Consider the following 531627-nt stretch of genomic DNA (forward strand, 5'->3'; position numbering starts at 1 on the left):
AGAACACACTGGATCTCAGACCTGCAGTTTTAGTCACTAGTGAGTTGTCTCTTCCTGCAGCTCCAGCCTCCTCCTCCTCTTCCTCCCTCCCCGGACCTGTCACTTCACTCTGCCATATCCTCTTCAGTCGAGCACTCCCTCCTTTCTGTCTCAGCGAGACACCGACCAAAAACCCGCCACACAAGCAACACAGTGCTCAGCGTCGCTCAATCCTCCCAGGGTCTCCGTACACAAGCAGGAATAAAGAGTCAGAGTTTGAGTTCCAGTCACTGACCTTGGTTTCAGGGCCTCAGAAGCCTCCACCGAGGCTGTGAGACTCTTCACCACCATCACACCCTCCTCCTCCTCCTCCTCCTCTCCCTTATTACTGGGGATGACCTGCCTCACAGCCCTGGGCTCAGTGACCGAGAAATCCTGCGGCCCTCACCATCCCCGTCCTCCTCGCGCTGCCTTGTGGTGGATTGTCTTTGTGTCTACCGGAGTGGCCTCGGAGAAATGAAGTGCCATGATCTCATCACGCCGAGCCCATTGTTTTCACTCTCATGCACACTGTGTAATAGCCATGGAGATAAGGGGATGATTCAGGCCTTTCACGGAAGGAAATGTGAAAAGCCTGCCTGTGAAAAAGTGAAATTACTGTTTTGATGGCTTTTGATGGCGGGGGGCATAATTGCTGGATGGAAGGAAGGATGGAGGGTGAAATACACATAGGAGATTAGTATTTCTAATACTGGAGATGGTTGGTAGGAGGCCTGCAGAAGGTTATGCACGCAGTGGGTAGTTCTAATGAAGCTGCCATGTATGTAGAATAGCAGATTGACTAAAATAGCTCATTGTTCTTCTTTCCACAGCAACCTTTGCCCCACTGGATTGAAACTACATTCCCGATGGCAGCGCTGATTATGATATTGTTCGATGCTCATTGCCATAGTAACGGTGATTATTTTCACATTGTTTGTGCATGAAATAGTTGCCGGAGCCTTCAGGAATTGGAAAACGAGCTTAAGTATTTTTGGCGACTGGCATAAGGCTCATCAACACATGCAGACAACACGGGTCGGAGGATTACAGCTTGTAGTAATGACAGGGGCAAAGCGTAAATAGTATAAATACTCCATGGGATTATAATTAGCCTTACTCTGCGCATTTAGACACACTCAAGTGGAACTAAAACCTTATTGACTTCTGGAGACAATTTCATATTAATTGGATGCCTCTTCTTTCTCACTGACTACTTCTTTGGGTTTTGGGTTTTTTTCACGAAGCTGCTGACAAATGCGCCGCGCTGAAATAACAAGAGAGCGAGGCGGATTAGCATTAGCCACAGCCACACGAACCAAACGCCACCTTCATCGCCTTCGTCACCTGGGCCCCAACAGCGATGGCGCCGATGAAGGAGAGGAATGGGAATCAAAAGGCGGCTTTGAAGTCGATTATGAAGAGCGGCTGAAAAAAGGCGCAAACGGGGGGATCGATGTGAGAGGGAGGCTGATAAGATAAGGCTGCTCGGCCTGGATCCTCTGGGTGGAGGGATAGCAACGTGGAGGCGAGGTGGACAGGGTTTCCTGGTGATGCTGGGGCCTGGACATGAGAGGAATTAATGTGGATCTTGTCCGCCACCGCCGCCCCCTCAAACACACACAAACACATACACACACACACACACACACGCTATTTCATCTTCCATCTCAGCATTCAGCATATGTCCTCCTCCCTCTTTGTCTCCCGCCCTCCCTCCCTCGTTTCTATCTGCGCGCCGGCCACAAATTTCTCCCTTATTTTCCATCCAGAAGTGGGGGAAAGTTGTAAAGCTAATTAAGGAGCGGGGATGCGGCAGCTCGACAGATGTGCATTGAGATGGGTGCTATTGAGTAGCGGGGATAATGGTGTGTGGACCTGGTGGGCAGTGGGGTTGTGTTGGAGGGAGCTCCTACCTGGGCGTGCATGTTAATCAGCGCGCCTGTCTGTTGAGAGCCGGGGAATTAAGGGGGAAGGGAAGCGTGTCGCCAGCCTCCAGTGAAGAGACAAGGCTGGCAAGCTGATTAAGAGCACAAATTTGCCAGTTTGGTCAGACAGGGAGATATGTGTACGACGGAGGAAAAGGGCAAGAAAGGTGTGTATTGATTAACATTGCTGGTGGTAGAATTTAGGGGGAAAAATGTGGGTGGAAATCTACCTACCGTTGTCAAACTACATATTTCACAGTACTTGAAGGCATCACAATACTTCAAAGGGGCAAAAATCACCCAAATGGCCATCACATATCTGCAGGGAGGCTGTGGAAGTTGTTGATAAATGTTAATAACTTAATGATTTCTCGACCCGGCGCTGAGATTTCTGCCTGTGAAAACTCACTTTGCCTGCACTCTGAAGAAAAAAAAACAAAAAACTGGCTGCCTGATGAATTTCATGACATTCACAGTCTCCTTCACGTCCACACGCATTTTCAGCTGCTCAATAATGGAGGACGGAGCTCCAGCATGAGCGAGCAACATCCCAGTGATGAAAGCGTTTGGCTTGTTTTCTTGCCTCTTTGCTGTTTTTTACATCAGAAGCTGGACTCTCGTGATAGTTACTCTTAGATTACTTTAGATTTTACTCAAAAAAAATACTCAAATAACCAGTTCAAACTATGAAATGTGCAACATTCAGGATGATAGACCACTATACTGTATGTAATGTTAGATATTCATAGCCAGGGTTTAGAGATATGTAAATATATTCTATAATTATCCCCTACTGAGAAAAGGATAACTAGTTACAGGTCATATAAAAGGTCATAAACATGATTATCATGAGATATCTTCATCACATTTGAACTGGGAGTAGGTATATTTTATACTTTGACCCCAATGTGTTTTCCAGCTCATAAGTCCCAGCTATAATGATCTGTAGGCCTGTATTTACCAAAAATATTCAGGCGGACAATATAAAAACATATTTTTGTGTGTGTTTCAACTTCCATCACTCAATAACAGTAACACTGACAGTTATTCTGACCCTTTTGGAAAAAAAACCCAGTGTAACCTTTAAAATGTTACCAAAACCAAAAGATTTACTCCAAACTATTCAAAAACAGCTTTCAATTTACTTTGGGTATGTCTTTGATATGTTTTTTTTTAGGTGTTTTAAGGTTAATTTGCAGAAACGCTAAGGGGTTAAATCCAAATATTTAACTACTGTGGGTCTTTTTATAAGACTGTGTCTGAATATTTGTCAGCTTATCACGAGGAAGCATCAAGTCCTCTCTCTTGTCACAATGTTTGAGGTTCAAGGTTGAAGTTATTGCAGAACTCCTGGAGAACAAATCACATTCCTGCAGTGAGGTGCAGGAATGAGCACACATACAATAACAAAAAAGACAAAAAAAACTGAGGTGCAACAGATAAAATGTGCCTCTTTCTATTTTACCTTCTATAAAAAGAGCCCTACGCTATAATTACACTGTATTGCTCATTGTCAATTAACAACTTTGTGCTGAAACTCCTGCTGAAACAATTAGTTGATTAATTGACTTGCAGAAAGTTGTCAACAGTTGTATTAATCATGTCATCGTTTAGATCTGTTTTATATGATTGTAAATGGAATATCTTTTGGTTTTGCACGATGTCAGAAAGACATAAAATAGATTATAATTTAAATAATAAGCTGTAATAATACACTTTAATACCAGCTGTATAGTCCATGTGCCAGACCAGATTCCAGATTCACTCAAGGTGGCAAAACTTAGTGATAATTTTTGAAAATGTTCGTGTCTGTAGATAGTATTTTGGTATAATAGACATTCCTGAGAGGCACCTGAGCTTTTCAACGCTGGTGCATATGCTTGGTTTAGGCTCATGGTCAGGACAGTTTCCAATGCTTTATAATATTGTGTTTGGTATTATTTAAAGGGGACCTTCTTGGCTTTCATTCAACCCCAGTTGTGAATCTCAAATTTCTCAAATTCTGACAAATACTGAGGTAACTTTAGCTCTTCACACTGTAAAAAATGTCTGTAGATTTTACAGTGAAAAACTGCTCAACACGACAATAAAAGACAGTAAAATGATAAATGGGTTAATTCAGTTTCAGTATGAAACACCGTAAATGTATATACCAGCCAAAACAGTATTTTTTACAGTTTTGTTTTTTGTTACTCCACTGTAAAATACACTGTAATATGTATTTAATGTAATATATATACAAGCCATCACTGTAATTTTTGCATTTATTTTTGGTAAAAATACTTTTTCTCACTGTTAAATGTACTAAACACCATATCTCTAACAGAAATATACTGTAATATTTAATGGTAAAATCTTTAATTTATGCGTTTTCATTTATAAAGTATTTTCTTATCAATTATATGGCAAAACAGTGTTTATTTTGATGGAAAAACGTTTCATTTATACAGTAAAATATGGAATTAAATGGCAATCTTAAACTTGAAATCAACAGTGCTAATATCATTGTACCGTAATATTACAAAAAGTTCTACCGTATTTATTACGGTAAAGTTCTGGCAACCACAGCTGCCGTTTTTTTTACCGTAAAAACAACAGTCAATGACACACATTTTCCTACAATTTGCGCCTAGATTATATTAGTTATTTTAAGCCTGTGGCATCTAGGAACATCAGGGAGAAAAAACTCAAATACTGGAATACTGACAGGACTCTAATGATTCAGGAAATGTATCATATATCCATACTATTTCATTGTGAGATGTTGTTGTGAGGCATCCATTAGAAGAATGGCTTCGGCAGAAATCTCTTAACATCTCATTTCAAGCAGTTTGGAGCAGCTTGTTGATATGACAATCTACTTTGCTCACTCACACAGTATTTCCTTAAAAAAAAGAATCTTCTGTGGTAGTCTAGTAGGAGAAATACCCTAAAATACTCGTCTCTAAATTAATGTCATTAAAAATAGCATGTAGCCATTGTTAGAAAAGCTGCAACTAAAAGGAGAGCTGCATGGTTGGATGCCAATTAGCAGCATTTCTCCTGATAAAAGAGGCAGCGTGAGGTCTCCGAGCAACATAAACAAGCCACACAACGTGGAAAATCATGAATCCAAACTGAAAATTCATGTCAAAAACCTACACAATTTTTTTTTATGTGAGTTAAGTGAGAATTAGCAGGACATTAGGCTCAGACAGAAAGATGAAAAGAGATCAAAAGTTTGGGAGAAATCATAATAAATTGAGGGTTTAGAAATGAGCAGTGGTTGTTAAGATAAAACATAAAGTCTATTTTAATTAAGTATTGTTGTCATTTCACCAAAGCGTCTCACTGTGACGGGAACACTGCTCCCTCTGAATAAAAGTTTGGAGCCAAACTCCAGGCTCATAGTATAATTAATTAAGAAAAGAGATTTGCTTTAGTGACACCTTGTAAACAACAACAAAAGTTTCTCACACATGATTGCATAATAATTCTCTCCTTTAGATAGATGCACAGCTTCCCCCAGATAGAAGTTTTTAATTAGAATTATCTCCATTTTCACCAACACAGCCCGATCTAATTTCTCTGTAATTGTTGTTATTTACACAGTGAAGGTTTACGGGTATTTATCGACATTTGCTTCCCCGAGATCTCAGTGTCTGTCGTCGATAATGAGTGGGGAAATTATTTTTTAACACTCAGTCATTATCTGTGTGTTCAAGTAGTCTTCCTTTTAATATGCTAATGCGGCTGATATAATCAGCTGGTAATTGTGAAACACTTCAAGTACGACACATTTCGTGGCACTCTCTCCTGAATGAAGAAATCACAGAGCTGCTGCTGCTGCTGCTGCGGTCGGATGTACCCACGATCTGTTTATGTTCTCGGGAGACGCTGCGGAGGGAGCGCCCACCATTCGATCCCGCGTGGCACCGATCCAAATCACACACAGACTCCTATGGAAATGTGTAGGCTGGCGTGAAAGCCGTGCTGCTGTGTTAGTGATGCCACCGCCACCACAAACCCACTTGTGCAGCTTTTTCCCTCCTTCTCATCGAGCTTTTTATTCTTAAAAATCCACCTTTGATTACCATTGATCCTCCCACACAGTTGGTTTATACCTGCGTGCTATTCATGTCACAACATCTTAAATTAATCTTTTTTTATTGTGCGTTAACCAGAATGATGAAAGAAGTGTTCTCCCCACGTCCTCCGGGGTTTGCTGGTGCTTTTTCTGCGGGAGAGGATGGGATCCTGACTTTGTTTTTCTCCTTCGGCTGTTATTTCCCTGAAGAGAAGAGCAGAGTGAAGGGAGCTATGAGTGATCGACTGTGCCTTTATTCTCCAGGTTTTCGGGGGATTTGAAGTTATTGAAAGTCTGGGGATGGGTGACAGCTCGGAGATGTCTATGTGATGCCTATCAGGGGTACGCCGGGCCGCGGCGGCGTAGCTGTGTGTTTGCGTGCATGCATGTGTCCAGCCTCGCAGCCAGGCTGTGTGAGACAGAGGGCACGGGCTCCATGTTCTCAAATACATGTTATTCTTGTGGCCAATCATTTCTGCTCACACATGACATCTCTCCCAGATTGATTTCATTCAGCTGTAGAGGGCGGCAAGATCAAACAAACGCTGTCTGAAATAGCGGCGGGAGGAGGAGGAGGAGGGGGGGTCAGGGGTGGGAGGTTGCTTGCTTGAAAGATGAAGTGAGGGATGGAGACAGAGAGAAAGAGAATCAGTCATCCAGTCAGCGCTGTGCCATGTGGTGACACAGTGCCGCCGTGGAAGGTGCTACTCTATAAACCAACAATCGTGTTCACAGCGAGGAGGCTTTTTTTTTTGTGTGTGGAGGTGCTGGTGGGGCCCCCATTCCTTCACGATGCCTCATGAGTGCCCATGCACGGAATAATGGATGCGTAATATGGAACGACAGCTTGCAGAGCACTATCATTAATGTTGTAATTCACTTTTAGTGTTTCTACTATTGCGCTGCAACAGGAGGCACAGATGTCACCTGAATCTGCTCCTTCTAGCAGCCAGAGCACACCCGGTTTTCACCAGCTGTCTTGGAACGCACCCTGCCAGCCCCCCCTGTGTGGGCAAATGTGGGCATCAGTGTGTGTGTGTGTGTGTGTGTGTGTGTGTGTGTGTGTGTATGTGTGTGTGGGACAGGCAGCCATGTCTTGCTAGCCTTCTAAATACAAGTTGAGTTTTTTTTTGTTCTTGCAGTTTGCTGTTAAACTCCTAAAGGTTTAAGGATAATTAATCATTACTGCACATTCTCTTTTATCATTTCCGTTTTTCATCTTATGTTTTATGATAAGATGCATTCGATGAGTTTTCACTTTTCTCTCTCAGCCGCTTTGTGTTTCCGCCCGTTAGGTTAATCCATCACTGTGAATGAGAGGATGACAGCCATGTTTGGCAAAGCATCACAGAGCAAACATCAGGCTGCAAACTTCTACATGTCGGGAAACAAAAGTTCTGTTTATCATCTGATAATAATAATAATAATGTACATTCTGTCGATCACAACTAACTTGCTGAACAGGTGAAATACAGTCAATTCAAACAATACATGAAAACCACAAATAATACATTAAAATAATGCAAAGACTGAAGATCAAGAATGACCAAAAACTGACAAGGCAGTCGAGTCAGTAGTTCATATTTCATGTTATTATATTAGTCAGTAATACTCATTCATTTAATACACAGCAAATAACAGTGTTGTCTACTTCTGTCTAATTATATTAAATAACTTTCTTTTTTTTACCCCACAACATTTTATTAATTAAAGTTGAACCTGTTCTGAATGTTTCCCATTGTGGTTGTTTTGTTTCTCACTGTGATTGTTTTTGCAATTATTTTATTTTCAATTTGTAATAATAATAATAATAATAATAATAATAAAACATTTAATTGATAAGCTCCTTTCTAACACTCAAGGACACTTTACAATAGTTTGAAAAAGACAAAACAGGGAATGAAAACAAGACAAGAAATAAAACAAAAACAGAGTGCGGTGCGGTTACAGAAAATTATAAAACAAAGAAAAAAAGAAGTGTGGTACAATTTGTGTCTTTTTTGGTCCTTTTTCATTGCTTTTTTGTCATTTTGTGTTTCTTTTGTCTTTTTGCATTTCTTTGTTGCCATCTTGTGTCTTTTTGGTCCTTTAGCATTGATTTAATGTTGTTTTGTGTCTCTTTGCTGTGAGTTTGTGTCTCTTTCAGGCCTCTTTGTGTTTCTTTTTTGGTCGTTTTGCTTTTTTTGTCAGTTTACTTCTCTTTGTGTTTTTTTTGCTGCTCTTTGTTACTGTTTTGTGCCTCTTTGTAATCGTTGCATGTCACTTTGTGGTCGCCGTGACCCTTTGTGGTTGTTTTTCATTGTGTTGTCGATTTGTGTCTCCTTGTGATTGTTTTGTATCTTTTTATTGTCAATTTGTGGTTCTTTTGGGTCATTTTTGTGTTTCTTTGTTGTCATTTTGTGACCTTTTGGTCATTTAGCATTGACTTAGGGTAACTTTGTATCTTTTTGTTGTCTGTTTGACTCTCATGGTGGTTGTTTTGTGTTATTTGTGCTGCTCTTTGTTACTGTTTTGTTGCTCTTTGTGGTCATCTCGTGTTTCTTTGTGGCTGTTTTGCGATTTGCTGTCAATTTTCTCTTTTGGGATAATTTGTCATGTCTTTTGGGTCATTGTGTGTCTCTTCGTGATTGTTTTGCATCTCTTTATGGTATATTTCAGGTTCTTTTGGGGTTGTTTTTGTCCCTTTTTGTTCTTTTTGTGTTTCTTTGTAGTCATTTATGTCTCATTGGTCATTTTGCATTGCTTTAGGGTTGTTTTGTGTTCCTTTGCTTTCTTACTGTTTGTTGTTTTTTGTGGTTGTCTTGTGTTTCTTTGTGGCTGTTTTGCAATTTGTTGTCTGTGTATCTTCTGAATCATTTTTCATGTTTTTGTGGTCATTGTGTGCCTCTTTGTGGTCGTTTTGCATCTCTTTATGGTCAATTTGCATTTCTTTGTCATGCATTTGTGTTCTTCTGGGTCATTCTTGTGTCTCTTTGGTCTTTTGTGGTGCTTTGTTGTCATTTAGCATCTCTTCAAGGTTGATTTGTGTCTCTTTGTTGTCTGTTTGTCTCTCTTGGATGTTCTTTTGCTGCTCTTTGTTACAGTTTTTTGCCTGTTTGTAATCAATTTGTGTCCCTTTGTGGATGTTTTGTGTCTCTGCTGTCCCAATTACTTTCCATCCAGAAACGTCACAGCAAACTACCTATGAGTAGTTTTTTTCTGTGAGGAGGTGGTTGTTCCCTCTCTGTCCTCACCTGTGAATAAACTTTGGTTTGATGTTAAAGGAATCAATTGTTGGCAATATAATAATTTAAATGAAGCATCATGTGAATATAGCTGCTGCAGTTGAGTCAGTTTAAGAAGTATTTTAGCTTCTTAAAGCAGTAATTCTCAGCTCTACTTCTCTTTATGTATTTTTCTAAATATATTTGTATGTGTGTGTATGTCCACTGCTGCAGTTTCTCTCTAAACTCTGACTACATTCATAAACATGAAGCCCATCTGTCAAATATTGTGTCACTTTCCTTCAAAGTGCACTGCTTCTCTCTTTTCTGCAGCAAAATGCAAAACAATAACTAAATAATGATATGGATTTCATGGATACCAGGGGTCTTATTGAAACAGGTGTGATTAGCATATTGTTTGTGTTTCATGCTGCACCGTAGGCCTATTTGTGTTATACAGGGACCTATATGGAAATGAGCGCTTTGAAAAAAAATCAACAGAAATGTATCCTATTTCTTTAAAAGGGGCACAAATTTACTGTGAAGATCATCCTGGCAAAACCACAGAGGGAAATGTCAGGAAGGGAAAAAAAAGGTTCAAAGAGAAAATAGCTGACTGACTCTGTAAGTGAAGCTAAGCTCAAAATGAAAAATGTTCATTATATGCCCGTCAAGGTGAAAGGAAGCCATCTCCTCGCCGCCGCAGTTAAAATGTCGACCTCTCCTTCTCCGAGGGCGAGAAGAGGAGAAATGTAAAAAGAGGAGAAAACGCTGCTCTGTGCATGTGCGCGCGCGTGTGTGTGTGTGTGTGTGTGTGTGTGTGTGTGTGTGTGTGTGTGTGTGTGTGTGTGTGCATGCATGTTTTGCATGTGTGTGTGTGTGTGTGTGTGTGTGTGTGTGTGTGAGAGTGACTGATCTGAGCTGCAGTTCAGACAAGGGCAGGGATGTTAATGGTGCTGTTCAGTAAAATGACCCTTACATCCGTTTCTTCATACATTTTACAGTGCTTCAAAAGTCCTCATATTTTCCCCTTGTCAGCAGTGTTTGTGTACCATTGTGTATCGTGTGTGTGTGTGTGTGTGTGTGTGTGTGTGTGTGTGTGTGTGTGTGTGTGTGACCTCTACAACAAGAGCCGCGCCCTCTCGAACCCCTGCTTGTCTCTTTGTATGTACCTGCTCATGTTAAGGCTGTTAAATTGCACTCAGGATGCATTTTATTCAGCAGTGAAGCAGAATGTTATGGTCGACCTCTGCAGATCACAGATGCTGTCCCCGGTGCCTCATTACTGACAATTTATATAATCTAATGTTACTTAAATCACTCGCTGTGCTGGCAAATGTGTTTATTTTTAAAACCAGCTCTCGTTCGGCGCTGACACTACGGCTGCCACGAAGCTACAAATTCCTGCAAAATAAAGCAGCAGGTGGGAGGGTGAGCAGCTGACCACGTTTTTGACAAAAAAAAAGCCAGAAACAACCTTCATGCCCCGACTGCAAATGAGTGGAAGCCTTGCAGTTTTTTGATTTGTGGAGTTCTGTGCTCGTGCCAAAGCCCGTTACAATTTTCATAAGGATTGGATGCCAGTGTGGCCACACTTAACTATCCGTTATGGGTTATGAGCTCACCCCTCACCTCGCCGTCTTATTTCTTACTGCAGTTTTGGGTGTGGAACTTTTTCATGCTTTTTATGGCTGCGAGCAGCGGCATTAAAGTCTAACCGCTCTGAACTCAGCGCAGATATTGTATCCCATCATTAGAAAAAAGTCTTTATCTTATTTTATTTTGTTAGAGGGGGGAAAACCAACTGTGGATTCATTCAACTATTTTATTCATGTGTATCAAAGGCAGATATAGCTCCTTCCTCTGTGCCGTGGAGCTTTGTTCTTGTCCAAAAAATAAAAAATACATCAATGACTGTTGCACTGGGTGACATGTTCCTGCATTTCCATGAACACACACACAAACTCAGTCCCACACACACACAGTCCTGCATGGTAATACATGTGTATTAATCCACTGCAGAAAATAGTCCCCAATAAATGCACAACTTCCTCCTTTTCCAGCTGTCAGAGTAAATTACTGAGATATTATTTGAATTGAAACTACATATGTGTTAGGTATTGTGAGCCACAGACATGGGAAGGGAAGAATTGGGACTACTAACTTACACAGTGTCCTTTAATGTCTAATAGTTTAAGCATGTCAAAGCAAGATTTAGATCTTATACATACAATTTTTACAATTTGATTATTTAGACTTTACAGTAAGGAGCAGATACAATATTTCAACACAGAGAAAGTCAACAATTGCATTATTTTCCTTTTAAGTCCTACCCCATCACTCACAAATTCAACTTTATTCCAACATGTACACGTAGAGGGCAAATTAAATTGTAGAAAACACATTTTTAAAAGACTTAAATGCAAAATTCTGACAGTGAAAAAGTATTTTATTGCCTGATTTTATAACTGAAATGAGTAATATAGAACTAACCAACACACTTTCTTCTCTTTTGTTACAGAAACTGATCAGCATCACGTGGCGTTGACTCTGGACTTCACCGTCAGCATCAGCAACAAGTGATTTCTCCAGTTTGCAGCAGCTCCAGCTTCTGACAGGTAGGATGACTCACTGTACATTTCTATTTGATAATGATATTTAATTACATTAAATAGAGTGTAATGATATAATACATGTTGCAGCAGTGAGACTAAGAGAAAAAAATGGAGATTATTGGCACTGGGTTACAGCTTCCAGAATTTAAAAAATAAAAAATATAATAAAAAAAGTGAAAAGTTTGAACCTACTGGGTAACTACTAACAAGGTTAAAGGGCTATTTGCAAAAAAAGCTATAGAAAAAAAACAACACATTACTAAATTACACCACAAAACATTCTGTAGACCCCTCTGACCAAAATCAATAATACAGGAGGAAAAATCTACAGTTTGTATTCTGAAAATGCAGCATCTAATGAATCCATGCACAAATAGTACTTTTGTTCACACACAAGAAAAACTAAAACTGTTATTTTGGAAACAATGGAGATTTTTCTCACTGGGTTACAGCTTCTAAAACTTGAAAAAAATAAAATAAACTAACGTTTATTATTATTATTTATTTAGCAAATAAAACAAAGTCAGATGTTTAGCTCTAACTACCAACATGACAATATAATGTCCTGGTTATCAAAAAACAAAAATATTGCCATAACGCTAAGGGGGATTACCAAAATACACAGAAAAACATTCTTTAGACCCCTCTGACCAAAATCAATAATAAGTGGAAGAAAAATCAGGAGCACAACAGTTTGTACTCTCCAGATTCTGCACAAATTGTCCCTTTTTTCCCACTCAAGCAAAACAAAAACTGTTATTTTGGGGGGGGGGGGGGGGGAATTCTCACTGGGTTACAGCTTCCAAAACTTCCAAAACAAAAACATAAAAACTAAAGTCAAATATTCAGCCCTAACTACCAACATGACAAAGGTCATAGGTAAGTTATTAAACAATATATGTAAAATACTAACAATATAACCTCCGGATTATCTAAAAACGAAATTATATATATATATATATATATATATATATATATATATATATATATTAGCTAACAATATAACAAAAAAACTAAATTATTGCCAAAAAGTTTTATTAAAAAAACTCAACACATTATGGAGGGTTCCTAAATTACACGACAGAACATTCTGTAGACCTCTGACTAAATAATAATAAGGGGAGGATCTAATGAAACGGTGCACACAAGAAAAACAAAAACTCTTATTTTGTAGATTTTTCTCACTGGGTTACAGCTTCCAAAACCTAAAAAACAAGTTTTAGAAGTGAAGAAAGTCATTTAGTGAGGCCGGGCTACCTAAAATTAAAATTAATAAAAACCTAGAAGTCTTTTTTCAGCACTCTGCCTCTGCACCGTCTCATTATTTAGCTCATCTGGTAATTAAAAGATGTCTCAGCAGGTCTCTAAATGCCATATTGACTTAAGTTACAAACCACTGGACAACAAAGGAACACCATTTTTCTTCTTTTGCCATTTTGTGTAATGAGCCACTGTTTCCCCGTCCCCCTGCACAGTGTGCAAAAGGCTTTCTTCTTGTCAGCTCGCGCCTCATGCAGACGGTTAAAAGACATCAGAACAGACTCATTGGAATGATAATCTGGTATGCGTCTGCACTTATGGAGAATATCTCGAAGCATGTCAGACTTGCATCAAAGCCGTTGTTGTAATTTCCTTTTCAAGGGCAACTTGAAAGAGGAGTCAGGAAGAAAGTGGCATTAGTTTCTTGTTTTCTCTGACAAGGCAGCCGGTTCAAAAGTAACCCAGTGCTTTCTGATAGGAGTGTGGGATGATTCAGCAGGAACCCAACAGCCCATCTGACTGATTCACATTTAAACATAAACAGAAATATGGCGGCTCCAGGGAGCTCCACAGAGGAATGGAAAGTAGCCCCAAATTTCACAGCAGCAAATCAAACGTCTTTTTATTTAACTCTTCCTTTCGGTTTTTCCTCCCTTTTCTCCGTGGCTCCCTGTAGCATTGTGCACACATAACAGCGCCTACTGATTGGGCTTATTTGAAGCACGTACCCTGACAAAAAAATGAAGAAGAGGAGATTTTCCCGTGTCACAACGGGATTGAATGTGGTTCTCCAGAAGAGGAGGGCCTGAGAGGATTATATGGCTCAGTGGGCGCTGTATTGTGTGGGGAGTGGATACAGCAGGTACCCACCGAATCCCAGCCAAGAGACAGACACAGTGTTGCTAGGGATAATGTTGCCTCCCAGCAATTAAACTCTGGAGGTTTTGGAGTGGTTTAGGAGGAAGCTTGTTAAATTATCCCATCGCTTCTTTCCCCTTTTCTCTCTCTGTCGCTCTGCCTCCCCGTTAACTGTGTTTCTTCTCTTTTTTTCCACTGGATGTAAACCTATAAGGGAGTCATTTCCCTCGAATACTTTGCTGCCTAATTGAATCCTCCCCTGTAGGTTCACAGCACCTTTTTCCATCGCGTATAGAAATGCACACAAATTGGGGGATATAAAGGAAAAAAAGTGCATGCACAGCCTCACTCTGTGAGCTAAAGTGACTCTAAAAATGCCAAAAGCTGCCAGTTGATGGCAGCTTTGAATTAGGAACATATGAGCTTTTTAAAAAAAACAGCAAATTGAAGCTCTAAAATAGTCATAATAATCTAACGATTTATACTGAGAATACAGTCACAAGCTGTTAACCTTTCACTTATAGTTGGCAGCTGATTTGAACTGTTGGGAATTTAGAAAAATGTCAGAATATATAATTCAATGAGGATTTAGGAGCTGTAATAATATTATATACGTATATACATATTTAGCATCCTTATTACTGTGACATACATTATGTTTGCAGTACAATATGCTTCATTGTTATATTGTCATATTTACTTACTAGTATATAAGCCTTTATTTAATTGAAGGTTTGTGCTTGTTAGTTTATTTGCTTCTTGCACACACTTGTCAAACATGCGTATGTTTTATTAAGATAGTATGAAGCAGTTTTTTCCATATTTTCCCTATTAATTATCCCTATTGCTGGAAATGTTTATACCTTTATTACATGTGATCCAATATCTTCTATCTTTTCCTTTTTTCTGAAGACATCCTTGTTACGCTGTTAATTGAGTTAAACATCAGTTATTCATGTACAATAATCCAGTTACACTGCAGAGCCATCCCCCCTCTTGCATTATGACCAATTTTGCTTTTGCTGTTTTTTTGGGAGGCTGTGAAAAAACGTAAACAAAAACAGATTTGCATATTCTTTTTTGACCTATATTCAATTGAATGCAGCACAAAGATGAGACATTTAATACAGTCTGCACTCTGAATCTGACGCATCCCAACTTCTTTGAATTCTGCACTTTTACTCAATTTAGATTTCACTTAATTAATATTTAATACTTTTGAGTCTTTTACATGGGCTACTGCTACTTTCAGCTAAATTGATAATACTTATTTATAAATATTCTAATACTAATACCAATTGTTGGTTGGTATGTTTTGGCAAATAACTAAATAACCAGTTGGAATAACATATATTTTAACCCTTTTCCATGAAATGATTGTGACAGTGTCATTTCTGTGTTAGTGTACGGTGCTGTGCAAAAGTAGAAGAATTGATGCTCGTTTGAAGGCAAAGGGTGGTCACATCAAATATTGATTTGATTTAGATTTTTCTTCTTTGCATTTTGTTGATTGATAAAAATAAATTATAACCATTTCTATTTTTTAAAGCGTTCTTATTTTACAGCATTTTTTCCACACCTGCCTTTTGAACTGTACATCTTCTCAAGACTGTGAAGACTGTGAGACAATGAACAGAGGATTGTGTCTGAAAACAAAATTATTCCAACTTTATGGGCGACCGTGTAGTAGTTTTAATCATAAGTGGCAGAGTTCGCCTTTCCTGCCACAGATTAAGATTATGCATTCCTATCATATGAGTTTGCTGATTGCACTTAAACACAAATAACAGTTACAATTGTGCTTTTTATTTCTAACAATAGAGCAGGTCAAGAAGTGTTTGCTGCCCAAAGAATTCTGGGATTTGTAGTGTTAAACTGCATTAAACTAGCAGGCCTGAAGTCTTAAGGAGAATAACTTAAAGTGAAATGGAGATTATTCGCCTATCTCTGGGCCACTCAAAACAAGAGGTGACCTGCAGTAAAACAGACTTTTACATGATGCATTCAAATGCTAGATAACTCACACTGGCTCCTTGAAACTCACGCTGGATTCACTTTGTCAACATTTTGCCTTTGCGTTCAACCTTCGTAAAACTCCTTTCTTGGTTTTGGTTTTATGGGGGAGGTGGACCTCACTAACTTTGACCACTGTCCTCGTCCTCGGGCAAACAAACAGCCCATTTCAAAGGTGAAAGTCCATGGCATTCCTCTTGAAAAAAAAAACATTCTCTCATTTATTTCCAAATGTGACACTGTGCTTCCTAATACCCTTGGGACTCGTGTGTCCGTAGTTCCAGGTCGGTTCCCAACAGCACAGCAGTGCTGCGTTAACCTCTTTTCCATACCCCCACACACACACGCAGAAACACACACACCCCAAGGTAACTGTGGGTAGTAGAGCCCCAAAGCTTCGTCGTCCAGGACAAATTGGTAGCAAGCGGCTCATTTACTCGGAGCCGTCATGAATGGACTGTGCCGTGACTGTGTAAACAAGTGCAAAGACTCCCAAGGGCATTCCTGCATAAATAATGACTCCAAGAGATGCTTGCCATTTGTACCACTCACTGGTTGCAGACATGGGTCAGCTAGTCTCCTCTGTGGGGAGTCTTCAGTAAACAACAGCCGCCGTGTCCATTAACGACTGTGTGGAAAGTTTACCTGGTCACAGGTGCAAGGGCTGGTCTCCCAGGCTGGGGGAGACTGGGAATTTACTCGCCTTCTTCCCCCGCTTGTTTGGAAGCTTTTGGTTTTTGGAGAATAACTTGCAGGCTTTCTGCTTTGGTCTTAACCATAGTAGAAGTTTAGAAGTTTATTTCATTATATGCAGTGGTGGAATGTAACTAAGTACATTTTCTCAAGGATTGTGCTTCTGTACAATTTTGAAGTAAAAAAGCCAAAATTTGGTGGCCTCTCGCACATTCTAATGCCACTATTCCATCATATACACTGATCCTAATCATTGCATATTTTAATGAGTTATTGTAAAGGAGAATAAGGGTTCTTGAATGTTTTATTTAAGGTATTATATTTTGACAGCCTTCTTGTAAATTCTGTGGTGGATTCTGTTAACATTCTGTGCTCTTATTTTGAAAGCAGCATTTGTTTAGCTGCCGGAAGTATTTCAGACTGTAAGTCACATTTTAGCTTTTTGTGATTAAAACAACTTTAATTGTTAGCTAATGTTAGCTCGTGGCTACCGAATGGTGTATGCAACTTTTTTTGGGAGAATAACTTGCAGGCTTTCTGCTTTGGTCTTAGCCATACTAGAAGTTTACTTCATTATATGCAGTGGTGGAATGTAACTAAATACATTTTCTCAAGTATTGTACTTAAGTACAAATTTAAGGTACTTTACTTGAGTATTTCCATTTTATGTAACTTCATACTTCTACTGAACTACATTTTAGAGGGAAATATTGCACTTTTTACTCCACCACATTTAGCCAACAGCTTTAGTTACTTTTTAGGTCAAGATTTAACATAAAAAACATGATCAGTTTAAAGTTTAAAATTACATTTTCTAAATTAAAACCTCAAAACAGTATATTTAGTAGTTAAAATGAGCTTTACAAAAATTAAATGCTGCTTACATAAATGCATCAATACAAATAATCCAATAATATATTCAGAATTTATAAAACAATCTGTCCATTCGGCTAAACAAGTACATTTACTTTTGATACTTTCAGTACATTTTGATACTTTTGTACTTTTACTTTGTTAAGATTTGAATGCAGGACATTAACTTGTAGTGGAGTCATTTCACAGTGTGTTATTAGTACTTTTACTTCAGTAAGAATCTGAATACTTCTTCCACCACTGATTATATGTTTGATTAATTCATTAATGTTCACGCTGCTCAGCTTACATAAAGACAAGACTCAGAAGTAGTTGTTCTGCCGTGAGGATGTTTGAGGGATTGTGTTTTGTCACCCTGCCAGGGTAGATATGTTGACGGCAGGTGAGGAGTCAGAACGCATCACATCTTCTGTCATGTTAGCCGATCGTCGGCTTGTCTAAAGTCTACTCTAAAAACACATGAAGCTTGTGTCCAAGTACCTTTTATTAATTTATTTATGAATTTATTAGTGCAAGTCTTTGACAGAAGGATGAACTGGTGGAGCTTCTTGTTGCCTTTCTTGCAAAAAATGAGTGAAAACATCAACATAGTTTTGGGGTCATGACATGCAGAAGTGCTGTGATCGCAAACACTATCTGACGAGCAACATGTGCATTTTAGGTCGATGATGTTTTTTAGTGTATATCAGTTAAAAGCAACTGTTGTCTCCGATATGATGCGTTTTTTAGATGTGGTTGAAAGGAGGACGTGGTCGAAGAATGCACGGGATTTAATGCACACGGCGTCTGATTCATCTTTCATGCAGCAGAATGAAAACAAATACAAGGATGTTGCGGCAATTTATACAGTTTTGGCTATATTTTGGGTACATTGAAAGTTGCTTCACATTGTGCTTTTGTTGCTTCACTTGGTAAAGTTGTCAACACAAGTAATGTATGGTCAGCTTATCTGGTCAACCTGTAATAGCTGACATCAGCCTGTTTTCCCTTCAAAAGCATCAATATAACAATAATAATAACAATATAGCTTGTGTGTACAGTAGGCCTGGGACGATAACTAATTTTGCTGGACGATATATTGTCCCACAAATTATTGCCGATAAACGATATTATTGTCAACATGATAATATATCATAATAATGCACACCCTTTCAAATACAATACACTTTTATTTCTCAGTGTTTTTTACCATTGTAATTGTAATTTTAAGAACTTTTAAATATCCTAAATAATTAAAACAAACCTTTTTTTTTTTTTTTTTAAAGGGCAGCATTTATTTTGCGATGTAGCAAACTCCACTTTCTGTGAGCACACAGCGTTTATATTTACTTTGTCGACCAGTGTTGACTGTCGGGACGAAGGCTCTGCATCTCCAGGTGCAGTTTTTTTCCCCAGCTGGGAAAACTGGGTCGGGTGGTTCTGCTTTAGATGGGCATGCAAGTTTGTTGTGGTGGCTTTTTTTGTTGCCACCACTTTTGAACAAATTCGGCATACAGGCTCGTCCGTGTGTTGATGGGCTCACCTTTTTCATTCGGTTTGAAACCGACATATTCCCACACCGGGGCTGTGGCATTTGGCTTTGCAATCATCTTTTTTCCCGCGTTGCTCCGCACGAGGCTCACCTGCTGCACTCTGTGTGTAGCCAATGCTAGCGGCCCAGCCTTCCCCACAGAGACAAAGAGACTGGATGACTGACAGGAGGGTTCACGCCGCTCATTCTGCTATGGAACAAAAGCGCCCAGGTGCTGAGATCGAGCACAGAGTGAACCCTCTTGTCATCCAGCCTGCTTGGAGGCAACAGACGAGGAAAACAAACACGCATGCTTTAAAATTATTGAGTTCATTTAATTTATCGTGCGATTAATTGATTTATTGATTATCGGCCCAGGCCTAGTGTACAGGCAGCGAAAAACGAGCTATTTCTTTGTATTTCACTGTCCGCTATAATGCGCCCGCCGCCACCTTGCTGAAGTAGTAGTGATTGACAGCCAAGCGACGTTTAAAAGGGCTGATTTCCGCGTTGGGGTGATGGATGGGTTGAAAAAAACGGCGTAAGTCGGGGTTCGCGTCCCATATGAAAACAAAAGTAAACCATTTTTAATGTAAGTTACATTGTTTACGTAAGTTAATGTGAATCCCGTTTTTGAATGTAACTTGTGAGCCCCGATACGTGCCTACGTGCCGTAATATGTGGTGCTGACACACAACATCTTCTGCCGTTTATGTTGGAGAATTTGTTGCTCACATTCCACTTAAGTGGTCATTGGCGACCCAAGTCTTGTTCCTCAAATGCACTTTCCTAAGTGTTGGGAATTAAGGATGCCTCTTTTATGAATAAATGATGACAGGGCACAGGGCGTCAAATATATAAATAAAAGGTATCCCCCCCATAAGGAAATCAAATTTCTAAGGACGAACAGAGCAACACTTGTGTTGATCTCACGGTTCAAAAGTGTGGTTAGATGGCTAAAAGAATTATTAATAATTATCATAAATAATTATTAATTATAATAAATGATATGACTTGACTTGCTCTAAGTCATAGCTCGTTGGGGCACCACTCTGTAAGGAAGGAAGGAATTGTGAATTCTTGGTAATAAGAGGGGGAGGGTCCTGGGTCAGCGGAGAAAGAGGAAGGAGATAAGGAGAACTGGCTCCTTATAGTAGACCACCTATGGTGTCATTGGTCTCCTGAACAATGAACTCATCTGTAGGGGTCATAAACGCTAAGAATCCTGGGAGAGATTCAAAATGGAGGGGGGATCTCTGGTTGTTCTTATCAGAGAGCTAAGATGGAGCTGGATGTAAATGCTGCTGCATTTATTCCACATCAGTTCAAATTCACAAATGAACCCAAGATTCACCTGTGGTTCGATCACAACACCAGTATCAAGTTTATACTGTGCTTCTGAATTCATGCTGAGCAGGAACATAGAAACATAGAATAACAATCTCTTATTAGGACATGATTCACCCAAACCTTTATGAGGGAGTTGTTGTTTTTGTCCTGAGTTAAAGGTGTTAAACAAAGACCTTAATTGCACCAATCTTGTGGACTGAGAACACATCGAATGATCTAGCGTTGCCCAGGAAATGTATTTTTAATGTTTTACAAACCTCTCTCCGTGTTACAAAGTGAGTCTTTGTATCTCCGGTTTGTTCACCATTTGCACAATGACTGGGAGCTTCCCTTCCAGTGCAGCGTGTCCTTGATGAAATGTAAGAGGGCAGAGGTTTTTTAGCAACTTTTGAAATCTTCAAATGATTGCTAGAACACAAGACTAGTTCATTTGTTACAAGTTGTTGTCCAGGAGAATAAAAACAGCAGTTTTTTGGGGCTTTTGAATGTCAGTCGTATTATTCTCACCTCCCCCAAAACTAAGCAGACTGAAGAATTCAGCACTCTGAGTTTGATTAAATTGCTCCAAACAGTGTGTGTGTGAATGCTCCTGAGGTTGACATTAGAGGAGGGAGTAATGTAGCTGTAAGCACTGCCTGTTGTTATGGTCTTATTTTGATTAAGTTATTTCAGCTTCACCCTTGGTGTGTGACTGGAAATCTATGACTAAACACTTTTTTAGGATCTGCCTTTTTCTCCTTTTGGAGAAATTGTATAAAAAAGTAGACCAAAAGGTCAAAAATGTTTTTTTTCCCATGAAGGAGTAAGCTGTATAATACGGCAGTGAGTCAGATGTCTTTTAATCTAACTAATCAGATGAGGTTACTATTGAGAGCAAAACTACCCACACATGAGGTATTACTGTGCGCCAAAAACCTTGTGGTGCTGTGAATCCAAAAGTTTTGTTTACGAATCCAAACTTTAGCTTTCTAAGCTGACCTTCGTGGGCGGGACCTTGACTTAAAGATAGCACAAGTCTTTATTGCCCACTCTGGATCAGTGTGACAGCTTGGCAACAACCACTGTTAGTAAACGGGAGAGGAAGTTTCTGTTTAAACTCCATGGAGAAGACGGAGTGAGATCGATGTTGACAAGCTGTCACTTCGATCAAACCGGCCAGTAGAGACGTGTCTTTCAGTGTAGGTCCCGCCCACGACATCAAGCTCAATGTCGAGCAAAAGCTTCAGATTTGTAAACAAAACTTTAAGATTCTAAAGCAAAAATGTAGGATTTTATGACTCCATTTTTATTCATAAATGTATTTTACTTGCAATAAAACTTTGTTTTTATTGCCAGTGCCAGTGTCAGTTAATTGCATAATAAAGACACAAAGATATAAAACCCCTTATATTGATTTAATTTATCTGCAAATGTTTTAATTTCTCAGCATATATTTAAATTTCTCTGCAAATGCTTGATTAATCTGCATATTATTTTATTTTCTGCAAATGTTTAATTTCCCTGCAAACGTTTAATATTTAGTATTAGTGTCCGTCCGTCCGTCCATTTCTGATCCTATCATATGCGCTACGACAGCTTACAGTTACATTTATAAACCCTATGTAAAAAAATAATTTAATCAGACCCAATTAATTTATGGTTGGCATAATTTTTATTTGGCATTTACCATTTAATGTATTTACACTGTGTTCAGTAGTATAGTCTGCCTTTCCCGCCACAGATTCAAACTTATTTTCTAAACATTCCTACAAAATGAGACAAAAACACCAGTTGCGATTCTGCTTTTTATTTCTAATAATAGTTCACCTCATGGACTGTTTGCTGCCCCAAGAATCATCTTTCATCATATAGGTTCCGCCCACCAGATTCAGCTCAACATCAAGCAATATATGTGTGTATTTGTAAACAAAACTTTTGGGTTTGAATTACTCGATTTTTAATCACAATTTTATTTTACTTGAAATCAAACATTTCAGTTGATTGCATAATAAAGACCCTTATACTGGTTTATTTGAGTCTATAACATGTGCTACTACAGCTGTTGGTTCCATTCATAGTCCATATATCTAAAAATCATTTAATCATACCCAATTGTTGATATTATTTATGATTGGCATATTTTTTAGCAGTAACCATGCACAGCATAGGTCCTGCCCACCAGATTCAGCTCAACATTACGCAAACATTTGGATTTGAATTACTCCATTTAAATCATAAATTGATTTTACTTGCAAAAAAACATGTTTTTTAATCACAGTTTCAGTGGTTTTGCTCTCAAATCTATTACAGGTGCATCTCAATAAATTAGCATATCTTAGAAAAGTTTATTTAGGTTATATAGCTCCATTACACACAAAATGAAACATTGCATTTCTTAATATATTTAATTTCTTCTAATTGTAATGATTATGGCTTACATTTAATGAATACCTAAAATTCAGTATCTCAAAAATTTGAATATTACAAAAGACCAATTTTAAAAAGTATGTTAAATATGGAAATGTTGGCCTCTGAAAAGTATGTCCATCTATATGACTCAATACTTGGTTGGGGCTGTTTGACTTGAACTACTGGAAAATTTACTTTTCCATGATATTCTAATGTATTGAGATGCACCTGTATTTGATTACTGGCAAACCTTTTCTGTTTGTTGCATCAAAAAGACACAAATCTAAGCCCTTGTATTGTTCAGATGTGAAGAAGAAACAGGCTGCTGTTATTAATCACGTTTTCTGAGCATGTTTGGGACCAGGCTGCCTGACCGTCCACCCTACAGCCACACTCTGACTGTGGACATAAACTATCAGTGAACTACACTCTTCCTCTCCACTTTGCTGGGAAGCAGTGGTGCACTGACCTGATGTAATCTCCAGCTCCGTGAGCATTATGTCCTTTTGACTGTTGTGGCTCCGCATCACTCTGCAGCTCAGCTATGTTTTTTAGACGGCCACCCGGGCTACGAGCAGCACTCCAAATTGTGTTTCATAATTGTTTGGCATATGGGTTTCCGCTCGGAGCGTGGGTTTGAGGGAGAATGGAAAGCAAGAGGATGTGTCAGTGGGAGAGAGGGGAAGAAATAAAGAGGAAGACAAAGCGACACCCACTCCTCATTAGCTTAAACATTGCATGTATCCGTTATCCTGTAAGATAACATTTGAAGAAGGAGAGGAAGAAAGCGGAAGCCCACATCTACTGCGCCACAACATGGGATGGAGATATAAAACAAATCTCCACACTTAGACTGAGCCATCTGTTCGTCTTGGAGAAGAGCATGCCTTTGCGACACTTTTTCCTCCCCTCCCTTAGAAACCATCAAGCTCTCTCAGAAAGCAGACAGCTTGACAAAGTGACACGCCTGGATGCCAACCCTGTGGCTGCATGTTTTCTTTCTCCTCCTTCCTTTAGAATTTCCAGATAGTTTGCATATCTAAATCCAGTTTTTGATAGCATATGCAAAACACAATGTGACATAATACAATTTGAGCTCCATGTGAGAAATGGAATTATCTTGGCGGTGATTGTCGGCGCCGTGTTACAGTTATCACTTTCTTCCAGGAGCGGAGACGTGACTCACTCACAACTTGACCCGCTGTCATTATCTATTCACTGCGACAGTATTTATGCATTTGGCTTGATATTTTGTTTTCCTCCAGGTGAATTAGAAATGAATTTGGAAATGGAATAAATAAATAAAGGAATGATGAAAAAATGAGTAATCCTCCTGCAAATTGGAACAAGGAGTAAATCCCACCGGCAGTAAATCCCCCACTGTTTCTATCTCCGTCTCTCTCTCTCAAAACGCTGTTCGGATGCTTCAGAGGAAGTGGTCGATCTTCACAGTGAAGACGCGTCATGGGCTCTGTCTCTGTCATCTCCACAGTCAGACAAACACCCCGGTGGTCTAATTGATACAGGATGTGTTTTCCAGATCCCCAGAGGAAGGTCACACCACATGAGTCCCACACACCGTCGAGACGTACAGAACATGCAGCGTGTCCGTCGCAGTTTGAGACCAAAACACCATTTATATTTATTTCAACACGCTTTCTTTTAACAAAACCTTCTTTTTTCATCCAGCTATGATTGCTAAACCTTCCTGTTCAAAGCTTTCTGAACAAAGTCACATAAACTACAACTTTGCCTACATGAAATAAAAGTAAACAAAACATTTTTGACATACTTCAGAAGTTTGGAAGTTCAGATCTTAAACATTATAATTCTCAAATGTAGACATTTCACACTTTTAGTATCGTAAGTTATTTCATGGTGCAGAAAAAAAATACAGGGCAGAAGGTGAAACCTGCAGCTAACTCACTGATACTTTGTGACACTTTCTGCATGATCACCATTTTTAAAAAAAGAAGACATTTGTACACATTTGATATATAAATAATAAATAATTTAATAATTTGTTTTTGCATTTCTCCAGTTATACACTTGCATAATATTATAGGACTTAAACTACAATAATTCAATAATATATTTTTTATAAATTTATTCTAAATAATAAATAAAAATATAGATAATGTAACAGCATTTCATTATTAAAGATAGAAAGAAATATTGTCTTTTACATTATATCAAACCACCCTGAATTGAATTTAAATCTTAATTGTGATTCATGCCATTCAATAATTTCAGTGATTTATTGTGCTATTTATTTATTATTTATCGTCTTTTTAAAGAAGAAAAACAATGTTATTGTCATGATAAACATATAAATCTGCTGTGTTAAATATATGTGCACATGCAGCCAAAAATCCCAAACAAAAACACTTTGTAAACCTTCCAACATAACTTTTTCTATTTCTTTACTTTCCTGGATATAATTATGCAATTTAGTGCTAATTATAGACAAAGTTGTGATTACAGTCTTAGCTAAATGCTTTATTTGCATCAAAGTAAATAACAATTCATCACTCACTTATTTCTGGATATTTCCTCTGTGCACTGTATGTTAAACTATAAACTATTCTTGAGAGACGTTTCACAATCATGCATTCAAAGTTAGTAATTGGATTCATTCCAAATTTAACACCTTTATCTCAGGTAATAAGTATATAATTACCACCATGTTATGTAGTTTATTTATAGGAAACATGTCAGGAAATGATTATGGAGCTACAGATATAAAAAAAAAATAATTTTCCGATAATGAGACACACCAGATGAAGGCATTTCTGAGTTATTTATTCTAAAATAATAAATAAAATAAAAGATAAGAAGATAAAATACTCCTTTATTAGTCCCATGAAGAGGATATTTTCAGCGTTACAGCTGGAAATAATTTAAACAATAATTTAAATATATTTAATATATAATATTAATAATTTATACAAGAATAAATATAAAAAAGTATACAAAACATATACAATTAGGAATATATACAATATAACACATGTTATATCCACTCGTATTGACAGAGCCACAGGGCTTGTAAATAAAGAGAGTAGAGACTGAACACAAACAGCTCAGCGGTTCAAACAGTATTGATGCATTAATTGTTGAATGAATCACCTTTCCTCCTGGTTGAGGTGGATGAAGTGCAGCACGTGTCTCTCTGTGTTTTGGGGCTTTGGTTACTGGGCGACGCCCCCCTCCCCCCGCCTGCTGCTGACACATGGCCGGCTATGCATTATTTCCTGAGTGTTTGGCTGAAGGCTGGTGCTCTCTGTACGGCGCGTAGAGAGGACATCCATCAGGACAGGTGTAATTTGCCGTGCAGTCACACTTCCCTGCTAATACAATTTGTTAACCAGTTGTTGAGTGTGTGTGTGTGTGTGTGTGTGTGTGTGTGAATGTAAAGTATGACCCCGTATGTCCGTATGTTTGCAGGGATTCACTTTATTTCCTTTGAACTTTGCTCAACTTTCAGTTCCTCTTTTAGAAAGCGTTCCATTTCCATTCATCCAGTCCTTTTGAATATCCAGCTGTTTTTTTTTGCGAGGATGCTGACGATCGTAATTGGCTCGTTGGCTAATTAACTTTTGTTTTATCAAAAATAATTAAGAATTTGTTCAAAGAAAGGCAAACTTCTCTTTTAATCCCGTTGAACATGGTCGAGATGAAAAGAGCCTTTTCAACTGGTACAGAGATACAATGATAATTTGCAGGCTTAGCTGGCATTCGGTGAGAGTGACACGGCGCTCCAAACTATTTGTTGCTCTGCGACATTGAGGCGACCCAGAAACTTCTCTGTTATTTAATGCTCGGAGAACCTGACCGGAGTTTGTTTCTGCTCGGCAACACGTGGCTGGACGTTTGAGTTTCATCTCTTTCTAATGAAATTCTACGATTACTCCTCAGGTCTGTTTGCCCTGTTGCAGTGTTGCATCACAGCCACAGCTTTGCACTGAACGCTACCAAATGGGTTTCCTAGATACCCTCACACAATGCAGTTTAATTCTGGTTACACAACACTAGATGTCACTCCAATGTTCTGAGATTAGTTTGATGTGACTGCATTTGCCCACAACCTAGGTGGACATCCCCGTTCGCCTTTTAGTGCATTTCCACACATCGGCTCGCCCGCTTTCACATCACATTACATCACATATCCCTGTAGTTAACCATGGATCAAACGCTCGTGTCATCCGAGTCGGAGATGCTGCCTCAGATAAGCAGATTTAAAGTGTGTGTTATTTGAGCAGAAAACTGAAGAGGGGTTAGCGCTGTGGTGTGATCCTGGGTCTCAGGGGGAGGCTCCCGCTTGTCAGAATGTGCTGTTGCAGGATCTTCCTGATGAAGTCATTAAGAAGTCATTAAGAAACCATTAAGAATCATTAAGTCGGCGAGGTGGCACTCCAATGCGCGCACAGCGAAGCGCCAGGCATCAGGAAAACTTGTTAATCACGCAGTTTATTTGTTTCCCCAGTGTGAGACTGTAAATACTATGACAGTGTGTTGAAGTGTGCATCCTAATGAAAGTCTGTATTAGCTCCTTTGCCAGTGTGTGAACGCCCGTCTCCAGAGGGGCCACTCTCATCATCACACAATGGCTGCCTCCTCGCCAGCGAACCCTCTAAAGCAATAAACAAGACCACGCGTTTCTGATTCTGTTCACTCATTTTCCCCTCAATCGGCCAGGTGGCTGATTTACGAAATGGCAGAGATATCAGAGAGCTGCGCTGTGTTTTTGCTTCTGTCCTTCTGCTTCTGTTTGTGATCTCTGGGCTCATGTATGTGTGCATGAAGTGTGTGCACTTGTCATGCATATAGGCGTGCCCTCTGTGTTTTTCTAGCTGATTGTGTGCGACCACTAGAAGCTCCACGCTGTGACAGGTCGGGAAGAGGGGGGCGCTGCTTGAAAAACCACTGAAGAGCTCTTATCTTACTCATTAGGCCTGAGCGAGATGTTGCTTTCCCCCATGATTATCTCCATACAGTAAATCTCTCATTAGGAGGTCCCTCTAAAGCAAACCCTCAGAGACACGGGGCTATCTGCAGGACGAGGAGGGAGGGACGCCGTCTGACGTTGCTATCACGCAGAAGAAAGCTCCACCGGGGGAGTGCTGGTGTTAAAAAGAGGTCCTTCATAACAGGAACTGAGCATGAAATGTAACTTTTCCACTCCTTTTATTCAATATTTGTGTTACTGTACACTAAAATGCACAAAATAGTTGATGAAAAAGAAACAACTTGCAGATGAAAAACTGTCAAAGAAACAAATTGACCAAAAATATTACACCAAAGTCCGTAGAAAACAGCACGATGGTTGACTTACTGACTTCCTGTCCTTTTCTGTGATTTTTTTTTCTATTTTTGCTTATCTCATATTCCTCCACTTTGGTGGCTTCAGCCGCCATCATGGAAGTAATTAAGTTACTGTGTTAGATATCACACTGTGTGATAAAACACTTCCTGCAGTTAGCTGTGTTGGTTTTAATCAGGTTGCTAAAACAACACAAGCTCACATTTAACTCTGTAACTGTGAGAGGCGGCTTATGCACTATTATACTCAGCTTAACAGCTGTTGTATCAAGTGATAAAACCTATGTTTACACTTAAATTGTGGCCACGGGAGCCAATTGTGCAGAGGACACATGCACGTCAATATTTAGAACATGTGCACAGTAAAAACATTAAAGTGGCAGGCAACATATTACTAGAACATGACACCTAGGTGCAAACATACAACATGCAACCTCAAAAACAATGATTGCATAAAACGGAAAGAAGAAAAAACAATTATGCACGGCGTCCCCGACAATAAAAACATGAAAGTGGCAAGCAACAAATTACTAGAACGTGACACATAGGTGCATACATGCAACATGAATCCTCAAAAACAATGGTTGCATACAACGGAAAGAAGATAAAGGAATTATGTGCGGTTAAAGCATGAAGTAGCATGACATTTCCACCATTAAATGGTGCAGAAAAGGCCCAAATTGGTGACAGGAAATGAAGTGCTGACACATAAATTTCAATTGCTTAGTATGTGTAGATCCAAATGTTAAAAAGAATGACTACCCACCTTTTGCCCTTTTCGTACTGTCAGTCAGTGGTTTCTTTTATCCATGGCTACAGTCTTTCCCCTAACTTTGAGCAAGTATTTAGTTTACTTTTCCTGGCCAACTTGGTCTATTGCTTTACCACAGCCCAACTTAATCTGAGCCGAGTTTATTCTGGAGCCTGCACCATCTTGTCCAGTATCTAGTTGGTCGATTAAAAGAGCTACACGCCGAAATGCTGTACATTTTGGTATGCAACATGCAACCTCAAAAGCAATGGTTGCATAAAATGGAAATAAGATAAAGGAATTATGAGTGGTTAAAGCATGAAGTAGCATGATATTTACACCATTAAATGGTGCAGAAAAGGCCCAAATTTGTGACACTAAAATTTCTTGGGGGAGCATTCCTGCTTAGTATTTGTAGATCTAAATGTTTACCTACCATCAGTCAGTGGTTTCTTTTATCCATAACTGCAATCTTTCTCTAACTTTAAGCAAGTATTCTTTTCCCAGCCAACTTGGTCCATTGCTTTACTGCAGCCTAACTTCATCTGAGGCGAGTTTATTTTGGAGCCTGCACCATCTCGTCCAGTATCTAGTTGATAGATTAAAAGAGCTACACGCCGAGATGCTGAAAATTTTTGTCCCCCTGAACACACCTCAGCAGCAGCTCTGACACGATAAATATCTGTCATCCCTGACATGTTCCAGGGCTCCTGTCCAGCTCCAGGGCCCCTAAATCATTTAACGCCTCCCCCACCGCCTGCTGCGACCAAACATCCAAAATAAACAATAAAAAATGCAGGTGTGTTCAACAAAGCGTCTCGTGTGATCGAGGCGCGGTGAATCCCTGCGTGAACTTTTACCACCGTTCATCCATCGAAAGATATTGACATGAATGCTGTCAAAATACCAGAAAAGCAACATGACAGATGGCTTTCAGCTGCAATATTATCAGCGTATAGATGTGCCTTTGTCTGCACATTTGGCTGGATGTCTCTCCCCACTGCTCTGCTACCAGAAAACACAAGCCTCCTGCTGACCGTGCGACCCGGGTCAACCAACTTCTCTCAGGGTTTAATCCGTGTTGTGTGTAAACACATTAACTGGCAATTAATATGGTGATTCTGCTCCAGATGTGCTTGTAAAAGTGGAGTTTGGACTTGGCAAGCATACTTCTCGGATCCATATGGGTTAGCTGCCGAAGCAATATTCCACCTGCTCCTGCCGCCATTATTTTTCACACAGGCAAACAAATGCCCCAAATGAGAGCCACAGCATTTGGTTTAGCGGCGCTGATGAGGGGAGAGGGGGTAGTGAGGGGTGGAGGGGGGGTAGGGCCTCATTCTTGCAGCATTCATATACACCTGGTTAGTATGTGTTGAGAATCTGTTTCTGCTCTTCCGTTATGTTAATTCCAGTCCTCCCACACTTGGAACATGATGATGTGAGGGTTTCATCAACAGCTGCAACTGTCTGTCAAGTGATACAACATTACTGCAGTATCAGTAGTTTTCTGTCAACTAGTTAAACTCGACAAACTTTCCCCTGTCGGATTGCATTGATAAGAAAATGATGTAAAACGTGGAAATAGTCAAAGCAGCGGTGGCTCAGTCCTGCAGTCTTTGGCGTTTCACCTCACCTGCTAACTCAGACACACGGGATTCCTCAAACAAATTGAACCGAATTGTGCTAAATTACTTTTTTTTTTTTTTTTTTGCATCGATCCGGCTTATTTTCAAGCCATGTAATTTAATCCTCCTATTACTCGGCCTATATATCATCTTTGTTTATAAAGAGAAAAGGGCGATCGATAAAAAATAATACTGACTCTCTTTGAAAATGAATCAATGTGAAACATGATGCTGCAGTATTATCATTCAAACGTAATGTGGCAACCTGATCTGCCTCAGATGTATTGTCACAGCTTCTGTGGCAAAGGTCTTGTCTGAGTGGCAGCGTGGAGGCATTAAAATAAAACAAACAGGGAAAATAACAGAGTGAAGCAGATAAAGCTCGTGCTGCGTGTCAGCCACAAACCTAATTCTTTACGCGGTGCATTGGACGTGTTCGCCTGTTGCTTTGCAGTCCTCCGGTTCTCTCAGTCAGGTGCATGCAGGTCACAGCTGACATATTGTGTAATGCCTGCTGAGATGATCGCTCGCATCAACCAGCTGCAGAAAGAGTGATTGCATACAAGCTCTGTTAACTCCACTTCTCATCAGGATTTCCTCAAAAAACACCCAGCCATTCAGGATTCACAACAGCAGCAAAGCAAGTGGCTAGTTTTCATGTCACACATCCTCTCAGGTTTTTTTCTTTCTCTCTGCAGCATTGCTCTCATCATCCACGAGATAGACTGCATGATAGAAATATAAATGTGCCGTCGCTGTCCTCAGTAGAAAACACCCACATTTTAATGTATTTGTAGTGAACAATCACAATGTTCCCAGGCCGCTTGCATCAGTTCCTTCCTCTCTCTGTGCCTCGCTGTGATTAAAAAGCAGGTGTGCAGCAAGACATTGATCTTGACTTGACATGTTACTCTTGTGTATTAAAACTCATTAAATGTTTCATCTTGCATTTAACAGTAAACCACAGATACAGTCATTAGCAGAAACCCTTTAAAAAATAAAAAAAAACAAAGGGTGATATATCTTCAGAAGTTTACATTAAATAAGGCCCCAAGATGCTCCGAGAGAAAGGATCTTTCACCAAGTGCTTTTTCTGCCAAAGTGTCACAAAATGAAAATAACTATTTTTGAAGAAGCACGATGGAAGTTACCATAGACTCCAGCATGTATTTTAAGACTGTTGGGCTACATATATCTATGTATTGGATAGGATGTTATTAAAAGTTCAGTGATATTCCATATGTATTAAAAACAAGAGTTAAATAGAATATAAAGTTGTACAGAATACACATTATTGAACAAGGCCAACTTGGTTCTTTTTGAGGTTTTTTAAATGGAAACTCCCACCTAACCTCAGCAAACAGCAGTGACATAGGTTACCACAGTAAGCTTGTCAAAAAGGGTATACATCACATAAACAAACCAACCGTTCGGGGCAACGCCAGAGCAACGAATCCTGTTTTCTATGAGTTAAAATCCTTTTTTTGGCCTTAAATAGAGCGATGTAACAGCTTCAGTTTTCCATTGAAAAGGGCTGTCTGTTGGCAAGTAAAATCGTGAAAATAATCCAAATATACTGCACGCTAAAATGTTCTCAGGTGGCTAAAATATGTTTTGCTTCCCCTGTACACAGCGCTCAATTCAAAGCCTCCAGACTGGACCAATATCGTGAAAAACTACTGTGAAGCTACAGATTTATATAAAAACCTGACTAAAAAAACAACCAAAAACAGATATTGGATGTGCCCTTTGAGATTTTACAGAGCATCTGACTTCTAACAGCCTTCTAACAACCATTTCCTGTGCCCTTTTTCAAGATTACAAACTGTAACTTGCCATTAAAGAGAATATTTAGTGATACCAAAACACTACCATGTACTATAAACCTGGAAACTAGCTGCACAAAGTGCGCTTCATTGGAAATATGTCAATTTTGTAAAGTTGCTGTACAAAAATTGGTGGACAATCTTCTAAGTAGGACCACATTATTAATATCCACCATGTGACTGGAATCAGTGTGATTTTTATTAAATATGACCTTAATTCTGATAAACATTACCACCGATATCACCACTGGCCACGATAGAACAATAATTAATTGCATCATGTAGCTGTTTGTTCATGTTTAAAAAAGCTTAACGTAGCACTTTTCCAGGCAGTGGGGAAGCTTTGGCTTAAATTAGACATCAACAGTAGAAACTAAAACAAGACACCAGGCTGCTATTGGAGTCACAGCCACAAACCTCCTACTCTCCGCCACATGGGGTCTGTCCTCCAGCCCGGCCCGGATGGACTAGTGCTCCCCTGATGGTTGCATCCTTTCCCCTGAGGTCCGCCGTGTGCCGCCGGGTAAAGGGGAGGGATGCACTAGCAGACGCTGGCCACAGTTGCTCTGCCTGGCACGAGCATGGTGTTGGCTCCGACCAGGCCCGAGTCTTCCAAGAGCTCTGTCTTTTCCGGCCGGCCTGAGCGCCCGCATGGGGCCTGGCATGCTGAGCATGAGCTTGGCATCCCGGACAAACAACAGGAGGTGGAGGCATCCTCGCTCTTTCTCTCTCCTGATGATCTGCTCCAAGGACGATTTCCCTTCTCTCAAAACTGGCTGCGGTTACGCACACAGCAGCAGCAGCAGCAGCAGCAGCAGCAGTAGCAGCGGCGGCGGCGGCAGAGGCAGCGCTTACAGACCTTCAAAAGGAATAGAATAGAACAAAAAGCAACTGGGGGGAATAGCTTTGATTTGTTTGACTCATACTGTATAGAATCACATCCAGACTAATTAAATTGCATTCATGTTTGGATGCAGATACACTTACACGAAGGAGATATATGCATTAAACGGTAGAATTTGTGGCCTTGGCATCTGTGCATGAGAGACGGGAAATATTTGCCAGTTTTTCTCTCTGGTTGAATATAAACCACGGACATGTTTGTTGCTCCTGGGATGACACTATCCTGTTAATCAGGCTCAGATCGCACTGTTTCACTGCATTATTTATTCTGACGTGTTCATGTTGTTATTATTCAGCAATGACTGACTTTTCTGTCTTGTCTCTGTTAGCAGGAGAGCTCGCTGAAACATTTACCCTTGTTAATGTTTCCCATGTCCTTTGAAGAAAAGATGCTGATTTACCAGCTGTTTCTGTACGTTAATTTGCAGCAACATATATAGATAGTGTCAGTCTCATCTATGTTTGTCTGCAGTTTTATTTTCATCTCTCTCTCTGGCACGAGAAGACGACATCCACATTTATAATCCACCCTGCAAAAAACTCTGATTCTGTCAGACCTTAAGAGTTTAAATCTCTAAAAAGATTGGGGATGTGAACTTCAATGTAAAAATACAATCTTGCATGATATGATTCTCGGAGCAGATTTCAAAATGCTCGGACTATAAAAACCACCCAATAAAAATGTAGATGATTACACAAACAGACTCATCAGCAGATAAAATTCTTCCAACTGTAAAGCCAAAGTTAAAACATTATTGTAGCTGCACAGACACATTGTGGCCTGAAGGGGTACAACAAGGTGATTTATAGTCTGAATCATCCAATAATATGATTCCTTATTAACCCTCTGAACCCCAGCAAGCTGTTTCAGGGTGTTCTTTGCTCTTTTTACATTTTACTCTCTGTGTCCTTGTATTTCACTGCAATATATAAAATCTATATAAATCTACAAGTCCTGCAGCTCTATGGAATCAGCACAATCATGGCTAGAAGTGAAAACAACAATTTAAGCATTTCTTTTGTGCATAATAACACAGTTATATTAATTTAAATCATACAAATTGGAATATAATGGAATTTATATATACAACACTTTGCCACGAATATAGGAGGAAAAAAACTGTTGTCTCCGCATATTCTACATATTGAAGTATTTTCATGTTTGCTGCCTCTCCTGTCCTCTCCTCTCAGCCCTGTGTAAACAACCTGTCCTGTCCTCTCCTCTCTGATCTGTATAAACAGCCTGTCCTGTCCTGTCCTCTCTGCTCTGTGTAAACAGCCTCTCCTGTCCTCTCCTCTCAGCTCTGTATAAACATATTTTCAGTGAATATTTGTCACGTGACTGATCGTCTCAGTAGAATCAATCATGTCTTCACAGTGTCTCCGAGGAGCAGAATTTAATGTTTTTAACAGGATCTGGTTATTGCAAACACTTTATTTTAAAGGGCACATGTAGAATAAAGAGATTCTGACAAAAATATCAACATTTTAAGCTTCATTTTGATCACTTTTTAACCTATGATCCATTTAAGAACTGTCGGAAAGCTCAAATGTTGATGATAATGTAATTTTCATAGTTTCTTTCTACAAAAAAAACAAAACAATTGGGCTGTTGGGGTTCAGGGGCATTAAAAACAATAAATCCTGCTTAAAATGATTATTATTATTATGTGATTGTGTTACATTACCATTGATGTTGTGTCAGCCACTACCAGCAAATAATTAATGATCCAACAAGCAACATAAGCTTAAAGATGCTAACTAAAATTCTGACACGTCTGCCAGCCACCTTTTTTGACTCGTCAGACTGTGGCTGAATCTCTCCAATATTTATTCGAATGGAGAAAATAGACCAGATGCAAAAACTACCTCTGCACTCTGCAGATCTCAAGCCAAGCACAAAACTTTGCATGGTGGAGCTCAGGTTCAGAATTTCTCAAATTGGGAGAAAGAGTTCAGTTCATGTTTTCTTTGTTGTTTTTACCTGTTTTATTTGGGAAAACTATGTTTCTACAAAATATAGACACATTGGTTCTAAAAAAATATCAAGGCAGAGTAGTTTAAAACATGTCTGGAGGGGAACTTCAATAATGACCACAACAGTGGAAAATACACTAACTATATGAATACATTTATTCCAAAATATTCTCCTGAAAGTTTGACAAATAAAATGAAGAAAAAATTGCAATATAAAAGATATTTGTTGACCACATCTTCCCATGTTTTAATCATTACAATGTTGCATATTTAATTTAGTGATTAATAGTCGCAGAGGCAACTGCTACAGCATTAATACTGTCCTATCAGCATGCACTTTGTAATGTAGTGCTCGAACAGAATGTCTTGGCATATTAGTAATTTAAAAATTATGTTATGCATAAATATGAATAATAGATGCTTCATATTTACACATAATAATCATAATTTAACAATTGCACAGGGAAGTTGGCAGTCTTCCTGTATGCTAAAAAGCTTCTTCAAATATTTAAATCCAACAGTTTTTCTAACACCAGCGCTTTACAAACCTGTGTAGCAACATTCAACTTCATTGTCGCATTTGCAGCAAAAACATCTCAACTTAGAAGAAAACTAAACAGTCTCGCAGCACTCGCAGAGAGAAAGTCAAACAAGAGTTGTTTAACAAACTTCTTGTGCAAAAGCTGCCAAGTGAAATCTCGACAAGCAGAGAAATCCTGCTGCCAGCTGTATTGTCTCTGCAGCCTGGAGGTGTATATGTTACTGACATCAATTCAAAACACTTTCTACAACTGTCTGCTCGTTTCACTGTGTCACACTGTGCAAGTTAGAAGCTGCAAAAGGTCAAAAGGGACCAGCCAAGAGATACCGAACCGTCCTGTTTATTATTCACAGAGCTTAAAAAAAACAACTCCTCTTTCATTTGATTCACATCTCTATCACTGTTTTCTGAGTGTCAGCATTATCATATTGATCTCGTACTGTGGCTAATGAGCTGGAAGCTATATTCTCCTCACTTCTCCCACCACACTGACTGATCAACAGGGGATTTGAATCCTAACAACGTCCTTCAGGCGTCACGTGACCCAAACCGGAGCATCTCATTTCCATGCGGAGCTCTGCGGATGGCTAGTTTTCTGACCGCTCCAGCTGATGAAAATAAAGGAAACTGTATTTTAAAGCAGCGCCCTTCCCGCAACCCCCATAATTCATGCTGTTTATGATGTAAATATTTCAGAGAGGTGAGATGACCCCACAGCATGGCAAAGGCCATTAATAATCATAAAAAATATGAACCGCCCTCTCAATGATTAATTGCATGCATTTTGCATAATGCTTTGTTTGCGGTGAGCTTTAAGCAATTTACTATCAGCCGAGCAAACTGTCAAAGTAACCAAGGCGACTTCAAAGTGAGTCAAGTACTGCACTCAAGTACAATTTTAAGTACTTGTACTATTTTGGAGTACTCCCATTTTATGTAACTTTCTACTCTTTTTACTCCACTACATGTAGCTTTAGTTACTTTTCAGGTCGAGATTTAACATGAAAAACGTGATTCATTTTAAATTATCATGCATATTTGCATGAACACTTTTTTAAAAAAAAGAATCAGAATTTTTAATTTAATTGTTATAATTAATATTATTATTATTTTATTTTTATTTTTATTATTATTTTGAAATATTTTATTTAATTCTGTTGACTTTTATTTGGGTTTTAACATTTTTTGCTGTATTTTTAGTGTTTCTTCATATATATAAATTAAAGCACATAACAGCAATGGTGGAAGAAGTATTCAAAGCATTCAAAATTTACCGAAGTAAAAGTACAAAAGTATCATCAACAAAATGTACTTAAAGTATCAAAAGTAAAAGTTCTCGTTATGCAGAATGAACCCACTCAGATTGTTTTATATATTCTAAATATATTATTAGATTATTATTATTGATTCATTGATGTAAGCAGCATTTCACTGCAATGTAGGGCTCATTGTAACTATTTCATATACTTTTATGTGGTTTAATTTATAAACATGCGTAATCACTTTATATGTATCATGTTTTCTCTGTTCAACCTCGACCTGACCTCTAACTGAAGCTGTCAGCTAAATGTAGTTGAGTAAAAAGGACAATACTTACCTCTAAAATGTAGTGAAGTAGAAGTATAAGTAAGTTACAGAATATGGAAATACTCAAGTAAAGTAAAAGTACCTCAAAATTGTACTTAAGTACAGTACGTGGTTACAGTAAATGTACTTGGTTACATTCCACCACTGCATAACAGAATATTAAGTAGTTAAATGAGCCCTACCTTGACAGTGAAACACAGTGAAACACTGCTTACATAATTGCAACAATAACAATAATAATCCAATAATATTTTTGGGATATATAAAACAATCTGAGTGGGTTCATTTACTCTTTTATTCCAGTAAGGACTTTTACTTGTAGTGGAGTAATTTCATAGTGTTGTATTAGTACTTTTACTGTAGTAAAGGATCTGAATACTTCTTCCACCACTGGTTTTGTCCCTGTATCACTAGTTACTCTGCAGTTATCTGCATCTCTGAACAAGCGTTATTAAATCCTGTGATTCCTAAAATTGCTCCTAAAAATAGTGCGAGCATGCTCCATAACACAGAAGAATTAAAATTCAAAAGGTAAGGTTTAAAAAGTTAGAAATTGAAAACTAAAGTAAAAGCATCTTAGGCCAACATGCAGCTCCCAGCACACTTCCCATTATTGGACGCTTTCTTTTTGTTAGTCTCTCGCCTGACCCGTAAACACCCACGTCTGTTATACGCCACGTTTCATTTCAGCACTATTTTTCACCGGCAAACTGAATTTTAATTTCATAAAATGCCCCTTTAAGGTTTCATCAGGATATATTTTTATATATTTGAAATTGGGTTATATGTATTTCACTGCCAAAAAATCCTTGTATTCAATATTGACTTGAGTAAGATGAGGGCAAAGAGTCTCTGCCAACTGTTGGCCAAGTAAACCTGGTATCTTGGCAACTTGCAACGCGTCCTGCTGGCTCGGCTCGGAAACATTTGCAGACCCAATAACTCACTTTAATTTATCGAACATTTCCTTTTATGTCGAACAGGCTGCTGGAAATATTAACTTGTTCTAACACTGAAATATGGATGTCAGAGTTAACTGATTCAACACTGAGTAGTTTGTTGAGTAGGTTCATTAATTCTGCTGCAAATCTCACTGAGTCAACAAATATATGAGTAATGCAAAGTTCAGAAGTTATGATATGTTTTCACTGATTTATGATTAGGCAACATAACCAGTTCTGTTTTTATTATTTATTTTTCAATGCATTTCCTATGTTTGATTATGCCAGCATCGTCCTTTAAAACAACATTTATATATTTCTAATTTGCATCTGCAAACACATATTCGAAAGAGCTGTAATTGCTGTTGGATTTCTATAAAAATTAACAAACAAACAGAAACTGTTATTATGCAATCGTTTGCAAATTCTGGTGAATTTTAAATCAGATCCAGTGTGTGTGCAGGGAAGTGTGTTACTCTGAGCTGACACTGTTTCTCAGCAATTTAATTGATGAGTTAAATAAATGATCAGTTGAATATCTGATAAAGATTTAATAACTAAAAACTAGATAATTTAACACCATAACTGCCAGGAGTCTTTGTATACCTAAAATGTACCTGCAGCTAGAATGCATTGATTTTCATGCTACAAGATTAATTTATTTATCAAATGTTTTAAACAAATAGTTGCAGTCCCCTTATGCTGCTCACAAAATTACATTAAAATAATATAATAATGGAACTTTTCACAACAAGGTTTTGAGATGAACAGCAGATAAAGACATAAAACATCAGGGGATGAAATAAAGTAAAAAGAAAAAAAATAATTGTTTAAAACATGTTAAATGTCATGCATTCTTTACTCAGTGCATTGAGCAAGTCTAATGTCTGAGGTACATTCTGTAGGTTATTAATGTTTATAATGCAGCTATGTTATGCACTGTAATAGTCAAAATATACATTAATAATATTTATATATAACACATTAAAATAACGGCGCGGAAATGACTGCATTGTAAATTTTACCCACTGGTGCTTATGGTTATAAATGGCTATTTAAAAAAATCTGGCTTCATTTTCAGGTTCTTTAACTATAGTGGTGCTTCATAACATGCTTTCATATTGAAACAAAGTTACGTATAATGAAAAACAGTGAAGAGGGAATTTTACCTGTTGCCGGTTCTAATGTTGATGTGACTTTAAACTGACAAACACATCAAATTCAGTTCAGTTCATGATAAAAATGAGTTGATTTTTATTGAACTAAGAAATGCAATTTTGCAGTCTACTCATTAGAGCTGCACAGAGACGTCTCTATCGGTTTCTGTATTTGAATAGAAGACCAGAAATAGTCGTTGTTTATACACAAAGCTAAATGTTATATCTGGCAAATATTGTATCTTCCAACCCGATATTCATTGGCAATTAAATTGGTGTGCCTTCAAAGCATCAAATGGCTTTAATATTGGCATATAATTCATTATAAAGTATATTTCCAGATCCTCATTTTGTACTTTTCATCATTTCAAGAAACATAATGGCTGAAGGACAGATGTGTCAGTGATGCCTTTATTTTGAAGGGATAATAACAGCAACTTTGAAAGGAAAAGTCATATTATTTCAGAATCAGAATCAGAATATTTATTAGCATTGCACATGTACAATGAAATTGAGGTAGAAGCTCTGAAATTCAATGTTTCTACATAAAACAAAACAAACAAAATGCATGTATATGATGCATTTCGTGCATGTATATGATGCATTTCTCGTGTGATTTGTGATTTTCCGAGTAACATATTCATATACGGGTTCATTCCTCGTGCTCATGTCATATCTCTCTGATATGACTTGTTGCATACGGCACACATGTACAGTGTGACGCTGGATTATGCTGTGCTGTGTCTTTTATAGCGGCCTCTGCTGTCATAAAATCCAACTCGGCGGCACACAGTTACATTTGGCGGTAAATCTGCAGGATGGTTTTATGCCACGAAGACGGATTGCTCCGCAGCTGAAAACAGGAAGCAGGTATTGTTCTGTGAGTGTGTACAGCAGGGCTGAGCATCAAACACAAGAAAACCCGGCCCGTGTTTGTTTGTGTCCTTGTGGCAAACGATCCTTCCAAGTTATCTGGGAGAGAGAAGTGAACAGAGAGAAGCAACCTCACAGTTTTTGGATGGGCTGCGTGCTTGATATCGCATGTGTGACCAATTAAAACACACAGCTGTTCTTCCTCCCATCTGTTTGAAGCGGCTCTGTATTATAGACTGTTGCAGTGTTTGGATGTGATGTGTCATTCTCACAATGAATCACTGGGCTCCTCATTTGTTCTCATCAGCTGAGTTGCTGTCTGATTTATCCTCATCCATCTCCTGTCCTCGTCTTCTTTTCTTGTTGAGTCTTAACTTGGACGATTAGACAACAGAACAAGTGTTTACAGACACTTTGCTTTTACTGGAAATGAGAAAAGAAAGACTGTAACTTTTGAAAGTAGGAATGACACAATCTCAAATGTAAAAGTTGATTAATTAGTTTTGCTTCATGCTGCTGCAGCTTTACTTTGTCCGTTATAACCAGAAGCTTACAGTGCACAAACCTTTGATATTCAAGTGTAATCGGCATGCATATTGCTCCAAAAAAAGATGACAAATGTAGCTTTTTAACTTCAAAGATATAAGTTATAAAAGTGGAAAAGTAGAATTACAGTTTAGAGGACTGACTCTTCTGTCTGTGTGTTCATGTAACGATAGCACGTTTGTTTCCTAGTTGGATGAAAAAATAAAAAATACATTTCTCTTAAAAGACCAGGGTTCATGTCCAAAGTGAAAACAGAAGTAAACAAAGTAATTTAAAGTAATTAACTTCAGCATTTATTTTACTTTTTAAATCAGAATCAGAAATACTCTATGATCCCCAGGGGGAAATAGATTTTGTTACAGTTGCTTCTATATATAAAAAAATAGAAATAGAAATAAGTAAGTATGTAAGTAAAATAAATATTTTAAAAAGTGTGCTATACTAAACACAATACAGTATAAAATACAAATGCAACAAGTTTTAATTAAATGGAGATTGAGACAAAAATTGAAATCTGGTTTTATATAAATTCAAGCTTTTTTTGTTTTGATTTGTTTTTCACTATTATGTTTATCTATTTGAATCAATTAAAATTAGAGCCGGGACTCGATAAAAAAAATTAATTAGAGGCTTTGTTATTAATTAATCAAAATTAATCACATTTTAATTGCATATAAATATTTGACCTGAGAACAGTGAGAAGTAATTTTTTTCACATGGATTTTAGTAAACCATTGAATAATGACTCAATACATAAGCTTAAGCAACAAAAATATTGTTTATTTTTGTTCAAGTCCAACAGACCAATTTTTGCCATTAAGTGTAGCAATAGCATATTTAGAACTAGAAAATCTCCTCTGGGGGAAATTTTGAAAGGGCCACGGGGGCTACTGCCGGTGTGAGTACACTATGATGAGATTCTTCAGAGATTTCAAACAATTAATACTAGTAATGTTATGATACTATATAATATACAAGGAGCACACCTACAACAAGCATTCCTCTTCAAGTATTTATTTATACAGCAACCTATGCCCTTTAACCTCAAAATGTGTGTGTGTGTGAAACATTTGTATCTGGAGGAGTGTGCGCGCTTACGCGCGCATATGTGTGTGTGTGTGTGTGTGTGTGTGTGCGCGTGTATCTTTAACTGTTATTACATTAAATGACCAGTGTGTGTGTGCGTGCGTGTATCTTTAACTGATATTACATTAAATGACCAGTGTGTGTGTGTGCGTGCGTGTATCTTTAACTGTTATTACATTAAATGACCAGTGTGTGTGTGTGTGTGTGTGTGTGCGTGTATCTTTAACTGATATTACATTAAATGACCATTGTGTGTGTGCGTGCGTGTATCTTTCACTGTTATTACATTAAATGACCAGTGTGTGTGTGTGCGTGCGTGTATGTTATTACATTAAATGACCAGTGTGTGTGTGTGCGTGCGTGTATCTTTAACTGTTATTACATTAAATGACCAGTGTGTGTGTGTGTGTGTGCGTGTATCTTTAACTGATATTACATTAAATGACCATTGTGTGTGTGCGTGCGTGCGTGTATCTTTAACTGTTATTACATTAAATGACCATTGTGTGTGTGCGTGCGTGTATCTTTAGCTGTTATTACATTAAATGACCAGTGTGTGTGTGTGCGTGCGTGTAACTGTAACTGTATCACATCAAAGCATCAAAGCGTTGGGGTCGACCAATCAGAGCAGAGCAATCAACGGAATTAACAGCTGTGGAATCTTCTGGCAGAGTGAAAGCAGCCAGAGGTGGGCAGAGTGAAATTTCTGGCCTCGAACAGAAAGCATTTTTGGCAAAACCATAATACCTATCATTGATCTGACTTCACTTTGAGCGTCCTGAGTTCTTCCTGAACCTCTACATATGTTTTTTTTTAAGAAAAATGAAAAAAAATAGCTTTGTTAGAGCGATCTAAAATAACAGTTAAATCTCACTTTTTCTGAAATCTTCCTGCGTTTTTAATATGGGACCCAATGAGGCTGTTGGTGGTTTTTGGCATCTTTGCGTCGTACGCCCAAACTATAACTCTGACAGCTTTACCAGAGGATTGTGAGTGAGAAGACAAATTTTCCTACATTTCTATGTATAAATTATTTCTGTAGAGTGGAATTTGCGGCCTGGAGTGCAGTTTTCAAATTTATTTTTTGACAGTTTTACCTCTCCCTCTACACTCAATGACGCGATGACATCACACACTCTGACACGAACATTCCGTGCAATACACACCCATTATAATCTCAGAATTTCTCCAAAAATGATCATGGTCATTGAACAGGGATTGATAAAAAACTATATGACCTATCGAAACGTGGATTAATACACCAATACACAAGACTTGTGTCTACTGTTTAAAGTTTAAATGGAGTCTCTAGGTGAAATTATGCCAGAGAAGTAGAGGTTTAAAAATCTCCAATTATTGTTCTTTTTCACTCATTTTTTGTCGGCCGTCCCATTCATTTCAATGCAGAATTTTGGGCAAAATTCGTATTCTGTAGAGAAAAGTAATAGCACACCAATCCCGATCAAACCGCACGTTTTGATTTATAATTTGTCCTGCAACTCTTCAAGTTGTAGGACTAGTAGCGGGACGAAAAGCGTCCGGAAGAGGAATAAGAGAAAATCCACAGTAGTGGCCCCGAGCACTGGTCCCTACAGCTATTGCTGTATGGGACCAGTGCTCGGTGCGATTGCCCCGAGGCCCTAAATATAGTACATTTCAGAAATTCAGGTAGCCTATAGGTAAGTAGATCTTCTGTAAACTATAATACTTTGGTTTTAGGGTCATAGCTTGCACACAACCATGCTCTTATCGACGCTTCCATCCATTAGTTTTTTGTAACTAAATGTCCCATCATCCACGGGGCCAACCAAAGCGCTCTCATCAGCTTCTGGACCAGGCCTTAACTTATTTATTCTTATGGGAATGATAACTCCAGATAACACCCATTTAATCCTATGAAAACGTTAGGCTGGGCTGCTTTATCGTATTGATGTCAATAATACCGGTGTATTTTTTACATGATAAAAGAAAATGCATATCCCGAAAATGGCAACATTCCTACTTCTTGATGTTGTGACGCCAAATCATTGCATTCAAAATGTACCGAAGTTGAAGTACAAAAGTAACAACACAATGTAATTGAAGTAACAAAATAGAAAAGTACTTTACATATCGCCCAGCCCTAAACAGTACCAATTATCTTGAAAATAGTGGCATTTCTTTGATGTTATTATTAGTCTTTAAACAATTAGTTTGACCATGAAGTGTGGCAATCATTTATCGAGGCAAAACCTTTTGAAGACGTTCCTTGGGCTCCAGGAAAATATGATGAGAGTTTTTCACTATTTTCAGACTTTTCTGGCAATCCATGGAGCCATAGTTACTATACAAACGATTCCCAGCATTGTATTGATAGGCAGAGCCTCAGGTTGACTGAGTCACCAGCGTCTTGGATCAAACACAGACAGACAAAACTGACCAAACAAAGGGCTCCTCTAGTGGAACATAGCGAGCGCTGGCAGTCAATAGTCTTATTTGATGTAGATCCCTGAGAGACTGAAGTAACCCGCAGCCTTAGTCAAGGTTGGCCCTGGATACAGACCGCCGCCGCTCCCTCTCTCCCTCCCTGGACAAAGACTATACATCTTGTGTCCTCGTGAAACAGGTGCTGGCAATTTAGCAGCGACCAGCGAGACATAATGTTTGATTGGAGTGGAGCCGGATCAGATTGTTCCTTTCCAATTGAGCCACAACCAGCTGACATTTTCACAGTATTTAATAAAAGCCACTCTTGATTAGTGAGGCCTTACCACAATCTTTTTATTTATTCTCGTTGGCAGAAAAGCATTAATTCACAGTAATTAATGAACAAGTGGTGGAGGGCCTGGGAACAGCTGCCTCCTCTGGGAGGCTGGAGGAAGGGACTCGTTCCTTTGCCCTGATTAGATGCACTCCATTTCCAAGCTCCCCATGACACTTTTACTGTCTAATGATAGCTGCTGCTGTAGTGGTGCACCTAGGTTTTATGTTGTACAACATACTGGAAGGAGACGGAGCTGCTCTGGCTTTCTGATTACTGCAGATGCTCAACATTTTCCTACCAACACATGCGGTGAATCATGTCGGTTCCTGTGCTGAATGTTTGCCAATTTTTAGATACCTAAACATCACTTTGCATGCTCTGCCCTGAAAACAAAAGCAAACAATGTAATTTGAAGGAATTAACTTCATGCATCATGTTTTTATTTAGCTGACATAACTCTGTCTCTTCTTGTTCTCACGTCGTCCTTGTAACTACTTCACTTCCGCATTGATTTTACTTGTCAAATCAGAAGCAGAATCAGAAATACTTTATTGATCCTAGGGGGGGAAATTGCTTTTGTTACAGTTGCTTCTATATACAAGAAATAGAAATAGAAAAAAGTATATAAGTAAAAATAAAGATAAAAAGTGAACTATACTAAATATACAACTAAAATATAAAATACAAGTGCAACAAGTCTTAATTAAATAGAGATATGTGCAATTTTTTTCTTTTTTCACCATTATGTTTATTTATTTTTGATCAATTAAAGGAAACATCAAAATGTATCACAACACGCAACCCTTCACAACAACGCTATACTACTACTACTACTACTACTACTACTACTACTACTGCTACTACTACTACTACTAATAATAATAATAATAATAATAATGAATTAAATAACAGTAAAATGCAAACAGTAAGGAAACGTAAAAGCCATTTTCTAATCATCTATACAGACAGTTTAAGTTTTTTAACTGTATTAAATATTTTTTTATGCCCTAACCCTACCTAAACATCACTTTGCATGCCCAGCCCTGCAGCCACAACATTAAAAGTGAAATTCACAACAACTGATTAACATCAAAACCGACACGAAAGTGTTAAAAAACTAAAACAACCCAATTTAAATCTGATTTCATCCAGCAGCCACAGCAGACGTGTTATGAGTCCATTTGGAGTCATTCGAGCTGCCATCCATCTTGTAATGCGCCCATTCCAGCATTGAGATTGTTTTATTTATTTATTTCAGTCATTTTGTTGTCTTCCAGCCCTTCCTTTCTCATATCCTCTGTCTTTGGCTGTCACTCGATTTTAGTCAGACGGATAAGCTGATCTCTTTTATCCACACTTGATCTTTTTCTCTTTTATCACCACGTCTATATTCTCCCCCTCCCCCCCCCCGACATCAGTCTTCCTTCCAGTTGGCTGGCCATAGAACCCGGCTTTATGAAAACAGTTTAGACTTGAAAGGCAGCAGCGAGGTGGCGTGGGGGGGGCGGCCAGCCCACAGGTCACACTTCCTTTCTGTATCTTGTCTGTCACCGTGAGAGCCAGGCATCAGCGCTTGGCATCCCGTCAGCTGCTAATTGTCTGCTTGCTTCTTATAGATACTGTCTGAAGACCTGGACATAAATTTAGACTTGCTTACATGCCAAAAAAGTAAGTTTTTCCTCCCACAATGGTGGTGAGTGAGCTGTGTGAAGCCGGAAGAAATCGTTAGTGTTTGTGTCGCTGGCTGGCTGAGACAGGTGGAAGTCACTGCAGCCAGTTATACTGCACAGGATGCAGACGCTTATTTTCAATATCGATGGCTATAATACATAATGTGTTTCCCTAAAAATCAATTAATTGTTTAGTCTATAAAAATAAATCATTCCAGTTCATCTTAATGATTTTTTAAAATTCTCTACTTACTGCTTTCTGTAACAAAGTCGTGCACATTTCATAATTAAAATCAGAGAGAAAACATATAAATAACATCAATATGTTCTGCCAATACTTGTAGCTTTAACCTTTTAATAAAATGCATATATTAAAACATATGCACGTGGCTTAATGAGCTGAGTTTACACACTGAAACAGCCTGATGTTCTGCAGGTTGTTACTCTCCAACTCACGAGTTGGGTACACTGTTGCACACTGTAGTTTATCTTGACTCAGTCCCTCATGCTGCTGCCCAGTATTCTTACCAGAGCACCAAATGTGTTCTGATCAGCTGCTTAAAATAGTCCCCAACAAACTTTTCCTTCCTGTTTTGAAGCAAAAGCTACAATGCTGAGCTGTTTCAAAATATTCCAAGATAATCTTTTGTTAAGATATGTTTTAGGCAACAATCTGTTATTGGTTACATGCATATCTCAAACTTTATGCTTATTTTCTTCATATTTTTACTATTCCTCTGCTCCTTTTTGCAGCTTAACTCCTTCAACACTTTTATAAACTTCATTCAAACAACAAAACATTCAGGTCATTAAGGACATGTGTGCTATTACTATTAGTATTCATATCTTTAATACTTTCAGAAATACTTCATATATTCTGGGAAATTTCCTGCATTGAAATGAATGGACGGAATGTCCAGAATTGACAAATTTGCCCATTTTTTCATGCATTTTCAACTCTTATCTACTCATTCATACTTTAAACTAGAAACTGGGATCCAACTTTAAATTGTCAACATTGTTCATGCATTATGGGAATTATTTAACTTTCAAATGCGATTAAAAAAATTCAAAATATTCTAGTTTCTTTGAAGCTTAGTAAAAATATATATTTTTACATTCACATGTGTTGATGAGCTGTTAACCTGTCTTGAAAATTACTCTTTAATTTGCTCTTATTCCAACAGTTTTCACTCTTTATACATCAATTTAGTTTAAAACTTAGAAAAATGGTGCTCTCTTATACAACTTAGTCATTGAAGCAGACATAGTTACATGTTTTGTACGGTGAGGGTCAAAGTGGTTGTGCATTGACTCCTATGAAAAACTGAAGCCAAAAAATGTCTGGTGGAAAACAGAAAGTGGCAGTTTTGTAACCTGCCCCCTAATTGTCATATTTTGACACCACAAAATCTATCAATTCTTTATGATTATAATATATTATTATTTGGCGACTGGACTTGGAGAAGGAATCATTTAACAGCTAGTATCACCATGGTAACCTTTGATTGGAGCTGGAGACACTGATGGAGATGAAAACATTTGTGCAGTTTGAAAGACACACACACACACACACACACACACACACACACACACACACACACACACAGAAACTTTTTCAAGTAGTTTAGTCCTTTCAAACTGTACAATGTTCCATATCTTTCATGCATTATTGCAATTATTCGACTTTTAAAGCCAGAAACAAGTTTATTTTCAGCTTTTCAACATCCAACATTCACACTGCAATCACCTTGTCTAAAATTCTCATTTTTAATTTCCATGCCTGAGTTGTGTTAATTGCGCAACAGTGTAAATAAAATAAATAAATAAAGTGCAAAAAAATTCACATTTGAGGAGGTAAAACCTGCAAATGTTTGTCAGTTTTTGCATAATTAATTCCGTAAAAACAATTAAAAGATTATTGAAATAGCTGCAAATTCATATTCCCTTCTTTTGATTAACCATTTGATTCATTGAAGACAACTGAACAAACACTAAAGCATCTGCCTTCGCCGAAGCCAAACCATCTGGCTGCTGCAGATGAAACACATCCCACCACCGCTCATGGCGCTCGTTTTTGTTTTGATTATTGTCTCTGAAATCAATAACTCGGTGAGAAATATCAAACAATACAAAAGCAATAATTATCAACGACTTATACTAAAAAAAAAACATTTACTTCTCTCTCCCCTCTAACTGTCCCTGTGCGAGCCATCACTGGAAAATAAAAAAATAAATAAACTTTTATCCCTAAAAGCTGAGGAGATTATTCTGAAACTCAGCGTGACTCCGGTGAACCAGCGTGTAGCATTTACAAAACTTTACTGACACATCGTACCGGGTGATTTAGTACTTATATAACACTTCATTATGAGACTGAAAGAAGAGCAGCTGGTCCAATTTGCACCTGAGACCGTCAATAAGCACTCCACGGTATTTGGGCGACATTACGAATGATTAGTATTTGTAGATGCACGTGCAGCCACGCCGTGTGCAAGTTTAAGATATTACATTTCATAGTATGCCACCGATTAGATTGTATGCATGATCAAGTTCTGATGGTGTCACGTTGGAAATGGACAGCATATTTTATTCAACCTTCTGTTCTAATTTGTTTGAATGTATGAATAATGAGGAGAGCAGAGCGGCTGTCTATTGAACCTTGTATTTATGGGCCCAATGCATTAGAAAGTGCAATTCCTGAATGATAGAGAAACCCATTAAAGTAGTAATAAAATTGCAAATGTCTCCCTTCTCTGTTTTCCTGCCTTTCAATATGGGCAGCGGAACACGTTGCTCTCACCAACTGTGTGCGAGCCTCTGGCGAACACATACATAGCAATATGATACAGAACACATTTCCCAATCCAATTCCTCCCCGCTGCGCCGGTGAAACACTTGGTGAGATCCATCTTTTTCAATTACGCCGAGAGAGGACACGCATTCCTTTAAGCCTGAAGGGAGAGGGAGGTTTTAAGGACAGGTCTCATCCCCCAGATCTCAGCCTGCATTAAAATGTATTGGTGCCATTGGATATTAAAGGAGAATCTGCCGGATTAATCGGCGAGAGGCCTCACTGAGGAATTGTTGTCCAGAGACACACACTTACTTACAGGAAAGACTGCTATGATAGCAGATTAAAAAGAAGCAAGAGGAACATGGCCAGGTGTGTTAAACCTGAAGGTCTCTCTGAGAAACATTTGATAAAAGATCATTTCAGTTTACGACAATGTGGATGTTTTTGAGCATCAGTTCCTCCAAACTAAATGATTAAATATGTCACTTTTTCAGTGCCTTTCTAATTTGCAATGTAGTCAAGGTTTGACTTGATTTTTTTTAACAATGGGAAAGACTGCAGCCAGGAAGCCAATGTTGAATTTTGGTCGAAAATGGGAACTGATTTGCAGTCTGAGGTTGAACCTGAACAATGGAAAGTCAACACATCGATTTGTGTATTTTCCACCACTTATCTTGCTAAGAAGTTACCAGCCATATGTTGCACCTCTAGAGGTGTATAGGTCTGCCTCGGGGTCTCCTCCCAGCTGGACGTGCCCAGAAACCCCCCACAGCTAGGCGTCCAGGAGGCTCCTAATCAGATGCCCAAACCTCAATTGGCTCTTTTCGATGTGAAGGAGCACTCCTTTGACTCTGAACTCCTTCAGGAAATCCGAGCTCCAAACACTATTTTTTAGGATGATTTTAGCCACCACTTGGATCTGCAATCCCATTCTTATAGTCATTATTCAAAACGCATGGCATTTGTACATGAAGGGAGCAATGCACAACGTTATTATTAACCCTTTGAACCCCAAAAAGTCGTTTCAGTGCGTTTGTATTTCACAAGTCCTGCAGCTCTATGGAATCAGCACAATCATGGCTAAAAGTGGGAACAACTCAAACATGTTAACATGCTCAAAAACACAGTTATAATGACAGAAATCATAAAAAAAGAGGAAGAAGCACAAGTTGGATTTCTCAGATTTTTTAGAAATTGGAATAAAATGGAATTTATATATACTCTTTTCCAAAGACCCAAAAGTGTATAAAAAAATATTGGGGGAAAAAACTGTGCCTCTACACAATATTGTACATATTGAAGTATTGTCATGTTTCCAGCCTCTCCTCTCCTGTCCTCTCCTCTCTGCTCTGTGTAAACAGATTTTCAGTGAATATTTGTCACATGAGCGTTGGTCTCAACAGAATCAATCATGTCTTCAGTGTCTCTGAGGAGCATAATTTAATGTTTTAAACAGGATCTGGTTATTCCTAACTGATTCATCTTTGGCAACTTTTAAACGACACACGTTGAATAAAGTGATTTAGACCGTAATATCACAATTTTAAGCTTTGTAACCTTAATAACCTATGATTGGTTGAAGGACAGTCGGAAAGCATACATTTCTAAAAGATTATGCCTGTTTTCAGATTCTTTACACGTGTCTTTTCGACAAAACATACAGGTTCAATAGGTGTTATAGTCAAGGTTATAATAATAAGACACAAGATGATAACAGTGAGATCTAATAATTTTTAGAATAAAAAGACAGAAGGGGAGAAGAAGGGGACTGTGAAAAAGCCAACACAGTCAATAAAAAGGTCCAAGCAAAGATTCACCAGTCACCCACTAATGGTGTCGTCCAGCTGCAGCGTGAAGGAGCGGGAGCTGTGAAGTTAAAGGTTACGGGAGCGTAGTGCGCCCCCAGCCAGGCCCCCCTCGCAGCGCACTATAATCAGTTCAGTGTGTTCATGGTGTTTGGTGTGTGATCACTCAAAAACCCTATTGTGAATGGGGATTGGAAACACCAGGACGCTTATGAGTAATGGACAGAGAGGGGTCCCTGTTCCCAAGCCCACCTTCTCCATCATACACAGCCACGGCCCCGCAGGCAGGCGCAGGGGAGGGCGGGCGAGCCGCGCCGGCGGGTGGGATGGCAGTGGCAGGCCTGCGAGCGTTTGATGCTCGCCCCACCTTCCCCGTGATTCACAGCTGGTCATTTGTTTTGCTGTATGTAGCGCGGCGTGAGTGCTGCCGCGGCCTTTCTGATCACCTTAAACATGCACAGGGGTGTGTGTGAAACCACGCCGGCAACAAGCCAGTCACATCCTCAGCTCCTAATCAGGGAGCCAGGCAGCATCCCTCCTCCTCCTCCTCCTCCTCCTCCTAGTCCCCCTGACCGACCAGAGGAAGGGAATTACATTTCCCCTGGGTGGCCCAGCGCTGGGAAACAAGCCCCCACTGGCCTCGTGTTGGGGGGAAGATGAAGATAGCCTGTGGGGTAGATTGAAAAAGTGACAAAATCTTCCCCAAATCAGAGAGGTGACCTAGCCCAGATTGTTTGGCAGATTAAAAGTCTAAGTTTGTGATACTTTTCATTTGTCAGACTACAGTGATTGATTTGTGCTCTAAACCCTTTTTAAGTGCAGTGGCATCACAGCAGTCACAGGGGGCTGTGTCTCTCTCAATGACATTAAGAACACTGAGTCGGAGATATAGAGAGGCTCATACCTCCGTCTGCACACTGTTTCTCATTTGTTTCATCCCAAAATATCCAGTGGTGAAAAGATTAGTTGATTAATCAGTTGATAGAAAATGTATTGACGGTTTAATAATAAATGTCCTTAATCTAATTTGCTGCATTTTTTTGTTTCATATGATGAATTAACTATTAATTTATTTATCTATTTATTTGGTTGCACAAAGGCATCACCAAAGTCTCTAATAAATCTCAACAGGCACTTTTATTTAAATTCCTGGTGAAAAGAATGTTGCTTTTCCTTTTTCAAGTAGCACAAACGTCAAGAAGACACAGAGTAATTGTACAATTTTACGATTGTTTCTGCTGTACATGTGTAACACACCTACAAGATACATAGTTTTATAATGCATGCATTAATAAAGAGCTGAGTTCATGCAGTAACATTGACACAGCTCCTCTCTATCAACAGTATTATCTAAATCATGTTATTCCACTAAATCTTTTGTGAAGGCTCCATAAAGAGCCTGTCATTTAAATAGGCGCCGGGTGCCTCTTGCTCGATTCTCTGACCCCGTGAAGGTCACTGTCAGTCTTTGTAGTAAAACTTTATGGGATGAAAGAATCCCCAACTGAGTGGAGACCTTGGTCTGTAATTGCTTGATACCCTTCTGCTTAATACAAGAGAAAGAGAAGAGAAGAGAAGAGAGAGACTCTGAGGCTCAGGCAGCCAGAGAGTCTCATCTGTGATATTCACTGATGAGATTGAGTGACATGGAGTCGAATATTCCGGGTGATTCAGCTGGACACGGCGATCGGGCTCATCCTCTATTGTTTTTCTGTATTGCCACAGATGGGATAAGAGTGTGAGGGGCTTTTGTTGTCTCTGTGCTCATCGCTGGTCTGTTCTTTATGATCCCGATGTCCCCGGTCTATTCTACACAGAACCACCGATTGTCTGTGCAAACAAAACCCCTCTCCCAAGTGATCACTTTCATTGAACCATAGACACTGTATGAAAATATGTACTCCGGTATTCAGGCAAGGGAAAGGGCAGCCGTCAACAATACCTTTGCCTTTTTCAATTCACAGAGCACATCAAAAGACAAGGCGGGAAAAAATTCAGCGGAGTTGCCAAGGACTTCACAGTGATTCCACTTTTTTTTTCTTTTATTGTGGCTTTTTGTGTCCTCTTCATAAAGAATAACAATGGCTTATTGTCTCCGTGTCTCGCTGGGAGCCAGGCGGGGACTATCAGAGGAAGAGTAATAGGACGTACAGGTTGGGGCATATGCTGGCGCAGACATGGCCCCTAAACTTCCTCTCCATCATTCTCTCCATTTACCCACCGCTGAGGCACATCTGGGTCCAGGTGGCATCTGAACATGTTGTCAGCATGTTGTGGTAACTGCCTTAATGGCTTCAGTCATTCTAACTGACAAGATGGGAAAACAGACATGGCAGAGTCTCACTCAGCCTCTTTATCTTGTGTTTAACCACCACTGTTCCATTGATAACAAAGAGCCTCGCACCTCCGTGGCCTGCAGAAGCCCAGACGAGCCTGGCCAGGTTAGAGTCCTCTGGGTTTTCATAAAATAGATCAAACAGAGCAGTTTCCTGCTCCGCGGTGGGCAACTCATGTAAACACACGCGGCGGAAAATTAATAGCAAGTGAGACTGAATGAGAATGCTTTTTTATCTGCTTTGTTTGTGCAAAGCATCCTCAAAATGCTAGAACAAAACACTCAGCGGTGACTGACGTGTGCATGAATTCATTTGACACAGACGCTGCGGTAGAGGAGGCTAATAGCAGTTAGCTCAACGTTATTACAGTAAACTTTTATTATATTATGATTATCAGAAATATGCATGGGTATTAATTATCACTAATATACAAATTACATAATTATCACATACAAAGAGTGTGCAGTAGCATAGAAACCTGAAGGTGATAAAGAGGTTAAATACTCTTTCATGTCTCTTCTTAAAACATACTTTTATCGGAGAGCCTTTCCTGATTTTACCTGAACTTTAACTTGTCTTTTAATTACACAGAATTATGTAATTTTCTAACATTACTTTTATCTGTTGTTTTATGTCTGTTCTTAACTTGCCTATGTAATCACGTTGTAACATGCGTTTTGAAAAGTGCTCTATAAATAAAGATTATATTAAAGATTATAATACACTCTGGAAAGCCCCTAAAAAAATCTGCAGAAGCTTCTCAGTAATGCCAGCCCCCATGAGGTCATATATAGGTTGAGTTTACCAGATTTAAACAATATGAATCCCTTGTTACCAGGGACAAAATATTAATTTTAGAAAATGAAGAGGGAATTTACCAGATGATAGGAGGGGGGATTATAGTTATATACTTTGATACCCATTCAACAGAACAGATGGAATATGTAAAATTTTAGTTAATGTACTAAATATCAACTCAGGTTTAATTCTTGTTTGAGAATAAACTCTTTTTACCTTGAAAACTCTGACTCGCTCCATTAAAGTTCATGTCTCAAGAGAAGTTTTTTGGGTTTGTTTTTCCTCCAGAAGATAATAGTTAATCATCCTTAAACAACTATTCTATTCTAGACGAATCTCACTAAAAAAACAGCCGTATAGACCGTCTGTGTAAGCCATGTGTTGGCCATATTAACATTTATTGTTGTCTGTTTAAAGAGGGACAAAGTCCGTGGAAGAGAGCGGTCAACAAGATCTCCAACCTAAACAACAGAATGGACCGTTTGTCAGCACCACCCATAAAAACACATATCAGTGTTTCTTGGCTAAAATAGCACACACATCATTATACATTGAAAAAAATGCTTAAATTTAAGCTACAAAGAGGTCCTTATTGCGTCATATTTGAGTCAAAAGTCGCGCAGAAAATGACCAATCATAAGAGGCCCGGGGTCAGCCTTGGCCCCGCCCCCAATGTGTCAAAAGTCCTCGCTCCGCACGAGCAGAGCTCCACCGCGAGCGAGCACGGGGGAGAATCTGCTTTACTCAGTTGCTGAATATGTGGGCGAAGATCAAAAAAGTGCGAGCGGCAGTTGAAATCTGCGTGCGTGACACAAAATAAATGCACGTGCAGATGTGTTATCGCTCCCGCGACTTTTGACTCAAATATGATGCCATACGTCCTGGTTAGGCGTTATAGAAGACAGTTTAAACAGTAAATAAACGTACGTAAATGGAAGTGAAGTAGTTACGAAGACGATGTGAGCCACGGAAGTTCCGTAAAACAAAGTAAGTTATATTAGGTTGTCAGGTTTAATAAGTCTTCAACTCTGACCGGCTCCAGTAAAGTTCATGGCTCCACAGAAGGTAGTTTTTTTGTATCCCAAACCCTTTTCTTTTCCCCAACCATAACCATGTAGTTTTGTTGCCTAAACATAACCAAGTAGATTTTGTTTAAATTCACAACATTCACCATGTGTTTATCAGTTGTTGTCGACATTTTTCCCCCAAGAAATTGTATTACCAAAATCAGAATGGGTTGCAGTGGTTCAGAAATGTAAAGATTGAGTGTATGTGGGGTTTGCAGTAACACACATTACCAGTGAAGTTCATGGCTTAAGCGACGTTTTTGAGGTTTGTTTTTCCACCAGAAGATAATTGTAAATCTTTCCTGATGCATGGTGGATAGGACCACAGGCCTCTGCAGGGCAGTTAATCTGTGTGACACCTCTGGCAACACGTCTTTAAACTTGCATTTTATATTGGCATTGGAGGCTGTTTGATCAGAACAGAAATATTACCCACAATGCTTTTCAGGGCAATCAGACAGGCTGGTGCACTCTTGTTTCGGTAACCTTCCCTACACTGTTAGCAGCTGTATTTGTTTAGAAGGTACCAGCTGTTGGCAGGTGAGCCAAAAAGTTGAGTTTATTTTTGTCGGTGCATGCTGCAGGATAAAAATGCATAAACTAGCAGAGAGTCGATAAATTCAGCATATATAACTTTGTAAGCCTGTAAGTATACATTAGTTCCTGATACACCTGTATTTTCCTCTCCATAAACACACCTGAAATTGCTACAATAAGAGGATAAAAGTGAGCTTTGGATGAATCTTAATGAACTGAACTCCCCAGATGAGCTTGGGGATTTTTAATTGACAGCACAGTCAGCTTGTTGCCTACACACACACACACACACACACACACACACATCAAATAAATTGGCCCTTGCCTCCGTTGAGCTTTGAGTGTTGCGTAAGAGCTTCCAGGTACATCCTTAAAACAGTTTATTGTTTAAAATATAAAAGTTCGAGGCCGGTGGTTGTTTGTGATGACGGGTGGGAACGTGCTGACCCAGAGGAGTTGAGGATATTATCTGGAGAGAGGGGGGACTGTGAACCGCCATGAGTTATATCGAGACGTGCACTTATGTTTAATTAACGCAGAGTTCAAGAACTGCTGGCTCCATCCGTTACGGAGACGGGCAGACGGAAGCTCCTTTAATTGGGGATGAGGGAAAAAAGAAGAAAAAAAAAAACAATTGAGCTGAGTAGATGGGTCATGCGTTAAGGTCAACATTTTTCATAGAAATCTCCAATCCTCTCTCTCCCGTACAGCGTGATTAACTTTGTCACAGCTTCATTCTCTATTTGTGCCGTGCCGAGATAATGAGTTTAGAGTCCAAGCTATAATTCATATATTTTTAATTTATCCCGCAGGTCGAAGAAATGGGCTGTTTTTTTTTACAATTTGCTGGTATGAAATTACTCAGGCCAGTGATACGGACGCTGATGTGACCTGAGGATGGACGAGGTGACTCAGATAATCAGAGCGCTATAGTGTGAATTACCTTCATATTCTCACAGGTAGATTCAATTTACATAAACAAAGATTATCGCTGACTTCTGTTACACACTTTTTCTTATCGGGAACTCTTTAGAGTTAATTTTTTTCCTGACAACCTTGCCAAATTATATTAATTTCTACACTTCCTTCTCTTTTGTAGAAGTTAAAAAGCTGCTTGACCCGTGGCACTGATTAATAGCATTTTGTGTTTTAGCGATGTTGTGACTCTGCAAGTTATGTGAGCTATTGTTAGAAGGAAAAAAATAAAATGCATCCATATTTACACTGAAAATTAGACAATAAGCAGCACCAAAAGCGCCTGAGATAAATCAAGGAAAAACATCACAGCAGCATTTCTACAAGGTAAACTAATGTTAAGGGAACATTATCAGAGGCTTTACATATGCAGGTAATGTTAACAGATATTAGCAGGAATGAGTGGGTGATTAATGTCAGCTGTCAGTATTAATCAGTGGTATTTAATTAAAATGCAAAGAGGTCCTTTTCCTCACAGCGAAGGTCCAATCCTCAAAATGTCTAAATTCCTTCCTAAAACAACATGCAATTTCATATTGTTATAATATTTATGGTCAACTTTCAGGATACTTTTAACACACAGGCACATTCAACTTGTATCGTACTTTGACAGAAAATATTTTTCTCTTTCATCAAGTCCTGCAACTAATACGACCACATGAGTTGTTTGTTCATTATGCACTTTGAGAAAAAAGTTGAAATGTCGAGAATAAAGTAAATTTTTTGAGTTTGGTAAAGTAGACTGTGAGCTACAACCTGATTTTTCTCGTGTAATATATGTCTAAAAAAATTGACATGAATTACATAAAAGCAGACAATAGTTAGACACAAGTCAGACAATAGTGGCAGCTACTACCAAGAATATTTAATTTATGTGTCCGGGGATTTTAGTTCTACTACACCTTAAATATTGTGGTTATTGCTTATTTTATGACATTGAAGAAAATCAGCTTGTAGCTGCAGTAACTGTTCGGATAGAAAACTATGTTCCTCTGATGACTTATTGACACGGAAACAACCAGTCTGTGGACATCTTTACAACTTTACAGACACAAAAAGTTCACTTTGTTCTCGACATTTCGACTCGATAACCCTCTGATACAACCCAGAGGAGCAATTCTTAAACCATACCTAAGCATAACAGTCCCCATTTTCAAAAAAAGAAAAGATAGTTTGGTCTAAAATAACAACTGCCGGACATGATGTTGTTAGGGCCATTATGTAGCAACTCAAGCAATTCAAGCATTTCAAGTAAAATAAACAAGTAAGAATCTTGCAAACTGTGCTTTCAGCAAGTCCTCCAATCCAATACAACCACATGTGCTGTTTGTTAGGATTAGGCAAAAAAAAAAAAAACATGGTTAGGCTTAGGAAAGGATAGTTCAGCCTAAAACATAGACTGTATATAAATAATGGACATAGTCACCGTGACGTCACCCATTGGTTTGTGGACTGCCCGTTGGAAGCCTCGAGTTCAGCGTTACACTCATCGCCATCTTGCGTCGCCATCTTGTTTCCGATACGCGGAGCAGACCATAATTGGACTGTGGCGGAGCACGAGGGATCCGATCACTGACTACACGCCTCTCTACACCTCAACCTGACTGAGAGAAGCCGCTGCTAATTCATGTTAGCATTAATTTGAGCATTTATTGGGCTAGCAAAAAACAAAAACAAAATGTATGTTACTTACCTCAGAAAACTAAGCAGCGACTCCTTGGAGTGTCTGTTAGTCCAAACAAATGCTGAACAAGACATTTTTACTGAACAAAACGTTCAAATAAACTGTCATTAAGTGAAAATACAGCGGGTGAAGGGTGAAATTTATGAGACCAAACCGGTAAACGTCCTCTTTTCTATCTATATAACATTATATATAACTTAATTGACTCGTTGCCGTGGATACGCATTGCTCTGCTTCTCTCCTGATAACAGCTCGCCTGGTTAGTGACCTGTCAATCAAAGCTAGAAACGCCCCAAATCATACGATTCTTTATCTTCTATTTTCTTCTAAATGGGGCCATTATTAGAACTATTGACATCAAATTGTCTTGAAGATCATTTTTAACTAGCGATTGAGACCATAGTTTCGTCCTTAAAAAAAATTCTGAGGTAATAAATCAAGTGAGAAGTTTTCAAATTTTGCACTGAAATGAATGGGCAGATTTTTTTTGCAGCCAAACTTAGCACCCCCTGCTGGAATTTTCTGTAGAATGCAGGCTTAAGGCACTTCCTGGTTGGCCTCCATGCTCAGACACGGAGATTGCCGCCTGGCGTAAAATAACACCTGCCGGACATGAGGTTGTTACAGCCATTATGTAGGTGATGTCTAATGTGATGTGGAAACTGATGTAGCTATACATTGAGGTTAACTTACATGCATAACTTCAAATAATAACACTGACTTTTGGTTTCACTGGGGACACAAACACACCGGCCTCCATTGTGGTTCTTTGTACTCTACGGCCACTAGAGGGACAATTATCGTAAATATGGGTTGTAATAAGCTGCTGTGCAAATGACAAATGGATTTGCTCCTCTGGGGAGGACAGTCTCTTCTCTTTCATAGTTCTAGAGAGAGAAATGATCCTGTGAATCTCCTGATAGCAGTTTGAATCTTAGCCCTTCTCATTCACATATGTAGCACTCATTGATAAGGCTGCAACAGAGCCTGGTTTTAATAAAGTTTATATGATCCAAACGTAGTCCAGGTGTGAAGTGCGTCTTTTAAAGACCGGGAATAACAGTCTCAGACAGATGTTCATCTCTCTACGCTAATGTTTGTTGTCTCTACACACGGTAAACAATTGATTTGATTGCATCTATTGAATAGAGCTATTTCCATATTTACTGGATTAGATGCTCAGGACTAAAGCCCCACTGTCGGACACAAACAACTCTATGTTAAGATTGTTATTTATTCTAATAAATTTAGTTGTAGAAGGTAGAAGTGTCGCTTGATTTGGGCTCAGGCTGTTTTTTTCTGGATTTTTTCCCTGCAGTGGAAAACAGGTAGACTCGTCCATTCAGCTTTTGGAAAAGGAGAGTGTTGTTCTACTTTAACTATTATAATCTGGTACAAAGCCAAACTTTCCACTTTCCGGAGTCTTGTGATACTAGCACAGCACACACAATCATAGAATACGTAATCAACATACACTTATTTCTAGAAATGGCACCAATCAACAACAATAATAATTAAAAGCCTGAAATGAAAATCTAAATAATGTGCCAAAATTAACTCTGTTCTCTGTGGAATATCACAAGATCAAAAGTCTATTTCAAAGCTTGCTTTAAAGATCTATATTCTGCAGTCAAATAGGATTTCTTCTGCATAAATGGTAGAAACATATCAGCTGTTTCCTGAGGTCAGTTGGTGAATAAATGTACAATTACTGCCTCAAATGAAAAGATAGGTCTGTCCATTTTTTGGTAAAAATGTATGTTACAGACAGAATTGGAGATTAAGTATAAGCGTGCACCCTCTGCACAGCCCCTGTTTTAACTCGTCATCTCTGATTTACTCTCGCAGATGGAATATTAAGTATGTTCTTTTAAACACAAGAGAGAGGGGGGGAAAAAAACACAGTAGAGAAAGGGAATTAATCCGCTTGGCTTTATTTTGATAATAAACGCCTGCCCAAATCCATCGGCAGAGCTGTTCTACTTTCTCTTCCACAGACGAGCCAATTCTTAATCCCAATTCATCTAATTGTACCTCAGAGTGCTAATAAATATTGTTATGAATTATTCAGGCTGTGAGTGGGCTGATGACACAGAAACGGGTGCAGTGAGCAGAATTCAAAGCACTTCAAATTGGAAATGGGAAAGTGCACTAAATTCTCTCAGAATTTGAATTAATGAAAGTTACATGGAAAATGAATAGTGTAGGGACCTTCTCCACATTATTATTGTACTAATGGGGATGTTAGTGCAACTGTCCAAGGCAAAATACTGCTGGTTCATAGAATGCACGCTGATATAAAAGGTAAGTGCCATTGAAACATCATGTTGTCAATGATAATAAACAGCCGTGCTTTAATATGCCTATTATACATGAAAGTTTGTGCACTCTACACTAGACTAACTGATGTTGTCTGAACCCAGCGTTTTGCCCGGGCGTTTATATATCACAGATTCAATAATTTATTCACGCCGCACCTGGCCGTCACTTTTCTGCCGTTTAAGTGCTACTTTTTTAATGCATTCATGTCTTAATTTGCCACGCAGATCGTGTATGTTTTCAAATGTCAGCCATGTTCTGCACAGCTGGGGGTTTTACAACTTGCTTCATGGCTGCGGGTCCGCAGGGAGCAGCCGGGGATTAGGCTCTGTGGCAACATTGTGCCGAGCCTGTCTCGTCGCGGTACTGTTCCACTACTGAGCTCCACTAATGGCCACTGCTCAGACCAGGCCTCATTAAGGCAAACTGACACCAGGAAACGGGGGCTCGCAGTAGGCGTGATTAGATTAAAAGTTCAGACAAGCCTTTGGTGTGTGTAATTTGTGGGGCTCCGGTGATACACAAATAAACAAAATGCAAGAGCACTTTAGAAACAGCCCCCTTAATTAGCTCATTGAGACTTGGGTAAGCAATATCAACACTGTGGCCTTGGGCTCTGGAAGTAGCTGCTGGAATAAGGGAGGAGCAGAGAGGAGAGGGGAGGGGAGGGGAGGGGGTGAGCTGAAGGGAAATGAGGGACAGAAGAATTATTCACTGTATAGTCATGTTTATATGAGTGTTATTTTTCGGCGGCGGAAGCAAGCGGGAGGTCATTGAAAGCAGCAGCTCAGGTCCAAGCTGCTGATTTGGGGCTGGAATTAAAATGTTCCACAGCTGTTTGGCTGGTCTCTGTACCTTGACTAATGAGTTGTGGAACAGGCTGATATCTCGCCAGTCGGTGACATCCTCACTCCGACCAGTCAACTGTTTCAAAGTGTTTTCTGACTAAAATACCACCTGCCCCACTCAGCTGTTGCTACAAACAGCTGCCTTCCCAACATGTGGACCGCGGTGTGCACTGTATGCAAACTTAACTTTCCATCAGACCAGCCAGCACGCCGCTTTTCATACTTGACATCAGAGGCGAGCTCCGCACAATAACTTTGCTGTTTTTCCTGCTCAATTGTCAGGCATTGAATTCAGCTTTCAGTAACAAGAAGACAGACAATTTACTCGCTGTTAAACAAAACTGTTGCTCCTGGAGATGATATGTCACCTGGAATCTCACTATTAATTTGTAGCCTATTAAAGCTAAATGTGTTTATGGTTCCAAAAAAGTAGAACTTTTAATAAGCAGTGTTTCTGCCTGTGACCCTCTTTTTTGTTTCACACTGGTGGGCCAGTAGAAAGGTGTAATTGATAATTAATAGGCATTAACAGCAGTTCTTATATTGTATTTGACAAAAAAATAAATAAACTGAAGCTGTCTGTTGAATCTCAATACCCTCTGAATACCAGCCGAAAAACAAAAACTGCAGCTCTGAGTGAAGCAGATGAGAAAACAGAGTTTGCTGTCAGCAGTGTTCCTGATTGTCGATGAAGATTAGTGGGTGCTCATCCAAGATATGGCAGCGAGGAAACACTGAGAATCACAAAATATCTTGTCCTTCATGACAACCCTGCTTCTAAAAAATCACATAGACTGGAGAGTCTCGTCTAATACGTTTTAGTTGGAAGCATAAATACATTCTGACTCGTACTCTGCCAATCGTTTCTTTGAATTGTTTCATTTTTCTACCACAGATATCACAGGGAGGGTGTCAGGGTGGAGGACTGGTGAATGAGGCACAGGAGACATAAAACTTAGTGAGGCAAGGTTTAAGGTTTTGGTCAAATATTGAACAAAGACACCAAAAATCCAAGCAACAAGGCCTCCACACCATTAAACCTTATGTTCCTCTCAACTCTCAAATACAACCCACAGGAGGGTTTCCAAAAATAGCACTCTTACCAGTTGCAGCAGATCAACGCCTCCTCATACGTAAATGTTTTTACATTTAAGTTGTATAATGGTCACAGTTTCGTTAAGCTACTTCCCCAAGGTAAGGATTAAAAGTTCACGATTGGGTGTTATAAAATGATATAAAATATAACATAAATGCATGTGACTGCTGGAAGTGTAGCAGAAATGTAAGTTTCACATTTTATACTTGTTTCCTCACACTTTCACACCTAATAATGTCACTTCCTCCTTTGCATTGTTCATTATTGCTCCAGCCACGAGAGGGCGCTGTTAACTAAGATTAAGATTGAGAGGCTTTATTGTCATATTACAAAAAAAAAAAATTGCATGATAGCTTCCCAACGTTTCAGCAGTGATGAAAGATAGCATGAGAAATTAAACTAAACAATAATTATTATTATAAATGAATTGAGTAAAGGAATACATACGGCCATGGTGCAAACTTGGGAAATTTGTAAGAACTGGCAGTGCATGTAAACAGATTTCCACTGATAAAGTGCAAGTAAAAAATACAATTGTAAAATATTCACAGGTATTTAAAAGTGCTGTTATTATCTGTTTTTTATACAACAATGAGATGCCGTACATGACATACAGGGTTGTATTTTTTTGGAGGAAAGTCTCCAAGATAGTACAATAGACAATCTTTCCCTACATTAACCAAGAGCTTTAGTTGCCGAAATATAGCCATAAAAACATTAATCATGTCTTAGTTTCCTCTTGAAGATATTTCTTCAGGACATTCAAAAACATTTTTATTTTGTGAAAAGATGTAGTTAACATTGTGTGTAGTTTACTGCCGTTGGTAGCATATTAACTAATTATTAACTAAACACCTTTACACTTGATCTACACAGATGACAACATTGCATATTGATATAAATATATTTCAGGAGATAATGACAAAGGTAAAAAAAAATGTGTGAAACTGTGGATCAGAATTATAACCAGCACAAATTCCAGATAATATAACTTCACAAAAGGTGACAGTGCAGCTCGTCTTCTACACGGTGATGCAGAAGGCCTGTATATCATTTTAACAATACCCTGTCATTACTGATATTTGTCAAATTAAAAAAAGCCACATCGTTTAATTTATAGTCTTTGAATGAAGAGGCCTACAAGGCATGCAGCTGTTCTGCATAAAAAAACAACAAGACAAATACAACAAAGCAAAGAGAAACAACCTTGACTGTCAGGGGCCGCTCATGGAAGTCAAACGTCCGTCCAATTAATTGTGTCTGGTGCCAGCACTGATTGGACCCGTCTGACGGTCTGAGGTGGTTTTTGAGCGCTGTTGCCAGTCCTCGACACTTTGATGCCAGTTTGTCGGTAATTGATGACAGCGAGCTTAAACAAGCAAAAAAAGTGTCCACACTACAAACTAAGCATCATCAGCATCCAGGCGCATCTTTCTCCTGGAGCTCCTCTACTTATTTAACGCCTCTGATAAAGTATAGTAATATATATTTCTTCTGTTGGGAGCACCATCAGTAAACATTATTATAGACACTGCATGATAGCTAATCTGATTGATGGATCATGCATGAGTAATGGTGACACATAAGTGATGGATAGTGTTAATATCTTTGAAAACATTTTTTCCTTCTGAAAAAGACAGCAGCAGGCAGCGGCACTCCTACACTTATTTTCCATCCACCAGTTAACTTCCATTTATCATCGCATTTGTCAAAATATGCAACTAGATGTATTTTTTTTTACTTCTTTTCTCACTCCGCTCGCTCAATAAAGTTTCCTGCTGATTTGCAACCGCTAGGTAATCAGATTTAAGTGATTTTCCAAAACCTTAACATTCAGGCTTTAAAATTGTCATTTCAGGCCAGCTGTCAGGGAGAAGAGAAGGGAAGGGAAGCAGTTCAAGCAGCTCTGCCAGCCTGTTTGTGTGTGTGTTGTCATGGCTGCACCACTGCAATATATTTAATAGGCCCATGTCAGGTGACGGAGCAAGTTGGTGTATTCTTAATAGGAGATGTTTCTGTCTTCTTATTGGCTGAAATGGTCAGTCAACTTTTTTTCAGTTTGGAGCCAACTGGCTGTCTGGTCACTATTATCAGTTATGTTGTATATAAAGCAGCATCTTTATGTTAATGATCAATGCTCTACTGTCTTAATTATAGACATCCTTTAACCCAAAATAATCCATAAATGTCTTCTCTTTTTGATCTTAATGAGTCAATTAATGCATGCATTAAAACTGTGTATAAGGCCTTTTGAAGGAACGTTATGATAGGAGTATATGGAGGGTATTCCGATGCTCCATTATGTCTCATACATTGTTGCAGCAATTTGGGGTTAATATCATTTGTTGCATAGAATTGGTGCAAATATTTACCAAATTGGACCACTTGAGAATTGATAAAAATGGTCATTAATCCCACATTAAGACATCAAGACCTTTACGAATGCCAGAAAAAAGTCCATGCTGTGATTTGGTTTCAAAAGCTTTTGACATTTCTGAGATTTCTGTATCTTTTCAGCAGTTGTATGGCGAGCACTGTGTTGTGCGTTGCGTTGCTGCCTGCTGAGAAACCCTCTTATTGTCAATATAGTGTGTAAAGCCATCCAGCCTCTGAATGCTCTAGGTCTCTAGTTTGTGATTGTAAAGTTTCATGAGGTCTCAACAGCTCTCACTACAATGAAAAGGCTACAATGGGGACTAAAATCATCAAATGGTGCTCATTGATTGAATCAACAAGAGTCTCAACTTTTCCAGTCATACCCGATTTATGCAACTCCACGATGGTTTGGGAATATTATTATCATATTATCATAAAGTGGACACTTGTGGTTACCCATAGAAACCAATTTTATTCAAATAAGTTGAGGTCAGAGTTCAAGGAACCCTTTTAATCATTTTTTTCCCTCTTTAAAGTTTAGCAGAACTTTGTAGCATTATTTCACACACTTTCCTGCAAGATATGTCATGGATTGTCTTCTAGTCTGTTTTGGTGCCAATATGGTAGGCTGTCTGATCACTAAGGAGTTAAAAATGCAGAGAGACCAAATCTTGTGTGCAGAAAACCTTCATCCCTCTTGTGCCTGTTGCATATATGGACTCAAACACCTGAGGCACGACAGGCTGCCATTCATTGCAAACAGAACCTCCAAATAGCATTCTGCTGCAGCTCACCTGATGCAAGATCCAAAAAAGTTGCCCAGTGTTGTGACTCAAGAAAAATTCAACTCTTCTGACATGACTGAGCGTCAACCAATCATGGCTGTTTTGATTGCCTTGAGAAACAGAAGCTGCTGGCAGCTCCAAGTCACTATGTAAAAGCAGCGATCGAAATAGTAAACAGCTCCCTCCATTCACTGTGATATAACTTAATGAGCTACCGGGACTTGAAACTGATGCGTGGAAACACCTCGCTCGAGAAATGAACGACTTCCTTGTGCACCGCCGTAACGGTGACGGGAGAAAATAACTGTCCAACCAGAGCTGAGTGTGTAAATTATGTGGCGAACACTAAACACAGCAGAAAGCTGCAGGCCTGTGAGAGGCGAGAACAAGCACTTTGTTGTGATCTAGTATTGTGCAACAGTGCAATGTGTAATTCTCTCCTGCACACTTGGATGGAGAGTTCAAGTATACTTACACTAAATTTAGTTTCAGAGGCTTTTCCACTCTGGCGAGCACCAAAAGGAGAGAAAAAGAATCATGGAACTGTAATGATAGTGTAAGGAAATTGCATTATTACATCAGGAAATGACTGCAAATGAAAACACAAGCAACGCATGGTACAATTTATGAATGAAAAGTATGGGAAGCACACAATGCAGAAAATCTTTGATATTAAAATTGTACCACTACTCTTATTATTTGCACAAAATATTAGCTGTCTGTGGCAACCTTATCAAGCCTCAAAGCCAAGCTGATCCCTTGTGGAAACTGTTTCTGCTGCCAGGAAACACCAGCTGACCTTACATGTAAATAAAAACATTATGTAATTCATTTATGAGTCATTTTTCAACCAAGCCTTCCTTTCAAAAAAAAAAAAAAGCATCTTCTAGTCAAAATACATCAGGTCAGGCTCCAAAACGTTGCGTTTTCTATTGTCTGTTAGATCTAAGCAGTTAACGGACGGATCTCAGAGATTAACTTGCTTGCCAGGAAACACAATGTGAAGACTGCAGTGTACACATTTGGTCCAAACATTTCTGCTTCTTTCAAAATGACTTTGCAGTAAATATAAAGTGCCAGGGCACAGCTTCAAAAATCCATTTCACCAGAAAGGAACCTTAGTGAAAGATGTCAAGGACCTAAACTTGGTGTAAACACTCCCATTCTGTGATCAAATTGTTGTCAATTATTGTCCAATTGTAATCATTATTGTGCAGATTTAAGATTGGGTTCTTTTTACAGCTGCATGCATTAAGAGAGCATTAATGTATTAGGTTTAATTTGGTGCACTGTAGAAATAAACTGGTTAATTTACAGTAAAATATGTGGTTGCCAGAACTTCACCTTAAAAATACAGTGAGTGGGTTTTCTGCTGTAAATTTAAATGTCATTTTAAAAAACTGTCATTTAGACTGAGTAGTCCCTGTATTTTTTACGGTAATTCTGTTCTTGTGACATTATGGTATTTCTCTTTTAACTCTTTCACATTAAAATAAATCTGAGTGTTTTCTACAGTTTAAAAGTTTTGTACTAAACCTTGGTTTACAGTTATAAAAAGCATCTACTATGTTGATATCCAATTTTTTTTCTATTTCTGATGCAATTTGACAGTGTTTTACTGTAATTTCTACAAACATTTTTACAGTGTGGGTGAAATTAAAGTTAAAAAAAAATTTTTTTTAAAATGTTTTTCTTGAAGTTAAATATTGCAAAAGTGGGATCCTAACATCGAGCACTGGCATTTAAAAATGATATCCAGCATCCAAGGATTGTAAGGATGCAAAGGTTTCATACCCAGAGACGCTCAAGGGTTTGTGAAAGAAAAAAAAAACTGGCAGAAAACGACAGACAAGTCAGACCATTTTCTATTCCTTTCAGATTCCTGTCTTCTGCCACCCACAGGGCTAAATCAAGGGGCCAAGTCGAGCTCACTTCTAGTGTGTGTGTGTGTGTGTGTGTGTGTGTGTGTGTGTGTGTGTGTGTGTGTGTGTGTGTGTGTGTGTGCGTGTGTGTGTGTGTGTGTGTGTGTTGGGTGGGTCACAGGGAGCTGTGAAGTGCATCAGTCCCTTGCCTGTCAGCAGGGCTACACTGCACGCCTGGTCCAAAGGCCAGCCCCGAGCCGTGGAGAACGCTGTGGTCGCCTCCACACCGCCCTGCTCCCAAAACATCCACACTGCCTACCAAACAAAACCCAGAGAGCGAGCAAACAAACCTCAAAGTAATATTATACAACATATACACATAGTGTATTTGCACAGGGGCACCGTGTTTACAGTAGATGCGTACAGTATACATATATTTATATATACTGCCTCATGGAAGCACACACACACACACACACACACAGCACCACACACTCATCTCAGGAAGTACAGAGTAGGAGGACAGGCCCGCTATCTCATCTCTTCCCCTCTTCCTGTCACTGTGCGGTGGTGTGGTGCATTCAGGCCTTGTGTTTGGCACAAAGGCCTCCTACATGCCTGGAGGCCGACTCCTACAGGCCGGCTTTACCCAGCTGGTTCCCTCCCACCAGGATCCCGGTCTGAATCATTAACTCTTACTGAGGCTTTTCCACAGTGTCAGTCATTGACAGAGCTAAACCCGGCTAATGGATAACGCAGAGGTCACTGTCATTTTTTTTTGTGTCAGGATTTTGCATGACTCCTACGTTACTGAGTTTGGTATTCTTCTGACAGAAAGTAGCCTCACTTTTTCCCCTGCTATGCCCCTGTCTGCTGCGCTTCCTCAAAAGCTATCTGATGGATTCCTTTTTCTACCCGCAAAATAGTCCATTGGCAGGGAAAAAGATATTTCTCACAGACAGACGTGCTCTATATGGAAGGAATAAAATCACCAGTTGAGGTAAACTTTAATGGGCAGAACCTAATAAGCGCCACTTTTACTGAGAGCGTTTTTGTGTTTTGTTAAATATATAAAACTGCTTCATTATATACTGTAAGCTCTCTTAGTACATTTTCAGGAGTAGTGAGTTTTTTGGCTTATCTTGGCCTTGATGATTTCTTCCTCCACTAATGAGATTATCCCTTAGCCTGGTTCTGACCTCTGAACTATCATCCACATTCCTACTTTTTTTACCAACTGAAATAGTTTGCTGTGGTGCTCATTGGCCTTTTTAAAGCAGAAAGATTTTTGCTACTAAAAAGAGGCTGTTTCTGTTTCACCCTGGCACAACTATAATCAGACTAATCTCACTAAAAAAAGCATTATAGGTCGTCTGTGTAAGCATCTTATTACGACTCATATTTGTGTGTGTATTGGCCATATTAACGTATATTGTTGGAGTGATTTATAGTGTATAACGGCTAACGAAAAAAGCACTACAGCACTATAATTAGCAACTTTTCGGCTCTTCTTAACGAGCTGCGAGGAGTAAGAACGAGTGGAAGCGGCACATTCCTCCTGCAGCAGTCTCTCCCAGCTGCAGTCACAGAGCTGGCTAACAGTTAGCTCTGTAGCAGTACAGTGTGTATGTGCTGCTGCACCGGACACTATGCACAGTTAGCGATGTCGGTTAATTCATGATCACTATGTTTATGATCAGCGGAGAAGCTGTGCTTAATTAGCCATGCTGCTTTCTTTATGATCAGCTGCTGACTTTGTGCACAGTTAGCGACGGCGGCCACAGTTGCGTCTCCCGTGTTTAATCCGTCGCGACGATCGAAAACCATACGTCACCTCCGGGGTCTCGTAAATCCCTCTGGGGGCCTTTTTGTAGTGGAGACACGCAGAGTGTGGGGACTTTTGAGAGGGTGTGGCCTGAGACTTTCCCAGTGGCCACTCTTCCCCCTAAAGGAAACACGGCTATTACTACTACGTCTGAAAGATGGCGTCTGAGGGCTGTCTAAAATGTAAATGTGGGTCGTATTTTGCTGCCTGTTCAACCGCCTTATATTGATGTTTTTGATGGGAGACCAGTCTGGAGGGAGAGGATGGAGGAATGGTTCAAACAAACACAGGACTTTGATTCTGAACATTACTCCATCTAACTCACTAGATGCCATTGGTCCATATATCCATATCTTTTTCTTTCCTATAGCAGAACAATAATGCAAGACCTTTCTCCTTATTACTTGATAACCTAGCATCTAATTATTCAAACACACATACGGAATTCAATTTATGTAAAAAAAAAAAAGCTAAAAAATATAATTTAACCCAAACCATGATCTTTTCCTAAACATAACCAGGTAGTTTTGTTGCCTCAAATAGCACTGATTTCATAACATTAACCTCCTAAAACTGCAACCATTAAGCAACCAATAGAGTGGTCATTTGTGTCATTTTGGGAGTCACTGGTGATTTAATAATTTAATAATTCAGTTTTTTTATTGGTTATAATCCAAACAAACATGGTGGAACATGTATGAATCAGTGCAGCTGTACTGGTTGTTTTTAAGTCTTGTTGGTGTGATAACAGTGAACTGTTCTGTGTTGATGCAGAGTATGTAGATATGTCAGTCACTGATTGGTTTGGGCAAAATAACAACCCCCCCCCGTCCAAACAGAACACATCAATTATGAACATGATGTCAGACCAAATAATGAAGCCAAAATGACGTGTGTGATTATCAGGCTGATAATTTCTTCTTTCTGCCTCCCTTCCCTCTTCAAGAAATGTTGTCGATAAGCAAAAACTCTACTCTGCTGTCTCGCCCCAGGAGACGATCATTTCAATGAGATGACCTTCATGGAAAAGCTGGTGACACGACAAGATTAGTGCAGTTAGAGGACAATGTGTGTGTTTGTGTGTGTGTAAGGGGTTAGCGAGGGTTCAAGGGTGAGAAGTAAACATCAGTCACCAGGAAACATGTTGCAAGGTACAAACTCTTAATAGATATTGATGCATAGTGATGCAGAAACTGCAGATTTTAGATTCTAGAAAGTAATAATGGTAAAATGGTATTTATGCAATTTTCAGAACATCTTTTTAAAATGCTATATAGGAGGTAAAAGGAGCTAAAACAGTGTGACAATACAACAGAAAAGTAAGGGTATACACTTGACTAAAACAAACAATAACAACAGACAATGGACCCGGCAGACAAGAGGATGTCATACACAGAGCAAGAGAGTGCAACAGGTGAAAACGGCTGGAAAAAAAGAGATTTTCGAGTTAATTAAACCTGGAAACAAGCAAATGTGATAGTAAAGGATGCTCCGCTGTCTCTCAGCTCTACGGCTTTGTAAAACTCAAACTAAATATGGTAATTAATACAGGAACACATTTATTTGCATTAATTGGCTGAATAAAGAAGAGGTTGTTAGATAGAGCAGCGTGGCTCTTTGACCGGCAGCATGTTTATGTGAGCATCAAGCGGCTCCGGAGCCCCGACAACACCAACGTAAAGGCGACTCTCGATGTCATAATGACTCTGGACAGAATCAATAGACATCAACGGTATGATTGATTACGACCCAGAGCTCAGTGCACTGTATCAGTTGTGATCCACTTATAGTAAGATACACATTAGCATGCCTTCTTTAACGAAGGAACAAAAACAAGGCGAGGTTCTCAGGGGACTGTTGTCTAATTTTTTTACGTCGCGCTTGATTGGGCTCTGTGGCGTCCTAGTAGCCCATTCCAGTCACCATCAACTAACTGCTGTACTCTGGGGCCTCCAGACCTGACTTAATCAGACCAGATATACATAAATAGCAGGCCAGCCATATGGTGACGGCTACTTCCTCATTACATCGCTTCCTTAAAACAACTAGCGAGCTGCTACGTGCAGTCCAGCAGGGTTTAAAATAAATAATAAACAGCTGCATCACGAGTATAGGGAGGCCTACTGTATATATGTTCATATATGTGATGTAGTCGCCTCAGGCAATGCAGCATTTACCATATGCACTGGCCTCTGGGTCAGTGCAGAGCTGAATTTATAACATGTAATTTAGTCAAACGAACACACGTTTGTCAAGCAGGTTGGTGAGGAAAAAAAATGTATCGTCGCTGCCGGCTGTGGAGTTGGTGGGAGGAAAATCTATAAATATTTGCCGTATATTGTGTCAGAAGCAGTGTAATTGTAGCCCATTAAATCAGCAGGGTGTCCGGTGGGCTATCTCTGATGAAACACCGCTCTGCTGCTGCTGCCTGCACCATCCACAGCAGGGTCAGCAGGCTGGGGATCACCGAGATGATTTAAGGCCCAAGTTGCTGGTTAATAGTTAATGAGAGTGAGTCGTTCAGAGACTCTGGATGGTTTCCAAGGTCCGGCCGGCTCAGGGGCAGCAGCCTCGCAGCCACTCAGGGCTGGAATTGAGAGGCAATGGAGAGGTCTAATCACTTTGTTAAATAAAGATGGCCTTCTCCTCATCCTCTGTAGACACCTTTACACACAACAAGACAGAAAACAAACAGCAGACACCTCCTGCAGGCCGTGTCCCCGCCTCATCTCCTACCCTGTCCCACAGCCAGATTTACAGCTGTCCCCGTCGCCTCGGCAACTTGTTCCCCCCGATTTTTTGTCCTGTTGTTCATCATTTTTCCATTTTTCAGCCCCGCGCACGTCAGGCAATAATTCAGGATCGCCAGATAACTTGTCATTCAGCCATTTCCTGGGGAAAAATAAAGGGGCCGTGTTTAAAAAAACCTGAGGCTTTAACACACACAGGCGCTTACAAGGGTACCTCTGCCGTGCCCCTCCATCCATAACTACAGCTGGGAGGAGTGATAAGTGAGAGGGAATCAAGGGCACATTAGTCTGCAGAGAGAAAAAAACTGACCTACAGTAGGAAGCCATTATTATTACAGGTGTTTTACTAATGCATAAAGTGGCCATTATCTGAACACGGCGGCTACACTTCTCCCTTTGGTTCAGAGGTGTTTATTGGTTTATTAGGATCCACACTGACTTCACTGTACCCATTTAATGCAATGGGATTGAAATAGAGTAAGATATTAGTGTTTGTCTGCAGGAGTGGAGAGAGAACAGTGTCATGCAGCCCGTTAATGTTGTTTCATTACAAGAGGATTTAGACGGCGACGGTGAATTATAACTGGACAAATTCAGGCAGCTTGCTTTATATGAATGTGTGCATACAGCATCATGCAACCAGCTCTGTGTGTCTGCAGCTCGTTGGCTGTGAGAAAAGACAGAGATTGGGTGAGAGCTGTAGAGAGACTCTCCAGGGTTTAGAGAGAATGCTCATTAAGGCCTCCTATAGCACAGCCAGCTCATTCCTCACAGTCCCAGCGGCCGGCTCTACTACGCTCTGCTTCCTCACCACATCCTCTCCCCTCTCTTTATCTGCTGTCCTCTATTTCTGTCTCCTTCTCTTTCTGTCTCCTTCCCCTCTCGCTTGTGTCTCACCCGCTTCCTTTGTCCCGCACCAGTCTTCTTCCACCTGCCATTTGGAGGCTCAAACAGCAGATGTTTTGACGTTCAGGAGAAGGTGATGTGATAGCTCTGCAGGAACGTCGACTACTTTATCAAATTAGAAAAAGGAGGAAAAGACAGCCTGGCTTCAATAAAACTTGAAACAGCGTGTAGTTGTCTTTACCTGCTATTTGCATTATTTTGTGTAATTGGACTCTATATTCTTCACTCCTGCAAACAACAGATGACAGCTGGATATTTTTTATTGTTTGCTTTAATGCAAAAGCCTTCACATCGGTATATGCATGCTTTTTAGTCTTCCGTGTCTTTTTGAGCGGCGAGGGCGGAGGTGTTGAACAGGTGGAGCCATCCCCGCTGAGCCCAGCTCTGAATCTCTAAAAGCTCACTGCTGTTTAAGAGACAGTTTTATATTTAACTCGCCCGTTTTGAATCTTCACTCTTCAGCTATTCTCACAATTAGGGGTAGAACACGGCTCCTCATTTCTGCCTCATTTCCTGGTTTGAAGTTAATGAGGTTACTGTATTATTGCAGAAATATCTCATACAGCGGCTTTAAAGTATAGCGCCAGTTTTATTTGACCCTTTTCTTATTATATAAACAAATCCCCCGAAGAAGAGCAAAACCAACACGTTTATCCTGCGATCTGATGCAGCTAATGCCTCCAAAAACTATTAAAAACACACAAAACAGCCAAACTTCTGCACTTAAATCACATATTACTTCATTATGAACATGGTAAATGCATTTTATGCAAAGCAGTAATATTTTTAATCTCTTAAAAAGTAACAAGAGTGTTGGGGAGACGTCACTGAGCTCTGGAGGTTTCATGACATAAAAGTGATCTTTCTCTAAGTCTAACCAGGTGCCTAATCCTGGTTTTTAGGGAGTCACCAACTTCAGATTATTGAGCTGTTAGACCCATTAGTCACCAATGGATTGTTGGAACACTGAGCAGTATTTACTGCAATGTGACAAGCTAAAATAAGTCAAAAAGACACTGACTGTCTTCTTCATAATGAAGGAACATGTATGTCACCAAAATGCAACTTGTGTTGTTTTTAATACTTTATGGTAAAAATAATCAAAGTTGTTGTGTACATTAGGCTGTTGAAATGTGGATATTTATTTTCAGTAGATGTTGCCTCAGACAGCAACATTCTCTTAAATGTATCTATAATTTCCTCTTAATTTCCTGTTAACAGAAATATGAAGGGAAGCTAATGCTGCATACATCAAATATTACCTCATAGTATAATAATTAACCATCTGAATCTGCTGTTATCCAGGTGTGTTGACTGATAATCCCATTTATAATTACTCATAAAAAAAAACAGCTAAAACATATAGTAATATACAGTATTGTGCAAAAGTTTTAGGCAGGTGTGAAATAAAAAAATATTTCAAGAAATAGAAAAAATAAAAGTTTATTTTTATCATTAAAAATGAGTGAACAGAAGAAAATCTAAATCAAATCAATATTTGGTGACCACCCTTTGCCTTCAAACCAACATCAATTCACACCTGCCTAAGACGTTTCACAGTAACGTATATATACATATGGTATAATAATATTTGTTTATTATATGATATTCATGCATTTTTTTTATGTTCCTCAAATTCAAAAGTTATGTTTCTTTGCATTGGAAAAACAATGCGTTAAATGTGAAAATGTTCCCTAAGAGACGGGCAAAAGTAAAAGTAACTGATGAATCTCAGCAATCGGTGCTGACTAACAACATGTGAACTAATTCTGGATATCAACAAACATATTAGGACTTTTTTTTTTTTATCCTCCTCTTGTTAGTTCTGGTCTTTGCATGAAAACACAGCAGGTTGTATCTTTACTATCAATTTCTGTGCAGCCAGAATTGAAAATCTAGTTTGTTGTGCTTGTTTTTGCATCATGGAAGCAAACCAGTAGCCTGTGTGTGTGTGTGTGTGTGTGTGTGTGTGTGTGTGTGTGTGTGTGCGTGCGTGTGTGCATGTTGGGTACATTTGCGTGCTTGTGTGTACAGATGAGTGTTAGTGACGTTATCTGTCACGCAGACAGGCAGTCACTGTCGGCTTGATTACTGCTGGCCAGCCAAACGCTTGACCCGCGAGCGGTCGAGGCCCCGGCGGTGGCAGCGGTGGGAGCATTATCCACCTCCACCCCTGCCTGTGTATAATGGCCGCACCGTGTGATCGATGGCCTGTGTACCTGTGGAGCCCAGCAGCTACAAAGCCAGACACACACACACACACACATATACAACCAAGCGGCTCTCATAAAGGCCAGGAGACACGCCGTGCTCCTCAGGAAACACCTCCAAGTCACACCCTGACACATGGATCCATTATACAGGCTTGACTAGATGTATGGTATATTCATCATCTTGTCCAAATACACTGCAGCCTCACTGCTGAATTGTCCCTCTGTGCAGCAGCCGCTTTACGCATTTATTTTTTGCCTTTTTAAATTTTTTATTAAGGCTTTCACATAACAGTGTGACACTCTCCTGTTATTTCTGTCTCGACTAAATAAGCTGCACCCTCTGCTCCAAATTAACGCTGAACTGCTCATACACCCAATTGTTCACTTGTAAAGATACATTATGCATTTCTGGCATTGGAAATATTGAGAGAGGCTTTCACAAACAGTCTGTATAGATGATAAAAAAGCATTCCTATACTATTCAACTTCCCTGATCTGTTATATAGGTCTGACTAATTGTACACCGAAATGCCCGGACTCTGTATTGCTTGAACAAATCATCATTTTAAATGACACTACAATTGCAACCAAATCAGATAAAGCAATAGTTCTTTTTGCACATAAAACTGGAGGATTACCTCTATATATCATGCATCATGTTTCCTTACACTAATGGGTTTGTAGAAATCCAGTAAAAACAACACAATAAAACATTATAATCTGCAGGTATTCACAGCACTTCCTACGTTGGGAAAATTGTCCTCACATGAACTGTCACATGTTTTTTTGCGTGTCACTACCGTAGAGTGTAACGTCATTTTCCCGGGAGATGTAGTTATTCCACGGGAAAGATGTCTCTAAGCGTGGAGTCGCACTTTAGCTTTCACTGTCGTTTTATCTCTTGCGCTTTCACCAAAAAACACACAGGCCACACACTTTGTTTGATTTGATTGAATTATTGTAAATAGTTTATTTTGATGTACATGCTGTGTTTTTGCAAATCGTGCACAATATGCATTTTATTTTCATTTTTGTTATAGTTTAGACAAATTAGTTTATCTCAACAAGTTATGAACACACTCAAAATAAATTTGCTGTGATTTGAAAGGAACTTGGGCAACCTTTTTTTCTTTTACACGCTTGAGGGATACAGCTATGACATTTCTGTAATTTCGAAATTGTTTTTTGTGTTTGTTTGTTGTTTTTTTTGCACTTTTTTAAAAAAATTTTTGCAGTATGTATGGACATAAGTCCATACATGTTATTAAAAGTTGGGATGTAAGGGGTGAATTGGTGTATAGCATATTAAAAATGCTCCAAAAATGGCACTGCAGCATTTAAAAATGTAAATATTTGCTCTATGGTAGGTCATAAAGCAATCATTTGCATTGATGTTTGCTTTTGAAAATACTGTGAAAGAATTTCATCTAGCACATTCCTTATTTTGCACCCTCGCCCTGCAGCCTCCGTGCTGAATTGCCTGAATGCTTAATTGTCCAAATGGGATTTTAACCCGTCAAAAGGTAAAAACCTGAAAGAGACTTTTACATAAACAGTGTGCACAAATTCTAAAAAAGCATTCCTACATTATCAAGCAACGTGTCTGACTGCTCAGGAACATCCATGAATGCGGCAGAAGAATACAAATCTTTGCAAGTTTTTAGTTTGTAGTTCAGCTTGTTGAGGAGATGTATTTTCTTGTGAGGCTTGTTTCATGTTAATATAAAAGGATTATATAGGGACGGCGCTGCAGCTTGATCCATAAGTAGGATAGGAATCCTAGAAAGCTCTGCTACTATATACACACACACACACATATAGATATATATATATATATATATATATATATATATATATACATTTATATATATTCCCCATGCACACCTGTGTTCCCTGCACCGTCCTGCTCCTGTCCGTCTCCTCCATAAACAAAATCCCTCCTGCTTGATCTTTTCAAAACTCTCCGTTTGTCCTTTGGAGAGCCAAGGTTACCATGTCCATCGCTCCCTCCCGCCACAGCAGAGATCTGTCAACAAACTTCTGAAGACTTTCTCACTTGGCAAACTTAAAGAGGAGCGGGGTTGTCCCAGGAGGTAATCAAGCTCCTTCTCCCGCAACCGGTATCTTTAAACAGAATAGATAAAGGAGGAGCGGGTCATGCAGGAGAGCTCAGGTACTCTGCAGGAAAAGTTCAGTGTATTGATGTGCTGCAAAGGGCTGCTGCTTCACAGAGAGAGGAGCCCGTCAGACCCCAGGCTTGATACCTGCACAGGTAGCCCAAAGGGAGCGAGGTTAGTGCCCAGAGAAATTGACTTGCTGAAAAAAGAGATGACTCCCTCTTTCTATCTTTTTTTTATTCTCACTCACAAGAACCCTCTTTTACTCTAAACTTTTGTGGGGGAAAAAGACGCATGGATAAATGACTGTCTTCTTCACTGGAGACTAATGATCCACTGGTGTCTTTCAGTCTTGGCACTGAAAGTGGAGAAGAGCTTTGATGATGGAGGATTGCGGCTGACGGATAAAAGCTGGATGCCCCCCCCCCTCGAGATCTCTCATACTACTTAGTTATGTGCTCTACCGTTATTGCTATGGCAACCCATTGTTATTGTATTTCGTCTTTGACACAAAAGTTCAAGCAGGAGGCAGAGGAACCCGGTGCTGCCGCTCTGTACCAGTTAGTCTGCCTACCTCGTCTGCCTTTGTCTCCGTCTTTCTGTCTGGATCCGTTCATCATACAGAATGCACTTTTGTCACTGAAAGACATTTTTTCCTATTGGTGCTCAGTGTCTGTGTTATGAGTTTAAGGTTCCTTTTGTTAGTCCTCCTATTCAGACCCTGAGATAAACACCTACGTCTCTCTAACATATTTATTTTATGAGACATTCACTGACACAATTAGACAATAAAAGGTCACGATATTGAGAGCTACATGTAAGGAAGTCTGCAGAGCTCTGGCTGATCTTTGTATTCTCTCCCATACCTTCCTCTCCACTTGACTTTGTCTCCAATAAAACTGTTGCTGCTTTAAAGCTACCTTTGTGCAAATTCATCTGTATTATTTACTAAATTGCTGTTCTGAGCTATTAAAGGGTAGAAAGAACTTGAACTCCCTGAGAAAATGTGCCTGCTCTCGAGCCCTTTCCCTCTCCCCTCTCCCCACTTTTTCATCCAAGCACAATTTGATTTGACTTGATTTGATTTGAGCCCTGCCACTTTCAGTTTGAATAAGGTAACCAAGAGTTATTTGCTAGGAGAGACAAGGGCCTCACCGGCCGGGCGGGTTTGATGAATTTTCACACTGCTTAAAAATTCTAACTTTGCTTTATTCAAATGTAACACATGACTACAAAGACCTGGTGTTTGATGAGGTGTATGAGATGTAAATGTCGAATGGGAGCCTCTCCACTTATCTGCCCCACCGAGGAAGGTGCCCGGCATCGTAATCATCTGATCTGAATGGATTCAAAGTGTGCTCCTTTATGTGAATGAGTGCTGCTCCGTTGCTTTGACGGGGGAGCCGTACAGTAGCGTCCCCCAGGGGCTCACTGGATCAGATGGAGCAGGCTGGGAGATGTGTGCTGCAGCTTCTCAGGGATCTCAGATATAGACTGCACTTATTTTTCCTTTTCCTAAAGGCGGTACACTTCAAATCCCACTACATTCATGCTACATTTGTGCCTGATTTTACCCCCAAAAAAATCACCCTGCTCGTGTTCCCTTTACTAGATCTCTTTTATTTCATTCACACTGGGATTTTTTTCTTTCTTCTATCATCTCGCCACTCTTATTTTAACCTTTGCTCTCCCTATTGTCAGCTGCTTAAAGTGTTTGCAATTCAGTCATGTGGAATTACTGCACTCGTGTATGTATAGTAAGCCACTCTGGGTAAGAGTGTCAGCTAAATGTCTAAGATGTAAATGTATGTAAATGTGAGACCTCCTGTGTACAACTCCATGTCTGACTGTGCATAACCATCAGCAGCTCTAGTAGGGAACCACATCAACTCCTTTCATTCAGTCTTTAAAGTGCCCCGCTGCTCAGTACTCTACAGTACCATTCATGGCTGAGGTCGGCAGACATTTACACCGCTCTCTATTGGCTTAATGAAACAAAACTGTAAAAACTAATAAAATATCAGAGCTTAGATGTGAGCGATTGAACAGCAGATGTTTAGCAGCACAGCAGATGTTCTGCCATCGTCAACAGTGAGAGGCTGCATGCAGTGGCTGTGTGCTCGTACAGTAGCTAACGTGCAAACTCGTAGATAAGTGCATGTGTACCTCCGCACGTGGCCGAGCCTCTGCATGGCCGTGCATCCGTCTGGGGGCAAACTGAGCTCAACCTTAAACACTCTGCGCCAGGATGTGTGTGCATGAGCATGCATGGGGCTTCTATTTGTCGGTGTGTATTTGTGTGTGAGCCCCGAATCAAGCTGCTCACTGCCTGCCTGTCTCTTGTCCCCTCCAGAGGGTCATTCAGCGCCTCTCCCAGCTTCTAATCCCGTCTGTCCGGGGGAGATAGAGGGGAGCGGGCGGCCGCGGCGCACCCGGGGCGCCGCAAACACAATCACCAGCCTTTCACAGACACTTAACGGGGCTTTGCGCTTGTTCAACAAGGCAAAACGCGGCAGGAGGGATCAATTTAATACAAGGCCTGACTCAAATGGAAAGAGGGTAAATAAATAAGCAATGACAGCGAGGACTGTTGCACAATTTGTGTAGTGGCTGTTCACTTTCTCTCGCTCTCTCCTCTGTGGCTTCTCGCCACAGCACCTATATGATTCCATTTCCTGCCTCAGCAGCATATGGGGACGAACTCAGAAAGAGCAACCCTGGCTCTTCTCTCTCATCAGGGTGTGTTATTTTAATAAATCACTTCTGCCATTGCTTGGTACATTAATTCCCCGGGCCCAGAGGGCTGTGTTGCCACTAGCAGCGATCTGCATGAGGCGCTAAATGATGTGGGGGATCCCCCGGTGAGAGAACAGAGGCTCTCTGAATCTTCCCTCCATCTCAGCCTTGTCGGTTTGGCTCTCACCCTGGGCTGGCCCAGCTCTCAGCAGACATCATAATCAGAAGAGAGCCAAGGCCTCATCGCGTCGCACATACCAATGAGACGCACATATAGCCAGGAGGGAAGTCACCTGACACCTCGATTTGCAGACACTAGCCCCTCGCGTGGCTTCATTAAGCCTTCTCACTCTGGGGCTCTAACATACGATGCATGTATACAACGTGCGCGCACACATGTGTGTGTGTGCCCACGTTTGTAGAGCCTGTGTTTTCTCCTGGGGAGTTGTTCCCTTTCAGTGTAATCCAAAGACAATACCTCTCACTGCAGTTTAACCTACATCTTCCATAACCTCGCACTTTTGCAGAAATGTTCCACTTGTCAAATGAAATTCCGTCACGTCGTCGTGTAGCGAGATGATCATAGCCTTCGGATCGAGCCACGTGTCTGCAGGTGGCAGCGTGCATAAACACGGCGTAGATGTGGCTGTTTTACATGGCTGCATGATTGAATCCAGCGCAGTGTGACTGCACGGAAGCAGGCGGTAGGAGTAGCAGCCGCCAAAGTGGTAACACTGGCACTCATAGTGTTGATGGGAGTGATGTGAATATATTTCTCCACTGGGGGTTTCCAGACACCCCCATTTCCCCTCCAACATCTTTGACGCATCATGGACTGGCTTGCAGTTATTTTCCCTTTTCTTTATACATCATAACTCCTTTGACAGAGGTGAGGTTGCCATTGGTATGCACAGACAACACCGGCAGATTCACCACCCAGAATACCGCTGGGAGATTATACCCTTCCCGCTCCACGCAGCAGGGATTCGGCCACCGTAAATAGAGCGCTTGGGAGTGTGCGGTGTGCCCGGAATGACAGAGCACCACGGCAGCTGAACACGCCGACCAGACGCCAAGCACAAACTCAAGGACTGCCGCAAATACAGTAATCTCTCATGCTTTCCGTTGTGGTTTTTACCTTTTCCTACAGGGACTCAGAAATTGTCGCATTGGAGATCCGTCTGGCTTATTGTCCGTGTGGAACTGTTGGGGCATGCAGGACATAAACTACAAACAAAATCTGTTGGACTTCCACAAAGATATATCACATAAGAAAGGGCAGAGAGAGAGAAAATGACTCTGAGTTGTTCACACAGAAACCCTCGTGTCGACGTGTCACATCATTTATGTCGAAGCTGCTCAGTCAAGGCGAGAATTCAGCCCTAATCATGGTTTACAGGAGGGGAAATTGGCCCTATTTATTTGCTTTTTGCTCAAACATTAAACTAGTTTATCAATAAATTATTCATTGTCTGTTCATATGAAATCTTCTAAGAGATGGAGCACAAGTTGCAGGATTTTTTAAGCACGGAGATCAAATCATAAATGAAAAGCAGGAGCTCTTGTGAAAGGCTCATGTAGTATTGGAGACATAAAGTGAATGACAGCGAGAGAGGTAATTTGAACGAGTATAATGACTTGCTGTTGCTATGGTGTGCAATGACACACAGTGGAAACACAGATGCAGCACAGTGAAATTCTAGATGAGAAGAACTTTGGCATGTTTTTTCTACCTATTACATTATGAATGTGTAAATAATGCAAGTGTACACCCCAAAATGTCTTTTTTAGAAGATGATATTTCCAGTTTAATTATAACATTTCATGGTTTTCATCATTTGTGGGGTTTTTTGTGCACATGCTGATTACCATTTGTCTTACTTGTGCATACTCTGACCCATTAAAACTGCATCTGTGCATTTGACTTAATATGGACACGGAGGGCTGTCTTAATTAATAAGCAGGCATCCACCAAACTAATCTGCCTGTGTTGTGAAGTCTGTCCTTTCCATTAAGTGGGACTCACATTATCTCCTAATCAAATTAGTCACTTAATTGTGGCCCTCCCTTGATGGATCCCATGAAAAAAGGAGCGCCGTGTTTGCTGGAGGGGGATGTGTGAAGATGGAACACGGCTGTTTCATTACGATATGAATTTTTTAATAACCAAAGCGTTCGCTGTCATCTCCTTGCTTTGAACCTTTGCAAAGGGTGAAGTTGAATTTGACATTTTATCCACTCTCACAGTTGAGTGTCTAGCTGGTGTGTTGGGGCTAAGTACCTAGCCCAAGGCCACTACCCAATTGCCCAACAGGGGATTGACCCCTGTCATCCACTGATCACTAGTCTGCTTTCTTAATCACTTCCCCACACCGCCTGCCGCACTACCTGATCTTAGTCAATACATTAGCTCCTTCAGCCCTGATGGAGCAGCTATTCCCAGAGTCCTGATTAAGGAGGGAAACCTGATGCGACCAAAGACGCCACTCTGTCCATCCTCTGCTGTGCGGCTCGGCCCCAGGGAGCGCTCGTTTTAAGGGGGAATCGGAGGCTAACCCCCGCAGCGTTGGGTATGCTGTGGTGGCCGGCGTCCATGGGGGGAACCCCGGGCATCTGATGAATGGCGGCATGTGTGGTCGTTTGTCCCGCTGATGGAGTTTTATCCCCTGCCCTTTCAGAGCGGCCAGACAATAAAGAGAGCCACAGCCAAGCGTGACAGGTTAACCCAACAGTAATAGAATAGCCTTAATAGTCTGGCTTGAGCCAAAGTCAGCGGCGGGGCCAGCCAAATCGCCAGGCCACCTCGGTGGCGAAAGTGCAGAGGGACCCGACACAGGCGCTCGATGTTGTTGTCAGACAGGGGAGCAAGGACAAAGAGGGCGGCGTGATGGCTTAATGGCTGGTTTGATGGCTTCATAGGGTGAAATTGAAGTTGGTGAGGGCAACCAAACAGATGAAACAGGGCACAAGGGGGCATCATACCCAACGGAAATATAAGCATGACGTCAAGCGACTGTATCGCTTCTGTATTTTATAGGAATCCTTGAGCTCCAGCAAGGTGGCATTGTCTCTCTCTGCCTGTCATTCACGCTGAGAGAGATTTATAGTGGATGCTATGACACCGTGGCGATGCCTGTACAGAAGGTTGAAAATAAACACGATCAAACCGAGCAAACAGTCAAAAGAGATTTAGATGATGTTGTCATGACGTTGACGTGAACGTGCCTGTTTTCTGGCAGATAATCCTCACAAAGAGAATCCTCCGGGCTACACGCACCCGCGCTGCCGACGCTTCTGTCGGTGTTTGTTTCTGTAGCACCTCCGCTCGCAGTTTGTCATGTCTGACTCGGGCTTTAATTAGGCCTGCGAATTGAAGCGGCTTCGGCAGCAGGGCTGGGAGCCCTCTGTCCACAGCTCAGCCGTCCTCCACGGCGTCTCCTCGGAGGACCTCTCTGCTCTGTGTGGTTAAGATAATAGAGGCTCGCTCAGAAGATGTTAATTGAGGGGAGATAAAGTGCAGTAGTGGCTGGAGGGATGCAATGTGCGGGGGTGGAGGGGAAAGAGGGAGGGCTACCTGATTAGAGGCTGAGGTGTTTGACTTACAGCTCTTTTTTGGTGATATATGTACTGCTAGATTTTCAAAAAGGAAAGGGAGAAAATACAGGAGCAGCATGCATCAAAAACCCAGACCTGAAAGACAGTTATTAAAGTTTCTCCTGAATCATTTGTGTTGTTCGGCGCTGTGCCGAGCCGTGCTGCACTAGCCTTGCAAGACCTGATAAAACCAGGAGGATTAATATATTTTACCTCTCAGTAGCTCTTGGAGCTGAATGGTGCTGTCAGGTTGTGCAAAAGGTGGAGTTTTGTGGAGCTTTTTTGTGTGGAGGGGGCTGAGAAAGGTGTAGCAACCCTGCAGGCAGGCAGGCGGGCAGGAAGAGAGGTAGGTGGGGAGGCAGCAGCTACGTGGGCCGAGAAAGGTGGAAGCAGAGGCAGAAGTGATCTGACCAAAACAGCTGAAGTGACAGAAGCTACATTAATAGTGGCATATGTCTGGAGCACGGAGAAAGTGAAAGAGAGAGAAAACAGACCCTCAACCAGCCCGAGAGAGGACAGAGGGAACGGGAAAGAGGAGGGGAGGACGAAAAAAGCAGAAAACAGTGCCAGCAGCCTCTATAATTGCCTCAATGCCACTGGGATTGCTTTCATTCAATTGAAGCATTCTCTTTCTCTGTACATTCGAGGTGGAAGGGAGGAGGAGGGGAAGGGGGGTTCTGGGGTAGCGTGGGCGGGTGGGAGATCCGACGGTGCCCTCCCTCTTTTGGTAACATACAGCGATGAGGGCGATAGCTCCCCTGTAGCTGCTGAATCTCCGGCATCAGTGTGAGCAGCAGAGAGAGAGAGAGAGAGTGAGAGATAGCGTGAGAGAGAGAGAGCGAGAGAGAGCTGTGGAAGAGTGAGGTAGCGATAAGGAGGTAGGTGGACCGCAGATCAGACCTGTCAGATGTGATTGCGCACCCAAGTGCAACCCCGCATGTGAGTGTGTGTGTGTGTGTTTTATATTTCCCAAAGACAACCTACCTGCTCAGCCCCCTCCCCTCATAACAACACACACACGGGCACACACACACACACACACACACACACACAGCATCACTGGCCAAACACACACACACACACACACACACATTCCTCGAGGAATCCTTTATTTCTTTATTTGGGCTCCTGTTGGTGCGTGCATTGGATGCTCTGCTCCCTCCTCCTCCTTCTTCTCCTCCTCCTCCTTGTCCTGCTCTTCTCTCCTCCTCCTCCTCCTCCTCCTCTCCCGTCTTTGCCTCTCTCACAGCCTAGTTTTCTTTTTTTTCCCTCTTCAATCTTGTGTGTGCAGGTTGTATCTGACGGAGGGACCGGTGCCGCGCTCTCCCATCCCCGCGCTCCTTCAACAACAACACTGTGAGTATTCTCATGCTAATTTGGCTTCTCCAGCCTTCCCATCGTCTCTTTCTCTCTCTCTCCGTCTCTCTGTGTCTCTCTCTCTCTTTTTTTTTCATTCTTTGCCTCTTTTATGTTTTCATCCGCCGCGCCAAATGCAGCGGCAGCGCGGGAAGGGAGAAGAAGAAGTGGAGACAAAAAGGAATGAGAGAGGATGTACAGAAATAGAGAGAGGAGAGGAAAAGGGAACAGGGGAGGGGAAAGAGACAAGGGGGGGGAGAGATTGCCTCTAATGCTGCCGCCGCCGCTGCAAGCTACCCGTTCTGCTTTCGGAGGTGTTCCTCTTGGAGGATGGTGGAATTGCTGAAGGGATGAAGGGGGCGGGTCTTGGTTTTGTGAGTAGATAGTTGTGTGAGAATGATAGGGGATGTTGTTGACAAGCATAGAGTGGCTCATCAGACAGCCGGGCAGCTGGAACCAAGGTTTTCTCTGTTGACTAAACTTCTGATTCATCCTTCACTTTCTATATTTACACACACACAGACACCTCTCACATGTCTCTCTTTTACCTGACATTGCTCTTTTTCAAATTAGCTTGGACTTGTGTTTCATTTCTCAAGATGATGGAAGATCATCACAGATTCTTATTCTGCACTGAGCATCTGTGTGATAACGTGCACACAGATTCTCAGCACGTGTGTCAATAATTGTGAAAGTTTGTGTGGATTTGCAACAGTGTCGACTTTTTGTGGATTCACAGTAATGAGTGCACAGTGTATGAATATATATATATATATATATATATATATATGGAGTATAAATAGTGGGGTGTGTGTGTGTGGAGGTCAGGAAGTCAGTGTCCATTCCCACTCGCTGCCCTTTGATCAAAGGGCCACATTTAGTCCGCCCACGGCATGTGTCTGAGGCATATAAAGTGTGGGTGTACTCACTGTGTGTGTGTGTCTGTGTGTGTGTGTGTGTGTGTGTGTGTGTGTGTTTGGGGGGGGGTTGAGATGGATAGGCCCCTGTGCCCTCGCTGCAACGCCATGGCTAATGGGCATGCAGGTCAGCGGGGATGGACACGCATCCGACTGTGCAGATATGTCACCGGGACCAGAACCTCTCTCAGGCCTTCACCGGGGAGTCACGAAAACATGAATCTTTGTAAGAGAAAAAGCATATTGGGCCAACAAAACGCTCGCAACACACTTTGGCAGATTCATTTGGCAGAGTAAAAGGGATTGATCTGAGCGTGGCAATTAGGCAAATTTCAGAACTAAGCATCTGGCGAGGCGAGAACGCTTCGCCTGGCAGAGGATTACCATTTTAGTTCCATTTTGAGACGATGCAGCCCAGAATGTGTTATTTCACAGCACTCCAGCAGCAGCAGCACGGTGGCTCAGGAGAAAACCGGCACATGAGGGATCTTTGTGCAGCGTTTATTTTGTGTATGTTGATTTCCACGACCTGCGAAAGTAAAGAGTGGTGCTTTGATTAATGATGATTAGGTTTAATACGTGTGTTCGTAGCCGTGGCGGCCAACCTCCCTTTCCCCGGCCTTTATGAAAATGAATCGTCGAAGTAAAATGACGGGGATGATAGCAGCCTGCCGATGAGCTTGCTTTCTAAAGTAGGCTGATATAAATGAGAACCATTCCCCCAATTACGGAAGATTAGGTTACCCTCCACCAATCTGAATCCTTAAATCCCTTCTGTTTTTACAGCTCTGTCTGCCGAATGTAATTCAGCCTCGAGACCTGGGCAGAATAGCAATAAAAGAAGGTAGAAACTTTAGCAGTGAAACCCAGGCAGTAAAAATATCCATTGGGAGAGAGCTAAAGCACATGATAATTGACACAGCGCTGTGTTGCACTTGGCTGTAATTAACTGTGTAACAGAGGTTGTCAGTTGGAAAGGGAGAAAGCCCAGAGTATCTTAGTGCATTTAACACACTTAAAAGTGCAACATTTATCGTGTCTTTGCAGCCTTCCGAGAGGGGTGCGTTTCAGGTTAGCGTGGGCCTCTCAGCTGTATTCTTCCCGATCTTTTTACTACAGGCCCAGTCAGACATTATATACCGCTTCCTCTATGCTTCCTTCCACAGTTTGAACACATGAAAAATCAAAAGGAGCCATTGTTTCTGGGGCGAGCGAAAAAAAAAAAGCTTATCATCTATTTTTAGTGCGCTTTTCCTCATTGTTGCCTGGGCCACGATTCATGCTTACGTCTAGTGGTTGTGTGCCATAAACTATGTTGTGCTTCGCAGCCAGGCGCTGGCTGGTGACAACTCTCACCCACACATTAGTGATCTATGAGCCATATAGCACGGGCCCCCTGCTGCCTCGCCAGCCGCTTTCAGACGCACAGGACCACAACAATGTCATTCTCCCTGTGTGATAGCACCCATATGTGTCGAGAGCACCTGTATTAGCGTAATGCGCCAACCCTTTATTTCTCATCACTTATCACAACCCGCTACACGCTGTACAGAAAAGGGGGGAAAAAGCTCATAAAGATAAAAATCACATTTCACTAGAGGGTGCTTGTGTGACAGTGATATATGCTGTGAGCATCCTGCCACCTCATTGAGATGGGAGTGAGTTCTGGGTGGCTAAATCAATTTGTGCAAAGGCTGTTGGCGCTAGTATTGGTGTCGTGATATGATCTTTGTTGTCCATTTTTAGAGGTCAGCGCGAGCGCAACGACAAGGGCAAAAGCATTTGACCGCTTTCTCTCTTGTTTCGAGGCTGGTAAATGATCTCGCCCCAGAGGATTGTGGGTAAAGTCAGTCTTGTTTGTTTTTTTGCCTCCTAAGGTTTAGACACTATGGATTCTCTATTAAGAATGTACTTTCATCCATTACCGCACACGTCCTGATAGAGTGTCCAGAGCCAGAGGCGAGCGCCGTCCATGCATTAATCGCTGTAATTACTCAGCGAGGGTGACAGTGATTCTGGAGGTGCGTCTCAGTACATGTACCAGTAAAGGACTGGGGGCGGGCGGTGGGAGACCAGTCGATAGGTGGACCTAACTTCCTGTAATGCTAGAGATCTCCGGTGAGGAATAAATGGAAAGGATGCTTCAAGATGTGTCAGCAAGTCAAGCAATTTCCTCATATCCATTTCATGAGCTGTGACATTGTGTGTTGTAGCATGAAAGCCATAATCTGCAGGATTTTTTTTTTTGTTTATATAGATGAAAACTGCACAGCTTTAACAGATGCAGCTCAGCCCTCTGACTGATGCTTCCAGTCCATGTGAATAAACTGAAGAATACCCGTGTGTGAAGGACTCAAGTTGCATAGAAAAAGGAGAAGTCAAAGTTGCCTTTCATCAGATTCACAGAGAAAGACGTCACAGCACTGGCCACACTCTTTGACTGACTTGTGATCTCTGGGAAGTGCAGTGCAAAATCACCACAGCAACGACTGCTTAGCAACAAAGATGTTGCCAACATAAAAACAAAGAAAACACACAAAAAAATAACAACAACTAAAAAAAAAAGAAAAGGAGATCTTAGGAATCTCACTTGATTTAGTAATTCTGCCGCATTTGCATGGACTGCTTCGCCGTGCCTTGCAGATGTTCAGCGTGAGAGGTGCCCGTGAAGAAAAGGAGGCGAGTGGTCAAATCAAGGCTGTCAAGTCAGGGAAATAAAAGCTGGAGGAGGGAGAGCCGAACATGCTGCAGCTCTGAGGGCTTCTTATTGTCTGCACAAGGGCAGCAGAGTTACTCTTTGTGTTACGCTTCTGGAATGTGTCTTATAACGATGTGAATGTGCCAGTTAATCACAGCGGCATTGTTGGTCATAATAAGTGAATGGAGTTTAATAGGTGAATGTCTTCCACTTCCCTTCTTATCTCACAGTGACTTTCACTTTCTTGTACCGCCTGCAGCAAGTAATCATGGGAAATATACGACTCAGAGACATCGTTTTTAATTAAGGACAGTTTTTAGCATCATGGACGGGGGGGGAAAGAGGATTTTCTTTTTTTTTTTTTTTTGACGTGCGTGAGAGAGAGGTACTGTGCACACACATATGTGCATGTTGAGCCATTTTCTTTGGGTTTGGCTTTCTCATTAATCACAGCAGAACCATGTCTGATACTGGCGTACAGGAGATGAAACCGGGCTGGAACGATGGAGTCGAATATTTGAACATCTCAGTGCTGATGTGTGCAAAGCAGTGTGTGTCTGCAGGGGAGGCTTTGAAATTTCATCCACTCCATCCCTTTTAACTCTGCGGAGGGGATGTGTGTGTCTCACTCCAGTTGGCCAATGGCTGTTAGGAAGCTCCTGAGCACCCCCACCGCCACCGCCGCCCCTCCAACCATTCACACGCACACACACAGCCCGCGCTATCTATCCGCCTGCCCACCCCCTCCCCCCACCCCCTCTTCTACTCCACAGACCTGCATTGTGTCAGATAGTTTAATGTGAAATTGCTTTTCTTTCAAATTTCCCCCTGGAAACGCAGGTCGTCGCAAAATGTTTCATCTCATAATGGCGTGTTATTGTTGTTCTTTCATACGAGTCCTTGGCTACTTAGTGCAGGATTTTTCAGCACGGAGTTGAGGTCACACTCTGCTATTTTTCCCTCCGTGCCGCTGCTGCCGCCGCCGCTTCACCTCTCTCTTTGCCATCTCAGATTCTACACCGAGCTCTTCCTCTGCTACGCCCATGGTAACCCCGCTGAAAAATTTATCACCACCTCACTCTATGATTACGCTATGCATTAGCAGGGCTTAAATTTAATTTGTCGGCGGGCCCTCGCGGCAGTGCTACGGGCCTGGCCTATCAGAGACACTTTGTAAAGGCCCTGGAAGAGCCTCCTGGGGTGATCCTATCAGTCAGACACACTGTCAGCAGACACACTCAGTTAGTCAGCATTGAGTCAGAAATGTGGCCCAGCCAAGCCACACGCCACCGTTGGCTGCTCCGCTGGGCCGCTGCTCTGGGCATCAAGCTCCCCCGCCTGCCAATCAAAGCTCCAGCAAGGATGCTGACCTTTGTTCCCCTGTTGAAATGAATGCTCTTCAACAGGTGATCCGACCGACATCCCTGCCTCGGCACCCTCAAGTTTAAATATAGCATACTTTTCTTTTCTCTCTCCGTTCCAGCCTCCCTTCACATTAGCTGCAGCTGCTGTGTGTTTATGTCAGGCGCTCTGTAGGATGTACTCACATTATTTCATATATTTTTAGACTTTATTCAGCACGCAATGTCAATCCTCTGACGATCGCCTCAATAATAATCACCTGTCCTAACGTGGCTATTAGCGTCTTCCACTCCTGTGATTTACATTAATACCCAGTGGTTAATGTCATGTTTCTTTACCGAGAGACTACGTAGAACATTTAAGTGCACGGCACTACGTCTGCAGTTATGCGCTATGTGATTATGTTCCCTTCTGCTTTGCCTTATTTTTACTTTCACATTTTCATCCTCACACACCAGACCATCAAAATAGCTTGATCTGAGGCCACTCAAGGCTGCTTTTATCGCCGCTCGCCGAATGAGAAGGTCAATTCTTAAGGCATTTCGTGGGGGGAAATGTTTAAACCAGCTAGTTACTAAGAGAACCAAGAGGGCCTTATGCTTTCTGCGGCTCTAATTGGGATCCATTTTCATTTTCATATGGTTTTAAATGTCAAGAACAGAGCACACGCAAAGTGTTTTGAATTTGCTTGAGAAAGGCCTCAGTCCCTGGGTCAGAAAGGTTGAAAGCATATTGGTTTATTATGAAAAGAAGACATACTGTAACAAGGCACTCTGTAGCACAGTTTTACCATTGAAAAAGAAGGGGAAAAAGATGATATACTGCTTCTGACCTCATCCGTGGTCCGCTGAGAACATAATGTCAAAAGTTGCCAGTGCCTTTCTTCATTTGACAGAAACAAATCCTCAGGAAGGACTCAGTGGCCCTCCCTCCTCCCTGTGAGCAGGCTGCACACTCTCTTCATGCCTGTGTGGGTTTCCCCTGGGTGCTCCAGTCTCCCCTCATGGTCCACAGATATACACGTTAGGTGGACTGGAGACTCAAAATGTATGAATAGGAAATGTGTATTTTATAGTGCTCAGTCACGCCAGAAAGTGACACAGCAGAATTCATCTGGACGTCCTCCTAAAATATGCAGTGGAAGTTCAGAGAGGACATACAGCTGGTGTAGTGGTCCTGGTTTTATTTTGTCCTTCCCCTGTGCTGGACATGGAAACTAAAAGCTTAGAATTTAAAACTTGTTTAAAAACTTTCTTTTTTCCTATCGGTGTTGCTTCTTAATTTGCAGACATGGTTTTATAAAGAAGTTTCATTTGTTTAACTGGTTGGATGAAAATGTAATTATTTCTACCCAAACTAAAATACTTCCGTGACCCTAAATAGTAATTTCATTTAAAGTTATTGTACATAATACCGACCAAATATGTGTTGGAAGCTTAGAAGCTTGTTGATTTAGAAACTATACAGTTAGTGTACTGTACCTGTGCTGTACATAAAAACAAAAATAATATCATTTAAAAAGTGTTCTGATTAATTTGACTCCTCTTGCTGTATTGGTGTTGTGTCTCATTTGGCAGACATGATTTTATTCAGCAGCTTTATTGGTTTGATTGGATGGATGAAAATGTTGGACCTGGACACAGGACAGCAGTTGGCTACCAATTTACAACCAACAGTCACTGGTTTCTCTTAGCAATTTACCTTTTTTAGAGAGTAGTTATTTTAACCCAAACTACAATCATTCCCTGACCATAAAATGTGATTTGAAAGCTATTTTTGTACGGAAAACCAACCAAAGCTAAATTATAATGGTGTCAGAGTAGAAAACAGGAATGTGAAATTAGTTATATAGAGTATATTTTTGTAGTTTTTCTATTTAATTTGTAAACTTGTTATAAAATGAGCTAAATAGTAGATTTCTCTTTTTTGGACCCTGTTCTTCCCTCAAAGGAAGCATCCTCATGAAATATATATTGTGTTTGTATGCAAACTTTTTTTTTGGTGTTGCTTCTCATTTGGCAGTGCATGGATTTATGAAGAAGCTTAATTGGTTTCATTGGTTGGATAAAAATATTGCACGTTGACACAGGAGACAGCTGTTGGCTACCAATTTACCACCAACAGTCAACACTGGTTTCTCTTAAAAATAAACAAGACTTTAAAGTAGTAGTTATTTTTACATAAACTCCAACCTTTCCCTGACCCTAATAATTTGTTTTTGTAGATAAAACCAACCAAATCTTAACCATAGTGGTGTCAGATCAGAAATAAAAAAATGCTAAAAAATTTGCTAAATGATATATTTCTCTATTTTTGGACCCTGTTCTTCCTTCAAAGGAAATGTCCTCATGAAATAGGTGTTGGATTTTTTCATTTGGTATGCAAACAGTTTTTTTTATGTATTGGTGTTGCTTCTCATTTGGCAGACATGGATTTATACAGCAGCTTAATTGGTTTCATTGGTTGAATGAAAATATTGGAGCTGGACACAGGAGACAGCTGGTGGCTAGCAATTTACCACAGTCAACGCTGGTTTCTTTTGACAATAAACACAGCTTTAACCAAATAGTTATGTTTACCCAAACTACAAACTTTCCCTGACCCTAATAAATTATTTTTTTAGGCATTTCTGTACACAAAACCAACCAGACCTTAACCATAATGATGTCAGAGCAGAAAACACAAATGTGTAATCAGTTATAAATCAGTCAAATTTTTGTTATTAGTTTGGAAGAACTTCTTATAAAATTTGTTAAATGGTAGATTTATCTTTTTTTGGACCCTATTCATCCCTCTAAGGAGGCATCCTCGTGAAATAGGTATTGTGTTTTCATTAATTCAGTATGTCTTCTCATTTGGCAGACATGGTTTTATACAGCAGCTTAATTGGTTTTATTGGTTGGAAGAAAATATTGGATATTGACACAGGAGACAGCTGTTGGCTACCAATTTACCACCAACAGTTAACACTGGTTTCTCTTTACAATTAACACACATTTAACCAAATAGTTACAATTTTCCAAGCTAAAATCTCCCCCTCGCCCTAATAAGTGATTTACAATTTAGTCATTTTTGTATATAAACCCAACCAAATCTTAACCATAATGGTGTCATAGCAGAAAACGGGAATATGTATTAGTATTTTTGTCATTTAATTTGGCAGAACTTGTTATGGAATTAATTAAATGGCAGATTTCTCTATTTTTAGATCCTGTTCTTCCCTCAAATGAAGTGTCCTCACTAGATATGTAGCGGTGGAAGCTTGTTGACAGCTTGTGGGCATCATTGGTTGTTCCTGGTTTTATTCGTCCTTTGGCTGTGTTGGACATCGGAACATAAATAATATAATTCAAAAAGTGCAAATTTTGCTGAATTGGTGTTGCTTCTCATTAGGCAGAGCATGGCTTTATACAGCAGCTTAATTGGTTTCATTAGTTGGAAGGAAATGTTGGACCTGGACACAGGAGACAGCTGTTGGCTACTTCTAATTTACCACCAACAGTCAACACTGGTTACTTTTGACAATTTTAAGCAAGTAATATTTTTTTACCAGAACCAAATAATTTGTTTTTGTGGATAAAATCAGCCAAATCTTAACCAAAACACATCTGTGAAAACCAGGTGCAGAAAACCTTTTTTTGTCATTTCATTTGAAAAAGGTTGTTCAAAATTGAGGGAAATTGGTAGATTTTGCTCATTTTTGGACCATGCGTTCTCATCAAATAGGTAGGGGTGTAAGCTTGTGTAGTGGCTGTCATTGACTATCTTCATTTGCTGTACATAGAAACAAGTATTTTGTTTAATTTAAGATGCATACTCTCTTTAGTTTATTGGTGTTGTTTCTCGTCAATCAGATAAGATGATTAGTTGTTTAAGCAGTTGCCCAACAACAGTATGTTTACATTCGAGTGACAGAGTCCTCTAGTGGTTGTAAGAAAAATGATTCTTGTCAGTCAGGAGTGAAGATGGAAGTAGAGCAGCATTGCTATGGAGTCACAAAGTTAGCAGATCTTGGGCTGGTTGGATGGGAGAAGATAATGTTGGACCTCGCTTCTCATTTCCCACCAACAGTCAACACTGGTTTCTTTTAAAGAGTAGAGTTCGGGTTAAAATACCTAATCTTTCCCTGAACCTAGTAAGCTGTTTTTTTGTGAATAAAACTAATCAGATTAACCATGGATGGTGGTGTCAGAGCAGAAAACACATATTGTATCTGTTTTTTTGTTACAGTTATAAAAAGAACAGTTTGTTCAATTAAATTGACTTAATTTGGACAACTGAGCAAAATTAAATTCCTCTGAGGGAAGGGAAATAACCAAAACAAAGGTCAGAACTGTCAAATGGTGTGAATTGGTCAGCTGCACTTATTCATGTCACATGTCATGTTCACATATGTGAAAGCAAGTCATACGAATAACTTAACGTCTTCCGAACATTATAAATGCTGCTGTGCACAATTCCCCAGTGATTTGCACAGAAACCTGTTCAGCTTTAATCAGAAACTTACACCTAATGCAGCATACATGTGACCATGAATAGCTGTTAGAAAAATAAATTAATGAAACACCCTGGAGACTGGATTTTGTATCCAAAGGTTCAAATGCAATTTTTCTTCCTGTAACAATGTATAATCCCTTGTCCAAGCAGGCCTGTGTTCCTACCTTAAACATCCCTTTCATTCCTTCATTTAATAAATGACACCCAGAGGACGAAACGGGGACAAGTCCCTGCTGACACCTGTGAAATATAGACTGATAATGCTCCTGCCACTCGCTTATTGCCGCTCCCTTCCACCTCCTTCTGTCTGACAGGCCGGCCCGATGCATGTATCATAATGAGCGGATCTCTATGCCGTCAATTAGGAGCACCTTAAAGCATGTGAGTGAACTTGTGTGATACCTGAGAATAAAGGAAGAGATGAAGGATCTCTCCTGGCTCATGGGATTGAGCGCCATTTCTCCTTCGAGTGCACGTAGCATCCCTTCAGCTTTCTCTATTTCCGTCAGACGATTATAAGCACCACGTCTATCGCTTCTTAGTTTTGTGTATGTATGTACAGTGGGTATGCGGTTAGTAGTCCCAGGGGTGGTGTGACGGAGAGGAGCAAGGCGTACCAGCAGAACCCTCCGAACGCCCCTCTTTGCAGATGTGAAAAACTCAGTCAGTCATTGTCTGCATGGCTCACTTTGAATGATTTAATTACTTGCTTTAGACTTGAGCAATTATAGCTGAGCAGCACATATGTTAATTATATCTGACCTCACATTTTTGCTGCTCTGTTAATTGTTCGCTTAGATGACATTCCGAGATGACTGTCATTGCTGCCTGCGTATCGGACAATTTGAGAAAAAAAAAATGACAGCGAAATGGCTGTGTGACAGATTTTGTTCGACGGGAAAAAGTTTAAGCTGCAGCGTTGGGTTCCAGATGGAGTGGTTCAGGGCGTGACTTGTCCTTTTAACCCCTCTTGTCTGCAGCAGTTGCCAGTAGTAACATACACGCCCTCTGCATCTCTATGAACAAGGACTATTTTTGTGTTTTTATGAACTATTTTGACAGGCTTACAAGCAGATATTACAGCCAAGCACTGAGGCTGCAAAAACACTGCACAGAGAGAGAGGGAGGGAAAAGTTTTTTTTTGTGGGCGCAGAACTCACTTCCTGTTGTTTACGAGATGATGCATTTTGTTTTTCTCTTGCCATTATTGCCCAGGAAACATCTAAACCCACTAATGTCCCAGTTCAAAGCTCATCCTGTCTGTTCTAATGCATGTTTGCCTTCCTTTTCCGGAAGTCCTCGGCTCCCAAAAATCCATTAAAAACAGCTTGCAGAGACAAATTGCCACCTGAACTAATACATCTTGTTGAACGACACATGTATTGCAATTTTTTCCAAACATGGTTTTTTATCACCCAGCTTATTATAACATTTAATGGAGACTGTTTTCACTTTTGCCATTACTGCACACTGTGGTTTAATTCTCCTGGCAGTGAGGAGGCAGAACAGAAGTTAAGGCGGCGTGGAAGGCAGATACACACAGCGAGCTCTTCAAATTCATTTTGTCTTGTGATATGATTGCAGCTGCGTGACTGCGGCCTTACGAAGCGACGGCAGGAGAAATGAAAAATACATGTGCCGCTCGACACGATTACATTTGTTAATGCAGCAGTATGTCTCTGCATGCTGTTTCTAATGGACTGTGCTTTTGTTTGTCACCTTAAGTGAGCAGAGACGTTTCTGGTTTCACTTCGCTACACCAGCTGAAATGGGGAAAACAGGATGAATGTGTGGTGCTGTATTCATGGAGGAATGTTTCCTGTGTTTGTGATTTCAGATATATATATATATATATATATATATATATATATATATGTAATACAGTTGTACCTACAAGCTCACATATTTATCCTGGTTTTCAGTGTCCAGTCTGGATGTCTAGTTGATGTTCAGCTAATCATTAGAATGGTCAAACTAACCATAAACATCATTAACCCTCTGAACCCCACCAACGTATGTTTTCTTTAGAAGATCACCAAGAATATATGATTTATTATAGAAAGAAGCTGTAAAAACAGGCAGCATCCTCAGAATTTGAACTTTCCGACAGTCCTTGACAAGATCATTAGTTATGAAAGTTTTTGATAGAAAAAGGGACCAAAACGAAACTTAAATGTTGATACTTCTGTCAGAATCACTTTATTCTACATGTGTCATTTAAAATAAAGTGTTTGTACCAACCAGATCCTGTTAACAACATTAAATTCTGCTCCTCAGAGAAACTGTGAAGACATGAATGATTCTGCTGAGACATGAGACACGGTCACATGACAAATATTCACTAAAAATCTGTTTACACAGAGCAGAGAGGAGGGGACAGGAGAGGCTGTTTACACAGAGCAGAGAGGAGGGGACAGGAGAGGCTGGAAACATGACAATACTTCAATATGTATAGCATGATGAGACACTTTTTTCCTACATTCATGACACTTGTGGGCACTTCGAAAAGTGTTGCATATATATATATATATATATAATTTTTTTTTTTTACAATTTAAAAAAAATACTAAATTATCAGAGAAATTCAACTTGCGTTTTTTTTTTAAATGATTTTTGTTATTATAACTGCATTATTCTGCACAAAAGACCTTTCTTGAGTTGCTCCCACTTTTAGACAGAATTGTGCTGATTCCATAGAGCTGCAGATCTTATTTATATATATTTTATATATTGCAGTGAAGAACACGGCCACAGTGAGTAAAATATAAAAACAGCAAAAAGAGCCCTGAATTGACTTGTTGTGGTTCAGAGGGTTAATGGCAAATTATCATGAGTTTCTAATACAAAGAAAAACTGAGATGAGATGAGATGCTGCAGGAACACAAGCTGAAACAATTCCATGCATACAAAGTAGAGAGGAATATGTGCAGAGTAGATCTGCAGGATCAGGATCCAGGTTGTTTTTTCTTACTTGCTGCATCAGTATCAGCTGCAGTATATCAACCCTGATCCAGCTCTAATTTTGGGCCTGTTTTTCCCCAAATTGAAACCACAAAGTGTTGCGACTTAGTGAACAGAAAATGAGTCGCACAGAATAAACAGCAGCCAGCAGTTTGAGTTAATGAGTGATGCAAACAGAGCCTGATGTGAGTTTAAAGACAGTCATCATGTTCATGCAGAGGATGTCAGAAAACCAAAGCCTCGTGGCACAACAGATCCACCCTGACACTCCTCTCCTGACATTAAAGGAAATATTATGGGACACACATATTCACACGGCTCGACTTACTTTAATCTATGCCTCGCTTTCCGAAGTGTGAGCTGTGCAGCTGAATAATGTAGAGAAATATCAGACCACTGCTAACATGTCAGGAACACCTTTTCTATGAACTGCATGCATTTAATGCATCATAAACATACTTATATCACTGCATCATTATTGTTATGAGCACTCCGAAATAGTCATAATGTCTTATAACAACAAACATAGAACACAACTTATAAGAACTAGTATTCATAAACATACTTATAGTATGTTAGAATACGTTTATAGCACTGAATAATTGTATCCATAAGGACATTATGAACCATTTTATAATTTTTAAGATCAGGAATCATATTATTTTATCATCCTGGTCACTCAGTGACATTGTTTTTACAAGCACGTGTCTGTAATGCATCATAAAAATAATGAGTTACAGGTTTAATGCACTATAATAAAAAAAAAAGAGTATAATGTACAATGTAAAAGTAAAGAGTATAATGTATTGCAACTGTGAGACTTAATGCACCCTGATCTTTGCAAAAAAAAGTATGTTAGTCATTATAAAATGCTCTATACAGTGCTATAGACAGACTGTAATGCATTATAAACATGAGTCACATGCTTATGAATAGCCTTCCTCTCACCCTATAATCACATTATAATGCATTATAATAATATATTATAATGCATTACAACTATGATAGTCATAGTACACTCTGATCTTTTCAAAAAATATATTCTAAGTCATTATAAAATGCTTTCAAATGTGCTCTCAATATGATTTAATGGCATTATGACTCAAAAAAGTAATTATAAAATGCTTCAAAATGCTCTATACATATTGCAATATGGTATTATGAATATGCATGAATGTTCATAACTATATTAATACAGTACTATAAGCAGATTGTAATGTATTATAATAAAATATTATAATGCATTTAGACTATGACACTTATATTACACTCTGATCTTTACAAATCACTTAAGAAAGTCATTATAAAATCCCTTTAAATATGTTTATATGACGTTATGAACATCTATAAATGCTGATAACTGTATTTAGACAGTGCTATAAGCAGATGTATGGCATTATTTATAATGTTTATAATGCATGTGTTTCTATAGAGATGCAGTGGTGGGCTGGTGTACAGTATCTACTCTAAGTTTGTTGTCTGCATTCTGTCACCTCACTCTGTATTTGGCAGATGTTGTGCTCATTTCCAGACTTGTTCCCCTTGACATATTAAATCCGTTTGCTGTTTTTTTTTGTGACTGATGCCTTGTAATGTGGGCACAGATGATTTGTCCTCTTTGGAACTGTTGTTACTTTGAAAAGTCACATAAGTGGCGGTTGCCAGACGTCTTTTATAGCTGACAATGCTGCTCATTGGCATTCACCCTGATGTGACTCACCGCACACTGTTTGTAATTGTGAGTAAGTTTGGTCCAAAGAACTCTCTCTTTCTGTTAGGTGTTATTTTAGATTTCTACTAATGCTGCAGTATACTTCATGCTAATGTGTGTGTGAGTGTGTTTTGGTTGAGATCCTGAGCTGATGGCAGCACACATTGATTAAGCGCAGTGGCTCAGGCTGGTGCAGGATTCACAGACAGCTGTCAGTTCAGTGAGGGGCTCCTGCACTGATTGTACGTCAACATTCGCTCCAACTTGCACATTCCACTGCACATCTACTTACTTCGACATTTACATACCCATCAACACAGAGTGAGCCGGCCGACTGTCAGCACCCATTGCACAGCTAAAACCTTCACTTCCTCCATATATATATATATACCAATGTTTAGGTTCATCTAACAGTGGAATCTAAAGCTGTATTTATATATTTTTGCATCCACAACAAGCTGACATATATCACAGCATATATTAGTTATGTTGGACATATTTGCAAACAGTTACCTGTATACAAACAGCACACCTTAGCTCTGATTTGGACTCCACCAACTCCTCAGAGAAATCTCTGTCTCTTTAGCTGCTCAGTGTTTCACTCTCTCCACTAGCTAATGCAGCCCAGCTTGTCTGTCTTCCTGTCTGCTGTCTGTCTTTTGAATTTATCAGAGCTCGTTTGCAGAAAACAGCTGGCTGCTGCTGGAAACACAGTTGATTAGAGCCTCGGAGATTGAACCCTGAAATGTGCAGTAAAACAATTAAATTGTTAAAGAATTAGACCACATCCACGTAGTACACAGTGTACACTATGTACTTTTTTGAGTAGTGTGTGTTGTGCACAACCTTTATAGATGCACCAAAGCTAGTTAGTGATAGTTTGCCACTGATTCCATAAATGTACCCAATAATAGCTTCTGTAGTGGTAATACAGTACATGCATTTACCTTTTGAATTGCATCCACTGCAGCTTCCTCGCCCTTACGGTCCGATAAGCAGCAAAGATGGCGACCATTGGGGATGAAAAGTGTCCTGAGTCGCACACCTTGTTTTACTGATGGTGCATTACATTTTTGCATGCTATCAGTGTGAACACAAAATCAAAATAGCGTCTGTAAGTGCAAGTACAAGGGTGCAATTTGAGACACTCATCAAGTGTATTAACTTCTCCTTTCATGATGCATTCATTAGATGCGAGTGCAAATGTGAAGTTCTGCTTCTTTTTCCTTGTTAAATACACTTTTAATCTGAATATCCTTGGTTTAAGATTGTTGGTTGGACAAAACAAGGACTTTTACTGTGTTTTTTAATCTTTTATAGCCACAATTACTAAAAAAATATCACGCACATGGTCAGAAATGAAAATAATTCTTCCACGGAGAAAGTATGTTAACCTTGTGCCAGAAGAAAGTTTTACTAGTTCATTGTTTGTTCTAATGTGTGTCTCTTTTATTTTACCTCCGTCCATCCGTCGCTGCAGTCAGGAGATTTTTTCATTCATTGGTATTCAGATATGCTGGCCCGAGGTGGCAATCTGTTAAAGAACGTGGAGGGGGGTGTCACCTCTCAGTTAAGGCGGCGCTGCCATCCTCGAGGCCTGGTGTGCTTGGACAGCTGGCCTCAGAGTTAGCGAGTGTGACTGTGGAGGAATGGACGCTAAATAACAGAGCCTACAGCTCTGCCCTCCCGCCTGGCCGGCTGGCTGGCTGGCTAGCAGGCGTGACGCGACAGGACGGAGGCCAGAGCCAGCTACAATCCATTACTTTTACCTGAGGAAGAGGGGAGGTAGAGGGAGAGAGGGAGAGATTGAGTTAAGGGCCAGAGCACCTTTCAGCGCTCTCCTCCGCATGCTAATTCCACCAGCGCTTCGAAAGGGATCAAAATCTGCTGGCTGAGAAACGTGGCCTCTCAACTCACTAAAGGAAGGAAAAAATCCTCCTTCCTGCTTGATGCCTCGCCGGCAACCAGTCTGCACACATATGCATATGAACACACAGCTGCACACAGTGTTTAAATTAAGTGTTTGAGAGGATCCTCAGTGGTGAAATTGGAGATTCAGTGATTCTTTTGTGTTCTTGCATGCTTGATCCATATGGTTGCACTCTTCTGTTGGCAAAACAAGTCTTTTAAATAATGAAATGTGTGCAGAATTAATGTCAATTGATGGATTTGTGAGATAAATCTGCATTTTGTCGTTAAATTCTGCTTGTTTTTTGATCACCGATATAAAATGACTTGATACGAGAGAGAAAAAAAGGGTACTAAATGCCTACCTGTCACACACCACATTTTTTTTCTCTCTCCCAGATTTATCACTTGCTCAGTGATGTCACGACACACACACACACACACACACACACACACACACACAGCCACACCGACACAAATCACCTAAAATTTCCCATGCACGCCAGACAGAGAACGCGATGAGCATTTGTGCAGAGACCATGAAGCAGAGGGTGATTTTTGAGGCGCTGCTTAAAGCTATCACTATCGGAGTGGAAAGTACACATGACAACTGGTTTGCAGGTTCCAAATGAGAAACCACCACAAACAGTGTAGGTGGGGGGCGGTGGGAGGAAGAAAAAAAAAAAACAGGCTGGATTGGCACCCAGTGACAGTGATAAATTTCACCAATCGTCCAGTGTGAAGATCTGTCTAATCTTTGCGGTGGCTCGCAGCGGGGTAGGACCCCATCACTCTCCCATTATTTGACAACAAAACATCCGCGGAGAGCAGTGAGCCAGGTTCAGTTAGCTACAATACACTCCCCGCATACACAAACACCCAGTGAGGGGGATTATAAAGTAGCTCTGTAGCCGGCCGTTAAAGGGGCAGGCCATTAAAATGCTGCCGCAACCACCTATCCCCACTCTAACCATGGAGTGGTTGAAAGAGAACAAAACAAAGCCGTCTGTCAATAGCCTTTAATTTTGAATAGAGAGCAAATAAAATTCAATGCCTATAATGGCCTTCATTTTCCTCCAGACTCTTGAAATTGATTCGATGGCTTAATTTGGCGCTGGCAGGTGGGGATGCGATTGGCAAACATATACGGCCGCATGCAGCTCACCCCAGATGACTCAATAAACAGCATTTGCAGCAGTTTAGCAACAAAACAGTTTTCCGAGGCCATGCATCACGGTCCATATGCATCCATCACAGCCATGTGGTGTTGTGTTGGCAGCTACACGCTCGGCGTTTACACCCAAAATGTTATTTTGATTTCACTGACACAGAGATAATGTTTCATAACACACAGTCAGTCACGAATTAGCCCATCTGTCTGTTTGAGCTTCCCGGTGCTGATGGAGTCTCTCTGTGTTTGTGTTTGGGTGTGTGTGTTTGTGTGTGTGTGTGTGTGCGTGTGTGTGTGTGTGTGTGTGTGTGTTTGACCACAGTGGCTCAGCCCTCTCCCCACCAGGATTCACTGACGGCTGTCAGCTCATTGAGTGACTCCTCCACAGATTGTATTTGAGCCAAAATCCTGATCCCTCGTCTCGCTGCTCCTCTCGTGCTTTGCTTCCTCCCTCTTCCCTCCTCCCCGGCTTGTCGACATGCATACTGTATCCTGACACACTGCAACATGTATATACAAGCACACACGCACTCGCACACACGGGGGACTCTATGTTGTGCTGCAGCTTATGGTATTCAACATGAGACTGTGGCGAATATGTGAAAGTGAGCAGTGATCCTGGTCAGATCCAGCTCCACGTGCAGCTCAACCGCTGCCTGTCACTCTCTTCTGTTCTGCACAAGAACCTATTTACTGCTGTTCAGGCCTCTTAATCCTGCTTCAAGTGGCTCAGTGGCCTGATGCTTCTGAAGAGATTTGTTTCCTTTTTCTGCATGAAGATATGAACTGTTATATATTTCTCTGAGCTCATGCTGGAGTCAGCTGGTATGAAGATATACCATTGCAGATTCCGACATACCATTTTGGAATATTGCTTCATATTATTCTATTATTTTGCAAATCAGTGAGTTCCATTGGTTTATGGCTGTACTGAATATTATTCATATTTACTGGATTAATACTATGATTCTACCAGACCATCATGTCATTTCTTTGTTTACAAGCACTATAATAAATGATTTCTTACTTGCAATGATGTTTAGCAGCTTCCTTTAGTGTATGCGCCATGTTTAATAACTAAATTTATATTTTTATGCACATTATTGCACGTTATTAACCGTTGCATGTGCACATCTCCTGTCCAAATAAACAAATTTGCTTCATAATACTAAAATACAACTATTATATAGCTCGTAGAATACTTTATTGTCGACAATATTGTATAAGACATCCAAATATGTCATACATACATAAAATATGTATACATATTACATACATAAATATACTAAATATCCATGGATTGCTGTATACATTATATTGTTTTTGCTCAGATGCTAACCGTGCACTCAGAAGATTTGTAATTCAGATTTGAGCTGTGGCGTCTTTTTAGAGACTTCATAACGGTAAACCTCAAATATAATGTCTTCTATCAATTTTTTCGTGTTAAACAGTCATCGTTGTTGTTGTTAGCGATGCACTAGCTGTACTTGATGGCTGCTAGTTGATCCTGTTGACCAATCAGAGTCTTTGTTCTGACTTATCGGCCAATCAGAGGCTGTGTTTATGACTATGTGGCATTGCACAATCATAATATACTCTATATTATCAGGGCAGCACTCAAAATAATGAGTAGAAGTGAAGCCTCGTTGTAATCAGTTATGTTTAGATGTGCAGACTTGTCATGAGCTGAAAGGCTACTAGTTTTTATTTTAACACATTCATTTGCATAATAAAAACCCAAACAAATAAATGCATTCCTGTATTTAACCCAAACTGCATCAGTCGATTCTCCAGAAATGTAATTTTTTAACTCATACCCTCCCGACCCCGTCTGATGCGTCAGGGAGGCCTCAGCGTTATCTCTTCCACCTACACCGTCTCTCGTATGTTATGTGTCAAATGACACTTTACTTTAATGGATTAACAGATGTCACAACACTGCACAGCTGTGAGCTAGTGTGTCACATCTCTGAACACATATATATCACAGTGACAGTCAATCTATCCTCCACTCATTCAGGCTGCATGTTTGCATCCATTTGATTGGCCGATGCAGTGCACTGCTGCATGACGCTGCATTGCTTTTCTGCCAAAAAGTTCAGATGCATCATTTCTAGTCTTCCACATTTGTTGTACAGTCTTTAAAACATAATTCTTCATGAAAAGTCATGGAAAACAAATATTAGACATTGTTTTCTTCAGTTTCTTGTTCATTTTAATGCCTGGTCCAACTAAAGGTACATTTGTTTGGACAAATATAACGATAACAACAAAAATAGTTCATAAGAGTTTAATTTAAGAGCTGATATCTAGGCATTTTCCATGGTTTTATTGATAATAACCAAAATCATTATCAAGAAAACTATGGGAAATAGCTAGATATCACCTAAAATGAACAAGGAATTTAAGAAAACAAGGGTGGTCTAATTACTTTGTCCATGGCTGTAGTATTTGGTTTTCCTTTTTTGTATTTTCAGTACTGACACAGTAGATCCTTACATTTGTATTCTTTAAGACAATAGTAAAGTAAGAGTACAGTGTACAAAAATAATCTCTTCTTTCCTAATTGAATATATTTCCTAAAAAATATTATTATAATTATCTTATTCTGTCCATAAAGTTGTTTCTTTAATGCCTCCCTCCGGCACGTTGCTCTGTTGTGAACAAAGCTGGTGTGAACCTACTTGTTCGTCCCTCTGTCTCATCAGACTCCTTCTCTCCGTCTTCTTCTTATTCATCATCAAAGAAGGGGCTGAAAGCCTTGGCGCTGGAAGTCTCGCATTGCTGAACAATTTTGATCACGGTATGAATTTTTAAATTTGAATCCAACAGGAAAATTGAGTTCAGCTCTGAATAAGGAATCAAAGCTTTTTTTGAGTGTTTTTCATATCCTCCTCCTTGTCAAACTCTTCTTTTATTGTCTTTTTTTCCCTTGTGCTCCCTCTCTCTCTCTCCATAAACCTCACCCATCGCCTCCGCACACCATTTTCTAAACAAGTACAAAGATATGATGATGCCCAGATTGAGAACCGGTGCGATTTACATGACTGATTACAGTGTGATTTCACACTTATTTGCATGGATCTCCTCAACATCCTCGCCAAGCTAATGGATTGTTAGAGCTCTGCAGCCCGGGTCCATGTAAATGAGGGCTGAGCAAGATGGAGTGAGAGAGACAGAGAGAAAAAGAAGACAGAAAGGAGACAGAGAGGCAGATAAAGTTCAAGTTAAAGTTCAAGGTCATTTATCTCCATAGCCCCTTTATCACGTGCACCTCTCGAAGGACTTTAAAGAGACAGACGGGGAAAAAAGGGAAAAGACGGATAGGAACAACGACAAAAAACCCTCCAAAAAACAATTAGAGCCAACTAATCAGCAACCAATCAGGAAAAGAAAATGAAACAGTGTGTGGAGAGGACGTGGCTGCGTACCAAACCTTCTAATCAGCTGCAGAAAAAGACAGACTGAAGCTTTTGGGGAAAATCTGCTCAGTAAAAAGAAAAAAAAAGAAGCTCTCTCCTCTCTTTCCTGCAGGGGCAGCTTCAATTAATAACACGCTAAATGATTGTTCACCTATCATCAGCACCGAGTTCAAACTAAGCTTCATTAGAACTTAAGTATTTCCTGCTGAAGGTGGAGATTTACACATTACTGCATTTAAACAAAGATTAGTCACTGCTGCAGATTTATGTGTAACCTTAATGTGGCAAACTGAACAATACTCTGCTGCTGATGTATCACCTGTATACAGTGTGTCAGCCGCTCTGTAATTACGTTGACACGCTGTTTAATTATGATGGAAAGACTCTAAACACTAACTTTAAATAACACCATCAAGATCTGACTTAAATATTTAACAAAGTACACCTCATTTCACAAAATATTCTGCCAATAATTTCAGTTTAAATGACCAAATTAGATGAGTAAGTGAGGTTGCATTTTCAGATATTTCCCTTGGTGTGAATACTATTGATTCTGAAACCCCTTTGTTTATTTGTGTTTATAATAATCAGCCCAGAAACTGGATGATTATGGAGCAACAAAGCAAAAAATAAGGAGATAAAAACATGTAAACACACACCAAAAATGTTATAAATTATGACCAAGGCCATCATAGCTTCTTAATTATTATTATTTTTGAATAATTGACAGGTATTTTATCTTATATTGCATGTTCTTAATTTTTAATTCTTTGGTCATTCATTCATTCATTCATTCATTCATTCATTCATTCATTTATGTATTTATTTATTTATTTATTTAAACATGCAATTAGTTATTCCAAAAAAACATTAGACTGTTATGATCGTCACCATCACAGCTCCTTTATTTATTTACTTTTGATAATTGGCAGGTAATTTTTATATTTTATTTTAATATAATAAGTTATTCCAAAAATAAAAACCAAGGGATTATACTGTTATGATATAAATAAAATAAGAAAAAAAAGACAAAAAGAAAACAAACAACAACCCAGAAAACAATACATAAATTAAAAATAAAAAATAAAAATTATTTGAAAACAGGAATCAGCTCAAGATGTTCCTCTTACATCCTGTTTACATTGTTTACTGTCTTTATCAGCAACAACTGTCTATTATTTTAGTCTTAAATTTTGATTGTAAACTAGCTACTAATATCTCAGAAAATACTTTAAACACAAACTTAGTGTTGCTTTTGTGAACTCAGAGAGCTCAGACCTCCGGCGAGGCCGCACCCTTTCTCCAAATGTTAATAAAAGTAAAAAAGAATTGTTGTATCTGGATCCAGTCCAACATTTAATGTGTTCTTCCTCTCCAACCAAGCTTCATAATAACAGTGAGCCACTAGTTTCTCTGTTCTAATTCTGCAAAACAAACAAACCACAACCTCGGTGGCAGTTAATAATCGGTGCAACCTCAGTCAGGTTAATCAGGCTCAGTCTTCAAAACTATCAAGTTTCAAGAGATGTTAAAGAGGAGAGCGTGAAAACATGCAGACAGGATGTACAGGTTGGATTTATAAGATATAATATAATGAGGGTTTAGTAAATTACTACTGAAACTAGCAAAGAGTTATTAAGATATCAAAAAAAGACTTTAGACACAAATGTAGAGACCACAGATAGACAGTTATCTAGTGATTTAGAAATGTTGTCATTCATTTTTTTAAAGTCAGTAATTGACTGAACAGTAACAAGGTTTATTTAGCTATTTATTTTATTCTTTATTTATTCACTTATCTTTTATAGAATTGTCCGACAATTTCATACTTTTTTTGTATAATAATGTTAAATATTAACAGCTATTGGCTCACACTCACACAAAATGTCACATTACCTACTAATATGAATGATCATGTTATGTCTCCAATTGATTACGTGGTGTGAAAATAACTTCTTATCTTTCAAACCGTTTATCGTTTTAACCCATTAGCCCCGGGTTTACCAGAGTCGGCAAAAGGAAGCTAACGCCTGTGAATTAGCCATTTTTTTCGGGGAAATTGGATGTTTCTGGGTAAGCCAAATAAATGTCACTGTTTTCAATCATATATCAACACAGCTGGACCGTCCTTCTATCCTTTACAATAAAATACAGTACAGTGAAAATACAGACAGACTTTTTAAGATCATTCCAAGCATTCTTACTACTTTCTTTCATCAGAGTTACTTTCATATTGTAATTAAACATGTAAATCTCAATGCACATCAATTAAATTTCACAATTAGATTGTTAAATATGTATGAATCAATTCTTCCTACACTGGTGGTGGAGATTTGAAATGCCTGGGAAACACCGGAAAGAGCGACATTGCGGATGTGAACAGAGAGGACGATTAGTACTGAACGACTGGTGAAATAGTTACTATATCTAATACAGTTTTACATTTGAGAAAAAAGGCTCTCTGGATACATTTGCAGAGTGAAAAATTGGTGCACAATCCACATAAAAAAGGGTATTTTTTCATTCCAGCTCAAAAAAATCAGCTACCATATCGGTTATCGATTCATCTTCCCTCTCTGAAATCAGCATCAGTTTAAAAAATCCCATTTCGGTCGGGCTCTACTTTTATGAAGTAGAACTCCACTCAGAAAGCAAATATCTGTCTGCTGCATGCATTGCAAAAAAGCCAACTTGTGTTTTTTGGCCTAAAACAGTGATTTAAGTTGGTAAAACTTGGAAATATAAATTATTGACATTTAGGGCAACAATGTAAGTTAGCACAACAAATTAAGCTAGTTGTCTGGTCAAAAACAAGTTTGTGAGTTGTTGTTCCTTGTATCTTTAAGTTGGGGTTCACAACAAGGGACAATAGTTCTGCTAACTCTTATTTCTTTGTTGTGAAATGCGGGAAATCGGTGAAATTCGGTCATTAGCGAAAGCTAGCGGTTAACTGACGCTAGCGGCTAACTGACGCTAGCGGCTAACTGACGCTAGCGGCGCTGCTTGTTAAAGCTACAAGAGTAGCCATTAGCGTATCAATGCTAACTCAAAATTGTGGTCGCAACATTAGCTGACATTTCATAGCAGCGTTACAATCGTGTCAATTCAGCACATTGCAGAAGTAAGGATTAAAAGTTATTACAATTATAAGTTTGTACAATTTACAGTTGAGTTGACAAAAATCTGAATTCAGAGTTGAGAAAACTCAAAAACAAAACTTATTAGTTCAATTGTCCAACTAGAAATTTTATCGAAGTTTGTTGCTTTGAAATTTTGAGTTCACCCAACTTTTCTTTTTTTGCAGTGTGATCTCGATCTAATGTTTTCCTCCTTGGCAGAGTTAATAATCGGTGCAGCCTCATTCAGGTTGATCAGGCTCCGTGTTGAGAGTGAGACCCTTCAGACAGGATGTATGGATGCTGTGTGAGGTTTTGTGCTGCTCCTGTCGGTGGTCAGACGTGTGTCACGGGGTCTACATATCTGACTGTAAAAATGCACTAAAGTAGTGCAGCTCCGCTCTATAAAGAGCAGTATTTTATTTTTCTCTACAGATGCCATTTATAGTTTTGTCTGAGAATTTCATCAGTGCTTTTATGAGAGGTTGGCCATATTTGACACGCTTTTATGTGGCCAGTTACTTTTTATGTTGAGCCTTCAGTGGAAATGTTGATGTGGTATGATTGCTGGATTGGAAAAGTTTATAGGGATCAGTGGTTCAGCCTCTGTTTAACAACAAGGAATAGTTGTTCTCAGCTCATCGTTTAACTTTAAATACATGAATATCTCATCTCATCTCTTTCTTTAGACTCCCTCTGTGCTGAGAATTTTTTATCATTTTCTTATTGCAGCACTCTGTTACACTGTAAAAAAAAATGCAATAAAAAGAGTAAAAAGTCTGTCGGCAAAAGTTGCCAAACACTCAGATAACACTAAACAACCATAAGCTATTTTACATATAATATATTTTAAAATACAGATAATATACAGTATATATCTGTCTTTCAAAAATATCAGTATCAGTATAATAACTACTTTAAAGGAAAAAACTTTAATTATAGTATGTGTTGGCAACTTTTGCAGGCATACTTTTAACCCTTTTTTAATGATTTATTTTTTACATTACTTACATTATATATATATATATGTATATATATATATATAGATAGATAGATAGATAGATATAGATATATAGCCTTAATTTTATATTTTGCAATATGATGTGAATTTAAAAAAATATATTTTTTACAGATAATTCACTGTATTTTAACATTAAAGACCATTAAGCAATTAAATAATGATGTAAAAAAAAAAATGTTAATGTACATTTTTGGTTGATATTTTTAATACAAATAATTCACCTTTTTTTTCATGGTATTTGCAAAGGAAAACCCTGTAAAAAAGATGGCCTTAATTTTACATTCAGCAATATTATGTGAATTTTTTTGTGTGTGTATATATGTATATATATATATATATATATATATATATGTTTTTTTTTTTTTTTTTTTTTTTTTTTTTGTGTATGTAACTTAACATTCAGGACCATTAAGCAATTATATATACTCTAAAAAAATCGATATTGTCCCATTATATTAATTTACATATATCAATGGACATCCTAATATTTGTAATAAAAGTAATTTAGTTTTTTATGGCATTTGCACAGAACCCTTGATAATAATTTCCAGAAAATAACTTTTTTTTCTTTCTTACAGCGTATCACATATCTTCTATTAAACTCCCCAGAAAGTTTATTTTTCCTTCCACTGGCCTCTTTCTCTTTCTTTTATTGCAACAAGTAATTAATTTCCACTTGTTGTCATTAGTTAAAGCAGTTAAAAAAAGAAGTATGGCCGGCTCCATGCAAATAGTGATTAATTGTAGTTGGCTGCAGTCCATTTGTTCTCATGGAAGCGTACGGGGCAGCTCCCCGGGTGATTCATTCCTCCTGCTCCCAGAGATATGTAGCTCGTCTGCCTTTTCATCACCATTTTTGTTTCTCATTGTTTCCCTTCACTTTCATCATAAGCCGCATGCTAATGTACAGTGCGGCCGGGCTGGAATATATCATAGTCTGATTACATTCTATAAATGGATTTGTGGCTATTTGCACAGAGGAAGTGTCACGGCGACATTAGATATCAGAAGCTGAGTTTGGTGCGCAGGTACAGCCGCAGCAGGTTGTCAGAACGTCCGTCTGCTCTGCGGCAGCTCGCCGCTCTGACTGCTGAGGGAATTACCGGCCGTCAAGGGGAAGCTCTATTAGAATATCTGTGATGGATCCCAGAGTGAGAGTTGACGCTGAGGCTTTTTTGGAGTGATTTTTTTAGGTACCTTATGCATAAATGGTGCAATTCAGACTGCTACTTAAGCCCTTCGCAGAGGTGCTTAAGTCTTCTCTCGCACACAATTTCCTCCCCACTCATTCTGACATTGAACTGAAGTGCAGAGCCGTGCTGCTCCCTGCAAGGTGCACGCTCACACCGGTCATTTGCAATATTTAAAGTTTCCTATGCACTCCCATGTTTATATAACCTGAGATATTTTAGGTGCAGATCTTTAAATCTTTAAAAAAGTATATAATACATTGAATTTATAAGCACCTTTCTAACACTCAAGGACACATAACTCTAACATGAATTGATTTATTTAGAGAGTAATTTCATACACATGCATATCTCTTTACCTCAGGGAACTATAGAGTTACTGAAATCAAGTTATCTTTTGTAGAAAACTATTTAATTTAATTTTAATTTAATCCAATTACAAGACAATTCAGTCACCAAATCACATGCAGACAATTGCAAAAAATATCACGTTCAATTTCAAAAACTATCAGGATAAAATGTCTGTAACTTTAAGTTCAAAGTGGTACGAGGATCTTTTATTGCAAACACATACAATTAAAAAATACTATTCTATCTTTTTCTCCCTTTCAATATCAAAGACTAATGTTGAAACCCATAACCATTTTTTGTATTTAAAGATTCAAGTATTGAGAGTGGGATCAATATCAACTAATTACAGCTACAATTGCTTGTTTGTTTGTCTCCTTTTCTTTGTTACGTCGTTCATTTATAAAATAAAAAAAAATAGATATTAGTATCGACCACATGGAGATACAATATGTTTCAGGGATTACATCTTTTAATTAATTAATTAAAATATCTTATTTATCTCAGTGTTTAGCCAGTTATAGTACAATTAGTGGTCTGATTTTCCTGTTGAAACACCCTAATTTCAATCTCAAGTGAAGTATGCACAGTTCTGATGTACCAGAATAAAACATGTGCAAGAGTAAGACACAGATATTCAGTATATAGATTCCCAAATTCAGATATGCGAGATACTCTTTATGCATGCAAGACTAAAAATACACACTAACAATAAGAAAGATCACCCCAGGAAGACAAAAACATGAACAGAAATCAGAATTATTCCTTCATGCTTGCATACCTTGTTGCATTTACATATAAAATATCATATGGTTGGTGAGTTAAAAAAGATCTGATATAAATAACAGAAAAAAAAGCTGGAGGAAGTTGAGCAAACCCCCTTCGACACTTTTAGAAATCTTTTTCTGCTGCTGAATCACTAGCAGGTCTAACCTGCTGTACTGCAGCTCCAACGCCTCTCCACCACTTACTGTACTGTACCTCGGTCCAGTCTGCACCTAAACCTCCACACTGCCACCCCCTCCTCGCTCTGTACTGTACTCTTTATCTCTCCCTCTTTGTCTTCCTCTCTCTCTCTCTCTCTCTCTGTGTCTTCCTCCCTCCTCCTCACCGCGGTGGGGCTCTGCCAGGGGCTTGTGATCGGATTTAGCGCCGCGTTCTCACTCCGTCTCCCAGAGATGAGTGACAGATGGTGGCCATTAGTGTATATTCCATGCATCTGTTGCAAGGCGCTAATTTATCTCATTAGGGGAACGTGTGGAGGGGGAGGAGGAGTGTGTAGGAGCGGGATGGAGCATTTTATTATGAGTGTAAAACACAGGGAAAGATGCACCGAGAGAGAGAGAGAGAGAGAGAGAGAGAGAGAGGAACCGGGCGGAGCGTCGGACTGCAGGAGGTCACTGAGTACAATCACTACATTCCTCTGCGTGTCTGTGTAAAGGTGTGAGTGTGTGTTTGTGCACCACAGACACACACTCAAATAAGCAGTCACACCCACACACACCTCTATCATATAGCGTATTTACATTAAGAAAGCCATGCTGTGCATATGTTCAGGCTTAATTAATGTTCCACAGTGCTGATATGTATGTGTGTTTGTGTGTGTGTGTTTGTTGGGGGGATGGGCCGACTGTCTGTTGTGTAACCATTAGTGCATTAACATATGCAGCTATTCTGCTCTCTAGCAGGTTTTTGCAGCTTTTTTCTAAGAGCAATACATTCCAACGCCATGTAAAATACTTGTTTCTGATTGGCTGGCAGGAGTTCATTAAACTCATAAAACAGGGCTTGTTTAAATTGTGGGAAACCATAGCAACAATACTTCTATTTGATGCAGCATTAATACATTATAACCGCTCAGTGAAACATATCTACCTATTAGTTAAACTATATGATTTTCCATCTCAGCCCAGTCCATTATTTTTGTATAACCGGACACTTTGTTGTGTGTTATTGCTTCCTTGACTTTAAAGCTTCACTATCTGCTATTTTTGGCCCCTGTGGGGCATCAGAACCAGCTGAAAACACAACTATACATGACTTTACTAGGACAGCTGCACAATTTAGAAAAAAATATCTAATTATGTGATGATTATTTTTGATGGATTTTGCAGTTGCAATATGATTCAGGATATGCAAGGAAATTACACTTTTTGTTTCATTATACTCATTTTGTCTGCACAATATGATTTGTAAGCCAGAATACTTAACCCTTGTGTTGTCTTAAGGGTCAAAAATGACCCCGCCATGATGTTTCCAGACAAAAGGAAACAAACACTAAATGATCTTTATTTAAGGCGAAATGTCATGATTTTTATTCTTATTCATTGTTGTTGTTTATACACCTCAAAGGTCGGGGAAATGGTTAGTATTTTGTCGCTAATCTGTATAATGTCAAAGTAGTTCCAGTAATTTTTTCCCTTTAGTTTTTCTGAACTGTGAAGAGGGAAAATTCACAAAGTTTTTGATGAAAGACAGGTTGTTCGTGGGGAAATAGTTTTGGGGTTTTAAATACAATAATGCTGCTTAATTTCAGGAGTAAAGTTAGTGTAATGGCGGGTCATTCTTTACCCTTAAGACAAGGGGAGAATGTAGAATATAAAGACTACACACGGGTTAGCTCAGAATGGTATTTTGACACATTATGGGTTACACATATTGCTGTCATCAAAGATAACATTTCTTGCAATTTGTATATATGACTCGTCCAATTTTAATAAAAAACATTAAATTAATTGTCCAGTCCAACTATTTACACAATCAGCAGACATAAATAAACATAATTATCCTGTTGTAGTTGTGTTTCTGTCACTATGTCACATGTTTTGGCTCAGTTTGGGTCTCAACCACCTCATGAGGAAAATATCCGTCTCTTTAGCTGCTAGATGTTCGAGTTGTTATGGGTTTATTTTTGTTTTTTTCACGAAAAAAAACAGCAGCTGAAAACAGCACTGATGAGAGCATCATTTGCAGATCCTAAAGACCAAAACAATGAGCTGTTTTGTATTTTCGATTATCTTTAATTGCATTTAAATTTATTTTTTATTATGCATTTCTTTTACACTTTTCTCTCAATGCTTTTACTGTTTTATTTAAGGCAGTTTAAACAGTCTTGTTTCTGAAATGCTAAACCGTTTATTGACCCCTTTCACTTTACACCCAGGTTTATTCTCATGTAAAAATAATAATTAGTGGAGCGTCTTGGAAGTTGTTGCAGAGCGTGACGTGTAGCTGCCGCCTCCCCCGTCCACCTCCAGCCGTGGGACCGCTGTTGCATGTCATACTCCTCCTTTCAGTCTCCCTCTGTCCAATAAAATACCACAAAAAACCCAGAAAGAATAATAATTAGTGCAGCTTTAAATTAAATGTGATTCCTGTTGCGGCTGCTGTCTTGATGATACGTTTCTTCTGCACTTTCCTGAGACAAGTTGTGACAAATTCCTGCTTGTATTCTGTCTTAATGAAGGCTGATTGTTTCCTCAGCGCTGGTTGTTAGCGTTCCTGCTAACTAACTGGTTGAAAGACAACTTAAATGTGACATTTCCCGTGTGGCACAGTACACAGAGCTGCCTCAGGATCACTGCTGGGGTAAATTAATCTGTGTGATAGACGGAGACACTCCTATAATTTAACCACGTCAACAGGTTGTAGACTTCATGCCTGTTTCTGTAACCTTTACCTTTCCTTTCCATCGGCTCTTTATGTTTCCTGGGATTAATTCAGGTGCTGCTGACAGCTCTATGTTTGATTTAATAGCAGTAATGAAACAGAACCTGTGTCCAAGCCTGTCATGTTGCTCTGATTAGCCTGAGAAATCACACTATAATGGTGATATATGCATTATTTTGACATTATAACTCATTACGACATGATTTTCTGACACGCTCGTGTAATTAAACAATGTAAAAACAGGGATATTACAGAGCAGATTGGCAGCCCTCCTCCACATTTTTACATTGTGTTACAGAAACGAGCCCTAAATCCTTCAAGCTAAGTTTCCCATCCAAGATTTTTAGTTCAGAAAAAACACCAGCTGAGAATCAATTTGAGCCCAACAGCTGGAAACTGGACCGAACAGTGAAGTGTGGAGATATTTTTTGCGAAAATGAGCAGAGCTGTGTTTCTAAAATAGACTTGGAGAGAAAGAAGGTAGCGCGGACAGAGTGGGAGCAGCGAGAGGCTAACAGAAAAATTAAATATGTTTATCTTTTTACATTAAAATTAACACTATTAAATAAAGCCTGGAATAGCAGTATCTTTTTTATTAGATGGAAAAAACAATTCCACCAACATGAGTCGGAGGCTCCCAATCACCGCCGCCGCCACAGCCTCATTTGTTTGCAGTAATTATACCTACAGTAGGTAGCCTAATTACTTCAACAATAACACACTGATGATTAAAAAAGTCAAAATGTTGCCGGAGCAGCCAAAGGTGGCACATCATTTATCCTCCTTATGGGCTTAAAGTGCAGTAGTGAGCATGTTTAAATTTCTGTCCAAAGTGTTAACTAAAGTGGATTAGAGAGGCCTGTACTCTGTTCACAAACTCCCTAATACCTCCAAAAGATTGTTTCAGCACATATTCATGAATAAAGAGCGAGTTTAAGGAGATTTGGCATCAGGGCTCTTATTGACCCGTCTTCAGTGTACGGTTTTGCAGGGCTATCTGGGAGCCCAGGGGAAGGATTTAGCCTGCCCAGGAAAAATCTAATATTTCTCCACATTAAAGTCAAATAAAAGCCACCTGGCAGCCCCTGTGTGTGTGTGCGGCGGGGAGATGATACAGTGGTGACCTACAGCCATTCACTGGAGCCCGAGTTAAACACTCTGGTTTGGCCTCCTGCTATCTGCTCCGGGTGCCACAAGAGGTGACACATTCTCATAAGCAGGCGGGAGGCCACAGTGGATGTTGATATGCTGTCGATTGATGTGTGTGTGTCTGAGTGGGTGTGTTCGCCTCACAAATGCATCTCGCTGTATGCGGGATGAGGTTGGGTGAGCTGATCCTGCAGCTATATGTTATATTTAGGATGTAGGCTCTGGAAATAAGCATGGGAAGGCATGAGTAAGGAAACTGAATGCATTTCAGGTAAATAATGGGTTTTTTTGCGATTTATAACTCACACTCACAGGTTTTCTGTGAGCTACTTTATTAAGGAGTCATTAAAACATGCATACATTAGAACTGAATTTAAAAGAAATCTAAGATTTTAAAAATATTATTTGCAGCTCAAACACTCCATAGTTTTACAGTTTATGGTTATTTCTATCTTATAATGCACTTTTGATTTATTTGATTTATTATTTATTTTAATATTTTACTTCATTTTATTTCTATAATTGTATTAATTGTATTAATTTATATATATATATATATATAAAGCATCTTTGAGTGTCTAAAAAAGTGCTACATAAATTAAATGCATTGTATTAATTAATTAATTTATTTATTTATTTATTTATTTATTCTTTCATTAATTTTTGTTGTTGTTGTTGTTGTTGTTGTTGTTGTTGTTGTTATCATCATTTTCTGTTAATTGTGGTGGTTAAAAGGTAACTTTTCTTTTAACTGAACTGATTTCTTTAAAATTCTAAACACACTATATGGAATTATTCCAGTAGCACTTGTGCAATAAAAACAGTCGGCCTCCATATAAAATCAGTCCCAGAATACAAGTGAGTCAGATGTATAAAAAAGAAAAAAGGAAAACAACAAATGCATGAAGTAAATAAATTATAAATGACAGAAAAACCTCCACTTCTTAGCTACACAGAGTGGACTAATTCCTGCTCTGTGACTGCTGATCCCCAGCTGACGATAAGTGAAGATGGATCGCCTCACGCATACGAGCTACAGCAGTATATGGACACCTTTAATCCTCTGGACACAATCACTAAACACTCCTAGCACTGTGTGCAGCCCTCATAGCACCTGCAGCATTCGGAGTTGACAAAAACTTCGAGAAGAGATGAGGCTGAAGTATTGCTTTTGTGTGTTATTGTGCAGCTCTGTAACTGATCCGGAAAGGTCTTATAAACTGTACTAACTTACTGAGTGCACAGAGTTGACGGTTTCAAGGCCCAGCTGCTGCAAAACAAAATTACAAATAAAACGAGACACAGAAAGGTTTGATCAAAATCTCAAATAAAACTCAGTGAAAGTTCCAGTAATGTGGAGGATTTAAACTAAAGTGTATAATCTGTATTTGAAATGTAACTGTGTGATTTAGCTCTGTCAATCTTCTCCAGTGGGTTGCCTCAAGTTGCTCCTTGTTGCTTCTCTGTGCGTCATAAAATAACGTTGTCAAGAGATTTCATCATTTCCTGTGTAGTGGCTCATTGGGGAAAATAAGTGACGAGTTGTCACAAAGCAAGGGGGGAAATAATGTACCACTCTGGCCTCGTTAAATCAAACTTAACACCTTTTGGGATAAAAAACTGAGGTTTTGTTGCAGGGTTTTGGGGGAGATTTATTGCCGAATGGCAGGATCTTTATCTCAGTTTATGCGGAGAGCATTTTGTTCGTATCTCTGTGTACTTGTCTCGGTCTGCTGTCACATGTCTCTGTGAAGGTGCCGTATTGTATGTTCCCTGCTGCCTGCAGCCATGCTGGATGAAAGCGACGTTGGTAGCAGATGAGGCTCAGATGCAGGCAGCCTACAGTGAATCAGTGAGCAGAGACTTGTCTTTATGGGGGCCAGGTCACCAGGAGGTCTCCTTTCATGACTCTGACAGATGTACAGGGAGATGCACATCACTGTGTGAGACCGTGTGTGTGTGTGACGAGGAGGACCTCTTTTTGGATTTTTGCAGTGATCAAATTAGACCTTCCCATGGATGAGAATGTTCATTTAAATGTCAACACTCATATTAGCAGGCCTCCTGTGAAATATGGGGGATTGGGCGGAATCATTTAGATGTCAGCCTTCGTTTTCTATCTCCACTTTGGTGATGAATGGCGCCGGTTTGTGTCTACTGAGCAGATTCAAGAGGAAGGTCTCAGCGTGTCAAGTCAATATTCAAATTCGGAGATGCTGGAGATGGAAATGTGTTGAGGAGAGGGAAGAGATGAGATTTTCAGGACACTTTTAAACAGCAGTTCTGTTATAATCTGTTAGTAACAGAGAGGAACACATTCATGGGTCAGAGACGAGGCAGGATTAGTACTGTGTCCCAGACTCCAAGGGACACCAAGGTCCTAGAGTCATTGCATGTCAATACAGTTTGTTATTTGACAATTTGTGAGTTCATAGGAACATTTACTGTGTAATCTGATTTTAAACAGAACCTAATCTTGAGAGCCAGTCTTTAAAAAGGCTAGGGGATAAATTATCAATATTTATGTTTCATTCAAAGGTGCAAATTCCTAAATAATGACAAAGTAACTGATGCCAAACTCTTCTTCCTGTATTTTAGGACAAGACAACTGGTTGGTTTTGCAGCTCAATCACCAACAAAAACAGTTTACATTTAACATTTCTGCAAACATATTTGCATACTATAACATGAAACATTTTTGTGTCTGGTGATGAAGAAATGTGATGCTAAAAGATGCTGTCGGGCAGGAAGCATGAGAGTTGGATGGCACCCACATACCAAAGACTTAAAGCAGGAGACCTGTGTTTATGTTTTGTTGTTGGAAGTTTTGTCTGAAAGTAATTTTTCTGTGTCTCGTTGTGGGAAATTATTGTCTAGAATAAGTGTTTTTTAAGCCTGACACTGTTCTTTTTACATAACCTTCACCAAAGTGTTTAAAACCATAATCATAACACGTTTACAATCTGTTTAGTAGTTCAAAAACTTTCACAATGAGCATTTTTGTGGCGAAAAAATTTAGAGATGGGGGTCAGTACAGTCCAACAGCTATTTGACCATCTAACATCTAATCCAGCAATTAAAGAAGAAACATCTTGAATCTATTTGGCCTTTAACGAAGAACTGAGTTAAGAATAAACTCTAATTAATGGATATGGAGAACAGCAATTGCTATGTTTTATTCCATATGTCATATAATACTTAATTATTAAACTGCTGAGTCTATGAGACCATAGTGAGAGGATGTTCTGTATAAGGCAGCATATAATGTACAGTGAGTTTTCCAGCCGAGTTACTTCTGCACTTCTTGTCCGAATCACCACAAACTTTTACTGAGCCCTGAAGCAAACGCACTGCACATTATAGCTGAATCCCAGCGAGAGTCAGGCTGACACCCTGAATAATTCACTCTGCTCTATCAACATGTTTTGGGAAAAAACAGAAAGTAAGAAAAAGTCCTTGCTGCCTCTCTCTCTCTCCCTCCTCCTCCTCTCTTTTTGTTTCATTATAAATCACACCACTTTTTTTCCCTTCCTTTCTCAGGCTCCAGTTTGATGTGCAGAGACGCACTGAGAGCCGTGTGACGCTAACAACGCTAAAGTAGCTAGGATATACCCCTCTGAGAGACAGTCAGCCAGACAGGCACCTGTGTGCTTGTCAGCCTCCCTTTGTGTCAGCCACCTAATTGGGAACAATTAGCCCAAAGGTTGTTTTACATGGCAGAACATGATAGACTTCAGTTATTCCATTGTTCCTGTTTTCTGAATGGCGCTATCTGAATGAAGCTCTGATTGGAATTGTCTTTCACGACGAGGCGCAGCGCCGTGTCAGCCTGTCAAAAAGACACTTCCTGAAAGCTCCCTGAAAATAGGCGGCGGAGTCGGGGAGGTCATTGTCATCAAACGAGCAGGCGTGCAGCTTTACTGCATGTATCTCATGATCGGGCCGGGTTGGGTGCTGCGGGGGCGGCAGCAACAACAAGCCTCTCATTTCTATCAGCGTTTGTACCGAGAAAATAAGAGGCTGTCATCCAAGAACAGTACAACCATGCGTGTGTACGATATGATCAGTTATGGTGATAATAAGTCATGATGGATCCTCACAATGACTCTACTGGCTTCGCCGCGGCCCACACATCATCACCTTTCCCTTCCATGCTCATTTGTGAGCGAGCCGAGGCCAGCTCGGCCTGCTCGGCCTGCCGGTTGCCAAATGGAGCTAACCCGTAGCCAGCCAGCGCTGAGTCTCCTGTCTCCTGCGGCTCTGGAGGGGAAGCCATCTTCTGGGGCCAAGGCAACGTCTCCTCGACAGATCCCGCTCTTCTGTCACTCTGCAGGCTCGGCTGTGTTTGTGTCAGAGTGTGTTCGTCTTCCTCTGTGTCTGCATTGGCCGGCCTTTTATTAGAGTCAGACATGATCCAATCGGTGTGGTCCACACCAGATATGAGACAGAAAGATGTGCTTTGTTTGACTCAATATTTATTGTCAGAATTTATTCTAAAATGATCTGGTTCCAGCTGCTCAAATGCGTTTGTTTTCTTTACTGTTTTATAAAATGTTTTGACTGATTGATAGATAACGTTGTCAATAATAGTTAACAGAACTGAAAGTCAGCTGCAGGCCTCTTTAGAATTCTTTGATAGTGAAATTTACGTAACATGCGTTAGTCAATCTTCACTTTTGTTTTCACATGAGACACGATTAGCAAGCTGCTGGGTGAAGGTCTTGTCTTGGTTTGACACATCTGTTCAACCAAACCTCTTCCCTATGTGGACTTTGTCGCTCTTTATACTACATCACATGACTTTCTCCTTTGCTCCTGTCATAATTATGGTTACTGTCTAACAATAAATGCAAATATGGGTTGTAATAAGCTCTGTAGCAAATACAAACACAAAGCAATATTATTGTTTATTTGTGTGTGTCTCCACCTTTTACCCTTTAAGTCCAATATTTACTCTCCTTTTAGCTCTGTTTGCATCATCAATAGTTCCTGAGAAAAAATGTTTTGTCTCTTTAGCTGCTAGATGTTAACTTTGTCTGTTTGGGTGGAAGTCTCGTCTTGGTTTGACACATCCATCCACCTCGTCCTTTTCTCTATGGGGACTTTGTCACTTGTCATAATTGTTATAATCACTGTCTAACACTAAATGCAAATATGGGTTGTAATAAGCTCTGTAGCAAACAGTAATCTATATCTTCACATTCAGACACAAAGCAGCATTATCATGTATTTGGAGTCATTCTTGTGTCCACCTCTGAAAGGTTTAATTACAATCCAATATTAGTCCAATATTTTCTCTCCTTTTAGCTCTGTTTTGGTTATCATCAGCTCGTGAGAAATTGTTTTGTCTCTTTAGCTACTAGGAGTTTGTGTCTGCTGTTTTGTGTTGAGCAGGTAATGTACAGTCGGCTTCATTTGGTTAATCAAAGTTAATTGGAAATGTGCTAGATGAGAGCAGTGAGACTGTACCGAACAACAAACGTGCTGTAAAACTAAAACTATGAGCGAGAAGAGGCTGAAATCCTCAGTAGAGCTCAGGAGCAGGTGATGATTCTCTGTAGATTTGTCCTTGTGAGGGCCCACAAATAGTGTTTTGATTCATTGTTAATATAAAACTATTGATTGGCGGAGCTTCGATGTTCGTTTCATTATCATTGAGTAAGGACTTTTCTTGTCCAGAGATGTTCCAACTTCTGTTTCCACCCTGACAAAAATAAAAATCTGGAGGAAGTATTGAACACTGTTCTTCTTGGGATTGTTTTTTTTGGGAGAGTATTGGATGTCGATGTGCAACTTTGCACCCACATCTTCTTCTTTTCTCTCCCTTGTGTTTGGATCAGCAAAATATTTTGTCGTGCATGTGTGTCCACTCCGTTTTGGGACACCTGCCACAGTCTTCCCACATCCTTTTGTGCTTTACTGCTGGAGCTGAGTGGGTTTATGTGAGGGGCAGTATGGTCCTGTAGGGAGGGGGGTGGTGCTGCTAGTGGTTTGTGTTGGCAGGCACGCAGGCCTGATCCATGGCTTCACTCTTTCTTTAGAGCTCGGGCCTTGGCTGTCGTTACCGGAAGTAGCAGCATGAAGATGGCAGTGTGCTGTAATACCCAACAGTGTGTTGGTGTTGTGTTTGTGATATAAATACAGAAAATTCATACCTGTGTAGTTAAACCAGGGCTGTGTATTTTAATGCCAGGAGTGAGCACATTACTCATTTTGTTTGTTTACATTCCGCCTTGTTATAACTATGATTTGTATGTGTAAATCTGAGCAGGTCTCTGTGCATATGCATGCCTGTGCATGTTTCTCTCTCTCTCTCTCTCTCTGAGTGTGTGTGTGTGTGTGTGTGTGTGTGTGTGTGTGTGCCAGCGGGTGCAGCTTGCAGCTCAGTGTGTTTATATATTCCTGCTCTCAGTGTGCGTCCGGCACTGCGGCACTGAGCCCGGCTTCACCTGAGGCCAAGGAATGTCCTCTCTTCCTCCTCCTCCTCGCAGCGTCCCTCACACTCCTCGCCCACACCCTCAGCGGGGCAGTGGGCGCCTCCGCACAGCCCGGGCCAAGTAGACCTGCCGGGCATCTGGGTCGACTGAACCCGTCTACACTCACCTGGACCTGGACAAGGTCAGGAAGTTGAGAAAGAATACATAACCGTAAAATGCTCAGGCCTGGGGCAAGGAAGAGCAGAGGCAGCGTGAACCCAACAGACCTTCTGTTCCTTTTCACAATCAACCGAAGAGGAATTCAACTATACAGTTAGACCAGGGCTGAGAAAAATCTAGACTTTTTCCAATAATTCAATGATCAGGAGGTTAAAGTGAAAACAAAACGAAAGTGAAAAATGTAACTCAGCCAAGGTCAGTAAAAGTAGATGAGCTACGTGTTCCAATACCTGTTTCCTTCGCCCAAAACATGGCGAGCCTTCTCTGTGTTCAGGCTGCTGTGGGAATGAGTGAACCGGGGGTTATTCTGGGGATTTTCATGCTGTGCTGCACACCAAATAGGCAGAACCACAGTCAGTCAGAGCAGGCAGAGAAATTCAGAACTAACCCCGGGATCACTCAGTGTCTATAGCAAAAAGCCAGATCTCTCCTTCAACGTCCTGTGTTCTCACACAGCAGACAGTGTAGCTTTGTCTCGTCAATCCCACACTCCCAGAATTCAAACTAATACAAGCCCGGCCCACGAGTGTCTGACTCCGTCAGGATGCGAGCTACAAGAGATTTGCTTCACTTCAGCGCCTTTGAAACAGGTTTTCCCTCATCGCCATTGTCTGTTTGACTTTTAAAGACGATACTCCCGAGGAATGGGCATGGCATATTCCAGGCTTTACTGGTAGACAGAAAAGAAGAGGATTGTGGGTAACACAGTACACAGACTGGGAGCCACTCAGCTCATCTAATGCCAGCAGAGCCAACGCTCACCGCTGAAATAGGCCTGAACTACTTTTCATGCAGCGTAATTCCCTGGATATTTTCCGAGGCCTCGATTCTTCTCACAAGCTCATTCTCTTACTGTCACCGCTCCCCCCTCCTCTGTCCCCTCTTCCTTACCCTCATTTTTATCACCGTCGTTAAACTGGACCTCCTCGCCCCCCGACAGCGGTTTTTATAGTCCTTGAAGTTATTAAACATGTATAATTACTTTTAGTCAGTTCTGCCGTGGGGAGATGAAGAGAGAGTGTAGAGGGAGAGGATGGAGATGGAGGGAGGGGGGTAGGAGAGACAAATAGAGTTGGATTTTGTGTGCTCGTATATCCTCATTCTTCATAGAGAGAGTGGGAGCGCTGTGTGTGTGGATATGTGTGTTTGCCCTCCCGCTACATCCTGCTCATATTTCTTTTATTGGCTGTGTGGCGTTGCTGTCGGAGGGCCCGGGGCAGCCGCGGGGACAGCAGGTGCGGCCTCTGTGTGCTACTGTATTAGAGGGTATAAAGGCATGGACTGCCCGGGAGTGAAGTGCATGCTGGGAGCCATCTGAACAGCTGCAGCACGGGCACCGGGGCCTCTATTGTTTAGAACAGTGTTCATCTGCTATTCATTATTCACAGACCGACTGTGTTTGCGAGCAGTCTAATTTAATCTTTTTTTATTTTTTTTCTCTGTTTCCAGGCCTTTTGAACAGGAGACAGGAGTGTTAAGGTCAAGCTCCAGTAGGGGGCACTCACCCCGTCGTGTGGGCTGACAATTGATTTAGGTCATCCGGTGAAGGACGTACAGGAAGTGTGTGTGGGGTTTTTGTGTGACATTTCGGACATGGCTCCTCGCAGAGTCTGCCTCCTAGGTGCGTGTGCGCGCTAAATATAAACCGGGAGGCAGTTTTGCTTCTCAGGAGGATTTAACTCCTGTTTAACCGGCTGAATCAGTTTCCTTGGCAGGGTTCAGAGAGGTGACATGATCACTCCTCTGCGCTGAGGATGCAGGGTGCCGATGGGAGTAGGTGGGGCGGGTGGCGGGCTGGGGTCGGCGGGGTGCTTTAGACGGGCCACGTTGGGTGGTTGCTGCAGTTTTGGAAGGGGTCGGCTGAGGACAGAGGAGTGGCGCGCGCCTGTGGCATTCCTGTCTGCACAGGGACATCTGGTGGACGCAGGCGGGACTGCAGCCTGATGCTGCAACAGATACATTTCATTTTTCTGTATGCATGTTCAGTGAGCTGCAGGTTTGCACAGCAGCTGTTTGAAGTCTGAAGAGGTGTGATGTTAAAGAGATGGATGACTGTGTTTGATTATATGCTGCTGTGACTAATACATTTAAATATAAACTATCTTGTGAATCATTCATAAGTTATATGTTTTTCTCAGTAATTCCATGTTTGGATGTTTTGATTTTGCACACTTGTGCACATGAATCCCATATATTTTGCAGATGCATGTCTGCAGGTTGCTGTGACTGACTGTCCTCCCTCACTGTGCTGCTCTGTGGTCGCTGTTGGCCAGTAGATGGCAGCAGTGTTCTGGGTTTGCTTCAGTGTGAAACAACAAACCCACTGAGCTCCCTCTGCATGTGAAGGAATTTATTCATCTTTTTCATTTCTTTGCTTGCATACTATTGTGTGGATTCTTAAAAAAGAAAACATTGAACATAATAGCACTTTATTGTTACAAAGGAAATAATGCTCTTAATGGGATTATCTCATATCCTTTCTGTGTTTATCTCCTCCAGGAAATTACTCAGAGCTGTTTACATACACAGTTAACTAATAAATGTATTTTTATCGCACTGTTTGGACATAAAAATATACAAAGATGTGGCGCATTAATCACTCATATACACACGACTAAATCCTTTTTAAAAAAAATCTACACATCACATATCTTTGTGTATCTCTCTTTTTCTTAAACATATAAAAAGTATTTTTACTAAAATATCATCAAGTTCATTGCAATTAACAGTTGTTTTCTTTTTGCATTACTTTATGCATTTAATAAAATGTCAGAAAACTGTGACAGATTCCTGTTACATTTATCTTACCCAAATAAATCCATATTTATCGCAATATAAGTTAAATAAAACCTGCAAAAATTGACATTTGGCAACATGATTTTGCACATTTCTTCTTAAAAAAATGACTTAAATGATTCATCAGTTATCAAAATTGCTGCAGATGAATTTTCCTTCAGTTGACTAAAACCATGTCAACACTACAGTGCATGCAAACATTTCTTTGGCGTTTGAAAGCAGAATATCTGGCAGTGTCGAATGTGCCGCCGTACTGTAAATACAATGCTGCAGGAGCAAATTCATTCATGTGTAATTATCAGTCGTGTTCTGATGTCACATGCACACACAGGGTTCCAGGCCTCCACCAGCAGCAGCAGCAGTCTGAGAATAAACCGGGAAAGCCTTCCTGTGAACGTATCAGCAGCTCTCTGCCAGCTGCCTGTCTGGAATAAACAAACACAGGCTTATTTGTTGCAGGCGGAAATAGGCAGAATCAAACTCTATGGCGCTTATTAAAAAGCTCTCCTAATCTTTTGCAGAGCACACATTGCTCTGAGATAAAGACCACCAAATTAATTACCGGTTAATTATCATTTCTCACACTGCTCGTTCGAAAAGGGACAATGGAGTCTCTTTCTCCTCCTTTTTTTGGTCGCGCTCCTCCCCCGTACATAGGTTTTTCCTCTCTTCCGCGGCCTGATAAAGTGTTTATTTATTCCTACAGTATGTTTGGCACACACAACCTTTTCCCAGTTACCTCTGGAGCATCTGCACTTGAGCATGCTGGGAGAGGAAGAGGAAATATGATTTGAATGCAAATCAGTGATGTAAACACAGACAAGCAGCAACATGTTGTGTTGATTATGGAATAATATTCAAATGGAGAATATTCAAGAGGAGAAAAAAAATCCTCAACAGGGGTGAATAATCACTTCAGTGAAACTGTCAATGAGTAAAAGGGGAGGAGGGACATTTACAGTAAATAGTGAGATGACTGTACTTATCCATTTGTCCTCTCAGACAACATGATTAAAATGTAATGTTTAAATTATGGAAATGTTTGATTGTGCATTGTTCTGGGGTTTTTTTTGTGGGAATATGACTGGAAGCAGCTGCTTTCAGTCGAGCAGACAGGCAGGTACTGGAAGAGAATGAATTATGCCACTTTTGACATGCCTTTAGGCAAGGCACTTTGCATTAGAAAGACTCCATTCAGGCTGCATGAAAAGGGCGACAAGAAACTGCAGTTTAATGGATAAGTCTGAAGATATTCTCTGCTTTTCTCTTCTTTTTTTACTGTCAACACATCCTGGTAAAAGAACAAAACCAAAGATGAATTTATCCGACTAACAAGTTGTCTCCCTCTGTGTTGCACCGGGTGGAGGGCTCGGTCCCACATGCACCATCTTGCTTGTCATAAATACTCACTAGTGCACCAAATGTGGACTAATCCGCTGCTGAAAATAGTCCTCAACGAATCCAAAGAGCTGGCCTTTAGTCAGCTCGGCCTGCAGCCTGTTGTTATTCTGGTTGTGTTGCGAGTTTGTTGTCTATAAACCGTCTCACAGTTGACAGAAATTTGTGAAATTTTGCTCAGTTTTCTGATATGGTCCAAATTGCCTCACACTGGAAAATAAATAAATTATTTTGATGGTGAGCCCTTTGCTGCCATGATGTTTAAAAATGTAGATTCATTACTTTTTAAATCTGCCATATGTGCAACTAAGTTTTTCACTCACATTTGATAGTTTAACACAGACGTCACCCGTCAAAGTAAAAAGTTGATAAGGTATTGCAATGTTGGTTTATTTTATAGTCCATATTTACCATAAAATGCATAATATTTGCAGATTTTCTCCAATAAGAAATTGATTCACCTGGCTGCAACCTCAGTTGTTTTTTATCTGCAGAAGTGAAACTGGGACAACTTTATTTTTCTGCATCAATATGTTTTTTTCAACTGCTTCTCCATTAGTTTATCATTCGATGTATTGAACATGCAGTTTGAGTTTGGGCACAGACACACACAACAAAGTTAGTGTCACTTTCCTGCAGCAGTGAGTCAGAGACGAGGCAGCAGCAGCAGAGAGCCTCTCCACAGGAACACACACAGTCTGCTGGCTCGCCTCGCAGATCTGGCAGATGTTAGTTTTGCCCCTTACCACTTTACTCTAACAGTTAATGACAAATCAGTGAAGGGGTCAGAGGTCGCATCAAACATGACATCATACGCTCAGGAGCTAATTAAGTTGATCTCTTAGTACTCAGAGTGTTTGAGCCAGTTTCTGCTCCACATTCAGGCCAAACCTGAGCAGAGCATAGAGATACATATATATATATATATATATATAAAGTGTACAAACATTATGATTACTGTGGTGCACGACTGCAGTTTTACAAAAACGATTCTGAAAATGCTAAAAAAGTTTGTTTCTACACTGTGAGTTTTAATAGTCAAAGTAGACTTCACTTCAAAAGTCAGTGAAGCAATTCAATATTTCTCAGAGAAGTTGATCATTATTTTTAAGTTCTTAGAGCTTAAAATGAACTGTGTTTAAACTTCACACAACTTAACTTACATTGCACACTGCATACATTGCACTTATGTTTATATATACATATACACTATATACTGCCACACCCATATGCTTGCACTAGTAGTTTTGGCACACCACTAGGGGATATAATGTCTTTGTTGTTTGTTTATGTCTAGTTCTATTTTTTTATTATCTTAATCTCTTTTACTCTGTACTTGTGCTGCTGCAACACCTGAATCTCCCCCATTGGGATCAATAAAGGAGTATATTATCTTATCTTTAAGATTTAAATTATGTTAGTAAGCCTAAAAAGTTATCCTTACAAGTCTACATGCTAGTCTTTTGATGTCTGACTCGCCAAATAAGTTTAGTACAACCATGATTTCCTTAGACCTCTAAAAGCTTCATTAGGTTGAGCCAACCTCATATTTTCCAGATATTGTGGTGATATTAATTGGTAAAAATCACTTCTTTCAAGCTATGGAGTAATGGAGTGCACTTATATAGCTTAGCTTATATATAGCTGTATAGACTACGCTCATTCACCCGTTTAGACACACATTCATACTGGTGGCCGAGGCTACCAGGGCACACTGGTGCCACCTGACATTTGGAATTCATTCACACACCAATGCATCAGGAGCAATTTGGGGTTCAGTATCTTGCTCAAGGATACTTCGACATGTAGGCTGCCACGGTCAGGAATCAAACCACCAACCTTCCTATCAGTATGCGACCACTCTACCAACTGAGCCACAGCCGCCCTATTCTAACGTAATATTTTACTCATTTCATTCAAGTCAGAATAAATAACACATTTCAGATCCAGTTTCTAAGATCATATGCTTAATTATAAAACTTTTTTTGTTCAATTTTACTTTTATAATATTATTAAATTATATATATATACACACACAGACACACACACACACACACACACACACACACACACATATATATATATACAAAAAAACCCATGTGATGTGCTGTTTTAGGAAATATGGATATGTCTAGCACAATAACAAACCTTGCCTATGTAACAGACCTGCAATATTCTTCAGGACAGTTTAGGACATGAGTTTAGTTTTTAGGGACATTCACATTACTTACCAGGAATCTGATTGTCTGAGCATTTCCCAGAAAGCTGAAATAAAAATGTAAACTGCTCCGACACACAGAGCACAGTTTGAAGAACAAACTGTCAGTCTTTTTATGTTGTGACAAGTAATAATTGAGAGACACAAAACTGCTGTCAGAGATGTCGACCTTTTAATGATTCACAACAGGAACGGTTCTGAACAACAGAAGCAAAGAGGTCAGGAAATATAAAACATCCACCTCGCTGATGGTTAAAACTATATGAATCAGCATAGAAATTATAATTATCAACATAAATCATCATTTTCTGAATGGACACTTTACAAAAACTGACAGAAACATTTGTATTTTGGAACATAACAGAGCAAACTTAACAACCTGATCTTAATTCCAGTTGTCTCTACAGTATTTAGATAATTAGAATAAAGTTTCTGCAGGTTGTGTTGATGGTTCTTCCACACTTAAAAGTACTTAAAGCTTCTTTACTTTCCTGCCCAGAAAGTTCTCTTCATGTTCAAGTTTATTGAGTCGAATCAACAAAGTAAGCAGAAATTATTAAATGCTGCTATTTTTTTTTTTATGTGGGGTGATCATTTCTACTTTACAGTGTAATAGCACAGCAGTTATCTGTTTATTTTTTATGTTTGTTGTTTATTTGATAACCTGATCCCATCCACTGTCCTTCTATAAAGAGAAGACCCTGAGGGGGCAAATAAGAGCTGCTGAGAGCTTGAGTTTTATGAATTAACAAATGTATTATTGTTGTGCAGTTTTACACTTTTTAGTCCATCGAAAACAAGTTATGTTTCCCTCCTAGAAATGACACATAATGCAAAGATTGCATGTTCTGATTGACATGTTTTGATAGATGTTTATACACCATGTTGGACTATAAAAGCACCAGCTCACACTTTCTGGTTAGATGTTTTTGGTAAAAACACGTTTTAACTACTTATATTTTTATTGTCACTTCCCTGAAATATCTCGTTAAATTAAAAGTGCCTTTTTGTCAATCTAAAAGCTGTTTCTTACTTTAGCACAGAGAAAAAGGAGGAAACACATTTGTAGCCTGATGATGAGGCTTAATCCTGGGTGGAGCTGCCATTATGACACCATTACATCTGCTGTATGGATGCTGGCTGCTTTAGGTGAAGCTCCTCTGAAGGCAAAAAAGTACATTTTTAACCCAAACAGATTTCATTTCACCCTCTTTTTCCCCCTCACAGCCAAACAGCTAAGCTGAACCCAGCTGCCATATTGCTGCTAGCAGCACATGCTAGGTTTCCAGCTCCCTGTGCATGCCCCACTGATGGCTGCCAGTGTCAAAGACTTGACTTTGGTTCAAAGCTGGTGGCAGTAGAAGGCTGTAGTTGTACTGAGCAGCCTCCATGTGTGCATTTGTAAAGGTGCATGAATCAGAACGCCACAAACCTGTTCAACAAACCTTTTCTTTGCAAACTGTAAAAGAGCAAATGTTGGAGCGGATGCTTTAATGTTGCTTGCCCTCCACACAAGGAGTCAGTAAACAGAGGCAGCAGAGTGTTTGGGGGCTGAGCGGTGCAGAGCAGGTACATGGACATGGTGATAAGGCCGGGGGACGCCGAGGAGACCCGGCACAAATGAAAGGCTAAGTAAGGCAGGCAGGCGATCTTGTCATCACATTAGCCCGGCCTCATTGTAATTGTGAGGCTGCTGCTGTCAGCCACGGAGCAGCACAGAGCTCCGAGTCAGAGCCAGAGCCAGCGCCCCGGATAAAGTGCTCCGCCGACTGGAGATAATTGAAAATCCAAAAAGACTCGGGCTAATTTGATTACGCCAGGCAATCGCTGAATTGTTCCCATTATTAAAGGGATTTGATTATGACATGAAGTCAAGTCATTATTGGTGCCGAAACTGCAGGAGCTGTCCCTTCTGATGAGGGCCACTGCTGCAGGGAAACAATGGGCCCCGTGTGTGTGTGCAGGGTGTGTGACAAGAGCGAGCACGAGGGTTTAAATAAATTAAAGAAAAACAAAAATACCAAACGTGAGTATTAATCGTCTGTTAATCGAACGGTGTTTTAGCAAAGTGATGCTTGAGTTTTAATTGAATTATGTGAAATTTTTTGTACTTTCAGCTGCAAATACAGCAAGAAGGAATCCGAACTTCAATTCCCAGAAACCCTGTGATGGCACGCTGAAATTCAAGACAGCTTTAAGTGACTGCCACCAGTCTCAACAGTGAGAAGTAAAGAATGCTGGGAAATGGTTCCCATTAGAGCGATCATCAGCTGCGAGATAAAATTATGTTTGTAAAAAAAATAAAAAATAAAAAAAAGCTGCAGAACAAATAGATAAAACAATAAAACTACAGTGCTGCTCAGCCCGATGTATATTACATTTGTGAAGGCAGCAGTATGGCTCTGCAAGCTGTTTTTTAATGGATTTTTTAGAGCAATGGGCACAGAAGCAAACCTGCAGCCGAGCAGACTGTCGTGCAGTTTCTGAAATACATCGTCAGGTCTCCACTTTTCCAGGTTTTAACGGCGGTGAGAGGGGGAAAAAAGTCAAATTGCAGCAGTTTTAGCCTTTCACTTTTGATTCATCACTTCCTGAGGACGAGGCGACCCTACCGACAGCAGAGTATAATTTGGGCAAATAGAGTGAAACTACAGCATCTCACTTAGGGGACGAGGGAGAAGCTCTTCTCTGTTTCTGCCCCACTTAAGTGATTTAGGCTGATGGGATGGGTGTGTTTGTGCGGTGCAGCTTTTTGGCTCAACGGCAACTCATCTGCGTTTACTTGCAGAGGATGTTTCCAGGCGGGGACAGGTGAATAAAGGAAAGTTCAATAGTTGGACATGCTCATCATTCCCACCGTTGCCTCCCCTCTTTATGCTCGCTGATTTAAATATCAGCGTAATTCACTGAACTCTCCCATTAAGGCCAAAGACAAGTCGTGTGTAATGTATGCCCCCTCATGCAGCTCCCTCATATTTGCCACACACACCGCCTCTCCTCTGCCTTTGGGCGCTACATTCATATGAGGGATTAAGAATCCTTTGTCACCGGACCCCATTGACATTTGAGTGAGCATTAGTGAAATTATAACTGCATCTGGACAATATCCAGCCACGTCTTTGCTCCCGATGTGATGCCGGGGCTGGGGGAGGTGATGTAGCCGCACGCTGCCACCAGAAGGGAGCAGTCTTGTGCCTGGGAGTGTGTGTGTGCTTCCGAATGTGTGTTTGTGAGTCTCTGTCTGTGCCCCGTACAGTACATACACTTGTGCACATGCAAGGGTATGCAGAGATGGGAAGTGTGAAAGAGTGATTTTGTCCCTTTTGTATCTCAGCGAGCAGCGCCCTTAGTTCTGCTTGGGTGGAGGTATGAAGAGGGGGGGGGCAGCTCTCTTTAAGGCAGGCTTTACCCACTCGAGTGTCCCCATTTGAGACACAGTGCCCAGCTTATCCCTCCTAAAGCACCTTTGACTAGGCCAGCTTCATTCTGCTCCCCATTAGAAGAAAAAAAAGTGCTCACCCCACCCTGACGGACCTTGCACGAGGAGTGTGGGCAACCAGACCGGCATGGATGACTCATCCTCAGCCTCGTCTCTTCCTCCTCTATCTCTCTCTCCTTTAACCAAATTTGAAAGTGACTGTGTTTGTAATTCACCTCTGCGCTTGAATAAAGCTGCGCTCCTATCCGAAATAAGCTTTATATACTGTAGATGTGTGATGGCTGCTGGTGCTCCCCCCCCCCAACCCTGTCCTTAGTGGCAGCAATAGAACATGAGTGGTTTGAGGTTTATTTATTTATGCCTTTCAGGCTCTCTTTTCCTCTTCATTTTGGGGCTAAGAAATGGCAAGCAAGTGCCGCTGAGGCTGCAGAGATTAGGTTAGCATTGATTGCTTTATTGGTGTGGTTGGATTGTTTCGTATCTGGGAACATTTGATGTAAGCACAGACATTTGTCTTGTCTCGCGCTGTCTCTGTTTTGTCGAAAGATCATTCATTTCTCTCAGTGCGTGGGATTTATTGGTAATACAGAAAACAAGGGAGCAAATGCTTTTTCTTATGCATTTTTTTTTTTTTAAACAAAGAATGGAGATGTAGGTCCAGTCTTCGGCCTTCCTATTATCACTCTCATTGGAGCTGTTGAAAGTAATGTTCCAATTTTAATCAACACCTAATTACATCCAATAATGCACATGTAGCTAATCGGCAATTGTAATTACTACGTAGTCCAGCCTGAGAAGTATAGATCTGACTTGCTCATTGGGAGCCGTGCTGCTGCTTCTGCTGCTGCGGACTTTTGGATGTTCAACTGCATTGATCATAAAAGTCAATCATGACACACATTATAGTAACTTTTTTATGAGGGCTCTGCAACGTTATGCAATCCCTCCTCCTCAGTTTGATGCCCCTTGCTTTATTTATTGTGCTGAGCTGGTGCTATCCCCTCCAGACCTCATTGTGGATGTGTTTGAGCGCGTCAATACCATACTCTTTTGGCATCAACCATCAATAGTCCACCCATTAAAATGTGGAATTGCTTAACGCAACACAGTAAGATGCATTTCTCTGTATGGAGACGGGTATTTGCAAATAGCCCTCAGATCAATGCTCTTTTACTGCCTTCTGAAACCATTGTCTGCAAAACAATTGGAAATCTTTGGGAGAGTATAGTGGGGGCAGCGTGAGAGGAGCTGGAAGAGGCGAAGCATCCCAGCACAGCAGCGAATTAATTACCCTTGTGAAGAATGAAGGTCTGTGAGATTTGCTTTTTGGGCCATTATCAAGTGACACTGCGAACGATTGTTTGTCCCTCTCTGGGTAATGTAGCCCAAACAATGGCTGGCCCAGGCCATCATATGGATCATTAGCAGCTCGCCGTGGGACCCCGGCCTATGAAGTTGCCCTTCCGGGGGACCGAGGGGTTGCTGGGTCCTTTCCCTCCTTCCTTCTACCAGGGGACAGACAGCTGACAGCCCACAGGAGGAGACGGCCACTGGCTGCCGCTCATTAGGAATGGATGCACTCGAGCTGGGTCGTCAGAGCAAATCCCAACAGGCGAGCACGCAGCTATTACTGTAACCGTTAGACTACTGAGGGACGCCACAGCTCATGAAGACACCAGAGAGACGGGACGGTGCCCTCCGGTCCAAACAATAAATGCCAACAGTGTGTTTTGAGGATGGATTTTGCTGTTGGGTTTAAACTGAAGAGTTTAAAATAATGAATCGCTCATAACAGGAGATTCTTCACTCTTAAACAGATGCTGTTAGACGTGTGTCTCAAGCCTTTTCTTAATCATTTCATATACAGTGTCCCAGAGGAGAGGCTCTGACTCTGGGCCTTTCCAGCACTGTCTATGGTAAAGCTTCAAAACAATGGCGTGGATTCTGATTCATTGTATATTCTGCATGTGTTGTCCCTGCATTTTCCACCACTGACTTTAGTTATTACTGTTATACATCAGAGCAAACACGGTTAGACTGAAAACAAGCCGCAGATCTTTGAATCCACATGACTAATGGAGAAACTTACTGTATCTAGGATATTTGGTTGCTGTGTGTGATAGCATTATTTTATTGTGTTTATTGTTGTAACCTTGGCTTTGATGCAGCCACTGCAGAGATATCAGTTCTTACTCAAAGGCAGAGTGATTTAAAACAATTGTGTCATGTGTGTTCTGACATGGAGTGTAAAAAGCACAATTGTCTAATAATCAGTAGAAACAGGATATATTTGCACTTGGCATATATTCTTAAACATTTCTTAAACAGTCTACATTATTTCACAAAAAAAGATAACAAATGCCACAATTTAAGGCTTTCCCACCCACGAGGTTATATCAGCAGTAAAACAAACAAGCTAACGAAATAAATGAATAAAGGAGTGAAAGAATTTACCTTGAACCCGTGGTCCAATTTGTTTGTCCAAACAGACATATAATTTAATTCCTGTGCATGTTTTGAATGTAGTGTGCATTGCAAGAGAAATACATTTCCCCAGCGAAATGGGAAAAGCACAAACAAAATTGGCAAGGTGCTGATGGATTTTATGTACAGAGGACGCATAATGCCCCGTGTCAAAAAAGCAAAGTGAAATTTCCTGTTAAATATGCAAAATCCCGGCTGTCTATTGAATGATAATGGCTCGGCACCTTGTCGCCGGGTTGCTGACTCCGTTGGCTGCGCTTCAAAGGCCTGTTGACTAACTTTGAAAAGACCTTGTGTTTCCTGACTCTGGGCTTTCTAAGATTGGACAAATGCAGCAGAAAGAGGGCTGTACGAGTGCCAGTCACGGCTTCCCCGAGACGCCGGAGGGATGTCAGCCTTTGAAGTGATAAAGACCCACTGTTTCTCAAGACAGCCGTCTCATATGGCCGAGCTCTGTGATGCGCTCATGTTTTTTAAAAAATGACCGTGTTGCTTTCGCGCGCTGCGCCTTTCTTTGTAGGGGTCACGTGCTGCATGACTTAAACTATTTACAATTTCTGTGAAGTCGGGGGATCTGGGCTCTGGCGTGCTTATTGTGTAGACTTTATGGTCATAAGTATGCGGACACCACGGTGTCTGGGGAGGTTTCTTCATGGTTTGGTCTCGACATTTAATTCCAATGCAGGAAAGCCTTGATGCAAGAACATACAATGGTGTTTTAGACTTTCTGCAGGTCCATGAAGAATTGGTTTTCACAGTTTTGTGTGAAACAACTGGTTCAGCCTACAAAGAGCCCCATCCAACTATAACCATAGTTAGAAGGCCCAGGGCCAAAAATCTGCTGTTTGAGTCCCTATCCACCTATATTCCACCTCCTATTCCTACCAAAATTCCCTAAAATACAGAGTTTTCTGTGTGTGATTTGATTTGCTATACTGAACTTTATTTATGCACCACAAGAATACAGTTTAATATAGAAAAATTAAGGTCCTACAAATAGATTTTGACATAATGTCCTTACAAGACATAGGCAATAATGCAGGTTTAGTTGTTAATATTGTACTTCAAAGGTGCAAATTCTAACTTTAGCAGTGAATAAGCAGTTGGCATGTAGTGAATGGCATGCTCTTGGGGGTTTAAGGGTCTTTAGACAGTTGCACACTTGTCCCAATTGGTGATCCAGCCTTGCACCTTTGGGAAGAACTGGTCCAGCCTGCAAAGAGCTCCATCCAACCATAGCCAGATCAACCTGTTAGAGGGCCCAGGGGCAAAAATCCGCTATTGGGCCTCCACTGAAGCCCCCGTCCACCCATATTCTACCTCCTACCCTTCCAAAATTCCCTAAAAATACATAGGTTTCTGTATGTGATTTGATTTGCTGTACAGAACTCTATTTATGTACCATAATTAAGGTCCTACAAATAGATTTAGACACATGTCGTCTTCAAGACATTGGCAATAATGCAGGTATAGTTGTCATTATTGTACTTTAAAGGTATAAATTCTAACTTTAACAGTCAATAAGTAGTTGGCACACAGTGAGTGTGATGCTCTTGGAGGCTCTGGGGGGTTTGAGGCCCTGGGGCAGTTGTACACTTGTACAACACAAGTTGTATCCAACACCTTTGGGAAGAACTGGACCAGCCTGCAAAGAGCCCCATACAACCATAACCATAGTTAGAGGGCCCAGGGCCAAAAATCTGCTATTGAGCCTCCACTGAAACCCCTATCCACCCATATTCCACAAACTATTCACCCAAAATTTCTTAAAAAAACATTGATTTCTGTATGTGATTTGATTTGCTATACAGAACATTATTAGTGCATGTACAAAGTCTAACTTTAGTTGTTAAATTAGCAGTTGGCATGCAGAGGGTGTGAGGCTCTGGGGGGTCTGGGGCCCTGGGACAGTTGTACACTTGTACACCAACTTCACCAGTTGGTGATCCCACCTTGCATCCAACACCTTTGAGAAGAACTGGACCAGCCTGCAAAGAGGCCCATACAACCATAACCATAGTTAGAGGGCCCAGGGCCAAAAATCTGCTGTAAGGCCTCCACTGATCCCCCCATCCACCCCTCTTACGCAACAGCAGTCAAGTTGTTAATATTGTACTTTAAAGGTACAATGTTTAGGTTTAGTGGTAAATAAGCAGTTGGCATGCAGAGGGTGTGGTGCTCTTGGAGGCTCTGGGGGGTCTGGGGCCCTGGGGCAGTTGCACACTTGTCCCAGTTGGTGATCCAGCCTCGCACCTTTGGGATGGACTGGAACACCATCTGTTAGCCAGTTTATCACCCAACATCCGCAGCCAACATCCCTGATGCTCTTGTGACTGAATGGAAGCGAACCCCTGCAGCCTGGTTCTAAAAACCAGCGATTTGAAACTGAAACCAGAAGAGTGGAGGCTGTTAGAGTCCACACATGTTCAACAATCCCACATATGATGACATGTCCACATACTTTTGGCCGTGTCGCCTAGCCCCGCTAATTCATCATCATCATCAACGGGCCTCAGCACCGTGTCCTGATTCCACCAAATCCAGTCTGCATTATGCGGCCGCCAGTTGTTATGTCACATGTGTAAAGGCTTAATAAATGGTGTGTGCAGCTCCACTTCATGAAAAATGGGCTGCTCCTTGTAATCAATGCGGGAGCAACGTGAATCCGGCCGGCCATTATTCTGTTGGCCTAATCATTTGAAGAACCCGAGACAAACTACCACCTGTGCTCTGAGCATTGATCATGTGTAGGTATTCTATTAAATCTAATAATACACTTTCTTTTGGCTAAATCACCCTGCACATTTCAATACCAAATGACTTCTGTTCATTCTATTAAACTGGAACTACTCTCAATTATGTTTCATAGTCCTATTGTCTGATACTAATGAAGATGAAACACTTTCATTTTTCCAGTTAATTAGTTCATATTTAACAAAGGTGCTGTGCCATCAGACTCCGAGGAAGGAGCTTTCTCTTTTTTCTCCTTCCCCTTCCTCCCTCTCTGTTGCCTCCTATGGCATTGAAAATAATCCTTTTGCCTTTCATCCAGAAATTGTGTCTGTGTTTTTCTTTCTTTTTAAAAAAAAAATATTTTGTTTTAATTTTGACACTGTTAATTGAATTCCTCAAAAGAATCCACCTGATCCTCTGCACGTTTTTTTTTTCTTCTTTTTTTTAAAATGAGCTTATGCGTTGTGAATGTACTGATACTCCAGGTCCCGTTGGCAGGCAGTGCCAAGGACAGCTAATTGAATGTGAATTGATAATGCCCCAGCTGTCTGTGTGTTGCAGCCTCATAGCCGGTCTGCTGTGCGCGTCTTTGATAAGTAATTCATCTGTTTGGCCTCGCAGCACTGCCTTGTTTCTTTCATGTCACCCTCTCTCTCTCCCTCTCTCTCTCTCTCCGTGTGTGTGTGTGTGTGTGTGTGTGTGTGTGTGTGTGTGTGTGTGTGTGTGTGTGTGAAGCCTTGGATGCTCCCTCCCCCAGGCTATGTGTCTGTAGTCATGGTCAACAGGGGGTGAATCCTCTGCTCTCTCTGCTCTCACACTCTGGGTCTCTGGGTGGCATTATAGTACTTCATCTTTCTCTCCCAGGCTTCATTCTAATTGGATCCACTCCCAACTTGCCAAAAAAAAAATCTCTGCAAGTCAGCCACCTATCCTATCCTCCTCGAACTCCATCAGAGGGTGAGACGGACTGATGTGGCACCCAGAGGTGCAGCTCACCAGGTAGCCAGCGACCTCCTCCAACCCAAAAACTCCTCCTGTTGCTTTAAACTTCTCTCCCCTCATGTGACCCCCCTCCGCCCGCCCCACCTCGTGTTTTTGCGGCGCGATTCATTAACATGTTTGAGGTGGACATGGCGGGCCACAGAGCGGCATCTGAATCAATGCCCTCGCCTCCCAATCTGCCCTTTATCATGTTAATATGATTTCCATTGATGGAACGCTTTTTCAAAATGGCATCCCTCTATGGTTTTACATATTGACTTTTTAATTCATGGCCCTCAGTGCCGCATCACTCTTGTTGTGCCGCCGCTGCAAGAACGCTCCCAGATCAGAGACGGATGTTGCTTGAGTGTGGAATTGACTTCAGGGCAGTGTTTTTTCTTTTCTTTTTTCTTACTTTGTGCAGCTGTGTAAGTGTGTGTGTGCGGCCCCACCCTTTTCTCTCTCTGTCTCCCTCATGGTGTGTGTGTTCTCTCGTTAGGCCTGAGCCAAAAAGTAACAAAAAAAACTCCACTTGAGTTTCATGTCGCTGGGGCGATGAGTAAGTTGCCTCTTTGCTAATGTTCTCACCAAAATACAGCCCGGCCTCAATAGTAATAATGTTTATAGCTCATCCCAATAGCCAGTGGAGAATTGCCTGAACCTGTAACATAGCTATAACAGGAAATAGAGAATTTAATGCCCCGTAGAGTTACATCGCAATCGCAGTAAAACATATATTTCATTATATATTGTGAAGACTGAAGGATGTCTCTCTCACTGTGGCTCTCCTCGGCCTCGGCCCCTCCTCGGAGTCCATTAAGAGATTCTGTTTTTGCAGGGTTAATTAAAAAACTCACAGCTCTTGGAATTTTTCTGGAATATCGTGCAATAAAGAGATCCAGTGAAAAAGGGGAGGCTGGATTCTCTCATGAGGTTTCGTAAATAGGTCACTGGATCTTACAGCTCGTTTCAAACATTCATTGCATTAGATGTTTTCGCAGCTCGAACTGTACACAAAACGTAACATGTTGTAAATGGTTCATGAAAACAACATTAGCAGCTTTTTAAAGAGGGGGAACTCTCTGAGGCAGTCGGGAAACGGAGATCTGGAATGTCAAATATAATTACATTTTGTGTATAAAACCCTCTATCGAAACCTTTATTTCATAGAAAATAAAAATAGTAACTTGATGTTTGTTATCGTGTGTGTTGAAGTGCAGTGGTGGGATGTAACTTCATACATTTACTCAACTATTAAACTTAAGTACAATTTTGAGCTACTTACTTTACTTGAGTATTTCCATTTCTGTACACATATAATTTTACTTCACTATTCAGGTCAAGATTTATCATAGAAACATGATCAATTTAAATTGATTAGACATTTCTATAAATTAAACTGCGTAACAGCATATTTAATCAATCAATCAATCAATCAATCAATCAAATTGTATTTATAAAGCATGTTTCAAACAGATCAAGTATAATCCAAAGTGCTATACAGATTAAAAAATAATTAAATAAATTAAATAAATGTAAAATATTTAATGAAAGGACATGGAGACTCATGCACGCTGAGTAATGAAAATATGAGTAAATTAAATTATAAAAGATAAAAAAGAAAAAAAATAGATTATATATATAATGAATACATTTGTTATAAATTAAATTAAATATTTAATATAAACAATAAAATATATGTAAAACAGATAAAAGCTAATAAATAAAACAAGTATAAACCATAAAACTGTGTTAAAAAGATAATAAGACACTACATAAAAGGCAGATTAAAAAGACAGTTTTTTAGTTTACCTTTAAAAGTATCAAGTGCAGTAGTGGTAGTAGTAAGAAGTTGAAATGAGCCATACTGATGACAATAAAATGCTCTTTACATTAATGCATCAATAATAATAACCAAATGATACATTTACAATATATAAAACAGTCCGAGTGGGTCTATTCTGCAGAACGAGAACTTTTTCTTTTGATACTTTACATACATTTTGATGCTGAAACTTCTGTACTTGAGTAAGGTTTTGAATGAACAACGTTCACAGTGTGGTATCAGTACCAAGATATCTGAATACTTCTTCTCTTTGTCTAACTTGTTAATACTTTTCTAAATATATTTTACTTGTTTAATTGCTAACACCTTTCCCATATTTCTAGTTTATACTGCTTGTTTACTATTTATTGCTCCTCTCTCTGTCTTGCTTTCCACATGGCTGCTGTAATACTTAATATAACATAATTTCCCCATTGTGGGACTAATAAAGGAATATCTTATCTTATCTTATCTTCCACTGTTGAAATTCCCCCAGATGCAGATTGGGGGGAAAAAGTACTTCATACAAAAGTGTCAAAAGACAATAAAAACTATAATTTTAGTTTAAATTGCATGATGGCGAGACAGTTGTCTGATGCCTTTAAGAGACATCAAATAGCTGCTGTAAACTTCATCACCACCAACTGTGAGCAACAGTTGCCCGCTCATATACCAACGATTAAAGGGAAATAAAGTGTCTGTCAGCGCACCAACGTTTGATGCACAGAGATCCCATCGTCCAATGGTGTGCACGCGTCGGATCATAAAGCGGCTCGTTTGCAGCAGCAGCAGCAGCCAGTCACTTTGTCTTTGCTTTGGCTGTTGACACTGAGCTTCAACCACGTACGTCTGGGGTTCCTCAGCGGAGAGCCTCGCAGATCTATGTTGAGCTCACTGATTAAGCAATGGCTCTTCTCTCCATTTCAAATGACAAGCTGCCAGGGACTTTGGTTTTAAATTGTGCAATTAGTGATCTGGCATGCTTTGCTTGGCTTCAGTCAGACTCAAATCCCAGTCCAGGGCCTCGCTGAAGCACAGTCGACAACACATACTCCAGGAGCATTTGTCAGACAAATTCATCTGAGCCTCCACTTCCACTTTGCTCTCTGAGCACACTAACCTCCCTCAAATGTCAGCCAGAGTATTTACCGTCTCACCGGTGGGTAAACAGTGGTGATCCGGGTTAGGAAGCACCAGATTTACTGTGATTCTTCTCAATCAGAGCAGATAATAATTCACTGTTTGTTTGTTGTTGTTGTTTTTATACAGATGAAGAAAATTGTGTCGAGTGTGCACCGGCCGCTGCCAAAAGTTGTACCACTCCTCATATTCGCTGTGTTAAAAATGATCTATTTCCCTGCAGTCATAAATTATAAATATATTTACATTTACAATATCCACCTAGGACTGCTATAATAAATCTACATAATCTTGTTTGGTTTACTGCAGCAAATATATAAATTAGGTTACTCATTTTAGGTTGCAAAACTACAAACCAGCCACCTCTTGATCATTATGTTGGCTCAAAAATGAAAACTGGCTTATATAACTTAATTATTACTGTACTATATAAATAACCTAAGCTTGGATAATATTGGGAGCAGCTTAGATAATAGCCTTAATATTTAATTTCCCCTTTGAAGTCGTGGCTGAGTACATTAAAAGTTCAAGAAGAATATGGTAAAACTTGTCATCACCACCAAGATTCATTTGAACATGTATATTTAATAGACTCTTGTAGGAGTCGAATTTCCACAGCTCTGAGAACTTTCATTTCAGCACTAGTTTGTTTCATGTCTAAAGCCGAGCATCAGGAGTCTAGCATCTGACCAGCTGGGATTTAATGTGCCTTGCTGATAGATGAAAAACTTGCTAAGTTGCAGAAAAAATATTCTGAATTACAAGTACCTTTCCCCTCCTCCTCCTCCTCCTCCTCCTGCATCCAGAAGTACAGCTGGATACTAAATATCATTTTTCTGGTTGGCGGAAACGACAGTCATCTGCAGAAATGGCATTATCTGCCATTTATCACTGCTGTATTTGCTGTGGTAATTAACTTTTTAATGCTGGGAATTTTGATATCTATTACAAATTAGCACTGTTTTTTTTGTGCTTCTCATCTGGGACAAAACAAACACGAGACGTTAAACACATTAGAATTTTTTTTTTTTTTTTAACTCTGCAGCTTTTGTTCTGTCGCAGTGACAACTGTTGGATCGCGGCAGCAGCCAAACAGGATGTTGTAACATTGGGCCACAGCGGATCCAAGCGTCAATGGCGAGAAGGAATAAAACAGTAGAAATCACGGCCTACAGTATATGTCCCAATTTTCACTTGAGGCTTTCAAATCTATGAGAGTGATTTTACTGATGATCACTTCCCTCCCTCAGGAACAGGAGCTGTAAATGTTAACAACACAGAGTTTTTAGAATCTGGCACAGGCTGAAATCCCATCTCTCTGCCAATATATCTTTCTGCTGTTTAATATGCTTTAACCCATCGTCACGGCCGCTGATGGAAAGTACCTCTGTGCTTTTATTTTTCTACTCTACTTAAAACAAATTTGAGGTAGTTGTGCTTTACTGTGTGCAGTATTTCCATTTTAATTTCTATATTTCACAGCGGAATGTGCTTTTCTTACTTTACTTCTTTTGTTACTACTTAAGAAATTAAATCTGATTTTTTTTCAAATAAGATGCATTGCTTTGGATTAAACTGTCCAACAAACTAGCAGTGATGGAAAAGTACATTTACTCAAGTAGTGTACTTTTTGAGTAATTTTGAGGTACTTTTACTTCACTTGAGTATTTCTACATGAGTAATTTTAAACTTCTACTTCACTACGTTAAGCTGACAGCTTTAGTTACTTTTTAGTTCAAGATTTTACATAGAAAATGTGATACATTTAAAGTTATTACGCATTTTCAATAAATTAATACACATTAAAGTGGTATTAAATAGTTACATGAGCCCTACATTGACAGCAGTAAAACACTGCTGACCTAAATGCATCAATAGTAATAATAATAATAATAATAATAATAATAATATATTTGGAATATATACAACAATCTGAGTAGTTTCATACTGCATAACGAGTAATTTTACTTTTCATACTTTAAGTACATTTTCTGATACTTTTGTGCAGTGCTTTTAGTCCAGTAAGTTTTGAATGTAGGACTTTTACTTGTAGTGGAGTAATTTTACACTGTGGTATTAGTACTTTTACTGAAGTAAAGGATCTGAATACTTCTTCCATAATTGCAAACTAGTTAGAATTAGCTGTTTCTGCATGCTGCAACATTAAAATGTCCTTAAACATCTGGAATCATGCATCATAATGCATGTGTGCACTTTGTCTATTTTTGAGCGGATTTAATCATATTATTATTATTTTTTGTTTCTGTCTTTCTTCCCTTGAGATGTGGCATAATGTGCTTTATTGACAGATGAACATTATTGAGTGATGAACAAAAGTGTCGAGGGCTCACAGCAGGTGTTTTTTTTTTTTTTTTCATGACACCATCATACCACAAATTGCCCTGATCTCATCCATTAATCAGGCAGCTTTCAGACCGTGACCATTGTGCACGGTGATGTAATGTCCCGCGTTGGACTTGTATGTGATTGAGAAAGGCCCACATGTTTCATCTGCGCGGTCCCACCATGGTAGTTTGCTCTCCTCCCAAAGCAAACGCAGCAATTACAGGCGCTGTCAGTCACTGTCAGACGTGGCATCGGTGATCAATCCAGCCCATTGGACTCAGGACATTAGACATGAACATACATGCAGGGGAGTTAAATCCTCCTCCAGCTCCCCGGCCTGCTGTTCAATCAGTTTCCTCCTCTGGGATCAAATGGGAATCCATTTTGTGTCGCAGGCTGCTGTTTCTCCTGCTACTTCTCAAGCAACATCTGTCCAGTTCTGCCCACAAAACACCAGCGTCGCCCCTTCATACATAAAAATCACATTCATTTAAAACAGTGTTTGACAATGTGCCGTGTGTTTCTGGCCATCCTCATTCTGTTAGATAACTTGCCAAATGCAGTAATGCCACTTTTCTGCACAAAACAATAGGGTTTGATGAAATAAACATTTATTTGTTACTACAACTGTCCAAAACATCAAAGAGAAATGTCTTTTTTTTGGGACCAGGCCCTCAGAATGAAACAGTGAGGCCTTATATTATTCCAAAACTATCATGTTACACTGATTTTAAACAGCAATACAGGAAGATTTCCAGGGTTGGAAGCATGGATGTGTAAAGAGAAGTGGAAACACTGTTGGAGGTGAGGCCCTGTTCATTCCTATGAAAGTTAGGGTTAATTTTGGCATATGAAACCAAAATAGTTTGACTTCCAAGAATAAAATCAACTGGATCCTCTGCATCAGAACAACTCATTCACTTGAACGGAGGGTATAAAATACAACTTTTAAGACTCAGTATTTTAAATAAGAGCTATTTAAGTGTTCCTACTGCAAAGTTGATGTATTAAAAAAAATGCTGATTTACCAGAATCTCTTTCACAATGTAAGTCTGTGGGAAAATGTCTATTTGGGCCCAATGGCATCATGTTACTAAGTCAGAAGTAGTCATGGTATTTTTGAGCAATCAGTGCCCTAAACATATACAGTTCATTGAAGAAAAAGTCTAAAATATGTGTATTTTCATCAGTCATCACAGAGTCTTTCAGCTTTTTAATATATTGGTTTACAAACTTGGAGCCCATCAGCTATCGGTCTGATGATGATTTAGCCTCTGGGGGAGATAATTCTTGGGTTCTAGTTAAGCCAGAAGCTCTAGTTTGGTGGATATCTGGACCAAGAACTCTTCTGTCGTGTGCCGGTCAAAACTAGCAACTTGGAGTTGAGAGACAATGTCTATGACCAGATAATTTTCTAGATATGAATGCAGATAGATTTTCAAAAGCTAATAAATATGTTAATCGTCGTCAGATGATAGTCAACGGTTTCCAAAGATTGCATTTTTGCCAATGCGTTCTGCTTCTTTTGTGTGGACCAATAATTCTTCTTTTGCGTGCTGGTCACGATTAGCAGCATGTGACACCAGGATGGAGTTGGGAGACAACGTTTATGACCAGATTATGTTCTGCATATGAATGCAGAGAGATTTTAAAAAGCTAATAAAAAAGTAAATTGTCATGAGATGATAGCTGCGATTGTTTTTTCCTCCAATGTGAATCACCTCTTTTGCTTTCACATGCATACAACCAAATCCCACTCCAATGTAATTTGCCAGTTGTACTCTGACTACAAATGGACTACAAATATAGTTCAGAAGCTTTGGTACCAAAGTATTTCCCCATTACCTAAAGATTCTGAATTTCTATTCGGATATCCTTAACATTTTGGGCTGAAAAAGATCCGACTATGATCGAAAAGTTGTCTACATAATGAAATGTGTGGTTCAGAGCACATTACAGGCCATGCTGCTTTCATCAACATGTTTCTGCCCATTATTAAAATAACCAAAACCAATAATTCAGCTTGAGGTGGGTCTTTGGGGGGCAGCCTGTGATGTGCTGCCCCTCTACCCCAGATGTCCTTAACACACCCCTGCCTGTTAGGATGAAAAGCAAATCAATAACTGAAACAGAAGCAGAAGAGACAAGTGGGTAGAGCAGAGGGATAAATGACAACACACGATCACCAAATAACTGGTGGAACACAGTGAGCAGCACTGACGGATGGATATGAGAGTATCTGAGGGAAGAGTTTTCCCTTTAAGTGCACAGTTATCACGATGTCAAACCTCTGAGGGGAGAAAAAAAGGCATAATAGCCCCATTCTTAACTTTATTTCATTGTGGCTTCTGTGCATGTACATTATTCTCATCCGGCCCTGTCGCCCTCGCACTGCACAACAGATAGAGATCTATAACTGCGATCTCCAGTCTGCAGGGAACCGCGAGGGGAAAGGGCTTTGTTAGGCTACGGGTCCCCGCCTGCATGGCTGCGCCGCTCACTCCTGCACGGGTAAAGAAACAGCCATACACACTGACCTCAGAGCTGTTGTTTAATCATCAGGGCATTTTAATGGCTTGTCAGAGTAATGAAATATGGTTGGAGGCTACCTGGTGCAAACATTACGATAAATCCCTCTCACACAAGCCTACGCAGGGCTTAATGGTTATAAATCATCACTTTGGGGAGAGAAAAATGACAGCTATTAAAATAATGAATGGGATGATTAATTTTTCACATTAAAGATTAAAAGCTATGAGAGGTATCATCAGATATTTGAGCCGCCGTAAACGTTTGAAAGTGAGAGCTTATTTTCCGCACTTTATGACGCCCTCCGTTTCTTCACTGTCATCCAAGTTTCTGCCCCTTTTTTATTTTTTTCCTTCCCTTTTCTCTGTGTGCTGGCTGGGTGCGCCCGCCGACACAGGCATTCCTTACACCTAATTTGTGCTCTTGTAAAAGTGCTCTGAGGAAAAGCCTTGAAGAACACTCATTGCTTGAGGCAGTACAGGACCCTCTCAGCCTCTCTGCAGGGGCTCCTCAAGGCTCTCACCGACATTATTTCATACCTCTAAAGCTGTCATACCTATAGCCTTTCACAAGAAGAATAAGAAGAGCCGGCCAGAGGTAGTTTGCCTTGTTTTTTGGCCGTTTTTTCTCACTTGTTCTTGTCAGCTTCCCCCAGCTACATCTGTTCTGTTGCTAGTGAGAGCTGATTAGTCTAACTTTCTGCTTCCAAATGCATGTCGAACAAAGACGGTATATAATAACACATGCTCAGTGAGCTGGAATAAATCCCCATGTATAGACAAACTATGACAAGCTTTCTCTCTTCGTCAGATGGCTCCCAGGAGAAGGTGTGTTATTGCACATAGATTCCTAATTCAGCTTTCACTTCCAGGGGACTCGCCGTGTTGTTCAGACATATATCACCCAAATTGCAAGGCGAAAGATTAGAGGGGAGAAGCATAATTAGAACATTAATAACCATACATGTTAGGGAACATAAGTAATTGAGTTTTTTTATGATGAATGGGAATGTAAACAAAAGGCAGGAGAGTGAGATGTTCAATTAGATATTCCGAGCAGGGCTCTGTCTCAGCAGAGATGTGAATGTAGGCTTCTCCCACTGTTGCCCAATTATTTCTGTGTTCCCAGGCAATGATAGTATTGCTTGTCCATCTGCAGCCTTCAAAGGGATATTCAAATCGTCTCATTGAAGCAACGGCTCCATTTGTTGGCAGAGAATAAATTGTTGGCGAGAAAATGTTTTATCCGCTCTGAGCAAAGCCAGGTATTTGTGCAGCTAAAGTTATTTACAAAGTGGTGGGAAATTTAAACGACTCCTCTGGCGTTTCCGCGTGCCTCTTTTTTTTTCTTTGATTTTTGCCTTTTTCTGTATGTATGTGTATGTGTGTGTGTGTGCATCTGTGGCTTTCTTTTTCTGTTATCACTTCACATGCTGTCACCGGAGACACGCGTGATGGCCACCCACACCTCCTTCATGTTCTTCCAGCTCTTTTTTGCTGTCTGCTAATGATCCAGGGACACCAAATAAAGGGCCACTGAAACAAAATGGCCACCTTAGCTGCCCACTTATATCTCAACACTCCCCTCTCGAATCAATTCTGACATTTCATTCTGCCCTTATAGAAGGTAATGGTGCATTCAGAGGTTGTTACCGATAATGTTGAAACGGTATTGCTTGGTTTCATTGGATAGACGTACTGTAACCTCTGCAGGCAGTCGGATGGCTCCGGCTCCTCTCCCTCTCCTCTCTCTACCTTCTGTCTCCTTGTTTTTCCTCTCAGACTGAAACGTTGGTATTTACCGGCTCAAATATCTCCTTTGGCACAAGTGGGAGCAGCGTTTTTCATTTTCTGTTAACAAGTAACCAACCAGTGTTTGTATTTTCCTCCCACTCTTGTGTTCACACAACATGAAGTGAAAACAGCCTTTTAAGTCGGCTAGTCAATACGCTGTTTCTAATATATTATTTACTGCCTATGGGTTGTATATCAGAATGCACTAAACAACTGTTTCGGTTTTGCAGTCATAATCATGTAGAGAGAAATCACAGAGCCAGATGTCTGGCGCTCATTTTACAGCATTTATGTTTTCCTCTGAGTTTATGTAAAATTCATCCTTCCCTGTTTTATGTATTCCCCCGTTTTCACAGACTCAACAATTAGTCAATTCCCAATCAACAAGAGAGAAGAAATTGCTTTTAATTACTTTTGATAAATGACAAATTGTGTTGGCATGGCTCCCTGCAAATGCTTAATCAGGTGCAGGGCGGGGTAGGGAGGCGGGTACTGGGAGAAGGGATGAAATCAATGCGCTCTCTCTGCGGTTCACCGGCTGGGCTTCTGGGCAACAGCCAACCTGAGGCCTGCGAAGATACACAAGTCAGCAGAAAAGCAGCCGCTGTATGAGAGCAGTCTGAGGCAGGAGCGTGCTGCTGGCTGTATGGATGTATGTTTGCATGTATGTATGTGTGGGCTGTGTGTGCAGCAGACGTATATGCGTGGGCTATAATGTTCTGCTCACAAGATTAAACGTTTGTGGACGTTGATGCAAATGCACGTTCAGACACAATCACGCACTCAATTAGTCACTCTGACCAAAATAACAAAATCACTGCCAGATAATGTTGTTACTTAAATGCAATAACACCTGTCCAAATCTGTGGACGGAGGAATAAAACCTGATGTGCCAAAAATAATTATGAGAAGCACAACCATCGTTACTTTTTACATCACCAAAGTCAGAGATATATTTTCCCATTTTGACGAATCATTAACAGAGTGTTTAGATTCATGGTTTAAAGGAATATTTCACTATAAGTGTCTCTGAGTGAACAACAGCCGGGAGTCTTGTCATCACATTTAGCAGGTTTGGTACCATTTTGTCTGAATAGAAACCAAAACAAAAGCTTGCACTCCACCTTGCAGCCCATGCTAGCTGGAGATGAAGGGTTGGGCGAATGGGTAATGGATAGTTTATTTACATACTCCACTGTGTGTATTGATAAAACAAATGAGATGCGTCATGTTTGTTGTTGACTCTAATGGTGCTGATGAGTACCAGATATGATATTTATATTAATCCACTCGACTAACTGTGGGAACAAAACTATCCCACTTTAAATAAAAGTTTATTTTATTACAAACAGATTGTGGCATTCAAAGTATTATTATCTGTTAGACTATCATCAGGATGTAGGCCCTACTTGTTTACCAAAAGTAAAAGTGCAATGTAATTACTAGTGTATTTGTGTTAGGGTGTTACATTATTATTTACTTTAAATAAAATATAGAAAGAAAAAAAAAGAAAATATATATATATATTACGACAATTTTAAATATGTATTACTATATTTTAATGCACTGATTGAGCTGAGGAGGAACAGGATTTAATTTATTTTGTGTATGAAAATACTCAGGGAAATTAATCTTGAATCCTGTAATGCTGTTTGACTGGGGTTAATGGAAAAATAATAACAGGGGCCTGTTACAAAAGCTTGTTGGGCACTACACCATAAGATTTGAAAAAAAAAAACCATTAATTCATAAGAAGGCAATGTCATGTCTTTATTTTAAGACATCAAAACAATAGTTTTATTTATTGTCTTTGCTGAGTCCCGCCTCTCTAATGCAGACAGGCCAGTCCCACTTTGACCCACTTTGTGTAACCAGTGTAGCATGAACAAAATTAGCTGGCTAACTAGCAACCAAATGAATATGTAGAGAAAAAAAACAGTACTTTAAAATAATAATAATAATAATAATAACAATAATAATAATAATAATAATAATAATAATAATAATAATAATAATAATAATAATAATACAATAAATATACAAGTTTAGAAATCCTTGTGTATCCACGCCAAGAAGACTAAAGGTGGTACACATAAAAGAAATACAGAAAAACCCATACAATGTTAAATAAATAAATTGTAAAATTTAAAATCACATAGCAACAGGTACTTGCCAATCACAGCATAGTATTTGCTTTCATCATGAAGTGGGCGTGGCTTTTATAATCTGCTGGTATAACGATGGTATAACGCTATATGCGCTGCTTCATAATGTTCAGATTATTTTCATTTTCAGGCTGGTTTTGTGGATTTTGAGTTTGTCATGTTTGAAACTTTGTCCCTGAGGTATGTGCAATAGTGCTTCTATTTCCCCAAGAGGTTGGAACGAGTTGTACTTTTTTTTATTTTTTTCAAATGGGATCAGACACCTGTGGAGCGAACATTAGCAGAGTGCAGCACGTCAATAACTAGCATGTTTCGCTAGTAACTGAAGGTACACTGAATGCATACACATGCTGCTTCTCCTTTTTTAATGTTTGTAACAGTGACTAAAATAAATATTTCCTACAGAGATAGACATTTTTGTTTAGCTGGAAACAGCAGCTAAGTCGCGACAAATTCACCAGACTCCATTGACAAAAACAGTAATTTTACCGCGTCATAAAACACTATATTCAAACTCGACTGAAACAAAATAAAACTCACAAGGGCCTGAATTAAAGGTTTATTTTCAGCCAACAACAGTTGGTGATTGTTCGAACTGCAAAGAGACGAACAAAGAAGGGTTTTTTTAGTTGTTTTTTTTCTGTCGACTTTGAATAAAGTGGCTTCTCAAGAAGGTAAAAATTACGATTTTTGTCAATGGAGTCTGGTGAAGTTGATGAGAATTATAGTACTGCTATTTCTGGTTAAACAAAACTGATTTTACTATTTTCTATCTCTGCAGGGATCTTCTCCTAATGTTGTCAGACACTTATAATAACAATCTGAGCCTATCAGTGGCTAAAATAGCACTTTCAGTGGACATATTTTGTGCAGGACGTGACAGTATGGGCTCCATAGCTTGAGCAGGGTCAATTTGAATAAGTGAAGCTGTACATATGGGATGAATTGTATTAATGAGTGTTCATTTTAATGTTTTGACTGGTCAGACTTAACCGAAATCTACTGCAGTATCCAGTTGGGCAGTTTAATCTGCAACAATTTGAAAGAGCATTTGTTTTGGGTTAATTTTTAATTTGTCAGTTAATTGCAACGGACAAAAGGACAATATCTCCCTCTACAGTGTAGTGGAATAGAAGTATAGCCTGTTAGTATAGTAGCATGGAGTTGTTGAGCAAAGTCTGTGTCTTAAAGTTGTTCTTGAATACATTTCAGCTGTATAACTAATTAATTCACAAGCACAAACACTTCACCTCTTCATATTGCAGTCCATGCTTTAACAGGAGCTTTTTTTTTTTTTTCTCTCTGTCTGCAGGGTTCATCAGCACCTGTGGCAGCAGCAGCGAGTCGAGTGACCCAGCATCAGCCCGACCGGCTTTACCTGTACATGGAGACCCCCAGCTGGGCAGGTTAGTCACTCAACAAACCTCTTTAGCCCCTCATGTGTTGTGCCCTGTGCTCCTGTTTGTCTGTGATTTAAGTAACAACCCTTCCTACTACAGGTTTTCTTTGGACTAACTGTGGGGGAAAAGTTTATTTGAGATGGTTGGCTTCACACTGCCCAAAAACACGAATTGTCAAGTTAATTTGGCTATGAGATCCAGAACATATCTAGCTGATGATCCATTAGAAAGTTATATTTTTGGGACTTCCTGCTTCTCAAAACTCCCAAGCCTCATTAACAACCATTAAAACCAGGTGCAGATATAAAATGAAGCATGATCTGATACAGCGTGGCCTATTTTCTCCCTTAGTTTCACTCAATAACCTATTTGGGTGCATCATCTATGAGAAATTGAATGTTCCCAGAGCAGCCAACATATTTTTCTAGTTTGAAAATCCCAGTGACAGCCTGACAAGTTTAATATTTGTGTATTTGTCCAGTCAAGTGTCCACGAAGTTCATGTAGATAATTAAGTGTAGAAGACTGTCAGTGTCTGTATTAAATTGCATCTATCTTAAGGTTATTTATCTACCGCCTTTCCAAATTCTGAACGTGGTAAACTTGTCTGTGCTTTACTCTTCTGTATCTTCTGTGATGTTCACATTTCACACTTCCTTCTACTTATGAATCCATGTTTTGGGCATCAAGTCCATCAAATACATTATAGTAATTGCCTTCCAAAACTACTCTTATATCTGTTTTGATCTCTAGCCCCGAGATAGGCGAGTTAATTTGTCAGTGCCTTCCAAAACGATAACAAAACTCTTAATATTATCTTATTCTGGTTTCAACCACTTTGGGTATGTTTTTGGTTTAATTTAAGCATAAAAAAAAATAATTAGGGTGAGGTAACGGTCACAGTTTGGTTTAAATAAACTACTTTGTTGGTTAGGCAAGATGACAAAGAGAGACAGTTGTCTCCCATACTAAAGGTTGTTTTTGTTGACCTACATTGGTTTTACTGCAGGGTTTGTTAGTACAGTACACAATGATGTTACTAGTAGTGTTTCTGAATAAACTAGCTATGCAAAAAGTAGTTTCACCTGAAGCTGGTGGTATCGGCTATGCTTTATACATGTCTGTTATTCACCTACAGAGTAGAAAAAGTAGGTGACATGCAGGAAATTAAGTGAGATTTTCAGGAATTTGATTAAATTAAACAAGTTTTGAAGCTGTTTTTGGCCATGTTTTATTCTGTCCGTAGATGAAAAAAATTGTGATTATTATGAAGAATACAGTGGCAACTGCTTTTCAGTTATATGAGTTAAATGTTCGCTATGTCAGAACGTATTCTGCAGAGGTGTTTCCATATCCCTTTTAGTGCATCAACTCTTTTTTACTTAAAAACATTTGACAAGATAGGAGGAAAAAAAAGCTGCTTTTCAGCGTCCCTTTTCAAAGTCACACCTTTTTACATCCTATCAAGCCACCAGTCCAACATCACACTACTTCAGCCTTTGCTCCTGACGGCCAGAGGTCATAATTTATACAGCTGCTGGAAGTGTTTTTGGACATATGAATAACTGATGCTGTTATTTTTCTTGGAAGGACATGTGGTTTTTGCTTTCTGTAGATGTTCAGAAATTCATCTCCACTCCCACACACGCTTCACGTGGAAGCAAGACTCACATTTTCAGCACGGTTATCGGAGCGCTCCTCTTCTCACCTGGCCTCACACGAGAAGCCAAGCGCTGCAGAGTTTTGAGGAAACGGCTTCACGCCCTCTTGCTGTGGATGCGCCCTCACTGTAATAAAGCCTGTATGTATGCACGCCTTACTCTCCCCTATTCGGCCATATTGTGCTAATGTGTGCTGGTTAAGTAGCGGAAGACTAGAGAAAGACTCTTATCCATATGCCTGAGAGCCCAGGAGCCGGCGTGATCTCTCCCCAGATGGAGTCCTCTGCCTCCCCGCCCATCCTCCGCGGAGCCATATAGCAGGTGGCAGTGAGGATCAATGGGCCTCCGCCATTACCTCCTCTCCACTTCACATCTCCAGCCTCATCTCCAGGGGGGGCCCGCGGGGCACGCAGCGCATCTAGCTGCAGCACACCGGGAGAAATAGGGACGTTTTCCATTAGTCTAATTGCTTGGTTATAGTTCTATATTATTGCCGTGATCACCACTGTGGCTTGGTAATGATGGACCTCCCGTGCCCCCACGTATAGCTGGTGGGTGTTATGTCTCCCCCGTCACCGCCCATTGAAACTGCACTTGCAGTGGGTGTGTGAGGAGAGAAGAACTTAACGCTGAGAAGAAAACAGGAGGATAAACAACACAAAAAAAAGAAGAAAGAGAGAGAGAGAGAGCTCTTCAAATGTTTTGATGTAAGAGTGTAATCAAATAGCCTCAGCTATTTACATTCTCAACAGGTGCAGCATTTGGCTGATTTATGGAATAAACACTGGAGTTCTAGTGCTTGTTCATTTGCCTCCACTAAAAACTGGCAATATGGGGCTAATTTGCAATAATTTGCTGCTGCTGTGGCCACTGGTTAAGAATGTTTATATAATCATGATATAATAAGAAAAATGAAAATGAGTTTTTCACGCAGTTCAGGCCCTGTCAAACACAGCTCACAGACTCGCTAAATGATAATTACATTCCTCAAGCACAGTATTACATTTTACCCTCTTACATGGACTTTGTTCATGGCAAACGGGGGAGTATTATTTTCATTTTTAAGGCGATACGACCCGGTATTATTCCCACATCTGAGCTCCCTCAGTACAGTGGAAGGTTTTCCCCCCATCAGCGATTACACGAGAAGTCTTCCATCAGTCAGCAGATGAGGTGAGGATTATAATGAATTCATTTACCCTCAAAGACTCTGCCTTTCTTCTCTCTGTTTATAATATCCTATTTGCATAACATAGTCTCTCATGATCGAGACATTGGAAAAGCTTTAGTTTAAGCTGCACCGGACTAATCGCTGCTGAATATTTCACAGCTGACCTGTAGCTCTCCCTACAGGTCAGCACATAAAAGATGCTTCCTGTTTAGGATTTCCTCTCATACAGTGGGATTGTTACTGATTATCTCGCCTCTCATTCCTTAGAAGGAGAAAATCCTTGGCCGTGATTCCTGTTTCTTTTTTTTCCCCTTTTTTTTTTTTTTTACAGGTATGGGTATTGATCTTTGCCTTTGCTGTAGGGGAGTGTGTTCACTTAAAAGGAACACTGATGTAGCAGAGCTTATTAAACAAATAGGCCAGAGAACAAGGCCACAATCGCTTTGAATCATGAAGGAGGTTGCCCGTCTTAAAGCACCACTGTATCAAATATGAAACGCTCTGCTAACAAGGTGTGTAATCTATTTTAATCAGATCATATTTTATGAAACAAGGAGAAGGTTGAACTTAAGTAAGAGAGAAAGATGGAGATACTGGGGGGGTTGGGGGTTGTATTTTGAAATTGGATGTGACGGCCGGGGACCATGACTTGATTTTACATGCATGGCTTTATAATGAAGCCACGCCAAATGGTCAGTTATGGTTAACTTTAGGGGGAGCTGGAGCCCTGCTGTAATGGGAGGCTAATTCAGGGCCCATAACGCCTTGACAAGCTGTGGAGCGGAGCTGGAATATGGATAAGGATGTACGTTAGAGGCTGTGAGGCTGAAGTAAAGGTCTGTATTTGTCTGCAAATTGCCGGGTTGCCTGAGGGTATAACAGGGTCAACAGCAGCGCAGCGTATTTTCCTGAGTGTACACAGGCTGTGTCACAGACATAAACACAGTCCAGGAGCACACTCGCTCAGACGGAGAGACTCGCTCGCTAACTCGCTCCAAGTGTCGCACAGGAGTGACTTCATGTTGTCATCGCAATTCAGGCCATGATCCTTTTTATATGTCTTTACACTGGCTGGGTTCATAGGCGAGTGTTTTCAATCACTTTTTTTTTTTTCTTGTGCCATAAATTGTTTCAGATCCTGTGACACTAGACTCGGTTATGAATATATGAATATATATACACTCCAAAGACCTTAGGAAGCTCCACTAGTCACACAAGGTAATGGATAGAGATATTATATACTGCTCTGGAAAGCACCACTTGTTAGCCGGTATTTTAATATATCATAAGAAAACATTAAGTGCAAAAATATCTGCCCACATCAATAAAAAAATATGGAAAATATGCAAGTCATAAAGCTCCTTTTCCACCTAGAAAAGTGAAGTAAAGACGTTATATACTGCTCTGGGAATCACAGCTGTAAGCAAATCTGTGCAGTGATAACAACACTAGAAAAAAATGTAACACTTCCTTAAAAAAACCCAAGCTGTTAAGGTAAATAGTGCAGATATTAATAGATATCCATTAGAATAATGGAGATGGGGAGATATTAGTCACTGCTTGGGAAGCACCACTTGTTAGCCCGGATTTTAATAATCATAAGAAAACATTTAGTGCAAAAATGTCTGCCCACATCACACAAAAAAAATCCATTTAATTTTTGAGTCATACAACTCCTTTCCCTCTGAGATAAAGTGACGTAAAGAGATGTTATATACTACAGCTGTAAGCAAAATGTAACACTTCCTAAAAAAAAACAAGCTGTTACGGTAAATAGTGCAGATATTAATAGATAACTATTAGGATAATAGATGGGGAGATATTAGTCATTGCTTGTGAAACACCACTTGTTAGCAGGGATTTTAATAATCATAACAAAACATTTAGTGCAAAAATGTCCGCCCACATCAAAAAAATAAATACAGAAAATCTCAAGTCATACAGCTCCTTTTCCACCTAGAAAAAGTGAATTTGAGAGACGTTATATACTACAGCTGTAAGCAAATCTGGTGCTCAGATTATAGTGATAGCCCTAGAAAAAAATGTAACACTTCCTTAAAAAAACTCCATGCTGTTATGGTAAATAGTGCAGATATTAATAGATATCTATTAGGATAATAGATGGGGAGATATTAGTCACTGCTCAGGAAGCACCACTTGTTAACTGGGATTTTAATAATCATAAGAAAACATTTAGTGCAAAAATATCTGCCCACATCACTAAAAAATCTATTTAATTTGTGAGTCATACAGCTCCTTTTCCTCTGAGAAAATGTGAAGTAAAGAGATGTTATATATACTGCTCTGGGAATCACAGCTGTGCTCAGATTTCACACTACAAAAAAAATGTAACTCTTCCTTTAAAAAAAAGCATGCTGTTATGGTAAATAGTGCAGATATTAATAGATATCTGTTAGGATGGATGCAGAGATATTAGTCACTGCTCGGGAAGCACCACTTGTTAGAAAAGCATCCGCGGCCAGAGAAATCCCCCAGATATCAGTCACTGCTGCAGCTCTAACAGAAAGCATTTAACACCAAAAATGTTAACAATCGAGGACGACATGTGTCATACGTGCTCCCTATTTGTCGTGTGCTGTTATGGTAAATTCTCCAGATTTCTACATTTTTTTTGGAGCCTGGAGTGTTTCCGAGGCCCCGCCGCCCCCACCTCGAGGGGTGATGAGGAAAAAGGGAGGAGGAGCAGAGGGAGGAAGAGGAGGGGTGCCTGCATCTTTAAAAGCTAGATGGAGTGAGGGAGTGGGGCGGACGGGTGGCTGGCAGGATTGTGCTGACGGCAGGGCTTTGGTTCAGAGCATGCCCATTAGAGGGAGCCATAAATCCTGGGCTCTCTGGGCCGGGCTGTGTCAGCAGTCCACTGAATGAATTGATTTTAAACGCCACTGAAAAAAAGAGAAAGTGCAAGAGAGAAAGAGAGAGAGAGAGGGAGAGGGAGAGAGAGTGACTATTTAATTCACCCTCCGCCAGAGGCCCACACCCCGTTCCACCCCGCTTCTCAATTCAGGACTGTCGTTGAAAAGGGGGAGGAGAGAAGTCTAGAAACACTGAAACTGTCACCAGCAACAAGCCCAGGGCTACATGGCCCCCACGCGTTTGATTTAAACAGGAGGGAAACACACAAACCAAATACATAATCTCAAATTCCATACAGCATTTGTTCTCTCCCACCCCTCTAATTTTTCCTCTCAGCCCTCTCCTTTTATATCTCCACAAGAGAAATGAGACATATCGTAAAAAAAAAGAAGAGAAAAAAAAAAAGGCGCAGCTGCATTTGAAATTCAAATGTGTTGGATTTTGAAATTGATGTATGTGTTTATTCATTTACGAGCAGCATCCATGTGTGCATGCATTTATATATTATCAGCAGCTATGAAACGCTGCATAGAAAGCTTGTAGCCCATCTTTCTCCCCCGTGTGCCCCCTCGTCTTTGTTTCTTCCTCGAGCCGCGGCTGCCGTGTTATGTTCGGCATTGCAAAAAATATGTCCGCAAACAGACACACAGTAAATTGTGCATGAGGACCAGTTTCAGGCGGTCATACTTTTTTTATGTAAACACATTTAGTATCTGTGCTAACTTTGTGTTTGTCACACTTTATACCCACATTGTGACATCCCCTCTGTGTGCATACCTGTTGGAGTGTCTGCAGACATGGTGGAGTGTGAGTGCGGTGCTTGTTTTGCACTGTGTTGCAGAGAGCTGTGAGGCTGTGCTGAGGACACAGACCCTGTATTAAACCTGCAGTGCAACTGAGAGCATATGCAAAGTCCATATCACAAAATAATCCCATTAAGGGTGATCATTTTCTCTCGATTATCACTGTGAGCGACCTCTTTTGCATAGTACAAAAATATTTATTAATGGTGCTACAAATGCTGTAACTTAGTTAGTTAATTTGTAATGATATTTAGCCTGGAATCATACATTTCACACTCAAAAAAAGTAACTAAATATGTTCATATCATAGGGGAGGGAGGGGGCTTAGGGGGAATTGGAGGGGTTGGAGGGGGGGGCAGCGTCCTCTCTGGCTCATTACGCTGTTTAAAGAGCCGGCGCCTCAGAATCACCTGCCCAGCTCCACGCTTCAAACAAGCTCAGCCACCAGGGATCATACATCAACTTCTCCAACAGTCCCCCGGCTTCACTTTTTCACTATTCACCTCCCAACACACGACTCTCGCACACACACACACACACACACACACACACACACACACAGCCAGTGTGGATAACGGATAGCATAGCTTGTTGAATACTGATGTCACGCCCGCTACAAAAAGAATAATAAATTAGTTAGAAAGCAGCCTATGTTGTTATGTATGTGATCATGAATTTAATTGAACGCTTCCAGTGGACGTGCAGCATCCCAGGCCCAGTTTGTGGCCTCAACATGCTTAATGCATGGCTCTTCTGCATGTAAAAAGTACACTTTCTCATGCCTAATTACCCACAAGCTAAGGCATGAAGAGGACTCGCTGCATATTACTATAAAGATGGCGAGGATATTTCACTTTGAAAAATGGCAAAGCACACAGGACTAAGGGCTTGATTACAAGGAGTGGGGCACACAGCCTCTACATCTTCCTCCCTCATTTCAATTATGGCTGACTGGAGGCACGGCGCTGCCACCGTCCTCAAATAAAACTAAAATATGATAAAGCTGAAATATCAGGCCCGGGACGGCTCCACGCCTCAAGCCATGTAAGGCGCAGATACTCGCCACATAATTACAACATTTGCCAATATTTTTTTGACGGGAGGTTCAGTGTGAATATGATCAAGAGGGGGAGGGGAGGCATGAGGAGCCTTCATGACACATGATAAAAAGCACATTTCATTCTGACTTCCCTATGGATAACAGGAGACATGCCTGCATGCAGCTCCCCCTCTGTAAAAGTGTAGGATCGTGGTGTTATTTTTAAGTTGTGAGATCATTACTCATGTGTAAGATGCATGAGCTAAGAGAGGATCTGCTGTCATAACAGAGGACGGTGAGCACGGGGAGCACCGAAAAGAGCACGTCGTTTCCAGTTATATGTTCCATGAAAAAAGGCTTTCTCGCGTTTGAAATAAAGCCCTGTGGAATGGCATTACAACAACCCAGGCAGCTGAAAGCAAATATTTTATTTTGTAACAGAGGACAGAGAAATATGCTTCAAAGCAGATTCTTTATTCACCTCGTGTTTGTCCTTTTAAACGCTGCGACCCCCTACAGATGGAGGTGATGTGTGATGTGGTCGTTTTCTCGTCGTGACGCCCCCCAACAAGGTGGATCCCCTCTGGTGCCCGGATCCCTTGGTGGCTTCTGCACCCCGGGCAGCCGCGCCCCGACCTCCTTTACGTCAGTGTTAATAACAGTCCAGCGTGCTGGCTACACCGTCGGTGCCACGCGGGGTCAGCACTCTGCAGATCCGGGGCCTTCTGAGGGAAGCCCAGCCAGCGTGGTGCACAGCCTCCTGCTACACTGGGGAGCGCGAGAATAAATGCAAATTGACAGAGGATTTGCAATGAATGTAATCTATCTTAGCACATTTTAAATTTAACCGTTAATTGCTTTGAGAATAGTCCTCGGTTCGAGCGCTCTCGTTTGTCAAGCCACAGCCTATAAGATAAACAATTTTAGCAATTAAATTTAGCAAAAACACATACGTTTATGAAACGTGTGTTCTGGGACCTGACATGTCAGCTCTCAGCAGAGTGATGTCAGTGTTATCTCTTTATAAATCCTCTCTTATGACTGTGAGGGGCTCCCGATGAATAGCACCAGCGTGGCCGTTAAGAAGAAGTATTAGTTGCTTTTTCAGTGGTTTATTCTCTCCTTCTTTTTTAGAAATATTGATTAAAATTAAGAAAAGAATATCTTTGAAGTCAGATTTTAAGCTATGCGCCATTCAAAGGAGGACTGATACATTCTTCAGAAGTATATAATACATATTTGAAGTATATTACTCATTATTTTTGTAGGTTGAAGTACATAATTCACAGATCGTTTTCTAGATGTGATCTTGCTCATTAAATGTAAAAAAAAAAAAACCCTCCCTCTCTGGCATGATTTACTGGACCAGAGTCACTGGAGCTCTTCAGATAAAGAATTTTTTTTTTTATGTTGTTATCCTTTTTTTTTTTTTCCTGGACAGTTGAAGTAGCTCCAGCACCTGCTTTTCAAAGCGAAGGAGGAAATGTTTTGCAGAGGGGAAGAGCCTCTGCAGCAAAATCAAGAACGATTCCGCCCCCTTCACTCGTCACAGTGTGGGGGATTCAATCAAAAGTCTGCCCTGTGACCTGTTCTCCGGGAAACAAACAGCCAGCAGAGTCTCCCAAGACCAAAGCCATCAGAGGAGGGCGGCTTGTGTGTGAGCTAAATCGTGGCACCTTTCTGAAAGCTTCCATCATAGAAAAATTGTTAGTTGTCGCAGTGGAGAGTGACTAGCATGGCGGTACATTGATACATTGATGCAGTGAATGCCTCGGACAGTGCAGTAAAAGTGCTGAGGTTGAAATTAAGCTGTTATCTCTGGCATGTATCACTAGGGAGGCAAGAAGCAGTGGTGCAAAGGCAGCAGCCTGTTTGCTTTACTGTTATTGCCTCTGCACGTCCTTCCTCGTCTCTCTCTCTCCTCGTGTTCGGACATTTTAAATGCAACTCCTAAGTTTGCTCTCCTTTGATGTTTCCCAAACTATCTCCCCTGTTTTAAAGCACATCAATCATCTCTTCAGCTCTGTAAACTCCATTAACATAGCTGCATGTGGCACGCTAGCATCAATAAAAAACACCACCACCTTAACTTTAAGAAATCAGTGTAATTACCAGAAACACACAGGACCGTCACTGGGAAAATTGTTGGCCTGATCCAGTCTGATTGCTGCGTTTTACACAGTGTGAAGACCTCATTATTTTCCATTCTTATTTACTTAAAAAAGAGGAATTCATTCATGTTTATTAGAAAATGGGTCAAAGTTGTGTTTTAAGCAAATTGAAAAAAGTTAGTTTTGGTGAAATTTGCAGTTTAACCATGTATTTTTTTCTTCTACACAGTGGAACTGCTGTATAATCAGCAGCTCATTAGTGTTTTGTCCCCGTTTTTGTGTGTGTCCTGCTATTATAGAGAGGGAACAGTGTCTTCATGCAGCAGCAAACAAAACAAATTTGCATCGAGGTCATTAAATCATGTTAACATCCACTTTAATTAATGTTCCCCTTTCATAAAACATGTATGATTTGGTGACATTTTGCATTTTGAGACCTTTATACTTAACTCCATGTTTATCCTTGATAATCTAAGTATAATGTGCAATTCTGCAGCACTAATTCCACCAGTGCAATAAAATCATGCAATACTCACCACTCACAAATATTACCTTCATGCAATATTTCTTTACAATCACACCCACTTTGTTATTCTTGTTTTATTTTATTTTTTATTGTTGCTAAGCTACTGTCAGCAATATCCAACACTTAACTGCAGAGATGAATTGTTATTGGGTTATTATTCCTTGTTTGTTTTTTATGCAATCAAAGTGTGTAGTTGAGCTTCATTGACAGCAATTTAAAAAACATCAAAGTGAAACTAATTAAAACAGATTTGAGGGTGTTGAAAATGACACTTCTCTGTTGTACTGTTGGAATTATTCCTGTGGACATCACATTAAGTTTACCGTGTGAAGTGTTATAAGTACAGCTGTTTCCACTCCCTTTTTATATTTTTATTAGATGATTTAAAACAGCTGGTTTACAGTATTAAACAGGAAGGGGGCGCTGTTCTGTCAGTGCCAGCAGAGGGTTAGAAGTCATCTCCCAGATTCATTTAAAATCAATTACATTCTACTAATTTCTCACATTTAACAAGGAAAAAAAACATATTGGAAGTATTGTGGCGGTAACTTTAAGAACCACCACCACAAACACTTTCTGTTCATGAGCTAGAGCCTGTAATGGTCTCATTTGTATACCAGTGAGGTAAACAAATGTATCACAATTAATTTGACAATGATGTATTAATGTTCAAAATGCTGCACATAGCACCTTTAAAAAACCTCTTTCAATGCATATTATTATGAAGCAGACAGTGAGTAATATCCTCAAAGGTGCAGCGATTGGTTGATGTGATGGAGCAACATAATGACAAAAATCAACAGATTGGTCTTTAAAGACAGAGCAGAGATGCCATCCTTCAAAACCTGGACCTGTGTGTTTTCAGATTTTCTTCAAACATGAAGGGCATTATGTTTCCTGGATCCTGAGATAAGTTTGCTCGTTAAAAGTTCAGGACGCTCGTACGTCATATTTGTCTTCCTCCGGTGCAGTGAGTGAGGGGAACATAGGTGGAGGTGCTGATTCTGTCACGCCGCGTTGACACCCCCATGAGTAATCTGGTGCATGATAAACAGAGGGTCGAGGTGTCACGGGAACACCTCAGCGACTGGCACAAGGGTAATTACTCTTCCTGCGTGGGTGCAACTCAAAATTTTTGAACCTTTTCTTTCTCCAATCATACTTGATGGATTGAGTGGAAGAGGGCGATCATCTGGTTCTTAGCAGGCTCACTGAGCGTGGTAGGCCTCTGTTGATTAATGATATCTGCTGCATGTCACCAAAAGCGGAAATTAAGTATTTCTGTTTAAATGTAACATTTGTCTCCTTTGCTGGTGTTGAGAAAGGCATTTGTCAAAATCCCCGGGCTTCGGAGGAAGGTGGATTTCCTCTGGGAGCATGCTGGGAATTACTCCCTACTTTCACATTAATGGCATTCAGTGTTCCTATTTTATACCTTGAATCTACTCTCCACCCTTTCACCTTTGCCACATATTTTGAATACAGAATCGCTCCTTAGCCGTTTGACAGTTAAGGATTAAGCATGTTGTAGATTTCTGCAGAAAGACGAGGCATGACCTTGGCTCTATGAAAGGAAGTGATTCCTGATGGCATCTCTGTCTGTGGTGGGCACATGGGAGGGGTTCTGGTGGTTTCACTGGTTGAGTTGGGTTACCGTTTGTCCCGGTGGCAAGCCCTGCCCCGGGCTGGAACAGAACAGGCTCCGGCTCCTGAGGAGACTAATGGTTACAGGACCTGGCCATCGTCCAGTGCTGCCCCAGCCACTGCCTCTCCCGTCGCTGGGATATCATTACCTCCAATGTGTTACATCAGACTCGCTTGGTCAGGCTCTGAAACAGTCAATACTCCACAATTTAGAAAATCAGCCAAGTTTGCAGAAACAAAGAGGCAATATCGGAAATAAAGACGGATATATAATCTGACGCCAGGCATTTTTTCATGCCGGGTGAATTATTTGTTGTCCGGAAGGTGGGGACGTGGAGGGGGTAGAGGGGAAGGAGGGAGGGAGCCAGGGATCTGTCAGGGGTTAGAGGAGGTGGTCAAACGGCCTGAATAAACGTGCAAATCACAGCGCCCAGCCACTGACCCTCCCCATCTCATACAAGCAGCCTCTACTTTTTCCATCAATGGAAATCTAATTGCTTGAAAAGCGATCAATGGAAACTAAATTGGTTTTGTGTGGAAGCGCGCATGGAATAAGCTCTGAGCTGTTTTAATGTGTGTTGGTTTTGCATCTTAAATCACGGTAATATTTGGAGTGGGCCCCCGCTCTCTGGAGGGGGTAAAGTTTGGTGGTGTCGAGACACCGGGGGAGGAGGCACTCAATCAAGCTCCTAATAAAAATCACGGGCTTAATTGTTTTTCCAAACTCATAAATCGTCCAACTTAATGGGTTAATATTAAGACTTATACGAGGACGGCGGGGTGCTTGTTTGAGAGCGGCCGGGAGCTCCTCGTTGTGGAGCTGCGACCACTGATAACCCTCTAGTGATCTGATATGACTAATCCCCTCTAATCCTTAATACACTCCTTAACATGCTCCTAAGTGACAGCAGTCGATATGGGTGCACTTCTCTGTCTTATCGCTGATCTCTTTGTCTTTGTACACTCTTTGCAGCGAAATTCGCTCATCCTTTTGACCGCCGATCGCTGCCACATCTGCAGCGGTGTCACACATTTTTGCTCCGAGTGCTCCTTGATAAGCAAAAAGGGCTGATCAGAGTTTTGAAATTGCACCTACTTGTGGGGTTCAAAAGGAGCGTGGTGGTGGTGGTGGTGGGGGAATGGTAGAAAGCCAGTTTTTTTTTTCCCTTTTTTCTACCGCAGTATCCGAAACTGCTGCTTTTCCTCCTCACTCGTCATTCCCGGCGGACAGCTAGATGGACTGCACAGGAGGTTGGGATGTGGCTGGTGCCCGCCGATCGTGTAGCCTTACCCAGGAAAGAACAGTCCCAGCAGAGTAATTTATTGACAGCATTGAGATGTGTTTCTGGCCAGGTGCTTCTCTCAGCCATCCCTCAGGTGCTTATCTATCAGTTATCAGTGCAGACAGAGCACAGACCCAGGTTGTATTTCTGTCTGCTATTGTAATTACATTGTAATTGATCCGAGGGTGTGCTGGGCAGTGCCCGTGCAGTAACTTTGCAAGGCCTTTCTTTCCTCCCGTTATCTGGAGAAGTGCTACAGTATCATCGTAAGCAAACCGTGTGGTGTTTTTTACAACCTGCTGTTGTTAGAAAAAAAATCTTCCCATAGATGTGTAAAGCGAAATATATAAAAAAAGTGATTACGTGGCAGGCAGAAAATGACACCGAAAAGACATTAAAGCTGGATGAAATTTTTATTGGAAGTCATGGCAAACACACGTAGAAAACAAATGTTGATTTGTTGCCCCGTGCACATTTGTAACCATTTTAAAAAAGCTCAGACAGACAGAAATGCCTACGTGTCAATATCTGCTTTATTGGAATGAATGTTGATCCTGTAAGCGTGTCTTTTCAGTATGTGTGCCGTCACTCTCACCACAACAAACAGCACGGTTTGTGTATCATTCCAATCACGCATATTAACCAGCCCTCGCCACCCATCAATCTTCCCCGCCGCCATTTTGTAACTGATGCTGAAATGATGTTATAAATGATGTTTGAAAATATCCCCATGCCGCCCTGCATCAGCAGTCTGAAGGCCTATCAGATGTTCTCCACACACATCTGTGAGCTGCGTTCACCTCCGGGAAATTAGCAATCAACCTTTTACCAGCCAACACCTGTATAAGGAACAACATTTCCCCCATCCAGCCGCTCGTAATGTCAGGTCACAAACTCTGCACGCCCGTTGTGTTGAAAATGTTATTGTTATGTTGATAGTAATTTCACATTCCTAATCAGTGTCGTGGCATGTGATTTGCATATCGGCTCCTTCTGTGTAATAACAACAGCCTTGAAGCAGCACTGAAACCATCTGAAACCAGCGTTCGTCCATGCTGTTGCAACTCTTGAAGCTCTTGTGCAGTCTAATGTAAGTATGCACGCTCTCCCTCATGATCCCTCATTTATCATTTTGACACTGGCTACTTTTTTGAAGTGGAGAAAAATGTTGCAGTCAGCTCTTCCTTTGGTCTCTGAAAATATGTGCGAATGAGTGCGTGTATGTTGCGCGCGCGTGTCTTCGACTGCTTGTGGAAGATAGAGGAGAAGAATGTGTGTGTGTGTGTGTGTGTGTGTGTGTGTGTGTGTGTGTGTGAGTGTGAGTGTGCGTGCGTGCCTTTACATTACTGTGTGTTTGTGTAAATGCATCAGTATGATTAAGGAGCATGGGAACATGGCACTGGCTATTTACTGCTGATAAACCAGAGTGTGCATATGTTGTTGTGTTGCAGCGCCATTTCTCGGTTGCTTGTTATTCTCATTCTGATGCTCCATCTATCCTGCTTTATGTAAGACAAATTGCATCCTATTTTAAGAAGCGTGTTGACCTGATACAGAAACAAAAGTGTTTCAAAACTGTTTTATTTTTTTTTTCTAGCATTGAAGAACCATTTTAGCTCACTTAGGTCAAGTTTATGTAACCGCCCCCCAATGTCATTTAGGCACCTTTCGGTCCAATTATGACACGGAAACAGTGTTAAGCAGAACTCCTGGCATTTACCTGGGCTCAGACTAATATCCCCGTTAAATTGCATCAATAGATATCTGAATCGGTATCTGTATTGATCGCCGTGGAATCGATCGCTGACATTATGATCCTTCTTACAGTGTGCTGTTGGAGAGCCTCTGATAAACAGTCTGATCCATCTAGCTGCACAGAGGGATAATGTTACTTGGCTTTTCTGTTTGTGTGTGTGTGCGTGTGTGTGCGTGTGTGTGTGCGTGTGTGTGTGTGTGTGTGTGTGTGTGTGTGTGTGTGTGTGTGTGTGTGTGTGTTGGGAGTGTGTCATGGCAGGTTACAAATGAGTTTGTTTGTGTTCTGGCCGCAGAAACCTTTTATGCCCCGGGCTGTGTGTGTTGTGTGGGTGGGTCTTGGTGAATGTGATAGAGACTAAGGATCTGTATGTGTGTATGTGTGTGTGTGTGTGTGTGTGTGTGTGCCCAAATAGCTTTATATGAGTGGGATGGTTATGAGTTTGGGATGCCTTTTTAGTATTTTGCCTGTTGTTACCACACTAAGCCATATAGTTTCCTGTCCACTCGGTTTCGATCCCCGTGCTCGCTCTGAGGTCAAGCAGGTGACCTATTGGTAAAAGTGCCTTGCGTGCCAATAAATGCCTAGCAGTATTAATCACATAGGAGCCCTCACTCTGTGAAGAGGTCAATGCTTTAAAGGGCACCCAGAGAGCTGCCTAAGACTGAAATACAGCCAGGGCTTCTTTCCGGTTGAATGTACCAAAAGTTTTATTAGTTCCCCCAATGAGGTCAGTCTGCCCTGCATAAATGAAATCTGTCGATATCCCATTATAGGCTTTTGGAACTTGATTGTGAGGCATCTGTCAGATGCATATTTCATTCTAAATTTAGTTAGCTGGCTGTAAGTAATGCATACATTACCACCAGCTTATTTCCCAGTGTACATGGCTGCAGAACATCTGTTTTTCTATTAAGTGAAAGATGAAATATTAATCTGAAAGCAGATCTGGTGCGAGTCAATCACTGACAGACCGCAGTGACAGCTGCTGTGAAAGTAACACCAGCATGTCAGGTGTCTGCCTCGATACATCTGATCACGACATCAACACACACTGTAGCTCAGAGCCAAAACATGAATGGGTTCACCGGATCAAATGGACTGTTTTATTAACTGGGTCGATCTAAGCTGGTAATTGGAGAGCGGTTACAGTTAGAGGAATGTAGTGTTGGTTTGGTCAAAAGGAAGATGCTCTCAACCTGGAATTCACCTCAGTGCTGCAGTTTAACTCTTAGCTGCAAGTATAAACAGGAAAGAATGGGCCTTGGTAGTCTGGTAATAGCTGATTTCTCGCTGGTTTCAGAAGGAACAGCTACCAAAATCAGCATCGATTACATGGTTGGGTAATGGGAATGAGAAAAACACTGATGGCCATAATTTTCAGCAAAATTAGGAATCTGCTTCAGCTCAAAGTCATTCCCATGTACGACTGCCTTAACAGATGTGCACAATCAATATAATGTATGCACCACATTTTCTCTTTCTCTCTCTCTCTGCACGATGAGCATGCAGGATGGGTTGAAATCAGGACTTTGGGTGTTGAAATAGACCAACAGTGAAGTCTGTTTTGGCTCAGAACAAAAAAACAAAACGAAATGGCAGTGGCCTTTGCAGAGCATATGGAATAGATTTTGCTTGAATCACTAAATACAGCGTCCACCTATTGAATGTATCAATCCACTCGATGAATTCATTGAACAAACAGAGATCCATACTATGCAATTATTGCACTCTAAATAGCCCCTGTGAATACTTGAAAAGCTAATTGTATGTCAATACCGCTCAAAGGCGAATTCTATTGACGCGCAGCATTTGAAGAATTTAGTATTTGGCTTGGTTGCCAGGTGACGGGCACTAGACCTTGGCTGCAGGCGGCTCTATTGAATGTTTCTCATCATCCAGAGTAATGAGCATTGCCATGTTTATTTTAAGATGATGTGAAATGTTGCGATCTCAGACAATAACGGCGTGTGCATTTTGCATTTTAGCATTAATAAATCATTACATATAACGTTCAAAGGGAGCGTTCGTTCAATTAGACCATTCAGAACGACACCACTCCGACAGTCGTTGCAGCCTCCACATCGCTTGTTAATGTTGTGTAACAGCAGGATGTATACAGCAGGAAAATTGCTTTATTGCATTCTGATACAAAAGCCATATTACTTTAGGGCACAAAGCAGTGAATCAGTCCACAATCCACAATTTGATTAGAGAGCAGGAATTCTGATGCATACAGTTGTTTCAGCCTAATGTTCACTGTGTTGGTTTGCATGTTATAAACAGCTGCTGTATCTGTTTTTTTATCCCTCAGTAGAATGCAGTAATAATATTTGAAATGATACTATGTGATCTGTTGACCAAAACCCTCTTTACTTTTTAGAAACTGACAAGAAAACTCAGAGGCACTCTCTTATAAACAATAAGACATTTAATAGCAAAGTCATGTTAAACCTAAAACAAACCAAAACAAGAAGACTGCGCCATTACAATAAAGGCATTTTAACTGTTTCAAAGAGAGTGCTTTCGAGTTGTCTTGTGATTTTTGTCTACATGTTGTTCTTATTCAAAGATCCCCTCAAACAAACTCAAATTCTGGGTCCACAAAGTGCTCATACTCTGACATTTTTTGACCTCCTTATTTTTTAACTGGATGTGCATCCTGAAAAAGTATGTTGATGTAACAAATATATGTTCCAGATAAGATTGTGAGGGGAAAAATACTTAATATAAATGACCAAATTGATGTCTTTAAACCAAAAACACACCTATGACTTAAATTTTTCTCAATTGTGTTGTTTCCTCTCTGTTTTCTGATCATTCCAACAATAAACAGGACCGAATACACAGCTTTGATGAAGGTAATATGGACTATAAATAACATGAAATGTTGAAAAAGCATTGTTGACCACATACACAGTGGCAAGTGTGGCTCAGACGTGCAGCATGCTTTGGCATTATGACCCACATGCTGTGTCAGTGACTTCCATTGTTATGAGGCGCACGGCGGGGCGGCACTGTACATCCCTGCAGATTTCCCTTCAGGCCCGGCTGTGTGCCGACACGGACAGAACTGTCCTCTCTCTTGAGCTAAAGATGCTTGGACATTAGCATACACAGGTTGTCACGGGTAAATGAATGACAAGACTTTCATCTCCCTATGTGTCAGCCTCGCTTAGCGGTGACACGGTTCAATGTGCCCGCAAAGTGCCACTTCGGTTGCCTGTGGAACCAGCGTACGATTGAAACCCTGCCTCACAAAGATTACTTAATAAATAGAATAATTTCACCATCAATATTATCCCAGCTTTGTGACAATGTCAAAAGAGAGCAAGAAAACAACCAATCTATATTTGTTATGAAAGTTTGCCATCCTCCCAGTGTTGTGTGCAGCCATTTAGACCATAATGAAAACTGGAGGTATGTTTTTGTACACAGAGGAAGAGTTTTCATATGTTTTCATTGCTTTTCTATTCTGCAGTAAATTTCCTTTTTCACTGTGGGCTTTTCCTCACATTTAAGTTACGACACCGTTGGTCACGGTGAGGTTTTATTATTTGGCACATGCACATATTTTTTATACAGATATGGTTGCTGAACTCAATTACTGTTAGAAATCTTAACCCCGATAGTTAAAGGGATGTCAATTAGCTTTTGTTGGGGATATTTAATGCTCATTAAAGAATTAAATGTGCGAAGGCTCACTTTGCAGAGAGAACATTTAAAATATGAATATTTTATGAGACCTGTCTTGTCTGACTTGATGACTGTGACTAGTTCTGCTAGCAGCTGCTCTGAATTTTTGCAAAGCCACCCGTGATCCAGCCCCAAAACTTCAGACATCCTGTCCTCAGAATGGATGACATCTTGATTCCCCGGTAATGAAATCATCACTGGGATATTGCAGACGGTTTTAATTCTGATTAAAAGTCATTTTTTAAAGAGATGACCTCAAACATCTCACTTCTCTCATCTCCGCTCTAATTCTTCATTTCCCATTGCTCGGAGCCGAAGTCCTGAGTTGGCAAAATTCCGCTCGCGAATAGGAGACGTTTATCAAATTTCTCCATTAATCTGATGTGCAGCCCTTGATTAAAATGCTACCCCACACAGACAACGCAGATGCTCAAAGTGCAGACTTATAGGAATATACAGATTGATACAGATGTGCTGCGCTCCTCTACCTTGTTTGGACTCAGAGGGTGGCTGTGGTGGGAATCGATAAAGGGAATGCTCTGTGATCGGGGGGGTCGGCTTTTGTCTTTAGTGTTTATCCTGACTCAGCACAAAGTCAAAAAGGCAGCATGTGACCGAAGGGAAGACTGATGTGCCGAATACCCCCCTCCTCCTCCTCCCACCTCCCTCCTCCTGGTATCTGACGGTCAGGGATTCCACAGAGCGAGCAGAGATTGATTCTCTCCCCACCCAGAGATAGGACTTGTTTTTCACATAGGGTGATATGAGACTTTCAGAGGGGGTCGGCTGGGGGGGTGGGGGGCTGGTATTGTGCAGGGGCAGTGGGATTGGTATTGGTGGAGATGACAGGATGGTGATGTGGGGATAGGCAGGACTGATTGGACTTGAGAAAGAAGTGAAAAACTGAGACAGAGATGGAAAAGCAGACTTGCTCCCTGAGACCGAAGGGATTGGCCCGTTGCCTCATTTCCAAGCACCCCGAGCCCAGAGACTCCTCTCTGGCCGGGCCGCTGTAGCCTCTGGACAAGTTGTCCTCCAGCGTATAGATCCATGTCTTCTAATGCTGATTGATATTAATCAAATTGTCTCTGACTGACACGGCGGCCAAGAGGCACGATTTTTTAACCCAAAAGGCAATTTTCTAAAATGGTCCTGGGTTGAAGTCTGCAGGCGTTCTTGCCGACTGCTCCTGCCAGGGCCACTGACCCCTGGATAGCACATGTAATGGATGAGTACATATGCCTTGTGCTGTCTCCCTCTCTCTGAGCGGAGGAGACATGAACTAATTAATTACGGGGGATGTTGGCCAGGCTGGACGCTGACACGATCGTTGTGGCTGTGTGGTTATTGACTACTCCGCAGAGGAAAGTTGCTCATTTAGCACTGTGTTGCAAGCCTGGGAGGTCACTGATCATTGTGGAAGGAGCATATGCTCTGTGTTTGTCTGTCTCTGGGCTTGTGTTTGCTCCTGTCACACGCAATGTGTGCGAAGGAGCATGTGTGTTTTTCCTCCCAAATGTGTGTGTGGTATTAATTGCATGATGTAACTGGTGAACACATTTGCACCTGTCACTTCTCCTTTTTTTTCCTCCCTTTTTTTTTTTGCAGTTATGCTATTTTGATTTGACGCATGAAATGTTGAAGTAAATTGAAGACGGTTATAATAACACACTTTTATTTCTCAAAGCTCAAGAGCGGTTGTGGACATTCCAAGTACATGGCAAGTAGAGTAGATTAGTGGGTTATGCCCTTGAACATCTCTGGTTCTCTGTATTATTCTGAAAATATAGATTACAGACTCGGGGTCAGGGAGAGCGCCACAGGAGACTATAGAAAACCACTGCAATCATCTCAGCCAGTCTCCAGCCCTGATTCACAGATGCTTTTGAAATTCTAATGCGCGTCAAGATGGATGTGGAAAAGTACTCAACTGCAGCTTAAAAACAGATAAATTATGGTGGCCAACAGATTGCCTTAATGGCAGGGCCTAACTGTGTCGCAGCCCGTGCTGTTCCCGCTGTAAATGGCGCACCTCAGGGACCTGTCGTGGTGCTGCGGATCAACCTTGTTCTTCAGGGGAGGAGATGCTTTTCTAATTGCTTTGGCTTTTGCCTTTTGCCTTTTGGACCTTAGGCATGCATACCGGGGGCCAATGAGAGGCTGAGGAGGGAGGGCCTTCTGGGAGATGAGTTAAGCAAGTGGTATCGCCAGTGGGAGAGGTTAAGGTGGAGTCTGTGATTGTGCTGTTGTTTTATTTATGAGGGTTAACACAAGGCTGAGATTCATGCTGGGAATAGAGTATAGCAGCTTTGCTCCTCTCTGTCAGGTAGGGTTGGGTATTGATGCTCACTTCTGAATTGGAAATGGCTCCAGTTTTAAAAGAATTGGTAATTTGTTAAGAAACAAGTTTTTAATTTCACTTATTGATTCCTGAAAGAGAACTTTGGACCTTCTGCTCTTTCATCCGAAGCACCAGTTATGCATGCATCAAAGCACATATATATAGTATAGTGTTTGCAATATGGCAGACTGAGGCTCGAGCTCAGAAGTGTGGCTAAGCAAAGTTCTATATTGAAATCTAATCATGGCACAACAATAATTTCATTTAAGAGAAGAAGGCTGTCTAACATGATAATGTCTCCAGTCATTGTAGGAATGAGCTGCCACATCTAGAGCGAGAGAAAACAGCATTAAACTTGCTCAAGAGTCCGTATATTTTTAATTCCTTTTTTAAATGAAGGATATAAAAACGCTTTTGACATCACTTATAACTTATTTAAGAGAACCTAAATGTAAATCTGAAGAATATGGCTGGTGTTCTATGCTCTCAGCATATTTTTATTTTACTCAAGTGATGTGGCAATTATGAGAACAAAATCAATATAAATCATTATCTACGTACATACACAGGATACTGAAATAAAATGTAATATATAAGAAAAGGTATCTTCCAGGGTTTTTGTTTCTGAAATGATTAGTGCCGGTCTGTGTTACCGAGGAAGATTTTAAAAATCCGGAATATGGGAAAGATTCCAGTCAAATATTTTCTGTGATTATTGTGCTTTAAAACAATTGATAAAAAGGCTATTTGAAAAATTACACCATAAAGACGTAGATTTATAATATCAGGTATTGAAAACAGTGTTTTCTCCAGGTTTGTTGAAGACTTAGGTTAGACTTGGAATAAGTATTTTGTTAATCAATAAAAGAAAAACAAACATTTTGGAACATTATTATAACAACATCTGTGTACAAAACGTTGGAAAAGCTAGAGCACATAACAAACAAACATCACCAAAAAGCCTTACCAAAACATTCTCATTAAGTCCATTGGGGACCAACAACAACCATTATATCTGGGAAAAGTCATTAATGTTTTTATGCTCTCCACATTGATTTTACATTCATTTGGTTTAGGTGGTGTCCAAAATGGCTTGGGGGCTGCCCCTAAGTCTCATAATGATAGGGGTAACTCTGAAGTAGGACACTGTTATCCCAAATAAAATAAGTCCTGTTAAAAGACCACCAAGCTGAATCCCTCAATAGATGTGAAGAAATATTTTCAGTTCATTGTGAAATTGTGGCAGAGCAGTTTCCGTTCACTGTAGGCTTTTTCTTAGATGAAATACAGGAGAATAAAAACTCTTTGAAAACACCAGAAAAATAACCAGAATCTATCGCTGGCTATCATTTTATTTCTTAAGCCTTTTCACAGAAGAGAAACGTGCTTCTTAGAAGGAATAATTTTCACTAGACATTATGACCAGAGATATTTAAATATGTTGGACTTCAACAGATTTTGATGGTCAAAAACCGGCAATTACTGGATAACAGAAACCCAGGTCTCTTCATTATTTTAAATGTCTGTAACTATCCTTTCTGTTAGCTGAGACCCACAGCCCTGGATGGCTCTCTTTGCCTCTCGACAGAAATAAGAAACCTCAAGAAGGAAGCGGCTACAACACACGGTTCAATTAAAAAAAAAAAAAAAGTGTTAATAAATTATACCTTTAGCATCTTTTCTCTCTCTGCTGTCATAAATCCAATAAAACTAAGGTCCTGTGGGTCTCCTCATAATAGATGAAGACAAAACTCCCCCCGGGACCAATTAGACCATCAGGAAATTACTATCTATTGGATTGTTCACCATTAGAAAAAATCATATTGAGGATCTTTTCAACAAACACTTGTCAGGAAAACATGATCTAGGTGATTCACATGAGACTGAGAGATTTTATACTTACGGGTATCATCTTTACTTCTGTACAGCGCCCTAGTTACAGTGATCGTGTGTCTGCTGTGAACATCAGTGTCCGTGTAATATCAGAATCTAACAGCTGATGGTGAAGGAGTGACAGTCGCCTTTTTCCATCTCCAGCTGATGGAGTTGACAGTGATGGGGCACAGACAGGTGACAAGAGTGAATTGGCAGGTGTACCTTGTTGCAGTTGTTTGGTTGGGGTGAGCTGAAGTTGTGGGTGGCGTGATGATCCTCTGCCTGGCCAGAGGGAGATGGTGATTCATACATTTTTAATGGTTGTCTAGGGGTGCTTACGCAGCTCCTCGTTACTGCCCATCCAACCTGTCATGGCACCGGGCCCACCAGCCCGCGCAACAGGCCCTCCTTTAGACACCTCAATAATTTAGAGCATGTGTTTACAGAACGTTGACAAAGTCAAGTGCACTGGCCCCTGTATACATCCCAGAATGAATAATACATGCGGCCGATTCAGGAATGTGCCTAGCGGTATGGAAGTTCAGATCTACCACACATAAGCAGAGTAAATGTCCTGACATTTCAAATATCCACTGCGCTGAAATGTGCTGAACGCACAGAACTGCTCAGACTCCCCGTGAAGAGGGAGAGTTGGTTAGGAGGTGGTGGTGGTGGTGGTGGTGGAGGAGGGAGGGCTGAGGATTGTACTCCAGAAATAAAGAGTTCCTCTCTCAGAACAATGGCCTGAAACAAACCCTGCATGGCCACAGGCTCTTTGACAGGATGTTACTTGTTTGATGCCTTCGTGCTTTTATCTGTTGTTTGAGATGCTTAGGAGAATTACAGACAGTGAGAACATGTGGGTGTTATGTTAAGCCAGAATTACATTTTTTTTTTCCCTATTTAAGATTGGGAGTCCAAACTACTGTATGATCCCAGGAGGATGGGAGGAAAAAAAGAGCTCTGGGGAAGGAAGGCAGGAATCTACAGTGCTTGTTTTTACTCCACTCTCAAATCAAATGAAGTGTTGGAATTTATTAGGGGGGAAACGATGACTAATCAATTTTTTATAGTCCCCCCGGTGCAACAGCTTAGGACAAGGAAAAACCTCTAATTTTACTTGTACTTAACAAATGCATGAGCCTGTTGGAAACGGCACAAACAGAATCACTGGTATGAATGATGCTTGTGATAGTAATCCAAGGGCGTGAAACAGTAAACAGTGTCCTCCTGTTGCTTTTTTTATCCTTTTGCTCCTAAAAAATCACAATCAGCTCGGAGGAATTACAGCTCCGCGAACCAGTGCACCATTTTACAGTGGGCAGAGATGTAAAACACCTCCCTCCAGTCACTCCCAATCACTGTGATTTTTATGCACGCCATGACATGTGTGCAATGCGGTGGATCACATTTCAAATAGAGTTATTTCCAAGGAAGACATTGTGCAATATTGTGTTAGACCTGTGTACACTACATATGCAAACACAAACAGACATTGCTTGCATTTTGTTTTCCCCAGGCGGCATCGGTGTTTCTGAAATGAAGCAGACAGCAAACATTTCCTGTTTGTTACATTTTAGGTATTATGCTGTCTCTACCGGAGAAGACGCCTGCACAGTGGTTTGAGGCTTAAAAAATTCACAATGCCGCAATCCTAATAAGTACTCCACGCCTAATGAATGTCTCACATAATTCAGTTTTTGTTTTTAATCAGTGTGGGGAGAATATGCTCCAAACTGTCACACTTTTACAATCTGGATCAGGACTGTCGGATATGTGGAACAACATCAGATCACAGAACTACGGAATTGTATTTGAATATCTTCTCAGATGGAGCAGAAGAGGTGAGATAAGGACTGTTTCTATTCGCTATATGAGTCTCCTTTGCTTGCAAGACTGAGTTACCAGAGTAAGAAACACTGCAGGCAGCTACAGCCCGGGGCCCCAGACCCTCAAGTGCCTGGAAAGCCCCAGATTCATTGCATATCATTTGGTTTAAGGTAATTTGATTAATTGAAAACTAGATCAAAAATTCAAGGCATAGTGCTTTCCTAAAGCGGGGAAAAACCTTTATTAACATGGCTACGTTATTAAAAACAAGACTAGCACTTGACTGCAAATAAAAAGTGTAATAGAAGCAACATAGCAAGTGTGGAGGAATTTATATTCTACTTTGAAAAAAAAACAAACACCTTTAAACCTCAGCAAATACTGTTGGCATTGTGCTTTTCTGCAAACCACAGATAATCTACATTTTTTTTTTCCTGATGAAAAAGCAGTATGACGTTAAAAACCAGTTAAGTCAGTTGAGTCCCCACTAGCTAGGTGGGAGTGGAAGTGGATTGGATCAACCAACTCAGGGCTTTAAACCGACCGGGGGACCGATGTTTGAATCCTGGAAGTTATGCTAGATGCAACATAACAAGTGTGGAGGAATTTGTATTCCACCTTAAAAAAAACACTTTAAAACATCAGAAAATGCTGTTGGCACTGTACGTTTCTGCAAATCACAGATACATTAATAACAACATAATTAATTAACAGGTTTTTTTCCTGGTGACAAAGCAATATGATGTTAAAAACCAAGTAGAGCCTCCACTGGCTGGGTGGAAGTGGAAGTGGATTGGATCAACCAACCCATGAGACTGATGTTTGCATTTGATGTTTGCATCCTGTTGTTGGACCTTCTCTCTGGAAGTTATGTTTTCAGTTACACCCGGGAACAGTTTTTTTTAAGTCAACCCTGTTATTTTTATCTAACCTAACTGGTTTTGGTACAAAACCCTAACCAAGTGTTTAAACAATTGTTCCATGTTGCCTTCGTCACGTGTTTAAAGCAGAGGTTGCAGCTGTTCAGAAATGTGCCGATTCAATGTATCTTGTTTGCAGAAACAACAACAGCACAGTGCCGAAATTTATTCTGGTGACTGGGTTAGAAAACCTCTGACCTAGTTATTCCCATGTCGGCATGAGACCAAATACTTTAATGGAATCACCCACAAGAAGAAACAAATCAAGGACTTGCTTCTGATCCTGAAAATAAATAGTGACGAGCAAAACAAGAAGTTAAACCACGACAGGATACGCACATAACAGAGATTTTCTGCTATAATACAGATCCCTAGAACATTTGAATATGTGGCACACAAACTTCGGAATTCTCTGCCTCCACCCCTACGGTCTGCTATTTCTGTGGACTCTTTTAAAAATCACCTTAAGACGTATTTTTTTAGACAGGCATTTGGAGGACCATCTTGCATTTTATAATTTTATATTTCATGGTGTTTTAATAGTATTTTGTTCCCCTTTTTTCTGTAAAGCACTTTGTGATTTTATCAGTGAAATGTGCATATGAAAAATAACGACATAAAATTTAAGAAAAAAGTAAATAAATACACAGATATAGAATCCCCGGGGACTTCTAACAGGTTAATCTGGTGGTATTTACTACAAATTTCTTATCAGCACAAGTTCCTTCTGCATTCATTTAGGGACCAACCTTTGCAGCACTATATAGGGGAGTAGGTAGACCTGCATTTGGTGTGGAATCAGAATTTGGTATGGAGCTCCATCCTCTTTTGGGACTTTGGGGGTTCCGTAATTTAGAAAGAGCGACATGTCATGTCAATAAAGTGTCAACATTCATATCCTTCAGCAAAACAGATCACAGTGGATTGACCTGCAGGGACACTGGCTGTATGGTAATACAGGGTGGTTGTTGGGAGCGTTTGCAGAGGTGGAAATATACATAGACACACATGTAAGCACTGCATTCACCTGGGGGGACGTGTTGACGGGAGCTGACTCTTGATTGAGGGGCTGTCCCTTTCTCCCTTTGCAGATTTATGACTGAGAGGATTTGTGTCCAGTCCAACTTATCTTGCTGATAGACAGCCTTGTAGATTTCCTCAGAGTGGATTTATGTTCTTTGGGCTCCGGCGTTGTTGGGGTAATGCTCTGCACCTCACATATGCCCGTTTCACACTTTATTTGAACTTTACATTTCCACACAGGCTGTGTCGTCCCTCTCTGAGTGCCTCTCAACCTCCGGCCATTTACTAGGAATGTAATTATTTATGCTTCAGCGTAGAGAAAAGATTTTATAAGGAGTCTCACATTTTATCTAATTTTCCCTCGTCTCTGAAGATGGCCGATAATGGTGTTGAATTTCTAGCGATGCCATATATGGAATATTATTTTACTACATTATTTTAAAGTCAGCGTGATTTATGGGGCCCAGACTCGAGACGTGATGATCGTAATTAATCTGAACCGTCGTGAGAGGGAAAGGCCAACCACTGATCTGTACACGGCATATGGCTGTGGGATCTTATTCTCCCTGCACCAAATCTCACTTCTTTCACCTGAATCAGCATATTCGGCTTCTCTGTGCACAATCAAGTCATGCAGCCATCACTCTGTAACACGTATGTCTGTTTACCCATACGCTTAGAAGCTGCAATCCCCCAGAAGCAGGAAGGGAATGCACTATTTGGATTCGATTTAAAAGCAAAAAAAAACATCTTTTATCACTCCTTTTTCTAGACTTATTGTTTGGCGGGAAACAGGCAGGATCATATTTGTAGCTTGCACGCCCCAGACGGAGACACTGGCTTGTGTGTTGACCTCCTCACACTGTGCACATTTGCAGAAATAAACCTCATCTGAGCTTCAGACTGGCAGACAAAGGAGACACTAGTAGCTGGAGAGCTGGAAAGACAGAGAAAATTCTGAGTAATATTGATCTTAGTTAATTAGATTCCTATCTAGTCTCTGGGGACTGGTGTTCCGGCAACACATTTTAGAGTGAAGAAAGTGGCTGAGAGATATACCAGTATATGAACTCAGTTAATTTAATTTCAAAGCCCCGAGTACAAAATGTGATTTGATTATTGGGAATATTTTTCATGTCTAATTACAATTTCTCTTTTCTCCCCTAAAGTTTATCTAAACTTTTTTTTCCCTGTGAATCCTAATGAATCTCGGTCCTTGTTTAGAACTAATGACCAAGTGTTTATCTCCCCACCCCAGCCCTCCACCAACCAAATCCCTCCCCGTGCAGTTCACTAATTCAATATGTAGTGCAGAAAAATTAGATTTGAAATTGAATGCTGATATTGTTAGTTTCTCCAGTCATTGAAACTAAATTAATTTGCCCGTTGGATCACTAATTAGAAGGTATTTTATTTCACTTTACCTTCAGGTTGACGCCTGTGCAATAAAATATGATATTATAAAGGTAAGTCTAATTATCATTCTTTGTCAGAGCGTTCAGTAAAACGTGAGCAGCTTCTGTTTAAATGAAACAGAAAGCATGACGTGTGTTCTCAGCCTCCCTCGTCTTCAGCAGTGTTGTGGTTTTCATTCTGTCTCCGTTCTTCTGCTGTGAGACTTCCTGTGTGTGTGTGTGTGTGTGTGTGTGTGTGTGTGTGTGTGTGTGTGCGCGCGCGCGCGTCAAGGTTGGGGGGGTGGGTCATGTTGGGAAGCAGTGGCCTGACGTCCCGGGGCCACACACCAGGTCACCGGCTTTCATGGCTGATCTGTTTGTCATAATGGCTTTTAAAAGGTCACGTGTTGATTAAAATGACTGATGGTTAAAAGCATCCGTTGGTAATGCACACACACACACACACATGCACACACACGCACGTGCACACACATATCCGCAGGTCATGTCCAACGGTGTAGAGTGCCATTTGTTATGGATGGATGCAGAGAGGGCCGCAGATAGATGAATTAACGGAGTAGGTCAGGCAAATATATGAAAAGCTCCACACTCTGTTGAAATATCGTCACATTCCTCTCGTGCCACGGCAAGCGTGCATGTGAGGGATTTCTTAGTAATATGGTCAAAAGCAGAGAGATACAGTACAAGCAGAGCAAAAGAGACGTGTAGCATTAGCAGTCGCTGAAAAGGATTATCCATGTATTCTCCTCACACTTGTCACCATTTATCTCTTACACATTATTTTTGCGCGGCTCCGGCCCTCTCCAAGCAGATTCTGGCTTTGCTGCAAGGCAATTGCTCTCTTGCATCGCTGGGGAATTCATTGCAATGCTCTGCTAGAGATCCAAATGTATTACTATGAGGCTGCTGTGAGTGGCTGGCTGTGCAGGGACGTACCTGCGCCTCATTTTAAGACACCGCCCCCAGCCCCTTCCCGAGCAGTTCCCCACCCCCAGGCATCTCGTTGTATGGGGGCTATAATTGTTGCTGTAAATTCTGCCGCTCCCCTACGCCCCTGTCTTAACCGCCCATTACACATGGTTCACTACGGCCCTTGTTGATTGCAGCTGTCAAGAAGGGCAGATTTATGCACTCTGGCTTGGAGATGGAGGGATAGAAGGGAGGAGTGAGAGAAGGGTGATTAGGGGGAGGCGGGTTTATTGGGTGAGCCCACGCTTGACCCCTCCTCCAGTCCGGTTTACCCTCGCCGGTGTAGGTGGAGATGAGTGAGGCTGATCAGCCAGAGCGGACGTGGTCCGAGCCTGCAAGATGGAGGGAGAAACAAGTGCTCTAAAGTGGGCTGGTGATGAGATCTGGGCCTGATCCGCTGAGCTTTGTTGTGTGTGTGTGTGTGTGTGTGTGTGTGTGAACAGCAGAAAACACACACACACACACACACACACACACTCCTCTCAACCCTCAGCCAGCCTCTCAGACACCCTGTCCTTTCTCAGAAAACACCACTTGTGTAACAAAGGCTGCTAATCTGTTGAGTACAGCAGTGAGCCCAGTGTGGGGGAAAAGCACTTCCTCAGCCCATCACAGAGTCCGCTGTGGTCACACTCTAATCCACTGAGCCATCACAGCACTAAAATAAACCATTATACGCTGATAGGTCCTCCGCTCTGCTCCGCTCGGCTCAGCTCAGCTCTGTGCCACTGTGTTGTTGGGAATCAACACAAGACTAATCAGTTACAGTGACTGATTAATTGTAAAAATTAAATTACAAGTGAATATAACGAACAGTTGTTGCTTAAAAGTTCTCAAATTCAAGGATTTTCTGGATTTGTAGCATTTTTGCTAATTTGTTTTATTAACTAATTGAGCTTTAAACATGTTATTATGCCACATGTTGTCATATTATGCAACATGCCTTTATGTTATGTGTTATGCATGGTTGTAATATGCACTTTTATGTCATATATGCGTTACTATTTGTCCTTGTATTGACAACAATCCTGATAATATAACACTTTATTCTATTTGACCCTGCTCTGTTTTGTTCCATTCTGTCTTGATGTCTTTTCCATTCCATTTTGTCCCACTTGTGTCTTTTAAACGGATCCATCTACAGCTCCTGTTTGTTAGATAGTGATAGATAGTGCTTGTTGCCCAGTTGGCAGCATTACTGTAACGCAGCTAAACGTGCACAAGTCTCTAAGTGGTCCCTAAGTTGTCCTGCGGGATGATGGGATGCCATAGTAGCAGCAGTAATGGAATTACAGGAAAGACCCTGCCCTGGTCGCACTGGTGAAAGGTACAAATGGAGGATGAGATGGAGTGAGGAGGAGTGGAGCACCAGAGCTAACAGACCAATCTACACTATGGCACTTATGGAATTACCCGGTTCACCTTCTTTAGACCAAGGAATCGATGGCTCTCATTAATAATTCACAAAGTCTTAGGAGGGAACCATTACTGTCATAAATGGTAATTTTGTTTGATCATTACAATCCTTTTCATTGGGATAAACAGACAACATTATTCATCAGCAGAGAGTATAAATATTCATGACACGCACACACACACACACACACACACTGTATACAGAATAGCAAGTGACCTGCAGAAAAAATATATATCCAGGCTATATTGATGTGATTTCCCCTGCATGATGAAATAATTTACAGAATTGATTAAGATGGAGGCTAATCTTTACGAGGCATATATGGCTGCATGTGAATGCGGCCCAGCCCTGCTCTGCCATGTGCTAGATGGATGATAAGCTGCCGTTTGTCTCCCAGCAAAGCTTCATGGGAACATCACAGGAAGTGAGGAACTCTGAGGCGCCGTCCACGAAACAATGTGTCACCTTCATTTCATTAGCTGCCGAGAGTATCAAGTCTGAACCACTTTGAATTTTTATTTATAGGTCCATTGCTTTCTTAGAATCATCGAAAACACAATCACAGTTACTGCTGCAATCCATATCTATCTGTTGTGTCTAAAATAAGTGCTCTGATATTAGATTGCGACGACGGCGGTTTGCTTATGAGTCGGAAGAAACAGATGGGCTATTACAGATACAGAGACTGAAGCAAATTGAGGTCATCGAGCAGGTCTTGTGAATCGTGCGTTCAAGACGTCGAGCGTCAGTGTAAAGCAGGGAGGAAAGAGTTTTGTTTAAGAGGTGTCTTTGGCGCAAATGTATTCAGCGCATATGGGAGAGGACGGGCCTCTGGGCACAGACAGCCGTCAATGGGCAGGGATAATTTGATGAATGCGTTCCCCGCTCCCCCCCTCCCCTTCATAACCAGATTTCTTGTTCTCTGCCTTCATTTTTGTCTTTCAGATGAAGTGAGAGTGGTGGAATTTGCTACATTTTGTATTCATGCTGGCTCGTCTGTGTGACCGCAGGGCCGGGTGACTTCGGAAAAAAAAACGGAATCTCTGTGTTCAGCCTCCCTCCAGCACAGTTTCTCCTCTTTGAGCTTGTGTTGCTCAACACGGGTGTTTAGGAAGAGAAGGAAGGAGGGGTGTGTGTGTGTGTGTGTGTGTGTGTGTGTGTGTGTATGTGTGTGTAATATATGTGCTTGCATGTGTAAGGCTGTGTCTAAAATGTAAATGATGAGCTGTCATTACAGCCCAGGCAGGATTTTTCTTTCAGCTGTTTCTATCTCCAGCCAAAGGATCTGATCTTAGCTTTGTTTTCTTTTTTCCTCACAAGTGTGTCGGTGCGTGTACAGGATGTGTGGGAGCAGCCACTGAATGCATGCTAGTCACCACCGGGGAGCGATTTAAGAGCCTTTTATAGAGATAGATCCGTCCGGTTTACTGGGCTGAAGCTGGCTACCAAGAATTGTGACAGACATGTGCCTGCTAGACCTCATACATAAACCACTGGGGTGTTTGTATGCACTTGTGTATGTGTGTGTGTGTTGTTGAAGATAGCGATAGCTGTTGTATCTCCACTCACGTGCCTTGCCTTCAATTGCCCAATCAGTCAGTGGAACCCTTCAGACAGTCTCCTCTTAATAAGGAAGCTTCCAGCCCAATTCCCACAGATAGCCTAAGTAAATCAAACCGTGAGGAGGAGAGGAGAGCCTCTTCAATCAGGCTCTAGAGAATGGAGCCTGGGCAACTCTGGCACTCCAGACAATAAGAGAGAGAGGGAGGGAGGAGGAGCAGATACAGTGATATTCCCGTATGGTGATGACTACGCTCAGAGTGAGGTATACTATTCATCTGGCCTCAGCCATCTTCTCAGAGCTGCATCTCTGCACCCTCAGGTCCTCTACAGTCTGCATCCCGCCGTAAAACATTCCCCATTGTAATTCATGTTATGCTGCGAAAGCCTGGGCTTTTGGTACAGGCTCGCAAGTGCACGCGCCCCCACCCCTTTCTCCGTCTCCTCCTCCATCCACTCCGCTCGCAGCCTTATGATACGGTCCTCATGGTGAGCTGAGCGAGCCATAATACCATGTTTTGTATTCAACCCCCGATAGCAGCCATTTCAGCAAAGCCACAAACCAGGGGCCCCAGCTTGCACGTTGGTCAGGGTTCAGGTTGGACCATTCGCAGCAGTCCCATGTCGGCAATTTGGGGAGCGAGCGCTCCAGGCCACATGCGCCTTGTCCGTCCATCACAGGTGAAGGGGAGCAGGGGAGGAAGAGAGGGAGCCGGTGCGGAGGGAGGGGGGGGCAGGCTGAAGTTGAAAGGCGAGGCCCTGGCGTCTGCATCAGGCCAGGCCAGCAGATGTGGTGATCCTGGTCTATTTGAGCTAAAGTGATGATTAAGGGATCATGGCCCTTAAATAGACAATCCTGTTTACCCAGTTTAGGGCTGCAATCAATCCGCCACTCGCCAGATTAATTGAGACGCTTCCGATTGATTTTCTTTTTTTTTTCCTCCCTTCACTTCCCTCCTCCTCCTCCTCCTCCTCCTCCTCCTCCTCCTCTACTCCTGCTCGGCCTTCCTATCAATGACTTCTCAAACTGCAAGGCCATAATTCATGAGTGAGGGCTGCAGGGGTGGAGTGAGGACTGAGCTGAGTGCATATGTAAGTGCATGTAAAAATGTATGACATCACGTTGCTGCGTGCCCACAGCGCTGCACACGTGTGGCCTAACAGTGATGGTAACTCTGCCACACTGAGAGAGATGATAACCATCACTGTAACCCACCTAGTTATTTATTCATGCTTCCTCACACACTTCTTTATTGCCTCCATCTTTATTACTTGAATGTATGCTGGAATAAGAAATGCCATATGATGTGTCTCTCGCCTGTCCCACCTGTAAGGATCCTCATTAGTGACAGAGGAGGCATCAGTTAATTAGGCCAAAAGGATGAACTTTACACACACACACCCCTGACACCAGCATGAAGATGTGAGAGTTCCCCGCTCCTCTGGAGGAGAGGTGAGAGGAGAAAAGGCCACTTGAAGCTTCTTTCCTCTCTCTGCACTCAAAGTATTTTCTTTCCTGTATGGAAAAACACTTCACGTGTGCTTGTATGTTTGACGTATGTTTATGCACATTTAATTGGCTGCGAATAAATTGTCTGTTCGTTTATTAATTAATTAATTAATCTTGATCGAAGAATGATGGGAAGGAAGGTGATCACGGTTAGAGCCGTCTCCAGTGGATCTGCTTCATGTGAGACAGTGTCTGTCAGCCATCACTACCATCTGTCAGCACAGAGAATCTTTAAAGACTCTTCTCTGCACTTTGCCTTCAGGGCAAACACATTTCTCATGTTGCTACCCCTCCGCCCCCTCCCACCATTACTCCAACACCCTCCCACCCCCCCTCCAACCCCAGCTTCCAATAAGCAAAAGAAAAACAAAAGCTGGAAAACAAGGCAATGAGGGTATCAGTTTTGGCAGCGCCTTGTGAGCGCTCACTCTCACTGAGGCAGATTTGTCAGGCTTTGCGAGGCTGCTCCTTGACAGCTTAAGCACAGCAGCTACCTCACTGTGAATTTTCTGAAACGTTGTGTGCAAAGTAGCCATATATCATCTCCGGATCCCTTTTCTCCGGTCAGCGTGATGAAGCAACGCAGATGATTGCATGAGCGTGTTATGTTAATCACGGCGGTAATGCAGTTTGCCCGTTGGTGATGCTTTATTGAATGTGACAGCGAACATCAACAGGGACGAGATGACATGTAGTTAGCCATACACATAGTGTTTAAAAACAAAAGGAGCATCCTGCGATCGATTCCTCTTTGCTTGTCACCACGATACTAAAAGAAATGGCTGTAAACAACCACAGTTTGGTTCGTGGTGTGTAAGCTAATATGGAAAGCTGCAACATTTTACTCTCACAGTTTGCACTTGCATCACATTAAGTGAACCGGGCTGCTTTTGCGGTCAACAGTGTCAAAGCATGTGCATGCACGCCACATGATGGTGCATGCTACATATGTATAAAAAGCATTTTAAATGTAGATTTCTCAGATGAGACCTGCAGGTGCGCGAGCAAGGTGCTTTGTGGAAGCGCGGCACTTCCTCCTTCTGTCTTGTGCTCTAATTTGATTACAGACTGATTAAACCCTCCCTAATGCAGTCAGAGCTACGGCATGCTAATGTAATAAAATCACTTACAGCTAAAACAGGTTAGCTTAATTGGCAGGAGGCACGATGCTGGGATTTGCATTAAATTATTTATTTGCTTAGCAGACGCCCTTATGCAGGGCAACTCTCAATTCCATTATACACATTAGCCATTTGCGCAACCAATTTAGCTTGAGCACCTCGTTCAAGGATAGAACAACAAGTGTCGGATCGCCCCCCTCCACCGCCACGTCTCCATCCACAAACCGCACTATGTTGTGTGGTTGAGGAACATCAAGAGAACAGGAAGTGGTTTCTGGATGGAGGCCTCCGGTGACACATTGTTGGCACCCTTGCAGAAGCCTCTGAAAGTTCTTTTTTGTGTTGTTGTTGTTGTTGCCTCCAGCATGCAATCCGGCATGTCCACTCAGTGTCTGGAGTTAAACATAAACAGCACACACCAACATTAGTGCACTGTCCCGGTCAGTCCACTGAAAGTCAAAGCGTAATTGAGCTGCTCCATTAGCACCGGGATCAACCAGATGGTGCCCCCGTTCTTTTATTCACCCATTTATGTGGGCATGTCATTCTTCCAAGTGTAAAAAAAAAAGCAATAGATGAAATGAGTGTTTGCAGGGAGGGGGTGGGGGTGGTTATGGATAACTGTGGCTGCCTGTACACTCCCACCTGTTAACTAATCTTTGGGCTTGGTCTGTCAGCACGATCATCTCTTCCTCCAACAGCCTAATGGCTAACCGAGTTATCAGCCCGCTGATTGGCGTCTTCACTTAAATGAATGAATTTAATCAGCACCAAACCTAACACTTGGTTACACCAAATTTGAAAATCAAATTGTTTATCAATGCCTGATTTATTCTTCAGCCAATATAAAACAATATCCAGTATTAGTATTCTGTGGAATTGCCATACATGCTATTAATAGCACAGACAATACACATAATCCCTTCCTGCCTTTTTATCATATGACCAAACAGCCAGTGACGTGTCCCACTTAGTAACCGTGTTGATGAGAATCCATTTCTGATTAAGCAACACTTGCCAAGGTTTATATTTGGCTTTGCGCATTCAATTTGCTTTACATTTAATACAGTGTCTTTCACCCAGTAACAGAACTGGCTGCCTGCCACCGAGGCTTTTGATTGGAATTGAATGCACAGTCATTTTCTCTAATATAAATCAATACTCTCCAAACCTGCCACAACACATTTTAGATGCTCACTATTGCTCGCTTGCAGTTTGGAGCACTAGTGAAACGGTCAAACGGTTGACACATTTTGTGCGGCGAGATTAGTCTGTTTGTGAAATCTTGGAAAACAAATCACTTAAGAACCACTCAGACTTAATCATATTACCTTGCTAAGTAGGAAGTTTCCGATCCTTTCCTTCCTCCCAAACTTCTGAAACGCTCCCCAAGTTGAACGTGTGTCGGCTCTAAGCTGTTTGTTTGTGTCAACTATTGTTCGGTTTCATTACGCCGCTCCGTTGACTCTATGCCTTTACAGTCCTGTTGATGAGGGTCAAACGGCTGTATTGGATTTAAAAAAAGGAGTGTATTACAAAGTGAAACAGTTGACCAAGTGATCAGACACCAGATCCCCGGCTGCACCGTGTGTGTTTCTCTCTATTTTTCCCTCCTCTGTTTTTTCTCTTTGTTTTTTTCGCTGCAACAACAGTATTGTTTGCATTAAGGGCCTGGCTGGAGTAAATGGAGCTGTTTTCAATTAGTTTTCAAAGTGCTTATCCCATTAAAGGTAATGACTTATTGATTTAACGACAGTGGCGCTTTTGGTGTGAAACGTGGTGCTATTATGACTCTCTCCTCTGTTGTTTGAAAGGGGCCACTGATACCGAGCGTCGGGTGAACGCCTTCAGTCTCAGCCTTCACATGACCATCGCGCTTGTTGTTTTTGCAGCGGTACCCCGGGTCATTATTGAGTGGCATAAGTAACTCTGTGCTCGCGGGGCGGAGCAGGTGATTTTTCTCCTCCTGGCCTTTTGCCAGCGGTGTCAGCTGGGATCCAGGAGCCATCACAGAGGTGGGAGAGCCTGATGTCATTGTCAATGTTCCTGTGCGTCCCGCAAACCGCAGTGCAGAGGAAGCGATGGAGGGCCCCGTGCAAGCTAATGTGCCCGCTGCCTCCCCGTGGGTTCCACTTTGCCATGCAGCCATATGGCCGCGCTCCTCCCCTCAGTAATCCCTCACTGGTGTCAGCATCCAACCCAGGAGGGCCACACTTTTGTGTTCTCTCCTTCTCACTCTCCCACTCTGTCTGTCTTTCTCTCCCTCATCTTTCTCCTTCCCTCATCTCTTTTTTTTTGTTCCACACAGTTTTTTTTCTCTCTTCCGTCTTTGGCATTCTGTATATCTCCCTGTTGAACTCCTTTTGTTTGCCGTCTCATTCTTTCGGCGTGCTAAAGGTTGAAACATTGTTTTTTAACCTTGACAGAAGTTTCAGAGGCCAAACAGCTCATTGGTGGAGTAATATGCACCCTGCTGGGATAATCAGCTTCCACTTATAACTCATCATCGGCGGTTGCTGCTCGCTAACGTACTGTATGTCCTCAGTATCGTTAAAAACACAGTGTCAGTTAAAGGCTGATATTATATCTTTATCGCTATTATGGCTGCTTTAAATACTCTCCACTATCCTTCTATACGTACACAGACTCGGTCATCCACACTCCGATTTCTTATCGCTAATTGAGCTCAACAGTAGTCATATCACTGCTTTAAGGGATAACCAGGAGCAATCTGAGTTAGCTTCCTTGTTCCACTGATTTCTTTTCTGCTGGAGTATGGATATGTACTGGACCAGGAGGAAGATGCACAGTTGCTGACAGTCGCTGTTTCAAGTAATGAGACAAGTGATAAGTCAGCTAGCGACCTTGTCTTATTCCCTTTTGCTCTCTCTCGCTCTCTCTCTCTCTCTCTCTCTCTCTCTCTCTCTCTCTCTCTCTCTGTCTCTCTCTCCCATTCCAATCTGAGATACAGTTTATACTGTATGCACACCTGCTGGGCGGAGCACAGCTATATCTTTATCTTCCACTGCTTTAACAACCAGCACAAACAATAACAGTGGGACTGGAAGCCTGAAACAATTAGACTATTCATTAATTACTGTTGTGGAATCGCGAGGACATTAATTAAAATTATAGCAAATTAATTAATTACAAATCATACCAGCTTTACTTCGTTAAATGGACAAACCCAAACCAAACACCCATCCAGCATTATGTGTGACTGTCGGGTGTAAGTCTGCTGCTGACAGCCACAGCTTTTCTGTTCCTCTGGCTGTTTGAACCTGGCTGCAGAGATTTGCTCCCAAGCAGCTACAAAGACATTATTGAGGTCCAACACTGATGTTTGGTGATAAAGTCTGACTCAGTTTGCATTGTAGTTCATCGAAGAGATGTTGGATGGGACTTATGTTTAGTTTTCTTGTTATTTTTTTGCACATTTGAAATGAAAGCCATCAACAAAGTAAATTAAGAAATAAACTTCATGTGCAGGTCAGGTAGGAACCCACTAAAGAACTCAGCTAAAAGAGATAGAGATAGGACAAAAAAACACCAGTCAAAAGTTTGGACACACCTTCTCATTTAATGTTTGTTCTTTATTTTTGTTATTTTCAACATTGTAGATTAATGATTATGTTTTATATTTTAGATTCTTCTTCTGTTATTCTCTCAGTCAGATTCATGAGCTGCTCACCTGGATGTTTTTTAATTGTCAAGAGTCAATGAGTGGAATTTATTGCCTTCTTAATGTGTTTGAGAGCATCAAAGCAAAGGCTACTTTGAAGAATCTAAAATACAAAACATAAAACATATTCTGGTTTGTTTAACACTTTTTGTTTTTATTCCTTAATCCCATATTTGTTCCATCATCGTTTTGATGTCTTTAATATGAAACTACATTGTAGAAAATCTAATAAAAATAAAGAAAAAACATTGAATGAGAAGGTTTGTCCAAACTTTGACTGATGTTGTACATATAAATACACAGTGAGGGAAATAATAATAATTTAGTTATTTTTGCTAATTTGCCCACTGACAAATAGATGAACAGTCTATAATTTTTAATGGAATGTGTATTTTAAGGGTGAGACATATTTTAAAAAATCCAGAAAATCACAAAATTTGCAAGGGATCAAATAATTATGTCCCTCACTGTATGTATGTGTATATAAACAATGTCTGTGCAGACACATGGTGGAAAACCATTTGTTTATGAAGCTGAGTTTGTACATGGAGGCAGTGGCATGTTGAAACAGATAATGGTCTTTATGGAACTCTCTTGAAAATTAAAGGGATGCTAGAATATAATTGTATGCTGTAGCTTTACAATCTACTTGAATTTAAACCTCTGCTTTAGACTAAAAGTAAGGATGAGCAAAATCTGAGGAGCAGCTTGTCACTAGGGAATACGTGGTCCACCTTAAACGTCAGTCCACCTTAAGCACTTTGCAGCTTACAAATATCCCAAACTGTACATACATTCACAGCTGTAACATCACTGCTAACTTCATAGTCACCGTCACACACACACTCTCTTTTGAACACACACTCACTAATGTTGAACACACAACAACAACACACACAGGAGTTTTCTCCTTCTATAATCCATTTTGGTTAACAACAAGTCTTAAAAATACATTTTTAAGAAATCCCTGATGCTCAGACTCCCCGGGGAGTCAGCTTTGGTGCGGCGGGCTGCAGGCCCTGCAACACTCTGTCGGAAGCCCTGTGTCAGGGATGTCCTCACGCTTTCAGCCATATAGTATGTATCAATAAAGTAAAAATAAATGACGTCTGAGCTGTAAAATGAAAAAATACTGCGGCAGGCCTTTTTCAGATTGATAGTGACAGCTCGCAGTCGAAACAGCTTTGAGCAACTTTCAGACTTCTTTGAGACATCGGTGTGATCCATTGATAAATGGAAAAAAAACCTTGTTTGTTGGAGTTGTTTAGGAGAGCTGCAGAGTTTATAGGAGATAGCCGCAACTTTCCAGCCCTGTAAACAGAAGCAGAAACTTCATCAACAGAAGATCTAAGCAAAGAGATGTCACAGCAAATCCAGAGTTTGATTGCGAGTCTCCGTGTTCCTCGGTGTAAAAACACCACAGCAATGACTTCTTATCACCAAAGATGGGGACAAAATCAATAAAAGAATGAACCTGCAGAGCACCACTTTAACAAAGATACCCCTGATGAGGCCGTCTACATGTAATGGGAACTTTTACACCCAAAGAAAAGAACCTGGGCTTCTTCCTTTATCTGATTGTCATTTTTAACTGCCTCTAGTGGCTTTTTGAGTCGGCAGGATTGCTGTGAAAACCTTGCAGCTTGTCGAGCCCATACACAGTTATTGAACAGCTTGAGTCACTGCTCACTGTCAGCCAGCAACTTGATTTCTGTTTCCCCAAGGAATGAAAATGAAATTATTTCTGTGCTCGGTAGGATGTGTGATTGACAGAGCCTATGGTATGCACACATTTCCTGTTTTTTTTTTAATGCTTTATAATGTCCATAAGAGCTGATGTCTTTCATTTATTCGTTTTTATTACTGTTGCCTATTTATCTTTTTCATTCGTTTTTATTTTCTATTGATTATTTTATCTTTTTAGTTGTGTTGTACTATATTTAGTTTACCCTTTGCCCTCTCTCTGCCCTTCTCAAGAGTCACAGCCTGGTGGAGATGGTTTGTCACATTACAAACTATTTCTGTATATTGTTAGCCTCTGTGATGATGCAAATAATTGTGGTGTGTCACAGTTTGTGAGATAACAGATCCAGTTTTGTCATATTGTTCAAGGTAGCTCCTTTACCTGCACTGGGTAATACACAGGGGGAGGGATTGAAGAGATTCTGACAACAGCCCCGGCTGACGGCGCTCAGCTTGTGTGAGATTATATGAACACTGTGTATTCCACTGCAGAGTGTGCATACACAGTAGACCCAAGCAGTTTTTTTGCGGAAGGAGACATCTCATTTGTTCCGGCGCAGCACATTCTTTGTAGAGAACCTGGTCGGAGCAGCAGTCAGGAGTCAGGCGGGCCAGAGGCCAACAGAGGAGTAAAAATACCCTCACACTGTATGTGCATTAAAGTTTGGGTCTGTGCTTGGCGCGCTGCATTCACATCGCCCCGAGCAACGAGAGGTTGGTGCAACTGTACACCACCTAGTACTAGAAACAACAGGGGAAAAGTAGTGTGCAATATAGTAGAAGATCAGGAGGTCATCTGAGAGTAGAGCCACAAGGTTACGGTCCTCCTCCGGATATTTCCTATAAATAGACCGCAGCTGGCTTTCAATCCAAGAGTTTTTATGCAAATGATAAGAGATTCAACCAGAAAAGCTCACTCAAAGCGACACATTCACTTGATTTCCTTTTAATATTGCAAAAGGAAAGAAATGGTAACAATATTCATTGGGATATGCTATTTCGCCATGAAAATCAGGGATGTACTGAATACATTATTCAGGAAAGCACAAATAATGAGATGGAAGCAGATATTCCTTCTACCTGAAATTGCTCCTTATTATTTTGAGTCGATAAGTATCATTGCAGGTAACCACAAGATAAAAAAATGCATGTTCTATAGGGAACATGGGACTCTGATTTCACTAACTAATCGTTTCATTTACCACATTATTATAAAAGAGACCCAATCAGGGCTGGCCTGAGCACTGCAGTGCTCTCCAAGGTACCATGATGTGCTACGCATGTGTTTATGTGTCAGTATGTTCTCAGTCAGGTAGGCCTACTTGGAGCATTGCATTGTCCCTTTTTTACCCTCCTGCAGGACCCACGGGACTGTTGTGTGTCCAAACTCTTGCATCAAGACAAGAAGGAGGTGTCACATGCAGGAGTAGTGAGAAAATAGCCTGGTGTGGCAGCTGGTTTCTTTCAAACCCTGCAACCTGTACATAAAAAAGAAGCTGTAGTTTTTAGCTGTAACCTACGTGTTGATTTTCCTTCAAATGAAGGATATATATATATCTATCTATATCTATCTCTCTCTATATATGTATTTCTTTACTGTAAATAGTTTCTATTTACAATGCAAAACCTTCAAAATGCCATTCCGTTTCCGATTGTTGTTACAGCATGAGGATGTGGAAACATGTTTTACTATTAATTAAATGCTAATATGAAATCTGTTTGATGCTTTGAAGGCACAACAGTTGCATTGCCAAATAATTTTAGGTTAGAAAATCCAATGCACACTGATTTCAGAAGACGCTCCCATGGGTCAGAACAATCAGCTCATGAGGTCATATGTTGAAGGACTTTTTTCTCTTTTTTTTTGGCCTTTTCAGCACAAATTGTCCTTCATAAAAGCTACTTGCCCATGTTTGTTTTGGTGCAAGAACATGCAATCATTGGCATTCTTGCAGGGTGCATGCAGGGTCATTCAGTCATTAAGCTTATGCTCCCACCTCCTAAAAATGAAAAAAAAAAATGGTGGAAATTGGAAGAAACAATCTTCATATGTGGTTTGTCCAGTATTTGTAGGTTTCAGCTAATCCTCAAGTTTGTCCTAAACTCAAGTTATCATGCAGATCCATCAGTTGACATGTGAGCCCAGTAGATGTTTTGATTTTATCTAGAACTATCTAGAACTTTTGTAGTAAGTGGACTTTGAGACAAGCTTGTTCAGAGGAGCCTTTGAGGTCCTCCTGTTTTTTCCTCATTAAAATTGTCTTGGGCGCTGGGAAGAAAGAAAGCTCCTGATGATGACTGATGATGATGAGCAGCTTGTCTGCACTACCAGCTTGTTTGGTCTCGTACGAAAGCTTGATCCAAATTACGTGGCCAGTAAAATAAGTAAAATCGCCCGCTGTATTCCACATACGAGCCGTCGGTTTCAAGTGACAGCAAAAACAAAACTGGTGTTTCCTGGTGATGAAGATGTCACAGGATGCTGCAGAACAACAGGGAAGTTACTAACTCAATCAGCAAACTGATACACTGCACGTGACCTTTATTTTTAATAATATTAGAGGACAATCTTTGGGGAAAAAAAAGTTTGAATGGATAGTTCAAGTTGCTGTCGAGAGTCTAAATTAGTCTTACCTTCGCTGAATTTAATGAAGGTGGTCAAATGCAAATGTGGGACTGTGGGCTGTGTGAGGGTGTGCTCTGTTGTCTGTCTGGCGTGGTGCGATGATGGATAGGGCTGCCAGCCGACTGGGGTTTCACTAATACTGGAGCCTCCGTAGAAAGAAGGGGAGGGATGCATTAATGGATGTGTGTGTTTGTGTGTATGTGTATGTGTGTGTGTGTGTGTGTGTGTGTGCGTGTGTGTGTGTGTGTGTGTGTGTGTGTGTGTGTGTGTGTGTGTGTACCTGCATGTTCCAGCTGGATGTGTAGGACTCTGCTCCCTACACCTGGCTTTATTTACACGTTTAAATCAGAGCAGCATCTTCTCCAGCTTCCTGCATCCACTTGAATGGGTCTTAACTGTTTAATATCATCCCAGTTGTATTTAAAAAAAAATGAGTCAATGGGGGTTGATTAAAGTGCTTAATCAGTTTAGAATTTCAACTCTGGGATAAATGAGTTAGAGCAGCAATATATCGGTCTAACAAAAGGGATATAGTTCACTATGTGTTCTTTGTTGATGCGGTTATCCTCGGCTTGGAGGACTTTTAAGTTTGTAAGCCAATAATAAAGTTCAGGAAAAGGAGTGACAATTAGAAGTTTGTAGGTAAAGACAATTACATTGAGACACTAGCAGCCCCTAGAACATGTCCGAGCAATCACTTGTGTTGTTTTTCGACTAGATCTTTGCTTTTGTTGTACGAACTATCAGATGTTTGTCGCTTTGGATGAAAGCATCTGCTAAATTGAATTGTAACATTGTCACTATGTCTCAGAATGTAGACAATATTTATGGAACTCTGTTTAAACTAGGGCTGTCAGTTAATCTCATGGACTGTTAATCATACATTTTTTTTATCTGTTCAAAATTCAAAGTCTGTCCCATCCCCTACTCAGGGGGCTTGATAAAGTGCAAAATACTTGCCTGCAAATATTTCAAATCAAATCAAAATCTGCGACAATTGTTCAATATATGCTTGTTTGAATATCTCCTGCAGACCAAGGACCTACTAAGATAAGATAAGATTAGAAGATACAACAAATTCAATAGAAAATGTAGTCGTCACAGCAGCTCAAGATAAAGAAATGTAGATATAAAAAACTGAATATAGAATATAAAAATTTTGTAAGATTTTGTACAGTCGAAGCTACTGAGTTTGATTGCATTTTTTTCGACTCCCTCTGGCAAACATGTGTAGGGCTTTTATTGTGAAAGGTACAAATGGAAGTAGTGGATCTGGTACGTGCCGTCTTCGTCTGGGTTTAAAGGAGTAGAAGTTTAGTGTCTTGGTTTGGACTATGGAGACTCTGTTATTGGTTGAAGCCTTTATTTGCGGTGGTTTTTTTTTTTAGACCGAAAACTCAGAAATATTGACCTTGTTCTGAAGTAAACTAAGTCACTTATTTGCCTTGTGATATGTGCACTCTGTAAACAATCATCAGTTCAAGCAAAAACCATAGGGTCATTTCTTTAAATTCCAAAGAGTATCCTTGCAGGAGCAATCTTTTCAGTGAATTTGTTTGAGGCATCTTCAGAGTTTGACCTGAGGATGATGTAAGAGTACGGCTAAGTGTGACCATTATGGACAGAGTGAACATCTAAAAGACTAAATTTGCTTCGGACCGAATGAGCGACCTGCATTACTATCATCAGGCCCCGCAGTTACCGGGAGGACCATTCTGCTTACTGCGGCAGCTGAGAGCAGCAGTCCTGACAGCCGCCTTATATTTCTCCACTGATGTTGTCTCATGCTCTCATAGTCATAAAACTTTCTTTTTACGCACTGAAAATTGCTTAACAGTGTAAGTATGCAGCGTCCCAGCTCGAGATGGCCAATCTGGGCAGCTGCTACATTGAGAGTTGTTGCGTTATGACTCTGCAGAGTGTAAACAGCAGTATATATCTATGTGTGTGTGTGTGTGTGTGTGTGTGTGTGTGTGTGTGTGTGATTGAAAGCCTCGGCAGCACACCTGCTCTGCTTGGACCAGCAGTGTCTCTGGACCTCATATCCCATTCAGGCGAGCTCCTGTGCGGAACAGGAGCATATGGTCTAAAAAAAAAAAGAGTTCCTTCCTTCCTTTGTGCCACTGTTTTACAGAAGGCCCATATACCCTCAGCGCTCCCAGGAAAGCTGTTCCTTCTTCTTCTTACCCACAGCACTTTGCCCCTGTCTGTCTCCGCCGCTTCATCCGTGATGGCTTTGGCGTTGTTCATCATCTGACATATGAATATAGACACCCTGGGAGGCAAACTGAGTGGGATGAACCATCTTCACTCAGCTAAAATAACTGTTTGACTTGAATTTATAATTTGTTTCAAACGCGGGTGTCTTTTGGCGGTTATCTCCTTTCTGTGAGATAATTCTCAGAATGAGGAAGGAGCAAATATATTGTGGGGGTAAAAAAAAGCACTTCTCTCCATAATATTTCAGTAGGAGTGTGCGTGTTTAAGACGAGGTGGTGGATGGATTATTTCTGCATATGAGATTTCAGGATTGTTGCACTCCTATGTGCTATTCACTATTGATGTGTTTTCTCATCGATGCAGAGATTTGGGTTGAGGGAGCGCCTCCACTTTGGAGGAACACCTGTTTCAGCCTGCCTCCAGATGGTTAGCAAATCTAAATGCATTTTATATGATGTCACACTAATCTGAATATAGCATAGCGTGCACATCAAAACCTAAGCCTGAGGTGGTGACGGTGGCATCCATATGCCATCATATATGGAGCATGTTTACAGTAGACTTACTAACATTTCGCCCGTAGAGAAGAAGGTAAAATATACAAGAGGTTTACATTCTTCACAATGTTGTTCATCACTTCAGACATGCATGGTGGGAGTTATTATATACGTACATACTGTACGTACATATGTGTAGAGACAAGGCAGGCAGCAACACTTCCCCCTGGATCTGACCTGCACACACAGTAATGAGCCGCTGAGAGCATCACGTACTGCACACTGCACTGCAGCTCATTGATATATCACTGTTATAATCATACTCTAATGTTAAGATTCTCCAGGCTTTAATGCAGCAATTTTAGCACGTTGTCCACACATAAGATACAGCTTTATGTATTTATTTTGTATTATTAAAGCAAGGCCATGGAATACATTACAACTGGTGACAATCAATGTTTTCACGTCACAAACCAAACAAACCCATCGGCCTCTGGCGTTGTATAGACGTGAATCAGAGCAATAGTATAAAATAAAATTACATTGGTACACAAAAGAGAGTGAGAAGTGACATCATGGTCAAACAAGTTAAATAAACAGTAAACGCTACCCAACAGAGACTACCTGGTATTATCACTTTGCAGCCAAACAAAAAAAATAAAATCAATGATACATGTTTCAGTTGGTCTTATTTAGATCAATCAATGAAATGACAGCCTGATAGCTCTAGGAGCAAAGGATCATTTGTATCTCTCCGTCCAGAGAGGAGCCGTCCACTGCTGTTCTTTTGATCCATAAAGGTTTTGTGTAGCGGATGATCCGGGTATTTCAGGATGGCCTCGAACAACTTGACAGTGCATCTCTCCACCACCTCCTCCAGTTTGTCCAACCTGGCTCCAACCACAGAACCAGCTCTTTAGAACAGTCTGTCCAACCGCCTTACATCTCTGAAGTCAAGAGAGCTTCCTTAAGCCCCTTTTTGTAGAGAGCGTCTGTTTAGGGACCAGTCCAACTTATTAACCAGGTATACACCTAGATACTTATAACTTGGCACCACCTCCATGTCTACCCCACAGGTATTCACTGGCTGAAGAGGGGCTTGAACCTGTGGAAATCTATGATCATTTCCTCAGTTTTTGAGGTGTTCAGTAGGAGATAGTTCTTGTGACTCCAGTCACTTTTATCAGATCCTTTTTATCAGATCCCTTGTCCATTCCTGATACACGCCACAATAGCAGTGTCGTCCGAGTACTTCTGGATGTGGCAGGACTCAGAGTTGTATTTGAAGTCCGCTGTATACAGCGTGAACAGCGAACTGTTATAATTGGCCATTATAACCGCCTCCAGCCCCTACATAAGGGGTTCATGGTCCAAGGCCAACAAAAAGTTGGTGCCGATCTGGAACCAGTTTTCCTGGCTAAGGGCCGGTTCTTTGGATGTGGAAACACAAAAAAATATATATTTGAGATTAGGCACCAGCCCTCAAACTGTCTTGGTCAAAAAGGGGTTTATTTACAACTTTAAATTAACCCTAGCAGAGTTTTTCTAGTTATCTAGTTCTGGAAAAGAAAAAGCTAGTAGCTGCTCATGTCTTGGACTTAATGTTTGATATTGATGCAATTTTAACATACTAAAAACTCTGAAAACACTGTAATCCATGTGGAGACCTTCTGACATAATCCTAGTTTTATTTCAATAAATCTGATGTCCGTACTAAGTAGTGCCAACCAACAGCTTGTGTCCAGGAACCCGATGACTTCTCTAGAATAATAATATCCAGTGTCATGCTCTGAAATAGCTGGAACATGTTATCCAATCAGTGAGCCAGGCAGCGTTAAAGGGGGTACATATACATGCATACATCCACACAGGCCCGAGCTTTGATCAGTGCACCTCCTTTATCTGCAGCCTTTGCGTGACATCCCCTGTGTGATATGTTACAGAGAACCCGCTGCCCTGGCTTCATGGGTTCACATGTATATTTAACGTGTTCTCTGGTGCATTAGAGAGCCGTGCAGCTGAGCTACCAGGATCTTGTCAGTTTGTGAATGTCCACATGTGTAAGCAAAGATTTCTGTGCATTAGCCTGGGAATAGTTTCATATCTATAAATATATATATATGCATGTATATCCACGTGGGTATGTTTTTTTCTGCACTTCTTTATTAATATTTAAAGATGTGTAACATATTCTATAAAGCATATTTTTAGATCTGCGCGTGTGTGTTGAGTTAAGATGAATATATGTCTCTTTTTCTTTTTGGCCTCTGCATATGTGTGTGTAGCCCCGGCCCCTGTGATCCATCCTCCTCTGCACCAGGGTTAAAGCCGCACACTCAGGGCACAGGGGCTGCAGGAGGGAAAGCGCGGGTGGGCGGCTCATTAGATAGCACTCCCCGCGGAGTGTGAAGGAGAAAAACACCCATTAGCAAAACAAACGACGTGCCCATCGCTCACACAAACACGCAGATTGTTTACCGAGAGCCAGGCGGCCCAGCCCGCCGGCAACCTGCGCCTGCTGGGGGCTTCCTGTCAGAGAGCTTCCGGGGTCACGCATGAGGGTAAGGGATGGAAGGGTTATCTGGGAGATATACAGCACCTGATGGATGCCTGAGTGGCAGGAGTGAAAGGACAATTTATTACTTTTGTACAGGTATAAAAAGAAATAGTTGATCCAAAAATATTCTGTGATGCATGAGGGTAGAAGCGTTTATTAGCTACTATCTTCTGCAAGTTTTTCACATTTCAACATTTAGGTTGTTCCTCCAAACTAAATGATAAAACCGGTAATTTGTCATTTCCTTCCAATATGACACATTTGAGCATTTTCTGATTCAACGCCTCTATCAGTAGGACAACATCATTTATAAGTGCCATCCAGAACTGTTGCATATGACTATTAGAAAAATGATTCATTTCATATGTTTCCTGGTCTGCCACCCCCATGGTTAGGTTTGACCAAATACAACTACTTGGTTAGGGTTCGTAAAAAGATTGAGCAGCGAGAGTCAGGTTTTGTAGGTTTTTTAAAATCCTCCCTATTTCATCTGTAATTGTACATCTTGTTGTATTAATGTCTCTTCATATGCATGCTTGGACATATAACGGGCCAGGCTCTGAGAGCTCTGAGAGCTTACATAATATCTACTCTCTGAATTAAAAATGAAAAAATTCAATAGTTTAAAATAGTTAAATAGTTCTTTTATAGTTTTATAGTTCATGCAGGCATAGGAGAAGTTCAAAAACTACTCAAGCGTAATCATTCAATTCAAGAATAAAATAAGATAGAATAAGGATAAAATGAAATAGGGTAATCATTTAGAGAGGGAAAACGCAATATATTATTATATATAAAAATTGAAATTATTTGGCATTTGCTCATCTACAGATTTGAACACTTTTTAAAAAATGTATTTCTAAAAGGACATTCTTCGAGGACTGACAAGATTTTGTAAACAAATTGATTAGTTGATTTAATTGACAGATGAGTGACTTTAAGAACCTTTAAAGGCACTATATAAATGAAATTTATTATTATGTTATTATCTTTGAAACTGAGATTGTCCTCAAATAATCCTACAAAAACACCACTTAAATCTTGTGTTTTGGTTTCTTGGAAATAAGTCATTCGGCCTTAAAAAAGCATAAACACATTAAAAAAAAAAAAAAAACTTTAGTCGAATAAGTCAAAATGACAGATCGGTTGACTTTAAGGGGACAGCCCTTCTTTTTCAATTTAGTTTCAATAAAACAATAATCACTAAATGATGTTGTCATGTCTTTACGGGTCATTATAACTCATAATTATAATACAAATAATGATAATAATCAGGCTAACACTAAAAAACTCACAAATATACAAATCACAATGATATAAAATGGACAAAAAGCTGACCGATTAGTCGACTTACTTATTTCATTTAAAAATGGTTTCAAGTTTCAATAAAAAAATAATAACAACAACAATAATGTTTTCATGTCTTTAAGGTCCATTGTATCTCATTATAATAATCATAATGATAATAATAATAATAATAATAATAATAAACCAGGGGCTAACACTCAAAAACAATGATATAAAATAGAAAAAAAGGTGTAAATCTTCACATCTGGGCAGCCAGATATTGGATATATTTGTATTTTTGAGTGTATAAATAACTGTAGGAGTTGTTCCAGTGCTCAGCGTGAGCAGACCAGAGAGATACTCCATCACAGTTAAGACAGTAATATGAAATATGTTAGTTGTGTCCTGGTGAACGTGTGTCATCTGTGCAGTGGAGCTCATCCCTGTGTGCAGCAGCAGGCTGGGCGTAGCCTCCTGGGTAATTAGCGTATCTGAGGCAGGTTCGTCTTCCTGACCTCTGACCTCAGGAGTTGTCTTCTAAACCCACCCCCCCAACCCCACCCCCCTTCCCCTCCTGCCCCGACATCGGCACTGACGTCTCCTCATGAATCTCTGCCAAGCACAAAAAACCAAACAGCATTTGATCCACGGGTAGTAGCACCAGAGCTAATTTGCTATTATGCGTGATCTTCCAGTCATTTGTTTGGCTGACTGACTACACAGTGTGTGTTACGGTCTGCTGGCTCTGTCTGCCGAGTCCTCCCGCCGTCAGGTGAATGATGGAAATAATTTTCATCAGATGAAAATCAGGCCTGAGCATCACACCTCGTGTTTTTCCTTTTTTTTTTCTCCCAGCTTATTGTGGAGCCAGGAGTTTTCTGGAGTCTGGCTGGGTTTTACATTCAGCTTCATCTCGCTCTGTTTCTCTCCAGGAACCTGCTTCAGATCTTAAGTGGAGTCACCCAACCTGATCCCGACCCTCGCTGTGGTCTCTATCACGAGTCTCGCAGATGACTAGTTTGCGAGAGGTGTTAGGAGGTTTCTCTCTCTCTCTCTCTCTCTCTCTCTCTCTCTCTCTCTCTCTCTCTCTCTCTCTCTCTCCCTCCCTCCCTCTCCCCTCTGTGTCTCGCTACAGCCGGATAATTAGCTGCCGACTGTCAGATAATTAGCCAGGCTGCATCTAATTTTGGTCACAACCTCGGACAATAATGGTCAAATGAAATCAATGGCATACAGAAATGTGTGGGATTAGCTAAGCAGCATGTGCTCAATTGTCTCCTTCCAAATGGTCTGTCCCGATTAATGAGTAAGTTGGTTTGTGTTAATGGCTACAGTCACACCATCAGAGTGGTCACATGTTCATATCTCATTTATGAATATCTGAAATATGAATTAATCAAGATATGCACTGTGTTTAAAGCCCTCACTATTTAAAACAGCCTTGTTATTGTTACATATTTCAAACCATGTCACCTCCTGATACCAGCTGACGTGTTGAGTGGAAGAAATGGATAATAATGAGAGCCATTGTGTAGATTTCTTTTGCTCGAATCAGTTTTTCAGCCAAACACACTTACGTACGGGTGTTCTGAAAATATTGCAGAATAGCTCCCAGAGTTGAGCATTTTGTCAAGAAAATGATCTTCACCGAGACATTCGGGGTGCCTGGGATTGCCATTAAGTTGAGTAGCAAGTGTAATAGGCAGGTGTGACTGAGGAAATACCCCACCTTCAAACCCCCACTGACGCCTCCCAGTGCCAGCCGGGGATTTGGGTTAATGCAGAGTTATAAAGACATTCAGTAGAAATGGAGGATTGGAGGCGTATATCATCATGATGCACCTCGGTGTGATGACAGCCGTACTGTATGTGACAGTAAATCCTTGATACTTATGCATCATTTCCTATTTCTTGCTCACTGACGAGTGAGCGGAAAGTATCGGCAGTCATACAACAATTTCTGCTGGAGCATCAGTCTCTCAGAGAGCTAAAACACTGGCACTCTAGTGTTTAGTGGCAGATATGGCTGCCTGCAAAAAGCTACGAGAAGCCCTCTGCCAGCACTACTGATTCATGGACGCTGTTTCCCTGTGCACTGTGAGAGTATTACCTCCCTTTCTGGGGTGCTCAATTCTGGTCTTACCTCCAGAGGATACTAAACTATTGACTTGTTTATCTGACTGCTTAAGTTTCTTGCTTGATGAGTACACTGTTATTATTATTATTGGCAAATGACGGCCTCAACTAAAATTAAAAATAAGATCCAAGTCTTAATAAATCAGAATCACCCTGAGAGGCCCATGAGGGAGTGGTATTAGCATCATGTCATGTACAATCTGGCCTTTGGCTCAGTGATTAGACGCTTAGTTTGGCTGAACTGGGCCGACTGGCTCATCCAAACTCCTGTCATCTTGACGGCACCCCAAAGGGTCTCATTTGGCGGACATTTTTCCCTTCGGAGCTTCCCGGGATTTTTCCTCTTGCCCGTGACTTTGGGGATGTGGTGGACGTGTGTGCATGCACCTGAGTGTGTTGTGTGTATACGTGTGTTTGCCTACCACACTCCCCTATGCACTTTGTTCCTTCAAATCTTTTTGCTGGGGAACTTTGTGTGACATTAGTATTCCAACAACATCGCAGGGGTCATGCGATCTACGCCCTGCTCCCTCCCAGCAGTGCATCTCGTTGCACCCCCCCCTCCCTCCCCCTTTCTTCCTCTCCCCTTTCTCCATTTTGCAGGCTGCAGCACTGCATTAACTAGAAGCACGGGGAACAAATAAAAATAGATGGGCAAAGTTGTGAGATGTGAGCCCTGAGGGACGCACTGTACGATATACATTTTCTGTGCGCATTTGGAGCGGCCCCTCTCGTCAAAGAATATTATCCCGCCACCCCCTCACCCCACCTCACCCACTCCCATCTTTGGATCATGGCAGTAATTCAATTGGGGATAGACAAGAGCAGGATTTCCTTGATGCTTTTCCCCCCCTTTCCCTATAAACGGGTTGTCTGCCTGTCAGCATTGATAATGCTAGCTGGTGCACACTGCGGCTAACTCTTCCCAACCCGCGCTGCCATTCTCCATACCGCTCCTGCATTGAGGAGCTTCTCCATGATTTACTCTATGCTTGTCTGCCCATCTGGCTTTTTTCTCATTGACTCTCCCTCTAGAGGACTTGGCTGCCCGTCTCTCATTCTCTCCCGCTGATCTGTTTTTCTGTTTGACGATCTAAGCATTGTCCATCTGATATGTCTGTGTGTCTACGGCTATCGTTCCATCTGCGGGGATGGGAATGAAATGTGATCTGACAGGAGGTTGGATTTACTGTATGCTACCGTACAGTCCCTCAGTCACCCCTGATCTCGGCTCTCCGTTTGAATGTCTGAGCCGAGTCCAGCACATGTGATCAGCGAGGCCGGCTTAAGTCGCGGTCAGAAAATAAGCCGATCCTCAGCAGCGGGTAGTCCGGAGCTATTCACATCATCAGTCAGCTAACAAGGACCCACATAGGTTACTGATGTACAGGCTGACAGGTGTGATCGACCAAAAACCTCAACACTGAGTGTGGTCGGCTTCCTCTGAGAGCTTCATCTTTGAGTTTTTACTCTGACAGTTTCTTGACAGTGTTGACTTCAGAACTGAATCTACCACTCAGACACGCTGTTATCATTTTACAAAATGTTCGACATCATGTTAATGGGTGTCAGGAGAATGTGACAAGGTGTGGCAAACATCACAGCGGCACTTAAACAAGCTCCACTTGAAGCTTTTTGTCACTGTGAGTCAGAGCAGAGATCAGACGGAGTCCCCTGGAGTCTGAGAGGTGAGAGTTCACACGAAGTGTGAGGACAAGTCGGCCAATTCACCTGGGAGTTACTGCATATTTTCAGTCATCTGGGAAAAATGTAGTCTATTTTTCATGTTTGATCCTGCCCTCTAATAAGACCCACAGGAGCGTTACCTAAATCCTGGTGGCAAGGTATAACACCTCATACCTAAACACAATAATCCCCATTATAACCTTGTCGTTAATGTTGTAAAATGGTTGCAGTTTTGTTACGTTTAAGCAGCAAATACTTTTGAATACTCTCGATTAAGGCGAAAAACTATACGGTTAGGCTTGAAAATGCGTAGTTGAAAATGTTACATAAATAGATATAACTACAGGAAGTTTTGTTACTTCAAATAACAACATAGACTTTTGGAGTTACACAGGATCTGAGCACCATTCTCCTGACTCATAATCCAATTCCAATCCACTTTACTTATATAATACAATTTTAGCAAACACAAGTTTACAAAGTGCTGCACAAAAAGATAAACACAAGAAATAGATAACACAACAAAAGCACAATTAAAGCAATAAAAAGATGAAGTAGACAATAGAACGATACCATACAAGATAAAATAAAAATAAAATGTATTTGTTTGACCCATCCAACTCGTCTTCCGCCAAACCTTAAATTCACCTTGTCAGTCTGTAATGTCACTTCCTCCTTGACATCCTTTAAAATCACTTCTGCCACTAGAGGGCTCCACTAACCATGAAAGTAAATATGAGTCTTAATAAGCTGCTATAAAAAACAAGCCATGGAGTTGTATGTTGGTGGGAGGACAGTTAATAATGTTAAAGAAGCTGTTTAACTATTTTCCCACATTTCATCAATGGATGTACATTAAAGTTGGAAAATTATCTTATCCATATTTAGATAAAAAATACCTAATAAAATCTTCCTATAACATAAGATATAGCTGCTGTCTCCATATCAACAGACCTGTTGTCTTGTTAAGGAAATGTAACAAAAATCCCCTTTATTTGTATTTCACTTAAATATATGATGCTTAATTTATAAATTTAAACAACATGGTAAGTTACACCAATTTAATACTTAACGAAAATTGAAAAAAAAAAACTTTTGAAAAATGGATAACTAAATGAAACTGTATTGTGTGGTTACAAACTAATACAAACTACAATTATATTCCACTTTTTTAATACATAAGCCTTTTTGGTTGATATGAAATCTGTTTAATCTATCTGGTTTCATGAGTTAATTTCCTTATTGGAGGAATTTATTTCCTCCAATAAGGTAAATAAACATTTATTGTGACCTTTTTGAAACTTGCACCCAACAAATACCCCATTACAAAAAAAAAAAAAACTAATATAAACCAGACTAAAACTAAGCATTTTCAAAAAATATTAAATCTAATAAAAACAAGCAAACTCACTTAAAAAAACAACAATTAAAACTAACAATTCACAATGAAATTAAAACTAATGAAAAATCTATTAAAGCAAACTTGCAACTTGGCAAAGTTAAGCATCAGGACAGTATTTTTAAACAATATATTTGTACAATATTTTTATATTCCATAACTCAATGGTTCCCAACTATGCTGGCTTGTCCACAAGTGCGTTGTGGTCGATACATAAATGGTTCTTTGTACACTAAAGGTTGGACACAACACTTGTTCCATATCTATTATTCAAACAAATGTCCTGAGTGAAGCCTTGTGTGCCAATTAGCTGATAGACTTCCATCAGCATGTGGTCGTCTAATAATATCAGGAGGACTGAGGAAATCTAAATATTGCATCTGTGGATATTTTGTGTGATAGAGTCACAGAGTAGAGCAGGGATCCAAAACAAAACCGTTAAACGAAGAACAAGATTGAGAAAGCGAGAGTAATAGGCTGCATCAGAGTGGTGAGGAAGCTAATGCCTCTTGAGACTGTTTGTAAGTGAGGGAGGCCTTTGGATGGCGAGCTGACTTCAGTATGTGCATTACTCAGCCACATAAATCTGGGAGCCCCCGCCTCGTCTGCCTGCTTTGGTTTGGCTTTAATTACCTGAGCTATCCTGCACTCACCACCAGCACTTCCCTAATGGGGCTGCCTCGCTCGGGCATCACTCACACTCAGTCCGGCCAGCTGGCAGGATGGCCTGGGGCGGGGGAGCCTGGCCCTCCTATTATAACTCCAAGTCTGTGCCCTAACACACCTGTAGTCTGAGTGGGTGTGTGTGTGTGCTCCTGTGTGTGGCTGTCCATCTTCTCAGCTGTCACACAAACTAACTTGTGCAGGAGGGAAGCAGAACATTAAGATTTCACACGTAAACATTATTAGTATTATATTAACTGGTGTTTGTTTGAGCCCATGCTGACCAAGACCATGCACCAATTTGTCCTTCCATTACACTGTTAAGTATCAGGTTAGTTATGTGTCCTTCGGGGGTTGTGCTGTCAGTCAGCGACATGTCACGGCAGCTTCACCACTTGTCAAGTATGTGTGCTTTCATTCTGCTTGTGTACAGCTGCCTAACAATGTGCCAAGAGCTTTCAGCGCCGACTTAAAATGCATCAGACCTTTTTGTTCCCCCGTGTGAAAAGACAGAGAAGACTCGGTATGAGCCGCTCTCGCCCGGGCCCCGCCGTTGAATGACTCACAGTGACCTTGGAGATTATTGCTATACTAGACAGAAAAAATGCTATATGTTTGTCAAGAGCTGTCTGTCATCAATGAGCTTTTGTGTTGGCTATCGATCGGCTCCTGGGCAGGACACCGGGGTTGATGGATGCACAACAAACAGACTCTGCATTGCCAGCAAGCCGCCCAGCCAGCGGCCCCCCTCATGATGGGATGTCAAGTCTGGGAGGCTGCCGCTCAGCTCGGCTCGGCTCGCCCCTCACGCTTCCTCCCTCTCCGATGTGAATTCACCCAAGTGTTGGCCCCGCCCTCAGCCTGATGCAGAATTGAGCTGCGTCCCTAAATGGCGATTCATTAGTAAACATGAAGTGGATTACTGTAGTTTAGCCCTGCTACCCATGCGTCGATAACAGGCCCTGATTGCTTTGTAAAATGTTGCGAGCTGCTAGCAGGGCTGTGCCACTGTATCTGCAGCATGCACATATAAAGATAACAACACAATTCCCCTATCAGTTGACCTGGTTTCTCTTCAGTTAGCAAGCTCCATCCTCCAGGGTGCAATTGAGAGTGCCTTGGTCCGATACTGGATACAACACAAATGCCAGGCGCGATGCAACAATCATCATCCCCTGTGATTTTGGCGATTTTTCAGGAAGTGAGCTACCGCTGCTACATTATTCAGCCTCTGTCTCTCAGACAAGAGAGAATGGCATTAAAGTTAATTTCAGCACAGCTCCAGCTGGTGCTGTTGCATGCACAAAGTAGCGGCATTATTATGTATTTTTATTGTAAGAGGAGCAGCAGCAAAAGGCATTCTGTTGGAAAATCAGCCAAATGCTGTTGTGAAGTGTTTGTTTTCCTCTCTTGACTGGGTTTAACCCCGCCCGGCTGCGAAGCACGGGTACGCTATGAGGTCAGACTGATCGATCTGCTTTGATATTTTATAGACCTCACTCAGCTTCCACCAGTATGAGCTGCTGCTGCCGCCCAGTATTTTCCCAATGTAGGATTACTAATGTGATCCACCTGTGGCCAGCAGAGATCCCAAACAAATAGACATCAGCTGCTAGCAAAGGACACTAACACACACACACACACACACACACACACACACACACACACCACCAGCCAAACAAATCAGCGAGCAGCAATTGACCTCCACAGTTAAACACCTTACAAAACAGAAAACATCACAAAATATAAACTGTGAAATTTTTACCGCCTGTAACCATCTTTCTTTGTAGTTTTACTGTCACATTATCCTGAACATCTGGGCTAAGAGTGCGGCACTAAAGCCTGCGTAATTCAACAACAGCAACAACACACACACAAAAAATCAGCCATACTGTGCGTTTCACAGGTGCTGGACTGGATCCAAATTGATAACAATTTTTCAGAGTTTGCAGACTCAATAACACTTAGAAGGATACAGGGAAACAACAGCGGCGGACATGGAGGGGAGGTCTGGCAGATTACAGGAGATTTGTCGGCCCCTGGGAGTTCTCACTCAGCTGATGTTGACAAAGCAGGGCTGATGTAGGTTAGTGCAAAAAAAAAACACCTTTTGGGAGGAAAAAGCATTCATGCACGCATGCTTTTGTATGATGCATTTTGAACTTTCTTTGTCCTTTTCATCACCCTCTCCCCCTGCCTGTTGCACCAAGGACAGAACATCAATGAATAATTCATCAGTCAAATCCAAAAATCTATGAAATAAAATCATTTGTTGCCCTATAGTGTACTTGACAGAGAGATTGTTTATAAGGGTAGTAAAGCAGGACTCGAGCGTTGGTAACAATCAATAGTCTGATGGAATCCCGAGGCCCTCGCTTGTTGCCAACGCACATCCAGACTGAGACATCAAAACAGCTTTTGGTTTCTATCCTCTCGCTTGTTTCTGCAGAACATTTCCAGCCAGATGTGCCGCTCAGACATCTTTCATTGGTCGTTTTGTATTTGCATTATTTATCCGTGCATTAAAAAGCCCCTTCTCTGCACATCTTGAGGTTGTCATTAGCTGCAGTATGTTGCAACGATGATGCTGAGAACAATTAGGATAATAATGCCGTGACCGATCGTAATGGTGATAACGATAATGAAGAGATAATGATAAGAAGGGATGGAAATGACTGTAGCAAATAGGGTTTCTGTTTTTAGTGTGACTCCACAACAGCAACAACACACTTTACTTACACCAATAATAATAATAATTATTATAATGATGGTGATGAGTCCAAAGTCACCCCTCCTCCTGTCATCCTCAGCCCCGCTGCTTCTCAGCAGAAACAGGAGGGGTCACAGTCGTTTTACTACTCAGCCCACCACCCCCCACACTCCACCCAATCCCTGCAGCTCGGCCCAGTGAATGGCGCACGCTGCCCAGTGCCAATGACTTATTAATCTCTCCACTGTAAGTGAGCGGGCCTGTGCACTAATGAGGAATGATTAAAGAGATCGAGGAGCGACTTTGTGTCGAGACAGAGTGTCAAATGAAGGGAAAAGAGACAGATACAGATCTGGGAAAACCACTTTTTCATGGACCTATCTTGTGCACAGGAAATGTTAATCGTGTGATTGTCTAAAGCCATAGTTTCCAGCCTTCAAAACAATTTATGCTTGCACTTAATCTGCAGCAAATCACGAGGGACGTCCACACACTTTTGGCCATGTAGTGCAGATTATGCAATCAAAGAACAGCCGTGTTTGTCAAGGTCAAAGATCCCTGCCGCTGTGTGTCTGTGCTGTGTTTTGATCTTTATTAGCTCCCTCCCGCCTCCGCGTTTTTCATTTCGTAACAGCGGAGGAATGTACATTATTTTCACTTTAAATTCAACAACTGATCTATTAAAGCAGGGCTGTGTTATGAAAAAGGGAAGACCACCAAGAATCCCCCGTCGGGAGCAATGCTTTCTGCCGTACGTAGGTGTGTATGCGTTCTGTAGATAGAAACAGGCCCTAATCGGCCCTGCAGCTCTGCAAAAAAAAAAAAAAGGGAAAAAAAGAAGAGGAATCCACTTAGCAACGTGGCTAATTTACATAGCTTTGAGGAAAACGGGGTCTGTGTTTAGTAAGCTTAGATGGCAGAAGCAGGAAGAACGTCAGAGTCTGACACTCAGCAGGGGGCCAAGCAGCTGGCTGACTGCTTCGTCTGACGTTTAGGCTGGCTGGCTGACTGGCTGGATGCACTGGTGTTGCTTTGATGTACAAGGCCTCTCATCAAACTCTCATCAAAAGCTGTTTGTCAATTGTGTTATCTTTTTAAAATACAGCGAAACCAAGCAGCCGTGTAGAAACACTGTCAGGCCTGTGTCAGCTTTACATCTTATCCTCTCACTCAGCTCCTTCCATCCTGTGAATACAGCACAGGTAAAAACATTTACATCACAGCTTTATTGCTTTCTTTTAGGTTTCGTGGACACAGTTTTAGGTGAAACAGGTTTCTGGAGTCTTTCACAGTTCTGATTGTTCTATAGTAGCTAGCAGGCTAAGCTAACAACAAACTACAGTCAACATGATGCACGTCCCAGTGGTGAAAGATAGACAGGCCACCAGGACTGTTATGATAATGTCATCTGTGGGCTGGTGACTGTTAATGAAAAAATATTGTTGTTAATTGATCTAAAAAAAATACTAATTAACTGGACAATTTGCTGCAATTATTTGCAATTAATTGTTTTTTTCTCTTAAAAACAGAGCTTGTAATATTCATAATAATGAATGATTCATATTTTTTGGTAGACACCTCATAGAGGAGCATTATATATCTATTATTTGTTCTGTATTAACTCGATATAACATTTGCAAATCATAAAGAAGTAGGACTGTTAATTGAATTAAAAAATAATAATAATAATTGCACAATTAACTGTGATCATTTGCGTGATCTTCAGACTAAAGCTTGTAATAATCATAATAATAAATAATACATATAATATTTTTCTGCAGACAAATATCATATAACCCAATGTATGTATATAATGCATTTACAAAAAACAAAAGTTTGGCAGTTAGAGCATTCGAAACCTTGTATTTATTCTGTATTTATTTGATATAGGTCTCTGAAGAATTAGAAATCATTGCATGATTTTATTTATTGCCACAGCATCATAACATTTTTGGAATTGGGGTTCTAAGATCGACACCACCCCTCCTGTCCGTACATTAAATATGTAGCTACCAGCTAGCCTCTAGTCACTAGCCTAGCTTAGCTCAAAGACTGTGAGCACGGTTTTGTGTAGATTAAACAAACAAGATATAACACGTGCCAGCGGTGGGCTTCAGAGGAGATGCATGGCTGCCTGTTTCTTGTCACTATGCTAAGCTAAACACCTCCTATGGCTTTGTGTTGTGTTCATTGCACAGACATGAGAGTGGCTTCACTAGCTGTGCTTCCATTAAAGCCAATTTGAATTTTTAAGCCTTGCATTAAAGAAAATGTGAATTAGTGAGTTTCCATCAGCTGGTTTAGACCGAATAAACAAAGCTGTAGTAACTTACTTTAGTCAGAAGATTGCAGTGTAATGTATTGATGTAGGCTAATCTGTCAGTAAACAGGAGAAGAAATAGAGATTTAGCAAGAGAGAAAAAATAATCCAAAATATGTTGCCAATCCGACAACTTTGGCCACCCACGAGAGAAAATATGTCTTCAGGAATTAGATTCGACTGGCAACTTCTAATTGTTCTTTCATGTCAGAGGAACCAGATGATCAGTCATGTGAGTTAAATATTTGCTAAGTTATTCGCAAAAAGTGTTTCCATCTCCTGTTTAGTGCATTAACTACTTTTAGAAAAAGACAGAAACCTCCATAAGCGAACGTTAAAACTTTTATGCACATTTTTGAAAGTTTTTGGGTCTTTAAATCAAGCTTTTCTCATGCCAATCTTTAAAATTCACAGAGAAATTTGTTGATGGAAACACGGCTAATGTTTTCATCTCACTCTGCAAGCTCTGAAAGCAAATTAGTTTATTTCCCAAAATGTTTAATTTAGCATCAATTAGTGTCATATAACACAATGAATCTGCACTCAGACTGTCTCATATCCATCATCTAAGAGGTGAACAACACTCTACCACTGATTCGTCATAAAAAGGCGATATATCAGCCAATCAGCACATGTGTGACATCCGCTGTGCTCTTCATCTGTCCTGACCTCCTGTCTTCCGTCTCTGCGTCTCTTCCAGCTCCGTGGACTTTGATTTAAGATCTCTGCAGCAGTTTATGGTGTATATATCCTAAATGGACACTTTAATAGGCTTTTACTTTCTTTTTTTACACATTGTATTGTGCAATGTAAGCAGTAATCATAAATTATAATAATTATAATTTGTTGCTGCCGGCTGAAAACCTTGCTCGGTATCTCTGAAATGTCAAGTTTTCACAAAGAAAAACAGCCTGGTTGGAAGGCTGACCACCACTGCACGTGTGGAGGATTTAATAAAGGCTGCTCTGTAGCCTTTCTCAACCTAAACACACACGAAAAACACATAAACATCACAAATAACCTCACATTTATCTATTATTTAACCTTTTGTGCTGCAGTCGAGGCCCCAAAGTTTCACAGATACCAAATATGTCAGGCTGAAACATCTGGATTATTTCCATTTAATGGAAAATGCAGACATGGGGCTTAAATATTTAACTCAGGGTAAACATCATAATGCTTTAATTATAAACGATGATGCATAATACTGCATGTACAGTATGATGCTAGCAGACAGTCACAGGGTGGAATAAGATTATTTTTCAACCTTAAAGCTGTTTATTAAGTAAGATATTGGTGTTTAGGAGCTAAATTGCAGACTGTTTTAGTGGAGATTGGATGCAAAACATGCAGCAGATCCTCATAATTTAGTCGCTGAAACTGAGTAATATTTAGCATTTTTGCATGAAAAATGGTTACTTATTACATATTACTTGTATTTTATTTCAGACCATTCATTATTTTACATATTTTACTCTCTGAGACATTATAACTGCAGTAGGGGGTTATACTTTGACTCATATTCTGGTTATTCTGGCCACACTGGGGAAACCTCTCTCGCTTGTTTTAAGACAATGTGAATGTAAATAAATGTATAAAAAAACAACTAAGTAACATAAGAAACAAATGTGCCCTTGTGGTACATCAAATAGTTTTTTAAATTAAGTTTTTCTGGATTCTCCTGCAGCGATGTGACTTTCTCTTTCTTGCTTTCAAGATGCAGAAATCATCATGGAAAAGCTGCTTATTTAGTAAGATTTTGGTGTTAAGGAGCTAATATCCTGGCTGTTTTAGTCCAGATTGACCCTTTGTGTGCTGTTGTTTTCCCTCAATACCAACATATAAAAAGCACATCTGCATTTGTGCTCGTTCCCATTTTTTTTCCCCTTCTTCCGCCTCTGTATTTTTTATTCATATTCACTCTCTTTGCTCTGGAAACTGCCATCAGGCTCAGAGGCAATTTACGGTACCTTTGAACACGTCCTTAACAGTACCATCATGCGTCCATCAGTGCCAGGGCGAACACGATTTTATTACTCAATTTGATTCCATACAAGGTTCATTCCCCACATTTTTTATGCATCGTGGGCTTAGCTCAGGCAGAAAATAATCTGGACAGCGAGGGCTCTGTATTACGGTTCAAACAGGATAAAGCACTGACAAATTTTGGACCGGAGGACTAGTGAGCGGGGAGGACAGGGAGAAAGAGAGATTAAGAGCTACACCATTGTTTACCTCCTCCTCTAAGGTGCAGGATACTCTGTCGTTTATAAATGTTGCTAGCTGTTATTGGTTACCTCGCAGGCTTTGGGGGAAAGAGGAAAGGAAAATGAAAAAAAAAAAAAAAAACTTTGGGAAAGACCCAGGAGGGGGTTCGATACAACTTTAATAATGCGTAGCAGGAGCTAAATGAGCCATTCTGCGGTACTTTAAGACGTCTTCTCTCCACCCATCCCCCCGCTCCCCACCCTCCACCTCACCCCCCTCACGGTCTCAGGGCCTGAATTATTAAAAGTGTTGTTTTCCCTTATTGCATTGCAGCAATGTGCCTCGTTGCTAGAAATGAGCTGCACATTCTGGAGTTTGAATGCTTAAAGCGACCCACCTCCAACGGCAGAGCCAGGGGAGGAGGCCGGAGACACACACACACACACACACACACACACACACACACACACACACATACACATATACATATAATATCTGATAATGTTGACATATGGTCAGATGGATTTGTTCCACTTCTTTTCTCAGATATCAGCAGCAGGTGGTGAAAACTGTATTTTTATGATCCTGTGTGGAGATTATTCTCAATATCAGTTAATGCTTAAGTCTATAAAATACTGGGAAAATAGTGAAAAGTGCCCATCAGGCCAAGGAGGAATCATTACATTGCTTTTCCCCAAATCAACAGTCCAAAACCAGATTAATAAATAAATATTTGGCATTTTTGCATGAAAAATTGTTACTTATTATTTATAATTATTAGTTATTACTGTGCATTTTATGTCAGGTCATTAATTATTTTACATTATTCAATCTCTGACACATTCTAACTGCAGTATGGGGTTATACTATGACTCATATTTTTATTTTGATTGCTTTCAGCCTTTTTATTTTTTAAGACAATGTTGATGTAAATAAATGTAAAAAAAACAACAACTTAATAACATAAGAAATAAATGTGCCCAAGTGGTACATAAAAATCTTTTGCTAAAATTATTTTTTTTCTGGATTCTCCTGTAGCGATCTGACTTCTTTTTTGTTTTCAAGATGCAGACAATCATACATGGAAAACTCTGGAAACATGGTTAATTCCATTTCTATTCACTCAAAACTAGGTTTCAAAACCAGGTTTTTAGGACTCAGATACAGACAGAAATGATTTCATAGGATCAAGAGTTTCGTAGTACAATCAGTGCAGCATCATGCTGTGATAAACACAACACAGAGTGTGCAGAACACTTTTTAAAGTTTATCCCATGCTATTCAAGTATGCATACATGGTTTCTTGCAGGCTGGTGAAGTTTAAGGTTGCATATTGGCAGTTAGAATAATTAATAAGCAGATTCCATCCTGGAATATTGCAGGCAGCATCAGCCTTGAAATCTGCATTGGTCAAACTCATGTATGTGTGCACTGAGATTTAAAAAAAAAAATAAAAAAGCTCTGACTTGCAGCCAAAAGAAAATTGAGGCAGACTCCAGCAGGCATCACTCACTTAATAAAACAACACGCTGTCCTTCTCTTCTCCTGCTCTTACAGGTATTGTACATGCCCGATGATTTGGGTATTAAATAATTTCATGCCTGTAAGTAAATGCCTTAAAAAACAAGTTAAAAAAACACCAAATAGGTATCAGTGAAGGAATAAAAAGTGTAGATAATGCAAAGTAGACTGCAGGTTGCATTCCTCTACCCCTCCTTCCAAGCTGCACGCACACTCACACACACACACACACACACACACACACACACACACCAACGCACACTTTAATCACACAATTAATAATTAATCAGAGGTTGGGCTCAATGCTGTCGAGTCTGCAGATGAGAGAACACCCAACTGCTGAGAAGAGCCCTAAAAAAAGCGGATTAACAACCAGAAAAAAAGGATTATCAACAGTTCATCGTGAACCAATAAGCAACATGTCATCAGTTTCAGTTACATTTTATTAAAACGGAAGGAAACTACAGATGCTCCGCTGGTGCAAACATGCAATCCATTTTTTATAAACCAAAATAAAATAATAAATAAATAAGTAAAAGAAACAGCTGGCTTTACAGCTCTGCAGAGTTTATGAGGGGGAAAATTAAGCTGTCTCTTCTATGTGACATTTTCTACATGCATATATGGTGAATTTGATTACATGCTCTGTTCGCTGCATGTAAACACCATCAATAATACCATAACAAACTGGCTGCAGAGGGATAGGTCAGGCACGCTGTCTTACAGTAAAAACAGCCTCTGTGTTTTGTGTTGCACTGCTCCGGAATTGATCATTTTGTTCAATTTATTAATTCCCACTGATGTATTAAATATTTTCCAATACTGTTAGTGGAGAGATCAGGAGCCATTGGTCTCTGTCCTCCTTCTTCTTTATGAGCCCTGCATGCTCTCTGCAGCCCAGTGTTGCAGCAGAGAGCAGAGTGTTTACCCAGCTGTAATTACAACATGCACAATGACCTCATTCTGCTGTGTCAGTAGCGGTAATGTATAGCCCTTGATCTTAAACTGCAAAGAAAAATGGTATGCACTTATTTTTCAATATGCTGACTACATTCCCGGCATTTTTTAGACATGGCCGTGACGGGCGGATCAGAATTTGATATAAGCACTGGTGCTCCTATTCGTCTGACAAGGTCTCTCTGCCTTAATATGCATTCAATAATGTGAAATGATATTAGCTGTAGGAGCTCATTGACTGTGCACTCGGGGTCTCGCCGTGTCTCTCCGTCTCTGTCTGTATCATGCTCTTCATCTGTTCCTCTTCCACACACACACACATGCAGAAGAAATGGAGAAAAAGGGGGGAGGCTTGAACCGCGGATAGCAACAGCAGCAGCAGAGCAATCACACCGAAGAAATGCCCCCCACGCCTGGCCCATTAATAACAGTAATACGCACACTGCGCCCAAGCCAGCACTGCCGAAAGCACCACTGACACTTTAATGGGCATTTTTTACTTTTGTTTTTAAATAATGCATGTGCTGCTTGTCAGCACTGCTTCACTCCACCCCTGGTGCGCCTTTGCAGCGTTCCTTTGTGCAGAAATTACAATGGGGACCTGTGTTTTCTGTGCCGCCTGCTCCATAAGCTGCATTCATCACATACATGGGGACGTCAGTGTGCAGTACATCACACTCCTGGGGACGTGTGTGTGTGTGTGTGTGGGCATGCATGCACATGTGTGTGTGTTTGTGGAGGCCCCTCATTGGCACTGAGCTAATTAAGAGTGTCTTTGAGAGGGTGAACTGTGCGCCGAGGCTCAGCGGCAGTGGACACGACTTCTATAGGAAGGTTGCTGCTGCTGCTGCTGCTGCTGCTGCTGTACATTTAACAGCAGGCTTGACTGTCTGCCAGTGTTGTGTATCTGTCAGCCATGTACTGCTTTTAACCTTTCATTTTAACTAGAAGAGACTCAAAGGGAAACGGGAAGCTCTCAGTTCTGCTCCTGTAAAAATAAAAATCACTAAAATTCAACCTTGGAATGTAAACATACTCAACAATATATCACATGCTTCACTACATTTAGACAAAAAGGGTTTAAAATAAAACAATATACACGTGTTGCTGTTTATTTAATATTTATGAAAGTCCCTTACCCCCAGTGAAATAAAAAAAATAAAATAACAAGATCCTGGAAGTCATTAAAATCTCTCAGAATGATGACTAAGTATCACTAAACAATGAGAAACTTTCTCAAAACATACTAAGTCATCATTTTGATGCACTATTTTTACATTTTGAAAACCTTTTTTCATTATTTTCAGATACTGAGTCATTATTTCGGGAAAGTTTCTCATTATAATGACTTAACAAGATATTTTATTTTTCATCACTTTGGCGTAAATGGGCTCCCATAAATATTTATGTTTTGGAAGTCTTTAACAAACACCGTTTCTAACAAGCCCCAGACCCTGACGGGATAAAGCCAGCAGTTTGGTGGAGAGCAGGGAGGACCAACAGGAAGCACCAAACAGCTGACACGCTACTGATTACAGCTGAGATCATTGGCGGATTAACATTGATGTAGTTGATGTCGGTGCACCCAGGTTTACCCTGTAAATGGGTGGCAAAATTGTTTAAAATATCTGTATTTTCATGCAAAAAAAATACGTGTTGGTTGGTCTGTAGGTTTGATGGTGTACTGTGAACCTGTTCTAGACTGAAATTATCAATTACTGTGATGGTTTTGTATTTTCTGAATGATGAACAACTTCCTGTCTGTTGGGGATTTTGTAGCTATTTGCTTAACAGTCTTATATGTGCCTGCAGTGAACGGACAGTATTCTGGGTTTTAGAACAATGCACCCTTTGATTATTTGTTCTAAAGTTGAACCTGGATGTATCGTATGCCTCACAGGAGCAATTCAGTATGCTTTAGTTGATACTTTTACTTTATATTGGAATAAGTTAAAAAAAAAAAACACAGCAACTACATACATTCAGTGACAGAAGTTAGTGGAACAGCTATTCACTCCGGAGTGACATCAGGACTTAAAAATATATTTTTCAAAACTGTCCTGACCACGACAAGCAGTAGCAGCAGCAGCAGCAGCAGAATACACTGGAAAAATAATGCAAAAAAGCATCAATTTTAAACATAACTAGAAAGTTTTAAGTATCTTATAAGTCTCTTGCAGCTGTTATTAACTCTCTAATAAATAGCATCTTAAAGAAGGATTAGCAGGGCGTTTTTTTACCTGATTTCTGATGGTATCTGGTTGAATCCTGACTCAACTGTAGATACACAGCCTAAATCTTTTATGTGTATAAATAACTTCAAGATCCCAATATCACAGCAGCAACAGTTGGTTACTATAACAGCAGTGTGATACAAAACAAAGCAATAAAATTATGTCTAAAGTAAAATATCTCTACTCAACTCACTCTTTTTGTAGTAGTGGATAGCTTGGATTTGCTACTTTTTGTACTGCATGGGTCGAGGTTCTTCATACAAGAAGGTGGAGTTAAAACACTGCAGATTACTGATTAGTCAGAGAGAGAATTGCTACTAGAATCTTTCTTTGCAATACAGGACTTAACTGCACAAACCTGCCATTTTTAAACAACCAAGCTACTGTATTTCTTTTCATTCGACCCAGATTTCTTTTAGAAATGCAGCTTGCAGAACTAAACCGCACCACTGGAAAAAGTGAATACATCGTTCCCAATAAAGGGATCCAGCGAGTGTCGCACTGAAGATAACATAATGGCAATTTCACACAGTGTTACTATGGTGATCAGCTGAGAATCATGCCCACACGGATGTCGAACATAAGAAAATAAAATGAAGAAAGTCACCTGTGTGTGAAGCTCTTGATCTGACAGTGAAGTGAAGCATGCACAGGTTCACACTTTGACCTTTTTTTTTTCTCTGCAGGTTTTTAGAGAGTTTTCTCGCCTCCTTTGGTTATTTAAATGCTCCACCGCGTTGTTGGACGAGCCCGGCTCAGTTGTATAACTTTATTGATTCTAGTGGAGCTGCGAATCTGTATTCGACATTACACATAAGGTCAATAAACCTCTGGAATCAATATTTATAACAATCGATGATGCTTTCTCTATTATTTCTCTTCCGGTGCAATGATTTCCTCAGATTGAATTTGCCTTTTCCCCCTCTCAGACCTCAGTGTCTCGCATGCTGTTGCCCCTGGCCGCTTCCTGTCCGTTTCAATGACGCCCGCCTGTGTTTCTCTGTGTCCCCGTAGGAAACACGTTGTGTAAGTCAGGAAGCATTGCTGTCTTCGGGAACGTGGTGTACAGCGGACTGCTGAACGATCACCTCTGGCATTTGGGAGTGCCCCTCTTTACAAGACTGGTAAGAGCAGCAGGCCCCTGTGTGCACACTTACCTCCATTTTGTCAGAAGAGTTTCATTCGGTTCTGTTGAACCCAAACAGGCTTCAAGTGCAGAACTCCCCAGTGTCTCTAATGGGCTGCTTTTGATGCCTCCTCTGCTGACATGTGTTAGTTGAAGTTATATTCAGCGTAAAGGATGTGACAGTGCTCTGCTGTGGATGGAGGACCAGGGAACCCCACCACATCTCAGCATCCGATTTCACATTCTCCGTTCTGAGCCTCAGGTAGGAAAGTCCCATGTGAGTCCAAACAAATCTCTTTTCTGACCCTAAAAACACAGCTGAAGCCTTCTATTAGATGCATTTCTATCCCAGTTGAAGCTCGCCTGAAAAAAAAAGGTCTGACTAAATAATTCACAAACTGTAGTTTTATGGCAACAACTTTAAAAAATGATAAGGTTGTAATTAAGAGCTGGAGCAGTTGAAGCCTGTGTTGAGGATTAATGATAAATGTCTGTCCCTAATTGTCAAAGGGAAATTGAATGTTTGTTTTACACTTAGTCTCACTGGTGCTGCAATGTGAGCCGCCATACAGAAGAAAGAGAGTCTGAAGCAACGAGGATCACAGAGCAATTTTCCTTAAGAAAAAAATAAATTCAGCACAGCACTTTTTCTTCCCGTTAATTACCCTCTTTCCAAGCGGGTCGCAAGTTTTCATCAATGTTTATTATTGATTAAATCTGTCGTTGTAGCTGTCATTTATGAGTCGGGAATTACTGTTGATTGGTGCACAAGGGTTGCATATAATTGGGTTACATTAAATAGATAATTCAGCTGATCTCATAAATGTCTAATGTGAAGGCTTGTTTGATTATCAATTAATGTCAAACGGAGATGCAAGAGGCTGTTAGGATTCACGTTGGGTTTGTGTTGCAAGTGGCAAAGCTGCAGAATCCCTCAGTCTATATGTATATAAAACAGCTTTTTGTTTATAATAAAATACAATAATCTAATATATGCACTAATGAATTCAAAGTAAAACTCGAGCATGCATGCAGTGACATTGTAAAGACAGTAAACAAGTCTTTGAAAAGATGCAACAAATGATAAAGACATCAAACACGACAGCTGACAGAGATTTGGCTTTCAATTAGATGGAAACTGTTGCTGTTTTTCTGTTGTTATTAGTCATAAAATAAAGCATGAAGGAGGGAAATAATTAAATGGATATTTCTGGTAGTTCAAAAGTCCATTGTGGCACATTTCTAAAAGCATAGAATTTAATATAATATAATAGGATGGTGTTACTGTAGGAATTACTGCATTATAAATCCAGCAAACTATTTTTAAAGAGACAGTACGCAGAATTTACATGTCAGTGTTGGTTTCCATGCCATCAAAACATGTTTTATTATGTGTTATGTGGCTCTTTAAGACTTCTGTCAATCTGGAAATAGTACTGCGGATAGACAAATATAAATGTTGGAAAAAAATATTAAAACTTGTAGACAAAGTGATATAATAAAGACACTCCTTGTGATTTTAGATCTTTCCTCATCATCCTCAAATATTTTGTCTTCCGACTCAAAAATAATCCACTTGATTGTCTCTAAATCCTGTTCAGACAGTTGGACAATAAAGATAAAGTTGATTGAAACAAATAATAAATATGCAAGGTGTTATGCATACAATTGAATTATGATTCATGATTAAAATAACCCACATAGTTTATATAATTTACTAGATGTTATTTATTATACTTTAATCTTTTTTCAAGCTGTAATTATTTCCACTGCACCATGGTGTCCTAATGTAAACACTTTAATGTGTTATGTGGCTCTTTAATCCTGCAAATAGACAACCATAAATGTTGAAAAAAATTAACAAAACTTTTAGACAAAGTGATATAATAAAGACACTCCTCATGACTTTAGATCGTTCCCCATAATCCTCAAGATTTAGTTTTCTGAAATTAGTCCAACATGAACTTGAACAATACGTAAGAATTAAGTTGATTGAAATAAACGTTAATTTCCATGTACAGCATGCAAGGCGTTATGCATAAAATTAATGTATGATTCATGATAATAAATAAACTCCTTATGACTTCAGATCTTTCCTCACAATCCTCAAGATTTTATCTTATGAATCAAAAAATAATCTCTAAATCCTGGTTAGAAAGCAACATTGACAGTTTAATTTGACAAAAATAATTAAAGAAATCCAATAAAGACATGAACAATATGTTGATTGAAATATACATTAATTGCCATGTTAAACAAGCAATGTGTTATGCATAAAATTAAAGTATGATTCATGATAAAACTCCTAGTTAATATACTTTAACCTTTGTTCAAACTGCACCATGGTGTCCTATTGTAAACAGTATTATTTGTTATGTGGCTCTTTAAGAGTTCTGTCAGTCTGGAAATTACTGGAAATAGACAACCATAAATGTTGGAAAAAAATATTAAAACTTGTAGACAAAGTGATATTATAAAGACACTCCTTATGACTTCAGATCTTTCCTCATAGTCCTCAAGATTTAGTCTTCTGACTCAATTTTTTTTTCTCTAAATCCTGGTTAGAAAGCAACATATAGACAGTTTGATTTGACAAAAAATATTTAAATAAATCCAACATGGACATAAACAATACGTGAGAATAAAGTTGATTGAAATTAGCATTACTTGCCATGTAAAACAAGCAGGGTGTTATGCATGAAATGTATGTAAGATTCATGAAAAATACACTTAAAATGTATATACTTTAACCTTTTTTCAAACTGTACCATGGTCTTGACTTCAGATCTTTCCTCATAACCCTCAAAATTTAGATAAAATAGTCCACAGGATTGTCTCTCAATCATGCTCAGACACTTTGATTTGACAAAAATAATTAAATAAATCCAATATAGACATTAACGATACAATGATTGAAATACGCATTAATTGTCATGTACAACAAGCAAGTTGTTATGCATAAAATTAAAGTATGACTCGTGATAAAAACACTTAGTTCATATAGCCCACTTAAACCTTATTTCCCCTGCAACATGGTGTTCCATGTAGACAGCAGCTCAGGGTTAGAGCGAGCCCACATACGCGGCTCACGTGGCGAGGCCAGCTAACGACTGCTGTCACCACGTTAGCGTCCTCTGCGTCCCCTCTTGGACCGCAGAGCAGCAGCCGGGCTCTCCGGCTGCAGGGGCGCTTGTCCAAGTAAAAAGGTGCAAATTCCTGCTGCGGCGGGGAGGCGTGGCCACGTGTAGCGCTCTGTGCGCCTGCTGCCGACACGCCGGCTCTGCCCGGCAGTGGTATCAGCATGACACGCAGCGAGCCTTCACATCCCCAACACACAGCCCCTAATTACTGCACAGGCCTGCCAGTTCTGAGCCCAGGGCCAGAGCTGCCTGCTCAGTGCCAAGGTGTAAACACTGCATTATTAACACTACATACAGTCTGTACACACGGCTATGTTTAATACACTCGACGTATGTCTACACAGAGGCGTTACTTTAGTGGGATTCTTTACGTAGAGCCGTACAATAGATTTATTGTTTCCCAGACAGTGAGCTCCAAAATCAGCAGATGGGCGATTTGCTGCGTATAGTGTAATGTATGCTTACAAATTATGTTTAATGATGTCTTCCAGGGCCAGGATTACTGTTTTCAAGGCTAAACATGCAGGCTGTGTGTCAGAGCGCTGGAGTTAAAGAACTAGCTGAAACCATTCCTGTTGTTTTATACCTGTTTATAGGATGTCTTCATGACATAACACTGCTTTTTTATTATGGCGCACACATTACCTAAATTTTATTTTATTATTTCAGCAAATTAAAACTGAAATGAAGTGCAGTAAAGGGTTAAAACACATCAATATATAATCCAAACCTGGTTCGGCCCCGATCACACAGTGCAGTTTGCAGTTGCGTTATTTTTTATTCATCTGTTTTTATTTAAGATCTGTACCTTTTTAAAATAATATATTCTAAGACTTATAGAGCAGCAGCTCCCAATAGTACTACTGACGAAAAGGTAGATCTGTGTGGGTACATGAGACCCTCAGCCGGAGGAGAAGTCACAGGGAGAACCAGCAGCTGGTCCAGGAGCTTCACCTGGTTGATGTTCGGAATTAGAACTTATTTTAGGTAGTGATGAGGAGAGTTCCACCTCTCGATTCATGCTATTGGAAACTGGGGAGAAACCCACCTGGGTTGAAATTTTAAAAAACTGTAACGTGCTCAGCAACGCAAAGACTTCACTCTCATTTTAAACAATGATAAAATGCCACCCCAAGCTACAAAATCAGTCTCTCTGATCAGGCTCTTATCCTGTGCAGAGCTGCAATTGGCTGCAGTCTATCCCAGCATGCATTGGGTCAAAGCAGGGTAAACACTGAGAAACATACAGTAGGCCTGACATATTCATAAGTGGAAAACCTTTCACATGTCTGTTCTCATAGTGGCAGGAAGTTCAAATGTTGCATTGGTAAATACCAGGTTAAGACATTTTTTAATTGTTTATTTATTTTTTTACAGTCATAGGCATTGTGCAACATTTAGGCCAGAAAAGTGGCTGCAACACTAACAGGATGTGCTGGTATTAAGTAGAAGTAAAGGTAATTCTGCTACCATGTATTTTGTTTTAGTTGATTCTAAATTATTGCAAAAAACGAAACAATATATCCCTCTGTTTCATTGTGACAGTAGCAGTAAAAAAATAGACTCAAAGTATTAAAAACAATGCAAATAACAATATTTGTTAAATATCAGGTTAAGACCTAGAGTTCTGCGGTTCTTACACTCATAGGCGTTCTGATACCTTGTACTGTTAGGTTGGGATGAATTAAGATCATGGAGTATTAACTTGTGCATAACATTTTTACAAAAAATAGACAAATATCTTTATGTTGCATCATGATGGTAGCAGAAAAAAAGAGATTGAAAGTATTAAAAGCAATGCAAATAACAATATTTGCCCTAACATGCAGAATAAGAAGTTTAACTGCAGCTCTGAGTGTCGCAAGAGTCAGCAGGAAGTCAGGAACAGTTTCCACAGTCTAACGAGCAGCGAGTGTACTGCCTGGAACTGGTACATGAACCAGTGTGTACTGGAGTTCATATCACCAGCAGCCAAACATCTCAGCAGGAAGCAAATCACCAGTTGTAGAGCTATGGCGAGCTGTCAGCAGCCTGACTGCTGCATGTAAGCTCCACTTTGTCACAGTACTTGAGTGATTTTTTTTTCACTGTTTGAGGGCAGCCACACTTAAATCTTGATTGCTGGCCTGGTAACATATAACAGTGCTGTGCCCAATATGTCTTACACTTTAAACTTGTTAGTTTTTTTGATCCTGGTTTCCCTGTAGGAATGTTTATAATTAACTGCATGAACTTTGATGCATTTTATCAGTTAAATATTATTAAAAAACAAAAAAGTAAATATGCAACTAATGGGAGGTTATATGCAACCACATGTGCTTTAAAGGAGCTGATTGGAGAGGTTAACCACTAGCAAGTAGCGTGTTAGCTGCATGTCTGTGTCAGCTGTTTGTCAGCCTCCGCTCGGCTGAACTGGGACTCGGTTGTTTTCTTATCCGTTAACGCTTAATGATCGGTTAACAAGGGTCCAAAATCAGACACCCTAATCCCCCACACAAGTGAGAAATTGTTTTCTTAGTATAAATATTTGGTTCATGCTTGCTGTTAGAATAAAAAAACAAATATCTGTTCTACAAAGCAAGAGCCCTCAGTTAGTCAATGCAACCCGCCATCTTGCTGCTACTGTTTACTTTGGTTGGTCAGTGTGCACGGCCTCCATTACTGATGCATCCTTGATTGCAAAGGTTCGGTCAAAACTGGTGGAAATGTGACCTGTTTTGCGAGATAGAATCCTAGAATCCAGAACATAACCGGTTCAGAAACCAGAGATAATTTGGTGGAAAAGTGGCAACATTTTAAATTATTATAGATTTTGTAAGAAAAACCTCCTTGTCCAATCCACAATCCAGCTCATGTAACCGTTTAGAGCTGAATGCAAGTATTCAGCAGCAACAAACAGTGCCACTTCCTGTCACTATCAGAATAAAAGTAAATAGAAATGCACATACTCACCACAATCTTAAAATGGTGCAATGTTGATTTTAAGAAGGGCCAAAGAGGAAAAGCTTACAGAGCTTCAGTGCAGTATTTAGTGATGTTTCAGTGCAGAATTTAGTAATGTTTCAGTGCAGAATTTAGTGATGTTTTAGAGCAGTATTTAGTGATGTTTCAGTGCAGTATTTAGTGTTGTTTCAGTGCAGAATTTAGTGATGTTTCAGTGCAGTATTTAGTGATGTTTCAGTGCAGTATTTAGTAATGTTTCAGTGCAGTATTTAGTAATGTTTCAGTGCAGTATTTAGTAATGTTTCAGTGCAGAATTTAGTAATGTTTCAGTGCAGAATTTAGTGATGTTTCAGTGCAGTATTTAGTGCTGTTTTGGTGCAGTATTAAGTGATGTTTCAGTGCAGTATTCAATGCCGTTTTGGTGCAGTATTTAGTGATGTTTCAGTGCAGTATTCAATGCCGTTTTGGTGCAGTATTAAGTGATGTTTCAGTGCAGTATTCAATGCTGTTTTGGTGCAGTATTTAGTGATGTTTCAGTGCAATATTAAGTGCTATTTTGGTGCAGTATTCAGTGCTATTTCAGTGCAGTATTTAGTGCTATTTTGGTGCAGTATTTAGTCTTTTTTGTGTCAATGCAGTATTTAGTGATGTTTTGGTGCAGTATTCAGTGTTGTTTCAGTGCAGTATTTAGTGCTATTTTGGTACAGTATTTAGTCTTTTTTTTGTTTTGTGTCAATGCAGTATTTAGTGATGCTTTGGTGCAGAATTCAGTGCTGTTTCGGTGCAATATTTGGTGATGTTTTAGTGCAGTATTTAGTGTTGCATCAGTGCAGTATTTACTCATGTTTAGGTGCAGTATTTAGTGCTGTGTTGGTGCAGCATTTAGTGTTTATTCAGTGTTGTTTCAGTGCGGTATTTAGTGATGTTTAGGTGCAGTATTTAGTCTTGTTTCAATGATCTTTCAGTGTTTTTTCGGTGCAGTATTGTATTGCAGTGTGACTGTGCACAGCCTTACTTTGACGACGTGCTGTATTTAGTATAGAAATGTCAATACCTACCTGTGGAGCTGATGAAGGCAGATAAAACGAGCATAGCTGAGGGTCCTTGTCAGCCAGTTGTAAAATGGGTCACTCCATAAAGTGAAGTGTGTGATTAGAGAAAAGTAACCTGTGAGACTCAGGATGGAGCTCCATCCCTTTCTGTCTTCAGCCAACCGACCGGGTCTCACACCAGCTGAGACCAGACAGCGCAGGGCCCGGCGTTTGATGAATGGGGACGAGAGGTCGAGATAGACATAACTCCTATATAGCCCAGAACTCCACTGGGATCTTTGCAGGGGTTGAGAGTGAGAACTCAGGGGAAGTGCGGCTCATTGTCTCCTTCGGAGTCTTTTTAATGACAGAGATGTGAGTGTAGCCTGACAGAAGATGCTCTGTAAGTAGCAGCACACTACAGAGGAGAGGTGAGATCATCATAAAATATTAAGACAACAGATCTGGAGCTGGGCGAGGGTCGGAGACAGACGGACATTTTAGGCAGAACACGCTCTGTGTGAGGCCTTCACTTCCTCCTCTCTTTGAAAGCTCTATCTTTATAATGGATGGCAGAGTCTCGGGGGATTGTCTAGACTATGGTGGGAAATCTAAATGGTCGGGAAAGCCTCTCGCATCCTCGGCGAGCGGTGCGGAGCATGGGAGAAAGGCTGAGCCGGGAAACAGGGAAGACCCCGAGCATCGCCATCTTAACCCGAATTCCATTTTTCATCTGTAATTGAAGGAGATTTCTAGAAAGGAGAAGTAGGGATTATATGATGCTAAAATGCCCTCAGATTCTTATTTTCTACCTTTTCCCTAATCCCTCCAACCCCAAGTGCCCTGAGCTTCAGTCCATGATGCTCTCTGTCTACATCCACTCCACCCCTGCATGTCTGCCCCTTCCCCTCCGGTCTCTCCTTATTTTTTTTTTCTTGCCTCCACCCTTTTTCTTTTTTCCCTCTCTCCCCTCAGTTATTTATGAGCAGGACTTGAAATAGACTTCAGTATTTGATAAAAGCGTGATCCTTAATCCGAGTTGCCTGAGAAGTGCATTTCATTTTTATTTCCCATCAGAGATTGATGTAGGAGTGGGGCGGTTACCCACTCTGTGATTGCTAATGTAAATCCATTGGGTTCTGGTGGACATGTATAAAGATATGGAGGACTTGTATGTGCATGGTAATGCCACCAATAAGAGATTGTGTGCGCGCAAAGTAATGGAAAGGCTGGATTGTGATGTGACAGCGAGGGAAGGAAAGAGCAGCGGTCGAAGAATTATATGAAGCGTGATTTGATTTATCAGAAGCGCAGCTCGCTTTGGAGAACAAACCATTCTTCTTAAACATCATAATATTTGCAAAATCACTAATTGTGATTCTTTGACTGCCTTTCATATTTCAGCGTTCACTTCCTGAAGGAGGTGGGAGAATAAAATGGGTGATAAATTCAAGATGACAGTTACGCCATATGAATGAGGCCCCTTGTGTATCAATTCGCTCAAAGCCAGCTGCAGATTTAACTCAGCCTCCTTATGTGGCAATTACTGATGGGTAACATAACCTGAATATATCTGCTCTGTTCATTACGCCAATGTTCTCTCTATAGCTGGCAAATGTTCTTTAGGATCCTACAGCAAATTAGCTCATCCCCCAGGACGTCTTTTATTGGATGATCCAGTACTAGAGGATGCCGCAAAACCACTCGAGCTCTCCGCAGCCTGCCCAGGTTGCCACAGGGTTAATATTTAAAAGCGCAAGCTCCCAGTCGTGTATTGATGATATGTTTTGAAAATTGCTGAGGCAGGCTCATTGTTACAGTGCTGTCTAGAAGATAGCCAAGCCTCCCCCCTCCCTCCTGTTTTCCCCTCCCCCTTTACAGCCGCCAGATGGAAAACACACTAAAGCATGTAATGTAATATAGCTTGGCACACAAAGGTGTTTCACACCAACTTCATCTGGCCTCTGATCTGCCGCTAAAAGATATTTTACCAAACACGCTCCTGGTCACCAACACGTGAGTTCGGTCGCTCGGCTGGTAAAGAAAAAAAAGAAAGAAAATGCACAAATATAAAGAGAGAGAAGCTCAGCAGCTAAAAGCAGAAAACATGTGGAAAATAGGCTGTGCCTCCCAATTGCCTGTGGCATACTTTAAGGTTTTCTCCAGTTTTTTTTTCCTTCCGTATTGTCTTCTTCTTCTTCTCTTCAATGAACTAAAACTGCCACAACTTCAGTGCAACATCTCAGTCACAGACAGTGAAAAGAAGAAAGAGGAGCAATCTGTTAGTCCTCCACTATCACCAGCATCATCATCAACACAAGCCTCTTCCCCTCCTTCCCTCCTCCCCCCCTCCCCCTCCCCCCTCCTCCCCGCAGAGCTCTCCACCACGACTCCCAGCTTCCTGGCTCCCCCCTTCCTCCCCCCCTCCCTGGGACGCTGAATTTTACAGTACCGTCTGCAGGATCCCGGTTTGTTCGGCGCACTCCTCTATGCAGAGCAACACGGCTCCGGTGGAGGAACGCTGGAGGCAGCTGTCAAGCGCAGGCTGCTGCTGCTCTAGTTGAGCCTCGGCGCCGTACCGACTGATTTCACATTCACCAATAAGAGACGGCACAGGGGGGAGAGAGAGAGAGAGAGAGAGAGAGAGCAGAGAGACACAGGGAGAGTCTCGAAGTGAGTGGTGTGGAGAGGCAAGTGGAGTGGAAGAGTGTTAAAAGAAAAAAGAGGTTACAACACCTCCCCAGCTCTCTTTCCTTTCTCCCGTCTGCTTTTTTCCCCCTCTCTTTTCTTGTGTTGGCTCAGAAGAAGAGAAAGAACGGGGCTTTTAAAAATTAACTGAAAAACAGGCTGCTTGTAGAGAAAGGAGCAAGAGAAGAAGAAGAAGAAGAAGGGGGGGAAACCTCAAGTCAAGCCCTATTGAACAGTTGAGCAGGAGGGCTGCCTCAGTGGAACAGGGACCAGTAAAAAGCTCTGTCCAAACCGCTCGGACTCCTCTTGACACCCACACTGGTTGGACTGGTCCCCGTGCTCGGCCCCGCTTTCCTCCGCCCGCCCGCCTGCCCACACCTGTCCCGCTTCTACCATGATGATGTACTTTTGGGTGAGTACTGGAAAGTGAGGATGTCTTTTTTTTTTTTTTTTTCTCTTCGCTCCCACCGCTCCGGCATGTGCAAAGAGTTGGTGTGTGTGATGTGTGTGGGGCGTATGTGATTCAGTATATACACTCTGTGTGTGTGTGTGTGTGTGTGGGAGAGTGTGTGTGTGTGGGTGTGTGATGTTGCGCCTCCCACATGCATGAACAGAGCTGATGGTTTTCCACTTCCATGTGTTTTATTGATGCTGGATGCTGCAGCCAGATGCTATAGAGGCCTGTGCGTGTACGTGTCAAACCTATTCAGCCTTTAAATGAGAGAGGATGTTGGAGTGTGATCATCACACACACTTTTACAAGTTATTCAACTTTCCTCTGACAAGTCAAACTACCCAGCATGTAGCATGTGTGCCACCTGAAATTCTATCCCTCCGATTAAAACTCCGCCGTCTGAGATTGAACTGTTTGGGGTCTTTCGGGGACACATCCCGATTTCCTCGTCTGCGCTGTGTTGTGTTTCACGTTTTGTGATGTTGTTGTCTCCGTTGGCCACTTATCCAAGTCGGGGCCAGAATTCCTCCTATTTTTGCCTTTTTATAAATTAAGCGGCATTAGTCGCAGAATGAGCATGATTACAGATTGTTAACCAGAGCTGCTGATTAATTCTGTTTGAGATCATGTGTGATTAGTCAGATTGGTTTTGTCTCCTCAGTGGTTTGTATTCTCACCACAACAATACCCGCCCAGTGCTCGCTGCTTTAGCATTTACACTCAACACACTACATTTATTTCCCACTAATGCACGCTGCAGATCTTTTTAATCCTCCACTGTGTTGCTAACGTGTATTTTCTACCTTCTACAGAAACACAAAGTAAATGAAATTATTTTCCTGATGCACCACATATTTTTCCAGCTTAGCCGGTGTAAACAGTTTCAGCTATAATGCAGTTACAGATGTGTCTTCTGCAGACTGTGTGTGTGTGTGTGTGTGTGTGTAGCTATTGATCGTGAGTTCAGATTTCTGGGGAGAGAGCATCTTTTTTTGGGGGGTAAAGTTATTTCACGTGGATGACTTCATTATAAATGACTTAATACTAGAACCACAGTTTTTTTTCTTCTTTTACTTGGAATTGGGAGCAAAACATGAATAACAAAAAGCATGTAAAGCATGCTCTGAATGAAACAGCACTGTGTATTGATTCACAGCTCATGTTTCTGGAGAGAGAGGATGTTTTGGGGCCAAATTTACTCTAAGTGGATAAATGAGCTCATATGTGAACTACAAGAAAAGTTTTCTTTTGTCTCCAAGTGGAGTGGAAGTGACAGGAGGGTGTACGGTATCCAAATTATGTCATAACTTTAAGAAAATAATACAGCTGTGTGTTTCTGAGGCCTCGCTCCGACATAACAGGCCTCTCTGATACTCGCAGCATTTCTCTTGTGATGCCTCCTGGGTATTGATGTTTATTGAGAGTGTGTGTGTGTGTGTGTGTGTGTGTGTGTGTGTGTGTGAGGATGCAGCTCACCTTTTTCCACCTCCAGTTTCATCGCTAATTCTCCCTGCAGCCGGTGGGAGCAGGGCCACACACAGATGCAGGCTGCTGCTTATCATGGGAGCAGAGGGCCTGTGTGCTGCTCCTCTCATCACATAATGCATCTACATTTATCTGTGTATGTTTATCAGCAGATTAGCTAAATAAAAAGTTGGTGCAACATTCTGCTCACTTGAGAAGAAGCATAGATTTTGCTCCAAACATTAATTCTCATTTGGTCATTTCCATCCATAACTCTAAAATTTATAATTATGCCATTTTTTTTTAAACTTAAAAGTATCAGGAGGAGTTTCTAATCTCGTAATGTATGAGTGATCACAGCAGCCAGTGCTGATGGTGCTTTTTTTTATTCATAAAAGAAAAAAAGAAGTGAATATATCTACATTAAGCTAAAAGATAAAAAGGAAGAAATTAAATTAAGGAATCGGATTTTATGAAAAATATATAGTTCTGATGTGGTTTACGAGACATGTTCGTCGGTAAAACTCAATTTAAGTAACAGATTAATTACTTGTTTAAATTATTTATCAAGCAGCGGTTTTCAATATTTACTGGCTGCAGCTTATCTAATGTGAAGATTTGCTGATTTTGTTTGGTTCGATATCACTGAAGTGTTTATATCTTAATGTTTTCTTGACAAAATATGCAATTTGAAGATTCCACTTTTTGACTGGGGAATTGTGACGGGCCTTTTTGACACTATTCACACATTTTGTTGACTACAAAGTTAAATAAATAATCAGATATGAAATGGATATACAAGTTTAGTTGCAGCCCTGGAATGTGATGCCAGACTGGTCAAGTTTAAAGTCAGAGCATGGGAATACGATTTAAGATTATCAGTTATCAAGACAAAATGCAGAATATAATTTGTATATCTTCAAATTTGAGGATTTGCTGCTTTTCTCTTTTTTCTCTCGCTGTGGACTGTTGCTGTGACAAAAGCTGTTTCTCCTAATTAATTGTCTTGTGTTGTCAAATTTCCTATAATGTTAATGCTGTGTGATGACACCAGTGAGTCCATTCCCCACAATAAACGTATTAACTAACTCGCAGAACAAGCAGTTCGAAAGCAAAGCAGTGGGTTCTGGGAAATTGTGATTGTGAATTTGCCGATATTTAGATAAAATATTTATTGATTAAGCTGAAAATGAATGAGAAAATAGATTAATACCAATGAAGTAACAGCTATTTGTGCTGTAATGTAACAACATTATGCATTTTTGACCGCTAAGTTAAGAAATATCAGGTGAAAACGTGCAGGAGTTCTGCAGTTCTGAAACCTATTGCACTGCAGGAAGTAGAGTAAGAGAATCATGGGAGTCTTCTCACCTCCTCACTCAGAGATCAACATCTACTCAGCAGCAGAACATTCGCTGGATGACATGAGAAGTGAAGCTGCAGGAGTATTGCATTGCACTTGTCATTCCTGAGAACAGTAACATCACAACCAGTGCATGATCAATGATTCACCACCCATCCCTGCTATCTACAGTGTGTGTCTCTGGCTCAGTGTGTGTGTGTGTGTGTGTGTGTGTGTGCGTTAGTCGGCCAGCGTTTAGCTGCGAGAGGAGGGTGGGACCACCTCCTGTTTGAACTGCAGGTGGTGAGCATTACCTGCGGTCCCTCCGGAGGCCTGTCAGCCGTGCATCAGTCTGGGGAACCTGCGAGCTCCCCTCATTAGAATATTTATTCACCAAGCAGATGTTCTTATCCAGGGCAATTACCTTTGGCTTACATTTCCCCGTTGCCCACTGATATAGATGAATGTGTATACAAAGACGTCCCAGGTTATGCATGGGGCCCTTGGGTGCCACCCACCTTTTTCTCCCATATGCATGGTGGGCAAGCCAACGACCGTCTGGTCTGCCACAGCGCGCAACCTCAGCTCCACTGTGGTAATTGGAGGAAGTGGAGGCGACATCTCCTGCGATGGCCACACAGTGATGGAGAGACGGCCTGTATATCATTCTCTCCACCCGGCTGTTCCTTTGCATTAGAGACAGAGAGAAAAAGGGAAGAGGCATGGAGTGGAGAAACCATGCATGCTTCTGTCCTCCCCTCAGTGTGATGAATAATTTAGCAGTGCAGGGCCCTCGCTGTCGAGTAGAGATGGTGGTAATGGGGAGACTGGATATATATGGCATGGCAAGGAGCAATGGTTTACGTTAGACTTCCCCAACCAACGCAGTCAAGTGTGCCGCAGGCTGCTCACATGGTGTGTTTGGCCTGAATTAATGCTTTGTTTTTATCTGCAAAAAAAGAAGACGTCGACAAGAAGCCGTTTAAAAATCAGGAAGGAGCCGGTTGAGGCTGTGGAGCTGCGGTCATTAGTAAGAGTGAATTCCCTTCAGGCACACGTTCAATCAAAGCTGTTGTGATTTGGTCATATTTGGTGCATTATACTGCAAATTGTATCAGTAGCTTAGGTTTTCTTAGGAGCTGAAGAATAGCTTGCAGCGCTCCCTTATTGCCCACATGTATGTAGAGCATGTGTTGTGGTTACAATGCATGCATATGGTGTCAGCCTCTGGTGAGACATTACAGAGCCACACAGAGGGGCGTGTGTGCAGCCCCAACCGACTGGCAGAGGATGTTGAAATTCATGGCGGACCGTGTGTAGAGGCAGAGCTGATCAGCCATTCTGGGCGGGAGGGCAGCGAGTCCAGGCCGCCGGTTTCATATTGCAAGATGAAGTGCTTGCGATCGTTTGTTAATGTATTAATTGATCTGTGTCCTCAGACGGGCGAATCAGGAGTAGTGTCACGTAGACTCTTTAGTACTCCCCGAGACGCCTTCATTAGCTGCTGCTGGCCGGCTCTCCACCCCCATTACAGGACCGCGTTGCCACACACTTTACCTGACTGCTGTAATAACTTTAGACATTTCTATCTCCCGGCAAGTCCTCCGACAGCCAGAACAGTTTGGGGGCTTAACATCAAATGTGAGGCGCTGCTTTGAAAGGCTTATACTGCAGGTGATTCACTCCGGGGGCGTCACGTGTTCTTGTTTTGTCTGCGAGTTGTTGCTCTCCTTTCCTTACAAGTTTCAGTAACGGCTGTTGCAATCAGTCATTAATTTCCAGCTTAATGTTTTATAATCTGGAAGGCACACACGCCTTTGTAGCAGAGCTGTTACATCAGCTCCGCTACAAAGCCGAGCTAAGAAAGCCGTGGAGTCGCTACATCCAGGAAACGTGTTATCTGTTTAACCGCTAATACCGACGAGATTCGAGCAACTTCATCATGTTGGAAATTGTGCATTTTTCCAGTTTAATTCTAATATCCGAGAAAGTCAAAGAAAAATGTGCATAGTCGAGCTGTATTTTTTTTTTGTAAACCCCACCCTTTGTGTTCTGTGGGATCATTAGCAATCAGTGGCTTTAACAATAATTCTGTCAGCTTTTGGTCTCTTCCCCTTGGGGCTAATGGGTCTAGAGCCCAGCTAATTGTGATTAGACTCTGACAGCAGGTTTTACTTGCAGGATTTTCACACCACAGTCCTCTTTGATATTAGCTGCACAGCTGATAAAGAGATTAGATACAGGAGGAGAGAGAGAATGGAGAGGAGGAGGAGGGGGGGTGGGGGTGTTCTTAAACTACAGAAAGACACCTACACGGGGGAAATCACTGGCGAGTTTAGCAGAGGAAAATAGATCCGGACGCAGTAAAAGCCTTGCGCTCGCTTATTGCACCTGCTATCATTAGCGCTTTTGTACACATGGTCAGCCTCCCAGGGAAAAGTCATTATCCAGCTGTGCCATTATTTTTCTGCTGTTTTCTCCTAGTGGAGTGTGACTTCAGGGCTATAGCCAGCGCACCATTTAATGCCTCCAACACAATAAAGGACTCTAGCCTTAATGATGTGGGATTGGATGGCCATGCCTCAGGTTGTCCAGGGGCTTGTGAGCTGTTACTACGAGCGGCCATTTTGCCTCGCTGCTGTCGAGGCTCCGTGTCAATTCAACTCCAGCCATTCCAGAAGAGGCAAAAATAAAAATCCGATTTAATGATTAACGGCGGTGGCGTTGTTTAAAGGGTCCTCTGTCTCTGAGAGAGAGAGAGTGAAGGAGTGCAGCTCCAGCAGCAGCACAATGAGGAGCTGGTGGAGTAGTAGGATGGAGAGTTGCCAACGCACGCCAACTTGCCAAAACACGAGACGATATTGTCTGATTCTCACTCGTGACAGAGCGAACAAACCCAGACGAGTGGAGCCCATGTAGAGGGATGTGTGATTATGCAGAATAATGTTTTAGATTTAAGTGAAGCAGACATTTTACATCTTACTGACTTCTTGGAGAATTAAATATTAAAATCACGGCTTCTTCAACAAATGATGATCCAAAGAAACTGGAGCAAAGGTTCAGAGACTCAGCCCCGAAATTTCACAACCCTAAAAATAGACAAAGAGATGATTTGAGCATTGACAGCAGGACAACAAGTCGGCGTCAGGATCACAGCATGTGTCATTTAAGCCCTGGAGGAGCAGGGGAACAGTCTTAAAGCTAAAAATGTCCCGTTTTCTCTCCTCTTTCACTTCAGAATGCACTAAGACAGAAGTATCTGTGTAAGCGAGCTTTGCAGTTGCCAAATGGCATCTCGCAGTAATTATTTCTTCGCAGTCTTATTTATTTATTTAACTTTTCTGCGGTCGGCCTGTTGCGCTGCCAGTAACTCCAGAAGTCTCTCATGGCAGTCCTTCATCCTCCTCAGCAGTGTTGCAGCAGAAGGCGTGTGCATCGCTAACACGCCTGTGCCATAGATATGCCCTGAAGTGTCAGCTCTCACATACGGAAAAGATTGGAGGAGAAGCCCCTGTGAGAACAGCAGCAACATATCCACTGGCAACCTGCCACGCATGATAAGAAAACCACTTCTGCCCTCTCTCTCACAGCAACAAATGTAATTTGTGCGCTTTCCCAACTATTTTATACTCAGTTATTCAAATAGAATCATCAAGTTGCTCTCTTTTAAAATTCAGAAATTGCTGGGAGTAGGTTTGGTGCTTGTTATGATATCTCTCTAACAAACTATTGTTGAGCTTTAAAGCCTCTCTCAGTAAAATTGTTGTTTTTTGATCATGCAGCCCTGATTCTAAAAAAAGTTGGTATACTATGTGAAATAGAAATAGAATGCACCAAATTCAGAATGAGTGTATATTTTTCTCACTTTGAGCATTAAATATATTGAATGTAGGTCGCAAAGCATTTGCAAATTCATTTTTTATTTTTTTATTATGCGCCCCAACTTGTTTAGAATCAGGTTTTGTAAATGTAGAAGAAAATAAATAAAAATGTAGCCTCAGAGGCTGAAAGTAATGTCAAAGACTTCGGTACATACCTACATTTTTTGGAACATACTTTTAATTCTGCAGTGTGCATTGCGTCATTTAGCTTTTAACCTTTAACCAATGAGTGTAAATCTCACTGGGACATTTCCTGAAATTCTAGATACTAATGTTGTAATTGCATGTCCCTATAAAACTCAAATCCACATACAAACATTCACATTTACACACATAAGCATATATTAGTGTAAGCTGTATGCAGATACTGTAGCGACAGATGCATGTTTCATGATGCATAAATAAAAAAACAAGCTTTATATGATATATATCAGGCTCAAAACTGCTTTTCACAGCACTGTAGCTACCTTTATCAGCACACGTCAGTATTTCTTTTATTATACTTTGGTAGCTGTGGCATGCAGCATCCAGTACATTCTGCAGAACAGTTCTCTAGTTATTTGCTGATTCCATTATGTAAAGGTTAAAGAGATGGAGTTTAATGTGAAAATCCTGCAGGTGTAGTTGGGTTTTTGTTGCAGCAGTGATGCAGCCGTGTCCAGGTGGTGATCTTCAGAGATAACAACGGTTCCAGGCACAAATTCCACAGGCGTTTTTCATATACGTTTTTGTCTTTACGGTTGCAAAGGCTCCATTCAGAGCTTGTTATATACTCTTCTCAATCAATCCGTGGGAGTATAAACCCCCCTGTCACGTAAAAAGGGGTTAAGAAACAGTGTGGCACACAGGCTGTAAAATTAATGGCAGGAGAGTGACATTAGTGTTATAGGTTATTGACCGATTTCATGGAATTTATGACCCTAATCGAGAGGCAGTGTCAAAGGGAATGAAGCAAATAAGAGTGGCGCTGACAGCAGGGCCGCACTGTGGCCACTGGACACCACAATTTGAGCCTTCCCAGTAAATTGTGGCTGGGACTTTATAAGTCTCAGCGGAGGCCCCTTTCACTCCGGCAGCCCGGGTCCTGAGGCCATGCCCCGGGCCTACCTCTATCCTCCAGGTCAGACACAGCCAGGCTCAGCGGATGATGAGAAACGCTACTTCATCTCACCTCATGTCAGGCTTGGCCTCTCCCGGTGTCAGCCGCTGTGTGTGTGTGTGTGTGTGTGTGTGTGTGTTTGGCCCTATGTGCATCCACACATGCGTGCACACTCCTGTCAGTGTGATTCTGAGTGTGTTTGTTGCAGGGAAGGTGTTTTTTCTCATGTACTTTTCATGAACATTATATAACCTGCAGTATGTTTGTAGCTACTGGTGTCTGTTTCCAGGCCGGAGTGAGCCGGTCAAAGCTCCTGTTTAAGCTTCAACTAGAAACAGAAATATTCAGCAGCGAGCAAAGGGCCAGCCCATAAAGATGACTGAACCCCTGCTGATAAATAATTCTCACTTAAAGCGCTGGATAATCCCTGAAATATATATATATATATATATATATAGCCCCCAATATATATATATTTATATACTGTATATACACAACTGGATTGTGGCCAAAGATTCCAAACACTTTAACTTACACCAAAACTCACACTTGATCTTCCATGAAATTCATGAAAAGTAATATTTTTCAGTTTTATTTTTTGACAGTGCCAAAGCTGAGCCACTTCATATTAGCCTGAGTCACAATATTAAACATTTATAACAACTATGGTATCAAAAAATTGGTGAAAAGAACAAAATATACATTTACATAAATACAATTAATTCACCTTGAAGTATTTTTGATTTCTGATTAATTTGAAATGAGCCACAAACCATGTCTGGCTTTGCACGTTCTCAGTCTGAAATCTGCAGAAAAAAGAAGAAAAACCTTAATAACTTAATGAAAATTGTCGTTAAACTTGTATAAGTGTCACACTTAAAAGTGGACAGCACTTCTAAAAGTCCAACCTTCTTGAACCAAAACTCACACTTGGTCCTCCACGAAATCAATGAAAACTAATTTTTTGACAGTGCCAAAGCTGAGACACTTCATATCAGCCTCGTTGTTATTTGGAGTCAGCTATATTAAGAATCAACTATGATATCTCCAAAAATATATCCTAAATTAGTGTCAAGTAGCACTTGATAACGGCTGCAGACCCATCATCACTGGTTATTATATCAAAATAAAATACAACATTAACACAAATACAATCAATTAACCTTAAAGTATTTGTAATTTGTGATTAATTTGAAAAGAGCCACAAACCATGTCTGTCTTTGCAGCAGTGTATTTACAATTCGCGGGCCTAAGAAAATCCTTAACAACTTCATAAAAATTGTTGTTGAACATACATAGGTGGACTCATAAGTGGACAGCATTTCTAAAAGTCCAGCCTTCTTGCACCATAACTCACATTTGGTCCTCCATGAAATCCATGAAAAGTAATCTTTTATTTTTTTATAAGAATTATCTATGATATCTCAAAATTAGTAAAAAACATAACCTAAACAAGTGTCAAACACTTTAATCACTTGATGAAAAATGTCGTTGAACATGCACAAGCGGACTCACTCAATAACATTTGACATTACTGTCCCATAAATGTGGAAATAAATGCAGTGAAAACCAAGCAAAAGTGTAAATGTTGATCTAATTCCAGCGAGCTTTGATCAGAAACTGTTCTCTTTCTTCTTCGGTTCAGGTGCGTAGAGATGGAGCTAAATAGAGGCGAGAAATGAATATTTAAAACAGGCTCACTTCACCCAAAGACGCTTCCATTCATCTAAAAATAGAGGCCGACATTATCTTGTTGTCAACAACTTGGCTTGGACCTCCCGACCGGCCTGCTTGTTTACTCGGGGTCCTGCAGGCTGTGTGAGGACGGTCAGCTGTGGCGCCGTTCTGCCCCAGCGCTCTGTGGCTTTGTGTGGTGGCTTTTGTGCAGCGCTCTAACCTGCTTTAAAATCCCTTTAGTGTGGTTCTGACATGCTGCGCTATCACATCGTGGCCTCTGCAGAACGTATAGAGCCATTCAGACACTGTGCAGAGTGAAATGAGTTTTATCCAGCGGTTGACGATTGAATGTAATGGCACTCTCTCCGGGGAGCAGCGTTTTCTATCCACTGATGTTGGCGCTGATAGGATGCAGCGCTCGCTCTGCACCGCTGAGGAACAGCTTGGTCTCAGCTCTTTTAAATTATGCATTTTCATGACTAGAATATGGGAAGAGAGTGTGCCACTTCTGGACGTTTACATTGAACAAAACGGATGCAGTGTCTCACATGTTACATAATCCATGGGCGTACGGGTGCATCAGTGCTGCTCCTGTTGTTGCGTCATTTTCTGAGCAAAAATGTAAATAAAAAGGATGAAAGTTGCTTTGAATAGAAAATGATCGTGCATGAGCATAAAATAAATAATACTGATAGTCTTGCAGCTCAGGAATGACGTGTAATGAGAATTAATATCTATATGAATGTCATCGTTTGAGAGCCCGCGTGACAGCTTAATCCCAAGACACAACAGAGACAAACAGAAAATACATTTCTGTGCCGCGCTGATTGATGACGTGCCGACACTCGGGCTGCTGTTTTTCATATAGTGATGAACATATAAACAAGGACAACGCTCCCCCTGCTTCTTATCATCATCGGCTGTGCCGCGGCTGTTTGACAGAGAGCGCAGTAGTATGCTTTTTAATTAAAAAGAAAATTCAATAACCTTATCAAGACTTGCCATTTTAGTTTGAGACGTATCGATCGGGGCCGTTCAGTTATGCAGATCCGTCGCTTTCATCTTCTGGGCAATTTTAGTGTGGCGGCCTCTGGTTACTGAAAAGATCTCATTTCGGAAAATCTATTTCATATATTATTCAGGTTATGTTTAGTTCAGCTTACAATACAATATTCAAATATGTTGTCATGTCATGTACAGTGTGTCTTAATACCAGCAAAGGGCGACAGCTTAGAGGTTAAAACGGAGCCCGATGTGGAGCCATTTATGCAAGAAATAACTTGTTTCTTCCGAATGTTTGAGTGGAAACATTTTTGTGTGAAGGTGAGTGCTGTCACCACAGATCCAGGACAAGATGGACAAACCCCCGCTGCTGAGAGAAGGGAAACTGTGCCACTGATGATCTGTCGCAGCAGTAGGCTAATTGCCCACACACCTCTGTGTATCTCTCTCTCCCTTTTTCTTTTTTTGTTCAATATGTCTGCTAATGGAATTAAAAACATGTTGCCAGGGGTCTTTGCAATTTAGAAAATAAGTCCATTAAGTTCATTAATTTAATAATGGGCAATAATAATGAATAAAAAGTATTGCTCAATTAGAGGGGAGCGTACGGTTGGCTGTTTCACATTCATTCGAAATCACCTCAGTGTGCAATAGCTTAATGAGATTATAATGGAATTGATATCGCATAGGTAGTGAATTAAACCGTTACCAGAGAACCCATTAGGAATGAAATTCTAATCCTGAAACACTTGTCACAGCTAAAATAGGCTTCTACTTTTGTTATTAGCCGTCAGAAGAGAAGTGGCGAGGAATCGGTCTGAAGGTGAATCTCTCCCGGTGATGATGATGGAATAAAGTGATTGTCCTGGATGTGTGTTAATAGCTGTGAATGTCAGGCAGTCCCTCAGTATTTGTTTGGTATTGTATCATAGCTGTATTGGTGGCGTGAGCCCACTGATCCCATCAGCGGCCCGCCTCCTCCGGTTTCACCGCCAGTGTTTCCAGACCGGCAAAGCTGCTGAGGACTTCAGTTAAAATTACACAGACAGCACATTCATAGTAATCTAAAAAGGTCAGGATAAATTACACTGCTTATTTCAGTGAAAAAGGCAGGTAATGTGATCTGCTGTGAGTAGTTTTTCATGCTGCCCAGTACATTCTCCCCCGCTGCAGGTTTGACTCTTTGACTTTTACACGCTTGACACTTGATGTCAATTTACTGTCTCTCTCTCTCTTTTAAGACCGGGAGGGATCGGAGGAAATGAACTTTTCCTTTTCATCAGGATAATACAATAATTTGAGGTGTTTTATATGCATAATGGCTTTTTTTTACAGGAACACTTAAAATAATGTCGTCGGAGGATGTTGTTAAAATCAAAAATAGATTGGTTCATAATTTAACTTTTCATTTAACGCGGGCCGCTGCGATACACCTTGTAAATCCACGTTATCAGCAGTTTGTGCAGCTTCAGCAAGGCAAGCATGTCAAAATGTATTATTAGTGTCAGTCTTAATGCACTATATATAATGTATAATGTGCCATATATAACGGGTTCAATCAAAAAATGAGATCTCTGCTGTTTGAAAAATGTAGAAATTAATCAGAAGAGAGGAAAAAAAGAGAGAAACTCAAACAATTTACAGTAGTCTTTAAAAGGAGCTGGCGTGCCCTTGGCTGACAAAATGAGCACATTTTTTAGCCTGAGTTCTTTTTTATGTTGGAGATAAAGTACAATAAAAATGATTCAGATTGTTATTTCTCTCCAAAATGGAAATATTGTGTTTTCAGATTGGAAAAAAAAGAAATACAAATCTCGGTGGCTATACTTTACATTCCCCACATAACACGCTTTCATGAATGCACAATGAGCTGTAATCTGAATGGAACATTTTTTTTTTCTGAACAAGCAGAAAAAAAAAATACAACCGGAACAAGCTGCGACGTAAATCACACCCTGCACACAACATACAGGTGTGTTCGCTGAGTCTGCCTGTGAAATGTTGCTGCAGTTTCACTTTATTCCCTCATCCTGAACCTGACAAAAAAGGAGTCAAATGAGGATTTTGGGTCATGAGAGAGGAGAGGATCAGTGAGATGACAGCGCTGAGCATCCCAAAAAAAGAATGAAAGGAATTAATCAGTGAGATATGGTTGTCTGTGATATGAAAATAGGCTTGTGTCGGGACAAAACGAGACAAAGAAATGAGCAAAGACCCGGATATACTTACTGTACCCTATACACTCTGCTGTACATGCACACATATGGGCCAACGTGTGTGTGTGTGTGTGTGTGTGTGTGTGTGTGTGTGCTTAATTAATATTTAAGCCACCTTCAGCATACCCTGGAAAGGAAGTAAAGGGGATTGTGTTCTCATGGATCCTTTAATCCTCTGAATTAGCAGTTTAATAACAAGAAGCCATTTGTAGATTAGTAAGATCAAGCTTCCAAGACGTGCTTGTGTACAATCTACTTAAATGCTTTGATTTTTGATGTCGGAAAAAAAATTCTCCTCTCACACATTTCTGCTGCATATACAGTGAGCTGTGCATATGTGTGTGCAAGCTTATGGCTGCTATAAGGGGGGAAGGGAGGTACTGTTTTATTATTTCTTTTATCATATTTTCAATTAGGGCTGAAATGATTAGTTGGAAATCGAAGCGCGGGGCATTAATCAGCAGAAAGTCTGATAATTGATTAGTCGTTTATGAAGAAAAAACACTAAATATTCTCCTACACACACATATATATCACACTAAAACATTTTATTATCGAGTTTCTTGAAAGTGTTCTCTTCTATTGTTCTCTTTGTGGCGTTTATATTGTCTGGTATTGAGGAAAAGCTCCCAGCATGCACCGGGACAACAGAGCCATGCACATTAGTCTTGTTTTATTTCTTCCATGCATTGTTACTGGAGTTATTGTCTTTTACCTTTTGTTACCTCGCCAACCAGAGGACGTGTTTACAGTAGAGTTGCGTTTGTTTGTTTGTTTGTTTATTTGTCAGCAGCATTACAGAAACACTACCGGACAGATTTTCATGAAACTTAGTGGACGGATGCAGGATAGGCCGAGGAAGAACCTGTATGTTTTTGGAGGGGGAACACTAATAATTGTTCACTTTTTGGTCTGACATGGGTCAGCGGTCTGAGCACTCTGAGTGTCCTTCTAGCTCTTTATGTTGCTGTTTTTAATGCAGTGAGAGTGATAGTGTGTGTACAGTTGAATGAACTCTTACTAGTGCAGAGCAGTGTGGCCCATGTGTGTGAACAAAGTCCGTTACACAGAAGAGTTCCAGATCTTGATTGATCTACCCGATTTAGACAAAGAATAGGCTGGAGCCTATCCCAGCTGACATTGGGCGAGAGGCAGGGTACACCCTGGACAGGTTGCAGATACAGACAGTCACTCTCATTCACACCTACGGGCAATTTTTATTATTTAGAGTCACCAATTAAACCTAAGTGCATGTTTTTGGACTGTGGGAGGGATTGTACCCGGAACCTATGGTGACACAGGGAGAACATGAAAACTCCACACAGAAGGCGGGTGGGTGTGTATTGTTCCAAATGTAGCACTAAGTTCATTATACACTGACTTAGGTTTAGGACAAAAAGAGTTTAAACATTAAATAAAAGTATGTAAATGCTGGAAGTGAAGTAGTTAAGAGGGTGACATGAGCCACAGAAGTTACGTAAAAAACACAAGTTATGTAAAAAAATATTTACTTTTGTTTTCACATGGGACATGAACCCTGTTTCCCTGGTGAAAGTACGCCATTTGTTCGAGACCGGTCTCTCTTTTTGGTCCATCTGTCAGCAGGGCTATGAAAAAAAATCATGGTCTGATTTTCATGAGACTTGGAGGGCGAGTGAAGCATGGGTCAAAGAAGTACCCATACAATTTTGAAGGAATTCTTCTAGTTTGATTTGAAATGATTCAAGCTGAATGGAATGTTCGTTTGGTTTGGAGTGTTTTTTTTTTTTTACACACTGCTTAATTGACAGTCATTAGTTGCAAGCCTGCTGTAATAAGAGAAAAAGTTACTTGTCTTTTTAATTGGTGGGTAAAGTACTGACGTGGTCTACAGGTCCCTGACATGTTATTGACTAAACAATTTAATTAATCATAAAATATTAGATCATATAAATAATCATTAGTTGCAGATGTAAAACCAGTTTGAGTGTCCAGTGTTGGCATGATGAAGGTTTGCATTCTTACCTGAATTTCCTTTATATTTAACCTTTTAGTGTGTTTTTAAGTAAATCAAAGGTGGTTTAAAAACCCAAAGCCTCCCTGAGTTGTCCTGCTGCTGAATATACAATAAAATGCAACAATCTTAAAGCTTTTAAAGACTTATTTAGGCATTTCATTGTTGTTTATGAAGACTAAACTAAAAATTAACATAGATTCATATCATCTATACAATCAGAAGCTTAAATATGTTGCTTCCTGCACATTTACAGTGTTGTGTTTTTCATTGACTCATCTGGATGTTTCCATGTGTTGCCCTGCATTATTGTGTGTTACTGCATCAACACAGCCCCTCAGATCCTCTCTCTCACACACACACACACACACACACACACACACCTAGATCCCATCTCCTCTATCGGCGCTCGGCGTCATCATTTGCGAGCGATGACAGCCAGCCCTGTTTAACCGCCGCAGATCAGCGTGTCACAGCAGCCGCCGTGTTTCTAATCATCCTCACGCAGAAAATCTCCGTCTTTGTTGGCGTTCGCCTGATAGCGTCTGTGTTATCCTCCGACTCTCCCACCCGGCCAATATCAGAGATTGATTGCTTTTGTCTTGTTATCGGGGTCGTTCAGGTGAGATTGACATGTGCTCGCAGGATAAGGAGGCTCTGAGGGGCTCTGAGGATGGAGGGGGGGGGTCCTCGCCACTGTACAGCCTTTAAACATGCATGATGACCTGCATGAAATGTTGATGATGAATAATCAGCTGCATCATGGGAGCTGTAAATAGGTCAAAGTCACTTCTCGGTGCCTAGCTTTATGTTTTGGCACATTTTGGCACATTTTTTTGAGCCAAGGAGGAAAATAAATTCTCGCCCAAGTCTTCTCTGTTGGCTGAAAGCTCAACCTCAGTCTCTGACTCCACCAAAGTGATGGCGAGGAGAAGAATAAAGACCTCAGACGGGCGAATGTCTGTTGCACGCTGAATCCTCTCGGCCACTCTGCCTGGTGGTTGCCGGGTGGGGTGGCTTCATGCTCTGCACACTAGCCACACATCCTAAATAATTCACACTCTACTTGAGAATTCTCCAACAGACTCACTGCCGCCATTAGACAGTCTCTGGCTGCCAGTGTTTCTTTTTCTTTTCTTTTTCTGGGGGGTGGAGGGATGGAGGGAGAGAGGGTGTGTTGGGGGGGCTTGTTTTTCACATTCTGACTTCAGCATTACAACCTCAACCACCAAAAAATGGAAGAGAAGAAGAAGACAGCATGGTGGGTGCGAAGGGGGGGAAGAAATGAAAAACGAGTAATATCTCGGGTCGATGAGAGTTCATGGACAATCCAATATATAAAAGCGAGTTTACATGCATAACACTTCAACATTAAGATTTTTCACAGAGTTCAGCATATTTTCTAGAACTCTCCCTCTACTAGTTTTTTTTTTTTTTAATCTGAGAGGCCTCTTTGACAATGTCTTCCTCATGCAAAATGCATGAGCGCTTGTGGATCGATACAGGCCCTTTAATCTCTCTACATAGACAGCTCCTGCGCTCAGGCGTTGAACCCACACCCAGGGCTGCCACCGCTGCAGCCCAGATCACAGGCCGGAGACGGGGAGAGAGATCAGCCGAGCCGCCAGAATCACCGACACGGGATTTGTGGCCCCGAGGTGGGCCCTGTTGACTGTGGAAAAACTCTCCGATGTTCTCCACACAACACTTTTATGGAGAGTGTTTCCCTTCTTTATGCTTCTCCCAAACAATAAAGTCTGCTTGCAAAACCGGAGTTGAGATTTGAACAAAGTTTTTTTTCAGTCTGTTTAGCCGTAGAGGCCATTATTACTCATCCTTTCCCCCCTAAATAAAAATTCCAAACACACTGCTGTTGCTGCAATGAGATATGTAGAAACACACAGTGGTGGAAGACATATTCACCTCTTTTACTTAGAGAAAAGTAGAAATGTTCTCGGTTTAAAACTCGAGGAAAAGTGCACATTTTTTTGTACTTGCAGGTGATTTTCTACATTTGTCTTGTCACCTCTAACCCATTTATGCCAACACCTGACTTTTATTTTTGAATATCCTTTGGTGAAAGTGTTCTCTGGGCTTACATAAGCACAAATGTGAAGAAATGTAAAAAATCGGTTAGCTGAAAAGTAAAAAAATAGTTTGTTATCTTACTATATTTAGTCTTTGAGCACATGGGACAACTGTTTTTGTGATATTCTTCATTATAGTTTAGGATAGAACAGTCGTCCCATGTGCTCAAAGACTAAATATAGTGTGATGAGAGAATAGGTGTTCCTCGTTTTACAGCTAAATATCAAAGATATGAACACATAAAGATATTTCATATGGAAAATATTTAATGACCACAATGTTTGATAATTGTGCGCTTTTTTATTTGATCCACACATGTCAAAATTGTGCTGTTAGATACCAATCAGAACACATTTTTAGTTATCATATTAAGTATAGTGTTAGGGCACTAATAGGTTAAATACATGAGTGCAGGTAGGGGTGGATGAGGTGCTGTAAAAGGTGGAATATTTCCCTCAGAAATGCAGCTGAATTAAAAGTAAAATATAATGTAGAAAGTTTCCTCACACTGTGGACAGCTTGGGTAAAAACTTACTGTATCAGACATGCAGCAGTATTTAGGTTAATTCACTCTTTTAGATCTCGTTAGATCAGTTTGTGATTCAGAGTATTATTGTGTGTGTGTGTGTGTGTGTGTGTGTGTGTGAGAGAGAGAGAGTGTGTGTCATCTGCTGAGGTGTCTGAGCTGAAACGTGAGGCTGCCACAGAAAAAGAAAGCCTTTTTTTTTCTTTTGCAAATTTTGCGCACAAAAGAAGATTGCTTTGGCTTCCTTTTATCAACACTTTTGTTTACTTAGGATGTGCCAAATGCAGGATTTAGTGTCACATTTGTCTGAGTGTCTGGCACTTTCACTGAGCTCATACTTCAGCGGCTCTTATTATCAGCCATTTTGAAGCTGTTACTCATTTTGCCAGTCATTTAGTTACTTTTTGAGACGTTGTCATTTGTGTGTTGAGGTGCTCTCGCTGTCTGTGTGCCGCTTTGATCATATTTTGTACAAACAGATTTAGGAAACAAAGAAGAAGTACTGAAGGTTTTCTTTAGAACCTTGGTGTAAATATTAAATGAGGGGAAAAAACATTATTGCATTTAACAAAAGTAGACGTCCTCGAAGGGAAACAAGGCCAAACAGAATAAAGCATTATCACTGTTTCTGAGGCTTTTTTTGATATTTGTGTAAACTGTTGACAAAGTCTTTTGATTAAGTCGCAGGTGATCAGCCTGCTCGCACGCCTCAGACGGGGGAAACAAAAAAGTTTACTGAAGAACAAGATTGTTAAAAAAGAGCCCTTTGAGCGCGGTCTCGGAGCGATCAGTTAAGTGGAGTATATTGAGGCCCACCTCCGGATAATGTGTTGCGTTTTCGAAATGATCCAATATGGCTGATGCATCAGCTCTGCCTCCCCATTGTCTTTCCACCCTCAACAACTGCCTCCCTCCCTCCCTGCCTGCCTCCTCCACCCCCCATAATGCAATGCAGCTTTTGTTCACTCATTCTTTTAACCGTTTCTTTGGCTGCGAGTTGTCACGGCGGGACAAATTAAGGAAGCGGTAATAGGGTTATGTCAAGTAGACGGAGGTGCTGGCTCTGTGTGGATGCCTCCCTCCCTCTGTCTCCATGAAAGGTTACTGCGCTTGCTGGGTTTTGTCTCCCCCGCTGTAATGAGAAAGGCAACAGACGAGCCTCTATCAGTCCTGCAACACCTACTGACAGATAGCATTTAGAGACTGGAGAAAAAGAAGCATTAGGGAAAGAGCGAGTGAGCATCACAGGAAGTAATACAGCAACATGAGCATGACTGATCACAACGGACACGCATGACCAGAGAAAACAATCCCTCTCGCCAAGGGTGCCGTGCTCCAACATTTACCTGTGTGACACCTTCACGTGTATATATATATGTATGTTTGTAATTTTCACATATGCACCTCGCAGAGTTTGACACTTTTAACATTTTCCAATGAGCCATCGATACTGTGGCCTCAACAGGGCGGCATTAAAACCAGACATCTTTTAAAATATTGAGCAGGAATCGCAGCATTTGGGTTCAGTATCATATTACATTCATGACTCCCACTCAGAGATATTACGCTCACATTTCTTCCTGCACCTCCTCTAGGGCAGAATTTCTTAAACACTTTCTCTTCGAGCCTCCGCTGCCGTCGTTTCGGGGCAGATGTCCGTGGAAAATGTGTATCAGCGCGAGAGTCCCCGTAGCTACGTTTTGATGGCGGTGAAATGGGAAGAGTGCAGGAGGTGGCGGTGGTTTGTTGTTGTCGTGTGCTGCTGGTGATGCGGTCAGAGGGCAAGGCTGGATCTAAGGTAACAACAGCAGACGCTGTGGGCGCTTCATGCTACACGGGGAGGTTTTATAGCCTGGCAGGTGTCCACACACACACACACACACACACACACAAACACAAAAAACACACATCTACAGCCAGAGACACGCCAAACACTGAGGGAAACACATTGGGACTGGGACAGAGGCACACACCCACACAAACTTTATATTTAGAGCCCCTATTTAAGTAGCACTCCTCAAAACACAGGCGCTTACCAAACAGGCATCCTAACAGAAAAAAAAAGACACTGGTAGGAAGAAATGTGCTCCATGAAACATTCAGGTTTATGAAAAGGCCCTTTTTTAACAAATCAATTCAAAAGGAGGCACTGATTTAGCAGCAGTGACGACCCCCCCCCCCCCCCCCCCCCCCCCCCATGGAGAAGCTGGGTCACTCTCAGTCTGCAGCCTGGGCTTAAAGGGAGGGTTTGGGATTTTTTCAAGTGGGGTTGTATGAGGTACTCACCCATAGTGAGTGTATTTCCTCCAGTAGATGGCAGTCAGCACGCCCCCAGTTTGGAGTAGTAGCGACACAGGAGCTAAAAAAAAGAAGCTTTTTATGTGGACAGAGACAGCAACAAAACATAATAGACACCCAAAGAAATCTGTTTAGTCTAAGTTAATGTGTTTTAAAGTGTTAGTTCCAATTCATAAAAGTCTCACAATAACATAAACCTACCAAGGCAGGAGTAGATCAAAAAAACCCATGTTGTACAAGGTTAAATCACTGTTTTTGTCAATGGGGTCTGGTTGAAGATGGATGGATTGATGGATGGATGGATGGATGGGTGGACGGACGGATAGACAGACGGACTGATGGATGGATGGATGGATGTATAGATGGTGAAAGTGATATTTATGTTTTTAGTTGGTGGCATGTCGATCAGCATCTACTGAAGGTGTTAAACTGACTGTGGATAAGTAGAATCCCACTTGAACAAAATTCAAAGTATGCCTTTGAACTCAAAGGGAGTTAAAAGATTAGAGATGGCGCTGAGGGCAGGACCTTGATGAGCTTTTAAACTATCTATAAATTATTTAAGTCAGCTCTGCAATCAACAACTGTCACTTCCAAGGAGGAAAATGGTTCTTACCATTCTGGTGGCAGAGGAAGTTTAGAAAAATGTGGTGTTAAGCTGGAGAAATATGAACTCACCAATTGCCACCATTCATGCATTTGTTTTAAACTCAAACAAATACACATTAAGCAAAAGTAGCCGATCTGTTCCAGATACATTCACAGAGACAAACACGTATTCCCACATTCCCTGACACCCTCGGCCCGGCTGTGGTTTCTGACGCTCCGGTCTGAAATGATATGTGTGAGCTGGAGGCCGCCGTGGCCCCCGCACGTCTGGCAGTATCGATGTACCATTTCTCACTCGCCGCTGCTAAATATGAGAGCATGGTAGCTGCAGCGTGAACCCCTGACCCCTCTGGGAGACACACCAGCATTCACAGTTGTGGGAAATAGGTCTCTGGTTCCCCAACTGCCTGTTTAGAGTAATGGTCAAAGGTATGCCTGCTGGAAGGGAACATTACTGGGCATGACCAATCTGCTCCCAAATGGAATACACTTTATGTCACCGCACCAATCTATGTAATTGACTTCGCTTTGGGCTGCAGCCATTATAGTTAAGGCTGCTTTTTTTTTTTTAACAGAACGTCAATGAAAACTGAAATGGTAGATTTTGAGAATGATTGCTTTGGATGGATTTGAATTTTGGACATTTTGGCTATAAAGACCACCTGATGTCTGTAATGTGCTTGTCGGGCAGCACATCCTGTCAGGTGTGTTCACACTCATGTGAGTGCAGAGCAACGCCGGTTTCCAGCGCTGCCACTCGAGCTGGGACTGATTCAGGCCCGGGACAACAGGTGAATGCAATCAACAAGATGGCAGAAGAGAGAAGCAGCTAGTACTCTGGACCCTGACAATTGGATTTGAGAACATTGGCCTGACTTATTGATTGGGAACTTAGCATGATTACAGTAGTGCCTGCTTCTGCCTGTGTGCACTCGTTGGTTATAACAATAAGTGGAGTAGCATGGCAGGGATTCAGGGTTTATGTTTGGGGCTGAGTTAGGATGTAAGGCTTGAGGTTTGATGAGGGATGAGGTTTAAGTCAGATTGTACAGACTTTAGTGCAGCACCTCATGTCTATAGAAATACTTGGGGATCGACACTACAGTCCTCTATGATATATGGAATATCAAAATAATATAGTACATTTTGAGAATCAGTTTATATAAAAAATAACTGTACAGGAATGCATATTTTTGGGCATATTCAGAAAATTGAGAGATTTCAAAGGGAGAATTTCCTCCCTTCAGCCGAGGAAAATTTTCCTTAACCTCCTGTTTTACTGTCTGTAATTGAATTGTATAACTATACCTGATACTATAATCAGCACAGGGCACAAAGGATCACGTCTACACAAAAGTCAGTTTGAAAGTCTTTAGTTACATACTCTGTGAGCAGCCAGGTATTCATCTGCTCCTCAGCAGCGTCCCATTACCTCCTCCTCCTGTGTACATACAGAGAATAATATCCTATTAGTGGCTTATAACAGTATAATATATCTTCACATCTTATATTGCGTACCTGCTGTTAGGATGTTAGTTTGCTGCACAAGAGTAAGAGCTCACAGGGGTAAGTGGACCCCCCCTTTTTTGTGGTAAAGGACTTTTTATGGGGAATTGAGGATTAAGGGGTACAGGGTAATGTATGGAAGATCAAATATGCATTTTAAAGGATCCATTGTGTAGGATTTAATGGCATCTAGTGGTGAGGCTACAACCTGCTAAATACATTGCTGCTTTTCCAAGCATACTGGAGAACCTATGATGGTCCTCCTATTTTCTTTTTTATATATATGCATTGCAGTATTGTACATTAGCCTACACTCTAAGCTGCTATACACTTTCTAGGCAATATACATATTGTAACAGTATTTGCCTAACAAATGTATTAGACCACCTGTCATAAAAACGAGAAAAACATAAATATTTTTGTAATCTGTCAGAAGCTTTTTTAAAACTAAAAATGTTATTGTTATTTATTTGGCAAATAACAAACTGAATTCACCTTTGTATAGCCAGATTTGAGTCAGAAGTCAGAAATGAATCTAGCAAAACTAATTTTTCTGTTCAGGAATGCAAGTAAATAACTATAATTTGTATTTTTTTATGTTTCATCCACCAACTGATAGACAATGCAATGGAATTTGTTCAATATGTACATCAATAATGTATAAGTCTTAATCTAACCAGAGTCAGTATATGGTTTGATAATACACAAATTGTAATATAATTCTTAACATTATATTCCATCTGTAATCCTATGCACTGCTCCTTTAAATACCAGCAGAGGTTAACACATACTATCGCTTTACAAACATGCCTGTTAGTCTCTTATATTCATTTCCTGTTTGCTATTAAGCTCATTTGTAACCAACCACTGGAGCCCCGGAAGACAAAATGGGCAAATGCATATTTGCTGGCTGACACATTAGCCTCTCCGTGTACATCCAGTAGTCACACGCTTACATGCACCACGTGACGTCGTCCCCAAGAGCGACTCTTGCCGCCACTGAATTTTTCATCATTGATCTGATGTGATTTCCATGCTTGGCCGTCCCTCTGCCCTGTCAGCTCTCTCTCTATCATAGCGTCTCTTGGCCCTACAGGGCTAACAGGGCGTGAGCCGCCGCCCCCGCTGGTTGTCTCCCACCGTGCCTGGACAAAACCCTTTCCTGTCTTCCACCCACCCAGCCAGGACTATCACACACACCCTGGCCTCTGCGCTTTGTAGCCGCGAGCACACCAGACCTTTGGATAAAGGGTGGTAAAACGCTCGATGTATTGACGCGGACTGTCCGCGGCCATAAAGCTCCATCACCCCCCTCCTTTCCTTTCCTTCCTTGTCAAAGCAGCAGGAGGAGCAGTGGCTCGGTGTGTGTATGTATGTTTTGGGTGTAGACGTTTGCTGCGCGGTGGGTTGATGTATGACGGCGTGGGAGGCAGAGTCAGTACCTCTCGGTTTCTGCTCTGCCTTCCCCGGTGGAAGCTTTTTGAGAAGTGCTTATATCTGGCCGCAGCCGCGTAAGCGATGGCCAGAGCCAACCTGCTGATCTTAGCACCCAGTGCATTAGTTTGCCATAAAGAAGCAGTGATTGTGAGAGGTGGCAGGCGAAAACATATGAGGATGAATGACACCATATAAAAGCCAAGCTCTGTTTCAAAATCCATTAGAGAAGCAAGTGCCTGAGCTCCGAACGCAGCAGAAGCCAGGGCCCTCACATCCTATCCCCGCGTCCAATTGAGGCATGGATCACAGATCACTCTTGCAGTTCCTCCCTTAACTGTCCATTTAATCAAAATTTTTAATCAATGCATTAGTACATGACAGCTTTGAGGGAAGAAAAAGCATACTTCACTCGAAGCCAGATATTGGCATCCAAAGATAGGTGGGAGATGAATGCGGCTCATTTGGTGCTGAGATGGAACAAGTGCTTTTTTCCCTGTGTGTGTGTGTGTGTGTGTGTGTGTGTGTGTGTGTGTGTAAAAGCAGACTTTCTTCTGTTTTTTATGAGTGCAGGCATGTGTGATTGTGTGTGTGTGCTTCCCCCCCAACCCCCTCTTGTGGCACTGCCTCCTAATTACTCAGATCTGCGCTCAAAGTGAAGAAATAATGAACGAGAGCTTTAATTATGCCTCCAGACAAAGGATCCCTGATGCCTCCACAACACCGCTGGCACGATGAGATGGGTGAGGGCAGGTTAAACAGGAACCCCGTCCTCCGGGTGCAGAAAGCTGGTCAGCCTTGAATACAGACCAAGCCTGCAACCTGACATGATGCTGGAGAACGCAGATATGAGCGGGGAGGAGGGGAAGCTGTAAAATGGACTCCCTGATTTAAAAAAGAAAAAAGAAGATGAGCTACATAGGTTTGTTATCTCTAACAGATATGACACAACCTTTAATTAGCGGGGATCCCTGAAGCTCTGGGCCTGAGATATAATCAGCGGACCTTTAGTGAGAGCACAACCCTCCCCTCTCTGAGTACCCCTAGGGCCAGCTGATCGAGGCGTCCTCGTGCCCCCTCTTCTGCAGCAGGGTTGGCTGGCACTCTGGAGATGCCAGATAATGAGGAAGCCTGTCAGAGGGGCACTTCAAAGGTGCCCCTCCAAAGGCCTCGCTACTTCTCAACAAAATCCACCAGCACCAACACTGCTGCTTTGTTTTCTTCAGAGTGCTTCTCCAGAGGTCTCAGTGGGGCGTCCGGTGGGGTGACGGGTGGGTGGAGCGCTACAACTCTCCTGATCACATCTCACATGAACTAATTATTCTCCACACTTTATCATAGTGTCCGTTAGAGTCAGAGTTCCATGTTTACCTTCATGCAAAGTTTGGGTCTGTGCATTATATTGCATACTTCTCATTTTGAGATATCTGTGTTGTTCAGACTCAGGAAACGTATTCTAATGAGGGTTTCCTAAAAAAAACGTTTGCAGTTCGGTTTCTATGAGTTCCTACAAAATGTGACATGTGGTGAGCGCTCTTTTCTACACGTTGCTGACACACAATTGTTGACGTGATGACCCCTGTTTGACCACAATATTGTATTGCATTAACAACACATTGTTAATGCTGAAAAACAGTTGGGTGTAGGCTTCAAAATCACTTCCTTAAGTTTAGGGAAAAAAGAACAGGTTTAGGCTTAAAAACACTACTTTTAACAGATTATCAATATATGATGACCACTGTAGTTCTCTACATTGAGACTGCTGATTTAAATGCTGTAAAGTTATTCATTTTTGCCATCACAACCATAAGTTAAGGTTATTAACCAAAACCACTATCCTAATATTATGGGGAAAAAACTGGGTTAGGCTTAAAAAACGCTACTTTCAACCCATTGTGGACACCCTATAATATGATAGCTGTTGTAAACATTGTTTTTGGTTAAGTCATCACAGCTACTTCCTAAAGGTAAGGCACCAAAACCACTATTAAGGTTAGGACAAGATAGGATTTTCCTTTATTAGTCCCACAGCAGCAGAAGTGGATAGCAAGATAGAGAGCTTCAATAAAAATAACGATAAATAGTAAGCAAGCAGTATAAACTAGAAATATAAGAAAGGTAATAGCAATTAAACAAGTAAAAACATGTAAAATATTAACAATTTAAACAAAAGGAAAATAAAATTGAAAGTTCTGAGTTAGGATTCTAAAATGGTACACAATGGGACACAAACAGTTACGGCACCAAATCCACTATTAAGGTTAGTATAAATGAACAGTTAGGCTTATAAAATGCTACGCCGGACATGAGCTTAAACAATATGACACAAACTCTAATCTCCTAGTTGGAAGACCAGGGTTTGGCCCATCCGCCACAACACACTACCATATGGGTTTAACATCATGTTGCTTTGCCTCAAATCAGAATTTCTTTGGACACCTACTAATTCCTGTGCATAACTTTTCCTAGAAAATCATAGAAACTGTTGGTTAAACTCAGAACTAACAGCTGGAGATACTTTGCTTTACTTTACAGTTCATCCTACTTTTTTCATTATTTCCCCCACATTTCAAAATGTAACACTGTACTTTTCTACATTTATCTGAAAGTTGCACTTACTAATTAATTGTATAATAAGTGCGAAGGTCATATTTCTTATTGATTTCAGATTTTTTTAAGGGATTTGGAGAGTTTAGTAACCCAGGGGTACTTCATTCCAGTACATACATTCCAATATTTAAAAAATAAAATACATTTGGGTATTTCATTGATTGATTTCAGTCATTTTAGATTTTTCAATTTCGAGACTTCTTTTGGGAAATAAGAACCTTTTTTTAAAAAAATTAAAGATTCTTACTTTCTCCAACAAAACTTTTAGTGTGGAGAAGACATTTGAAACAGGCTTTCAGAAGCAACATTTACAGCACATGTGATTGAACAGCTTAATAAAACCTTTTAAGACTTTTAATTAGAAAAAAGTGACAAAAGATAAATTATGACAAAATGTCAATGGAAACAGTAACACTCAGCTCATGATAATGTTTTAGTGATTGAGGCAAACTGCGATCAAGTTAAGCATCTCAATGGTTAGTTACTAAAAGATGCTCCTGCTTGACCCACAATACTACAGCCCTGACTACACTCTTTTGATGCTTAATTTTACACATCCACATAAGAAATGTTTTACATACAGGACTTTGGCTTTAATGGATTATTTTACACGCTGTTATTGCTGCTCTTACTTAAGTAAAGGATCTGGGCACTTCCTCCTGCACTGTCAGAGTGATGGGAGTTAAGGGAAATAAACAGTCGTCTCTTATGAAGATTAGTGCGAGTGGGCCATATTGATCAGTGGTCATACGATAAACAGTGGAGAACAGGAATGCGCCGCCAATCGTTTGGGCCCCATTAGTCTCCGCTTGTATTGCCTTTGATTATTGCTGACTGAGCTCCCAGTGCATGTGATGGCTTTTTACTGCAAGAACTGCTGCTTTCAACCTTTTTTTTTTTTCTTCTGAGGAGCACATTAAAATAACACTGGCTCCAAAGACAAGCCACTCCATATCTTCTGTCACGCCAAAGCTGCGTCTCACACACAAAGACGACGGATGTTGGTGGATGTTTTTTAGAGAGGAGATTAAAACCGGATTTAAAATCTTGTAATGCTTCAAATCAGCTGAATCTCAGAGTTGGGACTCAACACAAGCGTGCTTGTGCACACCTGCACAAATCCACACACATGCAGACTCGGTAAATCCTCGGAGGGTAAATCCTGTTCTATAACGGGCCGGCAGCAGCAGTGGCGGTGCAGCCTCAGAAGACAGACATGACAGAGTTGACAGTGCCAGTGATGATGATGGTGATTGTGGTAATAATGATTATGCTGATTATTACAGGGCTGCCACAGCGATGTGGTGATTGCACCGTGAGGAAGAAATAGAGAAAGACAAAGGGCGACAGTGACAAAAATGATGATGAGGATGATCATGATTAAGATCACCTTCTTTTTTTTTTCTTCCTTTCTTTTGGTGATCAACTGTGAGCCGTTCGCAGCGGTTGTTGATCTTTCTTTAATTGGCAGAACAGCCGTGTGGGGAGTTAACTGAGGATATCTCTACCGCGTTTGAGGGCTTTGATTTCACATGACAAAAAGAAAAGGCACCGTTGAGAACATTCCAGCAACTCCCTTTGAAGGGAGTGATCTGGCAGTGCTCATTTGAATTATTAACTGGGTGAGACAGACAGACAGACAGACAGAGCGAGGAAAAGGGGAGCAAAAGAGCGAGAGACAGAAAAGCACATAGAGGAGAGACAGGGAGATGGATTTACCATCTTTAGTGTTCAGCATAAACCTCGTCACATATCTGCCATGACGATCTTTGCATCAAACAATCAGGCCAATTATCCAGGAATGAGACGGCACACTGGCAATAAAGATGGCTGCTAATGGAGGTGAACGTTTATTTGAGTTACTGCTGTTTTGTTTCTTGCAGCTGAGTTCATGAAACACAAGTATGAATGTGTAATTACGGGTCAGCCATCCCCCCGCTGCCTGCTCCGAATTGTTTAATCTGCAGAGGGAGCGTCCCAGAGCGAGTTAATTCTCCTCTGTGGTCGTGTTGTGTCTTCCACAGCAGGACCCCATTATTACTGTCAGCTGGCCGGAGCAGCAAACTTAGAAGGTGAGACTTCAGGTAATGCACTTGCACAAAGACACTAAATGTTTCAATAAGCCCCCCTTACAAAATGCATATCCGCCCCGGTCTACCACTATTTTTCGGCAGACACAGGAGCTGTGGTAGAGCTCGCTCCGAGCGGTTTCTATTTTTTATGTCGGTGAGAGAAAGAAGATGATTTAAGAGTTGTTACTTCTGTAAGGTCAGAGTTACGGTCCGCTGCAGATGCATGTAAAAGTTTCAGAGAAGGGTGTTAAGTTACAGCCCGAGCATCAACTCCTGTCAGGAGAGGAGAAAAAAATACAATTATACAAACAATGTTTTTGATCGACCCCCATCCAGCCTGCTGCAGAACCACATTCAAGCCTCACGACGGTTTCCAACAACCTGTACAGCCGCGTCAATCTCATCCATGCTTGTCGCCTCTTTTGAGGCGATGCTTCTGTTGCCATTATTCTGGCTCTGGCACAGGAAGATAACATCCCTCTTCTTAATCCTGCCTAAAGAGCTCTGATTGTCTTAGTTGTTTTTCCAAACCGGGGGGAAACAGCCGTCAACGAGCACACTGAACACTAGACCTTTGTGAATCACAGGAAGAAAATAAATATATAAAAATAAGCCACCCAAAAGATAGAAATCGTCTTGTAAGGAGCGAGCTGGATCTTCTGACTGGCTCACTCTCCATCCGTCCCTTTCACTCCTCCGGGCGCTCCTTGGTGGCATGTGATAGCATCGAGCCTGAGGATCTGAAGATAAAGGCCATTGTATGTTGGAGAGATTTAAAAAGCAATAGAGGCAAATTTGTGACTTTATAAATAGACATTTACTTGATTCAAGATTTTTTGGACCTTGTCTCGCCCTGGTGATGGCCCAGGATCCACCAGGCTCTGCTGTGTTGGATAAGATTCAAGATAGACTTCTTGCGTTTTTCTGCATCTTTAAGGTAATGGAGCCTCCGTACCCAACTGGCGCCTGTTATGGAACAAATCCATCTTGTGCATTCCCTTTGTCCTCTTCTATTAAAGCAGTATCAAACAGAAGTAATCAAAAAGATACATTAAAAGGAAGCCTCTGAGTTGTTGTGCGTGCACTGTTTAGCGTGCTCCGCGGTACATGCTTGGCTGGATGCATATTAACAGCTCAGTAGACGGCACGAGCAGATGAAGAAGGATGTCACTAACGGCCCTAATAACAGCCTGTTTTGTTTTAATGCTTTTTTCTTCTCTTGTCTGCTATACATTCTGTACAGTATGTGTCCTTGAGAGCATGCACACAGGCGGAGGAGAGGGAGGTGGTGCTGGCCACCAAGGGGGTGTGTGTTTATGTGTGTGTTTGCGGTGTGGGGGGGCCGCAATTAAAAGGCAGCATGCAGTGTCCCACGAGGTGCTAATGCCCAGGATCAGCTGTTCTAATGTCATTCACATCCCCTCTGTTATTCAGCCAGCCCCGTTTGATGTATGAATCCATCGGGGACTTCATCAGTAACCCCCCCAACCCCCTCCCTCAATGCTACCTCTACCACTTTTATAACCCCACCCTAACCTACCCAACCCCCTGTCGACTCTACAACCCCTCCTCCTCCTTCTCCTCCTCCTCCTCCTCCTCCTCCTCGGCTTGCACAGAACCTCCCCTTCTGTGTCTGAATGCTTATGTTGGCTTTTATCGCGCTCAAAGTAAACAGAGTCGCGCCAGGGATAGTGAGAGAGAGAGAGAGAGAGAGAGAGCGAGAGCGAGAGGGGAGAGAGACCTATAGAGAGAGAGAGAGAGATAGAGAGAGAGCAATAGTGATAAAGGTGGAACATGCACATTGTCTGCGCACCGCTCGCCTCCCTGCTACATCTTCAATAGAGACAAAAAGCCAGCAAAAGGAAAATTTAAAAGGCAAGAGGAGGCAGAAGAAAGGAAGTGATCCGAAGAGACAGAGTGAGTGTGAGCAAGCGAGCCAGAGAGAGAGAGAGAGAGAGAGAGAGAGAGAGGAAGAAAGAGAGTAGAGCGAAAGGATCTCCCTGCTAAATGCGCAAAGCGTCCCGTCACCCCACGCTGAGCTCCATGGCCAACTCCGGCTGCCTGCTGCTCTCCGGCTCTGGGATGCTACCACACTCGCTCCAGTGTCCCCCTGCCTTCCTCTACCTGCCCGAGGTAAGACTGAATGAAGCTCGCTTTCTTTTTTTTGTCGCCCTCGCTCTCTCTCCTCTCTCTCTCTCCTCTCGCTCTCCATCCGAGCCTTTCACTCCTCCGTGCGCTCCTCGGCGGCACGTGATAGCGCCGCACTTTGCTTTGTGTTGTTACCCTGAGTACTTTCACCCCCCTAACCCTCGACCCCGACTCCGTCTTTGTCGGGGGGAAAGGAGAGGGGACAGGAGGTGAAGGAGGGGGGGTTCACCTCTTTAATTTCATCCTCTTAAGCCATCCTGTTCTTCATTTCCCCCGGTCTTCCTCTCCTCTCTCCCACCCCCGCGCTGTGAGTGAAATAAAGCGGTGAATTAGCGGTCTCTGTGACGTGGGGCCACGCAGTGTTTGTGTACATCCGTCGTTTCATGACTCATTGTGTTGGAAGTGTTTTGGTCAGATTGTTGTTCTCACAGATCAGGTGATTTTGCAGTTTTTTAAACCCAAACATCCTTCAGAAATTGCTTCTTATATTTGACATTTTCGGTACATAAGGATGTCAACTTTTTCCACAACTGTCTGTTCAGAATTTATGCAGAAAAGACAGAATTTATCCACATCGTGTGCTGCCTGTGTGCTGCTGAAATTCACCTAATCTGACCCCAACCTGGATCTGCTCAGCACACATAGAAAAAATGATTTCAGCTGATTAAAAAAAATCCAATTCCACCCCCTTAAAATCTGAAGCAAGAGCTGTGAGGCCTGTGACATTAATAATAGTCATTATGTGAACGAGATTACACTGCTTGTATTTAATATTAAGACATATATCTTTACTCGGCAGTTTGGGTGCATTTTAGTTTTATAACGTGAAACAAATCTCTGAAATAATATGTCAGGAGTTTCTTTCTCTGGCTCATCATTCACACTTCCTTTTTGATTTGAATGTAAATGGTAAATTTGTGGTATTTCAAATGAAAGAAAATCCATAGATTTGCTTAAATTGCAAACTACATTCAGACTTGTAAAATTAAACTAAAACTTCTCCTTTCAAATTGTCTCCATTTATCAAAAAAAAGGCCACAGCAATCTCTTCAATCTCCCACACCCCTTCATTTCATCTAATGGTGATCACAAAGTGACAACACTTTGAATAATTATATATCTCTGCAAATTAACATCGATTTTCCCTTTCCCTTTCCTTTTTTTTCCTTCTTTTTTTTTTGTTTTTTGTCCTCCTCCTTTGGAAATTGATTCTGTCACTGATCCCCTTGTTTTGTGAAACCTGAAGACTGCAATTTTCTGAAGGGAGGTGAAAAAATCAACAACAAGGTGACTCTTAAGAGCCAGTGCCTGTCTATCTGCTGAATTATTCACATGTTTTAATTCAGCCAGTTGGGGGACATTGGGGGGGGTGCTGGTAGTGGTGGGATGATGATGATGGGGGGGGGTTTACTATCAGCTGAATGCAGTAAACAGCGTGTGTTACTGCAGCGACTGAGGGGGAATAACGGTGATACTGCTCGCGATGGAAACATTCTAATTCTGAGTCTTCCTCCTCCCCCTTTCTCCCTCGCCATCATGGTAATGGCCCTCACCCCCTCCCACCCATCTGTCCAAAGTGGGCACACCCCACCGGCCAGCCCGGGACGGAGGAGGGGAGGGGGGGGAGGCATGTGGACAACCAGGTGCCACCAAAACACATTCTAGAGGAGAAGGCCAACTCTTATTCTCCTGCTAATAATAAATTAATTTAAATGTTTTGGTCTGGTGTGTTTGGTGGAGGATAATGGTGATCTGCAAACAGATTTAATTAAAATGAAAGTTTTTAAAGTAGCTTCAACTTCATATTTTGACAGTTTGCATTTTGATGACAGTTCTATTTTATATCTCACTTTTTTTTATGTCAAGCTGTGAGAAGCTTCCTGAGCTCCTTTTTCACAAGTAAAAAATGTGAACAACCTGAGTTTAGGTGGGTTTACCTTCCACTACATCCCTGTTACATCCAAATCCTCAGAATGGCCAGTAAGCCTCTTGAGTGTCTTGGCCGAGTGTGTGTGTGTGTGTGTGTGTGTGTGTGTTTATGTCCACAGTAGGTTCCTTTAAAAGTCCAAGACGGAGCTGAAATTGAAACTTCCTGTGTGCTATTTTCATGAAACATCCCTTTTTGTTTCAAATCCCTTTAATGTATCAGCAGCTTTTGTTCTTTTCTTTTTTTTCTTCCTTTGCGGTAAATCCTCACCCTGCAGCGATGTGAGGGGAAACAACCCTCTGAATCACACTGTGGCCAGCGTCTCACACACACACCATCCCTTTTCTTCCCACATCACCCATCCTTCGTAGGATGCTGCCCCCGTCCCCCGCCTCCCCCCCGTACACACACACGCACACACACACACACACACACTTCCTCCCCTCGCCACAGTGCAGGGCTGCAGCGTCGGCTCATGTGAGATGACAGCCAGAGAACAGAAGGGGAATAGATTGAGGTGATAGCCTCTGCCTCACAGTTTGTTTGCATTTCAAATAAGACACTGTATTAAGTTGGGCTCGGAACAGCTTTGCTTATTATGTGTGAACATGGCGCCGCATGATATCACAGGAAGACAGGAGTTTATTACATAAAAGATTAGTGAAGCATACCTTGCCTTTATTTGTGTGCAGCAGTGTTTGGGTGTGTGTTCCCAGGCAGTTTGCTTTGATGCTCTTTGTAGTCGGCTGCGGCGCATATAAATCCCGGCTAAATGTTTGTTTTCATTAACACAAGGAGAGACTCCCTGCGGTGTGGTGGAAGAACTGTGGGCTTCTGATTACAAAAAAAGTGGCAGTGTCACCGCCGCTGAAGGGCCGTCCCTCTCCTCTCCTCTCCTCCACAGACAGACAGACAGACAGACAGAGAGACAGACAGACGGACAGACAGACAGGGGGAGAGTTTCTCTGCCACATGGGGTGCCGGCTCCATCCTTCCGCAGGATGATGTCACTTTTCTCCTACCGTCAATTTGTATTGTGGTGGCTCATTTCGTGAGTTATGGCGCTGGATATTGAGGGAGTTATGAATTACAGTGCGGGGAGGCTTTTTACGGGATGCAATGCTCACCGCTGTAGGCCCGTATTTAAGTATAAATATATTTATGGCACGAGCCGAAGCTGACGGGGTAGCTCAGGTTTGCTCATGGTAGTTAGTAGCTGTCTTCAGAGCCATAAAAACATGGCATCTCATGGATTTTCTATTTACCAGGCACTGGGTGGGCATATGGCAACGCTCGTAAATGTAACTCTATTATCTAAGACGGTGCTGTTGGGTGGGAAGCAGGGTGTTACTTATGTCTAAAGAGGAAAAAGCAGCAGTTGTTATTGTCTTCGTGTCACATCTCTCTCTCTGTCTCTGCCTCGGACTTATCTCCAGATCTCCCGTTTTCTAAAATTGCCTTCCTTTGATTTGTAATTGGATTTTCTATCATGGCATTCCGCTGCGCTGATGTCTATTGTTATTGTTGCATCTATTGATTTCTTTTTTGTGGCTTCTTTGGTCTGGCTGTTTTGAATTTCCCCCTTAACTGTACACGGCTTCGGTATCGTTCTAAATGGTTAGGTCACCTAGGAGAGGCGATCCTTTTATGTCGGTGGATCCTGAAAGGAATTGCCCGGGCTCTCCGGTTTCAGCGGCCTCCTCCTCCTCCTCCTCCTCCTCCTCCTCCTCCTCCTCCTCTTCTTCCTACTCGTGCTGATCTTTTCTACGACTGTACTGGAAGCGACTCCCTTCCTCCTCACACACACACACTGATCCATCTGGTTAAAGGCGAAGGGATGCAGAGAGGAGAGGACTGGGAATACTCGTGACACACTTCCCCCTCGGTTCAGGCCTTGATCCTGCCTCCCAAAGCGCCGCTATTCACAGGGACTTTAGATATCGAAGGATTCAGGTTGGCGGTCTCCGGGGGGAGGACTAATGCGAACCATGCAGAGACGGCTCCTTCCTGGGGGATAATTATTGTAGGCCAAGCTGTACTATTGACAGCTGTAAATGGAGATGCTGTCTGTAACTGGGGAGGCCTAATAGGTTTTTGTCCCTACATGGGCTCTCGTTAGGCCTGTGTGGGTGCATTGGAGATGAGTTTGAGAAATGAGCCGCGGCCTCGCTGGGCTTCAGATGGGACCCCCACCCCCCACTACGACACCTTCCTCCTGACCTCTCTGGGGGGAAAAGGGTTAACACACAATACTTGGTTCTATTTTAATCCACTCTTACTGCTCACATCCTGCCATCTTTAAAGCTTCTATATTTTTCTTATGGTCATCAAATCCTGTTAAAAGAGCAAAATATTTCTCAGAGTGCCTGATATATCTTCTTCCTCTGTGCCACGGAGCTCCATTGTTGTCCAAAAACTATTAAAAACACATCACTGTTGCACTGGGTGCCATGTTCCTTCATTACCATGAACACACACACACACATACACACTTTAGTTTATTTTCACTCCATCCCATATACACCATCCTGCTGCTGCTGGAAATACTCACTGATGCACCCAACGTGAAATAGCTGAAAATAGTCCCCCCAACAAATGAACTGTTTCCTGTTGGAGTAGCAGCAAAAAACGCTACCAGCTGTTTAAAGAAAACTGCCAAAGCCCCTTTATTTTAAAAATTAAACTCTGAGTTGTTTTTAAAGATGCACATGTTCAGTTGGAACCAATGGGCTCGGGGCTGAGTGCCACAGACAGGTCAGAAAGTATTTAGAGACACAGTTGTTGTTGTTGTCGGGTAATTGTTAACAAGAAGAGGAAAACAGCAGCCGCATACTTTAACAAACACTTTAATTCAGATCTTATGATTTAGCCATTTGTTACATTCGCTCATTTCCCTCTGTTGTGCTGTTACAGGTAAACGCTGCTTTTTGAAATATTTCCATCATATCACAAAGCAACGCCAGCTTTGTTGTTTTTCAGTCAATTTAGCCGAGCACAATTCACTCAGATTCAATCAGGCACAAATCAAAAAAAAACTTAAAACCTAATTTCATGGGCTCAGGAATATACCTCTCAATATGTTCTATGTTTTGGTGTGAAATCATTCGGAGTCTTTCTCTCGCCGCCGTTCAGCTGTTTTGTCCCTTAAACAGCTGATTCATAGCAGCATAACAAAGGCGGAGGGACTGATTGAAATGTTTTCTCACTTTTCTCTGCCCCGGAGGAGAATTGTAAATCACAGCTCAGTCGTTTATTTTGAAATTTCATTTGGTGTGTGAGCGAGTGCTGCCTTGTTCTTTACAGAGACTTCACAGTCAGGCTGACTTGTGTGTTTTTTTTCTCCTTTCTTAAGGCTACCCACCGTCTTCCTCCACTAGACCTTTGTAAATGGAACAAAATTAAATTTGTTCCCTGTATAGAAGAATGGCACAAACAGTGCAATAGATTTACTCACCAACAAAGCTTTTTTTCCACCGGGGGTCTGGCTGTATTTTTAATGTGACCGCACATATTTGAGCTTACATATGTATATATATTTGTGTGCCTGTGAGGAATTCTCGTAATCTGTAGGTGGATGCTTGCAGGGCTCTGCTGTGCACTGCATCAATAAATGTGTATTTACATTTTGCCAATAATGCTAAATATCCTGCAGTCATTATTGTTGAGCGTTAGCCCGGAGTGCTCCTGTCTATATTTTGGCCCTATCGTGTCAGTGCATTAGCATTCACAGTGCTGCTCATGCTAATAAACTCCACTTCTGCAAAACAAAGCTGCAGTTGTGCAGATGTGCTTGCCTCACAATAATTACCAGCCTCTTTTTTTATTTTATTTTTTTAAGAAGGTGGCAAATTTGGGGATGAAGCTTTTTAATTAACATCAGGGTCAAAGCTGTGCTGTTGCTCATCATACAGGAGGAAACATGACACCACAGGAGGTTGTTACCTGCTAATCTGCAGGGCCGGGGTCACGGCTGCAGGGTCATTAGAGCTGTATGGATACAGATAAAACTAAACTGAAACTAAAACACAACTCAACAGCTGATGCTTCACAGAATGAGGGAATAGATTAGTTATTATTGCATTTAACTACTTGATTTTTTGATACTTTGCAAACTAGAGATGCACGGTAGATATCCATCCTTTAAATTATTATTATAGATTTAATTTGTCGTGTTTGATAATTCATTTATTACCAATAAATAGAGTTGATAATAGGAAGTCAAGTGCTTTCATTGATTTGAAAGAGCTGCATCTGCACACTCCGGTACAGTAGGTGGTGGTGTGTGCGTTTTAAAGTTGCAAACTGATAATAAACAAAGAGAAGAAGAAGACATGCAGAATGCTGACTGTAGATTCAGACTGCATGCATGTTCTAGAAATATTCCAAGAGGAGGGAAAAGTGTCTGACTTTTTGAGGTTTGACACAACAAAAGTAGCTAGCCTTTATTTTATATTGAGAATATGAGACATTAACTTGTCTGATTTTACCAATTATATTAAAGTATTTAATTTGACTTCTTAGGCTTAATGCTCTCTAAAAGCCGAAGTAGTATTGTGAAGTACTTTGATACATAATTTATTAAATCAGAGGAGTCAGAACTATAATTGTTGAGTTCAAGACAGTGATGTCAGTTAAATGTTGTATATTAAATAATTGATCTTTACATATTTGCCCTTCTTACCCTCAGGTGTGCATAAACTACATTATAAACATATTTTTAAATAAACAAACATCTAAAATTATAGGTTATCTTATCAATATCGGCCAAGAGAAGACGGCGATTATTGGTTATTGGCATCAGTTATGACAATCCATATCCCTATATCGGAAATAATTTCGGGGTTAGCTGCTCATCTGTAAGGTTGGGAATCATTATCATCATATATTTTCTCATTTGACTACTACAACATGTTTTTTTTTACTTTCAATAATATCTAATCACAAGCAGCCATATCAAAAGGATTCAAAATAATCTAAAATGTTGATTTAAATCATGAAGCTGCTGATCAAAAACTAAGTAAACAAGATGACAGACTTTGACACATTTCTGTTCATTCCTACAGAGGTGTTGAGGTTATATATATGATGCATTATTGTACACAGGTTGAGATAGAGGCTGCAGGTTGCAGAGGGCTGCTGACACTCACCGCTGTCAAATCTGCATTGCGGTGGCCTTCTTCTCTCCCAGCCCGGCTGGTTAATACAGCTCAGGAATGTCTGTCCGCTCGGTTCTCAAATCTCTGCTACTCGGTTCGCTTGAGCGCTCCTTCAGGCCAAACGGAGACCGCAAGGAGCGAGGAGAGGGACCGGCGAGAGAGAGGGGAAGACAAGACACACGACACAACACCTCCTTGTCTTTACACTGCGGGAGCTCTCACTACATCTCACACACACACACACACACACACACACACACACTCTCGCATACAGTTACAGGAGGATAAAGACAGGAGGATAACCTCACAGTAGAAAGCGTTTGTAGGCTTTTTTTCCCCCCTGAGAATATAATCTGTCCTGAGGTTTTCTATTTCTGCAAATGGCACGCTAAAATGCTTAAGCAGCCAGACCAGCTTGAGTCCAATTATTTCTTTACTGCAGTATCTTAGCCAGCTGTGATTAGTATGTTTATAATGTAGTGTCACTCTCATACTGTCCTTCAAGCATTCTCCTCTCGGCGGGATCCTCTCAAATGAGACGTATTACCCTGTGTGCTGAGTTAACAGAGTGGCCGTACAAGTGAAAGCAAAAAAAAAAAAAAGAAAAAAGAAGCTATCAAAAGCCATTAAAAGCACTGCACCTTTTTATCACCAGCGGCTTAATGGCAGTGGTGAACAGCAAAGCATTATTACCGCTTCTCCTTGTGCTCCTGCAAGCCTGTCTGCACTGCCAGAAGTCACGCTGCTGCTGCTGCTGCTGCTGCTGCTGCTGCTGCTGCTGCTGCTGCTGACAAATAGTTCTCCAGGCAAACACTGAAATTTTGTTTTTCAAAAGGTCATTATCTGTCTTCATCGAAGCAGCGGGCGTGTTGCACGGGAACCAAGTTTGAGGGAGATATTTTTCCCATAAAAACAAACCCAGGAAGTTCCTCTCCCCCCCTTCTCATCCCTGATCTGATTATTTAATTTTTTAAAAAGATGCAACTGTAGAGTGTGTTTGCCTGCTAAGAGGCACCCTGGGTCACCCGCTAAAGAAGATCAATATTTGAACTATGCTGTTGTGGGTCAGCATGTACAGGCGTATAAAATTAAATGGGGCTTGAAATTGATTTCAAGTTCTCCTTGAAAAAGTCTACAGGTATTCTGAAATGAAACCAAGAGAAGTGCCGCAGAGAGGGGACGACCTCCACCCAGGCAGATTCATAATTGTTTTTGTTTCTCCAAATTAAATGAGCCTTTTTATTATTATTATTATTTCTATATTGCAGAGCTGGGGGGCCGAAATTGCCAGTTATGCCACGTTCGTTTTTAGAGACCTAAAGCAATATAAAGTAATGGCCATGATTCCCAGCACATCTCCACTGGCTACTCCCTTTAACACTATGAAACAAATGATTATGGGATGGACTTCAAAATAAAACATGGGGCCTTCGTTTTTAGTTAATCTCAGCTCTGCGTCGCAGGAGCAGCGGGAGAGAAAATCAGCGAAAAAAGCTCAGACTTTGTTTCCTCGCGGGCAGCCAAACAGGTATCCCACTGATTACTCTTTTTCTCTTTGGGTAATCTGTAAGAAAGGAGAGAAGCTCATGTAATTTAGCCCAAATCAGAGCCCTCCTCCTCCTCCTCCTCCTCACTTTCCCTCTCCTCAGATGGAGAGTCTAAATATCGCTGCTTTTTCTTGCAGCACTTTGTTAGTGGAGCACGCCTCTGTGTTTTTCTAAAATCATCTATCAAGGTGAGATCTGTGGGAAAGAGCAGCGCCTCGGGCTTCCTCTCCGTGTGCTTATGAGGTTTTATTAGGTCCCACAGGACCACTGCTTTGGTGTGTGTTAAAAACAAATGGAACTTACAAATTACAGATTACAGCCTCCGCAGGCTCACACACTGACTGTGCGTGTGTTTGTGTGGAGAAAGATGCAAGTGTGGCCAGTTGGTGAAGGAATGGTGCTTGTGTGTGTGTGTGTGTGTGTGTGTGTGTGTGTGTGTGTGTGTGTGTGTGTGTTTATGGCGGCTGCTGCAGCTGCTGGTGAGTGCTGCAGTGGTGATGATGGGGGGGTCCAGGAGTAGTCAAGATGTTCAGTCCTAAAAGGTCGTTTGACCCAAATTACAGAAGCTAATGAATAAATAAATGCACATTTCATTTACCTGGAGTGCTGTCACACCATTAAAATGTTGTTAATGTAACTGCAACAGCAAATATGTGTTGAAATAAATGTTGCATTGCATAAATTCCTTTTTTTAATGAGGAAACATAACTTTAAATTCACAAAATCTTCATGCGTCTGTTTACTGACAACACATTTAATATGGCCTTAATATCTGCTGCAGGCAACTAAAGCACTGTGATGCAAACACCTGATCTCCAGCAGTAAAGGCCCTCCTGTGCAGCACATTAACTCAACACTGGAGTGCGAAAAAATAACATTGTGGCATGCATAATCCATGCAGCAGTTGAATTCACCTAAACATATTCAATATTACATGAACTTGCATTTTAGGGGAGAGGGTTCAAATTCATGCAGATATTTTTGAGACATCATTGGTGCCTCAATGTAAACAGTTGGTGGAACTACTTTATACTAGGGCTTAAAAATCTATCAAAATTTTATCAAAATTGCAATCTGGACAAGCTGCAATATGTATTTAAGGCAACATTTTAGTATTATGGTGCTGCAGAGATCTCAGTCTGCAAATTGTATTCTAAAGACGTAAGAAAAAAAATCTTTGTTTGGCAAAAAAATATCACACCATGACCATTTTAAAAAATATATTTTTCAATGCAAAGTAAAATAATCATGCAAAAAATGATCATTCCCTCCAATATATGCATGCAAAATATGTCATTACAATCTGAATTAGATATTTTTTCCTTACTTTCTGTGAATAATCCAGAATATAAAACACATGATGGGTTTTTTGGAGCCCCACAAATGAATTTCCATTCACTGGCATTGGGGAGCAAATCAAAGCTGAACTATCTGCATGGTTAGATAGCACTCGAGATAAGTAGGAAATTGAGGGTCTTTTTTGCCTCATTTGGGTGAAGCGACCCTTTAAATGCTTAACACACTGTCAGGGGGCTTGACAGGGAAGAGAATTTCCATTGCCCACTCCTCCTATTCATCCCCTTCCTTCTAATTTAATGACTCAGAATTGTAACTCCAACATTGTTATCATTCAGCAATAGGGAGTAATGAATAGCAATTAACGTTTTCAAAGGAGGGAGTAAAGCTTGAGAGACGTCGCTTTTCACCCAGAAATGTTGAAACAGCGCAGTAGTGTGAGATACTGTCATGTAGAGAAAAGGCCTAATTTATCCGTCCAGCTGTTTTTGGTAAATAACTTTTTTTTTTCTCTTCTTCTTCCTGTCACGCAGACTGCTATCAGCACAAACACAAGTAATCATTCTAATATCCAACACATTCTGGCTTCCTCAATGAACTGTAATAAACTGTAATAAATTACTCTGCACATTTTCGTCCAATGATTGCTCTTTCTGGTACCGGGAGAGGAAGTGCTAATTAACTGGATATGAATGAAATTCTAGGGCAGCGTGGTATCAACGGCAGGGAGACAAATGCGATTTAGTTCTGTCGCGAGCGAGTGGAAAATTCCTGTGTAAATAGGAGGTTGTTGCGGCAGAGCGTTTTTCTGTGTGCTTACATTTCATGGGTGAGAATCCAATCTCACAGGGCAGCATGTGCGGACTGCCCTCTCTGATACACTCCACCGTCCTCCACCTACTCTATGATAGCGCTCTAAAAGCTCCCCCAAATCTCTTCACACACACTCACATACACTCCCACTGACACAGAGAAACACAAACACATATTTCAAAAGGTAAAAGCTATTGTGGAGCCGAGGAGCCGCGCCAACTGAGGTAAAAATGTAAGCAGCATACGCTGGGCAATTTGACTCATCTTCCATTTCGCCAAATTCCCCCGACACTTGATTTCACGCAACGTAAACAGAGCAAATTCTAATTGTCACACTTGTCCTCTCCTTTACTCTACTTTTTGCATATTCTCTGGTCGCTTTTACCCAGATGTAGTGGGTACTTGAGTGAGAAAAAGACCACAGACTCCTCATCCAGACTCACTTATTTCACTTACTGTCCCTTCTTTCATCTGCAGCTGCAGTGGCCGGTTTTTTATCTATGGGTTTGGGCAGTTTTGGAGAGAATTACGGTGACAGAGCCATGGAAATGATAGGCCGGCAGTGAGATATCTCTGCCTCATAAATTCTACATTGCTCAAGATAATTTACGAGGGGGGTTTGTGTGCGTAAGACAGACACTGCTCCATGGTATCCATCCACTCCACAGCCTGCATTCACTCCAGTCCTGCAAGTGCAGTCGATTTATCGAAACTGAATTTATTTTCACATTCGTTCCTTTCATTCCCAGAGCATCACTTTGAATGATTATGATACTTTTTTTTTTCTCTCCACCCTTTATTTTTTCCTCAGAATATGCCTGGATATTATTTGTTCTGTCAGGATTATTACAGATAAAAGAGCAAACTAATAGATCTTGCGCGGCGTGTCTACTACTTTACGACTGAGAGGCCTTCACGATGAGGTATTCTGCCATCAGCAAAGGTCATCAGCTCCCCTGATTGTGCTGCATGAGCATGAGGCCAGGCCAAAAGGCACGACGGCTCTGACATCGGTAATCATTCTTCATGCATATTGCTGTTTGAGGGAGGTTGGCTGCAGCTCTGTGTATATATATATATATATATATATATATATATATATATACAGTCAACTAGGAAACTTTTATTCCACCAAGAAGTAAAGAAAGCATCTTGGGATGAGTTGCTGAGGTCAGTTTTTTCCATGCATTACTACAAAGCGTTGATATTGCTCCTGAGAGGAGAATTGGATTTTCTTGACCAATTTTTCTTACTTATTTAGTTTGCATCGTACGTCTCTGTGTACACTGCCTCTCTTTTTTTGTTTTCTTGACAAGGTCTGAATTTACTCTGCTACAGGCTGATTCGATGAGCAGAGTATGACTGCAGCCTTAGGGCAATAGAAGTTTACAACTCAGTTAGCACCAGGCTCTGTCTCTATCCACTTAGGCCTTTATTTTGGTTGCAACAGTGCCTCTAGTCGCTCCTCTTCTGCAAGGCCTTTTTTTTCCAATAACACCTTCGCACATCCACCATGTCGATTTACAAAATGGATGTCTTTGCACAGAGAGAGATCCCTTCAGGGACTGAGCGTGGAGTCCGGCGGGTGCAGCGCGGTACAGTTTGTACCCCGGTGGCTCTGAAGAATCACTCACTTGATCTTCATGTAAGACGTTTGCTCGGAGGGGGGGCAGGACCTGCACGTCAGTTGTGTGTTTGTGTTTGAAGAATACTCTGTAGGTTTTCCAATCAGCGCCGGTATTCCCAACACAACTCTGATGTCAGCACACCTGCTTATTTCCGTGGCGTACCTGTGTCGTTTTAACTAGACAAGATGCACAATGGAAGCAGACAAGGCTCTTTCACAGGGGAGTTAATCTAATCTACTCCCACTCAACTTGGACATTCGCTGTCACTGACACACCGGCGTCGTCTCCAATAAAACAGGTGAAGGCAGAGCACGTCGGCTGCGGCTCTGCAGGTAACTGGGGCTGGCACTCTGCTGGGCTTTCATGTTAACCCTCTCCGGGATCCTTCCAATCATTATACATGAGCGCTCATTCTCAATTTGGGCTGCTCTTCCAATCAGCTATTTCTGCTGTATCCTTGTGTCAGAGCAGCAGCCACGATGCCACTGACAGCAGAGCTTTCCAAAAATATGTATAAACTCGTTGCATTGTAGTTTTGTCAGGTGCTTTGGGATTTAAAAACCCACCACAAGGCAGATGTTAACATGCCTTCTCTTTCTTCTCTCGCTGTCTCTCTGTGTGTAGGTGTGTGTGTGTGTGTGTGTTAGTGTATGCATCATGTGCACACAGGTGACGAGTCAGTAATTCAAGTGCTCAGCAGCAGGTTATTTCCTCTGAACCGGGGCCCTTATTTAATGGTAATTGTAGCAATTAGCATGTGAATGAGGTAAGAATTGGATAATAGAACTAAGATAAATATTGATGTTAATTCACATTGGAGGAGTGTGTGTGTGTGTGTGTGTGTGTGTGTGTTGGGGGGATGGGGGGGTGCACAAGTTCCTGTAAATTTATCCTGAACTCTCATTTGCATGCATTAACGCAGGGGCAATTACGACCTCAAAAAACATCAATGCTGCTGACGTTAAAAATAAATCAATTACTCTTCGAAGGCAGCTCTATCACACGAGCACATGAGGGGAAAATGGATCCGGGCCTGTGGAGGTGTTTTCAACTTTCCTCCCTCTGCCTTATTTACTTTGGTGTCTAAACCAGTAACCAGCTGCTGAGAAGGTTAAATGACATCCATCACCTGTCAGACAGCTGACCTGGGGATGAGGCTTTTCATTTTGACTTTGTAATAACTGCAGCTTCGCTCGCAAAATGAGACGGATGACCTTGCGTGGTCCCCAAAGCTCTCTCATTGCAGGTATATAACAGGTGATGGGACTGTGTCATTTTCTCCACAGAGACACGGTGGTAGTCCTCTTGTCGGGGGGGGGGGGGGTAAGGAAGGGAGGCGGAGAGAGGGAGAGATGGCGGCCTGGTGGCTCAGAGAGGAGAAGTGACCCAGGGTAGCTGATGCTAGGAGGTAGCCGGGGTCTTGGTGGGCTAGTGTGACTGAGCAGTTGTTGGGGTGGAAATAAAAAACGCTCTCCCGGAAGGCGCCTGCCATCTGGACATCGGCCCATGTCTGCAAATCAGCAATGTGCAGCCGACGGGCCATCTCTATCAACCCCCCACCCCCCCTCCCACCACCACCACCACCACCCCCATTGCGCACACGAAACATTACGATCGTACGCCCACTCGAAAATATACGCCAACATTCACATCAGCCACCCCCGTCCTCTTACACTACCCCGCCCTCCTCCCCCCTGTCTGCTGTTTTTGAAAGAAAAATGTGAGAGAAGAAAAAAGCGAGGGAAAAAGAGTGCAGTGCCAGGGGCGGGCGGTGGAGAAAACCTCATTTCTTCCGGCGTGCTGCAGCGAGTGGGTTATTGAGGTGGCTGTAATTTGATAAGGAGAGGAAACTCAATGGACTGTGAGCAAGTCAGCAGTTTGAGGCCAGTCACATTTCTGATGTGATGTGGAGGTGGCGGTGGTGATAGTGGAAGGAGGGATGGAGAGGGGGTGGGGGGGGGGGGCAGAGAGGAAGTGAGGGAGACGGAGAAGGCAACAAAAAACAAGGGATTGAGGAAGAGAGGAGAGTGGGGTTCCCTGAAACTGGCGGCCTTTCTTCTCCTCCATGGGAACAGAGAGGAGAGGAGGAGCACTTATCCCGCTCAGGTCCGATTGTCTCTCGGACGGAGCCAGAGGCACATTCCCAGGCAGATGGCCCATATATACATCGGCCTGATCACTTCTAATCTGGAGATCTCCCCACAGAGCCCCAGCAAACCCTTCCCCCTTCTATTTCAAACGCTCACGCCTTTATCCCTACCTTTCTCTCCGTGCTCTGAATTTCCACTCCGCTCGCAAAGTCACTTTTTGTTGTTGTGGCTGTTTCTCACTCGCTAGATAAGAGACACAAGTGTGATCAGCGGAACCTTTGAAGTTCCCATAAATAATCGGGCAGCGTGGCCCACTCCGGAGCCCTCAGCTTCCAGTTCAGATCAAAGATTAGCCTCACGTCGGCCCCAGCCCTGGAATAAAGCACTTTATTGGATTCCAAAAGCTGGGCAAGCAGGCCCCTTTCTCTCTCACCGCGGGTCCCTCGTCAGACACAAGGCCCGAAGACTTTCACACGCAGCCTATCGAGCTGTTTGTACTCCCAGGATCCACAAGAAAGAGAAAACAAGAAAGCCTGAACAATGCTGACTTTTTAATCAACACTACGTTCAGAGGCAATCAGCAAGCAAGGCCTGATGTCTGAGAAATCTCTTTGTGGAAAAAAAATGGGACGGGGGGATTTTTGAAGTTACTGTTAAACAGGCTGTAAAATGCTCCCTCAGACCTGCGGGGCATTTGGATCTGGCAAACCCATGCAGGCAGTCAGGGCTGTTCACACATGAGCGGGCTCTCTCATCTGGCTGAGGGCGAAGTCAATCTGGGGCCCGGTGTTTGAGAATGGCAGCCCACCATTCAAAAGGTCGGCGCCGGGCTTCTCTGGCTCGTGGTCACACATCTATCTGGGCACGTTGTTGGACTGCACTCCAGGTTAGAAAACTGGCCCGAGCCGATTCTCCGATGCCTGACTAAAATGAACGCCGCCAGCATTTAGATGTCTGAAGAATTAAAGGCTAGGCCGGTCTGTTGTTAGCTGGTTAAAGACAGGGCTCACTGAGCCTTTTGTGAGGGATGAAAAACGATGTCCCTCTGCATGCTAGACTGCTCTGAGGGAGAAATGGCTGATGAGGGTGGGGGGTTGCAGCTCCTCCAAACCCTCAGGAGAGCAGAATTATCTTCCTTTATGCACCTCCCACTCGCCACCTTTCAATAAGCCCCCTGTACCACTCAACACCAGGAGTTACTGTGAAGACTTTACAGGTCTACAGGAGCATCAACAACACTGTGTAAAACATTAACAGGCCTGTTTAATATCCCCATCCTCCATCGCTACAGCTCTCCTAACGTTGCACATTTTTGACAATAGGTAATACTCAAATCTCTCTTCCAGAGCCTAAATCCCCATAAAAACACATCTCATCGTGGCAGCTGTATTCTCCGGAGATTTGATGTTCATGTCATGAAAAGCCATACTGTGTGAGCACACTGGAGCGCCCACGCACAGATTAGGCCGGTCATACCAGCGCTCTCTCAATTTTTACATTTTCGTCTTTATATATTTTTTTTTTTTTCCTGTTTGAATTATACTTGGTAAACAGCTGAGGATTGTACCGAGGGGAGGGAGTTTATGAGCGGGAGAGACTGTAATGATAATAATAATAATAATAACATCATCACTGCCAGATGAAAATTGTTTCCAACCTGAGAAGCCTTTTAAAAAAGGTGTGCTGCGGTTACAGAGGGAGGCTGACCGAGCCAAAGACGAGATGAAAAATAATTCTGTCAGCAGACACTTTTTCCCTACATCACCCCATTGCACTCCTAATTGATAAATGATGTCCATTCATTTCATCAAGGTCAGTGTACAATTAAAACATTCATGATTTATCAACCAATGGACAGAAACCAAAATCAGCAGGGATTGCAGGCAACAAACCTTGATGTTTGATGACTTGAACACACACACACTCACACACACATACACACACACAGTGGAGGAGTGTGACCTGAGCGCCTCACTGGGGATATCAAATAACTCTGGGCCCACAGTGACACTCTCCCCAGTGTGTGGACTGTGGAGGTGATGAGTTATCAGCCTCACATCTCTGACAGACAGACAGAGCGTCTACATTTCAATATGCTAATGTTTGTGTTTGCTCCTCCACATGAGACGAGATGTTGGCACCTTTTTCCGAAAATCAAAGTATTTGCTAAATGTCTGATATGAACATATTTAAAATATCTCTACACTAAATTCCATTAGCATCGCAGAAATAAATTTTTTCCTTCCTATGTTAGTCACGCACTCTCTTCAACACATTTTCCCTCTTCTTCTTCTTCTTCTTACAAGTGAGATAACTAGCTCATCTTAATCTCAGAAATTAAAAGAAGCATATGTGCTTCATGATATGAGATAAAGCAGCACCATATCCAGTGTGACACTAAATTAAACATACAGGCAGCAGTGAGATGGAGAGCGGAGTCTGGCCAGGCTGGTGCAGTCATGCCACAGCCTTGTGGAACTCTGCTTGTGCTTTTTGGTGGATTTCCAGCTTCTGAATCTGCATTACCTTTGCATATGAATTAAAAAGGTCATTACAAAGTCTCCTTTTTGATGTCTGAGTGATAAATAATATATATAAGCTTTTGCAAGATATGCTCTTTCAAGTCCTATCAGCGGATCTTTTCTTAATATATGCGCTACATTACTGTGCATGCACACCCTTTGGTGCACATCCCCCCATGCATACTCTAGATGTATGTTAATGACTTTAATGGGCTGTTCTGTTTCCATTTAATCAGAATCTAAGTTCTGGGATACAGCTGTGTGCTCAGTGGTGTCGAGGCTTCGTGTTCAGGCCCAGCTGAACGCCGCTGCTGCCGCCTGCCTCTAACCCGCTGCCAGCCTCCCAGAGACCGGCCCAGACACCTCCTTGATTGCACTGTGTGTGTGTGTGTGTGTGTGTGTGTGTGTGTGTGTGCAGAGCAGGAGGAGGTGTCAGGTGTAGTTTAATGTTCTTAAGAGAGAAATCTCAGTGTGAGAGAATGAAATATGAGATCTATGCTTGATGTGTGGTGGCTGCAGCCTTACAGCTTTCACCTCAGATGCTTCAGTGAAGACTTCAGTAATGGGACTTTCCAACTTCCATCCATGAATACGATGATTTTTGGGGGCTGAAAAAGAACAAAAGAGATAAACAGGAATGCATTTGGCTGATTTCCTTATCACCCGTAATGAGTTGCCTCACATTTCAGCTGTTCCTCTCCCTCTCTCTTTCCTCCTCTCTTTCCTCCCTGTGGTGTTTCTTTGGCATTCCCTCCCCTCTCCATCGTGGCCCATCTAACTGAACCTGATACTGAGATTTGTGCGGCTAATTCCCTGCACTCACACGGCTCAGTGTGGTGTCATAATTGGCACACCATTGATTTATGTCTCCTCTTACAGCGCTCTGAATGGCTGATGAGTGGAGCTTCCTGTCATAATAGGCCTTGTCCAGGCCTCTTGCCGCTCGGCTGCTCACCACACTCCTTCCTGTCCTCCGCTATTTGTTGTGGCTGAAACCCAGCTGAAACTATGTTAATTTCCCTTTTACACAGGGACAACATGGGACAAGTGCTCATATTTTACCTTGTAGCTATTAACATTCTGTACATTTCCAGTCATTAATGAGCTCTGAAGCCACATTGTTCAAACTCCGTCGGCCAGTAATCACATTGCAGTTGTCTAGTAATGCGATGCAGGACTATACGAGAGGTTAATGGCTTGAGTGTGTTGTTTTGTTCATTTAAAAGTGAGACATAATCTTTATTAGGCTGACCCGTGTTGGGGCCAGAGAGGGATTGAGAGGCGCACTCTCTCTTTCCTCATACATGCAACCAGCGGGGGACTGTGGCGCCTGCCGGGAGCGGCACTCTCCCCGGGGACCGCTGTAATCTCGTTGTCTCACAATAGGGAATGGAGTGAAGAGGTGGAGAAGAGGGCTGCAGCCCTGGGGAGTCCCAGGCTCCACCGAGAGCACTTGCTCCATCTTCCCACATCACTCCGCGCTGCCAAAATGCTAAAAGTAAGCAGGAAAGATGCTCCAGTCATCACTAGTGCTCCTCTGCAAGCTCTGCCCTCATTGATTTGTTTGTTAGATCTGATGAGGACTGTAGAGAGCTGCAAGAAATGAACAAGTTGTCCATGCTTTGTGGAAGGTGTTGACACATTTGTGACATGCACAACCTCCTCACTCACATCAACAAACAGAAGAACACAAATTAAGGCTTTGTGAATTGACAGATTTATGAAAAATGTATTGGAAGCTTAAAGCTATGTGGATGGTAAGAATAGCACAATGGTATATTCTGCCTTGATGGTGGGTTTTTTTTTCTTTTCATGCTTGGTTTTCATTAAAGTTTCAGTCGACTTGCTTTGAGAAATCAGAAACCATCACAAAGGCGGTAGATGCATTGAAATCAGACAGAAGAGGACAGGGCAGCGAGCAAGCGAGGTTCGGCCCGAGTTAGGAGAGCCGAGCTGGAGCGCGAGGAGCAAAGCTAAGATCAGTGGAGGGCTTCAGCCCCGGGCGTGGCCCTGCCTCTTCAAACTGCCTGCGTTTCACGGAGCTGCCGATCGGACAGGCGGGGCTCAGCCCAGATGAGCTGTCAGGCAGGAGTCAGGGCATCCATGGGAGGCTGTGTGAGAACAGCAGCACGTGGCGAGGAAGGGAAGAAAACAGCGTGAAAGGAGAGGGGGGAGTAAGGAGTGGCAGGGAGGCAGGCAGAAAAACCCCAGACCTTGTGTTTCTAAAGCCCAGCTCATACATTGCTAATGCCTGGAGTAATATGGGTTCATTCATAATGGATAAACCCTTGGCCTCTGCTTGCAAAGTATATCATGTGCACTGTAAAGAGGTTAAAGATTGGGCTGTGTTTGCCAGGAATGTGGCGACCACTTCTGGCCTGTGCATTAGCGTATGCTATTGTTGTGAATGTGGGATGAAGGGAGGGGCCACTGCATTACAGGCCTGCAGGCCTGGGGGTCCTGGTCTGCAGACATACAGGGGTAACCTAGTTCACGACTCTCAACACACCCACTGTGCTTTGAGAGTCAGTGGCAGCCTGTCATGGTCTATTTCTAGCCTGAGTTTTAGTTTTATGTTACTTATGGCTGCCATAATATTAGCGTAAATGAGACAGAAGGGTATACAAGGCGGGGTAGGCCTTTCATTTCATAATACCCTGATGATAGTATCACAGGGTCTGCATTGTGTTGTGCAGCAGACAGAGAGGCTGTGTGGCTGTCAGCAGCACATGCCACAGATCAGTCAGTGCTGCTGGGTTGTACTCTGCAGCCCACCATCTGCTGCCTCCAAAAGGGTGGCTTTTAACTTCGACTTAATCGACAGCAGAGAACACACGCAATTAAAAATACAGTAGATGCAATTTAGGAAAAGTTTAACCTCAGCATCAGTGGAGCTCATGAGCACTGAACTGTGCTTGTTGGCTGATAGCTGGGCCAAACGCGGTGCACTGCAGAGGAAGTGAACTGCTTTTGAAGATAGAGTGTTGCTTTTTTCTTCCCCTTTTCTCCGTCCCTCTGTTTCTCTTTTACCTGGGTGACTGTGCACATAAATCAGCACTCCGGTTTGGCCCCATTACTGAGCACTTCCTCCGCCACCATCCGGCCTCCTCCTCCTCTGCTCCGCTGCCTAAACAATGCATGAACCTCTCAAAGGGCAAAATGCTGTACCACTTAGCAAATGCATATTTTATAGTGTGTAAAACTATGTGCAGCCTGCCTTTTGACTGGCCCCCTTTCTGCTCCCCCACCCCCTCCGACTGCTGCAGGCCCTGGGATGCGTCGCCGGCTCTCCTGCAGGGTCAGAGATCACCACCAGCCCTCCACCACGTAACATCTGGCGCTTCTTTAAAGCAGCATTCCAATTGGTTACTTTCGAGAAAAGGCGCAGTGCTCTGGCGCGTTGAATGTGTTGTAATTTAATTTCATATAATCACATCCAGCCCTTGATGCCCCCTAGTCAGATTACATACAGTGCAGTGGAGTCCAAATGGGAGGCAAGACTGTAAAGAGGCAAATAAAAGCTGAGAGAACTTATGAGAATAATGCATCACAGAATTGTGGTTGTGGCTTCATTTACGCCCACGAGCCCGCCTGCTCATGTTCTGTGGTCCCATAATTCTGAAGCAATCATCCAGAAGGCTCCTTAATGCTCTGCATCTCAGTCAGGGATCACTGAGCATCCTCCTTAGGTCACTGGTCTTTGGGTTAATGATCTTATTACGTCGTCACAGCTTTAAGTATTAGATGTCTGTTTGCTGGGGATTGAGACTCAACATGATCTCACTTTTGTTGCTTTCCTACAGTACCCTCCCTCCCTCCTCCCTCCCCGCCCGCCTTGCAACCACTCTTTTACTCACGTCACATGGTTTTGTGTGTGCGTTGAATTCACTAAGAAACTTTCTGCCTTTCTGCAACTTACCCACATACCTCACCTTTTTGGCCTCCATTTCCGCCTCTCCTCCCTCTCCCCATCCCCATCTCTCCAATTCCCCCCTTTCTCTGTTTTTTTCTGCCCATCTCTTTCTTTCAATTTCTCTCTCTCTCTCTCTGCCCCTCTCTCTCTCTCTCTCTCTCTCTCTCTCTCTGCTGATCGATATTTGGGGCTGAATTGGCTGAAAGGGGAAAAGAGGCCTGTAAAATTGAGGAGACAGGCTGTTGGAGGGTAGCCAGCCTATCTCCCTGGCTTGTTTATGCTTCAGGAATGATTCCCAATACCAGATAACCTGCAGAAAAGTCAGCATGTGTCTGTCTTGAGGGATGACCATAGATCCGCCAATTTCTAATTATCGGCCAGCCGACCACTTATCTAAAGAGTATTTATTGTTATTAAAAATGTTAATTGCATTCCAAATGAGGCTGCTTTTCATGTTCGTTTTATGTAATACTAATGAGGAGATTGAACACTAAAAGTGAGATAGAGGAGACTGTTAGGGTCAGTTGCTGGAATGTTTTGTCCAGTCTTTGCTCTGTGGCTCTGTATGTGTGTGTCTGTGTGTGTGTGTGTGTGTGCACAAAGGGGCCCCTTGGGGAGTTTGTCTTTCTCTATTTGTGTTTGTCAGGGGATTTTTTGAGGCAAACACACACTTCATCACTTTGACATTGATTAAAAATACATGGCCCTATTCTCGGGGACAGTCAGTGCACAAATCAGCACACACAGTGTTCAGTTCAGCACTCGCCGTCCAAAGCTCTCCGGCCCTGCTCCTCCGGTCTGAGCGGCCAGGCCTTTACTCCTTTAATTGCAGTGCTGCTCTGGGCAGCGTAACGGCAGCTCGCAGGGCTGCGGGCACACATCCATCCGTCAGCGCGCTCCTTCACGCTCCACCGCCAGCGCACACACACACACACACTCCATGCAATCAAGTTTAAGGCAATGCTCAGTGTGATCATTGTTTTTAAGAGCAGTTGCAGAAACCTGCCCGTCATGATCATCTTCTTGTAGCTTCACTACATGTGTTGCAGCTACTCTCTGTCCCTTCCTCCACTTTGTCCCCTCTTCTCTACTCAGTCCTCTCTCTGTTCAGTCCCTGAGTGCCTCTCTTGTTTCCTTTGGCTCATCTGTTAAGTGGGAGATAAACCTCAGTTAGCTTGTGTGGAAGTCTCTTCAGTGGGGACAATGTTATCTGAGATGCAGCCGTACTTTGAAAGGTATATGCTTCACTGTGTGTGTGTGTGTGTGTGTGTGTGTGTGTGTGTGTGTGTGTTCATACTTGCAGGTATAGGCTCTCAGGTGTGCGGTGCTCTCGCGGTTTGTTCACTGTTGTGGTTATGGGGCCGAGCGCACCCACTTCCTCCCTCGGCTAATGCAGCCCTTCCCACTCGTCCCCCCAGCGTCTGGTGTGGTCATCCGTGCCTAATGGGCTTACGTCTGGGCCCGTTTTCAAGCTTTGCCAGCAGAATTGTTGCTCCATCAGTTGGTGCGGGGGCCATTTTGCTGTGAAAGCTGCCTGGCGGTGGTGGTGGTGGTAACCCAGACAGGGCAATTAGAGGGTATACTAGGGGGTAACACATCCACTTCTCCCCCTGCTCCTCATCACGGCACTGGGGTGGTAGAGCTGCCGATCGATGGCGGGACCTGGAGGGGGAGTGGGGTTGCTGATTAGGGAGGGATCGGTTAGAGAGCCCCGGAGAAGCCACAGCCACTTCTCCCTGTTCGTTTTCCTCTGTCGTTCTCACTTCACTATCTCCACCTCAAACGTTCTTGCCCCCATTTGAAAGCAGAGTGTGTGTGTTTCTGCGTGTGTGTGCGTGCGCGTGCGCTACCTTTACCCTGACATCAGTGTGACATGGCACTTAATGGACTCTGCCATGTGAAACAAGCACCCTCGGTTAATTACCTTGCCAAGGCCCTGGCCTTTCTGGAGCAGTTCATTCCCACTTGGGCAGGGACTGCTCCTGCATGTGTGTGTGTGTGAGAGAGAGACAGCTTGTGTGTGTGTGTGAATGCACGTGTGAGTGCACGAGCTCCCCATTGTTACTCTAATCCTCTGAAGTTGAATCAGATTCAGGCTCTTCCCTCTAAAAACAAGTGTTTTGTTGTCGCTTTTTGCACAAATGCAGCAGGCTGAGGCTAGAGGCGAGGAGCTAACAAAGAGCCAGAGATACAGTAAAGCTGCAGGCTATTCTGGGAGTGCAGGGCTGCAGTAGTACACTTCTGAATAAGCTCGCCTCCCTGGATTCATTCATATGTCGATTAGCATTGAGTCCTCTCTGTAAAAACCTCACATTTGAATGGAAATGACAATCACTTTGTCAACAGTGGCAAAAAACATCCCTTTCCCAGTCTATCTGTGGACTTGAATGAGTTTTTGGCTCCCTGAAATGTTGAGTGTTTGTTTTAATATGCTCAGTATTTTTACACAAATATTTTCCTCTTTAATCTATATGCATATGTTGAAGCGCTCCAGGAGTGTTATTCTGGGGCTTTTTGTTACTCTCTCTCTCATACTTGTGTTTTATTCTGCAGCCGGCTCTGCTGACAATGCAAACAAATGTCTGGGAGATGTTGGGCAACACTTTCAGGTTGATTGCCCGATCGCTCTGCTCTAAAACAGGTGGTGTGGAATAAAATATTTAATAGCATTCTCTGCATCCACTCCACTCCGGTCCATATGTCGCACAAGTAAACAAATCCCACAATTCCACGTCACTGTGCTGCTCCTGCACACCACCTCCTCATGTACAATAAGATGTGAACGTGTGAAGTCAATAGCAGCCGACTCAGTTTTTGATGTGTTCAGGCAGCTTGTCAACACAAACACCCGAGGCTTTGAAGGCTTACTAGCAAAGCTAGGTCGACTACTTTTATTACTAATTATCTGCTACATGTAGAAAAGAAAGAAAGAAAGTGGTGCATCCGCAGGTGTGTAATAAGCTTAATGTTTAAGACCACAAATGGAAGTGGAATTATCTGCAGTTGGAATTAACTGCTGCCTCTCATTTGTCTCCCTCCTCTTTGCTTGCCTCTCTCTGCCTCAGTCTGTATTTTTTTATTATTGTTAAAAGTGAAAATTAGTAATGAAGAGACGATGGCAATTCACATTCACAGACGCTTTAGATATCAGAACTGACAATATACTACACTTGGATAAATTAATTGTCACGTGAGCTCATTAACACCTCACACCTTCATGTATTATTGCGTACTTGTGAAATAATAATTCTTCAGTCTGCATATTTTGCTATTTTTCCATTTTATTTATACACACGGTTGCTCATAAAGTTGGAATACATTTTTTTTTGCCTTTTTTCCATGAAATGATTGTGACAGTGTGATTGATTCTTGACAGATAAAGTGCATTTATTCTCAAAACTTTCAAAATGAAACCACAATTAACAGAAGATTGTGACTGAAAATAAAATTATTCCGACTTTTTGGGCGACCATGCATATACACAGTATATATTTTCTATTTCTTTCTGTTCTCAATTGGAGTAACTGAAGTAACAAAACCAAATTTCCTTCCGGGATCAATAAAGTATTTCTGATTCTTATCATTTTCAAAGGTAATAAACTTTATTCCCCTGTCACAGGAGAAATGCAGTTAAAATGCATTACATTAAGAGAAAGATACCTAAATAAGAGCGGAGTTTTATAACAATTTATTGCTATTTCTGCATGTTTTGTATTTGCATGCACACTTTTAACCACTCAGGAGTCAATTAGTGACTCTCAGGGTTCTTCGGCCTTGTGAATTAGTCAGCATTGACAGACTGTAACACACTGTCAGACCTTGCAGTGGATGTTTCATATTCTCCTCAGAGTGATAGCCTGCTGTCCCCGGCTCCAGATGCTTTAGTGAGGCTGCCCTGTGTTTACCTCTGAATTACAGGTTGGGCCTCTAAATACAGTTTATATGTTGTTGTCATCTGCTCCCGGAGATTTCTGAGAAGTGGAAATTTTCAGCTGAAATCAAAAAGAAGTATCGATTGCGTGGACGGAAAGTTCAACTCCCAGAATGAAGTATGGATGTGATTTGAAGGCTTGGAACTGAACTAAGGCACTTTGATCAGGAAATCTGAGGAGGCAACAATTGTGACATGCTTGTCTTCACTGTAGATGAAAGGAGAGTAGAGGTAGTTTTTTTCTCCCCCTCCTCTCTCTGTCTGTCTGTCTCCATCTTGCATTTTACAGTAAACACTCTCAGACAGAGCCTCCATCTCTCTTTGAGATGCAAGTTATCCAGGATTCAATCAAACTTGAATTTTGGAGGGAAAAAAAGTATCCTTAATTAGTTCATTGTTCCTCACCATTCAGTCGAGATTAGATTTCATAGCTGCAGACAGCAGCTTTCATGTTTGGAAGTCTCTTTGAATGTGCTTCCTTTATCACTCATAAACTTCACAATGGAGTCCGACATATATGCCAGCAGACCTCGCCATCTCCTGGGTCGCTCTGTTCATCATGGCTGATTATACAGCATGCAGTGGCAAAGCAGAGGGAGACCTGGCTTTACCTCTGTCATTACCATAGTATGGATATACACTACATCAGCTCTCTTTCAAAGTTCCAGGCTGGTGGCAGGCAGGAGACTGAGGCTGCTGGGCACTGCTGCATGGGGCGTCAACCACCTTCATTAATGATGCAAGAGACACTAGCTCTTCTCTTGCCAAGACAGACAGGGGGAGAGGAGAAGGGCCCCTGAACTGAACAGCCCCATGGGTTAGCCTCTAACAATGCCCCCCAACACTCCCCACCCGCCCGCCTGCCTGCCTGCAGACTCAGTTCAACTCCTCGTCTACCTCATCCTGTCCGTCTCTGAACACAGCCAGGTTGAAACTGAGCCGGTCCCAGAGCAGCACGGGGCGGGGGGTGGGGGAGAGAAGGAGGTAGAGTGACAGATAGCGGTTAAGGATGCTGACCGGAGCCTCAACCGCACTTTACCGACCAGAGAGATAAACGACATCCTGCTGGATTGGCGCTGAAGAGGGAAGTTGGTTTTTAGCTCTTCCTTTCCTTTCAGCTCTGCAGGATCAACTTAAGCATATGTCGTTATTTTCACCTGCTTGTCTCAAGGTCCAGACAGAAATGTACAAGAGCTTAATCCAGGGAAAAAATGTGCCATTTATGATTAAAACACAAAACAAGTTTCTTGGAGTTTGTGCCATGAATGCCCTCTGGCAGCTGAATGCACCAATTTGTTGCTCTGCCTTGATTAGATAACAACCAAGGATGTCACATTTTTATATCTTATGCAACCATATGTAACACAGCCTCCAACACTAAACACCTGTAAGGCTCTCTGGCTGCTGAACTACTACCTGAACTACTACCTGAGCTTTCCTTGGGAAAAAAACCCCAAACAGATAATGCAGCCGTTTTTTTCCTGCTTTCAGGAAACTGATCTGCAGTCCCGACTGAACTTGCAAGTCTTTAAATTGCTCTAATATCATGCAATTAAAGGACTGCGGTTTGGGGAAAATGTAAGCAGAGACCAATTTAAAATTTCACCCGCCGCAAGGCTGCTTTGTGGTGGATGTAAGGGAAGAGGTGCGGTGCATCCCACCCACATCGCCGTAATTATTTGGCTGAAAACGATAACCCACTTTAGTGGAATTTTGTTGCACTCAGCACAAACTTGGCAGCGGTTTGTAAGCCACACATGGACGTGATTGAGTGGTGTACTAAGCGTAGTAGATGGTGTCTTGCCATGCAAACTATCTCTCTTTCTCTTCATCTCTTCCCCACCCACTCCAAGCAAAGTGGCATTTCCATTTTAAGATTGCCTCCCGAGCCCCTTTGTGAATAGAATCGAATTACGCTGAAAAGCACCAATTGATTCTTTCTGAGCACAATAGTTTTCATCATTTAAGCCAATCCCAGCAGGTTTCCCTTTTCTTGAAGTACCTATTGAATCCGGTCCAAGAAGTCATTGTGGCCATTTCATTGTTTCAAAATGGGTAAATGGGTGAATGGGTTCTGGGATCAGGAAACACAGCTCTGAGGAACCGTGTCAGAGGGGCGCGGTGTGAGATGTAGATGGGATGGGGAGGTCAAGAGTTCAGCCGGTACATGCTCCAGGTCTAGGGTGTGCATTTCACCGCTTTAACACACCGATGGTCTTGTCACAGAGTCTATCTAGGACCCAAGGGCCCTTTTTAATGGAGGCACGGAGGACTGGATTCCAGCTCATTATGAGTGCTAATTTGCCACGAGGACGGTGCACCAGAAAGCGCAGGTTCAGCCTCAAAGCAAAGCTGCTTGAGAGGCAGCAGAGACTTTTTTTTTTTCATGCAAGGCACATTTTTTTGATGGAGGAGAAAGAAAGAGAAGGGAGGTTATCCTGGAGGTGTTTGATAAATGAGTACCCACCATCCAGCTCTTTGCAGCCACCCACACCTAGGCCACCCTATCCCCACCCACCCACCCCGAGCTTCTGATTACCCTTTGAGGGCACAGTAATGCAGCCTTCATGGTCATAATCTCGATGCATACACAGCATGGAGAAGCGGGGCAGCAGGCCCCACCCCAATCCCCTCACCCCAACGGTGATGAAAGGCAGAGCAGGTGAGGAGTTCACATCTCCGTCCGGGCTTTAATCAACTTTCCTGCAGACATGCAGTAATGTAAAACAGAGGAAGAGGGGCCAATCCTATCTCTGACACTATAACAACACCAACCACCCAGCTGCCTTATCACGACTACTAGTCAGGCGGCTCAGGACTAGATTTAAGAAGAATAGGGATACGCCGGACGAAAGCACCAATTTTTTTCCACATGCTCTCTATCACCATAAGTTTCAATTTTTGGTGGGAGCCACTTCATCAAGATTGCGGATCGGAGATGGCTGCCATATAAAATCTATGAGAACCAACATATCTTCCAAGCCACTTCGAAGGTCAATTTTAGTGTCAAAATAAACACTTTCTGGGTCAAGGAATCATTTAAAGTTATTGAGAATATCACTGGATGATTATTTGACCAAATAGATAAAATCAAAATGAACATATTATGTTCATTTTGACCATGTATTTACTTTATTTTACTTTATGTATTTACTTTATTTCCAACTCATTTAATAAAACTTTATTAGCTTCACTTTTATTATTTATTACATTTACAACAACAAAGATCTTTGCAAATCCAGTGTGCCTTCTTGCACCACAGCCACTTGCACCTTTAGTGCATGTTATCAATTGTTCAGAATACATGCATTGTATATGACCTATTATAATAACCATCTAGTGACATCCTCAATAGCTTTAAATTATTCTTTGACCCAGAAAATGTATATTTTGACACCAAGATTGACCTTCTGAGTGACTTGGAAGATATATTGGTTATCATAGATTTCATATGGCTGCCATCTCCAATCTGCAATCTTGATGAAGTGGCTCCCACAAAAAATGTAAACTTATGTTGATAGAGAGGATGTGGAAATTTTTTTAGCTCTTTTGTCCGGTGTGTCCCCTTTATTTATCTAAGCCGCCTGACCATACGTGAGGATAGTGAGCAAAAGGGGGACCATCGCTTTCCCAACCCCACTCAGCGGCTCAGCTGCCAAGTTTAGGAGCTGGGAAGGAACTGGGGGCAGCCTCTGGACCGGACTCAGGCTTTGTCACTCTGCGCTACCTGAGCTGATGGACAAAGAGAACAGGGGCACTCTGGGTAGGCCACAAAGGGTTTGAGCTGGATGTGTCTGCAGGAGCTGCTGCAAGTGATGTTCAGCCAGCGATACATGGATGAGATCCATGTGCACTGTCACACCGGCTCTGGTGTTGTATATCAGTGAGACACTCCTGGAGGGATGCCAGCCTGATGAGCTGGAAGCAAGGATTTTTTTTCTTCTTCTTTTTTTTTTAAATTTGACTTTACTTTTTTTTCCTCCCCTCGTCAGCAGTGCTCTCAGAGACAGAAGAAAAGAATCCTGCGTGCTCTTTTAAGGCTTTGCTCTTAAACCAGATATGAGAAAGGGACTGAGGAGGCCCTTTTTGTTGAATTAAAATGTGTGAAATGTGGATCATTTGCAAAATGTCACTGACAGTCATGGTCACGTCCCACACTTTGCTTATGAGCGAGGACCTGAATTTTATCCCCTTTTTTTTGTAAAAGCAACTTCCTCTAGCTGCAACCGAGGAAATTAGACCATTAACGGAAAGGAAAAGAACAGTGAGTTTTCTCTGTGTGTGTGTGTGTGTAGCGAGGGCCTGTGAGCAGCTGTGTGCTTATGTGAGATGTTTTATTAAAGGTGTCTGTCTATTGTGTTTTAAAATGGAGCTTGCTTGACCTCCACCGCACGACCAAGCACTGTTGAAATATTTACCATCCGCAAAAATTGTCACTTTGCCCGACGTCCCCCGATCAGTCATCTGGCCTGTGTGACCCTCGATTACTTCCACCCCCTGCCTCCCTGTCAGGCCTACATGATCAGGCCCTGGTGGCTGCTTTTGTCCTTTTCCCCCCGTAATGTAGTATTTCATGCTTTCTTGCCCAATCTGCTCGATCAGCAGTATTCCCTCTGTCCCTCTGCACTTCCCCCTAGTTCACCCTGTCCATTTCCTCCCTCCATCGGTTTGACATAGCAGAGAAGTTGCTCCTTCTTGCACCGAGCTGGATTCAGTGGAAGTTTTTGATCATGATGCACTTATTGACTTTCTCCGATGCTTGTCTTAGAATAACGGAGGATGAGGAGAAATGTCAGAATGACCAGAAAACGATATTATCCTCCATTCCTCCTGTTCATATCTAATTAAACTCATCCTCCTTCAATGTTGACGAATACTTAACTGTCACAAAGTAATTATAAAAAAGTGTTATTCCCCCTCGCAAAAAAAAAAAAAGATGAATCAAAGTTTTGCTAAAACAGTGAAGAGCAGAAGTTAATATGTAACACGAGGTTCCTGGATGAGCTCCGATATAATCCTTCTGCTCTTTCCCTCCATCGTTGGATAAACAGAGACAATCTCCAAGCTCTCTTTATTTATATCCTTAAGACCAAACCCAAACCTTGACTGTATATTTTTCTTTTGAAGATCCCTTCCACGGATTAAGGTGCTCCTAATTGACTCAATTATCCCGTCCAGTCCAAGTTTGAAAAGTAAAGTGTGGGTTGCGAGGATTTTTCTGGCATTAAGTCGTCATGGAAGGGGCATGCTGGCCCAGTGTATTTACTGCCAGAGCCCGCGTTTATCCGACCTGATGCCTCTAATGCAGGTATTAATCTCCACAATGCGTTCTCCCTCCAATATGGGTCGTGTCATCTCTGGTTAGTGGAGTCTCCTGATGAAATTGTCCAAAACTCCACCGATCAATCAAGCTTGCCGAGGGATTGATTTTCTTTCATCTTTCTCGTCTTCTCTTTCTCTTCCTGCCCCTCTCGATTCTGAGGCCTCTGATGTTTCTCAATGTAAGACGAATGTCGTGCAGAGGGTAAAAGAATGGCTTGCTTTGACCCACACCTACAAAACATCTCTCTCTCCCTCTCTCCCCTTCAAATCCTCCCCCTTCTCTTCAGGCTTTGGTAAATGAAGCACCTCTCTCATCTAGATGCTCTGCCACTCTATCTACATTAGCTCTCACTGCGGTCTGCTGGAAAACATTTTCTCCGAGCGGTAACTAAGTTCTTTCATTCCTTCTCTTTCTCTGGATAAAAATGTGCATTGTAGGAGCAGTTAAAAAGGCTCCCAGGCAGGCAGGGCTGCCCCCGGTTTCCCTCTCCAGCTCGGGACGGCACAGCTCCGCAGATCAACACCCCCCCCACCCCCTGCCCCCCATTTATATGGGCCTCACGACTTTCCCCATAATGAAATATTCACAGGTCACTGGTTCCCTGAGAAATGATGGGGGTCAGTCAATTGCTTTTCAGCGAGTAATTTTCTCCCCCTTCAGACGGCCCTGCTTGTCGTGTTGACAGTCATTAGCGCAGGAGGAAGGCTGGATCGAAGCGCAAGTGTGACACTTGTCAGACAGTAGCAGTCTTTAGCTCCTCTGCCTCTCTTTTATTTCCAGCCACCTTTTTCTTTCTCTATTTTATCTCGCTTTTAGGCTGTTTTTTTTGTGCAACCCTGCTGCTTTTTCAGCTGGATGAATCATGCAACTGTAGTTTTTCATATTTATTCCAGCACTCTATCTTCCACTCTCTTTCTTTTTTTTTTTTTGTCATGCCACACAGAGAATTCCCTTCATGTAAAAAAATTAGCTGCCTACCAGCCTTTCTAAACGTCCCTTTTTGTGTGTGTAATGATTCACTTTGAAACAAGGCCATCAAAAGCCAATCAAAAGAGACACTTCAGATTTGGTGATTGGTGATTAGACCTCTGGAAATCCCAGGGAAAGTTTAGCCAAGGCTCTTTTTTCTTTATGACTCGGCCTGACCTTTAAAGATATTACCATTTGACATGATGAATGGTGCACAGAGGAGACAGAGACTTTTCCTATTAACCAGCTGCGGTGGAGGGAGATCACTTTATTTCCTTAATCCCCCCCCACACCCCCACCCCTACCACTTCCCTGTCCTTAAAGGGGGAAACAGAGGAAGAGAGTCACGTCAAGCCCTGACATAGTGTTAAAAATGATGGGGGGTGGGTGGGGGAAGTGGGGGTCTTCACTGGTAAAGGCACCACAGATGGCTAGCCTGACCCCGAGGAAAACTCCAATTAGCTAACAGTAATGGCTGGGCCCGATGCCGTGTGTCTGCAGGCAGCCACAGCGCTGACCCTTAGGCCTCAAGTTCCCTCTATCTGCTGCGATGTGATGGAAAGCTGCACAGCAACCATGGCAATCTGTTTCCATTGTGTCAGCTGCCACATAGTAGCACTGTATTCACAGCCTCTGCACACACATGCACATGTGTGTATTCGAGTTGCACCAATATGCAGCTTTAATATAACCGCTGGATGTCACCAGGCAGGCCTGTTGCATTTGGAGCAAAACTTATGTTCAATTATATAAATAAGGGCCCGGATTATTAACTCAGCTGAGGAGGTTTTTGGTCCAATTTGGTGTCTGTTCTGGTTGTTAGCTGGCAGGATAAGTTACCCCTGAAACAATAGTGAAATTTGATGTAAGTTGGGACATGTGCCACATGTCACATCCTGTGGATGCAGGATTTTTTACAGGATTTCTTTACTTGTCACAATTTCCTCCTAAAGCAGTGTCAGTCAATGGATCCCATATCTGTCTGTCACTGTGTGTATTCATATCGAGTGATGGAATGTAACTAAGTACAATTTTGAGGTACTGACTTTATGTAGTTTATTTACTCCACTACATTAAGCTGAGAGCTTTGGTTAATTTTGAGGTTGTGATTTAACATATTTAACATAAAAAACATGATCATTTTAGGTGATTAGACTTCTCTTTTTAAGTTAAACCTCATAACAGTATATTAAGTCGGTAATATGAGCCCTATCTTAACTAAATTAGACAGCTGCTTACATAAATGCATCAATACAAATAATCTAATAATATATTAGGAATGTATAAAAAAAATCTCAGTGGGTCCGTTCTGCATAATGGGTAGGGTTGCAAAAATTACGGGAATTTTCAAAGTTGGAAACTTTCCATGGAGATTTATTGAATGGAATTTACAAAATCGAAGGTTGGGCCTTAACAGGGAACCTAAATATAGTTGGGATAATATATTTTAGCACAATCTTGACTAAATAACCAGATTTAATTCAAATACACTTGAATATCTGCTAATCCTCAATAACATGCACACAGCACACAATTCCCCAGTTTAACTTCCCATGGAATGTAAAAATGAAAATTTACTGGCGATTTTTCCACTCCTTTGCAAACCTATTAGAGTACTTTTACTTTTTTTCAAGTTTTAAATGCAGGACTTTTATTTGTAGTGGAGTAATTCCACAGTGTGGTGTTAGTACTTTTACTGGGATCTGAATACTTTTCTGTTCGTATCATAACAAATGAATAGGACTGTGTAGCTTGGCGAGGTATAAATGCTTTTTTAGAAGTGTCTGTGATTGGACGGAAGCTTGTGTTTCTTATTGAATTAAATAAGTACCCTCATCATTAATGGATACTTGACAGGAGTGGCCCTTCTGTGGCTGCAGGCTGTAACTTGCTCTGCACAAACAGCATTAGTGTTTTGGTATCACCATCTGGTAATGTGGCCTACATATCATCTTCTTTCTTTTTATTTCCTCCATTTGACTTTGATAATATCCTCACTAAAAACCCTGAGCACCGGTTGTATTTCTTTTTATTTCTCCATTTTCTTTTGCTCTCCACCAGTTAAACTGTTCATTTAAAGCGTTTGGATTAAATTAGTTGGATTGGTCACTTTGCAGTAAGAAGCTATCTGAGCAGTTTCTGTTTCTCCTCACTCGTTGTGTCTCTTGGTGGTCACTCACTCCAGGGGTTATAGACTGAAACATGAATGCAAAACACACAAACCTACTCATGCACAAACATTTATTACTTGTCCATCATGAGCAGCAGAGCAGCATCACATCACAGCATTAGTGGCTCACAGAAAGAAAACATCTCGCTCTCTCTCTTCAGCTGCATGTCATGTCTTTTCTCTCTCTTTTTTCCATTATCACACTGTTTACATCTTTCATGCTGCTACAGAATCCACACAAGCCCTTTTTGTGTCTTTGACAGCATTATATTCTCTTGCAAGCGGCTCCTTTTTTCTGATTTGCAGCATTCTTAAAAGTCTCAAATCCTTCATTAGGTGGTGGAATAAAGAAGAATGCAGCAGCCTCTCTTTCCATAATGTAAATCAATGCTTGTAATCCCCGTAGTTTTTTGGAACAAATTCCTCACACTCGGTCCTCAACTGTAGTAATTTCGCTCTGAATAAAAACATGACAACTTTATTTATATATTTGTTCGCTCGCTTGTTTATTCATTCATTACTTTTTTCTGTTTTAATTCAACGAATGTTTGCTGAGTGTGCAGCCTCGTTCCCAGGCAGGCGTTGCCCCGCAGTGCTCTCACACAGCATGTTAACTCTCAGTCTCAGTTTTCTGCTGATGGCAACCAAGCAGCTCAGTTAGGGGATAAGTGCTTTGCTGAAGGGCACATAGGTTGGAGATGGTAACTTAGAGGAAAGTTAATGTACCTGCCAACACTTTACGCTCGCAGCCAGTGTGAGGAATTATATGCAGCAGAAGAAAATTCCAGGTTTCTGCTTCCACTGATAACAAATGTATCCCTCTTAGTGAATACTAGATTTTAAGTATTAAACAGCTAATGGAATGTATCCCAACGAGGTGTAATGTGGAGCATATAGCAGCCCAAATTGTGTTTCCCTCATAATAATGTGTTTGTCAAGGTCTAATTTAAAGGATTAGACTGTTATTCTATATTTTTTTATTATTGTCTACAAATTCAATGAGCAGATCAAAGCAGTGTGTGCAGTGTGTCAGCTCGTCTGCTGCTCCCCTGCCCCGTCTGTCTGTGGCACTAAGCCCCAAGCCCAGGGGACGTAAATCTTCTAAAAAAAAACAGCTCGTAAATATAATGTTTAATTTTTTTAAAAGGCTCTGTAATTTCCTAAAACAGCTGGCCACTGTAGTGGTTAGAAAATGTGATTCAAACTGGAGGATACGGTGCATTTCTTGGGGACTATTTGCAGCGGCGGATTAATCTAGATTTGTTCTTTTTGGGGCAACATGAAGTACAGTGAGTGTGTGTTGTTATAACCTTCATTTAACCAGGAAAATCCCTTTGAGTTTAAGAACCTCTATCTCAGGGAGACCTGCAAGATAGGCAGCAGTAAATACAAAACAGTTACACAATTACACACAAACACAAACCAAGGACAAACAAAAATGCAAAAATGATTACATTTACAAACAGATTATGAAAAACACATACATGTTATCGAGTCATCCTCAAGTTCTCTCAGTTTAGATTTAAAAGCGCTTAATGATATTAACTCTGTTAGTTTCCAGTCATTCTGCAGGTTGTTCTATGTGCAGGGATCTATAGGGCCTATAGGAAATATTTTCAAGTATATATGCAATTTATGTCACTGTAAAGCATAAAGGATGGCTACTTTTTGCAGAAACGGCATTAATGATGGAAAAAACACATTTTTTAAATTAATGAGCATTGATTGTACGGATTAATTTGAGCTTGTAAGAAAGGAAATAGTCACTTTAATTGAACAGAAAACAGGATAAAATTAGAACCACTAACAGTGCTTTCAGAAGCCTAAGATGGGAGATAAAAACATATTATCAGAAAGTAAAATATGAAGCATTCTTAAAGATTTAACCATCTAAAAATACGTAAGAAATATATATAAAATGAGTACTTTTGTAGTATCTAGCAAAGTGCCTTCTCCCCTACAGCTTGTATGTGTGTGTGTGTCAACTGTTAGTTTCTAGTCATTCTGTAACTTATTCCATGCAAAAGGTGCAAAGTGGACAAATTTACCCAATTTAGTACAGGAAGCAACAAAAGATCAAAATGTTGTGTTTATGGTAAGAGAGGAACAAGTGCAGTGTGACTGTACTTATTAGTTGGATCAGTCTGCTGAGTGAAATGTAAAATATCCCCAGCCTTCCTTTAACAGTAGCACGGCTGCTTGTTATTGCATCCTCATCCTTACTCTGCGTTTTGTCTCAAGCATATTGAATACAGAGAGACGCTGCCCTACGGTTCAAATCAAAATGTCACTCTGCTCATAATGTGCCGTGCAGTTTGGCCTCCGTGTGTCTGAAAAAAGAGCAGCTGGAAATCTCTGTTATTACAAACTTTTTTACTTTTTAAAAACGAGCTGTGATTAATTAGGGAGGATAGATCTTTGCTTCCGCCTTTCTACTTCTGTACCCCTCCCTCCCTTTTTATTTTTTCTCATCTCCGTCAAGGGGGCAGATGTTTATAAGGAGTAGATATTGCAGTGCAGCAAAACCAAATATACAGCCTCGATCAGAGAGCAGAGCTGTTTCAAAGATGGTTTGATCTTGTTTAGATTTTGATAAACATGACCAGAATGTGAGCAGATCGTTCACATTACAGTATATCAACGTGTGTGTGTGTGTGTGTGTGTGTGTGTGTGTGTGTGTGTGTGTGTGTGTGTGCGTGATTATTTTACATGTAAACATGGGACCTGCTGTGTATTACTATTACAGCTTGTGTCAACATGTAAACATTGCACAGCATCAATCTTGAACTGAGCACAAGTGGACAGAGCTATTATGTTAAAAGCCCATTTGCCTGACATATTCTTACCGAAGATGCCCCCCCCCCCCTCGCGGTGGGAGGAGCCTCGTCTGTCGAGTATTGATAGGCTCATTGATTGATCGATGGTCCCTGGTGATTTATCGATTCATCTCGGTTCCAAATGAGCTACGAGTGCTTTCCGGCCCAGAGGAAAACAACCACACTCTCGCACAAGCCCTGTAATGAGAATTCACCGACTTATTTTTGAGCCGAAGCCGCCGCCGTACGTTTCCCACCCTTCTTCGGATCTGATCTTTTTTTTTTTTTTGTTGCGTTATTTGGAATTGAAAATGAAAATTGTTGCATGGTGTTGTGCTGTGAGATTTAGAGAAAGATTCACTCAGGCAGAGCACTTTACCCCATCACTGTACAAAGTCAATCTCCTCCTCCCGAGGTTTTAAAAAGAGTTTCGGGGCGTCCTTAGGTAGTTAAAAGTGCATCGACTGTGGATGGGCTAGTGGGATGTGTAGATTAATGCAGTGGAAAGCCATCCCTCAAAGTGCTTAGAATAATTAGAGTCAGGCTTCCAACAGAATGGGCATGTCACTGGAGGAAATTGTATTTTTATTTACTGTGTCGGGTCTCCCTTGGCCTCCCTCTCGCTCTGTCTCTGCCTCTCTCCATTTGTATGGCGGCGGAGCTCGGTATTCAGGAGCCGGGTGTTTCTCAAAGTGTCTTAAAGGTGCTGTCAGCGCGCCATGATGCATCTCTTGGATTTGTATCTCTGCGTGTTTCCACGTGTGGGCGCACACCATTTGTATTCTGGCGGGGCATTTGTATTCAGGAGTGGATCCTGAAGGTTCTGTAGGTGTGCATATTCACCTATATGTATCACAGCTCGCAACTATGGATGTAAATCTGCAGCATTAGCATGTGTTTGAACTTTTAAGTGTTCATACATGCGAGGGCGTGTGTAAGCCAGTACATTGACACAAGTACCAGGCTTAACAGGGGATTCTGAGGTGCTTGTACTGTGGTTGTTTATTTCCATTTTATGCATTTCACAGCGATATGTTGCCTAGTTTTCTTTAACTCCAGTGCATTTATTTGACTGATGCTGTTCAAGGCTGTGTTGGAAATAATTCATTATTTACTGCAAACAATGCAGGGTGCAGGGTGCTATGGGGCCTGTTGCAAGCATATCTGCAATTAATTGCACTGTAATTCAGTGTTGTAAGACTATAAAGCATGAGGGATGGCTTTTTGCAGGCTGTGCATGGATGATGGAAAAAAAACATATTTTTTAGTTAATGAGCATTGATTGTACGGATTAATTTGAGCATATAAAAATTGTCACTTTAATTGAATAGAAGCAGGACAAAATTAGGACCACTAACAGTGCTTCCAGATACCTAAGATAATAGATTTAAAAAAACATATTATCAGCATGAAAAATATGAAGCATTCTTATAGTTTAACCACCAAAAAATGCCTAAGAAATAGATATAAAATGAGTACTTTTGCAGTATCTAGTAAAGTATCTGGGTGCCTTATCCCCTACAGCTTGTGTGTGTGTGTGTGTGTGTGTGTGTGTGTGTGTGTGTGTGTGTGTGTGTGTGTGTTGAGGCATTTCCCATCTCAGTGCAGTGGACGCTGGTGGACAGCGAGGCGGGCCATTGATAAATTGATCACAGTGAAATTGTGGAGTAGTGAGACATGCTCTAAAACCCTCCCCCACCGCTACACATCCCACGCACGCACACACACACACGGCTCCGGCATCAATTATTGTGGATTGCGTGGTTGACAGAGTGTAAACCAGGTGCCAGCCCTCAATCCAATTAAAGAGATTTAATTGGAGAAAATAAATGGAGTGTGTCCACAAAGTGCTGGCCTACCCACATTTAGTAGATTTTTTTCTACCTTTTTGAAAAGTAAGGTTTTGTTTATGAAAGAACGATTGAATCTAATAAAGCCTTAAGGCTGTTGCTTTTCCCAGACTGCCTTGCTCCACAGGTCAGTAATGCAAACAATCCAATTTCTCCCGTCTGAGAGCCGTCCCGCCATGTAGAAATGGGATTATTATCTAAAATGGGCCCAGCAGGTGTTTCTGTGATACAGTGTAATTTTAGGATAGTGTTTGGCTTGGCGTGGTCCGGGCCTAAATTCCCAGAGATGCTTTTAAGCAGGAAGCATCTAAGAAATAAGTTTGAGAATGTGCTACTCCTCCGGCCCATTAGCAATATCACCACACACCGGGGCTCGTAATGGGGCCGACTTCCAGCGCGTCAACTGCCGGATGTGTCTGCAGGTTGTCAGCCGTCACAGTTTGAGGAGTTCGCGGAGCTAAAGAGAGGCGTCTGAAGCGGTCAGGTAGCGCTCACGGTGGTCCCTACTCTTCTACACCTCGCTCTTTTTTTATCCAAATTTGTCCCCGGGGATGAGAGAGTGTGGCTCATCCCCGTCGCCATCACCCCCCCCTCCACTCCTCACAAGGGACAGACATGCATAATTCAGGATTGTTATCCGTCTGCTGCTAACCTCCTTCTTGCTCCATACACACACACACACACACACACAGTTCTGCAATGAAACAGTCTGACTGCACATCAATGATTCACCAGACAGCAACCCCTCCCCACCCCACCTTCCTTCTCCGTTGAGGGAATCATATGGAGCCGACAGGGACTCCACAAGCATGCAACTCCCTATAATTGGAATGAAAAAAGGGTGAGTGGGGGAAATGCTGTATCAGGGATCTGGCGAAAGCAGCATAGGTGTTCAAACAGCCATTCAGCAGTGTCAACCAGCAGATGGGCGACTGGGTGCGTGCGGTGGCCCACTCGTTAGCCACCGGGAGAGGAATCAGGAGAGGGAGTGAGAGGCAACGCGGTGCCAAGGGTTTTAAGAGGAGAAACACTTCACAGTTTGGATTCATCTCTGTGAAAAAGACAGATTTTAAGTGTGTGAAATGCAGCAGCAGCAGCAGTGGGACTGAAGACAGTTTCCCTCCCAGCTTCCTGCTGCGAGCATCTCTGTTTCCCCAGGTCGCCCCTGCCTCTTTATCCTCTCCAAGTTCTCTTTCTTTCTCACCACGCTCACCTTTTTCTTTCTTAAACATCACAGGAACAAATCAGCAGACAAGCGATTGTACAAGTTTTCTCAAGCTTTCAAGAATTACCACCATTTCATCATGGATAATCACAGTTAATAACCCTTCTCATTAAGGAGACGAGAATCACGGGTCATTAATATTGTTAATATCTTCTCCCTCTCCTTCTCTTCTATCTCTCTTACCCCCCCACCCCCACCCCCCTCCCTCCCTTGCGTGCCAGAGGGAGTGGAAACAAAAGGATGACTAAAAAAGAGCTTAGTGCGACAGTGATTAACCGATAGGGGTAGATGGACTGTGATGAATCAAAGTTATCTCTCAAATCTTAATAACTGGAATTAGCCCCTGATTAGATGAGCTTTGGCTACAGCAGGGAGTAGTCGGCATTTTCACTTCAAAGAATCCCGCACATGTAAACCTGTTCCTCCTTCTACTGCAGAGCAAAAAAAAAACGATTCAGCGAGGCAAATAGGCCAATGGAATAAATTACAAAGAGGGTCATAGGAGAGCTGAGAGAATGAAGAAAGACGGAGATAACGTAAACAACAGCGTTACACCTGTTCTCTGCCCACAATTTAGTCATTGTCGTGTCTCCTTCTCCGTTTATCTCTCCCGTTCAGTTTTCCTCCTCTCCAACACGCTCGGGGTCCAGTGGGAGGTGTCACAGTCTCTGTGACAGGGTCATAATGAGAGTGGCACTCTCCTTCATTTGCATATGTTTGCCATTGTCACAGCGGTCAAGGAATGTCATGTCGAGATTCCTGCATGCTTAAGTAATGGCATTTTGTCCCCACGAGGAACTCTGGCCCCCGTATCATAATCCCAGCATGTGTTTTTTTAAAAAAAAAGAGTGAATTAACATGACAATCAGCTGATTCTAAAACAAATGTTGGCATTTTATCCCCCTGCAGAATGTCAAAAAGACTCATCTGTAGTCGGACGAGCGGCGCTGACATGTGGGATTGATTCACGGAGGGGTTTGTATGACCAGAATGACAGAGCAGTTATCAGTTTTCAGCTCTTTATCTTAGTGATCAATAGCAATCTTGCAGAAGTCGTTCAGTTCGGGGGTATTTTTAATAGAATATGTGCCAATATCACTTTGTTCAGACAACTTTAGAAGAGGGAAAGTGGCTGAAAAAGTTCTTTGGTGTGTTTTTGATGGGGTCAGAGCAGCACGGTGTCTGTTCCCGCTAATAAATGAGTCTAAACAGCGAACTGGATGCATCCCACAAGTTAATCCAAATTTTGACACCCAGTCTGGAGTAATTAGTCCCAGATGTAAATATCTGTTATGCAACAAAAGAGGCAACAGCACTGAAACAGACAATTATCTCCTCTTATGGCGTTGGCAAAATGCTACGAGTCTAACCATGTGTAACTGATGGCTTTTTCACAGGGCCTCCAGGCTTATTTGGATGTGTTTTTGCTTATTTATTTATTTCTCTGCGTTTTTACCATGCAGAGCCTGAGCCCAGACAGAGCCGTGGCTGAGACAGACAGGTTCATTACATGTCACCGGAGTTCAAAGTGATCCTCTGTCTACTCTGTTTATTAAGTGGCGCTCCGGCGTCTCTGAGGTATAGTAACACTCGCAGTCGCGGCGCTAAGAGCAGTCCCATCTCGGCACGGGGCTCGGTGTGCGGCGCCTTCCGCTGCAACGTAATGAAGAAATCAGCAAGGGATTGAGGAAAATGAACTCCCTTTCTAATACCTCCATCCAAGGCTGTGCGGCAAATAAGTGCTCCCAATAACGAGGAAAAATCACGTTAGAGGGGATGAAACATATGTGACATGTGAAAGCGATTAAGCCTCTCGGAAAAAAGAGCGTCAGGAACATGCTCCAAATCTAAATTGACTCGGACGCAGCGCGAAAGACACCAAGTGTTTATTTCCATGAATTGATTTTTCCACAAATGAGGTGGAAAAATGGAAAGACGGGAGTTTGCAAAAGGGAGGAAATGTGAGACAAAACAATAACCCTCTCCTCTCCCCAGCCTTTTTGAAATCATAAACCTTCTGTAGTGGTGAGGAGGACCATGGTTTCTCGTGGAGGTGGGGGCGTGTTGTGAATCTGCATCAAATTGGGCTGCTTCTCCACATCTCCCCGCTCCCTCTCTGCCGACATGGTGCTGTAATTGGTTGGCTGGGGGGAGGGGAATAGCCGCTGCACCAAATATGTGCCTCATCATGAGAAACTCAGCTGAAGGTGTTTTGTTTTTGTTGTTGTTGTTTACCTCTTCTGAGTTTCTCTTTTCTGGCTCACCTTGGATTCACTGTGTGGCATGTGGTTGTAATTAACACATGCTGCAGCCTCTGGTGAGTGTTAACAGAGAGACTTGGAATAAGATCATGTGGCTCGCCTAATTAAAATGGACCCGGCTAGACAGCCTTTATTTATGCGCCTTCAAGACAAAATGAATGCCAGTTGCCTGTGGAAATCATCTCAGGCCGTCTCTTCGCCTGCCTGCCTGACTGTCTGTGTGCGGGGCACAATTAACGGAGCATCAGCAGCAGAGCCGGGGACAACAAGAGGCTTTCATGCAGCTGGCTGAAAACCACTCAGTGTTTCGTTTGTGTTGCATCAACTGATTGCCGTGCGTTGGCCTCCGCTCTGCTGCATTACACTTTTCACTATAAACTCGGCTCAGTTTGTGCCGTGACGGCCCAGCGGGATTTGTCACAAGTTTGCCACTGTCACTGTCAGGAGGTCATTAAAACCAAATGAGCATTGTTTCTGGAGGAGGAGTGCCGTGTGCACGATGGAAGAGACGAGGACAATATCTGTGCACTGAAAGGCTCAAGATTCACTTAGAAAATGTTATGTCATCTGTAATCTGACAAAGCAAGAAGCTTGTGTACATTTTCGGTGAAGGGATGAGACAGCGATGCTTTATGTTAAGTCAACATTTAACTATTCATGCTGCCTGGATTATGCAGAAACACTGCAGAGCTGCTCATAAATCTGTTTGAATTGCTTAGTGTATGGAATCAAGAGGAGCGTTTCTTGCTTGAGACTATTAGTGTCATACAGTAGAAGCTGTGTAGAGTAGGAAGGCCTTCGTTGAAAAATGATCCGAGCTGCGTGTGACTGAGCTGAAGCCATAAAGCTGCCCACTCCATCACGCCACAGATCGCTGAGATTGATCAGCCCGCTCCCATTTGAGTGATTTCCCTCCGGATTCAATGCAACGCAATTAGTCGCCTGCTGTATTTTGCCTTCGCGTTGCTCTTTGACCCTCCGTCGCACGAATGAGTCAGTGCAGCACTCTGCCGATATGAGTTCCTCCTAACAGCTCGTGTATTTGCACAGCCCATCTCCTCTTGGCCTCTCAACACCGTCCCTCCCGGCGCCGCTAAAGAGGATCACGGATGGCTGGCAAGCGGCCAAGAAGTACCTGCTGAGATGGAATATAGCCTTGACCACGTACGCCGGTGGAAGTCTCTCTCTGAATACTGTACGGCGGGAGTTTCTCTCAGACTGCCAGCCTCAGCAGTGGGCATCGCCACCAGGCCTTCCTGACCTCTTTGGCTACCGATGCTGACTGTAAAAACAAAAAACTCCCACTCCAAAAGTGATCTACTTAAGTAAGGGGTGTCCAATCCAATTTTACACAAGGAGAGTGCTTAAGATTAGAGATAGTGTTTTTTATTGTGCTCTTCAGTAATAGGAGAAGAAAGGGTGAAAGGAGAGATGGAGGGAAGGAGGGAGAGAGGAATGGAAAGGATGGGAGATCGATAAAAGCCGCTCTCTCTCTCCAGTTGCCTTTATTCTCCGTCGTTTGTGTCCGTGGAGGCGAGGTTTAGGCGGCTCATGGCAGCAGGCCATGTAAGGGGGGCATTAAAGTGGCGCACGGGGACCTGCTTTTTTCCCCATAAACAGGCCTGCAGGTAGAGAAACACTCACCAGGATCCCAATATAACGACTCGTTCGTGGCCATAATGAACAGCAATCTCTTTCAGTGGAATGAGATGTGCTGTGTACCTGACTGGTTTGTCATGGAGGGCTTTTCATTAGGCGCCACGGATTATCTTGACGACGGCGAGCCGGCCCCAGCGAAAAGGGCGCTCGGTCGCACTGGGACGAGTGCTACTCCACGGGCACGGGATTTGCACGGGCCTTTTTTCTTCTCCCAGTTCATTTCCAGTCGAATAACTCGTTTGTCACATACATCAGAGGAAGGCGAAGATCATACGAGAGCCAGTGTTACTTTGTGTTTCACTAATGAGGCCTGTACTCTCCGCCTCCTTGCTTTTGCCTTTCTGCTTTTTCAAACAGCGACGACATGGTGCTACAACGCTTAAGTAGTTTTCTTTCTCCGATACTGAGCTCCGGGCTGTTATCCTGTTTGTGTGTCACTTGGCTCCGGCTCAGTCCTTTGCACTTGTTTAAGGCTCAAACCGCAGCAGACCTGACACAGATACGCTGGCCCGCGCGCCCCTGTGAGCGTAACCATTCAGATTCTGACTGACCCGAGCGCCCAGGGAACACTCGGAGGCAGATGATGATTTAACAAGTTTAGTCGAACATGTCGTGACAAATGCTGAGCTGAGGCATGAAGAAGAAACAGTGTCCAGTACTGCTGGCGAGGAAAGTAAACTAAACCGCAGATTTCCCTAAACCAAGAAAACTGTCAAAGAAAAAGAGCTGCAGACAAACCAAACAAGAAACTGGAAACACAGGCTTTCTTACATCTTGCTCATCAGAAATAGAAGACAGAATAAAGCACATAAAAAAAGTGATTTTCAGTTAATGACCAGACAAATATCCACAGAAACAGAGCTGAGAATCCAGTGGTTTGATCCTGTTTGGGGTATTATATTCCATCATTGATTGGTGCAGATGTCTCTGATATCTACTCATCTTCCCCACTCCCTCGTTTTTATTTTTCAACCTAAACAGTTGCAGCATGTTTGGTCTCCATCACTGTCACGATTCAGCTAATGGAAATCAGAGCAACAATACTATTTATCTTCAGCCTTTCTGCTTTATTTTTGCATGTAGATCAACAAATTCTGATTGATTGGTAAACCACTATTATAGTTTGAATTGCAAACTCACCTGTGCACATGAAATATGGTTCAAGAAGCCAAATTAAATTGATAAATAATGAAGACAATAAAACAAAGCATAGCTGGTTATAGTACTGTTAAAACTGACTGCAACAATCATTTCATCCTCAGTCTCCACAGTCATGAGGAAAACATTAGAAAAATATTTTTTGATTATTTTCCCAAATTTTATTTTGTTAAAATCTATTCATCTTGCACTATTTTTGGACTAAACATAACATATACATATTTTTAAAAATAATTTTGTTATTTGATTTATGTTACTGTCATCATTATGATGATTATTATTATGATGATGATGATGATGATGATTATTATTATTATCAATATTATATAATTATGGTGGCGACTCCCATTTCCTTTCTGCACAAATCTAAGTCCACTGTCTAAAATTGTGAAACATCGTACACTTTGTTTTGGAATAATATTAACAATAATAATAATAATAATAATAATAATAATAATAATACATTTTATTTATAGGCTCCTTTCTTATCACTCAAGTCCAATTTACAAAAAACGAATAAATAACAATAATAATTGAAAAAACTTGGTGAACAGAATAATAATAATAATGACAATCAATTTTTATTTATAAGCGCCTTTCAGAACACCCAAGGTCACTGTACAACAAAATATAAAATAATGGGCATGTAATATGTGATTTTTAGGTACAATATGCAGGTTTTGTAAAAATAAAAAGGTATATCCAAGAAAATATCACAAAACATCACGAAGTATTCTTACCAGCAATGCCTACTTGCATGTGGTTGTTTGCAAGATGACAGAGAGATGATTTGCAACATGCTGCAGCAAAATGAATAAGTGCAGGTTAAACCTTTTTTGCAGCATGACTCTGCGTTGTGTTGCAGGAGGCCTCTGCATCATAAACTGCATACATACTGTGATGTCACCCAGTGGTTTGTAGCATTTTAGAGCCTCAATTTTGGCATTTTAGCAATCACTATGTGTTTTCTTTGAGCCAGAAGGGACCATATTTGAACACTAGCTAGCTTGGTTGGCAGTGTAATTAATTGTGTTGGTGGTTTGAGCCAGTGTGCTGTAAACAGACTCAGTAACTCCTCAGCAGCTCCTTAAAAACACCAATCAGGAGCATCGGCAGCAATCCTGACAGTGACTCACTAAAAGACATAACCGCAGCTTTGATCTGCTTAATGACATGAGCGATGTTTGATGTACAGTCGAGCGCAGCACCTTCGTGTTTCCAGGCTGCTGAGCTCTTGGTCTCTGCTGGACTGCTGAGCGACGGCGTGTTGATGGAGAGCTGGGGCTGGTTAAAAGGAGGACACGGGATCTGGTAGTACTTTCAGCTGTCATACCAGGAGGTGCATCTTTTTTTAGGTAACCAACCCCATTCTACTTTTTAAAATGGGCGCTTAGAAGTAGAAAATTGCCAACATCAAGAGCTTCCTTGAATTAGGATGCCCCGCAATGCAAGTGTGTTATATAATGCCATGACTGGAGGGAGAGGGAAAGTAGAGCACAGGGGTAGAGATTAAAAAAGTTTCTGCATAAAGAGAGGGGGGGGGCATGAAAGGGAAAAGGGGGGAGGAGGGATTGAGGGAGAGACAGAGGAGATAGAAATACAGTATAATGAAAGGGAGAAGGGGGATTAGGTCAGGCAGGAGCGAGGGTCCACTCCTGCAGCAGCTGCAGCATCCAGGCCCCGCAGGCTGCAGGAGGCTGGTCAATCCCTCTCCTCTCTCAAGGCTCCTCTCTTTTTTCATTTAGATAATGGAGCATTTCCTTAATTGGCAGAGCGCTGTTTAGGCCGAGCTTTGTTTGCCAACACGTCAGAGTAGAATTATTTCCACTACATTTACAGCATAGTGTTGCTCGGCTCTCTCATTAAAAGCACAGCCTCCTCCTGCCCAGATAGAGCTTTCTGTGGAAGTGTGCAGAAAGAGGCCAAACACCACAGCAGCAAAAAAAAGATAATATAACACATTTATCTCCTATCTCACCATCCCCAGCCAGCTTGTAAAGGAAGAGACAGAAACTTCTCTATCTGTTTACTGTTATTGTTTTTCTCCAATCATAAACCCTTACTTCTGGCAGCTATTGTGTGCCTTTTCCTCCTTCTCTCTTATCGAAAGAGTTATGCATTGAGCTCGCATGATCTGTATCTTTAAATTTGATTGAGGGTATTTGCAGGGGGTGTTATTGGATTTCAGTGTTATTGTCTCACCTTTTCCCTCTGTGTTTTTAATGTTGGGATGGATATCCGCTCCAGCAGCACTGATCTCACTGTTCTGCTCATTAGGCTGGATTCGCAGAGCCTAGTGCCTCGCAACAATAAGACATGCACTTCTGTAGTCCAGCTATTACTGAGTTTAACAATGTGCACCAGCCAGAAAAGTCCATTATTTCTGCAGCTCATCATCTCAAGCATCCACACGAGACAAAGGGTCTGTGAAACTGCTTCATTGCAAAAAGCCATCTATCACTTAAGTCAGGAGCAGAGACTAAAAAACATATGTGGTGCAGATACCACATACTGAGAGCTCTGCAAGCATATGGAGGAAGAAGACTTGGTCTTGGTTTTACAACTTTTCTTTCAGGATACCGACTGAAATTTGTCTCCAATGAGAGTTTAAAACGGTAAAGAACCAAAATTTGGCATCAAATTCTTGCATGCATTCCTATTTTACTCGACAAATCATGATTGCACTAGTTTTAGACATAATTGCAGGTGCCAAGGTTTTTCTTTTTGTGCAGCTTCTGGGTGCATTTGAAATTGCAAAAAAAACCTTTTTTAAGCGAAAAATTCCAAATAAAAAAGGAACAAAGGCAGAGATAGAGAGCCGTAGGAGAGAAAAGCTCATAAAGTGAGACACAGGTTAATGTTTAAAGTAGTAGAGAGGAGCGTGGAGAGCGAGCAGCTGCTAGTTTAACAGACCTGTCATTGAAATCAAAGGCCCTAATCAAAATTTTATCAATTAATTGATCTTTCCTCTTGTGCTTTGCCACGAGTGCAATTGAGATTCCCCCTGACTCTTGCCCCTCCAACAGCGAGCCATGCTCTACAACATAAACTGTGTTCATTAGCAATGATCAAGGAGCTCTGTAATGTGAGCTGAGATGTGATATGATGGCTGTTTCCCCCTGACTTAGTTGGTTTGCAGGACAACTCTCCCCTGTTGCCTTCTGAAGGGGGGCAGGGGGTGCACATCTTTCATGCTGCTTGTACGAGTCAAACAATGTACTCTAACTTTCATCTGGCTGCACTTCTAACGCTCGCCTCCTGTTGTGTTTCCTCGCAGGGTAACCAAGAGGCCACCAACCCCCCGGAAGCGATGGCCCAGCCGTACACCCCAGCCCAGTACCCTCCCCCCCCACAGAATGGCATCCCCGCTGAGTTTGCGGCGCCACACCCGCTCCCGACGCAGGACTACACCGGGCAGAGCCGGGTCCCCGAGCACGCCATGACCCTCTACACGCCCACACAGACGCACAGTGAGCCGGCCGGCACTGACAACAGCACGCCTGCCATCACCGCCACCACGACCGCACCGGTCAGTGTCCTCCATCACCTGCAAACACTGTTCTCAACACGCTGTCAGCAAGTAAAATATACTATTATCACTACTTCTTTTTTCTTTTACAAAACATTGATGATGTCTAGAGATAAACTGTTCATACAGTCATGGGAAATATGATTGGACCACCCTTTCCTTCAATTTATTGTTCATTTTATTGCCTGATACAATTAAAGGTACAATTGTTTGATGCAAAATTGTATTGATTGATGGACACCAAGTATCGATGTCTAGCGTTTATTTAGCTGCAGTATTTTCACCGTTTATGTTGTTGTTTTTTTTTAGTTTTTATGTTTGATATCAGGTATTTAGTCTTATTTGACAAAACAATTCCTGATCTAATTTAATTTTGTGGACACCAAACGCAGTTAAACAGTTAAATAGCAATTTATTGTATTGCAATACTCACCATATCGCAAAATGCTTAAAATTGCAATAATATCATATCGTGACTCAAGTATCGGGATAAAATCATATAGTTGGGCCGATACACTGATTCACACCTCTAACAAATATAATGATAACAACAAGAATAGCTGATAAGAGTTTAATTTAAGAGCTGATATCTAGACATTTTCCATGGTTTTCTTGATAGTAAACAAAATCATCTTCAGTAAAACCATGGAAAAGGTCTAGATATCAGCTCTTAAATTTAACTCTTATGAGCTATTGTTATCATCATATTTGTCCAAACAAATGTGCCTTGAGTGGTACCAGGCATTAAAATGAACAAGAAATTGAAGAAAACAAGGGTGGTCTTATAATTTTTTCCATGACTGTATGTTTTACTTTCAGCATCAATATTAATTTGCTAAAATGTGATCCCTGGCAACAAAAGTCAACCTGATTGGCAGCTTCTATCTCACATCAGTTGACTTTTGTTTCACTGCTTCTTCTCCTTCATTCTTTCCATCGTCTGCCATTAACCAAGAGCCTGAAAGCTTCAGAAGCGTTGCTGGAAGAAATCTGTGTTGCACAGAATATTTACAGACTTTCCCAAAATCCAACATTAAAAAGCAGTTTACAGGATAAATATCTTGCTATCAGTTTGCTACTGAAAGAAAATCGCCTTAATATTCCCACAGAATATGACTGGTAACAAATTAGTAATAATTACACCTTTAATTACATATTGCATAAATCATAATTTTATACAATTAGACAAGATTGAATCATGCTGTGTCAAAAGAGACTTCGAGAGAAACAATTTGTCTTCATTTGCAAATATTATTATGGTATATATTTGAATGTGTAATTGTAGCTACATGAAGTTTGGAAACTTTTTATTTCTGCTGCTGGCTGAGCCCCCAAATCAAGATATTTTCCACTTTTTTATTTCCTATATCAGTTGAAAATTGGATATCCTCCACATCACAAACACAGAAAGTCCTTTTCTTAGTGAGAAGTGAGAGTTGAGAGTAAAAGGAGTGTAACAGCACTAATCATTAGTAAGCAGCAGCAGACTTTGATGTCGTAGCGGTGCTTTGTGCTTGACGTGGGAGGTGAATTTGGTTGAGAATGTGCTCATAAAATGAAAGTGCATTTCTGAGGAGCCATTTAGGGCTCCCTAAAAACATGTAAGGCTGCGCTGTTTTATTTATTTGTGTGAAGGAGATGTGACATGCTGTACACATGAATGATTCAGAATGTGTGAGAGGAGGACACGCCCCTCTCCTCACCAACTTTTCGGACAGTTAAAGGAGCAAAAAGGGAGACCCAAATGGCTAAAACCAGTGAGTCAAATCTGCTAATTTAATTAACTGCAAGCAAATGTTTTAACGTAAGGCAGTATCTTCTCGACCAGGACCTGATTTATTCTCCTTTTTTCACTTATTATCATAAGATTGCATACATTTAAAGTATTGGCAGTCATAGAGGAAAACAAACCCCTGGCGATGCTGCACGTCGAGATATGCGGCTCGGGACTGAGTGAAATTCCAAATGATGTATTATACATTTCATTCTTGTGTACTGATACTCTGATATGAAATACCTTGACCTGGGATTTACCTTCACAAGAGGCAGATGTAGATAAAAGGGAGGACGACTTAGCTCCAAACTTTAGAGACGTGTCTAGAAAGACGGATAACGACGCAGGCGGAGATGAAAAAAAATAAGACCTTCAGACCTTCTTTTCTCCTTTAGCGTGAAAACACCTGCTGGGAGAGGTCACGGCGAGGCCACCGCCCTCCTGAGAGGGATCTGGGTCACTCATAAAGAGCATTGTTAATAACTCCATTTTCCCAGCCTCACAATTACCGAGTGGCTATGGACATTTGGTGGCAGAAAATTGCTTATACGGCAGAAGCGGAGCCACAGCGATGCTCGGCGTATTATCGCCGGCCTGTAATGTAGCAATGTTTGATTTGAAGATTTGTGTGGCGCTCTCCAACTGCTCTATGGTTATGCACCGCACTTACAGTAATGGCTGACACACAAGAGAGTTTAAAGTGAGGAGAGACTTGGCAGGAGGTTCAGCCTCCTCCTCCTCCTCGCTCTTCCCCCTCCGACACTGTACACCACTCCTCCGCTCGCTATCTCTCACTGTCTCCTCTCTCTCTCCATTTCGCATTTGATTTCATTTCATCTGTTCACCCGCTGTGAAGAAAGCCCAGAGATGGTGGCCATGGAGAGATGAGAGCTCGCCTTGCTTTTCCTTCATGCTTTCTCCCCTCTCTTGCGCCGTCCCCACTTTTCCTCCATCTTCATTCTCTGCATCCACGCTCTCCCCAGCTTCCACCCATCTTTTCTCAGGGAGGACAGAGGGATGAGATTAGTGGGGTGTAAACAGAGAGTCTAATCCTCAGGGGCCGCTGGTGTAGTGTCGCCCACCGCTGAGTTCCCCAGCTTTAATGACAGGCCCAGCCTGTTTGCTCTGGGTGCCACAGACGGGCCCGGGTGCCTTTGATTAGGGCACCCTGCAGAAACACAGATTGAGGGAGCAGATCAGCTACTCACTGCGACTCCCCCCCTCACCCTCCTCCCTAGGCTCGACTCTGCTGCGCTCAGCTCCTCTACCCCACGAAGACGCTTTACTCTGCACATCTTCTCGACTTAAAGACTTAAAAAGAGTCAAGAGAGAGTGAAAATTCAGTGAAACGTATGGATTCTGTGTGAATTCCCTGCAGAGAATGGAGAGTGTGTATGTTTTAATGAGGCGCGGGGACTCTCTTTGCTGCTCCTCTCTGTTTCTGTCTGTGTCTACCAGTCCCCCGTCTATACTGGGAAGGTGGCGTTGTCCAGAGCCAGACCTCTGGGACCTCGCTCTGTGCCATGTTCAAACAAGCTGACTTGAAAGCAGGCGACTTGAGGAAGAGAGGCAGCCCCCAACTTTTCTCCAAATCCTTAGAGATGAGGGTAGCACAGGGCTGCCAGGGAGCTCTGCTGGAGAAGAAAAAAAAAACTGAGCTCGTTATCTGGCTCAGTTCAAATAGTCTGAGGTTTGGTTGAATTTCATGAGTAATCATTCTCTTTTCAGATAACAAATTAAGGCAGTGGCGTTAGGGCAGCACTCAATTCCAGATTTTTCACAGCCCGTGTCAGCGGCATGAAGACTTTCCAAAGGGTATTCTGGGGGACTGTGATAACATAGACACACACACGCGAACACACACACGAGGAGCATGCAGAAAACACACAGCGAGCACATGCAAACATTCACGCACGCACGCTCTCATCTCTGGTGAGCTGTGTTTAAGGGATTGAGGCTGCAGCAGGGTGTAGCTTTCAGAGGCGGTGCTGATGGCAGCATGTAGGCCACCATTAAAAAGGGGATGACTGTGTTATCTGGAAGTGGGAGGAACCAGTGATTTTCCACTGCTGTGAATTCCCATTTTAAAGATCTTTCAGATATCCACGATGCTCCTCAACATAACACGTCTGCTCGATCATTCAGAGGATAAGGCTGCTTTTATTCTAGACTTTTCTCTTTGTCAACAAACCAAGCAGAGAGCAAACTAACAAGTTCAGTCCGTCTCTCAAAACTTTCTGACTTCTCTGCCCTCTCTGTGCCTCTAAATATTTAAACACACCTCACAAATATGTAGTTTTATTTTTATAAAAATTCTAAAACCACTATCTACGTCAGATTCAATCCAAAAGACAAATATTGCATTTAGTGAGGACTATTTTAATGCGCATTTGGTGTTCTACTGTAATAGTTTTTGGACAACTTTGAAGCTCTGTGATAGACATAAAATACTTATTAATATTATTATATTATTATGTATTATTACAATAATTAGATTATACCTGAAAAATGATCTGCCAAAAATATGGAGACAATGTGCTTTTATTGACTTGGAATGTGCAGCATCTACACTCTGATATAGTATAAGTATGTATTGAGTATTTAATGCTTTAACATGTCTGATTTGGCAGATAATATCACAGTGTTTCATTTTAATTCTTTGGCAAGTTTTAAAGAGTCAGAACTGTTTTTTTTGTTGTTGTTTTTATAATGTCAGTTAGATCTGATCAGAGCTGTGAAATATTCAATAATTTATCTTTGCTCACTCACTACAGTTTATCTTACCCTCAGGTGTGCATAAACTACAGATTATGAACTCCTTTTTAAAATACAGAAATTTGAAATCATTGGATCACTTACAGATGCTATAGGTTACTGTTTTGTCCATCACTTTTGTTGCAAGCATGGAGGCTAGCTCTACATGCTACGATATGCCTCAGCCACAATAACTAGAAGAGCCCATGATTCATCCAAAAGAGAGCCAGAATCTGAACTTTAATCTCAGTGATGCTTCTCACAGATAAGCACCTTGAGAGTTTAGTTTTCATACATCCACAAAGATATTTCCTCACACAGTCTTTTATATGGGTGGTTTAAGTAGAGAGAGAGTTTAGTGTCTATCTAAGCCTTATAGGTACTCCGACTGTCAGTCACCTAAAAGTGTCTACGCCGACAGCGTTACAGTTGAGTTCTGTCACCTGAAGGCCCAAAATAACTCCTCCAGCTTTCACTATTTTATATGAACTGGGGGGTGGAGGAGGGGGGCGGCACACTCCCCGCTCTCTCAGGTGATGGAGAGGATATATTTGCGGCTTCTTTAGAAAAAGAAAACAAACAGTGGAGGGCCGGGAGGAGAAAATAATGAATTAAAGCTCAGGCATTATAATTCTTGTGAGCGAAGACTCAGTATCCCCCCCTATTTAATCGGATGTAATCTACCTGCTTGGCAGCATTCCAATCAGATAGTTTCAATTATGCTCTTGTAATGCCACTCTGTGAGGAGGGGGAAAGTGCTGAGCAGAGCACTTTGCAGGCGATTTGCAAATAACAGCAAGGGAGTCTTTTAGAGAAATGACTGAACAGGAAGCCGGAGAGTTGCTGGAGTTGACAGCTCTCTCACTCTCTGGTTTGCTGGCTTTGGCGGTGACGGCATGTTTTGCATCCCACCTCTTCCTCCTCCTCCTCCCCGTGACAGCAGCTGTCGGGACAGTAAAGTGCCACTGAAGGTGGCCTCCTATGGTAATACGGAGGTAATTATTTTCCACTGCAAAACCACCGCCTCACAACCAGGCAGGCAGGTTGGAGCCACGGGAGCGGTGCACGGAGGCAGGCGTCCCGGATCTCACTGACACTCCATGTTATTGAGTTAGTAGGATGCAGTCTGGTGTGCTCGGGAGTCAGCAATTCACTATTTGTGTTCTCTGTATGTGTATTTGCCCCCGATGTCAGCGTGCTGCCGGCCTGTCTGAGCACCGAGTGAAAGTTAATCTGGATGTTTGCAAACACGCGACTGCGCCCGTCGTGATAAAAAGGCAGACAGACAGAGCTGGAGGACAGCGGTGCTCAGTAGTCTGGCAACATACGCTAAAGGTCGATAGTGTCATGTGTGACCGATGAAACAGATTGACCCGCGGGGCTCTGGTACCTTGTCACCCTCCACGGTCCCAGCATCTGTCTGCAATGTGTCACCCCCGGGGCCCAACATGGCAACTCAGGCTATTAACCTCCAGCGCGCGAGGACACGGCAGAGTTAAGACCCCTCCGCCCGTCTCTCTGTCACAAATCCACTCCTTACCAACCAACCAGCCAACCAACCGGCTCGGTGCATCCCTCCGTCCCCCCGTGTCCTTCACCACTTGTTACCCCCTCTGGTCCGGGAAGCCGCCCGGAGCCAGACCCAGACGGGACTCCTTGCTGCCGCCGACCTGCCGTACCTGGATGGCTGCAGGGGAGACAAAGTGGGACCTTGAATCAAACAACTGTCACTGTTAACAATGTATGTCACCATCTCGGAATGGGCCATAAAAACCAAATAAATGACGGCCATTACAGTGGAGATTGTGATTATGATAATGAGAATAATAAAGGCGATCATCATTACGATCATGATGATAATGATAATACTGTGATGATGAATTATAATGAATAAATCCCTACCCCATTTCCTAAATGGTGGGAAATGTATCACTAAGAGTGGCCTGCAGCCGTGTGACAGCCTCCAAGCGGGGTGAGGGTTATCAACGTGTGTGTGTGTGTGTGTGTGTGTGTGTGTGCGTGTGTGTCCACGTGTCATTTGAACCGCTTGTACTCCGGCAACAACCTACTCCCTTTTCACGTCTGTATCTCGGTACAAGATTGTGTCTGTGTATGTGACTTCTCAGCCAGTGTATATGTTGTTTGCCATGCTCAGAGAGCACTTCCCAGGAGACCTTGCAGTTTACATATCACATTCAAACAGCTTTTGTGCTCAATATCTGCCACTTCCACTCTCTCATTTCTCCTCCTCCTCCTCCTCTCTCTCTCTGTTTCTTTATTTAGTCCCTATCATAGTCACACGCTCCAAATCAGGGTTCATTTTTTGTTCATTCTAATCATTTGCAGAATGGAGTCTGTTCCCAGCAGAAAGACCTCAGCAAAGGCTGTTTGTAGCTAAATACTAAAAAAATACTAAGTGTTTTCCTGATGAGTGACCTCTTGTGGTAGTGCATGTAATTCCTGTCCTCTGTTAGAAGGAAAGATGGAAGTATTAGTAAAAGGTTGTTAATCAGGTGATTTACAGAATCAATCAATCTCTGCGACCATCACAGTACATCCACGGCTCCAGAGAAGAGAAATTAAAACAGAATGTACACTGTAAAACCCAACTTGTTGTTTCAACTTAAATATTTGAGTGTCCATGCTGCGAAAGAATTGTATGTCAAGACAACAAAGACAATGGAGTTAACTCAAATGAATCTTGCTATTTGACTCAATACTTTAGGTTAAAATGACTTTTTGCACAAATATTTGTTGTATTGAAAAGGAAAAAAATAGTTATGATGACAAACAAGCAACATTGGGTTTTACAGTGTATCAAAACCAGAAGTTTATATTTACAAACAGAAAAAGTTAATCAGTTTGAATATAAACCTCTTAAAACAAACCAGCACAGACAGGTAAAGGTGTAGGAGCAGGGTTAGGATTAGACAAAAAAAATATTTGAGCCAAAGCTTAAAACAGGAGAACTGTGAGGCCAAAATGTGTGTATAAGGCTTCATTATAGGTAATAGATAATAATAAATAGGTCACTTCTTCTAGTTTCTGTAGTTGGATTTTAGGATGTTAAATATATTGTCTGTATAAAGTATCAATTAAATATATCTCACAAAGGGCTAGCAAATTATTGCATTCTATTTACGTTAGTTAGTCAGCTAGTGCTGCGTGCATCCCAAAGCTTCTCTTCAATGCATTACCAGTCATCATGTAGATTTTACTATGATAAAAAAGAATTTCAATGCATTGATTCAGCATCCTAGATGTATGTAGGTAGGCCATGTAAGATCAGAACAATCGTCCAAGTTCGAGAAAAAAAATAATTTGATCTCGTTCAGTTTTTTGAGACAATGATTCCTGCTCATCGATTGATTGTCCCACAAGTACACCACCATAGCAGGCAGCATGAGTCTGAGATTCATAAACACTTGATGCATTCAACAGGATGACCCTGTAAATACCAAACACCAAAAACAGTCGTTCAAAAAAGATTTCCTGTCTCTTACCAACAGCCAGTGTTGTCCTAATTTAACCATCAGTGTCTCTCTCCAAAAACCCAAATATAAAGCTTGCTAATTAACAGTGTGAATCTTGTTGGTTTTCTCTGGGCATAAAGAGAAATATAAATATAACAATTTGTGTTTTTTTAAGCTCTGATTTCTCTTAAAAAACAGCAGTTCATCAATGTGCTCAGTGCTTCTGTGCAGCTTTAGCGTGTTGATTGATAACTTCTGTAATAACAGGCATGCCCAAACCAAACCTGGCAACCTCAGTGTGACAATAAGACTCCAGGAGGTCACAGCACTCAGCAGAAATATCAAATTGTTGCTTGTGTAGGGGTTAAACTACGAGATATGTGTTAATTAGTGAGCTTTGTGGTTCCAGACAGAGCCAGGTCAGCTGCTTCCAGGCTTTGTTTACAAAAGAAAGCAACAAAAAAATGTGTTTTGAAAGAAACTGACCGATGACATATTTTGCCAAGCATGAGGAAGTGTGCAGATAGACTTCTAGCACAGAGGATGGACCAGGCTGTTGACCAATGAGGTTTTTTATTCACAGAAAAATACATCAGGAAACAGAAACTGCCTCAAAAACAAGGTCCATCTAAACAGACAAGCCACCAGCAGCCTGGGTGACATCCATCACCGGTGTCACACAGAGAAACAAGTGGAATTTGTCATTGACATCAGACACGTCATTTATATAGAAATGTCAGCATAGCATTCGCATAATGATGGTAACAACAACGCTGAGGGCTCTAGGCCTCGCACTCTGATGGCTGTGTGCAAACGTCACCAATAATGTGTCTTTAGTCTAGACATGTCAGGGCTCTGTGGGATCTATATCCACGCCTTTTTGTCAGCGCTTTCAATCTTCCCTGTTGCTCAAGAAGCTAAGTGCAAGAGATTAATAAGTGGATTTGTAATGCACAACCTCAGGTTTGACACTATAAGTCATCGGCTGTTTATCGCTTTGGCTTTCTTGCCGGATTGAAAAATGGCAGACGCTGAGTAAGTTAGTTAGCCACCCTGCACCCCGCCTCCCTCCTCTTCCACCCCCACCCCATCCACCTCCTCCTCCTCCTCCTCGTACTTCAGGACCGGGAGGTACAGTATACTGTAGCAGCTAATGAGCAGCTTGTGTCTTTTCTGTTTGTTTCCCTCTGGCAGACAGATGATGTGACGCAAACAGAGGGCTCTCAGCAGCTCCAGCTCCAGCACTCAGACTCTTCAGAGAAGCAGCAGCCCAAAAGGTTACATGTCTCCAACATTCCCTTCCGCTTCCGGGACCCTGACCTAAGGCAAATGTTTGGGGTGAGTACGTTGAAGGAGAAAATCCATTTATCACTTCTTTTTTTTTGGCCTTTTTGCTATCGGTTAATAGAACTTGCTTAGTTTATTCCTGTGATCTGGGAGCACTGTAACAACACAACAACAAAGTCAGTTTTATATCGCAGGCGCCCCAGAAACAAAGAGTGCTTACGTCAGAAGAAATCATTAGACTGAAGGAATATGATATTCAAGCTTCGGGGGAAAATGAGAGAGGGGGGGTTAAATCCCACAACAAAGGCCATGTGTTTAATGAGTGAGGCGATTGGTTAAACCAGCAGCTACAGTGGTAACTACAATTTCAGGAAAAACACAATATCCTCGGTTTTTAGTCGGGAAGTTGGTGAAAGAAAAACAGCCACAATCAGTCACAATCAGGTTCAAACCCAGTTTGATCATCATTTCAGCGTTCATTTTTGTCTGATTTAAAACCTGTTTGATCACCTGGGGTTGTTTGCTGTTTGTGTGACCCCAGATGTCAGCAATTAACTTGGTGAACTGGCCAAAACTGCCAGGAAAAAAACACCAGTCTTGGTCACTATCAGTGCACATTTATCAGAGTTTTTCCCCCTCAAATGGCTTTTAGATAATCACACAACAGCTGAATAATAAAGAGCGAGGAAATAATGTCTCCTGATTACCTGTTTAGAGGTTACACATACAGAGCTGTCAGCTGCAGACAAATGCAATCAGATTACATATCAGCAGAGCAGAAGCCCTCAGCAGAAATGTTCTCTTTCTCTCTCCGTCTCTCGCCCAATTAATGAGGCAATGAATAGTTCAACAGCTCACCCCTTGTGTCTCACAAAAGCCTCAATAAGAATTGAACCATACATCCCCAATTCAATAACCATAATGGATCTGAATGGGGGGCGACTGCCAAAAATGTACTTTAAATGTTATGCGCTAATTGGACCATTAGAACCCAGAGGCGTTAATTCTCGTCGTTATGAAGACAACATCCAGCTGATGATATTAATTACTCGAGAGCCCTGGCTGTGGCTTTATAAATTGCAGACAACATGGCTGCTCTCTCTCTCTCTCTCTTCCTCCCTCTGATTGTTGGCTTTATTGTTCCCAGCTCTGGTGCAGGTCGTGTGGAATCCAAATCGCCTCAGTAATTAGCTCGGAGGCTTTGTGTGCCTGGCCGACGCACGCAGATATACGATACAAAATTGATCGTGGCCCACCCAGTCGCCCTCAATCACTGCTCTCACCCACATGTTGCCCGCTCCTTCCTGTTACATACCCCCCCTCCCTCCCTACTGCCACCCTTTCTTGGTGGTTGGCATAGCGGAGGATTGTGGGATTGATTGTCTTGGGTAGAACTTGGCAAGGAGATAGCTGGCCCGCTCCACCCTCTGACATGGCCTCCACAATGGGCCTTTGTGTGATCAGTGTGTGCAAAGCCTCATCCCTCTAGCTCTAATGGCTTCTGGAGCGCCACTGGCTCAATACGCCATTACTGTTGCGCATGAGTGAAACTCGCAGACATGCAGCGGGGAAGACAGAGAGTGGAGGTGCTGCACGGCCCACTAAAGAAGGCCCTTAAAGCAGAGCAAAGCCCCGCCAGGAGCTCCATCTGCTCCTCCACCCTCTCTCCGGCGACAGCACAACTCTTTGCCGCCACCCTGGAACGAGAAGGGAGGCACCCTGCACGCCACGGGGTTCAGGGTGTTGGGAAACCTGTGAGCCTTTAACGAGGCGCTGAATGAAGCGCTCATTAGGACGACCACAGCGGACCTTAATCAGTAATTAGAAACTGTGATCTCTGAGAGCGAGCGAGTGCGGGGGAAATGAAAACACTCCAAGCGCGAGCGAGTTCTGCGCGGTGCTCCATGCTGCGCTGCTTGAGGGTGCCCTCGTTTGTGCGACTGGGTTCTTCAGCAGTGCTTCTCTCTGAGCATGTAAGGGCTCTCACAGCATTCCCCGGAGCAATCAGGACCTCTAACCCTCCCCACCCTGCTGTCACGCTGGCTGCTGAGCGTGCTCCACTGTTTGAATACACAGCGTAATTATGCGTCTCTTAAAGAGCTTAAAGATATTCAAGCAAATCAAAGGTGGAGACACAGTGGCCTGGATATTATGTGTTGCCTCCACACTATAGGAGGCTTACGGCACAGAAAATAAACTGTAATTTCATTTGGAAAAAAGGCAGCAAGGCCACACTGGATCAAAGAGTGTTTGAGCTCTTTAACTGCACTTTTTATGACCATTTTTGCAAGGATGCTGCACGTTTAACTGCTTTTGTTCATTTCCATGTAAATATCAATCCAGTTTCTGTTTCCCAATGATGCAGGGTGATCCTGCACAGCGTTACTTAATAACTATAAGGTACTATAAGGACGCCATGTGGAAATAGAAAATGAAGCTGAAATGGTAGAAAAACAACATGTAAATGTAGCCACATTGCATGCAAAATGGTCTGCAGTATAAGAAAAAATTAAATATTAATATGGTAAATGGGTTAAAACATGCAAACACTGAGTTCTTCTCTTGTGCATGTGTTTTCATGTTGATTTTAAATTGTTTTAGTTGTGTATGGGTGGATGGATCGAGCTGCAGCCTCTCAGATGACGTCAGCCTCCCCTGTCCTCCCTCTGGAGACTCCTCCCATTGAAGCTATTGTTTATCGTTGCTGCTGATGCAGCTGTTTCTGTGTGTGTGTGTGTGTGAGTACAAGTGTGTGTGCGTGTGTGCGTGTGTGTGTGTGTGAGTGGGTGGGCGGGGATAGAAGTGCATGAGATCACTGGTGAGCAGCGAGCAGTCCCCAGCGCCATGTGGAAATCCACAAAGACGACTTCCTCTGAAACTAATTAATCGACGCCACAAGCCCATTACGCTCGGTTAAAACAATTAGCATCTGCACATTGCGTGGGGAAGCATTGTCATCTCAGGCGAGAAAGGGGGCATCACGCTGGGATACAAATGCCTGTGTGTGTGATCGAGCCGACGCTTCCCATTCGAATCAATGGAGCTGAGCGCCATATGAGGCAGATGTGTGGATGGGATGTATGGAATCCTTTCCGGAGCTTATATATATATAAATATACATATAAAGGGGAGGAGATACACCCTGCTGAAACAGAGGAGGTTTTAAATAACCCAGCCTTGTTTTTCCCCTTAACTCGTTGCGGTGAGGTTGCCTGCGTAACCCTTTCAAGTGGGAGAGGACATGTTTTTCACCCTCACCTCCTCTAGCCCACTCCACTCACTTCAGCCAGATAATAGCCAGCTCCTCCTAACCCCTATTAGTGGCTCAGTCAAACGATCCATCCATTCCCATTGAGCGTCGACCACATGGAAGGCCCATTTCTTCCCTGTTGTGCCGAAATGAAGGCGACGCGGACCGCTTGACAGGGTAATTACTTTTAATGAAATAATACGGCCATTGTAGACAGCAATTAAAAGTCGCTCTCACTCCACTCATTAGAGGAACTTACAGTTTACTTTCATTCCTCTGTTTTCTAATGATCCGAAGGCAGGCCTCTCAGATCGAAAGGCTGGAGCATGTTAACCCCTGGGGACCGGCCCTTAGGTCCTGTTGACTGTGAGAGCGCACAAACAAAGAGAGGAAGGAGGCAGAGAGAGAGAGAGAGAGAGAGGAATATAAAAGGATAGAGAGGTATATTCACAACTGATCCACCAAACTCTGCACAAGTCAGAGCTCAGCTTTCTGCTCAGGGGACGTGAACGAGTGGGTCTCTCCCAGGTGACCGTGAAGTCGGAGTGGCTTTCATATCCCACAACATCAAAATATAATTTCTATTTGTGTCAAAACACGCAGACATCACAAATGCTGATATGTAATCAAAGATCCTGTGATATCATTCAATATAATACTGATAAAAAACTGCATTAAAGTAGCAGCTAGGCTTTTTTTAAAGCACGCCAGCCGGCTTCAGGAGCTGTTTGCCGAGCTAACAAATGCAAATTGACCACCATTTTCCTCACAAAAGTAACATTTCCATATTGCCTTAATGGTTTTTTTTTCTTTCTCCAGTCGTCCTGCTCATGAATTCACAGTCAGTGAGGCTTTCTAACTCCATCCTCTTCCCCTGCTCTTCTCTTTTTCTTTTCTCTCTCTGCAGCAATTTGGAAAGATTTTAGATGTGGAGATTATCTTTAATGAGCGAGGATCCAAGGTAAGTGAACTAGAACACCAGCTGCTTCATTACCATGTACTTCTTCTGTTTCCTAATGATGGCATTAGTGTAGTGTGTACATTGGCTGAGAGTAGTGGTCCCTAAGCCTGGTCCTGGAGAGCTGAATCCACCATGCCTCTCTTTCTCCTTCTCCCTCCCTCCCTATTGTTTTTGTTGTTGCAGCTCTAACCCAAGTTGTGAATCATTAGCCCTGTCAATCAATTCATTATTGAGCTGTTTCACAATTCACTTAATCCAGCAGCAGGCTGCAGGTCCTGAAGCTTATGGAATTGAAACTGCTTGTTTAGGGAGTGGGTGTTTGAAGCCCGGGTGTTGGTCCTACATTATTCAGGTTTTCTCATTTTGTTTTTACATATACTATAATTCAGGATAAGAATAGTGTTCTCTGGGGGTTTTTGCAAATAAATGGACTTTAGCTGAAAAGGAATGTGAAGGCTAATCCTCCTTTCAGCTCATATTTCAAGCTTTTCGGACACATCATGTGCTCGCGGTATGGAAGCTTTTACACATTGAGTTATTGCCCACATCCAGGCTAATTTAATTTGTGATCTTAAAGGAGCCAATTAAAGGACGAGCCCGTGAAAAGAGCAACAAGTCCGTCTCTGAACACATAAAGTCTGTTGGTTCCTATTTAAAGAAGTCTTTAAAATTGGGTTACACATATACAGATTTTCTTCTAAAACAGCTGGGAACTGTGGTTTATAGTAAACATTACTTGAACAGGATTAAAAAGTGCAGTTATTGGAGACTATTTTCAGTGTTGGATTAATCCACATGTGGTGCTCCAGTGAGTATTTCCAGCATTTGTGGGACTGAAGAAAAATAAATGACATTGTGAGTTTGTGATGGAGCCTTGATGAATATTTTTTCAACAAGGATGGCTTTAACTTGACAGACTATACACTGGTTTATGTCTTTTAATGGGATTTGTTGACATTAAGAAGAATATGGAATATATAGACGGCTATATCCTTTAACCCTCTGAACGCCAACAAACTGTTTCAGGGCGTTTTTTTGCTCTTTTTACATTTTACTCACTGTGTCCTTGTATTTCACTGCAGTATGTAAATCCTGCAGCTCTTTGAAATCAGCACAATCGTAACTAGATGTAGTAACAACTCAAAAGTTATGTTTTATAGACATAAATCATAAAAAGAAAAGAAAAAAGCAAGTAAGATATCTCTGATAAATTACAACACTTGCAGCCACACACTGAAAAAAATGTGTCTGCACATTCTGCAAATGTTAAACTATTTGCATTTTGACAACTTCTACTTGCAGCCTCTCCTGTCCTCTCCTCTCAGCTCTGTGTAAACAGATTTTCAGTGAATATTTATCACGTGACCGTCTCAGCAGAATCAATCATGTCTTCACAGTGTCTCTGAGGAGCAGAATTTAATGTTTTTAACAGGATCTGGTTAGTGCAAACGCTTTATTTTAAATGACACATGTAGAATAAAGAGATTCTGACATGGATATCAACATTTAAAGCTTCGGTTCGTCACTTTTTCTAAGAGAAACCTTCATAAACTATGTTAGGTTCAAGGACAGTCAGAAAGCTCAAATTCTGACAATAATGCCTGGTTTTACAGTTTCTTTATATGATAAACTGTGTATTTTTGGCGATCCTTTAAAGAAATTTCAATGGTGTTCAGAGGGTTAAGGTAAAAAAAAATTCATATTCAATGCCATTTTTTCCTCTTAATATCTTATTTTAATTCACAGCTATCATTATGTATGCATGCATTTCAAAGACACCTCTAAAGCACCAACGAGCAGGCAGAGAAAAGGCCACGGTGCTGCAGCCTCACTGCAGTATCAGTCTCCAAACCACCTACCATGGACAGGTGAAGCCTGCGGTGGTGTGAACAGCCGAGTGCTACTCATCCAGCTGTTCATTTAATAGAGTGTACTAAGCTCCACAGCTTTCCATTCATAAAGGAGACAGGATCCCTGGCTGGGTGTTGAGGCATGAATACTATTGATTCCCATTCATACCTGGGAGTAGTTTGGGCTCGTATACAGGCATGCAGGGAGCCGTGGAACCAGGCGCCGCTGCCACACTCAGCCCCCTCTGCCAGACAAGATTGAGCACCGGATAAACCTGCCTCCTCCGCCGTAACAAGCATTTATTGTTTGTGCCCTACAAAGCCATTACCCATGATGCCTCTCTCTCTCTCTCTCCCCAGCACCCTGTGTGCTATATAATGAACCTACCAGGCCATTAATAAACAATCTATTTTCTATGAAGCTTTGGCAATTTGCATTCAATATGTTTGTCTCCTTTGAAAAATGGTGGCTCCACTCTCCCCTCTTGTAAGCTAATTATTTGTGCATGATAAAAAAAAGATAGAGGGGGTAACCACAGTCGGGTGAATGTCCAAAGGATTAATTTTGCCCTCAATTCCTTTTTTGAATTTATTTCTTTATCTCTCTTTCCCCAAGGACAGGTCCCGTGTTATTTATGCTAGGAATAGCAGCCCAGAGATCCTGTGTATGCATACGAGATCACGCCGCTCGCCATCTCTCACATGTATTACATCCTCCAGCAATTATCAGGCAGCGCCGGCCATGCTCCCTCTTTCCCTGCCCATACCTCTACAAGTATATATAGAAACCAAAGGAATGGGACTTGTTTGGCCAGCATATCTTAATGCTGCCGCTATAGAGCCCAGGTCCAGCATCCCAGTCCACATAACTCAAGGAAGTGACAAACCCCCCAGGGGAGCCAGGGAGTCAGAGAGTTGAGGGGGAGGGGGATGGAAATGAGAGGTTGGGTGTATTTTGGTCAGGGTTTAAAGTCAATACGCTGCTCTTCTTTATCACAGAGGACAGTATTTGTGGTGGCACCATTCACTTTTTTGCATCAATGAGCCAGTGTAATTTTTTGCCACCACCATAAAAAAAAAGATGGCAATGACCCACTTATTAGAGCAGTGAATTAGAAATAGCCAGAGATCAAGTTAACATCTCTCCTCAGAGGATTCACACTCTCTTCTCCTGTTGCCCACGTCTTCAAAGGGAGACGGGGCCGTTTGAGCGGCGGCCGCCGAAGAAGTTGTGTAGATAATTATACGACTATTATGGCAGCTAACACAGTGTTTTGCATCCGCTTCTTCCTGACATTCACCCATGGCACCGGTGCTGTGCTGTTTAATTGGGTAAAGCAGGCAGGTTTGTTGGTGTTGTTGTGTGAGGTCATGTCACCGTTATCCTCTCCTCCTTGGATCTCTCTGTTTGCTGTTTCCTGACGCCTCACTAACTGCCTCTAATTAATCTGGCTGCTTACAACTCGACTCTGCCGCCGCCGCTGCTGCTCACCTACTCCTGTCTTCTCACCTCTCTTTCCCTTTTCTCCTCCCTTCCCCTTTCTTTCTTCCTCTTTGTGTGTGTGTGTGTGTGTGTGTGTGTGTGTGTGTGGCTGTGTGTGTGTGTGTGCGTGTGTCCATCCTCTCCCTTCTCCCTTTTTCTCTGCCGGTGGCTAACGTGGCGCTCTCAGGGCTTTGGGTTTGTAACTTTTGAAACAAGCACAGATGCTGATCGTGCACGGGAGAAACTAAACGGTACAATCGTAGAGGGACGCAAAATAGAGGTGCTTTCATTTTTTCCCTTTTCCCATCATTTTCTACTTCCTGCCTGCTGCCTCCTAAACATACCTATAAAGCCATGCATTAGCATGTGGCTGCTGTTCTGTGTGTGTGTATGTGTGGATATCTGCATCCCTGAATGTATGTGTGCCTGGATGCATGCATGCATAATGGTGCATATAACTTGTTCTCGGTAGAAAGCGGGATCCATACATGTCAACCTGGACACGCCAGTTGTCCATCATTACCCGACAATGCAGAATGAATGCATGCCATCATCCTCTGGGTCGCTGTCAAATCTGAGAAGACCTGCATTCCCCTGTCACCATCGCTTAGTGTTGCCTGCTCTAATTCTGCTCCTGTTTACGGCGAGCCGAGCCCCCACTCAGTCATTCTCATCAGGTCAATAGAGGAAAATCAAAGCACTGTCTGTGTTTTTCTTTTGGAATCCATTTGTTTATCCAACCAATTACTGAATTTGGAGGATGTTATTTTTTATATTCATACCTGTGGGTAATTGGTGCATGCTTTTCCTCCCTATTTCCAGTAATTTAATAATCTGTATGAAAATTGCAAATGATGAATAAATTCATGAAAGGGTGAACCAAACTCAATCAAAGTGCAGCAAACATTTGCATAATCATTTATTTATTTATCTATTATTTTATGAATGTGTCTTTATTTGTGTGTTTGCTTGCTACTGGCCCCGTCTTGGATATGCGCATGGTGAATGTGTGTGAAGGTGTGTGTTGACACGCTGTGTTGCTTTAAACAGGTGAACAATGCAACAGCACGAGTGATGACAAACAAAAAGGTGGCCAACCCTTACACGAATGGTAAGAACCATAACTGTATCATTACACCTGAAAGTAATAGCATGTTGGATCTCATTCTGAGAGTTGAGTTTTCTTTCTGTTCTCCAGGCTGGAAGCTGAATCCAGTGGTGGGAGCTGTCTACGGTCCTGAACTGTATGCCGGTGAGAGACTTGTGCAGCTTGTGCAGTTACAATTCTGAGTGTTTTTTTCTCTCTCCACCTTCCACCACATGCACCGCGCCGTACCTGAGGCCACTATCAGCCGCAGCCAATCCCAGTCTGACCCCTGAATTTCTACAATCGGGCTCATCCTGAACCTACTGAACATGAAATTCCCCCTCAAATCAAAGTGAATCTGAGAGCGGCCCAGATAAGCAGTGGATGATCCAAGCCTCTGTGAGTGGCTGAGGGAGCCTGAGCCATTGTTTGCGCGGTGTGCAACTGTAAAGCTGAAAAAAATGATTTCAAGAGCAAGCGCCCCTGCAACTGTTATCAGATTGTTGAGGCTGCTGCTGTGGATGGATTTGCCAAGTGCGCCAGATTGACTTTTACAGAGCTAACCGAATAAGGGAGATTGAGTGAGCGATATTGTTGGCACCTACCCTGTCGAAGGCCGCTATTCCTTCTGGTCTCAGTAATGGAGGAATGAGATGAGCTCAGTGGGGTTTTCCCTATCTCTCTCTGCCTCGACATGCCAGCTTTATTGCTGTATGTTATATGAACCCTTTGCATTTTAATGAGGGGGAAATGGTACTATTTCATTTGGAAGAAGTGCTGAGCACATCGCGCCACTTTAACGGCTTTCCTTTCTGCTCATTAGACTAAAATCTGTTCATTCCCCGGACAGCTTTACGGCGAACCTCTAAATAACTGTCCATGACAGAAAGCAGTCATCTATCATTTTTATTTCATCCACAACCCCTCACCCCCTCCATGCCTCCTCCCCTGCCTCACTACCCCCCCCAACACTCCCTTGGTTTCGACATCTTCCCCTGATAATTATACCCACACATAAACATACACACATCCCTCTGGAGGCACACCGTACCACGATCAGCTGGATTTTTCTCTACGTGAGCAGTGTGTGGACATTAAGTAAATCTTAACTTACATAAACAATCATTTCACTGACCTATATACACACACACAACACCATCACCAGCCCCTGCCCTGTTTTTTTTACACTCAGACCAAAGCATTCCAGCATACAGAAATAGATAACCTATGTAGAACACAGACACTAATGCATGTCTCCTCTTTCATGCGCACTTTCTCCATTTTACACTCACACACACTCACGCACACACACACACTTCCCAAATCATCTCATAAATCAGAGGGAGTGTGGTCCACCACTCCAGGCAGGGGAAGCAGGAGGGGTTGGGTGATTTATTGGCTGCTAATTTTTCAAGTCGTCTTGACATGGCACTGGAGTTTGCCAAGCCTAAACGACAACATATGCTTGCCAGCTGGGAAGATGGGAAACATAAATAAGAGATACATATTTGAAACAAAACCGCCCTAATGAGCAGCAAAAGGCCGTTTGAGCTCTGAGGGAAAAAAACACCCCAAAAAAAAACACTGACCATGCTTTTGACTATGATGTTCCTCCGCTACAAAGAAAAAAACCCAACCAGAATGAGGTTCACTGGATTCAGGACGTATTCCAAAATCATCATAGCTACAGTTAATATACTTTTGGTGGGAGTAAAATGGGATATAAAGGCGATTAATCACTGTTTATCAGTCCTCATTTCTGTGCGGGAGATCAGTGAAATTGGGAGCCATAAATCCTGGCTCGGTGACAGCACACTTCGTCTCCATTCGTCCTGGCGCTACAGGTTTATTGTCCTCAAAACCCATTCAGGAGAATGACGGATGAGAGCCTCATGCCGGCTCCCCGCTCTTAACCTCTTCCAGGGTAGATTGGCTCCTCCTACTGATGGAGGAGGGAGGGGGGGTGGGGAGTAGTTGGCAGGGTACAGGCAGGCGGTAGAAACCCGGAGTCCATGTCCTCTGTTGCCACCTCACACCACCAGAAGCCTGCTACAGGGAGGAGGAGGGGGGGGTCGTGGTCCAGGAGAGAGGAGCAAGGTGATTGGCTTCCCAGTCAGATGGAGGGATTGGCAATAAAACATGGCAGTGGCACAAATCATGGTGTGTGGCAGCTGGTAGGCATCCAGTATCCGTGCTCACCTTTGTCCTCTTTTACTGTGCGCTGATCTGGTTTACATGGAAACTTTTGTAGAACAAACCCCAGATTCTGCCCTGCACCGCCTCCTATATATAGGTCTGTCCATATATAACAGCAACCATCTGACTGTCTTGTCCTGGTCTATTTTAATGCTAAATGAAACACGTGTCAGTTCATACAGTTTATAATTACATGGATACAGTGAGTTGGGTGTGCAGCTTAAGCTAGAGCAGGAAGAGTGCATGCACAAAGTTTTAATTAATGCACTGTTTTTAACATGCATATTACTCTGTTTTATATATTTACATACTTTAAGATTTGATCTATGTGCATAGCTGTGTGTGCATGCATACATGCAAACAAACATATAGATGTATATAATAATTTTCTTATTTTCACATGCATTACATAGAATAACAAAATAGTTGCATGTTTTAATTACAGCAAAATATAAAAACAGACATGCAGATCTGCAAGCAATACATTTTACACTCATTTTGCAATATTTGGCAAACTTTTCTGGATGATTCCTTGTGCTGGATGTTTTCAGCACCATGGACAGCTGCCACTGTAGAAATCCCTTCGTATGGCCAGCCCCCTCAGGCTAACAGAGAGGGACTCTCCTCTGCAGCTAATTCCTGAAGAGACAGGAGACGAGTTGCTTTTTCTTTCACCAGTTCACATTTTCTACGGCTAAGGTGGCGTTTTTCTTGAGGACTTGTGAAAAGCTTCCAGCTGTATAAATGACAGAAAAGAAAGGCTAATTGCCATCTTAATATATGTAGACAGATCCTTTCATTGTTGGAGTGTACGTTAGGGGGATAATTAAGCTCCAGACTCTTGATTAGATTAAGCTGTTTTTGGTCCCCAGTGCGTGGATTAAGTGCTCATTGCCCGATGTATTTGAGCAGGAAGTATTAGAGAGATCAACCTTGTGGAAAATCAGATCTTTCTTTATGGGAGCCGGTTATGACCCCATCATTGGCACAGAGCTGGATTACCTCAGGTCCAACTGGCTCTGCAGGTATTGAGCTTCTCTCATGTTGACACATATGACATATGAGGTGCAGCGTGACCCCACCGCCCTCCAGCGCATAACTCATATTTTCTCCAACCCCCCCTCCCGGAAAAGGTGTTTGACTTTGGTGGCTAGACCAGGTTTGTGCTCTCATACACCATAGCTGTTGTTGCTTTTCACGGGCTTACCAAGGTGTGACAGTGCCTTTGATTTATGGGTTATTATTGAAGCAGTGTAGCCTATCGCCAACTCATTATAAGTTTACATTCACATACATCACTGCATGCATATTGCATACAAATTTCCAAAAAAGAAAGAAAGAGGCAATTGGACTCTCTGGGGCCCAGAAATAGTAGTGATTTGTTAAGAAGAGAGGGGGGGAAAACACACCTCGGAAACCATCAAAGAGGATTGTTTTTGCCCTTTAGCAACTGCACTCAGATGTCCACTGCTCCAAAAAAAGAGACTAATTTAAATGTCAAGGTCAGCATTATAAATCACTTGGGGGAAAGGGGGCACCCTGCGAGTCCAGGCAGTCTATTGGTACGTTGGCAGCAAACAAAGTGCCATGCACCTTGGTGGGTGTAGAGGGGGAAGGGGAGGGGGGCTCTGTGGGCGTTACCTGGCCAAATGAGACGCAGAGTTTGAATATGTGTGCGGACCCACTAATGGAGCGTGATGTTAATGACAGAAGACATTAAACCTGGCTCTCTGTGTTTTTAAAAGCACCACTAATCTGTCTCCCTGTCAGCTTTATTGAGGCAGCAGGGCTAGGGTGTGCATCGTTCATTAGGGTGTTCACTGGCCTCGTCCACCTGCAGGGCTCACGCTGCACACGGCACGGTGACGCCTGGCCCTCACTCCCCAGGCGAAAACCCATACGCCTGCCGTTATATACGAGCTACCATGGATCTTCATTGCAGTGTAGTTTATCTGCCATTGCGAGGGACTGCCTGCCGTCTCCTCCGTGGCAGCGGGTTCATCTAAAACACATTGGATACATGTTATTAACCTGTGCTAGTCACCCCAACTGAGCGCCTCTCCAACACGACCAGACAGGAGCTCCACCATCACAATCTGATCTCTGATTGGACAAACTGAAGTGGTCTGTGATGCATTCCCCCAAAACATGTCATGGGAATGAATAAAGAATAATAAGGTGAGGGGAGGGTGATGAGGGGGTGTTGCTGGGGATGAAGAATAATGGGGATGACTGCGTGGTGATGGACTAGGCATTGGGGGAGGGAGAGAGGGTGAAGAAGGTGGGATGTGAGGGAATTTAGATTGCTGGAAAAGGGGGGAGGCCAACTTAATCATGTCTGGAGATCGGTGTGTTTGTATGCACCTCCACAGCTTGTAATCAGACAGCCACTGGACTGATTGAAGGTTAAGTAGAGAGCTGAGGATCGCCTGTCCTCTAATCTGTGACCACAGACATTTTGCCGCACCATCACACCAACCCCTTGCTACCCACCCTGAAGCCTTTTACCACCACCCTCCCTTTCTCGTGCAGCGGTCGCCGTCAGCAGAGGACATATGTAGCCGTGTGATTGGCCAAAGATGGTCCCAGATGGGTTTCGAGATGGGGGTCATGCTGAGGTTTGGGCCTTGGCTGTCCAGCCCATCTGCTCTGTTTTCCCTTGGGGGAAGTTCTGAACATCTAGTCAGGTTGTTCAACAAACGTCCGCCTCCCGTTCCACTGTAGCCAACACCTAGAAACGCCCTCTACCTCTCCCCTGTCCACCCTCCCACTGTTCTCCTCGCTGCTAGCCCATTGTGTCTAAACTATGCAAAAGCCGTGGTGCGAAACTAGTGGTATTGCATCCATTACCTGCCTATGCTTCAAGGCTGCCCCTCACCAGGCATCAGGAAAGGATGCGTACAGCAAATGTGGATCCTTGCTGAGTACGGCACAAAGCAGCGAGCTGGGAAAGGGGAGAGTGCTCGATGAGGCGCACCTAGAAAAGATTAAATCTATTGTTTCCTTGTCTTCCCCATAATGCATTCTGTCATAGGGAAAGCAGTGCCACACGTCTCTCTCTAATGTATTCTGTCATAAGGTAAGCAATGCCAAGTCGAGGATGTTCTCTGAAAGTCATTTTCTCTTCTCTTGTGTGTTTCCTTCCATAGTAACAGGGTTTCCCTACCCTGCCACAGGCGCTACCGTGGCCTATAGGGGTGCCCACTTGCGAGGTCGGGGGCGGGCTGTGTACAACACGTTCCGCACAGCTCCACCGCCACCGCCGATCCCAGCTTACGGAGCGTGAGTGTTGAATCTCTAACCTGAATGTAGAAAAACAACAATGAGCACTTAAGACAGTGGCTTGACTTTTAGTTGTGTTCATGCTGTAATGTGACTGTATATGAGACGTTCATGCTCCAGTTATTTGTTCACATGCACATGTTGGTCATACTGTAGTCGTCTGGTCATGAAATCACATCTTCAAAGAGGACATTTGTGTTATTATGTCTCAAGAACATGCACTTCATGCTCAATAAGTGTTAAAATATATGGTACTGTGCAAAAGTCGTAGGTCAGGTGTGAAAAATGCTGTAAAATAAGAGTGCTTTCAAAAATACTAATGTTAATAGTTTATTTTTATCAATTAACATTGCAAAGTGAGTGCACAGAAGAAAAATCTAAATCGATTCAATATTTGGTGGCCACCCATCAATACTTCTAGGCATTTTTTCAACACTTGCCTCAGAGTTTTGCACAGGATTGTAGATATAATCATGGAAAAAATGACTAGACCACCTGGTTTTCTTTAATTTCTTAATTTCTTTAATTTCTTACTAAAGGTACATTTGTTTGGGCAAATATAATGATAACAACAAAAATAGCTGATAAGAGTTTAATTTAAGAGCTGTTATCGAGACATTTTCCATGGTTTTCTTTATAATGATTTTAGTTATGATCAAGAAAACCATGGAAAATGGCTAAATTTGTCCAAACAAATGTACCTTTACTTGTACCAGGCAATAAATGAACAAGAAATTAAAGAAAACAATGGTATTGCATTATATTTCTCTATTTTTTCCATGACTGTATATATATATATATATATATATATATATATTGCTAGTTTTATGCACCATTTACGATCAAACAAATGAGATTAAAGTCATGTTAAATGCAGTTTGTTTAAATATTAACACTGGTTATCAGGAGCTGCCGCCCTTTTACTTTGCTATTCTTACTGGTGGGGTCTTTGGGGAGTGAAATTATTGTTGGTATTGAGGTATGTGCATGCCCTAACTCTGCCCATCCTTATATTTGCACGTTGTCTATTGACAAAAGAGGAACTAACAAAGCCACAGGGAGGGCTGTAGAGAGCTGAGATAGCGTATTACTGGGCAGATCTCACTGGACTGTGACCAGGGTCTATGCTGATCTCCTGGCTTTGTGCAGCGCTGCCTCACACTCGTCTCTTATCAGCAGTGGTCTGTGTGGCCGTGGGAGAGGTCTGACGGAGGCCGGCCGAGGGCCCAGTATAGCTGTCTATCTGTGATTAGATCAGGATCCGTCTTACTGCAGAGAGACTCGCTGCTGAAGCCGGGACTGAAAATCCCACGTCCCCTTTCCCCTCCCTCCCACTCCGGGGCCCTTTGCTACTGATGGCAGCTGGTTGATTTATATAGCGGAGTCATGTGATGGAGCTCCTTCGCTGCCTTCTTTTGTCCTCCCCTCCTCTCCTCTCCTCTCCCCACCACCAGCAGCACCAGCAGCCCTCCTGACAACACTGCAGCAACTGGAAAGACAAACAATTTTACCAGAGCAGAAAATTGGACGGGGATGTGAAATGGTTGCACTTTTCGCTTTAATGTGTCATTCATTATTTGTGGTACAGTACACTAAAGCTGCTAAGAGCTGACCCCGCAGACCCTCAAATGGTGGAAATAGGAAGAACGTGCAGGGCTGAGGCTCGGCAGGGTAACACGTACACCGAACCGGCTAACGCTCCTTTCCTGTTCTCTCCTTTCACAGGGTGGTGTACCAAGATGGCTTCTATGGTGCAGAGATCTATGTAAGTACAGTTGGCTTTTCCTCTCGCCTGCTTAGATGAAACAGAAGTAAAGCAGACAAAAGGCCCAGCCCTGGAGACAAAAACGTGATCTCCTCAGCCCCCAGCGTTCTCCCAGCCTCGCTGCCAAGCCGGCGTCGATTAGGCCTCTCTCTGCTGTGCCAAGAAACCCAACAACAAAATTTAAAACCCCCTCAGCTCCTCCCTCCTCTCTCTCCTCTCTCTTCCTATGATCTCAGACTTTGGCAAAGAGGCAGACCCGGGCTCAGTGTCCCGTGTCAAGTTAGGTCATTTCTTACTTTAGATTTGTCTGGCTTTTTGAGATGGCTTGTCTTCTGCAGCCCCCCTCCTCTCCTCTTTCGCGCTACCTCTTCCCTCCTGTCTCCTGTTTTGTGTTTGTGTACACTCAGAGGGTTTGGCCGGGATATCCCTGCCTGCCCCAGGGGGTCTGTGCAGGCCTGAGTGGAGCCGGTCCCTCCCAGCCATCACCATGTGGGAGATAAGACGAGCGGCAGCAGATAAAGGGATTAGCCGTCCCTCTGGAGCTGTCCGTGCAGGCAGGGTCAGATCAGGGGTTGGCCTTGCTGCACGTCGCCCTTGACAGAGAAAAGCACGGACGCTGTGGAGATAATGCTGAAATTACCACGCTGCCCCACTTTGACATTAGTCCAAACGTTTGCGGGGGGATGTAATTTGTCCCTTTGATTCTGCTGCTTTTTTTCTTCCTCCGCTGAGATAGCGAGATGACAGCGGGCGCAGCAGCAGCAGTGACAGTTGCCTCTCACTTTCGCCCTGACGACCAGTGTCTGCGAGCCAAATGCTGAACCTCAGTGATATATGACTTACACACCAGCCCACATGATAGGACTGTATTTCACTGGTTTTTATTGTAGCGACATCCACCGCCGTGGACGAGACACGGGCTGTGCTCTGAGTGATATTGTTTGTCTCTTGCACTCGTTCAGCCACCTCCAGCTAAGTCTTGCACCCCGACGTCCCTTGACCAAGGCCCGGCCAGGTCGCTCCATCACTCAACCCGTCATGCCAGCCCCTGGTGCTTTACTGCCATTAGTTTTGGCACTGGCCACTGCACTGCTTCAGACTGTCTGAGTGTGCGTGAAGGTCTCGAGCGACCAAGAGGAAGCCGTCCCTTAGCCCTCAGTGTCCTCCACAATCATTCAGTGGACACTGGCTCACTGTCAAGCTTCCTTTTAGAAATACATGACCTGGTAATACATTAGCAGAGAGGGAAGCTGGATGCATCCACGTATATAAATGTACTCTACATACGTCGCATGTGCTAATACATATGCATGCGTGCACCTCCATGTAGAGGCGCACATGAGTGCACACATACATGAATGCACAAACACACACTCCGCACGACAAAATAACAAATGTGCTGCACTGTTGTGTGCAGGATTTGACAATGTGGGAGAGTGATTTATTGGCCCGTGTTTGTTCAGGCTGTTGCTGTAATCAGCGCAGTCCCAAGGCATGGCTGTCCCACAGGAAGTCATCTGCCTCAAGTGCGGTGACTTCCTGTGCCTCCGTGGAAAAAAAAAAAACCTTGAGAGGAATCGAGGGAGTGAGATTCAATAGCTGTGGCCCCTGACCTGATTTCATGTGCAGCCGCTCAGCGACCGTCCCGCGGCCGGCTCCCTGCACCACTCTCTCCGTCGGACGTCTTCCCCCTCGAGTTTAAAAATGAATGAAAACATGCGTTATTAAAAGCCACCTATCCACGGTATGGACGCAGATGGGCACACACTCCACTGGCACTAATAGAAAAACAGTGGGAGAACAGCTTCATTTTTCAAAGAGAGTAATAGCAGCACTCCACAATGAGGTCTTTAATTCCTTCCCCACTCTGGCAAATGAATACAGCGGTCCTGACTCCCCAACGGTCCGCACGTCGCCTGCCTTCTTACTTCATTTGCGAGCCAGGGGGGTCGTGTAAAGGAAAAAAGGGTCTCTTCAATAATGTAGCCGCAGAGCCTCCTCCATCTAAAAATGGGCTGAATTTGGGGAGTTGGCTCACGTGGCCTCTGTTATGCTGCTACTCGGGTGAGCCTTGAGTGTGACAATGACCCCCCCTCCTCCCTAATACGTTCCAACATCATTCATTCCCCTGTTGCCACCAATTGCCTACTACACCATATATCAAACAGCACCCTCTGGTGTCTGAGAGGGCCCCTGCAGTTAGAGAATGTGGGCAAATGATCAAAATACTGTGCAGTGACATTTAACTATTAAGGCAATTTAAAGCTCTATGTCTGCATTGTTGTCTCCATGTGTCTGTGAGATCTAACCTTTCTGTGTGCAGGTTGAGCTTAATCATTGATTAACACTGTGGTATTTTTGCAGGGTGGCTATGCAGCATACAGATTTGCCCAGCCCACCACCACCGCTGCTTACAGTGACAGGTGAGTATCCTCTTTGTTTACGTTGCACGAGGAACGTTTAAAGTGTTGCATGCTTCAACAGATGGTATCAATGTTATAAATCATCATGCAACCACTGCTGTCTATAGAGTTAGATTGAAGCACCGGCATCTTTAATTTATCTTTTTTTGCTATTATTTTGCACACAATCTCAGGCCGAGATTGCATCCCAGAAGAGACAGAATATAATGCGAGATAAATAAAACACATGCTGAGTTTAGAGTGAAGTGATAGACACGTCTGCAGTGTGTTCGACAAGCTATCTTTGTTAATGTGAACTTCGATTTGGAGCAACAAGTTGATCCTGCAGGCTGTCAAATAGAGGAAATTATCGAGTGAAGTAGAAATAGATGAGTGAGATTGAAGGAATCCAAGCACACAGCAAAACACACTTTATCACCAAAATAAGTGTCGGAATGCAGAAAACATCACAGAATGATATCTAACAAAGTAGAAGTAGCAAAGAGGGGATTTTTGTTTTAAGCAATTACAGTGAAAAGCAACGAGAGACGCTGGTTTGATGGGGAGAGTACGTGAGGAACGTGGCTTCAGACGATTTTTACAATATTCTATGGAGGTTATTTGGGGTTTCTTGGGTTTTTTCTTCCTCTCCAGTTATCTTATCTATTAGGCAAACCGCCATATTCTTTTTAGCTCGGAGCTAAAGAACACACACAAAAAAAGAGTCTAACCTTGTTGGACTGGATGGGAAAAGCAGTGATATATGTCGTGACTCTGTGCTTGTGATGGGAGAGTGGGTATATCACTGTGGTATTTATGAATGGCCTCAGGTCTGTGGAGGGGAGACAGACAGAGAGAGAGAGAGAGAGATAGAGAGAGAGAGAGAGAGAGAGAGAGAGATGGACCGGCAGGAACTCTATCACTTCTGAGTGATGTCACTCTGGTTCAGGTGTGCTCCGTTTGAGGAGGCGTCTCTGATTCATTTCGGCCCCTGAAAGCCGTTGTCAGCCGGGATGTGGGCTGGTTTGGGAATCTAATCTGGGAAGGATTGAGCATGTCACTTGTGATAACGTACACCCTGCCTGAGAGCCTGAAGATCATATCGATAATGTAAGATTTATCAGGCCTCGCCGCGGCTCGAATTATGAGCAGCCGTGCTCGGCGAGAGCAGAAATTGGACAGCGGCTTTTTTTTCTCTCCTCTTCTCCTCTCAGAGTGATTTAATTCCTGTTTCTCTTGCCTATACTTTTCCCTGAGATTTAATGTAATTCACCCCCAAGTTGTTTGTTTTGCTTTGTCTGTTTGTTTCCTTTTGAATAAGCGGTCATGCCCATTGGATCAATAGGGGTTTGTTGGTATTGTTTCAGCAATACCTTATCAGACTTAACCGCAAAGAAAGCAGTCAGCCAATCATAAAAAGAGGTCACCGGGATTGTGGGAGGCGTGTGAAACGCTGCAAAATATGAAACATTTATTATCTGAAAAGCCCACAGTGCTCACAGGCCGCATTACCACAGAGCTATGAGTAACTAAACAGAGTTCATGATGTATCAAAGAGGCCTTGTGAGGAGCTGGTCACACTGTAGAGACGCTGCCGGCTTCCAATCGGCTCCGTCGACGATCGGTGACATTGCACAGGGTGGTTTGACCTGCTGGTCGTCAGCAGTGCCACTCTGCTGAGAGTCATTTTGTAGATATATTAGCCTTAGAGGGCCTGTGGGGTTCGGTGCTCGCTGAAGATAAGAGGACCACGGAGACTTCCCCTGACCATCTCATGGCACTAGCCTCCTCCCCAAGGAGCCGAGACAGCCTTTCTGATTTCACGTCCTGCTCACTGACCTTGGGTGCTGCTGGACTTAAATGGGGGGCCGAGCCATATTTAGATCTTATATAACTCAATGTAGCTCATGCGAAAGGCATGAACACTGTATGTCTTGTTGTCTCCTTTAGGAGAATTTCTTCCTCTCCTTCCATTTTTTTTAATTCCTGGTTGAGTTGTTGCCCTCAGTCCTTGGCTGGGTGTGCCTTATCTGCTCCGTGCAGACCCTCATTTGCAAGCGAGCATTGAAGAAAAAAAAAAAAAGGAAAGTAAATAGAGGAATATGTGAAGTCGAATAAATAAATAAATGAGGCAGACACATCTTGTCCTGTCTCAGAAGGAAATTGGAAGGATTAGTTCCAAACCAGCAACAATGAAAAGACAGGGGCGTGAGCCCAGTGTGCAGCCTGGGTAAACAAGAACAGGGTGAGAGACCAAGCCCTCCAGCTCCAACTGTGCCTCTTTCTCTCTCTCCCTCGCTCTGCTCATTACCTATTCCATCCACCTAATCAAGATGACAATGAAAAGACAAGTATAATTCACCAACCTTTGAACTCCCCTTTTTGAACCACCTTGTATAATGTAGGAAGCCCAGGAGGCCGAGGAGGGAAATAATTGATTGTGTTAGAGACTTGAAAGAGTTGACTTGAGGGGTTGAGCATTAAACAAGCATGCATAAATGTTCTGCTCTCCTCGTCAATGATAGATCAATGAGCGTGTTCTCTGTGCCTCCTGTTGTGCAGCTATGGCAGAGTCTATGCAACAGCAGACCCCTACCACCACACGATTGGCCCTGCAGCCACATACAGTGTGGGGACTATGGTAAGTCTTTGAGACCGCCGCCTGTTTTTGTCTGCACCCCGTCTGAAACATCACAACACGAGCTAACACACACACACACACACACACACACACACACACACACACACACATACACACACACACACACTCCAGAATAAAGACCAGAGACTGCAGCAGTCACTGGTTTTTATTTATGTATTTATTCATCAATTGATTCAGTTTTGTCATGCTATCTGGCACACCCTGGTGGAGCTGAGCAGTACTGTAAAACCCCAGCATGTGGAAATTGGCTCAGACATTTAGTGCAACAAACTTATGTTATGCCATATCATGCAATATTAATTTGACACGAGTTCCTCCTGAAATGAGAATGAGTGATTACTGCAGTGTGTTGTTTTTTTTTTTTTCAACACAAACTTTGCATCTTAACATAACAAGTACATTCCCACGCTTTCTATTCATTCTCCATCACTCAGCTCGCTACAGAGTGAGTTGGATCACCTTTGTTTAGTTTTTGTTTTATTATTCTTTTCCCATTCAGCCAAACCAAACTTGAAGGGATTAAGTTGAATTGTTAATGTCTGTTTTTAGCTAGCTTTTGCAGCTACTGTAACATCAAAGATGAAAAGTGATGATAAATAAAAAAGAGCATCTATTTTGGAAAAAACGGAGAGAGAGTTTCTCTTTGGTTTTGTTTCATGACGATGAGGGGACGGGACCGGGCTCACAGACCAAACCTGCAGATTCAGGACCATCAGACGCATGCAGCAGTGTGCCGTGGGACATAAAGAGAGAGCGAGACGCAGGGAGGGAGTGTCTCGCCCTCCCCTCCTGCCCACAAGCTCCATCGGAGGCGTGCTCTCTGCTTGAGAAATAACTCAAATTTACCATTCCGGCATGCATGCGATTTTTCAACAACATAAAATAAAAAAAAAAAAGCATACAGTTCCCCGGTGCAGCTGCTAGCTAAAAGCTTTCATTAATTAAGACATTTCTTTTTCCTCTTCATTTACTTAATTAAAAATGTGCTTGAATGTTTTTTATTCTTTCTTCTTTTTCCTCCAAATTTCCTTCCATTTCTCTGACACTTTGATCGTCCTCTCTGTGAGAGCAGAGGACTGGATTTGGCCCCCTAAAAATTTCAGAGCTAATGTTGTGTGTGTTGGGAGCTCAGGGAGCTAACACAGACGCGAGAGGGTGTGGGTGGGTGTGTGTGTGTGTGTGCGTGTGTGTTGAACAAATGGCGGGGCTGCTGGGAGCTGGGCTGTGCTCAGGCCAACATCGAATAAACTTGTGGGCTAAAGAGAAAAGACCAGTTTGGTTCCTAATTCTTTAATCATATTTGATTAATGGTTCTCCAGCAGAGAGGAGCCATTTTTGCATTTTAAAGCTATACAATAATTAGTTCCTCTGAGGTTGAGGTTGGAAATTCTCTTTACTCACTTCCAGCGTACAGAAGCATCTCGTATGGATGAAAGTTTCACACAAGCAAGAGGGCTCCCCGAAATTAGGCAAAATTAGCCTTTGAAGACATTCAGTAGCCTTTGGAGTTTGTCTGAATTCTTAATTGCAACAGAGCCACTAAAAGATGAGAGGGAGGACCGTGTGTGTGTGTGGGTGTGTGTGTGTGTGTGTGTGCGTGCATGTGCAGGTGTGCATGCATAGGCCCCACTTGCATGCTTTATGTGTGTCTGCCCTAGATATCTTGAGCATGGTGCTGAATCTAAGGGCTAATATCCTGTGGTGGTTCGCCCCTCCAGTAAGGTGCAGACACCTCCACTAGACATGAAAAGGAGCTGTGATTAAATCTCTCTGAAATTATTCTTCTTTGCTTCAATCTCTCATATTGTTACAGCCTGAGAAGTAATAGATCTTTCTTAAGTAAAAAGCACTTTTAAAAAAAAGAAGTATTTCTTAATGTAATTAGAGACTTAAGCCCAGGCCAAGTGTGTCTTCTTTTTTTTTTTTTTTTTTGCAAGAAAGCGCTCTTACATTAATGTTTTTTTATTATCAGCTGCCCCAATTAAGCTCCACGAATCCATCTGATGACGCTTGTTCCTAACACACACTCCAATTATTGGCTTAAATATATCAAACTCCCTCGTGAACGCCCCCATATGGAAACCATTATAACCTATATAAATAACCTGCATGGGGAAAAAACGGAAGGAAATTTGTGGAGAGAAAGAGAAACGGACTAAAGCTGTCACCTGAATACTGATTGGTACTTTTTCATCTTTGATGTTGCAGGCTAGCCTATACAGAGGAGGGTACAGTCGCTTCACTCCCTACTAAAAGAAAGAAAAAAAGCGAGAAAAGACAGAGACATTACCCACACAAAAAAACAATCTTTAAAAGAAAAAAAAAATACACAAAACAAGCAAACGCCCGGTCCTTCTTGGTGGAGAGCTAAATCAAACTAAAAGCTTCCAGGTCCCCTGCTGAGCCCCTCCCCTGACTCCCTCTCAAGCCGATATTTCTACAACAACCTATTTGATGTCATCATTGTTCTGCTCTTGTTTTGTATTCATTTTTGTGCTTTTGGTTTTACTTTGGAAAGTTTTTATGCACATGTGCATTATCTTGACTGCTGTATATGGGTGCTGTGTCACCATAACCAATGTGAGCCTACTGCAGCACGCATGATGCATGCTCAGAGGTGTGTGTATGCAGCCGCCGTCATCTGACTGAGAATATACTGGGGCATTTTTTTTATTCTACGACACAAACATGACAAACAGGCAACACACCAGGTCCGATCAGGTCGATCTCTGATCCATTCCAATCCCTTTTCTAACATGTAACATGCAGATAAGATGCTGACTGACATGCCTCGGTGGTTCTTAGCTCAAAGACGGCTCTGCTCTGACTGCTTTTGTTTTCCTTTAAACGTTGGAGTGTCCTACTGTTGTGCACTTGCAGTGGAGCCTTACCAGCTGTACTATGTGGTATGACAGCATGCAGAGTAAAGGGTCATGCAGGTCAGATTTCTGTCTTGAACTCACAAAGCTCACACTCTGGCCCGGTCTCCTGCACATCACTGGACGTTTGTATGCAACTATTCTGCAACGGTGGTCAGGTTTTTCGGTGGAAATGTAACAAATAAGTACAACTGAAAGTAAACATGTGGGATGAGCGTGTTCCTTCCCCACCTACAGCAGCGTTTGCATCACTTCTCGTGCTCGTACTGATATTTTTACAACTTCACACACCAAATGAAGTGTTTTCTCTTTGCTGCCTAATATGACTTTACTCTGAGGGTTTTTTTTGTCTTTCATTACACCCCGCTTGGTAAACAGCCACAGACTTTCTAAAAATGTGTAAAAAAATATGTTATTTGGCTGCTCCAGAAATCACAGAAGACATTATAAACCATTAGTTTATAACGAGTCAACTTAACTTCACGTCGAAGAGGAACTTCATGTCTTGTTTTTAAGTTGCCATTCAAAAATATTGTAGAAATAATCTATTTATTAAAGTTAGCACTGAATATTTTGCCGTTTGTAAGAATATAGTTCTGTCTCAGATGTCAGCAACGCTTAAAAATGTATTTTTTTTGCGACAATTCTGCTGAAATATTGTATTCATAGAAATGACATATAAATTAAGAGAAGCAGAATATTTTAACACAATATAATACAGATTTATGAAGCAGACTGTAGCTTGTATATAGGATTTATTACACACTGGATTCATGCAACGAGTCAATTAACTGGTTAGTCAATTGTAAGAAAATTGTTACGTTAATAACCGACTAATCACTGGAATCAAAACTTAAGAAAAATGCACAAAACTTACTTTATTATTTTATTAATTGAATCTTTTTGCCGTCACCTTTTGATGCTCCTCCTGAGCCTTCTGTAGATGTGATGCTGTCTGATAATAGAATACATTACAAATATTATTTTCACAGAATTGTAAGACACAATACATTACAGATTTATGAAACAGACTGTAGCTTGTATACAGGATTTATTAAGCGACTGGATTAATGCAACGGAAGAAATTGTAAGAAAATTGACATTTCAGTAACTAATCAATAAAATTAAAACTCAAGAAAAATGTGAAGAACTTGTATTGAAATGTCTAATAATGAAAGACATTTTAAAGTTTTTTTCACAGAAACTACATGTAAATATGTAGCAGCAGAATTGTTCTTCAAAATAAATCCAGATTCATGAAACAGACTGTAGCTTGTAAATATGATTTATTACACGACTGTTGCACTGGATTATAGAACGAGTAAATTATTGTGTGTGAAGTGAATTAAATGAAAGTGACATTTTAAAAAACAGACTAATCATTGAAGTGAAAACTTCAAAATGTGCAAAACTTACTGGCTGGAGCTTCTGTTTTATTTATTAGCTAATTGACACTTTGCACGTCTTGACCATTCAATGGTCATTCTGAGCATTTTTTGTTCACTAATATCAATATAATAAAACATTTCATTTATAAAGTGCTTTCCTAGACTCTTAACGGCAACAACAAAACCAAAAGAGCAGTATTTTTCTTCATGTTTTTATTTGTCTGCAGAGTTTGTTTCCCCCCGAAATCTAATTGCTGCTCGTAAATAGTTGCATATGAACTTAATTTGCAGAAGATGCGGCTGCATATCCTCACTAATACACTCCGGCAGATAAACTGCACTTGAGGTGCACTGTAGCCCCAACCACTCTCCATATCCACTCACACACATACACACACACACACACACACACACACACACACACACACACACACACAGAGTAATGACACAGCAGTAAGAACAGAGGGCTGTTCTGCTACCAGTCACCGGTCTCTTCTTTAAGCATTGCACAAAATGTTTTACCTCAGGATAAGCTAACTGATCTCACAGACTAGAATACAGAGCTGTTCACTTCTCAGCAGGATAGTTTCATCTCCAACACGACCAGCAGGTTTGTCCTCTTTGCAACACGGCAGATGATTTTAGTTTCAGCAGAGGCCCCGACAGAAAGAGAGAGGGTGATAAAACAACTGTACTGTTGTTCTTCATTAAAGCTACTGTATTATATATATGTAGACATATACCGTATAACTAATTTTACACTGCATACACACACAAGTAGATTCTCTAAAAGCACCCAGGAGCTGTGATGTAAACAGCCGTGCAGCGGTTGCATTGGCTTCTATTCCAACGTTTTTCTCCGTGAGGTGGATTGAAAAAGAAAAATGTGTGTGTAGATGTTAGCTGTGGAGATTTCAGTGCAGCTATGGAAGTACAACTCAAAGCTATCGGCAGTAGTATTTAATTTATATGTGCTCACAAAAAGTGTTTGTGGTCTCAAAAGAAGAAGAAAAAAAAACCCTGTTTGTTGCACTTTATTTGTTTTCTGCTTTTTTCAAAAACTTTATGAGATGTAACATATTTATAAAAGTATCATATACAGCTAGTTATGTTTAGTCGAGATGTTTAAAATGATATAGAGTAATGTTGTATATCAAAAAAACAAAAAAAGAGAAGAAAATGAGCCCATATTGTCACGAGTTAAAGAAAATCTTTATGTGGGTAAACAGACGTTGTTCTTCCTTTTCTATGCTCGTACGTACGCACCGTTTGGGGTTTTTATATGAGTCAAAGCGAACTTTGAGTATTATTTTTAGTGTTTTCAAACAGGAAAAGTGGTTTGCATTTGTACGAGATTTCTCGTGTGAACTCTGCAGCAGAGGACACGAGTGGGTGTTCAGTTAGTGGACACTACTAGAGAGCTAGACGGGAATGAGATAGAGGGATTTTTTTTTCTGATCTGAATGTGTGTGTCTGTGTGCTATATATATAGATTAATATATATGCATTAGAGAGATAGAGTGTGTGTGTGTGTGTGTGTGTGTGTGTGTGTGTGTGTGTGTGTGTGTTAGTGTGTGTGCTGGGGAGGAGAGAGAGAGAGAGAGAGAGAGAGGAAGTGAATGCAGTTTGCCAACAAATATACTGTAGTTAGTTCAATTCAACATGACGTCACTCCCTGTAATAACACTGACCTCCAATATATCAATGACAACATTATTAACTTTAACTCAGCCCAGCTGTCATCAAGATTTAATAAATGTGCATATATCTAGTATGTGGAGGAGCTGAAATGATAGAAAACATTTTAACTGCAAACATCAACATGATCTGCAAACATGATGGGGGAATTTATTGTATGCTCAGTATTTATTCACTGATTTACAGAAATTGTACAGTAGAAATGATCATTTTAGATTTAAAGCATCCCTCATACTCATTTAAATCACAAATGTTAATATTTATTAGTGTAAAACTAATATTATTTGCATATATGAGGTCTTCAATTGCCATTTGTACTTATGAATTAACAGCATAAAATGTTAAATTAAGAATATGTCACATTTTTAAGAGATGTCACACATCCAACAAGTTCTTCAACAACCACATACAGTGCTTAACAAACGTATTAGACAGCATTAGTAATGACCAAAATCATTTTTATGTTGCTGTAATTGTTAATACAGCAGTATGTAGAAGCTCTTTAACCCAAATTATATTTTCAATGCTAAGATATAATTATGATTATTATTGTCCATGAATTTTCAAATCTACTGTTTTACAAAGAAAATGTAATAATAGTAAAGCACTTTATTATTTATTGATTAAAAGTCAGATTATAGTTATTTACTTGCATTCCTGAACAGAAAAATTAGTTTAAGTGGATTAATATTCTTGATTCATTTCTGGCTCAAATATGGCTATAAAAAGGTGAATTCAGTTTGTTATTTGCCAAATAAATAACAAGAATATTTTTTAGTTCCAAACAAAGTTTTGAAAGATTTCTAAAATATATTTATGTTTTCTTGTTTTTATGACAGGTGGTTTGATACATTTTTAAGCACTGTGTGTTCTTTGTTCCTAAACTTAAATACGATCAACAGGAGCATTTCTATAAATAAGGCCTCCTGCAGGAAATCAACACGTCCTTATAGAAAATGTAAAAGTAACTTGTGCTGCTTTAAACATGTAAATGTTTTGGCAAAAAGAACTACTTACCTAAACTTGGGGCAAAAAAAGGACCTGGTCAAGCGTTGTAAAAGGTAGTTTAAAAAGGTTTTTAAAAATGCACATAACTGCAGAAAATACTGGTGACGTTAAAATGAGACACACAGAAATTAAGTTACGTTACTTCAAATAAGAATCAAATGAGGGATGTTAATTATAAACTTTATAATTGTTAGCCAACAATAAGAATTCAAGAATTAGTTAAACAATTAAAAGCATGTAAGAATTTTCTGAAAAAAAAGTAGTTTTTGTTTGGCATCATTCATAACTACCACGGCCATTAGAGTGCGCCGCTAACTGCAAATGTAAATATAGTTTGTTTTTAAAAAAAGGTGCTGTTCAAACAACACATTGGGTTGTATTTTTGAGGACAATCTCCACAGATGACTGTGTTGTTAAAGGGACATTTTGCTGGTTTTCAGCCTGCTTTGTGTCAGTGTAATGTGGGGAGTAGAAGCAGATAGAAACAGTGTTTGGCTTCCTTCCATGAGGCCGAAGTTGGCTGAAAATCGGCAAAGTTTCCCTTTAAAATAAAGTCAATCTGAAGTATAAAGTATTAATGAATGTGCAGAAATGAATAAATCCATTCCAACATTAGATTAGTAGTAATTTATCCAAATGACTTGGATGCATACTGTTCTACTGGACTCGGTTTTGGATGTTAGTAATGTAAATTTGGTAACACTTTCTATGAAGACTACATCTATAGTGCATTATGAGCGCATTCATAGTGAATTATAATGCTCATTATAATCAATCATAATGCATTACGACTGCACTCATAAACACATATAAAGCTTCATGATGCACTATATCAACAGTTATAAATATAGCTTATAATGACTTATAAATCCAAGTGTCTTATGAGTGCTCTTGGCTGGTTATAAACTACAGGCTGACTGATGAGGCTTATAATACATTACAACTACTCATACCCCTCTATACACACACCTCAACAATCAATTGTTATAAGGACTCATAGGATGCCATAAGTATAAATAAATGATCAATGTATGCTTTAAGTAAAGTGAGGTTCATATAGACGCATCTATAATGCAGTATAGCTAATCATGATGTTTCATTGTTAGCTATACTGCATTATAGATGCGTCTATATGAACCTCACTCAAGTCATTATAAGCTATATTTATAACTGTTGATATAGTGCATCATGAAGCTTTATATGTGTTTATGAATGCATTCATAATGCATTATGATTGATTATAATGAGCATTATAATTCACTATGAATGCGCTCATAATGCACTATAGATGTAGTCTTCATAGAAAGTGTTACCGTAAATTTTTTATATTAAAGCATTAGCATACTTAATGGACATAATCTGATTTTTTTTAACATAAACTGAGCAAACTGACCAACTTGACAGGCATAAAGCCAGAAGCCTCCTTATTAACCTCCTAAATCCCCAAATTATTCCCAAAAAATAGCGGAAAAAAAGCAGTATTTTCTGCTTCCTGATGTAAAAGATGGCCGACTGTTTAATGTTTGTGGATGCACATAGTATTATTATTACACTGCTGAGACTCTTTTTAATCCACAGTCGTGTTGTTACAGGGACGTATCGTCATGTGGAATTGCTCCTATCAGTCTGCACGGGTTTGTCTACAGTTTACAGAAAAATTAGCATTGTCTAACTGTTTCAGTGTCAGCTTATCAAGGCTTCAATGTTAAAACGTGTAAATAACTCTGGTAGTCAGTATCGTAGAGGTCTGAGCCGTTTTGTTCCGCTTACAATAAGTTAAAAGTAATTTAAATGTGAATTTATAAAAACAGACTCTTTGATATTTTTGGGTTCAGTTTGCTTTTGTTGTATTCCATAACCAGCTCAATATGCAACCAGACCTCTATTTGATCCAAACATCTGTTCGTACCGAGAGACGTTTACATATCAGCAGAAAAATACTCTTTATCCATCATTTATATTTAATACAAGTATCCACTAAGCCCTGATAAGCTGGCAGGTGCATTTATTAGTCCGCCTAAAAGATTTGTACAAAAGAGAACCAAGCAAAAAAGTTACAGTACCTGTAAATACATTTAAATGTATATACACACACACTATATCGCAATTCTCTGAGTAACTGTTTTATATGTATTCCTATATGAAGTGGGGTTATCTGTGTATTTTCAATTCAACTTGTTCTTGAATTGTATGTAATTTCTATAATGAGAATATATTGTCTGAAAGGTGTAAAGTAATTTTCTTTCTCGATTCATTTCATAGGTAAAAGTATACTATTATGACTTTTTTCTTCATTCATGAATTATTTTTGTTGTCGATATGTGACATATGAGTAATCTCTGATTGTTTTGGGTGTCAGAATAAAGCAGTTATAAGAACATTATGTCTGCCTTCACACATGGATGTTGTTGATGCTGTTTTACATCATAACCTGATTTTTTTTCCCCTGTATGTGTGCATCTTATTTGTTTCTAAAGCAATGAATTAGTCATTTAATCCTGGTGGTGTCTGGCCATACAGATGGTTACAAACAGAGAGTTTATATGGTGGCAAAGAGAGCTCAATGCACTGTGACTTCACAAAACATGAACAAATTACTAAAACATTTTTCACTTTTGCAACTTGTACCTTACATTGAGAAAAAAAACACTGCAAATGAATGAATATTTTCCAATTTGACGACACATTTGCAAAGAAACGTGCTACAAATGCATGAAACACAAGCTGCAAAAATGTTGAAAAATGTGCATGTGAAATTTTCTAACCCTGTCTCATGAAAATTACATTTACATACAACTAAACTGCATTATCAATTACGTTTCAAGGGGAACTTATTTTCCAGCAATCGGAGCACAATCACAGTTTCAAAAACGTGGTTAATGTTGTGAATTTAGGCAAAAGTACTTGGTTAGGTTCAGGAAAAGATCATAGTTTGAGTTAGAATAAAATATGTTAGGTACTTTATGTTCATTTAAGTATGTAAGTTATAAAAGTCAGTGTTGACTTTTGGTTTCACATGGTAGGAGAATGTATGGGTGACTATAAAGAGACTATAGAGATCGTAGGGGTTACATTGAAACTTGGTTCTCTGAGTAAAGAGACTATAGACATCGTAGGGGTTACATTGAAACTTGGTTCTCTGAGTAAAGAGACTATAGAGACTGTAGGGGTTACATTGTTACTTGGTTCTCTGAGTGAAGAGACTATAGAGAACATATGGTTACATTGTAACCTTGGTTCTCTGAGTGAAAAGAACAGTGATCTTCTTGATTCATTTCTCACATGGAGAGAAGAGCACTGCAAATTAAGAGATATTCACCAATTTGACGCCACATTTGCAAAGAAACAAAGCAACCCCAAAATAGCCACAAAGATGTCGATAAGTGTGGATGCATTGCAGAAAATATGCGTCCCTCAAAACATAACTTAAAATGCAGTTTGGTTGTATGGCAACATAAATTGACCGTGCATGTTATTCGTAATTGTCGTGAAAAAAGTTGAGGTAAATGTAAATGCTGAACAGAAATTGGTTAACATGAACATCAATTTTGAAGCTAAAACAAAATGAAAATCGACTTGTGTTTACATTAAATTTGCAGTGTTGAACTCTCTCAGCCATCTCATTCCGACACAAGACACAAGTCTATTTCAAATTTTGAATGCACTTAGAACCACTAGCTAAACTCTCAGAAACACATCTCAAAGCTCAAACTATGTGCATGGCTGGATACCACTTTGTTTCTGTAATGTGGGTGAACGGAGCCTTTCACAGGCTCCACTTTTAATTCCTGCAGACAGACTAGTTTTAACAAAGTATGACTGAAAGGAGCACAGGCAGTAATACCTGAACTCACCCTCCCCTGAATCCTTCACATCCGTGGGTGATTAATATATTTGTCTCTGCAGCCCTTTCAGTTCTAGGCTGCCTGTCAGGGAGGACTATATGCAGCTCTGACGCTATTGTGCTGCCTCCCTGCTGAGCTGTAAGACTGCGTGTGGATATTTTTGTATGGCGGTCCCCAGCGAGCGCTCAGTGAATCTGCGGTATAGGATGGATATAGGGGAGGCCAGCCCAGATAGATGCGATGGGAGATAGGGTGGACGCTGATTGAGCGTGCCACTTGTTTGACTGTTTGTCTCTCTGGATCGGGAGGGAGGCGGTAATGCACTACAAAGGCCCTTCCAAATTAAAGGCTCGTCTCCTTTCATTTCTTTATTTATTTCTTTGTCAGAAGCTCCGTGGAGCTGCTGGAGATCACTCCGAATTAGCGAGCATCTGTCATGACGAGGGTCCTGGGACACTCGCCTTGCCTGCCCCCACAACACCCCCCCACACCCCCCACCCCTTCCTCTGCTTCCATCCAGCCCCATTACACTGAGATTTTCACTTTGCACTGCCAAACTGCCGATCTCCACTTGTATGATTACAGAGCACTCTGATCTTTATTCTGGGGAGAGCAGTAGCACTAGTTTTGGCAGGCGTAAGGCCTCTGCTCCCGCTGCTTTAATGCCACATTACAAGAAGAGATGAAAAGTGAATGAAGCTGTTGTCTCTCTGCTCTCAAACTTTTTTTGCAGAAGAGTTTTTAAATGTTGTTTCCTATCGGTTGCTTTCGCTCCGTCGGCGCGTCTTAACCTCACGTTGTGAACTTGTTCCCCTTGTTCCAGTGTACGTTACACAGATGGTAAAGAAATGTCAGGGCAGGGTGTGTTGTTTTCTCCATACATTATCCCATATGTTTGTGAACTATTTCAGGATCCTAAAAAACTTGTTCAGAAAGGAATAAAGTTGCAGCTCCACATTGACTTTTAATAAGACCTCTCATTATATATGCCTATCATAACATACACATTCTGCATATTTACCAGTCTCCCCACTTTTCTCCCCTGTTTCCAGTAAATACAAAAGGAAGAGCTGTACTCAGTATTGATGGACATCACAGATGAAAACAACGAAGGGAGGAGAACTAGCTTTAAGAAAATAACACAAGAAGAAGAAGACAAGAAGGAGTCCCTCTACTGAGGCTGGCGAGGGAAGACGGGAGGCGTACAAAGTGGCGCCGCGGCAGCGGTGTCAAACCAGCCACAAACTTGACAGACGGAGTGAGCCAGTTTCCACCAGGGACCACCTTTTTGCCGGGTAGAAAAGACAGAGAGAGAATGAAAAGTGTCCCGTTATTATAAAACATTTTATTTTTCTATACTTTTGTGATTTACAATGGTAAAAAGTGTGTATAAAGCAGTATATATGTACAAATCTGTTTTTATGTTTTTTGGTAAGGGAGATGAACAGTTGGCCCTTGATGCTGATTCTGTGGTATGCAGGAAGGAGGAGGGAGGAGCCCCCCCTCCTCTCTCTATGGCACACTGCTCTGTCGCCGAGGTCATGTAAACAAAAACATAAACAGAAAGGTGGCAGGGAGCGCTCGGCATCCACGCAGAAGCACTTTCTACGCTGTACTTCCTGTGGGTGGAGTCAAAGGTCAGCCTCCTGGTCTCACTGCTCCGCCTTCTTCCTTCCAACCTCCCCCGACCTCCTTCCTTACTTCCATCCTTCCTTTTTCGGGCTGGTGATGTCGCTCCTTCCTCCTTGTTGCGGTGTCACTGGCCGGCAGCTCCTACTGTTAGCAGCGTCCCCCGTGGATACTGTCGTGATGTCACTTTCTCCTGGCAGCACCATTGGGCATCCCCGCCCTCCCCAATGGGCAGCAGCAGCGTCAACTGGTTTACAGCGTTGGGGAGTGGGGGGGTGAGCCACGGCGGGACGGTGAGACGGTATAACGCCGAGCCTCCCCGGTCTGCCCCTCTCCACGCCCCAGCAGAGGTCAATGACTGAGGACTAGTTAGAGAAAAATGGCGCAGAAGTTGCCAACTTTACTCACCTGCCAGACTCCGAGCCCAAGCCTTTGTGTCACTCTGCACCGACAGACAAACTATCAGACCAACAATGATGATGACGAAAAGGTGCGTACAACTACCAAGGATGCACGTTTCCACCTGACGAGAATAACTCATCAACGTCCATGTAACAAATTGAATTATAATCGAATAATCCCATTGTACTACATCAGCAGGTGCATAACCAAAACACAAGCCTGAGGCATATAGACTATGTCGCTAGATAAAACATTATAGAAATACAGTAGTGCCCATCCAACGGTAACAAAGGAACGAGGGCTGAAATATGTCAGTTTTTTTTGTCAATGTATTCTGAGAATATTTATTTGTGTGTTCCTTTTCTCGTTTTTTGCAGCACTGAAAACTTTTAAAGAGGAAAAAAAGTTTTAATTTTGGTGGAAGCGAAAACCTTAATTCTTTATATCAGAAGAGTCACTGTAAACGTGTTTAAACAAGAATGTTGGTTCAGTTCTTTGAATGTACATTAATGTCTAGGGTGTCCAATAAGTATGTATTCTTTTTCTGTATATAAATATATATACATATCTATTATATGGGCTGTGGTGATGTCAGGGAGTAGAGGGGGTGGGCAGGAAAGCCTCTAGCCCCCAAGCATAGATATCAGACCCCCTCCAACTAAATATGTCCCTGATATTTACTGTAACATGTGATCATGTGTTATATGATTGAAAGTGTGATGGTGATAGTGTGAACTGATCTCCCCGACCCCCCTTTACCACACATACATACACACACACACACACACACATGCAGATTTACACACACACGACTACATTTCTGCCCCATCCAATGCAAAACATCACATCCTCCTTTTACCCGACAGACACTTCAGGAAAAGAATCACATCTGCAGTAATTTCAGCCCTTCATTGGAGCTGCAAAGACTTTGCTAATTAGTGCAAGGTGTTGTGGGTGTCAGATAAAAAGTTTATGAATATTGATTTTTCTTTTTTTACTTGAACCAAAGTATGATTTGAACACACAGTCTCAGTGCTCTTTGATCAGGAGACAGCAAGACTCTGTGATGACAGCGGAGCCCGGATGTGTATTGACGTGACCCAGATTTCATTCGCTCATCACTGCTGAGGAAGAGCTCGCTCGCTCTTCTGAAAATTAAACGGAGCCCAGCTGATGAGGCCTGGCTCGCAGCTTCCTGCAGCAGGTTTATGAACTGCTGTTCTCATGCTGACCCTGGTGGGCAGGCGCTTTTATTGCATATTGGAAATAACCTGCTGGCCCTGAAAAGAAACTTTTTTATCAGAGGCGAGCAGGTTCGGGTGAAGCACAACTTTGTTTGAGAGTTCAGGGTACACTACTTAGTTAGTAGTGGTTTTGTGTGAATTGTTCCGAGAAGGTAATTCTAGGTTAAGCTCCTGACTTCCTGTACAAAACTACAGTGTGTACTGTTAATATCCTGTACAGTAAATCTCACCTCACACTTCTTGATTAACTTCATCTTATTTCAGGTTAAAAAAAAAAAAAACTTGTTCTGAATCAGGGCTCCTACCCACGCGACCTCTGTTCATCTGTAGACAGCTTCTCATATATTACAAAGAGTATCTATATCATGGCAACTAACTGTTGTGAAGTCTAATTGGGGTAAAGTCGGTCATTTGTTCTCCCATGCAGCGATCACATGCAGGCTTAGCATTTTTATACCTGTAGGTTTGTTTCTGAGAGTCACATGATTCATCTGGCCTACTTACAGCGCTACAGACTTGTGGTGGGTCAGAAACGACTCGGGAGCAGGCTGGAGTTTTACTTTGACGGGAACTTCCTGGGAGGCAGCAGCCGAACGGTTGAGTTAACGGGACGGAGAAGGAGAACCACAGCGTTTTTTACTTTTGAGCTCATTCACGTTCAAGTTTGGTCACACGATCTGATTTTCGTCCACTGAATGATCTATGCACTTTGCAACAACAAAAACAGATATGATGTCACGTGTTATCTACTTATTCTTGTTAGCTTGTAGTCGATTAACTCTTCGGGGTGTGACAGGCGCTATTCTGTATTTTCATTGTCAACAAATCCCATGAAAACACTGAAACCTCTTCATACTTTTTGACTTCCTGTCTCCGTCTTCCAGCTCCAAGCCCACACTTTTAAATGAAAGAAGGAAAGCATTGTCAAGATTCTATTTGCTTCCAGAAAGAAGCCTTGATTTTTGCATGATGCAATTATTAAAGTCAAAGTCGATGCAAAAATGTTGAAAATATGACACAAAATTTGCATAACTTGTGCATGCAGACTTTTTTCGAGAAAGTTGAATGACAGTGTCTGAGTTGACCCCCTCCTGTGCAGCATAGCCCTATCGATCCAGACTCCATTAGGAAAACAAGCATTTTAAAAGCTGTTTGCTTGTCCTCCTGCAGACAGACCTGACGATGCACAAATTCCAGCCTTTTACAAATCGGCATCATGTTGTAGCATCCTTTTGATCTGTTTATTGCAATTAAATCACAGCAGAATCTGTTTATTTTGGGTTCATACAGAGCTAATTCAGCTGTCCTGGACTTGCAAGATACAGAGGGTGAAACTGACATTAAAAAAATATTGAATTATTATTGAAATCAAATTGAATGTGGACTTGTTCCTCCCAAGCTCTGTTCAACTATTGTGTTCCTTTTCGTTTAATTTCTAATATACTGTAAAAGGAAAACAAAGATAATGTTAAAAAAATATTGGAATTCATGATACTAAAAACAGCTGGGAACTGTATTTTTTTAAACAAATATTACTCAAACAGAATAGTGCATTTGTTTGCTTAGAATTTTAAAACTGGAGATGTTGTGAAACTGTGTAAGCAATATTTCCTGTAATGTGTGTTAAGAACTGTAATTGAGCCAGTGGGCATGGAGCAGCTTGTTTTGGGCACTCGGAGACAGAGGAGGTCAAAAACTACACAAAGAGAGACTTAGCTCTGGTAGCTTTCACTGCATTACTGTAACAAAACAAAAAAACACAACTGTTTGCTCAGCATTTAACAACTACAGCTCCCATGATGCTTTGCTTGTGTTTCTGTAACCAAGCTTTATGGGAGCTGAAGTTCAATAGACTTTTATTGCCTTAGAATTTGTCTGTGGGTTCATGACACCTGTTTCACATCATATTTTAATCTGTTGTTAATGTAAAAAAATATATATATATATTTATTGGTGGATTATTATTAATGTGTCTAGTTTCGTGTTGCTGGTCTTCCATGTTAGTAGCCGTACTTACATCAGTGGTCAGGTATGGACTTTATTTATTTTTTTCGTCTCTCACTGAGCTGTGGTTGTCCGTCTCTGCTCGTTGACACATTTTTAATAGAGAGTTAATTTAATCCTGCGTCCAGAGAAAGTTCCGCCTTTACAAAACCGTTGGTGTGTGTAAAGCTCCAGCCTGCGCCTCAGCAGGGGGCGGGGTTAAAGCGTCCCTCCCTCCCTTCCTTCCTTCAGATGCCTTCAGTATATCGACCTGGTCCTGATCTTCCTGAGCACAACTGCTTGAGCTGTGACACTAGCAGGATGTCCCCTCTGAGAGTCCCCCCACCTCCCCCCCTGACCCCGACAGACCCGCCCCATGCGACACCCTCCTCCCACCACCCCTAGCCTTCTAGTATGTGAGTCGACTGGCCCCTTTTGTATTCCTGGTGTTCTGTACATAATAACCCTCTGCCTTTCCTTACCCCTCCCCCCTCAGCTGTCCTTTCAGGGGGAAAAAAGAAAAAAAAAGAAAAAAATCTACATCCTCTGACTCCCCGAAATCTTGTATTTTGTTCTAATAATGACAAAATTTATTTATAAGGATTTTTTAAAATCTATCTCTTTCTCCTTTTTGTAAATGTTCCAGTTAAATAAAGTTTAAAAATGTTAAAAAATTAAATGGATATATTGAAAGGTTAAAAAAATGTCTCTAGAAGTCCCTGCCCCCTCCTCTGGCTCTGTACTCTGAACTTTGTGTTTTTGTTTTTTCTCTTTCTGTATGCTTCTCTTTATGTGCTTCAGATGAAGAGTTCTATTTATTATGACATTAACGTTATTATAATTATGACTAATTATTAATATTATCATCATCCTCATCATCCTCATTATTATCATTAATAAACTTGTCTACTTCAGCCCCGGTGTCTCAGAGCTGTTTTGTGGTGAGTGATGAGTTACTGCGTGTTGGGAGCCGTCTGGGACTGGCGGTAAGACTACAAATCCCACGACACAACATCACCGCGACGCCATGTGAGATGAGCCAGGTGGAACGGGCGGGGTGGCGCTCCCAGACCCATTTGTCTTATGCCAAACCCCCTCCGGGTTTTGCAAGATGGAGAGCACCTGTCTGTCGCTGAGGCCGCCATTTACCCAAGCAGAGCAAAGACAAACTCAGACTGAAACCTGCGAGAGGAAAAATAGAGACGTGCGCCTTCGGGGGGAAGGAGGAGACGCAGAAACACACAAATGTAAATACTTCAAAAGATCAGTGCCTCTCCATCATTGTTGACTTTGTTTAATCCTTTGAGCCTCGACAAACAATAGGAGATGGGATTCTTTTTGTCATATCCTCCCCAAAAAAAGAGAGAAAGAAAGAGAGAACATTTGACAATCCAGAGAACAGTGTTGTTATTTGTGTCACTGCTGTGCCTCAATGTGGTCCGTGCAATATCAATGTGTTGTGTATTTTTTCTTTTTCAGTTTTGGGTGGATTTTTTTAGCCCAGGGCCTCAACTGAAACTCATTTAAATCAGACATTTATTTCTACCTTTAATCTTTTAGTTAAAGTGATCAGAAGCAGGGTTATAAAGGAAAGGTGCTCATGTTCACACTGTGAAAGTAACTCAGTAAGTAAGTACATTTGTGCAACATTTTCTTCTATTATTATTCTGTAATAATTTCTGATGTGTAAGGACTCATCTGGATCAGGCTTGGTTCATATAATGATGCAGAACTTTGTAGCAGCAGCGTAAAACATATAAACTCTAATTCCATATCACATACTACTTATAATACTATGGTAGAGGATTAGGGCCAAGTAGGAGGAAAAAATAATGAGAGGAGGAAAAAATGAATTATGCACTTTGAGAAAAAAGTAGAAATTATAAGAATAAATTTGAAATACAATTTCAAGTAGAAAGTCAACTTTTGAGTTCTGTAAAGTAGACTGCCAGCTACAATCTTCGATACGTTTAATATATGTCTTCAAAATTCACATAAATTACATAAAAGCAGATTTTCCCCCAAACAGTAGTTGTGGAAGCTTCTACTAAGAATATCTCATTCATGTGTCAGGGGATTTTAGTTTTACTGCACCTTAAATATTGTTATTGCTCATTTTATGACATTGATCTAAATCAGGTTTTAGCTGCAGTAACTGTTGGATACAAAGCAATGTTCCTCTGATGACTTACTGACACAGGAACAACCAATCTGAGAACATTTTTACAACTTTACTGAACTCAAAAAGTTCACTTTATTCTCGACATGTCGACTTTTTCCCCAAAATCGTATTTCAACTTTATTTTCGACATTCAACTTTTCAACTTCATTATCAACACCTTATTTCAATGTTTTTCTCGAAATCGTATATTAACTTTATTCTCGACATTTCGACTTTTTCTTGACATTTCAACTTCATTCTCAAATTTCGACTTTATTCTCAAAATTTGGACTTGAATCAAGACTTTTTTCTCGAAATCATATTTCAACTTTTTTCTCGACATTTCAACTTTATTCCCCAGTGAGACTTTTTTTTCCTCAGCATTGTATTTTAACTTTATTCTTTCATTCATCATTTTGACATTAATTCCTGAACTCATTATTTTTTCTCCTACCTGGTCCTAATCCTCTTCTGTATAAAACAGTATATAGAGTACTATTTATAAATGTTTGTGTTTGTCCAAATCAGCAGTTCTTGAAGTTTCGATGAGGAAAAGTATACACATGGAACAAAATATCCTCCCTCACTTCCACATCAAACTGCAGAAATTGCTAACTTTAGCTAACAACACGAGAACTGATGATGCATTATTATGCAGTTTGACGCAGTAGCAGAGTAGTTCATTAATTTTTTAACACAAAATGAAGGGTCAGCTGTTATTGATGTCTAAATTTATCGATTAAGTCAAAACGTGAATGGGGCAAACCGTCCCTTTTATGCAGATGATAGTCATTTATTGTGCCGATTCCTGATTTTTAAAGTTATTCAGATTCAGTTTTATCAACCTTAGCTGTTATCAAATGCAGATAAAATGAAGGTTATGCATTTCTCAAATTACACCTGTGAAAACTTGGATATTCTGACTGCTTAAGGAAAGATGTTAGAAGTTATCTCATGTTGTAATTATCTCCATTTTCGTATTGATGATTGCTTTCTGTTAAACTTCACTATGGTAATGTAATGTAATGTAATGTAATAATCTTTAAAAAGCTGAGGCTAAAGTTAGGGTTTATTATTCACCTCAGAGGCCAGTAGAAGACTGGTCTCTACTTTGTTTTTTTTTGGTTCACAATAAAAGAGATGTGCTTTAAATAGATAAATCTGCACATTGCTTGTGCATATTAGATACTGCACTGAGATTTGTTACTCATGATGAATCCCTTACTGATCATTGTACTCCAGGCATTTATACAGCCATGCTGCATAAACAGCCATCTTATATATGTTCACTTTGATTTCACAGAAATCTGTCTGTAGTTACTGTATAGCATATGTTCTTGTTGTCTGTTCCATGTGTACCAACTGAGCTGGGGAAAAAGCTTTCATGTGCTCCCTTGCCTGCACATGGACAAGCCTTCAAAAAGGGATTTTGTCCCTTTGATTTTAAAGCTCTTACAAGTATCATGATGAATGAAGCAGTTATTATATTACTGCTCACTGTGTGCAGGCATTTTAATGTTGGACATGTTAATGTATCTATGCTGCAACTTTGAAAGCTGCTGTGGTAGAGAAAGATCGGTTTTACAATTCATTGTTGTTGTTTATCTAAACATGGAGAGATTGTAAAACAGATCAAATGTATCTCTAATATTGCTAAGATGAGCTGATTTTTTTGTTTTTTAGATTTTTTGTGATATTGATCAATATACTTTAATGAATTCTTTGGTGATTTTGAACGTGCAACTTTTTTTTTTTTTTAATTTTTGACATCTAATCATATGGTGTTTTTCTGTCATTTCTGGCCATGTTATGCCCTATGCCCATTTTTGGATATCCCATAACATGGTGGGGTTTTTCAGTTGTTTTTTTTACAAACTGTACTACCACATGTATCAACAGACTATAATTGATCCATTTTAAGCATTTTTAGGCATTTTAAAATTTGACCTTTTTCGACAAAAATCAGCAGGACCTTTTTTTTTGAGGGGGTCCGTTTTGAACATCCCATAATGTTGTGTTTTTCTTTCTTTGCTGGCCATACTATGCTCTAAAATGTATTTAAAAAAAGACTATAATATATTATAGTAATAATATAATTGACCCATTTTAACATTTTTGACAAAAATCGACATGTTATACTGTGACTTTTTTTTTTTTGGGGGGGGGGGGGGGGGGGGGGGGGCATTTTTAGACATCCCATAGTATAGTGTTTTTACGCCACTTTTGGACAAACTATATTATCACATGTATAAATAGACTATAATTGGGCCACTTTAAGGCATTTTAACATTTGACCATTTTTGACAAAAATCAACATTCTATAGTATGACTTTTTTTTGAAGGGGTCATTTTGGGACATCCCATAATATTGTGTTTTTCTACTATCTGTGGACAAATTATACTACCACATGTATCAACAGACTAAATTTGACTCATTTTAAGCATTTTTAGGCATTTCCAAAATTTGACGAAAATCTATAGTATGGCTTTTTTTGAGGGGGTAATTTTTGGACCTTTTTCATTAATTTTGAAAGACATACTACACTGACTTTTGATGATACTATTTACTATGACATTTATAATTGCTCAACTAACAAGAGCTATTGTTGTCTGCTTAATTATTTTTTCCTTGTCAGACAGTCAAAGCCATATTTATGTTGTGAAATGTTTGTTGAAGCTGCAGATTATCTTTAAAATACCCTCTAAAAATACTGTAGAGAATATTGTTTAATGTATATCATAATTTCTGAACACTGCAATAAAGTCTGACTGTGAAACAGAGACGTTAAGCTCTCAGTGACTCCTATCTGCAATAAAACATTACAAATTCTGACAGAATGATAAATGGACCAGGTTCATTCACCTTCTACATGCATGAAATCAGGTAACGTCTATCCACATGTAAAAACAGTTCAATTACATAAAGCCTTATTGAAATAATTTATTTTAATGGCTATACATAATGCACAAAGTAGCAAAGCCAAAACTTTTATTTAAACTGTACAGAACAGGTATGCCATCAGAGTTTCTTGACTACTGAAGTTGTGTCAGCTGCTAGCTCTCAGATCATTGGTCTCCCTGATGCCTCTTCCTGTGGATGCTGAGACTTTCCTGATGCTGCTGGCCACTGTTTGATCTTCAGACCGCTGCTTGACTAGAGCATGGCATCTATCCAGCAAGAACATTATAGTTGCTAATGTTTGGAGAAGACTCTGGTGGATCCAGGAGCACCTCATCAAACACAAACTTCAGGACGGAGACTGATGTCACTCAAACATGGCAGATTACTTGTTTCATGAGGGGCAAGAATGTACAACGGAAGACAAATTTAGTCTTGAATGTAGAAGAAACATTTAATGAATAAGTGTAACATTGCAAATAATAATTGAACACACAGAACATTGGATCTTGAATGTATGTCATGTTGTGATGTTAAAGATTCAGTAAAAACGTTAAAAGAAAAAAAACACCAAATAACACCAAAAAGTGTTGATTTTAAAGACTGACTGGACAGACTGAGTGTGATCAATATGAAAAACTATGACACTTTTGTGACATTTTTTCATGACATTTATGTGGTATTCTATGATTTGACTTTTTTGTGATTTAAATCAACATGAAGTAAAGGGGCCATTTTTGGACATCCCATAATATGGTGTTTTTCTGTCATTGCTGGCCATTATTTGCTCTAATATGTATCAACAGACTATATTTGACACATTTTGAGCATTTTTAGGCATTTTAAAATTTGACAATTTTTAACAAAAATCGACATGCTATAGTATGACTTTTTTTTGAGGGGGCCATTTTTGGACATCCCATAATATGGTATTATTTAGCTACTTTTGGAAAAACTATATTACAACATGTATCAACAGACTAAAATTGACGAACTTTAACCATTTTTAGGCATTTTAAAATTTGACAATTTTTTACAAAAATCGACATGCTATAGTATGACTTTTTTTTGAGGGGGCCATTTTTGGACACCCCATAATATGGAGTTTTTCTGTCATTGCTGGCCATAATTTGTTCTAATATATACATATTAGACTATATTTGACACATTTTGAGCATTTTTAGGAATTTTAAAATTTGACAATTTTTAACAAAAATCAACATGCTATGGTATGACTTTTTTTGAGGGGGCCATTTTTGGACATCCTATAATATGGTACTATTTCGCTACTTTTGGAAAAACTATATTACAACATGTATCAACAGACTAAAATTGACAAACTTTAACCATTTTTAGGCATTTTAAAATTTGATGATTTTTGACAAAAATCGACATGACTTTTTTGTCTTGACTTTTATGAGGAGGTCATTTTTGGACATCCCATATTATTGTGTTATATTGCAAATTTTGGATAAACTTTTCTACCACATGTATCAACAGACTATATTTGACCCACTTAAATTTTAGATTTTTTAACATTTGACCATTTTCGACAAAAATCTACATGCTATAGTATGACTCTTCTTTGAGGGGGTCATTTTTGGACATCCCATAATATGGTGGGGTTTTTTTTACTATCTGTGGACTAACTGTACTACCACAGGTATCAACAGACTACAATTGACACATTTTGAGCATTTTAAAATTTCCTTTTTTTTCCTATGATCTTGAAGGTCATACTATACTGTGATATTTGGTGGATTTGGTGAAACAGCCATTGAGCAGAATCAATGGAAAAATCTATTTTTTTTTTCTTTCAATTACTTCTTGAATCCTACATTTGGAACCAGTTCTCAAACCCTTACCCTGAGTGGAAGCAGCTTTTATTTGCAACAAAACATATTAACCTATCGTTTGCAGACTATTTGAATGAATATAGTTCAGAAGCTGCAGCAGCCAGATGGTATGTGTTTGACCAATGAGCACTACAAACTCCAGGTTCCAACCTTAATACAGTGTTTCACCCCTCCAGGTGATGTTTTCATACACTAAGCGCAATGTCATCTAATTCCCACTTGGTGGCACCATCTATCTGCCTCGTGTTTTGATTGGAGGCCCCTGTCGTCATAAACTTCATCCAACAGCACCACTTTTTAGCTTTGACCATCATCCCTCACAGCCTCACCCTCTCCTCTGTCACAGCAGCTCCTTTCAGTCACCTGACCCCCACCTCAGGAATGAAATATTATCTCCCCGTTTTATTCATACATGTAACGGTTGATTAAGGTCAAATGGGGATCTAAAATATGATAAAAGCATCTGTTGGGCTCAAATAGAATCTGTCACCCCAACCACAGCAATTGACCATAATCACACAATTATGAAGCGATGAGACACTTTGGCTTTATGGCGAGGGTGCTTTGCTAAAATGGCCCACGTAAAACCCCATCTGTACAAATGGTCCTTGGATTTGAGCCAAAGCAGGGGCTAAAAGACCCGATATATCAAGTCACGGCACATCTAGCAGAAGGGAGAAGAGAGCGGCTGACAAAACGGCAAGTCTGTTGGTGTCAAAGAAAAACACAGCTTGAATATTTGTGGCCGCCATCAATTTTCTAGGTACAGAATTCCCTCATGTAATTTTGGCAGCAAATAAAATTAACAAAGATGATTCATGAGCCAAATGAATCCAAACCAGCTGAAAACACAGTTTGCCCTACTGTTTATTCAAGTATTTATATGACAATAATTCATCTCAGTTGTCATAAGAGAGTGTTTATCTCTTTAGTTTGAGTGTTTCTGTGTACCTGCAAATATATCTGATGGTTTTGCACACGTCTGTATCCTCTCCATACAGTGCATACTTTTCTTGCTTTTCTTATATATATTTCATATTATTTATCTCTTTCAGCACATATAAACAAAACTCCACAAGGGGACAGATTAGTGCTCATATTATTGTGTTTATTATATATATATATATATATATATATATATATATATATATATATATATAATTTTTGGTCTTTTTGGTAACTTTAACATCTATTTTAGAAATGTGTCTGCTTTTTGGTCATTTTGTGAGTTTTTTTGGTCATTTTGTGTCTTTTTTGTATTTTGTGTCTTTTTGTACATCTCCTACCTGAAAGTCCTGACTCTAAATGACACTTGTGTGCTTTATAGAAACTGCTGTAACATCAGATATTTCAAGCCTTAACAATTAAAGCTAAGCTAATATAAAGCTCTTCTGCAGCTGACTGAGATGCTCATTTATTTTGAAAAAAATTAACATAATATTTAATCAGACGTGATTCTGATTCTCCCAAAGATAATTACTGATTAAGGCTTTTGTTGAAATGATCTATTTTTGGCTGACAAACAATGTAAAACCCAAAGTAATAAATCTTACAATTAAATAAAACAATAAAGTAGTAAGTCTCACACTTTAGAGGCTGAAACAGTGGGATGTTTAGCTGTTTTGCTTAATAGATAACTTATTTTTTACTAATCAAAGCTGTTGGCATTTAATTACCCATCCACAAATTGTTTCAGCAATACACAAGAGGCTTCATATACATTTCAGGCATCATATTTCCTGACTGTGCAGGTCTTCAAACATTGCATTAAAGAAAGTATTAAAGTCTTTAAAAAAAAGTCTTGTTCCAGTGATGGCCGGCTGCTGTCAGACACCTATAAAGTGAATTCCTTCAACAGTTGATGGATGTTTAAACTTTTTTTTTTTTAATAGAGTTTTAGTCAGCACTATTAGGCTCGCAGATAAACAGCTTCTACGGCTGCTCATCGTCTCATAAAGGGCAAGTATTATTTTCAGCAAAAACTAAATAAATCATAACTAAACTAAAAAAATGAACTAAATCATTTTTTAATTGGCTGATCCGCGTATCCATTTAATGTTGCTTATCCGAGCCAGGTTGCATTCATTTAACAAATTATATTATTTAGAGTTATTGTTATGTACTGAAGGGAAGCACTGCAAAAAAATGATATAATAGTAATTAATTCCACACCATATTGTTGCTGTTTCTTAATCTTGCTATGGCATTAAATGTGGTGTTAAAAATGTCTTCAACTGAATGGATTCCTCAACACACACGAACATAAATCAGCTGAGAAAAATAAAGAAAACACTCCTCATTCCTCTAATAAATCAGCTAATGTAGCATATATCAGTGGTATAATCTACATCATATTTCCCGTGCTGCAGTGTTGCTGCCTGTGTGTTGTCTGGATGTTTGGGAGCTGCAGCAGCAGGTTTCTTGTCTGGAGCTTTAGACAGTGCATCCATCAGCTCGGCGCTCCACCATCTGCTGCGAACGCTGCAGCGCTCGGCCCAGCTAAGAGCCATCTGCAGCCCGCTTCATTTACATCGCTCCGAGAAGTTTTACTCTGGACTCACAACAAGTGAGTGCTGCTGAGCCGAGCGGCTTTTAGGAAGAACAACAGGAGCTACGTATTTGTCACTGCAAGAAAAAAAAGTTTGTACAAACAGGGATTTAAAAGGAGAAAGCTGTGTATTACATGCTCTTTTCTGCAGCAGCAATCATCAAACACACTCAGGGTGAAAGATAACATAACCTTGAATTATTCTGGCAGCATTCAGCCTCAATGGGCACACTGTCCAACTGTTAGTTTACACGCTGTAATGTCACTGTCCGTCCACAAGAGGGAGACAAACACCTAAAGATTGGACACTGAGATTTAGACATTCAAGGAGAATGGAGTGCACACATCAGGCACATGATTATAATAATAGGCTCACTATGAGAATGAGACCATGTCACCGAAACAAGAGCACCATGGTTTTAGTTCTGGAAGCATCTTTAAAGCAAAAACTGCTGTGAAGGCAGAAATGATCTCACTGGTGGTGCTGAAGCAGATGTTGCACTGAAGGACTTTTTAACAAGCGGGCCACAGAGTGGAAAGATAATATTACAGAAGCTGTCACTCCTGCTGCTACCTGAAAAACTGCAGAGTAACCAGAATTAACTTCTCAGCATGAGATCCCTCCGAGTGCAAATATGTTTTCATGTAATTTGTTCAACCAGGTTTCCCTTCTTCTGACATTTAAATTTTACAGCTGTAGTTTAAGTTTCAGGATGTGATGTTCAAAAAATCTACTTTGATGATTATCGCCAACATTTAAGTTATTTTTGCAAGAAAATAACCCTTTTATAGGTTTATTTTGGAAGAAAACATTTAGATCTTGTATTTTGCTGCATTTTTGTTTATATTTTTGCATCTATGTCTGAAGTTATGATGCACATAAAAAGATGAAATATTGCATGTAAAACATATTGCACAGTCCTGTGTTACCCCCGGCACAAAGCATTTTCACACTTAGCGACCACACTGTCTCAGTATCTGAAGACGAGGCGTGGTAGCAATTAAATACTGCACCATTGACCAACAAAAAGCTGGTCTAAAGTCAATGGTGCAGTATTTAATTGCTATTTAACGACTAAGATGTTGTGCACAGCCCCTTCAATAGGTAATATGAAATTATCTCTGATAGGTTTGATTCATGATACGCCCAAAACACATGAGAGATTAAATACAATCGTTTGCCTCTTTTGCCTGATGTTGTGTCGATATTATGCACAATTTAACTAGCAAAAGAAGAGCTGGACACTCAGTCCTAACTGCACTTTAGACCATGCACTGTAGATCGTTTAAGTGTTGCATCAGTTTAAACCACTCAGTGTGTAAACTGTTGGTTTCAGTCTGTTTATAGAAACTCGCTGTAACAGCAGATATTTTAAGCCTTAATTTGTACAATAAATTAAATAAATTCACACTTTTCCTCTTTCAAGCAGCAACAATATTGTTGAGTATCAATACATTCATGTGATGCACTCATTGCACATTTTTTTGGTGTCTTTTTTGTTCTATTTTTTATTTTAGGCCCATGCCTTTTTTGATTATTTTCTGTTTTATGGGTAATTTTAACATCTTTTTAAATAGTTTTGTGTCTTTTTTGTTTTCTAATTTGTCTTTGTTTGTAATTTTGTGACTTTTTTGGCCATTTTGTGTCTTGTTTTACACCTCCTTCCTGAAAGTCCTGGGTTTGTTTGACCCTCACACTCAAACTGACACTTTTGTGCTTTATGGAAACTACTGTAACATCAGATATTTCAAGCCTTAATTTGTACAATAAATCAAATATTGTGACTATTTAGTGCTTGTTTCAGCTTTGCATTATTAGTGATGTTCTTGACTTGCATGCATGAAAAACACATTTTCCCTGTTATCTTTTACATTCACACTTTTCCTCACCAATCTGTCGTGAAATCTGAAACATCAGACTTAATTTAGACAATTACACAGTACTTTTGAACCCCTTAACATTTTTTTGTTATCCTAAGGAAAGCTTTGAGGTTGTTCTTGATCTTTTTGTGTCTTTATTGAAGCTATATATGACATTCACACTGAGTGAAGCTTTCAAACTCCAGACTGTTCTATGGAGCACCAAATTGTAAAAAAGTTTTTGGAAGTCTTTTGCACCATTTTATACAAACTTCTGCTAAACTCTGCCTGACATATTTGGTGTCTTTGGAAACTTTGGGAACTCCACAAGACTTTAAAGCAAAGTTGTGGCTTTGAATAAAGTTTGGCTGAACAGCGTGAGCCTGTAATGAATTACCCATCAGCAGGGAGCCGCTTGTGATGCAGTTTAAGACTCAGAGAGCAGAGTCTACATTTTTCATGGGGAGAAGTTTAATGGTGGAGACTGCTGATCTCTGTATACGGTTTATATAAGAATGCAGAAAAGGGCCGACACAATACGCAGCACGCTCACATGACAACATATTGTGATTACATTCGACCAAGAGCATGCACACAGCTAACAGTCCTGCAGACTGTTTGTTTCTTCAACCCGGTCTCATCAATCTGCATTCAAATAACACAATTTAAAATTACATGCAATGCAAAATCTAATTTTGTGGACATCTGATACCCACAGGATCGTTTCTAAAAGCCCTACAGGCTGCATGACATCGTAAGTTGTAAGAAAAAAAACAAGCTGCAGTTTGGTTGAATTTGTGCTCCGTCAGGTTTAGGCTCTAAAAAATTGTTTAAAGAGGAAATAAATTATGTAAATGCTGGAAGTGAAGTAGTTAGGAGGACGATGTGACTACTGGAAGTGACATAGTTCAGTAAAAACGTGATGCAGGAAGTTAAGAGATGTTTAAATCACATGCCACACTTTGGTTTCACATGGGACACCAATGCTGCTCTGCTGGGAAACAGTTTATGCGCTTATGACTTTTTTTGGCCATTTTTAATTTTTTTTTAAATTTTACATCTTTTTTGGTAATTTCATGACTTTTAAATCTTATTTTATGTTACATCTTTTTGTTAATTTCATGATTTAAAAAAAATAATAATATATTTTTGGTAATTTTGTGACTTTTTAAAATCTTTTTTATTTAAATCATTTTTTGGCCATTTTGTATCTTTTTTATTTTTTTTATTTTAACTATTTAAAAAAAAATAATTTTGTTTGTCTTTTTTGGTCTTTTTTATTTCAGGCATATGTCATTTTTTGATCATTTTGTGTCTTTTCTTTGGTCATTTCAACACTTTTTTTTGTAATTTTGTGACTTGTTTGGTGATTTTTTTCTTTTGATCTTTTTTTTATTTGACATTTTTGCTAGTTTTGTTTGTTTTTTTTTACTTTTTTTATTTGAAAGCTTTTGGTAATTTTGTTTCTTTTCTTCAATCTTTTTTTGTAATTTTGGTCTTTATTTCAATTTTACATAATTTCTTTTACCTTTTTATGTATTTTTGGGGTTATTTTAACATCCATTTTTAGTAATTTTGTGTCTTTTTTTTTTTTTACATCTCCTGTGTGAAAGTCCTGGGTTTGTTTGACCGTCCCACCCTAACTGACACTTTTGTTCTTTACTCTCCGCCTCACCGTCATTGCCGTATCATAGGCACGCTAAACTGGATTTTGGCGTGTGCATTGCAGGTACTTTAAAGGTGTAACACTGTGTAATGGGTGGGCTGGTTTCTCAGCTGAACAACTACCTTGAAAGAAGTGTTTGAGCCTCGTCAGCAGGCTCTTCGCCCTCACACATGAGGCACGAAGGCGAGAAGAAATAGTGGCCTGCGTGGCACTTACTCCACCCTGGACGGCTTAATACGATTGTGGTTTAATACCCATTACAACTGTGTGGAGCTGCACCTTCCCTCCTTCAACCTATTAGGGGAAATAATGAGAAGAATCCTGAAAAGCGCGCGCTATAAATGGAAACAAAAATGCTGGGCTCGACAGAACCGGAGCTCCGGCCACAATTTGACCCGCGGCATTGTGGGTAATGCAAGGTCAGACCGTGAGCCGGGTGTTAGAGAAGTCTCATAGAGGCAGCAGAGACAGATGGAGAGATGAGGAGATGAGGCAGAGAAAAGGAGGAAAAATGGTCAGGTTATTATGAACATTTACATATATTAGAAGAGTCAAGTGATTATTTCATGATCAATAAAGCTGCACTTTCTCATTCAATTCTGCAAAAAAACGTGAAGCTGGGTTTTGATAATTTTGTGTCTTTCTTTTGGTAATTTTAACATCTTTTTTGGTAATTTTTTATCCTTTTTTATCTTTTATTTTACATCTTTTTTGTAATTTTGTGTCTTATTTTGTGTAATTTTGTGTCTTTTTTCAATCTTTTTTGGTATTTTTTCTCTTATTTTGGTCTTTTTTAATTTCACATATTTTTTGATCGTTTTGTGTATTTTCTTTCATCATTTTGTGACTTTTTTTCTTGGTTAAAATGACAAATTGTCTCTCCAGAGGTGCCCATTTATCTAATAATGTGGAGAGAAAATTGCAGAAATGTCTTTCAGATTTAGAGAAAGATTCATTAAAGTAAATGTATCTGAGAAAACAGAATGAGTCACAGTATTCTCCGGCAGCATTTAATTTTTACCAATTGTGAGCGCAATGTATAGTGGGACCAGGTAAGGAGAAGTACAGGTGGATTCACTTCAGGGAGTTTAAACAGAGATATATCTAAGTGAGAAGACGCAGCAGAGACAGCTTCTGCCGAGAGAAGATGGAGATCTGACTGTTTCTAAAATAATTGAATGAAACGTTTCTCTCTTATTTCTCAATATACCTGCCTGATCTGTCTCTGTCTCTGGACCTGCTGCAGCTCATAGCTCACAGCCTGACTGACTGACTCATCCTCCACAGCAACACCCATATGTCTGAACATGACCAATATCTCTATGAGCTTCTCCTGGCTGATATTTTGAGGCTGTACCGAAAAGCAGAAAAAATGTTTTGTTTTTTGACATATATTTACTTCTTAAGTGGAATCAAGAAAAACAGAAATGCTGCAAGGCATACAAGTCATAGAAAAACACTTGAATAGCAGCATTCTACACAAAAATGAGTATACTTTTTGTTTTTTGTTTTTTGATTTGGGTCAATAATGTACTATTATGGTGATTCGGGGATAAAATATTTTTCTCATGAATTTGCAACTGTTTTCTTGTGAATTAACCAATTCAACCCACCTAAAATTGAAGAATATATTTATTTTTTCTTACTTTTGTGATAATATTCAAAACATTTGATTGTGAAGAGAGGAGAAGATTCCAGCTTTTTCCTCAAATATATGACTCCATAATATTTTATTAGTTTTATTTTTTTTCTTCTAAATTTATGACATTAATCATGAAATATTTTTTTTGGAATATTGCTCCACTGGATTTGTAATTTTTATTTTATTTACATTTTCCTTTTTTTCTCTGAAATGTGTGGCTCTTTTCATTGGGAATTTACCACTTTAACCTATGAGAAAGTTCAAGTATATATATTTTTTTTCTCACAGAAATATTACTTTAAAATTTCATAGAATATTTGAAAATTCTCTTGTGGATTTGTGATGTTTTTCGTTTCAAATTTTGCCACTTTATCCCTATTTTTTCCTCAAAAATATTACTTTTTTAATCTTAGACAATATTTTAATTTTTTCTCATACATTTATGCCATTAATCATTAAAGATTTTCTTGGAATATTGCTTCCCTGGATTTGTAATTATTATTTTTTTAATTTACTATTGCTGTAATATAGCACTGTAAATTATTATAGAAGGCAAACTGTGATGAATTATTACTTTTTATCTAAATATTAAATATTTACTATATATTTCAATACGATGGAGCTACAACAAGAAAATAAACGTACATTCATCTTGCAAAAAACTGACTTCATCATATTATCATAATATTATTACACCTGAAGCTACTGCTGCCTAAAATATACTGTAATTATCACAATTAAACCCCACCTTAAACTGGCATATTGTACCTAAAAAATGTCAAAGTAAAAGATTCAAGTCCGACAGGATATGTTGTCTTTTTTTAACCACTCAGTCACTCAGTCGGGGAGATATGGAACTGAGATTTCACAGGTAAAATTGTTCCAAGCGTTCACCTCACGTGGTTCATAGTAAAAGCAGAATATCGACATTAGGACGTATCGGTCTGCTCTCTGCTCGCTCTGCCGCTGCCCGATGCCAAGGCGCTCAGGATTTAGAACAACTACTGGTGTCCATCTGCACACCGGATTTAAAATGTGGCTTCGCTGTGACCCGTCTGTTGTCCGAGGCCTCTGGAGACGGAGGGAGGAGCGGACAGCGTGCCAGGAAACACTCGCTCACTCTGACAGCCTCCGTCCTCCACAAACATGTGCACTTCTGCTGCTTTACTGGTGGACAAAAAAATCAATATCAAGCATTCGGAGAGTGAGCAGAGCAGGTTTCTGTCTTTGCTATCAAACAAATCAGGCTCAATCTGGATGTTATTATTATTAATGGGATATTAATGCTTTATTCTGCTCCCTGACTAGCAGGGTAATTATAAAACAACAGTTAGAGCTGCTAACATGTGTCTGTGCATGCTAAATCTGATTCAGATGAAAACTTGTGGGATAAAGATGTTTACAGACCTGCAGGTTTGTGGGAACGACCTGTGAAAAATGAGGCTGTACATGAGAGAATGTGTGTTGTGGACGGTCCTGCCTGTTGGTTTAAGGCGGCTTACTGGGTGTCTGTTCCAGCCAAATCCATTTTTATTCACCCTGTGGATTATCGGACTGGTTGGCAAGCCTGCCCTAGTCGTACCAGAGCCAAAAAAGGCCCATGCAGGTGGGTGCCCTGCATGTAGAGCATGGAAAATCGTGGATACCTCACAAATGCAAGGGTTTTTTTCTACCATGTTTGCCTCTTTTCAAGCCAAAAGAGCCAAGAGCTTTGGATGCTAAATCACATGAGTGGTAGTGGTGTCAGGCTCTCTCTGTCTGTCTCTGAGCGGCCTGTAGAGGGCGCTGAAACACTGGTGATGGCAGCAGCTGTGTGTTCAGGCTCTGAGGACACACTTCTCAGCCGCAGCATGTGCGTGAAGTCTCGGGGATGGTGCTAACAAGTGACGCTTTCCTGCAGAGAACGTCCTCAATCAGACCTCTGAGGCTGCCACGGGACTCAGGAGGACAGGACAGGCTCACACATCACACTGCAGAGAGACGAGGAGTCACAATCTAAAGATGTGTTTAATTAACACTATTTAGTCTTGATGAACACTAACTGCATTTTTGAAAATGTTCTATAAATGCAACATACTGTCGGCACTCGTTTCTACATGGCCAAAAGTATGTGGACACCCAAAATCAGTTCTAGGCTGCAATAATTTCCTCCTATTCTGCCTCACGAGCATTAGTGAGGTCCAGAAATTATGTTGGGTGATGAAGTCTAGTTCATAGTCTGTGTTCAAGTTCATCCCAAAGGAGCTGGATGAGGTTGAGTCAAACAAACTGGGGAGGCCATTTCTTTTAGGATCTGGTTTTGTGCACAGGGACACTGTTACATTGAAACTAAGGCTGGTCTAACTAGCAGCAGAACTGTATTACGGTAATATTTATGTCATTTGGAGACTTTTTATCCTTGCCGGTGACTGGAGAGAATCAGAGAGGTGTAGTTTCACTAACATGGACTATAAAGTGTACACAATAAGCTTTACCATGTGTTTAATTTGATATTTATAAATCGTAATTGAGAAATAACCTATATATTGATAGATTTTGTCCAGATCACCCAGCTGCAGTTGACAGCAGGTAAACGGACAAACAAAAACTGTTGACACAAAGCTGAAAGACTGCTGTCTAAAATGTATGTAAGCTGTAGCATTTATATTTACCTTCTATTACAAGATGGAACGGCGGTTTGGGGAGGTTTCAGCAGTGATGTACCAGACTGCTGTGGTGAAGACGGAGCTGAGCCAGAAGGCGACGTTCCAACCCTCCAGTCATGAGCATTGGGTAGTGACCAAAACAATGAGATTGCAGATATAAGCAGCTGAAATTAGTCTGCTTCGTAGGGTGTCTGAACTCAGCCTGAGAGACATGGTGAGGAGCTCAGACATCTGCTGCTCCTTTGTGTCAAATGGAGCTATCTGAGGTGGTTTGGGCACATCCAACAGGTAGGAGGCCCCGGGGAATTCCCAAAACACTCTGGAGGGACTATGTGTCTCATCTGGCCTGATGGTCCCCCAGGAAGAGCCGAAGTTTGTGGCTGAGTAGAGGGGGCGCCTGTAATACTCTGCTTAGCCTGCTGCACCCGCGACCCGGCCCCCGGATAAGCGAATGAAATGGTTGGATGTTAGAAAGGGGCCAAAGCCATGAAAAACAGCCACAAAGCAAAAGCTATACCAAAGTATGTGGAAAAAGCTTGTATCAAAGTATTCATAGTCGAGGTATCAAACATTTTTAGATGTTTTGTGGTTGTATAAATAAAGATGTTTGGTCTTGCTGCAGCACACAATCTGCAGCAGGGACTCTTATTTAACTCTTCTGCATCTTTAACGTCTCCATCACATACATCAGCTGCAGTCACTGTCACACAGGCTTCATATCACCGCGTGACAGTCGAGCTAATGGCTCCAGACTGCAAACATCTCTCCCCTCTGGTGCGTTGCAGGATCAAATAAGCATGTGTCTGCCATCAGGACGTGTGTTTGACAAAGACGGAGGTTTATCAGAAGCAGATTGTAACATCAGCTGTGTGTTTGTGACTGTAGAGCCCAGCTAAGCTCAGCTGCAGGTGCTGGGTATTATAAGAGGAAATAAACTTGCTTGTATAACAAACAAGCTCTATAAAAATGAGGCAGAGCCCCAAATTCTGTATATCTGAATGATTTTTGGCAACATATGGCGAGAAAATGGAGCAGGGTCCAGAGCTGTGGTGTTGAGTTGTTTACAGTGACTGAACCATCCATCAGGCAACAGGTCCGGGCTTGGCACCAGCTCCCAGAGTGCACAGATGCTTAATGGCATGACAGGTTGAGTCCAGGCTCTCAGGCCCCGCCCGAAACGCCGCTGGCTGCTGGACGGAGACAGCAGACAGCCTCAGGACACCAATCGGACCCTCCAGCTGAGGCTGCAGCTTCAGGCTCCGCCGGCTGCAGAGGAGGTGTGAACAGCTGAATGACACGAGGAGCTCGGCCTCCAGACGACTACATGACCCGCAGACAGGATCATTAACAGCATGTAAGAGAGGAGCGGAGCAACATTCAGTCATGGAGGAAGCCCAGTTTTTTTTTATTTTTTCACATCATTTACATTTGCTCAGTTTTATGTGAGAGCATCTGTCAGATTACTCTGATGGCAGAAGCATGATTGAGTCGGATGATGGAGGCTGGATGCTCTCCAGGTTGTGAGCTCTACTGGTTTATGTGAGCTCGTCAACATATATTCACATATTCTGTATTGTATTTTATGTGCAATCTGTTATTCTACCTGGGTGAAACACAAATAAATGTTCCGTTATTGTGGGGTTACATAACAAGTTTTAAGTTTGGTTAAATTGTTTGAAAATATTGAACTTTGTAATTCCACATTTACTTTGCAGGTTTATTGCTGCTGCTGAATAAAATATCAAGTTTTCAGAATCTCAGACACTAAAATTACAGCTTGTTGATAATTTAGCATTTTAAACATAATGAGTTTTTGCATTATCACGTACTATGCACTGTGCCGTCCTTCAACTGATCCAGAAGCAGATACTGTAAATACTGCATTTGCTCTTACTTTTGATAGTTTTAGATATCTACTAATGCATGTTTAGTTTTATCTTTCTAAAACTTTAAATGCGTGAAGTGGTGTACTGTTTTATTGAGGAATTTTTATGGTTGCATAAGAATCTGAATTCACGTGTCACCGTTTATCACTCAGCATGGCATTAATACAGGTCCTTATGGCTGAGCTACAAAAACAAAACAAGACAAAAAGACTACAAACAAGTGTTTTTTTAGTTTTCCGACTGACAAGACTAACAAGTAACTACAACTATTATTTCACTAAGTAGGTAAGTAACTTCCAAAACTATTACAATAAGGATTTGACCGTTTTCTGATCTGCTGCCGATATAAATAAGGTTTGATTATGTCTTTTTAGACACACACCTACAGTCAGAAGGAGATTTCTTCCATATAAAAATCACAAAACCACCAAAACACACTCCTGTTGGATTCTGCACTGGATCATGTCATTTCTCTGACGCAAACAAGAAAGAAACTATCAGGAAAATGTGATTACAGAAAATGCTGTTTCAGTGTTTGAACAATTGAAGAAAACTGTGTTTGGTATTACTGTTTCAACAGCATTACAGTATATTTCAGCATGTAGCTTCACTCTGAGATGCTGTTAAACAATGGTCATATGTTACTTAGATATCCTCAAAAAAAGTGAAATTCAGGATGCTTTTATAGACTTCTTGTGACCTGAAAATAGCAAAATCAATAAGGACTTAATAGCTGCTATTATTAAACATCAGTGCAACAGACTGCAGGTTCAGCACATGAACAACTAGCTTGAGAAGGAATATCTGTTTGTTGGGATATATTCTGTGTTGGAGTAAAGGAGACGGAGAGCACTGAGAGCCTCACCGTGAAACAGAAAGAGGTTTCAGGGAGTAAACTGAGATGCCACTGGTCAATACTTGGAGACGACAGGGATAAATTCAGCCTCCCTCCTGGGATCTACAACAGCCGAGTTTGGCCTTTTACCTTGCTGTTTCCCACCGCCTCAGTCACAAGAACACTTCTGAAAATAGCTCAGAGATAACCCAGATAGAAGAGGAGCGGCTGTCTGTAAATGCCAGGAGTTTGAGCCACGGCGACGTTGGTTTCTCTGTCTGTGAGGATTTTATTTTGGGTCAGATGTGCTTCTCTGCCATATTGTCCGGTGAAGCGGGAAGGCCAGGCCACAAAGAGAGAGCATATGCCTGCCTTTTCCTCTGCTGCCGCCCCTGACATGTGTTACTTCCTCCTCTCTCGGCCCACCTGCTCGGCCGAGCCACACACTTTACTATGACTGCCAGCCTGCAGCAACAGCATGCACAACGAGTCTGTCTGCAGAGAGGAGGAGCATCCAGCATCCTCTGAGGAAGTTCTGTCACAGAGAAGTTTGAAGTGAGTGAAGGAGATCAGAACTGCACACAGTCATTCCTCGGCTTGTCACAGGCACAAATGTTGCATGTGTAGCCTTAAAAGTACTATTGTTTCTCGTTCTTTCTCCTCAAAACATTTCACCGTTGTCCTTCTGGATGTGAAGTTAGTCTGCTGCTGACTGACTTCACATCCTGTTGTGCAGTTTACTACAGGAGCAATCATTTTTGACACCTTAAAACTGAAATTCAGACGTTAACAGGGTTTGAAGGTTATATGATGCCATTTACCGATGACCTAAAGACGCAGAATGTGATTAAAATTGCAGATTTCTCTGGTTTGGACATTGTTGGAAACATTTTGGATTTTGAAGTACGCAACAAAGAAAAATATATAACATATTTCCTGTCGTTTTTAGATATTTTAATGTAGAAATATTACATATTAGACTTCAGCTTTAAAGCCACTGTGTGTAAAACATTTTTCTACTGTGTTGCCCCCCAGTGGCAGTGTCATGAAGACACAGTGGAAGCCAGAAAAATGTGTTAGATCCATTTCTTTAAACAGGAAATTAAGGCTTTTAAAAACTGTGATGATCACATAAATGGGCAGTGTCTATCAAATTTGATGAGGTCCACTGCGAGCCATCCAAACTGATAAAATCATACGGGTACTAAACCCACTACAGCGTCTATATCCACTGAAAAGAATCATCATCTCAATAATCATTTCACCAGAAATAAGTGCATTACATAGACTGTGAAAATAAGTGCGTTCTTAAAAGTTTAAATTAGTTTGAAAGAATCCTCTTCCACTTTAGAGTCGTTTATGTGACAGCCTGAGTGTGCGCTTCAGTTGCACTGACAAAATAATACTTTTTAACCATTAAATAAACCAGAATTGTTACATTTTAAGAACTTAGAACACAATGTTGGGCTCAGTGTTCAATATCTGATGTCTGCTTGGTCAAATACCTGCAATTATTAAAGAAAAAGGTCCACTCAAAAATTATTTTCACATGCCTTAAATAACTTAAAAAATGTCTGAATCTGCACATTACTACAGTATGAGTTTTCCATAAACATTATCATTAGCTGTGACTTCTAGCAGTAGTGGAGAGATGGGTAAGCAGCAGCAGCATTAAGCATCAGTCAGACTGCTGCAGTATCATGTGTTTACCCTCGGCCAACGTCAGGCAGCTGTTCCTGTTATCTTTTACAACAAGCACAAACCTGAGAACCATCCCAACACGAGCCGACACGTAATTATCTCTTGCTTTACAGTCCCATCTGTTTGCCTTATCGATCAGCCATCGATCGAGGAAAGCCAACTCTATAAGCTGTTGATCACAAGCAGGGGATTCGTGGACATTTATTATGGTGCGGCGATCGATCGGGGTCACGCGGCCCAGCCTCCTCCATCGGCTGCAGAGAAACAAATACGGCCTTGAGAACACATCTCTCAGTGCAGCCCTGACAGCCTCATAAAATCCCACTGATGTCCTCCTGCCTGGGAGAAAGGATTCATTTTTCGAGGGATTCATCCACAGGGGGAAAAAATTAAGATTAATGGCTTTTTGTGCTCTGCTACAGTTTGCAATTGTCTTTGTGGGGGAGATTGTTTGCAGCTTGGCAGTGTAATATATGCAAATGTGACCTGGAAGTGCATAAATGGGTGCTCACAAAATGACTCATCGAAAGTGTTAAAGCAGGCTGAAATACTAAAATGTTCAGGATTAAGGCAAAGTGCATTAGGAAGCACACATCAGGAGGTTCCTGAACAATTATTTCTCGTGCAAATCAGCAGGTGCATTTCTCCCCTCTGACCTCTGGGGGGGGCTCATGCCCTGACACTAACAGGAAAGTGGAGCTGAAATAGCTTCAGGCAGCATGTTTGTGGTGAGTTGGAGAGAAGAAGAGGACAGACATGAGTCACCTGCAGACAGCCTGCACTGGTCTGTTCAAGTCAAGTCTGTCTCACTGCTGCTGCATGTCCTGAAAAGCAGCCTGACCTTTCAAAACATCTAAACTTTGCACAACCTGCAGACTGAAGACAACAACATTGGAGTTGTGTGCTGAGAGGAGGGCAGGAGAGCCTCACACAGAACATCTGAGGGGTGATGACCAAGGTCAGCCAAGGTCAAAGCTCAGGTTGTATTTTATCTCCATCACACTGCCTCAGAAAGAAACTCCCCACTGGGATTTGCATCATTCTCTGCATGTCAGAGGTTTCATGAATAGCTTCAGTAAGTTCCACTGTTACTGAAACTTTATGTCATAAAGATGCATATCATAAAAAAGTAAAGGTTAATAGGATGCACAGCTGCAAGAAACAAGCAGCTTAAATACTGCATACCCTGGTTAATGTCATGATTCATTTTCAAAGTATCCAGTTATAGATGAAAACACAACATGCGAGTCATTTGAATTAATTTGAATGCAACCAATGTAGCTGAATCCTAAACCATGCAGCAGAATTAAGGTGTTCTGTTCACTCTTTGAGTGATAAATCAACAAGTGACTTAAGATTTTTTTTTTATCCAGAGTGTCAAATATCAAATGTTTCCACACATTACCATGCAGATGGTTTGGAGTCCTGCAGCCAGCTGTACGTACAACCCTGATTCAAAAGAAAAACTTTGGATACTATTTAAAACATAAATAAAAACAGAATGCATCAAATTCAGCACGACCACTTAATATTTTGTCTTAAGTAGTGTATTCAATTGAATATAGGTCACAATTGATTTGTTTTGATGTTTGATTGCACCACAGATACTTAATTTTCATATTAGCTTCTCTAAAGTCCATACTAACTAAAATATTGTTTCAGGAAATGTTGTTTTAACATCTCGTGGTTAAAGAGTGAGAAAATAGCATACAGTATGCAAACAAGGACAGCATGATGATTAGGTGATATCATCACAACCTTGATCTGCAGCTGGTGCAAAATTACAACAGTGACATCAAGTCAACTGCAGCATAGGGTAACAGTATCCTGTTACTGGGAAGATTAAGTTGTAACTTTATAACAGACACATAAACACAACCTAAACTGTCAAACTGTTATATATCAGTAGTAAATTAGAAGACTATCTTATCCTTTATATTTGCTTGCCAATTTAGCACAAATTATGTTTTTATATAATTGCCAAGTTAATTATATGTGTTCATTGATATGTATCCAATATGTTTTGTCGGTGTAATATATTCGCTCCTCCTGATTGTCCAAGTTATCCCAACTTTCAAAATTAATGCGCCACAACAACAGCTACTTTATAGAGGACTTTCACCTGCTAAGGCCTAAGATTGTAAGATTTAAGTTATATCTACGTTGGAACTATTTCAGATGTTGCAAGTCTTGAAATGTTAGATGCTCGTAAACTCTGACTCCTAAGCTAGAAATACATTTTAAGTTTTGCATTGCTGTTGCAACCCAGTGCTGATTATCTGTTAGCATCATAACAATCCCCTTGTTTATTGATAGGACAAGGCATGTGATGGATCAGAGTAAATAATGGATTTAGGAGGATCATTACAGATCATAGACTTGATATTTTCAGATGGTCTACAATAGTTTGATAACAGCTAATCTACTGTAACATACTGTAGCTGTGCAGGAATCTTTAATATGTTAGAGATGTTAACCTACCATTGTATTCTTGTGGTTCAGCACCACCATTCTAGAACTGTATCTTAACATTCTAGAATTCTACCTTAACATTCTAAAACTCTGAAACTTAACATTCTAGAATTCCACCTTAACATTCTAGAACTCTGTCTTAACATTCTAGAACTCTATCTTAACATTCTAGAACTCTAAAAAATTAACATTCTAGAACCGTGCCTTCACATTCAAGGCCTATGATGGTATCTTAAAAGATATGGATGTATTAATAACAACAGGTCATCCAATTTGAAGGCTGTCTTTGAATTATCAAACCTATAATGTGGTACAATAAATATGGATAAACAAAAGCTACTCTGGACTATATCTGGGAAACCTCAACTGGCCCGGACACGGAAAGGATTGACAGATTGATAGCTCTGATAGAAAAACTGTTAGAATGAAGTCAGATGTACGCGGTTGAGGTTTAACCACGTTCCACTGACTCAAAGTCTGATATTGATTTTGAAACTTTACTGAAACCACAGAGAACTTTCTTTTTTTTTTAATCAGTTTTCTGAAACTAAAATATTTTCTAATTAAAAACAAACTGCAGCTGGAAACTTGCCCGTTTCAAGTGTCTGGCGCAGGTCCAGCAGTTATGAAACTAAGCATCTTATTGACTCTGAGTGAAACCAAATTAATCACAACACTCCAGAAACATGAGGGGAAAATAAATAATCAGTAATTTCCTTAAATCAATTTCTGCTAAAAGGCCTAATTAAGTGTTTAATAGTAGGATTAGATTATCAATGAGGACACACATGTCTGTCCCCACATACAAACAGACATTTAATTCACACTGATGCATTCAAGCCTGAAGCAGACTGGGTTTGTTAAAGGGAAACTTTGCCGATTTTCAACTGGATTTGTGTCATTGCAGTGTGGGTAATATACAGTATGCAGATGAATGACGCATTTTAGTATCAGATAGACCAGTGGTTCTCAACCTTTTTGAGTCGCGACCCCCAATTTAACATGCATGTTGGACCTTTTTTGTTATTTTCTTAAAAGGAGGACAAACGAGTGTCCAGGCGGTGCCTACAGCCGGACATGGCACTTAAAAGCCGGACTGTCCGGCCTAAATCCGGACGGATGGCCACCCTACCCTCTTGTCTCTTCAGTTTTACTGGTTTCAAGCTTTCCTTTACTAGCACTTCAGAGCAAATGAAACACTGTGGATATTCTGTGGTGTTTTTTGTCATGCATGAAAAGCCATACTTCAAGAAGTCAGGCTGATATTTACGGAGCCTAGGCGGTGTCAGCCCCACTGCCCTCCGTTTCTCGGCTGGTGGTCCCGTTAGGCTTTCTGGTGGTAGACCTTGGGACCCCTGTTGCTGCTGCTGAGCTTTTCTTTGCAGCCATCGCTCCATTTTCCCAGCATCAGTTATAGCTATCTGCTAGCATACTGCAGCTGCGGTAAAGGAACAATGCGCCAGTTTTTTTCCTTTTTGTTTGTTTATTTTTTCCACTGTGCTCACTGAACAGAATGTCACACGCACAGTTCAGATCATACAAACTCAGCTGATACGACAAATTTTGGACAAATAATGAAGCAGACAACAACTAAAACATCTCCCTGTCTGAAATTATGTAACTTAATTTTAATTTTATGCATTTGTATATTTTCCAAAATGTTTTGGCGACCCCCAGAAATCATTTCCCGACCCCAAGTGGGGTCGGGACCCCAAGGTTGAGAATGGCTGAGATAGACAACATGTTCATCTGCATATACTAACCACACTGCAATGACACAATGGTGGTTGAATAACGGCAACGTTTCCTTTAATCTGATACTGATATCAATATTTGAAAAAATAAAGTTGTTTTCACCCTCTGGTGGAAAAACAGTTAAATCTAAATTTCCCAAAATATATCTTTGTCATTCCTGTACTGCAATTTAACACACACACACTCATGAGATAATGTAGCCAAAAGTATTTGGACAACCCTATTTTTCCTGTTTTTGATTGCATTCAAATGAAGGGAAATCTTCCTGCTATGCAATACAATACTGTAACATCACAGTGTGCTTTGAGTTTTTTGCAAATATTTTGTCAAACAAACTTACCTGTTTCAATGTGAAAATGTTGCTGAGCAAAAAGCCAGGCTAACATCCCAGTTTGTGGCAATGAACATCACCAGCCTGCCCGAAACCTTGACCTCAACCCATCCAACACTACTGGGATGAACTGAAACGCCGACTGTGAGCCTGACCTGATTACCCAACACCAGTGTTGGACCTCACTGATGCTCTTGTTGCTGAATGGGATCAGATCCCTGCCGTCTGGTGGAAAGCCTGAAACCAGAAGAGTGCCGCTGGTGAGCTTGTCGGAGAGCGTCTAAAGCGTGACGGTCGTGATGTTCAAGCCATGTGACCGTGGTGTAGTTCTTTATGTTATTTGTTTACTTCTGTTGCTTCAAACATAATAAAAGTGGTGTTCAGAGCTCATTTTCTGCAATGATCCAAGATCCAATGCAAAAGTCATTTTGTTTGCTCTCTATTAGGAAACTCGTAACAAACACCATGAGAGTGCTGCTGCAAGAGTGTGGAGCTCTTAATAACAGAACGGTGAATTCCAGCACTGATCTGGTGCTCAGAGGGACTATTTAGAAATGAACAGAGCCGACTAATGTGATGGCGGACGCCAGCTAGAAAACAAGGTCATGCAAGTGAGATGAGGACGAGACACAATAGCCAATTAATATGTACACGCCACCAACTGGACAAGGTGTAAATTATTTAAGTTATAATAGATCACCACCAGATTTCTCATCTGTCAACATGACTGCAAATTTTTAATCAGTGTTGAAAAAAAACAATCAATGACAGAAATTATTCACTTCTGGTATATATCCATGCTTACTTTATGTACACAGGCACATGCAGCTCATTCTTATAAGAGATAAAGCACAAAGATAGGAGAGAAAGGTGAGCACTGACTGTGTTTGTCCCAGAGAACGTTTCAAGGACAAACCTGTTGATATGAGCTGCAGCAACACAGACAAGACACGGAGCGTAACGGGAGACGCCAAAATATAAAAAAAAGATCGAATTGAGGTCCTGGGGAGAGTCGGGAGAGATGATGCGTTACACTGTGATGGCTGAAAAAGAGGCTGTAGTATGTGGAGAGTTGTAAGGCGGCCGGCGCTCCACCAGCAGAGGGAGGGAGATAAACGGGAGGGGTGGAGGGAGGGAAACCAAGAGGAGGGAGGGAGAATGAGAGGATAAATCCTTACTACATAATGATTAGAGCTCACAAGCCCTTCCTGTGACATGGAGTGTAGGAGTCAGGATTACAGCCGGCCAGTGAAGCCAGAGTGACAGCTCTGCGGATGGATGAAGGAGGGGCGCAGGTAGGAAACAGGACAACAAGTGCAGTTAACTGAAGCCCGAACAAACAAGGTGTGTTTCAGTGGGAGGCGGGGGGGCGGATCCAGCACAACAGACGAATCATTTCAGAAGATATTTCCAAACTCCAGCGGCTGAGTCGCATCTGTCCCCCTGCCCCGGCCATCTGTCGCCGGCCACCGACAGCCTCATCCCAGGCAGCTGGATCCTTTTCTTCGAGCCTAGTTTTTGATGAAGCGGCCACTCGAGCACCACTCACACCAGAGGAGGGCGAAAAAGGGAGCCGGGGAAATTAAGGAAAGGGTCACCCTGCACAATCTGTGATAGATGGGACTCGCGGCGCGGACAGGTGTCTCGTCCAAAAATGGAGTACGTCTGTGTGTGTGATAGACAAGGACGAGACTGAGGAGCTGAGTGTTGAGGAATTGTTTTGCGCCTATATATAACATGGTGTAAGTTTTTCTTTTTTTTTTTTTTTGAGCTTTTGCTGAAGTCTCATTCTCCAGCCAAGAGAGGAATTATCTTTTTCCCCCAGAGGTGAGCAGCTGCTGAAGACTTTAAAAAAAGGCTTTACACACAAATATGCAGGCTGACAGCTCTCTGTTCAAAGCATTCTGGGACATCTTACCTGAAAAACGTCCTCTGAGGAAGCAACTTTATTTCTAACCCAGAACATTTAGCCGAGAGCACAAGTGCAACTGTGGACAGCCACAATTTGTTCATTTGTTTTCTTCCTCCTCCTCCTCCTCCGGCACCTGCTCACTTCGATCTCACTCCATCACTCCGTCCATCCTCCTCCTGCTCCTCCTCTTCCCCCCCACCCCCACCCCCTTTTTTTTTCTTCTTTTTTTTTACCAGCGAGTGATAATGTGACCTTCTGCCAAAGTGCTGGAAACCATGCCACCATCGCAGCGGGCTCCTCTGTTGCTGCCACTGAAATAGACTCAAACAAGTGCAGGGAGAGGAGAGAGAGAGGAAGGGAGGAGGGAGAGAGAGAGAGAGAGAGGGAGAGAGGACGAAGGAGGGAGAGGAAGAGAAGAAGAGGGCCAAAGGGGAGAGGAAAAAAAGGAAGAGAAAGAAAGAGAGGAGGGGAGGAGAAAAGAGAAGGAAAGAAAAAAAGGAAAAACGGAAACAGGACAGCTGAAGCCGCAGACACGGGATGAGTGGTGACGAGCCAGGGCTGGATGTGGACTGCCAACACAGGTAACGAATCACCTTCATTCGCCACTTAGTGCTGCACTTAATGTGTCATCACATCTGTCTGCTCGTGGTTAGGGGGAGAATCTGCCTCTTAAAGGTGGTTTTTAACTTTCTAGAGATGCTTTCTGCTTCTTTCTGTTGTGTTTGGAGGTGTGCTGTAGTTTTTAAGTAGCAACCCCCCTCCTCTTCCTCCTCCTCCTCCTGTCTTCTAACTGTCAATAGAGGTTTTTGTCAGAGCACAGAGGATCAGATCAGAAGCAGGACTCGACAGGGTCCTTGTCAGGGGATCAGACGGCACGCTGTGTTTGGCTCCTGTGCCTGTTGCAGGTGTGTGTGTGTGTGTGCCGGCTGTAACTGTTGCTTTAACTCTGCGAGCTGCCAGGGGGATTAAGCAGAGCGGATCGATGCGTCATTGTAAACAGTTAGAGCAGCTGAGAGGGGCTTTGATACCTGCCCGCCGGACCTGGGGATGCTGTCGCTGCCTCTGCTGCTGCTGCTGCTGCTGCATGGGAAATTGAACTGCCACTGAAGAGTGACTTTTCAGGATGCGAGGGAATGAGAGGTTCCTGTAATTATTGAAGGATCCGTTCTGGCACTTTGGCTCCATGAATACAGAACTGTTTTTTTGTTGGGCGTGAGAATGAGACCTGAATTAGTAAACTGACAGCTCAGTTCTGTTCCATCAGTTACAGAGATCCTTAAAAGTCTGCCACTGACGTGTGGAGCAGCTGAACAAAATGAAAGATGAATAAGAAAATAGTCCCGACTGATGGCTTTGTAAAAGTGTTCGACCTTTAAATTTACCCTCTGGAGAAACAATCAAGGAAAGGCGATAAATAAAAAGACAACAGGAAACAAGAGCGGCAGAGCAGAACAAGGACAAAGCCATTTCTCATAGAAACACTGCCACGAGATTGTAGCTAAATCATCAGCCACAAAGTGTAATAACCTGTAGAAACAGCTGCTTATCAGCAATGCTCTTCATTACAATGTGTCAAGGTGCAAAGTACACAGCGAGGAATTCATCCATTAAAACTGATCAGATTGTCCAGAACTGACTGGGTGACTGTCCCTTTATCTCACACAACCAGTTAGATTATTCTGTCATGGTCTGCAAAAGCCCGACCAGCTGAAACTTATTGGAGAGGTCAGAGGAAGGTACAGGTTTGTTTATTTGATTGGCTCAAATGAGAGGTGACAGTGATGCAGTGGTGCAGTGAGACAAGGAGTCCACCGGGGCGTCCCGTGGATCAGATACCAGTGTGGCTTTTCAAGAACTGAGCCCAGCTCTTCCAGCCTCTCTGGCCAGCATCCAGTGTCTAAATTAAAGGCTCAGCTTACCCTCATCACAAAACAAACATCTTTTTTTCCCCCACTTTCCTCTGAAAAGGTGTCTAGCCATGCAGCGAACAGAGGGGAAACCTATTTTATCCATGCAGGATACAAGTGTGGGACAGATGTAAAAAGATCATCAATGAGGAATGATTAACTGAAGAGACAAGTTATAATAACTGCTGATGAGTTTTACATGTTTCTGCAACATTTAAAAGTTCAGTTCAGCCAAATTACAAAAGGAAACTTATTTATCTTGCCTTAAGAACAGTGGCTGTTCTGCGGGGTCACAATGAATGGAAACTAAAAATATTTTGCTGCATATAGGTGAAATACCGGGTAGTTTTATCTCCTCCGGCCTCTAAAAACTGTCCAAATGAAACAATCTGAGAAGCATAAATCTACTCCTGATGCAATCTCTGACAAGCATTTGGAAACTGCTGATCTACCACAGAGCTTTCCCAAACATTTTGGTTTGTGACCTGTTCAGAGGAAGCAAAGTCGACTTGTGACAGTTTGGATTTATTTGAAGAACTTATAGAAAGCCTGAAGCAGTAAATTACCTGGTGATTCATAAGAAAAATTCAGAAATTGGGCAAAAATCTGAAAAACAAGGCCATTTATCAATCTTTTTTTCTAATTTCACATCCTGTTAATAATCACTTCAGACTTTGAGATTTCATGGCGCAGAATATTTTTTCATTATCTGTTCTTGTTAATAATGTTCAAGCCAGAGGATAGGAATGACCATGTTTTCAGTCATGCACATTAATTAATTTACCCAGGTTGGAGATTTCTGCCTCCACCTGGACAGAATTTCACTCAGGGTAAGCGAGATATTATATTTATCTTTTGCAGTTTTGTTGAACCAACCCTTCAAAGACAGACAGACATAGATATTTATTCATATCTGTGGTCTGTTTATAAAACAAGTCAGATATATTGGTTATCATTTTTGCAAGAATCATGCAACCCACAGGTGGAGGTTTAACTCTGCACATGTAAAATGTGGCTTCACCTGAGAACGGATGGAGGTGGAGAATGAGACGGCGTTAAAGCTGAGGCACCAGTTAGGCAGGTGAAAAATGGCTCTTCATTATGTTATGCCAACCATATCCTAGTTTTAGTAATTGGATGTACCGGTATGCATGTGAGTGCAAGAGCTGCATGTCAGTGTGTGTGTGTGTGTGTGTGTGTGTGTGTGTGTGTGTGTAGATAAGGCAACATGTGACAGGAGGAACCGATGCGAGGATTCTCAGCCCATCACAAACACACACACACACACACACACACACACACACACACACACACACACACAGGGGGCAACACACCAACACTGATAATGGAGGAGTCAGGCTGAGGGAGGAGCCGGATCAATAACACAACTGATACATTCAGTGATTAAGCAGATTTATTTTATACATACAAACACCTTATATACTTGATAGTAAATGAGGACAAGACAAAATGTCCTCAGTGTGAAGGTTGAACCTCAGGTTGGTTTAAACAAAGGGCACACAATTACCAACATTTTCTAGTTTCAAGATTTTTCCATCACCGTCGTCCACAAGTCCCGACTAATCCCATTAAACTATGAAGCAGAAATGATATTTGACATGTTTTAACATCAGTTATAGTTTGTTATATTGGATTAAAAGTGAATAAATACTAAATAAACCTGACAAACAGCACTGAGTAGCTGTGATCAGATGTAACTACAGGTGCACGGTATTTGAAAAAAATGACCACAGAATGGGTTACAGGATGAGGTCATGTTCCCTCTTTGTGGCTTAATCTGAGCTTCTTTTGAGTGTTTTGACAACAAACAATGAGAAATAGTTGTAGGCCGGTCCGACCACGTGTGCATGTTATAGCTTATAATGCATTCCAGACCCACCATGTTTTCCTGGAAACATATCAGCCACCTGCTGGTTCCTCCTCAGGTTGCACTGTTAACTCTACCCCACTGTTGTCGTTTATAAGACTGGCATTAGCACTGTTAGCTGCTAGCTCCCAGCCAAACCACTGCCATGTTGAAATCCATGCAGTCGTAAGTTATAAGACTGCATAGAATGCATAGATAGAAAAAGTATCATTTTGAGGATGAACGTTTCCTTTGAAATTAAATTTTGTGCAGCGTTGGAGCAAAGAAACCCACATTCGATTTGAGATTCCGATCCAGCATGTATCTGGAGTAGTTTTAAAAAAAAACAAAATTATAGGTTTGGATGTGTGAAGAACTCTGCGCTATTGTAAAAAATGTTATGTGCGAGAAAACAGTTTAATCATAAACACAATGGCTGTAAGATATGAATGGTGCATCACTGCAGACCCCTGACACAATGAGGACAGTCCATCCAGGTAGACAGTCATGGAACAGTGGACTCTGTCTGACCAAGTCCATGTCCGCAGCAAGTTAGCTAAACACTGGAGTCTGTCGCAGCTAATCACCACATAGCAAGTGTGCCCAACGAGTGCCAGACAACCCCAGGGAGAGGTCCCATTGGGGGATCCCTCGCTGACCAGCTGCATGAACCCTCAGGACTGTAACCACACCCACAACACAAATTGTGACTACTGTGCATGCACACAATGCAACATCTGTGCCGAAACAATTTACTGTCTGCAGCCCTGATGTAACCTGAAATCCACAGACTCACTCATGCAGGAGGAGGAAACACTGATTTACATATAGGAATGTCATTCATACAGGACGGATCACCACGGGGTGATGCAGAGTTAACACTCATTCAGCTGTGACTTTAATGCAACTTCACTTTTCCTTTCTTTTTGACTGAGTTCATCTGATTACTTGACTTTACTTTAAATTGCAGTGTTGCTGTTGATGTTTCTGTTGCTGTCTGAATCATTTCAATTAGACATCTCACAACAGATTTGCTGTTTAAGTCATCCAGTTTCTGGTAGACTTTACTTTATAAAAGGAATTGATGTAACTTGTGCTCATAGTTTGTTTGGAACACAACATAAATACACAAAGACATCAAGACATCATCATTCAAGAAATTTAATGGACTAAATTAGTCCCGAACCATGTCGTTGAGTCATTAAAGTTATTATTAGTTTCACCATGTTTTTTTAGCATCAGCTCAGATGAACCACTTGCAGAAACTCCAATTTAACAGAAAGTTAAAAACACTTCATCACACCAAAGACTATCTTTCATAGGACTTTCTAGGAAACATGTTGACATGCTGCATGGTTACATGTGAGGCTGTAGCGTCTTAGCATGTGCAAGCAGCCTGCAGGCAGACGCAAACGACCTCTGGCTTCTTTTCTCAGGGTTAGTGGCTGCTTTGTCAGCTGTCCAGCTATTACCACAAACACTTAGAGCCGATCTGCTTAATCAGTTGGTAAAAGACCAGACCTCACGCCATCCTCACCGTCTCTGCAGCTGGAGAGGAGAGGAGAGGAGAGGGGGGGAAGGACACAGGACTGGCCACAGAGATTTATAAAAAAAACAAGTTGGCATGCTGTTTGAAATGGTTATTGCACTGATTGACAGCCAGTCAGTCACAAGCATCCAGGGCAGTAAAACATTTACCACTAGGGAGGGATGGAGGTCTCAGGATATCAGCGCAATTTATCCAAGGTCATGAGAGAGGAGGAGGAAATTTCACGACGCTACATCACCACGTGACTATTTCCCGCCAATTTATAGAGCTCTGACAGGCCACTTTTACATGTTCGAGCACTGATCTGTGGCACGATACTGCAGGTGCACGAGTCCTCGGGGTGCTCTCGCTCTATGCGGGCTATCTGATGAGATCCTAAACTCGGGGCAGAAGAAGTCTGGCAGGCTGTGTTGCTCTCCCTCCTCAAGTTTATGGCTACGCTCACGGGCACAACAGAGACTCGGGGCCCATTTATATTCATGGCGCAGTGCCGCTTGCACCTCGTCTAACGTCCTGTCCCTGTTGAGAAGGAAAACTGACACGCCGTGGGCTGGGGGGCGGGGGGGGTGGAGGGGCACCTCCTCTCTCTCCCTGTCATTCTTCTGCCTCTTGTGGATACTGACTCCAACCTGAGTGTTTGTGCATGTGTGGCACGGGCGGGTGCATCTGCAATCTGTAATAGGGGGAAATTGATTAGCCTAATCGGTTTCCATTCAGAGCTGCATGTGTGCTGCTTAATTTTTCACAATTAGCCGTGAGCGGTGACACGGTGAGGAGTGTCGCCATGAAGGATGATGACAACGATAACCTTAGAGATGACGCCTGGAAAGTGAGGAGGGGGTTTGTAGACGGAGAGACGGCTCAGAGTCCGACACAGGAAGAGCAGTTTGACTTTGCACGATGAATCTAAAGAAATCAGGCGGGATGCTCGGCACGGCAGCGTGACAGAAAGTGTCACAGGACGTTCTGCCGGCTCAGTTGGCAGCATGTGATTGTGACGTGGTTGAGATTTATTCTGGCTTCCTCCGTCACATGTCTCCTCCCTCCCTCTTGTCACTCTGCGTCGACACCTAACAAATACAGCCAGCATGCTCAACAGACCCAGAAAGATGCTCTAAAAACAGCCACAACTTTCAGCACCGGGCTGCTTCTCAGAGTGGCATAAACACCCTTTTCAAAGAGATGAAGGATTGTTCTCACTTTCCTGGAGACTGTTTATTGCAGCAGAAATCAATACATCATCTCTAGAGAAAACTATAAAGGACAGAGTTGTTTATGACATGCTCTGATTGCTTTCCATGGAGCAGTTTTACATGTTTTACCTGCAATTATAGAGAGTGGGCCTGTCTGTCTCTCAGAAAATGATAAATAATTCACTCATCAATGCATACGTGGCATTAATATTGATTCAAATAATCCTAAACAATATAAAACAAGTTGCTCAGAGAGAATAATAACACACACCTGCAGCTTTTTTGTTTGTTTGATTCTGGGTTTTTTTTTTAATGTTTTTGATCAGCATCAATCTGGTAAAGAAAGGTGGAGCAGCAGCTTTTTTTTTTTTTTTTATATTTTTCAAAGCTTTGAGGAGGTTGTGGTATGTGATAGCTGCATGTCTGTTCTGATGCCTCAGGAGACCAAAAATGCAGTTTTACAGAGGCAAAGAAACTTCTGAAAAAAGGTCGATAAAGATAAAATTCTGCCAAATCATTTTTTATTAAAATATTCTGTGATCAACAAAGACTTTGATCGTGTAGCAACAATTAAAGGGATGACTAACGTAGTAAAAAAAGAGAAAAGATATTCTGAAAATAATCTCTACAGTTAGAGATTTATCTGGTGTTAATCATGTCGAGAAAATTTAAAATCCTTAAAGCAGTTTGTCGTCTCATTTCTAAGAATCTGCCACCTCTCATGCCTGTTATTGATATGCCTGCTTACCAAAATGTTGCTCTGCGCTCACTGGGCCTCATTCATGAAACGTGAGCAGAACGAATTTGTGTGTAAACCGTTCGCAGACGGAAATTTACGTGCATCTCCGCATTCATCAATATTTTAGTAGCTCCGATCTTTTCGTAGCTACTAACAAAATCTACACATGCTGCTGACCACACGTAGTGCTTGTGTAAATTTAAGAACGCATATAAATAATGCTCGTCACTGTTGGAAATTACAATTTTAATTCATAATGCGTTCTGTTATGTACACAATACGCAGATGCCTTTGAAACATGTGATATAAACATGGCAAACGATTAAAAATATAACATATTTAGTTAAATTAGTTGGCAATTGGCGGGATTAAGATTCAGATTAAACTCATAATTGTGAATTATCTATGTAAATTGACGCATCCTGCCTGCAGTTCTCAGAGGTATCATTAAATTAATGCCAGAGTATATCCAATTTCCATACGGCGCACAACGGCAGACAGAAGTAATGCAGGGGTTCAGTGCAGTTGCAAACATGCCAGGTGTTATCGGTGCCATAGACTGCACACACGTACGCATCAAGGCTCCATCCGGTTATGCATTTGCTTACATTAACCGGAAAAACTTTCATTCCGTGAATGTGCAACTGATCTGTGACGCAAAGTGTGTGTTGTTAAACGTTGTGGCACGGTGGCACGGTGGGACGCATGACGCATTCATCCTGCGTAATTGCGCAGTTGGCACGCGTTTGGAGGATGGAGCTGTGAGAGACGGCTGGCTCATTGGTAAGAATATAGCCTGCATAATCACATGTGTGTGTTATATATGGACTTACCTTTCTATATCCATAGGGGATAGGGGTTACCCACTGACGCCGTGGCTTATGACCCCACTGGCCAGCCCGCAGACACCACAGGAGCATACAATGAGGCGCACGCGGCTACTCGGGCCGTTGTAGAGCGCACCAACGGGGTATTTGGACTCTGAGCGTCCTCCTCCTGTGGCAGATGTACTTTTTTTGTGTGCGCTAATGCGTTTCTTTGCGTCAAGTTTAATGTCAAACCATTTACGTTTAACCTCGGACGTAGTTCTTTGCACTACAGAAACCACATTTACTGCGTCCGTCACCTCCCTCCACGCTTTCGCTTTGCCTGTCCCTGTCACACCACTACTAACAGATGAAAATAAATTTTTTTTTTTGGACTCCACTTCTCCCAAAATAACTTCAATCTCCGCTTCGGAAAAATTCTTTTTTCTTTCTCGTTCTTTTTTTCTTTGTGCCATGACTGACAGGTTGACAGGATGCCTCTACACACCTCCTTATATGGTGGTCATTAGCAATTCATGGGCGGGGTTCATGCTAATTGCTGTTTATCGGGAGCGCGCTGCCACCTTACGATGGATTGGCATTCATGATCATACACACGTGTTTACGATCAGATCTGAGTTTCCCGCGGCGTTCATGAATCCGGAGTAGGTTTTTAGTAGCGTAGGCTTTTATGTGCAAATCTACGCACAAATCTACTAACGTTTCATGAATGAGGCCCATTGAGAGTAGTTTTTCATGTGTAAATATTTCAAATGCAGTGTTTTCTCAATGTTTATTCACATAACTTCTAAAAGTTTGGAAAGGAAAACCATCATCATCTTCACCTTGGCTTCTGGGTAAAACCATAATATCTTTGACACTGAGACTAAGTCTTGAACTTTTCTATCAGTGATCTCGAGTGACTGCAACTAGACAAATGTCTTTGGTGAAAATTTAAAAGATTGCCAAAACATTGATCGACATTAAGATAGACATATTCACCGTGTTTGAACTCTTTTGTTTCTATATAGACGATGTTTAAGACAATGAAGATGTTTAAATAATTTTTTTAGTGAAGTTTTAATACCTGCATGACCAGATATAAGTAAGCAGTAGGGCCCTAAAAGTACATCACAATATTTCAGGGTAATTTTGCTCTGTATTTTGCTTTGTAATTTTTTTCTCCTACAAATGACAAAATACTGAAAAAATATCTAGAAAAAAAAATATTTTTTAAAACTGTATAAATGTGTATAAATAAATAAAAACACAACAAAATAAAAATCTATCATAAATCTAAATTGTAGTGTAAAGGACAAATCTCAACAGCTGCCAAACAGAAAAAGTGTACTTTTGGTCCTAGTATTAGAAAATAATAAAAAACAATACTGTAAATATCAGTGGTGGAATATCTACTTAACTTTTATTTTACTATTTCCATTTATTTAACTTTATATTTCTAAAAATATATAACTATTTCCATTTATTTAACTTTAAAAAAATAACTCTAAAAATATATATCAATATTGTATTTTCTACTCCACTACATATTAGCTGACAGCTTTAGTTACTTTTAACATCAAGATTTAACATTAAAAAACTACTTTTTAATTAGTTCAAATTAGCTTACTTTTCTGACAGTAAAATGCTGCTGCATCAAAAATAATTATCCAACTTTATATATATATATATATATATGTGTGTGTGTGTGTGTGTGTGTAGAATATATAAAACATTCTGTGCGAGTACTTTTACTTAAGTTAATTTAAGTACATTTTATAGCTTAAAAAAGTTTTAAATGCAACGATATGACGTCACTCTGTTATCACAATATTCATTTTCTTATTATATAAAAAATATACTTTTTTTCGATTTTCGTGCACGATAAGATACAGCACACCTCTAGTAAAGAAGTGTTGTTTTGGTTGAACTGTCCTTTAAATATAAATTGTAGTTAATTTATTTTACACATTCCTGCTTTAAACACAGGAGCAGGAGGGAAACAGTGACAGGAGCACAAGAACACAAACACAAACACACAGGGAAGATTAAAAACAAAGTGGTATGCTCATATGTGGATTAGAGCATGTGTACATGTGTGTGTATGTCAGAGATCAGCTGTATGTGTGGGCAGCCACCGCGTCAACTGGGAGAGCAGGCTGGTGACAGCTGGAGCAGTGGCAGGGGTGGAGGGGGCGGTCTGGTTCTGCACAGGCGGCCGCGGCTCCAGCTTAACCAGGGTCTTACACTGATCCCTGCTCCACATACGGAGGCCGAGCAGGCCCGCCAAAGACCGAGGAGTCCTCCGCCACCCCGCAGGTCGTCTGCCGGGTCGGCCGGCGGGGTCAGAGTAGGAATATTAATATCAGAGCGCCGTGTCGAGGCCCGTAAGCCTCAGGTAAACATCCACCCATGTGTTGAGGCAAAATGGATTACATTTGAAACGCCATTGTAATCTGCAGCCTCGCAAACATTATTACCCTGCAACACTTACAGCACATACAATCTGTTCAATCTCAGCGTGCTGACAAAGCGAACGCCGCCTGATGCACTAAATGTGATAAAGCAAAGAGGAGAGATATATATCAAACATCTGTCACATGGACCTGTGTCCTTGGGTGGAAAAACCCTGTAAACAACAATTCATTCTCTGCATTATCAAACTATTCAGACTTGCTTTGGTCGCTTTATTGTGACCAAAGACACATGCTGTGTGACCCGGTGGTTATACTGCTGAGGCAGCTTCGCTTCAGCACCAGATAGGATTTCAAAGACAGAACTGTAATAAAGCACAACGACATAGCTTTCCATCTGCTGTGGCATTTAAAACCTGCTGATCACGGCCCCTCGGATACTACAGGCAGGAAATCCAACTGCTCAGTTCAGCTCCACTTCTCTCCTGAATATTTAAATCCTTTAATGCACAGAGAGACACTAGCCGGAGCCTGAATACCATTCAATTGATTTCAGCTGCGAAAATTTACACGACATTTTAGGAGCCCTTACTTATAGCCCCCCTCCTCCCCTGCAGCCCTTAGCAGTAAAGATCACTTCAGATTTATTGGGATTTCACCCGTACAGGTTTTCATCCCGTGGCAGATCAATCACTTGTCGTGTAGAGTTAATGTAGAGGCGTGCATGTCTTAAATATGTCTGCAGCACCACGGGCACCAGTGCAGGCAGTGGGTCTGCTTCAGAAACCAATAGCACTGAGTGACTGTGGATCAGGGGTCAGCAGGAACACACAAATCACACGTGGTTTGGACTGAAAAGCCTCCATTGTGGTTTCATTTGGGCCACACCTCGGTACAAGACGCTACTGGACTCTAGCTTATGGTGTTTTTTATGATAGCGTGACACTGCCATTTATTATATGATACAGGAAACCATATACCATAAAGAATAGAGCAGTAAATCAAGTTTAGAGATAGCCAACAGGGGGACTCTCTCTCTCACTCTCTCAGACTCTCTGCAGGAATTAATAACACTGAAAACCAAACCAGACTTTCAGAAAGTGGAGCAACCGAAGACATTTTGTCCAAACGAGTCCAAAAAATAGACACAGGTGATTGATAAAGAGTTGTAGCTGCAGCCACCAGCTCAGCCTCTCAGGCTCTCTACTGGCATTCAACGAAACTTTGTGCATCAGAGTTCGATCAATATGAACTCCCAGGTTCACTTTTTAGGTGATAAGATAAAAAAAAGCCAATTGCATGAGACAAATCCTCACAAGAATCTGCAAAAAAATCAGTAAAACTTTTGTTAAAGCCGCTCAAAAAATGGGTTTAACTTTTGTTAAAGCAGCTGTTCCCAAACTTTTCCTGCAAGGATGATCAATGACTAACTGGATTCTATTGTTAATGAAGCTGATGTGTAAGAAAAGCCTTGTCTGATTTTGTCGACAGGTTAACCTCGCAAGCATCTCACCAGTGGTGTAAAAAGTATTCAGATCTCTTCAGTAAAAGTACTAATACCACAATGTAAAATTACTCCTCTACAAGTAAAAGTCCTGCATTCCAAACTGTCTGAAGTAAAAGTACAATAGTATCAGCATCTAAATGTACTTAAAGTATTAAAAGTCAAAGTACTCGTTCTGCAGAATGAACCCACCATATTATTGATGCAGCATTTTATTTTTGTAAAGATAGGGCTCAATTTAACTACTTAATGTACTGTTATGAGGTTTTAATTAAAAAAAAGTAAAAATGTATCATGTTGTTTATGTTTAATCTCGCACTGAAAAGTAACTGAAGTAAAAGTACAAAATTATCAGCATCAAAATATACTTAAAGTATCAAAAGTAGAAGTACTCGTTCTGCAAAATGGATCCACTCAGATTCCAAATATATGATGAGATTTTTTGTATTGATCACCATTTTAATTTTCTAAATAAATGACTAATTTTAACTACTTAGTATACTGTTATGAGGTTCAATTAAAAAAATGTCTAATCACTTTAAATTGATCTTGTTTTTTATGTTAAAGCTCAACTTGAAAAGTAAACCTGTCAGAATGGAAAAAATGGAAATGCTCAAGTAAAGTACCTCAAAATTCTACCTCAAGTACAGTACTTGAGTAAATGTACTTAGTTACATTCCACCACTATATCCTACAAACATCTACACGTTTTTCCAGCAATGCAGAACTTTATTATTGGAGCAATAATCACTCAGGTGTGAATCTTGCACAAAAGTTTAAAAGTTGATTTAGATATTCTGAAGCACTTGTCTGTTGAATATTTATCCACCGTGACCTTCAGATAAATTGCACCAGCTTGTACTTGCATCTCTGTGGAAGTGTTTTTGGATATTAAAAACATAAGTTCATGCTTTGATTTTTTGCTTTGTTTTGCATAAAAGCATTTAAAGTGTCTGTTTGGTGTTCATGTTCAATCAGAGTGTTAATTCACACTTCTGCATACTGCTCTTTGTCTTTTACAGCTATCACCCTCTATCATTTATCCATATTTAATTATTTATCTATTCATTTAAGATCAAGAAACTAATTAACTTGCTTCAGTCCAGCTGAGAGACAGTTTGACTGACAGCTGAGCAAACATTTACGGCCTATTTCATATTGTGACTGAAATAAACAATAACTGAGATTCTGGGATTGTTAAGCACATAAGGAGGAGTAGTGCAATCTTTTCACATTAATATTTCATTAGATATTTGTAAATTTAATGGCATGAAGCAGGAGTTGTTTGTGCACTCTGCTGTCCCGGCGAGCTTTGCTAACTGGAGCTCTGGCTGCAGCAGCTTTAAGAAAGTCTCAGAAGTCCTGAAAGAGATGAGAACATCTAGCTTTATGTCACGTTTATTTGAAGATGAAGATTAAAGCACATTCGTTTACTACAGTTATTAAACATGCATCATCAAATATAGATTCAATAATAATTACACACCTACAAAGGGCAGTTCTTTCATGTTTAAACAAAATAATGCATCATCTGTACAGAGGCCATTTATCTGCAACTCAGCTTTATTGTCAAACTGTATTTAGAGTAGGGATGGGCGTTTGGAAGAAACCTGCTAACTCGATTATCTATAACATTAACGATTAATTAATCGATTAATTGCTGTATGCATACATGGGCAAAATAAAAGACAAAAACAAGCTTCCTGTCAATCGTAAAACTAAAAAGTGAGATTAAACTGTAAAGATAATGTCAAGGAGTTCAGTCTTGATATTTAAATGTGTTTTGTGTTTAAATACGTTTTGGATAAAATTAAACTCAGTAATTCATGCTAGCAAGGTTTGATACAGTAAACTAGTTTTGCTCAAATTAATACTCTTGTATTTCTCTGTGTTTTATAATTGTTAATGAGTCAGTCAGAGATTAAAAAAATAATAATATATATATATATATATATATATATATACAGATCGATTAGAAATTCCATGTGATCGACCAAATTCTTCACGACCATTAATCGATCATCGACTAATTTTTCCCATCCCTAATTTAGAGGTCAAAGTTAAAAGGCCATACTGAATATTAGCATTATATATTTATCTGAATCTGATAGAAATTCAGTCATTACTTTGAGAGGAAAACTGTCACAAGTCGGGTTAAGTGACCAGATCTGGACAATGATATTGTTGTTTATATTCTTTCATTTATACTTTACCTATGCATGTTAGATTACCATTTTTACTTTTTTTACTTTTGCATCCATTAACAGCCCATCCTCACCTGCTCACGTGGTCTTCCCTGCAGCTACATTTACTCCCTATGCTAGTCAGACTTCATTAATATGCACCTACCCAACCTGTTAGAGAGCATCAAAAATATGTGTTAAACAAACATCAGAGACAAACTGTAAACCGCCAACTTTGTGTGTTATGGTAGCAGAACTGTCAGGACTGATAGACTTAGACTTTTAAATCCTGATGTTGGGTTCAGAGGTCGATGACTGATGGACCATGGCTTTAGTGCAACCCTGAGGTTGTGAGTCAGAGTCTGTGAAAGTTTAGGATAAGTGGAAATGTTGTCTTGTTTGTGCCGCCAATAAAAAGTCATGGTATTGCATATGAGTCATTAGGATTCATGATGATGTTTGTACCAAGTTAAAAAGACTCTAAAACACTTTTTAATTTTTTCATTCCAATATTTTCAGAGCCCTCCCCCTCCCCACGTTACATTACTGTACTGCTCAGCCACCTGAACTTATCTTTAATGCAGATAGTAATACTGTGAACTTGCATATTCTTGTCTTACATATGCACGCTCCTGAAAAGTTTTCACGGCTCATAACATCATATTTGTACATATTTTTTCTACTCTTTATAATTTTTACATATGTACTGTGCAAAAATCTTTGGCAGGTGTGAAAAAAATGCTGTAAAATAAGAATGCTTTCAAAAATAGAAATGTTAATACTTTCTTTTTTATCAATTAACAAAATGCAAAGTTAACTCACTTTAGAAAAATCTAAATCAAATCAGTATTTGGTGTGACCACCCTCCAAACCAGCATCAAATCTTCTAGGCATTTTTCCACACCTGCCTAAGACTTTACATATAAGTCTTATTTCTTATTTTCTATTCATGCTGCTTTCAACTTGCCTTAATCTCTCTTGATAATTCTAGCACAGGAATCCGTGAAATAGCCACGGATTCGCTTAACTCAAAATCCGTGGAATAGCCACGGAATAGCTGACACGGATTTCGCTACAATGCAAGTTAATGACAGTCATATCCCCTGGCTATTTCGTGGATGTTTTTTCCTATTGGTTTGTTCCAAGTCACGTGACTTTCAAGGTCCCGGAAGTCAGAACAAAAAACATGGTGGACAGTTCTCTCATTTTTAGCAAAAAAATCAATAATTTGACTTCTGCATAAAAATGGATTTTGATCACATTTCTAGCGAGGTATATGTTTTATTTTCTAAATATTCACTCAGTGAATGTACACTTTGTATGTTGGAATAGCCATGTGATATGTCTGTAATTAACTTGCATTGTACCGAAATCCGTGTCAGTTTCACGGAAATCTGAGTGATTCCGTGGCTATTTCACAGATTCTTGTGAGACCATGTTGCCCTGAAAGTGATTCAGTGTTATTGGCTCTTGCTATTGTAAATTAAAACCAATGCTGTTTTCGGCCCTTTTTCTTCTCTGGGACTCGTACAGCCGTACAGTCTAATGTTTGTTATGTGGACGACTGAAACTGACAAACAGGTTAATTAACTCCACTTCCATTAGTCAGCACCGGGCCACGTGGAGCCGAGCCAGACTCATGAATATAAAGACCAGTTGTTGTCTTGATGTGTTTGAATTGAACAGGATGTTTGTTGTGTTTCTGTGGCCTATAATTGATGTTATAAGAATGTTTCAGAGGAGCTGCAGAACAATTCAAGAGAAGTTATAGACTGTGGGTTTGTTCTGGCATTGTTTCAATTCGTCTTGTGTGTTTTGCATGCTGGACAAATGTGCAGAGATCACACAGGGATAGCAGCGACGTGGCTTTATTTATGACGATCTGGATTCTGATCCTGATCAGAGGGTCACAGATAGCTGCTGGGGTGCACACATATCTCTGATTTTGGCTGCAGATATTGTTTTGTTTATCAGAGACGGGTCACAAAATACTGAAGCTGAATCCCATTAAGACGCTTTGCTCTGAATAAAACAAAATATTTGATTTGACATTGACTCAAACCTGTGGACACACGCCAACTATGTCAAACTGCGGTTATTTCTGGATATTTTTTTTGGCTCGCCACCTCGTTCTGCTCTCACTGTACTTATAAAGCTGATGAATATACAGATTAGTTAAATGGCTGTGGATTTAAGGAGATTAGCATGGCTGCATTCTTTTTAATCAGAGATTAGTTAAACATATTCGTACAGGTGACCGTCGTCATTATGTGCTGATGAATGAGTCCTCGCTCATTGTTATAGTAGAGGTCAAATATCCATTAAAGCTCAGAGAGCATTTGTTCTAATTCAGAGGTAATTTACACTCAGTTGCACATTTATTTCAGATTTGCTAATGTATATTTCAAATGATTCAATAGTTGTACAATAAATCCCACATTCATGCAGTGTATCATATTCTCCTTCTTCATCTCAGGCTGACGTTTGTGTTGCATTATACTCAAAAGGTGTTTAATATTTAGTGTCTCACCTAATGCATACTGTGATAAGTTACAGCCTGCTCAAACCTGAACAGCATCATCTGCATTGAAAATGGATTAACTGTAACAAGCTGCATCTAATAAACTTTAAAGTGCATGCAAAGGTTTTAGGAAAACTAGAATGAAATCTGCATAAGTATTCTTTTCTCAAAGCACAAAATACCCCCAACAAATCCACAAAGAGTCAACAGTTACACATATCCCAACCCAGTCAACATATCCATATGCTTAAAAAACAATTACTGATTCACCTGCTGATTTAGTCTGGTCTAGATATTTTATTAATAAGCAGAAACTTCCATCCCAGTTTCTATTCAGTTCTGAAAGTGACAATTAGTCCTCCAAACCTTCTTCCCAAATGTCTCTTAAACATAAAAAAAAACTCATTAATAATGGTTAATAATATAGCTTAAGTCTGTCTTAAGACTAAAACTGACATGCCAATAAGTAAACTGAAACAAATTTTGATCAGTGTAATGGTTTTGAAGAAGAAGGAACAACAATAAGTGATGGGTCATAGTCCCCAGTCTTCCCTCTGTGTATCTGGAGTAAACAGCTAATGACACTTCAGCACTCAGATTAAGTCAAATGAGGTTTGTATCTACTGAAGGTGCTGTGTTTGTGTTATAAAAGTCAGTTTTCAGACTGGTCTCCCATCAAAAATAACAATATTAGGCCTTCTAACATGCAGCAAAATACAACTCATATAGTAATGATTGACGCCAATGTGGAGTTTAAAGGGCGGAGAAGTCAGAGTGGGTGCAAATGGGTCGAAAAACGCTGGAGTTTCACTACAACGGGGTTTGTGTCCCATGTGAAAACAAAATTAAACAACTTTTGACATAACTTCCATCTTTACGTAACTTCCGTGACTCACGTCACCCTCACTTCCAGCATTTACATAATTTATTTACTGTTTAACCTGTCTTTTATAACACCTAACCAGGAGGTTTTTTTGCCCTAAACCTAGCTCAGTGGTTTGCAGCCTAAATTCATAGAAACTGAATTTTTTTTTTACAACCGTGAACCGTATGTGTATGTATAATGACGTGTGCTGTTTTTAGAACGTTCCGCTCTATATTGTGAGGGGTGAAACACTCATAGGAGTCTATGGGTTGTTCTTGTTGCAATTTTCCATGACGACAGCAAAAAATAGATTGTGGATTTCACAATGCATTTTTAAATTTAAATTGGTTTAGTATGGGTTTTCTTTGACAACCAATAACCTTTCAATGTTATTCTGGATATGTTCGGATTTGCGTTCATATTAAGGCTGTATTGAAAACATGACTCTGTCCTTGATTTGGACACAAAAAATCTTTTGTAAGAGTTAGAAGAAGACGCAGTGTTTCGAAAAAAATGAGATGAGTTATCTTGATTGTTCCAATTGGAAATGCAGTGTATTGTATCTTACTCAAACTTAGTTTTATTTCTAGATATTTTTTCTGTCCTTAATTTTTATGTGTAGTACCATTGTTCTAGTGTTGATGCATGATATTGGCAAAAACAATAAAAATAGGGTTAGAGAAAGTCTGCTCATATATAAAAGAAAGCTGTTGACGGAGACACACAGCGGTCGAGCCATCCATCCACACTAATGCCTCCCTATGAAGTTTTGTGAGGGAATAACTTGACGAGTCATAATTCACCAGCCTCCAGAGGTCTCTCACTCAAACATAAACATGTTGCGTTTAGTCGCTGAACACAAATTAAATGTTTTTCTTAGAAGGACAGTCTTGAAGTAGAAGGAGAGTGTTATTAAGCAGCACATTTCAACTCTCAAGCCGAGCATTAAAGCAAATATTGATGAAGTGTTAAGACAGAAAGTTTTGTATGGCGATGCAGCAGATCCTCCCTGTTGGTTTCTTGCTCTAATTAGCTACTTTACTCATTTATAAGGTGAATATAAAGTCACTTCTACTGTGACTTTGTCAAGTACAGGGTATGTTGGTTTAGGGCAGGAATTGGCAACCTTAGGCGTCATTGTTGGCCAAAAAAGGAGAAAAAATATATATAAAACGTAATACGTAATAATAATAATACGTATAAAAACGTATATAAGCAACACCTGTTACGATAAAACAATTTTAGGACAATATATTTTCCCAGAAACTATCACGATAAACGATAGTATTGTTGTATCGATGTCGCTTTAGTTTTATAACGATATTTAAGCATAATAAGTGCATCCTTTTCCACAGAAATTAATTTTTAAATCTTGAGAATATTTAACATTGGAATTCACATGTGGAAAAGAAATATTAAAATATCCTAGATAAATAAAACATAAATAAATACACTACAACCAAAACCAATAAAATAGACTTTCATGCTCTGTTAACAAACATTGCAATGGGATAATCATTATGTATTATATTATTTTATTATCAAAATAACATATAAACAGCTGGAATGGCTGCTTGGGGAATATAGTTTATATATAGTGTATAGTTTATAATTATACATCGAACGATAAGTCGATATAGTACTTATCGTACTTATCGTGACAGGCCTAGCAACACATTTTTATAATTAAGGAATACAAATTGCTTTGGGCCTACACCAACAATCAATGAAAATTAAAATGTAAAGAAATAGAAAATACATTTCATTTGGTATAATTTTTTTGTTGCAGCCACAGGGAGCCACTGCAGACAGCCTGAAGAGCCACATGTGGCTTGGGAGCCGCAGGTTGCTATATCAATTCCCCTTTAGAGGTCAATAAAGTTTAAAGGTAGGGGTGTGCCAAATCGTTCACAGTTATACCCGTATAATTTTTTCATGAGTTAAAAAAACATGCATATCATGATATTTGCAACATTCCTACTTCTCGACGTAGTGGTGTAAGGGTTTCCTATTAATTATCTAGACTGTGACGGCCCACCAGAGTCTCATGTGCTGCGCTAGAGTCCCATTTCAAGCTACTGAAAGTATATTTACACTATTCATAATATAAAGTTATTTTGCGTTGTGTCAACCCGACCCACCTCTCCGTCCTCCTCCTAGACATGCATGCGTATTCACACTCTTACACACACATACTGGTTATATACCGAGTTCCCTACCTGTCTCTATCAGTCAGGTCCCCACAACATCTCTCCCCGAACTAAATACTATCAACCTGTCCGGGCCATCAGAGGTCCAAACACAACAGACAACTTTAATAACAGTTAAAGTTGTGTTAATCACAAAAAGCTACTATTACTTCCTGTCGCTAAACACGTGCAGCTTTCAAAATAAGAGCACAGTTAAATCCACCATAGAATTTACAAGAAGGCTGTCAAAATAGGAAAATTATATTAAATGAAAAAAAATTATCCAGTGGGACATGCCCCTGGACCCCCCTAGCCAGCTATTTTTCAACACTGTCTGGCTACTCCATGTCCTAGTGGAAAGCCCTGTTGACTGTGAAAAATGTTATGTGAGGTGTTTGCTCACATTTAGCTCTCAAAACTTAAAAACTACTTAAAAATGTACAAAATTTTCTCCTGGTGGGGCATTCCCTCGGACCCCCTAGATGGTTATTTTTTATTATTTGCTAATACTCAAGAGTCAAGAGTATTATTTGTATACGGACTAAAAAATCATATTTTCTATATATTTTTCAGTATTTTGTAATATCGTCAACAATATCGTTATCGCAAAAACACCCTGAAATATCGTGATAATCTTTTAGGGCCATATCACCCACCCCTAGTCAAAGCTACTAACTGGCTCTTGGACCAAGGTGTGAGATCAGAAAGGGTCCTATACGGAGGTGCAGAGACTTTGGATGGTCAGCAGTTTCCCTGATAATGACAAAGAGGACGACTTTATCAGCATGTGAGCCGCACACACAGCAGGCTGCAGATGCATGGCTGAGTGTATTGATCACGGAGCAGAAGACGGGACAGGTGCACATTGTTAAACAGCTGCAGTGAGCGGCGTCATGCCCAGAATATAAAAGCAGCCATTAAACACCGAGCCCTTGCTCCTCAGCCAGATGTATTTACCGCAGTGGCCTCGCGTTAATGAGCTGGATCAGGAAGCAGTTGGAGGACTCAACAGCTCAGCAGCGACTCGTCAATAGATGGCAGCTTCTTTTTTTATTTATCTGACTTCATATGGTCAATACATGAAAATGAAGAGCGGCGGGGTATAAAAAGACGAGTCTGGAGAATGCATTGTGGGGAAGCCCGACTGATTATTGACACTGCGAGGAAATGGAAATATCGGTGCTATAAATTAACTACGGGCAGCTGAGGGAAGAGAAATGCTTGAAATGTACAGAAAAACCAGCATGTGAGATTATGATATACATAGCACGCTGCATATACACATGCACACACACAGAAGTCTGCAGAGGCCATACATATTGAGCAGGAAGTGTCAATGTGTGCAGAAAAAAAATTCTATTCACCTTATCAACAATATTCAACACACACAGGAGCAGATAACACATGTACAGGCTCAACATGCAGATGTTCTATTTGCATTATTACCCGCCGAGTTTATCCAAAGCGTCCGGATGTGTGAAGGCACCGCGGGGTGAACCCAGAGCAAAGGAAATTATGTGATAGTACGATAAAGCCCCCAGCAGTTATTCTGAATGTTTGAATGGCAGCTAATTCTGTGAGGAAACTGCCTCCACCATATGTCACCCACTAGAGGGGGATAAGCTCATCCTAAATGTTTGTTAGTCAAACAGCCCTGAAGACAGAGGATGCAGAGACTGTCAGGGAGGGCAGATTTCCCTTTCTTCTCATTAGATTATTCAGTCATTATCAGTGGAACAGTAAAGAAGAAAGAGTTATTTCGAAGCGACTTTGCTTTTTAATGTTCCCTTGTTCTGACTTTGGCGAGGGCTCAGGAAGAGAGAAGTTCGGAGGGCAACTTTAGCTATTTAAATAATCTGCCACTGGGAGATAGGACTGTGCAATGTGTGTGTGTTCTTGTATTAATACTGTTGTGGGGACACATATCTGTTGAGTCACATTGTGAGAGAGACAGAGCACCTTCTTTCCTCAGGCCATAATCCTGATTAATAAACCAAAGAACTTGTGCACATGTGCTTAGTGAAAGTTTGTGATTCAATTTAGCTGGTCCCACAAACGCATTAAAGGTTTAAGACATGTTTTTGTTGACCGTAAGGGTTGTTTAGTGTTGTATATATATATACGATTGGTTGAATGGGTCAGCAGCTTTTTTTAGGGGGTGCTTTACTTTTTCTTGTCTCTGAAGAACAAGCTGCCCACTGAGCAGAGACTCTCAAAAATGTGAGATCAATATTATCCTTTACCTTGAAATGTAAATCTTGTTAGTTGTTTCAGTGCCGTTTGCCTGTTTTGTCTTCTCAGAAGTATTCACACAAACAAGCACACAAATGCAACTAGCTGAACGGCTATTTATTGACCTCAGCATGTGATTTTTGAGACACTGTTCAGCCTGAAGTTAAAATGTTGACAACGATATTCACAGTCACAGTTAAATTTCCCTTCCAGTTGTGTGTCTATGTGATAAAAGCAAGTGATAATTACACTGAAATGATCTAAAAACTAGAGGCAGTGTAGGATACTGAAGTTATCCGAACTTTGTGATATATAAGCATTGCCAATATTCTCACAGAACACAAAATGCACAAAATAACATACCATGCAGACATCAGTATGTAAGTATTTCTACTACTAATTCTCACTTATATGTTTAGGCACTTCATCAAAAGGGGAAAAGAAGCTCTAAAGCTTCAGTCAAAGAAAACTGAAAAATCCCTTTAGAATGATTATGATGAATGATTGAAGTGTATTTGTTGCACACAGGCATGCAAAAAGGCATTGCAACTCTAAAAACCTCTATAAATCTGTAAACTAGCGATTAATTACATTGCCTTTTAACTGTATGCTAGGAAAGTGTTGGAATATAGTGTTTATGTAAGAAAAGAATAGGTAATTTATCGATTTCTCAATAAGGATATACACTACAGTCATGGAAAAAATGATTAGACCATCCTTGTTTTCTTCAATTTCTTGTACATTTTAATGCCTGGTACAACTAAAGGTTTTTGTTTAGACAAAAAATAATGATAACAACACAAATAGCTCATAAGAGTTTAATGTAAGAGCTGATATCTTTACATTTTCCATGCTATTTCTGTTGTTATATGTATCCAAACAAATGTACCTTTAGTTGTACCAGGCATTAAAATGAACAATAAATTGAAGAAAACAATGGTCTAATATTTTTTCCATGACTGTATATCACGATATAACATGTTTTCTGGCAAAACAGCTCATCTCTGCCTCCCTCCCATATACTCCTATCAGAAAGTAAAGTGTCGTCCACATGATGTGAATAATGCCGTACAGTAACACATTTCAGCTGCTTATATTTCCAGCATGCAATAGAGACAATATAACCTGGCTGTAGGATAACAGCATGCTAAGTTAAGTTTTTTTTGTAGCATTATGATACAAAAAGCAACCTGTGTGTTTTTTGAGCCTCAGACTAAAGCATGCACCGTGTATCAGTAACAGCCTGACAGGGTCCTGAGTCCTGATAATTCACCATGGATGTACCTGGTCATGCTTCCTCCACAGTGACGTCTGATCCCCAGCATCAGAGTGAAGCCTGCAGCCCTTGTATACACAGGAATGTTTTTTCTGTGTCTTTTTTTGGAGGATTTAGCCCAAGCACGGATGATCTTTATGTATCAGTGCAGTTCACAGGTTCAGCTGACTTTTAGTTTCAGGGGTCAGAGAACAGAGAATCTGCAGCACCAATCTGGAGTTCAGCTGCTTCACAAAGCTGGCTGCTCTATTCAGAAATATGAAATAGTAAAGAAGTTATAGTTGTTTCTTCTCCTTAGTATTCGAGGGCATGTTGACAACACAAAGCCTTATCACAGAGTTATTGATGACTCATTCTCTATTTGCTTTAATTCTATATCCACCACCCTAGGATTCGACCTTCATATATCTGCCTCAGCTGTTTCCCCGCCTTGATTAAACACATGGGAGGTGAAAGCTTTTAAGCATTGTGACCACGTCCGTCGCTCCCCATCAAAGACATTAACCCTAAACTGTTCCACCGCTGCCGCAGCTGAAACACGGCTAATGTCATTGAAAGGAATGTGGCAGATGCCCCCCTCACGACGGGGACTAATCAATTTAAAAAATGATTTACGAGCCGGCGTCTTATACCTGCAGAATCACATGTTAGACATAGCATGTACAGCTCCCCAAGCATGCACGTGTGACGTCTTTTATGTGGATTTCTGCAGAGTGCATGACTGGAAAAACAATCCTGTGATAACTATTCTGCAGACGTACCAACGGAGCGTCTCTGTTTGTCTGCCTGCCTGTTTGCAGTGTTTTCCCAGAGCCACACAGGAAGTAGAACATGGAGAGAAGAGCACCGCACAGCTCCACTGAGCCTCGTGCAGTAGCCAAATCTCTTGATAAGTTTATACACTACAATCAAGCCGTAGGCCATGACGCCTGGCAGGGATTACCAAGGGATTACAATATATTCACCCCACTGGGATTCCATCACATGGTGGATCAGATCTCTGTGACAGGGGACCAGTGTGCAGCACTCCCTCAGGGCCACAAACACTACTGTGACAGATTTGACAAAGAGCCTAAGTCTGTCTGACAGCTCTACACAAACCGCTGTCTGGCTACAATGTGAATGTTAAACCAACGCTACAGGGTTTGACATCACGGCGCTCTGCCACCGTTTCTCCTCCATTACCTTCCAGAGGGCAGGAAGCAAAGCAATTAGGGTTTTGGAAGAAATTAAGACAGTTTGGCCAAGAGTTACTGGTTGCAATCCAGACCATTAGTAATGCAATGTTGCACAAAGAGCTCAGCTTTTTTTTCAAAGGCCAACTTGGGGATTTCAATCATGTTGTAAATATAGACTTTGCTGTCTGAATAATGCAAATGTCAGTTTCAAAAACTGGAGTTTCAAACAGCTTACAAATCATAATAATAATAATAATAATAATAATAACACTGTGGATATCAATTACTCTGCACAGCCAAACACATGCATGCACAACTTTGGCAGATTTGAATGCTTGGGAGCGCTGGAAAAAAATTAAGCAACAGCTTCAAAAGTGATGTCACGAGAGAAAGATGATAAATCCTCTTGTTCTCCATTTGTTGCATTAAACACTGGACACCATCTGTTGGGTTGGACCGCAGAATATAACAGCAGCAGGGTGGCAGCTGCCGCCCTAAGACGCAACAGCCTGGCTGCAGCCTCGTGTCGCACGCTGACACACTCTAAAAATACTATTCTGGGCTCCGTTAATGGGCTCTTACACTGTCTTAGTTATGGCAGGCGGACTGGCACACTGAGCAGAGATGAAGCTAAAAGGTCATTATTTAAAATAAGCCAACTCTAAACAAAAGGCAGTTTGGTTGCCCGGCCAGCAGGGATTACTGCGTATTATCACAACATTTCAGAAAAAGACAGCAGTATCTAACATGTCAATCCCTGTGCTGACCCCTCCCTCCACTCTGACCCTCCTGCAGGCAGTAGGTGACTGAGATGGGCGTTCGTCTAGGCTGCTTGAGCGACTCCCCGTGGTGGCCGCCGCCGCTGCTGCTGCTGCTGCTGCTGTCCTGCGCCACGCCCTTCTGTTCGAGTCGGCCCTTTGGGATTCCGACGCCCGCCGTGAACGTGGCGGTGGTGTTCAGCGGCTCCACCTACCAGACAGAGATTAAGGGGCGGCTGAGCCGGGAGAACTTCATGGACCTGCCTCTGGAGGTGAACCCCATCACCGTGCTGGTCAACAACACCAACCCGCGGGCGCTGCTCACCCGCATCTGTGACACTCTCTCCACCAACCGCGTCCATGGGGTGGTGTTCGAGGACAATGTGGGCTCCGAGGCCGTGGCACAGATCCTGGACTTCATCTCCACTCAAACGGCGGTGCCCATCGTGGGCATCAGCGGAGGCTCTGCTGTCGTCCTGCCATACAAGGTCAGTGTGACGGCAGAGGGTCGTAAGGAGCTGGTTGGTGCTTCAGCCACAGTCACTAACCAATCAAAGTTTACCAATTTAATTGGTACTTTTTAGTTTTTTTTAAAGCATTTTCATGATTTCAAATTAAAACCAACCACTCATCTGTTTCGCTCATTTCAGGGCGTTTACATGTTACTCTCTGTGTCCTGGTATTTCACTGCAATAATTCACCTGCAACAACAACTCAAACATGTCTTTGTGCAGAATAACACAGTTAGAATGACAGAAATCATTAAAAGCAAAAAGGGGAATTTCTCTGATAAATTCTTTTTTTTAATTTGAATAAAATGGAATTTCTATATAAACACTTTTCCAAGCGCCCACAAGTGTCACAAACACAAAATTACCACAAAAAAAAAATACAAAATGGCCAAAGAAGACATAAAATGACCCCCAAAAAGGTAAAATATCCAAAAAGATGTAAAATGACACCCAAATAGGTAGAAATTTCCAAAAAATGACCAAATAGACACAAAATGAACAAAAACACACAAAATGATCAAAATATATATAAAATGACCCAACAAAAGGTAAAATGTTGTGACGTAAAATGAATAAAAAAGACCAAAAAAAGATGTAAAATGACAAAGAAGAATTTAATGTTTTAACAGGTTCTGGTTATTACAAACATTTTACTTTTGACAATGTTTTAATTGAGACTTGTAGAATACATTTTGACAGTTTATTTGTAGGTGATCTTTAAAAAAAAAAACCATATGTTTCAATTATCCACCCTGCGGGATGGTAGGGTTCAGATCTTTAACCCATTGCATTTGCTTGAAACTACAGATCGATCCTTCAGGCTGAAAAGAAGTCTAAATGTTCAGGTCATTTCTTATCATTCATAGTCAGAAACTCACATCAGACGACGAGTATCGTATAAAGTAATGAACAGAAGAAATGACAGGATGAATAGAGATTATCTGCCAGCTACAGTCCAACTCTAAATCACACGTCATTTTCATAATGTTATAGCCTAAATGATAGACTTTCAAATTCATACACTAATGGGGGCATGGCGATGGCTTTTCATCATGTCACGCCATCATCCTGTCCTGGCTCGTGGCTGCTGTAAATTGTGAGCTTTGGGAGACGCAGGCAGGTGTGGAGCAGCAGAGGCAGGGTATTATATCTCCAGACGGATCAGTCTGATTCTATTGTGTCATGTAAACAGAAACACTGTGGGGAAGCTGGTTCCACACTGTCTCATGTAACTATGCAGCTTAAGTCTCAGCAGAGATCCTCTACGACTACTGCTGGTTTGTTTTGATGTGGTGCAAGAAGTACTCAGATCTCACTTAAGATAGTCTGAGATTTCTAATCCAGTACACTGTTTTGTCGAATTCAGAGAACATTTTCTCACGGTTTCCCAGATGTCCATCCTGTAGGTGTACAGAGCAGGCTCTGAAAATGGGAAGCAGAGAGAGAGAGAGAGAGAGAGAGAGAGAGAGAGAGAGAGAGAGAGAGAGCTGGCAGCTCTCTCACCCGAAACTGTATTCTGCATTCAAGTTAAATTCAGGTTAAATAGAGCACTCTGTATTTTCACAAAAGCTGGATGGATTGGTCGATATTTTAGATATCCAATCAATCAGTTGAAACAGAGCCTGCAGCAAAAAAAAAAAAAAGAGTCTGTGGTAATTACAACACCTCAGAGCTAAAATTAAACCATTTTAATCACAATTCCACTCAAGGTGCTGATTTCTTTTTCGGGAGCAGTCAAATAATCACACAAGAGCCCACATGCACAGTCATTTAGGTGCTCATTACTTCAGCCGTAATCAGCATTACAGAGATGGACAAGGACAATCTGTCATTTTAAAAATACTTAATGATTAATAAATATAACAGAAATGCCTATTTGAGGCTGCATTAGACTTGTAATGGATTCAAGAAGGAAGAATTGATTCAGGAAACTTTGTCAAGGTCAAGCATAAAACACAAATGCCTCACAGGTTGATTCTAACTGATACAGTGAGATTAGGTTTAAGTAGGTCACTACATATAGTTTGTGGCCTCCAGAGACAGTTGAATCATTAGTACTGTAACTCTCAGGTGAGGTAAACTGCTTGAGGGACACTGGCGACACATTCAAGCCATTAAACTGCTTTCAGAGTTGAAGCTGGAAGGTTTTGCAGCAATGATCCATCTCTAGGAGCATGATCACCCACCACAGAGGCCTGAGCCACAGAGAGCAACTATAATCCTTTCAGAATGGCTTTTTTTTCTGATGACATTTTAGTGGCTCCTTACAAAACATCACATGGAGAAAAATACAGTTTGAAACACTGCAACAAGATTCTGCCAATTTATGAATCTTTAAAGACTAAAGTGAAAGTTGCACATTAATAATAATGAAATGCATGACACAAACAGAGGACCATCTCAATCCTACTCAGAAAGTGCAGGAGAAAGAATTGCGAAAAAAATGCTTTGAAAGATATAAGCAGATGAAGAAGAGAAAGGGCTCAAGAACAGTTAAGTAAGACCATAAAGACCATTAAGACCACTAAGACCATGAAAATCTGATAAATTAACAAGCAAGACTTCATGATGAAAACCAGACCACAGGCATTCATTATTATTCATAGTAGTCCAAACTGGCTCAACCATCTCAATAACAGCCACAAACATAGATTGATATTTTCTATTCGAATCAATAAACTATAGAAATATAGTAATAAAAAAAAACTGTTTAAAAAATGCTTACACATTGCATTATTGTTATTCTCTGTTTCTATGTTCCTGCTCAGAGTAAACTTGATACTTAGGAATGTGTATTAGAGGAACAAGACTAGTGCCGCACTGACTACTGGAGTGGGATGTCAGCTATGATGGGTTGACCATATACAGCTGACCAAATATTATGTGTGTTGACAACTTCACCATGTAAGCTGAATATGAAGCAACTTTCAATGTACCCAAAAATATCTGGCACTGAGCCACGACTATATAAATTGCCTCAACATCCTTGTACTTGTATTCATTCTGCTGGATGAGAGACTAATCCGATGTCATGTGCGTTAAATCACGTGCATTGAACTCCACTTCTTATACCACCTCCTCATTTCAACCACATCTAGAAAAACCCATCATATCAATTAATTAACGACCTCTCAAAATGGAAAGACAGAGAAAAGCCTTTAAGTACAAACATATTTGCCCTTCAGATTTAACAATGTGAACAATCGTTCGAATTTTAGAGTGGGAAAATATTTAGTTAGTGGGAAAGATTCTAGTTAGAAATATTTTGGCAAATACATAAGTAAGAAGTTTGATTATTGGTGACCAACATAAACCTCTCAGACATATGCGTATTGAATTAGAATATAGTTATCTTTTTTCCCATTTCATCTTGGAGCATTTTCTATTTTTTTAGACAATAGTAGGACTGCAGTAGTTAACTGTAGACTGTAGTAACTCATGTAGCTTTATAGACAGCTCCCTCGTCAGCTGCATCCATTTCAGAAACATGGGTGATTTTGCCATCAGCACGGCTTCTCCAGGGTAATAAAAGAGATGTCACTCAGCAGTTAATGCCTCCTGCAGCTCATTTGCGCTCTAACTATTCTTACTTGAGGACAGTAGCGGCAACTCCATCATAATAAATTACTGAATAAACACGTGTGATAAGAAATAAGTGTAATGACAAAGGCTGGCAGCTGTTAAAAATGAATGACTGCTTTTCATCAGTAATTAGACACTGACGGAAGTTGAGACCATTAATATATTCTACATAGTGAATGCATTAAAAGTGTCCTACAGAACAGTGAGTGCATGCATTATTAATATAGACCGACCCTACTGGAAACCAAACGCAATCTTCTGCTTCCCACTGAGGTGCCAGGTCACTGAGTGACACACACACCACCATGCCTCACATCATCATTTGTCACTTTTTAGGTGAATGACAATTTATCATGGTCTTAGGCCCACATGCCGAGAATGTTACATATGTGGTTTTGCATATTTTCTCCTTTTAACTACAAGTCTTTAGACGCTGATGACCATTTTCTACTGTCAGGAACGCCACTTTTCTGTTGGTGCAAAAACAGCAAAAACCCAGAACTTGCTTAAGGGGACTTTCACAACTCAAAGTTTAGTCCGTTTCAATATAAATCTGGTGGTTAAATCCTTGTTACAGTTTATTTCGTTCATCCGATTCAGAGTGAAATTAATACATTTGGTTAGTTTTGTATTTAGTCTGGTTTCTTTCCCAGTGCAGAAATGGGAGAGAACCAAATAAAACAAAAACATTTGCAGAGGGGCATGTATGAAGGTGAGGAACTGAAATCTAAATGCAGTATTATTTCTTATTGGTTGGAAAGTTGGCAGTGAATAATGTAAACATGGAAATAAACATAGCAACATAGAACTAATTCTAGAGGCCGTAATCTGCTCTGGTGTTCACCAAACTAATGTGGAGAGAAACAGTGAGAAGGAGCTCCTGTTGAGGCTCCGGGTCGTCAACAATGTGTTGATCCATTATTTCCACAGACGATGTGCTTCGATCAGACAGCAGTAGAATCAGAGAAGGAGAGCCTTGATGCTCCTACCACCATCTGCTGCTACCACCAAGGAAATATTCAGTTATTTTGAGCAATATGTTGGTGATTCTGCAATGATAAATTAGCGTTTGTTCACAGGAGGTCTGGGATCGGTTGTTTTGGTCCACACCAGAGTACGATTGAAGCGTTCACAAGAGACCAAATGAACGGGAACAAGGATTTAACCACCAGAGTTTAAAAAAAAGGACTAAACTTTGGGTTGTGAAAGCACCCTAATAGAGAAGCTTAATGCTACAGTTTTACAATTTCATTTATCAGATGTTTTTATCCAAAGCGACACCTGAAAATATGAGTGAGTGCCATTGGGTGTATAAGGACAGTGCAAAGAGGGTTTTGAAATTTAAGGATATTGCAACCCGTCAATAACATGCTGCTACAGTTTGGCAGGCTGTTGGGTCGGTCAGCATATCTGTCCAAGGGACCACTATAGATTACATCACACCGAGAGAGCTGGAGCTGTGGCGTTTCACCTCTGGGATCTATAGATCTACCTCAGGTCTATCTACAGCCATTATGTCGTAGCGTGTCAGAATCCAGAGAGCCAAAGCCCGGGTTTGTAAAAGTGGAAAAGAGTCGATTACCAAAGAATCATTGCGGTCTAAATAAAGCTCTCTATTCTTTTGGTCATTCTATTATTCAAATTTGCATCTGTCAAGCAAATATTTATGTCACAAATAATTTAGATAACACAAGTAATCAGCCATTGTGATTTAATTGGTGGCTGATTAATATTAAAGGGCTGTAAATGTAAAAGTGTGCACATGACAGTTCTGAAGCAGGTACACAGACGGGTTTGTTCCAGCCCTCTTTCTGTCTTCTTCTCAACAATCAGTGGCGCCGCCCCGTCGATTGATTTATGGGACGCTGTCAGAGGTAGTCAACAAGGCGATGGAGCTCATTCATTTTTCATAGATATCGCTGAGAGCCGAGGGTTTGATCTTTCTATAAGTGACAGCATAGAATTAGGTGATAAACTGATTCCTGTCCTCGGGACATTTTAGTTTGTTGATCGGCAGCAGCTTCAGAGCGCACGCACCTTTATCCTCTTTATTTTCTGTCCCGCTGAGATCAAAACAGCAAATCATGACAAAAGTTCAGCCAATGAAAGAACAATGAAGATGTTCAGATGAAGACTAAAGTTAACTCCAGTAAGAATATTTCTGATTTGTCTAGAACTCTAGCAGCCGTATGTCAGACGGAAAAAAAATAAATAAATGAAAGCTACATACTTCACTATTGTTAGCAGATCAATCACTTCCCTCAGTGCTGCTCGATGTGCAAACAATGAATAAATCAATGTTAGTATTGATGGCTGACATAAATGATTGAAATGTTTGTGAAAGCTGGAGCTGCAGCTGCTTTAAAAGGCTGAAATATGGCTGCTTTGTCGCCAGGAGACAACAATACAAGCTCCAAAAGACAACGTACAATCTGTCGTCTCTATGGTTAACATTTGGCTACGTTTAGGTATTTAAGACCAGAAGATAAAAGATCATGTTTATATTACAGAAGCTGAAGGTGCAGAATTGACTTTAACACTCTGAACCTTGCTCTTTTTACATTTTCCTTACTGTGTCCTTGTATTTCACTGTATTATATACAATCTATTTAAATCTGCAGCTCTAAGGAATCAGCGCAATCATGGCTCGAAGTGGGAACAACTCAAACATGTCCTTGTGCATAATAACACAGAATGAATGACAGAAAACAATAAAAAAAGAAAAAGAAAAATGCAAGTGGAATTTCTCTGATACATTATTAAAAAAATAAAATAATATTAAATGGAATTTATGTATAAACACTTTTCCAAATGCCCACAAGTGTCATGAATTTTGGGGGAAAACAGTTTTCTCCACATATTGTAAACAATCTCAGTATTGTCATGTTTCCAGCCTCTCCTGTCCTCTCCTCTCAGCTCTGTGTAAACAGATTTCCAGTGAATATTTGTCACATGACCGTTCGTCTCAGCAGAATCAATCATGTCTTCCCAGTGTCTCTGAGGAGCAGAATTTTATGTTTTTAACAGGATCTGGTTAGTGGAAACGCTTTATTTTTAATGACACATGTAGAATAAAGAGATTCTGACACAAATATCAATATTTCAAGCTTCGTTTTGGTCAGTTTTTCTAGTGGAAACTTTCCTAACCTATGATCCGTTCGAGGACTGTTGGAAAGTTCAAATAATGCCATTTCTAACAGTTTCTTTTGATCATAATTGGTGTTTTTTGGCAATATTTTAATGAAAACATACTTCAGAGGGTTAAACAAAGTTTTGCCTCATCACTTCTTGCAGCTTGAAGTGAGACCAGAATCAACTGCTGTGGTGATTGCATCTCAGTAAGACAGAGTGGTAAAAGTCCTTCCTAATGTAGTTGGACTACAGTACAGTAGTTTTGATGAGTACAGTAGTTTAATAATAGTGAGGCTGGAAAAAGTAGTGATGCATTTCTGAAGATATATGCACCAGAGTTGTCCTTCAGAAGTAGTTACACAAAGGAGGGTCGCTGTAACTTCTTAATTCCCGAACAAAGATAGCCCCAGAAACAAGTCTTTCTATTGTTATGCATTTAGTTCAACATCCTGCCCTCAGATTCAAAGCATCCTTTGAAGCATTCATGGTGCGGTCTGACAGATCACACCCCCTGAGCCACAGAGCTGTAAGTGGACAAAATAAGTAAGTCAGACACAAAAAAAACCCTGATTGTCTTTGCAGGAACATGAGCCCGAGGCTTTTCTCTAAACTAGAGCAGTTCCTTTTTTTCGCCGTCTGTCTTCACTACATCCTGAACTCACTTGTCTCTTCCTGCACCTCCTGCTGCATTTTAAAACCAGCGGCACAGTTACAGTGTAACCTGTCTAGACCGAGGCACAGCAAGTGCACATCAGTTTTTACAAAGCAGCCATGGGGGAGCAACTTGTCAGTACATATGAATGAGCAGTGTAACTTCAACTTTCTACCTTTCAGAGGCTGGCTGGCTTGTGCAGCATAGTGACCATTCAGAGAAATTAGATATCTGACGAACTCCTTATAATTTTTGCTGTGAGTGCTTAAACAGCACCGTAACAAAGTATAATCAATGGTTTTGCTGCTAAAAGTGGATATTTTAAGAAAATACATACTTTGATACATCAGATATCAATTCCAACTTTTCATCACTGATTATCCAGGCAACATTAAGTTTCCTCCAAATTGTTGCAAACTGAATCTCGACTAAAGAAAGTCCTCGACAACCACATCTTAACATTATTAACTGATGAATTAATTCATTTTTCCACAAAGAGTCATGCAGAAGCAGTTCATCTTGTGTTTACCAGAGATGTGCTCAAAAGTTTTTGGGATAATAAGTCATTCAGCATGAAAAAGGCATTAAAAAATGATGAAATGATTAAATAAATCTCAGCAAACTAAGACCTTAACAAACAATAATTTGACTAATCGTTAAGGAGGCAGCTTTGCTGCAAATTAGTTGAATATAACTGTAAAATCTAGGGGCACAAACTGAATTATAAAAAGACAAAAATGGTAAAATACTCATTGAAGTAACTGTCCATTTGTGTTAAATGTGTTATTACAGTTAGATTAGCCAAATATATGTACTTGATTCATTGTTAAAGTCATATATGTTGTGCTTTAATTGTGCCATGGCTGTGACAGATTAGAAATAGAATATGTGGGATATTTTAATTAGTCGGGTTATTAATGATAACCTCAGTACTACAAATGTCTCAACACCTGGTTACTCTGTGATTTCTCTTGATTTTCGTGCATTAAACGTAGACACAACCTCAGTGCTCATTTGCATATTATTTCAGTCTTGCTCCACAGCATCTACACAGTGTCATAGTGCTGGTTTTTTAAGTGGAAAAGGGCCAGGGGAGTTGTGTGTCTGTGCAGGATCTGTGTGACGTCAGCAGGACAGGAAGGCGACGCCAGGGCATTTCCTGCTGCGTGGTGGAGGCAGACATATGTCGCAGCAAAGAGCCGCGGCCAGAAGTCTTTCTTTATATCAGGACAGAGAGAGATAGAATCTGCAGTTCAGTCACGTGACCAGGGGAACCGTACAACACTCTACATCTTCACTTCTAATTTCACAAAACATTTACTGCAACGCATCATCTCATTGTGGCTTCGACCCCTTTTGAGCCGAGTGACTTTAATCTCTTGTTTCCTTTAGGTTTTTGGATGCACTCCAAGCCTATCAATGGGCATCCTCACCTGAGTCATTGAAATAACCTTCAGCTCTCCACAGAGAGTTTAAGAGCAGGTGCTGCTAGTGTCCTGGTCCTGTATATACTGAGAGAGGAAGTATTGGTTTCACTGACACATAAACAGCTGTGGTTCGGAGATAATCACTGCTCTACTTTCTCATCTATCTTGAACTCAAACTGGTTTCAAAACTAATCTTCTGGCTGCATTCATTCATCTGGACTATCCAAGATGTGAGCACAACACGCTGGACAATACACCAAAGGGTTAAAAGTTGCCTGTGTGGACAAACGCGAGAGTTTGTGCAGCCGTGTTGGTAAACAGATAGCCGTTCTTCTGTATATTTTACCCTTGTGAGTGTAATCTCAGCCTTGAGAAGTTAAGCTTTCCACTCAATGGCTGTAATCTTCTTTGGGACTGTAGACTATTACTGTGAGCTTCTGTGGGAAACACTGTGGAAGTACAGCTTACCGATTGAACAGAGGCATGGTTGATACCCATTTACATTCAGCCAGGTCATAATCCAACATACATTATCCATAGCACTGGGTAATATGATCATATGTATCATGAGATCACAGAGATTTTACTTTACTGTTCCTCCAGGCTTCTAACACAACCTCTGGTTGTTAGATTTATGCCAATTTTGGATTTAGGGGATTTCTGTGTTATTGTGGTGAAGTACCTGGAATTTTAAGTATCAATTACAATATAAAATTTAATTCACCACATAAGAAAATTTTAACAATTTCTCCCAACCCCTGCACATATAAATCAGCTTTCTGCAGCAGTTTAACGTGGACACTGCCTAGCCTTTAATGAAGAGCACTTTCAGTTATGTCAAAATTAAATATTACAGTTTTAGAAATATACTAGGCTTATTAAGTTTAAATGAAAATGATCAGGGGTGTTACATCACACATCAGTGAGGAAGTGAGTTGTTGTAACTGCAGATGTTGGGAGACCACAGACCATTTTTTTTACATTTAAGTTGCCTTTTGGCTCAGTTCTTCTAGACATAATGTGTATCAGTGTTTTGCAGTAGTGCAACAGTGAAGAGCCGGCTAAGGAGACAAAAACATTCTTGAATTTGTCAGTCAAAATGCTAAAAAGAATTGGAGGTGTGACGTAGGGGTGGGCGATATGGCCCTAAAAGAGTATCTTGATATTTCCAGGTATTTTTGCGACAATATTCTTGACGATATTCATAAAATACTGAAAAATATAAAGAAAATATGACTTTTCCCCGGGCGCAACAACATGCAGCCCACTGCTCCTTGCATGATGTGTTCCCTTGTGTGTAAAAAAGAATGGGTTAAATGCAGAGATTGAATTGTGGGATTAATAAAAGTAATTAAATCTTAAATCTCAACAGTTGCCAAATACAATATTTTTTACATTTTTATGTCAAGAAGCATAAGTGTTGTCAGTATCATGATATGCATTTTTTTTACTCATAAAAAAAATTATACCGGTATATTTGTGAACGATACGATAGGGCCCTAGTGTGACGCACATTTAGAATTTAGTCAATAGAAGACCAAAACAGATAAAAACTCTTTTGCTTTTAGTGACTCATGGACAAAATCTACAGGCCAGACAAGTGACTCTTTAAAACAATCACAAATATGGAATGTAATACCCTCTAGAGATGAAACGCTTCTATAAAAAAAGCTTTTTTGGTTTGTTAGTCACGGTCTTGAGCTTGTATATGTATTGAACGGTACAATTAAGCCACACAAAGGTGTGTGCAGGAAAAAATTTGAATCAAGTATTTGGGGGGAAAGAGCCCTTACACACTGATAACCCAACGTATTGGCTCTTCAGGCCGTCTGCAGCAGCTTCCTGTGGCTGTGACAAAAATAAGTATGCGCAATAAATTTCTTTCGTTTTTTTCAGTTATTATTGGCATAGGCCTAAAACATCACCTTAACCTCTAAATGTTGCCGACTTCAAGTTTAGTATTGAGTTTCATTTTCAATTCCAAATCTCCTGGGATATTTCTTCGGTGTCCAGCCCCTCTTTTGCACTTTCTCACTGCATTCTGACAAATTCATATTGATAAATGCTCATGAAGACCTATTAGTAATGCTGGTAACCTAATTCAGACTAAGTAGGTTGTTTTATCTTCATTGTAAGGCTCAAAATAAGGTTTGCAGCTCCATTCTGACATTTTTTCTCTTTTTTTGATCGAACGGTTCATCATGTTGAGGCTACAAAGACAGAAGACAGAATTCTTGGAGGGAGATCAGGGGAGAAATGGGATGCAGCCATGATGGCATGCTTTTTTCCCCACTTTTGAGAATGGCCGATGGGAATGGCTCTAAAGATTTGATCGTGGTCAGATAACACATCCTACGACTTGTTTACTCCGAGCTTTCTGGACTCTTTAGTCTGCATTTGGCTCCTAGAAAGGTGCTGGTGGGGAATTGAAATAACAGTCTGTGTAACGGACTGTGACTGTTTCATTTCATTCCCTACAACCACATGCGTTGGACGGTGCAGCACATGCTCTGCACACTGACAGGGCGGTCGTGACTCGAGGCTTTGAGCTGCAGCTGAGCCTGTGGTAATGCCCCAGGCTCATTTGGACTCAGCTATCAGTCTGCTTGCTGCTAATTGAGCTGTTGAGATTGTAGTTTGCAGGAAGCTTTGCTCTGACAGACCCTTGGGTGACTAAGTATGTACAAGGCATACGGAAACACAAGCATATGCATAAACGCACACACACACGCTGCTGACACCTTATCACCAGTCGGGGGACAAACTGATTGTGAGATGCAGTAACAGGCAGCAGCACGTACAAGAATAAGGCAATAACGCTGACAGATTTGCTGTGGGACAGTGAAGGGAGGGAGAAAATGACTAGATTTATACCATCTTCTAAAGCTCCTCCGTGACAAACCTGCATAAGATCACTGCAGCCAGGGTGGATGTTAGCAGCTGACCAGCCTCCACTGCAGTCTAATCTGTCTCAGTCCTTTAAACTGAGCTCAGACACATATTGTACAAGTATTGTCATCTTTCCAGCCTCTCCTGTCCTCTCCTCTCTGCCCTGTGTAAACAGATTTTCAGTGAATATTTGTAACGTGACCGTTCGTCTCAGCAGAATCAATCATGTCTTCACAGTGTCTCTGAGGAGCAGAATTTAATGTTTTTAACAGGATCTGGTTAGTGCAAACGCTTAATTTTAAATGACACATGTAGAATAAAGAGATTCTGACACAAATATCAACATTTTAAGCTTCGATTTGGTCAGTTTTTCTAACAAAAACTGTACTGTGATCAGTTCAAGGACCGTCGAAAAGTTCAAATTTCGATTATAATGCCTGTTTTTACAGTTTCTTTCTACAATGAACTGTTTATTTTTGGTAATCCTTCAAAGAAAACATACTTTTCAATGTTGAGGTTGGAGGTTGAAAGAAAATATGAGCTTTGGGTTTTAATTTAATGAATTAAAAATGAACACATTAGTATATATTATAACCAGTGGCACTGTTGCAGTGCAATTATGATATAGATTTAGGCATAATTCACATATAGTTGTCAAATGGCTACCAAATCAAAATCTGTGCATGAAAATCCTCTGTTATATAAAGCTTCCTCAGTGTTTGGGGATATAAGAAGAGAAGTGTGAGAAAACAAGGGCAGTGACAAGTGGAAAAAGGAAATATTTTCAGGGGCATGAGTGCGGTACAGTCACAGGCACAAAGTCAGTGGACTTAGCCATGACGTCTGAAACGGTAAGATGCTCATACATCACAAGACCACTGAACTTCTTTCAAGGACAGCGAGGAGACAGGCTGAATAAGATCACAGGCCTGTTTGCAGTCTCAAGATACCTGACCCCTTCAATCCTCGGCTCCGAGGGCCCGGTGCTCAGGGTGGAGTGCTTTCTCCCCGGAGAGGGAGAGGGTCAGGAGGGGGCCGCCTACCTATCAGCCTGACGGAGAGAGAGACAGAGCCTCCACTACAGCGACATAAAGCACCACTAAAACACACATTTCCACTTTAGAAAGTCTGCAGACAAGAGCAGCTTTGTTAAAAGTGGCCTAAAAGAATAACAAACCCCACCCTAATGTGTACTCAATCACACTGATGTCATGCTTCTACAAATGATCCCGGGATTTAATGATGATGTTTGTTTTGCAGAGCATGTGGCACAGTAAAGACGGGCCACAGTAATTGGAATCTGCTGAAGAATCAATAACCTCTGATGAAACTAATGGCTCCACATGTAGAGTCGCATCAATCCATCACTGTCACATTAATTGTGATACCTTGGTATAATTACTGTGAAGAGACGACTGCTGGCCTGGTTTATACCAACACTTATGACTCTATGCCCCATAAATCTACATCTGCTTATGTGTATCAAGCTGCTTATAGGACAGTGAGATGCATATAAGCTCCAGTCATAGCAATTATAAGAGTTAATAACTTATTTATGATGTGTTTTTACATCAAGTCTGTATTTGATGAGTTGTTAATGAATTGAATTTGGTTTAAATGCTCTGTAGTTTTACCAGAAAAGGATCACACCTGCCAAAGAATTTTAAGTGAATGGCTTATAACTGATTTTAATATCTGTTGTATTTGCTATTAGTTGCAACCTACAAACCCTTTGTCTTAGTAGTCTTAGCATTTGTAGTAGTATAAAAGTATACTAGTACATATTTCTGATATGACACTACGACTTTATGAGTTGTAATTAATAGTTTTATTAACAGGCCAACATACCTTTTATGAAAGAACCCATCATTGTTCATTAGACAAAAATCTGTTACAGATTCCATCAGAACTTCTGCAAGCTTCAGTTTTATTTGACCTGAAAGAACATCTATATATTTTTAATTTTACCATTTGTTTTGGCTTTTTTGTCCCTTTTTGAATCCTTTTCATTCTGCCTTTATACACCACACAAAAATGTTTACCATGCCATGTTGGTATCATTTTTTCCCTCACAACCACACCTACATGACCTGATCATTATTTTTTCACTTTGACTTACTGGATCAACATTTTGAACCAAAAAAAACCCCATCAAATCTGATTTTGGAAAATTGTTTTTTTTAGTTTTTTTCCTAGAACTATATTTTTATGCTAAATATATTTGACCTTATTTTCCGGTTTTACTTGGCCTATCATCATCAAATAAAAACAAACAAAAAACAGCATGAAGTTTCAAGTCAGTACTTTAGAGTGAAGCTGACGGTAGTAAATACGCTGAAGGTTTAACGTTATGACGTCACGAAGGAGTCATGTGATTTGATCATGATCGATGACTCTAAATGATTAAGAAGGTCTCTGTTTCTGCAGGAATTCAGAATTTTTCTTAACAAATGACGACACAGTAAAGAGCACAGGGCAGGGCTTTTTTGCCGTTTTCTTTCACTGGTGATTCATTGAGTTTAAAATGTGACAGACAGCACCTGTGAATGGTCACTCAACACTAAATCACAAGGCAAGAAATCTGTTGCTGGCTGTTTCCTCAGGAAATCGCCACAGCAGGTGTTTTGTCTTTGGCAACTCATTGGAAAAACTTCTCAGTGCTGCAGCTTTACACTTTACACCCAAAGTGCTGTTTTAAAAGACTGGCAACACTGCTTTAATATAAATCTCAAGGGGAAAGTATCACACACCGCAAAATGCTATAAAGTATTCATCTTCTTTTAATAGTACAGTAAAAAGAAAAAACGTTCATTCCTCTCTCAAGGTCATTGAATCTGCAGAAAAGACAGATGAAACGCAAAGCCGACGCTGGCCACAGTGATAGTGCCATCCCTCTGAATTTGCAAGTGTGGATGACGGCCAGTGTTTGCGCGGCAAAAGTAAGACATGTGAGTTTAAGTGATGAATGGGTCTGCAGCTCCTGGAAGAGCAAAATAAAGCAGAACCACTTAACTCCTGTCAGAGCTACAGAGTCTACTGGTTGGGCAACTCACTTCTCCATGTGTAATTTGTACAAAGAGTACAAACTGTGTGTGTGTGTGTGTGTGTGTGTGTGTGTGTGTGTGTGTGTGTGTGTGCAGCCTCAAAGGCATGAAGACGATCCTCCAGAGATTGGACTGCACGTTATACAAATTGAATTAAAATGTGTTATTTTGCTTGTTAGTCAGGAGCAAACTGTGTGCAGTTGGTTAACAAACCATAAAGGTCTTCATGCATCTCCTCATGATGATGTTTTCTTCTTATTCCAGGGTGAGGGCTCCAATTTCCTGCAGCTGGGCTCCTCCATTGAGCAGCAGATCAACGGCATGTTCAAGGTGATGGAGGAGTACAACTGGGACAGCTTCGTGGTCATCACCAGCCTCTACCCGGGCTACGAAGCCTACGTGGATTATATTAAATCCTTCACAGACACCAGCTACTTCATATGGGACCTGCAGGACGTTCTGACCTTTGATATGTCCGCCGATGGCATGAACGACATCCGGGCACGGCGGCTGCTGCAGCAGATTGATGCCCAGGTGCTGTTGGTGTACTGCTCCCATGAAGAGGCTCAGTACCTGTTCAGCATGGCGGCCGAGGCTGGCCTGGTGGGGCCGGGCTACATCTGGATTATCCCCAGCCTGGCGGTGGGGAACCCCGACATCCCCCCGCCAGACAGCTTCCCCGTGGGGCTCATCAGCATCATCACGGACCGCTGGAGGATGAGCCTGAGGAAGAGGGTGAGGGACGGCGTGGCCATTGTGGTGAAAGGCGTGCAGAGCTTTCGGAAACAGAGAGGATTCGTTCCTGAGGGCCACAGTGACTGTCACAACCCCGTCAAGCCATCCGTCACGAATGACACGCTATTCAGGTGAGCTGAACAACAGGCCAAGAGAAAAATGTAGCATATGACTCAGACAAGTGGGCGTTTATTTGTAACAACCTTGTTGAGCAATATCTCTATGGCTATGTTCAGGCTGCAGGCAAATGTGACCCATACCTGATTTTTTGCTCATATATGACTTAGACCTCAGAAAAAATATTGCTCTTCTGTGTTCGGGCCATGAGCAGTTCCAGCTGGAGTCTGATATTGGCCATGTAGCGCCATATAATGTAATCATTTCCTGATAATGTAATAACACCTGAAAACGTAATGAAATTTGCACTTAACTTGGAGGGGTTTTTACTCTGATCAGAGCGGTGTCCCTGGCAACGGTGTGTTGCATGGTAAATGGTAAATGGACTGCACTTATATTTATTCAAAGCGCTTTACACTACAGACTGCGCTCATTCACCTGTTCACACACACATTCATACTGGTGGCTGAGGCTACCAGGGCACACTGGTGCCACCTGCCACCATTGGGAATTCATTCACACACGATGAACGCAGCATCGGGAGCCATTTGGGGTTCAGTATCTTGCCCAAGGATACTTCGACATGTAGGCTGCCACGGTCAGAGATCGAACCTCCAATCATCCGATCAGTTGGCGCCCACTCTACCAACATAGTCACAGCCGCACTTAGCAATGGTCTGGCAACCAACTGCAGGAATTATTTTTCTGTTGTTGTTGTTGTTGCCTATCTTAATCAATATATGGTGGTATTCTGGTAATTCTACATATTCAACCTTTAAGTTCAGCATTAGTTTTACCATTATAATATTTTATTCCATTATTGGTGAAGTTATTCCATTATTGGATTTTATTACATTTTCGATCAAGATAAGTGCAAATTTTATTACATTTTCATGTGAACAGCCAAACAAAAAAATCAGATCTGAGCAAAAAAATCTGAATTGAGCATCAAGGCCCACAGTGTGAACATAGCAACATAGAAAATCAACATATTTTAGTGAGAAGTGTCTGTTTTTTTCTGCTTCTGTTAAAAGAGGAGTAAGTGTCAAACAAACAAACAGCAAAGTTGAAGCAAATGGAAATGTATCCAATTTATAGTCATAGTTTAGTGTGATAAATAGCACATTTAAAATTAAATTATTGTATAAAACAGATAAGGATTGGTGAGTTTTAATTAAAAATTAGAAATTTTCATTATTAATGCATGAATTGACAATGTTTTACAATTGTTTTGTTTCCTCAGCCTTTTGGTGAATGGCCTTTATCTGTAATACTTTTCTGTAAATCTGGTATTTAGTTTAGTCAAAGATTCATGGTGCATTGTTTCTGTGGAACTCCTATGTTTTGTGGCGGGTCATACACTCCATTCCCTGTATTTATACATGCATTAGAAGACAGAAGAGCAAAGTGGCAAAGACTGCTCTCATGTTAAGAAAAATGTCCACCAGGCCCACTTGAAGACAGTCCTTATTAAAGAGAGTTACAGAGTGGAGTCTCTTCCCAAGGCTTGCTGTAAACGGTGCTAATGGTGAACATGAGATATGAAGCCCTGCAGCTTTAGACTATCTCATGTGTACTTTATGGTGTCTTATTTGTTGTGTTTAAAACATCGGCGAGACACTAAGAATGACACTTTCATTTTAAATTGAACCCTCGAGTGTAATAAAAATGTGCAAGATGAGCCAAGACCAACAAGAGACAATCTTCAGGAGTGATGCTCCTAATGTTACCTCCGCCAAGGAGATTATGTTTCAGTTCGGTTTAATGGTTTGTTTGTCAGCAGGATTTGGGGAAAAGTAGTGGCCAGATTTTCAGGAAACCTGTTGAAAGGGGGTAGCATGAGCCATGGAAGAACCCATCCTGAGCATCCTTATATCTTGACAAGAAAATCAAGATATAATATTGAAAATAGGTCTCCAATGTTTTCTGATCGGTCACTTCTATTGTTTTCGTTTAGGTTGTCAATCAAAGGGAGATTTGTGTTCAGAGATAAAATCAAACATAGCCTACTGATGATTGAGGACAAATTGCAGTTTCTCATGTTAAAATCTGAAGCTTTTTATCTCCATCTATACTCTCCAAACTCCTCTGTGGTGTCCTAGCACTACTTCTGCCTTTACTGCTAGGAGAGGACAGACATTAGCTGCAGGAGGTCACCTGTCAAGATAACATAATGATGGATTGTTTTAAGTGTTTGAACTAAATGCTCCTTTTTATTGTCTCAATTTAGATTTGTAGCTAACCTTGTTCAGGACAAGCTGAGGAACGTTGTCTGACGGTCTTGGATCACACTATGAGGAGTCATTATTATAGAACATGAAAATGTTTTCTTGCATGCAGCATTAGCTAGTTAGCATGCTAGTACATTGGCTAACATTAGTTGAACTGCTATACTTCCACTTAGAGTTAGTTTCTTCACTTTTCACAGATAGCTTTGTACATATTTTTCATAGTATTTAGGCCAACTGTTGGTTTTGAACAACAGTGTTTCTGATCATTTAGATAATCAGCTCAGTGTCTTAGATAACTATTAGCGACATTAGCTAGTAACTTGGTATAGCACCAGTATTAACCCGATTTCACAGCTTAGCTAATGTTATGTCGCTCTGTAGCATCAGAAAAGTGCGACAGCTTACGGAGGACACATAAAAACTAACTAATGAAGAGCAAAGAGGGTCCAAGTTAAACTCCATAGAGCTAAACACACTCCTCATAAACCTGGCGGCGCTTTTCTTCAGTTTAGCAGCCAGCTAGCGTAGCTGACAGGCTAGCCTCATTATTTTAGGGTAAAAAAAAAACAAACAAACAAGCTTGGTGAAATTAACTATCCTGTTACAAATGAGTTGAAGCATACAGCATTAGTTGGCTAGCATATACTCACTCATTAGCTAACATCAGTTGAACAGTGTTTCTTCGGTTTCTTTGTCCTGGGAAGATGCTCCAGTTCCCCAAATGAAGGAAATCTGGCTTGCACATTACCGACGTGATGTCAGGCTTTATTGATTCACTGAAAAACAACTTTGCCACCAGGTTTGATGATTTCAGCATCTCCAGTGAAGTGATGAGATTTGTTAAGGACCCTTTCTGTGTGAATGTTGAGGCAGACTTTGCATCAAAAGGAAAGCAGTTAGTACCATCATTGAATGAGGGTTTTTTACAACTGGAACTCATTGACATTCAGTCATCAGATGACTTGCGACAGTCATTGCAGCAGGCAGGTTTTGAACAATTCTGGACCCATGTATTCATGCAAGAGAAAGTTCCACACTCAAGGGAGTGCACTATTTCTTCTGACAATGTTTGGCTCAACATACACTTGTGAGTCGTCATTCTCACACATGAAAACCCACAATCGCATATCCCTCACTGACCAGCACCTGCAACACTGCTTGCGCATTGCCCTGACAACATATACACCTGACTTCACTGCTCTTGCTTAGTCAAAAAAATGCCATTTCTCTCATTAGATGGCAAATGTTGGTAAACTACATGCGAGGTAACGGGCATGTTAGTCAAGCAAGTAATGAGGATTGATTTTTGAACAGTATGATTCAATTAACATGTTATTCACCTCATAATATGAATATTGAGGTGTCTGATGCAATTTCAATATATAGGCAGATAAGATAAAATTGTGAAGAACTAAGGGACTAGAGTGATTTTTTTCCCTCATGTTAGCAGGGTTATAATGGGTGAGGTGATTATTGTTGAAAGCAGTTTGAAATGTTTTGAAAGTGCCATGCAACATAACATGTTGTTATAAGATGTTATTAGAAGCATACTATGCAGTTTTGTTTTGTATTTGTTGGTGCACTTTGAATTGAAGTTGTTAATTAATTAAAATTGGAATTAAATACATAAATGTGTTATTATATTCTCCGGCCCCTTATTTCGCTTCAAATTAATGAACTGGCCCCCATTCCAAATTAATTGAACAGCCCTGCTATACATGGTAAATACTATATGTATAAAGCTAATTGCTAAAAGTGAAGTAACAAATAAAAAGTATAATGTGAGCACTGGAGGCTAAGATAACATAGCTGTATACTGAACAGGAAGTAAAGTGACGTGCAGTTTGTAAAACAGATATACGTCACACTATTGTGCAAGTGGTCCATTCTCTTTCATTCCTGATAGATCATAAAGATAGAGCAGTTTCAGCTCCTACTTGTGGGACCTGGCAAAAAGAGGTCAAAAGTTGTTTATTTATTCATAACTTCCCATCTGTTTGTTGCTGTGAAGCACATTTTGTGGCGACTGTCACTTCCCAAAACTGTTTCCTCCGCCCTGCATGCCATTTATCTCCACATGTCCTCAGCACTGAGCACTCCCCCTATATCTCTGCAAGATAGCGAGGTAATATAGTGGTTGGTGACTGGATATGGACGTGGTTATGTCACATTTAAACCATGCCCAAAAGAGCAATCTGACTCCATCTGTGCCACACAACATGGAGCAAATCCTGGTTTGTTAGAAAAATGTTTTAATCAGCAAAGGGAAGAAAACTGCTCCAGCATCAGTTTTTGGCTCTTGTAAACAAAGGTCATTCAAGGAGACTGGCAACATGGTGTGTGTAAATGTGTGTTGTTGTGTTCGGTCACCATGGGACACAAGCATCACACACTCCTCTTGCATTATGAAACATCACTCTCTCCCTCCCATGTCAGAAGTGATTTTTCTTTTGGAGTCTTCAGAGCCGTAGGGGAGACAACTTTTCCTTTTGTAAACCCAAATTGTGCATGAAAAAGTAGAAAATGGTGAACATTATCTCAGGCTTTGATACTGTACAACCCCCCTTTTTCTTTTTAGACTTTCTAAACCCAGCAGGCACGATGTGAGCAGCAGCGGCTCTTGTCAGTAACGTGAAGGTCGGCAAGATAGAACAAAGCACTTTCCATTAACTTTATAGTCAGTCATTTCTTCTATTTCCAGCCAGATCAAACATTAACATCCCCCGCGGTTCTCAGATTTGTCCTCACTTGATTGGAGACTTTTTTTTTTTTACCAGCGAGCTTTTGATAATGAGTCAGCTCACCTGTTAATGGGATTATTGCAGATTACCAGATTAAATAGGCTTTTCACACAGACAGAGCTGGAGGCTATTCTCCTCCCAGCAGGCTTTCATCACCTCAGCTGGAGTGGCGAGTGAGGTGAGAGAGCGGCGCCACAGGTCTGATATAAGAGGATGCGAGTGATGACACAATGGAATCAGAAGGAGAAAGCTGTTTTCTTCACAGTGCAGAAGCTGTCAGGACACTGTGTGTCTCTATTGTGTCAACGCAAACATGTCTTTATTTTCCGTGACGAGGCATTTGTGACGTAATCCAATCAGTTTAATAAGGTCTTGTCATCTTAAGAGTAACATATGAACTGTATCTGCAACTGAAACAATTAAAACAATATATTAAGTGTTTGCAATATTTATGGAATACAAAGAGATGAAAGAAAAACAAATTTGAAGTCATTGCTCTGTGAGGTTGCACTTGCTGTATTTACATGCTTACAATGTAATGTGTAATTAAGTGCTGCCGAGGCTGATGGGAATGTCATTTGTGCAAGTATTTGGTCATAAAAGCACTACACAAAGTGAATACAAAGTGAAATTTGGACCTGATAATAGTGCTAGATTTAAAGGTCAGTGGATCAAAGTTAATATAATTCATCCAATGTCTTTACTTAATTTCACAGCAATTGAGCCAAAACTTATAGATATTAAGATATTTTGATGAAGTAGTAAGAAGTCAACCTTTAGTCGGTCAGGTTCATCCTCTGGAGATCATGAATGTCATATAGCAATCCATCTTTTAGTTGATTATCCAGTCTGGACCAAAATAATGTACAGATAGATGACATTGCTCTTTAAAGAGATTTAGATAGTTAGATCTATAGAAAATACTATCAATGATAATAAGATATTTTGGCTAGGGAAATTGAATGTTCTGGTATGCATTTGGTATAAAACAAAGCACTAAACAAAGTAAAAACAAAGTGAAGTTTTGATCTGATTATGGCGGTAGATTTAAAGATCAGTGGATCAAAGTTATTATTAATCATCCTGAGGGGAATATGAATATGTTTTCTAAATTTCACAGCTAACAAGCCATTTTCAAGATATAATATAATAAAATTACTAAACAGTCAACCTCATAGTGGGCCAAAGGAAAAATCAGCAGGGTTCATCATCCTGGGACAATGAATGTCTTTACAAAATCATATAGCAATGCATCTTATAGTTGATAAATCAGCCTGAACTAAAATAAGGCATGCCATTCCTACATCCATGAAATGTTTAGCTTTTGTAACTGCTGTCTGTAAGACTGATCAACTTTAAAGATTCCAGTGTCTAAAATGTGATGATTTGCTGCTGTGAGATAGTAGGCTAAGTCTATATGGGCTTTTAACTGCTGGTCATCCAAAACAAGCATTCTGAAGATGTCAATGAGGATATTTAAAGCCATTAGATTTAAAAGTCAGTGGATCAAAGTTATTATAATCCATCCTGGTGGGAGCATGAATGTGTTTTCAAAGTTTCACAGCAACCGAGCCAACAGTTGCTGGGATATTTCAATAAAGAACTAAAAAGTCAACCTCATGGTGGGCCAAAGGAAAAGTATAGCAAAAAGAAATTGTATAGCATGCTATAGTTTTGACTGTTTAACTGTTTGTCTGTACGACTGTCCATCCATCCACTTTAGATGTCCGATGTTGTTAAATTGTGAGGATTTGCTGCTTTTCATTGTCTTTTGTGAGAGAAAGCTGAATATCTTTGGGTTTTGCACTGTTGGTCATACAAAACAAGCAAAATGAATATGTCTCCTTAGGCTTTAGGGGACTGTGATGGACATTTTTCAATGTTTTTGGACAGAACTTCCAACACAAAGTGTAGACAGTGGTTTGATTACAAGTTTTCAGTTACTTGGGGAATTGAAAAGAGGTTTGTTTTGGTTGTCTGAAGGTCAAATATTGAGCTATTGACTCTTTAATGAGATTTTTCCCTGAGCTAGATTCATAAAAAACACTGTATCTATGATAAAAAGACCCCTTTGCCTTGGAAAGTGAATGTTATCCCATGTTTCATTTTGAATTTGTGGAACTGTATGTTATGACTGTTGTCTTGTAAGCCCAAATGGACTGGGAACCATATGGTGCAGGGCACTAAAACAAACAAACAAATCAATCCATTAACAAAAAACTGCAAATATATAAATATGCATATACTGGTGTTGAAGTCACTGATCATGTTTCTCTCGTTTCCCTGCAGGCACATGCTGAATGTAACCTGGGAACACAACGACTTCTCCTTCAACAGTAACGGTTACCTGGTGAATCCAGCCATGATAATTATCACTTTGGACAGAGAGAGACTGTGGGACAAGGTGAGCTCCTCATGACACGGCAACGCTTATTTCACTCATACAGGCTTTTATCTGCAGAAAAGTTATTGTGAAGGAGAGTTGTGTGCACACTAAAGTCCCAGAATGAGAAAACAGAAGATTTCATCCATCACTGGTCTCTTTGTAAAGACTAGTTAAAAGAGTCAGAGCTCCACTAATACCAAAAAACTACTTAATGAAGGATCACTTCCTAATCACACATACCTCTTCATCTCATCAGAAAGATATTAAAGGGAAGCCCACGCTCACACACAAGTTGTCTGTAACTCTACAGCAGCATGCCGCCTCATTGATTTGTTTGGAGATTGAAAAATTAATTTTAACCCCGGGGGGCAGCCGTGATGTGGACATCAGACTGGAGGGACTTTTCCTCTCATCCTCCACTGCCTGAACAGAAAGAGTTTAGTTAAAACACCACGCTCAGTGTAAACAGCTGCAGGCGATTCAAAGTTAATTGTGTTAAATTTATGTTTCGGTTGCTTCTTCATATTAATTTCCAATATGTTATCAAGGCTCTGAGCTAATGCCAGGCTATTTGGAGGAGACAGAAGTGTGTGAATGAGCACAGCAGCTGGTCTAATGATGAATATCTGTGAGAAAAGAGGAGAACTGACTGGGCATTGTGGTGTATTTTCTGCAGTCAAAGTCATGCAGATTGGTCAGATTATTGTAAAATATAGGAGAGATTTGAATAGAAGAGGACAAGAGACCGTGGGAGCCAGTATTGTTGCACACAGTTTACATCAAATGCATTTAAGTGACTTTCCAAAATGTCAGCAGAACACAGAGTGCATCAGTGTGTTTCCTGTTTACACATCCTGTCACTCAGTGATACAACATTCACTCTCCACAGCACACCTGCTTGTCATTCACAAACTCTGTTGTTTCAACAAAGCCGTCATGTTGTTTTTGGCTGACTTTGCTGCGTGGCAGCTACCTGTCCGCTCCGCTGCAGAGCTCTGTGATCATCCAGGAGGCTGCATTCACCTGCCTGCTCACAGAAACACTGCAGCTTAAACATCAGGCAGGAATGATGTTCCTTAAGTAAACATTTAGATGGCTGAGAGCCTACACCTCGCCTTACTAGCAGACATACTGCTGCTTATTAGTACAACAGGTCAAACTGTTAATCTTCTACTGAAGAGTACTGCAAAATATATGATACCTGAGTTGCATGCAGGCCAACAACACGTTCATTTGCATGCATACCTCATAAAACTCCACTTCAAAACAAATTCAAACTATCATAGTTTGTTATCAAAGGTCACTATTTATGCAAACAAATCTAGTTTGTTTGTGAATCTGTTTAACTGTTTCGAGCTTCTACTAAAGATTGGTTTCATTATCCAAATTTATCACTAAAATAAATCATTAAGTCCATAAAAATATCTCAAAAATAGCATCACAAGTTCACAGAGTCCCAAGAAAAACCCTGGTATGTCTTGTTTTGTCATTACAAAACCCAGTCCAGTGCAAAGATATATGCAAAGATATTGCATATTCAATATTTTACAATGATATATGTATCCTACAGCAATCCCCACATTTTAAAAGCTTAAACCAGGAAACTGCTTGGTTAATCTAAAAACTAACTTTTTCACCTCCAACTTTGTGAAATTTAGAGATCTGTGCACGCTGTTGGACTCTAAAACAGTCTGCTAGTCTGCTTTATTCCATATCTATCGGATGCAAATTCCTGTTTTTTTATGCAAACAATTCTGCCCTGCACTTCTGGATGATGCAGTGAATAAAACAGTATGTGGCATAAACAATGGAGCTGGTATTAAATCACCTAACAACTGAAAGCATAAACAGGTTGCAGTTAAAAAGATGCTGATCACCTTCAAACTAAAGCTTTTCTTTCTCTCTTCTTCTGTATTCCTGATGAGATAAAAGCAGCTGTGGGTTTCACTCCTGTCCTGCTGCTGGATATGCACGTTGAAGGGCATTGTTCTCCCTGCAACACTCAGTTAATTAGGGAAGATTTGAACCATCTTTACAGTCTCGTCCTTTGTGCTATCAAAGACAAATAGGAAAGTTCGGCCCTGGGAACACTGTAGAAGTGTAACACAGTCTCCTCCACTTTTATGAGTCAAAAATAGGGATGCAGAGGGCTGGAACATGAAAACATGAATAACAAAAACATGACTGTTGAGTTAAATATTACCCATTCAAAAATGGGTAAAAAAGAAAAATTTGTGTCCTCATAAAGTGGTTGCTAACAAGACTCTAAATGATACCTACTGCTATCTGCTGCTAAGCTTATTGTGTGTGTGTGTATATATATACGCACATACTTTGCACTTTACTGCCTTTTTGCACTTCTTGTTAGATGTTAAACTGCATTTCGTTGTCTAAGTACCTGTACTCAATAAAGTTGAATCTAATATAATCTAAAAATCAAATGGAGTTGAGTGAGGGAAACATGGATTGGACATGCCACTGTCTTATGATCTTATGATTACTTGTTTGTTTGAGGTTTTGCTTGATCAGAAACACTTCATTCCTCACAGAGAGACTCGAGCTGGAAGTTGAAGCTGAACGTGTCCTCTCATTCACCCCCCTGACTGCAGCTCTCCTCCCCACCATGCTGACCTTTACATAAACCTTTTGTTGGAGGAAAGAAATGTTTTTCTCACTGCTTCAGAGCACAACATTGTGCTCATTTCAGAACATTTTTTTTGGTTGAGGCGATACTCTGTGCTTAACTTTCTGTTGCCTCTGGCGTCTTTTTCTCTCAGAGCTGAAAATCAATTCCATCTCCTGATTGCCTTTTTGCCAGCCTTCTTATTGTACACAGCCCGTCTGTGACGTTCATACATCACCTGTGTAGAACCCACCTCAGCCCGACACTGCAGTCCGACACCTCGTATTACACTGCTCACCTTTTGTATTTATTTAACTAAAATCACTTCAGTGCTCTTATCTAATGCTGCTGCAGTAATTTGCTACTTCCCAGAGTCATTATTCAGCCGGTTCTCAGACTTCCTCGCGGATCTTAAAGTCAAGGTAACTTGGGAAGATGGAGGGAGAGCGTGACAAAAGAGAGTAACGACAGACAGAAGCAGCCTGGGAGGAGGACGGGAAGTGTTCCTGTCATCGCTGTTATCTGGCAGGGTGATATACGGGACTGAAAAGCTGCCGTTCTCCGGCTGAAAACCCTGAAATTACAGACTCACCGACTGGTTAAAAAAAAAGTAATTGAAGTATTTTCCCAATGGATTTTTTTGTTATACACCAACTATTCTACTAGTGACTGACAGGACTGCATACTTTATTAAAACATGTAATTTAAATAAGCTCGACAATATGGTCTTCTATTTTGGGTCCTGACATCACTTTTAACCCTCTGAACCCCACCACCGCTTTCAGGATTGAAATGTATGTTTTCCTTAAATGATTGGCAAAAATACGGAGTTCATCATAGAAAGAAACTGTTATAACAGGCATTATTGTCAGATTTTTTACTTTCTGACGGTCCTTGACAGGATCATAGGAAAGTTTCCTTTATAAAATAGTGACCAAACCGAAGCTTAAAATGTTGATATTTGTGTCAGTATCTCTTCATTCTACATGTGTCATTTAAAATAAAGCGTTTGCACTAACCAGATCCTGTTAAAAACATTAAATTCTGCTCCTCAGAGACACTATGAAGACATGATTGATTCTGCTGAGATGAATGATCACATGACAAATATTCACTGAAAATCTGTTTACACAGAGCAGAGAGGAGAGGACAGGAGAGGCTGTTTACACAGAGCAGAGAGGAGAGGACAGGAGAGGAGAGGCTCGAAACATGGCAATATTACAATATGTACAATATGTGGAGAAAAATGATTTGTTCATTTTACATCTTTTTTTAGTCATTTAGTGTCTTCTTTGGTCATTTTGTGCCTTTTTGGTCATTTTACATCTTTTTGTGGTAATTCTGTGTTGTTGAATTGGTATTGCTTATACTTGTGGGCACTAGGAAATAATGTTTATATATAATTTCAATTTTATTCCAATTTAAAAAAAAAAGTAATTTATCAGAGAAATTCAACTTGAGTCTTTACTTTTTTTGTATGATTTCTGTCATTCTAACTGTGTTATTCTGCACAAATGCACGTTTGGGTTATTCCCACTTCTAGCAATGGTTGTGCTGATTCCACAGAGCTGCAGGACTTATAGGTTTATATAGATTTTATACATTGCAGTGAAATACAATGACACAATGAGTAAAATGTAAAAAGAGCAACAAAAAAACCACCCTGAAACAGCTCGTTGGGTTGCAGAGGGTTAATGTGAAACAAAACAGTGTGTTTTTTCCACGATGAATGAATAACAATGATGTTCCCAGTCGGAACAGCCACAGGGACATGATCTTTTTCATCTCTATATATTTCCCTGAAATCTGAAATTCTGATTGAGTTGACTGAAAGCCCACGAGTGGAGCAACAGACAAACAGTGCGACTGATCAATATGACAGCACAGAGGAATAACTGGAGAGCCCACAGAGAATCCAGATATTTGCTAATACTTTGAGTTTTTTTCATGTTATTGTGACGAGCTGCTGACGGCTGTGATCAGACAGGATTGTACAAACAGCACAGATTATGTGGGAGGAAAAACATTTTGTCCAGACTGACATTTTTTTTCAGCCCTCCAGGAAGTTAATAACATTTACAGCAGCACAGTGGAGTGAAATACATGTTACTCAGCTATACTACCTGTAGTATAGCAGAGTGTAATTGATCCTTTTGCAGAAAATAAGATAAATAAGAGAAAACAGCTCCTCTCGTCTCTGACTCTTCTGCTGGAAGTGTGACACATCCTTCCCCACGTGGTGAACATTTAGATTAAGCTTCCTGTCAACACTATAGATTATTTTATCGCAGTGACTGAGCTGATACAAGGTTATTGATTCATGAAAAAGGGAAACACATATATTCTGTGGATGATATTTAAACAGATTTATTGCATCTGCAGTAACAGGACAGAAGAGTTTAGACTATAGATTACAGAAAGTCACTTTTATTTAGTTTTCTGACCCGTTGTGGTTCAGTTTGCTGGTATGTATTAAAAAAAAAAAGGCTTTTAGTTGCAATCAAGATAAATCTTAATCTACTGATATAATGATATGAAACAAAGGGAAGATCCTGTCTTAACATGACAGAATCTTGCAGCGAAATATATAACTCAATGTCATTTTTTGTCATGATTGAGCATGTTTTTAGTAATTTAATTTAAAAGAAAAGTCTTTATGAGGCTCTTTGCCTTTGTATTCTCCTTACTCCATGTTTAAAACTATAACAAACATAAAATTAAACCACAGAAGAGTTGTTTTGCAACATTACAAATTAATTTTGCAGCAGCTTTACTCTCACATGTAAGCTTAAGTGTTGTAGAAATTTTTGTAAATATTGCTGTAAGGCTGTTCAATCACTGGTTTTTCGAAATCGCAAAATAAATTATTGAAAATTATATACATGCACAATAGACATTTTGACAATATATATGATTATATTATATATTAGACATATGTTATGTACTTTTGGAGCTCTTTAAATGTTTTGGCCAAGGTCTCTTTGTTCTAATTAAGAAAAATAAAATCTTAATCTATGGATAGAATTATATTAGTTTCAAACTTTGCTTCTACATCTTGTGGAAGACTCTTTCCTGTCTCCATGTGACAAAGTCCCGTTGCACAAAACCAGAAAAATATAAGCAACTGGCATTTTTTGTATCATTTTGACAAAACAAATATTGTTTTATTATATATTTCATGTACTTTTGGAGCTCTTTCCCCTGTTTTGGTCTCGGTCTCTTAGTTGTAGTTAAGATAAATCCTAATCTTTAGATAGAATGATAAGCAACAGACATTTTTTTGTATCATTTAGACCTCATATATCATTATAATATAGCTTTTGTGCACTTTTGAAGCTCTTTTGGTTGAAACTAGGCCTCCTAACACAAATCCAGGTCCAAAACTAAATGGCTTTGCCAAATTTGGTGAGGAAGCCCTTGACTCTGACCTGAACCTCCTCTGACACCCTTTGGGATGAAGTGAAACACAGACAGAGTGAGGTTTTATCACCCGGCATCACTAGTGCTCTCCTGGCTGCATGGGAGCAAATCCCTGTAGAAAAGGCTTCAAACATTTCATAGAAGAGTGGAGCAAATGAATGCCCACAGCTTTTACAACGTGTTCAGCAGCACACAGTGATGGCCATCGAGGCTTTGTTACTGTTTTACATCTGAAATGATCAAAGTGTTCAATATCCTCGAGAACCCAAACAGGAATTCCATTAATCTTGTGTGATCTGAAACTATGTGCAAAAAGCTAAAAAATAATAAGTACAAGTACAAGAACCAGCCACACATACACACACACACACACACACACAAGCACACGCACACACACACACACACACACAGAAAAGAGCTGAAAACTGGGACCAAAACATACAAACACACCCACACCACCTCCTCATACCGCTTTTGTTTTGTTTTATTGCCAAAGTTAAATTAAAAAACTGGGTTTTTTATCGACATTGAATGATTTAATTACTGTTTGTTAATTACTGCTTTGTAAATGGAAATCTTTAAATCCTTTTTATTTATTAATACGATTTCAGCCTTTAAATGCAACAGCGCCCGGCCTTTGCAACACTTATCATAAAATGTTTTTAAATATAATCCATTGAGGGGGACACTTTTGTTTGTGTCTAATAACATGATTAAAACTGAATGAAACTGCTTCTTATTACTCATTATAACTGTTTTCTGTATTAATCCAGGCAAAGCAGCTTTTAATAGTCCAGCCTGAATCAGCATTAAGTCAACAATCGGCTGGATGAGTTGCTGTTTCTGTCTAATTGGGGTCCGATTGGTCCTCTGCGGTCTTCGTTCCTTACAGTCGGCGGGTTTGTCGTCCTAAATAGGTCACGGCTTCTCCAAATAAATGTTTCATTTCAGATCTTGATTATGTATTCAGCCTGCCTGAACGCTCATTTCCCCCACAACATCCAATTAAAATTAGCTAACTGGTAATACAGCAGAGGGTGGAATTGCTTTGGTTGCATTAGATGTGTAATTACACTCTCTACATCCCCAGTGACCCAAAAATCAATTTCCTCTAAACTGTCTGCGAACTGAAACCCCGGGTGCACGTGCACAAATCACAAGGATGAGCGATAACGGCGCATACAGTCGGAGAATTGGGGACAACTGTATTAAGATCGGAGGCCGAGATACACCGTGTTCTTCGCTGGTTTCATTAGAGATAAATGTATGGTTATCATCATGCTGACTCATCCTTTTCTTCCAGGTGGGGACCTACGAGATGGGGATCCTGCAGATGAGGTACCCGGTGTGGCCGCGGTACGGCTCCTATTTGGAGCCGGTGTCGGACTACAGGCACCTGACGGTGGCCACGCTGGAGGAGCGGCCCTTTGTGATCGTGGAGGCGGTGGACCCGGTGACTGGCACGTGTGTGAGCAACACAGTGCCCTGCAGACGACAGTCCAACAAGACGGAGGCGTAAGTGAAGCTGAAACAGTCCGGAGACAACACACGACACAAACACTCAACAACACTAAATATACATGTGATCTGAGTTTAACACACCACATACTGGTGGCAGAGGCTACCCTAAACGGTGCCACCTGCCACCATTGGGAATTCATTCACACACTGATGAACGCAGCATCGGAAGCAATCTGGGGTTCAGTATCTTGCTCTACAATACTTCGACATGTAGGCTGCCATGGTCAGGGATCGAACCACCAACCCTCTGATCAGTATATGACCACTCTACCAACTGAGCCAGAGCAGCTTTATGTTTTAGACTTTCCTCCATCGCCCTCTTGGTGACGTAGTAGTAATGATTGGTGGTGAGATTAAATGGCGGTTGTCACACTCAGGAGGGAGGAAGGGAGGGAGGGAGGGAGGGAGGGAGGACTTTCACCAAGAGAACAGGGTTCTTGTCCCATGTGAAAAAAAAGTGAACAACTTTTTTACATAGCTTCACCCTCGTAACTACTTCACTTCCAGCATTTACATCATTTATTTACTGTTCAAACTGTCTTTTAGAACTCCTAACCAGGAAGCTTTTTGCCCTTCACCTTGGTCAGTGGTTTTGTAACTGAAATTCACTGAAACTGCAACCTTTTATACAACTGTGAACTGTACGAGTATGTATGATGACGTGTGTGCTATTTTTATAATGCTCCGATCTGCCCCGTGATTCACAAAACGATCATATGTGTCCAGCTGGTGCTGACAAACGGTCTATTCTGTCCTTTTTTTGGTCAATTTAAGTATTTTTGGTCATTTTATGTCTATTTTGGTCATTTTAAATCTTTTTGGTTATGTCTTCTTTGGTCATTTTATGTCTCTTTTTGGTCCTTTTGTCTTTTCTTGGTCATTTTATGTCTTTTTTTTTGGTCGTTGTGTGTATTTTTGGGCATTGGTCATGGCTGCTAAATGACATTTGTAGATTGTAGATTGTAGATTGATTGTCTTTTTTTGTCATTTTGTGTCTTTCGTCATTTTACGTCTTTTTTTTAAATCATTTTATGTCTCTATTTTGGTCATTTATGTTTTTTAGTTGATGCGATGGGATAAGACAAGATCCTCCCACAGCCATTGCATGTGAGATATGTGTATATAAAAGACAAGTCAGGTGGAACATTTCCTTTTGATGCCACGTAGCAAAGAAAAAAAACCTTATATTTTGGGCTTTCGAGATTCTGACGCCTTCCACTGCATCAGTTCTACCAGATCATCCCCTGTATGGACCAGCTTTAGTCAGAGACTTTATAACTCTGTACAGTCCAACATGTTAACATGAACATCTTAATTGATTTTGTATCTAACTTGAGAGAGCCATTAGGTATGAGATTAAGAGGCTCTTCCCCTGCCATTAGCCCAGGCATGACTTCTTATCACTCAGTGAGGTGAGCTGCTCATTAGGCTCCGTGGCCACAGTGTAATATCCCCAAGATCACCCTGTGACCCAATCAGGGAAATATATGTGCTGCATGGTGGAGTATCAATTAGATGGGACGATTAGGCCATGTCATCAATCCCGGACACCTAGAGACCAGTATTGGTGTTCATTAGTGTGGGAGAGAAGCACCGCCGTTATCCATTACTGACAATATCGTTAACGAGATGAGGGGAGCGGGACGAGGATCACGTCCCCTCGCTGTTATGGAGGACGCCGCTGGTGCTTTATCGCTGACGCTGACCACCGAATCGTCCCGCCGGGATAAAAAGTGCACAACTCCCCGTGTCGGACAATGGTGCTTTTTCATCGAGCTGAGAGGAAATAGGAGGCGGCAGCAGGTTAAGTCAATGAGACGTTCAAGGGAGCGATCAGCACTTTGGTCAGGTGGAGAAACACTGACCAATAAATGCTGCAGTGGAGGGTGAAGACGCTTCAACACCAACAGTCACACTGAAGACAGATCTCACAGTGAGAACAGGGCTGCTTCTACAGATTACTTTCATTTGTTGTTAATCCATGGATTGTTTTGTGATTAAATGGTTATATATTTAGGCTGTAAAATAAAGAAAATAGTAGAAATCCCCATAATAATCTCTTAAATAGGTTATTTTGTCCTCAAAAACTGTAATGCAATTTACAATGAGAAAGGCAACAAATTCTCACATATTAGAAGTTGGAACCAGAAAATGTTTTTCCAGGATACGTGACCTAAACGACTTATAGATTATTATACATTCCTGTTGAGTAATGTTTAACGTCTGTTGACCAATTTAGCCCTAATATATTTGAAAAAAATAAGTGAGGCCAAAGCATAAGCAAGGTCAGTTTCTTTAAACATTTTTGACAATGAAGTCATAGTTGCACATTATCTTGGACACAGGATTTTTAGGGTAAGAGGGTATTTATCCAAGTGGTTTAAAAATGCAGTACCACATCTGCCAATGTCATTTTTGATCAGGATCCCTTTTATTTGCTTATAAAAGGATTAAACTGAACAGCATATGTTACACTTGGTAGTGCTCTCTTGTGGACAAAATATTAAATGGGAACACTGTTTCCAAATTCTTTGGAATTTCTTGTTATCTATTGGTTGTCATGATACATCAGTGATATCAGCCAATCCATTTATCAGTCAGCATCTGTTGAAACCAAGTTGAGAAATCTTTTAAACACTGGGGTTTCCCTTCACCAACAGTACAGAAATACAAATAAAACATACAGATAAAAGACAAAGTAAATGAAAAAGTAAAAATGCTATTAAAATGACCCAAAACTAAACCTTAAAACAGTTGCAGGCAAGTCTGCAATCAAGCTATGAAATTGACAAAATCTTCTGGGCATAAATTGAAGATTATTCCAGGTCGCGGAGCATTAAAACAAAAGTCACTTCCCTGACTTTGCTCTCTAATCCTGGCTACAGGGTCACCTTTCCTTTCTCCACTACTCAGACTGTTATCAGAGCTTTGTGAACGGGATTTGTTGGATCCTGCAGGTTCTCCATTTCAGTCCTTCGACCCCCTTCAATCCCAAACTCCTGGCCAGCCCTGCAGACCATCTGTGTAGCTCCCTCACCGGTCCTCAGAGAGGCCTGACAAACAGCCATGAGTGCCCAAAGCAGTTAAAACGAGCTCTTCTCATTGAGGAGTACATGTTCTCCTGCAGGATCAGAAGCGCCTTAGTGCTGCAGGCAGACTCTCTTCTCTCTCAGAGATTAATTCACAAGTGATGCCCTGGTGAAGAGTGGTATTGACCTGGGAAGATAATGTCATCATGTATTAAGTGTGTTCAATGGGAGCTAGATCATAAGTTGATTTAATTAAAGTCGAGACTGAGAGCAATGCTCGATGAGCTCCCAGGAGCCTTGGAGCAGCAGGACTGGCACACAGCAGCAGAGAGCTGCACATCAGAGCTGCTGTCTGGAAACTGGAGTCAATTTAAATTATGTGATGATGTCAGGATAGCTGGCTACTTTTGAGCCTGCATCATGAAGTGATTACCCAACAGGTCTACCAGGGACAAGGGGTCTGTTGGGTCCTGGCATAGACTGTATAAATAAGGGATGTAGTCACCGTGACGACACCCGTTGGTTGTGGCCCGTTGGAAGCATCGAGTTCATCGTTTCACTCGTCGCCATCTTGTGTCGGTATCTGGTTTCCGATACAGGGAGCAGACCATATTTGGACTGTGGAGGAGCGAGAGGGATCTGACCACACTGACTACACGTCTCTCTACACCTCAACCTGACTGATTCATGTTAGCATTAACTGGAGGATTAACTGGGATGTTAGTTTTGGTGAGCAAAAAACAAAACAAAATGTATGTTACTTACCTAAGAAAAATGAACAGCGACTCCTTGGAGTGTCTGTTAGTCCAACCAAACGCTGAACAAGACATCAACTTTATTGACACGTTCCCATGGATACGCATTGTTCTGCTTCTCTCCTGATGATGGCTCGCCTTGTTAGTGACCTGTCAATCAAAGATAGCCACGCCCCAAATCATACGATTCTTTATATTCTATTTTCTTCTAAATGGGGCCATTATTAGAACTATTAACATCAGATTATCTTGAAGAAGATTTTTTACTAGTGATTGAGACCATAGTGTTGTCCTTAAAAACATTTTCTGAGGCAATAAATCATGTGAGAAGTTTCCTCATTTTGTATTGAAATGAATGGACCTAAATGCTTCTCCACTGCTGGAATTTTCGGTAGAACGCAGCTTGAGGCACTCCCTCCTCAGACCCAGAGGTTGCCGCCTGGGCCCTGGTCAGAGATTGTGCAACAAGATCTTGCACGTAAATGACAGAATAGGTCCTTTGTCAATACCACCAATGATGACACATATGAGTGTAAAAAAGGTGCAGTTTCTGTGAATAGGCTACAAAACCACTGACCTAGATTTAGGGCAAAAAAGTTCCTGGTTAGGTGTTATAAAAGACAGTTTAAACAGGAAATAAATTATGTTAGTCCTGGTGAAACTGAAGTAGTTACGAGAGCCAACATCACTACCGGAAGTGACATAGTTGTCTCTACTGTGAGTGAAATGAAAACCCCAAAAGTCTGACATTAACAGAAAAGCTTTAAACAAAAAGGAAGCAAGTACGACACCGTCAACAAAGTGCTTTACTCATCAGATTTTAAGAAGGATTAGTTTAGGTTCAGTATCACCACCAAGCAATGTGGTCCCTTCATACCTGATTATCAAAAATATGCACCTAATTACAGAAAGAAGGTACAGAGAGGAGTTTTGTACTTTTCATTCAGCCTATATATACCACTTGAAAAAATGTTTATTATGCCATGTTGGTATCATTTTCTTCAGCACAACCTCACCTATATGAACTGATCATTATTTTTTTCTCTTTGACTTACTGGATCAACATTTTGAACACAAAAAAACACACACAAGAAACAAAATCTGAGGTAAACTGAGAACATCTAGTTCTATGTTTTTATACTAAATATATTTGAGCTTATCTCCGGTTTTACTCGGCCTATCATCAAACAGAAACTGGCACGGAGTTTCAAGCCAGAACTTTAGAGGGAAGCTGACGACAGGAAACACACTAAAGAAGTAATGTGATTTGAAGAACATTGTCCAACTATGGGTCATTATTTCATAATCCATTGCTGCATTTCCGCGTGCATTACCTGCAAATTTTAATTAAAGAGATATGTTCCTCCTCAGATTGCTTCACTTCATGAGTTCTCTGAGGCTTAAAGACATAAAACTCTCCACAAAACAGAAGCACTTAACTTACATCTGCTGCAGCAGAACGTCCAACAGCTTTCAGGTATAAATTTGCGTGACCCTCATTAAAGAGCATGACACAGAAAAGAGGGGGGACCACGTGGTTCAGATGCATCCAGCGGGAAAAATTTGTTGCATGTCAGTCCTGCTCACTCTCTCCTCTTATATCCTGTCAAAAAACCTAAAAACCTCAAGCACCACATGTATGTATATTTCAAACGAAAAAAGTTCTTTACTTGAACACAATTTGGTGAGAATAAACCAACGACTTTATCATTTTGAGCAGCAGAAATGTTTCTGTTATTTTAATAATTTTCTGACCCGTTCTGGCCTCAGCAGTCAGGAACAGTTTCATTTTCTTTAAATTAAGCAAATCTACAACAGCACATGTGGGCCTCCTGATTCGATCCAGGTCAACAAAAGTCACCTGGTGCAGCACTACAGCTTGTTTAAGAGCTGAATATTTCAGTGAGAGCGCAGTCTTTACATTTTCTTGCGAGGGGACACAGATGGCCTCTGACATTCTCATACACACACACACACACACACACAGTGTAATAACACACACTCCTGTCTGTCAACATCCATAAAGCATCTTCCAAATCTTTCTCAAAGAATTTCTGCACAGTTCAAAATGTGTATACAATAATTACACACACATTTGCATCAATTCCCAAAGACCGGTTTTAAAGCCAACTTAAAGCTCTGTGTTGAACCCTGGCAGCTGGCGAGCCGGGGGATGTTGGGACCTGTGTGTTTACTGGCGGTCTGCTGTGGCAGCCTTGTTTTCCTCCAAAGTGTTCATTTGTTTTGGTTTGTTGTGGCTCGGCTGTGCCGCCTCGCCTGCTCATCTCATTGCCTCCTGGTCCTGATGTGTGGGTGCAGAGTCCATTAGACTGAAGGTCTGGGGGAGGTCAGGGGTGACGTGTCATTAGTGCTCTCTGCAGCGAGCCCACGGCTCACTAGTTTTGCCGCCGCCGCATCATCTCGTGAGCTACAGAGGTACGGCTGTTATGGTTTCTGTGAAAGCAAATAAACGTTTGATGCTGCAGCATCATAACCTCTCTGTGGATAAAGAAAATGGCCCGTCAAGTTAAAACCAGCCTGCCAAACTGAGGAAAGGAGACACTCTGACACTTTAAGAGTTCAGAAAAGACCCACACACACACACACACTGGGCTCTTCTAGTTGCAGTGGCCTGTAGTAGTGTTAAGCTACAAGTAATTATTTGGTATGACTGATATTGATTTTACTATGAACACACATTATTCTAATGTTATGAATCACTACCTGCTCACTCAGTAGAAGCACGTGGACAAAACCTGCCATCACTGCAGATTTTAACGTTTTCAAATGTCATTTGGATCAAATATTCACGCGAAAAAAAGTTTTTTCTATTCTGATTTGGGTGTCAGACTGACCAATATAAGCCTGGTAATGGCCCAACCCAGTTATCATCTAAAAAAGACAAAAATATATCACGTAGCCTGGTCTGAGCATTAATCATTCACATGACAGAAAAATAAGGAGCATCAGCATGTTTGGGCTTCACATCAGTCAGTCCTGTTCATCACAGAACTGACGGGGCCATTAGAGTGATGGAGCTGGTGCAAATGTCTTAAGTACTCTGATCGAGCAACTGAAGCAGGACAAGAAATGTCTCGAGAACTCCCAGAGGAGGTAGATAGGGCTATCATAATGTGAGATTCACAGTTATTGTCAGAGAAAATATCACAGTTTCACAAGGTCTCCCGATTGTCATTCAGGGATTTTCTTAATTTATGGAATTCATTTTAATAATTAGCTCTATCTATGTCGAGAGGGGGAAAAAGAGGCAGATAGCAGCATGTTTCAGTTTTTTAATGACTCGAACGTAACAAATATCAGTTTTCTGTCGGGGTTAAAGAGAGACTTCCCTTCTCGCTGCAGTGCACAGAGCTCACGTCATCCGACAATGGCGGCGTTTTTTTACCAGTTGCAGAGCACCAAAATCGGATATCCATCACGTACAACAAATCTGGTCAGTTTGTAGATATCTAAAATGCTCCAACACGGCCGATTTAAAGCCCTTTTAGCAAAAATAAGGCTGGAATTTCAGTTCTGACATTTTACAGCTCTTCTCAAAGCTTCAGCTGAGTCACACAACTCTGTCAAACTAAAAACAAACAGAAACACACACACGTGTTACATGACTCGCTCGAGATGAAATTTCAATGCACACACAAATGCGTCTCACTGGATTCACAGGTCAACAATGCAGGAATCAGGACACCATAGACATAGCTTCTACACTTTTAATAGTTGTGAAACCATTATTGTGGCAAATACCTCCTACCCCTGACATCCCTAGAGGAAGGCAGTCGCAGGAGGATTTTGTGGCAACTTCAACCACTTGGCTGCTAAGGACATGCCCCCGACAGGCCGTCAAGTTACTGTTAGGATGCAGTCTTTGCCATCCTGCCCAGCATGTTTTCATAAGCTAAGCGTAAACTTTATACTTAGGTGTGCGTGTTTTTGAGGAACAAGACTAAGAGTAAGATGTTTACAGGCTGACCATGTAAGCTGACCACACTGAAGAAATATATTATGTCAACTTGACCATGTAAGCACCATGTTAAGCAACCTGCAATATACCAAAATAACTGACACTGTGCCACGACGAGTATTTAATACGTTTCAGTCTCTGTGACCTTTTTTATTCATTCTTAAGCATGCCAGAACTGAATGCATTGAACTCCATTTCTTCGACCATCTGCTCCTTTCAACCACATCTGGAAAAACGTATCATATCAGTCCAACAGCTGTCCCATTTAAGCCCCTTTGGAGATGTCAACAAAACACATTAGAAGGACGGTGCCCACCTGAAGACCCCAGTGAAGCATATACCTTTGAAACACCACTCAAGGAATGATTGCCTTTGACAATACGAGACTGTAAAACTAAGACCTATGAGCTGAAATGTTTGGAAATTCAGTTGTTTCCAGTTTGAGATACTTATTTAAGCGCATTACACCTTCATGTTAACATGTAAAGGTGACAATGGTGAAAATGTAGTTGGGAATGGAAAACAAATTAGCAAATATGATGCCAGGCTTTAGGTTAATTAATCCATCAGTCAGTCCATTAAATGAAAACTCATGTAACAGTAAATGTGTTTGCGTGATAAACTTCTTCTCTAAAATGGAGCTCAGGATGTTTCCCAGAGCTCCAGACTCGACTGTCTCCTGCCCTCTTCCTGACTCACTTCTCTGGCGTTATCCTGTTAGTGTGAAACTGAAGGACATTCTCATCGCCACGTTCCCGGTAATCCTGCTGATAAGTAAGGGGAATTGATTTCAACCCTTACGTCAGCCTCTTTTACTTGGCTGAAAGTGTGTGTTTAGCTGGTGAACATCAGTACTGTATGTGATCGTCGTCTCTGTCAGGGTCACTCAGATGGCTCAGCATGTGGTTGGTGTTACACAGGCGTGTGTCCTCATTAAAACGGTTTAGCATACTGGAGTCCACACCACATCCAAGTCTGGGTCAAACTGTGGTGTTTGGAAGGGAGGGATGATGTGGGGAAACAGCTGGAAGATATATACTTCCAGCATATACAGTAACTACAAGAGGGTCAGGGCCAGGTAGGAGGAAAAAACGTCATAGGGTAGACTGCAAGCTGATTTTTCTCAATATTTGACAAAAAATTCACACAAATTACATAAAAGCAGCAAAACAATAGTTGTAGCAGCTTCTACCAAGAATATCTAATTTATGTGTTGGGGGATTTTAGTTCTACTACACCTTAAATATTGTGGTTATTGCTCAATTTATGACATTGATGAAAATCAAGTTGTAGCTGCAGTAACTGTTGGATAGAAAATAATGTTCCTCTGATGACTTATTGAGACGGAAACAACCAATCTGTGGAGATCTTTACAACTGAACTCAAAAAGTGACTTTTTTTCTCGTCATTCGTCATTATCGTCATTACAACTTAATTATTGACTTTATTCTCATCACTTCGACTTTATTCTTGACTTTATACTTGTCTTTTCGACTTTATTCTTGACTTTATACTTGTCTTTTCGACTTTATTCTTGACTTTATTCTGGACATTTAAACTTTATTCTCAACATTTTGACTTTATTCTTGACTTTATTCTTGACATTTTGACTTTATTCTTGACTTTATTCTTGACATTTTGACTTTATTCTCGACATTTTTTGACTTTGTTCTTGACTTTAGTCTTGACATTTAGACTTTATTCTTGACATTATTCTCGACATTTTGACTTTGTTCTTGACTTTATTCTTGACATTTTGACTTTATTCTTGCATTTAGACTATTCTCACCATTTTGACTTTGTTCTTGACTTTATTCTTGACTTTATTCTCGACCTTTATTCTTAAAATTTTGACTTTATTCTTGACTTTATTCTTGACATTTTGACTTTACTCTTGACTTTATTCTTGACATTTTGACTTTATTCTTGCATTTAGACTTTATTCTCACCATTTTTACTTTATTCTTGACTTTATGATCGACTTTTTTCTCAACATTTTGACTTTATTATTGACTTTATTCTTGACATTATTCTCGACATTTTGACTTTGTTCTTGACTTTATTCGTGACTTTCACCATATTTTGACTTTATTCACATTTTGACTTTGTTCTTGACTTTATTCTTGACTTTAATTTCAACATTTTGACTTTGTTCTTGACTCTATTCTTGACTTCATTCTCGACATTTTGACTTTGTTCTTGACTTTATTCTCGACATTTAGACTTTATTCTCAACATTTTGACTTTATTTTTTACTTTATTCTCGACATTTTGACTTTATTTTTGACATTTTGACTTTGTTCTTGACTTTATTCTCGCCTTTTTGACTTTATTCTTGACATTTTGACTTTATTGACTTTATTCTTGACATTTTGACTTTGTTATTGACTTTATTCTTTACATTTTGACTTTATTTTGACATTTTGACTTTGTTATTGACTTTATTCTCGACATTTAGACTTTATTCAGGTCACTTTGAACTTATTCCCGTCTTTGCGTTTTTAGTGGATATTAACCAAATGTGTTTTTTGCTACTCCAGCGAACTGAGTACCAACAAATCAAAATTCATATAAAAAGACATTTTCATCAACACTGGTGAATTTTGTTACATTGCCAAACTCTAGTTTACACTGAACCAGAATAGAAAATGTAAATGAGCTGCTCAGTAACTCACAGTCCGACAGTAAACAGCTGAACTACACTGAGCACTGAACCTTTGATTGGGCGTGACATGCTGAGGTTGTAACTTCTCCTCAGGTAACAATTTCAGACTGAACAGTCCAAACAGCAATGAGTTTCACTCCTGTCTGCCATTGTTTGTTTGTGATTAATTTATGTCGGATTTGTTTTGGTCCGCCCAGCTGTCCGTCCATCTGCTGGGGCCGTGACATCATGCACACGCCTGTGGAGCCGCTCCAACTGTCCCTCCTGCAACACCCCCCCCCCCCCCCCCCCAAATTATCTGACATCAGAGCTGGTCTCTCCTCTCAAGCCGGCTCCATAACCTGCTTCACGTTTCAGTTTAAGTCCCTCCTTCCTTCTCATTCATGCAATAAGGGTATGAGGAAAAATAGAAACCCCTGCAAGTTCTTTATGTTTAATATGATTTAACATTGACCGTTTCTGTGGCTTATAGTAGAGTTTTGCATAAAAAATGATAAATTCTTGTATATGCTGATAACTGAAATACTGTATCAGCACTAAAAATTAATCAGAATAAAGCAGTTACGATGATCTGGATAAACTGCTGGTGAACCCACATCATCAGATTAGTGAGTAAAATGTTATCATTGCTTATAGAATAATTAATTATAGAATAATTAGTTATGTGTTAGAGCTGCAGGATAAATATTTATTTCTGTTTATTTATCATCACTGCCATATCAACTTGCATGATAAATCACCAAAGACTGGGAAACTGTACTCAGGGATTTTTACAAAAGTGCACTTTAAAATCATCATTTTTATGCCTTTCTGTTCATTTAAATGTTTGTTCCATTAAACAATGTTGAAGAAAACTGAAAACAGCAGAAATGAAGTACACTTTAATATCTGCTTAAATCACAAGTAACATAGTTTTCACCACTGAAGGATAAATATTTATTTAGGTTTATTTATCATCACTGCAAGGTCAACTTGCATGATAAACATATCACCACAGAGTTTTAATTTTTTTTAAGTTTCGGTTGAAAATTGCACTTTAAAATCATTGTTTTTTTAATTGGAGACTTTTCTGTTTACTGCACTTTCTGCAGTTTGTTCCATAAAATAACGTTGAATTTATTTTATTTTATTTAATGTGAATGCAACAAGCAATTTCTTGTATTTTAGCAGTTGACTGAAATGCACTGAAAAACTGAGTGCACTTTCATTTCGGTTTATATCACAATTAATATAGTTTTCACCATATCCAACAACATTATTACATATTTTCTTTATATTGTGCAGCCAATCATGAATAAAGAACAAAATGAAAGCCAAAACTATATTAAAAAAAGACATGTTTAACCAGAATTACTCTTTAATTATGATAGTAATTACTGCAGAGCTACTGTATTGTATTGCATTATATATTATTATTATTATATATACAGTTGCTATAAACTTGCAGCGCTCTTTTGTTTTGCCAGAAGATGCATGTTTGTTGTCTGTTGAAAGTTATAATTTCTCTTTTCTGCAAATATCAACCCTCGTAAATATTGCTCAATATTTCACATTATCGTATTTTCAAATATGACTTTTGATTATACTGGTATCTCCATATCATCCAAATAATGTAATGGATATAATAATTGGTAATTTTCCTTCCATTGATAATGTATAATGAGAGTTTAATGGCGTCATCTATAACAATGAGAACTGAGCAGTCTGGGTCAACAGAAACCTGCAACATAAAAAAACGGGTTCTCACAGAGACGCTGAGCTCCATCTGAAGTGTTTCTGTTGTTCATCAGTCTCTGTCTTTCTTTCAGTATCGTGGGTCACACTGAGCCATACACCAAGCTGTGCTGTAAAGGCTTCTGCATAGACATCCTGAAGAAGTTGTCCCGCACCATCAAGTTCTCCTACGACCTCTACCTGGTCACCAACGGCAAGCACGGCAAGCTGGTCCGAGGCATCTGGAACGGGATGATCGGAGAGGTGAGAAGCTCCAGCTGCAGTCCTGCTTCTCTCCTCAGATATGATACAGAGTGTTAGTGCAGGAGGGAAATATTCAGTGCCAAAATGCAAAACATAATCTACAATTTCATGGAAGGAACTCTGTAGGATACTTAAGATGTTTAATCAGTGATAAAAAGGTCAGATTTCACTCTGTTGCAGCTGGTTCTTGCGGTGTCTTGCATGTCCGACTGAATGTACTTTAATATTCCTTAAGATTCCATCGAAGTCCATCATCAGTCATCAATCATTCCTGAAATCGGAGTTATTAAAGGACGGTTTCACTGCTTCTAATAGAAACAGGTTTCTTTGGGGTCTTCAGGAGTTTAGTGGTGCACTTTCAGAAAGTTTGTGGAGCTTGTTAAAGATGCATTTCAAAAAAGCAGCGTAGTCTTAGATATCCTTACTTTTTGTCTCTAAAATGGGCCAAACTAAAAAAACACTGGGTCCTTTGTTATAAAGCAGCTCCACAGCTTAATTTTTTAGACTTCCTGCAGAGTTAACACCAAGATATGTTTTGGCCATTTTTAAGGCTTTATTGACAGTGGATAGTGAAGGGGGGAAGAGAGAGGGGAGGGCATGCGAGAAAGGGCGCGAGTACAAGGCCTCTATGGTATGCGCTCTACGAGGTGTGCCACCGGACGCCCCAGAGTTAACACCTTTTAAACTTAATCTAAGACATAAAATGACCAAAAGAAGACGTAAAAGGACAAAAAAAAACATAAAATTACCAAAAGAAGACGTGAAATGACCAAAAAGATGACATAAAATGACAAAAAAAAGATGCAAAATGACAAATAGACATGAAATAACCCAAAAAATTACATAAAATGACGTAAATTATAAAAAAAGCGTAAAGTGATCACAAGACTCAAAATCACTCAAAATTACCAAAAAAAAACACAAAATTAACAAAAAAATACATAAAATGACAAATAGATGTGAAATGACCCCAAAAATTACGTAAAATGACCAAAAAAGATGTAAAATTACAACTACAAAAAAGATGTAAAGTGGTCAAAAAAGACTCACAAAGAGACACAAAATTACCAAAAGAATACATAAAATGACTTAAGAAGCATTAGAGCAAAAGAAAAAAACATGCTAATATCCACTTATTTTACTTCTCCTGTTTGAAACTTTAATGATTTGGCTCGTCCATATAAAAAGGGCAACTCTTTAACTTGATTTTGGTAGATTTTTCTTGTTTATTGCCTTTGTATGTGGACAGAGTTAAACCTATTGATATATATATTGTGTGTTATTAAATTCAGAAAACAGTTTTTTTTCAGTATCAGTTCCTGTGGTTATGAGTGAAACACTGTGTGATAGATATAAGTAAAATCAGAGTGAAAGTCTCAGACAAAAGACTTCTTTTTGCTTTGGTTAAAAAATATTTAATAAAAAGGGGAAAAAAGCCATTTTGAAGTCAAGATTAATGACTACATGAACAGGAGCCAAGGACGGAGGAGGAGGAGAAGGAAGAGGAAGAGGAGGAGGAGGAGGAGAAAGAGAGGAAGAGAAAGAGGAGGAGCAGGAGAAGGAAGAGGAGCAGGAGTATGAGGAGGCAGAAGAGAAGCAGGAGGAGGAGACGCAGGAGCAGGAGGAGGAGGGGGAAGGAGGAGAGAGAGAGAGAGAGAGAGAGAGAGAGGAGGAAGAGGAGGAGGAGAGAGAGAGAGGAGGAAGAGGAAGAGGAGGAGGGGGTGGGAGGAGGAGCAGGATGAGGGAGAGGATGAGTAGGAGGAGGGAGAGAGAGGAGGAGGAGGATGAAGAGGAGTAGGAGGAGTAGGAAGGGGGAGAGAGAGAGGAAGAGGAGGAGGATAAGGAAGAAGAGGAGGGGCGGGGGGAGGAGGAGAGAAATAGAGAGAGAGGAAGGAGGAGGAGCAGGAGGGGGGTGAAGAGCAGGAGGAAGAGGAGGAGAAAGAGGAGGAGCAGGAAGAGGAGCAGGAGGAGGAGAAAGAAGAGGAGGATGAGAGAGAAAGAGGAGGAGAAGGAGGAGAGAGAAAGAAGAGGAGAGAGAAAGAGGAGGAGGAGGAGGAGCAGGAGGTGTCCTTGTGAATAATCTGTGTCCAGCCCTCTGCTCACGGAGCTGGATGATACAACATCTCTCGGCCTGTTTTTTCTCTGTTTTCAGAAACATGAAGGCTGTTGTGCTCAATGAGGCGTCTCCTTCCATAGGAGAGCTAATGGCTTGCATGAGGCGGAGTGTCTGGACTGTAAATCTAGCCGCTCTGCCTCAGTATGATGAACAGAGGTGTGCTGTGGCAGAGAGAGGCTGGAGCAGCAGTCAGGGGCTTCTCAACTGCACAGGGAGGTTAGAGAAAAGGACAGAAAAGGCTGGAAACATGGCAATACTTCAATATGTACAATATGTGGAGAAAAATGTTTTGGTCACTTTGTCTTTTTGGTTAGTCACTTCTTTTTTTGGTCATCTTACATCTTTTTTATCGTTTTACAACTTTTTTGGTCATTTCGTGTCTTTTAGGTTATTTTGTCTTTTTTGAGTCATTGTGTTTTTTTTTGTTTCATTCATGAAACTTGGAACCTGGAAAAGTATTTATACATGAATTCCATTTTATTCCATCACTTCCTTTTCCCCGGAGCCCCAGTGACCTTTAGCCTGCAGTCATTAATTCCACTTCCTGCTCGCCGTATTTTTGCCAGGAGACGCCTTATGCAATGGCATTATGCTATATGCTGAAATACCTTTAAATGCATTAGAGATGGATTAGATGGTGGAACATGCATCACTTCTGCTGCAGCCACGTCACAGCTGAATCGCTTTATTTATAGACAAACATCATAATTTCTCATTTATCACGTTGTCACAATGCCATCAGCATAGGTTGCTGATGTAGGTGACTTTTTAATTTGCCAGAACATAGAACATGTTAATGACAAATGCAGATTCAGAGATCAAACTGGATTAACCCTCCGAACCCCAGCTGTTTCAGGGTGTTTTTTGGGCTTTTTTACATTTAACTCATTGTGTCCTTGTATCGCAGAGCAATATATAAAATGTATATAAATCTGTAAGTCCTGAAGCTCTATGGAATCAGCACAAGCATGGCTAGGAGTGGGAACAACTCAAACATGTCTTTGTGCAGAATGACACAGAATGACAGAAATCAGAAAAAAAGAAAAGTTGAATTTCTCTTATCATTTTTTAAAGATTGGAATAAAATAGAATTTATATATAAACACAACACACAAGTGTTGCATGTGTCACAAATGTAAAAAAAACAACAACACAAAAATAGCAAAAAAAAACAATAAAATGACCAAAAAAATTACCAAAAAAGACCAAAAAAAATACAAAAATACAAAAACAAAAAACACGTAAAATTACCAAATGGAACACAAAATGACCCAAAAAAAAGATGTAGAACAGTTTTCTCCACATATTGTACATATTGAAGAGTTGTCATGTTTCCAGCCTCTCCTGTCCTCTCCTCTCAACTCTGTGTAAACAGATTTTCAGTGAATATTTGTCACGTGACTGTTGGTCTCAGCAGAATCAATCATGTCTTCACAGTGTCTCTGAGGAGCAGAATTTAATGTTTTTAACATGATCTGGTTATTGCAAACGCTTTATTTTAAATGACATGTAGAATAAAGAGTTTTTTGACAGACGTATCAACATTTTAAGCTTTTTATTGGACCAATGATCCATTCATATCAAGGACTGTTGGAAAGTTGAAACTCCAAGAATAATGGCTCTTTTTAGAGTTTCTTTCTATGATAATGGTGTATTTCGGGGGTTCAGAGGAAGCTTGTACACCAGACCAAATCAGACTCTCATGCTTGGTGGAGGCATTTTAGTTCTGTGTGTCCGGCTGCTGAGACCCAGACAGTACATCACCCTCAGGAACAGAGGCCCCATTTGTTGACCTCACTGATACATGAGATTGAAGTGAAAGGTCAGCAGTGAGTGTCCAGTGTTACCAGACGCTGCTACACAGGCTGAGATTTATGATAATGTCAGACAAACATCCACTCTGCATTCACACTTTATATCTGACCTGAAATAATATCTCTGTTGATTTCCTTCTTCCTCCACCACAGGTGTTCTACAAGCGGGCGGACATGGCCATCGGCTCGCTGACCATAAACGAAGAGCGCTCGGAGATTATCGACTTCTCTGTGCCGTTTGTGGAGACGGGGATCAGCGTGATGGTGGCCAGGAGTAACGGGACCGTCTCACCCTCTGCCTTCTTAGGTGAGAAACCTCCTCAAGTCATGAAGACGTGTCTGTGTGTGTTTCACCACCAACAAATAGAGTGTTTAGAGTCTCAGTGAGCTCTTCCCTTCCCCTGACTGTCCCCTGTTCCTTCTGTCCCTGCAGAGCCCTACAGTCCGGCGGTCTGGGTGATGATGTTCGTCATGTGTTTGACCGTCGTGGCCATCACAGTGTTTGTATTTGAATACTGCAGTCCAGTTGGGTACAACCGCAGCCTGGTCAGTGCCAAAGGTGAGTCTGTGCACAGAAGTGGCGTTTAGGAGTAAGGAGAGATCAGGTTCTGCATTAAACATAAAAGAAATTAAAGACATCTGCATAAAAGACACTGCAAGGAGTTGCTGTTCCTTTTTTCTGTTAAGTAAGGTACATTTGACCAAAAATTAAGAAAAAGACACAAAATGACCAAATAAGTTGTAGAATGACCAAAAAACAGAAACAAAATGACCAAAAAACAGGAACAAAATGACCAAAAAGACATAAAATGACCAAAAAGACACAAAAAGACCTAAACAGGCGTAGAATGACACAAAAAAAGAAGTAAAATGGACAAAAAAATTAACACAAAAAAAAACCACACAAAATGACGTACTAGGACACAAAAATAAGACGTAACGTTTTCCATGCAGGTGGCTGATCGAAAAAGGTAAAGACAAACTATTTATTTAGTGCGAGTCTGGCCTCCACTTTTCATTGACCATGTTTTGTTTTGCGTCTACTCTGCAAGCTGGTTGCATGCAGCGTATGATCGTCAATAACTGTATCGCTATTCTTTGATTGACCATTATGGATACGCTTACTTTTTCTAGGTCTTTACCCAGTTTGATTACCAGTGGTACTTATCAAGAACCACAACTGAGAAGTTTGAGCTAAATGCAAAGAGAGTCTGCAAGTACATGGCAGCACATTGCCAGAATCCATCAACTTGAAAGAAATAATAAATGCACAGTTAAAAGAAAGAGTGCAGAGAAGTTAAGGAGTGTGAGATCAGGTTCTCTATGAAACATAAGACACTCCAAGGAATCGGTGTTCCATTTTTCCCGCAAAGTAACGTACATTTAGTTTTATTGTTCAGTTTATTTTTAGATAAACCTGTCCTCGCTACTCTACAGTCCAAATATAGCCTCTCCTGGTTTCAACAAACAAAGATGGCAACTTGATGCTTCTACTACATCCTTTATTAATATACAGTCTGTGGTTAAACTGCTGAAATCAACCTACATTTATGTTCCCCATCAAGGGAGCTCTTGCTCTCGTACGAGTAGTAAAACTGCCAAACAAATTGTTTGACTTCTCCACAAGTGAGCACAGTTAACATCTTATCTGAACATCTCAACAACAGTCAAGTTTCTTTGCATTTAAGGTGATTTCCAAAGGAAAAAAAGGACACAAAATGACCAAAAAGACACAAAATAACTAAAAAAGATGTAAAATGACACAAAAAGACATTGAATGACACAAAAAATATGTAAAAGGACACAAAATGACCAACAAGACATAAAATGACCCAAACAGATGTAGAATGACACAAAAAAATATGTAGAATGACACAAATAAAATACATAAAATGACCAAAAAGACACAAAATAACCAAAAAAGACATAGAATGACACTAAAAACAAGTGAAATTATCAACAACAACAAAAAGACACAAAATGACCGAAACAAAGAAGTAAAGTTTTCCATGCAGGTGGCAAATGGAAAAGGCAAAGACTTGTTTAGGTAGTATAGGTGCTGTACAGTGATTAGTTTGTGTTTCTGTATGGACTGATCCACTCTCTGCTTCATCCTCTCTAGATCCCGGAGGTCCCACCTTCACCATTGGGAAGTCCGTGTGGCTGCTGTGGGGAATCGTCTTCAACAACTCGGTCCCCATAGAGAATCCAAAGGGCACCACCAGTAAGATCATGGTCCTGGTCTGGGCCTTCTTTGCCGTCATCTTCCTGGCGTCCTACACGGCTAACCTGGCGGCCTTTATGATCCAGGAGCAGTACATCGACACGGTCTCTGGACTGAGCGACAAAAAGGTACCGAGCTCTGTGGCTGTTATTGACAGTCCTGCGTGTGTGGTCAGGCGTGTTGTTGTGTTTGATGTACAGCTTAGGAAAAACACAAAGTGCTCTATTCTGAGCGGGTAAACAGTGCGAGGTAGAGCCAAATATCGAGAAGTGTCAATGTCATGGCTGTGACTTTCCCCCTTTCCCCGCAAAACAAAAAAAGGTGCACAGAGCAAGTGGAGAAATTGAATTACATCCCCAGATTCTTTAGATGGGGACGTCGGCGTCAGGCCTTTGAAATGTAATACACAAGTGGATTTTCCGGGCAGACGGTGATAATATAATTTTTCGTATTATCTCATGCATATTTGTCAGGCCTGAGGATGTGTTTTATAGCAGTATTGACAAGAGAATTCATGTTAAACCGCCAGCACAAGAAATGGTTTGTAGAATCTTTTCTTGCAGGCAACCGAGGGATTAAAGAGGCGTTTGAGGAAAAAGACCAAGCTGTCCACTGCTCATTACGATTCTGGCAAAGTCATTTACAATTCTAGTCTCATTATACATTAACAACGCCACCATGCAGAGGAAGAAACGGAGCTGGTGTGACAGCGAGTCCATAGATTATTGAGCAGCATTCTGCAGGGCTGAGCTGCTGTTTGTCCAGCTGTGCAGAACCCTTCAGGTTAAGTAAATGTAAATGAGGTACAAGATGAAGCCACAGAGAGTGACCTTGTATCAGAGGAGGGAGTGATGAAGATGAGCGGAGCGGCTCTGGGGATGATTACCTCGTCCCCACAAAGGAGACACTTCACTGAGAAGTCCTTGTGATGGGGCAACACATCATGTTAACTCTGACACCCCACAACCTCTTTTCAATCCACTGTTTGTGTTTGATGTGCTGCATCTCTGTCCCATGTATGTCCCCTGATAGAATACAGCAAGGTAGCTTCATACATGGAGAGAAAACTAGAGCATTAGCTGTTTGGTCCAATACTTTAAACAGCTGGTATGTGATCATTCAACTGACCCACAGGCGGAACATTTGATTCTTTTGCAGCTTTTCTTTCTTTCAGAGGTTGTAGCGGGCTCTAATGTAAGGCTATACAGAAAATACTGATATCATATGAAACTAGATCATCTCAGAAATCCATTGGTGCCATGCAAGTGAAATAAGGCAGCAAAGTTGGTTAGAATTTTCCCCTTCAGAGATTGTCACAGGTTCAATATATCTGAATGAAAACTGCTCTATGTGTAGTCACAAGCCTCCTCTTTATATACATGCCTGCTTTATGATGATAAAATGCAGCTTAAGTCAAAAACCATGCATTATGTTCACCTATTGCATGTGACTTTTGTGCAATTTGTGCATTCTGGGGCCCATAAACAGTCTGTGAGCTGCATAAATCGGGAGAGACAACAAGACAAAAATCTGTGTCGGAACCCTGGCTGCTTGTCTCTGTTTCATATGATAAATATTTGGCCTGTTTTTAGATGTGACATGCCCACTTTATGCACTTTATCAGATGCTATTTAGGGCAGGATCCATGCAGTTTTTCTCCTGCAGTTAAATGTGTTATTTTGTCCTATTGTGAATGTGTGTGCATACTGGGGTCCCTAAACAGTCTGTGAGCTGCATATATTGGGTCTGACTGGAAAGCTGAGACTCTTGTGGATTCAATGAGCCCATTGTTCTTCATGTGTGTTGATGTTAGTGAGTGAAACTTGAGCTCAGTGTATAAAATGAGCTGCTGTGACCTCTAGGATAATCACAGCTTCATGAAACTTTACAACCAAAAACTAGAGACCTAGAGCATTCAGAGGATGGATGGCTTTACACACTAGATTCACATAGTTTCTCAACAGGCAACACAAGTGCTCGCTATACAATCACAGAAAAATGCAGAAATATCAAAAGTTTTTAAATCCAATCACAACATGGATTTTTCTGTTGTTCCAAATGTCTTGATGTATTGATGTACTATTCTGGAGGGGGTTTTACCACTTTAATCCATTTTGGAATTTAAAAAAACTAATGCAGCACCAATGTTTTACGCATTGTTGACCTGCTATCTCCCCCTAAAAATCCAATACCCACAACCCCTAATTCTCAGTAAACACAGGCAGAATGACAATCTTGTGGTTTGCAAACAATCAGTGTTCCCTCTCGGACGTCAGGGTCAAAGTTGCAGGATGTTGTTGTAGCAGAGCAGCAAGGGCAGCTTGTAGCACATGTTTGATTGTATAATGCGACTTTGACACAACAGACGACAACTTGCATCCTGTCCTACCAACAATCAACTTTTTATTAACACAATCCGACCCTAACTTTATCCTTGAGTAGTTTTGGTTGCTGGAACACAACCTGAACACAGAGGAGGAGGATCAGTATATAAACTTGACCTCCAGAGATTGTTCAAGGTTTGACATCAGAATGCAAAAGAGCTCTGGTTCATTTTCGAGATGTCCGGATGATTTCGCCCATTCTCTCGCAGACAAACTTCGGCTCAAATTGTCCCTCTGCTAATGTACTGAGAACATATTTGCATAAGGTTAATGAAAAAGTGCAATTTTGTCGATTGCGTTTCCACCCCGTCTCACTCCTCGTCCTCGCAGCTAATTAAATGCACACAGAGCTGCCAAAAGCAAAAGGATAAAATGTTCATTCCTGACTGCAGACAAGGATGCTTGGATTTCTTTTGGACACAGTGTCGGACTGTTTGCTCTCTCAATTGTCAAGTTCGATGTGTAAATTAATAGAGCAAGAGGCCAGCGGGATAACTAGCACAAAGAGCACTTGGGAGTTGAGGCAGAAATAACAAAAAGGTGGTGAATGTCACTGCAATAATATCTCTCAGCTACTCTTCTGAATGACAGAAAAGAGTCCCAGAACAATCATCTGGGTGATGGGACAAACTGTATCAATCAATCACTATCACAGATAATTTCTGTTTGTATCAATCCTTATTCTTTTTCTCTCTCAACAGTTTCAAAAGCCGCAGGAGCAGTACCCTCCGTTCCGATTTGGTACGGTCCCAAATGGCAGCACAGAACGCAACATAAGGAGTAACTACCCTGAGATGCACTCCCACATGGTCAAATACAACCAGAAGGGAGTGGAGGATGCCCTTAACAGCCTCAAAACAGGGTAGGTGTCAGCCAAGGCTCGTAAAAATGTATTTACAGAGGAACTGGGAGCCAAAGCGGAGCCAAACAGTTAGATAATGGCCATTTGAGTAAAACTCTGTCTCTTATTTTACCCTTCTAGGAAACTGGATGCCTTTATCTATGATGCTGCTGTGCTGAATTACATGGCTGGCAAAGACGAGGGCTGCAAGCTGGTGACCATTGGCAGCGGGAAAGTGTTTGCCACCACTGGTTATGGCATCGCCCTGCAGAAGGATTCACGCTGGAAACGACCCATCGACCTGGCCCTGCTCCAGTTCCTGGCTGATGGTAAATCCCTCATATATATGCAATTGATGCAGAATTTCCCTAAATATTACTATTAATGCTATAATAACCATATCTGCAGTCTGTCCAGGAAACTTGAATAAATGGATAAGGAGCAATAGAAAAGCAGTCCATAATGAAACTGTAAAAGATACCACACACAAAAACAAGAATGCAGCGTGCAGAATATTATTGTAGTAAAATGCATTCAAATAATGCACATGCATAAATGTATATAGATAAAACCAAGTTTCAAGAGATGATTGTGGAGCCTCGTGCAAAAGCTTGGTCACCTTTGGCAGAAATATGCAATAGATGGTAAGAAGAATACGTCATATTGCAGAATATCTCAAACTGACAGATCATACACAAAATCATTTGATGTTATTTATTCTCACAGAGACAGAAATCCACTTTTTTTGGGGGGTGAAGAAGAGTGAGAAACGGCTAAAAAAAAGTAAATGAAATAGGGAAAATATTTACTATTGACTTGTGGCAATATTACCTTGGGCATCCATGACTGAATAACTAATTATAATAATATTTAGAAGCTTTATCCTTTGCAAGATGGACATGTTTATTGACAAAGTAAAAACAAAATCGGGGAAAGCAGAAACAGATACCGTCTCCTTGGAATAACTTCTATATATATTACTATATGGTTTTGCCAATTGCATTGTGGAAGCAAACTTTAATTGCTCATAGGCAATGCTCGTTTGAGTGAATTAACAACTACAAGGAGTTGGTTTGGTAGAATGGCGATGAAGGAGTTCAATATCAGAGAGCAGAGTCACTGTATTAAGCCAAGATCATGATCTTTCTCTACAACCAAGAGAACTTAAAGCTAATGTTGTCAATGCCTAAACACATTCATAAAAAAGTTTGGTAATGCAAGTATTTCTGACAGAATATGGGGTGATAGATGAATGGGGGATGCATGCAGAAGGATGCACACCCACACTGTTTCAATTCATTATGAAAGTAAAGTAATTGCTCAACGTATGCGCCGTTTTACAGCCCACGTTTTACAATGTTTGCACCTTTTGTTTTCACATGTTATGGGCATGTTAATGGGGCTTTCTGAAGAACTATTTCAATGCCGTATAACATGGAGAAGCCTCAGAACTGGGTCCTGGTTACCACAAACTGCACAAACATAAAGATAATGCAAAATTATTCAAAGTGCTGCTCTTACTTGTTGATTATTAAATAATCACACTCAGGGGCCACACAGGAGTCGGTGATGACTAGTGCAATGCCTGAAGGAAGCTCAGGCAGGGGCAGAGGTTTGCTGACTTAGCAAACACATTTGCCAGCAGACTTTTGAGCTCCTTCTGGTTCTTGAAACATTTTGTTTACCGTGGCATTAGTGATGTGAACCACAGTTGATTATAGTCACAGTTTATGCACCTGGATATGAGTCTCAACAATGAGGCTGCAGGACCTTTTTCTTCTGTCAAGGACAACATTTCCTTGCAAGACTGTATCACCTTGCAGCTGATTGGGGTCCCTAGAAACTAAGGGACGTTTGGGACCACCTGTCTAATGTACAGATCTACATCTTTTTAGAAACACCTACCAGTTATAAGAGCCGGACTGTAGAGTCTGGGGAGTCTATGCAAATAATACAATTTCCCTTGAAGACGAAAAAGAAAATATATTTGTTTCTAACATAGGCATTTATGTCTCGATGGAATCTGGCCCTCTGCTGCTCCCAAAGCACTTCTTCGACTCCTCACACTCTCCTTTTCATGTCCTTCATGTGCTGAATGTTTGAGTCCTTTGGGGATAGTGGAGGTCCCAATGGAGATGAGACAAGAATGATCCAGGGAGAGGAGTCTGTCCAGCCTCTCTGATGCTCCTCTAGTCTCCAATGTGACAAGCATCTAAACAGAAACATCCAACATGCAAACAACCCTCATTACATTGTATCAAATCAAATATCTTAAGAAGTAGAAGCATATGACACAGTGCATTCTGCCCTGAGTTCTGCAGAATGATTTGCCCTCTGTTGTTGAAGGCGGCCCCTGAAAGTGGCCATGTGCTTTACATCATGTGATGAGTCCTTGCAGACGAGAGCCGATCTGTGAGCAGCACCAGAAACAGCCTCAGTGTTTGGAAAGCTGCCTGTAACTCACTTCCCCATCCCCACACAGGCCCTGGAATAAAATGCAATTATTTAGTGACAAACACGGGAAACAGCAAACAAAAAATGTGTGATAATATTTTAAGCGTGTCATCAATTATACGATGAAACCTGGAATGATTCTTCTGACCAATCTTGGCTCTTGGTGCCTGCACAGACAATAAAACACACCTGCAAAGTGATATTGTTATATTTTTTTATACACAGGGCATAACACAGTCAGATCAAATATAAAAAGAAGAGGGGAAAAAAGAGAATTAAAAACATTATTTCTGATAATTTACTCATAGTAGCACAAATTATGCAGATATTAAATTTACCGTGCTCTCTGTGGTGCAGCGAAGTCTTAAATTGAGGCACATTCAGCCACTCTGGATCAAATCCAGTGTTTCTGTCAACAAGGCACAGACAGATAGAAATACTCTGAAAAGCTGCTTTTCTGACCTGCTCTGCTTCTACATCCCTCTGGGTTTGCTGTCAGTCTCAGGTGTTGCTTTGTCCCTCGCCGCTTCTCCTCCTCTTCTTCCTCTCCTACTTCTTCTCTGTCTTTATTATCTGACGTCCTCTTTCTGCTTCAGTTGCCACAGCAGCACTGGCTGAAGCCTGGAAATATTTAAGAGAACTTGGATCAGTAATTACACTGATCAGCCTTTTCAGCTTTCTGGTGTGTTTTCTTAAGTTTCTAGGGACTCTGTCTTTGTGCCTCCTCAGGTAAAGAAAGTTAAAGAATTAACATTAACTTGATCCACTTGCACAAGCAGTCGATACTGTCTCTCTGTTGTCTGCAGCTGTTTACAGCATCCTAACCTTGAAAACCAAGTTGTATTCAAACATTAACTGATAGCTATCCTTACTAGCTAGAGTCTTTATATGTTTACTCATAACTTTTTTGAACATTGTTAAGAACATGGACTAACTTATCGAAGTGAACTTGAATGCATCAGTTTTTGTGCAAGTTGTGCAGAGGTGTTCATGATACTCACCATTTGTGAACTGTAGATTGATTGTGTTCAGGAAGGACAGTTGTCTTCTTTGCAGGGAAAAGCCAACGACAGAGTATGCACGGAGTTTATTCACAGACAGGTTCATTGTCGATGTGCTTGTGAGAGAAAGAACGTAAGCAGGACAAGGAGTGGTGATGGGTGCTGCAGCTCTCTATGAAATATGATATTGCCCATTTTACATGGTTAAAATGAGCATAATCGTGTAAAATTTGTCTGTAAAATGTCACAAATAAAAATCAATGTATGGGAAGCAAGCACTATGAGTGGATATTGGTCTTTGTCTGGACTGCAAAATTGAATATTTGGGCAGAAAACAAACGTACAAACATATGTTGTCATTGATAAACGTTCTGTATAAATATTTTTGCAACTTAATTAACCCGATTTCCTCATTATGTTAGTAAACAAAACCCAGCCAGTATTGTATTTCCTCCTAAACTTTGCTTTGCATATATGACTCAAAAGTTTCACCTCTAATTCACCCCTAATTCCAAAATATCCCTTTAAGAACAAAATGCATTCAACAAACAATCTTTTCAAACAAAAGCAGCCTGGTATTTGGCTGGACAGCTTGTCACAAGCATAAGCTTTGTGAATTTGATGGAAGAAAGTAAAGGCTGAGCACAACAAACACAGACATTTAAGCACATAAAACCACTTCACAGGGGTCTGAAAGTGCTGAGTCAGCCTCTATAAGCAGATATTGGTCATTATCAGTGGTGCAACATTGGATATTTGGGTAGAAATAAAAAAAAAATATGTAGTCATTGATAAACGTTCAGTATAACTATTTTTGCAACTTGCCAGATACGTTAATTAACCAGATTTCCTCTTTATGTTAGTAAACATAATCCAGCTGTATTGTATTTCCTTTTAAACTTCGCTTTGCATATTACTAGATAGTTTCACCTCTAATTCACCTCTAATTCCTAAAATATCCCTTTAAGTACAAGATGCATTTAACAAACAATGTTTTCAGACAGCTTGTCACAAGCAAAAGCTGTGTGAATATGATGCAAGAAAGTTAAGGATCAACATGAAAAAACAGACATTTAATGTAGAAAACAACACTTTACAGGGCTCTGAAAGTGCTGAGGCAGGCACTGTGGGCAGATATTGGTAAGTATGAGAGATGAAACATTGGATATTTGGGCAGAAAAATATGTCATTGAAAAACATTTGTTATGAATATTTTTGCAACTTGTCAGATATGTTAATCAGATTTCCTCTTTATGTTAGTGAATATAATCCAGCTTCCTTTGCATATTCCTAAATAGATTCACCTCCTCAGCCTCTGCACCAGTCACAGCTGGTACACATGCTGCAAGGAGTCTCATCGACGTATACGGTAGTTATGTTTTTAAAAGTGGTAACAAGCTCAAAGGACGAGAAACCATTTGCTTTCTACAAATATTTTACATGCAGATTTGTGGCAAAAAAAAAAAAAACAAGAAGTCAGGATTGATTTTGGTTTCACTCCATCACAAACAGAAGGACTGTACAACCTCATGCAGTTGTACCTGGGGTGCTGATTATTTGAGAGAATTTCATTATCCCATGCAAATGCATTTCACGAAAAAGGTTGGAGGGTGTTTCATTACTCACTCAAAGTCCCAAAACAATACTAGTGTTATGCAAATGAGTCTTAAGTCTGTATTCTGTGCTCTCTGTTCTCTCTTCTCTCTCAGGCGACACACAGAAGCTGCAGACTGTTTGGCTCACAGGCATCTGCCGTAATGAGAAGAAGGAGGTGATGAGCAGTAAGCTGGACATCGACAACATGGCGGGCGTCTTCTACATGCTGCTGGTGGCCATGGGCCTGAGCCTGCTGGTGTTCGCCTGGGAGCATCTGCTCTACTGGAAGCTCCGACACTCAGTCCGCAAGGCCGAGCGGCTGGACTTTCTCCTGGCTATCAGCAGAGTAAGTCAGGCTTACATGTGAAATACTGCACGACTGCAATATACTTTATTATCTGCATGCAGTATTTAAATTAAATATTAACCCTCTGAGCCACAACGAGCTGTTTCAGGGCGTGTTTTGCTATTTTAACATTTTACCCTCATGCGTCCTTGTGGGTGATGACAGAAATCAGGAAAAAAGGAAAAACACAAGTTATGTTTCTCTGATTATTTTTTAAAAAAATGGAATTTATATAAAATGACACAAAAGACATAAAATTACCAAAAAAGGACACAAAATGCCCCAAAAAAAGTAAAATCACCAATAAAAAACACACAAAATGATCCAAAAAAGACGTAAAATGACCAAAAAGGACACATAATTACCAAAACAGTTTTCCCCACATATTGAAGTATTGCCATGTTTCCAGCCTCTCCTGTCCTCTCCTCTCTGCTCTGTGTAAAGAGCCTCTCCTGTCCTCTACTCTCTGCTCTGTGTAAGCAGCCTCTCCTGTCCTCTCCTCTCTGCTCTGTGTCTGTCTCAGATTTTCAGTGAATATTTGTCACGTGACTGTTGGTCTCAGCTGAATCAATCATGTCTTCACAGTGTCTCTGAGGAGCAGAATCTAATGTTTTTAACAGGATCTGGTTAGTGCAAACGCTTTATTTTAAATGACACATGTAGAATAAAGAGATTCTGACACAAATATCAACATTTTAAGCTTCACTTTGGTCACTTAATCTAACAGAAGCTTTCAAGGACTGTTGGAAAGTTCAAACTCTGACAATAATGCCTGTTTTTACTTTTTCTTTCAGCGATAAACATGGTATTTGTGGCAATTTTTCAAAAAGGGTTAAATAGGTATCACTGCATAAATGGTTGACATATCTCCCATGAATAAAAGGTGTACTTTTAAAAATGTGTAGCTAGAGTGCAAGGATTAGGTCTCATTTTATAGAATCCACCAGGTTGTGTTAAACTTAATTAAATGCCACCAAAGTAACACAAGTTGCAGATAATGTAGTGCAGCTGTAAAGGCTGCTATCCTTAGTACACATCCAGAAAAGGTCAAGGGCAGCAACAATAAAAACAGATAGTAAAATCAAATGAGTTTAAAGCAATAAAAAGGACTTCATGGATACTTGGTGAAATATAGTGATGGCCGTGATTCCGCAGAAATTGAATTTAAATTGCCCCATTAAAAAAACCTTCATCTGTGTGTCGACAGCAGTCAGAGGTGAGATTAAGCATTCCAAACAGATGCATAATTTGAAAGTAAAATAAAGCTGCTAGTGGAATAAAAATGGAGAGACTAATATGGTAAGTGCACTATCAGCATCTCGCTCGTTTGCATGTCTGAGCTGTTTTTAAAGACGGAGATGTGTGCAGACAACATTTCAAACACTGCAACGTGAACATAAAACTACCAGAAACAACAATGGAACCGTTTGTACCTCATCTGCTTAGTCGGTTAACAGACATTATATAGATATTCACCAATCAGTCAGTCAGTCAGATTGACAATGTTGAAGCTATAAAGCCGAATGTATCATATTTGATACACAAGTTCATCAGTGTGATATTTTTTTTCCTGAAAAAACTGATGTATACGATCAGATACATGCAGTACCTGGATAATCCACTAGGGATCAGGAATTTTTGCACCAGAGGGCCTTCACTTGAGACATCCAATATGGCTGCCGTCAATCAGTGACCCACATGCCATTTTTAAAGAATTAATTGTCAATTGTGAAAAAATTAAGATCAGAAAAACTTTCAAATTGTTACTGATACTTCAATAGGAATATTTAATGGACTGATGAAATGAAAAATGAATTAATATTTCATGACTTAATTTATAGTGAAACCATGTTGAAAATGTTATTTGAAACATTGTCAATTGTCTTTTTTTGTGCATTTCATACATTATTCATCAAATGAAGCATCATAAAGTATTTTTCTCATTTAGATAAACTAAGTAAAGGTTTAACTGACATAATTAGGTCTATTTAGAGTAAAATTGAGATATCTCTTGAACAATTCAAAGAAATACATAATCTGTTTTGTGGTGTGAATTTTTAGATGGCAAAAAAAATTGGGCATTGCAGATGTGTTGAAGATAAACAAACTGAGCAACAAATTGCACAAAAATACCAGATGTAGCCAAGATCTGCTGGTTCCACTGGTGGATCTGTCATTGCTGCATGAAAACTTCATATCAGCAGATGTATGATGTTGTGTTATATGGAAAAAAAATATTTTGTTTGTTTGAGGAAAATGTTAAAAGGAAGTAAAAGTTTAATTAGATAAAAAAAATAATAGCTTTAAACTGTGAGCAACAAATTGCACAAAAAGATCTGATGTGTCAAATATGATACAAATTAGAATTCATATATACAAATTGATATATGTATTTTTTATTTATTTTTTAATTTGTCAGCTGGTTCAATAAACACTCCAGTTTTTAAAAAATAGATTTTTCTGGCAATTAGTTCATGGTTCAGGCTTTATAGGGTTAAGATCATAATTACACTCTTGTGTCTCTGTGCAGGGCATCTACAGCTGCTTCAACGGAGTCGAGTCGACGGATCACAACGGCAGCATGCAGAGTCCGGATGTCACCACCAACTACACACAGGCCAACATGCTGAAGATGCTGAAGACGGCCAAGGACATGGTGTCCTCCGCCAGAGTGGAGAACTCTCTAGACAATGCCACCAAGACAATAGAGAACTGGAGCCGGCGGGGGGGCGACAATGTGCGGGTCGGCCTCCCACCCAGAGTGACCACCACAGACATGACTCACGGCCGGCTGCCCTACATCTCCAGCATCACGGACAACCACTCACCGTACCCTCAGAGGGCCCTCACGCCCACCTTCCCCATCCACTACGGGGACAGCTCCACCCAGCCGCTCCTAGATAAGCCCCGAGTGGTGACCAGACCCACGCCGCTCCGCTACACGCTGCCCACTCGCAACAGTCAGCATGTGTTGGAGCGGACTCTGCCCATCTCCAGCCTCAGCAGTCCTCACATCGCCATACGGGACCCCGTTCCCTCTGGTGCTCCCAACCCCCACCACAGCAGCAGGCTGTATGTGGAGAACCAGCCCCGGCACCCCACGTCCTCTTTCGTTCCCTACAGGGAGTTCCAGGTGCCCGACATCTACGTGGAGCACAAAGGGCCGCTGAGGAGGAAGTTCAGCTACCCTCCTGACTGCGTGAGTCGGAAGCGGCGGTCCCACAGCTACGTGTTCGATGCTGCAGACCCCAGAGTGAGAGGAGACTATGACGAACCTCGATCCTGCCTTGCCGAGCTGAGGGCCAACCACCTCCTGAACAACCATGCCCCCGTCGCTGCTGCCATGGCCTGCACACCGGGACACTATCCAGGTGGCAGCACCAGCTGTAACTCCTGTATGAAGTCCTACCTGGAGCCGGAGATGGACGACATCCCACTCCTGGGGAAGGACAAACTCAACCGCCGCGCCTCATTCCTCAAAGCGACGTGGGGCAATGACAGGATCCATCAGGTGGATGAAACAAAGCCCTCCACGTCTGCATCCTCCACCCGTGTAGACATGCCCGACCTGTTTCCTCGGGTGGTGGTGGCCAACCCGAAGCCCCACAAGCTTTACGGCAGCCTGGGGCACAACCTTTCCTGCTACCCCCTGGCTGCGGAGCCAGCCTACTTGGACCCGGCCCACATGGGCTCCTACCCGTACAAGCAAAAGCTCAAGTACTCTGAGTCCACCCGGCTGCCCTCGTACAGGGAAGCCATCCTGCAGAACGCCGCGGCCCTGCGCCGCTCCTCCTCCACGGTGGTGCACAGACACTACTCCACCTACCTGAACTCGTACACAGACTTACCGGTGTATGTGGGGCCGCTGGCCCAGGGGCCGTCCCAGTTCTACGACAGCTCCAAGGAAATGTGTCACTTGTTTCCCTGTACGAGCCACTGCCCGGATAACGCGGCGATGCTGCCTCGTATGAGTGACAGGCAGGTGCTTTACCACAACAATATGTTTGGGACTTATGAGGGCACAGGGAAGAGGGAGGACCCCGGCTCTGGGAGCAGAGAGCGGAGGCAGGTGTTGGTGGCGCGCAGAGTCAACAGTCCCTTTGTGCCAAAGCCCTGGGGCAGGGTATCCAGCCTGGAGTCTGAGGTCTGAGCCCCCATCTGTCCTGTCAAACTGAGCCCTGTAATGAGGGGCATGCCTGGGGGTTCCCCCCTCAGCCTCCGGTTAAAGCAAAAATCAAACTCGACACCAATAGTGTACTTGAGAGTGCTGACTCTCAATTATCAGTGCAATAATATCTCGGGCAGCGACACGTGAGGGAGAAGACACTGACAAGCAAACCACTGCTGGGACTTTGTAAGCCAAACTTAAAAATATTAAAAAGAAAAGGATATGTTGAAAAGTATTTAATACATAAGAATTTAACCTGTTGATTGTTATTTAAAGGATTTTTAAATGCTGTGTTGCTATGTGAAAGAAATCTGGGAGACAATATACTGTAGCCTCTCGATCTGAATACGACTTGAGACATTTCTTTTTTTCTTTCTAAATCATTTCAGCACCCACCATTTCAATTGAGAGATAAATTATTAAGATGATTTTGTGTTTGAACCACTGATATGTCGTCCGTATATATTTTCTAAGTGCACGACCTTGGGGGGGTGGTTTCTCCGAGGCATTCTTCATCGGTTATTCATGTAATTTGACGGGGATTTTAAAAAGGGAAAAGCATAAAAAGTATCACGTGTATTTCCATTGTTACACTACCCTTTAATAAAGAACAAGGTCATCTCAAGGGCCTTTTGGCATCATCTGTCATCTCAATCTATATGTTAAACAGTGATATAATGAATGTGACTCTCTGTTGTGCACCACAATCTGTTATTTTAATCTGCCAGCGTTCACAGAACGGATCATTATGTGGAGACAGTAAATGTCCAGAATTGATATTGAGACCTTGGACACTTTGTGCTCCAGCAAAGTGCTTTAAGCCATTAAAAGAAAGAGTCAGATATATAAATCTGAACCCACCAATACCCTTGACATGCAGCAGATAATTATTAAGATATGCATAATGAAACCATAAAAACACATGGTCTGAATCAGGCAAGCTGTTGTTAAGAAATATATTACAGTGATGATCATGAGTGCATGCTGTGGGCTTCAGTGGAGCAGCAGTGTAAAGCAGGGAAGCAGTTCAGTTCAAATTATGATCTGATGGATCAAGCTGTCACAGAAAACACACTGATAAGAGTTAACATTAACATTCTCTAATGCTGAAGGTTAAAGTGGGAATGTGAGTTTCCTGTGAAGTCAATATTACAGAAAATGTCTGTAAAAGAGTCTTTGTCCAAGATAATAGTTTAGTTTACATCCCTAAAGAAAGTGAACACAGTAACCTCAACCGAGCAGTGAGAGGAAACCAGACGAAACAACTAAATCAATCTAAAACATAACCAGCATATTATTCAACATCTTTATTCTCTGGCTGCTGCAAACTACTGTTTTTCTATTGATTAATCTCAAGTCAAGTCAAGTCATGTTTATTTAGAGCATGTTTAAAAACAACAAATGCTGACTGAAGTGCTTCACAAAGAGCTAAAATAAGAGGAAATTATCAGGTAAGAACATAGACAAAAGGAAAAAGATAATTGAATTAACCTCAATAAAATGGTCAACCTATTGGTAGGGCTGGGCAATAATTCATCATCTTTCATTGGCATCTTATCATGATAAAATCAAATATCGAGTGACACAATCTGAAAATAACAAGTACTAGGGCTGGGCAATATGACAATATATCACCTAAACAATATAAAAATGCATGTTGCATATATTTTTCTATCATGTTTGTATTGCAATGTCAAAAACCAGCAGACAGATTGCGTTACGGCAAGTTAACGTCACTTAGATTATGCTTTACGTTCTGATCCTGCAGGTGGGGGGAAAGCAGGAGCAAACCCTATAGAACATTTAGAGTATCGAGCATACAGGAAAAAGGCTTTACCATGTAGTTTTTTTTAATTCCAATAACCAGAAAACATGTTATATCTTGATAGATATTGTTATTGAGATATGAAATGCCCGATATCAGGATAGAACATTTTGGCCATATCCCAGCCCTACCTATTGGCTATTTTATCAATTAATTTAAATTTTAAATTTTAAAAAAACTTTAGTGGTTTGTCACCAGAATGATAAGTTTGTAATCCAAACTCCACCCAAGACATTACTTGCTTGTTATATCCGATGGTCACAAAGTTAAAACCAATTTTAAAATGATTATAAATATTGATGTTGAATCATCAATCACACCTACTAATGCAGGCAGCTCTACAGTATTCCATGCACAAATGAAAGCATCACAGTACACATGCAACAGGTTCACCACAATAAGAAAATTAATTAACAATTAATACCAGATGAACATAAGAAAACAGCAAGAAATAATCAGCCAGAAGCAGATCTGCAGGGAAGTTATGAAAAAAGCTGCACAGACGGGAAAATTAGCTTCAGACTTAACAAGGGCCTCTTTATGAAGGACAGTAAATATTTTCCAAATATTACAGTGAGTCACTTTGTGGCAACAGCAGCACAAATGTTTACATCCCGAGAGCCATCATGGAGTATTACCCTTCAGCCTGCAGGGCTGCTGACAGAACAACAACAACACCAAATAATTACAGGGGAATAAAATGCAGAAGCCAATCCAGCCCATAATACTCAGACATCCTTAATCATAATTGATCACAGCAAAAAGAAAATCAACAGCATGAAAGCATCATAATACACATGCCAAACCACAGCCAGAGGAAAATTAGCTTACTCGCAACAACAAATTAATTCAGAATTGATACGACTGCAACTCTGCACGTTCAGAACAGCAGAAAACAGCAGCCGGCGGTGTCAGCAGCTGTATTTACAAGCACATAAACATTGACTGAGCAGAGCCAAGACTGTGTCCCAACTGTTTACAATATGCACTATATAATATGATTTTATGGTATACTGTTCAATCAACATGCTTTACCATTTTCCAAAAGACGAATACTTGTTGTTTGGAGTTTTCAAGCTCTTCTTGCAGCTGTCTTGCTACGATCTACAATTGAAATATTTTCTGCAGCTGTAAATTGCAGCATCGATTCCTCTCTGCATGTCATTAGTGTCAAAAATCTGAAAAAGTCTTTTCACCCCACTAAAAGCCTCCACTGTGCAGTATGCAATAGCAATTGGGACACAGCTTTGAATGCCCAACAAGCCGTCCTTTAACCTGCTCAAGTGATCAGTGATTGCAAGGACAGAGAGTCAATTCTGGAAAGAGCCGTGCTGATTACGAGATTGGAAATTATATAGGCTAGCAACCCATCATTATAGGAAATAATGATGTGAACTCAACTGGCTGTGTTTACATTGTTGAAACCTGCACACAATATCAACCTCAGCCTGATATTTAAGCTCAGGCGCAACAAGATATGCAATCACAGTTTATATCTGTACAAACTCTGCACACAGATTTAAAAACAGCAACAATGAAGCAAATACCAGCAGCCACCAGGTGCAAAAACATAAAACACAAGCAACTGGACAGACATATTTCCAAACACATAAACGGAAAGCGAACAGAGCTGAGACATAAACTCACTCTGAATTTTAGCAGCAGTTTCTTACCTTGACAGTTAACTTTGGGAATAACCAATGGGGTTCCAAGCTGCATGGACAGGAAATTATACAGTCACCGAATATTATAGAAGCTGATGATGGGAAATCAATTAGCTGGGTGAGCATTGTAAAACCAGCAGACAATATTAACCTCAGCTGCAGGAATGGTTACCTGAGCTAAGATGAAACACAACAACTTGCAAAACTTTAATCGCTGCACAAATTAAAAGCATGAAAACATCATAATGCATGTGCCAAACAACAATAAATATTAAAGCTCAGTCACAGCAAGACATGCAATCACAGTTTATACCTACAAACTCTGCATGCAGATTTAAAAACAGGAAATATCAGCAGCCAGCAAGAGCAAAAACATAAAACACAAGCCATATTTCCTGCAGAAAGTGCACGGAGCTGAGACATAAAGTCACAATATGAATGTCAGCAGCAGATTCTTAACTTGCAGAAGAACATTTGAGAAGAAACAAAGTGGTTCCAACCTGCATGGACAGGAAGCTCCAGCAGCAGCAGCAGAATCCAACAGCACCTGTTTCACTCCAAAAATCTGTAAGAGAGCAACATTACAGCACTGTTAATAAACAAAGATCTTCATTAAATGCTGCCTGAGTCACATGATAACACATCAAAACAGTGGTTTTGGATGGTTTAAAAGAGCCACCTTGTTGCAAAAATGTGCATCTGTTGTGAGGTGTAGAGTGTAGCAGCCATTTCAGTATGTTGATGTGCAATAAAGTCAGTAACTTAAGTTTGTATAACCCATTATCACAAATAGCACATTTACCTCAAGTAGCTTTACATTCTGTAGAGCAGACAACATCCTGTCCTGTTTGACCCTCAATTCCGATGTGTCGTTACCCCTGATGTTTATAGTCTATTGATTCAATAACATGATCTAAAATGTCAAGAAGAATGAATAGTTTTTATTTTAATGTCTGGAAGATGCAATGCAAATATCGTATCGTGTCCCAAGAACTGATTTAATATCCAACTTTATGAAACTTGTTATTAACACCCCTAATACATATCTGGAGATATGTAGGCTTCTTCAAATCAATTTCTGAAGTTTTATGTAGCTAAATTATATACATATATTTATAAATAAATATATATATACATGTTAAAAAAAACTAAATAAAAACAAAAGGCAACCATATATCAACAGCTACAGCTTCCCTCCAGCTCCATGTGTCACATCACAGACAAAAATGATCAAGTCCTGTACTAAAGTACAATCTGAGGTCCATTTCTGTAAATTAATACTTTTACTCTAAACTACTACTAGATTTTAGAGGCAAATATTATACTTTATTATAATTATTATTAATAAAAAATTATTAATATTATTTAAAAAATAATTATGTATTTTTATGAATTAAACTACATCACAGTATATTAAGTAGTTAAAATGAGCCCTACTTTGACAACTGGAAAATTCTGCTCACATCAATGCATCAATAATAATAATCCAATAATATATTTCGGATATATGGAACAATCTGCATTACTTTTGATACTTAGCACATACTTTGGTACATTTCCGTGCTGATTTCTGTCATGCTCTCATTTGCATCGTGCAACTAATAAACGAGGCTCCAAGCAGCCGTTTAATCTACTAACAGCGGGACTAAATTAGGTCAAACGCAGCCGATTTAATGCTAACGAGCTGCAGATATTATCAAAACAAATAAAGAAATACTTTATGTGATCCAACTGCTCGTTAACAAACTGCAGCACGGAGGTTTATCAGCTCACCTGAAGCCTCATGAAAACAATCAAGCTAGCAAAGTGACCGATAGATCAGATTTATCTCAGTAAACTACCCCGAAACAAGTCACGGGCAGGGAAACATGAGCTGTGATAAGAGTGAGCTCCAGAAGATGCACTTTTACCGAGAAAAACAAACTTTTAAACTAAGTTTCTAAACAGTTTAACCTACCGAGGAGTGACCAGGTGAGACAGACAGGTGATCCACGCATCAGGTGTGCAGCGGCCTGCAGGGGGCGCTCCGGCTGCAGAAAACTCCCACACAATTAATGCATTAAAACAACATTAAATAAAAAATAGAAAATAATATATTAATCCAATATGTCAGTGAGAAATACAGTAATGTAACTATAATAATACCTCTGCTACACATGATATGATAATACAAGCATGATTATATATTTTAATGCATAATAAATGTTTTTGCATCTTTATTTCTGTTGTCATGTGTTCAAGTTAACCAACTTCTTAAATTCAGCTTTTCCTTTTTCTATTTACCATTAAGTAGCTTTACAGTTTGAAAAATCCTCACTAAAATTCACACTATTAGACAAATCCCCATATATTCTGCATCAACCTATGAGTTTATAAGATGAGATAAAGAAAAATTGTAAGTACTGTTGTGCAGCAGTTATTAAAAAAAAAATTAAAAGTAGAAAAGATGAAAATGTACTTTATGTATTCAGTGTAAATAAATAAATATTAACAATGAAATTAAGGGCAGTGCAGTGGTGAGGGGTATGTTTTATTAAAATATTTGAGGGGTTTTTAATTATCTTTGGGTCACATCTCTTCAGTCTCTGCCTGAAGCCAACTTTTCATTGTGTCCATGCTTCAAGAACTAGGACCACTTGTAGTTATTAGAACCCCATTTTAAGTGGCTTTTTTAGCTCCTGTTTCATACTAGGTACTTATGGAAGAATTATCCTATCTTTATTCAAGAGCGTAGATTTTCAGTTTGAGAGCATAATTTGTCTTTCTCATGCTCAGATTTGTTCTCCTCATGCTCAGATTTGTTCTCCTCATGCTCACATTTTGCGCTCGCACTCAGATTTCTGCTGCTTTCTTTCAAAATGTGTGCGTGCACTTAAAAATCACATGCTTGTGCTCACATTTCTTCTGCTTGGACACAAACATTTCGCTCGCACTCAAATATGTCCTGTGCTCGCTCAAATCTAAAGTCTACGCGCTCAGATCTCAACTCTGCGCTCTCAAAACTTTTGTGCTCGGACTCAGAACACGCACGTCCTCTCAGGTTGAGGTGTCTGCTCAGACTGAACGATGTCCCGCCCTGCGCTTAAAATAGTGTGTTTCACCAGCCAATAGGGAGACAGCTAGATTGTGACCCCGTCTTAGGTGCGTTGCCTCGCCTTTTTGAGCGCTCCGTCGGGGCGGGTATATGGTCTGTTTGTAAAACTGCTTCTCTCTTAAAATACACCAATTGACCATATTAGCCAGCTATTTGAATCGTCACCTATTTAAGACGCAGCATATTTATGAAGAATTAATCTTAAGTAGTCCTAAAAAGAGTTATCGTAGTTTAGATTATATATATATTTTTTTTTAATTATTATTTATATATATATATTTATTGTTTTTTATTTTTCACCTGTTCAGTGGTGTCACGATAGTCCAGTGGTGAAGGACGCTACCATCTGTTGCATTTTAAACCATGGGCGAAACCATGGACCATGGAAGCCGGTTCGCATCCCGTCCGCTGCACTCTTGCTGCATGTCTTATTATGATTTACATTTTTAATTGATAAATTAATGTAACAGTAATACAATCCGTGTAACCAGCTGCTTCTCTTATTGAAACGTTTAACAAGAGATGATGGGTAAATAGACTTGGCTACGTGATTAAAAAGGTATAATGAAAAATACACTATGATGATGATAATGATTTGAGGATAACATTGGTGCGTGTAATGCAGTGTATCACCGTCCTATTTACGCGGTCAACCGACCTGCCGCTGGTACGATCATACGTTGCCAATTATTGTACTTTCGTTGCACATGTTACAATGAAGGCCCGCTATATATGTTGATAAGTACGAGTGTCAAAATGATTACGGTACTGTTATTGAAACTACTGTATATGATCGATGTGTTTTGAGTTGTAGCAACATTTAGCAATGAACTTACTTGAGGTCTTTGGCCATACATCTGTCTCCCATTCATTCGCTGCCGCGCTCCGAATCCTGCTCAAAGTCTTCTTCTTGTGAAAGTGAAAGTATTACCAACATTAGCCTAATTACGCGCTCCCTGGCTTTGACCGCGTAAATAGGACGGTGATACACTGCATTACACGCACCAATGTTATCCTCAAATCATTATCATCATCATAGCGTATTTTTCATTATACTTTTTTAAATCATGTAGCCAAGTCTATTTACCCATCATCTCTTGTTAAACGTTTCAATAAGAGAAGCAGCTGGTTACACGGATTGTATTACTGTTACATTAATTTATCAATTAAAAATGGAAATCATAATAAGACATGCAGCAAGAGTGCAGCGGACGGGATGCGAACCGGCGTCCCATGGTTTAAAATGCAACAGATGGTAGCGTCCTTCACCACTGGACTATCGTGACACCACTGAACAGGTGAAAAATAAAAAACAATAAATATATATATATAAATAATAATTAAAAAAATAAGAAAACTTAAGATTAATTCTACATAAATATGCTGCGTCTTAAATAGGTGACGATTCAAATAGCTGGCTAATATGGTCAATTGGTGTATTTTAAGAGAGAAGCAGTTTTACAAACAGACCATATACCCGCCCCGACGGAGCGCTCAAAAAGGCGAGGCAACGCACCTAAGACGGGGTCACAATCTAGCTGTCTCTCTATTGGCTGGTGAAACACACTAGTTTAAGCGCAGGGCGGGACATCGTTCAGTCTGAGCAGACACCTCAACCTGAGAGGACGTGCGTGTTCTGAGTCCGAGCACAAAAGTTTTGAGAGCGCAGAGTTGAGATCTGAGCGCGTAGACTTTAGATTTGAGCGAGCACAGGACATATTTGAGTGCGAGCGAAATGTTTGTGTCCAAGCAGAAGAAATGTGAGCACAAGCATGTGATTTTTAAGTGCACGCATACATTTTGAAAGAAAGCAGCAGAAATCTGAGTGCGAGCGCAAAATGTGAGCATGAGGAGAACAAATCTGAGCACGAGAAAGACAAATTATGCTCTCAAACTGAAAATCTACGCTCTTGAATAAAGATAGGATAATTCTTCCATAGGTACTCTCCTAACTGAAGAGGAACGATGTGTGATATAAAGGTACATAACACAGCCAATACGGCACCAAGAACTGTCAATTTTAAGAGCCTGTTATGTGTCAACAACATACACCATGAACACCAGCTTGTAACAGGGAAAAATGGAAGAGAACACTAATGGGATATAAGATTTGCAAACTAAACATTCATAAACTGTACACAGAGATTGCAGATAAGTTTCAATATAAAGTGATACTGTTTACACCAAAACTCCTATTATATGCAACTTTAAGTTGCATATAAGTTAAACAGTTAAATATGAATCACCTTATCAGCTGATTGTAGATGTGTTTATGACCCAAAACTCCAATATTTTTATGGTTGCTTCATTCCATCAAATAGAAATATTTGTTGCACATCTTTTTTTACACATTTCCCCAAACTCTGAGATCCCCACTGGAGTCTAAAACAGATTTATGTGTGTTTAAACTCAGTCTGGCTGCACAGTGAGTTTGTATTGACCACCGCAGCAGTGAGTCAGTGAGGGTGACAACATAAAAAAGTAAAAATGCTGGTTTATATATTTTTTAAAAAGATGATGAAACCTCCATTTCTTTTATGGAGTTTGACTTGCACTTTAAAAGCCCGACAATAAATGAGAGCTTATTTTCACTCTGACGTTGTTTCCAAAAGACAAATGTTAACGGCTAGGCTGAGCAAGACCGAGAGCCAAACTCCATTCTTAATCCTTAAAAATCAAACAGTGGGGAGGAACAAAATGATATTTAGTCACAAATCCCAACAGAGCTGCCTTAAAGACTCCTGTCACAGCAGTTATCATCTCATAATGTTTGTAATACTGTAGCTCCCAGTGCTTAAATTAACACAAGAGTCATTTAAACTCACACATATTAAAGGACAGAGTTCAACAATGTAATCTGCAGCATAACCACAGCTGCAGCTGGGAGACTCTGAGCACTGCTGTGAGACAAACAGGGATATAATGCTGCAGCGACGAGACGTTTATGTATTCTGCACTTCTCTCTGAGACCTGCAGGACTGATGGGAGGGCCGGCTGATTGCAGTGCAGATGATAAATGATTCTACACATGCCGATAAAATACCACCAGACATTTGTGATGTCCAAAACATCTACAGCCACACATGTACTGCTGCTCGGACAAGACTGCTGGGGATATTAAGACCTGTACAGAGCTGTATTCAGAGCTTTGTGGCCTTGATTACTTATTTTGCATGAGCAACCAAGGGACAATATCCTGCTGAGAATGCCATAATATTCACATCTGCCTATATGCTGTCAACATTTAACTGGAGATACAGCTTGAAGACAAGTTGTGTCAAGAGATAAATAGTCCGGTAACAGGAGAAATAGCTTGAAGACGGGTTAAGTTATTGGATCAAGGAGCGAACAAGTAGCTTGCCAATGCTGCAATCAATCAATCAAACAAGCAATCAATCAATCAATCAATCAATCAATCAATCAATCAATCAATCAATCAATCAATCAATCAATCAATCAATCAATCAATCATGCTGACAAGTAAAGACCCATATTACTTCTTCTCATGTCTGCCATTAAATAAACAGTCAGAGGGAATTCAATTTAAAGGAGAGTTAACATGTTCCTTGTCTGACTTGCAAAAAGGAAACTTGTGCTATTCTTTCTGTTCTTACTGCACATTAGTTGAAGGTAAGATTTGGCCAGATTTTTAGTTTCAAACATTAAAAAATCTTATTCCCTTTATATCATAGTTTAATATATGTTTTTCTCTTGTGTTTGATACTTTTCTGACATAACTGTACCTATAAGGTGTCCTCAAGTGCTTTGAAAAGCACCTATAAATAAGGTGCATATTTAATATTAACATTATCAGCAGAATATGCAGAAGTCACAGTGCTGATGTTACATTACAGACATTGTGTTGCAGAGATATCGTTTGATATTAGCATGCTAACCATCTCCGCTCTCTTGTCAACAAGCTGCAAGACGTGAGACTTCGGATTATCAGCCACTTCACAAGTAGCTTTATGGCCATATTGGAGACCTGGCTGCATGAAAACAGCAGGCTGCATCGTCTACTGTTCAAACCTGAAACCTGAGTCAGAATTGCATCCACCTGTGGCTCCTCTCTGCCGGCCTGTTGGTCTCTGAGTGCCCTGCTGAGAGTGTAATCTCTGCTGGCATGGAACTGGACTCTTCAGGAATCTGTCCATTGCAAAAGTTTTTTAAAAACAGAATCTCAGTTAGGGTTAAGGTTTTAATTTTATGTTGGGAAGTTTTTAATTTTTTAAGACATTTTTGCAGGTTTATTATGTGCATAACTGCACATAATCTTGACGAGTGTCATTGCTGCATTTAGTAAATCATACAAAACTTGCACAACATGATATTCTGCTTCCTATTTTTGGGCTCGTGCAACTAGTAATTACAAATTGCACATTTAATAATTGTGTCTGCAGCTTCTCTTCTGGTCCTGCAGTACCCTCAGCAGTATGGACACTATGCATGGTTAACTGGATACTCATGAAGACTACGCAGTTAAGTCGATATCTATGTCATATAGTTTTTTTCCAAGGAAAAGCTGCCTTTTAATATAATTTGAATTTCTGGTTTAAAAGCTCCATTTAAGCATGGTATACTCACCAACTGGAGCTTCTCACTGATATCACTAAGCGCTTTTCACTGAAGCCTTCCAACATATAGAGACATGACCCCTAATTGGACAAAGAGAGATTAATGCTACAAGCACTTAATAAGTGTGAGAACTGACTCTCAGCTGAATAGACTCATCTCTGGAACCTTAAAGCAAATCTCTGCAGACGTATATATAAACTCCTTCACTCTGCTCACTGACCAGACCGATCTTCACTCATTTCACACAATAATTAATGACTAATTCTGTGATCTGTGTGCTTTGTAACGTGACAAATTCATTCCTCTCGCGCTTCTCTTTGAGATGTATGAATTCACAGAAGGTTGAAGAGCCATGCAAGAGAATTCATTTCACAATTTTACCACATAAATAGTGGACAAGATTATATCTTGGGTCGGGGGAGAGTTTATGAATATGATTTCACTCTTGATTCCCGCAGCATATTGAAAATATTGAAATTAGATCAAGTCACAGGTACATCTGAGGTGATGATGTGCATCTGTAGTCACAAAGTTAGAGACATGCCTCAGGCGTTCACTTTGGGAGGTTTTTTTTTTTAAAGATGGCGTCTAACGTCCCATTAAATTAACAATTAATTTTCCCTGCTGCCATCCTGGAACTGGGTGAATTATTGTCATCTTTCTCATCAGCTGACAAAAAAAACAATGTTTGCCGGGGATGACAGCAGACCCATCACATGCCTGATCATCTGATCAAAACAATGTCAAGTCTTAATGTGAAGGACATGCCAGCTGGGGACTGGACAGCTCTCAAACTGGGGTATGAGGGCTCGATTTGAGACAGAATTGACCACCTATCAGCCAAAAAACCCAATAGAATATAAAGGAGAGAATAAACATTTCCTCCTCCGTAACTTACCCATCTTTGCAGTAGTACACACCCCTCATCAAGTACCACTGGACCATTGGTGAGACCAAAAATCCAACCAGCACAATACCAGTTTGTAGAACAAAACTATGCATGCCCTTATGCAGACTTCAATTGACGGCTTTGTGTAGCACACTCTGGTTGAGCTTTAGGGCATGCAATATTCATTATATTTCATAACAGGAAATTACAGGACGTTGACCCTTAGTAACACAGAAACAATGACACACCAACCTGCAAAGTAAAAAGAGAGAAACTGGGTGTTGTCTCTCAGTGTTGTTCTGACCGTTGGATGCGTTGTATCATCTGTTTTTAATGTCTGCTAAATAAATCCCGCACAAGGCTGTGATTCGAATCTATCTGTTCGTCAAGTGTTTTCTTTAAAGATTTTCTACAACAGACCAAGGAGTTAAATGACATCATATTCTTGTGGATGTTGGAGGAATAAAATGATGGTTTCAGCCCAGGTGACAGAACCAAGGTGTTCCATGATTGTGCAAAACCTGTTGAGCCTTTGAGCAGCTGCACGATAGACTGAACTGCGAATGTGTTGCATCCCAAGGATATAATGTCCTTTGGCCCATGTGTCTCCTCCTTTACCATCTTTGGCGAGGAGTGGAATCCCACCTGTGCTCCATCGGCCTGCTACCAAGCACCCGTGTGGGTATCCTGAGCTGTGAAGATGTGGTGAAAATGTTTATGTTCACAGGATCAACCCAGGCCAGCAGCAGTAGGTTTATACATCACCAATGTGTGCCTGGTAGCAGTAAATTGCTCTCCTGGACCTCTGAATCACCACCTCCACATTTCAGATTCTGTCAGAAATGTAAAGAATATCTGTTTTGTTCGTTCTTGGCTGCCAGTTGGAAAAACAACAAGCCATATTTGTTTTATTTCCGTGCCAGACCCAGAAAGTTGGCAGCCAGTGAGGATGATGTTGTTGTAAGTCGATTTACAAAACTTACAACTCTTAAATCAGCATATTCCTTTGATTGACATGACAAATGTTAAGTTAACTGCTCGTAGCAGCTGCTACCAACAGACAGAAAACACTATAATTCAATCTGCCGACTGAATGCTGACATTCAGCATCGATGTTGTCTTGCTGCCAAGGCTGTGGTAAGATTTTAAGGTCGTACTGCACAGCTGATGGAAATCCAAAACACACAGAATAAGATTATTGTCCATCACATGTCACTTTCAGGTGATGGTGCAGGGCGTCTGTTGTCTCATATTGAGTTTGTGTATTGAAAGGTCACCAACAAACAAAGTCATTGGAAGCCATTGACTGTATATAGAGGTGGACGACATGACAGCTCCCCATGTGAAGCCTAAACATCTCAGTCTTGTACATGTTGAATATATTTTTCCATCCAGTATGGATGTTATCACATGATTGAATGGCCTTTATCAGCAGTTATTAGCCTTATTAATATGTGATAGAAGAGCCTGTTCCGCCTTCTAGTAGGTTCAGAGCCCCATTGTCAACATATTAAATAAGCTGCTATATTAATTCATTATTTTTGTTAGGTGCTGACCTCTAGTGGCTGTAGTAGTTATTAAAGGAGCAAAGAAGGAAGTGGCGTCGAATATGAAACGACAGTAAGGACGAAGGCTGCTGCGGAACGAAAAGTAACTTTATGAGGGTTTTTTCTGTCATTTAGATTTCCCAACGTGTATATGTTCTGGAACATAAGGAAGCCTGTTTAGTCCAAAAAAGATGTGTTTTTTTAAAACATTCTAACCATGTCATTTCTTTTTTCCTAAACCTAACCATGAAATGCATTCAATTTGACAAGCGTTTTTCTAGACACTCAAAGACAATTAAATGTAGTTTCTATTTTTCAATAAACCTAACCATGTAATTTCATTTTCCTAAACCTAACCATGTGGTGTTTTGTTAAACCTAACCATGTTATTTCCATTTCCTTAAACTGAACATGTAGTTGTTGTTTTTTTATGAAACCTAACTATGTCATTTCTTTTCCTAAACCTCATCATTGAGTTTATTTTTTGCAAAACCTTGTCATGTAATTTCTTTATTTTTTTTTTGCAAAACCTAACAATGTTATTTTCTTTATCCTAAACTTTACCACATAGTTGTGGCAACAAAACTTATAATGACACATTTAATGAACTGATAATAACCTTCTGCCTATATAGTAGTTGGAGCTGGCATCGTTTGACCCGTAATTATGAGGTTGATATCAACATAACCAGTGAATTTTTTAAATTCAAGGTAGTTCTTACAAGGCCGATGTTTGTCAAAGTGCTTATTTTTCTGATACGTTTGGGTTTAATTGGTTATATGATGCTATAAAACAGGGCTGTAGGGTCATAATTGACAGCTGTTATTGGCTCTTCAATGGTAGTAAATGTGTGGGACCTTAATATCGCAGCTTGACTAGCTGATCACTAATGTGCAGAATCTGGTTCCAAATAACAGAACAAATAGCTCCCATATCCGGGATTTTTTGGCTTTATTTTTGTACAGTCTTGGTTAAAGTAGGGCACAATATTCAAGGTAGCACTGCCAGGAGGCTCTTCACTCTCTCCGAAAAAAAATCAACTTAAATAAATATAAAACAATAAAATGAGCCAGACTCACACTGAACATCTTTTTGAAAAAAAATGCAAGAAGAAGAAGAACTGGATTCATGTTTTGTAGTTTCTCAGCCCCAAAGAGAGCCAACACACAGCTGAGGGAGGTGATTTAACAGTTCAATATGTACTGTAAATACCAGATTAGCTTCTGGTGAGAAATCCAGTGTTTTCTCTGGATAATGGTCTGTTCATTTGAGATGAAAAGAAAAGACTCTCGCTTGAGTTCTACTCTGCATTTACTTTACCCTTCACTTTGTCTTGGAGACCCCTCTGCTTAACCCACAGACAATGTGTTAGTGATGTGTTTAATCAAACCACCTGGATGGGTTAGAGCTGGCAGAGCGCCCAACACACACACACACACACACACACACACACACACACACACACACACAGTGACCCATCGAGGCCTTTCTCATTAGCTCAGTCATGATGTGTGGACCCGCGCTGACCAGCTGAGCCGGTTTCTGCAGAGACCGGGGCCTGCTGTTTGTTTGATGAATCCTTGAACTCCCCTTCCACTGCAGGGATGACAGCTCTGCGTAGGGGAACGCAGCGCCACAGGAGGGGTGGACAAAATAACAGAAACGACACATGAAAAAGGTTTTTTAAACTTTTATCTAACTAAAGCGCAGATACAAAGGTAGCAGCAGCAAGGAGGAGTCGAACGTGTCACCTTTAAAAGATGTCTGATAATCAGCTCCTTTATTATGCGAGCTTTCAAAGAAAGAATGATGCAACAGAGATCCAGAGAGCAAACACTGATGCAGCTGCACTGCAGCAGCAACTTAATCCCAAACTTGGCATCCTACATACAGGTGGTGAGCCCTGAGTCACAGACACAACTCCACTCAGAAATCTAGTTATAACTTCTAATTTTAACTGTTTTTGGAATGAAATTATTGAGGGCAAGGCAGGGTAAGAGCAATTTCAAACTGAATCTCATTAAAAATATTGATCGTTTTGATGAAACGCGGACATATGCACATTGCAGTTATCTACTTGGTTTCCAGCAGAGAACATAAGTCTGCTGAATTGGAAACCCGAAAAAACCTTTTTATACTATTTTTAAATTTACCTTTTGTTCGGTTTTGTAGGTTGCAAATGGCAGATTTATTTGAAAACATTAATTAGGTCAGATTTTAATTAAAATTTTTATGACACAAAATTAATGTTTTTGGTAGAAATTAGGCATGTAAAAAACATATTTCTATTTCAATGATACATTTTTATTCTTTATAATGGGGTCTAGAATTTGTTATTTTAAGTAAAGAAAGCACAACTATAAAATAAAATTAGTTACCGTCACTTAAAAAACAAAAATTATGAGAAAACACAAATTATCAAGGCAGTTCTCTATCTGGTTTCCATCAAAGATAAAATATTTCTGCTGAATTGGAAACCAAAAAAATCCTTGTAGCTTGTAGATCTTTTTTTTTTTTTTGGACATAATTAATGGTTTTGGTAGAAATTAGGTTGGTAGAAGCTGGCAGACAAACTCCAACCTCCATCCTTTACAATAATTTCACATTCTTTATGATGGAGTTCAGCTCTAATGAATGCAACAGTACTAAGAAGGCAAGAGGTAAGAGAAGGCATAAATAGTTAAATTTGAATGTGTTTTCAGTGCAGTCATATTGATTTAATGAATGAACTGGATCCATTTTTAATCAGGATATGTGGAGGTTTGTGACTGTATGAAGCTCGGGGCAGCAGCAGGGGGAGGAGGGCTGTTAACATGATTAGGCTAATGAAATATGAAATAATGCAGTAAACTAAAGCAGCAGTGATGCTAATACAGAGCTGATATGCAGAGAAAAGATCAATAATCCAATCTATATATGAACATTTATCAAAACTGCCTGGTGCATTTATCACAGGTCAGCTCCAACATGGCAGGGGATTTTATTTTGAAGGTATTATATACAATATGAATTAGATTAAAGGTTTTATATAGATTGTATTATCGTAGATAATGGCTGGAAGTTGACCTTTCAAATATTAAACAATTAAGGTAGACAGTTAATATTTTTGTTGCAAAAGTAATTTATTTATTGAATCTTCTGTTCTTCAGTGTCTTATTTATTGAAAACATTGTAAATAAACATTGTCAAATAAAAATTACCTTCATTCACTTTAAAAGTAAACATATTTTCTCCTGAACTACAGTATGGTTGCAATTTTAAACGTGATAAATGTGAAATTGTCACAATTATTTTAAGTTTTAGTTAGCAAAACTTCTCGGTTTGGGTTGGTAAAAAACGATGGTTTGGGTTAAGATCACTGACTGTATATAAATAATGCACGTAGCCATCGTGACGTCACGTTGGTTAATCACAAGGAAGCCACGCTTCAAATCTACCTGCTTTATCAATTATTTTCTTCTAAATGGGACCATTATTTACACATTAACATCAGATTGTCTTGAAGAAGACTTGAAACTAGCTATTGAAACTATAATGTTTCCACCAGAATCTTTTCTGAGGTAACAAATCAGGTGAGAAGTTGTCTTATTTTGTATTAAGATAGATAAGACCGGACCGACATTTTGTTGAAAAAATGCAGGCTGAAAACACTTCCAGGTTTGCTTCACAGTTCAGACTCGGAGGTTTGTTAATTAACATGTGTTTGACCTGTCCAGCCTGACCTCCTCTCTATGTTGTCTTTGATTAGAAAACCTGCAGTGATATGTCAGAATGTAATTTGGTTGAAAACAGGTTTACCTAAAATCATAATTTGACACTGCAGTTTCGTTTTACAGGAACATCATTTTTAGGAGACTGACATATACATATGTTACCTGACATGCTGTGGATGTAATGTGGTGCTGAAAGATGCAAACAGCTTCAGCTCAAATGAAACTTAATGCATCTGTGTGACCTACATTTAGTCACCTGCCCAGCAGTCAGACATGAAGACACGTCCTGAAGTAGTTTAAACAGAAACACATGCACATCTGCTGGCTCCGATTGGGAGTATGTCTAATTATACTTCTGTACACCGGGTGTCTGTATCAGAGCAGAAAGTCTTGTTCTGACAGTAATTTTAGGCTCCATGTGGACTCGTACTCAGAGGCTCACGCAGACCTTTGCTGACATGAGCAAATAAATTTACATCATAACGACCTTCACGGCTGCACAGATGTGGAAAAAGTATGATTTCAGCTAATTTTAGCTCTCTTTGGGGTTTGTAAAAGATGTCTTGTTGTGTGTTTTTAGTTTTGATGGATATGTTGTAATGTTATGTAACCTTATATGGGATGGACAGTCATGGATCGGTTCTGTCCAGAAGCTTTTATCAGACATTATTATGCATCATCAGGTTTAGAGGACATTTTCCAGGACATTGAGACATGTTATAAAGCACAAGTGTAACGTATAACAGCATCTAATAATGGCTGTGTTCCATTTAGTATACCTGTTCATGGGCTCTTGTATTGTGCAAACTAAATCATCAAAGATTCTCTTGTTTTACACTTATTTGATAGGTAACAATTATCTTGCATGGGAGCTGGATTCTCGCAATATCACAAGATCAGACGAGAATCACAATAAATCCAGTCGCACAATAAGTGGTTTGACCAATCAGCATCTTGTTGCAGCTAAGACACAGAGCGGACTGAGACTCGAAAATGCACATAAAAGTTTTTACGCTCATTTGAGGTGGTTTTCGTCTTTTATTGAAAAATAGTTAATGAGGTAACTTTTTTTGAATAAATTCTGACGTACCGAACCTCACATGACTGATCAGCTGTTTCCTCTGACATGAAAGAACAATTAGAAGTTGACCAGTTTAATCCAATCCAACCTGGAGACATTTTCTCTAATGTGTGACCAAAGTTGTCAGATTAGCAACCTTTTTTGTTGTTGTTGTTTTCTCTCTTCTTCTTCTTCTTCTTCTTCTTCTTCTTCTTCTGTTTACTGACAGATTAGCCCACAGTAACACACTGCCATCTGCTGACCAAAGTTTGCTAATGCAGCTTTGTTGATTCGCTCTAAACAGGCTGATGGAAACTCACAAATTCACATTTTCTTTAATGCAGTATTTCACAATTTCACTTCAAAATTCAACTTTAATGGACGTGATTGACAGATGGTTCATCCAGTCACCTGCCAGGTAATTTGTGTCAAAACAGTTTCAAACAAACGGCTTCTCCACAAAAACAAAGATAAGAAGTTATTCTGCATAAAAACAGAAAACTCTTGACGCATGAATTTGCACCAAACATGAAAACATCATGAATTAATTCAAATGTCTGATGCATCATATCAATCAGCATAAACACATCATTCATGTCATTCATAAACGAGTCCTGACTAAGTGAATGAAATAAAACGCTTTCAATCCTTAGAGGATGGGTCCATAAGCCGGCGTGACAGGCTGGGGACCGGCCCCTGCTGGCTCTGCAGTCTGCAGGCGTGCAGCCAGTCCGCCTGGTCTGCAGGGCTCCAGCAGTACATTGTATTTGTGGGCAGATGCCTCGGCATCTGTACCCCGGGTTAGTAAGCAGCCGTCAGCGTGTGCTGGCGCTGAGGGGAGAGGCTCGGACCGGGCCAGCGCGCGGGGCCAGGAGCCCTCAGCGGAGCAGATTGTTGGCCATGATGGAGCCTGATTTCCATCGTGCATTATCCAATGGCCTGCAGATAAGTCAGGATCCCACAGGGGCCTTCCTCTGAACTGCACTGTCAGGAAAAGATGGTGGGCCACATGTGAGGGTCTGTGGACACACACACACACACACACACACACACACACACACACACACACACACACACACACACTGCTGTATGTTGGGTTTACATTATGTAATAATTTTGAGGAACACAGTTATCTTGTATGGGTTTGATTATTAAAAATGTCTTGATTGACCGTTTTTGAGCCAGTAAATTACATAATGACACTGTGTCATTGTGCGTTTGAGTGTAAATGATCAAAAACATGCAGGTAAATACATTAAACTGCATCAAAGGAAATAACAAAACAAGCAGCAACACAAGAGGTGTTTTAACTGATATCTGCTGAGTTAGAGCCTTTGATGTTACCCTTGGATATTAATTTCTCCTGATGTTAAAAATTCTTACTTTCATCATGACAACAAAGACAAGATCATCCTGGTTCATCACATCGTTCATGAACAAATATATTGGACATTTCTGCAAGAAAACTTTCATCAACAACATATTTTAATGTTTAATGGCAATAATTTTAAAGTTACTTGTTCAGGCGAGAGGAAGATCATATTGAAGCTAATTAACATTGGACAGAAGTCAGAGAAAAGATACCGTACTGATAACTCCCAATAAAATATAATTTACCAGTGACTGTGTTAGAGCTTTTATTTGGAGCGATCAGTAGAGTGTGCTGAACTTCTGCTTGACTTCTGATGAAGCCTTTTTTTTACAGCACCTTTAAAAGTTTTTTGAATGAGCAGACTCTACACTCAACAACACAAATCTTCAATATATCTTTGATACGTTTCCTTCAAAAGAAAAACATTTTATACAGCAAAACACAGCAAAAAGTGATGAAATGAATCAATATATTGACTCACTTCAAAGGCAAAGAAGTACAGATTAAGTTACGTAAGATATCTGCTCCACACTTCAAAGTAATATTCATTAATTCATTATCTGTTACAGCTTATCTGAACTCTTGTCGCGGGGGGCTGGTGACGTTCCCGACTGACATTGGGTGAGAGGCGAATACACCCGGGACAGATTTCCGTAATATCACAGGACTGACACATAGAGACAGACTTCAAAGTTATATGATACTCAAGTATGTCTTTATTATGAAACTAGAGCTTAGAATGTCTTAAAGAGAATGTGTCAATAGCAGAAATATCGTCAAATTTGTTAAAGAAACACGAAAACAAAAAAGGTGGTGCAAGAAAGCAACACATGTCAAGAGAAAAACTTGTTTTCATGCACAAAGTATGCAAAAATAAAATGTTTTTTTTTACTGCAAAATATATGTCCTCTTTCAGTATTTTAATAAGACACTCCAAGATCCACTATAGGATACATATTGTGACAGATTTTAAAGATTTTTTTTTCCAGATTTGTTTAGTCTTTAAGTTATTCTCATTTTCATATGAACTCTTCAACTATTTTCTGTGGTATAACAGCAATATACCACATTCTCTCGTACATTATTGTTTCATAGTCTTTAATTTGTTAAATAAAGTGGACTGTAAAGAGTAGGAGGGTCTGTTAGGATGCATTCTTTGCAATTCTGCCAGGCATGTATTCATAAAATCAGGGTAAACTTGATTCTTAGGTATTTCAGGAACAAGACTTGTGTCGCCTCTGACCACCTGAGTAAGATGTTGACAGGCTGACCATATAAGCTGACCACACTGAAGATATATTACATTTGTGTTGACAAATTTACCAAGCGCAATGTTAAGCAAGCTTCAATGAACCAGAATAACTGGCACCATGCAACGAATATATGAAGTTTCAGTCTCTGTAACCTTTTCATTCATTCTGAACCAGAACTGAATCTGATGTTGTGTGGATTGAATGTGCATTGAACAACCACCTCATATAAACTGTTTTGTCTAGACACAAACTCCAGTTCCCCACATTATATTAAGATGCACATTATACCTCAAACTCCACACCCTCTCTGTGGGTTCTCTAGCCCTGAGCTGGCGCTGAGCGTTGGCTCTAGATGTGAAGCACAAGGTGCAGAATTGTCCGAAATGAGCACATTTCCTCTGGGCGCTGGGCTGCACCTTACTGATTGCAAGTCGTCTTCGTTTGTTTCACTGTGCAATGATTTGCATCCAAAAGTAGCTTTTAACACTTTATTTTTTTGTTTTTTAAGCACTCAGTTATGCAGAATTTCCATATTAGGTCTGCAGCCTCAATCAGAACATGTAAATCACGTTGTTTTTTAGCTTTTAATGCTTGATGAAGCCTGGCCTTGTTTGGTGATGTATAATTCTTTGTTTTGTTGTTTTTGTGTAGCACTTCGCCAAATTAAATAAAGTCCTAATATAAAATGGTTTAATACATACAAACAGCATTTTCCTTGGCTACAAGATTGTTATAATTGACCTTTTTGCCTCAAAATGTGACACATGTGCCCTTGGTATTTCCACCATATGGCCTTACCTCTAAAATCCAGGCAGGTTAACGTTTACGCTTGAATCACTCACTTTCTCAAACCACATTTTGCCATCTGGCCGAGGCATTCAAACCAGTGACCTGCTGTTCACAAGCACTTCTCCACACTGTGAGGGTGACGATGGCACCATCAGCCCGTCATGCAAATTAAATGACCGCAACTTCTTGTGACTCTTTGATGGGACAGCTGAGAGGAGAGTGGAGGGAAGTTAGAGATTTAAAGTGCACTCTTTTAAATGTTTTACTTTTCTGTGTCAGATCTTTTTTCATGTTAAGTGCACCTGGCTCATCAGAAGGACACCACAAAACCCTCTGGTGTGGTTAGAAATATGCAAGAAATTACCAGATTTTTAGTATTGTGTTGCAGAGATATCTACTGAAATAAGCATTACAACCAGCTAGATCCGACTTGTGCTGTCTTCTAACACCACAAAAGGAGATAATAAGTCACTGTAGCATTCAGAGAGGAAGAAAAAGAAGAGCTGCCCTGAAGGTTTTCAGTCACATTCAAGGTCCCTGTTAGTTGCTGAAGCTCTCAGCAAGCAACTTATAACACTATCTCAGCCATCCGCTACCGGCAAGAAACCTCGGTCTGCAGCAAAGAAAAGAAGTGACAGGAAAAAAAAGCAAAACAAGAGAACACATTAGCATGGCTTTCCAACTCTGGAGACAGCACTTGGGGAGTAAAAAAGATCAAGTTTAATGCTGTTTTAGATTGCTTAGTAGCATCCAAGCAGAAGTGCGGAAGTAACTTAAACCTATATTCTATCCAATGTCCAGCAGGGGGCAACTCCGCTGGTTGCAAAAAGAAATCTCTTTGTAGAGTATGTAAGTCAACAGGAAAGATTCCTCTAGGATGATGTTAATTTTGTATTTTATGTTCCAATTTGGAGTATAATAGACAATAAAGCAGGGTGTGCTTACGATTAACAGGTTTCAAATCTTTAGTGCAATTAATGATAACACAACTGATTTTGATGTCTAATCTAAGCAAGATTTACCGTTATTTTGTTGCAATGTGTTACAGCATTTTGTCAGATTTGGTAAATTCTTGCTCTGCTAATAGTTAGTAGTTTAGTTGTTTGGTAGTTAAACTTAAATTGTATTGAGCCAATAGTAGACCGACTGCAATGATGCTGATTTGTTCACCATATTGTCCCTGCTTAACATTACTGATATTACATTTTTGAAAGTATTGCAAGGTAGAGATGTACAGACATCTATATCTATATCTGTATTTCGGATAAAAAAATAAAAAAAATTGCATGGTTTGTTCCAGAAGTCAAGTTAAATAGGCAAATGTAATATTTCCTAACCAATATTTACTAGCAATGCCATTTTTGTAGCTCAAAGGCATCAAATTGATTTAATCTTGGCATATAATTAATTCGGAAATATATCTCTACATCCTCAACTTTACCTTTTTATCATTTCAAAAGAAAAAAATGATGTCTCCCAAATCTTTCCCCTGAATATTTACAAGCAACTGTGAATCAAAAATATATGTTTCTGTCACAATATTTGTGCCTTCTTGAATGGCACATTCAGATTCAGGTTGCATCCCTATTATCAGGTTTATTACACATTTTTACAAAATCTGTGTGGGAGAAGGTGAAATGTTGCCTTTTATTAGTGACCAGGTATTACACATTGCACCTTTAATGAAAGCCTCCTTATGTTTCTGCTGCTGAGTTGACTTTGTGACCTTGATGAGTATTTATTCTCCAATAAAGTGGCACGCCATTAATTAAGTGGCAGTTTGATCAATTATCACAAAAGGCAGCGACTCAAGACCGTTTGGAAACACAATTGATTTTATGACCTCGGCTGGTTCTCCTCCCTCCTTCTTTAAGCCACATTCATGTCACTAATGTCATGGCACTTATCTGCTCCGCAGCACACAAGACTGCATTCAAATTACACGTTCACGTCAGCGATGTCCTACAAAAACTCACATTTTCCTCTTCATTACCTCACACACACACTCAGAACATGTAAGATAGCAAGGAGGCGTATGTGACAAAGACAACTTTACTCCTGCAAAGTTACTTTTCTTTATGGAAATAAATGCATCCAGATAAGAGGCGTCTTAACACACACACACACACACACACACACACACACACGCACACTCAGGATTCACACTCTGTCCTCCTGGGCCTCGCAGTCGTCTGAAAGCGGCTCAATAACTGAATTCTCAGGACATCCACACGTTGAATAAATTGCCTCACACTCCATAAATTTTCCCAGATGCTCAGAGTCACTTTGAGAATAGGTGTGGTATGTGTGTGTGTGTGTGTGTGTGTGTGTGTGTGTGTGTCTGCGTGCGTGCATGTGTGTGTGTGTGTGTGTGTGTGTGTGTGTGTGTGTGTAGGAATAAGGAGAAGATAGACTTCAACAGATAGAAAATGCAAGCGGAAACACATAAAATCTACTAAATAGAGTCAAATACTGACAACAATAAACTTCCCCAAAACAGGAAAGAAGTGTACTTGATCTTATTTTGAAATATTACAGTCAAATAATAAATTACAATACAATTAGCACATATTTGACATTACAAAGAGGTCTTAATTTCAATTATTCTCTGAAAGATGATAGCAATGCTGATATTTTTTAAGTATTTTATAATAATAAAGACAGATAAAAGTTCTTCAGGTTGAAGTTAAAACAGTTAATCATCAGCCAACAAGGTTTACAATAAATATCTAATCAATCAAACTGCATTGTATTGTTTATATCAGATCAGAATAAAGAAATAAGATGACTGCAGCTTGTGTACATACATTATGTTTGAGATTGATTTTTACTGGATGGATCATTGATTTTTTTTCTAATTGTTGCTAACTAGACTGACTGTCACCACTGTGCTACTGCTCAGCCCGTCACGTGACAGATGAATGAAAGACTCAAACTTGAGGACACATAGTTGAGGTGCAAACTAATTATTTCTGTTTCCTGCAGCTGCAACGTGGTGAGGGAACATGAACGAATCACTCACAAAGACTATTCATTACTCCCAAGTCTTATAAAAGATTACTTCAAAATGTGAACAACACACCACTATTTCTCGTCTCTTTATCAACTTGTTTCACTTCAGAAGGTGCAAATGTTTTTCTCAACCTGGTGGCGACATTCAAAACATTCATTATTTAGGATTGTTTGTGGTAGCATTTTCACCATTTGCTGCTAGCTCAGGCATTGCCATGCTCAGAGCTATATGCAGCTACTTAAAAAAATAAAAACAAACATGCAGGTGAAAAATATGCAACCATGTATGCATATGCGTCATGCATTTCCTGCCACAAACACTTTTCTGAAATTGAAAAGCAAATTCGCTCAGAATAATTCATCACACTTTTGCAGGCAGACATTCTGCTGTGTATCTCAATATTAATATCATTATAATAATAATTTTTCAATCAGTTGAAGCCTTGTTTCTTGAGTGTTTAACGTCAAGAAGCTTGTTTAAAGCTTCAAGTTTATTCATAGCTCACTTTGAATAATAGATTAATCCATTAGAGGCTAAACTAAGCCAAGAAATCATAGAATCATACCCTCCACTAAATCAGTCAGTTTTACACATAAGATCATGTTAAGATAACCCGCCAAAATAAAAGCAACTTACAGTACAAGGCACTTAAGTGGAATAAGCTTCTGTGTTTGAGCAGAAGATGATCTGATTAACCTGGAGTTCATAAACTGTTTTCAACATTAATTTTACATTACATTACATGTCATTTAGCAGACGCTTTTGTCCAAAGCGACTTACAATAAGTGCATTCAACCTGATGGTACTAGACATAGACCATAGGAATCGAGTAAGTACATAACTTTAAGAGCTAACTGAAGCTTAATGAAGACTTTCTATCATTACAGTGACAAGTATGATTAGTTTTTCTGATACAGTAACCAAGCAAAGTGTGGAGCCGTTTTCTGCACATTTTTAGCCACTTTTATCATTAAAGCTGCATCAATATTTACACTTACACGTACAATACAATCAACATATCAGGACCAAACTAGCAGTGGAGTAATGACTAGTATTAACAACTTAATGCTGTATCCACAGAACAGAAAAGTGCATTGTCATAGCCAAATTTGTTCCGCTTTCTTTCTGTAACAAGAATAGCATGAAAGCAAAATTATGCACCAATCTTACCTAAACATGTCACTGCATTGGTGAGAGCTTTTCCAAACAAATGGCTGTATTAAAAAAACACTAGAAAATTTCCTCTGGGGAAATTCAGAAAGGGCCACGGGGGCTACTGCCGGTGTGTGTACACTATGATGGGATTCTTCAGAGATTTCAAACTATGCCCTTTAACCTCAAAATGTGTGTGTGTGTGTGTGTGTGTGTGTGTGTGTGTGTGTGTGTGTGTGAGAGAGAAACGTGTATCTGGAGGAGTGTGCGCGCTTACGCGCGCATTTGTGTGTGTGTGTGTAGCAAAAATCGCATAAAGTTACCTGTGTGTGTGTGTGTGTGTAATTAAAATCACATAAAGTTACCTGTGTGTGTGTGTGTGTGTGTTTGATTGAAGCATGTGTATGCATGTGTGAGGAGTGTGCGCGCTTACGCGCGTGTGTGTGTGTGTGTGTATCTGTAACTGTAATCACAGCAAAGATCAAAGGCAATAAGAGCAGAGCAATCAACAGAATTAACTGCCACCATCTGTTGAATGTTCCGGAAGAGTGACAGCAGCCAGAGTTGGACAGACTGGAATTTCTGGCCTTGAACAGAAAGCATTTTTGGCAAAACCATAATACCTATCATTGATCCGACTTCACTTTGGTGTCCTGACTTTTTCCTGAACGTCTACATATGGTTTGTTTTTTTTTTAAGAAAAATGAAAAAATAGCTTTGTTAGAGCGATCTAAAAAAACTGTTACATCTCCCTTATTCAGAAATCTTCCTGCGTTTTTAATATGGGAGCCAATGAGGCTGTTGGAGCGTGTTGGTGGATCATCTGTGTGTCCTACGCCCAGACCATAACTCTGACAGCTTTACCAGAGGATTGTGAGTGAGAAGACTAATTTTCCTACGTTTCTATGTATAAATTATTTCTGTACACACATGCCGACTAAAAACAGTTTTTGGTTGTTTTGTGTCTGTTTTCTTTCAGCATCGTCAGACTGTCACAGGAGTTTCCTGGAGCCAGCTGGAGTCAAAGATATACATTAAGGCTGTACCTCTACACCTGTCACAGCTCAGGTTTGACCCGTATTGACTATATTGGCTTCATGTTACAAAATGGACATCAGTTAATCAGCATCATCCTTCTCTGATGTCATCCGGTATCGACCTTCAGAATCCTACATCAGTCACATGCCTCCTCTCATCATGTGCTTAATCCCTGAGTGTTGCGTGTCTTTGGTTATGGCTGGTGCAAGGGCAATGAGAGTGCCTTAATGGGGTCCTCCCTTCCTCCTCCATTTCATTTCCCATGTCTATGAGATGAGAGAGACACGAAAAAGGAGGACAGACTGGATCATTTTGGAGAGCTATTCCCTTTCTGGTAATGAGACAGAGTTGGATCCAAGGTTGAGTGGAGACAAAAAAAAAAAAGAAATTCTGTTTCCTCTCCGCTCATTTTTCCTCCAGGGTTCATTTGTAAGAAAATTGTTGAGACTGTGTTTGTATGCACGCCGGGAGGTCTGTGAGTAATCAAGGTAAAATCAATAACCTCTTTTTTTTCTCCCCAAAAGAATGGTTTTACAGAATGACTTTCAGTCGATGAACTGAGGCCACGAGACACTTCCTCTATCTGTGAAATGAGGATGAGGGCAGCTTTGACATTTAAGGTTGTGTTACCCAAACATCACAAGTTTGCCCGGTGTGAGGAATCTCAGCTCGGAAGTGAATAAGAACTCCTGCCTCTTCAACCACCACTGAGTTGCCCTTGAGCAAATTCTCTCAACATCAAACTGCTGCAGTCATGCTGCTTTACTTCAGGTGGTGTTCCTTTTTTGAAAAACCTGGATTTATAGAGACATTTAAGGACAATTCCTTTGTTATATTTGCTCAAAGGCTCCCACCAAGTGCCCCTCTTGTCGATCTAAATGTCCAAGTGCTTTGGTAGTTATTAAATATCCCACATAGTCATTCAACATGCCCATGAAGTAAGCTCTTTAACTCGATCAAAATGCAATTGTTGCGCGTCTTCTTGGTTAAGTGCTCTTCAAGTAAGCTTTTCTAAATGAATGCCCAGTTAACATAAGTGCCTCTTTACTCAATCAACATAACATGAATGGTTTTCTATGATATCTTAGGACAGATCTGAGCATTAGGCGGCCCGGAAGTTACCCAGAAATAAGAAATTATTACAACCGCAATGCTTTTATTTTGAATGCAAAATGAGTTACCTTGTGAAAAACACGTATTGCTTTTTGCATAAAGTTAATAAATTGCTGGTTTACTATGCAACTTACATGCTCTATATTGTTTTTTGTTGTTTGAATGCATGCTGTGTTTCAGATAAATGGAAAAAATAGATAATAACTGGAGTTTTTACTATGTTTTACTGCTATATTTGAGTTACTCCACATTAACATAGTCTTATCATAACATGTATTCTTACCAGTAACAGCTCAAAAAACATATAATTTACTGAATTTTAGGGGATGGAATTAATCTTGAGCAGAATTAAGTTTAGAGTATTAGTCTGGCCCTCTGCAACCATCACAGTATCTCACGTGGCCCCTTTGAAAAATGACTTGCCCACCCCTTTCTTACGAGAATGTATGCACAACAGTTCATATGATATCTTACAGAATAAGACCATTAAATTACATTGTGAAACAGTCACCCAGTCACAGTTTTATTGAGAGAATTGGTCGCGGTTTTAAACATGTGTTTAACTTTGTGAAACAGAACACCTTGGTTAGGTTTCTGCACCAAAACGACTTGGTTTAGTTCAGAAAAAAGATCATGGTGCGGGTTCAAAGAATAACTTCCTTATAAGCCATAATTATGTGACATAGTTGCGAACTTACAAGTTAATTTAAAAATAAAGAAGCTTGACATTTGGTTTCACACGGGAGATGAACAGGGATCTCCTGGGTCTCCCTTCACGGACTTTGTCGCTCTTTCTGCTCCATCACCTGACTTATTCCTTTGCCTATTCCTTGCTACAACCATTAGAGGTTGCTGCCTAACAACAAACATCATAATGGGTCGTAATAAGCTGCACAATTGCATGCAAAGTATAATGCATTACATGTTGTATGTGTAGGTGCAAACAGTGAATGAGAACAGTCTGCTTCAAGTAAATCTAAAGTGGAAACACGCTGAATTTTTACAGTTAACACTAATAAAAAAAGAAAGATCTAAGTACATACAAGCAACAAGGCCAGAAATAGGAAAGTGGCTATAGTGTTTTACACCTGTTTTTAGCTGTCTTTATACATCTTATTTTAGTCATTTTTTCCAGCCTATCAGTCATTTTATGTGTCTTTGTGATTGTTTTGCATCTATTTTGAGTCATTTTAAATCTCCGGATAGTCATTTTGGATCAATTTTTAGTCACTTATTTTGCCTCTTCTTGTAACTGTTTTACATAAATCTTTACATAATTTTACAACTCCTTATAGTCATTTTGTTGTCACACCGTGGTGAGGTCTTGGGTTTTTTATGTTTTGGTCTCGTCACTGCTTTTATTTTGAAAAGTAACTCTCCTCTCGTTTCAGGTCACCTGCCCCTCCCTGTGTGTGTCACCTGCCTGAGTGTCTCCCCTAATTACCAATTGTGTTCACCTGGTGCTCCCTCCCTCATGTGTTAAATAGTCTGTGTCTCCCTTGTCCTGTGCCAGTGTGTCGTTTTTCGTCTCGCCAGCATTACCACAGTTCTTGTCATCGCCACAGTCATCTTCCTTGCTTTGTTTTCAAGTTTGTTCTCCTCGTAAGAGTGATTTTCTTTTGTAAATTTTCACAGCTTAGCTGCTCCCTTAGTTTGTTAGTTGTTTAGATTGCCTTTTGTTTTTCCTCCTTAAGAGTGATTTTGAGTTATTTAGTTTTTCTCCCTTAGATTGTTCCTCCATTTTTCGGAGTGATTTTTAGTTTAGTCTTTTTCCCTGTTAAGTCTTTTCCTCCCTTTTGGAGCGCCTTTTGTTTAATAGTATTTTATTTTGTCCCTTTTCCCCCTTCCCTTGTCTAGTTGTTTGTTCCTTATCCCGTAGGATAGTCAGGAGTTTTGTGTTTTCCCTCTTTTTAGGGATTATTAGTGTTAGGTCTTCTAGACTGTTAAATGTTCATAGCCCTTTTGTTTCCTCTGTTCGGGGAGTTCCTCTTGCTGACTAAGTACCAAAATAAAGTGCTTTTGACATACTCTATCTCTGCGTCTGAGTCCTGCTTTGAGCCCGGCCTGACATTTGTATCCTTTTTCAGTAATTTTTCGTGTCTATTTTGCCTCTCCTTGTAGTTGTTTTACACACATTTTAAGTTCTTTTTGCATCTCCTTATAGTCGTTTTGCATCCTTTTCCAGTAATTGTATGTTTCTTTGATTGTTTTGCATGTATTTTTTAGTTATTTTTCTTTCTTTCCATTTGTTTTGCATCTATTTTCAGTTTTACATTTCTTTATGATCATTTTGTGTGTGTTTGTGGTCATTTCGGGCTGTTTTTTAGTGGACATATGTGTGTGGCTAAAGTGTCACAGGGTGACTTCTGGTCAGCTTATGTTCCTCTCAACTTAATCTAAATGACTGTGATTGGTCACTTTCTGGTCAGTCCGAGCGCCAAATTCCTAATTGATCCAAATCCCTCCCCAGTCAGCCTCACTGCCCTTCAGTCGGGCCAAACATCCTTGTAGTTGTGTGAAACTGGCAGTCTGCCCGAGCACCTTTCTCTTCAATTTAAACGCCCCTTTGATAAGAGGAGCTCAGTTTGTCAGTCCAAATTTCCCGAGTTGGTGTTAATGACCTTTAAGTCACACAAAGTGCCTCTCTAGTCTGTCCAGGTGACCTGTAGTCGGACAAAGGACAGTTGCAGCTGTTTCAGATGCCCTATTCACGACTCAAGCACCCTTCTACTTGGTTGAAATGCCCCTTTTTCGACAGTTCAAGTGCCTATACGGTGCTTTACCCCCCCGTTCAGAGCCAGATCACAGTCATTTAGAGTGAGTTGAGAGGCACATAAGTTGACCAAAAGTTAATGCCCTCTGACACTTAAGCCACAGAATAACTTCAAAGATGCAAAACAACCACTGAAAGACTGAAATCAGACAAGAAACAACCAAAAACACACACATGCGGACTAAAAACAGCCCAAAATAACCATGAAGAGACACAAAATGATCATAAAGAAATGTAAAACTGAAAATAGATGCAAAACACACAAACATATACAGTCACTGAAAAATGATGCAAAATGACTATAAGGAGATGTAAAATGACTGAAAATTGGTGTAAAACAACTACAAGGAGAGGCAAAATAGATGCAAAACAAAGACACAAAAAATGAGTGAAAAAAAAGGATACAAAATGACTATAAGGAGTAGTATAATTATGTAAATTGTTTTGTAAAACAGCTACAAGAAGAGGCAAAATAACTAAAATTGATGCAAAACAATCACAAAGACCCGTCCACAACTAAAAATAGATCCAAAATGACTATAAGGAGATGTAAAATGACTCAAAATAGTTGTGACTGTATGAATCTGAGACAGGGTGTTTGTTGAGCGCTCATGCTCAGCAAACCCTCTCCGGATAAATAAAGAAAATCAACATTTCAGTGGATATCAATCAGCTGTTATGTATCATAAACAACTTCTGCAAAGCATCTTCAAGGCCAGGAAATGTAGTTACAGTAGAAGTGTCATAAAGCATCTCCTCAGCTCGCTTTCCCTGCAGACAGCGCCATCCATCAGCTCCCTTTGATCCATGAATTGTTTTCTGCTCCGCGGTTAATGAGCCTGCAGTCTGGCAACAAGGAATCGACTCATCCTCATAGTCTCCTATGGATTTCACCATCACAGACATTACAGATGGTTGACTCCTGATCATTTTTGTTATTGATTTTCGTCACAAGGCTGAATGTGGCTGAGCGACAACACGGGAGGAATGACCACATAAATCTGCCGTGGAACATGCAGGAGGTTCCTCTCTGTGAAACACAGACAGAGAGCAGAGATCAGCAGAGCGAGGGTCGTCCCGATGAAGAAATAACTACTGCACGAAAAACCACAGAGGAAGTTTGGAGTTTTTTGTCTTTCAGTACTTTTGTCATGATATAAAGTGACTCACGGTGCAAAATTTACCTTGAAGAGCAACTAGGCTGAAGAATAAATGCAGAGTCAAGTTTAAGTCATTTTGCATTCCTTGTAGCCATTTTGCATACATTAATAGCTATTTTATTTGTCTTTGTGATTGTTTTGCATCTATTGGAGATATTTTATGTCTCCTTGTAGTTGTGCTACATCTATTTCCAGCCATTTTATGTCTTCTTGTAGTCATTTTACATCCATTTTTTGTAATTTTGTGACTGTTTAGCGTCTCTTTATAGTCATTTTACATGTATTTATGATTGTTTTGCATCTATATCTAGGTACTTTGCCTCTCCTTGTAGTCATTTTAAGTCCCCTTGCAGTCCTTTTTCATATATTTTAGGTGATTGTTTTGCATCTATATCTAGTTATTGCCTCTCCTTGGAGTTGTTTTACGCCTGTTTTCAGTCCTTTTTTTTTTTTTACTTTCTCATTGTAGTAATTTTTCAGCCATTTAGCATCATTTTACACGTCTTTGTGATTGTTTGCATCTATTTTAGTAATTCTGAATCTCCTTGTAGCTGTTTCGCATTTTTGGGATTTTTTGTATCTATTTATAGATATTTTGTGTCTCCCTGTAGTTGTGTTACATCTATTTTCAGCCATTTTTCATCTCCTTTTTGTCATTTTGAATTTGTTTTTAGTTTTTTAAGTGTTTTTGTGATTGTTTTGCATCTTTTTTTGTTATTTTGTGTCTCCCTGTAGTTGTGTTACATCTATTTTCAGCTTTTTACATCTCCCTACATTTCATCCATTTCTGTCATTTTACATGTCTTCCTGAAATACATGCATACCTAAGTATGAGTTTACGCTGAGCTTATGAATACATGTTGTTCAGAATTGCAAAGAGGGCATCATAACACTGTTTTTGCATGTTTCTTTGTGGTCATTTTGTGTTGTTTATATTATGCATGTGTCTGTTTTCAGTCTTTTGGTGGTTGTTTTGCATCTTTGTAGTCATTTTGTGTATGTTTGTTTACATTTAGCATCTTTTTGTGACTGTTTTGTATGGCAGTTAAGGTAGTTGTCCTGGTTTAGAGTTTGCTTCTTTTTTTTTCATTCTTGCGATACATTGGTTCAAGTTCCTCACTCCTGTTTCTGTCTGAACAGCCGACAATAAATAACATTGGTGTGTGTAGGACACAGTTTTCACAACATCTTGCCAATAAAATTATGTTAAGTTGCGTTAAATGAATTATCTTTATTGCTGGGTTTTTTTCTCAGGAACCCAACTACAGAACTGTAGGTGTATCATTTAGAGCAACCACATAAAAAATCCCATCATACTTGCTTTATATCTAACTCTCCCTCTGTCTTGGACAAACATTAATCTCCTATCACACACTGAAGGCAGGTCAAGCTCTTATTTTTACTGTAAAGCACATTTCATTACTGATAAAGTGCTTTACTACTAAAATGTTTACAGAAAAAGCTACATTCATTCAGAAAAATATCATAAAATACTAAAAAGGGAGATGAAGACAGCTACAGTGTGTGTGAGAGGGAGAGGTGAGGAGCTGTGGCTTTACAGCCGCTCCTCTCTGAAGTGGAAATTTCCCCCGAGGAAATCAGAGAGAGAGTTGAAACCATTTATGTGTTCACTCCTCCCCACTGCAAAGAAATTATCCCGTACAAACCCCCACGTCTCAGCAGCCGAGCTCCCCTGACCTTCACCACGCTCTACCTGTTGTAAAGCCTCTCAATTTGCAGCCCATTTTGTGCTGGATATAAAAGTGGAGCAGAGAATAACACGCACTGACATTTCCATGAATTCCAATGAAAAACAAATGGACACGAGCATCCAGTTTACTCTCCTGCTGAACTCTAGAGGCAACACAACGTTTACGGGCTCTGCAACCTGCAGGACTTTCACACAAAGTCACAGCTGCTGAGCCAACAAAGTCACTGGAACAGCAGCTGCAAATTACCTTTCTCACCCCCTCACTGAAACAAAGTTTTTCCACTTCCCACAGTTTAATATTTATAATTCTTCAAACACAGATGCTGATTAGTCCCTTTAGGATTTTGCTGGTCAAACTTAAAAACATCATGCATGTAAACAGTAACTCTGGCTGATCAAACACAGAAAAGAGCGACAATCACGAACAATGAAAGCTCAAAAACACTTCTGCAGCCCTCTGTTCACCAGAAACAACAAAACCATGATCTTCAAGATTTAAACTTTAATATAAAATTTTTTTTAAAAACCAACAACTCTAGTTCGAAGTGAAAGTCTTAAAACTATTCTCGTTTTATATATATATATAAATATATATATCACCTTGTTTTTTCTATCTAATGAATAAATGTGTTGAGTTAAAAGTGCTGCAGGAAATTATTGTTATTATTATTATTACTTTAAGTCAAAGGATATTAATGTGCCTCAAGCATTTAGTCATGCTTTAATAAGAAAAATAAATAATAAATGGTAATTTTGTTGTCCTAGTACTTGTTACTCTGTTCAATGACAATAAAGTTGAATCTCATCTCAAAAAATATTTGCTGATAAATTTGGTGTATATATATTTTGTTGACATTAGATATTTTTTATTGATTATTGATCTGTATGTGTGTTCAACAACTGAACTAAACCTACAATTTAAAAAGCAAGACATCACGCTGCAAATTTACAGGAACAATCAAGAAAATTTGGCAGTAAAAGTCCCCGATCACTCGTCCATTCTACACCTCAGTTGCTGGTTAGTTTATCAGAGAGCCTCAGTGATGCTGTGTCTCTCAGCGGTCAGCAGAGAGCTCAATGAGAGAAACAAAATGAAGCTTTACATCAGGAAACGTTTAATCTCCTTCTTCTGAGGCTTTAACGGGTCTCTGAGAGGAAACAGCTGCATGGGGGGATGTGTGTGTGTGTGTGTGTACTGACATTTACATCTTTACATGTCTTTGTGATTGCTTTGCATCTATATCTAAATACGCTGCCCCTTCTTGCAGTTGTTTCGCATCAGTTTTAGTTATTTTGTGTCTCCTTGTAGTCCTTTTGCATACATTTTTTTTTAAATTGTCTTTGTGATTATTTTGCATGTATGCTAGTTATTTTGTCTGTTCTTGTAGCTGTTTAACATCATTTTAGCTATCTTCTTATTTGTGATTGTTTTGCATCCATTTATAGTTACTTTGTCTCTCCGTTTAGTTGTTTTACAACTAGTCTTTAAGATTGTTTTGCATCTGATTTTAGTCATTGTGCATCTCCTTGTAGTCCTATTGCATCTTATTTCATTCTTTTTTGAGTATTTCTATATGCCTTTGTGATTGTTTTGCATCTTTGTAGTAATTTTGTGTCATTTGTTGTAATTTTGTTCATGTTTGTTGACATTAAGCATCTTTAGATACATGGGGATGTGTTTGTGTGTCTTTGTGTGTGTGTGTGTGTGTGTGTGTGTGTGTGTGTGTGTGTGTGTGTGTGTGTGACACTCTGCCCTCTGCTGTACCTTCAGTCCCTCAGCTCTTTCAGTCCTTCCCTCTCTGCGTGGCCTCCTGACTCCTCTAACTCAGTTTTGATCTATTTTTTATTTTATTTTTTATCTTTTTGCAGAGTGTGTGGAAACATTTCAAAGTCAGCAGCAACAAAGTCAAACGTTTCTTCCCATCACATCACAGCCACTGAAAACATGGAGAGATACTTCAGAGACTAAAGACTACTCCACTTTTATAGATGTTACATTTATTATTAAAATACCTGTGATTAAATATATCATGGAAGTATCGACAGGTAAAAAAAACAACAGATGGATTACCAATAAAAAATGGACAGTTTTGGCATTAATATTCAGGAGAAAATTGATAGTTAGAATAATGTAATGTGGGAGAATGGAAAAATATGTTTGTTTTTTTCTACTATTGACAAAAACATAAAGACTGACAACCATTCACGCTCTCATTCACTCCTACGGGCAATTTATAGTCACCAGTTAAACCTGCGTTGCATGTTTTTGGATTGTGGAAGGAAGTCGGAGAACCCAGAGAGAACCAACGCTGATTTTGTGATTGTTTTAAGTCTCTTAATAGTCATTTTACATGTCTTTGTGATTGTTTTGCATCTATTTTTTGTTATTATGCATCTCCTTGTAGCTGTTTTGCATCTTTTTTGTCATCTTTCATGTCATCTTGATTGTTTTGCATCCAATTTTAGTTATTTTGTGTCTCCCTGTAGTTGTGTTACATCTATTTTCAGTTATTTTACATCCGGGGTGTTAAAGTGCGGCATGAAATGTCTTATTTTTTTCTATTTATTACTCAAAGGATATTCATTTCCCTCGTGAATTTAGAATTTAGTCATGCTTTAATAAGAAAAATGAGATAATAAATAATTACAATAATAATAATAATAAAAACATTTTGCCTTTTCACTAATATTGTCTTTTATAATGTATTTTTGAAATCCTATAAATCACATTTTCTTCTTCATAAAATCAATGTGTTTCTGCTGAGTATTTATCTAGGGAAAAAGCAATAAAAAACAATAAATAACGAACGACTACAACTACTGTCTGAAAGTTGGGACTGGATTCCCTAAATGGACTTTAACACTCTTTATAGTATGTTTGTTAATGTTTGTCTAATAATGATGCTGAAGGGTTTTTATCTGCAGGATTTTCTTTTAATGGAAAGCCTTGTGGGTCTGTACCACAAACTGTATAAATAATGGACGTAGTCACCGTGACATCACCCATTGATTTGTGGCCCGTTTGAGTTCAGCATTACACTCTTGTGTCATCTTGTGTCAGCATCTTGTTTCCGATACGGGGAGCAGACCATATTTGGACTGTGGAGGAGTGAGAGGGATCTGATCACTGACTACACGCCTCTCTACACCTCAACCTGACTGATTCATGTTAGCATTAACTGCAGCATTAGCTGGGATAAAACAAACAAAAACAAAATGTGCGTTACTGACCTAAGAATGAACAGTGACTCCTTGGAGTGTCTGTTAATCCAACCAAATGCTGAACAAGACATTTTATTGAACAAAATGTTGAAATAAAGTGAAAATTACATGTGAAAGGGTCAAAAGTTATGTGACCGAACCAGCGGTAAACGGTTTTCCTTTTATCTATATTAGCGATTGAGACCATAGTGTTGTCCTTAAAAAATTCTGAGGTAATAAATCAAGTGAGAAGTTTTCTCATTTTGCATTGAAATGAATGGACCGAAATGCTTTTGCAGATGCCGTCAGCGCCCCCTGTTGGAATTTTTGGCAGAATGCATCTTAAGGCACTTCCTGGTTTGCCTCACTGCTCAGACCCGGAGGTTGCCGCCTGGTCTGTATCTGGGGATACAGACCAGGCGGGTCTGTATCCGGGAGTGAGAACAGGCTGCACCGATGTTTTGATGGGTGGGAGAAAATGCATTCAACACATTTCTTCGACTGTAAGGACAGACACATTGTGTTTAGGTGGATATAAATGTGCTGTAACTGTCTTTGTTTGGAAGAAACCTGCTGCTCCATTCACTGTCAGGTGTCAGTAAATTAAATTAAGTTTAAACGAGACAAATGAACAGTGAGACGAAACAAAAAAAACATTAATAAAAGCAGGAAAAAAAAAATAATTTCCTGAATCATTGAATCGACGAATTGATGATGACGTTTTGATGATGTTCGTACGAGTTTTTAATACATCATTTAAATGCTAATTTCATGAATGAATGTATAATTGCTTCTCAGATGTTTGTGAGTTGTGGTCCAGGTGCAGACAGGTGGCTCTCTGTGTGTTGATAAATGTTTCGCTACATTAAATCTGCCCGTTTACTCTAATGACTCGACTTCTTGTTCCTCGACGCTCCCTCTTTGACTCTTTGATGGAGCCGCGGATTCTTCTGCTCAGCTACTTTGTGTGCTATTCATCAGTGTCCAAGATCCAGGAAACTTTTCTGAGTGGCCGCCAACATCGCACCATCTGTCTGCACCTGTCCAGCGCTGGAGGTGCTGCATGAAGAATTGATATCTGGTGCTTCGGCTCCACCTGCAAGAAGAAAAAAGGAGAGAAGAGAAGAAAAGGTGTAGATTAATAACTGCAAATTATAATAGAAACATGTGCTGCAGCGTGAATTAGAACGGACATAATCAGTCATGAATACGTCACCTTGCTTGATCTCTGCTGGTGTTTTCTCCCTTGAGTCTTTCAGCGTAAACCTGCTCGGCTGATATGTGGATCAATAAACAAACAAATGATTGCTGAAAAAGACAGAATGTTCCTTGATATGTGTTTGAGAACAGCTGCTGTAAGCCACAGAAGTTTGTGCCCTGCTGAGCATCTGCCTTCGCAAATTGATTACCCAGGGGGAGGCCAGCCTCTGCCCCACACACACACACACACACACACACACACACACACACACACATACACCAACCACAGCTGCTGCTTTGATTAAAAGTTCAATGCAAGTGAGCAACACACACACACACACACACACACACACACACACACACAGGTGCAACTCTGACCTGGGACCAGTCTAATCTGTGGAGTGTAGTTTTATTTATATAGCCCAAAATATACGGTGAAGCTGGAGTGCTTTGTAGATCATCAGAAAAAATGTCTTAAAATTATTCCCTGATCGAGTGGAGCTACAAAGCTTTTAAATAACCTTCCACTTTCCAATCAAATGTTTCCCTCCATTGACACAACTCAAAATGTACAAAATTTTTTTGTTGCTCTGTGTTTTTTTGTTTTCACATTTCATTCATCCTCTTATTTTTAATTTAGACTGATCTTACAAGTTTTTATTTTTTAGCTTTGTGTGCTTATTATAATACTACCTTGCATTTCCATTACCATTTATCATTTTATGGTTTTGTTGATGTTAAATCACGGCGGATCGTATTTCATAACTTGAAGACCTGAAATCAACAGGTTAGAGGTTTTCACTCGTCTTTTCACCCCACTGACACCGCTCACTCCAGTGCTTGTTGTAAACAAACAGAGATCACTAAGGCTTGTTAACAAGAGGCTCTTGTTAACAAGCCGGCCGACCTCGTTAGCGCTCGTTAAGACGGAGTCGCTGGATTTGTCTCCAGTCATTAACGAGGAGATGTTGATTATCTTCCAGTTATATCAATTGATTAGGCGTGAATTCGCGAGATCTCGTGCGTCCTCGGGACTCTGCTGTCCGCAACAGCTCCGACACAGACGGATCCGGTGGGTGTTGACGGACTGCGTAGATACGCAGCCGTTGCGGACGGACCACTTTCGGAGTCGTTACGCATCCAGTAGAATCCCGGCGTAAGTATTGGCAAGTAGCGGCCTGCTCCACCTGCTGGTAGGCCAGTAGGTTGTTATCAGAACATGGAATGAGCTGCTATTTTTGAACTAGTGTTGTTTATGAATGGCACAAAGTGATGTTGTGAAAGCAAGGGAATGTAGACTAAAAGAAAAAAAGTCGCTCTTAGTGTGAGCGGTTCCTGCCCTTTTAACACCTTATCTCCTGTCATTTCCATGCATTCATTTGACTTTTCAACTTTTCATGACGCCAGGATGCCAGCAAGTTTTTTCCCCTTACCTTAGAGAAGAAGTTTTGTAGCATAACCATAACAAAACTAAGGTTGTTTAAAGAAACATAACCACTTTGTTTTCAGTGATCAGCCATTGAATGGACTGATAACAACCTGCCAGCAGGTGGAGCAGGCCTCCATTCGTACAGACAAACCTTTTATAGAGAGAAACATGAAGAATCAGGAGGAGGGATCCCTGGCCCAGGACGGTCTATGTGCAATATACATCACATGCACAGAGTAACCCCCAAAAAAAGAAAAGGAAAAAAAAAATCATCTTTTTGGTCATATTGCATCCTTCCGTGTCGCAATGTTTAGGGCGTGACATTCAAATGACGATTGTTTTCAGTCGCCGCATTTATCAATGTCCGATCATTCTCACACTCTGATTGGAGAGTTACGAATGTTTGATGAATCACATATAAACCCTGTCGTAACACGAAATATATGCTCAGGTCTGCTGATCTTGTTTCTATGTTCGTTTGATAAATGAGGGCCACTGCGTTTAGGTGAGAAAATTTAGCTATAATAATACATTTAAATTGTAAATGGACCTGCACTTATATATCGCTTTTCTAGTCGCTTTGCGACCACTCAAAGCGCTTTACACTATAGATTGCGCTCATTCACCCTTTCACACACACATTCATACTGGTGGCAGAGGCCACCCTAAACAGTCCCACCTGCCACCATTAGGAATTCATTCACACACCGATGAACACAGCATCGGGAGCAATTTGGGGTTCAGTATCTTGCTCAAGGATTTCGACATGTAGGCCGGTCAGGGATCGAACCACCAACCCTTCAGTTGGGGGCCAACCAACTCTACCAACTGAGCCACAGCCGCCCCATATTTAATAAAATTTCAGTTTAGATAATGCATGAAAGTGAAAGTGTATACCATCATATGACGGAAGAGCAGTTCAGGATGCTTTACTTATAAACAATACAGCAAAACAACACAAATAAACAGAAAGGCATGCAAACCTACACATTAAAATGCATTAAATGTCTAGTGTATTGATGCAAAGGAAGTTTCTCAGCTTGATTTTTAAAGAACACGGTGTATTACTGGTCTGGGATCAGTCTGTGTTGTAGATTTCCACCTTGTGACTGGAGTTATAAACCGACAGCATACGTTGAAGCATCAGAAGCTCCTTGAAGTTGATCTGACAGATCAGGGGCGGATAGGAACTGTGAGACAGAGACAGGTGAGTGCCAGAAAGACAGTGAGACACTTTGATCAGGCGTCAATAATCTGCTCAACAATCAGACCAAGTTGGACTGAATTTTAAACCCTGGACCCTGGAGTGTAGAGGTGAAATCCTGCAATGTGTCGTTCTGATTAAGACTGTCTTCAACATGTTTTATAACTGGAATCTGGGCTGTAACAATCAGATAATACTATTAAACTAAGAGAGTTTACAGTCCTTGTCTTCGTCTCTCCATTTATCAAATTTGTTGTTGTTTTTTTACCTCCACAGCCTGGCACGTGTCAGAAGTATTTTTGTCAAATGAATGCACACAAATTCATATTGTTAAGTAATATTTTATGCAGGCAGTGAGGCTGACTTGCAGCTGGAGGAGCATGTGGTTAATCTGCAATATTATTTAATGTTATGGTCTGTAATTTAGTCATTCAACAACACAATAAAGTGATTTTAGTAAATCAACAGCTGGAGATGTGATATTTTGGTGCAGATGATTCCAGGAAACAACTTCATACTGAGAGAGCACATTATTGACCACAGAGCAAACCTTTTTCTTCTTCACTCTCCACTGAGCATTTAAAGGAAGTGAAGTTTCACTCAGTCGATGAGGAAAAGAAGTTAAACAGATCAGAGCGGGAAATTGGTCTCTGGTTTATCCTGCCTTCACAAAATTACATCCTCATGGACGAGAGAGAGGAACCTCGCTGTGTGTTCCTTCTTCCAATAGCTAATTAACTCCGCCACTTTGAACTGAATCGACCTTTGAGTCTCTTTTTCTGACATTTCTGGAACCAAACATCGATCTCAGTTATCACAGTGGCTCCTCAGTTTTACTTCAGGCTCATGAGCAGAGCTGAGCCAAGTTTTTTCTGCTCCATCAGAGGTTGGTTTGGTCTGATCTCAGGGCTAAAATTACAGGAGAAGACTCTCTTTTGACCCTAACTAGGGAGACCAGATGGAAATGGGTATAGTAACAGTAAAGCTTAGTTTATGTTCCCTTATCCATGACTAAAAATATGTCACATATGCATATGTCTACTTTCATGGCTATATATCACCCGATTCACATGACCATTCAATGGTTCAAATCTCCCAATCATCTTCACTTCACTCACTTGTCTCTCCTGATTGAAATGTGCTCTCTGTGGCGTTGGTGGAATTTTGCCACAAACAATCAGCACAAAAAAAGGCCCATAATGTGATTTATAACAACGAGAAGCTTGCAGTTAAATACATCTTTCATGCCCGTAATGCTCATGAATACACAGTTAAAGTATATTATAAACTTTTGCATGCAAATGGATGAGTAGCAGAGAAGTAGATGTTGCAGTGATGACAATATTATATTAAAAACACAGATTTTGTGTGCCGTTTTCCTTCAAGTTGAGGAAGCAGTTAAACTTTGCTTTAACAAGAATCATTCAAACTTAAGGTTGAACATGTAAATCATTCCATAAACTGTCCTCATGCTACATAAAAGTAGCACACGTGAAGCTGCTGCTTTGTGCAGCACGTCACACATCATGTCATGCTATTTTATTTTTATCATAAAACATACTTTTGTCAGAAGTAGTCAGCCTGTCTCGTAACTAACAGCACGACATGAATTATTACGTTCAGTGAGATGAGACGGGTCGCGCAGGCGGCCGGCTCGCTCCTCAGAGGAGATGGACGGACAAATAACATAATATCGATCCAGGGTAATTCCTGGAATGAACCGGGGGAGCAAAGGTGCAGAAAAACAGAGGAGGAGGAGGAGCAGGCAATGCAAGCAGAGCAGGTGGAGAAATTACATCTTTGGTTAGTGAAAAAAAAAACTAATGGGCCATAAAAATGCAACTCTCACCCCTCTTGTAGAAAAATCTTTTTCTGATGCTTTATGTTGTGCAATAAACAGGACAACTAGGAGGGGGGAGCAGGAACGAGCATTTTATCAGCTGGAAATGAGTCTGTCTCTCTCAGCCCCAAAGACTCATATTAGTTTTATTCTTGTCATGGTGCACTTCCCACAAGCCGCTCGACACATTCTCCAGCGCGCTCGTTTAGCCTTTCTGCTCAGATTTACACACTCGGTCTGCTGCTGGACTCTCAGACTGTTTATTTCATGACTTAACTACAGATGGAACAGTCGGAGAGTGTTACTGCATGCTGACAGATCCACTTTTTTCTTCTTCAGTTTGCAATGAGATTGTGAAATGGGTTTTACACCATGTCTATGCAAAAGAGAGAGACAAAAAGAGGATTCAGTAACAAAAGGTTACAAGAAGAAGGAAAATGGGGCTTAAATTTATCTTAGACAAGGGTTAAATTGTGACCCTGGAGCTACACCTGTTCTCTATTATCTCTTCACTCTTCACGTAACCATACGAATTGCAACTTGAGATAATTCCTTATCACTCTTTGCAATTATTTATTAATATTTTTTTTATAAATAAAACATTCGGTGCATGCTGGTGACCTGTGCATGAGCATGAAAAAGCACCATTGTTCTTGCAAATAAATCTCCAATTTGTTTAATTTTTGAGACATGAGCCTGCAAAAAGAAGTAAGAAGTGCTCACAAATCACTTTTATGAAATGGGTCGCTACGTATTTGCTGGTTATCTTTGCCAAAATCTTTTTTTTTTTAGAAAATATACTTGCTGGCACCACAATTTTTATCCATGATGGCAAAGTTCTAATGATTTTAATCAATTTTGATGTGATGGCAGCACTAAATAAAAAGTGATGGGATCAACAAAGTCATAAGGTTTCAGCTTCTGGGAAACATGAATGTCTGCAAAAATGTTAATACCAACTAATCCAGTAGTTATCAAGACAGTTCACTTTCAACCAAAACATTTCGATCTGAAAGCAGCATGAGAGGAAAACTCTGAATTTTATGTCATCTGGGAACCAGGAATGCAATGAAAAACTCCACATGTAAATTAGCATTTACAAAGCTACTGACCTTTATATTGAAGAAAACTGCTTTTCTGGCATGTTACAGGTCTGGACTCAGGACAAAGGGGTAGTAGCCTGAGACAGGAGTGGGAAAAGTGTTTTAAATACTACAGAATTAGCAAAAAATGCATGAGACTTCATTTATACTGTACAGTTGTGTGAGAGTTTGTAAATAATTTTTGTGATGTTCATCAAGGATTTACTACTTTTTCAGATTGCCTGTTCAATGTGCAGGCAAGTAAGAATTCAAGGTAAGACTTATATACAAATGGTTATTTAAAGCTCACTGTGGTAAAAGATAAAGAGCTGGGAGTCAAGAAGAACATTAGGGTTTAACCTCTGGGGATCATAGATAAATTCTGTCCATATGGATCAATAGATGATGAATACTTCACCATCCAGTGGCTGTTCAGACATCTCTGTTTGGCTGGAAATCACATCACTGCACAGTTCCATATCGTATTTTTGTATCCTTCTTGTCCGACCTCGACACTGAACCTCTCCAACGACTTCGTCACGGATCGACCCTTCAAGGCCTCGGACCTGAAGAAGGATGAGTCTCCGCCAACATGCGACGGGAGGATTTGTGGCAGCCGAAGCTTGACAAAGCGACTAATGAGATTTCATCGTCATCAATCTCAAATTTAATCTTAGAGGCAGACAGTGATAAAAACACACACACACACACACACACACCAACAATGATAATTGCTTCAGCTACGACATTCAGAAATGTATCAATCTGCTCACATGAATCACACATTTACATTCATTCAAGGCTATTTTCTACATAATCAGAGCTGGAAAGCCTCAAATCACCTCCGGCTCGGCGTTAAACAACAGTCAGCTGGCAGACTGAGTGGACAAATTCCCAATCGGCAGCAAAGTCACAAGGTTAACAAACAGATCCTTCATTATAGCCAAAACAATCTTCTTCTCCCACACAATTAGTGGCAGCGCTCCCAGCGGAGTGGCCGTCCGTCTGCTGCTCACTCCGTCCGCTCCTCCTCTCTGTTTCTGCTGCTGGGAGGGTTTCCAGACTAAGCTGCTGCTGCTGAGGGCCCCAGGGCCACAAGAGGGTCCCCAAACACATCAGGACAACAAAGGGTTTGGTTATGAAGATGATGATAAAGATGTTTGTCCTCTCAGAACATTGTATTCCTTTTCTGTGAAGTATAAACTTTGTATTTTACCTTGCAAACATTGTACATACTGTAAAGAAGCTCTGATACCCTTTTTCGACCACAGCCAGTTCCCGGCCGTTTCCGTGCAAGCTAAGCTAGCTAGCTAAACTACGAACCAGCTCAGAACCTGTTTGCTTTTCCTTAGGCTCTGGTGCAACATCATTCATCACTGCTAACGTCTGTGTATATGTGTCTCTGCCGTCTCTGAAAGTATAATAACAACAGCAGACTACATGTCTCTACAACACATCTGTGCTGCTCATCTTGATCACTATGGACGCCGAATACATTGTTATTTACACTGAGCGTAAGATGTTAATGTTGGACTTTATTGTAAGCTAATGCAAGCCCGCTAACATTAGCACGCTAGTGTTCCCCCGCTAGTGTTCGCCCGCTAACTTTAGCAAGCTAGCTCACCCACTAGCATTAGCCCGCTAGCTCGCCCGCTTACGTTAGCCCGCTAGCCCATACCAAGCACATAAAATAAATGAATGATACACGTTTTAGTTGGTCTGATACTTATCGTTGTCATCTGTGTAGAGTGAAGGTGTTCAGTAAAGAGTAGGGTCTTCAGTCTCTTCTTAAAGATTGATAAGGACTCAGCAGATCGGATGGAGTTTGGAAGTTCGTTCCACCACCGAGGCACTACAGAGGAGAAGAGTCTGGTTTGAGACCTAGAGCCCTTCAGCGGTGGAGGAGCCAGACGTCTTTCACTCAAAGAGCATAGTGGGCGGGAGGGTTTGTGGACCTGAACAAGGGAGTTCCGACAGAAAAACCCGCAGCTTCGCGTCACTCAAGCGAGTAAGCCAATCGGTTACCAGCAAGCGCGTCTTCACGTCCTTGCTAACGCAATATCTACAATTTGCCCTTACGGCCAGAAAACAGCATGAAACCTAGTCAAACTCGAACGAAAATATCACAAAACCTTAGTCACCTGTCTCTATTTCTAACATACAACACAGTGCTTGTTCAGCGGGGTCATTTACACAGCGTGGGCCTAACAGTCTGACAGCTGAAGGGCTCCTGATTCATTGTCATGTTCAATTTGCACGGCCGGTCCTGAGCCCAGCGGCTCGTCTTCCAAGGCTGAGCCAAGGCGGAGCGGTCAGGGCTCCTCCATGTGTGAAGGCACCAAGGCCTGTAGGAGAGACAGAGAGAGAGAGGAGACAGCCACATGACGAGCAGTAATGTGCTCATCCATAACGTGCTGGGCAAATATCCCATAATTACTGCACGCATTGGGGTCCAAACATACATTAGCATTGATCATTACAGCTACAGAATGCTACCTGGTCGAAGCAAGCGACGACACAAATCACAGCCTTAATGAATCCCACTTAGCACCAGTGGCTAGTTATCCCGGAGTCATTACTTTCCCACTAAATTAGAGGAGCACATCTGTCAGCAGCTGCTGCAGACGTTTTGTCTGCCCGTCCATCAGAGAGGACCTTCATGTCGCTGTTTCATGGTAAATACAAACTATGTGGCTTTCAGAGCCTACAGGTAAAGAAAGGGAAAAATAGTTTGCATTTTTTCAAATCACTTAGCCGAGCGATGAGCCGTTACAAGCCGACATAACAACTTTCATCCTTTCAGCTATTAGCAGAACAAGTCGATGGATTTACAGCTGAGGGTCAGAGCTGGAAAAAAAAGATCTTAATATTAATCTCCACAGAGACAGAAGGGTTGAGATATTTGTAGTGTTGGAATGTTACTTTGGTCACAAGTTACATTAATTAAAATGTCAAATGTATTTTTAATTTTTTATTTATTTTCTTTCTTTTCATGCCTCTACAGTGGTTTTTAATGCTTTTGTGTGGTGTGGTGAGGCTGCAACTGTATTGCATAAATTGTGTGAGTGTTTCAAAACTGATTTTTTTTAATTTGTTTTTTACAGGTTTGCTGTTTAATGTGGCTGCAATTACGTTCTTTTCATTAAGGATTTACTCTGTTGTTGGATTCTCCTGTTCACTGTGGAGGCATGCAAGAAAAAAAACCTTTTCAAGGCAACATGTGCAGAGTTATTGATGTATAAATGGACTTTTTTAGTAAGTACAGATGTTTTTAGCCCCTGTGACTGATATTTTGTCATATATGACATATTTTGGACTGTTATAATGATGCATCGTTGTGTTAACAGCATACAGCAGGACGTTGTTTAGTCCACTGGTTCCCAAACTAGGAGTCTTTATTATTATTCTGCTCAGAGGCAGGAGGGTCAGAGACGAAAGGTTTGAGATATCTGTAGTGTTGGGATGGTTACTTTTTTTCACTACCATAATTAAAATGTCATATGTGGAATTTTTGATTAATTTCCTTTTCTTCCATGCCTCAAAGTGGTTTTAAATACTTGTGTGGTGTTTTTCTGTGGAATAAGGGCATTTCAAAACAGATTTTTTTTTTTTTTTTACAGTTTTGCTGTCGCCATTTTGTTCTTTTCATCAAGGATTTACTCTGTTGTCGGATACTCCCGTTCACCGTGGCAGCATGCAAGAAAAAAAGTTTTCTGCATTAATTCTAGGTAACGTGGGGGTTAACAGATGTATAAATGGTAATTTTAAGTAAAAGTACAGACTTTTTTTTGCCCCTGTGACTGATATTTTGTCATTTATGACATTTTTGGACGGGATAATGATGCATCATTGTATAAACAGCACAGGTAGCTTAGTTAAGGTTCTTAAACTAGGAGTCAGGCCTTTCAAAGAGTCACAAGATTTTGGCTACAAGTCGATGGATTTACAGATGCTGGTGTCTGAGGGTCAGATCTGAAATAAAACGATCTTTGACCCTTGCGTTGTCTTTAGGGTCAAACCTGGAAAAAAAAAAACCTAAATTATCTTTTTTTTCAAGATGAAAATTGGTTGAAAGGTTTACACCGGCGCCACGGCGCGCGGCCAACATTTTCTCTCCAGCTACCCCACCACTGGAAGTGAAGTCTCCCCCACCCACCGCCTTCTCCACCCCATCGCCACAAGTCACCCCACACTCGACATCCCCGCGACCCCTTTTTCCTCCGACCACTTTAATCATTGGGGATTCAATTATGCGACACATCCGCTTTTTTAATGCCGTAACGCATTGTTTCCCCGGAGCCACAGTCCCAGCTATACTCCAAAAACTCCCCGATTTGCTGGACACATTGCCGTCCTCCATCCACAGAATTATGGTCCACGTCGGAGTCAACGATTCATCCCTCCGACACTCCGAGGTGACCAAGTCACACTTCAGACAACTCCTCCAGTCTCTAACCAGCACCGGCAAATCCATATTCATCAGTGGACCGCTCTGTCCTCACGGCTGTGGGATAGAAAAGTTTAGTCGAGTCCTCCAGCTCAACTCCTGGCTTCAGTCTGTCTCCAGGAAATTCAGCGTCGGTTTTATAGACAATTTTAACTTGTTCTGGAATCGTCAATCCTGGCTAAAAGCTGACGGTATCCACCCAAATAAACTTGGAAACTACATGTTGACATCCAACCTCCAGCACGCTGTCCAGTCCGACCCACGTGACTGACTATTTTCCCACCGCTCCCACCCACCCACACGCGTCCCCCCCTCTTCTTCTACCGCGCCTTCTCATTCCACTACTCTTACCTACTCCCCCTACAGGCCCCTGCTGTCACTGCACCCCTCATCCCACACTGTTGCTGCCTTCCCCATCACAACCATTGTATCTGTCAGACCCCTCCGCCCGCAATCTACTCTCAAAGTTGTAAACAAAAATAACCTTTTCTACATAAAACTCAGTGCCCCTGCCCCATCATCCCTCAAACTTGAAAATACCACAGCCAACTTTGCACCACTAAACATCCGCTCACTCACAAGCAAGGGACAGCTCATTCAGGACACCATCAAGGACCATAACCTGGATTTAATCTGTTTAACAGAAACATGGCAACAACCCACTGATTTCACTACTTTGAATGAATCCACTCCTCCAGGTTTTATTTACAGCTGTCGCCCACGTGACTCTGGCAGGGGTGGAGGTCTCGCAATTATCCATCGCGAAAAGTGGAACGTCCAGCCGGTCCCCACCCCTGCCTATCACACATTCGAATCCATCACCCTACAGTTATCCGGCCCCACCCCCACCATCCTTTCCACCATATACCGTCCCCCCAAGCCAAAAAAGGAGTTCCTCGACGACTTTGCTATATTCCTGACTCATCTCTCCACACTCTCTCCGAACATACTACTCCTGGGTGATTTCAATATCCACATGGACAATATCAGCAACACTCTGACAAAGAATTTTACCTCCTGCATAGACAGCTTTGGACTCCAGCAACTCACAAACTTCCCGACACACCTAAAAGGACATACCTTGGACTTAATATGCTGTTCTGGTCTCTCCCCCATCAATTGTAAAGCTACTCCCCTCCCCTTTTCAGATCACATGCTAGTTTCCTTTAAAGTCAACCTTGCACTCTCCAAAATCCGTCTCCCACGCACTATTTCATTCCGTAACATTAAATACATTAACCTGGACACTCTCTCTTCTGGAATCGACTCCCTCCCCAATGCAGACAGTTTTTCCACCCCTGATGAGTTGGTCCTCCACTACAACAACAGTCTCCATAATCTCCTGGACTATCTCGCCCCACTCAAAACCAGATCTGTCACCTTCACCTGCTCCTCACCGTGGTTCACGCCCGCTCTCAGACAACTCAAAACCATAGGACGCCGCCTGGAACGCCTCTACAATAAGACTGGTCTAACTGTTCACAAGGAAATCTATCATAACCACATACTCCACTACAAGAACTGCATTACCAAGGCCAAATCCACATACTACGCAGATCTAATCAGTTCCAACCATGGCAATTCAAGAGCCCTCTTTTCACTCGTCCGCAACACCACTCAACCTCCAGACTCACTACCACCACAGATGTACTCTACCGCCTCCTGCAACACTATTCTATCCTCTTTCACTACTAAAATCCACAACATCCACCAGCAACTTGCTCCCAGTGCCTCTCATAGTTCATCTCCGTTATTTCCATCTGTGCCCCCCTCCCACACTCTCTCAGCATTTACCCTCCCCCCACTCTCTGTAATTACTGATACCATCAAGAAATCAAAATCATCAACCTGCCGCTTAGACCCCCTTCCAACTACTCTTGTCAAAGCCACCATTCCCTCTCTGGCCCCCCTCATCACACACATAATCCACTCCTCTCTCACTACTGGAATTGTCCCATCACCCCTCAAAACAGCTGCTGTCACCCCAATACTAAAAAAACCTGGTGCAAATCCCAACGACCCCAACAACCTCCGTCCCATCTCCAATCTGCCATTTCTCTCAAAGATTCTGGAAAAAACTGTTGCCACTCAACTCCATTCCCACCTTTCCCGCAATGACATTTTTGAACAATTCCAGTCCGGCTTCCGACCTCTCCATAGCACTGAAACTGCACTACTCAAAATCACCAACGACCTCCTCCTCGCAGCTGATTCCGGTCTCCTCTCCATCCTCATCCTACTTGATCTGAGTGCGGCCTTCGACACCATCTCACACACCATCCTCCTTGACAGACTCCTCTCCATAGGCATCACGCACACCCCCCTCAACTGGTTCAAATCCTACCTCTCTGGCCGCACACACTTCATCCAACTCAAATCATTCACATCACAACCACTCCCAGTCACCACTGGGGTGCCCCAAGGCTCTGTCCTGGGACCCCTCTTATTCATCATCTACCTACTCCCCCTTGGTTACATTTTCCGGAAACATCACATCAACTTCCACTGCTATGCGGATGACACCCAGCTCCACATTTCCACTGAACCTGAGTCCACCCCCCCCTCACTGACTGCCTCCTCGAAATACAGTCCTGGTTTTCATCCAATTTCCTGAAACTGAATAGCAACAAAACAGAAATTCTACTCATTGGCACAAAAACCACCCTATCCAAATCTCCCAGTTTCACAATATCCATAGACAATTCCAACATCTCTCCATCCCCCAAGGTAAAGAGTCTGGGTGTCATCCTTGACAGCACACTCTCATACACCTCACACATCAGTCACATAACCCGCTCAGCCTACCTCCATCTCCGTAACATCAACCGCCTCCGCCCCTCACTTACACCCCACACAGCTGCCATCCTGGTTCACAGTCTCGTCACCTCCCGTCTTGACTACTGCAACTCTCTCCTGTTTGGACTTCCGCAAAAAACCCTTCACAAACTACAACTGGTACAGAACTCAGCAGCCCGCATCATCACAAGGACCCCATCCAGTCACCACATCACACCAGTCCTCCAGCAGCTCCACTGGCTCCCCATCACACACCGCATCCAGTACAAAACTCTACTGCTCACCTTCAAGGCCATTCACAACCTCGCCCCTCCATACCTCTCTGACCTCCTCCACATTGCCACACCCGCCCGCCCACTCAGATCTTCTTCCTCCACCCACCTCTCCGTCCCCCCTGCCCGTCTGGTTACCATGGGGAGCAGAGCTTTCAGTCGCTCTGCTCCCTTGCTCTGGAATTCCCTTCCCCCTTCCCTTCGCAACATCACATCTCTCAATCAATTCAAATCACAACTCAAGACCTACCTGTTCAGACTCGCTCACTCCATTTGATCCTCCGCACAAACTCCCCTCTTTAATTGTAATGTATTTGTAAATATTCTGATTTGTTTAGATTGTATATGTATGATGTTCTGCTTGTTTTTTGTTTTGTTTTTTCCATGTTGTGAGGCGACCTTGAGTGCCTTGAAAGGCGCCCTATTAAATAAAATGAATTATTATTATTATTATTATTATTATCTTACTTACAGTTATTTACACACCTTGTGGCAATTTTTTTTTTTAAATGGGAGAAAACAAGTATTTTGTAACCAATTTCCTCATATTATTCCGTATAAGACCATAGAACTATAACGCCAACGAAGTTCAAGTTTGTCATTGTTTCACTTCAGTTTTCCTGAAATATTGAGAAAGAAAACCCTGATATTTACAAACTTATTGATGCATAAGAGAGTTTTTCTTTATGAAAAATAACATTGGGGGTTTCTTATTCAATGAAACTGCTTTGTTTTAATAAAAATAAAAATGAACCTCATTTTTGACCCTTAGGACAAGGCAAGTAATATTATTCTGCTCAGAGAAATAAAGGTTTAGATATTTGTAGTGTTGGGATGGTCACAGATAACTAGTAAAATATTAAAAATGATCATAAGTTGTGTAGTTTTTATCACTTTTTTAAATTTTTATTTTTATTTTACTTCAGTTCATCAAGGTTTTTTCCAGTTCACACGATGGCATGTAAAACAAAGAATGGCCTCTGAGTAAAGTAAATAAACAAATACATTTTTAAATCACTTACCTTGTTATTAGCAGAACAAGATTTAAAGCTGGTGGTGTTTCAGGGTCAGATTTGAAGTAAAAACATCTTTAATAAAAACAAGTTTTGGATATTTGTTGGTTATTTTTGAGAAAAAATAGCAACTATGTCCCTTCTGGTGCTCACATTGTCCCAGTAACACCCTTAATTTGGGCACTTAAATGCATTTGTTTCACTTTTTAAACTAAAGTACAACTAAATAAAAAAATAGTAATAATTGATTTATAATATTTGATTAAAGATAATACAATAAATATATATAAAAAAGAAAATTCCAATTGAATAGTAAAACTATTAAATATATATAAAATATATAATATATAAAAATATGTATTTTACTGACAAAAATAAAATACAACAAAATAAAATAAAAATATATTAATGATTACATAATCACATACTAAACTAAAAATACAGAAAAGAAAAAAGAAAATTTTAAGTTTCATCTTATTTTATATTTTATATGTTTTGTTTCTTACCTGCCTCATTTATTGTTTGAAAGCTTCTATATAAGAACAGCTAATCCTTCTTCTTCTTATAATTATTGGTATTTGGCACCATTACTGTACAGCATATTTATTTATTTATTTAAAAAAATTCTTACCTACCTCAATTATACTGTATGTAATGAACATTTTTATTGTACTACTTTCTAATATAGATGAAAGCTGTTTGTTGTTGTTTACCTCGACGATCATTTATGACAACTAACTAGGGAATCTTTTGCCCTAACCTTAGAGAAATAGTTTTCAGGTGTATTTGCTGATTTATTTTTAGCGAGCGCCCATTCTCACCGCTGATAACAGCCATGAGAACATTTGAAACGTCTGACAGCTGAGACTCAGACTGATCCGACCTTCCAAACCTCTCCGGCTCTGTCTGATATTCTCCTCCCTCTTCTGTCTCTGTGCGATCATGAAGTGAGCCCTGTAACTTTCAGAAAGCGTTTCTCTAAAGTTGAAGTGTTTTAAGTTGCCTGCACACGTCTGCTCCTCGGCTCCCTCCGCCCGGGAAGAATTTACATCCACTCTTGGTTTCCATCGACTTTGTTCGAATCCGTTTTGTATTCAGGCTGAAGGCCCCTTTGAAATGCAGCTTTAAAACGTTTACGCACAATGTGAATAAAATACATTTTCCCACAAGGAGCTGAGTGCATAATGAAGCTCTCTCTTTGTGAGGGAAACATGCAGCATGCTGACTCTGGATATCATCGACTGTTTGCTCTGACGACCTTGCTTTCATTCTCAATTTGCTCCAAGAAGAAAAGACTGAGAAGGAAACCTTTTCAAGAAGATCCTTCACTTAGGTAAAAGCACCAAAACAACGGTGTAGAAATACTCCATTACAAGCATTTAAAGAAATACTTCACCTATAAAATGACCTTATGTATATCAGTTACTTCCAGGATGTTCTTAAAGGAAACTTAGATTTCCTTTCATGCCTCTACAGAGATTTAAAATACTTTTGTGAGGTGTTTTTGGTGTTTGGGAAGTAGTGAGCTTACTACTAAACAATTAAGATTGGGATTATACTGCACAATTTGTATGAGAATTTGTAAACTGATCTTTTTTTTTTTACATAGTTTTGCTTGTTAAATGCAGACACACTTTACTTTAATTCATCAAGACTTACTCTGTTTTTGGATTCTCCTTTTAATGTGATGAGGCGCAGAGGTGTGGACTCGAGTCATGAATTTGATGACTCAACTTGACAAAATGTAAAGAGACTTGCAACTCGACTTGGACTTAATACAACTACATGCATTTGAGCAAGTTATTGAGGGCCACTTCAAGTGAGGGTGCGGGCCATATGCGGCCCCCGGGCCTCCAGTTGCCCATCCCTGGGTCAATATATACCTGCTACTTCCTGTCGTCTTCTGGCTTTGTTTCCTGTGTCCCGCCCTCTTTTTTAAGTGGACGGGGCAGTGCGTGTTCATCAGTTCACTGAACCCAATTGTGTCCAGATTCGACTCAGAAAATCATATCATTCTCCAGTGTTATTTAGCAGATGTTTTTATCCAAGGCTTAGATGTACACGCTGGAACAAAGAAACATGGAAATCATTGAACTTGAAACTAGCAATTGAGACCAATGAACTTGTGAGGAAAATGTTGACTGAGAGAATAAATCAAGTGAGAAGTTTTCTCATAGACTTCTATAGAATCAGATTCCTTTTTGCAACCAGTGGAGTCAGCCCCTTCTGGCCATCGGAAAGAATGCAGGTCTAAGGCACTTCCTTTAACCTTGTTTGATTGACAGTGACTGAGGTGGGATCTGTTCCCCTCACACACTAACAGATGTTTCACTCTCCACAACTGCTGCATACTGCTGCAGCCCAACTGTGAATCGTGGCAAAAAATCTTGTGTCCTCAGCTTGAGCCAACACCTGAGTACATCTAGTTGAATGTACCATTAGTGAAGCACACAGCTAAAGATGCAGATGGTCTCGTTAACCCTGAAACACTTCTTCTTGCAGCTTGAGGCGCCACCAATTAACACAGAGGACAAAGGTCAGTGTGACATAAACACCATCATATCAGAGAGGAGAGGAGCTACTGATATACTAAAGACTTCACTTAGACTACAGACTGCGCTCATTCACCCGTTCACACACACGTTTATACTGGTGGCCGAGGCTATCCTACAACGGTGCCTTCTGCCACCATTGGGAATCATTCACACACCGATGAACGCAGCATCGGGAGACTGACTCATCTTGTTATTTTTAGGGTGATTGTGTCTTTGTGACATTGTGGCTTCTCCAATAATTTTACATAAATGTTTTTTTTAAATATTTTTACAGTTTAAGTTTTGTACTCTTCCTTGATTTACAGTAATTAAGTGTCTACTATGGTGATATAAAATGTTTTAATTTTACGCCCTATTTCTGATGCAATTTGACAGTGTTTTAGTGTAACTTTTTTTAATGTAATGTCATTATATATAATGAAAATTATCAGATTCTTTCTTAGCAGTTACTGTATGTTAATTCTAGTGTGCAGCCTTCTGTGTTATTAATCCTTGTGTTGTCCTTACTTTCTGTAGACACCACTTGTCCTAAGGGTCAAAAATGACCCAACTTCACTAAACCAATTTTAAAAAAGAGCTTGATGGAATTGTAAACCCCAAATCTATTTTTCACGAAGAAACAACCTCAAAAATGTAAACTGTTTAATCAGTTTAAACTTTTTTGTGTGTGTTTTTTTTGTACACCCCTGTTGGTGTTTAGCTTTCACGGAAATATGAAATATATGTTTCTCATGTTGGGGTCATTTTAGGAAAAGTATTTCAAGTTGAAAAAAGATCATTAAGGGGGTTTTCTATGCTGTTAAATATAGTCGCGGGTAATTTTTTAATGAGACTAAGCCTAAGTCTAAGACAACACAAGGGTTAAGTGATTTCCAATAATAAATTCTAATACATTTGCATAAAGAAAGCATGTTTGTCCACTTCTTTGCTGATGGGTATTTAATAAAAATCTGCTTTTAAGATTCTTTTTGAGCAGATAAATGAATCACATGATCAAATATTTACTCTATTGACAGCGTTAAACTGCCATTGATGGGAAAATGTTCCCACACCTTACTCTTTCCCTTTTAATTGGTGATCAAAGACCAGCATCCAACGCAAAATAGGAACAAGAGGAGTTAAGAAAGCTCAGGTTGAATCCAGAGGATGCCCCGACATCCAGAGTTCCCACGGTCGTGAAGCAACTGGTGTCTCACACATGCCAGGGCGCATTAGCAGAGATTTAATCACACGGTTCCCTTCTTCGTCCCTTGAGGGAGAGGAAGCAGCAGCGCCGGTCGCCCACGACAGAAACAAAGGACAAGAGTAAATCTCTGGATGATTTCAGAGGCAGGAGCAGCGTTTCAGAGGGACAAATATTGTGTCGCGTCTCAGTAAATACGGGCCATAAAAACAGACGTATCCTTCGGTCCTTGGAGAGCTTTCAGACAAACTGGCTCAGATTACTGAGAGAGCAAGGGCAGCGCTGTTTATCACACGGACAAACTTGTGGATCATGGCGCTGTGGCGAGCTGTTTGGACGGGATATTAAAGTGATATTTCACTTTCTCCTCCACCACTTTTACGTTTTAGCAAGCCATCCAGCAGCAGATCCCTCCAGGTGATGGAGCTCATGTTGTCCTCTGCTGGTTCAGCCGTCCGTGGAAACACACTCAGATTTCTCTCTTCTGATCAATACAGAAAGAGAAGAAAAGGAGGAAATTAGGCTTTTTGTTAAAGCTGTGACACAGGGAAAACTGACTTATTTGTTATCTGGTTTGCACACTTTCAAAATAATTAGTGAAGAAGTATATTTCCCAGCTTCAGCCTTTTTAGAGATTTTTGTGCAGCGATAGAAAGCAAAGAATCAGCTTGTAAATGTGATTAATGTTCACAGAAATAGCAGCAGATATCTGAGTCACTGCAAAACCATAAAACTCTATAAAAAGATACATAAAATATAACTGACAAGGCTTTGCTGGTATTACAGTATACCAGGGTATTTATAAACCATCAAAAGTAACAAACGCTGCTCTTTCAGTTTATTTAAACTGGTAGACATGTATTTATCTTTATGTGTAATGCACAGCAGTCGCCACCAGGGGTCAGTCTCTCTGCAGCTTGGCTGAGAAACAGGGCGACTTACAGCTAAAATATATATGCTTTTAACTACGTATGATATTCTGCAGTGGGTTGGAGCATTGGTTGCCTCAGAAATAAGAGCAGTGAAGAATTGTGTGACAATGAGACCAACCATCTATTTGTTGCAAGGGCTAAATGAGAGACACATATTTTCTACGATGGAGAGCCTTTTAAGTGCTTTACAAAAACAAGTTTAAAACAGACATAAAAGAGATAAGAGATAAAAGCAATGTTAGAAAATGACATCATTTTGTGCAATTAAAAGACAGTTCAAGGAAAATTCAAGTTTAGGTAAAATCAGGAAAGGCTCTCCGATAAAAGTATGTTTTAAGGAGAGACTTAAAAGAGATCACTGACTGATTAGTTAAAAGTGCAATAAAGCTAGTCTCAGTTGGGTAGAAGACAGAAATGTAAAGTTGTATGGTTGAATTTCCTGTTAAATAAGATAAAACACGTGTAAGAATCTTTCCTTTCTGCGCAAGAGTTTGTGCAACGAAGCAAACGTTGAATCGTTGAATGCACGAGCACAGATACCATCAAACACCATATACTCCGGTGAAATGTCGGAGAGGATAAAGATTGGATTTGTGGAGAGGTTTATCAATCACAGAGTAGTGAGTAACAGTGAGTCCTTCAGAGCGGTCAAGAGCTGGAGTCTTCCACATGCTGAAGCTGTGAAGTCTCGATGGAGGTTTGGAACTGGGAAACAAGCTGTGCATGAACAGAAACCGTGGCAGTCTTAACGGACAAAATAAAGATAAAACATGCATTATATTCTCTGAAACACCTGAGCGTCACCTTGAGCAGAGGTGAGTTACGCTACCGTCAGAGCAGTGACCGTTGGGTGAGTTCTTGGCTCTTGTCGGTGCATGTGCGGCCTGATTAGGAAGTCTTATTGACAAGTCGTTTGGCTGGGAACAAATTGGAAGCCGAGGTTGGCGTTAATGGTTCCAAAGTCACGGAGGTGGAGGGGGAGGGGGAGGGGGAGGGGAGAAACACGGCACCTGGAGACTAATTAGATATGACATCCGAAGGCTGTTATCAATTTGTAGCGAACACAGGACTGACCCCGACCAAGGGCAAGGCAGCACGTGGAACAAAGAAATAATAATTACAGTCTTGTGACATGAAGACTTCTCTAATCTCTGATAAACTACCACATTATTCCAGTCATCAATTAATAAATCAACAGAAAACCAACAACTTTAAAAAGAGATATCTGAGTGTGAGGATTTTCTATCTCTCTGTTTTTATATAATTTAAATATATTTACCCAACACCCGAGCGTCTTTACGGCTCCGTTTGCTTACATTCTTTAGACTTTCATGAACTTTTTTGACATAATTAAGCAAAAAAACATCAACAGACTGCTCTATAATGTAAATAATCTACTTTAAACGTTTATTTAAATTGTGAATTTGGTGCAGATTAAGAGCAGGCATATTAGCTCTGCCAGGGATGTTTTTTCGGCTTGTTTTGTTTGTTTGTGTCATCAGGATTATGGAGAAACTGCAGCCAGTTTTCATGAGACTTGGTGTAGTATGGGTAGAGAAGAACCCATTTAATTTTGGAACGGATTTGTATCTTGGGGTAGATATACTTATTGCTTTTCTCTTGCATTAACATAGCTAGACAGGGCGTTTGTGTTGTTTCCACATTACAACTTAAAGCTCATGAACACAGAATGGGACCATTTGAGAAGCATTCACGTTTGTTCCTAACCTCAGATACGACCGTCAAATTTCATTAAACAGTGCCCTTACAACAAGATCTCCAACCTAAACGACAGAATGGAACATTTGTCAGCACCACCCATAAGGACCAACATGGTCTCCCAGGAATCCGTGAAATAGCCACGGATTCGCTTAACTCAAAATCCGTGGAATAGCCACGGAATCACTCAAATTTCCGTGAAACTGACACGGATTTCGCTACAATGCAAGTTAATGACATGGCTATTCCATGGATATTCCAATTTGTTGTGCCGCTGTTTTATTTTGTAATCTACCGGATGTGTGGTGCAATCTCATTGAGGTGCACTCCACTGTAAATGCCGTGAGCTCCTGCTTTCCTGTTTTAGTTAAAATATCTTCATTAAACAAACATTGTTGTCTTTTTTTAGCATAAATAGGAAATCGGAAAAAATATCCATGGAATAGCCATGGGATATGACTGTCATTAACTGGCATTGTAGCGAAATCCGTGTCAGCTTCACGGAAATTTGAGTGATTCCGTGGCTATTCCATGGATTTTGAGTTGAGCGAATCCGTGGCTATTTCACGGATTCCTGTGAGACCAGGTTGATAAGGACACATAAGAGCAGTTTGCGGTACAAAGCGGAGCAGAGCGTTGTAACAATAGCACACATAATAATATCATTATAGATACAAGTACGGTTCAAGGTTGTAAATTTAGGCTACAAAACCACGGACCTAGGTTTAAGGCAAAAAAACCTCCTGGTTAGGAGTTCTAAAAGACAGTTTAAACAGTAAATAAATGTACGTAAATATGTGGCATAGTTCAGAAAAAACGTGAGGCACAAAAACGTTCAGTGATACTTGAATCACATTGTTTACATTTGTTTTCATATGGGACACGAACCACATTCTCCTAAGTGAAAGTTAGACCCATCCATCCGACGAGCGTGATTTCTGCAATTTAAACTCCGCCTCCCCATCATTCATTGTTGTATCGGTGGAGGACAGTCTAAATCTAAATATGGGTCATTTTTTTAACTGCCTGTATAACAACCTATGGCATTGGTTTTTAAGGGAAGACCGGACTGGCCCGGACTGGAATTCAGCGTGCATAATGTTTATTAAGAAAAGTATATCAGTTTGCATATAGAATATATTGTCAAACAAAACAAACAACCACTAAAACAAATTTTTCTGTTCAAGAATGCAAGTAAATAACTATAATTTGACTCTTAATCAATAAATAATAATGTGCTTTACTATTTAACAATATTTTTTTTTTTTGTAAAACAGAACATTTGAAAATTCATGCGTAACAATAATAAAAAATATTTCTGTATTTATATATTTCTATATATTCTGTATTAACCATTACAGAAACATGAAACATGATTTTGGTAATTACTAATGCTGTCAGTTTAGGACAGCTGTGGCATAAACCACTGGTCTGATACATTTGTTAAGCACTGTATGTCACAAAGGATTATCAAATTTTGTTTTATTTATGTTTTAGGTGATTTACAAACTTTTCCAGAGTCCGGGTTGTAAAATTGATTTGGCCGTATGTTTATGTGCATTTTGTCCTGCTGGAAATGCTCAGAAACACATACCAACAAATATCAGACAGCTGATATTTAGAAGAGAATTTGTTGGTTTGTTGAATTGGACAAAGACTGAAAAGCAGCTGTGTTAACGTTTGACAAACAGCTGACTGGCTGCAGGTTGTGACCGACTCCTGCAGTGATGGCGGCTGCATGAAGAGGATGATGACCTTGAGCTTTTCCCTTTTCCTGTGAGTCTCACAGTCTCACGTAATAAAGACTGAAGATGCTATAGAACAGAGTTTATCTCAGGGTTTACAACCCAAAACAAACACGTTGAGCTGCTGTACACAATGCAGCGAGCAGCAGTGGAGGACGGACAGAGCGACAGATGGCTTCAGATGAAAGAGGAAGAGGAGGAGGAGGGGCGTACAATATGTCATCAATTCATTTGAACTGCAGCCTGAATCCCAAATGATGCTCCTGTAAAAGATTTCAAAGACGCTGCAACAGATTGGAGCCTGTGAGAGAATCCAGGTAACGAGAGTTTAATTGGGAGTGCACACATGTGAATCCACCGCGGCATCAAAGGCGACAAAAACTCTGTTTTGAATGTTTGTTATGTGTCGCTGCAAGAAACGATCTAAACTTTGTGGGCAAAGATCAGTCTGATTACTGTGAACATCACAGCAACAACATGTAGACATTTAAAGCATTTAAAGGATAATCTGAGCAATTCTGTCTGAAATTGTTACATTTATGTCACGATATCTTGTCCACAAGAGGCTAAACAAAATAAATCCCCTTTTTACAGACATGCCCACTTCATGCTAAAACATGTAAGATTTCTTATGCAAAAACATGTTATTTTGTCTTGTTGCATGTGAGTAAACAGTCTGTGAGCTGCAAAATCAGGTCTGACTGGAAAGCTGAGACTCTTGTAGATTCAATGAACCCAATTTTCTTCATGTGCAACTAAGTCAGTCCCGATAATAGCATTTCATTCAACAGCTTATTTATATCAAAAAAACATGCAATGCAAAGTAAATAGACAAGTCTTAATTAAAAAAAAGTTGGGACGCTGTGTAAAAAATGTCTACCCACGAGTCTCCCCTTTATAGACATGCCCACTTTATGCAAATTCCAGTTTGGGTCAAGAAACATGCAGTGTTTCTCCTGCAGTTAAATGTGTTATTTTGTCCTATTG

General features: G+C 40.8%; 2 protein-coding genes and 1 long non-coding RNA gene across 3 annotated transcripts; 2 read left to right on the forward strand and 1 right to left on the reverse strand.

Annotated features, from left to right (window-relative positions):
* The first annotated feature begins 84899 nt into the window (after positions 1 to 84899).
* LOC131983294 (RNA binding protein fox-1 homolog 3-like) lies at positions 84900 to 343046 on the forward strand. Its single transcript, XM_059348003.1, is given in 15 exon segments — positions 84900 to 85070; positions 85073 to 85108; positions 152064 to 152157; positions 220153 to 220262; positions 308017 to 308319; positions 317464 to 317607; positions 321714 to 321767; positions 325288 to 325380; positions 326151 to 326211; positions 326299 to 326352; positions 331533 to 331665; positions 333391 to 333430; positions 335795 to 335853; positions 338395 to 338473; positions 340703 to 343046. Coding segments are annotated over 15 exon segments (1476 nt in total). The 3' UTR covers positions 340748 to 343046.
* A 39913-nt stretch (positions 343047 to 382959) lies between these two features.
* grin2ca (glutamate receptor, ionotropic, N-methyl D-aspartate 2Ca) lies at positions 382960 to 470818 on the forward strand. The gene is made up of 13 exons (XM_059347943.1): positions 382960 to 383320; positions 407958 to 408408; positions 423423 to 424024; positions 431272 to 431386; positions 438715 to 438926; positions 451169 to 451337; positions 455421 to 455574; positions 455701 to 455826; positions 457390 to 457619; positions 460577 to 460737; positions 460858 to 461045; positions 465881 to 466113; positions 468644 to 470818. Exons 2-13 carry the CDS (start codon positions 407974 to 407976, stop codon positions 470261 to 470263), a joined length of 4245 nt encoding a protein of 1414 aa, XP_059203926.1. The 5' UTR covers positions 382960 to 383320; positions 407958 to 407973; the 3' UTR covers positions 470264 to 470818.
* On the reverse strand, positions 461138 to 475749 carry LOC131983250 (uncharacterized). Its single transcript, XR_009395462.1, has 4 exons — positions 475728 to 475749; positions 474271 to 474335; positions 473780 to 473819; positions 461138 to 462928 (listed from the first exon to the last, which is right to left on the reverse strand). It is a non-coding gene; the product is annotated as an uncharacterized LOC131983250 (long non-coding RNA).
* Between the last annotated feature and the right edge of the window lie 55878 nt (positions 475750 to 531627).

The sequence above is a fragment of the Centropristis striata genome, chromosome 13, assembly GCF_030273125.1.
Source record: "Centropristis striata isolate RG_2023a ecotype Rhode Island chromosome 13, C.striata_1.0, whole genome shotgun sequence".
NCBI classification, from domain to species: Eukaryota; Metazoa; Chordata; class Actinopteri; order Perciformes; family Serranidae; genus Centropristis; species Centropristis striata.

Coding starts and splice junctions, on each gene's coding strand:
- grin2ca (XM_059347943.1), top strand. CDS start 407,974: ATGGGCGTTCGTCTAGGCTGCTTGAGCGACTCCCCGTGGTGGCCGCCG. Junction 451,338..455,420: donor GGAACGGGATGATCGGAGAG/GTGAGAAGCTCC, acceptor CCTCCACCACAG/GTGTTCTACAAGCGGGCGGA. Junction 461,046..465,880: donor GCTCCAGTTCCTGGCTGATG/GTAAATCCCTCA, acceptor CTTCTCTCTCAG/GCGACACACAGAAGCTGCAG.